Genomic DNA, 575,120 nt, shown 5'->3' with positions numbered 1-575,120 from the left:
CTCTCTCTCTCTCTCTCTCTCTCTCTCTCTCTCTCTCTCTCTCTCTCTCTCTCTCTCTCCGTCATTTACTTGCTGCCGCGATTACCCTGAAGGCATGCGAGTCTCGAGGCGCGTAGCAACGCACCACGCGTAATGGATTTGGATTTTAGCCACGATGACGCAACGCGAATGAGAAACGCGTGCAATCAAAGCGCAAGATAAGCACGACGACCTAAACCACAGGTGAACGAACGCTACCTGCGCGTCTTATTCCAGCACGATCGAAGGAAGAAGACGGTCGATTTTGGAAGAATCCGTTCTGGAGAACAAAAAGAAAAAAAATGAATCGGCCAAGATAACGATCAGAGAATTTACGCGGATCATTCCGATGGAGGAAGAAGAAACTAGAGAACGAAATAGCGAGCCTTACACGGCAGTTCGCTGTAAGTATCGCTTGGATCGCTCAATCGGCTTTTGAGTAAAAACGAGGGATAGGGAAAGGGGGTCTATGGAGAATGAGAAAGAGAGAGAGAGGGAGAGAGAGAAGGATGATACCGCGGCGAGACGTGGAAAGAAGCTGGGTGGATGCACCGTGGAGAAGAAAATAGAGAGAGAGAGAGAGAGAAAGGTAGAAAGGGAGCAAAAAGCGAGGGAAAGAAGAAATCCAGGAAGTAGCCGGTTGGTGAAACACGAGCAAAAGGTGGACGGGAAGCCGGTGACTTGCGTGCTTCCAGGTTGCACGGGCGAATTACTCGACCGCGCCGGTAATCTCGAACGACTTCCTCGACGAGAGCTTGTGGATCTTTTAACGCTTTTATGAAAGGATAGAGGACCCCGTTCGGCGAGCGTTTATCGAGTTGGAACGATTTATTCTACGGAGGGATTGATTTACGTACACCGTGTTGTAAAACGAGTTGTCGCGGGATCGTCGTCCGTCCCTTTAATTTATACCGTCGTGTTTCGCGGGTGTAAAGGGTGTTCCGATCGCGAAAGATCGTGGGATACGGATAACGAATTAATGCTCGAGCGACCGATTGACAGGGAAACTAGAACTAGTTTTGTTTAGATTTGTAACGCAATTATCTCGTAGTTCTTGTTTGTTAAATTTTCGAATAATGGTCAATCTCGTTTTGATTGACTATTTTTTAATAAGGAATTCTTTTTTAATAAATGATTATTAATGGATTAATCGATTATTGATTACTTTTTTATAAAGATCTTGTAGCAACAAATTGTTACAAGTTTTTAAAAAGTGAATTTCAATTTTATAAAATTAAGGTATTAATATTTATTAAATAGATAAATTTTTTCAGAAATTTTTTTATATGGCCAGATCAAAAGAAACTTATAATTATGTAAAAATTTTAACACATTTTATTCAAAAAATGTTTATATATTATTAGTAAATTTTTAAAAAATAATTAATAATTATTCTTTAATGAGTTAGGATTAATTGCCCAAAAGGTAAAACACGAAAATTCCAACTTTGGTAGATTCCTGTTTTACTAACAGAGGCGTGTGAAACTAGAAAGCGCGAAAATTTGATTTACTCGTCATAATCACTAACTCTTCTTAATTAATTTTTAAAAGATTCTATGACATTTTCCAACTTTTATATTTGTTTACATCTATTTATTTATTGTTTCAATTAATGCTTTATTACACAATAATAATATTTTATAATGTTTTTATCGAAAAAATAAAAATCATATCTGTTAAAAAAATCAATTTTATTCATTAGATATTACAAATTACATCTATTTTACAAATTACAATCTCTCATAAATATATTTAAAAAACTGGACTAAGGAATAAAAGAGCAAAAAACACGTAAAATCCTTCCTTTCTAACCCTTTTATCCATTGCTTTCGTTCCAGATGGGCTCGTCCGCGATAGGAACGACTTTGATCACCGGTTTCACATTGTTGGCTTTCGTCACCGCCTCTCGTGCTGCCCTGGGTAAGTACACATCTTACATCGTATCGAAAACACGATTCGAGTGCGAGACGCTGCAAGCGTCTTCGTAAACACTTCTTCCTTGTTTTCTCCTTTTTCTTTTTCCTTCTTCCTTCAAATGGAACCGCTTTCCAGCTAGGACAGCGTTCGAGAAGCTGACAGACTACGATTACCGCGGAACGACGTACTACAGCGTGAGGAACCTGTCCCTGTACGAGTGTCAGGGCTGGTGCCGCGAGGAGGCCGAGTGTCAGGCGGCTGCGTTCTCGTTCGTCGTAAATCCTTTGGCGCCGATGCAGGACACCCTGTGCCAGCTGCAGAACGAGACGGCGGCGACGAATCCCGCGGCACAACCGCAAAGAGCCGCCAACATGTACTACATGACTAAGCTTCAGATCAGATCAGGTGAGGGCAGAAACCCGACTCTTCGCTTCCACTCAGCTTTCGAAACTTTGTAGCTTTCGATCGTTGCGACGTTGCCCGCACCTGCAACGAAAGATTCGACCTTGAGAGCCTTTAAACCCTTCGACATAATCGAGCCACCAGCACGAGTCGGTTAATGAATGGTAATACCCGCCACACCCCCTTGGCTGGTCTTCCCTTTCACCCGAGCGGTAAACCATTTCGAGATGTGGCCGGCAAAGGAACAAAGGGGGATAAGAGAAGGACGAGGACGTCGAAGAAAAATCCCGCAATATAAGTATTGGCGAAGGAAGGGAAGGAGAGAGAGAGAGACGAGACGCGATAATCCGGGTTTAAAAGCTAGTGGCGAAGTCGTTTGGGGACAGGTAGATGTGCAAATAAACCTGGAAGCCGGTAGTTGTTGGCTCGAGTGGATAGTTGCTTGAACAGACTGTACTGAAACCGAATGTAACACATTGCGAAACAATGGTAAAATGTTTAGTATTATTTTTTTCTAAATTCTGTGTATATGTGTGTGTGTGTGTGTTCTCTGGTAGTACTCGATGAATAGAAAGGAAATGCAATTTGAATTTTGAATCTATTGGTTAAAAAAGATTATTTAAAATTGGATATCTTTAACCAGATCGTGTGGATTAGAATTTTTTTTTTTTTTTTTTTTGATTACAAATGAAATATATTGCTGTATATAGAATTATGTAAATTTCTGTTATGCTATATATGATAAATTTAGAAATTCATTGGAGTTAAAGTGGAATCATTTTCTCAATTGTAATCGTATCTTTTATTAATTTTGATATTAAATCAAAAAATACCAAATATTAAAAATAATTATAATTACTTTCGAAGACGCAAACAAAATTCTAATTCTTTTTTAAATTCTACGAGTTAATGTTAATGATTCCAGATACTTTGAACGACAATATATATCGATTAAATAAGTGTTAAAACGGTATACTTGTAACTCAAAACCATTTTATCTTCCAATTTATCAAGTAGTACCAGAAAAAGAAATTTTCTTAAAAATACGATTTCTAAAATTTAACAAAAGCGATATATTAAACCTTTCTTCTTCGAGCAGACTCGAATTGTAATTCATATCTCCAAAATATCTCTTAAAAATTGAAAGTGAGACTTTATTGAAAATCGGTAAAGATAAAAAGAACGGAAGAAGGGAATATTTAAAATTTTCTAAATATTTAAAATGCGCCATTCAATCGAGTTCAAGTGAGGAACTGCCGAAGGCCCTAGGCATACAATACACAAAAGGCACATCCTCGGTTGGTGCAAGCGGCAAGAACGTTTTGCCAAAGAAGGGGAACCGGATGGTGGCAAACAATGAGAGATCTACTGGTACTCTTCGGGTGGTGTGAAGGATGCTTTAAGTACGGTCTCCCTTGTAAACAGGTACCTGCAGCCCAAGGTGTCGAAAAGATCCCAAGGGGGTCTAAGAAACTCCTAATATTGGTTTAACGAGCCTGCTGGTACCTTCGATCCTTCCAACTATCTCGGCGCGGCGGTCGTAAAACACTCTGTGACGGAGTGGACACTTTTCGGGGGACGTTCGCAGACCGTGCACAGGTTATGCGCTCGAACGACAATGGAAAATTTCGAGAAAGGCTCTCCGTTTCCTCGAAAACACCGATTACTTTCCATTATCGGACGATCGATCGAGCCTTGCCACAGTATTTTAATTTACGATGTTGGATAGATAGGAGAACGGGATAATTCAAGTTTTACTCGGTTATCTTTCGTTAAAGATCTTGTATTATCAAATGGTATCGTGCTAATTGCTCCTTGATTCAATGCTTCTTTGAACGGGTGAAGGGGAAGCACTTAAGACTTTGGAACGAAAGGGAAATTTATTCTTGCTTCGACGATTTTAAAGAAAATTTTAAATAATATATAATATATAATATAATATATAAAATAATATATAAAAATAATATATAATATAATATATAATATATAAAAATATAATATAATATATTAAAAAAGACTAGTAATTTTCGAGTTGACAAATATTTTAATCCTTTGACGTTGTAAATTAATACTCTTTGAGCAAAAGACAAGATTGAAATCATTCTTAAAAAAAAAAAAAAAAAATTTTTATCTACATCCAGCTTGCGTTATTAGAATTTTCTGAACGCGCAATGACTCAAAAAACTGTGAAAAACGGATCCCTGGATCCCCTGTTCCCTCGAGATCCCCGTTTATTAGGAACGACGCGTTTTTCAGCTGGCACTTCCGTTCGAAATCCTTCCTCTCTTAAAATAACCGGGAACAGACGAAACAGAGTCGTCCCCCACAGTCATCGAGGCCTCGACACGTTAAGAATTTGCAGAGACGATGGGTAAATCGCGCGTCATCATTTGGCTCGTGCAAAATTTTACGCAACCGAGCACCGTTTAATTTGAGAAAATTAAAACAGCCCACAACGATTAATATTAACGGATTCGCGTGAGTCACGCAGATAACAGAGTTCAACGCCGGTTCATCGTGCGTTCCAAAATATTTCCAGGGGAAATCGCGAGTATTCTCCTCCTCCAACGTCGGAGGAGAGCGATTCAAGATGCACGAAAATAGTTAAGAGAAGTTGAGCGTATTTTTAAAAAGTTCCAACTGCGGTATTCGGTTGGAATTTCATTTAGTGCGTTTAATATCTTTTCACGGGGAAATTTTTTTACGTTATTTATATTGGAGGATAATGATAAAAATATAATCTAAAATTGCAGAAGATCCCATTCTTGCGTTATATAGTTGCCATGGAAACAAATCGTGATCTTTTTTTTTTCTTTATCTTTTAGTTCCTATTTTTTTATGTGTTAATATATTGATAATGTTATATCATATTGATGGTGATATCTTATATTTTTTCTTAATTTCCTAATAACAGAGTAGAGCGATTTTCAAATTAATTCCACGTTTCTCTTTACCTTTTTCTTTTTTTTTTTTTTTCAAACACTGATAAACAACTTGTTATTTTCATCAAATTAATAGTATCATGTATCTACCATATATTCATAGATAACGTATCTAAATTCTAAATGCATATAAACAGAAAATATTCAATATCGTAATTGCGAATAATTATCGAATTAACCGGTTATTCTTTTATCTAGCTAATTGTAAGCTTTTAATGTCACAATAGATTAACAGTAAGAGAGCCCATTGCATAAACATTTAAGAAATGCAAAAATCAATCTATATATATATATACACATACTTACAATTAAATTCCTATTCCTAATAAAACAGCTAAATCAATTAATCTTTATTAAATTAAAAACCAATTTCAATCGTTTCTACCCTAATATCATAAAGTAATTTTTTCCTTAGAAAAAAAAAAAAAAAAAAAAGAAAAAAAAAGGATTAAAACTTCGAAAAAAAAAATCGATTCAGGAATTCGCGCGGTCGCAGGTGAATCATGAGGAGTCATCACGCGTCGGTTCGTTGGCACGATATCGCCGGTCGACATTAGCGCCGGTTTCGAGGGCGGAACAAAAGTAATTGGAACGGTGTTTGGCGCGGTGTCCGCCTCGAAAACGTATATTACGCGTATTCTCGTTCTTCGCGTCACGAGAAGCGCGGCGGGATCACGCTTGTGCCAAGTCACATGTGATCCCGACCCGTGATTTCGGCATCATCATCATCATCGACGAAGCCTCGACCCGTGCTCGTCTCGCGGCCGTCACGCTCGCGTGATCCGAGAAATTCGCCACATTTCCTCGATATATCAAACGGATATAGCATAACTTAATTTCCTCGATCCATCCCTTCATGCGGCGCATTCTTCTGCGTTTTTTCTTTTTTTTTTTTTTTTTCACGCATTACAATTGGAAATATGTAGGGGAGTGGTAGGGGAATTGTAATTATCTTGGCAGACTGAGCGTTGTTTGGGGGTGACTTTGGGATGACCTTGACCTTTTTAAGACGATAAATTATTTCGGATCACAGAGAATTTTAGAGATCTTTTTGTTTCGCTTTTCCCTTTTTTTATATCGATGAGTTATAGTGATGAGTTGGAAATGTAGAATTTGAAACTTTTACGAATATATTTCTAAAAGTCTTAATAATAATAATTGTTATTTTTAAAAAAGGAATTAAATTTATTTTTGATAAATTCTATGCAATATGATGGAAGAAATATATAACAATTCGAAAATTTTTTCAACATGAAATGATAAATCCAATCACTGGCACTGATCTAAAAAAAAAAGCAGTGTCTATTTTGCTGGCTTGTTTAGTCAGGCAAATAAAAATAACGCATAAACATGTGAAACATACCAAAGAGGATCGAAAACATTCAGATCTAAAAGTGTTGATGAGGGATACGAAATTAGAAGTAACTAGCGTTCCGATGCTGTATTTAATTCTCTCTCTCTCTCTCTCTCAGTGGCTACAGGTGTCGGTATACGAGGCTCATGTGGCATATTTGAGCGTTACGTAAGAAAATACTCCCTGCTGTCTGCATGTGCTTCGTCAGGTGTGCAAACGTCGCGACTGCGGTCAGGCGTATACACCCACGTGTTCTTCCTCTCTATAAACAAAAACATTTCACGCATCGTAAAATCATACGAGACGCGAGACTCGTTTTCGAGACGAGTTATTTCAATCGTCATCTCACTAATCGGACGAAAAAATCATTTTTCAGAAAATGTCTGCTTGCGGCCATGGTCCTTCGAACGCGTCCCGAACAAAATGATCCGTGGACTGGACAACGCTTTGATCTACACCTCGACGAAGGAGGCCTGTCTCGCGGCTTGTTTGAACGAACACCGTTTCACCTGTCGTTCCGTCGAATATAATTACGTAACACTGCAGTGTCACTTGAGCGATTCCGATCGAAGAACGACCGGGCAATACGTGCAATTCGTGGATGCCCAGGGTGTCGATTATTTCGAAAATCTGTGTTTGAAAGGTAAAAATAGGCAGGAATATATATATATTGGAGGATAAAGATATTCTTCCTGAGAAGTCTTAGGATAATTATTATTTCTATCTCAGAATATTTCTCTAGTATTTCATTTAAATTGTAAATTTTAATTGTATTTGTAATTTTTAAAGAAATTGTTAATATATAGATTAATATCCAATTTAAGAATTTTGTTCATTTATATGACTTCAATTTATCAGATTTTTAAAAACATTGTATTAAAAACGTGGTCAGAATTGCTGGACAAGTATTCCCTTCTATTAAAAATGATTCAATTTTTTCCCTGCAGCGAATTTTCGCATATATGACGTCATATTATTTCCACTGCTCAGACAGAAGCATGTCATGTGACACGACATTTGGTTTTGGCGGAAATCAGGTCACGTGATGTATTTTTATTTAATTTGTATAATGGCGAGTGGGGATAATGTGACGTCATTTCGTCGCAGGGGGAGAAATGGTAGAATTAGAGGGGATAGTCCCGTTTCCGGTAATATTATAAACAAATATAATGTGTGAAATTATTTACAAAAAGATTGAGAAATGTCCTCGTATGTCCTAAGACTTTGAATGGAGGAATGTGTATAAATAAACATGAAAGTTTACTGAAGAAATCGAAATTTTCAGGAAAAGAGGCATGCAAATCTCAGAGGATCTTCCAGATGCCACGAATCGGAGTGGCCGACGATAAAGTTGCTCAATACGCGGGATTACATTATTACACGGACAAAGAATTGCAAGTTCAAAGCGAGTCCGCGTGTAGACTTGCTTGCGACATCGAGAACGAGTTCCTCTGTAGATCTTTCCTGTATCGTGGCGCTCCTCAAGGATCAGCGTATAATTGCCAGCTGTTCCATCTTGATCATTGGACTCTTCCCGATGGTCCTTCAACTTATCTCAATGCAGAACGACCATTGATTGATAATGGAGAGAGAGTTGGAACATATTTTGAGAATTATTGTGAAAGTGAGGACGGATCTCTTAAATTTTATTTCTCCTTTTGAAATATCTTTTGAGAAACAAATATTAGAATGAAGAAAATGTTTCTATAACAATTGTTCGATATAAGAAATATAATTTCAGAAAATGAACGCGTCATATAAAAATGACGTTCCTTTTTTTAAATAGAATTAATTTCTAATACAGCTTATTTCTTATAAAAATATAATATTAGCTATTTATGCAAAGTAAATGGAAAAACATTAATTTAGAAGATATAAAAGACTTAAGATATATAAAAGAAACGATACTTTGTTATTCATACTTTTCTTATTTTTTATATAATATTTTTCATTTTTCTTTTCTCAAAAAGGCATCTTATTTAAATAAAACAGATGTTATGTACATGTATATGCTATTTGACGTGTCGAATCGGATTTTCAGAAGGTACAGGCCCAGTTGCGGATCCACCAGTTGTCTTTGAAACTACGGAAGACCCTACCATAAATAATCTCACGAGAAACGACATAAATTGCGATAAAACTGGTACCTGCTACGACGGTACGTATGTTTATCATTAGACTTCGCCATTAACTGATCAATAAACGAATAATTTAGAAACCGTTTTCATTAGTGAAATCCTGTCAATAAAGAATCGTAAAATATAATTGCAGTATCGGTTGACTGTAAAGACACCCGAATAGCCGTTCAAGTTCGTACGAATAAGCCTTTTAACGGTCGCATTTACGCCCTTGGCCGCTCTGAAACTTGCAACATCGATGTTATCAATAGCGATCTCTTCAGGCTCGACTTGACCATGAGCGGGCAGGATTGTAACACTCAGAGTGTGGTAAGTGATTGTAATATCATACAGAGTTCACGCTCTGGCAAAATTTATCCGCTCGACTCGTTAAATCCTGTTCAAATCCTCTCTGTTCACTATGGCAGCGTGACGGTTTTCAGACTGGCATCTACTCGAACACGGTCGTCCTCCAGCATCATTCCGTTGTGATGACCAAGGCCGACAAAATTTACAAGGTGAAGTGCACGTACGACATGTCCTCGAAGAACATCACTTTTGGCATGATGCCTATCAGGGACCCGGAAATGATCAGCATCACCAGCGCGCCGGAAGCCCCTCCACCAAGGATACGCATCCTCGACAGCAGATCCAGAGAAGTTGAGACTGTCCGTATAGGAGACAAGCTGACATTCAGAATCGAAATCCCGGAAGACAGTAAGCGTTAGATTTAATATCAAGATGCACGTTTTCATAATATATTGACCATTTCAAATTAATAGCTCCCTATGGAATCTTTGCTCGAAGTTGCGTCGCCATGGCAAAGGACTCGAAGAGTACCTTCCAGATCATTGATGATGAAGGGTTGGGAATTTGTGTATCTCTTAAATATTATTCTAACAATATCGAATCGATAATTGGTTAAATGGATGAATTTTCGAATCTTCCAGATGTCCAGTGGATCCGTCGATCTTCCCAAGCTTCACGCCTGATGGAAACGCGCTTCAATCTGTCTACGAAGCATTCAGATTCACCGAGTCTTATGGTGTTATTTTCCAATGTAACGTCAAGTATTGTCTAGGACCGTGCGAACCGGTAATTGAACAAATTCCAGGTTAATCTGTATTATCATTTCGTCGATGAAAAATATGAGAATGTTGATTGATCACAGGCTGTCTGCGAATGGGGACGAGAATCGGTAGAGTCATGGGGCAAGAGGCGTCGAAGAAGTCTCGCAAACGCTACGGAGGAAAAAGCAGAGGATATGACGTTGTCTCAGGAAATCCTTGTTCTCGATTTTGGTGACGAGAAACAGTCTGACTTCTTGAAGAGTGACGCCAGCATAGACTTCAACGAAGCCGGTAATTACGCGAACTTCAATTACCCAGAACTCGTTATATCGCGAGCAACAAAAAAAAAAAAAAAATATTTCAATTTTATTTCCCAGACAAAACGGTGACCATTGTGGAGCCCTGTCCAACAAAGACCTCGGTATTAATTCTGGGCGTGACGTGTGCCCTGCTTGTCCTCATCTACATTTCCACGATCTTTTGTTACTACATGAAGAAATGGTTGTCACCCCGCAAAATGATGCCCTGAAGATTTCCTGCCGTGGCCCAAGGCTCACCGAGAATCTCTCGGCTGGTGACAAGAGTAGCGACCAGAAAAATTACGGATAAAGTGCAAACTCACCTCGCGTAACGCGTCGTTAGTACGTGTTACTAGACTTGCACGCGATGAACCCGAGAGACACGTGTTTGTGTAGACGCGTGGAAAAATTACGACTTCGCACCGTCATTCTCGATATTACTCACGTTTCGCGCGAAACACTGGTTCCAGGAAGCGGGGAGTCGAGCCGTGCAATAAGCGTCCATTTTTCCGCGCAGACTACATCGTACGTACATTTTCTCAGATATTGCGGTTTCGGATTTATCGCGATGCTTATCATCGGGGACTTATTATTTACTACACATTAGGCGAGAAAACAAGCAATTGAATTAATCGTAATACAGATATCCCTTATCCTCGAAGAATCTCCAAGTGTAATCTTAACGAAGGAAAATTGAATTGAAAGTGAGAAAATAGAGGGTATCCCTAAAAAAAATATGGAGGTGTATCGTTTAGATATCGGGATCTTGCACATGGCGGAAGTCACAAGCCGCTTGTGCAACACTCCGAAAAAAATCTTTCTGATTGACTATGATAAAAGCATACTCATTATAGAACACTTTAAATATAATTTTAAATTTAATTTCGACGATGTGAGCAAGTGACGAGGATCACGAGACTTGCCACTTGTGCAACGCTTCGTAAGGGGGATTAAATTTTACATACATATTGAGGATCGATTTCGTAGACAAGGATAAATATAGGCAAACAACATTGGTTTCAGAATATATTATGGGACTTAAGCTCTACACTTACACATTTTACATCTGACATTCCATTCATTTATACATAATATTTATCGTACATATCGGATCTTTTAGATCGCATGGGTCGAAGATCGCAGGGATCTTGCGTGCAATATTTCGTAGCGAGTCGCGGAACATTGATTTTCTCGAGGACGATGAAACTGTGGTAAAGTAAAATAAATAGAGTGCGAATACGTTTCGGTGTAAAACTCTCGATAATTGCTCTCAAGACTTATTCTATTTTTTATTATATCGAGAGGTTGAAGGTTACTTTCAATGTATTGTTCCACGAAAAAAAATATTCTCGAGAGCAATTGTCGAAAGTTTTATGTGTATCGGAATGGATATTTTCTTTTGGCATCGCCTTCCTCGTATCGAGAAAAAAAAAAAAAAAAAAAAAANAAAAAAAAAAAAAAAAAAACGAAAATGAATCTGATCGTGGCATTTCGTCGATTGGACGAAAAAAAAATTGTTCCCCGATCCGCGATTAACTACGTTCTTTTCTCTAAGAGCAACCAGGGACACCCTGACGACAAACGTTGTAATAAGTACACTTTATTTAAGGACATTTTAGACACTGCTAACTGTCTTATCTCTTAAGGGCTATTTCTGATCGGGTTGCAAGGAGAACGAGGTGGAACGAGCAACTTACTCTCTCCTTCTCTTCATACGCTTTGCATATTAACCTCTGGATGACTTTCCAGGTCGTTGCCGGCGAGATAAATGACCCCTCGATCGACTATCGTCCGGCACAGCCCTGGCCACATTTTTTACTCCGCGGAAATCGACTTGTAACCCGTATCAAGACTAGCGATATTTAAAGGTTCACGCTTCACTAACGTTTCTAACGATACAACTAGCATTTAAGGTAGAAAATAAACGGAGCATGTAAGCATAAGTAGAAAGAAGAAAAAAGAAATGAAAGAACGAACGAGAGAGAGAGAGAAAGAGAGAAAGAGAGAGAGAGAGAAAGAGAGAATTTTTTTTTTCGTCACGATTTAATAGATTCGATCTTCAGCTACGTGTGAAGAAAGATGGTGTTTCTATTGATAGCTCCAAAATCCTATCTTTCATGTTTTTATTGAATCGATTGAAAAATCATTATTGAGGAGAAAAAAACTACGGCAAATTTAATATTGCAATTGAAAGATTAATATATAAAATCATCTGATAAGAATTAAAATGCTGATTGTTTGATATGAATTGTAAGAAAAACAATTTTTCCGGAATTATTAGATTCACACATTTCAAGAAATTTTATATCAAAATAATTATATATCCAAGTCTCATCAAATTTTAATTTTTATATTTATCAGATTTATATCATCACATAAAAATGATTGATACAAATAAATGTAAATTAAAAAATCATTGTTAAAATAAATGATAATATCAATCATTCACATCTTATCTAATTGGAACAGGACAAAACATGTGACATTTGATTGGAACATATGTTTATAATTGATTGTAATCTTGTAACGTCTCGTAATGCAGAAGAAGAATAGTAGCAAGAAACACAATCATAAAATACATAATAGCGACAGTAATCATATTTTTGTATAAATTGCATTAAATATCATTTAAATATTGCTTTACATGATAAGTATCAAAAAAGAATATAAAAGGAATAATAGTTGGAACAAATACAAATAATTATTTATAAAGTTTTTCTTTATGATATCTTCAACTATTCCTGTTTACTTGCATTTATCGGAGTAATGATTAAAATGAATTTTGTAAATCAATTCTCAAAGACAAAAATGAAAAAAAAAAATAAATGTATATATTATTGGATCGATAATAAGTATTGAAATATACATACACGCATCAATATCACTTGTATTCTATTTATGTACGTGAATGTTTTAATAATTAAACGAAGATCAATTTTTTGAAAACACCTTATTTCCTTTTCTTTCCATTTGATAATTGATATTATTATCAATGTATTTCCATTGCGCAAACTCTCATCATACGATTTTATAAAATTCTGGTAAAATGCAACTCGAGATTGTTATCAGTAATTGTCGATGAGCTGAACAATCAGACGCGTAAACAAATTGAAATAATTGGTCGACATCCAACAATTCGAACTCAAATCTGTATAAGAGCGCGTGTTAAAGATGCACATGTATGCGTTTATTATTGTGACAAGTAATAATATGAATCACTTGATACGCTTACTGTCGATGAATAGTCAGTTGACTCTAGATAAAAATAATTGCGGCATTTTCGTTTAAAAATAGATTGCAATTGCATTAATCAAAAAAATTTTGAAGATGGTTGTATAGTAATGTTAATTTTTTAAATTTATTAGATAAGTATTAGGTAAATTAAGCAAAAAAAAAAACATTCATATTTATCAATGATTGGAAAAAATTGGAAAAAAATTGCAATTAACGTTGCATTCTAAATGTTCTGAAGAAGTATATATCGATGACGAGTCATGTTTTAATGAGGTTTCAAAGGCTAGCATTAATCGATAACAAATTTAACTGCTCTCGACCCTCGAAGACAGCGGTTATCTAAATGATAAATATTTTCAGTCGCTCGTTAAAAGAGCTTTTGCAATACCAATGAAACGACTGAATCATTTGAACAGCAATGAATATCATTGGTCACAATAAATTTTATGGTTTTAATCCAATTTGAGAACTAAACATATTTATGAATATTAAAATAATTTGAACAAGTTGAAAAGTTTCATTTGATAGAAGAATAAATATATTTTAATGGAAATAATATAAATGCACCAATATAACAATACAAATAATTAAATAATTAAATAATTAAATAATCTCAATAAATCACGAAAAGAAAAAAAAATTCAATGAAAAAATCTGATTAAAAGCGACGTTTGAATGTCGATAAAGCGGATAATGCGCAACTTTTTAAGCCTTTAATTTTTTACTACTCGGTCGATAAAGCAAATCGCGACGTAGTGGACAACGAGGTCAGAGCGAGACTACACCCGTAACGATCCCGTATTTGAATTCAAGGTTTTCGCGGAAACGAAGTATGAAAGATGCTAGTAATCGTTTGGAATCGTGATCATCCGTGTCGTCGTTGTCTTTCATCGTCGTACCAAAAGCAAACGTATGGCAACCTCGTCAACCTCGATACGCCTTCGCCAATGATAAGATAAAGGTTAGCATGTGTACGTTTCTCGTGAAATCGCAAACGTAGGCGTTGTTGTATTTCGCTTTATTCGTGTGCACTTCGATCCTTGCGTTCGTTTCTGATAATGCTTTTTCTTTCTATGCATTCTTTTTTTTTTCTCTTTTCTTTTTCGTCTTTTTTCTTCTTTGTCTTCACAATATCGTAAAAAAGCGAATGGATTGTGCAAACGAATGAATCGAATAATCTCGATGAAATGAGAGTTTCTTTTTGCGAGGTTAGCCTAGTCTACAGGTATGCGCAGGTATGCGCGAGTAGGCGCCATCGTGTGACCGCCCACGGAGAAGGTATATTTCTGCATCCGTACGTGGGCAAACGATGCGACTATGACGCTTAACTTTTATATATATATTGTTAATCAAGGCTGTATCATTTGATATATTTCAAATTCACATTGCATTTCATTTTTTAAAGTTTTCAGATTATAAAATTTAATATTGAAAATACAATGACGGAATTCTTATGTGCATATATGCATGTAATCTATTACAATATATCTATGTGATTAAAATACAAACACATATACATTCACATATATAAAAGATAACGTATACAATGCAAACATTAATACACAGCAATAGAACTATATGCACTGATGCACGTGTGGCGCTCTCCCAGTTAGCATGTACGTAAATAAACTTCAGTTATAAACTCGGGTCTGCAATTTTAGCAAGTGCTCTTCATTCTGGACAAAAGAGCCTAAGTACATATTTAACTGTTATTTTTTTTTGTATCATTTATGACTAATTATTATATATATTATACTATAATTTTATTATACTATAATGTATATTATTTTAATATTTCTTCCTCTAAATTTGATTGTATGATATACATAAAATGATTGTATGATATTTAAAGATAAACGAAGATATAATTGATCGAATAGAATAATAAAACAATTTAATAGAAATTCGCTTGAAACGTGTTGTAATAAATACATAACAAACTAATATTATACATTGAACAGAAGCCAATTATATGAAAACATGAACAGTTTCAACTCAGACAAGATTTAATCAATCGTTTGAACAAAATAAGTATCATAGACGACAGCCTGTCTCGCCAAGAACCCTTGAAAGATACCTCTATGTTCAAGTAACAGACAAGGATAGCGGAAAGAACCGTCTAATGCGTTTTTTGCAAAGAATTATGACCGTAACACCCTTTTCTTTCACATTCGCATTCTCACGTGGCTTTTGCCGCATAAGTAAGGTAGGTAAGGGCCATATGAGTAGTACAGTACATAGAATTCAAAGGTGAGGTGTCGCAAGTCAAGGCAGTGGTAAATAGAAGTACACTTATCTCGCTCACTCTTACTCTCAATCCGTTAATTCTATCCTTTGTCGTGTGCACATACGCATACACACAGAACAAGTACAAGTGCGTGAAAAGAGAGCAAGGAAAGCGAAGGCTACAGATCTCAAGCAAACGAACATGGAGGAGAAAGAGGGAAAGAGAATGGTCGGCGTACATCATTTGGGCGCCGAGAAGTCTGGCGCGACCAGGCCAAGCCAGGCCAGGCAAGAGGCGCGTCTCTGGTTACGCGACCATTTGGGGCGCCAAGCATGGAGCGCCGAGGAGGTGAAAGGAGCGGGAGGAAGGACTGATAGAAGGGAAAACCATAGGAGAGCAAAGAAGAACAGAGAAGAAGAGTCCAGAGGGACTAGTAGAGACGAAGGTAGGCGTTCGAGCATCGTTGTGTCGAGCTTTGAACTGTAGAACGCATAGGGCGGCATTGTGGAAGGAGAAAGAGGGGAAATCAACGAAGGGGCCCCAGCAGGCTACATTCCAGCGGGACGCGAGTTTTCAAACATGGCTACCCACGTGAATGTAGGTCCACGACCGATCGTATAACACGCACACATGTTCGACCTTACAAACTACAAGATCTCCTCTTTCTTTCTCTTTCTTATTCTTGTTTCTCTTCGTTTCGCCTGTATAATCTGTTCGGAACGATTCCCTCTCATAACGTGCTCCTTCCCCTAATGCCTGCTCCGTCACACACTTATACTGACACTAACCCACAGAATCCCCTTGCCCCTTTACACCATCGGGTTGTTCGTTTCTCCTCTCCCCTCACAGCAATCCGGACGGCCCGTCCGACCGAGCTGGCGACACCCTGTCTGGCAAGACCGGCCGACGGACAAAGGAGGGGGAGCCTGGCCGCTGCGTTGCCACGTCCTCGGACTTCGAGCTGCACCTACCTTCGGCCTCAAGGACAAATCCGATGAACGTGTCAGCCGTCGTGGCGTACTTAGGCGACTGCCGGTCTGCTACTGCTATGCCTCTTACCGATATTCATGATCGCTCGTTCTTTTTAATGAACGGACAGAGTTTGATTACGATTAAATAAAGAATTTGATTGCAAAAAGTTTGATGATTGACATTTCATAAAACGAAAGGAAATGAAACCTTCTTTCTATTCTTTTTATAACGAGCATAAAATACAAAATGATATATATGATGATATACACTTATAAAACTATGCGAAGGTCAAATTATATTCAGTCAGGTATCCTCTCGGCACAACGTTTGTAGTTGTCAGATATTATTTAGGAAAGTTTGGAATCGGTATAATCGACGGAGCGAGAATAACCAGCAAGATTCTTAGAAATGCAGTAGGGTGCTCCTTCGTGGAACGACAGAAGGATCGGACGGGTCTCAGTTTCTGCTGGTGGCGCGAATCGTGGAAATTTACGAGGCCTCGGTTCGTTTCTTTCTATGCGAATTGTCTCGCTCGCTCTTATTTCTTCAAAGTATATAGTTACTAACACGCGGCTTGCGTCATTGCTCGCAGGTCTCTCCACGTCCGTATACGTTGCGGCCTACGTGCGGCTCAGCGATATGGCAACCGCGCGTAAAGCTAAACATATTAACTGTCGGCTCACGCCACAAAAACAACATGATCTCATTCCACTACGTATGTATATGCAAGGAACGTGTGATCCGCATGCACGCTTCGAAATCTCATTCAGAGATAACTAGAAGTGGATAAGAGCATTCGAGAAATGAAAAATAAGAACAGGACGAAAAGTATGAATAACTATCCAACAGTGACTCGTAACGGTAAGTCGGTAGAATGGTCTGGTAATAACCAGCAAAGAACAATACAGATCGCATTACCCCACTGGGGCTATAATAGGAACGGCTCCTCGACCCTAGGAGATTACCAATACCAGCAAAGTTGACACGGCCATGGGTATTTTTCCTGGAAGGCAAAATCCCCTTACCTCACCGGCCTTTCCCCTTATTCGATGCCAATAAAACTTCCTAGACGACGGTCGCCGAGTTGGCGCTCGTCTACGGCAAACTTTCAAGAATCGTACCGTATGCGAAGTCTGACGTAGGTCTTCAACGATTTAACCTAGATAACACGCCTAATCTCAGCCACACGAGAAAACATCGTAACTCGAGTCGTGTTTGCTATTCTTTTAACGCTCCTTCGATGGGTTCGATTGCGATTCAATGAACAGAACGAAATTCAGCGTAGCATATGTTATCGTAATACCGAGAAAAGGCACGGTCAAGTCGCTAAGAGAAAGGCGAGCAAAAATCACGGCTCCATGCTGGCTAGCGCGGACCGAGAGTTGGTAAGCAGCGAGCGAGCGAACGGGCAGGCAAGCAGTCAGACGAGCACAGCAGACAATATGGCGCCGAGAGCGTCGTCACGCTGGCGTGACGTTTCCCGCGCGCGTCATTAACGGAAGTGAGCACACAAAATGGCGGAGTTTTACGGAGCTGAGGTGTGAAAGGGAGGATAGAAGGCGAGAGGGTGTGACGGTGAGAGGGGCGGGTGGGGCGCCTACGGGTGCAGGCAGTCAGGCAGGATGACGAGAGTCATAGAAAGAGAGAAGTTGGTGGAGGTTAGGTCGGTGGCGCAAAGAAAGAAGAATGACTAGTGGCCGGCGGCGGTGGACTAGCGCCTGTGCTACACGAGTGGGATGACGTTGAGGGGAGCTTGCTGGATAGAGAGAAAAGAACGGAAAATTGATTGGTCGTAACGTGAAGAAAGAAGGAACGAGAGTACGACTGAGTAGGAAAGTAGGGGAAGTACAGTGAGAGAGTGTGGCCGGGAGTAGGAGAGTGCGCGGCAAGGGGCGATAGAGTGAGAGAGCGAGCTGGTGGCCTGAGAGGGGAAGGGAAAGATCGTTTCAGTGGGAAGCAGCCGCAGTCCGCTAGTAGTAGTGGGGATGAAAATTAGTTACGGCATCTACCAAGACCTAAAAGGAACTCCGTGCGCGGCGCGACCAGGCCACTTCGTGCAATGTTACGCGTTAAGGTACCCCCGTACATCGCATCGTTAGCAGTGCCCGGTTTCGAAGCTCATCGTCGTCATCGTCGTCGTCGTTCTCGTTCTCGTGTTTGACGTGACGGTCATCGTCACGGTGCGGAAAAGTTCGGTGTGTGAAAATATACGTTATGGCTCATGGCGTAAACGAAGTGCTCAGTGAAGGAAGCACAGTGAAAATGGTGCATCAAAAACAGCAACAACAGCAACAGAATCCGAGGAAATCGGTCGGTGTGATGGGAAGTAGACGGATATTCGCGCCGGCCTTCAAACTCAAGGTTCTCGATTCGTATAGAAACGACATCGATTGTCGTGGAAATCAACGAGCCACCGCAAGGAAGTACGGGATTCATCGACGTCAAATACAAAAGTGGTTACAGTGCGAGGATAATTTGAGAAATAGTTGTGCCGAGACTGGTAATACCGGAGTTGTCTCGACAACGGTGATCTCTCCCGTGGGTGTTTCCAAGCCGGACGGTACCGTGACGGAAGCCACGGGGCCTGCCGTGACTCCAGCAGCGCCGGCCTTGAACCTCAGCCTCGCCAGACTGCACGGCGACGAGCTGGCTACACAGCAAGGGCCCCCACCTCTTCTTTCTCATCCTCCTCATGGTGGTTCATCCTCTTCGTCCCAATATGTTTCCCAATCTGGAACGGCGCCGGTTTTATCCGTTCGTCTTGGTTATCAAGAATATTCTGTCAATTCAGAGCAACAACATTCTCGTCGGGAAACGGACGATCGAATACAGGTGGACGTTCAGGGTTATTCGGAGACACGTGCGGATCAAGAACCAAATTATTACGTTCTAAATTCGGACGGTCAACGAGGGGAACTCGATAATTTCGATGGTCGGAACGAGGCGAAGGTGTACCAGACCCTGACATCGTATCGAGTACCTCTTCAACAAGATCGATTCGGTAACGAAAATGAAATCATCGTAGGAACATCCTCTTTGCATCGGCATCGTTCTTCGCCTATGCACCATCGATCTCAGCAAAATTACGGGGACGTGGATTCGTCAATGGACGGGAAATCGTACGGTTTGTTGCTAGCGCCGTCGATGATAAAGACGGAACGAGCAAGCCCAGACTCGGCGGCGACGCCAGGGCCGTGCGAATCCACCAGTTCCCCCGGTGCCTCGAGAGTCTCACTCTCGCCTGTTTCGCATTCAGTCAACGGCACCGGATTCAGCTCCAGCTCCAGCTCCAGCTCGGCTATGTCCGTTCACTTCGATTCTCCACGGCCCTCTGCGAGCCCGTGCATACACGTGCACGAGCATGAGCATGCACACGAATCCGTACACGCGTCACCAACACCGGATTCCGAGAATCCGATCTCGTCCCTGCACCGTTCGCACCAGAGAGAGTCGAAAGAAACGACAATAACGATTCATATCGAGGAGAAGGGAACCGAGGACGTAGCAGAGGAGACAGAAAACAGTAAAGCAGTGGTCAAAAAAGAAATCCAACTCGAGGAAGAGGTGGTGGTCGGTGAGGAGGGAAGAGAAGCTATCATTGCATCCTCGTACGTTGATTATCAACGACCACCTGCTGCTTTCCCAACACACACAGATTCGTGCCCGGTAAGCCCCGCGAACGATCGAGAAGGATATTCGTTGCCCCCGAGTCCTCGAGGACCGACCAGCTCCGGTAGATCCAGCACCAGTTGCTCTGACAGCGAGATGGATCCACTCGACTGTTCTTCCGCCAATCAAAATTCGTCGAACGATCTCACTCGTCGACGATCATTCTCGCTAAGATTCAAGCTGGATGTTCTCGACGCTTTTCACAGAGACGTCGGTGTGGCGGGCAATCAACGCGCCACGGCGAGAAAATTCGGTATCAATCGGCGTCAAGTACAAAAATGGTTGGGTCAAGAAACAGAGTTGCGGGGCGAGATCGCTCTTCGCGGAAACTCGAGGCAGAGACTCGGTCCCATCCAGGATGCCGCTTCCGGTGACTCACCGGTAGATCTGAGGACGTCGAACTACGTTTCCAGCTTATCGCAAGATCGAATCGAAGTCGAGTACGAGCAATCGCCTCCTTATTGCTGCGATGTTGGTTCTTCGCAGCATCTTCCATATTACCAACACACCGCTATGGTCGATGTATCTTGCGAGAACGAGCCTGTCGTTTCTTGTAATCTTTCATGCTGCATGGACGGCCACGCCGTGACACCGGTTGTCTCATGCTATCAGGAAACCTCCTTAAGGGGATCTTGCTACTCCGACTCGCAGACCAGATTGTACTGTTATTCCCCCCGAGAATATTCGTCGGAGATCACCTCGGTTTCCGAACACTCGGAAGAACTGTCCTCACCGTTAAAGAGGCAATATTGCACTCTTTCATGCTGTTACGAGACTCTATCGTCGCCGAAGAGACTTTGCCTAGAGATCGAAGATCAGATCAGGACGAATTCCTGCCAAGAAGTGCCTCCTCAGGAAATGCCGCTTTGTCTGGTGAAGCCAAAGAGGTTCGTCGACGCAGCTGCGTCGAGAACGGAGCCTGTGACGAGTACTGTGCCGACGCCACCGGCGTCCGTCGCGCCTCCGCCCTCAGGATCAACGATCAAGAAGGATGCCATCCTGTTCAAGCCTTATTTGGACAATCCCGTGAGCAAACCGGCCAAAGAGCAGACGGTCCAAAGGGGTTTGTCTCCCATCAGTAGCCAGAATATCATTAACAACAATAATAACAATAACAACAACAACAACAACAACTGCCAAAATATTTGCAATTTGAACGAAGGCAGGGGCCATGACTATGCTCTAGAATTAAGCCTGAGATTGCCGGTATCCTGGAGAGCTCATCCAAGTCCGTACGAGTTCCCACAGGTTAGAAGTGCGTTCGTTAGGTATCCAGCAAGTCCTCATTATACTTAATTGGAAAATTTGTTTGATCCTCGATTTCGCGAAACGGAAGTTTCGAATGTTTCGAATATTTTATTGTAAAATTAATCGACATCAAATGCACAAAAAATCAATATTTAAACTCGAAAAAAATTTTTTTTAATCGATCGTTGTTGATATTTAAATTCGAAAAAATGAAAAACGAAACCATAATTCGGATCAAGGATATGAAATCGATTGTTAGATATTCGGTCAATAAAAAAGAGAAAAAATCCTTCTAGAAAGGATTTTCTCGAGCAGGATCGATTAGTACGTGATCTACGACACGTCGTATGCCACGTAAGCTTTATCGTTTCCTCAATCGTCGGCGTCGCGTAAAACATGATAAAATTTTAATCGGCCATTAGACGGTATGTGGAAAGAGATTACACACGGTCGCGTCTTTAATTGGCATCCTTTAATTTTTTTTGATCTGATTTTTTTTTCTGCCACTCTCCGAAGTTTATTCAATCCTTTCCTCCTCTCTCTTTCTTTTTCCCTTCTCTCTCTTTCTTTTTCTCTTCTCTTTTTCTCCCCTTCTCCATGAAAATTTATCATGATGAAATATTTTTCTTGGAGAAATTTTTCTCATAGCATCTTATCATCGAGATTAACTCGTTCGACGGCTATCGGCTAGGCCGTTTAGAGGTCGAGTGTATTGGCTATAATTATAGAATTATGTCAGTCTCTGAATGATAACGATCACGATGAAAACTCGGTAGCGTGGCTCATCATCGTGATTCGTTGCGTAATCATCTTTATAAATTTCGAGGAAAATTCTTGATTCATAACTATAGTTTTTCTTTTATTCGCTTTCGTCCATTGATTTTTCAATCTCGATTCACCGGATAGATAAATCAAACCTAATCACATTTGAAATAATTATTTCAGATAATTTTTTATATATTGTTTAAAATGTTACTTCAAATAATATTATTTATTTACAATATAATTTCTGTTTAATATTATTTTAACGATTATTTTTAATGATTACTCCTTATTTCAATGTCAAATAAAATTTTATCCTTTTGACATTGGAATTTTCCACGAATCATTATTAATTCTTCCTATTTCGCGTTCAATCGAGGATCAAATCTATTAGATATCGTTTAATTGCTCAAAGAATTTCTTCCATACGCGCATCCGTGTCCCATGCACGGTACACAGCAAGTATTACGACAGGGTTTCGTCTCCGTTTTTCCTCTCTTTCGTTTCCCAGAACCTCTCTCGCCTCTCGGTCAACACGCGATTTTCCCTCAAGTCTCACATTTCCTTCCTCCTCGGTCGATTATCTGTAAATATGTAAATAGAACGACGCAGGAGGATCAAACCGATCGAACTCGAATCGTAATCGATTAATGTAATGAATTGTTTTGTGTGGCTCGGTTCGATCCTCTCGCTCGAACGACCATTCATGGATATTTTTATATCGAGTTTTCGGTCACGAGGAAGAAGGGAAGGGACGAAAGGTCGAAGAAGGAGAAGCGCGAGAAAATTCATATGACCGCTTCTGTTCGAGGCCTTCGCCATTCGTGCCTTTCTTCTCGCTGGTCTTATTGCTAGATCAAACGCGTAATCTAATTCTGAACAAATTTACAAGTAGATTTATAATTACATAGTTCGTATACAGAGATATATTTTGTACAAATTTGCGCCTTCGAAAGGCTGTTAAAGCGACGAATCAATTACATGTTAAAAAAACTTTTAATATCGATAACGCAACAATGTAGTTTTAGAAATTTTTATGATATTGATCGATAGATTTTTGACAATCTCTGTCGAAGCGTACGATATTCTTTATGTACATTGTCGATCAGAGATTTGGAATCATTATATATAATGGATGTTATAAAATACAATTATTTATAAAATGTTTAAATTAGAGTTCAATTACCTATTTTGTGCAAACAAAAATGAGCACATTTATCTTATTAGTAATGCAAATTTACTTTCGTCTTAATAAATGGAATGGAATTAAATTTTTTTGATTCATTATCAGTTAATATTTTATACGTATATATGATATAGAAAAGAAAAGAAAAGTGATTTCAAATTTCTGATCAATAGTATGTACATATATTGATGAGATTTAATGCGAGATTGATCACGAGGGGAGATTTTTAATAAAGACACCAGATCGATTTGCAAAAACCGGCGTGCCTTAAACGATATATATATATATATAAAAGACATTAGAATTTCATACAGGGACGCAATATCGTTTAATATCGAGTGTTAATACAATTTTAATTTATAATAAACTTATTCACAAAAAAAAAAACTACGAGAGAGAGAGAGAGAGAGAAATGTTCTTAATTATTCTTATAAATTATTCACGCGTTCATATTTTCAGCATTCGTTCTCTGATTGATAGAATCCGGCCAATGTATTTCGATTCTTGAGTCGATAACACGTTCATTTTTATTATAAGACAACCATTGAAGTAGCAAAGAATGTATCTGATTCTCTGGTCAAAAAAAAAAAAAAAATAAATAACTCGAAAATTCCTTGTTATGTTTTCTACTTTTGATAATCTATAGTTATCTTGTATTAGAATCGATCGGAACGAAATAGTTGACGCAACGTGTGCCACGGGTTTTTTTTTTGGATGTAACACTAATCAAGCTGTGAAAGTTTCCCTCTGGATGGAAAACTGAAAATAACCGTTCCACGAGTGTTCTACGATCCGACAATTGAGCACGTCGCGGCAAAGAAGGGCAATTTTGTAAATTACCATCGCAGACAGAGTAGTTACGTCAATGTTTCAATATTCAGGCTCAATCGAGCTCGTTCCAAGTGCGACTAATCTCACGCGTTGCGACAGCATTATCGGCCATCGAGGATGCGCTCGCAATGAATTGTGGCACGCGCTAGTCGAACATTATTTACCTGGACGTTTGTCTTATATTTGCATACGAGTGGAATAATAAATAATAAATTCCAAGCAAATTTTATCGAATTATATATCGATTTATTTTTGTGTTTCTGAATTTTTGGAAAGCAATGATTTTTTTCGACGAATTTTCATTTAAGGAACGATTAATCGACTTTTAGAATCGGAAAGACGGGAGAAGAAACCATATTAACCTTGTCCGCGTTCGCCGATAGGGTCAAGGTGGCAATGTACAATAAAATAGCGTAATCTTAAGCCATAATGAATTACATAATGCCATAACAAACGTTTTACATAATAAACGTAGCGTCGAACCGACTGATGGGAGAGCAAGAGAGAGAGAGAGAGAGAGAATGAGTGAGTGAGAGAGAGAGTGAAAGAGATGAAGAAGAAGAACGTGCTCGATAGTGCGAGAAATAAATGCGTGCATGTTTTTTTACGTGTATATTGGCGCGCACAGTTTTCGTACGTGCGTATACGAATGTGTTTCGTGTGCACAGCCCATAAGAGTCTATTAAACGAGGCATAAAACATTGTATAAGCAATATTTTTTAAGTGCATCAAACTGTGTGAACGGAAGGTGAGGAGAAAGGGCGGGGGTATGAAGGGAACGAACGGTTGGTTCGAAGTGGTGGGGAGAAAAAACTTCGTGGGCGAGCCCCCACATTTTAAACCCACGTGTAGGCAGAGAACGTACATACATTATACATACACACATTATACAAATATACAAATAATTATATATAAGCATAATGCTCGCGTATGTACAAAAAAAATTTATATATAGCGTTGATAGATGGAGAGAGAGTGAGTTTATATATATATATTTATATATATATATATATATATATATATATATAAATATGTATACATAATTATATTTTAATACGATCAAGTTGTAAGAAACGAAGCGTCTAAAAACTCGCCCGGTGCCTTTAGAGATCCGCTCGTGCCTTATATCTTTATTAATGCGAGGAAGAATCAAGGACCAAATGTCTCGCGTCCTTAGAACGAGCCACGTATATTTTTACGTCCTCTCCGCGGCGAGAAAAAAAGCGCTGCTCTTGGCAAGGATATATTCTGCGTAAGAGAACACCGGTGACTCGTCCAACCGTGTAATAATATCAGTATTGAGATTTATTCGTTTATTTATTGGTCGCCATTTCAATAATTTTCTTTCCCTTTCTCGTTTTTCTATCGAATAAATCAGATCGGATCGAGAACTATATTTTTTTTTTCTTTTTTCCCATATATTTTCTATTCATATACATTTTCGATCATTTTAATTAGATTTTAACATTTAATACGTGTTAATTCATAAATTATACGAATGATGTATGAGAAATTGTATTAGTCGAACATAAACTCGTTCTGAGGGTTGATTGAGACCAAGAACAAACAAATTCGAATTTCCTCGTCGATAGAGGCAGTTCAAAGTGTGATAATCGAAGAATCGCTGATACCTCGCCTCTAAGGTTTATCTGTGTCTTTTTTTTTTTTCTCTTTGTGCGGTCGAGATTCTTCGGCGAGTGGTGAACGGTAGCAAGAGCAACGATATTCGATATATCACGCAATCCACGTGTTTTTCAGTTCATCGATAAAATTCGCCCAATTACAAAGCATATCCGTTATATTGTGATTCATCGAGTACCAAGAGATTGAGAGGAAGAGAGACTGAATTATTCAGAGAGAAAGGGATAGAATGATCGAGAAACAATCTTAATGTACGGAGAAAATAGATATCATCAACGTTTTTTTTTTTGTACGTTCGAAAAATAAAAAAAAAACAAAAATTATTGTATTAAATATTGTATTATATACACACGCGTAGATTATGAGAATTTGAGAGAAAATATAAGAGACTATTTTAAAAGAAATCTGTTTATTATTTTTCATTCTGTCATATACACATATTAACATGGCATTTCTTTTTTTAATCTTGCCTGCACTATATTTATTTTCTTTATCGAAGATTTGCTTTTTTACTAGACATATCACAATATCTAATATATCTAAGAACGACTACATTTTTTTTTATATTCTTAGTAAAAAAAAAAGGCTGTTTTTATCAAGACATATTATTGAAATAAATCATTTAAAAAATGATCGTTTAAGTTATATATTATTATATAATTATTTGAAATAATTATATATCAATTTATTTAAATAGATTTTGATTTTATATTATTATATTATTTAGGTAATGATTTTTAAATATTTTTAAAATATTTTAATTTTATTATATTATTTGTTGTAATTTGATATATTTGCGGAAAGAATCGTTTTTATTGAAATGAGAATAATTGTGAGATTTAATACAGTGTTATGTTGTAAAAATTCCTAGATTTAAAATTTAATAATTATATAATTAAAATTCATTAAAATAAAAGATAATTTCATGATATATCAAACATCTAATTTATTTGTTATTTTGAAAAAGTTAAATTGAATAAAAAATTATTTAATTTGATTTTTTAATACTTAATTTATACTTCATATAAAATAAAGATATACAAATAATTATATAATATATAATATAATATAAAATAATTATTTTTTTTGTTATTGAAAATATATTTACATTTCATGTATTTTTTTCTGTTATTTTAGATAGCTGCAATCATACGAGATTATTCGATTGTGAAAACGTATTTGATTATATGCATTTCTCGGAGGCGCTTACATGCGTGGCAGACTGTGCGTCTCGAGATAACCGAGAGACTGATAATTTAAGAAAAGTTGACACAGTTGAACAAAGACAACCACTGATTTACAAGTTGACTTCAGAAGAACGATGCCGTCTTTGATCTCAATCTTGTTCCATCCCATTAAAATTTATTGCACGATCTAACGACAAAGAAAATATAATTACAAAATACAAATGAGGAAATAAGAGACATATCATATAATTATCATTTTTATATTTCGTCAATATATAAATTTCTTGGTATTTTTATATCACTTTTTTTTCTTATAATAATAATAGAGATAAAATTTTAATATTTCAAGAAATATTTAATAATTTATATTGTTCATGTACACTTTTATAAAGATTCATGATTGTTATAAATGAAGAAAGCTTTTAAGAAAAAAAAATGCAAAACGGTATCATTTCAGGTATTGTTTGTCTTTTTTTTTTAACAAAGATATTAATCTTATCTAATGAAATGTCTCACTCAGAGAAGAAGCTCGTGAAATAATAGAGCAATATATTTTATTTCAAGTTACGCTAAATTAAAGTTGAAATATCACGCAATTTTCAAGATATAAATGTTACTCGATTCACGTTCAAAATTTCTTGATATTCTGCAATATCTATAATGAATGTTTTTCATTTGCCCTTTAAAACGAGTTCATTTTCATGACGCTTTTAATTTAATTCTGTCACATTTGAAAGAGGATATAAGATAAGCACAAGTCAATTCATAGAAACTCGTGCACTGAAAGTACATCAGATGTATATATACAATTATATGATTTGCAATCGATGCAATGCATTGTTTCCGTTATCGTGACTGATTGGTAGTATTCATGGATTGACGATCGCACACGTACACGCTAAACTTTCTAAGCACGCAAGTCTGCTTACGCACCGTGCAATTGCAGTCCATCAACTATGCACTTGAATTGCCGATAAATGACATAAAAAATCTTTAAAGTTTCATAGCTTTTTCTTGAATGCTAAATATTCGTTCATTTCTTAAATACATTTCTTAATTACATATATGATCATAAGATAAAAATTATATTATTACTATTAATCACTGTTAAAACATGGAAAGACGTTATATAAAAAATGAAAATAAATTGCAGTTCTTGCTGAATGTTTCTTTGAACTTAAGGAGAGGTTGAAAAAACTTACGCGAGCAGCTGCACACGTGCATATGACGCAACATATTCATATGTATTTCAGTTATACACTGCAGCTAATTGAATTGGAATATACAATAATTACAGCAGAAGCATAATGAATTTTATATGGTGAATCAATAATGAATCCTATTTAAACAATGATAATCGATTAAAAATTATAATATGCTAAACAATTATGAAAAAGTTGTTAATTATTTCGTATTTATGAAAGATCTTAACATACTATATATTATAGAAATTCATATTATCGACAGTGAAAATATAGTTACACTAATTTATCGATATTTCTTTGAAAGATTATTAAATATCTTATCATTCTTGTTGTATGCATTTCCTTAATGCGCAATTAGTTTAAAATCATTCAATATAATTAAAACTATAATAAAAAGAAATAACAAAAAAATAAAATTTGCGATAACTTTGTTTATATATTATGTTCATTGTAATTGATAATTTTTGATGTATTAAAGAATAAAAAACATTTATCGAATGATCTCTATATTAAATCGCAATAATATACTATTCGTTTCTATTGAGGCCACCGCATGCGTGCAAAGCACCTTGAATCAAAGTATGACTGATGCAACGCTTCAATCAACGCCAATAAATGTCACCAACTGGTGCAATGTAATTAGGAAGGGTACAGTGGAGCATGCAAACAAAAATTTACAACAAAATTATACATTTATTTTTAACATATGATTTTGCAAATAAATCCTTTTATATTAATGTTAATTTTGCACAAATTAAATTAATTTAAGATCTAAAGCAATATATATTTTTCTAAATATTTTCTAATTTAAAAGACAACATAAATCATTGTTTACAATGATAAAATATTCATGACAGGATACCACGCGTCTGGCGTTCTCAACCGGAAATTCGAAAGGGATACCAAAAAGTTTCTGGCTCTATTCCAATAGACGAATAACGTGTCTTCTGTTTGCGAGTTAAAGATCAACGTGGCGACAAAGTCTCAAGTTTCGTTGATTATTCTTACGGTGTACTTCTTGTCCGTCCGCCGATATCATCGGACAGTGCTTATAAATTGTAAATAATCTTCGAAAACACGATCCAGGTCTTTTTTTTATCAACGATCTTTCGTTATCTAGCTGAAAAAAATATCGTGATTAATTTATCGTTATATTTATTATATCTTTTCGAAAATAATTAGAGCCAAATGGTAAAATCATCTGTAATCAATAAAAAGAAAAAAAATAATTTAAACGATTAAAAAAGAATTTAATACTAAAGACAAAACAGAAAAAAAAAGTTTTTTTTGAAGAAATAATAAAAATCTAGATTAAATAATAAAATAAAAAAATAAAAAAAAAACGAACGAACAAAATAAGAAATATTAATTCTGAAAGAGGTGAAACAGTATTTACTGCGTTGTGAAAGTCCAACCAGAGTTTATTTTTACCCTAGACAAATGTGTGCATTCTCTTCGACATTTCTCTTGCTCGTTCTTGTTTTCCCGTTCTTCTCCAAGTATATCTTTTTTGCTTTGTTTTTCATTTTATTTTTTTTTGATAGACATTGATACAGAATCTTCTTTAATTAACAGTTTTGTTGGTATGTTGAATATAGGAATCTTTATTCCGATCGATGATAATTAAATTAGAGACTACAATCAAATGGATGACATTTTAATTCATAAATTGATATGTTACAGGTATAGCATAAACGAAAGAATAATTGTAAATGACGGAGCGATATGAATCGCCGGAAGTGAAGATCGTATTGTCTAAGGAAGAGATTCATAAGAGATATCAAGATATATCCCTAATCATATATAAAGTATATATTTATTTATGATACACAAATTTATTGATAAAAAATATTATATTTAAATTGTAATTAAATACAGAAACAACAATTTTTAATAATCTTCTTTCTAAATTCAGAGATATTTTAATGTACAAATTATGTTTTAACAATATCTTGCATATAATTACGTACATTTCTCGAAGTTTTAATTAATTAATTTTTGTGATTTATTTCAAATCTTTATATTACAGGAACAAAGTAAGAGGGAAGTGAATTATTTAACTTTTGGAACGAGCCGCAGAACGATGGAATACAGTAATTACGGAAATCATCCTGTTATTGTGCGGAGACCAACTGGCTCTTTGACAACTCGCAACGATGAAAACATATCTTCCCAAATACTAAGGATATATCGAAAGCCTCGAGATAGTTGTGCAATAAATTAGTTTATGCTTCAATTATGGTTTTTAATTTTAAATTAAATCGTCGATCGTTTATTTATTTTTGGCATTTTTAATATTTTATTCTCCTTCATCTTGTCTTTTGAAGTATAATATTAATTAATTTTCGTTATCATTAAAATATTCACATTAATTTTATGATGTCGAATATAATGTTTATATATAATGTTTATACCTAAATGATTTTTAAATATTTATATAATTATATTTATACAATATATTTTCTTCCTGATACATTATTGTTAGTTGAATTACAATTCGATTGATTTATGATAAATGTGGTCCGATATCGATCCAATCTTAATAAAGTCCGACGTTGCAATTGTGATAAAATTTGCATACGTTCGTGCATTACAAGAATATAAGCAACAGTAATAGCGTTTAATCGTTATTTTTTTCAGGAAAAATTAGAATGTCATTTATGACTTTGTATAAAATAAATATGGGACAAAGCACATAAAAATTAAAAAGATCCATGATAAAAGGATCTTAATTAGAAAGCCAGTTATTTACTGACAAGAGAAAACAGTACTGAATTCACAATTTATAGAATTTTCATTGATAATTAATCAACTGGCTATTTCAATTTGGGTTATGATGTCACAACTAAATGTAAAAAATTATCAGGATAACTTAAATGTTCTGACATCCATTGAAGAGGTGTTTCCAAAGGTGGGGTAATACCATGAGTAAACACTGTAACTAAATAAAAAACATAAATAAATAACACTTAAACATATAAAATATATAAAAATAAATACAAAAAAAATATTCACTTACTATTTTCATTATCTGGAAATACTTCATTCAATAAATGCCTCAATGTTTTTCTTTGACCTTCTTCATTGACAGGTTTTACAAGTTTTTGTACATATTTATCCTCACTTGTATAACATCGAAATGGTATGTATTTAAAACCTTCTTCTATGTTACTAGCCTCCATAAGTTTTCGATTCACAGACCAAAATTGATCAAATTTATCATTCAATAAACCAGACCATAATTGATTGTGATCTTTCTTTTGCATACTAGATACAACTTGCCCTCTGTGCTTTAATACATCTGCTTCTTTAATACATGAGAGAAAATATGCTTCCACTACTTCTCTAAAATATAAATTTAATCAAATTAAATATTTTATTATAAACAAATATTAAATTAAGTTTTTATATATTTACTTATTTTGACAGTGCATCAGCACATTTTCTGGAAACCTATCAAAGTGGACAACAATATTCCAAGGTAATTCAACATCATTGGAATAAATATCCAAAAGAACACCAATTGGATAATGCCATTTTAAAGGAATACCATTAAATTCTAACCACATTTCATGTTCTTGCTTACTGTCACTTTGTATATGTCTTATAAAATGCTTTCGTATCTAATTGAAAAAACATATAAAAATGGTAATTAAAAATTATAAATGTATTTTGTTACTGATATCATTTATTTGTATTATTTACCTTATCTGTGCAGAGTGGAAAATAACTTAACCTAGGCACCATAAGATAAAATGGGTCAGGTCCTTGCAATTCACAAATTTCTTCAGAATCAAGCGTAAAACAAACAGGAATTTTACCATCCCAAATTTCTCTTAGTACCTCCCTGTCATTCGCCATTATGAATACAACGGCAAGTAGTGTTTACTCTAATTCATTCGGATTTTTAATAACAATTGAATATCTCTTAAAAGGTTATGTTTTTCGTCTGCTACAAGAATTGAATATATTCAGATAATGTCTACAATGATAACATGAAGCAATCGATATGTTAGAAATTGAATATATATTTTAGTAGTTATAGAGTTTACAATTTTTCTCTAAGATGGCGTTATATACTTAAAAATTTATAATCGGTAATTTAGAAATTTACTCACTATAAATAAATATGATTACAAATAAAAAAATAGATTTAATATTCAATGCATTTTTTATAGATCTTTGGAATACATGTTTTTTTACATAGAAGAAATCTTTGAATGGCATTCTGAAAAAGAATTCCAAATAATAGAAAAAAGACTTTTTAAAATTTCTATAATGGTATATACATCCGATATATTCTCATACGAAGCATTTTAATAAAATATTTTTAAAAATTAGAAAATATTTATTATTATTTATAATAAATTATTATTAATATTATTATAAAGATACATTAAAAAGCTGAAAATATAATAATATATGTTTTTTATATTAAAATTAAGACATATTGTAGTTTTGAAAAATGTTGAAAATGTATTCCATTGATATTTTGTATCTCATTTATGATTATATTTTAAAAACAAATATAGACAAAGAAAATATAATGAGAGAATGACAGAAATAGGATAAAAATATGGAAATCAGCGCCATCTCTAGAGTGCCGCAAATGAAACTAATATAAACAAGGAGAGCAAATAATAAGAAAAGGATAGAAATAAAGTAAGAATTAATTACTAACGCCATCTATTGGGCTTTAAAATAAGTAAAGAATTGAAAAATTTCTAGTGCATTCAAAAGATGGCGTTAATTGTCAATTCCTAATCTACTTTATCCTTTCTTTGAAGATTTCTTTAGAAATCAATAGATGGCATTACTAATCAATTCTTACTTTATCTCTATCCTTTTTCTATTATTTACTCTCTTTGTTTACATTAGTTTCATTTGCGGCACTCTAGAGATGGCGCTGATTCCCATATTTTTATCCTATCTCTATCATTCTCTCACAATGTCTCCTTGTTTAATTTACTTGCATATATTTTTACCTTATTTTCTCTCCTTATCTATAAATTTTGTTTTACAAAATTTATATGCCTCTGATAATTATATATTCTAACAGATAGATATTTTAGTAAAATTATAATAATCTTGCGACAAATATAAATGTTCTTCGAATATTTTTAATAAGTAGACTTTTAATATAACATAGCTATTATTACGTTGAAATAATACATTAATTAAATTATACAATTTACATTAATTAAATTATTCCGTATAATAAAAATAACAATCGAAAGTTGACAAGAAAAAATAAAAGTAAAAAATATCATTTCAGAATATGGGTTATAAAATTTCATAAAATATTGGATAAATCTTTTTTGTTTTTTTTTTTTCTTAAATTATCAATTGATATTTCTTAAATTAAATACTTTAGATTCTAGAGGGTGCAATTAAATTTCTGGGTTCTTGCATAGTTGATAATTGTGTACATAAAATATAAAATCTTATAATATGATAACTCTTTTCTGTATCTTCTCTAATCTATCGCAATTTTTAAATTTCAGGTATATTTTTGATCAACAATATTTTACAATTGAATAATCAACCAGACGCAAATATATGTAAAAGGAAGCATGATAATTCAAAAAATTATTGAAAAGACATATGGTTCTTTTAAATATAAATAAATGAAGCAGATTTCTTATCTGTTAAGCGAAGATGTCGGACGAGAGAACATATTTATCGGTTTGCTTGAACTTTTGAACTTTGAGAGGGCAGAAAGAAAATTCACTCTTCACTTTTCATCATAATGATAAAAGTCTCTTTTTCATTCTAACCGCTTAGATATGCACAAACCATGACGTCAATTAGACTAGTCATTAAATCGTAATGTGACTAAACAAGAGATCAATTCTAAACACCTGATATTCATTCTATTTCTGATAAAGAACATTAAACTTGAGCGCCATGTGTTAGCATCATATATATAAGAATTTATAACAAACATATATAAGACAGTTCTTTTTACCAATTACTTTTTTAATATCTACGTTATATAACATAGTTTGTAATCTTTAATAAATATCCATAAATCATATATTATTTCTAATATCTTCACCGTTCTTTTCAGAAAAATTATCTATATATATGAATATAACCTATTATTTTATCACTCAATCCAAATTAAATATATATATATATATATAATGGGATGTGTAAACGTATTATGTTAAAAAGAAGATTAATCGTAAAATTAATTCAAATCCAGAAGAATAACTTATATTTATATATATACACAATACAGAAGAAAAATTTTGCATTTTCGAAATGTTGGTTTATTTATTCAATGTGATGATAATATTAGAATCGTCGTAGATATTATATTATCGACTTTTCCGTAAGTAGAATTTTTAATCATCATGTCTGATAATAACTAGCACGTCTTACGTAGAAATTGCAAATGAACGACATGGCATCAATTTCGCGCACAGCTGCACGCAGGACCGCGTGTGCGTGTCTCGCTCGTGTCTCTTGTCGACAGCCTGACCTGACTGTCTGTTGTGATAAATGAAAGTTCCTGATAAATTTGTCTTATAAATAACGACTCGATACTGGGTGAATGATCATGAGGATGAAAATTTCATCGTGGTACAAATCGTTCAAAGAAGATGAATCAAATTAACATATTTTATCCATTGATAAAGTTAACCTCAAAAAAAAAAAGAATTTTTTTGTTTCTTTCGTTATATTTATAAGTAAAAATTTATAAAAAAAAACAAGAATTATCATTTTTAACATTATAATATTCTGGTGAAGAAAAAATCCATATAAATTATTGTTATTAATTGGGTTATCTCTTTCGATTTAGTGATCAAAGAAAAAAAAAGAAATGCCCACGCGGACAGCGAATCAATTTAACTAAGGTCATCGATGAATTTATTTTTGGCAGTGGCTCTTAATTGAAAATGAATTTCTCTTAATGATAAATGGAAGAAAAAATGATTTAGAATCTTGAATTAATAAAAAATGGGGGTGCAAATATATTGTGATAAAGTAATGTCTTCGCGAAGAATATAAATATATATATATATATATATATATATATATATCTTTTGAAATTGATGCATTTTAATGCATTTTATTCTTTCATCAAGGATAAGTGGCCCACTTAACCATTTTTGATTTGATGCTATTTTTATATATTTTTTTTTGTATTAATATTCCTAATGTTTAATGATGAAATATTTAATTATTAATCATTTTTTTATATTTATTATTTCAGGATAGATTGTTTAAAAAAATGAAAAAAATATTAAGCAATATAATAAAATCTTTTTTGTATTTCAAAAATACTATAATAATACTACAATAATTCCAATAATAAATTATTATTTTATTTATCTATTTTTTCATAATATAAAAATTTTTGACACTTTTTATGCCATTAATATACTGAAATTTTTATTTTGAGGAAAAGTTATTGCAATAATTTGTGCAAATAAATAAGAAAAGTAAATTTTATTTTAAAAAGTAAGTGTAATTTATAAAAATTATTTCATATTTTTTAATTTTTAAAAAATTAATTGATTAATTTAGAAAAAAAGTTATCCATGTGTATATCTAAATGTGTAGTGCTTTAGTATAGTAATGATAAAATTTTTGAATTTTATATTATATGAATTTTTTAAATATGTTAATAATATTAAAAACATGAAATGATTGAATTCTTTTAAAAGAATAAAAATTTAGAAATCATTAAAATTTAAATATACGAATTTCTGAAAGATTTTATATATAATGAAAGGAATCAAACGATGATCCTTCTTGTTTGTATCGATATCGAATCTGCTTCTGACTAGTTTCAACGATAAAAATATGACAATAAGGCGGCAAGTAAAGGGGAGAACCTATCGCGGGAATAAAAGACATTTCGTTTGCGCTAACACGAGCTTCAATAAAAACTCAATTTATAAGACAACCTTCGACCTCGCTAAATGGCTCGCAGCTATCTTTGCCAAGTTTCAACGTCGAATTTCAATATGATCGTCAATATAAACGGCAAAGTTTACAATGATTTTGACTAAAATGCCATGAAAATTGAGCTGAAAACTTGAAAAAAGAACGTTCTGTCTAAACAGATTATCGATCAAAAGATTAAAGTTGTTCTGATAGTAATTCTCAACTTGTGATTTATAATTTTCTACATTTTTTTTGCAGGTAACTTTATTTTCCTATGTTTTTGAAGTTATTGGCCGCGCCTGAAATCCTCAATCTGAAGTTTCATCTGATTCTATTATCATATTATTATTATTAAAAAAATAATGTATTAATATTAAATATTTTAAGGTAAGTACAAACTAATAATGTTAATTATTCTTTCTTAGCAAGTCTTATATGATTTTTTCCATCAAAATTAGAACGAGGTCACGTCATCAAGCGTCAAAGTGGACTAGATACGAACACGCGGTGTGCAAGCCAATTACTTCCGGTTTCTCGATGCCGGAACTGCACGCACCGCCGGCTCGTTGTCGCGACGACCCACTCGCGGCAGAACTCGCCCAAAGTCATTTCACGCCCGGCGGAGCGCGGAAACGGGTATTTACTCGAGATTTTCGTTCATAAATCAAGCGCCAAGCTTTCATGCAGTCCCTCTCCCTCAATGGGGGGTTGCACTACTATTCAGCCACTTAATCGACGCTGTTTATCGTGATCGTAATCGCGAAATTTGTCCATAAGCCGGAAACGGAAGGGTTGGAATCACGGCTCACTTCTGACGCACCCTAAGGAAAAATTTTTAAAGGGAAGTTACAAGTTTTGATAATTATTTAATAGGGATAACTTCTAGATTTTTGTCCTTAAAATATTTTGTCAAAATTATTATTCTAAATAATGATAACTTTTTTTATATAAATATTGTGGATTTTGTTTTTATTGTTCGATTTTAGTTTTTAAAAAATAGCAATAATATTTTCTATTCTGCATATTTGAAAATGCTTGAACGAAATTCGAATTTAGGTTTATTAAGTTTGTTATAAATTTGAATTAGATAACTTTGGGATAGATTTTTACTGTATTTAGATTAAATTTGAATTAGGTCTTGATTAAATATCAATTCGATGGGATTAAAATGTATGAGATTTAATTTGAAATTTAATTTTTGATTCAAAAGAAATTGTTTCACAAACATTATTCAAATTATTATTTATGAGAATAAGTTTATAATCATTATATGAATTATTAATACAGGAATAATTATTTTTATTGATATAATCTCGTGTAAATGTTTTTACAAGGATATATTCATTAGTCAGTCTTATACGTATATCTAACGTTTATATTGTATATTTACTTTTCGATTATATTTTCCTATATCATATCAATATTTATCCGAACATATCTATGTAGTTGATATATCATGTTACAATACAAGAAGATACATTAGCAGAATAATATGAACTTATTTAAAGATACCGAATAGTGAAAAGTTTGTGAAGCAACTTTTTGATTTAACATTCCAATAAAAATAAATTGCAAAAGCCAATATAACAAGACTTAGAATACACAAGAAAAAGATTTGAAAAAATGTTTATCAAATTTCTATCATCTACAATGTAATATAATATATCTTTCTCAATTGAATTCTTATTCTCTTCAAATCTTATTCTGGCAAATAAAAATTCATTTCTAACTTTTAATTCGAATTAAATTTCACCCATCTTTGTTTCCAGATATACCGATAACTCTTAACTTGATGGATATCCGCGCTTCAGGAATCGAAGGCATCAAGTTTTCCCATAGCTATGTTATTCATGGTTTCCTCTCAAGGAAAAGTCAATGCACTGGCTACACATCGAGAAGCGTGGAAACGCGTGATATTATTTTGATTTAAAGGAAATCAACAGGTGATCACCGACAGACGGGTAGCGAGTGTCGAAATCTAGAGGCTCGCCTCTCTACCTGTTTCGGGATCATTTTCGATGTTATCCCGCAACATATGCCCGACAAGGGGCAGATGGTAAAAAAGCGTTGAGCCAAAGCAGCAGCGTGTGACACGGGACAGTTTAAAGGGCCGTGGTGCTGCTCATCGGGCCAACCACCAATCACTGCTTCTTTTTTGATACAATGATGATGCACGAACAGGGGGACATTACTCTCTAATTATCCGTCGATTATCTTTTAATAGAAACTCGCACGTTGGCAAAATTTCGGAGAGCTTTTGTTAAATCGTTCGCCGGAAGTAAAGATCATTAATAAATAAATAATTACAGAGAACGAAAAAGCATGTCTTCGTTGCAATATCATCATTACTAATAGCAAAACAAATACATCATCAATTATAAAAAATTAAAAATTATAAAAATTATACTACAAGTTTTTTATATATAATTGTAAAAAGAAGATTACTCGATAAAGATTGGAAAACGCTGACTGAATCAAATCAGGGATATGGAAAAATCTCGCCAGAAGATATCTCGAACACTTCCATTCTTCTTAGCTCAGCTGCCACATAATTTCCCTAAGAAGAAACTTCAGACAGGAACTTCAGAATCGATAAGTGGTACTTGTTTCGACGTTTAACGAACACCACGACCACTTTTGCCTACACTTCTCCATTCTTACTGAGAGAAGTCGCTTCGACCGTAGCAATTTCCTTCGATTTTGCTTTGCCTCAATTTATTGCTTTCTTGCTTGATTTCGCCCGAAGCGCTAAGGATCAGTTTTCATTTGGTCGTAATCTTCCATATTTTACATGATACTTCCTTCTTCTTCATGGTTATCCTTGTTAACAGCACCACTGCTGAATCTTTTCACGCGACGATCGAGCGTATGCCCAACTTCTTTTAAAAAAGGAAATAAGAAATATCGATAAGGAAAACAAATGGAAGAATCACACACAATTAAATATAACAAAATCGCATTCATTTGTAGATTTGTTTGATGATACAAATGCGAAGAAAAAAATATCTTGAGCTATTCTAGTTCTAACAAATGGAAAGCGAAGAATAATTTATAATATATATAATTTATAATTGATGAAAGAAATGGGGAAAAAATTAATCTTTAACAATTTCAAATGGCAAAACTGATAAAAAGTTTCAAAATCTCATAGCTTTTTCAAAGTATCTCGAGCATTTCATTCCAAGTTCTAGCCAACGGAGAACGATCCAAAGAGCGGTCGATGCCTCGAATTCGGCCAGGAAACGAGAGAAAATTTATGATAAGGATGGGAAGATCGAGCGAGCCGCTCGAGGAGAAGGATGACGGTTTCGTCCCACCTGTACGTACACGTATGCGTATACCGTGTGCACGACACCCCGTGCATGCCAGATCCAGCTGCCATCCGTCCAAACCGCGCGCTCTAGCAAGGAGAAAGGAACGTACAGGTGCGATCGTTAAGTCAATTGAACTTTGATAAGTAAAAGTGCACGAGCGTATATTTACTGACGCGAGCGGGACAACTTTATCGTCGCGGCCATTATCGTTCCGCCTCTTCCCGATTAATTACCGTTTTTTTTCTCCATAAAAGGATGATATCGGTGGTAAATACCATCTCAAGTACCTTCTCTTTTCCATAAATTCGATTGGCGGAATACGTTTCAAATTGTATCCTGACAAATTGTAAGTAATAAAGATAATTCGATCTTATTCTTATCATTCTTTCTTTTCTCGATCGTTTTCTCTGGATTATCCAATATCTTTAAATGTTAAGGAAGGATGGAAGTTATGTTATAATAACACTTGTTTCGAGTAGAAGGAAAGGACTACGTACACAAAATATCATAATATAAACAATCTATTATAACTTAATACATTGTAAATAGAAACGATCTCAACGTCAATATTAGCAATTCGAGTTTATTCTACCCATATCTATGGAAGATAAAACTTTTACATTTCGAACGTATCGGAAACGAAGGTTCCGAATTTGCGGCGTCACGAGCATTGTGCGGGAATCCAGTGACGCGTGACACGTCCCTGGAGGGCCGGGGGCGCCGCTAAATAGAACGCCCATTAGTAACGAATACCGCGAAGAATACGCCTCGTGTGCGCCTCTCGTATACATAGTGCGACGCTGGCCAGAGCCGGTCCGATACGCGGTCGCGATAATTTTCTGTTAGCCAGCAGAGAGTGAGGATTTTCGTGAAAGAAGAGAAAGAGAGCGAGCGCGAGCGAATGAGAGAGAGAGAGAGAGAGAGAGTGTTAATTAAAAAATTTGTATCATTAATTGTAAATATTCAATAAATGTTATTTTTTAATAAATAAATGAGTTTTCTTTATTTAAAAAACATTTATTCCTAAGCCTACATTCCTTCCAATCTTTTAGATTTAAGTAAATTAAATATAAAAGTATTGAGTAATAAAAAAATAAGTATATTTTTAATGTATTATATTATAAGTATAAGCATAAATGTAACTAAATCAATTGTTAATTAAAAAATATATATCAATAAATGTAAATTATACTCAATAAACGATATTTTTCAATACTAAATGTGTTTTTTATTTAAAAAACATTTATACCTGACCCTATATTCCTACCAATCTTTAGATTTAAGTAAAATGTTAAAAAATGATTCTTAAAAACATAAAAATTTCGCAAGGTAAGTATGTAAACGGTAAGTATAAGGTAAGTATAATATTTATTTACAAAAATTCTTCGAAATTTTCGAAAATTTAAAGCCCTGGAGTTAAAATTTCGGTTTGTTTACATACATTGGTCTGTTTATTTACATTTTCAATGTTTATTTACATTCTCGGTTTGTTTATTTACATTTTCAATGTTTATTTACATTCTCGGTTTGTTTATTTACATTTCCAATGTTTATTTACATAAAATTTTCAAAAATTTTGCAAATTTAAGGCCTGGGAGTTGAAATTTCGGTTTGTTTACAAACTTTGATTTGTTTATTTACATTTTCCAATGTTTATTTACATTCTCGGTTTGTTTATTTACATTTCCAATGTTTATTTACATAAAATTTTCGAAAATTTTGCAAATTTAAGGCCTGGGAGTTGAAATTTCGGTTTGTTTACAAACTTTGGTTTGTTTATTTACATTTTCCAATGTTTATTTACATTCTGGGTTTGTTTATTTACATTTCCAATGTTTATTTACAAAAATTTTCGAAAATTTTACAAATTTAAGGCCTGGGAGTTGAAATTTCGGTTTGTTTACAAACATTGGTCTGTTTATTTACATTTTTCAATGTTTATTTACATTCTGGGTTTGTTTATTTACATTTTCAATGTTTATTTACATTCTCGGTTTGTTTATTTACATTTCCAATGTTTATATACATAAAATTTTCGAAATTTTCGAAACTTGAATACTTACCTTTACTTACCTTTTATTACTTACCTTTTTACAGCTATCTAATTAATTGTTTTTCAACAGTTTTCTTAATTCTAAAGGGTTAAGGAATATACAGGACTAAGGATTATGGATAATAGGAGCATAGGAACACAGGAATATTCAGGATGGAAAAATATGGATAAAAAGAGTATAGGAACATAGGAATATTCAGGATTAAGGAATATGTATAACTGGAGTATAGAAACACAGGACTATTCAGGATGGAAAAATATGGATAATAGGAATATAGGAACAGTATAGGAATTCAGGATTAAAAAACATGGATAATTGGAATATAGGAACTCAGGAATATTCAGGATGGAGAAATATGGATAATAGGATATAGGAAACAGGAATATTCAGGATTTAGGAATAAGGAAAATAGAAATACATGTATTATACTTATCTTTTTATTGCTATCTCCTATTTATAGCTGTCCTTTATGGCACTAAAAATTTGTGAAATTTATAAAATATTAGAAACATTTATTATTTATCATTTTTATCATTTAGATATTTATGATTATATATTATTATTTCAATATTTTTTCATTTTGTTACAATTCTTCTTTCATCTAAGTTGATAAGAATAAACTTGATAATTTTTTAAAATGAACTGAATTTCTTGGAATCTTTGAAAATTACGGAAAAGATGTCCAAATACTGAAAATTTTAAAATAATAGAACTAATGAATATAATTCCCATATTTACGTTCACATACTTACTTTTTTACCATTTTTCCTACTGTTGTTATTGATTAATACATTTTTTTCTAAAGTTTATAAAAATCTGTATATATTTCTTTCATCTATCGTCACAAATAGTGATCTTTTATGCATTCCTAGTCATTTTAATAATTATTAAATAATTCAAAAATATACACAATTTCTATATATATATACACAATTCAGAATATTTTATGCTCTAATAATATTAAAGTATAATAATTAAAATAATACAAAATAACAAAAATATCACTAAAAGATCTTTAAAATAAAAGGTAAATGATATCGAGAAGAGCAATTTATTTTTTTATATATAGAAGCATAAAAGATACATTAGAGTATAAAATGCTGTTTCTTCAAATAGAAATGTACATTTTTTAATATTCCAGCTGATGTATCTTGGCATTCTCTGTAAAAAAATATTCAGGCATACATAGCAAAAAACTTATGGTTTAGAAAATAAACAAATTTAATTAAATATTACTTAAACTAATAGTTTTTTGCTATACATGGTTTGGAGCTTTTTTATAGAGAATATCCTGATACATCGACTGATGTATTAAAAATTATACGAATTCATTTAAAGAAATAAAATTGGCGTTGATAACTTTTTTATGAGTCCATCTACAAAAAAACTAAAGTCATCAGAATATAGCTCTTTCGATACCATTCAACTTTTATTCGAAGCATTTTTTGATATTATTAAAAATAAACGAGATATTCAAGAAGAAACATTAAGACCGAAAATCCCTGAACGATAGAAAAATTTTTATCCAAAAATTCGATTTTGTATTAGGAGAACATGATACGATAGGAGGTCGATCGAAAAATTTTTCCAAGAAATGATGTTAAATTCTCGGAATCTTTAAATTTCTTGGAATTGATGTCAAATTATAGAATGAACGAACGAATGAAATTTTACTCAAATCTCCCTTTGTATCAGGAGAACATAATTTAAAAGGAGTTTTTTTACATTTATCATATATCTACCGTTCTCCTACTTACTTTTTTATCCATATAATTTATTTGATATAGATCAGTGTTTTTCGATCAATTTTTATTATATAACATATTTCCATTTATATTATATATTCATATCCATGAATTATTAAATAAATTTAAATATATGCAATTGCAATTAAATAAATTTTAAAATATATATCATTATATCTACTTATATCTTAACGTTATGATTATTAATTTATTTCAATTCTACATGTTGCAAGTAGAAATTGGTTAATTAACTTTCACTTGCGTAATGAAGTATTTTTATTTTTTTTAATTGAAGAGAGAAAAATTTTTTACTTATTTTTATTAATTTTACGTACTTTGAAAGAAGTACAAAAGAAGAAAAAGTAATAATATTGATTTAATTAATTAATCACTTGTAAAAATTTTCAATATTATTAAATTTATAATCTAATGATCTGAAATAATGTAAATTTAATATGTCAAAAATTTTTAACATGAAGATAAAAACGAATTATAATTTGATAGAAATATATATCTATATATAGATATATATATCAATTTGATCTTTAAACAAAAATAATTCTTTACTAATTTTATTAATCATTCGTTATTCGCGCGCCATCGCGTTCGCCAGAAGTTTCTTTCTCGATTGATTCAAATGGTGGTTGGTAACGGCGAACGAAACGGAATGGAAACGGAAATCCGGGAAGAGGAGTAAAGAGAAGAAAGGTATAAGGATAGGGCGCGTGTACGTTGCCACGCTTGTGTGGGACAACGTGTCATTAAATCGAAAAAGCACCTCGCGCCGCCTGCACTTGCCGTCCAGGAAGAAGCACCTGACATCAGCCACGACACAGGGTGGATTTTCAACGGTTGAAAACATAGCGGCGCATAGTGATTTCGAGGATAGCCCCCGACTGGAGGCCTCGTTCGATAGATGATCGATAATGAGACGCAGGTGCTTCTCTCCGACTGGCACCTTCTTCCACGTGTCTTCTTCCATCCCTCTTCTATTCTTCTCCACTCTTCCGGTTTTCATCGAGATTTTCTTCCCTTTATCTTCATCTTTGAATCTTCTCTTTCTCGCCTATTATATTTTTTACTCCTTTGTCTTCCTTAAAGTTTTTTTTCCTTTTTATTCGTCCAAAAAATTTCTTTTCTTCGCCCATTTTTCATTTCAATTCTTCTTCAATTTTTATGGTTTTCTTATTCATCTAAAAGAAATTTCTTTTTTAGAAAAACATATTTATTAATATAAACAAATAAATATAATACAAATATATTAAATATGAAATTTGATTAAAACTGTCTTACCTTCTATCTCCTTTTTGAAAAGCTGTATTAGATCTTCTTTCTGTACAACATTATTAGATTATTCCTTGTGATGATTGATGATTAGGACAACGACCTTAAGGCCTAAAAAATTCGGTTCGAAACATTGGGTTCTACCCAATTTCTTTCACAATCGTATTGTGCTGTCGCAAGAAGGTAACAACGAGTTGGTTGGTTGGTGCGATCGTCCGTTTGCCCATTCGACAAACGTATATACACGGCGAGTGTGGGCTACGTGGGGTGGGAGTCGAGGGGTGGTGGCGCTGAAGAAAACGACGGTTGAAAGTCGGCCGGTTTCTCGTGTGGGACCTTCAGGTGGACGTGAAACTTTTTAGCTCTCCACGGCACTCTCGATGCCGCTCGGGGTGTGCACCTGCTATACACCTGTTGGCCGTTGCTGCTCCTGCTGGCTGCCGTGAAACAAATGCGACCGCGGCTCTCTCACCGCCACGGCTCCTCTCTAGCTCGTCCGTTAGAGGGAAAATCGCTTTGACCTTCTTCACCACCACCTTCTCTCTCCACTCTGTCTCCAAGGAGGCGCCCGCACCTTTCTACGAATTAGTAATTATAAGAGAAGGAAAGCAACCTGTCTCTCAGCTCTTATTTTAATTTCAATTTTTTTCTTTGACTAGAGTCCCTTATTCAATTTAATTAGATAGAATAAAATTCATTAGTATATAGTGATGAAATGAATATATTCAAAATAGAATTGTATAGAGTGAAATATTATTATCAAAGAAAAATCAAAAAAAAAATATATATATATAACATTGTGCCAGAAATGACTTCATAAAGAATTAAATAATTTCGAAAATATTCAGGATTAAGGATTTAAATGACTCGTATAATATATTATTCTAAAAATATTCAGTTCAATGATATAATGATGATATTTTGTTATATTATACAGAAAATAAAAATAAGATACGAATCTTTTATTCTCACAAATAGTTCTATCGCAATCGTTTTCAACAAGTTTATCTCCAAAGTATCTCGTGGTGTTTATTTGTCGCAGAAATGAAAAACATCGACAAAATTACGTATCGAATCGACGTAAAGTTGGCGCGCGACATTGAGAAATGAAGAGGACGGATAATGCTCCCTCAATGCAGAGATTTCTTAGATAGGCGCAGTTAAAAAACGACGACCACCGTTGCGAAACGTAACTAAGCGTCTTCGAGAATGAAAATGGGTGAAAAGGGTGAACGAGAGAACGAGATTGCGCCAGAAGAAATTACTTTGTACATACCTGTGATCGTGAATAGCGATCGTTCAATTATGTAATTATTATGTAATTACCCTTGACTTCGTTTTGGTCGGTACATTCAATCGACAGGCTTGTCCCTTTTAAATCGATTCTGGATTAATTAAAAATCCACGGAAGTCGAGTTAACGGGTTGACGAACGGAGAAGCAATTAAGACAATTGTAATGGCCGGTAGTTTCCAGCCACGCCCATTCTTAGATCACATTTCCAGCAAAAGCGAAAAATAGAACTGAAACAATTTATCGTGAGAACAGAATTCCATATTTTGCAATGGGAAGAAATTGAAATGAAATTAAATGGAGAATCACGATAAAAGAAGAAAAATGGATAAAGAGAGGAAGAAGGAGAAGGAGAATGAGAAGAAAAAGAAATAAAGAAGAATAAGAATAAAAAGAGACTAAAATAGTGAAGAACAGAATTCCATATTTCGCAATGGGAAGAAATTGAAATGAAATTAAATGGAGAATCACGATAAAAGAAGAAAAATGGATAAAGAGAGGAAGAAGGAGAAGGAGAATGAGAAGAAAAAGAAATAAAGAAGAATAAGAATAAAAAGAGACTAAAATAGTGAAGAGATTAAAGGATGAAGCGAATAGAATAGAAAAAGAAGAAAGGAAAGAAGAGTGAAAGTGGAAAAATCGGTATCGTGAGAGTATAAGAGATAAGAGAAAAGAATCGAAGAATGAGAAGAAGAAGAGAAGAGAATCGAAGAATGAGAAGAAAAAATGAAGAGGATCAAGGAATGAGACAGAGACAGAAGAAAAGAAATGAATGAGGATGGAGCAGAGGAGGAGAAGGAAAAGAAGGAGAAGAAGAAGAAGAAGAAGAAGAAGAAGGAAAAAGAGGAGATGGAGGAGGAGAAGGTCTGATACACTTTTAATACGGGACTGAAGGAGCCCCCTGCACAGCAGGTGCACCGCAGGTGATTCTGTTCGTCCTTCTCTCGCCCGTCAGGTTTACTCTCACGACTTCTCGACTGGACTGCACCCTGCGTACGCGATCTCCCACAGTGGTGGACTTGTCTTTTTTTCCGCGAGGAGCACACACAGCGATCCTTTTTCGACAGACTTCCTTCTCTCTTCTTTTCTCTCTTTCCCTATCCTCGTTTCTCGTTCACGAATCGAAAACCGGAGGGTTCGATCGTGACGGTTACGTCGGCCGCTTAGATCTCTGGGGAACGAGCCGCTGTTTTCGAGGAGAATCGATCGTGATATCTGTTCGATTCGATAGATAGTTTATTGAGGTAAATTATTTTTTTTNATTTATTTTTTTTTTTCTATTTTCTTTTTCGTGATTTTGGATGTCAGGTTATCACCAGTCATATTGTAAATATGTATTTAGACAGATAATTTAAATGTCGGCATATTTAACAATTGTCTTGACAAATATTTCGTATTTCATTATTTAATCTTTTAGAATTTTTATTTTTTCTTTATTTTAATCTTCCAGATTATTTCTTTCCTAGTTTCTGTACATCATTTTCAGAAATATATATATATATATAGATATTTAAATTGCGAAAGTAAACTCTTTCCATTTGACACGATTCATTAAGTAGTGTATCCCACATCGAATAGATTTCTTGCTAAAAAATTTTAAAAAAATGTTAAATTCATTTCTTCCATCCGTAATTTATGTTTATATCATATTTTATTTATATTTCATATATTTATCCTAATACCTTTTTATTGAGTAAATAATTCGTTTATTAACTAATTAATTATTGTAATTAGTCTAATATCTTATTCGAAGAAGAAGAATAATATTCAAAGTTTTGTTACAAATTTCATAAAAATGTAACTCAATCTCTGAACATTGCATGCAAAAACTCCTGAGTTATCTCTTGAACTTTCCCATGCAAATTTCGCGCGTTCACGGAAGCTAATCCTTCAGAAGAAGCTCAAGAACCGATGCACTTTTGAATCGTGATACTGTCGCCAGAGGAGAAAGAAAGAGCGACAAAGTGTCTGGTCAGTGGATTCCTGATCGTTCGAGTGGATGAACCAGTGAAGCGGAATAGATCCAGAGGTGGCATTAGGGCCTTAATGAAATTCAAACACGGTCCTGCGAAGCGTATCAATTACATGTCCACCCCCAGCGTCTCTTGGCCTCGCTGCTATGTATTCTCCTCTTCAAAAACGGTTGGCGCCCCATAACTTTCCCACGAGTCGTCGACTTTCGTTGCGGCCAATTCCTTCGGGAGCTCCTTGCACTCGACCCCTCTGGTTTCTACGATAACAAGCCTCTTCCGTTTTTAGTATTTAGTATTTAGTATTTAGTATAGTCTACAGTTAAATGCTTGCAATGAGTCGAAAAAGTATTAGCATATCTTTATCACAATAAATATATAAATAAATAACATGTTTAATTTCAATGATAGTTTATAGAGATAATGTGAAAATTAAAAGTTTTAATAATAACAAAAGAATAAACGAATCTTTTTTCTAAGATATTTTATCTCTTAGATATAATGAAATTAAAATAATAATGATATTTAAATGATTTTTTGATAAAAAATTTGATATTATAAATTATAATTGTTTAAAAATTGGAATTTGTAATATATTCTGAAAATTCAACAATAGCAATTAAGTATTAAATAATGAAACTACAAGTTCAAACATTATCTATTTCAAAGTAATTATTATTTGCATTTATCTTGCTTCTAATTTCATATTTATAATTGTATCTATATAATATTATTTCAGTTTACAATGAGATTCATCATTCTAATATGATATGATACAAAAAATGACTCTGATTCAGATATACTTACCAATAGAATAGAACAATACCTTTCTCATTGATCCGTATGATTAATGAAAACATAAAGAAACATTTGGGATCGATCGATTTTCATTTGACTGTCGATTTCTGTAAGGAGAACTCAGATGGAATCGCTTTTATTCCGGTTTCGCCGCCGACGCAAATGGTCATCAACCAACAAAAAGGCGACACGGTTTCGGATATAATCGGTAGCAGTCGCGTGCGCTTGCGCACGCCAAATTGCCGAAGCTTTTCTTTCGCCACGAGTCAAATACGAATTCGTCTCACCATCGAACTCGATCATGCGCGCGCATGTGTGTGAATGCAGCGCACTTGTGAAAAATGTTGGTTGCACGCGAATCGAGCAACGCGGCTTATTGTCCGACACGAGTTCACCTGCTGCCTGCCGATGAAGAAATTCTGACAAAGAACCTCACAGGTGCCATTCGTTTTTTTCACAATGTTACACACTAAGGTGCCTAAAGGGTACACAACTTTATAACCCGTTGTCCGCCGCGTTGCGCAACCATTAACCGTTGAAAAAAAAGATCAAGCATACTTCCTTTACCTTTCTCGCCACTTATCGAGTGAAAATCATTCGTGGAACTATGCACGATTCAAATTTGTAGAGGATCAGCATTGTTGTCAACAATGACAAGGACCATCCATCGATTAATCCATTGACTTGAATCTTGAGAATTAACGCCATGTTTCGAAATATATCTGCAATTAATTATTTCATTAATCAATCAATTAAATGCGTTTAATGGTGGAATCGAGTTTGATACGCGAGTACTTATAAATATCAATTCGAGCTAAAAGATTCATTTTGTAGGATTAAAATATTATTAAATAAGATACAATCGAATCTTGAAATTCTCTAAAACTACAATTTTATTCGATCTCTTTACAATCTCTGCTGCAATCAGAATTTCTATGATTCGAAAATTTATAGCTCTTTCCTTGAAGTTCGACTTATCGAGATTCGATTGTGTAAGAATTTATTTTAACATTCTAAATGAATGATAGCATACCTTATTTTTTTTTATTCTTTTCACTTAAAAAATAGATAAATAAATAAAAATAATATTATATCATAAGATAAATATAATACACACACTAATATGCAATGTGGAAAAATTACTTTCAAGAAAATTGATTTCTAATAAGTACTGTATTCTTAAAATTTCGGACAATATTTGATTCTATATAATTGAAAATAGTTTTAGACTTATGGAGAGTTCAAAGTCTCGTTCAATTCTCAAAAGAATTGTTTCATATTTACGAAATATTCTAGCATGTCAATATTAAATTATCGTATTGTTTACGTATACTCAATCCCATCATTAATGGTAACAATTTAATCAAGAAGCACAAACGACTGCGCTTTTTGCATCGGCTAATTACAGGCAAGGTCAAGCCGAATGGCGGCAGCTTAGCTCGTGGAAAAAAAAAAGCGAAACACGCGTGTCACAAGCGCGCAAGCTGCACGGTGTTCGCGCTCGGCGTGCGTAGCCAACGGACCCCCATAAAAGAGCAGTGCAGCTGTGTTTTTTTTCGAAAAAATCCGTGCCGTGTGTGCGGGAGCATGCGGTCGATTCGACGAGACAGTCACGAAGAAGAGGAGGAGGAGAAGAAACAGAAGAAGAGGAGGACAGGTAAAGAAGAAACAGAAGCGCGGAAGGAGAATCAGAGGCAGAGAGAGAGAGAGAGGAAGGCGATCGACGTGGAGAGGCGGAGGCAATGGAAAAAGAAACGATTCGCCGCGGACAGAGGGTTGAAGAACGGGTTGAAGAAGCGGTGGAAGAAGGAGGAGAAGAAGCGGCGCAACATGCCGAGGGTACCGGTCGAAGTGAAGGAGGATAGCGAAGGGGCAAGGTGCTGCCAAGGTGGCGGTTAGGGCAGCTGATCTTCGAATAGCAGCAGGTGAATGCGAAGAAGCTCGCGCTCGTGGATGGAGCGAGACAACCGGGATGGTAGTTGCGGTAGATGCGCCGCTGGCTGTGGAGGAGGAAGAGGTGGGATCCACGCGTGCATAAAAGGTGTTTCGTTATTGTTACCAAGCGCGCGCGCGCTACCCGCCTCTTGGATTTATTAATCTTATTCGCCGTGGCAACGGGTTCCTCTTGCTACCCTGATCAATCCAAGTCAACGTCGAACGTATCCAACTTGTCCTCCTCAATCTTGGGTAAACATTGTTTTTCTTAAAAAAACATTATTTTTCTTCAAAGTTATTTCTACATTTTCTGATAGCAGAATGGAGATATATCGATTTTAAATTTAAGCATCCATTGATTCAAATTTGTTACAAGTAAAATGTTTAAAATTTGGTATGTATTTTTAGTGTAGTATTGCGTGGTTTAGGTTATGTTAGGTCAAGTTAAATTATTGGCGATTGGATATAAGGGAATGATCGTTTTCAAGATGGTGAATTTGAAAATCGATTATGTGAATATTTATAGTGTCATAAAAAAGACATAAAACTGATATCATTATTGTAAGCGATCCTAATTTTTTTTTTAAACTTTTATTGTATTTTATAATGATATTCTATAAATAGAAATTAAATATATTCAATAATTTAACTAAAGTTATGTAATTTTGAATCAATATATTCCTAGATGAAAATTATTATAGATATTATTTCCTTTCTATTCATATTAATATTAACAGAAAATACAAAAAAAAAGTTTAAAAAGAAAGCTTTAAAACAACAAAATTGAATCTCCATATTAAAATTAATCCCAAATCAATATTATATAACAAACATATTCAATTTATTCTCTTCAATTTCTTTCCATCTGATAGGAAAAATTTATCGAGCAGATGATTTTTTAATTTATCTGCAATACGTGGGTCATCTCATTCAATCTCAACGTAATTGGTGATTCATTATCAACAGAAGAAATCTATCTCGTTGAGAAATTAACAAATACGAAGTTCCCGATCGATATTTAAAAATAATCCTCCGATTCTTTCATTAAGGATACCGTTAGCACTGAGATTCGCGAAACGCACGCGTTTCAAATGAGTCTCTGATGAATTTATGACCGGTTCCACGGCGCGAAAAGGCTTTCGATGCGCGTGCACGTACTCGATCAACGACATTCTTTCCCATGCCGTGTCTTCCGTGGAGGATACGAAGGACGAAGCCACGTCGAGGGATCGTCGACGGCCGATGCTCCTCGAAGCCTTTTTCTCCTGATTGCGGTTTCCAGACCGAGGCATCGTTCCAAACTTATCCGTTGCGTAATTCCGCGCCTTGGACGATGATTTTCAAAATTATGGGATACAAGCCTCGTACTATTATTTTCCTTTTTAAGATAAGCATATGATTTTTTTTTTGACTCGATAATCAAACTCGTCGAAATTATTATTGCTCGAGGCTTCCAGGTGATTTTTCTTTTTTTTTTTTTTAATTGTTTAGAATTATACAATTAAAGAAAAATCTTTATTGGTAACCAGTGATCCATGATGTATCATCCGATTTCTGATAAAGGAATTGGAATAAAATTTCTGTTTGACGCAATTCATACCCGGAAGCTTGAAGCAATAACAATTGCATAAACAGTTCTAAGATTTTCCTTGGTTCCAATTTTTGATCGATAATTTTGTTATTATTTACGTAATATCGAAAGAGCTATGACTTAATAATTTCAGATAAATATATAAAATAGTTACATAAAAATTTGTATCTCGTTTCTGAGTTATCATATTCTAAAGTTAAAATATTACTTTTGACCCCGGTTTATTCTACCTCCTCCCCAAAGCTCTACTGTTTAGATCATCAAAACGAGGTCATAGAAATCGATATTATTAATTCTCGAATAATAAAGAGATTTTTTTCATTTTAAGATTAATCAAAAAAATAAATAAAATAGAATTCTATTATGAATCTGAATCCCATCTACATTAAATCTAATAGAATCTTCTATCTAATATATCTTCAATTAAAAACTGATTTGTGTAACTAAATTTGTATAACTAAACTGACTAGAAATGAAATAGACTTCTACCATAATCCACAATAAGAATGATTCACAAAAGTTCAAATTTTCTTTAAAATGAAGAAAGCACACGTCAGTTGCCGAGGAGGTGCGCAAGGTGGCCGAGGAATCTGTGAGACTTAACGGTCGGACACGCCACGGAAGAACAAGTGCAGGGTGCACTTGTGGGAAGAAGGTCAGGGGTGTTGGGTGTGGAGGGTGCCTTGGCCACGAAGGTGGCGGTCCTTCTTCGTGGTCGTCGAATTAATAGGCCATCTGCTTCTGCCTCCTTCGAGGAAGTGAATGTTTAGGAAGTCCATGGGAAGCGGCGACAACGGAAAGCCCCATAAACGATCGGAGACATGGGAACGAACGTTTGCAAGGAAGTCGCATGCGGCCCTGTTACGCACGATATATTCCTTCGCCTTCTGCTAATCAGGGGCAAGACAGCGTAGGTGTGAGCGGCTAGCCATAAGGAAACGATGAGTTTGGATCAAGGATACTCCCAAGTGGTTACTTTTCCGGTCTTTCTACTCTTGTACTGTGAAACGTCCAATGTTTCTCTAACGGATCTCTGATTAGCCGTATCGAATAGCTGCGAGAATTCCTTGGGTATGGATAGCAAAATGTATTAGATAGATTGAATCTTATTCACATATATTTATATTTTTGTAATTCTATTTTGAACCTACCTATTTAATTGAGATTAAATATATTTATCTCAAGATATTTAAAATTCTCGTTTTTTTTAAAGCATTGGGTGTGTAGTATCTCACATTGATTAGTTTGTAGTAATATTTATTAAAAGGTAAAAATGGAATAGAAAACGAATCATAGAATGTTTTGAAATAAGCAGAAGATTTAAAAGATATTTCCAAAGATTAAAATAAATACAAAGGTTGGTATATAATGATGTTGAAATTTAATGGATGAAACGAGATATGAAGTATGAGAAAGATAACTATGTATTTACAATGCAAAAGTTTCCAAACATCTGAAAAATTAGAAAGAATTCAGTTTCAATAAAAAAGTTAAGTCATCACGAGTTTGAAGATTGAAGTATCTTTTGACGTATTGATATTTACAAGTAATTACACGAAGAGAATTAGCTTCTATTTTCTGATTCTTCTATTCCTACATACTTTCTGTATCCATCAAACAGCTACTTATGTCATGTTAATCTAATCATTTGCGGAACTATCGAATGATCGATCCAGCCAGTAAAGATTGGAATTCCATGAATTGCATCGAAGAATTGCGTTTCTTTGCACTTTCTCAAGACACCGTAGGCGAAGAAAAATTGCGGGTGAGGACTATCAATAACTTCTGCGGAATTCGCGCTAAAGGTTAACCGAAAGAGCGACCTGTCGCGTGTGTTCACGGATCGATCGGAGAAATCGTCGATCGTAGCTGATTTGCGCAATTGAATCTACTAATATGCAATTAATTTTCGCATCTGTTTCGCCTTATTATCTTTCCTCGTGATTTCTGAAAAATCAATCGTTATCTTAATTTGTTACTATTAATTAATTAATTAATTAATTTGTTATCTATCTTTAACAAGATTTCTTATCGTAGATCTCTTCCATTTTTTTTCGTAAGATGTTAGTTGAACATAATTAGTAGCTTGTTTTTAGAAATGATATGTGTACATTGATAGTGGCATAAATTCAAAATTTTAGAGAAGAGATTTTTTTTAAAATCTTTGATAATTTTTAATTAAGGCCTTATTAATTATCGTATTAATTAATTATTGTGAAATTTTGATAAATTTTTATAAAAATGGAAATATAACGTAGACTTCAATAAAAACAAATTTGAAGTTTTTTGAGTTGTGCCACTATCAATTTCAATGCGATATATTTCAATGCTAATTACGATTGTCCTTTTTTATATATCTCTCTAAATTATTTTTTAATTACTTAAATTCGAAACGCTGACTAATTTATGTCGCAATTATCTGAACTGCATCATTTATCATTTTGCTCGATTCATTACTTGGCTTGCAAAATGATGTACATCCGACAGTGTTCCATTTCAAATCGACCTAATCTAAGTTCTAAAATGTAAAAATCTTTTAGCAAGACCAATTTTTTACAAAACGACCTTTCTATCAACACAAGATCGAAGATTAGATTCTTAACCATCTATTACGTAACCCTTAAACAAAGAATCTCAGGATGGTCATAGTTGACGTTATGCATGGTGATTTTGCGGTTGATGGAAGATCTTGAATTGATGGAACGAAGTAATGTGATCGGAAAGATTGAAAGCTGGAGGATGGAAAAGGATCACAAAATGACCTAGCATGAAAGAGGAAAAAAGATCGATAGAAGTTAGTGAAAGAAAGAGAAAGAAAACTAAAGTTAGAAGGGATCGATACGATAGGATCTACGAGGGCTTCTGTCTTCAGCGTGACTGGTAAAAGACTCGGATTTTTGAGATGGTCTTTGATAATCTCCGATTAACCACTTACAAGTGTACACAGATGTTTTTCAAACATTGCATTATATGTGTTCCAGTGCACAATTATGTTTATCCTCTTCTATTTTGTTGCCAGAGAACACTCTGTAAAAAGCAAACTTATTCTTATCAAAACATAAAAAAAATTAATTTTAAAAATATCATATTTGAAAATCGAATATCTATCCTTATACATACATATTTACAAGACAATCCAAAATTAATAATAAATCATTTACTTTTAATATTCACTTACCTCAAATAACACGATATATAAATTCTTTATAAGCAAACATATTACGCAACACACAATAACTTAAAAGCTGTCAGAAGCTTATCTGTCTTCTTGTTACGAGATCCTTAATTATTATCACATTCTCTATATCTCACATTTTTACACATATTATTTCTTCTCGCATTCTTATTGGCTGTCAAACAGAAGACATGCCCAAAAAAAGTCATAGCTGGAGGCAACCGGAAAATTTGAGTAGATGAAAGTCGAATGCGAGAGGACAGGTCAGGTGGACACGTTATCTTATATCTGGTCAATCGTCCGTGGCAGGTGGTAACAAGAAATTCAGGGATACGTTTGCCGCGTAATTATTCGCCGCGGTAGATGTCAGATAAGCTTCGCAAGCGAATTATTAATGAAACTGCCGAATCAAGAGAAATCGGTCGGAAAAAGAGGGAGCTGTTGGAAACTTGTTATATCATCGCGCTTCCTTGACCCTGGATCCGAAACTCGTCTCGATATGTACTCGCATATATCACTCCTGAACTGGTTTGCGTGTCCAGTTTACGAATCGATGAATTGAATCTATAAAAATTTCTGCAATTTGAGTAAATGGTACAGTATTTCTCAATCTAAATATTTATCAAATTATGTTCTATTATTTTGTGAAAAATTATTAAAATTAATACGAGCCTGAAATGATTTTAATATTATAAATATTTAAATATTATATATAAATATATAAATATTATAACAAAGAGTTTGAGAAAATAGACGTTTAATATATCGTTGTATAATAATGAAAAATGAATATGGTAAATGAAATGGATCTAAGTCACGTGGTTAATTTTGCATATTATATAATTCTGTCTATCAAATTTCCAAAAATTTTAAACATTTAGATCACAATTATAATATAATTAAATAATGTTAGACGTTGTGAGGAGAAATGTTGGTATAGAGTATCACGTATATATAAACGTATATTTGCTAGGACTCGGTGGAAAGAGCGTGAAAAGAAGCCTTGGCATGGAAACTGGTTGACGTGTCCACAATGGCGGGCAGGGTTACGTAGGCGCCCTTGGATCCCTATTCAGGATCAGCCTCCTCGAATAGGAGCTCGAAAAGGATACGGCATCGCGAGCACCCACGCGAGAAACAGGGAAGCTTTGTGAAAAAAAAGGGGAGAGAGTAACGGTAAAGAAAAGGTGACGTGTAACAGCACACCTTCGTTCTGTCTCTTCATCTATTAGGCTGTCCAATAACAAGAATATTTATTCTTTCCAAAAAATAAATAGAAATTCTTCCTTCTGTAAATAATACCAAGCAAAATTATTTTTATTTGAAAAAGTAGCAAATTTTAAATAAATTATTTTCAAATAATACGAAATTAATGATTAATTGCTCTTGAGACAGAAATATGCATTTTGAGAATATTTATATTTCAAAGATGAAACTCTTTCGTCGAATGTAAATTGTTTCAAATCGAATTCATCGATTATAATTGAAAAAGTGACACAATTTAAGAGACTAATTGAATTGGACATAACAGAAAGCGACATAGTGAAAATGCATCGATAATATTTCTTTGAAATGAAAAAAGAAATGGAAAAAGGAAACATCTGGCTGTGCGTAACTAAAATTCTTCTTTGTATTATCGTAATTTATTTAATTAAAAATATAACCATGTTAATTATTAATTAAACGATCGATCATTGGTCGCGATTGTTGGAGGAGCAATAATTGAGATAAAACGACCATTCTTTGTAATCGTAATATAAGTTGATCACCGCAGATGTAATGCATCGATTTTATCGTAATTTTTTTTTATTCTAGAATTGAATATTGGTCATAGCAGAAAAATTTATTTCTTGTAAGAGCTATTGAAACCACAAATTCTTTCAAAAAAGCAAAATCAAGTGTTCAATATATTTTTTGCACTCTTCTTATACTTCCATTCTAGAAGTATTGTTATTTCTTTCAGCTTCTTGCAAAAACAATGTGTTAAAGAATCCAAGGTTGTTATGTTGTTACTAACCCACGATGGAACAATGTTTCACTTTCAATCTTTCTTAAGATATTTTTTTATAATTATAATCTTTCATAATTATATAAGGATATATTTTTTTGATAAGATAAAATAAATATAATATAATTTATTTTTAATGGTGTATGAATTATGTTTCATGATATTTAAATTAAAAAAGATTATTACAGAATTTCTTAAATAATAATTATGAATAAAAATAATAATTAAATGATTCAGTACATAATTATAACTCAAATTGAGGACTCAAAATTGAAAATTCATATATGTGATTTATACACGCATATTAATTCTTACACCACACGTGAACAGAGTCGTAATCGTCTCGAATACTATTAATAAAATAATTATCTTAATTTGATCTTTAGAATTTAAATATATTTAAATATAATAAGATAGAAATTTGATATTTACAGAAAGATAGTACACATTAGAACTAATGAGGATTAAACTTCTTATTCTGTTTATGAATTATAACTAGAGGAGGAATTAATATATGTATACAAAATATTTCAGAAGAGATAACTTTGACAAGTTGACAGAAGATATTGATAAGAAAGATATAAATTGGCCTTCAATGTGTTCCTATTATTCAGTTTGTAAACGTATTCATCCACCTGTTGCTCCCTTCTCATGCTCATATACCGGTATTATATAGTAAAGTTGATGAAATATCACTTTTGATATCAAAAACGATTAAATTTATAAATATTAATTTTATAAATATATATATATATATTTAAATTCCATAATATTTTATTTTTGATCTTTGTTACTTTTGATTCTTTTCCTTTTATATATTTATTATATATATCATATAAGGATCTTTGAATTTATTACTAACAAAATACACTTTTCCAAATGTGTCACTATAATAAATATACAATCATCCAGCACTGGCAGTCTCTGTTTCCTAGAGACAGCACTAGTCTTAGATCCAAGGAGTAAATGTGAACCACAAGAAAACAACTCTCGAGATCTTGTCGATGAATCGCCTAGCCTGGAGGAACAAAGAGAGAAGAGAGTAGGAGTAAAACAGGGAATGGCAGAGAAAGGATCTCTCGAGGAGAGGAAAGAGAAGAGTGAGCCGCCCCCAGCAGAGCACGCAGCCTCCGTGGATCGCTCTGTCCCACATCCGACTATAGTTTACTCCATATAAGTTCCTTTCTCTAATTTCTAATCCTCTATAACATCATATATATATCTCTTGATTTTAATTTAATTTTCAATTTAATTTAAGACAAGGAAGAAATGATGAATTCTTAGAACAGATAAAACTATTTAGTCTTTCTTCGATAAGAATGTTTAAATTAAAATTGACGATTGATAGAAGAATAAATCAAAAATATCAGATGTATATCAAATCGAGCAGCTGTGTGGAAAAAATAAGAATGGACTCGAAACGAGCGATAACGCAAAGGAAGATGCTGTGTGTGCTTGGCCCAAAAGACAGACAAACGCATCCCCCAACTCCTTAAGTCAATCATTTTATGGGCGTTTCAAGAGACTCGGCATGTTTTCGTTGCTTTATTCGAAGCGAAGTGGTCTGACGAGAGAGAGAATCGTAAGAAGGAGAAAGAGGAAGAGGAAAAAAAAAAGGAATAAGAAAGAGAACGGAAGGGGGAAAAAGCGAAAAAGCAAGAAGCCGCCCCCAGCAGAGCACGCAGCCTCCTCCGTCCTGGCTGGTTCTGTCCCACGCACTATTATGGTTTGCTCTGCCCAAGTTCCATTATATTCTCCTTTCAAATGTGTCTGCAACAGATATAATATAATTAATTTAATAATCGCCACTCTCTTTATTTATTTCTCTCTTACAGTTTTATCAAATGCAATGAAACTTAACTATTTGGTGGTAATGCATATTTTTGCCATTTTTATTTCCAACTTGGATCATTTATATTTACAACTATTTTACTTATTGTTCTGGAATCATAAAATTTAGAAGAAGAATTTTGGCATTCTATTTCATTATATATATATATATATGTTTATGCTGTATATTTATAATATTTCATTTATTATATTATATTATATTAAGATTAATTTTATTATGATTAAAGTCACAAGATTTTACCAATTAATTACAGATGGATAGATAAAACTGTGCATATTTTTACATAGATATGGAGAAAAGGATTTATTCTCAAAAATAATAATCTCTTAGAATTTTAATCTGGATATGAACGATCGAGATCGTTAACAGAAATTAAGTTTTAAGCGGGAAATAGTTTGCAAGAGATCTCTAAAACTTTTCCAGTTAACGATGAAATCTTCAAACCTAGGAAAATCTGATGAACCGGCGATGACCATCGATTGGTTTGGTCATAGTCCCAAAGGACGGTAACGCGAGTCCTTTTTTGGCGTCCCGACTGACCTAATTGGGACCACCATGCTCGTGTCCGCTCATTCATCGATCGCGGCATGCTACCGCTCGTGTAATTAACCCGATTTACTGCGGTAGGTCTTTCGAAATTTTAGTAACGCCGATCAACGGTATCATCGAAGAGCTAATTCTTCGATATAGTGGATAGATAACGAAAATATAATAGAAAGTCTTTTATATACGTGAGTGAATTTATTAGCCTAAATTTGAGCATCTGTAGGTTGTAATGATCTGTAATTTTAAGCTTAATTATTTGCATAAAACTTTCATATTCTTGCACCGTTATATCATGAAATTTAATATTCATCACATTTTTTTGTTAATCGTTATTTAAAAAAAAATTATTCTACATTCATTTGAAAAGTGGATTACGAATATGGAAGTTCTATTATATTTTTTATTATTGAATTTGTAATTATTTTCAAGATATATTCCTCTTGATAAATTAGTCACCATGCTTTATCTAAATAATTTTGAAAATAATGGAATCGCTTTTACATTATTCTTACCATTATTATCATTAAAATACTTTCAATATTTCTTTTATTTTTAGAAATAGAAAAAGTCGGAGAAATAGGTCCCAATAAAATTATTATTTATTAGATAAAAATTCTCTTGGAAAAAAAAGCGGTTTTAAATGGTGAACAAGATACTGGTATGACTGTTACTTCGAAGGTGACCACAGTGACATTCAGCAATGAAATACGTAATAATTTCACCATGAATTTCCGAACTTTATTGCCTCGTATGAGCAATGAACAACTTCACGAGTACCCGCATACATTAACACCACTACGAACAAATATAAGTTTTTTTTTTTTTTCAAATAAAACCAAGGTGTGCGCAGAAGGCATCGTTCGATTCTTGACGCGATGCACAGTTTCGATGGGATCGAATAAAAAGTATCGTCGTAGACGTGATTCGAAGGTACTGGACAGTTGGTGGGTAATTTACAGGACATTTGGACGGACGTTGGGAAATAAATTTCGGTTTTGTCAGCGAGGATGCGGCGCGCCGTGAAACCAGCCCCGAGCTGGAATAAATCTCCGAGCCGCGATCGTCATTCCTTCGCGAATGACAAATGCGTGCCCGTATAAAAAGGGAGACGAAGCTCCACGGAGACGAGGAGGTGAATCAGAATGGCTGGATCGATCTGAACCTCGTCCGATCGGGTTAAAATATACAAATAAACTCGATAACGGTACGGTGGTCGATCGGCATCGAAATCTCGCATGGGGTCGATCAAATGGAAATCGATTGGTGTTTCTTCGAAAATAAAAAAAACAAAAATGGAATATTAATATTATGAAGATTAATTAATTTTAAACTCAAATTTTTATGAGATGTGCAGAAATTAATTTAAAAGAAAAATCATTGTATTAAGAAATCTAACGTATTTTGTTTAATTTAGTCTTAAGAAAATGAAAATAATAAATTAAAGATATAAATAAATATAAGTACTTATATTGAATATTGAATATATATTCAATTGAATAATAGGAATTAATAATTAACTATTGTTAATATACTTAATCATCATAATATTTGATGTATTACATGAATTACAACCTATTATATAATATCATATGATCGACTTTATTATTTTTTTTTTTAAGTCTTATCATCCCAGAAAAGAGTGGCAACTAAGTTTATGTGGATAAGAAAGGCGGACAAGCGCGATTTTCTGCGCAGCAAATTAAAGTCGATTTAAATTTAAACTCGGCCAGCAAATCTTTCAAGCTACCTTAAATCTCGCGCGGCGAATGCAACGCGAATGAAAGCACACACGAGTGCGTGTACAGGACCGAGTTGGATGTATACACATGTAGCAGTGTGCGTGCACAGTAGCGCTTACGCACACTTGGTCGAGCACACGCGTTACACGCACTACGAATAGTGAAATGCGTTCGAAGCAGGGGGCAGGTCTGCCTACGTCTTCCCAGGGTATATTAGGATGATTTTCTATCTACGATGCAACTCCCTACATTACGTGGCGCACGATTTGTCTGTTCAAACCTGAATAAAGTACATAGAACCTCGATATAGTGGTCTAGGAAATTGTAATGGTTTAATGCTTTTGAGCTTTTATCGATACGATGAAAAGATCTAGATTTAGAGTAAGATAATAATGCACAAATTTCTTTAAATACTCGAGTTTCTAATCCCTCTTCGTTTTTCGCTAGCCATTATAACTATTCATATTCATCATTCTCAGCAAAAATAAAATACATTAGACTAAAATTTCATATGCCCAGCAGATACAATGTTCGTGACCGATCCTGAACTTATTACAAAATATACAAAATATTATAGATTACCTTTTAATCTCTTCATATAATTTCTCGATACTGAAAATAGTTCATTTCCATCATTAAAATTTGTTCAATCCTTCAATTTCTTTTTTTCTATTTTCATTCTCGACGATCTCTTTCAGTTATTCGTTATTCGTTAAAATTCTCAATTCCATCGAATCGACGACAGATCAATTGAGGGGGAAGATTTTTCAAAAATCTCTCTCAAAAAGTTCGGTAAAGCGTCGATCATTCAATGACGGAATAAAATTCTCACCGATTCCGTTACGCATCGCGTGCGCGATCCACGCAGCGCGTCGTATTCGCTAACCGAAGGAACGAAATGCATACGCGGATGCGTTCGAACGCGAGAACCCAATGTGTCCCTTCCTTTCGATCGTGTGGGTTGCCCTGTGGGAGTCTCCTCGGAGCTTTCTTGTTCCTCCTTCCTCTCTTTCTCTCTCTTTTTCCCATCCACCGCCTCTTCTCGACAAACAGACAGCCAGAGCGGATCCCCGTGTGCGTGAGCAACACCGAAGCTCCCGTACGAATATATTACTACCGCGTTCGAAAAAGAACGTAACCGCAATAACTCTTTCGCCGCGAGTCCGCAACCGACTCCTCTCTCTCTCTCTCTCTCTCTCTCTCTTCTCCCCTCTCCTTCATTTCGTTTCCCGACAATGCTCACTTGTTTTTTCGTCCAATCGATTGGTCCGAATTAAAGGCGACGCGAGCGCCCCCTCGAGGACAGCAAGCGAACGTTTCGATGTTTAGAGAGAGCGGATCGACAGCGATCGATTCGTGATCACGCCGCGGTAGGTCCGCGACAGCGAATCTGGTATTCATGTAAATAGATTCGGCGAACTTGATCGATCCCTTCCAATGTTCCCCTGTCTGCGTCGCTGTCGGCGACTTCGTCGTATCGCGGTAGACGTGCTCGGGTGATCGGGTGAATCAATGTCTCGTTTCCGCAATCGCTGCATTTTAATCACGCGTTTCTATTAATTGCACGTAATTACCACGTTCTTGCCACGACGCATCCAGGTCACGAAAAATGTCTTGCCTGATAAATGATTCATTCGGGAGGTGAAGAGGGAAAAAGACAGAGAGGAAGAAGAACGAAGAAAAAGGGACGATCGAGGTATTCCTGTCGCAGCTGCATCGCGCATCGACAAACCGAGACACGATCGCGATCGGTACACGCGACACACGTAGAAACGCCTCGGTTCCTTCGTTGGGATCTAAAGCGGTCGAAAGAGGGAAAGAGAGGCAGCGAGAAACATAAGCGGAGGCAAGAATACGAGGGAGAAGAAGAATAGGACGAAGACGAGAAAGAGAGGGATCGAGGTAGAAGAGACACGTAGGTAGAGGGGATAAGGGTTGAGGGTGTGAGGTAGTGGGGGCTGTTTGGTCCGGGTTAAGTTAGGTTAGGGGTCTCCCCACTCTAGATACCACGGCGACCGCCTCCCAGGGGCCCTGGGGGCCCACAAACGCCGCACCATCGTCGGCCCTGACGAGAGAGACAAGGATGAAACTGGCAGGAAGAAGTGAGATCGAGATCGGGAGAGAGAGAGAAAGAGAGAGGGCTACGAGCCACAAGAACCCACGTAGAGAGAGAGATCGACATTGGAGGAAGACAGAGACGGAAGGAAAAAACGGGAAAAACGAACCGAAAACCCACACCCGAGGCAGGGACTCGTGAGGAACCTCTTGGTGCTCTCAGTTCGAACCGAGCATCCTTGGAAACTGGCGGTTCGATTCAGACTTGGACTTTTCGTGACTCACTCGTTGCGTTTCTCTTCTTCTTCTCCTTTCCTCTTCTTTTTCTCCTTTTCTTCCTTTTTTTTTTTCCCTCCTCCATCTCTTCTTTCACATTCTTCCTTCCTCTTTCCGCCAGTTGTCATTATCGTTGTCCTTTTTATCCCACCGATCGTCGCTGCGTATTTCATCGCCGCCTCGGTCGCTTCGTACGCGCACGTGTCTTCGACGAGAGCGTGAAATTGCCGTTACCAGAGAATCGTGAAAAAGTTGACGAGCACGCGAAGCAGCATAACCTCGTCTGGACGTCGCCGATTAGAACTTTAGAACGTGTATCCGAACGAGCACGTGGTGCCTCGAACGTCTACCTTGGTGTTTGCTGTCTGCTACCTCGCCGGATATACCAACGTGCCGTATAGTCGATTGTTTATTACACGACATTCTACCTAAGGATTTTTCTCGCCATTTTGGTCACTCGGAGATTTCTATGTGTCAAAGGGAATACCATCAGATCGGTACGAGTTATTATTGGTGAGTTTTTAAATTATATTATCTTGCTATTCTCAGTGATCTCTCGAGCTGATGAAACTTTGTCGATTACTTCGATTCATATATATATATATGTATTGTGTTTATATAAATATCGTATTTTTACGATTATTTGATACAAAGACGCGAAAATTTCAGGAATCAATGTATTGTGTTTGACAAACAATTAAATTAGCATTTACATTTATCGATAGATTATTCATTTCGCAAAAAGAATGTATTATTAACTGTGGAAATTTTTGCGGAATAATTTATCGATTAATAGTATAAGTAAATTCACAAGTTCACCAATTTAGGTTATATACTAACAATAGATAGGACAACCAGATCTTTTGTAAAATTGTCAAATCATCTGTAAAATTTTAATAATAATAGTATTTTCACATGTAAATAAATCTTGATATCAGATTTAATCAAGTTTATTATAATTGTCATACGATTATACTCTGCTTTAAACAATTTATTATTATTAACAAATAGTAAAATCTAATATATCACGTTTTATTTTTAGAATAGATTTAATAATTTTAAATTTAATTAGAATCAAAATTTTTAATAAATTACCTTTAATAAATTAATCAGATATCATTTAGATACATGTGAAAAAACACATTTCAACTTTGTTGAAAAGGTAACATATCGATTTTACTATCTGATAATGAAATACAAATTATAATAACGATAAAATATACGAAACGATTACCAAGTTTCTCAGCTCGAGATTGATAAAAAATTTTCGTGGCTGTCGTTTCTGATCCTCTTTTTTTTTTTTTTTTTTTTTTTTTTTTTTTCATCGTTCGACATTCTGAAAATGATTCACAGATTTATCACGATCGAATTTTCGGGATGAGCTATCGATCTCCCAAAGGTTGGACGAAATGACAGCTTCGAAGGATCTTTGAAACCAGTTTCCTAAACTCTTAGGGACCCGAAGGGGGATTCCACTGTTAAATGTTTACGGAACTCGCAAAAATCGACCGGAGACGTGCAAATTATAATACCTGCTCGCCTTCCACCGCGGAAAGACGAGCAAATTCTTGGAACTTGATTTACTGCCGACAAATAAAAACTTTGGCGAAGGTGTCGCTCTGTTGAACAACCTCTAAATTTTTCGTGGCGATTCTTGGAATTTCGTTTTGTCGGTGCAGTCCCTTCTATCTTAACGACGAGTATAGATGTTTTAGTGATCGTCGTTATCATGTTTAGCTATATGTATAGACACGAATACAATTGAATACAATCGGTGTATCCCGATAGACGATCGAGTTCTATTTCAGCAATTTGATAAAATGATTAAAAATATTAATATTTATTCGTGTATTATATTAATATTCAAATTTGTCGATAATAATAAATTTAATATAAAATTTTTTTAAAGAAAAGGTACAAAATTTTTCATTTTATATTAAATGAAAAAATACTTGAATACCTGCTTATTAACATAATTATGATCTGTCAATTCAAATCGGTTCATTTTTAAAAGTTGAACCATTGTGTCTCTGCAATCATTCGATCGTTAATATAATATTTTTAATAATTATATCATATTTTATAGATATCTTATTATATATTTATATTTTATTTTATAATTTTTTGATTAAATCGTATAACTTTCACGTTCGCATTGACACTTAAAAAATTCACATTTATTAATAGATATATTAATGATCAAATCATTTCAAATCTATTCGACAATTTATATTTCATGCAACTATTTTCAAATTGTTTAATAATAATTAAATAAATGATTAATAGTGCAACGTAAGATCGCTACATTTATACTGTTTTAAATTTCCACTAATTTATAATTACCAATATAATTTTATTCTCTGTATACGTACATACAGAATACGATTGTTCCAGTATACGAAAAAAAAAAAAAAAAAAAAAGAACGAAAACGAGGGAAAAATCATTGATCGTGACAGAGAATATCGGTTGGTCCGATCTGAGATTAGATTTCAAAGTTCCAAAAGTGGCTTCCAAAAGTGAATTTTTGGAAGTCAAACTTGTCCTTGCTTTAATTAATGAAGATTGACAAGGAGCACGCCTCTATCCTTCACCTCGCTCGTTTCTCGAGATAACGACCGAGACCAAAGATGGAAAGACCCACGCGGACCAAGACAGATCTCTGCAGCCTGTTGCGCCCACGCTTTTGATCGCAATTCAAAATCTTATCCGCGTACTAATCATCTAGAAAGCGTTTTTTTAGTTACGAGTTTTTCCAGTTGTTCGAAAAAAAAAAGTAAAAGTAAAAGTGAATTTTAGTTTCAAAGGAACATAAAATTTTTAATTTATTTTTGACGATTATAGTTTGAAAATAATAATTTTATCTTCAAGAATCTTCACTGGAGACTAAAAGTTTTTTATATAGCTATTTTAAAATTACGATACCTTCTCGTATTTTATTATGATTGATGAATGGTCACGTTTCATCATGCGATTCATCAATATCGTTAGAAAATATGATACGTGATTTCGTTAAAAAACGATTTTTACATTCCTATAATCGAGCTCACCTCGAGTTAACTAAATTTTCTTCGTGCATTAGACAGTGCACGATATAACCACTTTTAACTTTCGTTTCCAAATTCCAAACAGCCGTCCATCTTTCGTCTCCAATACCTGAACCGACTACCCCATGTATTCCCGAAATTCAATAACGACGACGATCTTCCTTCCCTCTTTCTTCGTTGTCGCGAGAAAAATAGGGGGTGACAAAGGTCACCGCGGCGAGATTCGTCGCGACAATAACGCACGAGAGAAAACGGGAGTATGAAAGGAGGAGAAATCTGTGTGATGCGCCGTGGAGAAGGATGGAACCCCTATAAAGTAAGGGTATTTTCGAGTCCGTGGGGGGGAGAGAGGGAGACCAGGTTCCCCTGGATAATAATGCCCCCATGCTCCCAGGATGGGATTATCTCCAGGTCAGGTACGAGGAGGACCCCAGGCTCTCGATTCGGTGCATCGATGCAACAATACGCCAGGGATCCTCAATGGGATTGCGTAAAATTCGGCCTGGTGGTGCGCGCGTGTGGGAGTGCTGGATCCCGCCACGAATGCCACGTATTCAGATCCTGTGGAACGAGATCGAGGAAAACTAGGCGGGGTTCAGGATGTAACGTACGTTTTCCGGAAGCCTGGCAAGAATTATCTCGGTTTCGACACCTGCACGCTCTGTGAACACGTGAGAACACGTTCGAGGAGGTTGGATCGTAGGTAGTTGCGTAGGTAGAGATATCGTCCCTCAAGATAAATCTCGAAGGGGATTCTTCGAGATGTCGTTGAAGAGAGAGAGAGAGAAAAAGCGAACTAGAAACTTTCCGTCGCTAGCTAATGGTTATTACCGATCACGTAGGCGTGCTTATTGCTTCTTGTAACTTTGTAAGATAATATGTGGAGATTAAATTTGGATTGAGCATTTCGTGGTAGATGTATGATTTTTGCTCGGATGAAATTTAGGAAATTTTATATTCTTCGATCTGGATTGTGAAGTTTCATATTGATCATTGTGTTTAGAGGAATTGTTATTAACAAATAATCTTTCCATTTAAAACTTTCCTCTTCTTTCTATCTATTGCTAACACCCAATTTTATCCTATCCCCTTTTTCCCCTTATTATTTTTAATAAATTTATTCTCTCCGTTATCCTATCCGTTACTCGCTTAAAAAGAAAAGAAGAAAAAAAGGAACGTCCATCAAAAATATCAACGTATTTTTCCAACCTCCAACTGGTCCTTGATAAATCCCCTTGACCGTTAACAAGAAGAGAGAGAGAGAGAGAGAGAAATATTTTTCACAGAAGAAAGCGATCATCCAAGAAGTTAGCCCCATATATAGACCGTTATATCCGTCCTTTCCGGAGTCAGTTTCACGTGCCTTAATCTGAGCCTAGACAAAAGGACACTTCGGTGTCCTGTTCGCAGGACGAATCGTCCCGGCACGGGATACAGGATGAACCGGTATCCTGTCGCAGGACCGTTGCCAGCGAATTTTTCTCCTCTCCTTTTTCTCCTCCCAGGGAAGGATATAACGGGGCACGTGGATGGGAATCGAAGAAAACTTGGCCCCAGGCAGAGGATGCATATGTATGTCCACGTAGAGGATAGCGCAGGCAGTGTGTCCCCCCCCTCCCCTTTTGTGCCTCACCGTGATTGTTCCATTGTTACGGGGGAATAGAGGAGACAGGTTTCATTTATGGTCACGTATGGTAATGACTGGAAAGAGAGAGAGAGAGAGAGAGAGAGAGAAGAAGAAGAAAAAGAAGGTTGGCGGTTCGTGCAAGTGAGTAAACCGGGCAGCCAGTCAAGCAGGATGAGGAATCGTGTCCCGGGATACGAATATAAATTTGCATATTTTCGGCCCGCATCCTTCGACGTCCCACGTGGGAATCCACCAACTTGTGACTAACCGGTGCTGTGCTCAGAATTCGTGAGCCGAGTGACGATGCTTTTAACGGTTTCTTTTGTCAGGAGGAGCATCGGGGATCCTGCTCGCGGTGTTCCCCCGTTTTAATAATGGGGGAAGGGGGGGGAGGATGCTGCCTACGCGTATACTTTGTTTCTCCTTTTCACGTCTTGGAAATGAATTGAAACTTTATGGAATTCTTTAGTTTCTTAGAGTTTTGGAACATTTGAAATCTCGACGAAGTAGATTTAATTTTTTGGATGTTTATATTCTTATTTATATCGAGTTTGAGAAAATTTTGATCTATTAAAATTTTATTCTTGTCGAAATAGGTAGGTATTCTTGGATGAAGAAAGAGAGAGAGAGAGAGAGAGAAAATGTAAGTATTGCTCGAAATCTTACGAATCTTTTAAATTCTAAACATCGTATTCGTGAATGGCACGGTTAATAAAAGGTGGAAATTCAAAATTGTACAGGTACACTCATCGATGTCGATGGCCTCTCTCCTGTTCCACCTGCGCAATGTACGTACATATATATATATATATATATATATATATATACACGTTACTTTGTTCTGCATTGTTCGTGCTCCAACGATATTTTCTTTTTGTCAGTTTCTCCCTCTCCTATTCCGAATCGGAAAACGTTAATAAAATTCATCAGTGTAGCTCCACTGGTCCGATTCGTAACTTTGATTGCACTCGACGCATCCTGCGTTCCAGCAACTTTTTTGCGAGTCGTCTGTGCATTGATCGCACTTAAATGTAGCCTCGTGGTGGCCTTCGTGGCCGGCGGAGGTCGTAGGCCAAACGGACAATGAATCGTTTCAATTACGACCTTTCCTTTTCCTGTATTTCAGTATCAAATCGATGAAAAGATTTCAATAGATTTCGGATCGATTCGTCGTATTGGCAAAATCTTCCAATCTTCTTTCAACATTTCAATACACATTGTCGCGATATATGATCGGGATTTCATTTAATTTTTGCTAAAAAAAAAAAATTTTTCAATCATTATTTCAATTTTCAATACAATAAAAAGATAACAATTTGCACAACTTAATAGAGCAAAAAAAAAAAAGAAAAAGTGACCACAGCATTTAAAGTTAAATTTTCCAAACCAACTAAATTATCATCACGATAAAACACGTTTATATACCTGCCAAGTTTCATAAAAGTGGAACGCTGTAAATGGAACAATGACGTGTTTTCCTTCTACATTTCGGCCTTACCCATTTTCCACATCCCGCAAAAACGAGTTCCATGCCTTGTCGTTGAAGAAAAGCTCCATTGTGGAGTGTTTACGAGTGACCTTGGTGGATGGTGTGTAGATGATAGCGAATGTCTCGTCCGCGCCTGCCAAACCTCTCTCCATAGTCTCGTCGAATAATGGACCACCAGGACGGCGTTTCAACCATGGAGACGTGCAATTAGCAACAATGCGGGAAACCCCCCATCGGGAAAGCCTCTGCTAGCCGACGACCTTTTCAACCCGCATAAATCTCTTCTGAGACTCTCAGCCTCTTCTTCTTCTTCTTCTTCTTCTTCGGTGTCCCCTTGATTCCTATACTCTTACATCCATTGCATTCGAATTCCTTACCACCTATCGACTCTGTTTTGCCAACATAGTGGTATTTAGGAATTGTTAGGTTCGAAGAAAAGCTTCTTTTCCCCCCTCGATATTTATACTTTTACACGCTGTAATATTTAGAAAAGCTTCAGACTCTTTTCTTCTTCTTTCTCCTCTCCTATTCCTATGTTGTGTTGAAAATCTCTCTATCGGCTCTGTTTTGCCAACATAGCGGTATTTAGGAATTGTTAGGTTCGAAGAAAAGCTTTCTTTTATTTGTACTTTTATATGCTGTAATATTTAGAAAAACTCCACACTCTTTTCTTCTTTCTCCTCTCGTGTATTTCTATATTATATTGAAAATCTCTACCTCACTTATCAGCCCTGTTTTGCCAGCATAGTGATATTTAGAAATTATTAAGTTCGAAGAAAAGCTTTTTTATATTTGTACTTTTACATGCTGTAATATTTAAAAAAGCTCCACTCTCTTTTCTTCTTCTTTCTGCTCTCGTGTATTATGTTGAAAATTTTTCTATCAACTCTGTTTTGCTAACATAGTGGTATTTAGGAATTGTTAAATTTGAAGAAAAGCTTTTTTATATTTGTACTTTTACATGCTGTAATATTTAGAAAAGCTCCACACTCTTTTCTTCTTCTTTCTCCTCTCGTGTATTCCTATATTACATTGAAAATCTCTCTATCACTTATCGACTCTGTTTTTTCAACATCGTGATATTTAGGAATTATTAGGTTCGAAGAAAAGCTTTCTTATATTTGTACTTTTACATGCTGTAATATTTAGAAAAGCTCCATACTCTTTTCTTCTTCTTTCTCTTCTTGTATATTCCTATATTGAAAATCTCTCCATCGGCGTTTTGCCAGCATAATGGTATTTAGGAATTGTTAGGTTCGAAGAAAAGTTTTCTTATATTTGTACTTGTACACGCTGTAATATTTAGAGATATTGTTTGATTTTCTTCGAAGGAAAGCTTCACACTCTTCCCTTCTTCTTTCTCCTCTCGTGTATTCCTATGTTATGTTGAAAATCTCTCTACCACTTATCGGCTCTGTTTTGCCAGCATAGTGGTATTTAGGAATCGCGATTCGAAGAAAAGTTTCACAAGCCAGATCTTCCTCGGCCCCACGGGCCTCGAGATGTCGAGTGTTGAGAGATGCTGTGCGTGCAAGGGGTCTGAACGTTACGCGTACCATCTGTTAAGAGAATTAGTGGATCGCTTGACCCGGCTCGAATCGGCGAAACCTTCGTCTCCTTTTCGACTCTCCCCGTTTAACCCTTCGTTCGTATTCGTCTCGTGAGCCGAGAATCACGAAATTCACGCGCGGGAAGAGCATCGAGAAGCTTGATTCGTGGAGGATTCGTTCGTAATTTATTGGAAAAATTGAGTAAAGTTATTGATTCAATTTTATTATTAATTGGAAAAGATATATTATTTTTCAAATTGAAACTATTCCCAAATTCAAAAGAACCTTGCTTACTTTTTGTCAACACAAATTAACAATTAAATAAAAAAAAAAATTATTCTCTGTTAAAAAAAAAGAAGATCTGTATTTTTATATTGCATCAAATTACCAGATATTTATGAAGAAAAAAAATATAAAATGCAAAATACGTACAAATAACGAATGAAAATATTAATTCAAATAAACATTTCCAATACACATATTGAATCTTCCATTCTTCTATTCTTGAAAATTAATTATAACTAATATCAATCAGAAAACAATGATCAATCGTAACAGTTTCCTAATTCGAAAACTGCGAAAAACAAGCCGCTCTTTCCCTGCAACAATCTTAATTAATTACACAACTTTTTTTCGAAAAAAAAAAAAAGAAAAAAAGAAGATTCTCACTTCCGGCCGCAGGCCAATGTCACAAGAGCGATTTCGTAACGAGCCCGCTCGCGAGCGTATCGCGCCTTTATACTTCTACTTCCCGGTTGCGTTTAATGGCAAAGTGGTTAAGTGACTCCTCTCGGTTTTCAGACGATCTCCTCCTCCCTTTCTCCTTCGTACCATCCTTCTCCCGTCCACGCTGCTGCTGCTGCTGGCTTTTTTCTTTTCTTCCTTTTTTTTTTCTTTTTTCTTCAAGTTTCGCGTGAAAGAAGGAAGCAGTGGGGAGGAAGGGGAGCGAGTGTGGACGAAGAGAGAAAAAGCTGTGGGGAAGGGCGATCCTTCGTGTGTGGTCCTCGTGGAGTCCTCGGTCAACTCGGAGCCGAGGTGTCGCGTTGTGTGTGGTATGCCACGGTGTCTTGCATCGCGCCGTCCCACGTGAACCGCCATAAGCATCGAGCAGTTCTATGCAACCGCTTATAACAAGGGGGATGGCTTGTAAGAGGAGCCCTCGCGCTACAACCGACCCCCTATGGTCCGTGTTCCATCCTTCTCTCTCTCTCTCTCTCTCTCCACATCTCTCTTCTTTAACTCGACTCCTCCTCGATCTCGAGAACCTTCAAAAGAGGGATCGTTGTAATTTTTCAACCCTCAACTGTCGTTTACGAGTATTAGATTTTAAGATATTAAGTTGCAATGATGGACTGAGATGGAGTTGAGGACTTAATTAAAAATGAATTTATTAATAAAATGAATAAATAAAAAATAATTAGATATATAAAATAAATTATAAATCAATTTATAGGTATTATTTGTGGAATTAAATTTCATTAGAGGTAATTTTAAATACTATATTTGATTTAAAAGATCAACTCTTAAATTTCAGACATCTAATGAAATTTTAAAAAATAATTTAAAAAAATTTATTTTAGTTTGACAAACTAATGTTATATAATAAATTAACTAATTTTTTACATTTGTTTATTAACTCAATTTAAAAAAAAATTAAATGAAGTTGATTCAATTATAATTGGTATAAATCTATGATTTATTCCACAAATTTCTGAACATTGACCAAAAAAATTTCCTGTCGTTTACGAGTATTAGATTTTAAGATATTAAGTTGCAATGATGGACTGAGAGTAATTAAATTGATATATATTTTTTAATTATTGTAACTTATGAATTTTGTAATATTGGTATATAATTATGGTTTTTATTGTTACAATTCTATCTATAGAGTTAATATTTATTGTATTTTTTTTTTAAGTATGGTAATATCATATATTTCGATTTTTTATTGTAGCATAATTGAGATTGATTGCAACTTTCTTCGTTCGAGAAATTGATATTTACATTCCTTTATTGCTTAATACTTTCGAGATTAATAATAAGTCAAAATGTCTGAACGTAATTTTTGAAAAGATTGTAGGGTCATTTTAATTTGTCTGCCATTACTGATAGAAGATAATTAAGTAAGAGATAAGAATATTATGGATAACCTATTGGAATATAAAACTCCATTACACAAACGAGATTAAATATTACATTTAGAAACGTATTTTGTTTTTCAATCCGTGAAGAAATCCAATAAATACGAGAATTCGTATTATCATTCGTAATTTTTGTAATTATTCAAATCAATTTTACTTTTAATAACGTAGAATTAGAAAATTGATTCTTTTTAATTAATTCCAGTTGGAATTTAACACTAATTAATATTAAATCACAAATTATCTTGTTGCCTAACCATTACTTGACCTCCCATTCTTTTTCGATTATTCGTATTATTTACATTACTACTCACTCGATAACGAATTATTAAAGAGTTCCAATTTGAAAATACACAATGTAATCCACCGAAACTCAATTTAATTCAAAAAAAAAATATATATATATATATATACAGCTACAACAACCACAAATTGTAGCTCATCGATCCTCCAATTTCTACTATCAAACACTCGCCACAAAAATGTCCAAGATCACAAACGCAACATACATGCACACAAAAAAAAAAAAGAAAAAATGAAAGGGAAGTAGCGAAAGTTTCGAGTCCGAGTTGGTCCTCTTGATGCTATTTTTAATCCGAAAGGACCGTGTCATCCGGGGACGCGTCCGTAACCTTGAATAGCGGAAAGAAAAGAGGAGAAAGAGGGAAGGAGGAACCACAGAAAGGGAGGACGAGGCGTGTGCACGCGCGATGTGGGAGGTCCCTCACGGTTTCTGTGGCCACGAACCGTTCGAATCATTTGTCAATGCGGCCCAGTTTAACGATTCGTCTCACCGACACCGAACTTCCACGGTTTCTCTGTTTCACGTCTCGTAACGTTCCTCCCTCTCCTCTCCCTCTCTCTCTCGTTGCGATGCGTGTTCTATTCGTTCGATGGGTCCACTCGAGGCTCTCCCCCTCCCCAAGAATCTTTCTCCCCCCCCCCACGCTCGAATCGTGGTGTGAAATTCGTGATTAATTGTCAGGTCTCGGGGGGGCGGGTTGAGCAGCGAGATTAAAGACCCTTCGGGAGATCCGCAAACTGCGTATAGTCTTCTTCGCCGATCGAAGAGAAGAAAGATTCTCAGAAACATCGAGGGGGAGGGGAGAGGGGATGCCATTAATTCATTCTCGTCGTTAGCGACCATGGAATCCCAAGTACAGTGGTATAGACACTTTGAACAACTGTAACAGAAAATATTGAATGTATCGTTAGTTAGAGAGCGTTAAACGATATATGAAACGAGTCGAAAAGAAATATAATTAGAAGTAATGTGAAAGTTATCAGTCGGATCAAACGATTGAAATAATCCAAGAGAGCTTACGAATATCTGTTAATAAATTTAAAAATTGTGAATAATAAATTCGATTATTATTTATATTCATTTTGAACTGGAAAGGAACAACACTTTTATACGATATAAAAATTTGATTTATAAGATTGATATATATATATATTTTTGAATTTCATCGATTTGATTGAATTCATTATTTTAATTGCTCTTTAAAAGTTGCCTAAATCTCGATCGCGGAAAAATTTCGGGGGAATTAAAGGTATTTCTCGCGAACAATGGAAAGTTGGGAAATATTTCCCTTCCTATCCGTGGTTGCATACCTTCCAGAAATCGAGAAACGCGCGAAGGACGTTCCGTTGCTCGGGGGACGGTGTGCCATCCACGCCACTGAGGGGAGGGGCCTTCACGAAACGTGTTTGAGGAAAGTAAAACTTCGCCTGTTTATTTTTGACCTCGTGAACCATCCAAGGGGTCCCATCAGGCTCTCTCGGACAAGGTAAAACTTTCGGCCTCCCCTGGATCGCCAACCTATACACCTCACTATATACTAAAATACTCGTACAGATAACGTAAACATGTAAACGATATTATTAACAAACTTCGGTTGTAATTACAAAAAAAAAAAGTAAATTTAAGAAAAAGTACGTAACCTATTCCAACTATTCCAAGAATACCCGTTAAATACTTTTTAATTATCCAATTTCAATATTGTGATTCCCGGTGATCGATCGTTCCGGCGTGGATCGTTCGTAATTGAATTTCCACTCGACGATCACTCGGCGCATCGGCATCGATTCGAAACGATTGGAAAGTTAAATGGCTGGAATCGCGAGGAAACGTATCGTCGGCGAGGCACCGTTAACCGATCGCATCGTTAACGACGCCAGAGAATCTTTTACTACTTCCTAGTGAAGGTGCGCCGCGGGACGGCGTCGAGCAAACAAGCGAATGAAGATGTCGTCGAGGTCAACGGGAATAAAAGGGCAACGGAAATTGAAGTGACACGGTGAGGGAAGTCACCGTGGGGGTCTTTAGCGGCCGATGAATCTGGCTGGGCCTTTAAGGCTCGGCTCGGAAAGGGAGGGAGGGAGGGAGAAGTGAAAGCCTTCTCGGCTCGGCGCCAGGGGCCTATTAAAAATGATGCTTAAAGAACGAATTATGGAAATGAGCCGTTATACCAGCTCTGGGTTCCCATATTACCGACGACTTAGTCCGCTCGCGTTGAAATTACAGGTTGCGCTCGTCCCCCTCTTCTGCTTCCCCCTCCCGTTCTAAGTCGGGAACAGGCCGAGGGGAGGAATACATTACGTTGATTTTCGGAATTGAAGATTAAAACCTCCCGCCGCGGGGGCTTCTTCTTCTTATTCTTCTTCTTATTCTTCTTCTTCTTCGTGTTCTTCCTCCTGTGGACAGTGGAGCCCTCTATCTTTCGTTCGCGCGCGAACGATCTTTCCTTGTTGCATAACGAGAGAGAAATTTAATGGCATTTTACTAAAAAAAAATTAAATTTTGTTATATTGTGTATTATTTTGTTATATTGTTATATTGTTATATTGTTATATTATTATTATATTGTTATATTATTGTTATATTTTGTTATATTGTATATTATTATTTTGTTATATTTTGTTATATTGTTATATTGTGTATTTGTTATATTGTGTTATATGTGTATTGAATATATAGGATGGGATATTTTTGGGAAAATTTTTAATTCCAGAGGCCAGATTGTGTAAATATAATAGATAAGAAGTTTTGAACGAGGATGTTGTTTATTGAGTTAAGAACGAAGTTGGAAGTTTTAGATGAAACGAGATGGAGGTGGATGTGACGGAAATAAAGATACCTCTTATCTGTATGTATCTTTTAAATGCTTTGATCAAAAATGAAATTGATAATTTTGCATAATATTCAATTTAAAGAATTAATTTTCAAAGAATCTCCTCCTCCAGAAGTTAAATCGTATATTTTTTTTCTTTGCCAGATTTCTTATCGCATAAAATATCTCTTAACTTTTGCCAATTTTTAACCAAACATAAATTAGCCTATGATACATCACTCTTCGAATTCGATACTACCTCTTGATACTTTTGCTCTCCACGTGACTTCGAGGCATCGATCTTCTTCGCCTCCTCTTAATTGAGTTTATTGATCGTGACACATTCCGATCGTGCGTCGAATCGATCTATATTCGTCACGTATAGCATCGTGATATTTTTGCAATCTTGACGACAAAGAAAGACAAAGCTCCAAGGCTTTCGATTTACAATTGATCCATAATAAAACAATTTGAGAATAATACTATTTTTCATTAATAAAAAGTCTTCTCGAAAATTTTCAAATGTACTTCCATCTACAGAAAAAAATAAAATCTTTTAATATCCAAAAAAATATTTAAGAATATTTATCTATTTTCATCCTATAATCAAAAGAAAGAACTTGACGATCATTATTCTAATCTAATCTAATTCATGAAAAATACTCGAAATTTTCAAATCTATTTTCATAATTGAGAAAAGTTGATCATTGCTCTTCGTACAGAATCCATCGACGAAAAATATTCTCGTCTTACTCTCGAAGCTTCGTTATGGTTGAGAAAAGGTGATCGACGATGTTGTTCACGCGCGATATTTAACGCAGAATCGGTACAGCATCGCGCGTGAGAACGTCTATAAGGGGTCGAGATAGTTGCTCGGCGAACGTCACCCACAATTTCTTGCGATCTCGTAATAACCTGAGATCTGGAAAGGTCAACGAGATTTCCGAGAAGTTCAAATGTGCAAAAGATAAAAAGAATTAAAAGCATAACATTTGAAGCTTTCTCGCGTCTACCTTCTTATCTGGAGAAGAAGAAATTGAAGTTAAAGTTCAACGAATCTGATCGAATTGGATCGATTCTATTTACATTATTGTGTGAAGAACGATGATTTACGGTTGAAGGACTCCGTTCCTCCGTAAAAACTTGCTCGAGCAAAGGTCAGTTCCAGTGACTAATCGGAAAGTTAGTTTGAGAAGATGCGGTTTAAAAAGAGACTCTTGAATTTGTGCATGGAAAAGTGTTTTTATTGATATAAATCCAAAGGATTTATTATAGAGACGATAAAATATATATATTCAATTTAAAATTTTGTATATGCAACTGGAAAGAATAATAATTGGGAAAATTCTATTGAAAATTTGACATGTTTAAATTGAATGAAAATTAATTGAACGATTGATCTTGATTGGATAATTTTTAGGCTTTGATTAAAAGGCCTTTAAATTCACGATGTATGTAATTTTAGTTTTTTATTTAAATATAATAAATTACTCTTTGAAATATGAAATAAAAAACAAAAATGGCTACTTCGGTTCACATCAGTTTGAATATATGATAACTTGTTGATACTAACACCGTTTACAGTGTTAAGAACTTCCGGGCTCAAGTTAAGGATAGTTTGCTGAGTTATGTACATAATTGAAACAACTTGCAATTTAACTTTATTGTGTATCAGAATGACTTGTCTATTTCTCGACAAGCTTATGATTTTTCTTCCAAATTTTATTGCCCAAATTATTTCTAATCGTTTTATTACAATTTCAATTCAATTGCAATTTTCTTTTTCGTATATGATTTTCATTTAATAATACTTTCAAGTTATTGGTCTCTAATTTTCGAAGAGAGTTTGAGAAGACAATTTGTTGAGCAATTCAAAATTATTTTTAAAAAAAAGTCAGTAGTAGTATAGAAGACAACAAGTTATCAAAAATAAAAAAAATTGATGACATGCTTTAGCAGTATTTTTTATTTTTTATTTTTTATTATTGGAATATGTCAAATATATGGTTTTTTTTATCAATCATTTTTTTTATCAGTCTCTATTTGTTTTTTTTTTTTTTTAAAGATTACGTTAATCGTGAAAAATAGCGTTTCATATAGTTCAATACCAAACCTTTGAAAGATTTGAATTTAAAATAATTATACTAAAATTTCTGCATATACTTAAATAATTTGTTTTTCTCACGATTCATGTCCACTGCATAATGATGTTTGCATCAGGTATTGAGTGGAATCCAACGGAGCTTTACTCAACTTGTTATCACGTATTCCATCATCATAAGTCAACAGAAAAAAATATCATTTTGAAAAAATAAAGTTCTCTTATCTTTCAATCGACGCAATTACATGGTGGTAATCTTTGAATTTAGAGAAAGCGATAAGATACGGTGCAATCACGTTGTTGCTTTTACGATTCCTCTTCGCTGGGTGGCAGAACTGGAAAACATGAAATTGTTAGATAAAAACATTGATAATAATTGATAATTCTTGATAATTTTTATATGGTTGAATGATCTTTCAAACAATTTACAATTGGAAAATTTCTCTTGTTATTGTTCCTTCAATAATCTTCTAAAAATGAAATTCTGAATTAAAACGTTTATAATTTTAAAATTAGTTTTAACAAACAAAATGTAATAAATAGAAATGAATAAGATATCTTTAATCATTAATCATTTATAATGCTGATTCAAATCTTTGTAACTCTGGCATTTGCTTGGATGTGAAAGGAGTAGTATACTAATTGCTCGAATCTGATCAGACTACCAATATAAACTATTAACAACATCAATTAATTCATGAGAATTTGAAAGGAAATTTTTGCCTTTGCACTTATATGTTACCAATTGTTTCGTATTTTGCAAGGCCAAAGAGATCTGTGCTTATGAAATAACATTATTTGAAATAATCATTTAATGAATTAATTATTTTTAAGTATTTTTTCTTTTGGAATAATTTTGACGAATATTTTTCTTAGTATATTTAAAATAAATAAATAACAAAGTAATTTATCCATTTGAAATTATATTATTATTATTATTTCAAATAATTATTTCTTCAATTTTTTCAATTCTTCAAAATAAAATTTGTACTGTTCCAATAAAAATAGATCAATTAAATTGATCATTTAAATTAAAAGTTAAAACGAAATTATCTTAAAAAGAATGAAGAATTAGCATGCCTTAATGGACAAGCTAATAACATCTAATAGTCGCTAAAATATCTAATAACATCGAATACAAACGTAGAAGAAAACGATACAGAAGAGCCTCGCGAAAGGGAGCGCAACGGGCAAGTGAAGCGGTGAGCGGTGCCGCGTTCCTTATAAAGTGGTCACGTGACCGCGCGGGCTCGACGAATCAGCAGACAGTAGCGCCGTCACGTCGCCACGAAGGGAGCCGAAGAAACACGAAGCGAGATGAGGAAGAAGCCGCAATGGAAAAAGATGAACAAAGGATAACCGCGGAGGAGGAAGAGGCCGGCGAGGCTGGAGAGGAAAAAGAAAAGAGAAGATAAAACGAAAGTTCGCTTCTTTCTCGGTAGCGAGGTTCAAGTCGGCGGAGAGGTAGAGGACCCCCGGCGTGCTCTCCTGCTGTGACCGGTAGCTATCCTCTGTCCCGTTCGTAATACCTATGGGTTTATATGTGTGCGCGCGCGCGCGTGCATCGTGATCCAGAGAGACGTGTGCACACGTACACGCTACGGTCGCCCGTGTGACTCGGTGTGCGCGGCCGTGGACGATCGTGATGCCTGGAAAAGGACCGGAGGCGCACGCCATACCGATATTAATATTCCATCCTGAAACGTGATAAATCACCGAAGGATACGTCGTTCATCCCCAGCGGCGTCCTCGTCGCCGCTCTCGTGTTACCCCGCAAGGTCACCACACCGCGGCCCACACCACTCACTCAACCATTGGATTTCGAGGATTCCGTGTGAGTGACGCGATCCTCGAACAACCAGATCGTTCTCGAGGGACGACAATTATTCTAATTGGTTCGACTACCTGACCGAGACGCCGGGAACGCCCTCCCCCTTGCGTTTGAGGAAAGCTCGGAGGAATAATCCGCTGTTAGAGAAAGAGGGGTCTTTCGCCATTCAGACGAAACCGTCGACGATGGGTTGTTCCAGTTTGCTTAATAAGTAGACGGATCCGGTGGTTGCACTCGAATTAGGTGGTCCAAGCTCTCTTGCCCCGTGAGACAAAGGTTGTCGACTGGTTTCGTGGACGAGGAGATTGGTCACTCCTCGTGAGAATTGTGGGAAAGAATCGTCGGCTAGGAAGCACTTAGGTGCAAAAGTTGGCGGTGGATCGATCGAACGGGGATCGAAGCGGCTTTGGAGGGTCATCGAAGGTAACCGCGGGGGTTTCACGGAATTCACGTGGGTTTTCGCAGAGAGACAAGAGGCCACGGTCTTCCTCTCTCACGGCACTCGAGGCTCGCGCGGGTATCGGTGAAAAAAAGAGCAGAACCACGGCTGACTGGTAACCCCCAACAGCGCGATCGAATAAAAATGTGCGCCGAGGACGTCTACGTTAGACGACGCGGTACCGCGAGGCGAGCCACCAGGGAATTTCAACCCCCGCTGCGAGGCCGACTGCGAAGACCCTATACTCGGTCCTCGCGAGAGACCGATACCCTGCACCCTGCTCCGTTCACAGGGTATTTCTGTAGTGGCAGCCACACGCAAAGTGCCACGCGTTCTATATATGCTGTGTTTCATTGCCTCGGTGCAAGTCGAAACGCCGCAAACGCACACGGGTGCCGTGTAAATTCTTGCTTGGAGGTCCGTGAACTTCGAAGCTCGTCTCCTTCTGCTCGTCACCTCCCATAAATTAAGAAAAAGGTTAGATGGATCTTTGATCCGTTTGGGAATTAAATTTTTAAGGGAGCGTTCTTTCTTACCAGTGATTAATTCCTTGGAATGTCGAATATCCGAATTACTTGGAAGATAAATAATTGGATAAACGATGATTCATCTGAAAGAAGCAAATTTATCAGGTCAATACGATTAGGAATTAAATAATGTTCGTAAAAAAATAAGAGAAATATAATTTATAATAAATAAATTAATAGATTATAAACATGTTCGAGGATATAAAATGATAGATATTGTTAAATATTAATTTGAATACTTAATTCATTTTAGTTTCGCATAATTAATCATTTAAATAATCGAAATTTTATCGCAATGGAAGAATATATTATTTAATAATTAATTAAAATACTATATATTCTTTTCAATACATTAAAAAAAAATTATTAGATTATTCTCTTATAATTCTCACAAATTTAATCTAATCAATTAAAAAATGAAGAAACGTAATTTTCCATTGCGTGTATATAATTAAATATTTTCATTTAACAATATATTTTATTGGAATACCACTGCTGGTTGAATTGGTTGCTTTTAAACCAATCGTTTCTTATAATAATTTCTATTTGTTAAAATAGAAAAAAACATTTTTTAAATTATATAAAACCTATTAATAGGTGAAAATTATTTCTTCGTTGTCGAGTGGGATCTCGGAAATTTCCTCTGAACCCGAAGATGCTTCGCTCGTGGAATACCAAAATCAAATCTAAATGAAAGATCGAAGATCCTCGGTGGGGCCAAAGGGTAGAGGTATCTCTTGTCGGCGTTCCATGTAAGTTGCGCGACAAGGACCAGATGAGCTTGAAAGAGAAAGAGAAATAGGTAGATAGATAGAGATAGAGATGAGAGAAAGAGAGAGAATGTGTGTGTGTGTGTGTGTGTGTGTGTGTGTGTATGGAAGGATCAAGGGGAAAGGGCTATCTCCGGCGGATCTCAATCTAAAAACTCGGAACATATTTTCTCGAGTTTAGAGTCGGGTTCGGGTCTCATTGGTCCCCATGGAATCTTCGTCTTTGACCGTCCGTCTTTCTTCTCCAACCTTTTCATCCTTTCTCCATCCTTTTCTCGGTCTCTTCTACCTGTTCGCCGCGTTCTTTGAGATCAAAGCGTGCCGACGCCGGCAGTTCGGTCCGTGGGGTGTCATGCGAGAAGGGGGATGGGGAATTCAGTGGATGGAAGGGGGAAGAGAGAGGAAGAGAGAGTAGTCCGTACCGTATTATCGTTAATATCCTCGAGTAGAGCCGCTGGGGGTGTTTCAAGGAATCACGGTTGCACAGATTAATCTAATCGTTCTTGTGAATTTTTTAGCTTGATCTTCGAAATGGAGAGAATGCAACTTTTTATAAATTTGTCTCGTATGCTTCTGTATATCCTAAAATATCAAAATAATGATATGATTTTCTTGATTTCTTATTTTATTATTTTTGTTATGATTGGATATTGAAAATTATTTGAAAAATAATTATATATTCTTCGTTTTTCTTTCTTAACATAATTTAATTTGATAATAATTTATAATTAATAATATTAATTAATAATAATAATAATAATAATAATTAATAATTTAATTTGAATATAAAACAAGTAAAAAATAAAATATAATTTTGGAGATAATTGCAAAATCAATTATATCTCCTTTTTCATTATCCTTTTCCTATGAAATTAAATTTAATTTATTATTATAAAATTTTTTGGATTTATATTTCCTTCTATTCTAATGAATATTTAAAATTTCATTCGAAGTCGAAAAATGAAAAGCGACATATCTAAAATATCGATTGAATAACCAAAGAAAGATCTTGACGATATGATTGGTTGGAAGTTGGGACCAGGTACCGATCATTTTCGAGTTAAGATCAAGAGACAATAGCAGCCTGTGTTCCCCGGGAAATCCTTAATTTTTTTTTTCTTTCTTTTTTTTCTTCAACGTCTATCTTCCGTCTGGCATCTGTTGTGTCGCCACCAGGATATCGTGCATTCTTTGTGTTCTTATTATGCCAATCCTCTAATGTTTCTTTGATCGTTCCTTAATCTTTCCTCGAGAATCATTTCCATCATGTACGCGTACAATATGGCTTCTTGCGTCATAAGAGAAGTTAAACGGGAATAATTCATGAAACGAAACGATCATGTGATTCTTGAAAAAAGGGAAACACATTGATTCTTGATTTATATTCTTCATATATTTTCATATAGGAGTACAGGTGGTTAAGTTAAAATTTGATTGATGTCATAAGATAAGAAAGTCTGTGAACTCAAAATATAAAATTTAAAATTTACAACAATTTATGCAATCAAAAAATAATAATAATAATAATAATAATTTTTAATTTTATAAATAAATGTAGAATATAAAATTCTATTTTTTTGGAAAAAATTAGATTTGAAAATTCATTGAATATGCATTTAAACATCGACTGTTTTGTTTCGATTTAGTATCGTAATCGAAATAATATCTGCTATTTCTATTTATGTTTATATTCAATGCGAGTAAAGGCTATTGAATAAAAAATATACAATTTTTTCATTACGAATAGTTGTATCGGCGATATTTATAATGATACAGAATAACATCCGAATGATATAATATATAAACATCATCAATATTTCTAATGATTAAAAAGAATCATCTCGATGTTTTATCATCCTAATATAAAAGAAATGAAGTTTGACAAGTAAACGAAAAATAGTAATATTTTACAAATAAATCTTATAAATTATAAGTATAATTATTCTATTTAATTTAAAATTGTAAAATAATGAAAAATTAATCCATAACTTTTTTCTTATAATGTTAATTCATTGATATTGTGTAAGAATCCAATGAAATCATCAATTCTCTGATATATTATATTGCACATTAAAATGAAAAAAATATAGATTACAGATTACCTAATGGAAGAAGTGGGAAAATAATTGAGAAACACTGGCTTTGATAATAACAGGTGGATCTTGAAAGTGGATCTTGTTTATTGACGTATAAAAAGAACAAATTCTGACCTACGATTAGATTGCTATGTGAAACGTCAATAATCTTGAGTTGATAATTATTGCGAAAAATCTTTTGATTTTGAAATATACATGCACCAATTTTGGAAATATAAAAAAAAAATTGAAATTAATCAAAAACTTATCTTCAAAGAAAATCATATGAACTGAAAAGTTTTTCATGGAACATAATATTCATCTTCTTTCGAAAGATCACGAATCTCATCTATTTTCTTAGTTTTGTTCGCGAAAGGTCGTGAACCTGGGGAATAAGTCCCGTTTGATTTTTCATTTCGCAAAGAATGGATCATTTATCGTAACGTTCATGGTTGGTTGGTGTGCATCTGCTATATTCAGAAGAAATACCATCTTTTTCTTGAGAGAGAAAACGGTTTCTAGCAATTCTTGTTTATTCCTTTATTAGAAGCAAAAATAATAATTAAATGATTTTCATAATTATAACTTTAACAAATTAAAGATCATTATTTTAATACTCAAATTTTCACGGAAGGAGATATATATTTACTCATATATACTTACATATGTTCAAAGACAGTCGGAATATTGCAATTAATGAACGTAATTTAAAGAAACTACATGCATCTGCCAGACTACAATTTGAGCGAAGATGGAACGCGTGATGATTATTGACAGCTCGTTGATCTCTTCAGTTGCACGCAAAAATGTTTTATAATGATGTTTTATAATATTATAGGAATACAAGGAATTCAAGGACGGCTTACAAGCAAAATGAAATTCAAACCATTCAAATCATTTTAAATGTCTGAATGTATCCAAGAGAGATTCGATTTTTGGGCAAGTGTATCGAATTGCGATTATTTGCGATTATTTTTTCGTTATCTATTTTCTGTATCGCAAATCCTCAAAGCAATCATCACAATTGATGGTCTTCATTCACTTACGTAACTCGAAATTTGCGAAATTTTTCCTTCATTAAGATAATCCGATACTTGACGTCATAAACCTAACCTAATAATGACACACCTCACTGTATTTACGAAAACGATGGAGGGGATTTTGATTATTTGTTCCTCGATAGGATCTGCTCTTGAGAAATTCCTTCTTTTTCTTCGATATCTTTGATTCTAGATTATATGATTTTTTTTTGCATATTTTTCAATGGGCATTAATACATAGTGTTCAATTGATTCTTTTATAATTAATTTACCTAATGTTAATTTCACTAATTTTTATTAAGATAAGAATCAAATAAACGATTATCGATTAATCGAATCTCAATTAATTTATTGACGATGGTTATTACAATTCCGAATATGTCACATTTTTTTGATCATAATCACTAGAACTTTGACTCAACGAAATTTCGAAGCACGAACGCGAGAGGGCGCCCACCCACGATGCGAGCGCGTGTTCCTTACTATGCTGAAATTTTACCTTGTGGAAAAGAATTAGTCAAGTCGTGTCTGTTGATTCAGCTTGCAAGCGTCCATTCGCGCCAACGCGTTAATGCAAGTGGCGATAACATGCGCCTACTTCTCAAAGATATGTAGGACTTTGTTTTCCTTGGTTAGCAGGGGAATGTCCGTCGCAGGGGGGACTTAAAAAAGGATTAACACAGGAATAGCCATGCCTCTAAATTCGAAGTGTCATGGCACCCGGCCAAAAGGGATACCTATTCGTTTCGTACCTGTCGGGATCGTGACCTCTTTATTGTTCTTTTTCTTCGGGCGGATCATGGGCAAGAGGACCCTTCTCGATTTTTGTTTCGATCGGCTACAGATGCATTCAGAAGTCGCTACTGGCAATTCGACGTGGCGCCTGGTATGGCTAGAATAATCGAGCTAATGCGCCGTATCGATGTTGAGATATCGACGGTAGGAAATTCAAGAAGATTGACGATTTCTTTCGTCAATTTTCTTATACAATAACGATTTTTGATTTTTTATTTGATAATATATAAAAATGAATTACTAAAATTCTATGACATCAAAGAATATATTATATACTTTTTTATCGATCTGATATAAAAATGGATATATATTTTTGATTTATAAAAAGAATATTTTTTTTATTTTTGTTTTAAAATGAAAATAATATAATTTTTTTCTACTATGTATTAAAAAACATTTAATGATATATGAAAAATATTTTCCATGTCCAATTTCTTACATGTTTAAAACTATTACGTTTTAAATATAGATTACAGCAGTGATTCTCAACCAATATGTTGCGAAAATTTTATTACAATTTTAACAAATATAAAACTATGTAATATTTAAAATATGTGAATAATTGATCAATGCAACAATTAAAAATCATTACATTGTCTTTATAATATTAGCTAGATTGAAATGTTGATTTTTTATTAATATTAATATTAATTATTATTATTATTAATATTAATATTAGATGTCTTATTGTTTAATGATTTTTTTTAAATAGATAAAAATTTTTTTAAAAATTATGATATATCATGAAAATTTATATAATTTTAAAATATATGAATAAGAAGATTAAATTAATAATTATTATAAATTTATGTTATATAGAAGTATTTTTGTTAAATATAAAAATTTCGTGTATGTATACAATAGAAAAATAAAAAACTACGTCGTAACGAATATATTAACTGAATTAATCTTCTGAATTTTTATATGATTGCCCTTTGAACTAATGTAATATAAACAAAATTGACCGTTTGAACTAAACGTATCAAAGAATATTTTTTACGAATATTATAATACTACTCAGTTACGTTTCAAAACGTATACTTAATAGAATTAATTTATTATTTTATAATAATTAATTATAATTAATTTTTTAATAGAAATTAATTTATACGATATCTGACAATAAAATTTGCGAATTTATTATAGTAAAATTGTTATACTTGTAATTATATTTAGGTAAATATGTAGCAATATAATATCTTCTAAAATATTCTTCTCTGGAAAACTATTGATGTGCTCTTCATTTTCCAAAATAATTTTGAAAATATTTTATATTGTCTTTAAAATCATATTATTTTTGATGTCATTAATATAATTAAAATATCTTTCTCTGAATATTTTCTTTATTTTTAAAAACAAAATTATAATAAATATTGTAATACAATTATTTTTACTAGTCCAAAGTTCTTTTGAAAAAAGAATTTTCATTTTAATGATATTAATCAAAAATAACTGTGACTTTAAAAAAAATACAAAATATTTTTAAAATTATTTTTGCAGCTTTAAAATCTACAAAAGTATTTTCAAAATTGTTTTGAAACAAAACAAAGCGCTAATATTAATGTTTAGCTTTTTAAGATTCCAAAGACTACTTTGAAAGTGATCATAATGATATTCAACATTAAGTTTAATAATTTTATAACAATTTTTTATAGAATTGTATATTTTTGCAATTAAAAAAATCAAATAAAGAAATAAAAGAAATTACTTAATTAAAAATCCTTACATTACAAGCTTTTCTATTATATTTTTTAAAATAAATATTACCTTTCACAATATATAACAAGCAATCGATTATTAATCTACCTATAATTATCAAACAAATTTAATACATATTTATCGCAATTAAATTTTTATTAAAATCATTAAAAGAATTATTGTTCCACTTTCCATTTCTATAATTCTTCATTTTTGAAAAGATCGGTAGGTCTCTTCAAGCTCATTCGAATCGTTCACTGACGTATCCATATGCAGAGACGTTTACAAGGAGCGAGAAGATTACTGTCGTCTGTTATCATCGTTGATGTATTAGTGTGAGAGGAAAGGGGGGTATGGGGCGTTATCGACGACGATAGCGCGGCTATATATAAAGCTGTCCGTTCGTCGTTGACATTAGTTCAATATTCGTCGCAGTCTTTTCTTCTTAATACACATCTTCTATCGTGTCTTTCTTTTTTTCTCTCTCTACCCTCGTCTTCTTTTTCGAGAATCATCGATATACGTCTTGACTACCGTGGTACGCGATTCATCATCCCTAAACAACTCCGATCATCGGCGCATCACGCTCCAAGATATTTGTTGAAAGATAAGAATAAGGAAAGCTAAGCTTTAGAGTTACAATTTATACACAGATCAAAACAGAGGGATAATAGAAAGAAACTAAAAAATGAAGGCGACAGTGTTCTAGCGTCGGTAGTAAACCGAACGCTCTCCACGAAACATTTGCTGTGTTTTTCCACGCGCCACGAAGCTCGATCGGAATTGCGGATCGGATTTGAAATATCGTTCTAGAAAGACGACGGCCACCGCGAAGAAAGAATACCCACGTTTGATGAATTTGTTGCGGGCCAGCCTAGTTATGTTCTCAATCGAGTACAGCAAACAATTCCTGAGCTACCGTATACTCAAGTCGAATCGGTTCAAGTACATCTGACGATACGGACTCGGACTAAGTGTGATAAAAGGGTGTGCGCTACGGCGAGAGTGTATATGTGAGCGTACTGTGCCGTGTTCGACTTGTTGGGAACGGATAGTTCGGATTGAGGGCTCGAACACAGAGAAAGGGACCGGCAAGACCTGGAAAGTCTTGTTCGCGATTTTCACCGATGCGTCGATCGTTTCCTACCCTCGATACGGTCTGAGGAAACGAGGAGACGTCCGCCGTTTTCGAAACGCTTTCGAAAACGCGATAAAATCGCGAAAGAAGAAAACGAATTTCAATCTATAAAGAGGTGATACGAATCAATCGCAATCAGATAGATATATAGCAGCCGATGAAACGCAAGATTAAATTGATTTGAAATAAACGAAAATATTGTCAACCTATTGTCAACCTTCCAAATCCATTCGTTAAATCATATTTTTCAAAGTGAGCACAATCGATACCATACATTCACAAAATTCTCTTTGATTGAAAGTCTAAAAATTTTAAAAAGGGGAAGTTTGCACGTTTCTGGTCGAATTCGATTAACGAAAATACAAAAAAAAAAAAGAGAATAAAAATGATCGTTTACGTCCCGGGTAGAATGCCAAGCCACGTTGGTGGGTACGGCTCCGTTCGTTATCCTGGCACGTTGCTAGGAACGATACCGGGTTTTTACAGCCCGATTTCCGGTTACCCGACTAGCCCAAACATCAACTACTACGGGAGCCTCAGCCTGCATCAGCAAGCACCGCTAGACCTTCCGGTTTGGCCGCGAAGCATGCCGGTCGAGGAAGAACTCGGAACTTCCCCATCGACCGCGTTGCCGGGTTTGGGAGTGTCGCCTGATGGTTTGACGAACGGTGGTCCACCGAGCCCAGTGCACAGCGATTCAGACGCCTCCAACTCCAGTTTGGAACTCGGCTCTATTCGACGTGGAGAGAATGCCCAACTAAAGTGCAGGTAAACTATATCACTGTTTTCTTTAAGCTTTAGAGATCTAAAATCTGAAAATCGAAGAAAGATCCAAATGAGATCATAAGATTTCTAATGAATTTTTATAGAATAAAACAATATAGGTGTAGTTGAAATATTTAAAATTGTAATATACTAAAACATAAATTGAATAATTTCATTTCAAATATCGCAGAACTTAAATGCATAACATTTGTTTATAAAATATAAATTGATATAAGTAATTCATATCTCACATACCAAAGAATAATTCAGAGCAGTTTTGTAATATTTTGTCAAGGACATAAAAAATTATTTAAATAAAATGTAAAAAAAGATATTCGATTTCTAACAAAAAAAAATTTTTTGTAAAATTTTATAAAAAATTATAAGATTATCCGAAAAAAATCTCGAAAACTTGGAGATGCAATTCAAATGTAGAATCGTAAAGATATTTTGCTAACACCTTCGAGCATATTTATCCGCATTGAAAAACAGAGTTTGCAAATATGTAATGACGAGACGTTATCTAAATTGAGTGCAGATTTACTTCTCTCTCCTCTCCTTTCCCCTACAAAATCTGAAACGAATGTTTATCTTTGGTTCTGCATCTTGTTATCAGTAAACAAGAAACTCAATATCAAAATACTTACTTATTTCTATATCTATCTTCTATCTCTTTCTATGATTGACTCGTTCAATTGATTGATTTTCTTTTTTTCATTTTTTCTTTATTTTTGTGTTTTTCATTTATTATTGAATTATTTGACTCAAGGATGGGTTTTCACACGAATCTCGAGTTTACGCGCACTTCTGTTAAGTGACACTAATTTATCTATGGCATGCGTATGACTACGCACAGCACGCGTCATTCTGACTTTAACCAATTTCCTATATCCAGTGGATATAGGATATAGGAATGGATATAGGAATATCAAAAATATTCATTTCTTTTTATACTACTTTTTCTTTTTCTTGCTTCTTCTTGTTTTAGAAAAATTTCCAATTAAGATATACCACGGTTGTTTTTAAGGAAATGCTCAAGAAATTTGAAATGTCTTCGTAATTTTTCTTGTTATTTATAATTCAGTTCAATTTTCCTCAAGAGAAATTTGCAGGAAGAAAAAAAGAAAAAAATAAAGATTAGAAATAGAAATATAATAATAAATATAATATTTATTCATTATAAGCACAGAATTCAAGCCATGATATATAATTGTTAAGAACATAAAATTTAAATTTTGTTTTATTCTTACCTTTAATGATAGTGAAGATTAAAAAAAAAAAAAAAGAGAATTGAGAGTTTAAATATTTGAAGAATTTATGTTGTATTATGTTATATTATTATATAATGTATATGATATATAATACTATAAAAACATTAGATCATTTTTAAAGATCTAGAATCGAGACTTTGACAAATCTAAGTGTTTACTGTTTCAAAAAAAATGTCAGATTTCGATAACCCCGAAATAAAGATTTCTGATTATTTAGCAATATTGTATTTGCGTTCACGATCTATTTCGACGAGATTTTGGTTTGAGATATAATTTATCATGGTCCAATAATTCGTTACATTCATTTTGCATGTGGTAACTTCGTGTATTCGGGAATGTCTGTTTCATTATCGTAATCATAAACGTGTTTTTGTCATCACTGAAATGATATTCGTCATATGACAAATCCTCCATTTTCTCTGAAATTCGATGAGCGACGAATTCTTTTTCTCTATAGTTATTGAGATTATCATTAAATGTGAATGTAACAACAATGAATTATGCAAATAAAGAAAGAATGATTGTATATAATTCTGGGGAATTAGATGGTGAGCATCATTACCTTGATCCACAACCTTTTACACAACATGGCCGTTCACAGAATACGATGTTTAGCGTGATAAATAGCGCATGCGTCTAAATAAAGTGATGTCAAGCGACGCCAATTGCACAACGGACGGAATTGGTATCAATTGGTTGGTTGGCGGACATTCTTGACGTAAATCATGCATCGATATTTCAACTGAATGCCATTCCACTTCGATTACATTTCTATACATCGACTCTGGTACACGTGATGGCATGCTACTTGTTTCTTCTAACCTTGAAAAAGGGAAGAATACGTATAAGTTTCGAATCGAATGAAATTTCTTAAAGATTTATACGTTTCTCTTCGAAGAATAAGAGATGCACTAGGGTTTCAATCAATCAAATGATCAAAATGCACAGAGTGATTCTTCTTGCGCGTGTTGGATATATTTAGAATTTCTCGGTATATGAGTGACTGGAAAAATAAGTAATATAAATAGATTGATTGACGGGAAGAACTCGAGATTCGAGATATTGGCCTTAAACAATAATTATCTTATAAACGGGTCGATTGCTAGAAACAACTGAGCGATCAAAGATCAATATCCTTAAACGTTTCACAACTACGTATCTCATGTATACAACGTATACTTACGCTTCCAATACTTGGAAATGATCAAGTGAGACAAATTGAAATCACACTAGTAAAATTAAAGACTAACACATTCCGTTCCAATTTACAGATGGCAGAATTGTGGTCGTTGGTTCACGTCCTTGGAACAACTGGCAGGACATGTTGCACGATTGCATGCTGCGCCGGGACCACGTGGACTCTTCTATTGTGGCTGGGAAGGATGTGCCAGAGGTGAACGTGGGTTTAATGCTAGGTAAAGAGTTTTTCATTTTCTTTTTGCATGATTTTAAATCGATTGAATTTCAATTCTTACTTCGTCGCTTTTTTCCTTCTCTAGGTATAAGATGTTGGTCCATGTCCGAACGCACACGAATGAAAAGCCGCATCATTGTTTTCAATGCGATAAAAGTTTCAGCAGAGCGGAGAATCTCAAAATTCACGCTCGTTCCCATACAGGTGAACGCCCTTATGTCTGTCCTGTCGAAGGCTGTAATAAGGCCTACTCGAATTCCTCGGACAGATTCAAGCACACCAGAACTCACGCCGTAGACAAGCCTTACTGTTGCAAAGTTCCCGGTTGTCCGAAGAGGTACACTGATCCCTCATCTTTGCGTAAACATGTAAAAACATATAGACATTACGTAAACAATAACGATAAAGTGCAAGAGAAGAGCTTCGAGGAGAATAATTCTCAGGAAAAGACAAGATTCGACACTGTTTCACCAGAAAAGCAAAGTAGTAGTACTCACTCTGAATCGTCTGATAAAAAAGATAGTAGCATCGAAAGCAGCATGTCAAGTTCGAGTCCAAAAGCTAGCAATAGTTTTGAAGAACAAAGGAATTTTGTTGAGTGGAACAACATGTATAATCTTCACGACCAACGTAAAGAACCGGAACAGATAACACCTAGAAAAACGTACGAACAGGAAGTGAAAATCTATCCGAGGATCTATGACGACAGTTATATAATACCGGAAAGAATTCAAGTGAATCCTATGTATGTTTCTAATAACACGATCATTAAAGGAAGTCCACCACAATCGATTCAATCGCCTCAGACCAGCCCGCATCACGTTCCTGATACGTTGCCTCGTATCGGAACACAATCGACACCTATTAAGATCGAAGAATCCGTTGAATGTCCCAACAAAATTAGCTCTGTTGACTACAGAAATATCGAGTCGATCATTAACAGCACACCATGTAAAAAGGAAAATATTGGGATTAGTGATCCTGTGAGACATTCTGTGATAAAACGAGCAGAAGATCTTAAGATGGAAGTCGAGCAAATACCGATCAAGGAAGAAATTTGTAAAGATACCACCGATTGTTGTTGTCGTCACAAATGTTGCGTACATAATAATGATAACATTTTGGAAAAAACGAAGATCCTTTCAGATTTGATTCTTAAAACACAGAATCCTTTATTTAGACACCTGTTGGGCACGGTAGATTTGCAGTACGGATTGCAGAATATGTGGGGTAACATCGTGGATACGAACAATACCTGCGGACAAGATCTTCGAGTTAAAAATGAGAATGTTGTCGAAATGGAGCAGGATCTTCCATTAGATTTAACGATTAATAAATAAAGAGAATTTTAAATCATATGGAAGTTAGCTTTTTTAAAAAAAAGCTATCTATAAGAAAGACTCAAAATCCTACAGATCTACGTTTCTTTTACAAATCGACATACATTTTAAGTTTTGAAAAAAATTTGCTTTAAACTACCGATTATAACTAATATTCGGCTTTCGAGGCCGTCCTAATGTTTGAATATTTTCTTAATGCTTTCTAATATTAAAAAATGTTATTTTCCATAACATTTTTCAATATTTACATAGATTCAGGACGACCTAGAATGTTAAATTTGAATTTCTATTTTAAGTTATAATCGGTAGTTTCGTTTTCCCAATTTTATGTCGTTTTTGAAAATTATGCAAGAATGCATGAAACGTTATTTTCTTTTTTTTTTTTTTGGAATTAATATATATTTTTTTTTTTTTTATAAATATATATGTATACGTAAAGTATATTCAATTCGCTGATCACTAAAGAAATTTTTTTAATAAAAATCAAGGAAGATGAGGATTGATACGTACCGGTGAAAAGATGAAAAAAAGTTGTCCGTTTTTGTTAGACTGTGAAGCCAAATATATATTGTAATACATTAATGTTTATCTTAAAGCAGAAACAAGTTTGATATCGAATAAGATTTACTCAATCTTAATTCGTTAATAATAAAAAATCTGAGATATAAGTTTACGGGTAATTCGATCAATTCAAAATAAAACAATTGTCGAAACCTGTATATACATACGTTAAACCCAAATTTAACAAACAAAATAAAAGAAAAAAGATGTAAAATATTACCATATTTTATGGAAATTTCAAAAAATATTATGGTTGAAAACGTAGCTGTATCATAATGAGTTTGAAAGAAATTACCCAATATATTATATTCAACATCTATGTATCATATGTATATAAAGATGTATTATGTATAAGGTATTCATGAAGAAAAGTATGAACGTTTCTGCAATGAAAAGAGTGTGTTTAATGACATTAAACTATTCAATAAAAAATATTATTTATATAAAAAATGTTTATTTTTTTTTCTCAGCATATAACAAATTTCACTTTTCTTTCGATATAAGAAATATTACAAACGCATTTTAATAACATTGATGGAAGAATATAATACAACCTCGCGACAACTTGTTATAAGAACTTTTCTTCGAACTGATTTTATTAACGATCATTATTAAACGCTATTATTTAATACGTAAAAAATTATAATAATTTTATTTTCAAGCAAAATAAAGTTTTTGAATAGATACCTAATTCTTAATAAAAAAAAGTTAAGAGTTGCATTTATGAAGTAGATTCAATATAAATATGTCAATTTACAAAGATAAAAAAACCTCTATTTGCAGTTGCAGCTTCCATTTAAGTTCTTGCAAATTTGTTGTCGGAATAATATTAATTGTCACTCCAATTATGTTCATAAAAATACATAAACAATTTGTAATATTAAATATAACTCTCACGATATATTATGACTCATTAGAATTTCAGACATTCCGTCTTTAATAATTTTCAAACTTTCCAAATCAGAATTTATTGTTGCTATAAGTTGTGCCATACCATGTTGTTCCATTGTTAAATACTAATAAAAAAGGAAACATAGATTATATATACTTTTATTTTCATTACTTTTTATCATTTTTATTATATATTTACATACCGTTTTTATATCGTCTTGAGCTATAGGATCCATTGCATACCTTTCTTGGTTGTGAGTGTCTATATGATTTCTCATTCTTAATTGAGAAAGCATTTCACTAATTCTACCTTTGAATTGAGTTGGAGCGCTAACTTGAGAATGCATGGCTTCGAACCTACGCGTTAGAACTTCTTCTTCAGGTTGTAAAGATAATCCAACTTTACGTGTAATTTCTTGACGTACAAGTACCTTAAAAAATTTTTGAATATATAAAAATATATAAATAAAACATAAATATATAAAAAATATATATAATAAAAAATAATCATCAGAGAAAATATATTTATATACTTGTAATACTCTATGTTGAAGTTCTAATAATGTTCTTCGATGTTCTTTTAGTCTAGCTTGTATTGCCATATGTTGTCTTTGTAATCTTTGTATTTCTTCAGCTGCCATATCTAGAAAATTTCTATGTCTTGTTGTTTCTTCTTCTTGACATTTTAGTCTGTGCTTGACTTGTTGAAAACCAATCATTGGCACAGGTATATAAAGCTCTGGATTAGGATTATCCAATTGAGCTTGTTTCCATAATCGTAAATCAATAGAACAAGGTGGATTATCTAAATATTCTTTAAGTTGTGCTGGATCTAACTTGACTAAAGGTAATATATCTTCTACACCATTTTGCATTAATTGTTGCTTTTGCATTGGTTGTGATAAATATGTAACTAATTCATTAGCAGGAATCTTCCTTGGAGCTCCTGTAATTCCCTTCTCAGTGACAAAAATGGTCACTTGACTTTTATCTTCTCCAGTTGATTTAATATTGTCTATTGTAAGCGTTAAATTGGGTTTATTTCCCAAAATATTATTCATAAAACTGATCAATTGTACTTCTCCCTCTTTGACATCTTTTTTTTTCTTGTTAAAACAAAGTACAACAAGACCATCATTATTGTCAGCTTCAGGCATTCGACTATATCCAATGGCTTTAAATCTACATAGTGGATTTTCTTGATTAAGTTCAATAGGTGGTGCATTCATGTAATAATAAGCTTTTCCAGTGCCCCACAAAGCTTGTATAAGATTCCATCTTGCAATAATATTGTCACGTTCATCATTATACAATTGACAATTAAATACAGCATTGTATAATGCTTCGGATAAAGTATTAGCAGTTTGTTGTTGTTGTTGTTGCTGTTGAAACTGGGGTTGTGTTTGCGATAAACCAGATCCAAAACCAGTAAATCCTGTGCCTGCAAAAATAGTTTGCTATATATAAAAATATAAGATAATCAAAAATATGATTTGATTAATATTCACCTGTTCCAAAACCACCAAAACCAGTAGATGTTGTAGTTGCTGGCTTTGTACCAAAAGCACCAAAAGCTGTAGATGTACCAAAAGTTGGAGCTGTATTTGTAGTACCAAATCCTTTAAAAAAGGAAGGTGCTGATGTGGTTGTTGTAGTTCCAAATGCACTGAAACCACCAAAGCTTAAAGAAGATGTTGTATTGGCACTAAATGTACCAAAGCCAGAACTGGAGGCTGGTGTGGTACCAAAAGTGGAAGTAGTTCCAAATGCAGTGCCTGATGAAGCAGGTGTACTACCAAATACTGGAGTAGTTCCAAAAGCAGTGGTAGAAGTGGCACCAAATGTAGGTGCAGAAGCAAAACCACTTGTTGATGTATTACCAAAACCAGTGGCTGCTGGCGATCCAAAAGTAGCACCACTTCCAAATCCTCCTGCTACTGGAGTCGAAGAAGAACCAAACAGACTGGGTGCTGAGGTTGATGGTGTATTAAATGCAAAAGATGAAGTTCCAAATCCTGCTAAGATATTAAGTTTCAAATGAGGAATATAAATTTAATAAACAAAACATGACAACTTTATATTGATAATAACAATTATTAAAAGATATTTATTTCATATACGAAAAAACTATTAATATTTATATATATATATATAATATATTATATTTATTTATATATATGTATATATAAATTTATTTATATATACATTTAAAAAAAAATATATATGTATATATTTAAACAATGCGTTTGCGATAAATAAGCGCATTACGAAATAATAAATGTATAGTGTGAAGTTTTATAATTTTCAAAAATTGATTTTTGTTTTCATTGATTTGAAATTGCTTCAAATAGAAAAACTAATATGTATTTGATAGAAATGCCTTGCATACGATCGCGATAATAATTTGCATTTTATTTATTTATAGAATTTAATAACGCGTATTGCAAATAATTCAAATACATAAAAAATATCCTATAATTTCCATATTTTTCCATATTATTAAAAAGTTTTTGATATTATAAATAATATAATAAAAAAACGAAATCTTAAACCATGTCATACTTAAATGGAAATCAGGTAAGGTTATTAACAGAATAAAATATGCAAAATATGCAAAAATTTCATTTCTTTAAACAAGCAGGAAGGAAAATATGGACAACTTGCTCATAAATTAATAAAACTAGCTTCGATGTCTAATAAGAAGGTTGTACTTCGTCACGATGATCAATCTTCAGATGTGTCTACTGAATTGTTACATGAATTTGGTACAACAGATGTAGCAATTGGGGTATTTTTAATTTTTTTAATTTTATAATTTATATTTAAAAATTACATATAATATATATTTTATTGTTATTTTATTTCATCGTATATATCGATATATCATCGTATATATCTTTATTATTTATTATATATATGTATATATTATAATATAAATTATAATATGTTTTATTATTATAAAAGGATGTTACAGCAGAAGTTATGTTAACAACAATGGGTAAAATTCCAAGTGAAATGTATGATTTAGAGGATACAAGTCCTCCCATTATAACTAAATTAGTGCATTTTGAAAAAACATCTCCATTTGCACGTGCAATAGCAGTAACAGAACCACATCATCCAGTTACTAAAGAACCTACAGGTCATTCATCGATTTTAATTGCTTTGTTAACTGCACTATTGATAATATTCTTATTATGTTGTATCACAGCATGTATTATAACTAAATCAAAAAAAAAGAGTACTTTCTTTGGAAAAGAAGATATGGAATGTGAACCAGGATGTACTGGAATGAATCAGCCTTTACTAGATAAGATTTCAAGCAGTACAAACAAAACAAGCTGTGGTTCTATGCGAAACTAAAAATCTGCAATAATTTTTTTTCGAATAAAATACAGCCTTAAAGAATCGTAACATATAAAATAGTAATGTAAAACAAGATATTTATATGTGTAGGCATTGTGATGAGGCAGCACATTGAAAAATGGAGTGTTTTTTAAATTGATATTTTACATATATCTACAATAATAAGTTTTACAAAAAATATAAAACATTTAATACATTTTGACCCAATAAGAATTACAGAATGGCAAATTTGTTGAAAATATATTCGAAAAAGTAACTTATATATAACAAGAGAAGAAACGAAATGTGACTTAACCTAAAAGTAGATAACTTACCTGGTTTCACTGGTGTCGCCGTAGTAGAAGCTGTAACACCAAAGCTAAATGCAGGAGCAGGTGTCGAAGTTGTTCCTCCGAATCCAGTACTAAATGACATTTCTCAAATTAAAACTAAAATTAATGTATTACAAAAACACGATTTACCGCGCGCGCCTTCTGATTTTGTATAAGCGAAAGTATAACGAATATGGCGGCTGACATGCGCCACAAATTTCCGTTTCTATGCTGACTGCTTATCACGTGACAATTCTAACTATTTAAATTCATTTAAATCTTTCTAAATCATAATAGCATCAATTTTATTCTTAAATTGTAACTAAGTTTATTTGATTTTTTAATACAATTGTATTTCATTTGTACTACATATTTTTCATAATCGCCATATGGATCTATGATGTATTAAATATACGTATTTTTTTTGAGAATTATACGTGTCATCATTTAATATTTCGAAACGATGAAATTCATTTGATTTCATGTAAACTTGTGTAAAATCACAACGATATATTCACGCGAGATAAACGTTTTCAATTATAAATTCGAACGCACAGCGTTGCGATTATGAAATTGTAACACAGCAAAGATCCGTGAACGATTGATCGATTCGAGAGCGAACGCTTTTTTCGAAGCGCAAGGTTATCAATAACATATACAATATAAGAATTTTTAACGAATATTTTATAATTTAAAAACTTAAAAATAAATATATCTCCATATTCTAACATACATATATATGATACTTTCTTTAACAGTTCAATAAGACTAGTATATTTATATCATATAATATTTTAGTCAAGCGCGATTCGCGCGACAGTCGGTCGAAGAAGTACAGTAAAAAATGCGTAGATGAGCGCGACAATAATTACACTAGAAACGATTCAACAGAAACGTTCGTAAAATTTTTCTATAAATATCATGTATACGTAGAGTGACGAAATTGAAATGCACATACGAAAAAGTTGTGCTTTGTGGCTTACTCAATCTACGATATACATACATAAGTCATCTTGTGTATAGACAAAATTTGAATTGCAGTCAAATCACATTACCATCTCATCAATAATGTAAAACATCTTCTGAACTCAACGATTTAAAACTATTTTAATATTCACGTATTCATTATTTCTTAAGTTTGAACTTTGGCATTCCATTTAAATAAAATAATTCTTAAATATCTTCTTTGTTACAATATCTTGAGTTTCGATTAAATCGTAATATAAATTAAATTGCACATCGTTTATAATTGTTCCTTTTTTAAATTTCTTTTTAAGTAATCCGTGTAATATTTGTTTAAATCACTTTTAAAAATGGAGAGAAACATGATTGCATTCCTCTCGAAAAATCACACGATTGAAATAATCTCTTTTATTAGACTTACGCTATGTGTGATAAAATAATTCATCGGCAACGATAGAATAGAATTTTTTGTTGTTACAAACACGATCCTCGGTTTCTTTGCGGTTACAAAATAAGAATATGCACTTTCATGAAGGAATTACGCATGTGTGCATTTAATACTAGAAGAGAAAAAGAAATAAATAGCTTTTTTTTGCCTTGTGAGAGCTTTTAGCTCGTTTATATGCTCGTATTGCTTTTGTCATCCTAATCGATGAGGCTCTTGCATTCAGCCAACCTGGTCCGTTTCTAAAAAGAAGAATTCAAAAACGATAATCCTTCAGATAACTGTGCGGTATAAGCGTACAGATTTTTTTTTTCTTGCCCATTCATAAATAATTGATATTCGAGTGGAGCATTATATTTATATATTTTACATTATTAAAAGTGCAATCTGAAAGATTAAACGTTGGTTGGCCATAAATAATTGTCGATCCACCTCATCAAGACTCCCAAATTATTTATGAATGGCGCAACATTTTGAAGCGTTTAAATCTCGTTAGCACGTTGTTTTTTGCGTGTAGTATCTTGTTATCCGCGTACAAACATCATTTTTTTATCGAAACACCAATTTCGCGAGCCGTGCAACGTTTCATTATACGTTATTATTCGTTAATTTGGGAGCAGACTTCATGAGGTTCACATATCGATATTGACGCTGTCTCGAAAACGACCAGGTTATTGTCTAACGAGATTTAACTGCAATTTGTTGCAAATCATGCGTGAATCATATAAAAAAAGAATTTAAGCCTAGAGCAAACGAAATATTCGTGATGCTAATTGCGATTCAAATTATACAATAAATCAAACATCTTTTTTTCACCTAGTATGCAACATGTTATAAATATGACATTCGCGAATTAATGAGAACGTTTCTTTCCTCTGTGTTTCCTTTCTCTATTTTTTTCTTTTTTTGGACCCGTATAAACCGTGCGCGAATAAATTCGAATTATAGTGCCATTTGCCACGTTGACATGTCTCGCCAACAAAATTCCACAATTCCACAATTTGCATAAAATATTCGAAAGTTAACAATTAGCAAATATATTTTACGAAGTGTTTGGTCCGTCTTACGTAATCGATTTATGCGATATTCCCGTATCGAATATCGATCAGCATCGAATATCGATCAACATCGAATATCGATTAATATCGAATATCGATCAATATCGATATTCGAGAGAACTTAGATGCAAATTTATGTGATTGAATCAAGATATTGATATTCGTTCGATAAAACTTTTTTGTACAAATATCTGTATAATAATAAAATCCCAATAGTCGGAAATATCTGCAATTGTGCAATAATGACTGTCTCGAAATAACGAAAAGATCGTTGTGAACGAGAACGAGGCGCGCGACAATTGTAGGCCAACAATTTGTATGTGATCAGCGATATTCAATTAGTATCTCGCGCGTATGGATTTACTTTTACATTGAGAATGTTTTATTAATCTCACTACGCATACGCATATCTAATAGTTTGACTTGTTATATACATTACATTCAATATTTATACGTTTAGACACCGAGTACATAAAAAGAGTGCATCGCCCCAAGAAAAGGCGAACAATATATTATACATTGAACAATGAATTAAGAAACAAAGCTCGAGCAAACGAGTCGCTTGTTTCCCACTTCGGTGCGTCATTTTCCTTTCGAAGTTTCGTTCAAAATTGAAACGAATTGAATTTATATGATGTGCGATATAAATAGCAATACGTGTAAAAAGTTTTGATGAATTTCGTTATAAACGAATAGATTGTCGTTTTACGAAAAATGATTTATTTAATCAATTATATAATCGTTATTGTTTTCGATTACTTTTCATCCATTCTAATGTATTTGTATTAGCAATTGAATTCCTTTAATAAATATAAAATATTATAATAAAATATAGTTTATTTTTTATCAAAATATGCAGACATAACGTGATTTTTCAAAGCATTCAAAAATTAAAATCTTTTTCCATTTTTAATTTTGTATAAGAATATTCAATAATTGGAAAAATTAAAAGAAGCAATTCAGGAAAAATTCAAGAAAATTGTGGCAAATCACAAAAATAAGTCATGATAATAGTAAACTACACATATTGCAATATAAAATAAATTTTAAATGCATTCTAGTAAATATTTACTTTTTATATTATTTATTTCGTTTCTTACAAAATGAAACGGAATTCTAATCTATAAAAACTTTGAAAAATCACGTATCTATATATTATGAACAAAAATCGAGTATTTGCAACAAAGGAATTCAATGATTATCACAACGATAGGCAAAATTCATCGAAAACAATGACATTAATTAACATTAAATAAATTAGTTTTTCTAAAATAATCCATTCATGTATAATGAAATTAAAACTTTTACATGCATCCAATAATAATTTATGACAGAGAGAAAGAGAGGAGAGAGAAAATACGACCCATGATTCGATTAGATTAATAAAAAGATCAAAAAACGTCGTAAGAAAGAAGCAATATGCTTTTTTATCCATTTAGGTCCCGCTTTCTTAAATTCGTTACGATTTCTACTTATAGAAAGACAGAACAGAACATAACGATCGAATCTATAAGTACGATCCTGAAAACTCAAAATCAGAAGCAGAAGCTCGAGATGATTGTGTATAAACAGAAATACCCCCACCGATTGCACTATCCGAAGTTCCTTCGCCTGTTACAAAATCGGCGACTATCAGCGAATCCTTTGGAAGATTTCCGCTCCCATCTTTCAACGCATCTCGCTCGGCCAAAGTCTGTTTCAGAAATTTGATCTTCTCTTCTTTCTAGAAAAATGAACCTTGTGATAAAAGATTGTCGATAATTGTAAATAGAGATGAAATCAAGCTCAATACGTAATGATAATGACGAAATACCATTCTTTATAATATTAATACCATTCTTTTTAAAAATACCATTCTTTTTAAAATTCTAAATTTTATTTAGAATTTTCTCCATATTCTATATATATTTATAGAAAATACAAAGCCAATACAAATTCGAATGTATTTAAAAATAATTTCTTTTTCTCAAAATGCTTATTTTATTAAATATTTGAATCTGATCTGTCAATATTTAAGTTTGCTTGCAATATACTTGATTCTATCACTAGTTGTCAAAAAAACATTAAACAATTTCCTTACCACGGCAATAAGTTTTTGAAGCTCGGCATTCTCGCTAAGAAGTTTGTGATATTTTTCCTCGTCCTCTTTCGACATACCCACATCGGTATTGTACTTAGATTCAGCCTTATCTTTCGGATGTCTGATCACTTCGATCACTTTAGGCACAAAGATCAGCGCCATGCTTAAAAAACAACAAAATATAATGGCGAGTGCAACGAAAGCGAAACTGGCGTCTTGCTGGCTAGCGATCACCATTGTTACGGGAGCTGTGATCAAACAGAGAACAACCACGTTGTATATCGACATCCCAACGTATCTGGAATCATTGATCTGTTTCACTTTGATACTTCTCGTCTCGTACGCCAAAAACAATCCGAACACCAGGATGATTCCTTTGTAACTATAAATCAAACCTGGAAAAAATACACTTAATGAAATTTATTTTTTGAAACAAAATTGCCAATTTACCAATCTATAATATACATTTTCCATAATAATTTTTTTCTTATAATTAATAAAATTAAGTACTAATTTAAAAATAATGATACGTTTATCTGAGTAAATAATAATAATAATTTTTTCAAAAGCATTTACACATTTTTAAATAAAATAAAAAATATAAAACCAATCAATTTCATTAATTAATCCTGTTAAAGAAATATAAATAAATTTATTATTCAATGTAAAACTTTACCAAGCCAAATGTTATTGTGTGTGCTCTCGCAATGTTCTAATTCCGGTCTAATCCTTGCATCGTCATCACCAAACGGAGGTTGTTCCAATGGAAATGTCTCCATCTTTCTTTGCAAAGGATCAAGCACTTGCCAACAGACTAACAGTACGATATCCACTGCCAACAATCCGCTTACCATCGTATACAGCTTCCATGGTTGAATTTTCTTCTGTATGGACGAAACTTTTTGTTTAGCCATGAACAACTAAAAAGAATCGAGAATATGTTAAAGTTGAGGGTCATACGAGCAGGATCTGCAAACCATGCAGGGACGGGCACACTGCGTGACAAACTAGAAATATTAATCAAATTGTTAATTCACTAATCGATCGGGTTTCATTTTGGACAATTTTCTAAAACATTTTCAACCGCGATTAATTTGTCCTTTTTTTTCGATCACTTACTTTTGCTTGATCAGCTTTTGTCTTTGTCGTAAGTCTGTGGACGCGCCATACTTTGCTAAACATCGCCCCGAATGCTAAAGTAAAACCTGTGGACAACATCCAAGATCTAGCTTGGCAAACCGCTGGATATTCCCAAGCTGCGACAAATCTACCGTCAATTCCTAATAGAAACACCGACACGAAACATGCTATAACTCCAATCAGCATTATAGTATTGCACACAGGATGTGACGACATTATAACCCTGTAAAGAAAAACATCAATATTTTAAAACATTTAAGAAAGATATTGGATTAAAAAAAAAGTTGTGTTGATTTTAAAAAATATTGTACTCTTGTTCAAATTTAGAAATCATTGGAATATAAATAGAGAAATTTTATGAATTCATATACATTGTACATATATAAAAGATATTTTCTATATTTTATATAAATATGTAATATATTATAATTTTATATTATATATATGTATATATATAATATACCTTCTATGTCTATTCCATATATTAAAAATGATCAATGCCACAGCTATTATGATTCCCAGTGAAGATATAGTCCCCATACAAATAAATAAAGGCAATGAGACCGTCCTAAGAACAGTCTTCACAATGGTTCTATCTTGTGGTACTTTACCACCGATCCATCTTTCCATGTTCCTCCATGTCAAATTGTCGCTTTGCGTGTCATAATATCCCAATTTAACGTACTTTCCATCGATCATTTGCTCGATTTGGGTCAATGCAATTCTGTCACCTTGCGAGCTAAAGGCAACGTATCCCTATAGTACATACGAGGATCGATTAAAGATCGCCGCCACTTGAAATAAAGGACTTCGCATATTATTTCTACTTTTAGCCGAGTCACGTACAGATACTCCTAAAAATTGAGTGGAGTTGATCGCCGAATAAATTTCATTTGCTATCTCCTTGTCAGTATAACTGAAGTTTTTTAGGCTCTTTCCTTGCTTACTCAGCTTCTCCATTGTTTTATTGAAAGCTGCGGTTCAAACAGAAAACGTATGAGAGAAAAATTCTTCCATGATTAATAACAAACGATGGAATCAAGTATATTGCAGAATATAAATTCTTTAAAGAATCTTTTTTAAATATTTTGAAAAAAAAGATATATTTTCAAATACTTTTATATGAAAAAAATAAAATTATAAAAATTCTTATTATTACTTTGTATGTATTCATTTTCAAGTTCAAAATTACAAGAATCGAATATTTTGCAATTATCAAAATAAACCATTATATCTTACTACTATTAATTTGAATCTTATAAAATCTTTTCGAATTTAAATTTATAAATAAATATTAAACTTGATGCCATCATTACTGATATTCAGGGTCGCATTTATATTGTTGAACATCTTAGACACAATGTCATTAACATTAAGATTTTAGTAAAATAAATCTATTTCAATTAATTTATATACATTTCATTTTATTATAAATGAAAATTAACATTTCCATAATAAACTAAATTGCATGCTAATTGTTCCTCTTCCTCCTAATGATAATTAATATTTAGTCAATTTGTTGTCAATTTTTTTTATGAATAAGAAAACTTTATAAATTTCTATTTTCAATGATCTTTTATATTTAATATTTAAAAATAAATATTTTGTTCTACAACTATAATTAAATTATTTTTTATATTATTATTTATAAGAAATACAATAAAATGTATTTGTATTAGCTCAATACGCTTTGAAATAAATGTGACCCTGCTGATAGTAATTTGATTTCATACCTAGCGCTACTGACCAAACTGCATCATAAGCGAGAGGTGCCTCTTGATATCCTTCAGGATAACGATTATTATCGATATCAAATCCATTTTCCTTCAACATTTTGTTCAATCTCTGCCTAAAATCCTCGGAAGTCATCCCACTGATTGTCGTGTCATTATTCTGATTCCACATCAGAGCTTCGGTCGTCAAGTGCCCTTCAGCTGCCAGTCTCATTTGATCTTTTGTGCATGTAATTCCTTCTTCCTTTAAATTTACCTCGTACCAATTGTCCTCGTACCAACCAATGAAGAACCACACATAACTTTTTCCATAAAGTTTTTGATGATACAATTCGCAAAGAACTCTTCTCGCGGCTACTACGTAAAATAAACCAACAATGATCCTAGCATCTTGTCTACGTAAATTCCTTACAGCATCAGATGGATCAGACAAGAAGCTTTGGCGTGTAACTATTTCTATTCCTGCTTCTTTGCAACGTGTTTCTAAATCTTCTACAGTCTATCAACAGAGAAAGACAAAAATAAAATAGAAAATAATTTTGAATTGTGTTTAAAAATTTAAATATTAATTCTGAAAATTAATATATAATAGGTAAACTGAGGATTTTTATACAGCTTCTGTATAAATATAAGCTAATATATATAATTTATATTATAATGTAATATATAATAATACATAATATATATATATATATATATATATATATATATATATATATTTATATTACTACAGTTGATTCATTTATAACTTTTTATTATAAAAGATCTATTTATCACACATCTGATATTTCAATATAACAATATAATAATATCTCGTTTTAAATGCAATTATATGTGAAATATAATATATATAATATTAAAAATATGCATTTGAATAAAAATCCAGTTTACTAATTTGCATAAGAGTGATCTTACAGATATGAACACTTCTTCGGCTTGCTGCAAGATTGCCACTCGAGACCAATCAAATTTTTGCAACAATTTGATTCTCGTAGGATTATGCACCGTAGCTGATGGGTGTGTCCTAAAAAGCGTCGGGAACCGATTTCGATCGGACAATGCAGGCGATGATGCACCATAACATAACTAAAAATCGTAATTAATATAATAATTTATTTTTATATCTCTTTTTTTTTTAAATAAAAAATCTTTTTTGACACTCACCACAACTAGATGCCACATCTTCGCTGCCTCTGCAACAGTTGTACAAACAGTACTACATCCAGCTAATAACATTAATTTATGCGGTTTATAATATAATAGATTATACATAACCGAGGCACCGAGTCCTGGCTCACACTGAAATAATAATACAAGAATTTAAAGAAATTTTTCTGCTATGATTTCTATAGTGTTTTTTTAAAATATTATTAAACATTTCATATACCTGACTATCATTTGAGTGAAGTTTCAATATGAATCCAGGTAACAAATTTTTTTTATGATTAACATCGTCTAGAGCCAGATTTACAGCTGGCATGCAAGCCTATTAAGTGGAATGCTCATTAATTTTTATATATTTTATATAAAAGAAAAGAAAAAATATATTGTCATTTTTACTTAAAATTTTAATTAAAATTATCTCATCTAGTATGTAGAAATATAAGTGAAAACTGAAGTTATTATCAATTTTCTTGAAACAAAAAGTCTCTCTGTAAAAAAAAAATTAAATCTAATTCAAAATGTCTAAAAATCAGATAAAGATCTAAAGATCAGATTTTCTAATTTTATTTAAAAGTTAAAGGATGCATAGAGCTTAAGACAATATTAATAATATATAAAAAATAAAAAAATGCGAGATAAAAAATTTTAAATAAGGAATATAATATTTATATAATATAATATTTATTATTCACCTGGCCACCCTGCCATCCGCCCTTGCCTCCTATCGGAAAAATGCCACCGATATGCAACACATTGTCGGCATCGTCGGGAGGTAACGAACCTCCGATCACTTTCGTCAATGTTAAAAGTATTAGAAGCTTTATCATCGCGACGTTCGTCAAATTTTGTCATTTATTCGTGTAAACAACTTTAAACTTTCTATACTTTTCCTTTTTTTACGACACACTCCAAGACCACAACGCTGAGTATCGCACTTTCTTTATGTAAATCACAGCCATCGTCGTTGATCGCTGATCGTTTACGAATGAATATCACTAATTTATAGAATGATGATTTTACCCTCGTACGAGATTTCACAAGCCGAGAACGGCGCACTTCGAGGGGATAACCTGATATTCTCGGTTTCCCTTTCGAAACGCGACGTACGCGGCATTAAAACAGTGTCCTTACGTTCTCCATCGTATTTACCCGGCTTCAACGCTCCTCCCTGCGTGATACCCCGTGAAATTTCGCGTGCGAATGAATTTACCGAAGACGGAGAGTTCGCGTGAGCTTTCTATTGATTTCATCCCGGTTTTCAAGGATCGTAGTGGGGATAGGGAGGCTTTCTGTTCTAGGTTTCTTCTAGAAAATCAATATATAAACGATTCGACCTTATGCTTCACTTGTGAGTAATAATCTCGTCAAAAATCTAATTTCGAGATTTCTCGTGTTTTTTCAAGAAAATTATCGATCACTCGTTTTCGAGATGATTGCGATTTTGAGTTGATGTATATATGTATCGACGTCCGGTCGATAAAATCGCATCAACTGATGGTAGTCATGAAACGATTTGAATAGTTTGAAAACAGACTAGATAAAAGAGTAAATCAATCAGTTTATGAATTTTCGAGAATTAAACTTGACTGCTATACCGACTTTGATACTGATTTCAGCGACCTCTATTCATGAACATCACACTGCCATATTTAAAAATCTCTATTTAGCTGGTGGCTTGAATTTTCGTAACGTATTAAATACGTTTTTATACAATAAAATTTAATTTTTAGTGTTAAATAATGGCTGCACAACGAGCATTACCACAAAGTAAAGAAGCTTTATTAAAATCTTACACTACAAGATTAAAGGAAGATGTAAAATCTATGCTTGAAAATTTTGAAGGTAGTCTTTCTAACCTCCATTTTTTGTATAATATGCAGTAATAAAGTTTATATAAATAAAAAGTAATTTTACATTAGAAAATATAATAATGTCTTTCTTAATTCATTATCTTTTTTTAAATTAAAATTATTTACATTTTTTTTTATTGAATATATTTATGATTTTTCAAACCTAACCTATAACTTAACGATAATTATTTAGATTTGTAAGAATTTTAAATTATTTTTATTATTTTACAGAAATTATAAAGTTAGCCAAAGGAGAAAGCGACTCCCAATTATCTCGTATGACACAATGCGAACAGGATACTTATGAAATGCATGTTAGAGCAGCGAATATTGTTCGTGCTGGAGAATCTTTAATGAAACTTGTATCTGATATAAAACAGTATTTGATACTCAACGATTTTCCATCGGTAAATGAAGCTATAGCGCAAAATAGTAAATTATTTAGGACAAAACAAGCTGAGTGTGATCAAAAATTAGCATCTTTAAGAGACGATATGGCTGCGGATTTATACGATTTGGAAGAAGAATATTATACATCAATATATAAATAACACAGATTTTAGATATTTAAGGATGTGCAATTGTGTTCTTGGACCATGAATTGACTGAAATATTATTTATTTGTTCAATAAACTGTATATATTTATTTAAATAAATAAGAATAGTTTTGATAGTACATTCCTATTTTTCATTTGGGAGTCTGATAAGACACGCCAAAAAGATAGGCATGACGATATAATAATTCGGGCATACTTATTTCATTTTATTACTTGAATACTTTAATAACACACAGACGATACATCACACAATACTTCTAACTTGTAAGTATACTCAATAAGGTAATTGTGTCTTCAAGCTTCGGATAATAATGACAATAATAATAATAATGAGAATAATCATAAGAATAATAATAATAAGAAGGATAATCTTAATATACTATTTCCTTTTAATCCTTTACTTGAATGACGATGCCTTTCCATACTGTACAGCGATAATTTACAGAAATAATACGGAGTTCCCTCAATCGGAGTAGCGAGATTACATCGATTCACAATCGTGCGATCAGATTGAAAGCAAAAATGCATGATTTTAGAATTTGGAATGTTTCAATCATCGTAATCTCGTTCACTCCGTTATGTAGTATTATGAAAATACAAACTGATCGGTCGACACGGTACTGGTTTCTTAAAATATTTGGAAGCAATTATACATATCATTATTATGAAAAAATAATAAAAATATCACAGTGTAAAATGTAACGCTGTGACACAGACCCATCAAGCATCGATCAAATGACAATGTAAAATTAAATGAAAAAATGATTGCGTCTCGAAATACGCAATCGGAATAACAATATTTATTAAATACTGACGGAAATTAGAACACAATTGTTATTTCAATGTATAGATGTATGTTTATCGTTAATTATTATCATCATATCGCACGTTTATTCTTGAATCAGTCCGCGATCACGCGATTAAATTCTAATTGAAAGTTAACCATACTGTCGCAATCATACTTCAAACACTTACGCGAATCAACATAATATTTTTAATTTTTCGACGTTTGTATTACCACTTCAAATATTATGGACAACGAAAAAGAAACAAAAATACACATAATAAATCAATCTCAAAGTAATTTAAATTATATAGCATAAATTAAACGAAACTTTGAGATTGATAATAATTTAGTATATACAAAATTTGATTTGCTTAAAATTAACATTCGTTATTAACAAATTAATTTTTTCTCGTAATTTTTATATCTATTACATATTGATTTTTTTTGTTTGGTCCTCGTCCAAATGTATAAGAAACAAAAAACGAAATAAACTCAACAAAATTATACCGCATACGTATCTAATATCTTATCTTGAGCATCTATAAAAGATATTGGTATGATTTAACATATATTTATATAAATAATGAATTTTTCGGAATTTACAATTGCAAGATTATTCCTGGACCAAAACGTCGACTTATTGTATATATATATATATAATATTAAATATATTAAGTAGACTTATACTCTACTTTGGCTAAATCTTTTACAAAACTTTAAATTCGAAATTTTTAATGTTTTTTTCTTGATCGATTTTTTTTTACATTCAATCAATAATTTTTTTCCTTTTTTTTTTTTTAAAATCTTGCATAAAACTCTGACTTTTGATTGACAGCTTGAACGTTAAACGGCTTAGCGTTAAAGTAATCTCAAAAAGGGTACAAAATTTTCAGTTCCATCGTCGACTTCTCTTCGTTTGTTATAAAAAAGTATACCAAAAAGATGATATGCTCGTTTTTTTCTTTCTTTCTTTTCTGTTTTCACCGATCACTGGGCTCTCCGTTTAAAGTGCTATCAAAAAAGAAAAAAAAAGCACTGATGCGTCTTGGCAGTTTCAGTTACACAGTTACTTAGGAAAAGTCTGTTCACTTCGTTAATAATCGTAATAATACAAAGTAAATGCATATACTTGGAATGATGCTGAATTGTTTTTCCAGCTTAACTATCTAAGAAAGGATTGCTTCTCTTTCGACGCGTTCACGAATGGATTCTTATATTTTCCTTTTTTGCCCCCCTTTTTTTTTTTGATTCATCCTTTATATTGAAAAAGTATTGCGCATAGTTCTTATGATACCGAACTATCCTATGTAAATATAATTTATCTCGATCGTGAACACGTCGCGTGATGCATTTCTTGAAAAGTTACAGTTTCTCTTATAATGGTAAGGTGAGCAATCGTCACGTTGACGTTCGTTCGAGAGCGCTTGAAAAAACCTCGAACATTATTTTTTTTTTCTTTTCCTATAATAATCATTCGCTTCTCTATAAAAGACTCTTCCTTTCGTCCCTACGAAAAAAAGGAAAGAAAAATTCTTTTTTTTCTTTTTTTTTTTTTGCAATTAGTCTTCTGAGTAATTAGTCGGAATTTTTAGATTCCTCGCTCTAATTCGAGAGCTTTGAGCTTTTAGCAATATATTTCTCGCTTCACGCGTATTTTCCTCGGCTTTTTTCAGTCGCGTCAATAGAGCAGATCACCGGTTGTTTCAGAACCCCATGCACCCGCGTCTTGAGCTGGTTTCAGGTAATCCACTTCGGTTTCGTTCTCTGATTGAGATGTTGTCGTGGTTACCGGGCACGATGATGTCGAAGTTGCCACCAAGTTCGAAGACATCGCTCTGGTTACACCCAATTCGAATCCTTCTGACGTCAAATCGACTTTGCTAGGAGTGTAATTGGCTAGGCCACCACTACCACCTGCAGGAAACAAATACTAGCTTTCAATATGCTACGCATCGTTATAAATTAGAGAGAAACATGTGCGACATATACAGTAAAGGATGAAAAATATATATATTTTTTTTTTCTTTCAAAATCATGGTAATGAAATATGAAATCGATGAAAGTAATGAAAAATTTATGTTTGAAAAGAAAATTCGAATATGAATGTACAATAGAAATTTTATCCTAATGTTTCGCCAACATTGAACTTGCATAAGCTGAAGATTTTTCTAATTAGCTGCAATATTAGCAAAATGTTGAGATAAAATTCTTGTTAGATCCATACTTGGAAATTCTAAACAACAATGCTTAGAAAAGCCTTACACTTTTAACTTATATCTTAGTGCTTTTAGAAACTATATATAGAACTAGTTTATTAAAAATTTTTCATAGGACTTTTTCAGATTAAACATTTAAGAGGAATTCAAATTTTCCACGGCTGTTTGTAGAATATTCAATATTCATGGTGTAACAATGGTATCATTTCTGTAAAAAAAAAAAAAAAAAAAAAAAAAAACACGAAAATAACATAACTTTAGTTATAGATTTGGATAAAATATAATTATAAATTTCGAATCTGAATAAAAAAATAAAAAGTAAAAGGAAGGGAAATAAAAATATGTAGAGGTTCGTTTTAACGGAAAAGAATGATTAAAATTACCGAGTAGGGTTGACATGCTGGTAGCCGAATTGGTCGAGGACGTTTTATTACTGATCGGAGTTGATTGCTCGACGGAACCGGAAGTTTCACCATCCACATTACTCTCACCCTCCAGCATCGATGCCTCGCTTGGATATTCGAAGGTACGGGTAGCCGTGTCATCAAATTGTATTCGATGCTGAAACAATTGGGATATCGATCAATTCAATAGCATTGAACAGATAAATTTAAATAGACTAACGGAAATGAACTATACATTAAATTAATACGTATAAAATAAGTTAATGAAATTAACAAATATTTTAATTTATTATTCTTTATTTATTTATTATCTATTTAATTCTACGAAAATTAACAAATGCTAATGTTGATTAAAGTTGATTAAGAATTTTTATATCATAAATAATAAATAAAAATATTTTATACCTCATTCAAATTCTCTAGTCGCTTATAATTATACTATTTATAATTTAGAATTTAATTGTTACTTGTTACTTGTTACATCTACATATACATACAATTTTTTTATACTGCATTATAATTAAATCTTTATTCTATTAATCTCATTATACTTTCTAGAAGGAAAATAAATTACATTGACTTGGAAAAAATTTTTGTAAATATTTTCCATAATTTATACATATCTAAATTACTACAATGATTTATATAGCTAAGTAAAAATTTAATTATTTATCCTAAAAATATATTAATTTAATTACACGTTTCATATTCCATGTTTAACTTTTAAAAGTTAGATTTTCTACAATAATTGGCCTGTTTCCTCTTAATATTTAGTGGAATAAGGAGTTCTGGCAACGGTCAAAGTACATTAGTGGCACGCGACTATTGTAAACCGGCCGGTTACACCTCGAAAAGAGATACACTGTGTTTCGTATATACAGTGTGTACAGCCAGTTACAAATAAGACACGGAAAGAACAAACAACGGCATGCAGCTTGAAATAACAGTAACTCGTCACACTCAATGCTTTTTCGACTGCGAGCGAGGACATCGCCTTTTCCTCATTTGCTTTTTTTTTGTCGACGAACGTGATCAAAAGAGAAAGCAATTCTTTTTCTAGAGAGTTGTCCGAGAGTTCCTTGCATTTGTGATATTTCGGGCCACGAGGACCGCTAATTTCTTCTTCGAATAATTTCTCGACGAAAAATTTTTATAGTTCTCGTTCAAATCAATCAAGTTATTCAAGAGAAATCATATATCATATAATTTGAAACTAATTTTTGTTAACTTATTTATTCGATACGAAATATTCTTTCAACTTTAAATTTAAAAAATTTAATAAAATTTTGCCAATGAATCGAAAATTAAAAATCTTTCAATTTTACCTGTAACGAAACGTTTTATATTTTTATTGTTTGTGAATTCATATTATACAAATTTCAAGAAATATGTGCTAAAAGTAATAATAAAGAAATAGAAAAGTAATAATAAAATGAAATAGAAATAGAGCAATGAAAAATTTCAAAATTTTTAGAGACTTATGAGAAATTTTGTATTTCGTAGAATATACTGAAATGTATATCGTTAATCAAAATATGAGAGATGAAAGTACATGATTTAATAACTTATTAAAAATTTCTCTCATTGTTATAGACATTCCAACAAACATCTTCGATTGCTATTTTAGATATCTATTGATATCGAATTAAATTATTTGAATTTAAACAAGTTTCAAAAGTTTACTTAAAACTTTTAGTAATATTTAAATTTTTTTTATACTTTCTGATTTTATATTATTTTATTTAAAAAATCTTTGATAACTCATTTTGCCCACAATATAAATTATGCTGTTAACGAAATAATATCACGATTAAACTACAAGAGCAAATAAATCTTTAGTCTGTCAGAAGGCCAAACTGGTAACAGTACCTGTGATTATTTCGAGCAGAGGTTAACTATTCACTGGTTAATTATGTGTTATAAATTTAAAGTTTCCAAAACCATGAAATTGTTTCGTATAAACGAAAAGATAATGTCATATAAAATATATAAAATAATATATAATAATTTTGTTGTTTAACTAAAGAAACCTTGAACTCATATAGATTTTGAAGTTCTATAAAAAGAAATAATTTCCATACGATTATTTCATCGTATTAATTAGATTTGATGATAGATAAATATATATTAGAGTATTAAATAGTCATCATTTTTAATAAATCGTTAAAATCTGAATAAGCAAGTTTTTTGAAGTATTACACAAATTATTACTATAAATTTTTGCAATTTTTTTCAATAATTTAGCATTTTCAACATTACCAATTTCAAAATTATCCACATTGTATTTTATTTTCAAACTATTCATTCATTCAAAATATTATTGTAAAATTAAAATAATCAATGCATCTTCTTTAAAGATTTTGAGTTGCTCTTTTATTTACCAATATTTTATTTAAAATAAAAAATTTAAAATAAAATATTTAAAATAAAAATAAATCTAATATAATCAAATTCTATTGTAATCAATCAACATCTATCTCTCAATCAACGCCTTAACAGAATAATAACAGATGTCTGCCACGTGCATTATGCAAAATGTAAATATACTTCTTTAGTCCACAAATCAAATTGTACATTTGATCGATTCATTCGTAAGCTTGACAACTAAATTTTTAATCGACTCCTTGATGAATCGTTTGAAAGAAATGCCGATCTCGAGCCGATCAAGGTCAGCGACATCCGGAACGTTCTAGTTAATTAATGGTGCCAGTTAATTACGAACCATTGCCATTGCCATCTTGGGTCATTGGCAATATTCAGAAGAATGTATTGTATAATCACCTGTTTCCAGCCAGTAAAACAATCTATCTTCTATATAAAAAATCCTTTTAATATTCGTTCGAAAGAAAATACCCTTAGAAAGTCTAAGTCTAAGGTTCCCAATTTTTTTCGCAATAATGTTTCTTCCCGTTCCTGAAATAATAGATAAAATGAAATATTTTGTTTTGAATATTTGAATATTTATTAATTATAATCTGTGCACGTACAGAATAAAAATAGACTTTTTTTGGCGCGAAAATGGCACTGTAGGAATGCTATTTTAATTTTAATAACTTAATTTTTTCATAAATGCATAAATATTTTTATAACAAAGACATTTAGTTTCTGTAATATGTTTTATTTTTAATTAATTATTTAAACAGAGAAATATGTTGATAGATCGAATATGGATATTATTAAATAGTAATAAATCTAAATAATTTAATAAAAGAGAAATAAATATTTCGTTAATTGAAAAAAAATTAGAATATTGAGATATATTTGTATAAAAGGAACATAGAGGTAAATTAATTTTTCATATTTTCAAATATAAATTAAAAATTTTTGAAGGCCATATAGGAAGAACAATTAAGAGTTGTTAAACGATTTCGCAAAAGTGTCAAGTAATAGAAATAAGTAAAAAGTATGAGGTACAAAACTTAAACTTCTAATATTTCAAACATTTGATATTCTCTTCATACAATTTTTAATAACACGATGCAATATGCAAATTATGTGGCAATATATGGATGAATGTACGTGATTTTTATTTAAAAATAATAAAAAGATTACTAAAGAATTATTTTTTATTTTTTAAAAATATAAAACACTCCTTCTTCTATTTATTTTTTCAAATTAAATCATGCACCTTTATTACTTTAGCATCCACAATCATCTGACAATTAATTTCTATAAATTCAATTGGAAAAAATATGAATCAAAAGGATCAGTCAGATTTGATTTAATTTTATCACAATTTATCTCGTTCAGCATACTTGAAAGCCCACTTCTTTGAAAGCTGACTATTTCCAAGAATTAGCATGTATAACAATGAACGCTTTTTATTACAGTACTTGAATTCAAATAACATTCCACTAAATTAACCAAGGCTTTCAATTACTTCAATTCAAACTGCTTGAGTACAAGTAACTCGACTAATCTGAATGAGGCTTATCACATTAAGTGCATTCTCATCGTGTTCTTCCAATACAAGGGAAAGTAGGAAATACACAGTAAATACAACAAATTCGGAGTGAACAACATGGAGAAAATGCTTTCTTCTTGGCGCGAAAATGGCATTCTGTCGATAAACGGAGCGTGAGTGACTATATGTTTGCCAAAAGCAAATATCAAGATGGAAAGTAACTACGTCCCTATGAGGCTTGGCTCGCGAGAACGAGCGTGTTTCGCGTGCAACGAGTGTCAAATCGAACAGAGATGCATGGAAACCATCAAGGCTCGCGCTCATTGGTCGCCTGTATATTGATTTTCAGCAAGAAAACGGTGAACTGAACTACCCTCAAAAGAGAGTAAACCTTTTGTGTCGTGCGCGTGCTTTCTCAACCATAAAATCAACCTCGCCTTCGATGCTGGCGAATATCCGTTTAAAACTTGGTACGTACTTGTTTGGAAACGTTTACGAGCAAAAATTCACGTATGAATCATTAAGATGCTCTAAAGTTACTAAATGATCGTGAAAAAATCAAATTTTCTACTATAATAATATCGGTAAAATATGCGTAATTTTAAACACTCATCAATTTGAATAGATAGTGATGGGAAAGAATATAGCAAGATTCGAACAAGACAAGATATGAATTCTTTACGAATATCATGAAAAAAAGGAGCGATACTTTTAAGTGGAATCATACTACTAAATAAACTAATAAACATTACTTTTTAATAATAAATATTTGATTCTTCGAAATAAATTTGATTTGGATTTGATTGGATTGATTTCTTTCAGATTTGATTTCGATTTATAAGCACATAATTTGATCCTATCATTAGAGATTATCCCGAGAATCAATTCGATAAATTCCATGAACATTAACCAGCTTTTTTCCCGGTCCTTTTTAAATAGGAATCTTGATAACGACGTCGTTTCGTTCTGCTTTGCATCTTTACGATCAATAAAAAATCGTTCGTCTCGTTTCGAGAAAGTCGTTTCTCTCGAACGAGGACCGAGGACTATGAACTCTTCGAAGAAATTTACAATATCAATTATAATAATTTTTTTGAGGAAAGAAAAAAAATAATCAGTCGACAATGTCGCGGACAGGTCGTTACTTTCGACTAGAATATAGTGAAACAATGCGGTTCTTATCGTAGACGAGAAAGGAAACCGTTTATCGCGGCGGACAATAGAAAGAGGAAGCCAGACTTGTATGTATTACACGTTACATTTTACGTCCCACATGCATACCGAGTCTTGTAACGCGTTTGAAATGCGGTTGCATGTACAAGATATTAATACAATGCTATACTTTGGAGAATTGAATCTTAGAAATCAAAACAAATGCAAAAGTTGATGTATAAACATGTAGATTGAGATTTATTGAGTTGCAAATGAGTGAAGTTTGCATTAAATGAAATGGAAATAGAAGTAAAAACTTTTCACTTAATTATTTATAATTTAATAAATAAGTAATTGATATTCTTGTAATAATAGATTATACATTGAATGTTGATTTGTTATAATCTTTGAAATTTATTAAATTTGATATTATAGGTTAAATTTAAAATTTTCTTACAAAAAAATTATAGAAATCAGAAGGATAATATCAAAAATATTAGATATTAAATACAATTAATTAAATATCATGAAGAAAATATGAAGAATTAAATATATTTTAACTATTAAATGCTATTAGAAATGTTATTAAATATAAATAATAACATTATCTATGTAAAATACGCAACATATATGGTGGAACAAAACACGATTTAAAATATCGCAATTCAAAATATATATTTCAGTCTTGTATAAATTAGAATATCAAAATCACTACATTTTGTTAAAAATGCAAAATTAAAATCTATTTTTTTTTCAACATTACTTGCTAAATAATTTGTTCATAATTCTATAAACAATTTTCGATTATTTTTCAAAAATATACATTGTTTTGATACATACCTGATATATAATTAAACAATCAAGGAAAAATTTTTCATTTATGATAAAATGCAATGCGATATTAATTCAAATTTCAAAATGGCTAAAAACTGTATAAATATTTCGAGAAAATAATTTGAAGATGCAATGCCACGCAATAAATTATTTTCACTGGTTTCACGAATGTATCGTTTAACTCAAGATGGTCGATCGTTCGAAGATAATTTCCGTACACGAGGGAGACATAAAATTTAACGCGAACCTTGGTACACGATGAACCGTTGAGAAGAGCCGAGGGTGAAAATGCAGACAAACTCGTAACGTTGAAGCTTTTTCTGTGCTTTGGAGAGTCAGCCAGATCGTACGATAAACGACGTAAAAGTATGGAGGAATTTATTGTTGCCTTTATGAACACCCGCGTATTTCATCACATCAAATAAAAATGCATAAACTTATTCCATACATAAAGCCTTTTTCACATGACGATATAAGTACACTCATCATATTCATATGATGAATATCAATATATATCTAACTCGATAATCAATATAAAAATTCAATAAGATAGTGTAGATGGTGATTTATGATATGTACATATACGATTGTTATCCATTGTCATAAAAATATGGAAACTTTGTTTAATTGGATTTCTAATCTAATTCCTAAAATAATTTTAAACGACATTTTCTTTTGTAAAAACTTTTATTAACAAAAATTATTAACTAGTAAGAAAAAATACTGACCAATCACAGAGCACATAGATTTGTCCAATTATGGCAGGTATTCAATGCTACTGTGGCTTAATGCCTATAAGCTCTGTGATTGGTCAAAGAATTTTTGTTAGTAACTCGTTAGCAAAGCAAAACGAAAGATTTTAAGTAAAGGAAAATATCAGTTTTATTGAGCTTGTATATACATAGATTAGTATTTATTATACGATTGTATTGTGTTGTATGATGTGTTGTATTGATTTTTGTAAAAAAAGTTAAGTATCCGTTATGTATAGATATGCTATACTAACAAAATTAAACGGCCCATAAGATATACATTGCAGATTCAAAAAGCAGTCAAGTGAGTGAATAGTTTTTTGATTTTATTTGCATTATCAATGTGATTTAAACTTATTGTTCAATAGCATTATACATAAATCAGAATGATTCGAAGATTGAAGAAGAGATTAGAAAATAACTTAAGAGAAAGTACTAACAATTGAAATATTTTTATACGGAATAGTTTTCAATCCTTTGCCCTAGCATATTATTATAAAAAATCTGTAAAAATATTTTTCAAAACAAATATTTATCATTCAACAAAATCAACATTATCATCATTTTTAATTGGATCAATTGAATTTCACAATTGTAAGTATAATTATATTTAACCTAACCTAGCTATTCTAAAGTTTAGAAAATTGAAAATTGATTTTCTTTTTTCTTTATATCTATTATATATTTATATCATTAAAATATAAATATATGTAATTTATAATCATATATCAAAAATTTATTACGATTATAATATATTTTTTAAATCAATCAATGGTATTAATTATAATTCATTCATTTTTTTCAATGTTCAATTATTTAAATATTGTTCAAATTTATTTTTAATTCAATCTTAAATATTTTGGATATATCCAAAAGAATTTTAATATTCGGTTTAGATTATTATTTAGATTATTATATATTCAGATTTTCACAGATAGGTCTATAAGAATTAAAGATGACTCTTAAGTTTTGTTCATATAGATGCAACGATCGATAAGCATTAACAATAAGGTTTCGAAGAACGAGGAAGTCGATGCATCGTTATAAGTCTCATTCTTCATGATATATCTTATCCGCGATGAGAACGATTAACGTGAATTTTTCGAAGATTACACCGGTATTCTCTGTCGATTCGACGGATTGCATTGGATACCGTTGGTGTATAAACAATCGCATACACTAATACATATATACATACATACATATATGTTTGAAGCAAATTGCTCGCGTCCACCAGTGTTTACATTATTTCTTCATTTACATACGCGCCGGGCGACCTATTCAATGACGATGCACATAGGATACATTCCTTGAAAAGAGCTTACAAAGCAATGGCGTATTTATGAGGCAACACAGGTTGAATTTATTATCGTACAGAGAGAGTGTTCAACTGGACAACGTTAGAAATATTTCCGTTGTTTCTTGTTTTATAATAAGAAATCTTTAGTAGATATTACTTATATTGTAAAGATATTTTTTTTATTTTTTGAATCAAATTAATTTTCGTTTTAAATCATCTCTAATTAATTTAAATAATTTTTCAAAGAATAGCGATTAAAAAACTTTGATATTTAAAATAATTTTTTGTTCCAGAATTAATCAAGTGCCAATTAAAAAGAATTGAAAATTTATTTCACAATTACAATGATATATTAATAAAAAACATTTATTTAAAATATGGTAAGTAAATTTATTAATTAAAATAATAATTCTTTAAAATATTTTAGAAATAATTGTTTGAAATAATATTTTATACTTGTAAACTTTTATTTAATAAAGAAAAATCAAATAATTATGTTAAATAGTACTTAAATTGCTACAAAAATAAATTATTACAATTAATCATTTAAGATAGTTGAAAAAATACTTCTACATATATAAATATATTTACTTTTTATTTCAGATCTTTATCTGGCGGCAAATGAAACGGCATATGTGAAGCTCTTTTCGATAAGGTATTAACGGTTCGTAGATGCAATTAACCACTGATTTTTCCATAACGAACTAAAATTAGAAATTCAAATTGATCTTTTTTCTTCTTGCTGCCAACCGAGGTAGAAAAAAATCTTGCATCGTTTCGACCGTTTACCGCCACGAATTACGATTGATTCTTATATTTTTTTTCATTAATAGCTGCTGCAACTGTATTACAATCAAGCCAAGCAGAATTACTGGTCAATTTTCTTCGGAATGGAATGATTTCGCAATCGTTGCGGAAGGTGATGGCAGTCTAGGGTCGACGACCACGTGAGACGATCGTTAGACGTTGCATAGGAGCATTTGTGTCGAAAAATGAATCAAATTTATCATATAATTGAAAATAATTAATTAACTCTAAATTAATCTTTTTATATTCAATGTTGCGAATATAGAATATGATACTTTATTTAGTTATTAAACGTATTTCTTTTTGGCGAAACATATTTTTTTATTCTATGTTACATCTTCTTTACGAAGACATAAATATATATTTTTATTATTAATATAATAATCAATAAAAAAGAATTTTTGGAAATTATTTAGAAAAAGAAATCCAATATTGATTTTAATGAAAATATATTGCAAAGGACATTATTTTGAATTTTTTCTTTTCAAGAAGATATAAACCTTAATATAACTACCGAATACTTTTTTTATTTTTCTTGAAAAGAATTTGATTCCAAAAAGATTAAAATATCTCATCTAGCATTTTGAAATATCTAAGAAAAGTGAAGTTTTATGATTTTCATTATGACATCTGTTTAATAGTCTATATTTTCAATCATATTTCTTAATTTAAAATAAAATATACATATACATCGTAATTTTTGAACTTTTAATTTTTCCTTTTAAAGCATATTTCTAACTTTTACAATAATCTTTAAAAAAAAAAATAATAACTAACATTTTTTTAAAGCTTTTGAAATTTAAAACGTATATATATCGTTTCACATTATTTAATTATGAAATTTAAAACTCAAACAATGTTATAATGATTCGATCTAATACAAAGGGGACCGTGTAAACAAAATTTCCAAATTGTCGACCTATTTTTGACCAAGAACGGTTTATATTACAGACAAGTATCGCTGACGAGTATCAACAAATCGGCGATAATACTGATATTGCGAATTCGAGATTCGCTGATTCAGCGAATAAAGGTGCACGGTTACGATCGTGTGGCATCGTTTTTAAACGCAACACGATTCTTTACAGAAAAACAATAGCTTGTTTGCTTTTTCCCTCCCCGCTCGATTATGCAACGTGATTCTGCTATCACGGTGACGATCCGTTATCATTGTAAAGCTTCCAAGAATTTGTCGCTATAATTGTTCTTCAAATTATCGTTTTAATACTCTCTTTCTTGTTTTGCTCTTCCATTGCATGGAACGTTTACTTGTTTCGACGACGTTTAAAATACATGCTGTTTGTATAGCGAAGATTCGGTAGTGTGTTTGATAAGCGGTTTTATCAATATAATTTTTAAATATTACGCTTGTTGTGATTTAGATAACCGTCGAGACGCGCAATATGTACGTAAATCTTCCTTCACGCGGAACTCGGGTATGCGATACTCGTTCTTTTGCATAACAATTCACGATCCACGTGTGATACGTATATCTGGATCACGAGATATTCGACGCAGTATCTAATTTAATATGATATTATCCTCGTTCAATATATTCATTGCCGATGACGTGAACGTACGTGTAAAAATTTTCTATCTTACGATCGTGTCATAAATTTTCTTCCAAGAAATGTAAAAGAGTTTTGAGAAATGTTCAGTTTTCTATTTGCATACGAATTCAGTACGAATTGTCATTAATGTATATATATTCATGGAATAGCTTTGGGAGAAAGATGGATTCTGGAGAATAAAAGAAACATAAAAGTTTACTTATATTATAAGCAATCTGAAGTTTTTGTCTCTGTCACACCATCGTGCAACTAGTGTGCATGCTATCATTTATTTCTACGTATATTTCGTCGGCCATTTTGATTCAAAGAAAATCGTCAGTAAAAGATCGATCGAAAATATGTACGAGGAAATAGCGATTTTAAATTTTAGACGAAGAAATCTTTATCTAAATGCTTTTATAATTACACGTAATTTTTGTTATCACATTCTCCATTAATTTCGAAAATATATAATTAATTTGGAAAAGCCATGACATTAAATTTTATTACATCCTGCATCATAGAATTGCGATTTACAAATCATTGTGTGAAAGAGACTTAAGTAGTTACCGCTTATATACAGTGGTGCTTGATTAAATTTTAATGAAAACTGCATTGTTTTTTAATGATCCATCTCCACTTTCGCGAGCCTCAATGCCTGTTCACAATAGATAAGGAAAAAGAATAGATGTAACTAGAGGAAATAGAATATACACAACATGTACATATACATGTCAAGAACTGCAAGAACGGCACTTTAAAGAGATGCTGCAACAGGAAAAAATAATCATGAGATAAAGAAAATTAAATTTTCTATTATTATCTTTCTTTACAGAATAGAGTATGATGAATATCAAGTTAATATTATTAATATTCAAATTAATATGAATAGTTATATTATATTATATTTTGAGAATTGCAAGAATTTCAACAATTTATTGCATTTAACATAAGGTATGAAAAAAAAATAGAGAAATTTTCTTGATATGATTATTTTTCTTTCTTGCAACATCTTTTTATAAGGCTAGATTTTTGAAATAGATAATTATATTTAAATATTTTCACTTTTTTAATTAATACAAGATATTATAAGTTAAACTTTTCTTTGAAATAATATTTATAATTCAATCTTTTGGACACATATTTTATTGCTCTCACAGAAAGTGCAACATTTAGATATAAATGAAAACTAGACAATATTCTAGAGATATTGAAAAAAACTTTTTGTAGATCCTTCAAAAGTTCATAATGTGACAAATATCTTTGGCCAATTTAAATAACTTAGATTGCCAATATCAACTCACAAACACTACAAACACTATTTCAAAATGAATATTTCATTGAAACATATATAATAAAACAATACTTCTTACCATTATCATACCACAACAATATATCAGAATCAAACTAAAATTTTCTATTTTCAAATATAAAAAGTAAAACATAATTTTTATTTTACATTTCATCCAGACAGAAAATTTTATTTGCTAATTCATAAAAATTTATTAAATTTAATCATCAAACGAACAGACAGCTGAAAATTCAAATAACATCTTAATTACAGAAAATATTTCAATTTCAAACTTTCTTCAATTCTATCAATCTACTATCGTAATAAATTTTTCAAAAAAAAAAAAAATATATATATATATCACGTCTCATCTAATTTGCCAACGATCACACCGTAAAGAGGATTTCACGTGGAAGATCGATGAGCACGGTCGATGTCGCGATGCACAAAGAGACGAAGAAAAAAAAAAAAAAAAAGACCAGTGCGACCGAGTGTACACACGATCGTGATTATTCGCATTATCAGATGGTGCACGCGTAATGGTTTTACACGGTGGAGCGGTCGGTCATTACCTTTCACGGATCGCTATTTAATAAAAGAAGCATGAGTAACGGTGATGTTGATCCGCCATTTCTCGCAGAACCAGTTGCCACACCATTAAGAATCAAGCGATGATATTCCCTTTTATCAATGTCCCGCTTTATTAAACGGTTAATTAATTAATTAATAAATGGAGGATCGGATTAATGGCGAACAAGCGTAGCGAGAGCCTTCTTCTCGAAATTTATCGGTGCATTTATTCGTTCTAAAACGTGGAATATATATATATACGATCTGTTTTGTATGAGTACAGTGGCGATGGTTTATAAAAGATGACATGTAATGAAGAAGAAATTTTTTAGTAATTTGAATGTGTAGTTCTCTGAAAAGTTGCTTTAATATTTTGATTTATACACGTTCGAAATGTTGGAACGAAGGATATTCGATGAAGTGATAGTATTTGAGATGATTATTTTTAATAAATATTCGCGGCTGTAATAGGGAAAAAATATCATCACAATGTATTACTTGTATCTTTTATTTGTAAGATATAATGTGTCACAATTTCCGTTTTCTTTTATCAAATCTAAAGTGAAGAAATAACGAAGCATTTGGTATTATTATCATTTCAAATAAATCATTATCTGCGTTTTCAAGTAATGAAAACAATAATTCAAAATTCAAAGCTATTATTAACCTATTTCTTATTTCAATTTCAAATAAAATTTGCCTAAGATGATGATAGTATCCAAGTTTTGTTTATTTCTTTTTATACAAATTATATATAATATCATGAAATATAATAAATAAATTAAAAATAGATTAAATCTAATTTTTGAAATTGGGATTAATAATCTAATCTTTAGTCGATTTTCTCCCAATTAATATAAGAAAAACGATAATTTTAAAATCCATTCAAAATTATTTTAAGATAGAGTTATATCATTTAACAAAAAAAAAAAAATCATTTCAAAAATCCTCTTATATTTTCATATATCTATCAATTAAATATTCTTATTAACGTTTTAAATACTTTCTATCCATATCAAATTTTTACAGAACTTTCAATAAGCACAGCTATAATTTTAGATTGTACTTAAAGTGTCACGCTTTATCATTGTTATCAACTCTTGTAAATCAAGCTTGTTGAATGAACGTGTACATGTACATAAATACACAAATTAAATCATAGCGGAATACTAATTTTTCTTTGATAACTCGAATATATATACACGTTTGTACATATGTTGAATTTGATGGATTCTCTCACGTGTTTACCTATTACGCAAAACAAGAAAAAACTTTATTCCCGCGGTTACGTTATTGTTTGCGCGTCTTCGATTTCAGGAGAGAAATTTCCACCATTGCTGAAATATTCGACCAGGGAACAGGGTCAGTGAATTTCACACGAACCTCTTTTCTTTGTATTCACTTATTTTTCTCTATCGAGTCGTACACGTGCAACGCCGTGTATCTGGACGGCTTTTGCCGTCATTAAAAATGCGTAAAATACTCCGCGGAGACTTTATTGTCATCAGGCGGCATTGAATAGTGTGAATACTATCACTGTTCCACATATAATAAATATAAATATCTCTATACGCGATATTTAATCATTGTCGCTCATTTGTTACGAAGTATATATATTTCTCGGATTAAGGTATAATCATGAAATAAAATGGATGATTTATCTATTAAAATTAATCTATTAATTTAAAATAAAATTTATCTATTAAAATTTTCCAATCGTTAATTTAACTTATACCTAAAATAAAATCAACACGAAAGTAAAAGAATCATTATATTATTTTGGATATAACATAATTATGCAAATCTCCAATAATAAAAAAAAAAAAATCCAGGATAATAAAAACTAGAGATAAACTGCAATATAATATAGTATATTCGTGGAATATCTTTCGATTTTCAAAGACCAATCATAAAAATTGGTATATAAAAATATAATTTCATTTTATCTCTGTCACGCCATTATCCAACGCAAATTCAAATAGTTTATAACTTAATAAATAAGCCTCGCGACCGACATTTTTATACATCAATTTTTTTTTTACATTTCGCTGTTTAAAAGCTGTCTCAAGAATATACTACCATCCCCGTACAATAAAGATAATAAACCTTTAATCAGATCGACTGTCCAAATACTTATGCAAGATAATGTGCTACCTCAGGTCGTATGATTTCGCGTACAAGGCTTCTGGTAATAAAATTGATTATTTGCGAGGTGAAACTGTATACACGATACGCAAGCCAGAAGCAAAGTGGATCGTAAAGAACAAATTATCTGCGGCAACGTGGTGCGACGACCGCCGGTGTTCAAAAGACGAGGACAATTTCGCGCTCGAAAGTTCTTTCTTTCGCGTTTCTTCTCGGTTTTTCGCGGCGCATCGAATCGGAAAATCAACCAATTTTCTTATCCGCCGTGACGCAATTCGTCTTTGAAGAAAATCTTCCGTGAAACACGTTGATTTTCGAAACACGTTTGGGGGAATTACACGAAGAAGAACGATGGTTTGTTTGACATTAATGCGCGGGAACGTGAAATTGAAGATGATAGTCCTAATACGATTGGACGAATTTATGGTTTCGAATTTTTAAGAAATTTTCCAATTAAATTTTACAAATTTTCATCGCGTAAATACTCAATTTCTAATACATTACTTTTCTTCACGCATTCTACTTTATTTACACACTTATTGGATCATCATTGTGTGGAACGAAAAATATCGAATTAATTTCTTGTTTTTTATTAATATCCACAATTTTATATAAAATATAATGAATATAAATATTTTTGCAATCTATATAATATAAAACTTGATAATCTTATGATTTTACAACATAAGATTCAAAAAACTCGAAAAATGAAAAATTCATAATTATGATCGTATTCAATTAATTTTGAAACTCGAAATTAATTCCAAAAATCTTTCAAACTTAGCTCATTCGGATTCTCGAAATTCCAACGAATTTCTTGGTATTCAGGTTTCCTGAGAATACTTTCAAGAAGAATTCTCTTCACTCGACATTTTCGAATTCTCGCACACCTTCGGTATTTAGATCAGTTTCGTATGACGAAATCACAGTATTACAGTCGAGAATTGGTATAACGCAAAAAGGTAAGCGTCAAGTGATTAAGCAACGAGCAATTTTAACTATTTTTCCGTCGGGACGAGATGCAAAGCGAGTTGGGCAACGTAAACGTGTTCCCAACTAGAATTCTTTTACGTTCAATAAAGTTGAAAATATGGCGTGAAAGAAATTGCCTTGTGCATAGAGTCCGGCCAAATCTTCCAGCTAAACGTATATGGAACAGCGAGGAAACGCTTTCGCGTCGTGGAGATAAACTTTACGCGATACTTACTTTTATGCGTAGGTACGCGGCTTTGCTTTCGGTCAACGCCGTTTTAAGATAATGCTATTTAAATCGAGTTAACTTCAACTCGAGTGAAACCTTCAACTTTCCACAACAACGATAATTTTTCCGATTTTGTGGAATTAACGAAGGAAAATGTTGAATTTATACGTGTCAATTTTGATGAAATTTCTTATATTGGAGATTTCTCGAAAAAACATTTTTAATCTAACCTAACCTAACTTATAATTCTCGATGTATGATAATTGTAATTTACAATTAACGAGGGAAAATGTTTAATTTGTATATTGTCAATTTTTATGAAATTTCTCATATTGAAGATATTTCTTAATTTCTATAAATTTTTTTTTATCTAACCTAACCTAACTTTTTTGATTTTCGATGTATGTTAATTTATACGAGTCATAATTTTGTAGAATTAATAAAGAAAAATGTTGAATTTGTACATGATTTTGATGAAACTTCTTATAATTGGAGATATTTCTCGAAAAAACATTTTAAATTTAATCTAATCTAATTTATACTCTCGATGTATGGTAATTGCGAGATATTTCCATTAAAAAAAAAGAGAGAGATTAGAAGAAGATTATATAAAACTATAATAAAAAGACTTGCACTTTCCACTAAGAATTATTATGAAATATAATAATTAAGAACATATACGTAACGTTAAAAATTATTATTATTTTCTGTTACTTTCTATTACGTTTTCCTCATAAGCAAGGAATGTGTACGAAGAGAAATGGACACTTAACATGATTTCAAAAGGGAAATAAAGAATATTTATTGAAAAATATACGTTTTGTTGATTTTTCTTTAAAAGTGGATATTACCTCGTTTTCTCTTATAACGTGTACCATTTTCAATATACATGACCTGGAAATGACACTTGCTTAATTACACTAACTCGCTTAGCTCAATGACTTGACGAGGAAAGTTATGAATTATTTATTGAATAACAATTAATATTACAAATAATAATATATACGTATAAATGATAGAAATTTTTGTTAAAAATAATTAAATATTAGATGAAAATTGATATCTATTACTATAACTTCCAGCTCCTTCTCCTCTCAATTTTTTTAAAACAATAAGATATATTATAATATAATGGAATTATTTGCTATAAATATCACAATATATAAAAAGATTGATTTTCTAATGGTTTCCAAATGCTTAATTTTGAGCTTGATTGAAAATCCAGGTGAAATTATTACAATGGAAAATCAAAGAGTTGATCAGTCTTAAACAAAGTTTTCATGAAAAATATTTTACAAAAAATTACAATATTATTTTTGCAATTATAGAAAATTTCAATGATCTACAATTTCTCATATTGTAAAATATTTTATCCCTTATATATTGCAATACTTGCATTATTTTTATAGAGAAATTCTAAAGAATATCTAGATTATATCAAATATAAATCAATAATAATATTTATATTTCTATCTACTTTCTTATATTGAATCTATTCCTATTTTTAAATCTAACCAATTTTAAAAGTTTTTATATCATATACCTATATATTTCAGCAACAGTGTAAAAGTCGAGTCGTATTTTGATTAAAATATTTAAAACCCAAAAAGATCAAGAACTAACGCTTTAAACATAACATTTAGAAGACGGAAATTAATTTCTCTCTTCAATCTAATAATTTCCAATCGATTAGCTTTCGCCAATTTCAATTTCATTGGCCTTTCACCGCCATAAAAATCGTATCTTTCGTACAATCTCTCAAATAAATACATAATAGAAAGAGCAGTGTACCAGCTGGCAGTTCTTCGACGACGCCTTTTCTTCGAACAACGGCCGCATTTTCTACACGGAGGAGAATTATTCGCCCGATATCTCGGGCCACGGATGGAATCCACGTCGCATAATAGCCTATCCCCACGGTTTCTATCGATCCGATACGCTCGATGGACGTTGGAATAAATCGGATCGAGGGAATGTACGATGCGTCCGGCCAACAATCGATATCCAATCGGGTATCGGATCGATCGTTGGACGGACAATAAGCGTGACAAAGAGGCCACTCCGCTCGTTTCGATCGCTTTTACAACGAAATATTCCTCGCCGTTTTCTCCCAGAATCAAATGGAATACCACGCATCCCCTACTTCCACACGGAGAAGGAAACTTTCGAATATGCAAATTCCACCTTTTACCGGTTTTAATTTTTCATTATCGTATTATGTAACTTAAAAGGTTATGCGTGCATCGTTAATTTTGGATATCGAGTCAAATTGCTCGACGCGATAATGGGATGGACGATCACTTTAAAGTAATGCTTCTTGTTATTATTTCTTTATTTTCTATGGTTTTATACGATTTTTTTCTAGAAAAAAAGTCACTTTTCCTTTGCCTCGGTCTAATTAAATCACACATCTTTTCATTTATGCATATATCTTGATCTAAGATAAAATTATTATTTCTTGCTACGTGAAAAAAAAAAACTTGGAATAAACCAATAAATATAAACCAACATTTGATAACAATCCATTTCTCAAAAATAAAATTCTAAAATTTTTTTCCCCAAAGATTTTCACTGGAAATAATTCTTTTCTTTATCAGCACAATTTTCTTAAAATCATTCCTTAATTATCGCACAGCTCGTTCGAGGAAAAAGAAGAACTTCGCCTTGCAGAGAATCTCTCTGCGACCATGAAAAGATGTGACAATCGTGCTCCCTTTTTCACCTCCTTATAGAGAAAGAGAGAGACACAGAGAGAGATATATATATCAATCGAGCACGGGATGGAATTTTACCGCGTTCCCATGAAACACGGTAGATTAACTCTTCCGACGAGTTGTTGGTTCGAAAATCGTTGCCGGTTCGTGCGTCCGCTAAACTTTTACTTTGCAAATCGATAGTGGTAACAGGCGGATCGTTCCATCGTCACGGGAATCCGCGTACACTCGGGCTCGTGAGAAAGTTGGCAACGCGTTTTGATCTTTTAATAAGGGAATAATCGTAGTCGAGAGCGAGATAGAAGAAGTTTCGATCATCTTGTTGATTGAAGTTCGAGAGGCTGATATCGATAGATAGAATTGAGAGACGAGATCTTGGAATGTAAATATTATTCCTTTGTACCTATAATTATGTATTTTAAGTGTATTAATTAACACACCTTATTGCGAGTAAAATATATAAAATGTAAAGAACGGTTTTTCTAAAAGAAAAAAAAAAATTACTTCGATCCACTTTTAGAAAACTGCGCAAAAAGTCGCTGGAGGATAAAATAATGTGATAACTAATTGTAGAATATCATAGAGGAATCGTGATAGCCGTGATTAATTAATTAAGGACGAATCGATCGTCGAGAAGAAGAGCAATTTCATCTTTAATGGCAGCTCGTCGTAAGAAGTTGGGCCGTGAAAATTAATGACGTGCCCGTGCAATGTTATAGCACATTAATTATTTAGAACGATTATCCATAGTTCGAAAGGAGAGTATCGGTTAATCCGCTTTCGTGCTGCGGTAAAACGAGCCTTCGAGCAATGGGGGATATAAGTACTCGTTCTATTAAAATTTTTTTATTCCTAAGTTTTCGCCATGCAAAGTGGTTTATCGAACTTTCACAATGTTAAAAAAAAAAAAAAAAGAGATAAAAATTGTTTTGAATTGATGGGAAAATCGTGGAACGAAAAGGTTTTTTGGATGCACTTTGATCCAACGTTTGATGGACGTAGTGAATGAATTAATTAACACTGTGAGAACAGCAATTTAAAACCAATATATCGAGAATCACAAATATAAATTTCGTATCTATATTATTATTGAACCATATATTTATAATTTTAAAAACTATGTTATGTTTAAATGAATTTTAAAAAAGAAAATTGTCATATTTTTTTTTTTGCATATCATTGAATAAATATTGGGAAAAAGTTACTTCTTGATTATAAGTAATTTAACAAATAATATTAATTTATTATTTTGCGAGAAAAGATTGGAAAAAGATTGAAGAAAATCGCTGCGATAAAAGGAACATGTAAATCCTAAATTGCATAGAGTCAAACATGACTCGGCACAACTACTTCGCGAATCAGCGTATACACTGATAAGCTATCTCAGTCATTAATAATTGCTAAACAAGCAATAAGCATGCAAATTGTAATAAGCTTGTCAATTATACAATACAAATAATAGAATGCGACTTTTTGCGCCTCTTATGATAATGAATCACCAGCGTTTATTTTATTAAAAAACAGTTTGGTAATGTAATTTTTACATGTATGATTATTTATCATTTATAAAGCTAAAAAGAAGAGAGTTCATAAAAAAGTTCTTTAAGAACTTCCATCTCCTTCCAAATTTTTCTCATTCAAAATTATTCTTACACAATAAGAAATATTATTTGTTAATAATAAAAAGTAATTCATCGTAAATCAATAAAAAAAAAAAAAAAAAAAAAAACTCTGAAAAGATTTGTTCGAAACGAAACTCAAATTTTAAATAGCTTGAATACTATTATAAATAAAAGGCAATTATAAATTTTTGTTCACTATATAGTATAAAAAAATATTATTACTATTAAAATTGCACAAAAAAATCTACATTTCATTCCATCTACTCATAATCTAAACATAATTCTAAAACAACCAATACAAAAAATTTAGCATTCGACTAAACACACACGTACGGTACTGCAAAATTCAACATGGATGGTCACCTTGCTTTAAATCGAAAGGATCTATCTAACCTAACTTAATTTCTAGACGGTTTTTTCTAAGAAAGGGATACAAAAAATACAGCAAAAGGGATGTGAATAAAGGAGCCGTACGAGGGGAGAGGAAAAGTTTGAATTGTTGGTACGCAGCTCGCCCTTGAATATTTTACATCACTTTCAAGAGGGGAAGCCTCATTCCCATGAGGTGAAGCAAAGGCCTTGTGGTTATAATATTACGACGCTCGTTTCTTCGACTAAATCCTGCACACGTGAAGCTGCACCTGATTAGATTAGATAATGGCTATGGATCGATCGTGGAAAAAAAAAAGAAAAAGAAAAAAAAGCGAGGGAAAGGAAAGGAAAAGTAATCGATGCGACGATAAGAGTGACATCTATTAACGTCAATGTTTGCCAGATGTTTTAAAAAGCGAAATCTTTGAACTTGGTTTAATTTATATAGATAACGATCGATTTTTACGATTTTTTTGTAACGAATACACAACTTCAAAAGGCTTTCGATCGAAGAGGTTTATCCTATAAAGCTTTTGTCATTTTTTTTTTTTTTATATATATATTTAATAGTGGCAATGTTCTTTTCTTTTATGTGTGGATTTTATGTGAACTATGGAAGAGAAAGAGAGAGATTTTTATCTTCAATAAAAATGCCACTTTTTGAACTTTAATTTTTTTACCTCATCTGAAATTTCTAGGAAAAAACGATCTTTTCTTCATATAAAATTTACAATCAGAAATTTTTAATCATTTCATAATCATTTTAACAGAAATAATAAGATAATCATAAAACATTCTATTGATCATTGATACCGCGATGAATAATCAAAGATATGATTGATTTTATTAATTGTCGACATAATAAGATAATCATAAACTCATTGATATTGTAAAAATGAATAATAAGATTAAGATTAAGATTAACTATATCTATTGCAAGATAGAATTAGTCTTATTACAAATTATGTAATACCGTTGAGTATAAACAAAAAACTTTTTTGTCTGATTGAAAACGAACATTGCCCTATTATTTCTTTCCACGTAATAATCGAATATTAAAAATAAATAATAAAGTGAGTAATAATAAGAAGATGTAAATCTATCATTTACCTTGTGATTTCTCGGTGTCCTCGAGAGATTACTGCGTCCATTGATGAGAACATTGTCGTTGCAGAACGACACGTCGCAAGGGGACGGTGGACCACCGCTGAGCTCCCATTCACCATCGTCTGTCGTCGACGCGTCCAACGTGGCGTCCAAGACTATGATACCACCGTCGCCGACCTGAAACAAAGAGAAGAAAGGAAAAGAAGAAGAAGAAGAAGAAAACCAACTCTTAAAATTTATGGAACGTGGAACGTTGCGAGTTGACTTTCGTCGACCGAGTTTTCAAGGAATCCTCTCGTCACGATTGTTATTTCACGAAATATTTTCACCTCCGCAACGAAAATATCCATTTTTCCTTAGAGAGAAAAAAAAAAATATTTGTGTTCAAATACTGAGCCGAGAAGAGGGCTATTACACGCAACACGGGCAAAGTGGATTTCTGCTTGTATGAGCATTCGCGCCCACGTGCCCTCCGCCTCCGTTGCAATTTGCACGCGCAAGGCGAACCAGACGTGTTCCAACGACACAGACCTACCCCAGGTGTTCTCCCGAAATAAAGGACTGGCGAAGGTGTTTCGAGAATATCCGCACGTAGAATCGTGTATTTGAAAAGCGAAACGAAAGGGTATAATTTTATATAATTATGTGGTTGAGATAACAAATTTAGAATTATTATAGAATTCTTCTTTTAAATATATCTTCTGTAGATTGAAATTTTAAGAATCATTCGTGTATTATATTTAATTGTATTGCTTCAATGCATAAATTATTCGTAAATTCTCATTTAGAGTTGTGTATAGTTTTATATTAGTAATTATAAATCTCGCATGATTATACTATTTATAATATTAATTATAATATAAATTATTTTGCAGGAATTTTTTCCAATATCTTATTTATACGCGTGTCATTTTTCATAAATTTCTAAAAATTTAAACGACCAATCTGAATCTGAAGAGTCTCAAGCATCCTAACTTTCTCGATGCGTCCGTTTCCTTCAACATTCAATGTCGAATAATTCGCATTGGATGACACGCGCGTTATTCATCGGCATCCGCCGCTTTTCAATCATTTCGTGAATGAACATCCTGTCGATTTGGAAGCCGCTTTCAAACTAAAAGCGATACGGACTCGTCTTTGACACGCACCGTCCTTCGATTGTCTTTCCTGTATTTATATCTGTATCAGTATATTTCTCGTGTTTATTTCTCTTCTCGAGTGATTAATGTAAAAACAATATAAGTAACGTGATTCGTCGACGATTTTTTAAACATATTGTTGATTATTTATTTAATTAATCGATTTTCAATTATTGTTATTTATAGATAATAACTTTACATAATTTTATTATATTATTATTGATATTATTATTGATTATATTGTACAGGATCGAATTTTTATTTATTAAATTTCAAGAAAAAATAAATACATAGAAATTTATTATATTCCTTGAATATTTGTCTCCTTAGAGAGTAAAATGTAGTAAAATTTCTGTATATTCTCCATAAATACATAAATATTTGCAATCTAATTATAAGTAATTTAAATTTATGGCAGATAAAACGAGATATGTCTATCTCCATTATTCCATATATTCATTTCATCCAATAGAAACTTTAGAAATTACACATAACTTAACAAATAAGCATCAATTTTTATGATACTCTTTTATAATAACTTTGTCTCTAGAATTAAAATTATCTTCAAATGTATGCGAATATATTATTAAGATCCTCGATATAACATTCACAAATAATTTTTAAATTACTCTATATACAAAGTTACTAAACCTTTGATGTTCTAAATTTCGATCAATTCCTCAAATATAATCTTCTCTCGTTTAAAAACTTTTGCATCGAATCGCTCTTTCCCACATAATCTTTTTCGTCCCTTCTCCATCCAAAACAACAAATGAAAAATCATTCTCCTCTCCCTCCTGCAAAAATTTCACCTGCAAATCCGCCGCTCGTTCGAGGCGGAATAAAATCGCGCGTGAAACGAAACGATCGGCCGATTTCCGGTCCAGTTCCTCGTTATCGCCCACCCCGAGACGTTTCGAGAAAGCGATCCATCCGCGCGACAATTCCCTCCTCTTCCGCTTCCCCACTCCCCCAACGCCTAAAGAATTCGGGTTGAACGGCGCGATCTAAGGAAGAAAAAATGCGGTCACGGATCATAACGCGAAGCCACATTACGGACGAGCAGAGATCGGGGCCGCGTAACGCAATATCTGGATTTGAATATAAACGTGCCACGGATTCACTGGAATGAGAAGATATCGATCATGAGTCGCGGTGGATCATCGATGAAAAAGATAACGAGAGACATACATACTTCTACTCTTCCATTTTTAAATTTCAATAAATTGGAAAATTGGATTTAGATTTTCAGAAGTGTTTGTATCGTAAAATAAACGATATGATTCGATGGTAATACTTTTTTACTTATTATTGTAATATTCGTCGTGTATTTAAGAATATTCTTCGAATAGTAAGAAGAATAGGTGAGAATAGATATTAATTTAAACAGTGATAAAAATTTGAAAAATATTACTTCAATTTTGGATTAATTTGGATAAATCACTAATGCGTTTCAAGAATTCAATTCAGTTCGATCAAAAGTAAAGTGGGAATTCCAATACTATACAATAAATAATGAAATTGTTATCAATGCCCGATTTAGCATTAATTTTTCCGATAAAATCAGCAACAGATTTAATAATAACACGTATTTAAATATCGGAGAACGAATAATTTTAATGCCCTTAATTACTAATGAAAATGCAATTCCCTTCTTTTTCGTTTCTTTTTTAACATCGACGATTAAAGAGCGAGCGAAATTAATCCGTGGAGTTATCGTACAAATGGTAATGAACGTTCACTGATGCGCCCGTGAGAAGAAAGTAACTCAATATTTCCGTTTTCTTTCCATAGAGCGGTTAGATATCTCTATTGTGCATTACGCAAGCGATTCCACGCGATAAGGGATCGTGAGAAAAATCGTTCGTTTACGTAGCGTAATCTCACTGAGCGACTCCAAATATAGGCGGATTAATTCTGACACCTTCGAATTAACGTTAATACATCCATTCCGTAAATATAGATCGCTAACGATTACACCGATTTCGTTAGCTAACTCTGGCAGCCACCCACGTTTTTCGAATTTACGAGGTTAATTAATTGAACAGGATGATTTATAATTCGTTAATTAAAAAATATTCGCTTCGGAAATGGAACTAATTGTTAGATACGCAGTGCACGGTTCCGCGTTGGAATAATTTTGAAAAGTAAAAGGAAACGATTTAAATTCAATGCTTGAGTCATGCTATTGATACAATTATCGACGACAAAGTTAATTAGATGATAAAAATTAGATAAATCTTTATATTACAGATGTTCTTTGAATCGAGCCAATTTAACTTTCACAGTCCAATGATTCTTGAGTACTATAATCATAACGATGAAGCTAATTTGAATAGTGAAAATTAGATAACTTTGGATAAGATTCGTCTTTGAACTATAGACCAGTTTTTGATCTAATGTGTAACGCTTTTACGGTCTAATAATTGAATTTGAAAAATCGATTTGGTAAAACCAATTAAATAACAGAAGTTGAATAAGTTTGGAACCATTATGGATTATTTTTTTTTTTTTCATCGTGATACACATCCTCCTCAGCATTGAGGGAAAAGCATAAATGAAGCAAAGGTGGAGGAAGGAAGGAGCGGCAATGAACCTAAAGACGGGGGTCCCTGACTTCATGAGAAATTCCCAGGACGTTTCTTTCCATTATTCCAGGGGTATCACTCTTACTGCGCAGACCTTGAACCCTCGAAGAGTCCACGACACTGTCCCAACGAATGCACCTGCGCTCATGGAGATGTAAAGCCCGCATAAGTTAGCTCTTTTGTCGTGTCGCTCGAGGAGTCAAAAGAGAGATGGAGGCCGGATGTGTGTATGTGGGGTGTCTTGAAAATAAGCTTGGCGAGTCAATGGCCTACTCGATTTCAAAAGTTTTCAATCAAGAACTTTGACGAGTAATTTAAGAGAGCAAGATATGATCTTGGAGAAAGAGGATATAGAAGAAGATATTATTATGATGCAGTGAGATGTATAATTTTCCAATAATGAAAAAATTTGCAATTTATGTTACACAATGTAATTTTAAATTAATAATTAGTCTCTGGTTAAGTGAATTTTTAAGTTATTACTAAGTTTATTCTTGATGTTTCATTTTTTGGAATTTCTTTTATTCCTATGTTTGTTAATAGATTATGGATCCTTTTGCAAAATCAAATTTTGAATTTAAACACGAGGCTACATCATTAATTAATAATAATATCTTTTATGAGTCTTATGTAACAAATTTATTAGTTACTTTAAAATGAGTATATAAAAGATGTGCATAACATTACATAACGGAGGATATTACCACATTTCGTTTATTGAAAATTATTCTTCTAGACAGTAGGAAACATTTTATTGTGAATTTTGTTTGAATAAATGTAATTAATGAAAAATTTAGATTTTTAAAAGAATATTTTATTTCACTCTACCACCATTTATAGCCATGATAGTTATATTTAATTTAATTGTTTTTCAGCAAGACACGGCTTCATAGATTCATGGTCTTCGAATAATGAGTTTAGCAATCTAGTTCAAACAATGTAACTATCTGCATATGAAATTATGATCTTTTTACGCGAGCGAGATTCTACGCGAATAATTAAAACCGTATTAATTCTCCGCAAATTTATTTGCATTTTGCGTTAAGCATACTCATTAAGTATAAGTCGATCGAATCAAAGGCTATCACGATTTGATATCTCTTCAAAAGAAATTTCACCGACGTTTCTGTTCCATATAACGATATGAAACAGTAAATCCAACAATTTCGATTAAAAGTTGTAAGAATAAGAATGCAAACATCCTTACTCACTTACTATTTAAATATATAAAATTTGGATATGATACTTTTTGAATTATTTTCTTTGGATCTACTCTCTACATTAAAAAGATATACAATAGTAAAGAGTGATACGTTATCATGTTGATATACAATGATATATACTGTCAGATGCATATTTACAGTTCATATTATACAATTTTTCATTCCTTATTACGTTCCAATCGAGTAATACTTAATTATCGACTATTTTGTCGATTGCCACTGAAAAGATATTTTATTAATTAACCAATAATATATTGTTTCACCAATATAATAAATTTTTTTATTCCCTGGAATAATTTCTTATTTTAAAAAAATTCTAATTCTTATCTCGAGTAATATATTATTGATATCTTATCCAAATTAAACCTTCTTGCAATAAAAGCAAGAATAAAGAAACAAAAAACGATAAGACGGTTAAGATAAAAATTATTTAAATCACTTCAACACGTCATTTACCAATCATTTATACATAAAATATATTCATGCATTAATTACAAGATCGTAGTTCGAGAGCTCTTGATCAGTCTCGTTCCAGGAAACCCAGGACTCTTCCAAGAGTCGCGCCTTCGCGACAATAAAACGATAATTCTACAGACGAGAAACCGATTTTATCTCGCCAGTTCCTCAAACCAGAAACTTTCTCCCCTTTGTTCTACCCTTTGTTCGACACTGGTCGTTTCATCGCCAACCATCAATTTAAACGGCGGCCGGTCCCCGTGGGACGCGGAATTATGCAACGGAAGGCCACGCCCCTATCTTGTTTCTCTCCGTCTATTCGCGGACTCGACAAATTTATTTGTCGACCGAAAGCGTTCAAGCGGCTACATTTTAGTCAACGCCGCTAAATCGCATGAATCAGCCACGGTTTCGCGAAAAATTTCGCGACCACCAACCAAGAGGGGGGGGGGGGCTTCCAACCGGAGGCGAAGCGACTCCGTCCGACGGATCGTCGCGACGGGTTTCTAAATTGGACCACTCGCCATGGCGGGGAGTGATTCATGCGATGTCAGGATTAATCCGTGGAGGCCGTTAACGACCTTTCCGCGATTTTACGCGTATGCTATTCTCGTGTTATGCACACCATAAATTGTATTGTGCTCGCAGAAATGCATTATAGAGATTGTAAAATTTAAAGGAAGCGCGGTTTTTTTTCTTTTTTATTTTTTTTTTTTTGGGGAGGGGGAGATTGCCTGCACTGCGACGCTCGCATGTTTCGGTTCGTATTGTACGAAGTTTCGTCACTTTTGTGTAATTTTTTTTATATCTTTGATTGATTCTGAAATATAATTTTGGAAATTGAAGCTTTGTAAATGTTTAAGATGATGTGAATGTAATAATTCAAATTTAGGGATTATTGTTATTATTTATTATAATTTCAGGCTATTTTTCAGGTAGTTGATGAATTGAAGGAATGCTTTATCTTTGACACGACGAAGTCACTCAGGCATTTCTGTACTTCGCTCATTTGTATTTCACTGGATGTGCATCGGAGCGAGTCATGGATGTTGCATTGAGCGAAATAAATGAATGGATGTTTAAAAAGAAGGACATATGTTATATTTTATAAAATTCACAGGAAAACGTAAAAAAATAATTCGTTGTTCACTATGCCAATTAAAGAAGCAGCTGGTGTAACATATGCCCTTCTTTGAAAAATATTTTTCAAATACGTTACACCAGCTGCTTCTTTAATTGCTATAGCGAGTATTGAATTGGTTTAATGTTTTCCTGCAAAATTTATGAAATGTAGCACGCTCCTCTGCTAGACATCTATTCAAATGATAGCCAAAAGAAGGATGAATATAAATGAATAACGTATTTACACATTTTGCTTCCCAAAGAACGAAAAAGATCAAAGAAAGAAGAAAGTTTTTTTAAAGTTAATATTATTTCTTTCATTTTATTTCTCTCATTTGAGACATCTTTTTTTTCTGCTTGTGGATAATTTCTAACAGAATCATCGAAAGTAACGATAGATAAGATATTTATTAAACACTTTCCACGCGTTTCTGTCAAAAAACTGGATCCATTACATAACCGGTGAAAGACGACGATGAGAAATACCGCAACGTTCGAACCTCGCATGCAAATGCAAATTCTATCTATGACCGACAGTTGTCCCCGTTCGCGTTACGAGTCAAGTTTCCCCTCTGAGAGTGTCTGGTCAAGGTCAAACGAGGTCATCAGAATTTCACTATAACTGTAGTAATTCACTCTAACGAAGATATTTTTTTACTCATCAAGAATGTCATCTGAAAAACCTATTATCAGATGATCAATTAATTTTGTAAAAAATTAATAAGAAACGCGAAGTAACTGTGTTTTTAAAATAAAATTTATATATAATTATCAGCATATATTCATAGATATAGTAACAATTTATTATTGGAAATTCATAATATATAAAGAAAAATAAAAAAATATCGTTCACATCATTCAACTTTCCTCCCTTCCAATTCGATTATTCATTATAGTATCTAATTAGAGGATTCTCAAGTCTATCTATAATTTTTTTAATCCAACAAAATTCATTGCCAACTGGATTCCAAATCGTAAAAAAAGAAATAAAATCCTTCTCCTTCTTCGCCGAAATATTTTTTATACCATATTTACAGAGAGGGCCAATTAAGAATGTCGTGGAATAAACCGCGTAACGGATCCAACCCTGCAAATTGATTTTCCCGCCATTGAATTTGTCCACCGGTGGAGACGGCCGATAAATTTCTTCGATCGTGCGGGATACCTAAAGGCGGCGAGCCATCGCGGCTCTTATTCACTGCCTCGTCACCATGATAAAAACGTAAACGGTAAATGGGGTTAAGGAATGCACCAGCTGGCCGATTCGAGCCGCCGTGAACCGGTGAACGGAGAAAAGTTCATTAACGTTGCCTCGTTAATCGCGTTTAAACACGGCGCCACGATTAATTTCGTAAATGGGCTTCTAATAAGTCATGGATCCCGTAGTTTTTACGAGAGATCATAAATCGAAAAATTCCTTCAACCATTTAACGGTTCAATAAGTGCTTCGTATATGAAATTATTACACGAAGTAACTTTATTCGAAATGTTAATTCGAAATAATAATCGGTTACTTTTCCAACGATGAATATTCTTTCTTCTTGAAAGGCTATTATGGAAATATTTTATTCCAAAGTGTAATTAAAATAACGAAGAATTCGAAGTGAAAATCTTCTTCTGAAGGAAGAAGAGTAAGTTTTTATTTTATTTGAAAATTAAGTAAATTATTGAGTTTGTTGTATATTTATAATTGTTGTTACGTATAATAATTTCGAGACGATGTGACGTAAGAGATTGTGACGAGATTATCTTTTGTTTTTTCTTTTCCATTGAATTTATTTTCATATTGAGTATAAATTATCAAAATAATTATAATTTTTGTTAAAAATAATATTAACTGTGATTTAATCACGGTGATTAAAGTAAATTGAAATTTTATCTCTCGTTCTTGTCATAATGGAGTGTAAAAATAAAAATTCACAATATTTTTCTAATGACTTATTGAACAACTTAATATTATCGATCATTGGAATTAAAAAAACGATAATAGAATCGTTTCTTTATGATCCTAAATATTGCATCGATAGCAGTCGATCGTATTGCGCGTATACACAAGGTGATTCATAAAATCCTTATTCGTGTTTCAAGGTATGGATCATTAAAATAGGAAACCTTATATGATGATATCGATCACTGCACAAATATTATATGTTTACTCTTTGAATTTTTGTACGCGACAAATACTCGAGTATTCCTTTACATCGTATAAAAAATTACATATATACTATAAATTTATTAAAAAGTAATATTTCTTTATTTTCGTTATTTTCATTGTACAAATATACATACACTCATATAATCAAATCAAATAAGTCACGATAGATTAAAAATTTTTCCTTTATCCATAAATTATAATCATCAAAAATTAACAAGAAAGATTTTCCAAAAGCATGTTAATTATAACACTCTTTTCTACATCAATAATTCTTAATACCGAAAGAAATATATTTTTCATTCTTATAAATTTCACGTCCATCAACACCTGACGAATCTATGTACCAGCCAACCAAGCTCCACTTAATCTGGAAACGTATCTCCAGTTAAAAATCACTCCGATCAAGTTTCCAACCTCGAATTGCCGAAATTGAAAACTGATCGAATTTCCAAACGACACACGATTTCAATTATGCAAGAATGCATTGTCCCTCGGAGGAAGGAAAGAGCAGGAGAAGAGAGGCTATTGTCGCGTGGCCTACATACCAAAAATCGTAGCGGTTGATTCAGTTGCGACACGATCGTTAGAGCGCAATGTTCCTTAGAAGGCCGGCTTAAGGATCGAAACGTGATAACGGGCCTTAGAGCAAGTCGGCCAGCCAGCTTCTCCCGTGGATCTATGCAAGGTCTCTCTCTCTCTCTCTCTCTCTCTCTCTCTCTCTCTCTCTCTCTCTCTCTCTCTCTCAGGACGGCCATATACGAGAATTCCCATACGGTCTTATGGAATGTCACCGGCCACGATGCTGCCATTTCTTGGCTAGGCCTGTTCATCGGCTATCTGACTTCTAACCGGCAATTTCTCCACGAGTAACCACGACCTCCCGTGACCGCGTGCCGATCGGGGAGGAACTGAGAATTCGTTCCTTTCTCTCGGTCGAAATAAACATCTCTATCGAGAATCGTCCAGATAATCGCCGAGATTATATTCGATAAATTATCACCGGATTGAAACGAGTGCGAACGATCCATCGATCCCTCTTTAATGGATGTCAAATATGTGTGTCAAACGGAAATATATTATAAGAAAGCCTGTGGCTAATTTAAGTTCGTATATTATATAAGATGAATATATTTATTACAAGTATAGCGCGTATTGTGTTGCACATTTGCAATTTAGAATTTTTAATTGTTATCTGTAGAATAACATATGGAAATTCGTTTACTCAATAATATTTAATTTTTAAATTGTTCATTCTTACAGAAAATATATAGCAAGTATATATATATATATATCTTCATCTTTCCATTCGAATCGAATTAAATTATCGATTCCATTAAAATGATTATCACCTCGGATACGATAAAATGTATTTACAAGTAACAGCTGACTAATGGCAAAATAAATAAAGAAAAAAAAAACCAAACTTGAATTAAAAATCTGATTGCAAATCACCGAGATTGAAAAATCTCAAAAAAGAAGAAGAGAAGGAGAAAAAAAACATGGATGCTATAACTCGATGCAAATAGCGGACTACGGTAATAGTTATCGAAAGAAAGAAGGTCAAGGATACCTTCTCCAGGCGTAAACTCGATTACCGTACACATGCAATACGGTAAATCTGGAGACGAAACGAGAGAACAGTGGTTCTTCGAACGATATATATCTACGCAAGTTTCCTTTCTCTTCATCGATCTCGTCGGGCTCTTTGTAAAATCGTCGAAGCCCGTCTTCTATCGAAGCCCGTATCGCTTCCCCTCAGACACTCCCGATCCCTTATCGAGGCTCACTTGGAAAAAAATCGATAGAAGAAGCGCCTGACGCATCGGCGATATCCAATATCGCTTGCGTCTTCTTAATTACCAATCCGATAAATATCCAACTGACTCATCATGAGGTGTGTTTCCTAAACTTTAGACATGGGTTAGATGAGGTACAGACAATGGCAAAAGTCTTCGTATACTTTTTTATAAAAAAGAATTTGATCAAGCTTTAAATTTTCCTTACTTTCTCACGTTTCAAATATAATTTTCACTAATATTTTGCAAGAAGATAATAGAGCATTTAAATATGTTTGAATACTTTATAGAAGTTATGTATTTGAAAAAAATAATATTGAAACTTTATATTGACATTAACAATATTGAATTATGATATTAAAGAAAATTGCTCTACATATAATCTATTATATAATGTAATATTTCGCATAAAATATTATTGTTGATATGAAAACTTTTGTGGCTGACTGTATATATATATATATATATATATATATATATTCGTGTATGAGAAACGTATTTATATAGAGATAATGATTGTCATGTGTTTATTTTTCTTCGATGATAGCTATTAAATCGATAGATGTTGAACGTACAACGAAATTATTCGAATTATGATGAAATATAAAATACTTAGATACTCGTTAGAAGATAATAATACAATATTCCTGTAAATCATAATAATCTTGAAAATATTTATTGTAAATGTTATTCGTAAACAAGTCGTAATTTATCCAAAGATTAATAGAATAAAGATTTCATAAATTATAAGAAATCATACATGCTATTGTTATATATAATTGTTGTTAATAACTTAAATAACTTCTCATAAATTTCAATATAAAAAAAGAAAAAAATTAAAAATTCCTTCGAATTATATCAACAAACATTTTTCAAGAATTATTAAACGTTCGTTCACGCTCGACAAATCTTGATCAACTCGAAAGTCGCCAGCATAATTATAGCAAGGAATGTAGACGTTTAACTGTGTATTGATAAGGTAAACTAGTTACTGGATCTAGTTAACCTGGTTTTCCTTCACGTTATTATTATTACGTTTACGATGATCGTTTTGTCACCATAAACGTACCGTATTAGCAGGCATTTCTTCGTCCAAGGCATTTTGCCTCGTATAAGGACGTAAGAACCGGAAGGGACACGGAATCGATGATTATGCGATCTTACATAAGTATTAAATATGTTTTCCTCGCTTTTCGTATTATTACTGTTGTCGCGAATACTTTCTGCGGTAAATACTCGACCGACTGATGTAACACAGGAAAAACGAACACGATGGTATCTATTTTTCTAAAAAAAAAAAAAAGAATTTTCTGAAACCTCCTTTAAATTAATCGAACGTTTGTGCATGAAAGGAATATTGAATATATATTGTTATATTGTTAACAATATAAATTTTGATAATATGGATTGATAAAATTGATTTAAATTGATTTTTTCTCTCAATAAATTTTTTACTGTGGTATTTATATATTATAAATTATATTTTATACGTAGATTTATATATATACGTGAATAAATTTACATATATTCATTATTTTCAAATTATTATTACGTATTTTCTCTATCTCCTTTTCTTTCTTAATGCTTTTTCGATCAATATTAAATTATTGTTCAATTGAGATTTTAAACAGGTTCTCGAATTTGAAGGAATTTGGCATCCATTCTTATTTTCATTCGTCTAAGAGCCAACTCATTTATATATAATGATAATTTATTTTATTTATCTATTTGTAATTCGTAATAATATAGAAATTTAATATTTTCAATACTTCTTATATCGTAATGCAATGAAACTTTTATTTCGTCAGCCTCTGATTAAACACTGTTATATCATTCACTATTTCGTGATATTTTCAGCAAATATTTTCCACATTTTGAAAACAGGTAATGAACATTACGTTTTTATTCCAAAAATATAATAATTTAATTACTATATATTCGAATCTCTTCTTCAATTTTTTAAAAAATTAATAAAGTTCTGCAACTGGGGAGGAGGGCCTAACAATTAAGCCCACCATCGAAACACGGCACGCAGAATTCTTTATTTCCATAGCCACTTGTGGCACAATTAAGACACAAAAATACCACTCAATTCTTTGCTTTCACCGGAGATAAACTTTCAGAAGATTGTGAAAGATTTTACCGTTACTGGAAAGATTCAAAATACACGGGGGAATCCATATCGCAAGTGGAAATATTCACAGATATACATTTATATGTAATATTTGGACAAGCTTTCTTCTTCTTCTCCTTCTTCTTCTCTGTTATTTGTGGTATCGATAACTTGAAAGAATTTAATAATAGATTTTTATCGTTATTGGAAAATTTATCGAAGCTTATCGTCACCTTTTACCTAAAATAGAGTTTGTGTTGCGTATAAAACGTATATAATCGCGCGCGTATCACTTCACACAGACGTAATATGAAGTTAGTAATTAATTTCTTTCCTGCATTACGAAACGCGCGCATCGTTTCAGTTGGCTACCTTCAGAAATTCCACGAGGGGTATCATTCAGGAATTTTATTTCCTATTTTTTTTTTTTCCTTTTCCAATTCACATTCATCTCCTACTCTTTTTTTAATAATAAAATCTAATGCTGTTGTTGAAAATACTTACGCTATGACTATTATTGATAGTGTTATCGACAGTTATCAGAAATTATCGAATATAGAAAATAATAATAATATAAATATATATATATTTATATTCAATACACATGCTTTGGCCAGTAATGTCAGTAAATTGAACAGATTTTTAGAAATAGAATGGATAAAATATCGTACAAGAAATCGAAAAATAAAATTAAAAGATATAAACAATTGTTTTCGAAAAAACAATTGCTTTTTCTTTTTTCTTGTTGTCTATTAAGATATTAAGCTTTGTTAGAATAATTTTTTTCTTTTAACATATCTATGTTATCTCAAACTATTTTCCTATTATATTTTTAAAATTATAATATTATTTTGAAATTACCTATATTCCAATTCTATACTTTACAAAGTTACTTATTTAAAACACAAAATTGTAATCGAATCTTTGTATTTTCACGAATTAATTCCAAAAGTCTGTTCAAATAAATAAGTTTTACAAAATTGAGCTTATACACTGAATTATCAAAAACTTTAACACGTATATATTTTGAATTATCGATAGTAATTTTAAACAATTAAATTAATAACAATTAATTAAATTAGATCAAATTAATTCTCAAAACAGAAACTTAATAGTAAACCATAAAATACATCACTTTCACGATAAACCATCCATTATGATCAATAATAGTCACTAATATTCGTTGGCTAGTTTTCTCCAAGTTTTTCACGTTCAAGAAAAAAAGAAGAAAGAAAGGAAGGGGGAAAAAAAAAAGAGAAGAGAAGAAAAGAGAAGAGAAGATGTTCTCAACGGAGAATCGTTCCACGACCTAATTCCTCTAGCGCATCACACGGTGAAGGGATCCTTTTACCTCGTTACAAACGTCTCCCCTCCTGTCCACGCGGTTAATATTTTTCTCGATTAATTAGATCAATTATCAAAGCTCGTGATAATCAACCGGATCGTAACGCGTGTACACGAGGTGCAACGCTCACGATTGCGTAATTATTACGAGGTCGTCGAAGGTTAATTAACACGACCAAGTGTTCGAGATACCGATCGCGTGTCTCGACCGATTCAGACTCCTCTACACGAAGAAACGTTCCTCCATTTTATCCCCAACTTTTTGTTCCAGCTCGAAGCGAAAAACTCGAGGAGAACTTTCGATCGATTAGGGTCGTTTAGAGGTATCCATTTAATTTCACAACTCGATACTCGATAGGCTACTTAATTTCTGTTTAACTATTGGCGAGAGAGGGTAATGTAAACCTCAAATGATATATGTTGCAGGAAGTTTGGTTATAAAATGTAAATTAATGGACAACTATTTATTGTGTATGGAACAATAGTTTAGAAAGGAAGTGAACGGTCACTTCAAAGGATATGCTATGGTGTAATTAGTCTTTTGTGAGGTGGTGAGGTAAAGGTCATACGAAGGTCATGTATTTTCAATCGACATTCCCTTACAAAAAAGTTATACACATTGAAATGTCATTGATTTGTTTTAAAATTTGTATGAGATTTTTTGTATGAGAGATGTATTAAGAGTATGAACGTATTTTACAGTAAATGATAAGTCTTGCAAATCTTTTAAACTAGTAATTTTTCAATACGGATATGTACTTAAATCTATATGATTTCATTTGAAAAAAAAAGAAATATCACATGATCTTTAGATTTAGATTGTGTCTCTTTTGAAATCATTTATTTTTTTCTGAATCATTTTTTTGAAAGTATATCTTGTCTACAACCAAAACACTCTGTATAACAATTCTCGAGTAATATCAGAATTATTGTCATGCAACACGGATTTAGCATTATGAGACAAGCAATCCGATCTTGGCGACATGTTTATCAATCGAATTACGCATATCACGCGAAATTTTATCTTTCCCTGACCCTTGATTTCTTAAACATGCATATAATGGTAATCTTACACCATAAGAATGAAGATTGGCAATATTGGATAACAGTGAAAGAGTGAAGTATTATTTTTTAATTAAGACGTAGAAGATATTAATTTTGATCATGATAATCAATCATTTTTTTTCGTTTCTAATTACAACTAATTGATTTAGAAATAAATTATTCATGTAAATAAATGGAATGAATTAAACGTAAAGAGAAGTAAAAATTTAAATGCTAATAGAGATCTATATAATAACAATAGCTTCAACGTTTTAATTTTTAATATCATCTATATATGATGTTGGTTAATTACAGATAATGATACTATGCAGATCCGGGATCCTTGATTATTCTAGTATGTTATTCATTTTCATTATTCTATCACATTGTTGCAAATATAAAAACTTTTTTTTCTAATTGTATAAGTTATATATTTCGAAGTATCTTGAATATTTGAGAATAAAATTGTCACAAGTTATTCTTGAGACTATTTTTCGCGAATGAAAGTAAATGAGGATAGTAAAAATTTCAAAAATTCCCAAGAGTAACTTCATAAGAAACTTTCAAGTGGACGCATATATCTTAAAATCACAATCATGTTTTCACCGATGTGAAATTATGCAAAATTCTCTCCTTTCTTTCGTTTGTTTCGATAAACATATTCAGTTCTATCAATAAACTCGTTTTTATAAAACGTTATAAAATCAAGATTCTCGAGTTTACGATATTCATATCGGAAGAAAAATGAGGAATTGCAGAGGTGTAACAACGGCTCTACGCCGACACGGATACACGAAGAGAATCGCGTAGGTGTTAACGGGCTGATTTCATCGTCCTTACACTAATCTAATTGCTTTACGACATGCATTATTAAACACCTATTTGCTGATTTAAAATATCATATATTTTTGCAAACTGCTATTAATTGCAATTTTAATCCGTAGAGGCTGGTCTTCGAAAATAGAGAAAAAAAAAAACACGGACCATATTGGAAGTGAGGCATGTATACGCGTGATACGCGAAGGAACGCTGCCTTCACGATTCTAGAAGGCCTTTCAATCGATTCAAGGACGATTGGAGAGCTTGATTCGATCGAATGGAAGATATCACAAAGTGTCACGAAGGAGACTGTTCAATGCATTGAGGTAAATATATATTTAAAAAAAAAAAAATGCTTAATCGTTATTCTTGTTTCGTGCGATTCAAAGACTTGTGGTCTCGATGCACGCTCCAATTTCTGGTTCGTTAAACGGTCCTCCTTTATATCGGGACAAGAGCGGTTCTTCCTTCATTTCCACGAAATTTCCGTTATGATCATTAGACAAAGATTGAATAAAATTTAGTTTATAATCGAGTTTTTTGGAAGTTAAGCTGATTAATTTTAACTTTGAAAATTTGATGGAGTTAATATGGACTTTTTATGTGGTTTATTATAATTTGTAACAATTGAGAATCTTTATAAAAAGAAAAGTTTTATTTTTGATATTAGTTATTGCATTTAGTTTATTTGAAATGAAAGTTATGCTCAAAATTTGAAAACTGAGTCGAAGCAATAATTTTATAAAAAATTATCAAATCAATTATACAAATCAATACTATCCAATTTTGATTCTTAGAAATAATTATTAATATTTGTTTATTAGTAAAATTCTTGATTGTTTTATAACTTGACGTATTACAAAAATTAAGATTATTGTTCTATCTAAAAATCTACATAATTTTAATTTAATACATTCTTCAGTAAATTCAGTCAATTAAGAGATCAATTAAAAGAAAGATCATTCAATCATCGAGAAATTGATAATTGAAAGAAAAAAATTGTGTTGGAAAATTATTTATAAGAGAATTATTGACACGAAGAAATTGTAGGACAAATCGTATTCGATCGAACAAGTTTCCGGGTTATCTAATACGAGAAAGTCAGCCTCAGTACCACCTTCAATTTCTCGATTGCGATATCTTAATTTTCTGCATTTTCAGCAAAATATACTCGATTTCATTACTAATGATTGATCTTTAACACCAAATTAATCCGTGATAATCCATTGGATTATTTTTTATTTTATTCATTTATGCAACGAGGATCCTAATTGATCGATGACGAATCTTTGCAGGATGATAATAAAAAATATCATATCTTTGATAATGCATGTTAAAATGTATTAATTATAGTTACGCGATAATTTTTAGATATAAACGATTAAAGTATTTTTAGATGTATATGGAATGTAATTAAAGTTAAAGATTGTTTATTTGAAACCTATTTTTTTTAAATGAAATACTTATTTCGAAGTAATATTTATAATTGATATTAAAATATTTTATATCAATTAAAGAATTCTTTCTAATTATCTAATTAAAAATTTATCTCCTTCAATCCTATATAATAATAGATTCATTATCCAACTAAATTAACCCGCGTAGTCACTTTTGGTTCTATCGATCGATAATAATGTTAATTAGACAATAGAAATTAATCTTTCGAAATTCTATATGCCTGCACATAGATTTTATTTCAATAGATTCAATGTCTAATCTGTTCGAACAACAATTTTATTTTATTAATTTAATTTTATTAATGAATCTTAAATTTATTCATTTATTATATTATATTTATTATCAACATCTTCAAACCGGTTATTATCTTTGTGTTGTAGCATTCGTATTTTATTTCATATCTATTCATATTAATATTCTATCATATCTATTTATACTAAATAATTGTAGGCTATAAAAAACTTTATATTAAATAAAAAAAAAGTCTATTTATCGATATAAATCACTTCTAACTCAGCTAATCGTATATTCCACGTGTACGTGTTAACGGTTCACCGAATAAAGGTTCAAAGAACTAACTCTAAGAACTCTACGATAAAGAAGTCTGAAACCAGGTGTAGGATTACGATCGAACAGGAGCCGCGTATTTGTTAGAGGGTCGCGTTACCGTTTCGCTCGACATCAGCTGTTGGGACAAGTTTACGACGAGCGCGCGACATCCTTCTTACCCGACACTGGAATGGAAAACAAATAAATGTCGCGTACGAGGTGGTTAAATGTGACCGCGTGCCGCGCATGCTCAGACATCACTTGAAATTCTACGTACGCCGTCGGCGTGAGAACACGTACGCCTCGATGCCACCGGTATGCTTTTGTTAACTCGAAGTCATATTAAAAGAAAGTGAAATGCTTTGAATTATACGTACACGTACGAAAAGAAAGTCGTCCGTGACGGGTCGCCATTGAACCGTGTCGATAGCGAATTTTTTTCGCAATCCAGTCACGAACTGTTTAATTTCTAACTGCAATACTTTAAATCATATCTCGTGACGAAACTTTTTGCGACTAGAAAGTATTTGCATGATCTAAATCTCTTGAACGGTATTTTTAACGAACTATCTATTTTCAATGACGTATTGAATAATTAAATTCGTAATTATATATCGCAAAGTTAATATATAGATTAATTTCGTATATCGGCGTAATTTAGAAAATAAAGATGTAATAAATGTAAAAATAAGAAGTTATTGATGACTCACCTTCGGCTTCTCCCGTTTCTTCTTAATGATGAGTCCATCGTTCTCGATATAATCGGGTACCTCCTTCCGGTTACTGAAATTGAACACCATGGTATTGTTTTGCTGGTTCCAAGGTTTCGTCTCCCATAATCCGGCGCCACCTGAATTCGACTTTTTAGCAGGTTGAATTTCGTCCGCGCTCTTCAAGCTAACCACTACTTTGGTTGGTTGTTCTATGCTCTTCACTCGATTGATCAGATTCTTCTCCAACTCTCGATTGCTCAGATTTTGCTGAGGATGTTGCGTCTTGGTGGATACGAGAGGTCTGATTATCCCTATCTGTTTCTGGGGAGGGGACTCGGTCTTTTGGCATCTTATCGTCTTCGACTCGTTTCCCTGCGGATACGAACTGTTGGTCGAGGACTTGATCAAACCCAGACTGCAGATAGCACCGATTGGTTTCGTTTCAACGTTCGCTTTGGTCTCCGTCTCCTCCTTAACATCCTCGTTCTTCCTGTCGTTCTTGTTGTCCAACTCTAATCTCTCTTGCAGCCTGGAGACTGTCTCTTGATCCGTTACAACGTTCGCGGAACCTCCGGACAAAAACGACTTGCCCCGGGATTCTAGCGACGACAACTTCGTTTCTGTTCGTGTGTCCGGTTGATTTTGCTCGTCCATTGGTTTCTGCCCATTCTGTTTGAATCCAGGCAAGTAACTCTTATTGGATATCGGTTTATCGCTAAAGCAAAATTGCATGGTGACGCCGGTTCTCGCGATATTCTCCAACGCCGTTTTCGAGATCGTCTTCGGGCCATCCATTTCCTCTCGCTCGTGCTCATCGTCGCTGTGATTCGCGTTGTCGATCGGCGACTTATCCTCAATCTTCTCTCGTTCAGTCGGACTCTGTATCCTCTCCGTAGGCTGTTGCTGCCTAGGATGTTCCACGATGCTCACTATGTTCCCATTCTCCTCGATTTGTTGCTGCCGCGACAGCTTTCCATTGTCGGGCATGGACGTTTGTCTGAACAACTCCCTGCTAGGACTCGGAGGCGGTTTGTGGACGGGACTGGAATTCTGTCTGGTCAGATCCTTCATCGGGGATGGCGGGCTGTGCACGCGCGGCGAGCTCTGCCTAAGCGCGTCCTTCATCGGGGACGAAGGGCTCTGCAACCTGGGCGAGGATATTCTGGGGGAAAGAACGGGCGTTACGGGCGGTGATTTGATGCTGATCTCCAGAGAGGATTTTAATTTACTTAATTGAGGCTCGGGACTGGGCGCGGGCGAGAATTTCAATTTGAAGGATGGCTCGGGCGACGGGGACGGGGAATGCGACTTCTCGATCTGCTGGAATTTGCTGACCACCGAGGACACAGACTGCACTATGGGATCCGTGATTACGCCATCGATGTGATACTCTTCCTGCCCGTCCTGAGTCTCGATCAACTCCGCCGTAGGTTTCTGCGGCAACACGATCTTCTTCGGGGAAGTTGGAATCGGCCTGGAATTCCCGTTTACAAATGGTTTAGGTTGAATAGGTGGTTTCGGCCCTACCTTCTTCTGTGCCTGCGCCTTAAACGTGTCGTTGATCGTTTTAAACGTGGCCACTTTCGCGGCAACTTCGCCTTTTGGTTTCAACTTCCTCGCGGATCCCTCGAAGATCCTCATCGTCGTCTTGACTAGATCCGGGGGCGGCCTTTCCGTTTCCGCCAACAACGGTTTGATCCTCTTCGGTTTGTTCACGGGTTTCGGCCTGTCCAGCTCGCTCAATCGACTTTCTATTTTCACCGGGTTACGATCGATCAGGATAATATGATCGTTGACCGGTTCCTGTTTCAAACCATTCGTCGTGGTAGCACGACCGTGGGATATACCGTGGGTACTACCAACTTCATCTGCCCCATTGTACCTCAGTAACGTTTCGACGCTTCGTGCTCGTTTCATCGATTCATTGCCGCGGGAAGCATTTCTATACCTGTCAGTTTTCGCGGCAGCACCATTAGTCGTTCGTTTCGTGTATTTTCTCACGTTTTTCTCCCCATGTTCCTCATCACAATCCAAAAGATCCTCGAGACTCGCTGCGCGTCTAAAACGTTGCACCGAGACGCGATTCTTGTTCATCTCTTTGAGAGTGAGGTTAAGATATTTGCTCTTTAATTTATTCACTATTCCCGGTCCGTATTGCAGCTCTTCCGAACTGTCGCTTTCACCGTCGTCACTCGCCTCTCGATTCCTCGCCATTTCTGTTTCGATTTTACCAGTTTTCATTTTCGCCAAATCCGCAAGAAGATCTCTCTCCACTTTGTTGCTTCTACAGCCACGATGCTCGTCGCAATTTGACAACAAATCACTGCCTTTCCCGTCCTGCTTGGATTCTTCGATTTCCAAACCGTCACCTTGTTCCGATTTTCGTTCCATGTCCGTCGACGACTTACTCATCATATCGTTCGCAACATCCTCCGAGTCGGAGCAGAACGAAAGATCCACTTCGAGACGCATGTTGCACGCGACTGTCGAGGCAACGTCCGTAGTGGCGGTTGTTCCGCTGCTGACGATGGCGCCACACGCCGGTCCTCTTGAGAAAAACGGCGAAGATGATACGACACCAGCTATGGCGCTTCCACCACTACTACCGTTAACACTCGATATATTCACCATGTTCACACTATCTTCTCCGCTGCTCGTCGTCCGCGTTCTCGATGACACATTGCCGGCTATACACTGTTCTTGGACACCGGTCGAATCAATGAATTCTGTTGTTCCACTCGTTGTTGTCGTCGACGAGCCAATTACTGCGGAACATAGCTTCACACTGGCCCCGTTACTCGCGAGAACTTTGTTTTGTTGCCTACGACGCTGTATCAAGTCTCTTTTCCACTGTGGCACGTTACTGCCGTTCGTTTCACCGGCGCTTGTCGTCGTGTTGCTGGTGGTAGCCATGTTGGACGCGCGATGGGCGCGTTCGCAAACGCGCGCCCGAGTTTACGCGACACCACAATCCCTTTCGATTCGTTCCGATTCTCTACTTGTCAAAATAAATATTTTTTTCTTCACACGCAATATTTGGTATTCATACTGTTGACACAAATTCTTCTAACAACAAAGAACATGAGCAGCTGCGAACGTTCGATGTAAAATCGATGTCTTTGACACATATGTACGTTCGCACGCGCACGTTGACAGAAGACACGTTTCGTTCAGCCGGGAATAATTTATATCATTTTTCCTTTTACTTTGAACAAACAATATTCTCGATAGATATTTGTTATCAAGGAGCCATAATGCAAATAATAGAAATAGCCATTGATTCTATACGACTGTATGTACATATATGAAATCTAAAACAAGTTTAATAAAGAAAAATCCAAAAAAAGGCACCTGTCGTGAGAAAAGCACACGCATACACACATGCACACTGCGCACAAAATCGAAAGGAACGAACAGCACGATTCGACGTATCGTACACGTACTATTTCACTCTATGATAACTATCATGTCCGTTTCCTAGTGTAACGTTGTACCCGGCAAAGGTTCGCCAATCGTTGGAAATCGAAAGTACCTGCCTGTGAGGACGCACTCACGCACGCACTCACGCACTCATACGAAACGCCGACGAAAGGCGAGCACGGCCGTCCTTACTCGTTCGCACGCACTCCACTCCTGTCCCTGTCGAGATATCGCCTCTCTCTCCCGTCTCCTATGCACCAGTCCCCTCTCGTAGCACGAAACAGCCCATCAAAATCTCTCTTCTCTTTCACCCCTCTTCTTAGTCCCGTTTTCCTTTACTATCGTTCTCTCCACCACCCTGACGTTTACTCTTTCGACCGATCAAATATCGCTGTTATCGAATATCGGACCAATAATCGAAATCGCGTTTAGGGTTACGAGGGTGTATCGCGAGCGAAACTTCGATTCCAGAGGGCGGGAAATATAAAGCGAAAAAGAAAAGGGGTTCGTATAAGTGTTTAAAATTTTGAATTATTATTTTAATACGCAATATAATATTTTAACAATAATATTAAATTTGCTATTTATCTTTGGACCTTTATCATTAAACGAAGTTAGTAAAAAAATGTTACATGTGTCGAACACATTTAGAACAAGGGGGAAACGCATCCGGTGAACAATAATAATGAGTGTATGAGAAAAACAGGACGGATCTGAGAATCGGAACGAACGATGACCTAAAACAAGGAATCCCGAGCATTCGGCTCGTTTCCTCGCGTTCCGTGACGAGGCGAGTCCCGCTCGGAATGTTTGTTCATTGCACGCTTTACGCGAAACTCTTGTGTGGGTGTTATTATCTCGTTATATTGTAGAGTGGTGTTTTATACGCACGGGATTATATTAGCCCTGGCTGGTTCACGAAATAGTTCACTTCCGGTGTCGGCATTGCTATCAGAGCGTGCGAAGATTCATGGTAATATTCTAGACGTTGTCTAGAAAAAAAGAAAAAACAAAATATTTTTAAAAATACTTACCTGGAATCGATCATCTTGCAAAAATTAGATTCATTATGCAAAAAATTTGCAATAAATAGTTTATCGATTGTCGTTTGTTCGATTAAAATATAACTTTAAAAATTTCTAATGTTTTTAAATGAAAAGTAAATCACTATTATAAAGATTATGTGAAATATATATATTTATAAACATGTATGTATTTATGCACATATGTTTTGTATAAGAGATTCAAAGTAATTATGAATTATAAGATGTATTGTGGAAAGTGAAGAAAGAAACTCAATGTTCTATGCATTTTAACAATGTGAAAAATTCATAATATAATGTAAGTTTCATTGAATCATAGAAATGCTTATAAATCTTTATATGAAATCTATACAATTTATGCAATTATTTAATATGATCTAACATGAATGATGTAATAAAGTTATCAGAAAATCTGGAATGTGGTTTGAATAATTTATTTTCATATGAATATAATAATAGTAAAGTGTTTTTTACATCATTTTTACATTTTAATTAGCTCGACGGCAATTTTTTATTCTCAGATATTCATACATATTATGCTTCAATATCGAATTATTATTTTTAATTATTTTGAAAAAAAAATATTATCAAGTAACCGTGGAACTATAGAAATATTTTTTATTTTTCATTTTTTTTGTTATAATTATATTATTATGAATACAAGCTTTTAAAATTGGAAGTTTGTAACGTTTAATTTCATAAATTAATTTATATTTGAATATGTTCAAAACTCGTACGATGTACAATTTCATTGGTTGGAAAAGCTAACGTATCTTTAGTATTTGTAAAGTACAAGATAATATGGCCGCCAGTTCTTGACGCGTACGGAACCAGTTTCCAATATGAAACCGGTTTGGAACTAGTTTTCATTGGTTTTTCGGCCCTCTGCAAGACCGTACCACGACCGAGATTGGCACTTGTGTTGTACTTCTCTCAGAGATTGGAACGGAGGTTACGTTACGACTGTGTGCTAATATGGCCGATATTACAGAACAGAAAGGTAAGAAACTAGTTTTTAAACAAGGTTAGGTCCTATTATTGCCCTGTATTCATTGTTGATTCTATGCTGTTTCGAATACCTGGCGCTCATATCGTATATTTCGAAAGTCAGCCGTAGACACGTTTTAGATGCCTATAATAAACAATCCTGCTTTACGCGGGAAACTTGAATGCCTCTGCTGCTTTTTTAAAATTAATTTTTTTAAAATTTTAATTTTTATTGTTAAAAATTATTTTATATCGTTAATAAATATATCAATGGACTCACTTGTTTTTTCCTTTTCAATTATTGTTTTCTGCTTATTTAAAACATGCTTAAATCACTTTGACGTGTAAATATATTCTTATAAAAGGAGAAACTCTCGACGCACAAATGGAAATCAAAGTGGAACCACCAGTACAAGGATATATTGAAGAAGAACACGAAAACAGTTTTCCCGGTTTTGAAAGTAACAACGCAATTCCTTCTAGTGCTGATGTTGGTGCTTTAAATTTGTGGACCAGTAAGGCTACTGCATGTCTTATTAATCAATATAAAAAATATCATTCGATGGTAGGGCAATCGACTCAAATTCGAAGTTTACGTGAGATGTTTGAAATGATCTCTCTTGAGATGCAAAAACATGGATTTTACTTCAGTCCTCAGAAATGCGAGAACAAATGGCGTGTTCTAGAACGAAAATACAAAAATCTTGTGTTTCGAGAACGATTAAAAAAGCCTGGTAGGATGAGACATTATGGACAATGGGAACATAAAAGAGCGTTGGATGAAATATTTAAAGAAAAAAAAAAGCATATGTACTTGGATAAAAATGATTTTCCATCACCACCTGGTTCTGCAAGATATATGTTCATCTTACCAAAACAAGTGAACGAAGAATCCAGCAACATTGTTGTCAATCAACAACAAGAAGATCCTCTTGCGGCATCGCCAACTAATTCTTCTACAAGTAACAAAAATGAAGCAGTGGATCAGAAAGAAACTCTGACGGCACTTTTTGACAAATTTCTTGACGAATTGGCAAAACATTTTGCTCTTGCGGAGAAAAATAAAGAAAAAAGACATAAAGAAAAAATGGCAATACGACAAAGTGAATTGGAAGTTCAAAAAAAACTTTTAAAATTAAAAGAACAAAAAGTTGAATTACAACGACTTCAAATTATTGCTGCTGCACAGCATATACATTTGAACATGTAGCAAAAACAAACTAATATAACTCAAACAAAAAAAATTAGAACAATGATTTTACGTTTAAATTTTTTGCAATTTGTTTGCAATTCTTATTAATTGTTTTTATATAAAATATTTTGTACGAATATACTTTTAAATTATAAATAATTTTATTTGTGATAATTATTGCAATATAAATATAAATATATATTTTTCAATACCTTTTTATACGTATTAAATCGTTTTCGGCAGATTGGACTTAATAGTTGTATAAAGAAGCCTACAGGTGGTAGCACTTTCCATACCGTTAATTCTATAGTTGTATCACAGACAAAGAAAGTAAACTGTAAGAAAAAGATAGAAAAAGAATATATAAAGTGAATACTAGTGCCATCTGTTGTGTATTGAAAGAATTATATTTCTAGAAAAAGATTATAAAGTGAATAGTGGCGCCATCTATCGAGTATTGAAAAATTATATTCGTAAAAGAGTATAACGCGAATGCTGGTGCCATCTGTTGTGTATTAAAAGAATTATATTTCTAGAAAAAGCGTATAAACTGAATGGTGACGCCATCTGTTGTATATGGAAAGAATTATATTTCTAGAAAAAGCGTATAAACTGAATGGTGGCGCCATCTGTTGTATATGGAAAGAATTATATTTCTAGAAAAAGTGTATAAACTGAATGATGGCGCCATCTGTTAACTGTTGCAGTAATTATATTTGTAAATGAAATCGAGAGATGGCGCCACTGTTCAGTATTGATAGAATTATATTTATAAAATAAATCAAGAGATGGCGCCACCATTAAGTATTCAGTCTATTTTCTATTTTTGTTTTATTATTTGCTTTCCTTGTCTATATTTACTTTATCCTGAGTAAAGAGATGGCGCCACCGTTAAGTATTGATAGAATTATATTTGTAAAATAAATCGAGAGATGGCGCCACCATTAAGTATTCAGTTTATTTTCTATTTTTGTTTTATTATTTGCTTTCCTTGTCTATATTTACTTTATCCTGAGTAAAGAGATGGCGCCATCGTTCAGTATTTAGCCTATTTATTTTTTTATCCAGTATTTTATCCTTGTTTTATTGCTTCTTTTTCTTATCTATATTATCTATTTGTTTTATTTGAGGTATTCAAGAGATGGCGCTAGTTTCCTAATTTTTACTATATATCTATCTTCTTTTATTATTTATTCTTCTTGTCTATATTTATTCTTGGCGCCTAACCACAAATGAGGTATTGGATGTCAATTGAATATATTTTCATTATTTCTCTTTCAAAACTATAATATATTTTAGTTATAAAAAAGAATTGTAAGAAATATAGATATATATTCTCAATTTTACAATGTATTTTTAGGATGACAGTTTCATACAAAATATTATAACCTTATACATAGTGCCTATTTTTTTTTCAACAAGATTATTTCGACAATTGAATTTAAAGGATGGAATTTAAAAAACGTAAACTCGACAACAAAAGAAATAAGAAGAAATTTCAAACCATTTTATTGAAAGATGTTATCAAAGATTTGTTTGTCAAATTTATTTTTTTTGTAATCTTGTAACACATTTCTAAAACATGAAGTTAATTGTTTAAATACTAATTATTATTAAATATAAGGTAACATTTAATATTGTACTATTTTATAATATAAGATTCTAAACAAAATATTAGCTCACAAATTATTTTTATAGTTTTAATTTTATAGTTCAAAATACATTTGATCCTGATATTATGTATATTTCATTATATTTTACTTCTTATTCTACTTAATTCTTTAATTTATACACTTCATATATAAATAATATTTAAATATTATATATATTGTAAATATTATTTTATAAAACGTTAAATTTAAAGAAAAATTTAAAGAAATATAATTTTATCTTTAAAAATATAGTCTACAATATGTTAATTTTTAATAGACTTATCAATGAATTAATATCAGATTGTAATCAACTAGAGGTATTGATTCTAAAATAAATTATATATAAAAATTTGATAGAATGAAAAATAATTCTTTTTTGTTAAAATAATTATAAAATTATTACAAAAAGTTGATTTTTAATCCTCACTTAATAAAAATGTACATAATATGGAATTACCATTTTAATTAATAATCTTATTTTTCACAATAGTTTAAATATATTCATGTATAAAATATAATGCTTCATACAATATTCTGTTTTATAACAAAATGTTTATATTTCTTATTTGTGATTTTGTATTAAAACTTAATTGTAATTTTAACTAAATTTTAATACAAAATCACAAATATTAATGTTGCAATCTTATTTTGAATAACATTGAGAATGATGTTAAAGTGGTAAAGGAATCCGTAGTGCACCCAAGGCATGGAACAAAAAAATATATTAAATTACATCTCTTCTGTATCTCATCTGTAACTATATTCATTAAGCAACTGATATACCTGTTTTTTTTCGAGTAAAAAACTAGTTATTTACTTTTCACATAAACATTCCTTCTCTTTCATCTTACAAATAAAATCAGTAATCAATAATCAAATGAATATAAATTGTTAATAAAGAGTAATGAATATAAAAGACTAACATGCTGAGCTTACAAGTTGTAATCTTTTACAAAATGTTAAAAAATATTATCTTTTTACACAATCCCTATAGAATCAAGTTTATAGAAGAAACGTATCTCTTATGCTATGCATATACCTCGTACATCATGTTACATGGCGCAAAGATATGTTGAGGGTTTGGTTTTATTGTTAAAAGTTACAGCGTGGTTATTCCTGTTCAACATTAAGGATTACTTTCGCTATGTATGCTGTCTCGTGCTCCTAATGACTCAATTTATTAAGCGGCGATTCAAAAGATTGCCTCCCTAGGCTTCGTCGCATTGATATTGCACCTTCAAAGGATCATGCAACGCGTAGGGCTCGACAGAAATTTATAGCGTTTAAATGCAATTTCATTATTCTATCTTATCGGATTAACACAAATCAAGTGTTTTTTTTTTTTTTTTTTTTTTTCCTCTTTTGCACCTTCATTTTATTTATGAATGTTGTATGTAAATGTGGATCATAAATTACTCGAGCTCTCAACGGAAACATAATAGTAATATAACAGAGATGAAATTGTTTTGCAACTTTACCATCGTTAATTATCGTTCGAAATAAATGAAACGTGTGTCTATGTTATTCCATTCTGGAAAAAAAATTTATCACATATACGAAATGTAGAATGGCGCTCATTGAACTATAAATAAAAACAACGGAACAGTAGGGAAAGTTAGATTATTGATTCAATCAACTCGGTGAATCGTATAATTCTATATAATTAACATTCTCGGTACGAAGTCATTCAATTCGTGATGTGATTAATTGAAATGCCGCGAGAAAAAAATCTTGTGGAAAGTGAAATGACAATGTCTGATGACTGTGGAATAAGTCTTGCGGATAATATTTTTTACAATCTTTTTTATTTTTTTTCACAGATTGTTAGAAAGTTAAATTTCATTAGACATAAAATTCACATTGACAGAATAGAAGGTTTGATGGAGCTTGATTACGAGGATGTTAGACGCGTATTTATTCCATCAAGGTAGCGGACTACCTTGGTGTCACCTTACATTATCCAGTGCATGACGATTATATGTTTGGAATTTCGAAAAATGCATTCCTGTTACGCAAAACAGATTAAACAACAAATAACTTTTCTCCACATAATTATCTGCCATTCAATCAATAATTAAAAAACTAAAAGAAAAAAAAATAAAAAATATCATCAAAATATTATTTCCTTAAATTTTATCTTACAATCTCATTTATACTTTATCGATAATTATTAATCTTAGATATTTGAACGTTTAAAAACGATCCCATTTAATCGAAATTGCTTGAGAAATGCGTTAAAATATGGTCTCCACGAGTTTACGAGAATACCAAGAAACGACAAAGGGCAAACAATTTTACAAACGGTCGCGAATGCTTTTCGGGAAAAAATCGGTGAAACCGGTTACACCTGGCTATACGAGTATTCGTATGCACTAACGACACGTACGCGTTGCATATGATACACACACACGAGTGCAAGAGTTATACGCGAGCACGTGCAGGTACGTGGCAATAGGTGCACCTTGGATAGTGGTAGCACGGAAGGGCTCCACTTCGCTTGATACGGGTGTGAGTACGGCGGGGTAATAGCGTGGAGTCGACCAGTCGTCCAGTCGAGCCGCGACTACCGAGCGGTGAACGTATATTTTGTAATTTCTTTTCGATTTTGACGGGAAATTAAAAAAACGCGGGGGGAAAGGAGGGATTTGAAAGCATCGTTGCATCGTGTACGACATGAATTTTAATTGGAACGTGCAGGATTCTGGTGTTAAAAATAGCTACGCGAGGCACGTCTTGCCGAAATTTCGCGTGTAAACAGAAGGTGAAGGAAGACACGCGATTCGTTGCTGCATGTCCACGCACGCGTACATGTTCTTCACGATATATCGTATTGAAATGTGTATCGTAGCAATTGTGGCTTCGCGTGACCTGTGAATATTCTATTCGTAAAACGCAATACGGTTTCCATGGAAGATCGTTCGAATTTTCATCTGCGCATTTGTCGATTAGATTCTGAAATCATTCAATCGCTAGTTTCAAAACAAAGCCTTGAGGTAAATTTATAGCTGTGGAAATATAAACAAATACCGGTTGTGTCCATAATTCTACGTACTAAACAAAAACGTTAGAATAACATACCGTGTCTCCAACGTATCTTTAGACGTATATTATTGTCGAGAAAGATAAGAGTGAATCGATTTCCAACTGTATATCGATCGATATTTTTCGAGAGTTACTCTATCTCGACGTTAACTTCGCACAAAAGAGATAGCTCGCGAGAAAAAGAGAATCAGAAAAATCGAATCTCGATTCTAGCGGATTTTTCAATGGCAAATGGCTCGATAAAATTGTATGTACCGTGTCCTGATCTTTACCTCGCGTTTTGCAGCGTGTTGCGAGCCCTGAAGGTTCTGTCTAAGTAACAGTACTTCCTCGCGCTCGGTGGAGTAAGCCTCTCTCCGAAGAACGGGACCCACACTCCACGAGTCCGCTCTCTACACGCTCCTCGCCTCCCGCCTCCTCCCGCCTTTCCGTCGAACACACTCTTTCTGTGTATTTCCCTCTCCCTCTGTCGTGTCCGAAGTAGTCTGGCCGGTCGAGCACGGGGAGTCTCGTGAAACCAGTCCTCGTACGGTGGACCTCTCGGTTGGGACCTGGGCAAAGAGAGGAGGTCGCTTGCTTCTCCTCTACACCGGCACCTTCTTGCACCTGCCGTGTGATTCCAAGTTTTTTGGCTTTCCAAACTGATATCTTCTGTGTCAACCTGTTCGAAATAGCTGCAAGATTTCCCGTGCTCGCGTTTTGATATAGTGAGCTTCTAATTGTTTTCCCGCGAAACTGAGACGCCCTCCATGTTTATTGTATAAACTAGTTCTAGGAGAAGGCATCGGTCATTTGTTAAGTGGCACGCTTTTATTTGCGAATGTATTCGAAAATTTTAAATACAATTTTTTGGTGTAACGTTTACTTAGATTTGTCTATGTTCCGAATACGACTCGTGATTCATTCAAGGAGAAGAGTTTAAAAGATCTTAGTGTATAAAGTTAAAACGTTTGTAATAAGATACATTTTTCATCCTTTTTATGTAAACGTGATGTTTACGTTAAAATATATGGCCTTTATATCGTTTGATATCAATTTTTGGAGAATACCAAAGATAATTTTACGAGAGAAAAAAATCGGCTGTCAATAATTATTAAAATCGTGCGACACGTGCGAGCGAATAGACTCGCGTGAAACGACAATCATCATGCCAATCGTTGTTGGAACGTATGAGAGATCAAAATGTACTTTGGAAAAGTACAATGATCGAAAGAATTGATTATTTCAAAGGTTTCAAAGAATTTGTCGTGGATATCAAGATCATCAAAGTTGCAGGATTATAAGGTTAGTGAAAGAAAGGTTATGTGCTTCTCTCTGGATTCGTCCTAACCTTCAAGTATCTCAGTTACGAGACCCACTAATCTAATTTATATCTTTTACTGCCGCGCACTCTATGGAAACAATCGTACTATTTGACTTCTTTTTAGTTATCGATAATCGATTGTACGATCTCGATAATTTGGAATCGAAAGCCAGTATCGCATTTTCGATTAGTGGAAGACATTGAATCGCCATTGTTGAATTCTAAAAGATTCGTTTAAGTGGGCAAATTTGTGTTCTTATTACGTTTTCTACTCGTTACAGTCATAATTACGTTACTGATCGGTGACCAGTGAATTTAATCGCGATTATTTCGTATATAACTTGATTCACGTGAAAAATAACACGATGGAGTGGTTAATCGGGTCGAGATCATAAAAGTTGAAAGCAAACACAAAGCAAGCAGTTCAAACCAGTGTTCTTTTTTTTTTCCACGTGTGCGTGTCTGAGTTTGTGTATTTTGTTTCGTTTTTATTTCACTTATAGTCGTTATTCGTGTGCTTGAACTTCGAAACGAATCGATGGATCAACGCTAAAGGTCTCTTAAAGAATTTGCAAAGAAACAGCCAGAAATGAAGACTACACAACGCACGTTAAGGTAAGAAAATTTTAAGAAAAAACTATATCTTATTATATATTGCGTCTTTAAGATTCTTAACGATATGATATGTATTACTTTTTTCTATAAAAGATCGATCGTTTCTATTCACAATGAAACGATATATATATATACCTTTGAACGATCTCTTACGATACATTTTCTTTGACATCTTTATCTATATTAAATTTTGTGCAAAGAAAATGCATTTTTCACACAATATATATATTCCTTGAGTTCAAGAATAGGAAAAATCTCATCTCATAATGCGTGTCGTCATCAAAGGAGTCATGTTATAATACCTAACCTATTCGTTAGACGAGTATCATTTTAAATCGTTATTCTCTTTATTAGATGCAATGTCTCTTGCGTTTTATACATAAATAAGACAGATCATTGACTAAGAACATCGTGTACGTAGGTTAGATAATAGTTTGCATTGATATTTGCATCATCCTTTAACATCTCGACACGCGTTTTCTACACTTTTTTTGTTGCCAGGTCATAAATAATATTACAATAATGCAATCCCAAATTTTCTAGCTACTTCAATGCGGGCATAACGATAATAACGTGCCGTATTTCGAGCGGATTTGTATTCATTGTTTTCGATCTCGTAAAAGAAACGGGTTCTGACAAATGATTAATGCGATTGTTTCGAAATTCGCTCGACCCAAAAATCAAGCACGATGCAAAATCTCGTTAAATCATGAGATTAAGTCTGTCATTTGCTTTTGAACTATGTATATATTGTGATATCGATAAATTAACAGATAGCCATGTTATAATACTTATAATATTATGTTATAATAGTTATAATATAAGCTAATTAGATTGAGGTTAGGTTCGATCATTATCTACCATACGTAAATATTTGAAAACTGTTAGGAAAAAACCCAGTTACAACTAATTAATATTACTAATTAATAATTTTTAAAAATTAAACAAAAAACAAAAAGTAATTAAATTATTGCGTTTTTTAAAAGAAATTTTTAAAACGAAACAAATATATAATATAAAAAGAAATTGAAAAATATCTTCGAGTTGACACAATATTCTGTACACAAATGAATCATTTACTTTATCCACGTTTGTATATCGTTCACTTTTACAAAGATATATGGTTCAATCGATCCTGTAACTTCGTCTTGGTGATCGATTCACACTTTCGACCCGGAAAATAACGTTCATTTATCGGTTTAGAGAGGCTAAGATAAGACGTGACGGTATGGATGACTATGTAAATGTTACTCGGTGTATTCCACGGAGGCTTTGCATCGAAAATGTCAGGTGTTCACCGGCTGACGACTCGACTCGACTCGTTGATCGTAGTTGTGTCGTTGTCGCGACTGCTGTCTGTGAAACACCTGCGCGGACAAATTGAAATGCTAATTTGGAAGCAGCCACCTCGTGGCTGTCAGAGCTTCCCGCTGTTTCGGTCCAGCTCGATTTTCGTTGCATCTCCTTTGAATTTTTCCATTTTTTTCCTTTATGGTCAGTCATGGGCGACTACCAGTTTCTTCAAACATAAAAAAATACCGGCTACAATATAGTAGCCATATTTTTTTCTCACTATTTCATAAGATACATTTAGGATCTTAATAATGGCTCCATGTATTCCGATTATTAATTTGACTTTTAAATATTGTTTTGCTTAAAATAAATAGTAGAAGAAATGTTATGAATTACAATTACTTTTTGTTTCTTGTTGATTTTATAATAACGTAATATACAATAAAATTCTTATCAACAAATTAAAACAAATTAATTTCATTTATGAATAATTAGAATAGGCAAAATAGAAAGTAACTATGATGAAATATAGTGAAATTAAAATAGATTAGATCTGATTAATAATCTACTGTTGGCGTGAATCGAATTTTTTTTTCGTTGTTTATATAATTTTTGTACTTTTTCAAAATTTATCGTTTTATTCTTTTATTCTCTAAATTCACGTATAAAATAAAAGCTATCAGCTTCTTTTAAATTTTAAGTTTGTTTAAATTTTCTATATTCATCGATCTTTCGCTCTTTCTTCCTCGAAAAGATTGAATTCCTCCTGTATTCTGTGGCCGAACGTTCATTTAGGAACAATAACAGTATCACGGCAGGGTCTTTGCATACGAAACAGGCCGATTATCACGACCGATCTGAAAGTGGGGCTCTCCCGAAAAAGGGAATAGAAAGCGGGAAAAATATCGGATGAGAATACAGAGCGGCTTGTTCGTTGGATCGGTGAACGTCGACCCACTGAGAGATTTCGTAGGCAATGATGGGAAGGAGAAGCTTTGATATTTGAAATATAAATATTCTTCGCTGGTGTTTTTTCAATTTTCCATTTCTACTTTCATTAAAAAAAATTACATGTTTTAATAATTATTGTGGAAAAAATAAGTCTTTTTTTTTTTATATTATTCTTGTTTATGATATAATATATCAATGTTTATTTTTTTTTAAATAATATACATTTAATTAAACCATACATTTAGGTTATTAGAATCACAATGGATTTCTTCGTAGAGAAATCATAATATATATATTTTTTTTAAACAAATATTTTCTTCTCGTATTTTAATTTTTTTTTAAATAAAATAATATAATTATAAATAATAGAAGTTTTCATTAATAAAAATATAAATTTTTCAAGAGAGCAATCAAAAAAAATTTATCATTTTATTATAATTTATTTTAATTTTACATTTATTCTGTTTTTATTAGCTTATGTAAGTATATATATTCTCATTAAAAATATATATATTACGTAAATTCGTCTTAATTAAATTGTACTTGTTAATATAACAAAATTGAACTTAATAATTGTAATGAACATGAAACAAGCATTTCGAAAGTTGTGTAGAGCGATCCATCTCTACAGATTTGCATTTGTACATTACCAACTTGATTTCACCTACACAATTTATACTCACTGAATGAGAATAAAACATTTTCCTTTACTCTTCCAATTTCATTATAAAATTACACTACATTGCGCGAATCTTTTGAGAATCCATTTTTCTTATTCCTGTTTCTGTTAAAATAAAGAATCGATAGTGTTAACGACAACAAACTTTTTCGATTCTCTCCAATTTCCCAATTTTTCTTTCTCCAGCTTTTGACCTCCCAGCTCTTTTTTTCATTCCCTCCTGGAACCTTCTAATTAAAGCATTTCAATTAAAGATATCAACCCGGCCATTGTGCCTCTCCAACGGCTCGATTCGACTCGATTCGATGAATTTTCCCTCGACATCTCTTCAAGCCTGGGAAAGTCGTCCTTGATGCGATTAATTGCAGAAAGCGGATTTCTCTCTCTTCCTTCTCCCTCCCTTTCTTCTCTCTCTTTCTTTCTCTTTCTCCTCCTCGACCATGCCAGGAGAGAAACACAGCCGAGTTTCTTATTTCTCCGTTAATTCTTAATTGATCGAGTCTCATTGCTCATTTTTCCATCGAACTCGCCAACTCCGTCTAATTTCATTTCAAACGTTTTCTTCTCTTCGTAAACGTTTCGAAAACTCCTCGATTGGAGATGACAAGTCCAGATGGAACAGGCGATGATACCATTCCCAAAGAAAAGTTTCCTCCTTTTTTTGATAAAAGAGGGACATTGGTTCCCTTGTCTTGAATAACTTGACAGATGTTCTCTTTTCTTTTTTCCTGATTTCTGATAGAGAAAATTCGATGGAAAATAACGAATCAATTAAAAATAAATCTAATTTCACAATCTTAATCTAAAAGATCCCTTAAACTCTTTGCAAGAATTAAATGTAACTTAACTCTAGTTTCATAAATATTCCTTCAATATTTCGGCATATGTGTTTATCACCCGGCTTCTCAAATAGCAGAACGATTAAAATCATTCTCTCTCTCTCTCTTTCTCTCTCCGTCTCCAGAAGAAGAATATCTTCATCGTGGAATCCGAGAAATCGCCAACACACTGTTGTTTAGCCCGTTAATAATCTCGCGTGTTGGAAGCGGTTCCAACGAAATCTCATTAATCCAACTATTTCCATGCCGCGATGGGATAGAGTTAAGGGCCATAACCGAGTAAGTTATTGCGCGTTACCCTGAACACTGCGCCGTGCATCATACACTGCGTGTACCCGTTACCGACTCCGCGTCCTACACTCGGCAAAGGGAATCCGCAGAACGGTTCGCGCGAAAATTACGCGAAGGACACGTGGAACACGATTCAGTGGAGCCTTCGATATTCGAAGACCCACCGTTCCCGATACTCTAATCGTTTATTATTCGAACAGTAACTTGTACGAAATACATATGTATCGTAAGTATATACTCGAGGATGTAGGCCTATATCTATTAAACAAGTTTGGTATCGAAATAATAGATTCAAATTTTCTTGTAATTTTTGGATAAGGTGAATGATAACGATAGATTGGTATATGTAGGATGTTGGTTTAAAAGAAACAGAAAGGTTGATGTAGAATGTCGGTTGTGACTTATCTATTAAATTATACGTGTAATTAAAATAATATAATATATAACACGAAAAGTTTTTTAATTTGAAATAATTCGAAATTCGAAGTTTGATATTCCTTTTTGGATTTTATTTAGTTTGAAGTTAGAAATTCGAAATGAGAGATTTTTCAAAAATGGGGGGTATTTTATTTTTTTTTTTTTTTGGATTAATTTGGGAACAACAAAGGTTCCCTTGAACCGACAAAACCGACCATCATCGGTGATCGATCCGTTTTTAAAGCGTTACGGAATAGTTTCTAAGAAACGATTGCGCATTGAGCAAACTCGCCGCCTTTTCAACAACCGGTCTCGTCGAATGGCGAAAGTTTGTTCTTCTGGCGAACGCGTAACGATCACCGGTCGTCGCCTATTCTATTCGGCTTAAAAGCGCTTTAAACTCGCCGTGACAGCAACAACGTTTCATTTCGCCTTATCCTTGCTCGTAATTACGCACGCCATTGTCCCCAAGTTAAACTTATGGGAAGGAGGCGTTCGAGATCTCTTCGAATCAACCGTGAAACACTTTTCCACCCGTTACTCTTATTTTGTAACCACCCTTTGTCAGTCTTGTAGGAGGAGGGGTTGCTGAGCTTGGACACGCTAATGCATCTTTTTAAGGGTATGCAGCACGAGATACGCGTGATTAATGTTGTTCCTGTTTGTTCGATATAACGTGATTCCATTTTTTTCTCCTTTTTGTTTGCATTATCGTAATGTGATGCTCTTTATTCGTGAAGAGATCATTTTCAAGTCTTGTGTAATACGATATTCCGACGGCAAAATTAAAAATTGTCAGTTTCTTTTGTAACGTAGTTTTTGTTGACATTAAAATTTTCTTTTTTAAATATCTATGATTTTATGATTAATATAATAATTTGTCAAATTGACGAGATTTGAAACAGTTCAAATAGCTTCGAATTTATATATACGTGTGATTGAAAATTCGAATCATTTCAAAGCTTTGAAAGAAGTGTTGAAAATTTCGTTCGCCATTTCTTTCGTACAGTGTTGATAAAGAAGACACACTTACATACAATTTCCATCAATTTGATCCTTGTCACTTGGATGCTCTTCTTCGAAAAATAATAAAAAATTTCCAAGTCTTGCGGAAATTTATCTCGCTTTTGATCATTTCAAAGATTCCATCGCCAATAACTCCTTAGATATTTAAACTTGAACTACGGGAGCAGCTCATAAGAGTAAGAATGTTATCTTAGACTTTGTTTCACGCATCGATATCGGCCGCATTTGAAGAAAGGATGCGTGATAACATTGTTCCCCGAGTTGTCGTTCGTAGGCACGATCCTCGTTCCAAGGGGGATTCGGTTCGCGGATGAATTCGTGCGTGAGTCACGAGTGATTCACCTCGGAACCTGTTGGCAGAGAAATCACGTACCGCGAGATTGTTCGTGCAAAGTGGGCCCCGAAACAATCGTATCTTCGATGCATTTGAAATCACCTTTGGGTGTTGCCCATTCGTCCGAAAGACCGAGTCCGCCGAGTGGCAGACTTCGAGTCAGAAAATTTGCATATTTATAATCGTACAGGGGAAAGGAATTCGATTGGATCAAGGGATCACCTTTCTCATCGATTTGTTAATAGGATAGCATCACTTGGCATAATTTCCTTTTCTTGTTATTAATCTGAATAATTAATTAACATTGCTTTTTTTAAAGAAGATCGTAATATTAATAATCATTCCAGAAACGTTTCTTAAGAAGGAATTAATTATGCAGAATAAAATATGTCATTTTATTTTATGAAATTACGAAATTGCACTTGATTGAATGAATATTTGTGCGAATGTTATTAACAGAAGTAATAGTGTGACGTCAAGCACAAAAGACGATTCTCATAATTGCATAAAACTACGTATTTAATAGGTAACATTTTAGAAACGAATTAAAAAGATTGATCCGATAATTTCCAATTTGTTTCGTAATATATATATAAACCTATACAAAATCCATGCTCCCAAAGTGTCAGCGATCGAAGCAAAAGAAAAAATCCGAAAAACGTGTACGAGTCACGTAGATCAAACAATGGATCAAGAATCGTTTCTCTTTGATTAACGCCGATGTACAAGTAACAATGCGGAGGTTGGATGCTCCATCGAGCGGAAAACCGTGTGGAAAATGGAGGCGAATAAAAAGGGCGACAGCGGTGTCGATTGGAGGGTAGTTAGCTTCGTTTTTTCGAGTTAGAGTCGAAAAGATCTTTCACGAGGAAAGCCTTTAATTTAAAAAACTAGAGGGGGGCCACTTTTTGATATAATTTTATCCTGTAGAACGGTAATACTGCAACGATTTCGACGATTTACCCTCTGTCCTTTCGATCGAAGAATCTGCCTATTCTTCCTTCCAGCCTCCTTCCGATCGATCTTCATACTTCGTGTACTTGTACGTGTTACCTTCGTACACGTGTTCGCCCATCCGGTTTAACAGAGTTGGCGATAATTACACCGTAGATAAGGACCTCGTCTGTTTGTCTTAATTAAGGGGTTGGTATTAATATCGAGGAGAAAGAAACGCGATCGTCGCTTGTGATTATGATTGAACCGGCCGGTGTACAGCATTGTTCCTTGGGGATAATGGAGCCAGGATAGTTCCATAATTTGATAGATGAACCCGATACCGGTGCTAATGGGATACGTCTGATTAGGAAACGGTTCGTTAAAGGGTTGTGCTGCATTCGTTATCGGTGGCTACGATTATCGAATAATTAAAATCGACGTGGACGGTTTCGCTGCTTGGCAAGGCAAGGTTCGTTCCCGCTTCCGTTTTGAGTATTGTTGTTGTATGGGATATTGGAAGAATAGAAGATTTAAAATTTCGTAAGTTTTAAGTTACAAGTTTTCGTTCCATCTATCACTTTTTATCTATTTATTTCAAAAAGGCTCGAGTTTTTATATATTTATATTTATACAATCTTATAACATAATTTTCTATCGCGAAATAAACAATTGCAATTATCATCGATAAATTATCATTCACGAGGATGATAAAAATAAGAATATAAAAGGAAGTAAGAACGTAAAAGGAAGAAAAGAGGGGGAGGGGGGAGGGAAGGTAAATGAGGTGCACACGTGTCTATACAAAAGTCTGAAAACCCATTTTCGTCGGTTTTCAGAAAGTCGGCCAATAAGATTACGTTGTTTACCGGTTTAGGAAGGCATCCAAGAGAGAAAACGCCACAAACGCGAAATTACATCGTCGTGAAATAACCGTTCCGACGCGAAAACGCCGCCAAGACTTCCTGTTTCTCCTTTTTCGTCCCTCCGCTCATCCGTGACGATCCAACGATATATCCTCGCAGAAATTCTCGTATCCTCGATCACTATATATATATATATATATATATATATATCTATCCGACAGCGAAAATACGTTGGATTCGAGAAACGTCACGCGTAAATATACGTGCGTCCACGTATTACCTGTGCGATCACGTTTCGACTGTGAGTGCAGCCTTGACACACTCGGCCCTCGATGTACGTATATGCATAATAAGAGTTACGTGCTTTATGGAATGTTACGATCGATTACGTTTCTCTCTCTATCTCTCTGCATTTGGAAATATTATAATTTGCTAGGGGAGGGAAATTTCGCGAGAAATGTGTAGGGGGTTGAGATATTATTATATATATATATATACGTTTAAGTTTGATATCATTATCATTGAATTATTATTCGTCGAGGTATTATTTTCAATGAGAATGATCAATAAAATACGGTGTTTATCCATTTGAAAAATCTATTTCCTTCTTATTTATTTATATTTATATAGCTTTGATCCTTAAGTTACTCATGTTCTTCATACACGATGCGTTTCATGTTACAAAGAAATCGATAAGATAGATAACTCCTTCCTGTCTTCGTTTTTCCTCCGAGTTTTCTGAGAAGATAATTTTCGAATCACGTATTTTCTGTTAATATAATTTCGATCGATGCACAAGATAAACGCAGTGTTTATATGTCGATTTCATTTTACACGTATCTCTAAGTATTTTTATCTTCGATATCCGATTTTTATCGTAGTTATTTTTTTTTCTTTTCTTTTCTTTTTTTTTTTTTTTCCATTCTGGATGAAACGCTGGACAGCGTAGAAATTTTCAAATAGGAATCGTATCAAAGAAATTTCTTTCGAAGCAATTTGCGCGATATTCAGCCGGTGTTATCGCAATTGTGTAGGTAGAATCGCAAATGGAAACCGTGAAATTTCGCGATGACGTCAATCAGTGTCAATTGATTTTTTGAACCGAGTTTACTGTTTATTATCTATTTCTAATCCTGTCTTGTTGTTTTTCAATTAAATCTCGAATTAACTTCGTATTCGTACATATTGAAAAAGAAAAAAAAAAAATATGAAAAAGAGTTTCTCGTTGATTAGTTTAATCAGTTTCCCCTTCTCTGATTCTTTATATAATTCATACGTATAATATATATATATATAACAGAAAGTGTACGTCTTCTTTTACTTTTAATTCTTTTATTTTTTTCTTTCTATATGTAGTTTACACTTTTCATATTTATTCGAAATATAGAATTTATCGAATAAATCGCACGCTTAAAGGAAAAATTTAAATCGAAAGGCCGTATTTGTTCTCGATAAATCTCAATCTAAATGGAATCAATTTCGGCTGGATTTCGTTGCATCGGCTCAGCGATCCAACAAATTGTCGCGATAAAATTTGGGGGGAGGGAATCGAAAAAAAAAAAAAAAANAAAAAAAAAAAAAAAAAAAGAATTAACTTTCGTTAAACGTTTTGCTCTCCGTCCAATAAGTAATGGAATGCATTTCGATCCATTAAAGAAAAGCTTCCAGTTACACGACTCCATTAACGATCCTCCATCGTGTATCGAGATAAAGTTCCCTCTGATCAAGGTTCCCCCGATGCTCCTCATGAATTTACATATAACGTATAACGTTCTTTGTATACCTGTGTGTATCGACGTCTCGAATTTGAAATTCTCAAAGAGTTCGGGAGATCATAAAAATTCAAGCGGTTTAGAGGAGCGCCCATTCGTCGAGGATACTCGTCGGATGAATTCGGTTGCAAATCTTCAAACGCGCCAATAATTACCAATCGCGGGAAGAAAAGGGAGAGATTTATTATTGTTCGCCCCTCTTGTATCATCCTCTCTCTCTTGTATCATCGATTTGCATACGATTGATACCGATCTCTTGAAATACACGGAGACACGAATAATCCTTGATCAGAATCGTTGTAGCAAAGCGATCTTCTTTTAAATTTTTCTTCGCGCAACAGGATCGAAGAAAAGTGTTCCGACGTTCTCGATTATCAAAAAAAATTCTTCCGTTCGTCGCGCAAAAGTGTTTAATCTTTATCTTATCACTTGTCACTTTTATTGCTCTTTTTAAACAAAAAAGTGTGTACCGTCTGTCGTAATGGGGGCGATGGACTGGATTTCGCGGACATCTTTGCGTTTCTTTCTTTTTCTTTTTTTTTTTTTTTTTTTTTTTTTCTCTCTATTGGCCGTTTTCACAGCGTTAGGGCCTCGTTTAACGAACATCAACCACCGTATGGTATGCTGGTATTTAACGATCGGCAACGGAACGGTGCTCTGGCGTATCCGTTTAACGATCCACGAAATTACAAAACGTCGCTCGTTAAAGGCCTCGAGAACCGATGGTTCGATCGCGTATCGAATACGCGTATAGTTTACGATCGGCGACGTTCCGTTTTATTCGAATTTGACGTTTATGCGCGCGCGCGTGTGCTGTAAAAAATGTGGGTTCCGCCTTTGCGGCCAATTATACTTTCGCGAAGAATTCGTACGAAATTATGGCCCCCTCTTCCCTCCTCTTCCCTCGTTTCATCTTGGGGAAAATTGGGCAAGCGATTCTTACACGTGAGCCGAGGCTTTCGAAATGGCGGCAATTCCGAAAAATTTTATATAAATTATCGGTTCGGCAGTGACAGTACGTGGAAAGATATATTAATTGAAAATATCAGGATGACAGTAACATTGTGTATAGTCGTGTTATAATTTAATTATAACTCTTTTTTACAAATTATTAAGATCCTTTTAAAGGAATGAAATTTTGTTCCGTATCGTAACGCAGCTACCATATCCATAAGATATCCACATAAATAGAATTTAATCCTTTTAAAGCCTTAAATATTTGAATATTGAGAATATATTTTCTACGCGAAAATACGGATCTAAAATCTAAAAAAAAATCTAATCTAAAAATCAATTATATATAGTATAATTAATTTTATCAAACTTTGTGTATCAAAACCGTATAATAACACTGATCAATCGTGCGTAGCGAGAAAAAGAGTCAAACCGAAGGGAACGTTCGAAAGACTACTTTGCACCGCATAAAATTTCCAACGCGTCTTATACCGTTACCTACGTCACGAATCGTGGAGGAAATCATAGGATAGGATCGAAAACGAGGAGGAAAAACAAATCGTTGAGTAAAGACAGGCAGCGATGCGATCGCGAGTATTCGTGTATTTTATACGCGCGTCTTAAGTGCAGCATAAATGCGCGCGTGTGGCTGATTGGTTTACCACCTGCGGCTGCCCGACTCTCTGGAATCGGCTTCGACAAAAATTCCCTCCCCGCTCGATCTTCGCGTCTTTCGCGTCTTTCCTCGATCGACAGCGATACCTCGATATCGATTGTTAATTTCAAGGTCGAGCGATCTCAATTCATTGATCCTCCCTCGTTGGAGCCCGATCTTTCGCCCCTCGAAGGATCGAGTCTACATACGTGGGAACCTGACCGATTCTAAGTAGCTGATTTTTCTTCTTCTTCTTCTTCTTTTTCTTCTCTCATCGCCGGCAAAACGATCGAGCAGGAATCATCATCGACGATCGATTTGAGAAAGGGAGGAGTAAGGAGTTTTGTCGGGTTTACGACGACGTTTCAGAGTTGTGGAAATTTTATATGGAACATGGGAAACGGGAAGGTCGAGGCGGAACGAACAGAAGCCGTGTTAATGCGGGAAACGATCGAACGGTATTTCCTGCGTGCATCGATGCGTGTGAAATAACGCGTATACGTTGCCGGTTGTAAAAAGTGTTCGCTCGCGATTTTATTACGGGATTTTTGTATTCGTTAATTGGTATAGTTCGTAGTTTTCTAATAACGTTTAATTAATATTTATCGTTTTGTTTATGGAAATTCGATGAATTAAGGCTTCATTCAGGAGGAAATTAAGAGTAGATAAACGTGGCTCGATAAGTAAACTGGATATATTTATTGATTGTAACTTGTGTTTTTTTCTTTTTTTTCAATTTTGCAATCGTGAAGGTTTTATAGGCTTTCTTCGCGTCGGTCTTTTCAATCTAAATAAATTGTTTCTGAATCTCCTTTAAGTTTATTTAGAAGGTAATAAAAATGCGTGGAACTCTGAATGTCGCGATGTATCTTGGAAAATGAAGAAATGATAAATATGAAGAATGGATATATGTCTTCGTGTAAAAATATCTCTTCTCTGTATTTGAAAAAAGTATTCAAATTCTTTTCTCTAAATCTTACATAACGAATAAAACAATTCCCTGTGATTCGTGGATGAAAATTTTCTTTATAAATTATTTGCACGTTTAAAATGATAGAGGACACAAGCCACCCCTAATTTACAAATTACTCACCTCACGTGACTCATCCTTTGTACCAACACGTAACTTACGTTCGCGACGTTTCAGCCCCTTTTTCGATTATTCAGCAGCAGGCAGAGGCCACCCTTCCATCAATTTTCATAGAAATCCAAGGTTATTCTCGCGAGTTTCTTTCTCTCTTCTAACTGACGCATCGAGGCCAATCGATGACTCGAAACGTTCCTCCCTCCCTTCCTTTATTCAATTCAATCCGTAATTCAATCCCTGTCCTTCGTGCCAGCTGAACTTGGAGATCCCGTTTTTTTAATCGGATATATCGGTATACACCGATTTCCCCTTCGAAGGAGAAAATTCATTCCTCTGAAAATCGCCTATTGCACCTTCGTTTAAATCGAGTTTACTCCCAATTATTCGCCTCACGTCCGTCCTTATTTCCTTTGAATCGCAGCGAAGACTGCAAACACGCAGGGAGGGAAAAAAGAGAGAGAGAGAGAGAGGGAGATTGTGCGGGGGTAGAGAAAGGAGAGTCGGTTAGGTGAAATGTCGACTTATCGATCGATCCTACTCGAAAGCGAAGCTGGCTGACGCAGTTTTCAGGTTTCACTTGGCTAAGAGCAGGCTAAGAGTTTATTCTATAAACGCATCGCAAATAGGCGAACGGTCGCTGAAGCATAAGAATAAAACTCTTTCTCAAAATTAAGAAAAGAGATAAAGGTCGTGCAAGGAAAATCTGATTGTAACAACTCGTGGTCTTTTAAAGTCAATAATCATCGATGCACTCTGATGTTATTCTTAGTAAAGAGAAAATAATGGATAATATAGAAAATCTCGTGCAATAGCACGACGAAGTTAATCGAAAGCTAGCTGTGAATATTTTCGAAACGTATATTTAATATTTCAAAAGTATCAAAAAAATCGTGTAATATGTATAATTGATTCTTTTCACTGAACCTGTTTTACAATTTTTAAGAACTTTACGTTCCAAATACATCGCAGGCAGAGTATCCAGAAATCCAAAAATAGAAAATCTTCTTCCAGTTTCATTGACCACTTTCGAGGTCATGAACGGAGCTTATGCGATCGACTGTACTCGTCGATAGATTGCTTTGCAATAAACACGGAAAAGTATTTGAAAAAGATGGAAGGTGGGAAGGAAGGAGGTATCCTTTTTATCCCAGACGCGTTTCCCAACCTTTCGAATCTTTTCCGTCCCATTGGAAGTTTGACGCTGTTATCGGGAAAATGTGACTACCAGATTTGTTTTCCAATATCGACTTACATTCTTCCCTGCTCGCTGTCCATTCTGACTCGCGACAATGGCGCGACGATGCCGCGGAAATGACGTTTGCCTCCATGAAAATTCGCTTTCCAACAAACGTTGGAAAAGTCGCCATAAATTGCGAGACACGCGCGCCTCTTCCTCTTCCCCTCCCTCCTCTACATTGTATGCGTCGGATCTATCCCGCTTATCTTTGGGAAACGGGTGGTCAGAGGCGATCGAGCTTACATAAATTTTTCATACCTGCCTGCCCCTCTGGTTTCGTTTGCAAGTAATTTCGATCAGTTCGCGTGTTCTAAATTAATTTTGAACGACTTTGCATGTATTTTTATATTCGTTCAAAATTTTGCCCGAGGAATAGAGTTGATATTGAAATTAAAACTTGTTTTTTAAAAAATTCTCGCGATATTTTCTCTCTTATTCCTCTCGTGCCGTATTTATTCAATTTCTCGCCGTGTGGATCTCGCTTTTTGGGAAGGAGAAATGAAAAAAAAAAAGGAGAGAACCAATTATTATATATTCAAGCATCGATCTCGCGGTTCCTCGGACGAATGATTTCGATAACAAGTTTCCATAACAATAACACACTTGTGTTAAATCGCCGAACAGTCGTCCCACGATAAAAACGATACGCACGCTGCGCGACTTTTAATCAATAAACCCTCAAGACTAAACAAAAGAAGAAGAGGAAGAAAAAAAAGAAAAACAGCAAATAAATGGAAAATACGGACTTCTCTCCGTATTTTTTTTTATTACATTACCTCCTACCACAGAAGCCAATCTCTTTTTCACCCGAGCAAAAAATAGGAGGAGGGAGAGCACACAGGTAGGAACGAAGCAATCGACCCGTGATTTCCAATTCTACGTGCGAGTATTTATCTTCCACGAGTGGAATGCAGTCGCAGAACACACAGAGAGATGTTATCGAGCCGCGACGTTCCAACCTTCTCCCGCGTTTTCATCTTCCCTCGCGATAAGAACTTCTTTCATGACTCTTCCAGAGACTCTCTGGAAGAGTCCAGAGACTCTCTCTCTCTCTCTCTCTCTCCTCCAGCTGCCTCCTCATCGTTTTCATCGTTTCCCTGGCGTGATCGACGTACCCCTCTACGCCGGCCAACAAGTTGGAGGAAGACCCCGAAGGCGCGATCCTCGAGTTTTGCAAAAATCCAACTATCATCTACAATTCAAATGCGAGCGTAGATTCGTTGCGAGAAAGTGATAGCTTGATCCTCAACAGTGGATATGGATAGAATTTTGAAGGGATTGAATCCTCGAAACTATAAACAGATCTAATTTGTTTTTAAAATTAAGCATTAAATATTACATTTTGAAAATAATTTCGAAACAATTTTTTATAATAAACTTAGATCCTTGTATAGTATATAAATATTTCCATCAAATTATTTTTGTCGACATTTCTCGTTATATTCGTAATTTCACGTTCGAATTAATCGTGTTATGTAGGAAGATATAGAAAGAAATACGTTGCATTACAATCTCTTGGAAAGTATTTGTTAAAAGGATATATCGTTTTGCGGTGGAGTGTACCACGTGCGTGCAGATTCTCCCACACGTGGGGCGGGGGCCCCTCTTTCGTACTCTCTTCGTACTTCTCATTTGGCCGGCTCGAGGAGCCGTCTCTCGCGAGAAGGAGATTCGTGTGGCCGATTTATGTTTATTCGTCACACGGTTACAGCTCCGTGAAATCGCGATCCAACCACCCGATTTATGGACGTATTCAAATGAGGGTGAGTTTTATAAACGCGCGCCAGCCTGTTGGAACGCAACCGAGTTCTTCCCCCCTCGGCTCGACTTACCCATTAAAATTCGCGTTATAGACGTTTTAATACGCTTCGAAGACCAAACGTTCGAATATCATTATAGGAAAATTATGAAAATTCACGATTCACTGATGCGCAAGAGGGTGTGAAATTCAAAAGTCGGTGCGTGGAAAATGATCGAGGCTTATTTGTCGAATTATAATCACGTAATTAGATCTCTCTTCATCTTTTTTATTATCGAAAATTATTTACTTCGTTATCGAATAATTTATCGTGTTATCTGAATTTTTCACTCGTATATCACCTGCGTTATTCAACAATATTGAATTATTAATTTAAACTTGCGTTTCGTACAAAAATAATTACAAAGGATAATTAGATATTTCATCGATATTTTTCTAGATCCTCCAATAAATATGTATATTCTTCTTCGACCAATATATTTCCATATCCAAGAAGATAGATCAGCTTTTCAATTTTCATCTCTCCAGTCTCCTGATTCTCATTTGCTCGCGAAATAACGGCGCGTATATACGTACACGCGATAGTACTTAGGAAACGAAACGTTTCTCGCCGTATATTTTATCCTCCTCCCCCTCTCGAGCTCCTCTCGATCTTCCCTGCTCGAGCATACCCTTTGAAAACAAGAGGAACAACAGGGGATACCGTTGTTGCTCGCGGGTGGAGTCGAAGGTCGATTTTAATGGGGATCCGCGGCAGTAGTGCGCGTAAGAGTGATATACTGCCAAGAAGAATTGCTTTTAATTGTTGTTGGGTGTCCGTGACCGTAGACAGCACTCTTTTTCGCCTCTTCTTAATTCTTGTTATTCTTATTATTATTTGTACTCGTGTTTTCTTCAACTTGAAAGAAGAATATCGTTCCCTGGAATTATAAATGGTTCTAGTTATTATTGTTGGATAATTTGGATGATTGGGTAATTTTGTTATTAAAATTTGAATAATATTTATTTTATAGAGGTTTTTCGATTTCTTGTGATGGTATAGAGTTTGGATAAATAATTCGTGTTTGCACGCGAATTGAAATAAGATATAGAAATTCGATGGATCATTGTAAATAATCATTTCTTTTGAATTGTGAGAAAATTTTATCCCACGCGATAATTTATACACTTTCGTTATAGAAAGTTTTGTGAAACAGCGGTTTCACAAAATCAGAGGCTAGTAGAATTTTCGATCGAGAAATTTCATCGCGGTGTAAAAATCATAAATCAGTTAATTTGATAATTCTACATTACGAAAAATTAGGAATACGCAAGTGAAATAAAAGTTTGTAGTTCGTAATTCATGTGTGGATAAATTCAATTTGATATTTCCCCCTCAAAAAAAGTATCATCACTATTAGATCCTTATAAATACTCTTTGCATTATTATTCTCGTATTTTTATTCCATATATCAAGAATTCGATCGAGAATTCCAAGCAAAAATATCATTTCCGAGTATCATGATGGAAAATTGAGTTAAGACAATCACAATCGAAGTTTCAATCGATCTGTCGCACCACTTCGAAATGGTTCGAAAAATTTGAAAATGCGAAAAGGCGAAGAATAAAATTTTTCCCTGCCTCTATATAATAATTTCACGAGGTTGTTTCGATGCCTTTTGATCGTCGAACGAAAGAAAGCAATATCGGCCGCTCTTATTGCAACGTGGTGGCCCCTTTCACAACGCCCATTGTGACTATCCAGGCCTCCTTTTATGAAATCCACGGCAACTACGGCTGCCCCCCCCTCCCCCTTCCCCATCCGTTTATATGGAAATCGAATGCGCATATCGTTCCAGCGTCCACTTACCTTCCACCTCCGTCCCACCCTCCCGGATACGGTTTGACCAGTCATCAAAGTCAAAGAGGGAATAATCTGATTCACGCGGCGCTACCGGCATCGACCGGTACACGTTCTTTAATACCCTCCCTCTCCTCCTCCCCTCGATTGTAAATTCGCGTAAACTGCGTATTATCGAAGATTGTAAACCGTCGAGATTAACAGTTTCGCCATTCCACTTCGAAGTGCCCGTGTCGCGTAATGTTACCCCTTGTTGGAATCAATTCTTCCGACCTTATTGTTTCTTGCACCCTTTGCACTCGTATATATATTCGATAAGGATACCAATCAACTCGGAATTTTTTCGAAAGGCTACTACCCATCAACTCGAAATTTTTTTTCATAATCAATCAAAAGGAAAATATTTTTATGCGAACATAACATAGATTAAAATTTCCGGTTTAGTAGAAAAAATTAGCACATAAACATATTTAATCTGCATCTCACACTCTTTCGAAATATGAAAATCTATATAATATGTTAGGGACATTATATTTCTTGAAAACATGATTTTAATTAATTGTAAATAAATTTAATTAAATGAGTATTATGTAATATTATCTGGCTATAATTTGATCCCAAATAATGTAAGATGTCGCCTATATGGCGACAGACGAGTGCAACGGTGAAATATATAATGTCGCCTATATGGCGACATACGAGTGCAACGGTGAAATATATAATGTCGCCTATATGGCGACATACGAGTGCAACGGTAAAATATATAATGTCGCCTATATGGCGACATACGAGTGCAAAGGGTTAAATCTCGTTCGATTAAAAGCGATATTCGGTAGGGTAATAATATAAAACGTGCTGTTGTTACGATATGTCATTTCCATTCGAGCTGTAACGCGTGGTATTTGGGATTTTTGTTTTGGGAAGAGGAGGAGGGAATGTTTAGATTACAATTCTTAGAAACCTAATGGTAAATAAATTATTAGTTTTTGTAATTTGAATTTGTGCTGTTTTTAAGTTGTATCTTTTTATAGCATAACACTCGAAATTGTAAACATTCAGAGTTTGTGAAAGTCTTTTTAGTGTCTGGAACGAATTATTCTCGAAAGAGTGCCCATCTGCGAAAAATATTCTGAAGAGCAACTCTCGAGAATTTTTGGTCCTCGTTTATTCACGCGTGACGGGATCCAGAAATATTGGAAAGTATCTCTCGTTAACTTGTACGTAAATAATCCAAAACTCGAGTCGAAATGATAATAAACTTGTGCAATAATCCCTCGATTTAATATCCGAATAATTTTTTTATTTCGTTTGATCGAGAGTGCGATTAAATTTTTTATAAAAAAAAAAGAAGAAGAACACTTCGATGCCTCTATCTATCCACTCTTGCATTCCACCTTCCCCCTTTAAACCCCCTTTAAATGTTCCAATCTCGCGAAACACGTGCTCGAGAAAAGAATATCATCAGATAGAAACGAAAGTACATTGACGCACGATCGAACGATCGAGCCGGCAGTACACGCAACAAGGGAACCGATGGATCATCCTAGATGACTTTGCAAATCCGTCGATCGGCTGGAAGTCGTGTAACACGAGAGAATCGACCGAGGCGAGCGTTTGTAATGTCGGTACACGGATACAGTCAGTCGCAGAAGTTGTTGTGTATATTACGCGCAAAATTTATAACGATAATATCAACGATAATTCTTTTGCGTGAAGAGGATAATATAAATTGTGCCATTTCTTTTTTTTTTTTTTTCTTTATTAGTGGAATGTAGAAGGGGATGAAATTTTATTGGAATTTTAATATCGTCCTTCATCTTTTTCGAATATAACTCGATGATACGAAAGCCTAATTTTAAAATAATGTAAAATATTCGCCCTTCTATTCTATCGCTGTAAAAAGTCTTAGAAACTCGAAGGAATGATAAAAATTCGAGGTGGCACATTTTTCTTCGAAAAATAGGTTACTCTGCGTGTAACCTATTTATAAAATTTTCGTTAAAGGGAGACCTTTTCTGATAAATAAGTTCTATTATCTTAGAAACTCGAAGGAATGATAAAAATTCGAGATGGCACTTTTTTCTCTAAAAAATAGATTAGTTTGCGTGTAACCTATTTATAAAATTTTCGTTAAAGGAAGACGTTTTGTGATAAATAAATTTTATTATCTTAGAAACTCGAATGATAAAAATTCGAGGTGGCACATTTTTCTTCGAAAATATAAAATTTTCGTTAAAGGTAAAATTTTCATAAAGACGTTTTGTGGTAAGTAAGTTCTATTGTCGCTGTAAAAATCTTAGAAACTTGAAGGAATGATAAATATAAAAATATAAATATAAAATTTTCGTTAAAGGTAAAATTTTCGTAAAGACGTTTTGTGGTAAGTAAGTTCTATTGTCGCTGTAAAAATCTTAGAAACTTGAAGGAATGATAAGAATTCGAGATGGCACATTTTTCTTCGAAAAATAGATTACTCTGCGTATAACTTATAAAATTTTCGTTAAAGGAAAACGTTTTGTGAGATAAGATAGAATATATGAAGACTTTTGCGATCGACTGTAGCAAGTATATACCTATTCGCGACGAATGAGGGAGGTCGTGACCTTCTTCGATCATTCTTGAAGGGTATTTTTGCTGGAGGAAAAGTGGAAAAAACTCCCTTCCTCCCCCTCCTCTACACAACAAGCTGAAACGCGAATTTTACACGTAATCCAAGAATATATTCATTGAAAGGGAAGATTCGAGTAAAATGTTATTTATTACGGTTTTTTTCAACAACCGCGATGATTGTTCGATTGTTCGTCCAAGCAGATTTTCCTGAACACGATGAATCGACGGATTGATTCGACGTGGTGAACGGTATTGTGGAAGCAATTTTATTTTATGAAGGATTTTTTTTTTTTTTTTTTTGCGAAACATTTCCAGTTTGCAAACCATCGATCGAAATTCGATCTGTATTCCTTTTCTGTTAAGATGTTTAACATGTTTTGCGCAGCAATTTTGGAATTTTATCCTTTTTTAAAAATAAGTTTCATATTGTTATCAAATAAATTCGGTACTTTTTTTTTAAATAAAAGTATTTACATATATTTTCTCGAGAAGATAAATGCAATTCAATTACAAATATTTGTGTACAGACACCATATTTTATTATCTCTTGTACAGTCACGTTAAAAAATGGACTGTTGTGTCACTGACAAGCGAATAAAGAGCAGAACATTGAATTTTATTGGCGTCGACACATTTATTTTATTTCATAATCTTTTTCGGATTCTCACGCATTTTATTTAAAATCAAAAAAATCTTTCGAAATACTCACAAATACTTTACGCTAATTTAAACAATGAAATCAATAATTCTTCCCTGTCACAACAATCAGATATTTGGATGAATATCGAATCCAAAATTCATCGTAAAATGATAATTTATAAGAAACGTGTATAGAAAGAAGAATCGATCGAGCTTAGAGGATCTATCGAGAGGAAACTCGACTAACCTTGCTAACCGAGTTTTGGTATCGATCTGCGATGCACTTGACTCGTTTCCGAGGCGAAAGTGAAAGCTAGCAAGAAATGAGAGAAAAGCTCGAGCGGAAAAACTTGCAGGAACGAAGGGCGGTGTGCACAAGCGCCATTATATCCTTTTTAATTATGGATAACGAGCCTTTGTCGAGTAAATGCTCACAAATCCGAGAGAATTTTGTATTCTCAAGTAAATTCTTCTTTCTTTATAAATGATGATAAGCTAGGATAGAAATTTTATATCTCACTCTCAATTTGTCTCTCTTAAGTTGTTCCAAGATTAGTGATATTTCTTTTTCAATTATATATATACATAAAATTGCGTTTTCAAATGAGAAATAATTCTTCGAACAACGTCGTTCCTAGAAAAAGATTCCAGATCGAGAGATAAAGGAAAATAATGTCGATGTTATGAAAAGTCAGCACATTTCATTTGTCTTGGAACGAGGAACAACATATTTATCATCGAAATATCGCATTTCCTTTTCCTCCGCGAAGCATATTGTTGCATTTTGCTGCAATAAGAAACGTGTCATCATCTTTTAAATACGTTGCAATATTTTTCAATTATAAAATTACATCTCGCTATTATTAACAAAAAAAGAATACTTTTTTCAATACAAAAATCAAATCTAGCTAAAAAAAAAAAAATAACATATTTCGATGCATGAACACTCAGATTTCGAAATTATAGGAAAATGAAAAAGAAAAAGAATGTTCGATAATTGGGATAATTGGAATCGATGTGTTTCTGGAATCCATATGTTAATTTGCAATATTTTGTTACTTATTCTTCAATATTAATTATCTCAATCATTGATCTTCGATTTACAAGCCCAAATAAAATTCCATCCAAATATTCACTTAACATCCTCCACCATGTCGACTCCAGAAACACATTCTGGCGATGCACATCCCAATTATCCAACATTCTTTCTCTTCACTTTCCTATAATCTCGAAATCTGAATGTTCTGCGAGCCAGATGACCTCCAATAAACCACACTTGCGCCGCACGTGTGTTCGAGGAAAAGTTTCTCGAGGGGGGTGGTCCGTTCTTTGAAACAAATCCATCGAGCATTTCCTGTCTCCCTCTCCTTCGCTATAAACGGGAAGAGGGAGCTTTGAAAGGGGAAGGAAAGGAGAAAGGATGAAAGGGCTGGCGAGAGGAGGAGGGGAGGGTTCAAGTTACGATAATGGCGGGCATCGGTAAGTTATGCCAGGATGAGGGAAAAGGGAAGGAATGGAGGAACCGGCTTCTGCAAATAGATCGTCGAAGAGGCAGACGTCGCGAAGAGGATGACTCCGAGATTGGCAGGCTTTCGAGAAGGAGAAAAATACTTTTTGGAAAACATTCGATCGATTTTTTTTTTTTAAAAATTCGATCCCTCAAGCATTGAGGAAAAATTTGGGAATCGATCTCGAAGAAATGGAATGAATAATAAGACTCCATCCTGATCCTATGGAACGGAGTAAGATAGAGTGATAGAATCGTCGTGGGTGAAAGGAGGAGAGTGATAATGGGATGCGTGGTTGAGCATCGTAAAAAGATGGAAGGTGAAGAGAGGAATGTCGAAACGAGGTCGTGAAAAAGTACGGCCAGTTTACTACCCTTCTTCGAGATGAAATGTTTTGGTCGCCCCATAATATCGAACAAGCGTGTAATCTCGTTTTTTCGCGAGTGTTATCGATCCTTGGTGGAAGTTTAAAGCGAGGGTGAGATTGCCAATCGGTTCTTCTTGTGCAAATTTTTTCCTCTCTGATCGGTTATTTGCCGCGATAAAAATGAGAAAAACATTCGGTGGCTTTCTTTCTTACTTTCGTTTGCAAAATGTAATTTTCTGGTTTCCTTCATCTCCTGCCTTGTTCTCGATTGTTTGTACTTGTACAAATGAATCGATTGCATCGAAATATTGGGTAAAAAAGAAACGTAAATATTTTCATTTATTTCATTTATAATCTATAAATAATATTAACCATATTTTTCGTTTATTCGATTGCAAAATTCTGATCGAAGAGGATTTTATTTTTCAATATTTTCGATAAACCTGCATTTTTAAATAAACTATTTCTCTTAGATTTTTACATATTAACGAATATATTAACACCGATACGTATTCTAGAATTGGATCATCCAAGTCTTCGAAAGACAATAGAATTTGATGAAGTGTGACGAGATGAGAGACGAAGAAGTAGAAAGTAAAAGTAGATGCTGGTTGGATCGACGAGATCGATACCGAATGAGTGAAAGAGCGACTAATTGTTTCACTTTCTCGTCGTGCGCTAGAAAAGATTTCACAATTTCGCCGGCGAAAATCCCCTGATGATTCGACTTATACCGCCTCGAATATTTGATAAACCGCGAATCGGTGCTTCGTCAATCCAATCCATCGCGAAAATTTATATTTCGTCGTTATCCGTATTGGCGTTATATCATATCCCCGTAATTTACGACACGGAGTTTCTCCTGCCGGTGAAAAGGCGGGAGACATTGATGAGACAATTTATCCGTGGTTTACGCACGAGCAATTTATTTCAAGGACCTAGAATCAAGCGGGCACGATTTTCAAAATGATAAATTTATTTATCGCGTGGATAATTTTCGATCCTCGATTGCAATTATTTTAAATGAATAACCACTCCAAGTCGTATGGAATATACGACAATAAACGAGTTAGAAGGTTTAGCGCGCAACAATGATGGGTATATTTTAAGTAGGATGTATGTGGGAGATTATTATTGAAATAGAATTTCGTCGAGGCGAAATAATATTTGTAAATTTATTTCATGCGCGTGGTCATAAATATATCTGTGAAAAAAAAAAAAAAAAAAAGAAGAAAAAGAAAAATAGGGAAACGTTTGTTTAAATATTCACGAGGTAATAAATTCTAAGATGTATTAGAAACGATTATTGGAAATAATATTTATTAATTATAAAATTTCCATAATTATTTCGAATATATTTTCTTTTTTCTAGTCAGGTTGTTATTTATATTGAAGAGAGAATATGCATGTTCGAAAAATAAATTTTCCTCTCTGTTTTTTAAATTAATTTGAATTTTAATCTCTCAATCATTGAAATCTGTTCGAACGGAATTTCGAATGAAAATTAATTATTCAAATATTGCGCGTATAACGAGAATAACATTTACTTCGATTAATTATTTCCAGAGAAAACGTATAATTCCAACTTGTGCAAAATCTACAAAATCAATTGTTTCGATACATTTTACAATCTATATAATAAAGTTAGTAAAAAATTTCCACGTAGCCTCAACATATTCTCAAATTCTCAACTCTAAATTAAATCGACAATCGAATATGTAAAAGCTAATCCAAAAAGGTTTGAGAACCGTTTGTTCCAGAAAACAATTTATGCAACGTTTTTATTTTTACCTTATTTCAAATACTATTCTACCGCCTTGGATTGCGAGTGCAAGCCCAACTCGACCTTTATCGTCCTTCGCCTTACGAAATAATCGCGGTGTGTGGAAGGATTAATCGTCCTCACCTTCGATCGGGCCCCTTCTCGAGCGGGCCCCACTCGAAGGCCTCCGATTGGAGGAGGATCGGCCCCCCCCCCTCCCCCCTCGCCGATTTCATACGTTCACCTTTTCCTCCTCGGCAAATGCCAAGTCCTCCAAAGATTGAGAGAACGTGTTCTAATGCCGATATGTACATGCTGATAAAAAGGGGCGAAGATTAGGAACGATGGAAGATAATATTGTTAAGGGTGATTCTAAATTTGAAATTTAATCTTTTCGAAAATATGAATCGTGAATATCGCGAAGTGAAATATATCGATATTTAATCCTGGTTCATCTGAACGAAACGCGAAAGGGGAAAAAAAGAAAAGCGTGATCGGCCAATTTTTAAAATATTTGGAAATTCTGTATAATATTACGAAAAATTTCATTCGAAATATATAATTTTTGACACGATATGTTTCAATCAGTGAATTCCTGCTTGAGTTATCTCTATTTCTATCTATTTTCGAGATGGAAGAAAGGAAATTGCACACTTTGTAGTGATGTAACGAGCGTCTGTCGTAATTGCAGACCATTGCTCATCGATAATAGCGGAAAAGGAATTGAAAGCTTTCATGAGACGATTTGATTGACGTATCGGAGTAGTAATTACAGCAGCGTTATCTTCTTCGATTTCGCCTTTCAATTTTCCTTTCTAGGAAATTGGAATTAACTAACAAGACTAACGTTGAACATTTTTTACAAGGTCTCTTTCTATACTTTTCCTTCTATCTACATGTTTCGTTTTATTATAAAATTGCAACGAGTGTTTCAGGGAGGAAACAGCTCCTTCTAACTTTGAAACGTTTCTTTCAATTCTTTCTCTCGTTTATTAACTCATTAACTTATTATTAAATCAGAAGCAAAATCACATTAAAAAAGATTTTTTAATGTGAATCTTTTATATATATATGATAGATTAAATTTATAATCTATAATTATTATTCAACACTTTTATAAGTTTATACAAAATGATTTTTAAGAAAAAAACGTTTCAATGAGAAGGATATTTTATATTATAATCTTCTGTACGTAAAAACAGACAGCTAGAATATTCTTCAATCTCCAAACGTATTCGTTTTTATCCAGCGCGAGTGAAATATCGTCTTTCGTCATTGCTACGTATATTAGTTCCCATGGAAATATACGATAGCATACTTCATTTCGTATGAAATCGTAGAAAATGTGCTTTTCTTCGCGGAGGGAAGGAAAACGTGATATCTCGAATCGTGTCGAAAGACAAATGTATCCTTTTCGCAAGAAAAACGAGACCTCGTTCTTCGTTCGTAAAATTGTAAAAATTCTATCAATTCTTGATTTCCATAATTGAGATAGAATAGCTTCGAAAGAATAGCGCATCACTGTTTACTGACAAATTCGTTTTGTTACGGTGATATTTTATATTTTCCTCCCCTGTAAATTTAAACATCAATGTAAATAAATTTGAGCAAGCAATTTGAACGTAAAATCGTTCCATCTGTTCAGTAAATCGTACAAATTTAGGAAAGAAGATTGTAAATTATTCCTATTAAAAAAAATACTTGCTATATTTTTCTTTAAATAAATTTCGAGATACACGCGTATAAATTTCGTGGATGGATATTGCGAGTTAAATTTTGATCTGATTATTGATAAACTATTATAATAAAATTTTCTAACATCACTATGACTATGGATATTTATGCAAAATATAGGAAAGGAGTTATACCAACTTCCTGAAAAGGTAACGAATAACAGAGAGAAATATAATTATTATTACAGAACTTCATGGTGTTAATAAATAGGAAACATTAGATAATCGAGATCCAATTAAGTTGAAACCAATGGAATTTTCTGTGTCCAATCTAATACTATCGATCCACCAGTTAACCTATACATACATACACATACACATACACACACATCTTTATCTTTTCTCGCAATACACGATCGTACAAGCTCATCTTACAAGCTCAACTTGCAAAATGGGTCGTTGAGGGGGAAATTTGTTGGTAATCCGTTCGAGATTAATCCTCGAGATCGTTGCTTTAATCCGAAGACGTAAGAGAGATGACTGTCAAGGATCAAGGAAGAGGAGTTTCTCGCTCGATCTTCTCCAGAGAGATCCTTTTTTTTTTTTCAAGACGATGTAATATAAAGTAAAAATTCTTTAAGCTTTGCAACGGAATCGAACGATAATTCCGCGATTTATCGTACCGCTTTAACGAGTGCAGTACATGGTTCAAGGATTTGCAACCGATATTGTCAACTATGTGCGAACGAATCTCTTCGTGTAACGCTATCTCATATCAGATTTCGCGAATGGATGAAGATCCGTGGATCTACGGGGAAAGTAAGGTATGCAGGATTGGTATGCAAATTCTGTTCCACTCGTGGAAACGTGGCAAGCACCGATAATTGTCTTTTTTGTTCTTTCCACCGATCCGGCCAAGGCGAGATGAAAGTAAAACAGGGGATAGGATTGATTGTTTTTCTCTCGAGTTTATTTGTATAATATAATTTTTCAGTTTTGTGATAATCTCTGAGAGTTTGAAAAACTCTTTTCACAAGTGGATATTATAGTTAGATTAAAGGTGGATGATTGGAATATGATTTTTGAGAATAAATGAAATGGATTAATTTATTTATGGTAAATTGTAAATATCGCTTTTTTTGCTTTTTCAGGTATGGATCAGTTCATTGAAAGATTTTAAAAAAGACTGGATGACAGGTATTTCATATAAATACTGTAAAAATTATTATTGTTTATATATATACATATAGAAAGAAATTTCTCGCTATGTGCAATGAAATGGTATAAATACCATAAATACATCTTACAAATTTATACAATATATTGAAAATGTTAAAAAGCACATTCATTTATGAAGCGATGAAATATTTTTCTTACACTTTTCTGCATTTATATTTCCAAAAATTACGGTACTTTTGAAACGTAATTACAACGAATCTCGCATTGTGGTTGACCGAGCGAGAACGTAACACCTTAGCTTAGAATATAACGGCTGTGATTTTCTCCATCCGTTGCGAAATGTTCGGTTAAAATCTATTAGCCGGGGAAAATATACCGTGTAGCGCTCGTTGCTTCCTTCCACGTCAGGATACGCGACGCGTACGCTTAATGAGCAAGTACCTTTCCGCAGCAAGCGGTAAAACCGCGCGTTAAGGCCATAGTAAATCCTGTCGGGGCTGATCGCATAGATAGAATATTCCATTTGCCGTGGCTGGGCAGCCACGCAGCGCATTTCGGAAATCCCTCTGATGCTTTACGATTCCCCATTCCCCTTTCTCCAATTACACGGCTTTCGATCCTTCGCACGTTCGAACCTTCCCGCCAAAGATACGACGCTATATTACATACCCGACGAGGCGCATGCGCGCGAGACACCAATCCGCTCCACTTTGAGTCACGTGATACGGATCCATTTACCGGGCCTAGGTTTTCGCTCGAGCAGGGGGAATCTGAATTTTAGAATTTAATCCTTTGGTAAATTTAATCCTTTCGTGACTGTGCACGTCTCAGCTCCATGATTGGATATCGATAGACTAGACTGATACGGACGTTGAAAAAGAGAATCTGAATTTTCTCTTTACGATTTACATTTGACAATATTGAATTTAATCTTTTCGAGAGGTTATGTACGGACGGATATATCTTCCAATCTTCTTTTTATTACAAATCATTCTATTTATACTATAATATACTCAAATTACTTTGTTATTATTAGTTAGAAATTTGACAAGAAAAAAATTAATTTCCTATAACATATCGATCTTTCCGCATCAACTAACTAAACCAATAAATTTTATTCCAATAAAAATTACACGAGATATTACAGTCCATCGTAGACACATGAATATTACCTCATCCTTAACATCGCGTCTGCATCATAGTCGAGATATCTCTTCCACGGATTGCGAAACGATATATTAATTCTCCTCCTCTCTCGAACCTTCTCGCGAGAACTTCTTCGAATCTCCTCCGTTCTCCGTGTCAAGGGACAAAGGACAAAGAGCCACGTGTATCGATCGTCGTTCAAACGAACGATCTATGCGCCCGTCTGGATCGTCGAAGGCCTCGATCGCATTCTCTCTCTCCTCTCTCGTTCGCCACGGAGTGAACGTCGTCCTTGCATTGAAAAAGCAGCAAGGTCGTTCAGGACTTATATAGCACTCGCTCGCCACGAGGTTCGAAGTCCTCTCTCGAGTGTCCTGTCTCGCGAGTGTCCTTTTCGATTCCCCGTCTCGCTTCGTTCTCGTTCCCTCTTCTTCTTCCCTCTCGAGGCTTCGTGCGTCTCCGACGTCGAGCAAACTGTGTGCATTACTTATCTTCGCGCGGCTAGACGCTCTCACACGAAGCCTGACTCTGATATACGAGAGTAGAGGCGAAATCGTGGTCGCGGGGTAACCGGAGAGAGAGATAAAACGTGGAGTAGCCGAGGGAGAAACGGCGCGATTCGTTTGTACAGTCGCGTACATTGCTTTTCGTCGCGATTTTCTATACCTTTTTCCCACGAGACGTTTAAATTCTCTCGAATGTACTATTGTTTATTATTGAAGTGGATATTTACGTGTGTACATCGTGGAGAAATTTCAATGATTATTTTAAACGAGGATATTTAGAAATTATTGTATCTGTAGGAGATCTAAGAAGGATATTGGAAGCGTTATTTTTTTTAACAATTGGAGTTATCATTTTCTTCCTCTGCTATATTCAACCGAGGGAAATTTTTTTTTTTTTTTTTTTTTTTTCGACGCAAACCAGAGGGATTTATGCGAGTCGTCTTCATTTCCCGTCCGTGCTCGTTCCAGCGACAGTTTGATCGTATCTGTCGTTCCTTGCGTTACCTGGTTTGAATTACGACCACGGTTATGACGATCTTTTCCCATCCAGCAATGGACGAAGGTCCCCTTCCCCAACCTCGATGGATCGTAACAACGATCGATGGATTTTATGTACGCCGCGTAGCTGTGAAAGATTCCGGGCCAATCTCGAGCTTCTTCTGGCAACGAAACGGCTCACCTGATTTCAGATGGAAATACACGAGTGACCCATTTTACGTAACTGGGGATATGGATGCGTTTGGAATCGATACGAATTAGTTTTTTTTTTTTTTTTTTCGTCGATAAGTATGAAGGTTAAAGAGGAAATCGTCGTTGAGGAAATCAACAACAGGGTTTTGAATGGATGGTAAATTTTATCCGAACGATTACACGAATTTTTTTATCGTTTCGGATTTATTTCTGCTCACATTGGCGTAGAGGTTTGATTTACTTGTAACGAATCATTGGGTATTTAATTTTTTTTTCGAGATGATTGATTTTGAAAGGCAAAAGTTAGTATTATAGTATTTCAAACTTTGAACGATGTTATTCGTTACATGTTAAACTTTGAAACGAAATAATAAGTTTATAAAGATTTTCTTTTGTAAATGTTCGAGTATTTATTATAGTTTTTCTAGATTTAAAATGAGGATCGTTTCAAATGTACAAGTGTTTCGATATAAATAAACTCAAAAGCTTTTAGAGTTTTCGAATATATATACGAAATTGGGATCAAATTCTCTTTGAAAAATGAAAAAAGGAAAAAAAGTATCAGAGGTCACTGTTCATTCCACACACGTATCGAATGGCTGGGTAATTGTTTCTTCGATAATTGCTCGCAACTAAACTGTTGAAACGACCTAACCATTGTTTAGTATCGTCATCCAGGTCATCGATTATATATCTACCTACTGTGTTTTGAATATATTACACGCACACCGTTCACATATTTGTTCCATCAACGAATGATATATGGCAAGAATACATAATGGATTTTTATGCAGCTAAAATATGTTCAAATACATGTTATAACATTTAAAAAAGGAAAAATCAAAAGTTTTTAAATTCAGAACTTTCAATGTGTTATTAGTAGCATCGTTACAAGCAATATTCTTCTAACAATAAACATATTTATCGCGTAATTTACCTTAAAAATCTCGATTAAGCTTCATTAAAATAAAGAAAACTTTAAACCGCTATAACTTCGAAGATAGCGACCTCCGGGGAACGAATGAAAGATCATTAAAAGCGCGGAACTTTACCCTTTAAAACGCTTTTTCATTTATTCCAATACGACTTCCGGTTCCCGAGATATCATCGTGAAAAGAAAAAGTAATTTTTATTCATCTACCATAAACTCTCGATTGAACTTTATTAAAATTTGGAAAAGTTTAAACCGCTATAACTCCGAAGATAGTGACTTCCGGGGGACGAATGAAAGCTCGTTAGAAGCGCGGAACTTTACCCTTTAAAACGCTTTTTTATTTATTCCAATACGACTTCCGGTTCCCGAGATATCGTCGTGCAAAGAGAAAGTAATTTTTAAATCGTTTACTATCTCGATCCTTGTCGCTTATTCGGACCTCTCGCTCGCACCTTGCTTCACTGACCTATCCCAACCATAAAAACATAGAAATAGCATTTCCAGGAAAAATATTTAGGTCAGTAGGCCAGTAGGGCCTATTCACAATATCTATGCGTGTGTAATGTATTAACTATGAATACTTTGAATCGTTATATCTCGGAAACGGATCGAGATATCGGGATAAATCAAAAAGCGATTCAATTGGCATGGTTTCCCCTATCCTCTGAATAGATTTTGACGACAAAATTTTCAATCCTTCCTCGCGTTTTTTTACACGAAAATTCGTGATTTTGAACAGATGATCCATCGTTGTGATATAAATTATGCTAGTTGAATATTTGAACGCGTTTCAGCTACATAAAAATCCGCGATCTACTTATTATCCTACATGTGCCGGTAGTCGCATTTCATTCGTACAAACCACCGGAGAGGATTTTCTTCTCATTCCTACAATCGCAATCCCTTCTGGTCACGTTTCTTCTTCTTGTTTTCCACGATTTATCCTCTTACGACTCCTCTTACCACCCGCTTCCGCCCGACCGCGGTCCGGTTTGCTCTTTTTTGGATTGTCCTCGTGTCTGTAAACGGGGAGTCAAGGGCGACAGACCAGAAGGCGTCTGGGGTTGACTCGACACACACAATCGATATAGCCACTGAAGTTCATGGCGCAGCAACCACCAACCACCAACCACCAACCACCACCACTACCTGCTACCATTATCTTTCTGCGGTTCAAACTGGCTTGCTTTCATTCTCTGCCACGGATTCTCCCCCGTTTTCTTTTATTCTTCCCCCTCGCCTTGCGTGACCTTACCACACATTTGCCCGATTACTTTCACCGATAGGGGAAGAAACTTCAAATATATAATTTTTTAATGATCGTCTGCGCGTGTAGTGGTGGATATCGAACGATTGAAGTCTTGCATTAAATAAACCCCTTAGTTTTTTAAAACATTCAGAAATCTAGATTCTGTAAGATACGCAGTTCCTTCTAATTTCGCCTGGAAGATAAAAATATATTTTCCTCGTTTCATTAAGCGTAATAAAATAGTTTATGAAGCGATTAAACGTAATTAACATAATTAACATTATTCATCTTTGAATATTCTATAACGGGATATTATACTGATCTTCCTCGTACAAATAATATTAAATGTACGATAAACGATCGTATATAATTTCGTGTGATACACAATGGATCGAGGAAACGTGGCGTTAAGAACTGAAGGTTAAACTTATTCATGCAAGAGTTCTAATTATACATTCGTGGCTCAGTTTCGGATCGATTAAATTAAGTTTACATCCACTACGTGCTCTTTACTATCACATTCCACTGATATTTTATTTCGATCTTACGAACGACGAGCCTCTTCCTCTGTCTCTGCGTATTCAATGAAAATATGAACGATATATTTCGCTTCTCTAATAATTAAAATCTCAATCAATTATTTTTGAGGACATAGAGATTTCTCCCCCAAAGAGATCTTCTTATCTCGAATGTCAATAACCTCTCCCCTGTAATAACACGTTCTTTTTTTTCTTTTATCCTCGCGTACGTAGAGAGGATAAATCCGCCTCGAACTCCGTATATAAATCTCCACGACTCGAGTTTTATCGTACAGGGTTGCGATGTAATTGTATAAACGAAATGGGCTTGGAATTTTTCAGAGCCTGGGGCAACAATCGATGCCGCTAAGATAATTATGCTTTGCTAGTTTTGTTGCAAGTGCTACAAGTTTCGCGTAACATCGGTGTAAAATTATTTAACGCGTTTGTTTTAATGCGTTTGTTGTTGTAGCACGCGGGCCAACAGCCTTCAGGCCGTTTGATCCGAGCTTGCTTTCCTTTCCATTCCCTGCAATTTTTTTTTTATATTAATTTTACGACTTAATTTCCATCCATTTCAACTCGTCAATTTTGAATTCGAGTTCGTAAGATATTTAAGTGATTTTTTTTCTATTCGAATGGAATTTTATTTCGTAGAATAAAATATAAATTAATTATGGTGAGAATTAATCGAGTGAAAAATTTATTTAGAATAATCTGAAAAGTGTAAATGTTACGCGAAAGAGTGTCTAATTATCCGATTATCTAATAATAATAAAATTTATAGTCTCTAAGAGTTAAGAGTTAGGCAAGCAATATTTTTGTTCTTTCCTATTGTTCCAAAACTTATCGATCCTTTTTATATTGCGTATAATTTATTATAACCAAAAATAAAAATTCCTCCTGAAAAAATTTGTGGATAATCCTGCGAGACGAAATTCTTCTCACCTCAACAATGGCAATTTCCTCCTTTCCTTCTCCTCCTCGGCCAGAGGAGATCGTTTAAACAAAGGAAACGTCATACGTTGTCACTCTATGTTGGCCACGCATCGTTTTGATTGGAAATTAAAAATTGACGGCACAAGGGGTTTAGTATTTTTCAGAAAGAGCGAAACCTCCATGGAAGTAAATGGTCGAGCTCGATTTAAAATTCCTCCTCCTCTCCGCTCCGTACGCGAGAAACGTTTCAAACTTTAAATTAGGTTATTACGAGGATGCGCAGCTTTCTCGTAAGAAAACGGGGGAGATGAATCTCCGCTCCTCCTTTCTTCACGATTTCATAAAATTATCTCTGCCTTCTTCGATACGTTTTAATTTAAAAAACTCGCCAAGTCTTCCAAGTCTGCAAAACATTCGGATATATAACGGAATATTTGAATATTTACAACTCCTCCTGAAAACTTGCCGATGAAAGGAGTGCAAGCATCGTGTGCAATTTAAATTCCTCCCGTATTGTTTTAAGATTCATTGGATTCATTGGAGAGTGTATTCGAAACGATTTATCCCTCTTCCAATTATTTCATTTCTTACCCAAACCTCTCCTTTTTTTCTTTTCCTCTCGAGGCGATCTATGAAAGAGGAAGGGAGTATATCATCGAATATCGTGAAAAGTTTGGAGGAAGAGAAGAAGAGAGAGAGAGAGAGAGAGGAAGAAGGAGTTATTATTTCTTCCCCTCGATCGGTCTTTCCAGCCCTCGAGCGCGATTAGGCGACACCTCTTAGGTGCACTTCCGGTGACGAGAGCGAAGAAAGAATGGAAAATGAATATATCCTCGTATGCTAAATAAGAAGAATATATTATAATAATAATAATAATAGTAATAATAAAAAGAGAGGATAATAAGAGAAAGAGGAGGAGGAAGGGAGTTTAGATCACGTATGAGGCAGATTGCCGGGTACCGGCCAACAATCATGGAATCAGGTACACGCGCAACCAGTACCAGAGCCAGGCTGTACCTTGGAATACGTCTTATTATAGAACCCATGGGGTTCCAGCGGCCGTTCCGCGAAGATAGAGATAGAGACGAGGAGGAGGAAGAAAAGCGAGGAGGAAGGACAGAGAGGGGAAACACGAGAGGAGGGTATATTGCGAGGGTGTGTCCGCCGACCTACGAGGTCAACATTGTTACCATCATTATTGGTACAGCTCTCTGAACGTTGCTCCTTTCCCTCTCTCTCTCTCTCTCTCTCTCTCTCTTCCTCTCTTCCTTCTTCCTCTTTCGCGATGGGTCACGATATTATTCCACGACGATACACCCCCTCACTCCCTCTTTCATAGATCGAGAGGAAGGAAGGGAGGGAGGGTAAGAGAAAGAGAAACGGAGGGAGCTATAAATTTTCACGGCCCTTCCACTCTAGGTCCCTATATTTTCTTTATCCATAGGCGAAACCGATACACGATCGCCGGTATTATATACACGAGCGTATACTCGTATATATACAATGTGATACAACGGCGGAAGAAAAAGCGTGGGATGATATATCCCTCGCTGCCGTGCGATTAATTATTCCCTCTCTCTCTCTCTCTCTCTCTCTCTCGATTAACTTTTATCTAAGCTAAGTTAATATCTAATTGGTGAACCCTTCTCAAGATATTTTACTAATTGGTAATCGAATCTCGGATGCCTTGCATGAGAATCGAGGCGAGTGACGAGTGTCTCGAGATTTTAAGTTGGAAAGTTGCACGTATCGATTAATGGTATTTTGTTATTTCTTTTTTTTCGAATCGAATCTTGCAGGAATCTTGGAGGAATATCTCGACGATAGATACGATACGATACGTTCGTTCTTGCCTGCTGCGAGGAGATCGTTTACTCTTCCGCTCGAGGAGGGAGAAGCGGAGGAGAGAGGAGAGTTTTCACGCGACGAGAAAAGATTCGTGGCCGCGAACAACTACGCCTCGCGTTTTGCCAATTTATCGTCCCCGCGGCAAATGCATAATCTATCACGATAAGCCCGGATTAGCCTCCCTCCAAGACTTATCCAACCTTCGTATCTCGCGAACCTTCTTCTTCCCCCTTCCTTTCCTTTTCAACCCCCTCGACGATTTACGCGCCCCCTCCCCTCTTCTTCTCTTCGTGTATAATCGAAACAAATTGTGCGCGAGCCTGGTCGAAAGTTTACGACGAAAATTATCTTATCTTCCGTGTATGTAGAAAAGGAAATTTATAAAGAAAAAAGGAAATTTTTAAACTGAACTCTCCGATGTTCGCGTAATTAATGGAAATATTCAAATAGGAATTCTAATTATTGTTACAACGAGGTTACGGATTCTAAATCTTGGAGGGGGATAAGTTGATCGAAGAAGAAAATTAGATTCTATTCTGAATTTATCTCGCTATATTCAAAAATTATATTACGTTTTCTGAATTGGAAGAATTATTTTTCGAAGAAGGGAATGGATTTATGAAATATTCTTTTCCCTGAAAAGATAGGATAGGTAACTGTCGAGCAATTCAATGGCTCTTTTTCGCAAGGAACGTGAGAACGTAATTAATTAGTTAATTAATTAGCGCGAGAGATGAACGAGGAAATGAAACAGTCTCGAGTGAGAGAGAGAGAGAGGGAGGGGGGCTGCATCGAAATAATGATGTAAAACGAACGGAAAACGAGCACGCACATTTACGTATCTACGCGTGTGGATCGCGTATGGTAAAAAACCGGGAGAAGGATAGAACGCGTTGGAAACGGAAGGTGGATAAAATGAAAATGAGAAAGCGAAGAAAACAAGTTCGTCTTCTCTACGGTAAATATCGCTAATGGTCTTCCAGGTTTTTCGTATTTTCTCCGGGCGAGTGGTTCTTGAAAATGGGAGAGGAATCGTAACAGATGACAATATACTTTTCTTCGCTATTCAAATATTTTAAAAGTATAGAGAAAGAAATTTCTCGAAATTCGTTTGTCATCGTCATGCTGTTTTCTCTGTTTAATTTTTATTGTTTAATATCTAAGAGAAAGTATTTTTTTTTTTTTTTTTTTTTTTTTTTTGGAACCGTTCATTGTTCGAGAGCGAGATGGGTAATTTTATTACAGGAGGGAAGGAAATATTATTTAAGGAATATCCGGATGATTTGGTCGATTAAACATTTTGTTTGTAAATGATATTGCATGATTGTTCATTTTGAAAATAGTGCAAGTTCATCGCCATCATTATCTGAAATAATATTGGTAATAAGTTAGGCCGGTTATGCTAAGATAGGACAGGTTTCTATTATTTTATTTAACATTTCTAATACTCTTGCTCAATATTCCGACTGAATTTATCTGCGCATAATTTATCTCTAAATATAAAATATTATAATTACTTTATCCTCTTAAAAATATATTTTTAAATTATGGAAAGGAGAGAGCAACGCGGAGTTTCGCTGTCATAAAAATGTATAATATCTCAAAAAGAAGTGAAAAAGCACGGGGATGCTAAATAATAGATTTCTAAAATAAATTTTCCTTTGAAATAATAATAATTCAGATAATAATGCTATAATAAACACTTTTTAATCTTATAATAAAAAATAAAGGGAAAAAAAAAAATTCAGTCTTTTTTAAGCGTCTAAGAAATACTACAACAAGAAATGAGAAAAGTATTTATGTTACGTTTACTTTTTACTATTAATACTTGTTTCACAATTACGACGTGAATGGTATTTTCGTCGAACTCGTCTAGTGGGGAGGGGGATGGTTTTTGTTGCCTTTCGATCTAGCCCCTTTCCCAACCGACTTTTTTCACGTAATTATAGGAGAAACATATCCATGACTAGCCGATAAAGTAGCAGGGACAACTCTTTATTATTTGCGATTTAATCGCGCGGAAGATACGCGGACTCGATCGATATTAATCGTCGTTAATAGGGACGAATAATCGAGCGGGCAGGATACATTGGCTGACGAACGATCTTTTATAGTCGTCGTGACGTTTCGTCGTCCAATTAGCGAGCCGATAACCATCCAACGAGTAATAAACCTTGAAACACTCGTTTTTTGTTCCGCCTCGAAGATGAACCATCGATCACCGCAGGTATATCGTCGATGATAGTTGGCCTTTTTTCTTTATTTCTTTCTTTCTTTCTTTCTTTATGGAATAAGTCGGAAAGGGGCAGAGAGACTTGGTCGCAGCGCATCCACTCGAATCTAATCTTATGAAAGTGTATTGCAAAAGTGATAATTGTTTACGACTTTTTTTTCTTCGATATATTGCATGGTCGGTGTAATAATTTACTCGATGACTAGTTTGAATTAAACGTATATTAGTTTTAGATATCCTGTTCCTTTTTTGACACGTTTCATATATTCTTGTTTTGAAAATTGTTATTTATATTATATATGTTAATCTTATTTTTTTTTTTTTTTTGTTTTTTTGATATAATGTGTAAAATAGAAACACCTGCTCTTTCTGAATATCCTATATCGATAAAGTAAAATATGTAATTGGAGAAATATGACATTTATTACAGATATAAATTTACTTACTTTGCTTCTTATTAAAACACACATTGATTCACATGAATATGTATTTATAGCACTTTCACTTTTAAATTATAAAAGTTTCCTATGTATTTATGGATTAACATTATATAACCGACTATTTATCATTTATTTCTGGAATATCTCTCTCTCTTTCTCTCTGACTGTTCAAGCAAAGAGATCGTGATAGGAAGATAATTTTTGATTCTTAAATTAAGAATTACATCGTTATATCTTTCCTTCAAATATATAATTCATAATTATCATTCACCATGTTCATGCGTGTAAGCATTAAACCTAAACGTCTTTTGGACTTTAAACGAAGAACCGACACAAACTACGTTACACGTATTTAACGTTAACGCTCCAAACGTATCGACGCTCAACGACATAGGCGAGTGATCATTACGATCGCAACGTTCGATTTATCCATATCCCGAGACGCATCGTTTTAAACGTCCAACTGACTTATGGACAAGGGAGCGCAAATTATCCACTTTCGATTTCCACTACGATTTTCATTCTCCCCAATCCCAACGGCAGATCCGCCGAGGTCTCAATCCGCGAGGTAGATCCGCCGCTGCCGAACCCGGTCGTAAATAATCGGCGGGACTCGGGTTCGATCGGTGTTACTCGGGCACACACCGCGTTAAATCTCTTTCCCTCTATATTATCTTGTCCGTTTAGCGGCGGCGCGTGCGCTAGGCTCCTGCCACGGGAGATAAACTGGATAAGCTTGATAGCGTTTAACAACACGCGTTGCGATTCTATCTTCCATCTTCAGCCGTTCAGTTCGTCCTCCCCCGAAGTTTCTCCTAAAAAAAAAAAAGTTTTAGACGTTTTCACTCCGCCTATGCGAGAAAGTTTATAATCTTTGTTTTTCCGATATTAATATTAGAATTATTATATTAATTTTTAGTCACGCTTGCCAATATAAGAAGGAAATAGTGATTAAATAGTGAATTTTAGAATTGAAAAAGGGAAAAAAAGATTGAACAAATGCAATAATAATTATTCGATCGTTGAAAAGTAAGGAAGTAAGTAAATATCACTTTAACAAACGAAATTGTAATTATCTTAATAGAACTTGCTTTCCACGATCACAACTCCGTTAATGATCCCTCTCCATCCTCTTCACAGGATATAACAAACCGCGATAAGGATCATATCGCGACAGGCCAGCTGGAAAAAAAGAGCGGATCGGTTGTAATTAAATCTCGACGATTCTCGATCTTCGCCAATATTACTTTCACGCGTTTTCCTTCGTGGAGGACGGGCTGGCGTTAATTGCGTGAAACGGTACGCGGATATCGAGGGAAATCGACGAGAACGCAGGTCTAATTGAGATCCATGTACGCTAAGGATCGATCGTAGGGGAACGAAACGTATATATGGTAACGCATTCGTTCCCTCATCTTTTGTTCACCGTGGCTTTGTTTCCTTCGAATCGAACGAATCGGCCAACTTTCACCGCTCGTTTCACAGACTATTTTTCGTAGTTGCACCGACCTCATCCTTGCCTCAACTTTTCCTTCTACACGTATATAGGCCTATTACCTAGAAAATTGGCGCCATTTATGAATCGATCCTTCCAACGTGAAATTAATATTAATCTCTGCAATTTTAAATGAACGTATGCTTCCAACTCGATAAACTATTTACCCAATTCGATGTAATTCGATCAAGTCAGATAAAACTTTACAAGTATATCTATGGATATAGTGAATAGAAGATTCGAAGGAGTTCGTCACTTTATCCTCTCTTTCATTTATTTTTTAAAATATGTGGAACTTGACGTTCATTTATCTCCGCAAATCGTCTGCTTCCAAATTTATTGGACAGCTTTTTTTGGAAAAATATCGTAGCCACATTTTCAATTTAATTATTTCTAATACAAAGGGAGGCTTTAGGGACGATCGATTCGGCCGCCAATCCGTGGAGAACATTGGCTCAACTCGAGATCCGGGAGAGTCAACGTCCAGCTGACTCAACTTCCGGAAGGCGGACCATAATCGGACCGTGTGAATCTCTTTTGTTACGTGCACGTGCGTGTCTGGATTGCAGAAAAGCCGCCGTGGGGCAGGGCGAGATTCGTGTTCCCAACCTCTCATTAGTCGAAAATGGTTGAAAATGATTTGCGCGCAAATTAACCCTTCGTGAATATTTTTATATTTTTCTTTTTCCTTTTTTACGAGGCTCGAGAACGAGATTCGAATGAATAGGCGCCTCGGATAGAATTCTTATTTATTCAAATGTTTGGAATATTTACGACGAGAAGAAAAAAGCATTCGAATTTTCTTCGAAGCTTTTCTTTTTTATATTTTAATTCTCAGATCGAACGGTTAGGATAAATTTTTATCAAATTGGAATATTTATTTACGACGAGAAGAAAAAAGCATTCGAATTTTCTTCGAAACTTTTCTTTTTTATATTTTAATTCTCAGATCGAACGGTTAAGATAAATTTTTATCAAGAACAACGGAATTAATGTAATTCTTATACGTGTGATTATTCGAACGAATTGTATCTGCTGTAGAAACGATTCAAATTTTCTCTCAACTTTGTAAAATCCTAGCTGGAAGAAAGAAAAAACAAGGATGAAAAGAATGTTAAATAAAACCTCGAACCCTCCCCTTCACGATTATTAAAATATAAAATATTTAAAATAAATAATATATAGAATATTTATTAAAATAAAATACATTAAAAAAAAATAAGCTACGACGATCGTGACGTACAATCTGGTAACCAATACCAGATAATATAACGTTTCGATTCGATTTCGTTTTAACAGAAATTTCGAGGGATATGTAGCAAATAATGGGGACGAAAAGAAGGAGAAAATAGATATACGAAAGATGTGGACGGTCAGATATTGCGGCCACGATTCCAGCGACTTATAGATCCCAGTTCGTTCTCTCCCACAGCGTTGGAGAGTGGGTGTTCGAGGAGCGAGGAAAAGTGAAAGCCGTGGCGCGTAACGATCTAAACTGTATCTCGTTTTAGCGATACGAACAGCCGTACGAAAGAGAGAGACGCGGAGAAACCTATGAGAAGAGAGAGAGAGAGAGAGAGGGAAGGAGGAGGAGGAGGAGAGGGAACAATCTGCACTCTTGAACTATCGGGACGAATGTAGACCGTGGTGTTGTGTCGCAATCGTCTGTCTCGTTCACCGCCTCCTCCTACACCTCTTTTCTTACCTTTCGTCGAGGCGTCCCTCTGAGAAAAGGCGAATAATCGAAACGGGGCTCGTTTCGTAACGCGCCATAATTCGAAACCTTCTAAGACACTTTTCCCGTTGTTTTGGTATAATTTGAAACTGAAGATATTGCTTGATGAATATATTCTCTCTGATTGATACTTAATTTTATTTATCTGGAATAAAATTATATTTGATTTCCTTTAAAAGAAAAATGGTGATATAATAATTGATATAATAATTTTTATTACTAACTTATCTACGTAAGAAGCTAACTTTGATAAAATACTACTATGAATCGATAAGAGTATATTCAGTAGTATTAAATTTTTAAAAAAAAAGGTTCAAAAATCAAATGCAATAATAATCAAGCTTCTATTATACGATATTTTCTAAAGAGACAAAAAGAAGAAGAAGAAGAGGAAGAAAAGGTTCTCCAAGGTTCCTCTAACGAGATGGTTTCTAATTCCAAGCCAGAACAGTATCCGCCAGACTTAAAAAGAGTGTCCAGGCATTGTAACCGCGTTGGCCTCGACCCCTCGACTTGCAGAAGTACCATTCGAGAGTAAATAATATCGAGTGGAGTGTGCCGGGTACGCGAATAAACGGTGTTCGCCGTCCTTGACCCACTGATCCCGTCCCGAGGCGGATGCAAAATTTAAGACGCGGCCTGAACAGGATCTAACCGCATCTCGTGTGTCTTTTGTTAAGAACGAAGAGCGATATTTTTACGCGTGGGCCCCATGCAAATTGAACAGATACCATCCATCTTCTATTAACGAGGACCAATTAATTTAAAAAAAACATAATAATAATAATCATTTGAGATTATTAACATGCTTAAATTTTTCTTTTTTAATGAAACTTTATATATATATATATATATATATATATGATTTTGAGGAGATGAAATCGACAGTTTAAGTTTCTTGTAAATTTCCTTCTGGATAATTCAATAATGAATTAATGAAAATTGTAACACCATCATTTCATATATTTTATCATAAATTATTTTATTTGTAATCATTGCAAATGAAAACGAGAATGTATCCCGCGAATACATTACCAAATTCACGAACCAAATTATAAATTTCTAATCCATCTCGAATAAAACTTAAATGCCCGAATCTTCACTTTGCTCACTTTTCTTTCTCTTCAAAAGTCGAATCGATCGAAAAGTTTGTCACGATTTCTCTCGATTCGAAAATACACATTTTATTTATCGAAATATTCTGTCGTCTCCGCGGCGAGCCAGTCGAACGCACTTCTGCGCCCCGTAAGTACTCGCTTTGATAAATCATCCAAGAACGGCCGGACGCGGCATTAACTCTATTATTATTTACGACCGGCCTACGAGGGTTAGACCCCCGCGTTATTTCTCGGTATTACGCGTTACCCGGGGATTGTAATTCATTGTCGAGGCTTTGCGCGCCTTCGATCAAGCGATATCGCTGGTGCAACGGTTCTCCTTCCTTTTCGCCTCTTTGGAAACGCGGTGTAACGCGAACGAATCGTTCGATGGCTGCGATTAGGGTAAGATGAGATTTTTTTTTTTTTTTTTTTTTTCTTTTTTTATACGCGTGTCGAGAGAAATTCGACGATTAACAACGCTTTTTTTTGTAAATCATCACATATTCAACTGGATGTGTGTTTCGAATATTGTTAATTCGATGATCGATATTGCGTAAATCTAAGAAAGTGTTCGTGTTTTAATTAATTTAATAGGAAAAATATAGAGGAAAATGGATCGATGATTTAATTCTCGTTTCTAATAAATAAATCGTTTATTCGATTAAACATTTGTATCGTTGATATCGTGTAAATTTTGTTCATTTAATTTAAATTGAAAGGTTTTATGAGAACAGATATAAACAGATATAAAAGGTGAAGCTCTTTAAGAACCCCGCATTATTATTAATAAAGACGGTCGATTATTCATCTTGCATGCGAAGACGCCTACGCCTACGTTAAATTGGACACCCGTTATGTAGAATCATTTTTATCCTTTATTCTAGAGAAAGGAATTAAACAATCTTCTCGTAAAATTAATTTATCATTAAAAAAATTAAACCAGTATTTCTATTTGCGCAAGTGAATAATATTTTAATACTTTAAATCTCAATTTTTTTTTTTTTTCAAACGCGGTGATCTAATAATGATCAAAGAAAATAGATTCCTCTTCAAGATTATCCAATTATCCAATTTATCGCGTATTCGAGGACGATTGACAGTACTCTAAGCACGGTCCACTCAAGGGTACCAGAAAATCTGAATCAGATATCCACTTGGCAAGTAGTACAAAAGGACTTATATTCGAAACCGGGTCAAGAGTAAAACAAATCTCCTTCATCCAAATTTCATCTTTCTCACTCGCGCTCCCATGCCAACCTTATTCCGTTCCTCCCCAAATTGATCCTGAAACACACGCCGTCCTATAACGATATGCAGACGCGTGTTGTCCATCTCGAGAAAACCTGTTTCCGGAATCCGTTTCCGTTTCCTTCGACTCGTTAAAGCAGAAGAGTGCATAAGCCTCCTTCCTCCTCTTATCTGTAGCTCGATTCTTATCCCGCCACTCCGTTTTATCGCTGCGAAATAATGCAGTTCCATTATCGAGCTCTTCTAACGCATCTCCACTTGAAAATCTACTTTTTCTCACGAGACTCTGAGAAAAATACTCCTTAAATCTATATCTGAATTCGTTTTAAAATTCCTCTCTGAATAAGGATATTATATTATATTATATTATATTATCCTCGCTGTTGAATCAGGCAGAGACACTGTCAAGCGATTAGCATCGTGACGTCACGTTATCCCCGCTGCAGCATTGGGCAGAGAATGTCACGTGACACGACGTGCTTGGTCACGTGACGTCACACGTGTTCTTCCCTTGCGGGAATTCGCCGCGGGGGAATCGAATTATTTTTAGTGTGCAATTGTGGACGGGAATAATGCTCGTTCGTCAGTGACGTGATTAGGTTAGGTTAAGTTAAATAAAGACCAATCTTGTCATGCGACTCTGTTAATCGTGATGATTGGCCAATTATTTTGTCGATAAGAAACGAAGGAAATTTTTGAAAAATTTCCAATTTAACTTGATAAAATCGCGTTAAAAATCACCAGTCTGACTTTACACTTTCGCGAATCATTCTATAAGTCTCAAGAATCATTCTAGTCTTCCCTCTTCGATCGATCGATAAAAACGAAAGTGTAATTTTGATGGTTCTCGAAATGGACACGTTGTGTTCCGGTTCTCCTGTCCCTGTTTCCAGACAGTAGCCAAAGGACAGAGGAGAAGAAGAAGAAGAAGGAGAAGAAAAAAAGGAATCTAGAAAGTCGAGCGCGATACGATTAAGCGCCATTCGATCTTCGATGGAGAAATTTTACGCTCCGTTAAATCGAACAACAACCAATGGCAAATAATCGATTTTGAATTGTAAATGAAACGAATACGGCCGACCGAATTAATCCCTTTGCCGACCAACGATTAAATTCGAGATAATAAAAAAATATAACGCGTCGATTTCCACCGCCCTTTTTTTTTTTTTTTTTTTTTTATCGTTTAAAACATACTCATCGAGACATCGAGACGTTTCGATGTTTTAAAAACTCTTTTACGCGCGATACGAATCATCGATCGTCGGATAAGTTGGATCAATTCGGCAAAGCGACCGATGAACCGTGTTCGAGATCAACTTTCGAAATTCCCCTCCCTCGAACGACGAAGATTAAAAAAAGGAAAGATTAACGGATAACGGAAGCGTGAAAGGGGTTTAATCTGGTGGCCGTTTTTAATAGTCGTGTCGACCGGGGTGGAGGGGGAGGCGGCGACACGAGCATCGATTGCATCGCGGAACCAATCGGATGGAAATTATTCCTGCGATCAATTGCTTCAATTTGCCGTGGAAATTTAAACGGTGAAAGAAGAGGGGCGTGGAGGGGGCTCTCTTTCTCGAGGAATCTCGAGCCGAGGTGTAAAAGTAATTCAGGTGTAAAAGTATCTAACGGAGAGGAAACGTATAAAGCCATTTGCCCCTTTTAAACGACGAAAGAGGGAACCTGCTTTTCATCGGGAAATCTTTCCCTTCTTACTTCTTACGTTTTGAAGGGAGTTCGATTAAAAGAAATTTTATAGACTCGAAAGGGGAGAAATAGAGATGGATAGAAGATGTTGTATCACGTTGGATTATTACGTACGTTTGGATTTATTACATTCAGCTTAAATTATTAAAGACCTTCTGCGTATTTAATGTTAATAATATTCAATATGATATTTACTCGATATTGTGCAAATTTCAAATACGTTTTCAAATAAGCAATTTCAAATACGTTTTTCACTATTAATTCTACACGCTCGTAATATTTATACTTTTTTTAAATCAATTTCACGTAGAATGCAATTTGTTAAATTTAAATTAAATTCATTATTACGTATTCCTTACGTTTCAAATTGTATTTTCAGCTTCCACTTTATGAACGCGTAAACGCGTTCACTTTGTGCATATACGCATACAAATCTACAAAAAAAAAAAAATAACTTAAATAATTAGTCTTTTTACACGTAAAATTTTTCGAAAAAAAACGAGAAATAAATCTCGATTCTCGAAATCCTTGGAAGAAATAAAACATCCGCGCAATTCGTGCACTATAAAATTTTCAATGGAAACTCTTATATCGTGTATCATCATCGATGGATTTTTATTGGCCGTAAGTTTCGACGAGGCGCTACTTTGCACGGCCAAGTACTAAGCCAAGTAATTCGCTTTCTTCTCGATGCATATCCCGCCTCGTGGCTATTCCAACCGCAATAACCAACTCTCTCGTTTTTTTTTCATCCTCAACCACCTTGTATCCATATCACTTCCCTTCCTGAAAAACCTTATTTCCTCTTCCTCGTAATCCGTTCTTTCTCTGACATCCTCTCTTCCCTCGTGATTTCCTGTCGCGGCGACCGGAACCACGCGAATCCATGATCCTCCTCGCTTCGAGGAGGAAGCTTTAGAAATGTAAACGCGCGAGGAATGTCGAGGGTCCTTGCATTTCGATTTTCTCTTTTCTCGATATATATATATATATATATAGAAATTTAACTATAGTGATCTTTTCTTACGACCAATCTCTCTCGTTTTAACAATATAAAATCGATTTGCCAGTTATTTTTTTTTAACATTTTAATCTTTTAATAATTCGATTATCCGTAAAGGAATGCGTTTAAAGATTGCATCTGTTTTTTCCCTGACAACGGTTCAATTAGAGTCAATTTCGTGCCGTGGCAGAGAAGAGAAGATTCCTCAATTCCGAATAATATTGTGTCATCGCGTGACTTTTTATTACATATTACACAAAATCTTATTTCACACCTCGTTCGCCATATTCTCGACGGGTATCTCGACATTTACGTCACACGCGAGAAACACGAAGCTATAAAACTGTATATATATATTCTCGAAAAATCTAAACATGCGACTATTAACGCAACAATCGAACCGTTTCGAGTATATACATATATATTTTCATCTCGTTCCAACAAACTCCTCTAACTCCACCACAACTTCATATCCATATAATTTCCATATAATATATAATTCCATATAATAATTATATATCCATATAATTTTATAAGACTGTTATACTTTGTTGGATATCACGTGTCGTTGCAGAAAAGTGGGTCGAGTGCGATGGAGTAAATCGGTAATTAAACTGTAATGAGACGGTCAATTAAACGAGAGAGAGAGGAGCGGAACTTTCAAATATTCCATTGTGCAAACGAACGAACGAAATTTCCATTCGGACTTTCTTCCAATTTATCCGTTTTTTCCCCGGCCGATATCATCGTCTCGCGTCCACCGTTTCTCGCGTTCCGGTTTCCTTCCTGCGTTTTAAGATCGAGAAGATGGTGTCGCCGCGTTGACCCGTCCCCCGAGAAGAGTGGCGGGATTTTATTCGGCCTCTTTTCGAGTGTATTTCTCCATGCTCATTGTTGCGCCCGACCTCGTTGCGCGCACGTGGAAAACACCCAAGCCGTATCAAAAGTGTGCAATCGCGTAAAAGTGTAATCTGAAATTGAATAATGAATTACAAATAATAAAATATAATAATTTAATAAATTTAATATAAGAATTTTAATATGTAGTTTAAATATAAATATAATATTAAATTAAATAAAATATAATTAATAAAATATTAATTAATAAAAAATATTAAATTAAATGAAATAAATTAAATATAATAATTTTTCTGAATAAAAGATTACTAATTTACGCTTCGTGTAATTTGAAATAAAAAAGAAAAAGAATATAAGAGAATAAGAATAGAATCTGTCAAAATCGATGTACAATTCCTTCATCCACGCGTGTCATCACAAAGATGCATAAATGCGTTTCTCAGAGACGCGTGAGGTGTCCCCCCTAGCCGAGAATAAAGGAGGAGGAGGGGGGGACAAAGAGGTTCCTATTAAAATTCGAGCAAACAAACCGCCTTTACCGTGGAAACAGAGATGCGGCAGTGGATAAAAACAAACGGAAGAACCAGTCCATCGAGTTTCTTGCACCGCCTCTCTTTCTCTCTCTCTCTCTCTCTCCCTCTCTCGTTTTCTGTGCACCGAAAAGCCGCATTCTCACGACTTTTCGTGCCTGCCGACGATCGTGGACGATTTCGAGAGGCCGTTCACGGCGAACCATATCGGTGGATGCGATAATTTTGTTTCGAAGCAAAATGAACGGCGGAAGACAATGGGAGGAGAGAACAGTCTTTGGTCCTTTCGATTTTTTCTTCTTCTTCTTCTTCTTCTTTCGATTCATGGTTCGTTTTAAATTCTGAGCATGTTCTGAGATGTTTTTGGAGGAGGTAAAAACTTGGCGGAAGAGATGTTCGAGAGTCGTGCTTTTTTTTTTTTTTTTTTGGATTTTTGTTCCCTTTTTGGGATTGGGTCCTGGTTATTAAATCTAAAAAAATTGTGGGCTTCTTTTTTCGAGTATTTGCGAGTTTGAAGAGGAAGGTTGAATCGATTATTCTTATTCTTCGATCAAATTCTTCAATTATTTTTCGACTTGTCCATTAGATTCTTCTCTCAAATATCGTAATCTAATTTTTGATCCAAATTCCACTTTTAAAAATAAATAAATAAGAAACAAGTTCAGTGCAACCATTTCTTCTTTTCTTTTTAAATTTTCTAAAATTAGAGGCGAGATTAGGGGGAATCGCATATTTTCTCGACTCTCCTGTTCGGAAGGGATTCGAATTTTTCCCCGAATTGAAGAGAGGAAAGGAGAAGGGGGCAATTTCGCGGTGGGCAGAGTTATTGTCGGCTCGTCCGATTTAGCTCGGCAACCCGAATTTTTATCCCGGCCTCCCGAAAACGGTCGCAAGGGAGAAAGCGTCAGTGGGTTAAGGTCGACGTGGCTTCTCCGCGTGGGCGTAGATAGACGATTTTTCATAAATATTTATGGAACCTTATTGCGCGTCCTTTCGCGGCTTCCATCGAATTTTTTCCATCGAATAGATTATCGAAATTACATTTCAATTCGAGGATCTCGAAATGGATCTCTGTATAATTTTTCGAAGGCAAGAATGTTTATTTACTTGGAATAATAAATTATATTAGATATATAAAATTATTAAGTTTCTTTTTTTAAATAATATTCATCATTTTTCGTGACTTCCATCGAATAGATTATCGAAATTACGTTTCAATTCGAGGATCTCGAGATGGATCTCTGTATATTTTTTCGTAGAAGGCAAGAATGTTTATTTGCTTGAAAATAAATTATATTATATATATAAAATTATTAAGTTTCTTTTTTTTAATAATATTCATCATCTTTCGCGGCTTCCATCGATTTTTTTCGATCGAATAGATTATCGAAATTATGTTTCAATTCGAGGATCTCGAGATGGATCTCTGTATATTTTTTATTTGCTTGAAAATAAATTATATTATATATATAAAATTATTAAGTTTCTTTTTTTAAATAATATTCGCGGCTTCCATCGAATTTTTTCGATCGAATATCGAAATTACGTTTCAATTCGAGGATCTCGAAATGGATCTCTGTATAATTTTTCGAAGGCAAGAATGTTTATTTACTTGAAAATAAATTATATTTTATATATATAAAATTATTAAGTTTCTTTTTTTAAATAATATTCGCGGCTTCCATCGATTTTTTTCGATCGAATAGATTTTACGTTTCAATTCGAGGATCTCGAGATGGATCTCTGTATAATTTTTTGAAGGCAAGAATGTTTATTTGCTTGGAAATAAACATATAAATAAAATTACTAAGTTTCTTTTTTTTAATAATATTCATCATTTTTCGCGGCTTCCATCAAATTTTTTCGATCGAATAGATTATCGAAATTACGTTTCAACTTGAGGATCTCGAGATCTCTGTATTTTTTCGTAGAAGGCAAGAATGTTTATTTACTTGGAATAATAAATTATATTATATATATAAAATTATTAATATTCATCATCTTTCGTGAGAATTATCGTGGATGCAAATTTACCACGACGATCGATTGAATGGATAAAAAGCGTGACGGCCGATTTCAGAGCGGAAGCGAGGAATCCTGGAAACCGGGACAACAGTGTCTCAGTTCGCAACTTTCCTGCCTTATTGTTTTTGGCCACTGTGAAACTGTAAACGGAACAGCGTAATTTCAATTATGCCGTCCCGTTTAATTACCGACGTCAGATTATTCCGTGCACAATTACACGCTGACAAATTGCTTTAAAACGGGGATAATACGGTTAAACAATTGTAATACAATTTTCGTCTTTTAGAAATTGTACATTCGAAACAGATTTATCAGTAATATATCTTTATTCTCTTGATTTTATATTTAATATTATCTTGTCAAACTTTTCTCTTATTTATTTTTTCAATCAATTTTACACGCTCTTCGACGAACCACGTAACCACGTAAATTTTAACTGGGATTTCGTTAAAATTTTACGCGATACGAAGAATTTTTTTCACTTATAAAAATCCATTTAATCCAATTTTGGAAAATAAAATATCGAATGTATGTACGTGTAAAGTAAATAAATATTCGAATAACGGTTAGATGTCGGCGAGAGAAGATTCGTTCCGCTCCTCAATAACAAGAGGAGCGTAGTACAAAACGTGATCACGATCACGATTTCTGTGCCAGTTTCGCGTTCGTTTTGATTGTGCGTTTCGTGCAATTAAAATTGCGACCACTTGCCGCAACGCTCCAGTTACCTCATCCTCGTAGTAGAACAAGAAGAAAGCTTCCTCTCTGGAGATACACTTTTCTCCTCTCATTTCTCTCCAGAATCAACGCCCAGCCACGATTTTTATTTTATTTTATTCTTAATCATCCCTCCCGTTTTTTGAAATTCCTTAAAAAATTACTTTCGATTTATCCATGATATTCCACGAAATGAATCGAGAATCATTTATTTCTCAGTTATACAGTTACATTAATTCATTAATTCCGCTAATATAAAAGTACAATCGATCGATCCTCTTTTCGAACGATCATCTTTAAACACTCGTGCAACAAAAATCGTTCACCGTGAAAAAAACGTGTATAATCGCGCGCGTTACGTAAAATTTCACATAAACCGCACACATTCTTCGCGTGTTAAACTATAAATAATAATAATACAACATCGATAAAGAAAAAAAGAAAGAGAGAGAAGAGAAGAGAAGAAGAAAGATCCCTCCTCCTCCTCCTCCTCCTCCTCCTCCTCCTCCTCCTCCTCCTCGTTGTTCGAACGAGAATGCGGCTTTGCAACAGCCCTCCCCCCTCCCCTCAAGATTTCCCCGTCGTCGATATAAATGGCTCGAGATTTATCGAGCGCAAAATTATCCAAGTTGCAGCTCGCGAGTAATTAAAACGTTACCTGGCAGCATTGCGTGGCAAAGCCGAGTTCCTTTACCCTTCTATAAATGGAAACCCGTTCCGGAGGTATAATTTTCACCCGGGGCCCACTTTGTTTCCGGTTTTAAAGTTGAGCTGAATAATCGCCCCCTCCCTCCCTTGTTCGATGTCGCGCCCAGCTGTACACACCTCCCTCCGATCATCGGGTTGGGATATTCTATCGGGATATTCTGCGTTACAAGCTCCACTTCCGCCCGATTAACGAAACGTTCAACGCCTTCCTGCGCGCGCGCGTACACACGCACGTCCGGCGCGTACGAAGTTTCGACCGAAATTAACGAGCTACTGGGACGATCGTGTTTGATGTGTGAACTTGGGAGAGACGAATAATTGTATATAATAATGTAAATATATATTGTAATATGTGTGTATACGTTTCGAGGAACTTTGGATCGTTGGATCGAAATTGTGAATCGTTGAGAAAAGGAAAGGAGGAAAGGGGTGAGGTTATTTTACTTGGGGACATTGGGGATAGAAAAAAAAAAAAAAAATTCGATTAGAGGAATTATACGAATTTTAATGTTATAAACTTCTTTCGTTGCTTTTGCTTTTTCGTCGAAGAAGAAATATATAACATACGAAGTTTGGATCGAAATTAACGAATTAAGACGATCGTGTTTGAAGTGTGAACTTGGGAGAGACGAATATATATATAAACTTCGAGGAGTTTGGATCGATACAATTTTGAAACGATGTGGATTCGTGAAATCGTTAAGAAAAGGAAAGGAGAAAAGGGGTGAGATTATTTTACTTGGGGATAGAAAAAAAAAAAAAAAACTCGATTAGAGGAATTATAATAATTTAATATTATAAACGAATTTTAATATTATAAACTTCTTTCGTTGCTTTTACTTCGTCGAAAAAGAAATATATAACATACGAAGTTTGGATCGAAATTAACGAACTGGGACGATCGTGTTTGAAGTGTGAACTTAGAAAAGACGAATATATATATTTCGAGGATTTTGGATTGGATCGTTACAATTTTGAAATAATGTAGATTTATGAAATTATTGAGAAAGAAGGAAAGGGGTGAGATTATTTGTACTTGGGATAAAAAAAAAAAAACTTGATTAAAGGAATTTCAATCGTATAAACTTCTTTCACTTTTGCTTCATCGATTCTTTATTCAAAAAAAAATATATATATATATATATATTTACATACGAAGTTTGGATCGAAATTAACGAACTGGGACGATCGTATTTGAAGTGTGAACTTGGGAGAGACGAATATATATATATATATATTTCGAAGACTTTGGGTTGGATCGATACGATTTTGAAATAATGTGAATTTATGAAATTATTGAGAAAGAAAGAAAGGGGTAGGATTATTTTTATTTTAAGCGAAACTTGGGGACATTGGGGATGAAAAAAAAATTGGAGGAATTTCAATCGTATAAATTTCTTCCATTTTTGCTTCATCGATTCTTTATTAAAAAAAAAAAATATATATATATAACATATGAAGTTTGGATCGAAATTAACGAACTGGGACGATCGTATTTGAAGTGTGAACTTGGAAGAGACGAATATATATATATATATATATTTCGAGCACTTTGGGTTGAATCGATACAATTTTGAAACGATATAGATTGGAAATCGTTGAGAAAAGAAAAGGAGGAAAGGGGAGAGATTATTTGTACTTGGGGATGAAAAAAAAAAAGAACTCGATTAGAGGAATTTCAATCGTATAAACTTCTTCCACTGCTTTTGCTTCGTCGATTCCTCGTTCAAAAAAAAAATATATATATATATATAAAATATATATATACAATTTGTGAAAACAGTTGAACGGTTTGAGCGGCGGAATAACGGGTTGGAGAATTGGAAATGGAGAGAAATTATATACACGTAGGCGAGGTTCACGATGAGAAAGGAGCCGCGGAAACTTTGATAATTAGATTCGTTTCGATCCCCTTTTGCTCGCTCGACAGTTTAACAATGTTAAACGCGGCCTCCGCGCAGCGATTGTAAATTTCACCGTCTTGCCGCTTATTTATTGCGAACGAAGGATCGAATTACGACGCGAATTACATCACGATAAAGCGGTCGTGTTTGGAAAGAAATTTCGTCCATCGGCTTCGTCAATTTTTGTTAATCATTTCCCTTTTTTTTTTTTTTTTTATATTTTACGTAACAGGGATTAACTCATAACCTAACCTAACTCATAACTCGTAACCTAACTCATAACCTAACCTAACTCATAACTCGTAACCTAACTCATCCACGAGCTACGATATTTAAACGAAATTCGTATGAAAGGATTTTGTAACGATTTGATTAATTAATTCATTAATTAATCAAATCGTTTTTTCATTTCGATTGAAGTTCAGGCGGCAAAGTCGTAGAAATTTGGAGTTTTTATGTTCTCGTTTGGAGGGAAAATAATTAATAAAATTAAATTAAAGGAGGGAATTGAACACGAGGGATTGCCTGTGTGCTACACGTTTCCACGTACAGTGAGTTGCGAGTTTCACGGCGTATATTACGAAACTAAATGTCACGACTCTTGTGCGATCGTTGCATTATCATATTCTCCACTCTTCTCAGAAATTCAAGAATTCTGAAGAATGCACGCGAAATAAAAATAAAAAGGAAACTGTTCCACCATCCTCCTCATCTCGCGACAAATTATTCGAACGTTATTTTTTTTATTTCACACGCAGAGAAAAGAGAGAAGAAGATATTTTACCCCCCTTTTAAATCTTACTTAAAAAAATGGAGTCCCCTCTGAAGCAACAACTCTCGAACAACACTGTTGCCTCCACGAGGGAGGATGCTGGCAATAATTTCGTCGAAATTTACGTCGAAATTCGCGTCTTCGAAGGAAGACGTGAGGGAAAAAAGATATTTTGCTCGTTAAGCCTCGATCCGTGGCGCGATTAATCTTGTTAATAGGGGAGATAATGGACAACGGACAGTCGATTAGTCTCGGTGATTAATACACGGCTGATAACGGCTGATCGATTGCCCCTTGATTAAACCCGCCACTATCGATGCTCGACCGTTTTGAATAGGCTTTAAACTCGCTCTCTTTGCCCCGATAACGCGGCGATAAGGGAACGCGGCCGCTTTTAACGGAACAACGATCTGTGCACAAGGAATATCGATTATCTGTAACTGATCGAGGGACAAATCGATTTGGATGGGTCGAGTGTTTAGCCTGCTTTCTTCCTTCTTCTTTTCATTTTGATTTCTCGCCAGTTTTCATGTAATTCAAGGATTTAGAATCGATTATTTCGACGGTTTGTCATCGTGAAAAATATTGAGTTTCTCGATGATCGATAATTACGAGTAGAGTAGGGAAAAATAATAAGTGAAATTGTAGGATAGTTTAATGTAAACTACGTTAATTACGATTATTTTTTTTAAATTCGAAGGAAAATTACCAAAGAAAATTTCTGCGATTAATACGATTTAACAATTCGCCTTGAAATTTTCGAGTAACATGATCAAAATAGAAAAACGATTCCATTTACTTCGATAAACTTTATCGCTAATTTTAACAAGCTTGCAAATTTTCCACGAACATTTTTACGAATATCAATTTGGTGCTGTGATGGCCAACGCGAAATATTCCACGCTTCGGTAAAATCCAAGAGCCAAGATTAATATTCGCTGTGTTAACACACGAATGGCGTTGTTGCACAAGTGGAGCGGATCATTTTTCAATCGATCCGAAATCAAAAGGAGAAAAAAAAAAAAAAACACCGACGACTCGTGACCACGCCGACTTTCGAATTCGATCTCGTTCTGAATTATTCACGCCGTTTTACAGGCGAATGAACGGGACGATAACGCTTCTCGATTTTCTGGATCGTTCTTGTTACGGTAAATCCTTGACGAATGCTGTTGAACGGCGGCAACACGCGTTATATATATATATATAAAGAGGGCAGAGGCGGTGGAATAAAACGTGAGACGAACGAGAAGCAACGAACTCGTAAACGTAACAGACACTGATAATGCGACCGCATAAAACCTCGCCTTTCTCGCCTCTTCCTAGTTAGATATCTCGAATTCCCTTCGACCTAAACCGCGTCCCTTTCTAAAATTCTTTTACCAGAAAATTTAATTCCCAAGATTTTTATTCGCGATTTGAGCAGAGAATCGATCGTCTTATTGTTGTACATCGAATTCTTCTTTACGATAGGATCTGTCAGGCTTCTGCAGATTCATGGAATTAGTGGATATCAATGAATGAAATTTGAAATAATTTCAAATATTACTCCTACTATTGGTAAAACGTAATGAAAATGACCAAGAATATAATATCATGAAGGATAATATCATATAATCCAGCAATAATAAATAATAAAATGAAACCTAATGATCAGAAATATTTAATTTTAATTTTACTCCATGATATGTTGCTAATCTAAAGACTTTAATTCCTGTTGGAACAGCAATAATTATTTCTGAAGTAAAATAAGTATATCAACATCTAATTCAACGGTAAATATATGATGAGCTCAAAAATAAATCCTAAAAATCCAATTCCTGATATTGCATAAATTATTTCTAAATTTCCTCTTTTATTTATTACAATATGTAAAATTAATCCAATACCTGGATTCTGGATGTTCAAAAAATCAAAATAAGTGTTTTATTTATAATTATTAATTGCCCCAAGATTGGAAAAATATGCAGATTTCCTTATATTATTATAGACACGAATTATTATAAATTGTTTCAATTTTTATTCGATAAAAATAGACCTTCGAAAAATAATCTATCTACTTGATACCTGGAATACCCCATATATACGTGAAAAGGATGAAGAACTCGAATTTGTATCGATCCCCTCCTCCTCGAATCCACATAATCGCATAAGTAGTAACGGATTCGAAAGAAGAAAAAGAAAAAAAATTGGAATCGCAGAGCGACCACCGCGGTGATCGTTTCACGGCGATAACTCTTCCACGCCAGAGTCTCCACGGCACCGTTAATAACGAAGAAATTGCTCGATGGGTGAATCGAGGCCTCTATACGACCGATATAATGACGGTATTTAACAGGCATCGGCGAGAGGAGGCGGTCGCAATTTCGAGCTTCGAGGTAATAAACGCGAAATCCCCGCCCTCGCGTTAAAGCCGTTTGACCGTATTAAATTAAAATGGCTTCCGCCATATTAGGACCTCCGAGATCCTCCCCACCCCTCGTCTCTGCCGCGTGGGTGTCGCGGCAACCTCGCTCTCCTGTCCATCCTCCCTGAACGAAACGACGAACAAACGAGAATTTCCACAAGAATTAACATTGTTATCCAATTTCCTTATTTTTTTTTTTTTTTCAGAAATTTAGAAACAATTTTTAACGAATGAAAAGGAGATCGACGAAAGTCAACAACAATCTAATCTTTTTTGTTTGAACGCAAGAAAATGCGTAAGATACGGGAAAAGAGACGAGAAATTTGGAATGGCGTGAGAAGACTCGGTTGCATAACGAAGTAGGGATCTGTCAATGGGAGGAAAAAATGGGCGATGAATACACGGAGGTGGGTATCGACTCGGGGAAGAGTCGATAGGGTCACGAAGCAATTTCGTGGGTGTTCTATTACTAATTCGTAATGCGCGTTCCCGGGAAATGTATGACGTCGATGGGATCACGAACGGAAGCTCGTGTTACAAGCAGCGTGAAAAGTAAAAGAACTCGGAGCAGAGGGAATGCAGAACTACGTCTAATGCAGAATTCAGAGCGGCATAGAACACCTCCTCCTTTATTCATTTATTTTTCGAAAAACAATGGCCGTTGTCATTTCTTTAATTCGAAAAACGAATTAAAAGAAGAATTGAAAAAGAAATTTTCACGTATATAATACGTAATTTGGGATAACTTTTTGATATATTTTTAATATATATATATATATATGTGTGTGTCATTTGGAGCGATTTCGATCGTGAAAACGCGGCCAAAGGATCGATCCTTGACTCGAAATTTCTCTCTTTTTCCCTTCGCACGAAGTGTAAACGATTTTTTTTTTCTTTTTTATCCTCCCACTCTTATTCTCTCTGCATCTAAAGCGAGCAAAGATTATATAATAATAATAATTTCCAATTTGAGAAACATTTAACACATTTACAATTTCTATCTTCATTGATTTGAGCACGCGATCTCTAGGAAATTTCTGCTTCATTCTGCGAATAGTTGAAGAAGGATTGCAAGAAGAGAAGAAAAGCTTCCAGGAGGGAACATCGGAGAGGTTTTCTCGTCGCGCTTGTTCGTTTCTCTGTGTGCGTGCGTTAAAACGTGGTACGAGTAGGAGGAGAGAGAGAGAGAGAGGGAGAAAGAGAATCAGCTCTTTGTAGCCATGTTAGTCGGTTCTGGTTGGATTTTATCGGGAACTAGGTGGTAAACCCGGCTCCGGAGCGTAAAATTGAAGAATATCCTCCCGTTTCTTAGCTATCTCGCCGGTAAACTGCGACGAATCGCACAATGGGCGCCGGGTGGACGATATACTTTAGAGGGGGAGGGGGGGGGGGGTGATGCGTCGAATCGCGATTCGATAAGCGAAAATTGATGGTGTCGAAATTGAAAACGAAGTGATTTCTGAAAACAGAACGCGGATTTTTCTATTAAAAAAGGATAAGAGTCAAATACGAATTATGCATTTTTTTATTACCATATCGATCGATCGGTGAATAAATTCTGCAGATCCCTTTCTTTTTATCGTGCGGGTTATTTAATTTTCGCGAATTGTTTCGATTGTTTTATTAGTAATTATTGGAAACTTGCTTTTTGATTTGAGTACGAAGGAAGTAAGAAGTGTTTGGATAAATGGAAAATGGAGATTAGACGTCGAGAGTTGACGAGAGGAGGCATCTCGGGGGAAGGGAGGGAGGGGGACACGCGAGGTCCAGCGAGGTGCACGCGCGCCCCACCGCGTGTAGGAGTAGAAAGTTGCTATTGTGCCTGGGATCTGGTTTTATATAAATAGCTGCACTCTCGAGATCCGATACGTTCGAGTTTCCGTCGAATAATGAAATAATACGTTTCTACTTTTCAACCTTTTAACACCAAACGAGCCACACGTTTAATAAATATTTTCGATCGTAATCGTTGGTGCGTGCTTTTGTAACTTTGTAAATCGTTAATGATTGTTATTTAACACGTTGTTCCCTAACAATAATGAAATAAAAGTTTAGGGAAAGGTGGGATTAAAAATAGGTTTTTTCCAATTTTCGAATTTCGCGAGGAATTTATTTTTTCAAACTTTATTCCGCATCTAATTTTTTTTTTTTTTTTTTTTTTGCTTGCTTGTTTTCGCATGCAGCATAATTACTTATCGACTGTCCATTCGATATCTAATCAGAGAGACAGCCAATTTCAATATTGTAATTAGCTGTAAAAGTTTTTTTCTACAACTCGTTTTCATTCGAAATCGAAGAAAAACCTTATATCCTTCCTTATATCTGGACAGAATCCATATTATTAATAATTTAAATCGAATTATTAATATCCAAATTACTAATTAAACTGAATTACAATAAATTACAATATTATCAATATTACTATAACGAAAATTATAATACGATACTCTTCTTACTTTCAACTTCTCTCGAATTAAATTAAATTACATAAATAACGTCGTTGTTGTTATTATTATTATCGTATTATTATACGACGAAAATCGTATAAATTCTTGCTTCTCCATATTTTAAAAATAACACCTCGAATATATGGCGGGATGAATAGTCATCGCTAGGGAATTTTCGCGTGGATCTCGAGATCCTTCCGTTCCAACAACGGATTGGTTCGGATTCGATCGATCGAGGAGCACAAGTCTTTATCGCGCTCGTTTCTTCGCGATTTTCTTCGGCTGAGTAACGGCTCGTCAACCGGTGACCCGTGGATGGAGCCCATTTCTCGAAACGTGGCAAGCATTTCCGCGGAACGGCGCGCAATATATCGAGTCGAGTGGTTTTCAAACAAGAGCGAGGACCGTGAAAGTTTCCCCGCTGCATCCATGTACGTGTGTGCTCCCCCTTTTTCGGGAGAATTGATTTTCCAAGGTCAGAGTTTTTCAAAAAACTGTTCTCGAAAAATTGGTGAATGATTTTTAAATGTTTCTTTTCTTCTTTAACCGGAGCAGGAATTTTCAATATTTTAGGGAATGGGTTGATTTCATGATTGGAATTTATTGGAATTTATAGAGAGATAAATGTAACGGGGGTTATGTAATAGAATTTTCGAAGGTAATTCCTCGGATCCAAGTTATTGAATTTCTGTCGAGAAATTCGAAAAATAGAATTAATACCTTGAAATCGAAATAATTTTAAATATTTGGAGAGATCGTTTAGTTGAATTTTCATTGAAAAGGATTTTATTTATATATTTAATATTGGATAATGGATATTTCTCTATTATGTTTGTTATCAAAGGAAAAATAAGTAAGATACTTTGCAATTTACTTTGTTACTTAAAAGATGGATTAGCTCATACTTTGAGATAAAAAGAAATGGGTACCGGTTTCAAAGGAGAAGTAAAGAATTATTGAAAGATATATTTAATTTCTTAAAGAAATACTCAAGTTATATTTTCTCAGAACTGGAGAGAATACAGAGAAATTTTCGAGTTCAAGTTGTGGACGAATTTGAAAACCTTGAATCGTTAATTTTACGTGAAACACGCGTGTAAACTCCTTTCCATCCAATTCAAATGTTCTTTCGTGCACGAACAGGGGTCAGTTGGCTAATAGCATTTCGCAACAATCGCATTTCGTGGAAGCCTCGTGGTCCCGTCCAATTCACCGAATCGCCTAATTGGACTAGCATATGGCGTATTTTCTAGTGTTTCTTCATCCAGAGTCATCGTTTTTTTCAGTTTCGATCAGAACCTTGAACCGAAATCACGAGAGAAACCACGAGAAATTTCGATCGAAATATATATACAATATATATATACAATCGTATATAATTAAAATTCATTTATCGAAAAATTAAACACTTTTCACAAACTCTTTTCGCGATAAATTTGTAAAAAAAAAAAATAATTTCTCCCTTCCTTTCCTCGAATAATAATAATAATAAACAATTCTTTTCTTCTGACAACTTTTCGCGAACCCTTCTTGGGGATTTATAGGTTAGGAATTGACGCGCATGCGCGCGAGGCGCGTTGCCTGTTCGCGCCAGTTTTTTCCCCCGAACGGGAGAGATCTGCTGCCTCAATTTGTTGCCATAAATAAGAAGCAGAAAAATTCAAGCACGGGGAGAGAGGGGGAAAGGTCTCTGGCCACTCTCTGTATCTGGCCGCACGGCGGTTTCCAACCTCACGACGGGGGCAAAACCGCCGCTGCCCGATCGTCCAAGTAATCTGTTGTTGGAAGCGTGTCGTACGCTCGATTTCCCTTTCAGATCGGCGATCGTATATCTCGCCGAGCCGGCCGCGTGATTAGAATCGTAAAATCGACGGTGTATCGCGGTGGACAGTCGAGTCCACGGCTTTATGGACGCTCGTTTTACACGCTCGCCCCGCCTAAGGCTTACCGGTTCTCTCGATTTCTGCCATCCAATACGACCCGTTATTTCGTCATGGATTTAGATACGCGAGAAACGAGAGGTTTCTTAACGCTGCACGCTCAAGGACGTTTGTTTTCACCGCGAATCCCGCGGGGACGGGCATCGATAAGGTGTGATAGAAGTGATAGGCGATCCATAAGGGAGGATTTTGGAGAATTTTTTGAAGAAAGGGAGTCGTAATCGCCTTCCCTGCAGTCTTTTTTTCAATGCGTGTTTTGAGAATTTTTTTTTTTTTTTTTTTTTTGAATAATGAAAAGTTGAAGAGCTTTTTGTTTTGAAAAAGAAGCAATAAAGATTTCGCTTAAAATGATACGTGTTTAAAGAAGATTGCTGCATATGTAATTCGTTATGCTCTACATATTCATATATGTTTTTATTAATTAAATAAAAGCAAAGGAATTGAAAAAAATCAAAAGAGATAAGATAAATTTGTAGGAAAATAAAATTATTTATTTCGCTATCATTTGCAACAATACGAAATTAAAATTCAACCACCATTAATTAAAAACTTTTTGAATCAAGCTTTTCTAGCTACGTTTAAATTTTCCATTAATTAATTAATTAATTAATTAATGTTAATCCCATCTCTTAATCGATCTTCCTGTCCAACAGAATTCTAAATTCTTTATCTTCGTCTAAATTATTCTACGAATATAAATTATTAATTTTTTCTTATACTTCTATCTCTCCCCTTGAAATCATCAATATCCAAACACAACCTCGAACGAGGAGAGATTACGTATCGATTCCTCACCGAGAAAACTTTTCGCTCGACAATCTTTCCCGTTCGCTCGAAATTTTCCACAGAAAATGGTGAAACGGTTCTTCAGACCAGAGATTCCACGGAGGAGAAATAGAGCGGGGACAAGGCGAGCAGTTTCTCGACACGATTCGCCTTCTTGTATCGCCGCCATCGTGTTTTTTCTTCTTTTTTCCCTTCTCGACCCGCCATCTAGGATTCGATTTCGCGGCTAGCCGACGTTCCACCGCTTCGATTTCTCCCTTTTATCGTCCTTTTATCGAAACTTTTGTAGAAAGCAGAGAACATCCTTTGAACATCCATCTGCTTCGAACAAACGCGAATATCTCGTACGATAATTAACAATGATGGAGAGAAATTAGACGAAGGAAACTTTTATAAGGATTCTTGTCTTTCAATTTCTATTCTATCTTGCTTAACGTGATGATAATAGTATTATTACAAAATTGCAATTAATTGTTTTCGAATCGTCGTAACAACCGACATAATCGGAAGAAAGAAGAGGACGATCAATCACCGATTCAATTTCGGATAATTCCGCGGAACTCGTGTCCGCAAAAAGAAAGGAAAAATAAAAAGAAGGAAGGGAAAAAGGGGACGGACAGAGGAAAATTAATTTCCTTAACGAGGTTTCGAGTCGCGTGATTAAACGCGACGTCGACCGCGATAATCCAACAAGAATAAATTACATACGCGAAGGGTTCTTCTCGCTGGAAGAGGAGTAGAGCAGGGAGTAGGCAAAAAACGTGGAAAAAAGGAGGAGATGGAGGAAACGGCCGATAAAAATGGCCAAGTTCTTCGCGTCTAAGGAATCCCGCTTGGCAAGGTCGGGAAACGGCCTAGCCGCCGGCTATGGCACTCTTTTGCCTTCGTATTGGTACGCGAACGTGCATCTATTTCCGCGTGTGCTCGAGAAAGACGGCCATCTTCCCCTCTCTCTCTCTCTCTCTTCGCTCGATTCTTCGTTCGATCGCAACGATTGATAAGGGAACGCCACGATTGCTGGCAATTTTTGAAAGAGTTTCAAACGCGTTTTCAATGAAATGTCACGCGATTGTTTCGATGTGTATGTGTGTTTAAAAAAGTATAGGGAAAATGTGTAAGTGGATCGATTTTTTTACTCCGCAAATTACAATTGGATTCAATGAAGATTATGTATTTTTGTGTAATGGTACGTGTATTAGAGTATATGATAGTTAATAGTCACGTGGCGCTAGTGTGAACGCGAATCTTAGAAACTTCGATGAGGATGTTTAAAATTGTTCTTAAAAATTCCAATGCATGACAGTTTAAGAAATTATTATTATTCGATGGTAGAAAAGAGAAAATTGAAATTGTATTGCTTGATAGATAGAATTATATCCGGTTATAGTAATCTGTTTTCTTTTAATTTCATAAAGTATGAAAGGAAATAAGGTTTTAACTCGGTAGGTACACAATGATCCATGGCAGCGTCGAGATTAATGTCGCTGCATTTCCAGATCAGCTTCGTTATCCGGTTACACGTGCATTCCAGTAATCTTACATAATGCCGGGGAAGTAGCAGAGTCGCATTCTGCGACCGGCTGGCAGCAACGATTGGACGTTGGAAATATCGAAACGTGTGTGCGTATAACGCGAGATCTCGTGGCGAAATATCGATTCTAACAAAGGTTCCCTTTCCAAACCAGAACTTGGACAAATATCATTTGAGATTGAAGTAAAAAAGAAATATTAAACTTATTTCAAAATATACTGTTCCATTAATCTATTTTATAAGTTTTCTTGCTTCGAACTTGATAAAAGAAACAAAATTGTAAAATTTATATTACAATTTCTATTTTGTACAAATAATACAAGAATACATGAAATTGTTTCTTGGATAGAGATATTTATGATAATAAAACGTAATATGTGCATATTTTAAAATATCTTAAATGATTAATATTCGAATACGAAGCGAGGTTTAGTTCTAAATAAATAATTATTGCACGAAGCGTATCTCTCTACTTCCAACCCCTGTAAGAACTTATCAAGAAATCATCACGTTGAAATTTTAAATTGACCTCGATACTTAAATATATAATTCTAAAAAAAAATACTAAAAAGATGGAATTACTTCTACATCAATTAACAAATTGCAATTCTTGCCATTAAGGATTACTTTTAAATTATTAAATTGTTTCAAACATGTTATACATTCCCTATTTCTAACCTATTTTCCACCGATGGAAAATCGGACGTCCTACGTTAACCAAGATGGCGAATTTTAATTACACCCTCGTCGTGGATCGTAGATTGAACTGTCGCTTTCGAGGCTGAGACAGGACCACCTGGCATTGTTCTACGAGAATTGCTGTCGTTACTGTTGAATAGACACGTCAATCCGCAATGGGGTTGCAACGATAGCGTCTTTGTTAATTATACGATCAAACAATCGGCCGTACGCTATTAATCCTCAAACCTGTGTTCTTTCTTTTCTTTCCTTTTTTCGTTTCTATCAAACGAACGTGGAAGAACTCGATACTGAAATATTGTTCCAACGCTGCTATGCATGTATTTTTTTTAATATATATATGTATTAAATAATTAATTATTTAGAGAAAAAAATTAAAAAAAAAAAATCTCCTATTTTTTTTCTAATTTCAATTTTAATTGTATAAATGTTGTTTCAAATGATAACTGTTATTTTATTAGGTTTGTAAATTTTATATCTTCTGCTTGGAATTATTTTGATGATTATTTACATTCTCTTTAATAATAAAAAAAAAGAAAAGAATTTATTTCTCAAATATCGTTTACAAAATTCATCTTTACTTCAAATTAATCTATTTCTAATTACTCCAAATAAAAATTGATCCCAATTCAATTCATTTCTGCTTTTATCTCAAATAATCTCCTCGAGCACCCTGGAATGGAAATTAAATGGATAATTCGCAAAACAGCCCTCCAATCCTAGTGATACAAATATACTCCCTGCCATTGGTATATATTCGCTCCAATTGGAATTCACAATGGACCTTTATACAAACAGAACCTCGATCATCGAAGCTGATAGAGAGATAACCGTGTTAACAAGTTCATATTTCCCTATATTTCGTACATTTTTAGAATATCTTCAGTCACCTAGAATAACTTTTATAATAAGATAACTTCTTTCTATTTATATAGATGATTGATCATTGATTTTATTAATATTCTTTTTTTTCTTCGACACTTGTCAATTCTCGAATTCAAAATTTCAAATACTGTATAAAATAATATCGTGAAAATGGCGTACACGATGTACAAATAATAAGATATTCTAATAATGGAGAGTTCATTCCGATAATCGAGATTCCACGTAAGAGAAAGCACCACTGGTATTCAGATATTCAGTTTCGAATCGCGAATCGCGTTTAAAGCCTCGTTTAAATATCAAATGAGTCGCGCGGGGATAGCAAGTAAGCTCGCCGGTGAAATTCGCGGCGAGACGTTCGTGGAAACCCGATAAAATCGGGGATCGTTTGCGAAAGGGATAATTAGCGAGAGAAGTCGCAGTCGCAGCTGCGAAACGAAGGAAATTGAGCTAAGATCGAAACCCAAATTCTACGATATCGATCCCCCCCCCCCCCCCTCCCCATTCCGGGGATGGAAATATCGATATTTCGTTTTAGGGGAGGGGGGAGACAGAATAAATTCGATCCGAATGCTTTCGTAGCTTTCGTCAGGTTGTACGGATTCAGGCTAATTCCTGGCATGGAGATGGAGCTCGTGGGTAAGATGGACCCGTGTGCATAACTTTCGAGTTGTCCGCTAGATGTCACGAGCGTGTTGCTTCGGTTCTTTATCAGTGTTGCAGACTTTCGGTGCAACGCCGCGGTTCAATGCCGCGAATTCGCTGCACGAGGAATTTTTTTGTATTATAAAGAAATTAATAAAAAGTTTGGAATAATTATTGTCGTTTTTTAAAAAAAAAATAAATAATACGTATCGATTGTCGTCGATTTAAAAAAGAAAACACGTGTGTTATAGAAATTCGTCTTTCGTACGATTAATTGTGTCGTACTTTCGTATTTGTTATTACGGTATTGTTATTACGAGCGTATTATCGAAATTCGTGGAATTATAGCGAACATAAGAAATAATAACATCGACATTGTTATTGATATTCGAAATATATACATCGGAGTCGTTTCCCGGACACGGAGCAGTACGGACGCGTTTCTCCCCGCTCTCTCGTAATAAATATCGTAATATTCGATTAATTAATTAGTTTTGTTGAAATTATTATTAAATTAAATTAATTATTTATCGCGAGGATTGTGATAAACACGTTATTAGGAAGAACGAGCCTGAGAAATAGCATTTTCTTTTTTTACTTGTTCCAAATGAGCGTACGACGTCGCATAGTGAAAATAGCAGAGCCTCTGGCAAGGGTCTGAGGAAGTGTTCGAGCTCTAATTGCCTCGAAACTCGATGGCTTGAGAACGGGATACGCGAGATTTGTTCATAAATCTTCATTCGCGAGGTGTCGTTACTCTCGGTAAAATAAAACTGAATACGCGCGCCCACGAATGATTAATGCGTCGGTTGTTACGCATTCCGGAGAAAATGGTTGCGTAATTAAAGATAATATAGAGTGATTTTTTTTCTTCTTCTTCTTCTTTTTTTCTTTCTTTTACGAGCAATATGAAAGCATTAGTTATTAAAAAGTATTAGTTATTGGTTGGACGAGGCAATTTTTGAGGTTAGATTACAATATGGCGGATTGCTGTTACGCATTTCGGAGAAAATGGTTGCGTAATTAAAGAATACAGAGTGATTTTTTTTCTTCTTCTTCTTTTTTTGTTTCTTTTAGCAATATGAAAGCATTAGTTATTAAAAAGTATTAGTTATTGGTTGGACGAGGCAATTTTTGAGGTTAGATTACAATATGGCGGATTAAGGCTATTGTTTTTTGAATTTCTTTTAATCATGAAATAAAAAATATGCAAAATATTTTTAATACAAGATTGATATTTGCAATAGATGTACGTTAAGTTTAAGCTAGTAAGCTTAGTAAATAGATTTAAATTAGATTAAATTGTGTTTAGATTCAGTTCAAAATAGATCTACATAGATTATCCAAGTTAGATTAGATATCTCTAATCTCCTCGCTTAAATATTCATAAATAATGTATGAAATAAGAGGTACTCTTTTGATATTGAAAATTAGAAATCCATTTATATCCGTCTTGTATTCTTCTTCTTCTATTCTAAATAATAAACTAATTATAATATATTATTGTTCGTTAGTTTTTATCAATTAATTTAAATTTACGGTTTAAGGCGGGTTGCCAACAATACACAATGTTCTTACTCTTGGCACTTGTCCAAGAAACATTAACCGTGATCAATGTAGAGTAGCTTTAGCGATCTTAGGAGGATCGATGGATCCTATGTCGCCAAGACTTGTATTGGCTTTATAATTCTTTTGAATCATTTCGCATCCTTCCGCTCTGTTTCCCTTTTGTCGCGAGATTTAGCTGCTGTCACGGAGGAAGATTAACGTCGCGCGGCGACGTTCATCATCCCCTCGTAACTTTCCAGCTGGGACAATGACGAACGGGCGCGAATCAACTTCTTAACTTTTTAATCGATCATCCCTGGGATTCGTCGTGGCGGCGAGAATAATTTTAGAAATGTTGCAAACTTTCCTCCGATCCGGGGAAAATTTCACTTTTATAGTTTTTCCTCGATTAAATTACTTGTTCGAGATTCTCGATTGATTTCAGGGGCGAAGTTATTAAATTGGATATTTTCTGTAACTTTTCTCGATCGGTAAATTAATCTACCTTACCCTTTGATTTATCTCGAAACGGAAGTGCCGATTCGAACTGTTCAATTTAACCGCGAGTATTTATAAAATATATGTAAAATGTATACGTTGTGTTATTTCGATATGTTATATATTCGATATATTATTTCGATTTCGATTGGTAGATTTAAAATAAACAATGAAATTAACAGCAACGATGAAATTAAAAATTAAAAAGTAGAAATATTGTCGTTGCGATGAAATTGTTATAAAATTAGAAACGAAAATTAATGGAATATTTCCATTTTTTTTTCTTTCTTTATAAATATTTGCTTTAGAAAACAACGATTTTTAGATTTATCGAAAATTTAAACGTCCAAAAATCTACGAAATACGTCATATGCAAAAAAGAACTAAACGGATTTTTATTATATCGTATATCGTATTATATCGAAATCGAATAACGTAAAAAATTTCGACATTCACGTAAAAATTAATTAGCCATCGGTTCCACAATGAACAATCGTTTTTGAAAAGATTTTTTTTTCCGTAGAAAATGGCGTTGCAAAACGATATCAACGGCTATCTGGAAAATGTAGCGCAGTGCGTAATTAAGAAAGAAGGGGGAGCTATGTTTACGATGTGATATGCAAACGACTATGGATGGTGCAGCCATCACCACTTAGATGAGATCTGGAAGCGTGTCAGGGTCGTTCTACGGCCTTCTCCTCCTCCTCCTAGCCTAGAAACTCGCCGGGGACAATTTTTATTCAGTCTTTTTCTTTTTTTTTTTTTTTCATATTTATTCCCGAATATTTAAAACGATCATCTAAAATCACCTAAATTTTTGATACAACGCAAATAATATAGGATTAATGGATAATTTTCGATTTCAATTTGAAGAAGAGAATATTAATTTCTAAAATCTTGGTAATCTTTCGATCGTTGCGATTATTATTAAAAAGATTTTCAGAGATAAATTATTATTTACACGTATTAATTCTACGCTTTCGCGGTCATTTCGAGAATGCAAGATGATAGTATGAAATGTTAGATTTTAATGGTCGAAGTTATGAAAGTTATGAAAAAAAAAAAAAAAAAAAAAACAAAATAGAAAGTTTTCTCGTTAAATAAATTATATATATATATATATTTAAAAAATACACGTTTATGATTTATTTGCAATTTAATCGGGAATTGTTAATAACCACGTTGTTAATTCGTTAATACCAAAGATAAATGTAATTTGGAATATTCTCAAACCTATTACGGGAAGAATGCAGTCTCTATTACAATATAAATTACAATAGACAGAGAAGGAGAGTATGGTATTTCATGTATGAATGTAATTACATTGTGAATATGCTTATAATTCCGGAAATTACACCTGTAACTTTATACCGCGAGTTTTAAGACCTAATATCTTCTCGAGATGCGATCTTCTTCCTCTTCTTCTTCTTCTTCTTCTTGTATCGTGATTTTTGTGCCAAATTATTTTTTTCTTTTCTTTTTTTTTTTTTAAAGATTATTCATTAACAAAACCAAAATTTCGAATACTTTTTGTCTTTCATTTTAAACATATTGGTATTCTAAATATACTCTTTCTTTCTTTCTTTCTACAAAAATGTGCATAAAGTAATAACAATTGATGCATTTCGAGTGGATTCGTTTATTATTTTCAAATTTGTATTTCTATTTGTTGTTACTTGCTCTTCAACGAAGACTTATATTTTATATTTTTTGTTACAGGTAAGTCAGGAGCATGATGGAATTTCTCGATCATCAGGTATAACGAAGAAGCATTTTCTTTTTCGATTATTCGCGATTGGTAATTCTAGTTATTCTGAAGGTTCTGTTCTTTTCTTATCTGGTGTAAAATTTTGTTTATCTGAACTCTTTGGTGAAAAAACAATCGACATAAACTCGTTGATTTTCTCTTTAAGAAATAATTTTAACTTTTATTATTATTCATGGAATAGTGAATAATATTTCCAAATTCTCTTTATTATTGGCACAAAATATAGGATATAGATCATCGAAGAGGAAAATTTCCTTAAAATCATTTACAAAAAAAAAAAAAAAAATAGTAAAAAATTGGAAGATATTTGCAAGAAAGGAAAATTGGCACAAAATATAGGATATAGATCATCGAAGAGGAAAATTTCCTTAAAATCATTTACAAAAAAAAAAAAAAAAAAATAGTAAAAAATTGGAAGATATTTGCAAGAAAGGAAAATATAAATTGAGGAAAATTTATAACGAGCTTTGTCTGAAATAAATCAAATTGATTGTTGTGCTCATTTCGAAAAAAGAACGTAGTTCGAGTTTTAAACGAAGTTTCAAGGGTACTTGCTCGCAGCTAAAAAGGGGATCCGAGAAGTTAGTATCCCGGGATTATAAAGCAAGCTCTTTGCTCTTTCTCTAAGGCTTGCTGGACGATATTTTCAATTTCACGGACAACGGATATGCTTTGATCTTTTTAAGATACGACGCTTCGTTCTCAATAGCCCTTTCTCGTCATGGAAATCCGCAAATATTTCACATCAAAGACCAATTACCAGTTCCAATTTCTCTTTATATCGCGTATTGAACGCCTTTTCCTATTTTATTTTCCCGTTTTCAACATGCAATCCCTTAACTCGTATCGCAAAGCATTTTCAATAATATAAATATGATCGTGCTTGTCATACATTTTTATACAATATTCGAATTCTTTTCATTTTCTAAACTTGATTGAATTTCGCATTTTTATCTTCAAACGTGTTTCGATGTGGACATAGTATATAATTTCTTTTTCCAGCTCGATAAACGCGAATCTGATAATTCCAATTCAACTTGAATAAAATTCAAAATTTCTCAAAATTTTTAGCGAACGCAATTGCATCTTTCGAATATAATATAATTAATAATATAATATAATTTACATATATATATATTTATATATATAATATAATTATATTATAAATTAAAAATAATTATTATAAATAATTATATTATAATTATACAATAAATAATATTATATATATATAATATATATAATATAATTTTACGGAAAAAAAAAAAAATTCCAACTGAACAATTTTATAAAATTCTTCAGAAAAGAGATGTTCCATAATATCAAGGGGAGGGAAAATTTCGGTTAATTGTATTATTTAATTAACTCGTTCCATGGTTAATTACATCGTGGGCTAAATTTAGAGAGAAAAAAAAAACACGTTAGAATCGCACGGAATTATAATGTTGGCGGATTGGCCGGCACTGCAGCACTCGTACTCGCTTTTTCCGCTCTACAACTTGGCTCGCATAACGGACAGGAAACTGCGAGGAGCGTGCACGTCCGGAAGCATTGATGCGCTCAATGCCCCTCTTCCGGCGGCACTGTGTGTCGTCGACATCGCGGCCGTGGAGACGGATCGGCACCGGCAACGACGTCTGGCGTCGCTGCTACCACCTGTTTTTCTTTCCCGCCGAGTAGATGGCGGCAGTTGTCGGTCGACCGTAACTTCCTCTCGTCTCGTTTACATTTATTTTAACGCCGGTTGAAAACCGTTGGAAACGACGGATTTATCGGAATATATATATCGTTCGATTTTTACGATTTCGTTGAAAATGCTTTGCACGGAATTAATTTATCGCCGTATTATCGGGAAGTGGAAACGTTATCCATTTCGCGATACGTTATTTTAATTGTGATCATTTATAAAGATGGATATTGGAGATCCAGTGCGGTATCGTGTCTTTCGGGAGAGATTTTTTCGTTCATTGAAATTTATCTTTAAACGGAGATTGAGGAATTTTCGTGAAGGGTAATTTAGTAGCTCGGTTTTTGGATTAGACGAGGTTTATTTTGAAATGGAGAGAGTTTTTCTTCGGGTTAGAAAAAAAATTAAAAATCGAAATTTGAATATTTATTTTTCACATTTATCAAATAATGAATTTATCGAATTATTTGCTGTTTTAATATTTTCCAAAGCCCAATTCATTTTTCGATATTTAATTTCAAAATATATGAAGAAAAACATTTGAACACATATTTGAATGGAAACTCTTTTTTCCCCAAAATTTACTAACTTAATCTTCGGAATTAAACGAAAAACTCGTCCCTCGAATAAAGATAATTTGGCTTCCTTACAAGATATTAGGATCAATTAATCACTTTAAACACTTCGAAAAAAAAAAAGAAACTTTTTCAGCGGACAGAGAGAACTGATTCACAGAGTTGCAACCTAAAGAAAGAAAGAAAGAGAGAAAGAAAGGAAAAAATACAAACCATCGGTTTATTTCATTTATCGCCGCGGGTCGTTCGACCGCGACATAAAGCGGTCGCTTTTACCCGAATGAGCGTGCCACGACCTCTAATAAAAAATGGCAAAGTGGATTAAAAGTAAAAAAATTGTAAAAAAAAAAGGGAGGAGGGGACAGAGAAACAAAAGCAAAAAAAAAAAGAAGGGGAAAAGGAAACGAGAGGAGAGAAAAATCGTTTACGATACTTAAAAATCTCGAGTGGCCGGAAAGTTAGGGGTTCATCGACGTAATGCACTCTCTTTCTCTCTCTCTCTCTCTCTCTCTCCCCTTCCCTCCCATCAAACCCTCGACTTGATAAATTTCATTTCGCTCACAGAGTTTGGGCATATCCAAACCGTATATATATATATATATATATATATATATATATATAAATCCTGGACAGAGTATTTCATTTCGGCCGATTACTTTAATTTAATGTCTCCTCCTCCACACAACGAATGAAAATTTGCGCGAACTGTAAATTTGTACGCGTCTCGCGTAACGTATAATTATATTAATCGTTTCACGTTTCGACCATTCAAACTTTTCGACCCTTGTTGTTCCTGTGGAATTCGGGGGAGTTTTAGAATTTTATCGAAATTCGAAAATTCGTGCGGAATTGAAATAAATATCGGCGTTATGACGTTAATTTCGAATCGATAGAGGAAATTGATATAGGAAGATTCGATTACAATTGGAAAAGTTTCGATCGGTGTATGCTCGATATTTTCTATATATGTATCTATTTTATTTTATGTGCATTTGAAAGCTTCACAATGATTTAGTAGAACATTTAGATTTAAACTACTTTCTTCTTTCCCCACCCCTATTTGAATCATAGAAATAATTACTACAAAAATATCCAAAATAAAAATTGTATACCGTTAATATCGTAATTAAAAAATACGCATAATCTCTCCACAGAATTTGTCATAGGTTAAAATCATAGGAAATTGTGATGGATCTTTACGATTTAAAAAGAACGATACGTGATGGAAGAAGAAGAAGAAGAAGAAGAACACATACATCCCTATTTCAAACAAAAACGAAACTTTACATCCGCGTAAATATATAAGCAAACAAAACTGGAGACCGGATATCCCGGTTGATTCGCTGTTACCTCTCATACGCAGGAAAATAGCCGGCCAATGCACACACGGACAAACGTTAATTACGCGACATACTCCATTAATTAATATGACTGTGTCCGTTTCCTGTCCGCTTCCCCCCCCCCCCTCCTCCCTTTTTTTGTCCTTCATCGCAAACAAAGACCGAACAATTCACAGAGTCTCGTTCTCTTTTCCCTCTTTCTTTCCATCTCTTTTTTTTTTTTTTCCATCGATTCGATTTCTCTTTCGAGAGAAAAATACATTCGAGAAAAAATTATATTCGAGAAAATATATATATATATCTTTTTTTTTTTTTCCATCGATTCGATTTCTCTTTCGAGAGAAAAATACATTCGAGAAAAAATTATATTCGAGAAAATATATATATATATCTCTTTTTTTTTTTCCATCGATTCGATTTCTCTTTCGAGAGAAAAATACATTCGAGAAAAAATTATATTCGAGAAAAAGAAAAATATATATATATACATATATATATATATCTTCTTTTTTTTCCATCGATTCGATTTCTCTTTCGAGAGAAAAATACATTCGAGAAAAAATTATATTCGAGAAAATATATATATATATCTTTTTTTTTTTTTCCATCGATTCGATTTCTCTTTCGAGAGAAAAATACATTCGAGAAAAAATTATATTCGAGAAAATATATATATATATCTCTTTTTTTTTTTCCATCGATTCGATTTCTCTTTCGAGAGAAAAATACATTCGAGAAAAAATTATATTCGAGAAAAAGAAAAATATATATATATACATATATATATATATCTTCTTTTTTTTCCATCGATTCGATTTCTTTTTCGAGAGAAAAATACATTCGAGAAAAAATTATATTCGAGAAAAATATATATATATATATAGTATAAATAATATATATATATATATAAGCGTTTTAATTAACGATAAAAAGCAAAACAACCCTTGCGCCATTTATTTTCCTCTCCTCCCTCATCATTCTCCTTGCGCCCACGGGTTTAATGGGATGGGTATGAAATCGTCTGTTCGTAATTCGATGCAACGTTAATTCCATTGCTTCGCATTTGTCAACGATATATTATCGATAATTGTCGATGTTGTTATCGTATTTCATCTACGTGGAACATGAATTAGGGATGGGATCAGTGTTCAATATGTTAATTTACGAATACGTGTTTCGGCCCCGTATTACTGAGAAACAATAATATTACGATAATTATTACTTAACGTTATGTATGCCAATTCTGTACAAATTGTTATTGAATGTAAGTATATTCGATATTTATGAAAAGTTGATTTTATTTTTTTTTATTTATTTATTTATTTATTTATTTATTTGTGGGGCAAGATTAAGGATTTCGGTCTCAATTTCATTTCTTCTTCTTCTCGAGATTGTAAAAATTATTATTATTACAAAGATAGAATTGTAGAAATTGAATATTTAAATTCGTTTCGAAATATTTAAAAAATTAAAATCATGATTTGTTGGCGACACGTCGATTTCCTTTGTTTTCGTGCTCGAACGAAATGCACACGGTGTATGTAGACGGCATACGATTAGATTAATTCCAGTCACGAACACGAGTATCTATGCAGTGGCGAATTTGTAACATACCAGACGAATCTTCCTCGCCGTGTCCCATTTCCGGTTCCGTGCAAATATTTTAACAAAAGATTTAGTTTCCGGATAAGTACGCCTCCTACCCCGGTCGCCCTTTGCTTTTATTTCAGCTACGCTGCTTGCATTCAATTTGTCGTTCGCCAATCTCTTGTATTTCTCACGCTTCTACGATAATTTTATATAGAGGCGATAAATGAAAAGGTTGCGGCAATTTCACTGCTACCAGTTTCTCAGCAGTGTGTTTGTAAAGGTATACGTGTTGTTCCATCTCCATTTGCAAATGAAATTTCCTCGAGACTATACTGTGGCACACGGTATTTAATCCTTTGTATTCAGAGACTTTTTTCGAGTATATTTGCTACAGGGATGATAAAACTCTATTTATTGAACCTAATAAAAACAGATTGCGGATTTTTGTGTAATTAAAACACGTTCGAATATTATAATTGATGTACAGAAAATATGTTATAATAAAAGTACATCTCCATTGTGTTCGCATTCGCGATAATTATAAATAAAATTTCGATTTTTTATATCAAAAATCATCATAGAGAAGAAATTAACAATTTTTGTTACACATACGTTAAATTATCTCTATGATATTTTATATCAGAATAACGAATCATTGCGTTCACGTAAAATCATGAAATGAAATTTGTCCTTTTTTTCTTTATATATAAAAAGAGCGAGAAAAGATTCAAAATTTTGTCATTAAAATCCACTCAGGAAACAGAGGAATCTATGCCATTGAAATTGCTTTTTGTTTTATCCCGATATCTCGATCCGTTTCCGAGATATAACGATTCAAAGTATCCATAGTTAATACATTACACACACATAGATATTGCGGATAGGCCCTACTGGCCTACTGACCTAAATATTTTTCCTGGAAATGCTATTTCTATGTTTTATGGCTTGTTTGGGATAGGTCAGTGAAGCAAGGTGCGAGCGAGAGGTCCGAATACGCGACAAGGATCGAGATAGTAAACGATTAAAAATTACCCTCTTCTTTACGCGACGATATCTCGGAAACCGGAAGTCGTATCGAGATGAACCAAAAACCATTTTAAAGGGGAAGGTTCCGCGCTTCTAACGAGCTTTCATTCGTCCCCCGGAAGTCACTATCTTCGGAGTTATAGCGGTTTAAACTTTTCCAAATTTTAATAAAGCTCAATCAGGTTTGAAGTAAATGAATAAAAATTACTTTTTCTTTACACGATGATATCTCGAGAACCGGAAGTCGTATCGAGATGAACCAAAAACCATTTTAAAGGGGAAGGTTCCGCGCTTCTAACGAGCTTTCATTCGTTGCCCGGAAGTTATTATTTTCAGATTTACAGCGATTCAAAGTTTTTCTAGTTTTAATACATTTACATTCGATACGTTTAGCAGTTTTGCGTTACATTTACGAAGAATATCCGAATATCCTTCTCCGAAATATTATAGCAAATGTATTGTATAATGTATATTTTTTTTATTGCTTCGTGCATGTTTATTCTAAAAAGTAAAAAACACAGAAATGAAAATCGCATCGGTATCACCATATACATATATTCTCGGAAGATAACTGTAAAACTGCAAAAAAATCCGGCTCACGATGTAATCTTCCCGATCGCTGCCGAATACAATTATTTTTTTTCTCTTCAACGCGAAACTGTTCCGAGCAACAATTCGCGGAGAAAAAAGTACTGTCTGATTTACGAGCACGAAACTTGCCTCGGATCAGGTCATAAATTATTTCGGGATACAAACCGAAAACGATTTCGAACGCCATTTTCGTGCGCCCGATGACTCGACGAAGACTCTAATTAGCTTTCGGATGGATCGTCGGCAATCTTCAATCAATTCCAGTGACACAGGTAATCGATAACACCGATAAGTCCAGCGAACGGGACGAATTAATCGTTTAGCCGCGCAAAGCTCGCGCATCGACGCGACACGAGGAAGGAAGATGATGAAACATCCACGTCCTCATCTGTCACTCACTTCTATTCGTCGTTTCGCTCGATAATCCGCGCGTTTTTGCCCAATTGTGATACTCTTTCTCGTAGCAGGGAGAAGTTAAATCGATAATTTTATTTAATTTTCGAAAGGAATAATGGTGAATAAATACAACATTCTCGAGGAATATTTTTTCGATCATCCGCGCAGTCTAATATTCGATTAATTGATAATTAGATTGTGATTATTTTTGTGCATTTATAATTAATGTAATATTTTTTTGTTTCTTAATCGAGTTTTAATTTTTATTTCGTTTATAAATTTCAAAATAAATTGATGAACCAGCGTGAGAGTAATCGATATATCGCATAAAGTTACGCGATTGGACATTTGGTCAATCGTTCAATTGTCAAGATCTGCTAGCTGACAAGACAAATTATCGGAAGCGATCGTTTTCGTTTGACGAAAAATCGGTGGGAAGAAATTCCGGGCTATGTTTTGTAAGGTAAGATGGATGTTTCGATGTACCCTTAAATATGGCGCCACTTTTTTCCCATTTGAAAAATTCCGAATCCAGAATTCGAGCAATCTTTCAAGGAGATCGCAAAGTAATTTTTATATACGATACGAATTTTTCTTATCTATTTCATATATGATATAATACATCGACATCGAGATTAAATATTAAAAATTTTATATAAAATATGTACAACATATGAAACTTATTCTTGTTCGAAAAAAAGAGATATTTACAAGAAAAATGTGCATACATATTCAATACAAAATTGATGAAACGAACATTTAATTTTATTTTAGTCAATAATTTATTTTTACGACACGAGTAATTGACGTTACAATTTTATTTCTCCATATATTCGTAGAATTTAATTTGTTGACGTTTGCCGATTAATATTAATCTGTATGCACAGAAAAGAAACGCTACGAATGCGTGTTTATATTCGTATCGATATTTTAAATCACGATTTCACGCGATATCTCGTGTATATCTAAATTCTTTCTCTTTTCTATTGATCACTTTAAACATTTTAAACACCTTTATCTATCCCTTAGAATCATCACAGACGCATCTAAAAATCGTTTTTTCCTGTTACAAAGACAGAAAGAGAGTTTTCATCTCGATACATTCTTCCATAGAAGAACACGTTCTTCCATCTGTACACGTGTACAGATTTCCCTAGACATCGTAATGATGGTCGTTGATGATGGCGCTAATATTAGTAATGCAACTTGGATGCGTTAAACAACGTGCTTTTCGCGTTTAATTTATAGTCAAATATCGTTGTTCCCGATGACGACGGTTTATTTCCCCCCAGAAATAACTTGGTTTTAATTGATTATTCCCCATTTATTGTTCGGGGAGCGATGCGGTCGTCCCAGCTTCGTAACTCGAAGCTTCCTCGTAATTAAGCATTTCGCGAGCGAATCCATTGAATGGGTCGTCTTCCGCTTCGGTTTACAGTTCACAGCGGGGAGGGGGATGCTTATCATCATCCATTCGTCAATCGCTCCGAGTGATTAACATTTGAATAGGAGCGCCCGTGCATTATCGAGTATTTCGTTTTCGCTTGCTCATTTTTCTACTACTATAATACGAATTCGTTAGATTTCTTTTTTTTTTTTATTCGCATACATCGCGGATATATTTATTATACGAACGAAAGTTCATTTTTATTCCCGATAATGTATTTACAATTGATTAACCAAGGAGATATAAAAAGAAAAAGGGGAATTGTCTGTTTGGGAGAAATTTTTATTTTTAATAATCGATCATTCGAGGAAAGAAGAATTCGAATCGATTTTGAAAGTTTAAAATTTCTTGAAAACAAATCCGAGTTGGTACAATAATTTACAAAAATCTCGCGACATTTAATCTCGTTTACTTTCGAAAAGGGGATACTTCTTCCGCTCGAAAGTATGATAAAATTGTAATATACAGCACTTCGCGAAAAGTATTTCTTTTCGGTGTTCAATGTAATGGGTTCTCGTTGGCTCGTAAATATATTTTACGTTCCTCCACCTCTGTTTCCCGGGCGTATCTTTACAAAGTAAGATGATATCGGCGATAGATTGCGGTTTGCAAGGAGGGACGGCAATTTCGAACAAGGAATTTGCGAACAAGCCAAAATTTTTCTATCCAAATGGTTTTGAAAGCGTACAGTTGCTGCACAACAAAGCTGTTTTGAAAATAAATATCGAAGATGGGTCGAAATCTTTGCAGAGATCCCTCTTCAAGATCAGAACTCGTGTCTTAATTTCTTTTCTCTCTCTCTCTCTCTCTCTCTCTCTCTTTAAGATCATGGAATTTCCAAATTTAAATTCAATTGTTTGTTTCGAAGAGGTTAATAATTATTGATCGCTTCGAACAAATATCACGAGATCAAAATCTGTTTTTTTTTTTAAATTTCTGTGAAACTCGAAAATTTTCTTTCCTTCTTTCAATCTCTGAAATTTTTCTTTTTCAATAAGGATATTTAATTTTTATCCAGCCACGGTAAAGCCTTATCTAAAAGGCGAGTAAAAAAATACGGCGTCGTTGGGATAGATCATAGATTTCGAATCCTGTGCGAATTTATGATCCCCAAGAGGGGCGTATTTTCCGGAGGATCCCCGCTCTTGTTTTCGTTGGACGATTTTTACCACTTTTACTTTTATCACGCCGCCATGATCCAACGGATGATCCTTTCGAAGTTGGAATTAATTTTTAAAACGACGTTAAAAAAATTGGAACAAGGATGAAACGAGATTGCTTTCCAATTTTCCAAAAATAAGTTTTCGATGAACGATGAATTCGATCGTTTTAGAAAAATAGAAATTAAATTATACCACCAGTTCGATAATTCTCGATATCCTTTCCAAATGTGTCAAATCAATTTCTAAGATTTGTAAGATGCCATTACCATTACAAGAAACGGGATAAGACAAATCAAAGTTTGTTATCGGTAACAAAGTTTCATGGGTAGTATCGATTAGCTCTCGATTGCGCTCGAGAGCGATAAAGCATATGAATGAAGTGTACTTGCAAAGTAATCATTTTATACGAGTCGAAGACGATGATGCGAGAGAAATTACCGTAAAGGTTTCGAATCTACTCAGCCGGAGTTGGAGTGCACTCGAGGACTCTACAGAGCCGCCTTCGATGTGTTGGATACGCCATTGGTCTACCATTGCGCCAGGTGTCCTGAGAAATTGGCGCCTTCGTTCTTCGGTGTGAACGAGAAACAACGGGCTTAGAGACTTGAGAGACGGACGGAGAGGGGACGATGTTCGACTGTTCGCTGACGTCGACGTTCGTGAATCGTGAGATGACGTCTGCATCTACAAAATACGTCCATTATCAAGATACTATCGTATCGTTTTCCATTCGAGAAATATTCGAAATTATCCGCTTCCGATATATTTACGTGTATATTTTATTCCAAATAGTATTAAAATGTATATCAGTGGCTATTGAAAAATCAAACGTTTAGATTAGCAGTTCGATTATTTCTTCATTTTTTTGAGAACACCGCGTATAGAAACTACTGATAAGAGACGAAATCGAATTTCAAGATATGGAAGAGAATCGATCTTTTTTCTTTATCCTTGTTAATTCATCTCTATACACGTTCTTATGATTTTTATGCCACGATCAATAATTCTCCCAGTTTCGTTTCATCGAATATAAAAATTATTCTCTTGCTTCGAATCGTCAAACGAATCGATTCTCGACGATAATCCAATCCAACCCTTATTTTCTTCCACGAAAATAATTCCTTCCATCACGCATTTTAACTTAATTTAAATTATCCAAACTCGAGAGAAAGAGAGAGAGAGAAAACGTTCCAACTCGAATAAAAATCTATCAAACTTCTTCCTCCGTTTCAGAATTCGCGGTTTCAATTATTCCACGCTTTTCTCTAATCGATGCTCCCCACCCCCTCCCCAACCTCATTTATCTCCCCAAATTAACTGGCCATCAACGGGGGGAGGAGGCAAGTTTTAATCCCTTTCTCGAGGAAAGTAATCTTGCTCGTCTTATATCACGAGACCCATCTTCCCACGGGAAATTCCATCGACTTTGTTTCGCGATAAACTGACACGCATCGAGCAACGCGTCGCTGTTATCGCCCCTGGCTCTCGTGGTCGCGCGGGTCGCCCGTTGCGCCGCCATTTCTGGCATCTTTCTCGCAAGATTCTAGGCGCGGATCCGCGGTATCCCGGATCACAATTCGGGGAATGTCGATCGTCAAACGTGACGCGATGATCGGTACGCGTGCTTGAGAGGCAAAACCGATCGATAAACGTTCCGAATTGTTCCACGTTGTTGCAAATATCCCCTTTCTTTCTCAAAGAATGTCCAATGTAATGCGCCTCGAAAGTTTGTATTCTACGAATTAAGGACACGTTCGTTTGAAGGTGAATTTTTATTTATTATCGTTTCGATTTTAATTAATCTCGAATAATTCCTTTTCATCTTCGTGAAATCTCCTTTTGAAAAGTCTTATTATGGTTGGTGAAAATAACTGGTATTTTTTTTTTTTTTTTTCGTATATCTTAGAAAATATTAATATTAATCAAAGAAGATTTAAACCAAATTTCAATGAGGATCGTTTTCGAAACCTTTCACCTCGTGGTTGTAGTACTTCAGACGAGAGGGTGACCAAAGGGTGTTTGTACAAGGCGAGCACATTTGTCGGGCTTAATCCCTCCTTTAATCCCGACTTTAATTAGGAAATTGGTAATCCACTTGATAATTTGTCGTCGTATCGAAAATGAATTTCCTTCTTTTTTAAATTACGAATCATTTTTAGAAATGTTCGACTCTCGAGGAGAAATACATACATTAAATCTCGAAAGGTTTGACGGTATTTTTTTTTACCTTTCAGGTAAAAGTCGTAGTAATCCTGACTTTAATTAGGAAATTGGTAATCCACTTGATAATTTGTCGTCGTATCGAAAATGAATTTCCTTCTTTTTTAAATTACGAATCATTTTTAGAAATGTTCGACTCTCGAGGAGAAATATATACATTAAATCTCGAAAAGTTTGACGGTATGTTTTTTTTACCTTTCAGGTAAAAGTCGTCGTGTCAGTACATTCGTTCATTTGCATAGAATGCGCCTCGTTTTCGGCTCGAATACTCGAAGGAATGCTTGAAATCTCGAAAAGTTTTGGCTGCTGTATTTCACCTTTTCCGTGGAGTCGCGCATTCGCTCATTTGCATAGAATGCGCTTCTTTGACAGCGGAAAATGAAAAATCCCATCTCCGCGCATCTCGACAATTCCTTCGTTCCACCGACCACGCATCGTGTTGCGTGAATCGAATGACTTATGCAGGTATCCGTGCAATATATCGTGTATAAGTAGATATATTTGTGTACGCGAAACCCATATTTAAACGCGAATACGGGGCTTGCTTTCACGTTATCCTACATCTCTTTACATTCTGCATCCCCCAAACTATTAAATAGATATATATATATATGTATACGTATGTATTGAAACGAGATTAATGTAGCTTTTCAAGATATTGAATGGATGGCAGAAATTTTTGATAATTTATTATACAATGACATAGTGTGTCGAAAAGTTGGAGACTCCTTTTATAAAATTTTATGATTTATTTATTATTTGTATTTATATAATTATTGATTTGTTCACAGCAAACATTGAATAATCAAGTAATGACAGGGAATAATGTATTGTACACAATTATATTCATCGAATAAAAGGGGAAAAGTTTTTTTTGTACATCTTGGTATTGGATTTTTTTCTAAAAAAAAAAAAAAGAAATTTGTGATTATGAAAATTATTATTATTATTATTATTATTATTAATTGCAAAGTGATCGGAAAAAATGGATCGAAGAAGAAGAAATTGACAAGAGTGTTTTTAGCTGTGCAAATAAAGGATCTTCCTTTCCCCGGCTCGACGATCCAATTAGTCGGGAACTGTTTCTCTTTTCTATTATCCTCTCAACACTTAAAACCAAACCTTCCTCCATTTTCCTCCTCCGCGATTGTCTTGTTATTACCCAACTCGGGAAGAATTGTAACGTAATGTAAAATAGAACGAGTGTTATCAATTATCCGGAAAAGTGGTGAACCAACACGAAGCCAATAACGACGTGTCTATCGTAAATTTCGTTACTGTATCACGAGAACGGTATATTTTGTTGACCGTTTTTATTCCTTTGCAATCGGGATTAGGTAGAATAATTTTAGATACAACTTTTCAAAGTGACGATTTAATTTAATTAAAAAAAAAAAAAAAAAGGAAAAAAGAGTTGTTCAATTTACGAAATTATTATCGAATTTAAATTATTATTTATAACTTGAGTTTTTAATGCAAAGATTCATTTAAGCGTAAAATTTTTATTAAAATTGTAGATAAGATAATTTTTTTAGCAAAGAAAAGGAAAGAAAGTTCATTAATTTAAGTAAAATTTTTATTAAAAATGTAGATAAGATAATTTTTTTAACAAAAAAAAGGAAAGAAAGTTGTTCAATTTACGAAATTATTATCGAATTTTATTATTATTTATAACTTGAGTTTTTAATGCAAAGATTCATTTAAGCATAAAATTAAAATTGTAGATAAGATAATTTTTTTAACAAAAAAAGGAAAGAAAGTTGTTCAATTTACGAATTATTATCGAATTTAAATTATTATTTATAACTTGAGTTTTTAATGCAGAGATTCATTTAAGCGTAAAATTTTTATTAAAATTGTAGATAAGATAATTTTTTTAACAAAAAAAAAAGGAAAGAAAGTTGTTCAATTTATTATCGAATTTTATTATTATTTATAACTTGAGTTTTTAATGCAAAGATTCGTTAATTTAAGTAAAATTTTTATTAAAAATGTAGATAAGATAATTTTTTCAACAATTGAGGAAATTCGGATATATTCCAAATCTAAGCATTATTTCGTTGTTCTGGGGAATAAACAATTTTATTTTCGGATGTCGGTAGATCATCGATGAGAATAGCCAATTCACGGTATCGGTAATTTCATCGACGAAAATAACTAGTTCGATTTCGAGTAAATGAATAAAAATCGGTTTCGAATTTAAAGAAGATTTAATTTTCTTTTTCATTGGTATAGGATGATGTGTCGCCGTTTGATTTACAATTTAAACAAAACTATGAAAATATATAATAAATGATCTCGACAATTCAAACCCTAATTTTCAGGTAATTACAAAGATAATTATAATCAGGACATGAATATTCCGCTATCGATTAGTGTATGCTAAACTTCATATCGATTGGTATTGGTACACGTTACTCACGGCCAAATCTCATTATGGTGAAGGATTATATATACATATTAGAAATATTCAAATGAATATAATTATTTTTCTCGTAAACACGTGATAATTAATTTAACGTTCCTCTCCGTAATTTTTAAAAGAGACAAGAAAGAAATGTAATAATACACGAAAAATTATATACGAGATAGATCGTATATAAAAGAATTTTCCTTGGAAATGGAGAAGGATAATCCTAGCTTGGACACAGCATAATATTTTCATCTTTTTCATCTCCAAGATTATCAAAAAAAAGAAAAAAAAGAAGGAATTCTCTCGAAACGTTTATCAAAATCCTCTTCTTGATCAATACATCGAAATTTGCATTGAAAAAAATTCGAGAGTAAAATTTTTCCCCGAGCGAAAAACTCGCGCGATAAGTCACGAAGGAACGATTCCTCGACCTTAAGATCTCGCGATCTCAAACGAAAGGATGACCGAGGCCGAGGAAATATATCGTCGATTATCCCTAAACAACAACTATTACCATAAACCTTCCCTCTCCTCCTCTTCTGGATTCACCAGAAAACTCATCCTTAACACCCGGTAAAAAGTCGCGTCAACGACCCTCCCCTCCCTCCTTCCTCCTCGGTAGTTGCAACAAGAATGCATTACCACACCGTTATTGTTATCGCGAGAATCGAATAGTTTCGCGAAAGGAGGGGAGAAGTTGGTGGCGATTGGGCGGGGGTGATGACGGAGGAGGATGGCGGGCAGCTGCACCCGATACCCGCCTGTTCGTGCTTGCAAATACGGGGAGAAACGTGCACATGTAGTATCGGCGAATATTGGGCCGCGCGTCAGTCGTACGGCGGACGTCCTCGGGAACGGTCGTGCCGCGCTCCGTCTCCGAATTTTCGCGTGTGTGTATTGTGCTTCGTCGATCGAAATCGAGGGGTTTGGCCTCACTCGAAGGAGAGGTGCTCGATTGGTTTTGAAATTATAATTACGGGATTGATCGAGTTTAATTATATTAATGGTAAACGGATCTTTTTTTTTTTTTTTTTTTTTTTTTTTTGTTGGAATTAAACGATAGGATAACGTTAATTTAATCAATTTAATCAATTTCGTGGAATATTCGTGTATATAGGAAGTATAGGAAGAGATGTAACGTGATATCATTATGATAATTTGATGTTACATTTGAACGAGAGATATTTCTTGTAGGGGGGATTGAAAAAAATGTTTTTACAAAAGATATAGAAGGAAATATTAATAATTGTGCGATATTAATAGTTTTTCTTTGTAGATGTAGATATATTTTTTTTTTTTTTTGAATGGAATTGTGTACTTGTTATTGCGGTAATGTAAACAATTCGTTATTTTCAATCAAAAAGAATGAGTATTTTAAAGTAATCGCTTCGTATGTTGATAAAAAATTGTAGTTTTCTTGTAAGAAATAATTATCTATTAAATACATTCTATTTAAAGAAAATATAGAAAGATTACTATTAATATCGCATCGATCGAATAATTTTTTAGAATTCCCCGTGAAATATTTCATTGTTTACAATGTAACGTATACAAATGTTACGTTATTCATTTAATACAATCGAAAAGAAGGAATAAAATTTCTTTATCTGAGATTTTGTTTTCATTAAATTTGACAATTTTTCGATTATTTGTTTCGGTTATTGATTCGTAATTGGAAAAAAACATCAAAAGTCGGCAAAAATATAATCGACAAATTTTTAAATTCGATTTTCTCGAAAATTAATTTTCAAATGAAAAAAAAAAAATTTATTCTTCAATTTTTTTTTTTTTTGTTTATTTTCATATACACTCCTATCGATAGCTTATTCATATTCAATCGGAATCAATAACCAATTTCACTTGCACTTGATAAATTTTCAAACATGACTCACTCGAAAACAAAACCTCAAACGAAAATATATATATATATATTCAATTTTTTACTTTTTCATCAGAAATCACCCTCCATCATCATCCATTGCGCCACGAATAACCAGTACCTACTTTGCACATGAGTCTTAAATATTAATTTGCATATTTTGCAAAAATTTTATTTCAGTTTCGTTTATAGAGATTAAATAAATAATTTTGAATTATTCGTGGATCGTTATCTCGCGAGAATCGACGAAAAGAAATGGTTAGTTCTACGAATTACGATTCGTGGAATTAAATTCACCGACAAGTCAAAGAAAGGGTTCGAGACCTGCAACCTGTGGTGTGTGCGTGCCGCGGGAAACGGCTTCGAGCGAGAAGCATCGATTTTTGAAACGAAAGTTTTTTTTTTTTTTTTCTTTTTCCCCCCCTCTCTCGATTTTATACTAATGACGCGTTCGATCAAGCACAAAGTGTCGTTCGATTTTCGAGTTTTGTGGATGATAAATTATTGTTTAAAATTTATCAAGAAAATGTGTCGTGTTTTTGGAGGATTGTTTATCGATTTTCGTGTTTAAACGAGTTTTTATTCGATATAATCAGATTGTTGCATTCTGTAGGAATGTTAGGGGGAGGGGAGGGATTCTCTCGGTATTTAACCTGTAGGTTTAATCCAAGGATTAATCGGGGCTAATCTACTTAAACTCTGTAGGTAATCTGAGGAATTGAGAGAAGAATCTATTATTAACTCTTTGAAGAGTAACTGCTGTTTGTACAGAAATTAAAGGAACGAAGATCCATTTGGCAAAATTATAAGATGTATCGCGATAAATATATTTCTCGAGTAGAGTTTATATTTATATTTTGAATTTTAGCAACTAGTTTATTTGCTTTTTTTTTTTTTTTTTATAAAATTTATTATAGATATATCGAGCAAAAATAGTAAAATTTTCATTTCTATTTTTACATTTTCGAATCTCGCAAAAAGATATTTCGAAAAATTCTTTCCATCGAACATAATATAAACATTTCAAAGATTGTACAATAAAATTAAAGATTTTTCTGTAAATTTCTTCGATAATTTTCCCAATAATTCAAAGCTAGGAAGAAAAATTATTTAGAAAGAAAATCGAATAATAAATAAAGGATCCATTTAACTCGAACATCTCCTTTTCTTTTTTTTTTTTTTTTTTCTTTTTTCTAATTTTTCTCATCTTACACGGAGCTTTTCCCCCCCTCAAAGTTATTTGAATATCATAGAAAGGAGGTCGATTGGAACTCGAGAAAGATTGGGGGGAAAAAACTGATTTGAAAAATATTTTCAGAGAATACACGGTTACTCTACACGTTTGAAAACTCATCGCGTTTCATAGATTGTATAACGAACCGTTTTCTCTCGTTTCTCTCGTATCGACGAAATATACGAGTCATTGACGTTGAACATGATCGGTGAAATAGAAATCGGTGGAGGAATAGAATATATGTGGAGAGTAGATATACCGTGGTAAATCGGAAAAACACTCGCCCCTGACGATTCTGATGGAAGCAATTAGAGATACTTCGAACGGCCTCGCTCTATATCGAGGAACTCGATTTTTTTCAATAACGGAAAGAAATAAAAACCGAAAGAAAAAAAAAAAAAAGAAATTAATCGAAGACTCTTGTAATTATCATTTCAAAAAATTCTACATAAAACTAAATATTAGATAGAGATTCACTATCTAGTAGATTTTCCAATCCTATAATTAACCCTTTAGATCAATTAATTTAATAAAAAATTATGAATTTAATTTTTTAATTCAAATAATATTTTTTTTAAAAATTGGAATTTTTCCATTTCATTATTGAATAATCTTTTCATATGAAATAATAAACTGAAGACAAATTTTTTTAATATCTACTTTAATTAAATTTATCCCAATTTATATACTTATTATTATATCTTATATTAATTATTGATCAATTATTTATTTACTAATAAGAAATTTAATTATTTCAATATATACAAATAAATTTTATTCATTAAAAAAAATATTAGGATGTTCAACAATTTTTAATTCAATATATTTTATTTTACTATTAAGAATAAATAAATTATTATTTTTAATTTTTATTATTATTTATACAATTAATTATTATTTATTAATTAATTTTTTAAAAAAAAATTTTTTAAATAATAATAATTTTATATTCATTAATAAATTTCAATATTATTCATTTTTAATTTTAATATTTAATTATTCAATATATCCAATTTTTTTAACATTTTGTAAGTAAAATATCTCTATGTTTGTAAAAAAAATTGATTAAAATTAATAATTGTTTAAATGATAATTATATCTTATTACGAATGGACGAACATTTCGAAGATATAAAACGAAATAAAAACAAGTAGAATACTTCTAAAAGTCTCTTAATCATCCACCTTAACCGTCACAGAAGCTCCATAAAACAATGAACGTATATACGTTCTATCCATACTTTTTCCCGCGCTTTTCTTCTCGTCATTTTGAAAAAGAAAGTACAGCTAATTGTATACAAAAGAAGCTATATTTCTCGCGACGATGTTACAAACAATTTTTCAATTTCCCTCAAGCCGTCCCAAATGGATCTTGCTCCTCCCTCGCTGCAAGATTCAAGTTTCATTCACAAGTACCTTTTATTTCCTCCAACGTTCGTCACGTGCACACAAGCGACGATGCGCTATATCGGATATAGTAGTCCTTGGTAATCTTATCGCGGCGACTTTGCACCGGGGAAAGCTGGCCCATTCAATTTCCTTCTCCTCTTGGTTCACATCTCTTCACCGAGTCTGATACCGAAGCGAGCAAGAGAAAGAAAGAGCGTATATGTGCGCGCGCGCGCGCGAGAGAGAGAGAGAGAGAGAGGACATTCGACGTGTCCCGATTGAAATTAACGTCACGTCCACGGTACACGTTCTTTTGCACCCTTGTCGCAAGAGCGGACGACGTTGCCTGTACGAGTTTACTGTTTTATCAAAAATTCAAAGACCACGCTGTGATCGTCGTCTCTTCTCGTAGAACCGCACAGAGGCACAGGTAAAGTAAAACCGGAATTCCCCGCTCATCAACGTTTTCTTTCATCTTCTTTTTTATTCCTTTCTCGCCGGTAATGCACAATAATGAGCGCCGGTTCGTCTTGCGGTGGATGATTGTAGCGCGAGAGGTTTAGGTTGCGAATGCGTCTTGATTTCTTTTTTTAATGATCGAAATTCTTGATAAATGTTTACTCACGGATATTTTATCACGAAGTATTGCGAAAAAATTAATTAAAATCGAAGGAATAAGAATTGTCTAATATATATATATATATATATATATATATTGAAATAATGCAATAATTGTTTGATAAAAATAATAATTAATAAGAAAGGAGAAAAGTTATTTAAGGAGGAAAAAAATCAATTTCTTTTCTCATGCAACACGTCATCAAAGGTATCAAGAATTTCGAGTATTTTATTTTCGTTTCGAAACGAAACGATAGGCCCTTCTCTCTAATTATCCCGTGGAAAGTATCAAGTTGAAAGTTTTCCAACAGTTTGTAACGCGTTAAGGATGAAATGATTCAACGCGTTATCGATCGTTCATTAAGCTCTACGTGACTACGTCGAGTACACTCGGTCACCGAGAGAGATATTCTCATCTCGCCTCGCCGCCCTTTTCACCATCGATGACGGCGATGATCGCGGCATCCTGTGTGCCTTCGGCTCGGCTTCCTCGAACCGACGAGTTGCGACGTTTCACGGGAAATTTTTCGAGTTTTTTTTACCCGCAAAAGGGATCGAAGAAACCTGTCCAACCGACAATTTGTTCCGCAATTTTCTCGTTTATCAAACCGAGTATCTTCGAATTAACGGGGCTTCGACATCCAATCCGTTTGTTTCCGTCTGCACGATCATGAGCGATAACTTTCAATCGGCGTTAATCGATTTTCCATCCGTTCGTTTTCCACGGAATCTTGTCGAGTATGAGTAAGATAAATTCAATTCGACTTGGTGCGGTGGATGCACTCGTTAATCTTTTGATCGAATGCGGTTGTTCTTTCTTTAACCCTTCGCTCTCGTATTTTTTCCAATACGTCCCTTTCCAGAATTGATTTTCAACAGATACGTGTAATTCTTGTAAAAAAAGAAACTATTCTCTAATTTATTATTTAAAACCTAATTTATTCTCCTGCAATAATTTAAATATCCTTTGTAATTTTAACTTTATCAAAGTTCCTTTTTAAAATTTTTAAAAATCGAAATGGAATCTTTTATTCGAGGCAAACGAAAAAAAAAAAAGGAAAACGAATTTCGAATATTTTTCGAATCCAAGTAAGTAAAGTTCAAATTTATCCTACGAGCTACTCGATCCCATCGCTACCAGTGTAGTATCGCAGGACAGACATACGACCGCAAAGGATTAACACGGTCCACTCGAACAAATTGGAAAATTTCCAGACTCCTCCCCCTTAATGAAAAAAAACACGGGTGATCGCACGATTGAACTCCGTTACTCCCGGGTGTTTCTTTTCCATCCGTGCGAATCCATTAAGTCGTTTCGAGATGAACAAAGTGGAAGTAAAACAAAAAGGAGGCGAATGGAATATCGCGTTTCCCCGCTCGGTCCAAATATACCGGGGTTTATGCGCTGTGAAACGCGCGCCGACCGAGAAGTTTTTGTCGCGTAACGACTAGACGTCTTTTGCCTCTTTCCCCTCCCCTCCCCCCTCGACGTCCTCGACGTACGAGAGTTAAACGTGTTTTGGCTCGAGCTAAGGCGTTCTCGACCCTGTTGCACGAAATCAACCTATGATTCCCCCGTGAAACGCTCTTTTGTAGCGAGAAACTGTTCCAGAAGAACGTTTTCAAACTTTGCAAAGTTGTGCCTTTGAAACCGGGCAACTTGTCTATGGTAACGAGCCATCGTTCCACTCGCTTGCGCCGACGCATCGACTCGCGACACGATGTCTTCCCATTGTTCCTCCAGGTGTCTCTCTCTCTCTCTCTCTCTCAAACTTTCTTCCTCTCTTCGACTTTATATCGAGTCGTATATTCTCTCTCTCTCTAGCCTTCGAATCTGTTTTCTATCTCTTTCTCTCTCGAGCTCCCGATATTATTTTCCCTCCCGCGGGAAAATTACGAGCAACTGGACGAGATACATAGGAGCATCGTGCTCGAGGCGTCAGCCACCATTAAGGGAATCGACTGTTCTCCGCTGCGTTCCACAACGCGTGGAATGAAAGTTGGTGAATCACAACAGGAGTCTTGACAAACGGCGAGAGGCGGTCTGGAATCCGCTACAAATCCGCCGGAGGCGCGATTTATTTACGCTCTCCAAGTCTTCCACTCTCCGGCGCGCGTGATGCACGTAGAGGAAAGATAGGGCAGAGTTGTTGACGCACGTACAACTATTTTATCTCCGCTTTTGTCCCCGGTGCTAATTTCAACGATGGCCCCGCCGACCTCGCCCAACCCCTTAATTAGAATATCCAACGCCCCGAGCAAGGGATTTAATATCGTTAATCGAGAAAACGAATTCCATTGTAGGAGAAGGAGGACGTGGACGAGTGAGCGAGAATCGGCAACGTGTGCTTGTTAAATCGCTCCACGTTTTTTAATTACGAGCACGAATGACCACGAAGTTGGCCGCATTTGTCCGTTTGCGATACTGGTAACGCGTTAGAGACGCGGAAGAAAAATTGTTCGATTTGCATTTTTAATTATCGTTTCGTTTCGAACGATAGTTTCTTCTTTCTAAAAAAAAGAATCGAGGTCGAGGTTTTCGTCGAAATTAATTTATAACTCGGATAAGAGTATCCTCTTACGCGTGTTTAAATAATAAATTGCGTTATTAAAAGTAATAAAAAAAAGTTTTCAGTTTTGTAGAGATTTTGCAAGAATACGATCGTAATCAAAATATGGAAAAGAGTTCATTTTCGAGATTGATTTTCTATAAAGAAAAAATCAAGAGGAGGTCTTCTTGTTCGAAGGATAATATTGGATTTATTTGTAAAATCGTTGAATTGAATGCTCAATAATTCTATTCCTTAATTGTACGTACGTAATCATTCAGAATTTCCATTCACGTGTAACAAGGCATCATAGACACCAATTACAGTGGTTAATGATGTTCGGATTGTACCCGTTATATTCGCATGATACCATGTCCGAAACGTTAGACCAGTGGTTGATAACTTATGTATTCGAAACATTAACATTATTCTCTAAAATTATGAAAGTATAATTTTTTCTTTTCTTAGTATTACGTAAAACGTATAATTTTTAATCAAACAGATCCAGAATAACAATAATTTTTTCAAAAATTAGAAAAGGAATATAAAATAATAAAATTATTACTATATTTTTCTGTATTTTTATTAATATCTTCAAATTATTCCAAATCATAATTTAAATAAATGAATCATTTACTTTATATTCATTTATTTTCATTCAATCTTATGATTTTAGTTAATACCGTATATATATATTTTTTTTTATAATTAAAAAACAATCTCGTGATTTCGCAAAGGTTAAGAACCACTGGTCTAGAAATTCGCATGGTTGCATAAATTTACTCACTGCAAGCAACCGATTTTCAGTCGCAAGTGTTTGCAAGAGCCTTGGCGCATTGAAGAAGTTTGTTTAACTCAAACACAAGGATAATTTGTTGGTTATAAAATGGTTTGGCGGTCGGTGAAATATCGTAGTCACGAAACTCGTATAAAATTTTATTCAATTCCCGAAGTCAACAAAACTTGTTCAATTTTCTTTATTGAATATAAAATAACCAAAAAATAAAGGTTAGCTATTAAGCAATGTCGGATTTTTTTTTGTAAGAAACTGTTTCCGTTAAAAAAAACTTTCTAACCTATAAAACATACGTTTAAACGTACGATATTTTAATATTAAAAAAAATATTTGGTTATTATTTGATTCAATTTTTTTTCATCATTTATTTTAAGTTGAAAATGAATAAAGAGAAGATGTGCAATTATGCTTTAAAAATAGTAAAATTATGCTAAATGTGTAGAATAAAGAGGAGATGAGAGATATAAATTATAATTATTATTCTTTTACTTGTATGTAATGAACGTTTATTGTAATTAAAATAATTGCTGAGATACACGTACTCGTTATTAACACTCTTTATATATTTCGTACTTTTTACCGTGAACTACAAAGAATAAAATAAACTGACAGGAACAAAGAAAATAAAGGTTTCTGCTTATCACTGCCATCTGGTTGTGTCCTATGGCAATTGAAAAACTGCGATGTAGTTTATAGGAAACAAAATTTGTGATATGTTCAATGATGACAGTGTGAATGACAGAATCGTACAAAAATATTTTAAAAAAGAATGGAAATTTTAATTTTATTCATGATATGTATCATAGCATATCTATCGAGATCGTCGACGATCATATTTCTAACCTAACAATTTCTATTCTAAACGTTCTGCATTATACCACACGAGAAATTATCGAAATATCGATATTTGAGAATAAATAATTCAGTTTCTTACGAAAAATTTCGACATTACTTTTATATAATAATAAAACTAACCTTTTTCGATGATTTCTTTTAAATGGTTATTCATTTTTCTAACTTTTCACGGCAATCGATGCATTGAAAGGGCACTGGATATTGCGATGCTTGAATATAGGTAAAAATATCAGTCCAAAGTTTCACCATTCACAGGAAGAATTCCCATCGTGATAAATTGGCAAAGTTTAAGAATCAGTCCCCTAATTATTGGAATTTACTCAAGTACACCACAACTTCAAACTTTATTGTTTTCCGAATAAAAGTTATACCGAAAACGTCGAACGTCTGCACTTTTCAAACAAATAGTTAAAAAACAATTTGAGCTTTAAATTCGATAAAAAAAGAGAAGAATTTCTGCGTTTTTCACCACGTTTCACGTCACAAAGTTTCGCAAAGAATATCACGAGACGAGACGAGTCGAGTCACGTTAATGGCGGAATCACGTTCCGTCGTTTCGACTGTCTGAATCGATTTGTCTGAATCGATAATCGATCGCGGAATTGCAATAATATTCCACTAGAAATTCACGAATTTAGAAATATCGCTATCGATAAAATTATCGATAAATATTAATAATATGAGAATAATATCGATATTCAATATATTTCGAATATTCGATACATTTCTCTTGAATTTAGAGGTGTGACTGTCGGTAAAGTCGATAACGATGAATATTAATAATAATAGAATAGAATATCGATATTCGATATATCGATAATATTTTATAATATTAAAATGTCGTTAAAACGCATAAAAACAAAAGTAATAATATATTAATTATAATAAAATTATTCAAATTAATAAATGAATTCTTATTTAAATTATATATATATATATATATAAATTAGTATATTTTTTATCTTAAAAAAATTTCGATATTGAAAATTATATATGTATATATAATAAAATATGTATATATTAGAAATAGAACAAATGAAAAATTATTTTCACAAATACTTTCAGATTCTTTCAAGAAAATAAAATTGGAAAAATATACAAATAATATTAATAAAAATTTTGAATAATTTTATTACAATTAATGCAATATATATACAAATACATTTCTACCTAACCTTATTCGCTTTAACAATATTTCAATATTGATATTATTATCAATATATCATTATTAATCGATGATTGAAAATTTCAGATTTCAGATTTCGTTTTTTTCCATAAAAAGAAAACACATTTATACGATTTAACATAAAATGAAACATATTCATATCATTCTTTGCCATGGAAATTGATATATCGTACTGATTTCCAACCAAAAGTAATATATTTCACTTATAGAGATAAAAATGAATACATTTGGAATGTTGCCTACGAAGAGAAGTATATTTCGACCATTTACTGAAATTTTACTTTGAGTGACCTATCATGTACAGTACCGTATTTCGTTTATAACGATGAAAAAGAATCACATTTGTATATTTGTCTATGAAATATGATATAATCAGAATTTAGTTCTGATCTGGTCGTAATACATACATTGCCGAAAATGTCCAAATGTAATCTTGTTTCCTGGCAAAACGGTGAAATACATTATTTCCCATGACAAAGCATGTTATTCGTTACAAGAAACAAAATTGATGGCTTGCCGCATAAATATATTGTGCGTTCACATTTTGTGAAATTTAATTTTTTATACAATAATGAAAAAAAAATTACATTCATACCCAAAAATAATATTTATATTATACATTTCTAAATCATATTATTATTATTATTATTATTATTATTATTGCATATTCAACGAATCGTACGATCCGATTCAACGAATTATTTATTATTAATAATTCTTTCGTTTATTTTTCATGATTATTTTCACTTTCAACCTTTGAACTCCTTAAATCATTTCATACGCGAATAAATTATACCAAAAAAGAAACCCGTGCATAAGAGAAAAACACTCCCATACTCCATACTAGAAAAATGAAATCTCTCTCCCCTCTTCTTCGAGATACTTTCCTTTCGAGACAAATCCCTCGCCACGAAGGAATCAACAACAACAACAACAAACGACGATCTATCGATACACAAGCCGCTCCCCCGATCTCGATTGGTGGAAGCAACGGCGCGTATCGCCACGACACGTGGCCGATTCCAAGAAATCCGCCGCGCATCCACTATGCAACGAGTTTAGCGAATTTCCGGCGCATAACCAGTCAACGTCCGCGCGCCCTCCGTTTCCTCCCACCTTTCGGTTAATCTACCGCCGCCGACATCGCCGCCTCCACCACCACCACCACCACCACCACCATCATCATCTCCGTCCCTGCGATATTGCGGACGTTGTTCGCCAAGCGTCTGCGCGGATCGCCAGCTGCTCACCACGCGAATTTAAAAGCGGGCAGTGCGCGGTGAACGCTGCGAGTTTCACCACAGTCGACCTCCTCCGGTCATCCGCGGACGTCGCTCCACCGGTTGCAGTGCGAGTTCTCGAACCCGTTGCGTTGTTGCCCTTAATATCGTACAAGTGTTGTGTGAGAATCCGCCTCGTGTGTGAATTCACCTCGAGAATTACACCATAGGACGTGATGGGGAAGAAGGAGGAGGAGGAGGAGGAGGAAGAGGAAGAGGAGGAGAAGGAGGAGAAGGCCACCAGCATAATTAGAGGCTACCAGCATCCAACAGATGAGTATCCATTTGACAGATCGAGGAGGATCTTGTTGTTGCATGATAATCGGGCGGAGTGTGTTTTTTTTTTTTTTTTTTTTTAAGAAAAGAAAAGAAACGCACGGCGTTTAGAGGGATGCAGCTGGTCAGAGGCCGTATCAGAGTTTACACATGGAACGGAACCGAGGCCGCTGAAATCCGGGGAAAATCTGCCGCTACTCGCATCGATAAGTAGAGAGATTCGAACTGAAGGGATGAGAGAAAGAGAGAGAGAGAGAGAGAGAAAATCCGGCCGTAATACAGAGACTTTTAGCACGAAGCCGAGAGAATCTCCGTCCGTCTTTAGAATAAATGATCCTCGACGTCGAACAGCACCGCACACGCTTCGTTTCCCGTTTTCATCTTTCCTCGAGGAAGAAGCATCGATCAAGGCTCGTAAAAATGGACGACTTTTGGCACGGAAGCCCCTCGATGCATCCTTTCCCTTCCACCTCCCCCCTCCCCCTTTTTCGTTTGCGTTTTTTGCGTTCGTCCGTTTCTCTTCTCTCTTCTTCTTTAACACGCTTCATCTTCTTGACCCCTCTCTCTCCGTTCTTCGTTTCTCTCCGTTTCTTCGTACGCTCTTCTTCTTCTTCTTCTTCTTCTTCTGTTGTGTTCTTTGTTCCTTTCTTTCTTTTTTCTTATTCTTTTTTTTTTGTCTGTCCGTTGAAGGAAGATTGGATTTTCTAGATTTTTAAGGATTCCAAGTTTACGTATTTTGATATTGCTTACGTGAGTGATTAAGAATTTTATTGTAATGTTTCTCCGAGAATTTAAGGTTTCCACGATACGGTATTTCCTACGTGTATTTCGTGCATTGCTTTTGGATTTTCGGATCGGCAAGAGGTATGGCTCGTGGTGTTTCGTGAAGTAATGCAATGTTGCGGATGGCTTCTTAAAGGAGGATAAGTGGATATTAGATAATGAGCGTTCTCGTTTTTTTTTTTTTTTTTCTTTGAATAAACGTTTAAGTGTAATTTTAAAGTATATCTTATTAAAGGAAGGATTAGTCGAGATTATTCAAGATTCGAAAAAGGAGAAGGAAATAGGAAGAGTTTTTATCATATTATATTTTTATTATTATCAGAATAATTTTGTTTGCCAATTGTAATTTTGTTTATTTGTAAAATTTCGTGTCAAGAGTCGAGAATCGTTTGACCAATTATATTGCGATACGATCAAAATAATTCAAAAATATATTAATTTTATTGGAATTCTCTTTGATCTTTAAGAATTCTTTCGTATATTTGGTATGAATATATACTTGGATTATAGCAATGATCTTGCAAAAAGAGCGTAAGGCATTTGGTTTACTGATTTATTGGTTGAAAAAATGGAATAACGATAATTTTGTTATCTTTTATTCTTTTTGTGAAAATATATCATTACAGAATGAAATATCTTTCGAGAGTTTTACGTTTGGCTCGAAACATGATTGACACGAAGCACTTTACATTAATGGTAATGAACTCAACTCTACTACACCATTGATCATTACTTCTTACGAACTGTAAGTGGCAAGTAAGTTCCTTTCACTTGTTTCGAAATGGATTAAACGTGTATCGAAACTGCTACTAAATTAATAATTTGATTAATTATAAGTAAAACTTTAACGCGTTTCATTAACTGTTTGTTGAATTCAAATAACAATTTGATTAATCAAACGTGAATAATTAACTGTGGATACATGCAACCAACGTATTTCACAAAGTTGTTTACATTCCGCTGAACACGTATGCTGAAAATGATTAATTCATTAATTTTGCAATGCCTTTCTATTACCATATATTCGTATTTAAAGATCGTATTTAATTTTTGCCTGTTTCATAATAAAAAAAATTCACAGATTATTCGACGATATATTCTTCGTACAATTGATCGCACGCCTTTCATTTTCCCCAAATTTAACGCGAATAATTCGCTCATCGATGAATTGCGGAAAGAGAATCCTTAGGGAAGACGTACACGACGAGAATAATATATTGGAAAAATTCGCGGTGAACACGACTTACATTCGAAGAATCTTAAGCAATAGAAAATGCACGATCACTTCCTTTCTTACATTTCCGTTTTTTTCCTTTTCTTTCTTGTTTTTTCTTTCTTTGTTATTCCCTTTATCTAGATCCATTCGTCTTTTCCTCGAACGAAAAGGAAAAAGAAAAAAAAAGAAACTACTATTAAGGAGCACCATTCTTCGCGTTCCACGCATCTCCACCGACTATATAGCTCTATCGGCTTTTCATCGCGCAAAAATGAAACAAAAAGACGAAATTTACTCTCGACCAGAGCAAGAAGACGACGCGTCATTCTCCTTTTTCGTTCGCGCAGGATGCATCGGTTCTGCTCCGGAACTCACCGCCATAACGCCGACGAGACTTTGGCCAAAGGTAATCTTTCTTCTTTATCGATCGGTCAGGATCTGTCCATATATTTATCGACCGAGTTATTAACTATAAATAGTATTTAAGATTCTTTTTCTTTCTTTGTAATAACAGCGAATGATTGGACGAGAGTATAGCTAGAAAAAGTTATTGTATCGTGACCAAAGGAAAAAGAAAGGAGATAAGTTATAAAGTTGAAAAACAACTCTAGAGCGGGATATTTGTAATAACATTTTACAACGTAAGTATTTGTCAAATGCATCGTGTTGCTTCTCGAATATATGATTTTCTACAGAAAAAAAATCGAACCATATATGATTATTATTACATCGTTTCGAGTCAAAGTGATATTTCATCCTATTTTTCCATTGTTTCTCACCACCTTGATAAATATAATATCCGTAATCTTTTTCTTCTCGTTTTTCCCTTTAACTCTTTACATTTACCGAATATATGGTTCGATATCGATTCGAATAATTCCGATACTTTCGGTATTACATAGGTGAGACCGACACAGCCCGATATTATGACACATACTGATAGCATATATCGATTCCAGGCCTCTTACTCTTCAATACATCACGAACCTTGAAATAACAACCCCCTGGGCGAAAAAGTACTCGATCATTCTCCAAAATGTAAAATAATAATTTTTTTCCAAAATATCGAGGAATCAGGTCATCGGATGAAAACGAACGAGCCGATCGAAATCGCCGAGAAAATGTTAAAAAAAAAAAAAACCACGATCATCATCCTCCTCTTCCATTCAAAATACAAAATTTTCGTTCCAACGAAAATTTCTCTTCAAAACGAGGATTCTCACGTTGGATGCGTTACTCCCTCCCTTTTCAGGGGGGAAGAGAAGAGGGGATTATAATTCTTCGCGCATTTTCGACGGACCCGCCACCAGGATAATTGCGAAATCCTGTAACGAGGAGGTTGAAAACGCCCCCGCCCGCCCGTTTTGCATCCACCATTTTGCTCCTAGCCTTCATTAATCTCGCTGACCTTTCCCCAGCGCGACCTGTCCTCCCACTTAAACACTTCTCGGGGAAAATATTTAGCAAACTTCCATCCCGCCACAGGTTGCAGAGATTCGAATGTGAAAACAGCGAGGAGAGAACACCGTTTCGAATCGAAGCTTAGTCAGCTTAGCAGAGATTAAACGCCTCTCCCCTCTCATTCGCACCCCAATTCTCCGATCTGATGAATTAGTTTTCGGCTTTGTCTTGATTCGCCGTCGAGGCAGAGGGCACTCGTTGAGATTACACGGTCACTGGCCGTGCAAAGGAAAAAGAAATTAGGGACATTTTCAACGTTTTACACGTAGCTTGTTACACGTAGGCGTTTCTCCCTCTTTCTTCCTCTCTTAGATTAGACAAACACGGCGTGCATAATCTGTATATAATAAATCGGCATTCGGTGTGAATTTGCATTCTTCCAAGTTCAAGATAAGTTTAAGATACGTTCTTATCCGGCCATAGATATGCAATGCCAAAACGTTTACTTTTTACTACGTGTAATATTTCATTTACTTTACATTCGACCGATTTTACGACCTCGCTATATCTCCTGTGTGTGTGTGTGTGTACATAAAGTGTAACTCGCGCGACTTTTAAACTTTTACTCCTTCGGTCTTGAGTGATATTTATCAGTTTTTTTTTTTTTTTTTTTTTTTTTTTTTTATCTCGTAAGAGATTTGATTTGTAAGAAAGAAATAATGTCTTAATCACCCTGTACGGTATGTTTTATATTTATTCTTTGATTTATTATATATATATGTATCGTGGTTATTTAAAAAAAAAGAAACAAAAAGTGCAAGCAACGATCGATCATAATTTTTATTACGGCGATGAAAATTTTTAACGTCGTATCGTTGAAGCGGTTATCAGATGTTATATTCGCAGCGGCGATGGACGGTTTGCAGTACGTGTTACAAATTCTGAGAAAAGACCCGATCGAACGAGGCTTGTTCCGTTAAGGCCACTGACACTCTCGAATACCGTGGCTTCGCGACATTTGAATATTTTCAAAGAATATTTCCCCTCCCACTGACAAGAGAATATCGGTGATCGATGACGACACCTTCTTAACGAAATTCGGGCAAATATAGAACTCTTGCACCGCAACTCGAACGTAAATGCAATTATTTTAAAGCGTTTGTATTTCGATAAAAGTGTCTGGAAAATATATATATATAAGAATGAAGATGTTGATATTTAAGAAAAAAAGAAAGAGGAGATTTATCAGATATTTTGTAAATTATAATTTACATAAAAGAATGTTGGAAGGAAAAAAAGAGAAAAAGAGAGATGAAAAGGAATTCTTGAGCCGGCCCTGATGGACAACACGGCGAAAATTTCACGAAGCGCGTATAAGTCACCAATATTCCCTGGTGGGTTTATCTTTTTAAATCTGACTTTATCCAAACGTGTCTCTTGAATTATTCGCGAAACGTGGAGAATTTTTCGACCTCCTTCCTGTTACAAGATTCAGTCAACGATCAAAGAGGAATGCGCACACGGCGGCGTACACGTTTCCCTCCTCTCCCCCCTTTTTCTTCTCCTTCTCCTTCTTCTTCTTCCTCTTCTTCTTTTTCCTCGCAGAGGAAATGGTGGCTCGTAGAGGTCGAAGAAAAGCGTCTGACGTGTTTGCATTTCGCGGAACGGGAGGAGGGGGGTTGCTAAAAGATGCGCGATTAACGGGAGAAGTCAGTTGCCTGATAAGATTAGAGGAGGGAAGGCGAGACGAGGGGAGGATGGGGGGCGTTTAAGTGGAGAAATTTTCGAGAATGGGCGGTGATGAGCGAGAGAGAGAGAGAGTCGACAATGGAGAGAAAAAGTTGAATAAGCAAGGCAAATATTTTCCAATGTTAGTAGGGGGAGGGTGGCGAAAAAGTAACGCCTTTAAACCGGAGTCGAAGGCAGAGTTTAAATATCCACGCATTCCGCAAAGAATTTCGACTTTTGGCCAAAGTGTAAAGTGCATTTCGAAGAGTTGTTGGCAAAGTTTTGCCATAAGTTGTTTATTTCATAACAGAATTTACGATGGATTTCCTCGAAACACAGACTTATAGTGATGGTAACAAATGGAAATATCCATCTTTTCAAAATTGTGTGTGAATACAATCGAAGCTCTTTCAACTATTTTTCCCCTCGTTTCTTCAATTCCATTTTCTCATTAACAAGTGAAAAATATAATCCTTGGGATTAAATTTCTGTTTGATTAAATCTACCAGTTAAAATATTTCGAAAAACTTAAACTTTGAAGCTTTGGAAGGATAAAAATGAAGAAGGAAAACTTCACGCACGTAAGTTATCGAATTATTTGAATTCTTGCTGAAGAATTATCGATATTTAAACTATTATAACTTCGTGAAAAAAAAAAAATTCGAAGCCTCGTTTTCTTTCAGAATCTCTTCTTAAGATCCTTTTAATCCTTTAATTATTTTCACGATAAAAATCCAATGTTCAATACAATAACAAGAAAATAATTGAAAATAAAATGAAAGAAACTCGAAGGAAATGTTTACATTTAACGAACTTCTCGACTCGAAGAGAAAGAGAAAAGTACAGATTCATCTCGAAAAATTAATAATCCATCCTTTTCTTTCTTTTTTCTTTTTTTTCTAATTTTAAACACTAGAGAACAGGTAGAGTTACTCTCATCCACATATCCCGATAACACGATGAAATTTCATTACAGGCACAAGTAATGCGAAGGATTTTCCTCCGATTGTTTCTACGATTTGTTTTAATAAAATGTATCCCCGCCCGTTCATTCGTCCATCGTCCATATATCAAGGGCTATTAATTTAATGGGGGGTTGGAAATTGAATGTGAAATGAAAATTCAACGAGCCAGGTTTTCTCATACCTATTACGCGTACGATGATCGAACGTTATCGATTCCTCGTGTTCCCAAGCACGATACCAGTAATTGATAGATCGTGCTCGAAACCGCTTCCTCCGACGAATGGAATCATTGCCATGTAAATTAGGGAGTTGGGAATTATACGGGGTTGTTTCTCCACTGCTGGTGGTCGTATATATATATATATATATATATTATCGTCCATCGAAAAATGATAAAAAAAAAGTCCTCGATGGATTCGTTCCATTTCGAAGAATCCGTTGGAAAATTATAATAAATTATAAATTTATAATAAATACACTCATTGTGAAATGTATTTTTTTTTTTTTTACAACGATATTAAAACCTCTCTGTCTGTTTAAAAGGAGCTTATAAGAAATAATCGCTTGTACTTACGAGCAATCGATATTAAACGGTATACACGGTGTTCGTAATAAACATCATTAGAAGTGTTCATTAGAGGTGTTTTCATTAGAAGAATTTTGCGGCTGCACGCGCGGAGATCCTACGGATAATTCGATTGTAATTAACGTGACGTGGATCGGAGAGAATAATTGCGAAATTTTCACGGTGATGACCGAGGATACTTTTGTATCCTCCTGGTGTGGAAAACCGGGCATAACTCGCATTCGTTTCCGGGAATTATGGGGTGGCAGGAAAAATGCAGTGAATATCTCTCCCACTAATAACGTTATACGCGCCGTTTAATTTGATTATAGCATTGATAATCCGCGCAACTTGTACTATTTTAACGATTCATTCCACAAATTTGTAACAGGATATCGTGATGTCGTTTGATTGTATACAAAAACAAAATGAAAAATATTAATTCTATAATACTAATCCTAAATAATTTTTAATTTCAGGCTTACACAAAATTATTTGGATCAAGAAATTTGAATCGAATCATTTTGAAAAATTGATAGAAAGATACTGAAAAATTGTAGAAAATATTCTATTTTCCACGCGTTTTAACTTGAATTTTTAAAAACGTTGGTAGAAAGAAAGAAAATAGAAGAATGGAAAGAAGAAATTTTAAAAGTAGCCCGTTCGCAGTAATTTCATCACATTCGTCACAAAGGGATAATCCGTGAGACGGGAGATAGGAAGTCGAAGGTGGGAAAATTTCTCGAGTGTTGGCATCGATCAGATGCGGAGGGCGGGCGACATCTCGCGATAAACGCGTTTCCTCTGTCGGCGCGTCTCGATGGAATTTTATTAGCTTTTCTTCGCGGGGCGCATCGTTTGACGGAACACCGCCCTTGAACAGAAAAGAACAGAAAAGGAACGGACACCTTTGGAGAATAAAAATTAAAACGGTGAAAAATAGCGGATTCGAAAAACGATGGTTAACAAATTCGCTGATAACGATCGAAATTACCCGTTAAACGATCCATTTATCACTCGAGTTACCGGCGCAGTCACGTCCCGACTATTCCCGAATATCGCTTTTCCCATAAAGCGAGTCAAATATCGTGTGTCCAAAATGAATTCTCTGAACGAAACTGGTGCAAACTCGTAATTATTTATTATGCATGGATCTTCGCGGGCTTCAAATAATTTTTACGTTGCGTGTGTTCAACGTATAAAATGATATAAATGTGTGGAATAATTTTTTTTTTTTGATTATTTTGGAACACGTTGTCGTTTTGAACAATTTTCTCCTTCCTTTTTTTTCTTTTTCTTCTTTGGTTTTAACGTAATATTGTCTCGAATATCTGTGTATGGATTAGGTATTATCTTTATTTTCTGATCTATCTGATATGTATTACACCGTCTCGATTGGCCAACTGGATCGAATAAATGCAAAAGAAGAATACTAAGCAAAACGATTATCACGATATTCTATTGAAAGACTGTGGCTTCGAGCCAATTTGAAAATAAAGGAAAGGAACGGGGAGGAGAAGACAGTTTGGAGCCAAGTGAATTGGAAAATTGTTGAGTAATTGAAGATCGTCACCGTTTGAAACAAAAAAAAAAAAAAAAAAAAGAAAAAAAAAGGAAAGGGAAGGTAAAAGGGAGAAAATTCATTCAAACACGAAAATATTTCTTCTTTAAAATCATATCTCGTCCATATTAAAGTTTTTAACATTTAATTCTATTGTATATATTATAGCAATTATAACGATCAAATATTAGAATAACAAATTAAAATTGAGATCAAATTTATTTTAATTGATGTCCAACTCGACACTCTTGTTAATGTTCGGTGTTCATTTTTAAATCAACATATTTATATCAATATTTTATATCAACATATGCAAAGAGAAAAAGTTGGTATATATTAAAAAAGAAAAGGAAACATCGTATCCAGATCTCCCTTAGTAGAACTGATCCATCATTTGTCCAACTAATGTACTTTGGATCCGGCTGTTCGGTTATTTCTATCGTAAAAACAGATTTATTGATGCCTTCTTCGTGTATTGTCGAAACCAGAGTTGGAGAAAATTTGAAAATAAGTTAAATTCAATGTAAATAAAAGAAAAATATTCCCTAGTCCTAGTTAAAATCTAATATTCCCTATACCGAGATGCATAGCGATAATATCGGATAAAAAATTATAAATCATGGAACCATATCGTAACAATCCTTAACAATGTGACGCAAGAATGCGTAACAATGCGTAGTAAAACCTTAACAGGAGACGAACGTTTTCTACGTGCTGTTCAAAATTATGCAAAATCGAGGGAAAACGGGTTCTGGTTTCTTCCATGTAATTCGTCGAAGAGATCGCATACCAGCCACGTAGTTCTCGCGATCGGTAATATCGTAACTTTTCTAAATTACCGATTGTAGAAAAAAACGTTCCCGAACATTACCCTTTCCCTTGCGCATCGTCGTTCTCGGAATCTCGATCGTTTACCCGACTAATCGATATTTCGGATACGTCTGTTCCTCGCAATTTCTGCGAACGAGCAAAGTTTTAATCTTGACACGATACTAGACACAAGGCTGTCGTTTTTGTACGTATTATCGATTCCTCGAGGTTTCTCTAGTATCCCCGATTTCGAGCAGCCAGCAGCTGCAATCTTGTCGCAGCGATACGATTCGATAAAATATACAGACGTGCAGTTTTTGCAGTTTTACACCTGGAGAAAAGGTGTATCTAACGTGTTTCCAACCATTTTATTATTTTATTTTATTGGGTGACCGATGCAAGATATTTTTCTAGGAAAGACCACTTTTATAAAAATAATTTTATGTTTACGTACGTAGGAAAAGTGTCGCATGTTACTTTTTGTTAATTCGTTTAATAATATATTCGCCCCTGTTTCTATAAATAATTACTTATATAAGAAAATCGATTTGTTTGAATCAATAGGGAAATAAGATTTACTTGGATAAGAAAATTTATAGGCATTTTTTCATTTCTACGAAAAGTAGAGAGCGTTAATATATATGTAATATATATACATATATATATCTGTGTTTCATACAGTTTCCAAGTTTGTTTTTGGCATATGTGGGTTACCTCTCTAAACTTCTCTCTAAACAGAGGTTAAGTGGTTGATAATATTGGATAAACTGTGCACAGATTCCATTCTATTCCAAAGCAGACAGGTAATAAAAAACGGATTATTTTCGATCAAATCTAAATTTTTTTTTTATTTTTTCATTCAATAGATAATATCCGATATCCATTATTGTTGTGTACACGGAATAGCTAAAAAAAAAAAAAAAAAACAAAAAAAAAGCCTGATCATTGCAAAAAGAAATAATAATGGTGACATTTAGAGATAAAGGCAGGGAATGGGCGTTCCATTATATTTTTTTCCATCGTATGAATAACATCCTTGCCTTGTCCTGACAATGCGACGCAAATAAAACACCCATTATTTTCTCCACTTGCATTTTTAATTTCCAAGTTTCACCACCATTATTCTTAACCACTATCTATCTACCATTGTTACTCATCACTATTATTACACGTTATATCTTATTATTATTATTATTATTATCATTACTATTACTACTACTATTATTATTATTATTACCGATGTTTTCAATGGTTAAACTTTTTTTTTTTTTTTTTTTTTTTTTTTTACATAGAACCTTGGCTATTGCTCGTGCTCGTGGTAGTTGAATAATCTCGGTGATATAATTTATCGAAGCAGCAGGGATATTATTTAAGCCACAGTGACGCAGTCATTCGTCTCCCGGAAAGAGATTACGTTCCCTACCCCCTCCCCCTCCTTTTTCTTCACCCTTCTTAAGCTATGCAAGCGACGATGCGCTATATCACGATTTTTGAACGGACGAACAGACGAAAATAATAATTTCCTCCGATCCGAGGATCATCTTGGAGGACTTTACGATTCAACGGATATTCCGTTTAGAATGTGCTTTTTTTTTTTTTTTTTTAATCAAATAAACATGTTTTTTCTTCTCTCTCGTTGCATCGATCGGCTTCTCGTTTCGATTAAAATCGGTGAAATTAATTTAACACGAATCCGTGTACAATGAACGTAGAGCCAGGTTACAATAGAATCGTTGATTAATCGGTTTAATAGGGAAACACAGTTCGAATGAATCGAGGGAAATGATTAAAATCGTACGTGAAATAACCTCTCTGTATTAATGATGCACCGTGTATTAATAATCTATCTATCGATATAATGTATCGATACTTTTTTTTTTTTGCTTCTTGCTTTTTTAACGTTTCGTTTAATCTTTCGATTGTCATCGAAAATTTGTGGCTTTCGCAGGCGGTTTCTTGTTAACGATTGATAGAAACTTCCGATTTATGCCGGAACCGTTCCACAGCCGGAAGTTCTGAGCGATAACGCAGGTGTATGCTTTAGTTCACGTTTTCAAGACTATGGATATTTTCGTGTTCGTATTTATGGAAAATTTAAATATAGAAAATAACGGAACGGAAAATAACATGGGAGAAATATCGTGAATTATGTTGCTTTCTCTCTTTATAAAAGAATAAAAAGTATAGTTGCCAAATATCGGAGCAAATATCTTTCTGGGAGGATTATCGCTGTTTCGATGTATTTTCCACTCGACCACGGGGGAGCATCGTCGATCGGTTTTATCGACAGATAACCTTTATCAACGAATCGCGTTGACTCATGAACCCTTTGAAAATCGAAGAACTCGTATTGAATTTTGCCATCCATTCTTCCATGTATCTCGTTTCCAAAACGCTTCGATCGATTGCCATTCCTTTCGATCGTTCGAATCCTCTTTGTTGTAAACTCTTTTTTCACCGTTCAAGGGATCGATCATCGGTCAAAGCGATTCTTTATTTATCGCTCAAAATTGGTATTTTAAACGACTTTTTTTTTTTATTTATCGAATATTGGTAAAAATTTGTAAATACTTGACAGATATTTCATTGTTCTCCTCCATTTTGTAGAATAAGATAATAGAAGCCTATATTTTTCTATCTGCAAGTTTCATTAATCCTTTCGTTGCAATTGAATCGATAACCCTTTCCTCTCAAATTATCAAACTATCAATCTAAAAAAAACTTCCTCCCTAAAAAAAAAACAAACGTAAACACCATCCCAATTATATATTTATAAATTCGAATCAATAATTTTACCAAAAATTACATTACACAAGATTTTTTTCCAAAACTCAAACTATTTATAAAAATTATATCAAAGAATAAAGGAAAGGAAGCGAGTAATAACAGTTTCCACTGCCAGTAAAGAGAGAATAAAAAGAGAGAAACCAGGTGTCCCATCAGCTGCCCGTTATCAAGATCGAAAACAGACAGTGACTTAGCGCACTCCCCTCAGCCATCGCCGTTCCACGCCATCTGGCGTTTCGCGACTCGCAACAAGCCAATTCGTTGTTGCTGAACTGCGATAATAATCGTGCAGGTGGAAGCGTGCTGCGTGCGAAGCTTAAAAAAAGAAACATGGCGGCCGTGAGAGAAGAAGATAGGAGAGAGAGTGGGGGGTGGTGGTGGATCGCAGCAAGAAACGGGACGCGCGTATTGTCGGCGATAATTGAGAGACCGATTTCTAGGGGGGAGGTCATAAACGAAAGTCTGGCCGGCTCGTAAACCGGCGAGGGAAATTCATGCGAAACATGCGAGGACAGTTACGATGGATAGCCGTGCGGCTGGCTGAGAAACGGTTTTGTTTGTCCCCGCCGTTGGTCGCGCGGTTGTTCGTGGTTAATGGCCGATGGTGAGCAGCCCGGCCCGGCCATTGGCTTTCGCGAGTTGTGCTCTTGTTTGTGGGGGGAGGGAAGGAAAAAAAAAAAAAAAAAAAAAGAATTGACTCGTTTGAGGTTTAAACCGTGGATGGAAACGGTGCGGTGAAGGTTTTTGGTGATTGAAAATTGGAATTTATGGAGTTGAAAGGTGCGGGAGGATAGGGGTGAATAAAATTAGAATCGTGTTTTTCGATAGTTTTTGAGGGGGGAGGAAAATTTGATTCGAATTTTTTCCGGTTTAATTTTGTGGATTTTGGAATTTTGAAATGTTTTTCCTTTTTTCTTTTTAATTTTTCTTTGGTGGACAAGGAAATATTTTTTTTTATTATATTTTATTAAATATTTTTAAAATATACTCGTAATTGAAAAAAGAAAGCAAGACAACAACGATGTGAAATTCTTCCTCCTTTTAGATTTACATTTCGATGTAAATGTAAATTGTTGTTAATTTAAAGATATTTTAAATAATTATTGTAATAATAATAATAATAATTTACGAATATCACTGAATCGTTGTCATGTTTTCAAAATGCAGAATAATAATTTTCCTCTCTACTTCAAAATCTAATTCGTGAAATATACCTTAGGTGTTAAATAAATTAGCGTAGAAATTAAGAGATTACTAACGATGCATCAATGATTAATGAGAATCGGAAACTTCATTAGGACCTTACACTTTGCTGGACTAGCATTCTGCAGATTCGTTTGTGACTATCTAAGTAGCTTAATTACTTCCTACCAACCTAATAGACCGTGTGAACGCGCGATTAAGCAATCATTAATCATAGAATATAGTTTTCTCAGGATTGGGGAAAATATATATATATATATTTCAAATAAAATTTAAAATTTGAAATATTATTTTTAAAAATTTTAATTTTTTGCAAAATCAATTATGGAATGGATGCACTCTTTCCTTCCATACATGAATCAATTTGTAGAAGAAGAAAATAATGGAAAATTCGTGGAAATGACGAAAGATAATTTAACAATACGAAATAAATATATTTTTATTATTTCGCAAAACCTAAACAAGCTAATGTTTATCGTGCAAAATATGGTCGAGAAGATCGATCGTCACGAACAAAAACGAAACATCAATCGTGTCGAGTGACTCAGAATCGGTGACTCATGCATAATTTATTTCAATTTAATTAGAGATTGGATCTCGCGTGGTAAGAAAAAGCAATATTTTCCATAAATTCATGCGAGGCGGCTGTTGTGTGCTTATGCAAATTAAACCTAAAATTGTAAATGTTGTTGCGTGTTATATCCCGCCTATAGAACGTAATATCCTACTTTATTTATGAATTTCGATATTGATTATATTTTCGGTTTAAAATCACATGCACACTTTACACTTTTAAGGATAAATCTCGAATAAAGAGTAGAACATTTTGGATGTCGTTCGAATGGAATTCTCATATATACGTTTTAAATTTAAATGTATGAGAAAGTAACAAAATATTACAAAAATATCGTGTTCTCTCGTTGAATTTCTATTGACGGATCATCGATTGTGTATAGAGAGTGAAATTAATAAATTCAAGCGATTTTACAACTATCGAGTGAAAAAACGAATTGTTTTTGTGAAAATAATTTTTGATTCGTGACGAAACCTCGAACGTTTCATTTCACGCGTGCAAAATGTTTTGCACGAAATCATTGCGTGATTTTCGCGGGAAATTTACTGGAACAAGTGAAAGATATTAATAACACATATTGACAGGCTGAGAAATCAATATATAAGTCACATTTCAAGTTCATTTCTTAATTATGCAATCACTTTGTTGTAGAAATAAATCGTATTTAAAATTGGTCAAACTTTAGGGGTTGATTTGTGTAATCTATGTGTAATCTATTATGTTCTATATACTCATTAAAATCAGAATTTCTCCAGTAAAATAGTTTAAATTAATTCTCATTTAAACTATTTTACAATTTTCTTCTCTGACCTTATCATTATATTTACAATTTACAAATAATTTCATTTTCTATCCATTCTTCGTCTCAGCCTCAACACACACAAGTTTCAAATCCATTCCCTATATAGGATAGATTCAAAAGAAAAAACAAATTTAACGTGAGATCCTTCCTCTTTAATCGTCCACAATCGAAAAGGGAACGCGAGCAATAAAAATCATGGTTCCAAGCGTTCTCAATACTGTCTCCATCTCGATCTCACCCGGTATAATATAAATTATTACCGTCACGCTCATTCACTTGGAGCTTATCCATCCACTTTTACGCGTTTTTTAGGACAAATAATGCCTCTCCCCCACATTCGTTTTGACGAGAATTAATATTCCCTGCGAATAAGGATTTACCCGTAAATCATGATGGATGCGAATTTACGAGGCGAGGTAGATGGCGCGGCGAAACGCGAGGGAGATCCTCGCAACTTTTGCCCCTCCCCTCCCCTCCTCTCCCTCCAAACGAATCGTTTCCTAGACATTCAATACGCTCGGTTTACCGGGACGAAAGCGTACAGAGCCGCGATGAATCATTGCGGTTCTTATTAAATTTCACTGCCGAGAGCTGGTGGACGACGACGACGACGACGACGACGACGACGAGCCGGTGAATTCGCTTTCGAACGACAGTTCCTCGTTTGTTTTCGAGTCGGTTTTCAAAGGAATCCGATCCACGATACACGAGAAACTCTCTATCTTTCTCTCTCTCTCTCTCTTTCTCTTTCTCTATCTCTCTTTCTCTATCGTTATATATATATATATATCTATATATATATAGCGTGTTGTCTCGGTCGAATCGGGGAAACACACTTTGCCCAACCGTTTAAATATTTGCCTCGGATCCCCGCGGCTTTGCCGTGGGGGAGTTCTGCCAGCGATTTGTAATCGATTATCGGGACCATCGATTAGAAATCTTCTCGCATCGAGTTTCATTCGCCGTCGATTGAAGATGGCGCTGATTGTTGTACCCTTCCCTCCACGTGTTATACGTGTGTAATATCTTATGCAACGTTTTATTTATCGTTTTAAGGTTTCTGGCTAGGATATCTGTCGTGGTTATTTCGATAAATAAAATTGTTGTCACGTGTAATATTTATATCCAATATTTCGTTTGGTACGAAAGATTAAAAAAAAAGAGAAAAAAAATAGATTGTTGGTTAGGATAGTCAAGTTTTTGGCTAGGATTCACGATATCTGTCTGATTATTTCGATAAATAAAATTGTTGTCACGTGTAATATTTATATCCAATATTTCGTTTGGTAAAAAGATTACAAAAAAAAATAGATTGTTGGTTAGTCAAGTAAGGGTATTTATTCTATTCTTGGCAATGGATTCATTGGTTGCATTTCTGTGCAATACATTTCCTTGGTAAATGGATCACGCGATGGGTGAAACGAGGATCCCTTGGAATGACGTTTCGTTTATTTATTATCGATCAAGTTGACAATTAACAGAATCGAATTGGAATTTTCAAAGAATAATTATATAGTTAAACTCTGTTTCATTCCAAGTTTAATAAAAGAGAAATATCAATTCGATTACGATTACGATTATTACCTTCCGAAGGTAACTTTAAAAAAGTTGGTAAATTTGAAAATTTACTGATCCCCCTTGGGAGTCGATAATAAAGATATCGATTCGATCTCTGATTGCAGTTTTGACGAGACGTCGATGGATAGCTGTCCCTTGGCGGCGATCACCGAGACGAGGGGGAACGATTTGTCAAAGGATGGGAACGAAGTGGAGGTGACATCGTTAGAGGAAGCGAAATCGGTGATAGCGGCACTTCGGGCGAGGCAAAGGGCACAGGCGCATCAAATGCTCGCCTGGCGAAGGACATTAAAGTTGCAGGTAAGAAACTGGTATAAAATACGAATGGGATAAAATAACAGGTCAAAGTGAACTTCGTCCCGCGCACCAAGATTCTACACGGGAAGATAGAATTTACTTATACAAAAGTTCGCAAGATTTCTTAAAATGCGTTTGTAACAATTGCCAAGATTGAATTCTTTATTTCTCTCCAATTTTTTCGTATTATTACTTCAACAAATACGACACAATTGACTCGTACAAATGATTATATTTACAGAAACGTTATTTTCCAACATTTCAGATTTCCAATTGATTAATTCATTTATTTCGAGGATAAAAAATACACTTATTTTTTATTGCAAAAATAAAAACATTCGTGCAGGTAGACGAAGAACCAATTACGAATTCGTGTAATACGAGCTAACCTAACCTAACCTAACCTAACCAATGAGCCAACAATTCAGGGTAACCAGACTCGACTAAAATTTCGCATAAAATGGAGTTACGCGATATGAGGGGGAGGAGGAAAGAGGATGTATCGGCTATTTACGTTTCAATGCCTCGTTGATTAAGGCTATTATCCGGTAAAACTTTGAAAAAGGAATCTATCCCCGTTTCCGGGATAGGCCGGACGTTCACGTGACGTTCGACTATTTCGCCCCGAACGTTGCGTGACCACGGACAATCTACCTGTCCGGAGGATTCGAGGGAAAGGAATAAGAAAAGAAAAAAAGAAAATTCTACTTTGAAATTCAGCAGAGCGGCAAAATAATCGCGAGCAATCTTTTCGATTCTCCTGCTAGATGGCGCGGCAAAAATCGTGGACTTTCTGGTCGGAGAAAATCCGATTTCTGGTCCGAAAAAATCTGGAAACGGTGAAAATAAAAGTAAAAAAATAGGAAAGGAAGAGATTCGGAAAAAAATTGGAATGAAGAATCATTGCATGTATATATTAATAAAATTGGAGTCGAAGAGACACTTTAACTCTTGAGTTTAATAATAACAGTTTAAATAGAATTCATAATTTTCTGATATAATTTCAGGTATGCACACAGTTATAATTTTACAACTCGATGTTCTCTACAAGAGATCGAGGAAAAAAAAAAACAGGTATTTATCTTATCTGCTGAAATATTAATCGATCAGCGTTTATTCTGATTGTTTGATTTGAAAAATCGAGTGGCGATAAATTATCGAAAATAATGAACGGGCTGTAAAGAAAAAAAAAAAAAAAAAAAAAAAATGGGGAAATATTCGATCGAAAGAAACTGCTTCGTGGAATTCACCTTTCATACTCACCGATCTCGTTTATTTCCCCCCCTGTATCGCTTCATTCCCTCCCCATACTTGTCGGATACTTTCTTTACATCACAGTTTATTCACAGGTTTAATTATGAACGCATCGACGGGCTAATTGCTTCCCATTCGTACGCTTTCAGAAATTCCGCTTGAACGCGGGTGATTAAACGGGCCGCGGTGAATAATAAATTCTCGCGGCCAATTAATTACCATGGAGACAATACGCGGTATAATCAGACTGACCAAATCCCATTCGATCGGGATCAACAGGCGGATTAAAACAAAGATGAAAATGGAGATAGCAAACAATCGTAGCTCGCGTAATCTCGGCGAGATCCCTGTTGTTGATCAACCCTTGTTTTCCTGTTTCCGCAAAATTAATTCGTCTGACCATAGAACAGATACGAAAAATTATGCCTAATAATTATGATCTTTATTTATTTAGGATCGTTTGCACGAGCTTGGGTTAACAGAGTAATTAAAATAGATTCGTATTTTTGATTTTCGGATGTTTGGATTGGAAGAGGTATTTGAACAGGTATTTGAAATCTGAAGAATGATAATACGAACGTAGAAATAATATGTAAGAATATTTTAATATGGGATGGAGGTTGGATAGGTTGGATAGTTTATTGAAAAATTTGTTTGGAAAGAAAATAATCGATCGATCTTTGTGATATTTGAATGAATTGTGTCTTTATTTTTCATTCTATTTTTATTTGCGACGATAAATTTATACAGTTATCGTATAGTAATATGTTGATAATATATCTAACGTATCGACAATTATTTATAAGATATTGAATAATTGAACGTATATTAAAATATTAATACTTCGATCCATAATTACACAATATGAATAAATATGAACGAATACGAAATAAGTATTCGTAAATGGAATCGTTGCTCCATCATATTTCAATAATTAATTTGTAAATACGTATATCAGTAAAGAAAAAAACAAAAAAAAAAAAAAAAATTAAAAATTGCTGTTCTATTCTCACAGCACTTGGTTATTCGTCGAAATTAATTTAATATTTATTTTTTAATATTGATCGATATATGTAATATAATATATGCATGTTTCATTATATTTGCAATGCACTAGGCATGGAAACAGTTACTCAGCCATTCGTTTATCAGGCCAGGGATCCGGTCCCACGGGTGCCCGTCAAGAGAGAGTTTACTGTAATTAAATTCAAACAGGAAATTACTAGGGTGAAACTCGTAAAGCTGGATATACCCATTTAATAGCGGTACGAGTTGTCGATAATTTGTAAAACAACGGACATGTGGCACGCGACTGTCACGTTCGTTGGTCTTGACAGTCTAATAAACGGTAGAAGAAGCGTTTAATTACGATGCAATAATCCGTTATTAGACGCAACGACCCTCTCGCGTGCGGTGGATACGCGAACTCGACGAGGTTTGAACGAAACCCGACTAAGGTTGCACTCCGTACACCTGCACAACGTTATTCGTGGTCTTTACATCGCCTTCGGTTTGGCTCGTGTTTCTTCACGCTTCTGTGAATTTTTCAATCACGACCATGTGATTAATGGATGGATTGAGCGAGAAAATGAATTTTACGTCGTTATACTGCTTTATTTTTGCGTGGATATTTGCAAATTTCGCGTTTCGTTTCATTAAAACTTTGATTTTTTTATGTAAAAAAAGCGAGAAAAGATTCAGAAATTTTGTCATTAAAATCCACTCAGGAAACAGAGGAAGATGTACCATTGAAATTGCTTTTTGTTTTATCCCGATATCTCGATCCGTTTCCGAGATATAACGATTCAAAGTATCCATAGTTAATACATTACACACACACATAGATATTGTGGATAGGCCCTACTGACTTACTGACCTAAATATTTTTCCTGGAAATGCTATTTCTATGTTTTTATGGTTGGGATAGGTCAGTGAAGCAAGGTGCGAGCGAGAGGTCCGAATACGCGACAAGGATCGAGATAGTAAACGATTAAAAATTACGCTCTTCTTTACGCGACGATATCTCGGAAACCGGAAGTCGTATCGAGATGAACCAAAAATCATTTTAAAGGGGAAGGTTGCGCGCTTCTAACGAACTTTCATTCGTTGTCCGGAAGTCATTATCTTCGGAGTTATAACGGTTTAAAGTTTTCCAAATTTTAATAAAGCTTAGTCAGGTTTAAGGTAAATGAATAAAAATTACTTTTTCTTTACACGATGATATCTCGGGAACCGGAAGTCGTATTGGAATAAATGAAAAAGCATTTTAAAGGGTAAAGTTCCACGCTTCTAATGATCGTTCATTCGTTGACCGGAAGTCACTATCTTCGGAGTTATAGCGGTTCAAAGTTTTGCAAATTTTAATACGAAATCTTTTAAAATCTATATAATTTTATTCTTTGTATCCACGTTTTACGTATAAAATTCTCCCACGAAATGGACAAATGTAATTTTAAGAGGGGAAACTCTAATTTAGGATATAAAGGATTGTAGATTATCATCGTTAAAACTTGCATTTTATTTCAAAAATAAAATTTTCTGGAAAGTAGAAACTCTTGTTTAAGATCTTGAATGGTAAAAAATATCATCAACTATTTTCTCTCTCCTCTCTCTCTCTCTCTCTCTCTCTCGAACATACATCAAACTACACAATCCGAGTAAAACAGAACTCCTTCTCGTAGGTAGGCAAACGAAGCGGAAAGCGTTCCTTTGTCCACGAGTGAGTTCAAATGATTATCGCGCATGTCATATCCACGAAGGAAAACGAGAAACTCCGCGGTGTGATTGAAACCTTGAAAGGAAGGAGGGGTGTTCCTTTTCGCGCTAGCAAGAAGCGTGGAACGGAGGAGTTCGTAAGGTAGCGGCTTGAAAGAATGGACAATGCTCGCTCGCCCCCTTAACCATTTTTCCATAGAATAGCCATTTACGCGAGACAATGCGCGTGGTGTAATGGACTTGTCCTTCCCCTCTGTAAAGAAAGGGAAGAAGGGAAGGGGCAAGAAAACGGCTGGATCTATGCAAAGTGCGCCGGATACATTTTGCATCCGAAGAAAGCGATGCTTCCTCGAAGGGAACAAATCCCGCAGATTGCATCTGGCTTTCGTCAAAGCTTTATTTCGTTCCCGTGTCATCCTTTAAACACAATCGACGTAGAGGATTTTTAGAGGCAACCGACTACGAAATGTCTCGCACGTGCATGCCGTATCTTTATTTTATTTTACGTGAACTGTGTTTGCCCGTTAAAATTGCTTCTTTCGAGAGAATTTACGACACGTTTTCCGGGAAGGGGAGAGGAGGGGGGGGGGGATTTTAATCTCGGGAACGCGTGTGTGCGTATTCGGATGGATAATTTATTCAAATTGAAAAGTTTAGAGTGATTAGTAAAAGTGTTTGTACATCGTATTATAATAAATGCGTATCATTTAAATTGATCGCGTGTCTCGAACTTCGTATTATTTATTTATTTGTTTATTTATATGAGTATTTTTTATATGATATCAAAAAGAATTGGATGTGTATGAAAATAAAATGTGGAATTTGTTTACGCTTCGTTGGAAAATAAGGTATATGATGTACGAATATTTTTTTTTTTTTTTTTTATATATATCTGCTGTTTTCAATCTCGATAAGATAAACAATTTCAAATGGTTCCTGCACCACTGGTTATGATAAATTCATTTTAGGGGATGCTCTATCGGATAAATGAAAAATGGGATGATGGAAAAATATGTGATAGAATAAATAACGATTTATGAAATCTGTGCCACTAAAAAACAAATATTAATGATTGTTGAAATTTATAATCATGCGTGGTGAATTGATTATATTTATTGCTTCTACACGTTTCTTTTTCGAACAAATTCTCGTGTAACGAAGGAAATATTAATCAAAGTATGTAAAAAAAAATCTTTGTTATATGTTCAATTTAAACATTATGAATTGTTAATAATAAATTATTATTTTACATATTTTTACTAATTTTTGAAATAATTTAGAAAGACTTAAATTTTGAATTAATGTAATTAATACAATTATTTAATTTTTTAAAAATCTAGTAACTCTTAATCTCTTAATCTTTTCATCAAAATCAAAAATAAAAAAGAGTTTACTTCTCAAAACTATATCAAAAATCGATATTCCACATTTCTTGTATCTTACGTTTGCATCAACACTTTTACTTAATAATTAATTGATCAGAACGAAGATGGAACACGTTGAAAGCTAGTTGAAAACGATCGATGATCCAAAGACAGTTTCGAACGATAATGGGATTCTGAACACGATGACAACGTCAGACTGTTCTCAAGTTGCTCGAAAATTGACAAGGGTATTGGACGTTTATAATTCAAGATGGTGCTCCCGATCTCGACAAAGACAAAATGTAAAAGTTGGCGGTCGAGGAGAACTTTCTTTCTAAAATTTCTTCTTATGGAGTTTCGCGATGAAATATAAATTATAATGAAAAAGTTCAATCCCCCTTTAAAATGTCAAGATCATTATCCAAAAAGGGGAAAAAAAAAGAAAGGGAAAGATTTTTTTCACTGAAACACTCGTCCTTTAAAAACTGTATAAAGTATCAGTGATTAAAAACTTTTTACCTATCATTAAATTGTCACGGGTGTGCTCTGTTTCAACATTAATGTTACAACATCACGTGATTCGTGAAAACTTTTAGCACGGATTATTATCACCGAGTTGTGAACTTTCGTGCAGATATATAATTTTCGTATTCACGTTATACGATATAAATAAATTTGCCTTGCATAATTTTCCTGTTAATTCCATTTGCATGATACAAACAATGTTATGTTATAAACAAATATTTATAAATCGTGTTCGTGGGTAAAATTTTTAAGTTGTTATATTGGAAACTGAAGAAATTCAAGAAATGATTCATCCATAAAGAAAAAAGGGAAAGGTCCTTATACGATACTGGAGTAATATATTCCATCATGTGAACATCTTTCAAGATGTAGAAAGATCTTTTTTCAGCCGGTGACGATTTATCAGAAAAAAATTATTTTCACGTGATATCGTAATGCAAATTTTATGTTATAAGAAAATTTACCATAAATTGGGGTAACATTCGATATAGGTTTTTGGTTAAGTGGTTAAATAGATATAAAAATAAATTCAAATTCTGATTAATACAATTAATAACAAGGAATTTGAAGATTTGTTTCACTTTTTATTATAAGGAATATCACATTTTGGATATTTTGTATTTTTTCTTTATTTTGTATTATATTTCTCTAATTATATTAATTAGAAAGAGAAATTTTGCTCAATTTTTCTTTATTCATTTGGATAATCAATTTATTTTTAAACTAATCAATTTACAAAATAATTAATTATTATGATATAAGCTTTCGTGCAGTTAATTATATCTTAATTAAAAATAACATCGTAATTATGTTTCAATTAAAATCAATTCGTAACTGTCAACGTAATCTGTGCCAATGTTACGACGCATAAAACGCAATAAAATTATTGACATTTCGCGAATATAAATTCTACGTAACTCGATATTATATTTTAAATAACATGACATAATTCTACACATTGGTTATTGAATATTCAAACTTGTTTCATCCGTATAAAAATTTTTAATCTAATTATCACATGTCGATCGATACACGATTGTACATCAAACAAATTCCAACTATGGAAACGTTCAACGATATTAAATTAAACATATATTGGATTCGATATATACGCGTTTGAATTGAAGAGAAGGAGGCGCAATAAAGCGATACATTCGGAGAATATAGACCGTAATGTGGTTTGGACAAACCCTTGAGGTTACCTAATTAATTTCAAATTACGGTATCAAATCGAAGATGCGTCACAGTTAGGCCGTAAGATATATACAAGGTGTCCTCGAAATCATGATAACTACGGTTTACTATAATAACATTACGTGCAAAGATAAATCGAAAAAAAAGCTTAGATTTCAAGTGAGTAAATCATATTTGAAAATTCGATTACGAATTCAAATACAAGTGAAATTTATTATAAATTTCTTTAAATATGAACTCGATCGATAAATATTGTTATTCTATATATATATATGAAAATAAACAAAAAATATAGGGATTTGAGAGAATTAAAATTGAATAAAATTAACATAATTAAGAAATTATATAATCGCTGAATTTTTAAATTCAATTTTCTCCAAAAAATTAATTTTTAAAATGAAATTTATTCTTATATATATATTTTTTTTTTATTTCAGCATATAGAATTACCTTCTGTCGATAATTCATTCGTGTCTAATCAATTAATTAATCAATTATTTTCAAAATGTGAAATTTTTTTTTAAATTTGATTCACTTGAAAACGAGGCCTTAAATTAAAAAGTATTATTTCTTTTTTCTACTCATTTTTGCACATAGAATTATCATCGAATCGCTTGTATAATAATTTCGTGGATGGCCTGTATAATTATAGTAGCTGTACCATTTCCTATCCATAGATAAGATCTCTGAATTAATTACCACGACGGCGATCTTGGTGAAAATAAATTTTACCATTATCATCTTTCAACGATCTTCTTGAGAATCTTTTTGCATCGTGAAATTTCTTCCATTCTTTTAATATATTATCGTAAAAGTCGGAAAAACAGTGTCGTTAATCAAATATTTTCTATTCGCTAATTATCGATAATCAGTTAACATCGTAACATGATTAATTGTTACCCAATGAGCTACTCTCTTTCTCTTTCCCTCTCTCTCTCTCTCTCTCTCTCTATCTCAACTAATGCAAATCGCTGATTAATTCAACGTCGATAAAGCCACGCAGAAATGCTGCATTTAACTCGACCTCGAAACTGCGCAGATTGATATGTATACGGGATATAGCATAATAACGCGAGAACCGTTTCAAGTTGATTATACAATTAATAATACAATTTTCATATAAATACATGCTCTCGTTTATGAAATATAACGAATTATGAAAATTTTTCTATAAATTAAATCATTTGTTCAAGTGATTAAAAAATAATAATAATAATAATTCTCAATAAATTACTTTCAAAAAAAAAAGTATTTCTTCCAAGAAATACTTTTCATAGAAACAAATGATATTATAATATTTAGATTGAACATAGATTCCCTTGTAAGTTCAAATATTAGTACAAATATATTTTCACACTATTATTAAAACTCCTCTTCGTTCGGGAAGAAACTTTATTCGAAAAAATAAAATGAAAATAAAAAGTAAAATGAAGGGGAAATTATTCGAGTAAAAGCTTTTTTTTAAAAGCTCTCTTCGTTCAAAATTCTCAGATATAAAAAAGAAAACGATTGATCAAGCACATCGAGTTTCTTTACCGCCATTTTCCTACCATTCGTATAATATCACGTTGCATAATTCGTTCTAACGGATCATATAATTATTTCAGGAGGATCTCGTGGCTCGATTGACAAGGGAGAAGGCGGAACAGCTACGGACATTGTCCTCGCAGTTACTGCTCTTCGAGTCGAGGCTTTGTCGGAAGCAGAAGGAGATCGAGGCTAGTCTGGCGCAAAGGGAGTCCATTATTCTCAGACAACAGAGGGTGATTCGTCAACTGCAGAGCAGATTGGCGGAAAGAAGCACCGGTACAAGGGATTCGCCACCTTGCGACGCCCTCGATAGATTGGATAGCCTTGGAGATAGTGACAGTGCTGTCGTTCTCGAGGAGGCGGCGGATGACCTAGCACCGCCAAGGTGCGTACGATCTAATTGATTGGGCCAATTTTTAATAATAGACCAATTATTTAATGAAACATAATAATGCCACTTCTATGATTACAACAAAAAGCTTAGAATACAAAAATCAATGTTTCCGAATCTAGATATTTTAGAGTCAAAATTAAACTATCTATTTCTATTTGATTGATTTTTTCCTGCAAGAAGTAGATATTTTAAAAATTTGGATTTTGAAGTTTTTAGTATATAGAAACGGAGTGGATGGGTAATGAAAAATTATCCTAAATTAAATCTCTAAAATAGAAATTGAATTGTTATTGATCGAATAAAAATCGCCTAGAATTTCCTAAGCCTCAAGAGAACTAAAAAATATTCCGTGGAATTTTAACATTTCCAACCCTTCGAACCGCGAAATATCTGAGAACATATCTGTGAATCAATGGTGAAGATTGAAAAGTTAGGAGAAGTTAAAAAACTTTCTGAATCCTCGAACCTGAAATTCAAGGTTTTGCTCCATCCGAAAATACTTGAAAACCACGTTTCCCCCCTCCCTCCCTCCCTCCCTCCCCCTAAGATTGAAAAGTTGGGTCGAAAATTATCGGAAGTTACTCGCAGGTTCCGCTCGAACATCACCGACGTTACGGTGATTCGATCGGTCTCAGACGCTGTCGAGCCATCGAGCAAATACTCGTCGATGCGACGATGCAACGGGTTCCTTAGGAGACCGGAAATTTTAGAGACCGTTTACTCGGTTGAAGAAGATGGCGACAGCGAGAACAATCAGGACCCGTCCGAGTCAACCGAAAATTCCGAGTGCGAGGAGAGACGGGCAAAAAATTTGGGAAACGGGAAGGGCAGACTTCAGGATTTGTATGGCAGTTTTGAGAGACTTGCTCAAGAGGCGGATTCTCCGCCGAGCGAAAGGCCGAGGGACGAAAGTCAGCAGGCGCAGGTAAGGAGGCTCTTTTTAGCCCGAGATGAACAGGCTACAATCTTTTCTACCTAACCATCCTTCTTTAAACCTTCCCCTCGTGTTGGTTTATTTGCGTACGAGTAATAAGCGTCACAGTTCTCAACTTCATTTCTTCAGAATCTCACTTGAGTTGAGACTCCGTAAACGTAAATCTCGGAGATTAATGTCGGCACGATATTATTTTGCGTGGAATTTTTTATTTTATTGGATGTTTAGAGTTTTCTTGTACGTATGCAAAATGCGTCTATGTATTGTAGATGTGTATATATATATATATATATATATATATGATATAGGATATATAGATTATATTATGTATGTAATTTTGAATGGAAGAAGATTTGAAAATAGATGGAAAGAAAATTATATTGTATTGTATTTTATATTGTAAGTATTGTTTTTATATATTCATTTTAATAATTTTATAATGTAAAAGTTTGAGGGAAAATATCACAATTGATGATAATAAAAATAATAATTAAAATTATTTAATTAGAAAAGATATTACAACTTACACTGCTTCAATAAAAGTAATTTTATATAAACATCCTTTTTAATAAAAGAAATACAACTTTGAATTTTTTTCATTCTATCCTGCAACAATGCAAATTATTAATTTATTGGAAAATATATATATAACGTATCAAATACATATTTATCAAATATACCTCCAATCATTTTATTATTTCTATTAACTGCTCATTTTTGATTAATGATCTACTTTATACGTGACAAAACTGATCAATTCTGCTAATAAAGAAAGAATTCTCTCGAGAATTGAAATTGATCAGTTTGTGTTTCAAATGGTTCACGCGTGAAACAGCAGACAAAACACCAGAGGATAGTTTTCAACCCTTGAATCTCGTTTTTCTTTCAGGTCACGTACAACAGGGTAATGAGCAATCACAGATCAGTCACAAAGCCAAAAGACGTAAAGTACAAGAGGATAAACAAGGCGAAATCGAAAAGCTTGGAAGAATTGAGGGGACGGTTGAGAAATTGGGTGGAAAAAGGGAACAAAATCGCTATATCGCTGGATCAATCTTACGCCTGAATCTTTTAACTCCCTTTGAAAGTATATTTTAAAAAAATTTTTTAAAAACGGCGATCCAATTGGTCGATTACGTTCTTCACTGTCATTCGTGCGCAAATGAAACAACCAATCAATCGCCGTTCTATATTTACATTGAAATTCTCATCGCTCCATGTGATATTTACTGTAGTGTTTCGAAAATTAAATTAGAAATCTTAACGCTGTTGCGCGTCGACAATTTTAACACTTGTGATATATATATAAATGATTTTATGATAATGAAACACAAAGTTATCTAGTTGATAATTATCATCGCGATTATGAAATGATAAGAAGATTCGCAGAATGGAGAAGGAAATGGGACAAGATAATCGAGAATATTTGCTATTTCGTACGTAAATTTGAGAAAAATCTTGCCGAGATTGCTCTCTCTTTCTTTCTCTTTTCTCTCTCTTTCTCTTTCTCTCTCTCTCTTCTTCGTGTCTTCCCTTTCGCATAAATTTTAAATTATATTTTCACGAACTCGCGTTGCCAAATTGTATGGCGTACAATATCCAATCTTTATACGGTTGAATCTCGGTAATTCGAATTTCAACATGGAGGTAAAATCTTTCAATTGTAAAGATTTTATTTTATCCAAGTTTTCGAGTAAAAAAACATTCGACAAATAAAGATTGGACAAAAAACAAAACAGTATCGAATGATCGATTATTGAAAAGTTGTGACAACGCAATCACGAGTTGTAGAGAGAAATTTAATAATAAAAGTTTCGCTTTTACAAATAAATTTCTACTTGCAGGGGCTGCACTTTTCTGAATTCGAGTTATACAGAGATAAAATAATCATAACCTTCAATTCATATGAAATTTATATTTCTACTTACAAAAGACTTTCACAGACTAGTTTCACAGAGGAGAGAATGAAATTATAGTCTCATGGATATCTTTGAGCCGTAGAGATTCGAATTATCAAGGTTCGATTGTACGATAAAATACAAGATTTTTTTCCACAACACCGTAATTTACGAATTATTCTTCCGACAAGAAACGTCGATAAATGTGCATCTGTATAACCGAGTGAACTTTCTCATTGTACTATTTTTTCTTCCCGATAAGAGGTCGCGACACGCATTCGCCAATCCACGTCGATGACACAGATTTCTATCTTTAAATAGATCCCTTTCGTCAATTACGACCATTGTGCTATCGATTATCGACCGATGTAATGTTTAATCGAAATCGAGAAAATGTCGGACGTTCTTTCAAAGGGAAGACCTTGTGTGCGTGCATATTTTATCGAATTGGCCTCAGCTCAATTTTTTACACGTTCTATAAAAATTGATTAAGTATCATTCTTCGTACTATCGCTCTTTTATAATACAATATTGCTTGTCTTGTCATTATTCCCTATTTATATATATACACACATCGCTTATACGCAGAAACGATAAACAGAAAACATCACACAATGCTTTCGATGCATCAAATGCAAAACGATATTCTCGAACATCTTACGACAGACGATATTTGTTATGATGTTCAACGAACATTCTATCACTTTATTCAGTATCGATGAATGTGCCACTCTAACCTATTTTTTCTATTAAGATTTTGTTGCGCGAATTCGCTCGCTGATTCTATCACCAGGTTAATTAGAATAATCGATATTTTATATCATAATGAAGATAACAGAGACGATATCATAACAGAGATGTTGTAATTCGAGTTAGAAAATTGTTACTGAAAAGTGCTGAACGCGTGAAAGAATCATGGTACTCAAAGATATATCGATCAATATTTTTAACTCGATGACTATGTTATTCTATTACTGCAATTGTTTTGATTAGCCTGGTGCATGGATTTCTTTAGATAATCTTAAAGATTATCTAATCTAATCGACAGAAGATAATCAATATCTATATAAATATGTATACGTGATGCATTTGCAAAGGTCTAATGCAGCACGGGTTATTTTTCGAGATTTACGAATAATCTTTTCAGCTATTAGAAATATATTCGTGAAACGAGTTATTCCGTAGCATAATATTTTTCGATCGTTCTTTATACTGTGAACCAGCGACAAACTCGACACTTTATTTATTTATCGATCATGTATGCGGCGGTCGTCTAACCTTTCTATACCTTATTCTATCGAAGTAAGAGAAACTATTCTTGCGGGTACCTGTGTAATATTAAAAAAAAAAAAAAAAAAAAAAAAAAAAAAAAAAAAAAAAAAAAAAAAAAAAAATACATAAAAAACGTTTTCTATTTTCGCGTTCTGTTCGAGATCAATTTATATATATTATATCTGACGTTCTCGAATGGAAGGAATAAAGAATATAAGAAAACTATCGACAATCCCTAATTTTGAGAAAAAAAAAGAAAATATATTCTATTAGAAAAGAATATACAGAGACAGTTCTTTTGTAAATAAAATGAGATAAAATATATATATTATATTATCATATGTAATATCTTAACGTTAAGTTAAGGCTCTTCGAAATTCTGCAAGATTTATTATGTAGATAGCCATGTTAACAAGAATAATAAATTTTAACGATAGAGAATCAAGTTTTATGTTCCTGCAAGCTGCATAACAGCTACCGCGAGATCTCGTGCATAATATATTTGCGCGCTTATAAATATATATACCATATAAATATATAAATATATAAAAATATACTTAAGTCTATTACTAATAAAGAAATCAGAATGAGAAATCAGAATGATGTTAACAGATTGGCGTTAAATTTATTGGTCATATTGGTTAACAAATGTTCCAATATACATGTAAACAATTATGGACACAAAATGATTAGAAATGGTATATAAAGAAAATTGACTGTCATCTTAATTTATGTAAACGATGTAACGTATATACCATCGCTTTTTTAGAAAATTAGTGAATTGCTACCAATATTAATAATTATCGTATTATTTTAATTAATTATTAAATCTTAAATAAATTATAATGTCAATTTAATGTGTAAATCATTTTCCTTTTTGTATTTTAAACAAGATTATATATTCTATTATTCTATATTATATAAATTTTATAGGAAATTTAAGAATTAAAAGAAATTTAAAAATTTATTTAATTATTAATATTAAAAATTATCAATTATTTATAGAATTAATAAATTTATAAATTAATAATATTAAAAAATATAATAGAATAATTAAAACTAAAACATTGATTTGAAATTTATTTATAGTTATTTTTTATCATACGAGTTATCAATATATAACATTTTTATCTACCGCGATATTTATATAATGAAAAGCTTCATTTTTATGCCGTTAGAGTCGCATCGACCGGATGTCGAAATGCACATTCGACATTTTCAATACACGTGAATGTCAAGAATAAACAAATAAAAAACAATAAAGTATTTTTTTCAAATTTATTCAACTAATTTCATTTTTTAATGATGAAATTTAAAAAAAAAAAAAAAAAACAATGAAAATTGGGGAAATTAAGAAATTACAATTATTTTGAAAAAAAATTTCTTTTATCAAAATAAAAAATAAATAGAAGACAAGTAACTTTAAAAATTTTTTTAATTTAATAAGACTTTTTTCATAACTGATTTTATCACTTTAAAAAAATAAACTGAATATAATTTTTATAATGATACTAAATTCTACGAGTACAGAATGCTTTGATTTTTTTTTATGATTAATTTATGATTTTATATTTTTTTCATATTTTTTCTTTTTTTAATTCCATGATGAATTGAAAGTAAAGTTTAATTTATTCTGAATATTTTTTATTTCAGTATTGGCGCCTTTTAAATAATTCTAACCAATCAAATATCTATTTTTAGGATAGATAAACCGCCTTCAAAACAAAACAATATGGCTGACAGTACGCACAACGGAAAGTGAACTGGGATGCATTAATAAAATTTGATAGTGATAAAATTGCCATTGATTTTCGTTATTGACATGATCATTGTACTATTTCACGTTCTTTATTTTTTTAGCAAGTTTGTATATCAAAATTACGGAAATAAAAAGCAAAAAACCATAAACGATGATACGATTAACACGGATATACAATTCAAGATTTCTGAAAGAGATTATAAAATGATAGATCCATCTGCACCTCAGGAATTTGAAGAAAAATCTATTAAATTTTTTCCACCAGCATATTTACAAAGATACATTGCTGTAGCTGATGTAATTGATAAATATCATGGGAAATTACGCAAGGTATAATGCTTTTTTATTTTATATTATAAATGCATAGATTTTTTTTATAAAATATATATTCGGTTTATATTAGTTAATGATTATTAAATAAATTTACTCTTTTTATTAATAAATTTTATTATTAAATTATTTTTTATCAAATTAATTTTGTCTTCTAATGATAAAATAATTGTATTCTTTCTTTTTGTTTATAGATTGTTGATTTTGGATGTGCAGAACTTGATTTTTTGGTTTACCTAAAAAATAGAGCTGGTATAGAAGAAATATTATGTGTGGATGTTGATAGATCACTTTTAGAAGCTTCTAAAAGTAAAGGTGCTCCCTTAGTATCTGAATATTTGCATACAAGGACTACACCTCTTGTAGTTGAAATATGTGAGGGTAGTGTTATTCACAATGACAAGAAATTAGAAAATACTGATGCTGTGATCTGCATAGAATTGTGGGTTATTATTAAACATAGTTAATTATTTTTAAGTATAATGTTTTTAATAGAGAAGTCTCATTATTTTCATGATGATAATAAATATTTTGATACTTCAGGATTGAACATTTACATTCAGATATCTTGTTGGACGTACCTTATAATATTTTTGGATATATTAAACCAAAATTGGCAGTAATAACAACGCCAAATGCAGATTTTAATGTACTATTTCCAAATTTTTCTGGGTTCAGACATCCTGATCATAAATTCGAATGGACTAGAGAACAATTTCAAAATTGGTAAAAATATATAATTTTCTTTTTAATTGAAATTAATTGTAATCTAGTTTTATTATATAATATATAATATACAATATGATATATTAATATATATTTACATTAATAGGGCTGATAATATTGTTTTAAGATATCCTGACTATTCTGTAACTTTTGATGGAATTTGTAAAGGTCCAGAAGGTTCAGAACATCTAGGATGTTGTACTCAAATGGCTGTTTTTCATCGTATTAGTGAAAAAGAATTTTGTAATATTGGTATTGAAAATTTATTTAAAACTATAGTTAAATATGAATATCCATTTCGAATAGATAATCGTTCAGATGAGGAAAAAATTCTTGATGAAGCTGCATATTATATTAGATATCTATCTTATCAAAATGAAGATATGGAGGAAGAAGTTCCATTAAATGTATTAATAAATATGTTAAAGTCATTTCATATTTCTACAAATACATTGCAAACAATTTTAGAAGATGGTGGTTGGACAATTGAAAATCATGAATCTGGACCAGTTGTACTAGTACCACCAATTTCAACATTTTCTGATGATAGTGCAGTATTAAGCGAAATAGCGCAATTTAATGACCATTCTGATCTTTATTCAGATGAAGACTGGCCTAGAGAAGCTGGACCACCTATAAATTGTAATAGATTTTTGAGACAAGAATCTTCAGATATATGGAGCAATGAAAATTGGAATGAGGAAAGTATTGTTATTCCACAAAATAATTCTATTCCTAATAACAATACCTATCTCTTTGATGAAGAAAATGTTTTATTAAATAACGAATCTGAAACGACAAGAAATACCGAAATTTTTGAAAGAGAAAATGAAATTAGCGATGAAGAAAATTTAAATGCAATATCTAACATAGATAATTTTAACAACTCGTTTTATAATGCCAATCCACGTTTAAATGAATTACGTTTAAATGAATCAACAGAATTACCTAATTCTTTAACAAGTTCTTTAACAAAATTTGAAGATGTGAAAGAAGACTCATTTTTTTATATAGTATCAGATGCACAGAATGATCCCACGTCAAGTACAGCACAAAAACTCAATCGTACATTAGATATTCCGGTATATATGTCCGTTTCGCGAGCATCTACTTCACCCGAACCATATCTTTTACACGCTATCAAAATGGATTTAAAAAACGATAGTATGTATAATCAAAGTATGAGTAATCATTGGATGTTAAATAATTCTTTTGAACAGGTAAATATGTCAATAGATGCACAAGACACAAATAATATCAAACACAACAAATCATTAGAATATAATTGTGATGATCATTTGCATAATAAATATTTAAATACATCATATAAAGAAAATGAAGATTCTGATATTGAATACAATATAGATAATAACACAAATACAAGTACAAATTATTTTAACCAAAGTGAAGTGCAAAATGATAGATACAATAGTAAGATCTCAAAAAGTAATTCTAAACTAGAAGATGAATCAAACAATGTAGTTGTTACTAGTAATGCTTTAATAGAAAATCGACCACAATTTACAAGTTCACCAAAAATTGAGATTAAAATGAATAACATGAAAAAAAAGCAAAGATCTCTTGATTATGATGAACAAAAAAATGATTCTAGTTCAAATATTACACAGAAATCTCAATTAACTAATGATAGTAGTAATAATTTATCAGAGAATAATAAAATACTTTCACAAAGTAATAAAAATATAAATATATTTACTATGTCAGATAGTTATTCAAATGCATTAAAAGAAAACTATAATAAAGATACATCTCTTATGCATCAAATTGATGAAAAAATAAAAAATAAAAACCAGTTAACAAATAATTCTAATCAAAATATATTTATTGATAGTGATGCATTGACAATAGCTTCTACATTAAATAACGATATACAAATAACAGAAGAATTACTTGAAACAAATTTTATGAGTAATAACAATAGTAAAAAAAGGACATCTTTATCATTAAATTCTATAGCACTTGATCAAAATAAGTGGCCAGATTCTTGTATTACAGAAAATATAGTAAAAGAACAAAAAGAGCTTCCTATACTAAATACAAATAACATACAATCAATAAATTGTGATACAAAGTTTTCATTAAAAAATCAATTAATGATTAAATCTGAGTCGCAAATAGATATTTATAACAATGATGGAAGGACTGAATTACATAATGATCATGACTTAAAAAATATTAAAAATGTAAATAATACTGAAGTATCTTCTAATCATGCCAAAGATATTACTAGTTTAGAAAATATTCCTTTAGTATCTACTCTTCATATTGAAGATGAAAGAAGCATTCAATTTATATCAGTATTAAAAAGTGAAGAACAATCTGAATGTAATGTAAAAAATCTCGAATCAAAATATAAGAATATAAATATCGTGGAAGTAATAGAAAACATTGAATTAAAATCTTCTTCTCCAGAAATTGTAGAAACACCTCCAAAAAGTTGGTCTCCTGAAATAATAGATTCCGGATATCCAAATTCCGCTTCTGCTCAAGATATGACACCAGAATATGATTTACCAAGTATTGCGCAAGATCATATATCCGAATCCGAATCGGCAAGTATAGCAGAAGCACCAGAAGTCGGAATGCTTGAAGTGATTGAAGTTGAAAATGGTGATCTTGCAAATAATAATAGAGATGATGAAGGCAATAATATGATAGCTGCAGAATTAAATGATTTGGAAGATTTGCAACCCTTAATTGAAGTACTTGAAAATGATATTGAAAACGAGAATGATATTTATGCTGTAGAGAATGATTTTCCTATATGGTTATTAAGAATACTTAATATGGCTAATCCAATTGATGTTGAAATACACATGAGAGATAGAGAATTAAGATTTGCAAACAGAATAGCAGGTAATTATTTGTTTGTATTCATATTTTTGTATTATATTTCCAATATAAATAAAAATGAATTGATATGTAATGACTTTTATGTAAATAGATGATGATGCAAGATACATAAATATAGAACGCGATGAAGGTTTTGACAGTACTTCAGAAGAAAATAGTGATTTAGAAAATAATGAAATGAGAGATAATATAAATGAAAATGCGCTAAATATTGAAAATGATAATGAAAATGCTTCTAACAGCGATAGTGGAAGTGAACAATGGATTACAGGTGACACGTGATACCATTGAAATAAATGTAAATGATTTGACATATCACAATATGCTTAAAAGTCTGAAGATATTTATAATTTTGAAGGTAATTATTTTTGAATATTCTTATCTTATTATAAGTTTTTTTTTTTTAATAATTAATAAGCTAGTTTTGGGATATGTTTATAAATGTAAACTAATATGTGGATATTCTGAAGTATTATAAAATCATAAAAAATTTTCAATGAGTTTTTCAAAAAAAAAAAAAAAAAATACCTTTTTTTTTGTAAATAAAAAATGAATTTTTTTTTAATTTAGTTTTTCTTATTCTACTATTTTTTTTATAAGATGATCGTGTTTTCATCCCATATTAAAGAGTTAATATTCTTTAAATATAATATAGTAATTCTTTAAATATAAATATAATATAGTATTTCAGTATTAATATATCTATATGTAATTATATTAATAAGATTTGCTTATTACTATTTGAAACAATAAGAATATCGAATTTAAAAAAGATATATATTTTCTTACAATTTTCAAGACTTTCTCGTCATATCGTTTAAGTAAATAGAATTTGTGATGCGCTATTTTACCTATGTATGGTTTAGAAAAATTTATGACTATGTTATGTTTTTTTTCTATATGCATCTATATAATAAAATGCTTTGTTAATTTATAATGTTTTCTATTATATATTGAAATCTACCTAAGATTGAAATGGCATATCATTTCATTTCCATTTTGAATAAATAAAATATATTTTCTAAACAAATAGTTTTTATCAATATATTAATTATTTAATAATAACCATTATTTGGTATAAATTATTAATATCACAAAACACTTATGAAATAGACAGATGATATCTTTCTTTATTTCAGTAATAGTGGAATGACATTACAAGGTGTACTGTGATACATATGTAGTAACTTAAATTTTTACATGACTTGTTAGTAGGTTATCTATATTTATATATTTTTATATATATATATATAGTTTTTGTGTGATATTTACAAAAAGTATATTTTTTATTTCATATAAGATGCAGGATTATTAGCTATTGTATGAATTTCTAATGATTATAAATTTTGCTTTGTATGTTTATTTTAATAACTTTACTTTAATAAAAATTAAATTAAATTAAATTATCATCAATTTAAAAAAAAAAACAAGAAAAAATCGTTACCAATCTCTTCCGTAAATCTTACGATGCAAGATAATGGCACGATATTAATTACTGATAAAAATTCAGTAAAAGATACAAAATAAATTATAATCAATTCATCAAATAAATGGCACTAATTACAAAGCTAGATTTACAATTTAAATTATTTTTTCACAAACATTTTTAAATATTTATTATTCCATCTTATTGTAACATAAATTTTTATTAAACATCTGATTAAATCCTAACTTCAAATAGTGCCTTAACATAATTTATGGCCTTAGGTCTAACATGTATAGACTTTGTAAAAAAAAAAAAAAGCGCAAATAGTAAATAAATATATCTTTAAACGTCAACTTATATAATCAAACTATTTAAAAGAAAAGAAAGAAAATAACATAAATGAAAAATATTTTATATTGCAAAAATAAAATATCATATCTACTTTAACTGTTATGTTATGTTGTCCAACTATTAATATCATAAAAAATTTTGCAATATTATTTTGCATTTATCAATTGAAATGAATTATATATAAAAATTATATTATGTTAAATATTTCTTTTCATCTATTTTACTCGTTGCGTTTTAAAGTTAATTGTGAAAGCGCATATGTTAATAGATGTCATAGATATTTTTTAATCAAGAACTCTTGATGTTTCGGTTAAAATAAAATTTTAATAAAAAAACGCACATGTATGATTTTGGAATGTCACGATAATAAATACGTACAAAAAGTAAATGAAATTGCAGATATATTATCTGCTTCACATGATTCAACTTACTAAATGTAGAATTTCTGATTTCTACAGTCCGTTATATTTGTTAGTAGCCTGAGAGTGCTATTTATATACAGTAAATTCTATAGTATTTCTATTTTCCATATCTTAGACTAGTTTCATAGAAAACGTAGTGAACTTATCGCTAACATCTATTGTAAATTTTTTTTGCATCTCCAGGCATGCTTTATCACTTAATATAAGATTTTAATTTCATGTAAAATTCCTTATTAAGATATAGAAATTAAATTTCAAATAATGAAAATTTATAAACTAAGTTGAAAAATGAGTATACTAAAATAATTAACAAATATAACAAGAAATATCTCAAGATTAATATCAAAGATGTAGGATAAAGCTGCTCACGCTAAAAGCACGCGATTAATAGTACGTGAAGAATCTGATGTAAAATATACTGAGTATGATAAACAGATCAAGTAGAATACTACATGTAATTATGGACGTACATTATGTATTCGAATTTGTATTTGAAATAGATCTTCTCCATGTAATATGAACTCTTCTTCCAAAACTTCGCCTACTTAAAAAAATTTTATTTTAATAAATGTCTAAAGTTATATTATAATTAATTTTCTCTCTCTTTTTTTCTATCGTTACTTTATTATACCTCAATTCTAATACTTACTGAATCACACAATTTCTTTGAGATTATCTCGAGTCTCACGATTACGGGAATGTATCAAGTGATGCATTTCACCTCCAGGTGCACTGTCTCGTCTCAAATCTTTCATTAATGAAGGAGTTATTACTTCTCTTTTATTTGCCGCTTCTTTTATGCTTGATAATGTCTTACTAAGCCATGGCCAGCTATTTCTTGCTGCTTGAAGTTCGGAAGCGGTTGCATGTAACTGATGGGTTAAATCCTATAATACATATTAATTTCGTAGTTTCGTGAATTTAATTCTAAGAAATAACTAAAATTATAAATAATATGCTTATGTACTTGATTTCTACATTCCGCTTCGACATGAGCCAGTTTTGTTTGAGCCAATTCCAATTCTAATTCTCGTACTCTTTCTTGTACTCTATGTAACATAGGATCTATTCGATTCTCTAAAGGATGTGCAATATCTGCCAATATATTGGATGAATCCATTATGCAATTTTTACACTTTTCACATTTTGAAACTTTGGACTATAAATAAATTTCATTATAAAATGTTATTATAATATAATAAATGTCATAAAAATTTAATAAAAATAATATTTTTTATTTACTCGTAATTCACTAAGTGTCGTCTTTGCAGCATTATAATCATCTTCTAAACGTTGACAAATCTGAAATAAATATTGTATCCAAATAAACATTAATAAAATTAATTAAATTATATAATAAACATAATATATATATTTACCTGCTTATATTCGGCAATAATAATATTACTTCGTCGACTCTCCGCATCTGCTCTTGCTACTTCTCGTTGCAACATTTCTTTAACTTGAACCAATTCAGCTTCTAATCTCTGTTTTTCTTCTTCATTCCGCGCTACTGTACCTCGTAATTGTTCCACTTCATTACTATATTCATCGGCATTTTCTTGTGCTTCTGTATAATATAAATATAAAAGTATTATATATTAAAATATACATGTTTCAAATTTTTTATAATAATTAAAATATAATAAAAGATAAAATACATTTTTTATATTTTATCATTAAAATATTTACATGATTTTATTAATTTTCTAAAATGGAGAAAAATATTTTTAATTATTATTATATAAGAAACTTATAAATATGATCTTACTCTCTATCAATGCAATTATATTATGACTCATGATTCCAACAGTGAAATACTGAAACTAAATGATTTCAATGTAATTGGTCAACATATAATATTTTACAAAAGCACAGATATCATATCTTACAGATATCAATGTTCTACTATATTTTTTGTCCATATCACAACTAATTTTGAATTATTAACATAACTGTAAATGTTTCTTACTTGTATATAGTTTATATTTAAATGTATAAATATAATATTTAAAACTTTAATATATATAAAATAAATTAACAAAAATAGCAGATGGAAAGATATAAAAATATTTTTAATACATCAAAAATAATTTAATTTTTTAGGATCTTAATATTATTTTATATAATATTATTTTATTAATCAAAGAATATAATTTATATCTGCTGTAATAATAATTAATTTCAATAATACATTTCTATATTTATTAATTCTTATAAGCCTTAACAACTTTGTATACAAACTCTTGCTAATGTTTTTTGAATATTATATTATAATATTGTAAAAAAATTGGATAAAAATTTTTTTAGAATATATAATCTCTTTTCAATTTTCTAGAAATTTTATTGAATTGTATTAAATACAAAAAATTAAAAAGTTATAAATTTATATTTTCACAATTATAATATATTTCATGCAATTTCGATTGAATCGACAAATGAAACTAAAAGTGTAAGGAACAGGGTGTACATAGGTGAATTGACAAAATTAAAAACGCTATTCTAAATGGACGATTTATTTCTGGTATGAAAAAATAAATAATCTTTTATAAAAATTCATACACAAGACAGTATACAAAGCAGTATGGCTGAATAAGCACGAAGAAATATTATTATAAACAACACGAAATTATAAAAGCTTTCAGATATTATAACATAAATAATTCAATGAAAAAATAAATACAATTTTTAGACAATATTATAGACAATATTTTTGTCTATAACAATTAATGCTAATAATTTGTGCTTCATTAAACATAATATAACAAAAAATATTTATCTTGCACTATAATATAATAGTTATAATATTTCAGCCAGTTCAATGAATTTGAAAAAATTAATTATAAAAGATAATGTTTTTATTAATATTGTTTATTTGAAAAATATAACATCAAATAATAAAGAAAGACAAAACATATTTATACATGTATATATATATATATATATTTCATGATTCATCAACTGGTTGAAATTTCATTGTGCATAATTATCTTTTAATTCATGTTTTATCAGCACATGTACACAGCTTGCGACTCATTAAATTTGATAAATAATATGTTCAATGAATTATACAAAATTCAGTAAATTAATATGCAAAAATAAAAAAATCTATTTAAAAATACGACATATATTATAAATACTTGTTTATAAAAAAAAATCTTAAAATTCTCCATTGATCATTTCATTTTTTTTTTTTTAATATTGCTATATAATTCTTTTATATAGTATTTTGCTATATAATTCTTATCGTTCCGCACAATATTAAGAATTTTATAGCATTCATGATTTGTTCATTTTATATTTTTTCAAAAATTTGAGTTACATTGTATATATCAAATATTTTTATAAACATTTTATTTATTATTTATTGAGTTTTGTTAAAAAACTAAATGTACTATAAGTGGACATAGTTTATGCTTTGGTATAATAAGCATGAAATTATGTCATGCAAACATAAATATTATTTTATATAAAAAAAGAAATTAGTGTGATATATAATGTGACATATATTTTTGTTCATTTAACAGCCAATAGAATGCTGCCATTTTTCTTAAAAGTTATGACTAGTAAAAACATATATTATTTTGATTTTTACTTATTTTATACTTCATTATAGTCAATGTAGTGCGTATTTAAATATCATAATAATTAATTTTTACACCTGAATTCTAAAATATGGCAACGAAGCCGAACATATAAAGCTTCGATATAACAAAAAGTTTTATGCAGACTGTACATGCGCACAAAACAATATTATATTTTACATCATTTTTAGATGTATCAATACGATTCAGTATTTACGTAATTTAAACATAAAATATGAAATTACCTTTTAATGTCATAAATTCCGCTTCATATTTCTTCAATTTCTTCAAAGTAACAGAACAAGCTAACTTCATAACGTAACGCGATATTTCTTCGTTTCGACAACGTTTAGGCAAATGCACTCTAAAGTATTTTAATATACTTTCAAAATCTAATTGGAGTAATTCCTTTTTGCACAACTATATAAATATAAATGAAAACATTAGTCATATGTTTTACAAATTTTATAGTATATTTTATTCTATAATATTTTATAAATTAAAGATATTTACCATTAATAATGCAAGAGCAACTTGGAATAATGTATCAAGTCCTTGTAAAAGGAATACATCCAAAATATGGAAAACAAGATATAATGGAAATCTAGCTGTGAACAGAGTTAAAAACCATTGTGCAGCGAACATATGTGTTTCTACACCGCGATCGCAAAAATGTTTATATAATTCTGGCAGCTGATCCTAAAAAATTAGTAATAATTGCAAGTAAGAAATATTATATAATCCCATTTAATTTAGTATCATGTATTACAAACCTCTATTAATCTATTAAGCTGATAAAATCTCATATGAAGATTATCAAATCTATCCTTATATAAATCTCTTAGACCATAATCATACATTAACTTAACCAGAACACAAAAAGCTTGTTCTTCCGGCATCTACAAAAAATACCTAATGTTTTTTTTTGTCATTACATACCATAATAAATTACCATCATACAAATAAATATATTTCTTATAAATATTAATCATTTTATGTCAACTACTTACGTGAAGCAATAAACTAGCAACTAAAAAACTGAGTCCTTGACAATATCCTACTTCTTCATCATACACTGCATATGCTTTACTTATTCTGTACAAAGAATCTTGTCCTAAACCACCTGTTTCTTTGAAAAAGTCATGGGCAGGAAATGTTCTATTAATATCTCTTAAAATAACACTCTCACAACTGCTTTCCTATAGATTGTATTAAATGCAATATAATACAATACAAATAATGCAATTTCCTATGGATACAATATGAAATACAATTTTTCACAATATTACTTTTACATACCTTAGTAATTAAAGTCCTATATCTATCCATCATTTCTTGTGAATTATCGCAATTACTTAAACGTTGCCAAACTTCACCGCGTAAAGCTTCAGGAATACCTTGTTTTGTAAGTTTTATAAGAAGTTTTGGACGCTGTTCATTTATTTGCCAACTGTCAAGTACTTCTGCCCAATTAGCTAATTCATCAGCAGAACAATCTTTTGATACTTCACCTGTACCACTTAACATTGGTTCATCACCATCTATTAATATAAAGGCATAATCAATATATTTCTTATTTTTTTCTTTTAAATAAAATACAAATTTTTTTTAAACCTGAATCTATTTCTTCTTTGGGTGTAAGTGTGTCAATACTAGTTAAAGAAGGAGATCTTATCAGTGATGCTAAATTAAGAGCAAGATTTAATCTGTTTCTGTCTAATTCTCCTGAAGTTTCTATACTTTGTACTTCATAGTGAACTTCTGTTCCATCTCCAGATATTATCTAAAAATAATAGTATATGTTTATAAAGTTTATACTGAGATGATTAAAAAATTAATTAAAAAAATCAATATTTTAAATAATATCGTACTTCTTTCGAATTAAGATAAAATTGTTGTACAAGATTTCGTTTATTAAAATACCAAAATCTTTCATTTTGTGGAAATACTTTAACTAATGTTTCTATTATAAATCTAACAGGTTCTCGAATACCACGTATTACTAAATCAACAGCAACTGTCATATAAATTTTTTCTTCTCTTGGAGTTTCAATATTAAGAGTTTCTAAGGCTGGATCTGCAGGATCCCAATGTCCAAATATGTTATAACATTGTTTGTCTTGAATTAATGGACCAGCATTGACTTGCTAAACAATAATTTAATTTTATTACTGGAAGAGTAAACATATAATTAAATTTTGAATATTTAATTTTTATATATTTAATTTTACCATTTCCAGTAAGCGCATATCACTATGTTTAACATTGCGACCAGGACTAACAAGAACTCCAAAACATCTTTCAACTTCAAGAGTAATTCCTCCTTCTTTGCTAGAAACTTGCTGAATACTTAAACACACTTGTTTAGCTACATTACTTCGAAGTTTAAAGCAATTTCTGTCCTTAGGAACTATACTGAAACCTCCTTTGCCATCTTCTTCTTTTATTTCCATTGTTACTTCGAAAATAAATACCCGAGAATTAGTCTTTTCAGTTCCAATATTAAAACCATTGAAATCACTTCCTGTTAAAGAACTAGTCATTGATCGTGGTATTCTATGAAAAGCTTTGGAAAAGCAAGCAGAAACTTGTCCTACCTGTAATGAATAATAAGATTAATATATTTTGACTTATTATTATGATTATATAATGTTATTTTATAAAGATTAAACGTACTGCTTCTGGTATGTCACATCGAAAAACATGGCACTGATAAATTGCAGATTCCAATGTATCTCCATGTGACCATGTAAAAGCAAAACACGCTGCACATGGACCAATACTTTCACCACGTGCATAAAACAAAATTCGTTGTACTTCATAATGTGCCATTGGTTGTTGAGTAGCAGCATCATATAATCTATCAGATGAATATAACATATGATATTTATATATATATATATATAATATAAAATGAAATAATATAAAATGAAAAATTCAGTATAATTTTTTTTAATTATACTTATACTTACACAACAGAGCCTTGAGAACTACTAGGCACAGAAACAGATACTTTAATTCCCAAATTAAGAGATTGTTCTGCATTTAATATATTCATATTACGTTGTATTTCACATTCTGATTTTGGTGCATTTATTGTTGCTGATCCCAAATAAGTTACACCATTAAAAATAGTGCATTCTTGTTGAACATGAGCCAAGGAATTTATTTCTAAAATACAATAAATTATATAATAGAAGATATATAAAATATTTTTTATACTTAACATATAGAAATAATAATTTGTACCTTCATCAATATAATCTTCTGGTTTCATGATATCTTGCTTTTCAGATGCAACCATACAAGAACTTACATCATAAAACTTACTTTGGCCTACTTTTTTAGATTTTGGTTGAGTTTGTGCACTGCTTACAATTTTATATTCATTACTTTCCATCTTTGAATCTTCTGTTAATACCTAGTTTTTATTAAACAGATAATAATTAATATACAGTAGAAAAAAAACATAGATTAATATTTGTTATTCATAAATAATATAAATATATACAAACCTCACGAAGATTATTTTGTAGATCTTCGAAATTGCCGTTATTGGCAATTTTTAGCATTGGTTGTTCAATCAATGCTTGTTGATGTTTTCCATTACCTCTGTCATTTACAAATTCATATTCATCACTTGTTGCCACTGATTCCATTGATTTAACACTCATACTATCCTCCATAACTATGTCTATAATATAATACATAATATTATTATTTTGTCATGATGAAGAATAATATAAGGAATTAGGATAATTTTTACTCAGTGTATTCTTATATTCTTGTATTTTTATATAAAAATTTGATATATATATATATATATATATATGTATATATAAAATATATACATATATATATAATTGATATACATGTATGTATGTATGATATATGCATGTATATATTTTAAAATTTAATAGTTATATGAAGATTAAAAACAAAACACAAAAATATATGAATTTAATTGTGATCACAACTACATAATAAATTTAGAGATAAAACTAATTGCACATTTACTGTATATAGAAGATATACAATATGCATTCTATTTATAGAATGAAATGAAACAAGCAAAAGAATATATTTCTCACATATGATTGCACTTTATTCACTATCTTTCTCAAATGCATTTAATTCAATTTTTATTTTTTCTATAACCAGGGAATATCATTTCAACGATAAATTCAATGCAAACAATCGAAGTGGGTAAAAAGAATTTATACTTGTAACAGAATTCTCTAATAATCAAGCGTCTATTTCAATTTATTAACACAATTCAATTGAATACAAACAAAATAATTCACTAAATCAAGATAGAAAAGCAAAACAAGCTTCGCGCATATAAAGTTCGATACGACATCATTAAAAGCACACTAACTCGAATTCATAATGTCGATTTGGCTGTCAAGTATTTCGGATCATCTGAATTGCATTCTTAAGCGGACTTATTCCTTGATTTTCGCTGGTGAACACTTTTAGTTGTTTGCTTTTATTCGTACCCCTAGCAAAGAATAGGGATTACCCTCTCGATGGATCCAAAATTTGAAGAGACACCGGTGCCTCTTCTTGCGTTATTGTTGATTAAAACTATGGACACACCCCAATTCCACAATCCACGCATCGATGTATTACGTTTAAATAATTTTTCAATAGTATTGATGAACATTTACATGATTTCACTCGCGTCAGAAATAATTTCATTTGACAGAAAAGACAACCTTGGCGTCAGCCATTCGAGTACTAAGGCCCCGGAAGTCTGCTTTGTTACAATGAATTACGAGCAAATCATCTTAAAGCGCGCAACAACTTCGAACCAACTTTAGTTGCTTTCTGCTTGTGTAGATTAAGATTACATCTTTTTTAATTACATCTATTTTTTTATGTTATGTAATCATAAACAGAACGTTTATATTTTTTATTGCATCAATAAATTTTTATGTATTTTGAAAAATTTTATACAAATATAAATCCAATAAATATAAATATAAAATTTTTTATTATAATTATTTTATTTACGAGCATATTAAAATATAATAATAATAAAAATAATTTAATAATAAAAAGAAGTATGCTCATAAAAATTACTAAACGTTATAAATCGCATAATTTATATAGTTTCTTTTTTTATATATAATTAAAATATTTTTAATTAAATATATAATTTCATCTTATTTAAATAAATAAGTTAAATAAATATATAATATATAAAATTTAATATAATTGTATTCAAATATTTGTTGTTATACGATTTATCGTTATTATATATATATATAATATTTTATTATTTAAATAATATAAAAGTTATAAATTTAAAGAATTTTTTCATATAAAAATAATGTTTTTAATATTAATTTCTAACATAATTAATATTATTAATTTATAACATTGTATAATACTTAAATTTAGAAATCAAATAGTTTTCTTTCTAAATGTTTATTCTAATTGGAGAGAATATTATTCGTTATTATCGAAAAAACGGAAGTTATTCGTTGTTAGTGACAGAATAATGCAAAAGTGTACCGGAAATTCTTTTGGATATTTAGATATAACCAATCAGGAAAAATATCTTGCTTATAGTGAATTAATCTTAGGACCAATAGAATATTCGCATGAATATAGTTTATATAGTTAACGATAGGTGGTGCTATAACACTGGTGAACAAACTGGAGTCAAGACGCGTCAGTTCACAGACGACCTCCGTTCCGTCGGATGTGAGGAAAATTTTTTGTCTGTAAAATTATCGGGTTCTCGTATTGAGACTCGTAATTTCGTGGTTTTTCGAGGAGTGAATTTGTAATCATGAAAAGTGTAAGAATGTGCGAAGTCGGCTAAAATCAATAAAAACAGGAATAAGTCGAAGACAAGTGAGTACAATTCAGAGCTAATGACTTTTTTTTTTTTGCTTCTTTTCTGGAACGGGCGTCGCATATCATTGTAATTTCGCGGTTTATCTTTCATTAATATCAGAATCTTTTTTGTTTCTGTATATTGTAGAATTGAATAGATCCATAAGAAAAATCTGTAAATTTATTAGGTCGTCATCGGCGAGATGAAAAGAGAGGTTATAAAGACAGAAACTGTTCTGCACCTGCCATCATGAGACGATTTCTGTGAAGTATCGAATTGTCTCTCGTTTCTTCTTTCAATAAAGTGTACATTAAGAGTATTTCAAAATTTGTGAATATATTGAAGAAATGTGACAATATTCAGTAGATCACTTTAGTATAGTTGTTTGTATTGAAAAAATACGAACTATATACATTACAACGTTATGTTCTATCTTAGATATTATTTGACAGATGATGGAATACTTCTGAGTCTTATTACAAATTATGTATTGCCAAATTTAAAAATAGTAGTTAACTCTTAACTTGGTTTATTATAGTAATAGGCGAAAATAATATATCGTTTATTTATTTTCGTTTAATTTTATCTTTAGAAAAGGCAATGTTAATTCGAAAATATCATTTCGATTATTTATAGTGTTTCTAACCGTTTTTCATTTTAGACCTGAAAGTAGCCGAAATCATTTCCGTACGATGTACACGATTATCGTTTGTTTCGCGCTTTTTTTCGCATACTCATTGCAAGGTTATTCGGGACAGAACACATTTGTCGAGTATTCTTAATCATGTGTGTACTTCTTATTATAAACGGAATTTATTAGTGAGTCTCACGTGACAGACAATTTGTTTAAATAAATTAGTGGAAATACTAGTAACCGTGTTTTTAATGCTTTTAATTTTTAATGCATATGGAAAATCAGACAGGTAGGTCAAATAACGTGTGAATTAGATTTCGAGAAGATTCATGAATTCTTTTTCGCTTTCGATAATTATATATTCATAATAGTAATAGCAATTGCATATGATTATGAAATTAAACGATTCAGTAATTCATAATATCTAGAATCATATTGCATTATCATAATTAGAAAGTATTCTACAGAATTTTATTCGGTAAAATATTTGCAGATAGACAATCAAATATTGAATTCATGCTAGATTCTTCAAGTATGAGATCTATTTTTTATAGTTTGTATTTATTACTACAGTATTTATAACAGAAAATCTAATTCTTTTTTTTTATATTTTATATTATCGGATAAATTTCATTTTTTTCAATTTAATGATATAATGAATTAGAAGCGAATATTTTTATTATATTTTTTTATTTAGTAGAATTAGATTTAAATCACAATGAAAATTATTACGATAAACAAACAAGAATATAGATTTTTGTGATTATTAGAGAATAATTTATAATCTAAGAAACATTAATTGTTCTTTTTTTTATCGATGACGCATCGATAAGTTAAAAATTATTTTTTATCTTTCATTAAACAACAATCAAGGTATTTCGCCACAGTTACGTGGAAGCCTATTTATTATAATGATAACAAGAAGGCACAAACAATCAAAGAAAGGAGATTCTAGAAGTTTGAGATTTCAAAACTACACGCAGTTTTTATCTTATCATTCTAAATTAAAATCGCACCTTTTTTTTAAGTATATAAATAACTTATTTTAATATGTTTGCTACATATAAATCCTATATTTTCATTTTCAATCTGTTCAAGGTTACTTGTTTCACGGAAATTTGATTTCGATAAATCGTGTTAAACTTGCTTTTCACTCTTCATTAACGAACTATGAGTCTGCGTATAAAGTTTTATTCACTCATAGTTGTTATTGTTTCTCTCGAATCAATTATTACTTAGACAGTTCAATGAGTTTCCATGTTCGTAAGTTTTTACAGCATATAACATTTCTTGAAAGCACTATTTTCAAAGTAATCACTTATCTTTGAATTATCTATACATATTTATCATAATAAATTATAGTTCAATTAATTATCTTTGAGAAGCGCGTATCTAAGAAATTTATTGCTTTGATTTATAGATTGACAAATAATTAAAAGCTTTAAAGCTTAAAAATAATAAAAGTGACTGTAATTTTAATTTGAGAAGATTAGATTTTTACATTTTAAATTTATACTAACGTATCAAACGAGTTTTTATAAAAAATAAAATTAAAATATAATTTGAATATAAAATAGAAATAAAATAAACAAAAATGTTCATTTTAAACAATAATTCATTTTTTTAAGGATACAAATAGATTTAAAAATAAAATTCTCAAGAATTGCTTTCGATTTTTTTGTTAATTCGATTGCTTTGTTAAATAAGCATCGATGATGAAAATTACTTTTGGATTGCTTTGAATCACTCTCGAAAGAATGTCCATTTGCAAAAATATATCCGAGAATAATTAAAAAATTCAAAATATAAACAATACAATTTCAATTATCACAATTTTATGAGTTTATTATTAAATATAATCAAGAGTAATTATTCTTTATATAATTTCTTTAATTTTGTATAGTTTTATCTTCAAATGTACGATAATGTCATAACGTTTTTACTTTTTTTATAATATAGTAGTGCATACGTGTGCAGTGTGTGCAGTGTGAATGGTCGGAACGATTGACGAAAGAGTCATCGAGGGCTGTTAATTATTCGTAGCAATGCAGGAGCTCGGTCTCTCGCCTCGAGCAACTGGAGGGCTGCGGTCACCTACTTCGCAGCTTGTAACTCGACTCCAGGAAGAACGAGTTCATTTTCGCTTGCTCGCGTTCCCAGCCGCAATTAGCGTTTTCAAAACAATTGCCGTTGTGCAGAGCAATGTCTAACGTCCAACGTCGACGACTGGCCGTCCGTCGAATCTACTATAGGTTTCGAAGTCGCGTGAACGTGCCTATTGAAAATGTCGATAAAGGTTCAGTGACATTCGTTCGCGAACGTTCACCCGCGAACGCTACTATGTATTTGTTCGATGTTGCTTTTCGCTCCTGTTAGTTCGCTCTTTTACCGATAGGTCGTTTGTCGCCGATGTCGTTGGTAAATATGTCGCTTAGGTTATGATTAGATTGCGGATTTTTGTGCAAATATGTATTTTTCGTATTACGTGTGTTTTGCATATTTTGCACGCGAATGATTTATTGTATATCGAGCGAAATAGATATCGATATGTATAATAAATAGATCTTTCGTAATAAGAAGATACAGTTGATTCAATATTTAAATATCGTGATAGAAAAGAACAGAAAAATAAAAAAAAAATGGTGTAATAATTAATAATACTTTAGAAAATAGTGTGGTGTGACATTGAAGCAAATTTAATCATGTAATTTAAATACCAATTTATGACTTTGGAAAAATTGTTTTTATGTATATCATAGAACAAATTATGATAAGTAAATATACGTAATAAAATTATTTTACAAGTGTAATTTAATAATTTAATATACTTTGTGAATATATATATATGTTAGATAACTTGGAATATATTTTATATTTGCATAAAAATTCGCATTCTAATTATAACTTTTGTATACAACTTTTCTCCGATTAATATGCATGAATATTTAACATCATTTCAATATTAAATTTTCTTAAAAAAATTGTCATAATTACAGCAAGGATTTCGTTATATAATTTTCATCAACATTCGAGGCGTTAAACGTTAAATAACCTGAACTATACATAACGACTTTGAAAATCAGAATCGACATTAACCAAGCACGTGTCTATTCTCAAAGAATTCCAGAAGCAAACAACAGACCAGACTGTCCTTTTTTATAGTTCCGTCATAAAAGTTTCCAGATCCATGGCTCTCGAATTATCCCCGTCAATATCGTTAAACGAACACGTGTTACGTATACGGGTGTAATAGTCGTGGGTGAAACGTCCGGCTACGATTCCTCCTAGTTTTTGTTATCAATAAGATACTCAATAATAAATAACAATAAGATACTAATTTTGTTTAATTTGCAGTCTCGACGACGAGGATGGCGTGCACGAATAATTGCCGTTTCTGAGCGTCGGCATCGAATAAGGATCGTAGAAGGTCACGTCCGTGTGAGAAAGCGAGACAGAGTGAGCAGCAGGGATGTCGCTGAAGCTTCGAACAAGATCCGCCCAGCCGGCTTCAAGTGTTCAGCTTCGTCGCTCGAAATTGACCAAGCTTTAAAACGAATCTACGAATAAAAATATATATATATATATATTATATTATATATAAAAGAAAAACGAATCGTTTGACGACACTACGATTTAATAAGAAAGAGAAGGGGAGAAACGGGAGAAAAAGAGGAGGAACGTGGAACTGCCTTTTTTTGTAGCAGAATAGAAAACGTTAAGAGATATTTTGGTAAAGAGTAAACGTAATTAGTGAAAATAGTAGCCGGCTAGTTGCTGTCTGCGAAAGAGCCACGTTAAATGATCGCATTTAGTGCACAATTTCCGCTTTGCTCGCGTGCCCCGTGTACCGTGTACCACGTTCTCCGCTCGAAGAAATCATCGAGGATTTTCAAGTAAGAAGCTGGAGAATCGCGGACGTTCTCCGGTCCCATTTTATCCACGAGTAAGCGAGTCGCGGTCAAAGTGAAGTGTCTTGGTCTTAGTGAGATGGCCTTCATGATGAAGAAGAAGAAGTACAAATTCTCAGTGGAGGTGGACCTCGAGGAGCTCACCGCGGTGCCATTTGTGAACGCAGTGCTGTTCGCCAAGCTCAGACTCCTCGACGGTGGATCCTTCGTCGATCATTCGACCAGGTATGTCGATTTTTCCCTTTATCTTAAATATATATAAATAATTATGTTTTAAGATTAATATTCGAGAATATTTTTCGCCCGAATATTCCGTGTAACTTTTTATTTCCAAGTTGCAAAAAATATTCTCGAATATTTTCTTTTAGAAACTTTTAGAAAAATTTTATTCTCAAGTATATTTGCATCTTTATTTTTTTTTATTCGCATAAAATTATATTCTTTACGATCGTTCTTTGAAAAGGAAAGAAACTTTCGGAATTCTGTTAACTCGTGTCAACTCAACTATCGTGTTAAAAAGAAAAAGTTTAGCGATAACAATCGTGATACGTTGATTTATTTATCATTTACATACTGTTCATAGACCCGCGAATACTATATTCGTGGGACATAATGTCATAACTGAGGAGAAGAACGATGTCTATATTTAGCGTGGCTCACACATTGAATTTTTTAATTCACCATATAATAACGATCGCGTGTCTATACAGGTTTACGGCTCGTTAAAATTACTTTTTCAACCAGACCCGTGGTGTAATTACTCTCCGGTTTATAAGAGACGCTTGTTTTACGCGAGAACGAAAGTTCTTCCAAAGTGTTTCGTGTGCGTTCTCGCTTTATTTTTTTTTTTTTTTTTTTTGTAAACTTCGTTTTCATGCTCAACGATGACGCCGTACAATTCATTTCTAAAAAAAGAAAAAAAAAAAAGAAAAAACTCTTCATTTTTCTTTTATTCTTTCTCTCTTTCTCTCTCTCTCTCTCTCCATATGATAACTTCGTTATACTCAAGAACGTAAATGGTTAAAATTTAATGAGCAGATAAATAATTATCACGAAACAAATGTGTTGAACCGGTTGAACGCGCGTTGACTTCTCGCTCTGGTGAACGACGCGTTTTACGACACGATGAATTAGACGTTTACATTCGCCACGAAGAAACTCGTGTACATCCGCTAAATTATTTAGTTCCTCGTGAAAAGAGGAAATCACCGGATGTGCGTCTGAAACTCGTTCAAACTTGGATTTTACGCTCGTCGCTCGTGAATGAAACATATCTCATAGACGTGGATTAATAGTCTTCTAAAATGAATCGTATCATTCAATAAGATTTCGCTAAGTTTTGATTCTTTTGTTATCGTTCTGTTATCGTTGATACTTTGGAATAAATATAAAATTCGAAGAATGCCACGAATGCATTCTTCAAAAAAGTAATCACGAGATTGGTGTTGCATAAAAATCTTGATATTTCCTCTTCTAAAAAGTTTATTATTTTCTTCGAAATAGCTTTCTTTGGCGGAGGCGTTGTTCTCGGTATTTTTTCTACTTGAAATTACTTTCAATTAGTCGGTTACAATCCTCTGGATATTGCCTCTTGTTCTAAAATGTTCTAAAATTCTTGGGATAACTTTTAAATTTTTGAAAGAGAGAAAATAATCATATGGGTTTAAATCAAGGAAATTGTGCTAGAATAGCGGAAATTTAAATTAAATTCAATGTAATTTCGAAGTTTCTAGTCCTGTAATATAGACGTCACGAGATATCGATATATTCTTGGCATTTCTCCGTTTCATTAATCGAGGAATAACGTGGACGAGTTCTACCAAGGAATGCATAATACTTGTTTCGTTAATAATAGAAGCCTCGAATAATAAACGAATGATATTTTGGATCTGCTTCTATTTATTACTTCCTAGTAAGGCAAGAATACAATGTTATTTATGTAGTCTGTTCAAAGAGTTAAAACGTGCCGACAACTTGCCTACGCCCACAAAACTCTAAATTTGTTCTGCAGATTCTATAGAATGATTCATAAACGCATGACTATAGTTTACAATCTACTAATCACACTAAAATAAATTAAAAAAAAAAAAAAAAACATATATCTTAGTTTTTCAAGTTATAGATAGTTTAGAAGAAAATAAAAAAAAATAAAAATTTCCTACATGCATAAACATATGATTGGTTTTACATATCATTGGTTTTCGAGTTATAAATGAGTTAAAGGAAACGTGTAATATTATTTTATCTCTATTTTAAAGATTCTTATTATATACATGTGTACAATTTTAAGTGCACATGTAGATAAAAAATGCTTGCACGTTGTTTCGTGTATTACATAAAATGGTAAAAATAAATTGAAGAAATAAAGAAAGAAAAAAGAAGGTATAAAGTTTGCAAGAAAAGAAAGCAATTCTATTATTGTATTATTATATCTTATCAAGTCACATTTTTTTCAATTTTTTTTTTTTTTGTCTCATAATTTTTCAATAGAATATTGTATATTTATTCAAATATACGTTTGATATTGACTAACAATTGAAGTTCATAAATATTTAAATAATAAAATAAATGCATTAATGATTGATAATCCTGTATAATGTTCCCAGGATTCGTTTGAATAAAAAGAGATCAAATTTAATTTCTCATCAACGCGATACGTTTCGAGGAAAATTCGAACGATAACATCTTCGATCGAGCTTTTCCACGCGCTTATTTTTTTCTTCTTCCCTTTCTCGTTCCATTCGTTGGAACGTGCCTCGACTATCCGAAGAACCCACGCGTTCCACTTTTGCACCGCGAATCGAGAATTTCACAGGAATTTTCCTATTTCGTCCACGCGATTCCACGAAGCCTTCCATGTTATTTCGAGGTTCCCGTTCGAAATACACTATTCATGAGCATCTGAAAACTTTCTTCTACTTGTATCTATTATTTGAATTTTATCAAAGCTTGCAAATTAACATATTGTGCTGCTGGATCGATTTTATGGATCTTTTATACGTATTTAAATTATTGAAATATAATCAAATTTCCTTACAATATATATTGTAAATATGATTTGCAAAAATCATAAGAAGATGCGTTATGGGAAAAAAGGAAAATTTTTATTCTAATAAATCATCATCGTAACTTATAGTTTAATGGAAAAAATTTCAAATGAGAATTCAGTGTGGAACATATGCCACGAGATGTTAACAATGAATGAGAGAAAGATTTATTATTTATTATTCGTTATTTCACGAAATTAATAAATCGGAATTAAAATTTAATTATAATTTTATTATAAATTCATTATCTGCTGTAATGTACCAATGATACTTAGGTAAAATTAAATACATGATTCACATGTTATAATTTTATTATATTAACTTATATAATTTGATTATATATTGCAATATATTGGTGATACGTAGTTACGTTAGAATTAAAATGATTCATCAGTTTTATATATGATAAATTATTCATCGATGATTTGTTAATGATAAATTTAATTTTGGCAGAGAAATATAATTAGAATTTATATATTGTTATGTACAGTAGCAATAATATAAAAACATAAATACACACATATATATATATATATATTAAATTTTGTAATTATAATTTATATACTGCCACTGTATGTGCAGATAGTTAATAAATTTTCTCATTATAAGATAATATCATAAATTAATTTTAACGCGATGACGTGATATTTTTATTAAAAAAATTAAATTAATTGCAGATCCAATTTGATGCGTTCGTAATTAAAAAACATACATATCAAAATATATAGTATACGCGTGTCTCGTATAAGCTATAGTGTACGTATTTGCGTGACGAGCAACATAGTATACATATGTGTAATTTTCGAATCAGCTGTAGAACGTTTTGGATCGCGATCGATTCGATTTCGAGAAAAAAGTGTCGATAAATTTTCGTAGAAAACCACCGGGTAACCGTGCGCGTTACATTGGCATCTGATCAGGTATTAAAAGCAACAGTTGGCCGATATCATTGCGTGGCCACCGTTTTCTCCACGTGTGTCTAACAATAGATCGATTCGTGGATCGTTAATTCGTTCGATTAACTCGATTATTAAACGGGACGAGAAGAAAGGCAAAGAGAGAAAATAAGAACGAATCGCGTTTTAACCCGATGATTCTATTTATACGTGTGATCTATTGAACAAGGTTCCTCGAACAGAGTCGACTAATCTTGTTGTTTCTCTCACAACATAGGAAAAGCCAAGCGTCAGGCAATAATATCGATAATTAAAAGAAATATTTAAAACGTGAAATTAAACGTTTGATTCTCGTGTTATATATATCATCGATGTGCAAACAAGGATCAAAAAATTTTCTCGTAAGGAAATTTACTTAATCTAAAAAATTTTATTTATTTTAATGAAAGTATGTGTTGTAATAACATAATGGATTATACAAGATGTTTGTAATATATTTGTAGAATATTTTAGAAGATCGATTCTACACGAAATAAATACAAAAGTTGATATTTAAAAAAATGTTTGGTCGAGGCTTATTTATCGAGTTATAAGCGATTTAAGTTCGCGTTAGATGAAGCGAGATAGAAGCAGAACGTCACGTCACTAGTATAACGAAGACAGAGCGGTCTCATTCTCTGTCTTCGTCTATGGCAAACTTCAATTGCTTATAACTTAATAAATAAGCTTTAACCGACGTTTTTGTATATCAACTTTATTTATATTTGTTTTGGTATTTAGAATCGATCATATAAACGTATCTCACAAATATATTAACAGATAAACCTTTTATAGCCCTTTTGTATTATGTACACAAAAATTCTCATCAGTTTTCGAATCAAACGAATTTTCTATAAGACGGTATCCTTCGCCATATCAGACACACTATTCGATTGTGTTTTATCTTCCATTGTCGATCGTATGTATTCAACTGTGTATTTCACTGGATCTGGATTTCTTAGTATTTACATTTAGTCCGTGTTATGCACGACATCCTATGCTTGCTTCGAACGTATAATATAACGTTCCAACGTGTGTAAGTACAAGATGCACGCGATATAAATTCCAGCTACCGGTTTCAACTGACATATTTCGTTGATAGTCGTAGTCAACACCGGATGTGTGTCTTAATGCGAACACTTGATATTTAAATTTGATAGACTTTTCGTTTTATTTTTTTTAATTCTTCTCTGTTTCTTTTTCTTTTTACATTTTATTTAGACTGTTAAATTATATACTGTGATTATTTGAAATATTAGAGAGAAGTAGAACTGTATTAAATCATTTGTCATAATTGGGTCAAATGTTTGTAACATCCCATTTGATGAGATATGAATGAAATAGCGTTTTGCAATTCGTTTTATTTCCTAAAATAAATCGATATCAATATCAGATCATTTGTAAAAGTAATGAATTTAGAGGAAAAGACAATTTATGATGATCATCGTTGAAAATTATGCGTTTTCTTTTTAAACGAATGGTAATTTTATCTTTAGCTAGACAGCTAAAAGATAAATTTTTATTTTTATTCCATGTTCGCAAATTAGAAATGAAGAATGAACAGGTTATGCATATAAATATGCATATGGAAAGAAGTTCATTTTTTTTTTCCTGATATTGATAATATTATAATTTTTTTTTTTTTTTTTTATTAGTTACTGATAATATTTTCTATTATTAGTTTAAATTTCGCGATTATATGGCTTACAATTCGTGTGCAGCGATGATTTTAACGACTAAGTTAAGCGTAAAACAGAATATTTCGCAATTTTTTAAAAAAATAATGAAATTTCAAGATCATTGAAATACTAGAGAATTGTATTTTTTAACGATCTCCAAAATACTTTTTAATTAACATTATTTATAAATTCATTATTCTTTTAAAAGATAGTAAAACATTTTTTCTCATTTGTAACGATTGTTGGAAACAAATTTATTAAAAACTGTTACCATATGTGAACGAATCGATGATTATAAAATTTAAATTAATAGCAAAGAATAATTATACAATATTATGCAATTCAAAAATTATCAATGAATATATTTTTATTATTTTAAGATATTATTCTGAAATACGTCTTGCTACATTCATTTAACAAAAAATTTTCAATTTTGATCACATTCCTCTATAAATTTTTGAGACTTTTTTTTAAAAAACGTGGTCCATTTTTGCAGACATTATATCCTGTCTTTTCTAAACTTGCGATATGATATATATATATATACCTATAACACGTAGACGTAGTAGTAAATTTGTTAGTAGAGCATTTTGAACGAGCATCTGGAGACTAAAAGGAAGGGAATTCCTTATTACCCTCGACGATGTGTTTACTGCACCATAGGCGCCTGCTTCAAGAGACACATGGCAACTTTGTTCGAAACTTTAAATGAGAAAAGTAAATCTGAGATGAGAATTCTACTCTTTGAAGCATTAATTCCAGAAGACATTGTGTCTACGAAAGTTCATATAATATAAAAGTTGATATATATTTTTTGAATTATTAAATCCAACGAACGATTCTTCGAAATATACCTTGAACAAATTTATCTTCCGAAAACTTATATCTGCAAATACATTTTTTTAAATATTTTTAAAATTTACAAAATTATCGATATTCAAACAAAAAGTAATTCTTCAAATTATTTATTCACCAAAACCGATTGTGTCACAATTCGATATTTCACAATATATAAATTACTTATTCACCGTCGTCCATCTAAGAATATCGTAAACGAGACGTCCTTACAATTTTCCAACTTTTCTCGATAAATTTCTTTTTTTAATAACCAACACTGAAACAGGTATTAATCAATAATTTGTATCAGCCTCAATATATATATACATATACATTCTCTCTTATTTCTTCCACGTACAAAAAGGGGGAAAAAAGGAAAAAAAACGAATCGAAAGAGACTGTATAAACGAGAAATTAGCACAGTCCACGATACTATTATTAAAAACGGAAAGAAGGGAAAAGTTGAAGCCGCATTATCATCCTGAAACTTCGCCACGTTCCGGTTTATCCATAATCCCTTTGGCACGGGATTTTAAATCGATGCGAATGGTGATTTCCTGGAAACGAAATCAGCGAGGAAAATGAGTCACGTATAGGAAGGGGAGGGGGGGGAAGAGAGTATATTGTTCTCGATTGGAAGTTTTCGGACCTTCTTCCCTTTTGTCCCTCGCTCGTGTGACGCCTTGGAGAATACCGGAAGCCGGCTGGACCGTTGCCAGAATGGCATCCCACCCATTTTTATTATTTCCCGATTGGTATTTCCATTCACTTGGATTCGCTTTTTTTCCTTCCACGGCCGTAAAGTCGCCGGAGAAGCTTTGGAAATTTATCGCGAGTACTGATTTTTTACCCGTGAACTTTGCCCTTTTCCGCCGCGGAGACTGGTCGACGCCAACCGATAACCGGAGCTGGAGGCTCGTTTAATTAAACGACCACGCAGTTTTTTTTCTTTTTTTTTTTTTNTTTTTTTTTTTTTTTTTTTTTTTTTTTTTTTTTTTTTTTTTTTTTTTTTTTCTCTTTTCGGTTGATAAGTTTAATCGCGGCAATCGCTGGCTGACCTCGTAATTAGTCACTTCTTCGGCATTGGTCTTTGAAGCATTGGTATTCGAAACTTAACATTGAGACTTGTTTCGATGGGATATCTTTTTATTATTGTACAGGACGAAAGAATATTGGATAAATTTGAAAAGAATGAATTTGTAATAATGAGAAACGCAAGTAATATTTATAATATATATATATTGATTTATTTGTAATGATTTTTGTTTATTTCAGTTTGTTGCTCTTTTTTTTAATTATATGCTAGATAAATTGGTTAATAAGTTAATGAAATAAAAAAAGTCTGATTTTAAATTTAACCATATATCTTTAATATCTCAGTTTAAAATCGATTCGCACGACCTTCCATTAAATTTCTCTCGTCAGATCAAAGAGAGAGAGAGAGAGAGAGAGAGATCTTCCCGTGAACGTGGTGCGCGACCTTCCAGTGAAAGGACCTTCGAGAAACAACTGTATTGCGAAAAACTGAGTTTCTGGCTATACGTGATTTTGATTGATCGATCACCTTTAAGTTCTTTCTAATGACTTCCTATAGTGAGGATTGTAAAACGAATTAATGAGATATATGCATGTTTCTTTTTTTTTTTTTTTTTTTCATTTATTCTTCTCGTTTTCCTTGATAAGAATTTCTCGTGGAAATTACGGCACAGAATTTTCTGAATTTCTCAAGCATCGATCTCAAGAAAATCCACGAGTTATGAATAATCCAATTGATAATTTAATTTAAGGAATGTTTGACGAGTAAAATTTGCATGATAATAATCGTGATTTAAAAATTAATTACATATTAAATGAATTCATTTTATAATATGTAATAATCTGACATTAAATATTGAAAGTACAATTATATCTTAATGCTCTTTTGTGTTACGTATATAAGATAAGGAAATAAATATGTTAGAAGAAAAAACTATAAATTTAAAATAATTATATTATATGCATAATTCTTTATTTCAGAAAAAAAAAACAATACTTAAATTCTCTTACTTCTATATTAAATATGAATATATAATAGATAAAAAAAAACTTGGAGAAATTGTATCTTGAAAATTTTATTTTGAAATTACAACAAAAATGTACAATGATCAGATATAATGGATGGCTTTTCGTAGAGATTGTAATTTAATATCAAATTTTCGATGATTGTTCGATCTTTGTAGGGAAAATGATACGTGTACTCTTTGACGTCTATAGACACATAGTATATAGGTATATCCGTGAAAAAGTTATTATAGGAGAAACACGATTCCTTCGGATCTATGTCAGTGAGAACGATTTAAGTTTCTACGAGATTTCTCTTTCACGTAGTCCTTTTGACTTTGCTCGAAGATGTATCTCTCGGTTCATCTACAGATAACTCGTAACAAATTATTAGCACAAATGCTGCGTTTGAAGCAATATATTGCTTAATCTAGAAGCAAATTATTACTTCAAGTTAAATATAGCAATACAATAATTTTTCTAGCAATCTGAAATCTAAACTCCAATGTCTTTTTCAAACAAAAATTTTGCAATTTTCATTCCTTACCTCTATTGAACTGTTAATTTCTTTTTTTAACAAAATTTCCATAATTTTTCATTAGGTTTCGTAAACTTTCTACATTACTCCCCTATTTCTATATTATTTTTTTAACAGTGTCATAATTAGTAGCAAAGATTTCGCAACTCGTCTATCATTCTTAAACAATTTTATTAAACATCATTTGTATAAATTTTCATAATTATTAACTAAGATTTCGTAACTTTTACTTCTCTCAGTACCACTAATAGCCCCATTTTTTTTAAAACTTTCAAAAATTACCAGCGAAAATTTCGTAACTTTCATTTCCCCAATTTCAATGTTATTTTTCCAAATAAATTTTCATAATTATCAACAAAGTGTGATTCGTAACACTTTTCGTTCTAACAATAAATTTCCACCGTTACTTTTCCAATGCAAATTCTCACAAATTATTGACAAAGCTTATATTAGTATATTAGTAACCTTCTAAATATTATTTTTCTGACAAAACTTTTACAATTATCGATTGAAATTAATCTCCAAGCTGTAGAGCTCGACACGCCCGCGAGATAATATATATAGTATGTTCAGTTGGAGGGAAGTGCAACAAACGAATCGCAAGTGGGCCGTGCGATTCACCCTCGCAGGGTGAGGGAGCGCGTGTAATCAGATCGAGATAAGCGTTTCGATTTAACGTGAAAGGCTGGTTTCCCGGCAGCTGGTCTACCTTGAACCATGACCTTCCGTGGAATCGGCCGCTGGAATAAAGGGCTGGAAATAGAGCGTCCACGAGGATCGGGAGACAAGATTGGGCGGGGGTGGGTGTAAAATGGATTGCGCGCGTGGGAGACAACGCGAAGTTCGCATGAATCTCGTGAGAAAGGGTTGAAACATGAGTTCTCGCGTGGCAAGGATATGGGTTTTGTTATTAATGCATTTGCCACGATGCTAATAAATTTGGCATTTTTTCCTTCTTCTTCCGAGGCCGATACGTTTAAAAAATACAAGTGCAAATTGTATATTCAAGTAGTAAGTAAGTAAATATTTTTAGTCTGTACGACTTAGGTTATAATATGCCAAGATGAAAATTGTAAACAATATATTTTTGATCTAAAGAAACAAAGTTTATAAATTACGAATTTTTTTCTCATGATAAAATATATTTTATTGAAACAGAAAAATAATTATATATATATATATTATTATTAGAGATAGATTAGTAATCTTGTCATTGTACAACAATAGAAATCAAAAAATTTCTATTCTATCAGTTTAGAAAATTTTTTCCACAAAATCTTGAAGTTCAAGTTCGATAAAATTAATATTTACATTAATTATAGAATATCGTCCAGGATTCCAATATCAATACATTAGAAATCGAGCGCAAAGAAATTGATATTTTCACGTCTGCTCATCTTGATCGATTTCGATCGATCAATCGAACGGCACGGATTCGAAAGCCTCCCCCTCCTCCGAAAGAAAAGCGACAGTAAGAAACTTCAAAGGAGAAACGCGCGATTCTCTCCACGCTCAGAACATCGTTAGAAAGTTAATTCCCGTCCCGGATTCACGAGGCGCGAAAATCGAAAGAGAAAAGTTGGAGGAGGAAAAGAAATCCTGGGGGAGGGGGGCGTGCGTGCGAAATCCCTCCCCTCCTCCCCCACGGTCGATCGCCGGCTGAGAGAAAGGGAGGAAAAGGAGGAGGAGACAAGTTGGGGAGGAGGAGAGAAGGAGAAAAGCAGACGAGGGCACGGCGATAATGGACAATGTCCTGTCGTCCGGTGTGCCCCGGTCATGGAAGCGAGTGACCATCGTCGAGGACCTGACACCGCTTCAATGTGTCGTGATGAGGAAACACCCGATTACAACGCTTGGCGTGGAGAGAGAGAGAGAGAGAGAGAGAGAGGGAGAGGGGGAGGTATGGAATATATTTCTGCGTGTATCCACGGGAACGATTATGTCGATACTCCGCCGCGCCATTGGCTCGTATAACCGTGCGCATATCTGCCTTAGGTAGGGGGTAGAGCTGTGGGGAGATACGTTACGGAGGGATCCTGCGTGTCATCGAGATGCTCACCCTGATTTTTATCGACTCGAGGGGTCACGTTACAGAAGTGTCTTCGGACGTGTTCCGCCGCTTTAATCGTTCTCACGTACCGTGCAGACCGCTTCCTGACCAAGATCGACGTTTATATTTAGCATCGGATACGATCGGTCGATGGTATCCGCGAGGGTTGAAGTTTCGAGCATTCTTCTTTCGATCGCCATAGTTTTCGATTAACCCGTCTTGGCTTAATTGCGAATATGATTTACGATTTGATTATATTGATAATTATGGTGAAAGTATAATTTATATTAAAGAAATTAGAAGATCTTCCGTATTATCTTTATTTGAATATTCGTTCGGTAATTTGTGGATTGTCAAGTTTTTTTTACGGTTTATGTTTATGGGCTTGGAATTATTTATGTTAACATAATTACAGATCTCTTAGGATGGTCTTCTAATTTTATTTAATTCAGAGACAATTAACTAATTACTTCTGTGGCGATAGAACATTTTTTAATTTCCCTTAATTATCTTATATGAGAGGGAATATTATGTGAATATTAGAGGTTGGAAGATGGAAAAATATTTTAATATCTTCCATTTTTTTTTTCTTTTTTTTTTTTTTAATAAATTTAAGTCGAAGCAATTTAATTATTTAAAATAAATATTTCGATTGGATAATTACATGTTTCAGATCTTCTCAAAACCGACGAGAATATTTTATTGAAATTTATCATTGGAGATCAACTCGATCAAATCCAATTTTATATCGTTTCGATAACGAGTGTCGACGAATATCCACCAAAATTCCACGCGACGTAACACCAGTCAAACCAGTTTGTAAGTCGAGCAAAAATTACACGGTCGAAACCCCCCGGATCCGGGATGGTCCAGCCCTTGGAATGTTCTTTCTCGCGACATAAATTCCGGATACGAGTCGCGTGCAACTGACAGTGGTGGCATTAAGCGAAAAAACCAAACTGGTCTGCATATATTTTGTATATATTTATATACATTTTGCGAATTGTCAAGAACACTCTATGCAGTTTTTTTATATGCTAATTATTCGAGAGATAAAACCAAAAACCGCTTATAGAATTATATAAGCGCGTTCACATGACGGAGTACTGTATAGAATCGATATATAATGCGGCTACTTTGTGTCCAGAATGAGATGAAGAAGAATCGGTGAACCGTGTCTGAAAGAAGAATACATCTGAACGTATTAATATGCTCGGTAGAATAATTAGACGAAAATATTTATTTTAACGAATATTCATTTATTTCTACAAAAAAAATTTTTTTTCTAGCACACAGTATTAACGGGCAAATTTCATGTGGTTCCACCTTTAAATGGTTACTTTCTGAAACAACTCTGGTCACACTGGTTTCATCCTCGAATTATCTAATGCTTGACGACACGATCGTGTGGCCGGGAACATTAATCATAACGATCGTAACAATCAACAGCGGTAACTATCGGTGACACTGTCCTCAGGAAATCACGTGCCCCTTGCACGGGCTAAGTGTCATAGTCAGAAGAGAATCCGTTTCGCGTGGGTGGTCCGTTCGATCGTTTGAAATTCCGCGATGCTCGCGCATGCGCGAACGTCCCAGCCAATCCAATCCTTTCCTCTCTTTCCATCTTTCTCGCTTCTTCCTCTTCATTCAGCTTTTCTACGGAGACACTGTTTCGACGAATGGAAAGAAAGAGACAGAAAGAGAGAGAGGAAAAAAAAGAAAGAAGCGTGGGTGGGACACGTTAGCCTACATTTCTCGCCATTTCGCAGAATCACGCGAGAACTGAAACACCGTGGTCCGGGAACTTTGTGTTCGGTGGCCGAGTTGGCAGGAGATTTCATCGAGGTGGACCTCGATCGATCCGCTCGCCCCGAAGAACGACTCCGAGCCAAAGAAGAACCGTTGTCCGAAACCGGCTCGGCTTTTCTTTTGCATCATTTTTTACCGATGATCTCGTTTAGATGGCCATCTACATTTGTTACGTATTGTTGTATCATCGTATCGAAGTTATCGAGTATTAACGCGGAGAGGAAAGAGTTGCTTCGTTTTCTATCGAAATATGATTTGAAGATGAGAATCGATTTGCTGTTTCCTTTTTTTATCCTCGTATCGAATTGACGCTGTTATCGAATAATGAAGGATGACGAATCTCGTCGTCAGATTTTGTAATAAAAAAATAATATATGATGCAAATAACCATTTATAAAGCTGCTTTATAACGTTGTTTTATCGGACAGTTGCAAACGATGGTTGAGACCGTTAACCATTTGTTACACGATGAAAGCTTTTGAAAGGTTAAATATAGAAACGAATCAGTTTGAAGTTTTATAAAACTTTTTTTCTACAAAATATAGAAAAAGTATTGCAATTCTATTAACTAAGGAATAAATCTTAGAATATGAGAAATTGTGTAATTGTTGAAAATTTTCAGCAAATTTGGAAGATACATTGATAAGTTTTGTCGATATTATTAAAAAGTAATTATGATATTTTTCGTTTCTCCAACAGATATACAGTGATGATATGAGATAAAATTATAAATCGTTGCACCATATAGTAACACTGGATGATATTCAATGACGATATAATACGAGTTTAAACCCACCTTAATGCGTAATGTAATATCGCGTTCTTGAATTTTTCATTCTCAATGATAAATGGTCGGAGAAATAGACATGAAACAACTCTGAAGAGAACTCTGATAGTTTTAAGAAGTAGAAGGATAGTTCGAGTCGTTTCACTTATACGAACATACACATCAGATTATTGCATATGAAACAATCGATTTTACAAATGTGTAAAATAAAATATAACGTTAAATAATAATTCATTAAAATTTATAATAAATGTTTTATCAATCAGTATAAAAAAACAAATTGGATATTTATGATAAACTGCAACTTCAATATATGAATTAACAAAGCTCTCTAGGAGAAAGGATTATATTAAAAAAAAGACAAATAATCTATTGTCAAGTAAAAGTATAATATTCCATGTTGGAACAAGCGACCTTGCTTTCAATAAAATCTTTACTAAACTTTAGAAATCTTATTAAACATTCTTTCATTCTTTCGTCTGAAACGATCTGATACTCACCTTGCTCACGTTAATATAAAACTTGATTTTCCTCAAGAAGGAAGTCGCCAGTCAACGCGTGTCCTTCATTTCCACTCGGCCTGTTCTGTATTTATCGCTCATTAAATCCTTCACCGCATTTAAAATATGCGTTTCCTGCACGAGTATATATGGATTTTCCAACCAGAGTATTCCATCCATCTTTTCATCATTAAACGTACACATCGGACACCCCAATCGGACTTTTTCTTCTTCTCTTTTGTCCTCCGCGTCTCTGTCGGAAGAGCGAGAAGCTTCGGGGCAAAACTTGTTACCCCACTTTTTCTTCGACTTTCCTTCTTTTCTTTTTTTTCCCCTTTTTCATCATCACCTGTGTACATCTTTCTCCTCCTATTTTTCTTTTCCATGGTTCACGATTTTAGTCTCGTTCGGGTTTCATTCGTTTCGTGTAATTCGCACGAATTTGGAAATTCGCCTTGTTGTCGGAGGAAGTTGGTAATACCTCCATTTCTCGAAACTCGTCACATCCGGTTTGAAACAACGATTGGAGATTTAGAAAACGTTTCTCACTCGTTCTTTAAAAGTTGGCTTTATGGAAATTGACCAGATATGTTAATAATTTCGTATCAATTTCTCGTAAGTGGTTTGACCAGTGATACAATTAGTTTTGATTTGATATGTTTTAATTAATGGTATTTCATATTTTTCGATTTGATGGAACGATTTGATCTCGTTTCGTTTTTCAAATTTTCGTCGAAATTTCTTTTTCCATGTTTCGAATTAAAATTTGTTTCCAATGGTTTTTTATCAGTGATGATATTATCATTTTGTTCGGCGAAAATAAAAAGTGTGGAAGGGAAAATGATAACAACGTGCGAATTTTAAGATAATTTTAGAAAGGTATAATTTATTTGGAAATTATTTCATAAGTGGTCATTTATTTTCCAAGAATAGAGATATAAATTTTAAAAAATGAAGAATTATTGTACTTGCTATCTAATCAATTTGATAATCTCTTTTCACTTTGATAAAAAATCAAAATTGAATCATGACAAATGTGTCACGATATACTTTGTTAAAATGTTATTACATTTTTATAAATAATGTTTAATATTTATGATTATTTGTTTCTTTTTTAAATAAATACTAAACACCAATAACAAACATCAAATTATCTTACACGTTATAAAAATATTACTAAAAAATTGTTATCTTAAGAATTATTTTAAATTTAACTAAATTTAAAATATCGCCAAATTCAAAAAGATAAGAAAACACTGGTAATCAAAGAAACTCTTATTTAACCAAAAATATAAGCCACATAATTACAAACATCCTGTTTTGATAAAATAACTGGATTATTTTTATCCGGATTGATTAAACGAGTCCCAATTATCTCCTTTCTCTTCCTTCATTATATAGTTCAACCACTTTTCCTATAACTTTTTTTCAAGAAACAGAATTAATACCTTGTTGAAATCAAGTTACTTGCTCGTAAAAGTGTTTCATCCATCGATAGTTTTCTCGTTAAAAGAACTCGGTTATGCAATCTTCCTCCGCGATGCCGCAAGGTTGAAAAATCGGAATGCAAAAACAAAATGTGTGAATGCAAAGATCCGAGCCACTATCCGTCATTGAAACTCGGTTTCCGGAAAAATATTCCTCCTGTTTTGAATATTCATCGGATGCATCGTTTGATTCAAGGAAGCAAAGTTCAATTTTAACTTATAATCGAATTTAATTTGTTACAACGATTGCATCATTACTCTCGCATTATTATTCTCGCTTTATTTTTATATATCTTAATTCTTTTAATTATACTCGACAGTATATTTGAGTGAATTAGCATCATTGTAACAATAAATAAAATGTACGTTATAATAATATTAAGAAAAACGTACGAAAGTATCATTCATGAAATAACGAATTTAAACTCGAATTCGAGGTCGCCATTAAATCAAATGTAAAGTCAGCGAATAAATTCAATCGGATCACATTCGATTAAATAAAAACGAATTGATTTCGTTGCAATAAATTATTTATACGAATCATCCTTTACGTGGATTCTTTTCTGAATAAAATAGCAAAATTTCGGGATTCGAAACTTTTCGAGATTTCGAGCATTTCATCCCTACTTCAATCTAATTAATAATCGAAAGTATAATTTTTATTCTATTCTATACAAGAAGAAATAAATCTCGATTATTACGCTATTACTTTAACCAATTTCATCCATATGGACCATCGATTTCCATATCAAATGCATAACCACGACGATCTATTCGAAATAACCGCATCGTTATAGGTTGGCCCGTGTTTGTTCAAGTTTGAATGAACTCGTTTCGCGAACTGCTTCGCTTTCCTTTATCTCAGAGCTCACCCTTCATTTTGCTCTTGTGCGTGCTTCAGCCCCGAGCTCCTCGAGCCGCTCGAGCAAAACTCACGAATTCGACACCGACAAAACGAAACTCACCCCTCTCGCAAATATTTCTTCTTCCTCCTTTGCATATTTTCATTTGATGCCACTTTTTCTCTCTCCTTCTCCAAATCCTTCTGCAAACTCCTCCTCCTAACTTTTATCTTTATCTTTTTCAGTTTCTCCCTCCAGTTTTCTTTCACTCGGAATTTCCCTCGTGTTTCCACATTTCCGCCGCTCCACGAGCGTCTCGCGTTCCCCATTTCCAAAATTCCTCCTTTCCACGAAACGCTTCCTCCTTGCATGGATTTCTCGACTGGTCAGATATTAGGAGGGCAAGAACGAATTATGGTTATGTCAGGAACGAGAAGTCAGGGTCGTCGAAGTGCAAGGTTATGTTTCGTTTTTGGGACACTATTATTGTCTAAATATTTTTTGATATTTTTTTGGTAATAATCAAATATGGGTGAGATGTAATAGTTCTTGGGAATTTGGTTATAAATTACTTAACCTAATCTAATTGATAATTGATCTCGCCGTTTATTATCAAAAAAATATAATAAATGTTTGGAATATAAATTTGGATTGTGTGTGTAATCAATATCTAGATTCGTGATAAAAAGGGATAATCTAATCTTGTTTTAACAGTCTAATTTAGCTTATTTTTATCTAGTCTAATTTAATTTACGTCACACGTAATCTTATTGATATCGATTTCGTCTCTATTTGTATTATAAAAAAATATAATAAAGTTTTAAGAGAGATGTTAGATTACAATAGATTCGATCTTCAAATTCCTCATCTCGTAAAAAACGATCTCTCTCTCTCCTTCTCTTCCTTAAAAGAACAACCTAACCTCTTTTAACGAAGAATAATAAATTTTAAATCAACCTTGATTTTCTCAGTTTTTTTTTCGTAGGATCTCTGGCATTTCCGCATATTTATCCTTTGCTCGTATTTCTAAAATTCTTGCAACCTACACAATATCCGTCTCCTCCTTATACGTTTCTCGTTTAATCAAGTAGCCAGGAGCCAGGAACGAAAATTAACCACATCAAGAACGATGGTCAGGGCCGTGAGTTCAGCCAAAGTGCAATGCCAAATAATTACAGGGTCAGAAGGATTTTCATTGTCCGGCCTTGGCCGAGTCTCTGTTCACCTATGCTCCCGGATACGGATGTTCGTTGTCCACGTGTTGGCTCGTCCTTGACAGAAAGACAGAAATTCTCGTGGAAATTAATTCCCTCCTCCTGTCGCGCTTCCTTTTACGAACTAAGGAGCTTATTCTCGAAGAAAGAACCACTACGAATAAACCGCGACGGAATCGAAAAGGGGATATTCGCAAGGAGAAGGAAGAGAGGGAGAAAGAAACACGACGACATTTGAGAATTGTTCTCAACGCCGAAACACGAGGTTGAATCGCTTTGAAGCCGACGCGACGCTCGAACTTCCTCGTGGACATCTGCAAAAAGGGTTATTTGTTTCACGGGCGTCTCCACTCGCAGGGGCGTAGTCAACCGCGCCAAGGCCCGATGCCAATACAGCGCTTGGACCGCGTGAATTTCCAGCATCGATTGCTTAACCTTGACCGATACTAACCTATGTCCGTCCGACATTCGTGCGACATTCGAAACGAATTTGCTCGTGTGCACCGGATTGTCTTTCGTGGTTTTTGGATTCGTGATGGAGATAAAAGATTTGGATTTGATTTCTTCGAAGATTTGATATCGAAAATGGAATGTAAGGTAAGGAGTACAAATTTTGTTTTCTCTGAGATTGATTTGAAAACTAATCTATATTGTAGTTTTGATTGACTTTTATTATATTTTACGTTTGATAAGTGATGATTCGATAGAATTATTTTAAATATTGAAAAATATAATATACTTTTGTATATAATAACAAAATATCGAATCTTGCTTGATAATTTCATTTATTTTATCAATTTATATATAGTTTATATAATCGCCATTAGATTGCAGCACTTAACACTATCTTCGGAATTAGGCACGAAAGCGAAATATGACCTAACCTTATTCTATTACTGGACACAAGTGAAGTTGTTTGAAACTCGAAGATTTCCTATCGAATATCGATACATCGATAGTTCCAATCGTTTTCTCTAAATGACATTCTCTCGAACTTCATATTGTCCAATTTCGACGAATAGATTTGAACAAAAGGTTACCAATAATAACGATCGCGTGTTCAGCGTTGATCGACGCGGTCAGTGCTCGATTGCAGTTTCAATTTCTCGGCCAGCACGTAACATAAAGCTTCCATAGTATACATACACACGATCGAACCTACGACGTTCATCTTGACGAACACAGCCGCGAGAAATCTTTCTTTGAGAATCATCAGAATCGTCAACTGTGCTAGATATTTAGTTAACACTCGAGAAACTTATCGATTAGTCGGTGGCACACGCATATGACGTGCACACGGTGTGATTTCAAGTGTTGGTGGGTGGCCCCGCACTCCCTTCCTTCCGTTTGACTCCTTTGCATCCCTTTCGTTGGATCGTATACGTACCAAACGCAAACCCATCCAGACGGCAGATAACGAGTTTTCTTCCACGAGAGTTTTCAATAACGATTTCAGTTAGAAAGTTAACGGACCATCTATTTTGCTGCTTCTACAATCGAAACTGGAACATTTTTCGGCCTATTGCTATCGAACTCTTCGTATAATGTATCGGAAATAAACGCCTTCTACCTTTTTTCTCGATCGATCCAGATTAATTTGAAGATAAGTACATAATACGAAAATAATAATAATATTCGAGTAAAGTATATACATATTTGAAGTAGGGAAAAGATTTAAGGTTGAAGCTTATTTTAAAATTGTGGATAATTTAATTTTGCACTAGATGAAGCAAGAAAGAGAGAAAGAAAAACAGAATATGGCGGAGATGAAACTCTATTACTAACCTAAAAATATATGTTGTACATAGAAAAGTAAAGTTAAGATACTATTATAAAGATAATTTGATATAATTATAATGTATAATTATGTTTCTATCTGAATAGAAATTAATATTAATTTTATTAAAAGAGTTTGCACATTTTTAATCATTGTAAAAATAAAAAATCTTACTCGATTTGATTTGTTGATAATTCTAATTAATGAATATTTTTAAATTCCAAATTTTATATTTATTTTAGTCTCGAAAATTATGTTTTAAATTCTCCCCATTTTTCTTACTTCTTTCATTTTGTATACAGATAAAAATTTATTAAGAATATTTATACAATATGTTATGAAATAATTATCTTATTTAAAAATTATATTTTAATTAAAATTTAATTACCAATCTACAATTGAAAATATAAGCTCAATCTATGTTTATATCCAATTGGCAATGATTCTTTAGTTTACGATATTTTAATTCTGATCGCCTTGCGTCTTTTTTAGGTTATGTAAAAATCAAAGAGTTGACAAGTCGTGGGAAGAAGCCACGTTACTCGTTGAAGATAAAAAAAAAAAAAAGAAAAAGAAAAGAAAAGAAGAATAACGCATATGGTATGCAGCTTGTTAGATGTTTTTTCGACTTCTCTCAACAAAGAATTAAAAACGAAATGATAAATAGAGTTAAGAAATTCGATCGATGAGAAGCATCGATATCGAACGAAAATAAGTCATTGTCAATAAAATTTTCGAAAACTAGGATAGATTTCGCGCTTTTAAATTTCAAATTTTCTCATTTCTGGATGAAATGGACGTTTGAAATTCACTTGGTCTAGTACTTTCATGGAAATGGATTATGTATTAAGGTCGATATCATAAATCGAGGTAACTTTCCGGGACATGTTGACTTTGCGAATTTGCTAATATTACCAATTAGGAATTAACCTAGATGATTCTTGGATGGAAAAATTGGGGAAAATGATCATCGAATTATTTTGGTTTAAAGCAGTGGTTTTCAAATAAACTGTGATTAAAAAAAATGAAGGATATTACTAGTATTTTTAGTTACTAGTAATTTCTTAATAACTTAATGAATTTTAGTTACTTATTTTAATTCATTCAATTATTTTAATTTTAATTAAATTTAATTCAAACTTTTCATTTTTATCAGGATTACTCACAATCTAACATTTCTTTTTTTTTTTTGACAATCTTTCTTTTTTATCTTCTCAAAATCGAAGCACAGTTTAATTGATATTGTTTTTAATATACATTCGCGAATTTTTCTTCATCTTTTACTTTAACGATGATGGATAAAAATACGACCACGCGATATCCTTTCACACGATTCAATGCAATTAAAGTCAATCGAATTGAGTCTTAGCTTATAGTATATATTCGTTGACATATAGTATAAGTATACATATTTGAGAAACTTTATTTTTGTTTTATTTGTTTGAAATAAACGAAGATGAAAAATGACCATGCACTTCAGGGAATTGAGAGCTCATCTGGTACCGGTTCGTTTTATGGAATTGAAACGCTTCCTCGTGCTGTCTTTTCGCCACATAGCTCGACATATATTTAAAAATATATATATATATATATTTTTTCTTGGTAAAAAATGTTTATTCAATCCTTTGGGGTATATGTTTCCACAACACTGATTCTCATATTGGATATGTCACACTTATAGGCATATAAAGAAAATTTACTTTGTATATATCATTTTCTGATAAAAATTATATTTTTTTAACATATGAAATAAGTGATTAATTTTAATATTTATTTTTATATTGATTAAAATGATATAATGCTGCCTTAAAGAATATTACTTATAAGTAGTTTTAAAAAGTTTTAGATTTATAAATAGATTACATATGTTTATCCAAATTTCAATATTTATGAATGTATCATACAGATTTCATAATATAAATTTTATTTTAGATAATTTGTGAGGAAATTGCTAAATTGAAAATTGAATAAAATCTACATAGTTGCTTTTTTTATCTATAATAATTAAAATCAATGAAAAAATGAAAAAAACAATCAATATCATTATTATAATAATTGAATATATAAAATAATAATCTCTAATAAACAATATTATCCAAATATTAATATAAATTACTATAAATAAATCTGAATATTATTTATTGTCCACGAAGCATTGTAAAGATGAATTTTATTTAGAAGACATGTGATTCTCGTTTCACCTGCTATTATACAAGTTCAAGAACATGAACCTGCAGAAGAAAAAGCAACATGATTAATGAAAACGATAATTCCATTACGTAAACGTCACTGTCTTGTCTTCCATCATCGACGAACATTCGAGGAACGTCAATAACGTCGTATTATTGAAACCGCGACGCGGTTTCGATTATCTGTCGTCTCGCGTGTACCATAATGTTTCACATTCTCGTGAATTCTCGTCGAGAAAACACGGCTAGCCGGTGTTTAAATGAAAATGAGAAAGCTATTTTCGGTGCGTTTTGCTTGCGCGCCATGTCCATCCTCGCCGGTTTCGTGTTTTGTTCTTTCCATTTCCTGTGCACGATTTAACCGAATTGTACATTGCATACTGTTATTCTCCATTTTGAGCGACTATTCTCCGCGAACAAGAGATATCCAGTGTCTATGATACGTTGTATATGGACTACATTATAGCGTTTAGGATACTTCACGCGAATTCTGGAATCTATAAGTAGAGTGCATATAGGGTGTCCCGGATAAAAAAATTGCCTGCAGATTTGAATTTTGAACAAAAAAAAATGTTTTATCCATCATAATTATTTATTTAAAATTGTATTTTATATTTATTTACAATCATGACAATTTATTTAAAGAATTTAAATAATAAGATTTTTCATAATATTCTAAATATGTTAGTGAAATTTATCGGTTTTTATCTGGAACACACTATATATGTACATATATGCAGAGAGCTATACTGAAGTATTCTGCAAAAATATGCATGTATCTCTTGGTCACAGAGTTTATTAAAAAATAGTAGTCGTTAAGCTAATATTCTCGTGTGTTCTCATACTTTTGTAACATCTATGGGGACAGTATTTTTAGATTTACAGCTGGTACGACTGGTAGCCTTCTTCATCAATTAGAAATAACAAATATTTTTCATCTAATTGTATGAATTTTTTTTTTAAATAGAAACGTTCATTATAAAAATAATTTAAGGCCATTTTTAAGGAAAAGGTTAAGAAAATGAATAATTAAACTCTATTTCAAATATTATATAAGGACTAAAACAGTTATAAAAAATAAAATTTTGAATCATGTTTTAATTTCAATTCTACAGAATCGATATTACGTTGATTCCATAGTTATTTATCGATACAATATTTGATTTACAAATTCTATATCGAAATAAGTTTTAAAGATAGAATTTTATATAATAAAAAATGAGCTTCCATTATCGATTATTAATTTCTTTGTTTTAAAGTTACATTAACGATATCAAGATTTCGTATTATCAATTCTAACCTAGTTCTGTTACCAAAACTCTATAGATACTGTCTAGAATTTTCCAAGAAGTTTCGTCTCAGCCTTGTTGAAAAGCTAGAAACTCCGATTCTTATACTTGTTGCGTTTCATAAGCTGTCTCATTTGTCTTCTCGATTATGTGTGAATTATTCCTCAACGAAGATTTTAATTTTCATTTATTATTCGAAGATAAACTTCATGATAAATGATTAAATTGAATTCAAGTTGAAATAAATTTCTTTTAAAAGCATATGTTCAGCGAAAAATCTTATCGACGTTTCAACATTTTAATTACGGAAAACTGTTAACGTGCTAATCGTGATTGATAAGTCGATTCTTGGAAATAAAATAATAAACAGCTCTTCGCGAAGAATAAAAACGAATAATAATCAAGAATTGAAGATAAATCTACGACAAATCATTAATTAAGTTTTTAATAATTGATGATATAAGGAAAAAATATAAGAAAAGTCAAAAATGAATAAAAATTCATTTGAAAAATTTTCAAATTCGATTTCTTCGAAAAACAAAACTTCGGATAAATAATTATTTTTCCATATTTTGATATAGAATTATCATTTCTTTATCACAATTAACTAAACACCCAGTATATCGCAAATCCTTCATCAAAAATGAGAAACGAACGAATGTCCTCATTGACCACTTTCTTGAGCTATCTTACTTTGATCGTTCTTAACGATGCATAATTAAAAGGAGCGAAATCGTTCCTCGAATTGCGCTTGAAACGTGATGAAACGGGTTAAACTTTGCCGAGTTTCGAAGAAAGCGTTTAATTAATCACGATGACCGTATGTACCGTGGCCGTTCGAGTTTCGTTTTATCGGTCTTGCATAACGCATTACGTGCTGTAACGAACACGTAACGAAACGTATTCGAGCAGGTTCTCTTCCCCTCAACACCTTTGAGTCTTCGAGATTCTTGTTTGAATTCACGAGAAAACAAATCGAACAGATTTGTAGATGTAATTGTAAATTTAATACGAAATATTATGAGGATCTTCTGTTGTGTTTTTATTATTATTTATTAATATAATAATATTTAACAAAATTTTGATATTATCTATTACAATGAACGCAATGTATACATTATTTGAAGAAATTTCAAGCAAGTATATATTTGCACATGCAATATCTGTATAATAAACTATTGAAACGTATCGAAATTATCCCTATTACTTTCCATTATTATTTTAAATTCAATAAATAACAAAAAAATAACAAAAGTAAAAGAACAACGAAAGTAAATTCATTGGCCTGAACAGTTCCTTCATGTTTTTTTTATCTTTTCACTATTTTCACTTAAAATAGATCACACTGACAATATGTTATATTTTCTTATATTTGTATAGAGAGAATTAAATTAAAACAGAGAATAATAAAATTTATATTTTCTATCTTTGTGTAACTTTATAATAAATCGTGATTCAGAATTATTTCAGGTTTCTAGTTTTAATTCTATAGTATATAGAAACAACTATAAAACGTTTTAAACCAGAACAGAACGGACGTAGAATTGCTACAGAATTGATATAATAACAGTCTAAGGAACCGTAACTTGAACCGATATAGGCTTTCATCCATAACAGTTTTTTTGCATCATTTAAATTTCTTATAACTGTTTCAATCAAAAGTTTTATATAATATTTATTAATTCTTAATCATAACAAAAATTTTCTTTCCAACAACAATTAACAATAATTAAAAAGAAAGACAATAATGGTTTGCACTTTGATAAGATTTTTGATTTGCCAGTTAACGAATTTGTAATAAATGATTCTTTATATCTGAAATTAGACTTTTAAACAGATAATACTTATGAGATGATTTATACATTTCAAATTATCGAAATTAAAATTTTATATTTCGGATTTTTCTTCTATTAAAATTTTATTTTGATCGATCATCAATAAAATAACAATGAATTGATATCAAAACTGTCAATGTTTCATAATTGGACAAAGATCTAAAAATTTGGAAATTTCATAAAAGAGAATGCAATATATAATTTTAAATGCAATATCTAAATAACTTGATATCATTAAAATCTCATTTTTTAATAACTTAACCTATGATCTTGTTAGTCCATATTGATTTTGATTTTTTAAGTGTTACATATTTATCTTTCAACAAATAAAAAACTTTATAATAAAAAGAAAAATTTTAGAGATTGTTGTTTGGATAGATCGAGATAAAATATACAATAATTTTTTGTCATTCAATCAATTGCTACTTTGAAATCGTTCTATTATCGAAATATAGCTTGAATATCATCGAAAAATGGAAAATAAAAAAGCTGCTTAGATTCGATGCAGATGAGTGACTTTTCTTATTGCAATAACGGTTATATGATTTGACAAATGTACTATATTTCTAAGGTTAACTGCACACAAATGACAATATCATCATAGATTCTTACAACGACAATTCGGCACTATTCGGTATTTTTCGTATTACATCGTACGATTCCATTACGGAAATTGCCGAAAGATGCCGAAATATTGCGATCTTACAATAGTGCTGCGTCATTCGTGTTCGCCTAGCTTTAGTAATTTTATAATATTGAAAGTGACAAAGTGATTTCAACGTGAATTTAAATTAATATCTATATTACAACTTATTTCAACATTTGTAAGTCGTTTTATGTTTTTAATAACATAATACATATAATTCGATCGTAATTTGCTACGAAAATCGTTACGAAAGATGTCAAATTGTCGTTACGAGTTCACAATGATACTGCGTCATTCGTATTCATCTAGTTTTAATAATTTTGAAAAAGAGTATATATATATATATAGTAATGTTTCAACGTTATACGAATTTAAAATTATATTTATATTGTAACATATTTCAACATTTGTAAGTCAGTTTACATTTCTAATAATATAATATATATAATTCGATTGTGTGATTTTTTACGAAAGATGCCGAATTGTTGCGAGCTCAATAGTATTGCGTCATTCGTTTTTACCTTTAGTAATTTTATAATATTGAAAGTGATATATAAAATGATGGTTTCAACGGTATATGGCTTTAAATTAATATCTACATCGCAATATATTTCAACATTTGTAAGTCTCTTTACATTTCTAATAACATAATATATATAATTCGATCATACAATTCGCTACGAAATCCGTTATGAAAAATTGTCATTGCAAATTTTATAATAGTACTGTTATTTATATATATCTAGTTTTAGAATTTTTTAATATTCGAAATAGTATATACAATGATTTAATTTTAACGTTATGTGAATTATTGATTTAAATCCATTGTTTGATTCGATATCTATATCGTAATTTCTAATTTTTAATAATATAATACGATTGTATGATCGCGTTACGAAAAGATGCCGAATTATCCTTGCGAATTCAATTATATTGCGTCGTTTATGTGTATCTAATCTCGATCGAGAAACAGCGTGATCATGGTATCAGAAGGAAGCACGGAAATAGAGACTAAAAGACGAGCATCAAGACAAGCCGTTTCGGGCAGCCATTTTTGCTCAGTCGCGTTTATTTCTTTTCGTTTCACGATCAACGATTTCTTTTCCCCTCCACCTGTCTTTTTGTTCCTTCTTTCCTAGTCGTTTTTCGAGACTATGCCGCGACCCAATTCTTCATTGACGCTCATTTCTGATCGCGATTTTCCCTCCATATATTTTCCGTTCTCGGCCAGGAAAATACGAATCCTTCCGACATCGATTCACAAGCAACCATCTCTTCGATTTGTTCGTTTCTTTCTTTTTCCTGATTTTTTTTTCTTTTTGCTTTTGGGACAAAGATCATGCCAGATTAATATATATTTTAAAGTATATATATATATATATATATATGTATGTATGTATGTATGTATGTATGTATGTATATATATATTAAATAATTATTATAATATATTTCAAAATTCAATTTTCATTTGCATTAATTATTATTGCATAAATTATTAATTAGATCTTTCAAAAGTAATTCCCACATCTTTGACTCGTTGATTGACGATTATTATTTTAAAACAACCGCCAATATTTTCCAATCAATTTGAACGATTCATTGATATTCTATTATGAGTTATATTTTCCCATTAAGAGAAAATTTTGAAATGGAACAGAGAGAAAAACGATAAATGGTTTTAATTAATCGGTGGGAAAGTGGGTCGGTCGAATGTTGATGAGCTTCTTCATAGATGGTTTAACCACCATTCTCGTTTCGATGAAACCATACGATTCGGCATACGAACAAATGGAACGATGTCTTGGCTCGTGTGGTAACAAGATAATCAAGCTCGATCGTTAAGGGACATTTTACTTAGATGAATAGGTTTCACTCGATTGCTTTGCTTAACTTGACTCATTAATTATGCGTATCGTAGTACTTGAAACTGCGTTGAAATTGGGCTGTTCTGCAAGGGGTTCTTTTTTTAAAACGTTCGCGCCACAAATACTTGAATATACTTAAGATAATCTATACTGTCGTTAGAATGTATTCTTCTGTCCATTCTTCTCGTCAAACATTTCCAACAAGAAATTATTTATTAAATCTGCTTAACTATCATTAATGTCGTGTGACAAGAAATTTTTCTTTGAATTCACTAAGAGTGAACGATATTTTAGATAAAGATAATATGAAAAAGATATAAATGTATAATGTATTATTTGTTTTTCATAATTCTTTAGATTAGATTTATATAGTATCTTCTATTCAATGAAAATTGATAAAAATTGTTTTATATATAAATTTTTTATTGGATCATATAAAGTTTTTTTATCTTTTAAACGGAATTAAAAAATTTTTTCATATTATTAAAGATTAATAATATAATTTAATTCATTTATTTTAATGAAGAATGGAGAAAATAAAGAAAATAAGCAACGAAAAATAATATAGGTAATTTATAATGTAATTGTAAATAAAAACTGGTAACAAAGAAAAAACTTGATAAGCTAGTTTTTTAATATTTATAACAAGTTGGCCTTGTTGAAGTTATCTTGAAACTTGTCAAGTTTTTTATTTTTTCAATTTTTATGCTACCAGATGACATAAAAAAAACAACATAAAAAAATCTATCAAATTTTTTTCTTATAATTTGCAATTATTAGAACACATTAGATTCAATATATAAAATATTTATACATAGACAGTTCTGAGAATTGCAAAAAAACTCATTTCTGATGTCATTAAAAAAAAAATAGAAAAATAAAAGAAAAATCAATTTTAACTTCTGATTCGCACTAGTTTGAAAAACGTCAGCATAATTTTTTTTTTTGTTAAAAAAAAGGCACGTTTTGTTAAAAAATCTGAAATTTTTTTTTTCGTTGTTCTCGACTGTATGAAGTTTCCGCGATGCAAACGTTAATTATAAACCCGTAATCATCTAACGATATATTGAAAAATAAATGTTGATACGTTACTTATTTTTCAATCGATCAATTGACTCTGCCATTTATAAACGAAATGCTTTAAAAAAAGAAAAAAGAGAAAAAAGGAATGACTAATTCGATTTAAATATTAATTGATGATTTTATGACGACAACATCGATCTCAAAATACCAAGGATGTACACGAGGCTTCTTTAGATGATATAAATTATATTGCAATTGTTGCTGCGACATTTATCACACTGATAATTACGTGAAATTGCAGAATAGACGCGTGTAGTTTTGCATTACGAAACATTGTAGAATTTTACTTCGAGATCGATGATAGAATTATCTTTATTATTGGACGAATCGAATATACATTGGAAAATTAAGGCGAAATGCAATTTTATAATGCCATTTTTAATTTTTAGCGAAATTAATAGCGAATGAAAATTATTTTTTATAATATTATTTTTATTTTATTTTTTTTTATTGTATTTTTTACAATATTATTCAATTATTATTTTTTATCCAGTTTTTATGAAGTTTTTTTCAGTAATTTGTTTTTTATTTTTGATAGAGAAGTCATAAGCATGTGTTTATACATTTTTCATTTTTTTATTTTTTAAATTTTCATTTGAATTAATTCGAATTGAAATAGCATTGAAATAATTCATCTTTATCAATTTTTCTTTTAAATAATATTTTTTATTATATAAATATAATTTTAGAAAGAAGAAATTTAAAATTAGATTAAAGAAAATTATTATTTTGCAAAAATTATTAATTTATTTATTTACAATTTATTTGAATTGCAAACGAAGTAACGAAATACGTAATAAATTCTGATCACTTTTGATCCATATTAAATATATTAAGACATATTAAGAAAGATGAATTTTTGCGATAAAATTAGCTGAATTATTCATTTTATCAATTTTTTCCAAAAAACGACTTACATTAAAATCATAATAATTAATCAAAATATATTTATAAATATTCATTAAAAGTGATCTAATCTTCTGTTAAGTAAGTGTATAAATATTTACATATATTAATATATTTCCATTTTTTATTAATGTGAAATCGAAAATCTCGTTTTAGATTCAAACATTAGCATACAGTAATAAAAAAAAAACGTTACATAACGATTAAATTATAGATGGCGCGAGGATCATCTAGTTTTCGTATAGCAATTACTGTTTGAACCGGTAGATGTCTATCCTTTTCTCTTTTTCGTTATTCCCGATCGCTAATAATCTTCACCTTCGTAAGGTTGTGGTATATATATTATCAGCCTGATTAATAAATTTCTATTTCTCGACGGCACACGACATATGTCGTATTCTCGAATAAATATATCGAATATATCATTTCCAGTCGTTAAATTCTTACATTTCTTTGTTTCCTTTTTTCCCTCTTTCCTGTTTTCGGCCAACGAATTATTTCCATACGATTCGCAAATGATACAGAGATATTTCGTGGTTTTACGCATGGAAACAAAGGCTTTCTAGTTCGATAGAGACGATTACCTCCCACGTGCTCCGACTATTATAACCGTATTTTAAAGTTAGATTGATATCTTTTAGAGATTGATAGGCTATATCCGTTCTTATCTTTCTATTAAAATCACTTGATGCTATACAGGGTGTTCTTATTTTGTTCCTGCAAATAGTTGTATCTATATTTTACATGCAATAAAATAAATATCATATAAATATAGAATCTAATTTATTATTATTTTTTTAAAATTGATTATATTTGGTCTTATCTTATTTCATTAAAATCATCTACTATGCAGTGTCCCTTTTTCGTAAAAAGTTGCAAATATGCAAAAATAAAATATAAGGATCAAAATGTTTCTTTAAAAAATTATACTTGTGCAATCAATTCTCGCTCTCATACAATTTAAGAAATAAAATAATTGCAAAAAGTAAGGACAGCCTATATATTTCGCGCTTAAACGTTCCTTCGTGGCCCATAGCGTTCTTTGTATTTTCGATATTTTTGTATTCTCTATTGAAAACGAGAAAAAAGTAAAGAAGAAAGTAGATCACTCGCTATCTTATACTCGATACTAGGATATTTAATGATGAGAACACATATCCGAAAGTTCTTTCACATCGTTTGTATAGATGAGGTGTTATTACGATATATCGAGTTTCTACTTCTTCTTTACGCGAACGATACACCAGAATAACTTTCAGAGTACGTACAGTGGTACGTACACCAATAACAATTGAATCGCGATAGAATAACGGGTTGTAATTTCGATGAGGGTCCATTAGGAGAAAGTTATTGATTGTTCATGCCACGGTCACGTGGTTTCACCGTTATCAAGAACAAATTCGCGTGGCAACCTTCCCTCGCAGACACCGCTGCTTCGATATCGCATTCCAGAAGCCGACGATAATTCAATCGCTCGCAACTGTTTCTGTCATCGTTATTGCCACTGGGCTGTCGTTGTTATATACAATCGCGCGACATAGCAATAGCACACCATACTCCTGTAATTTACATCAGAAACGGCTAAGAAAACGAAATAGTGCAAAAAATAAATTTTATCTTAATAACTCAACGAAACATTTTCTATGAATTTTAGAATTTTTCCAACATTATCTTTCGATCGAATAGATCGAAGAATCTCAGAATTTCTCCGGCTGAAATTTCTCCCCTTTAATACTTAAATATTAATTTCGCCAAGAATATTCTGGATCTTTTAATAATTAAAAATACAGAAAATCAAAACAAATCTGTGGATTTCCAATAATTTCTAATTATTTCTCAAGAAGTTACGATCGATTATGGCATCGATTATGAATACAATTCCCGATAATCGCGAACAAGCCGTGAATTATTCGAACGGTAACGTTTACGATTCATCGAAAACGGGCAAACAGTTTCGGTAAATTATCGATCGTTCCAGTTAACCAAGGTGGTCGTGAAAATTGAATATTCCAAACGCTTAAAGGTGAACCTGTTTATATCTGTTATATATTCACCGTGCAAAGTCTATTCAAGTACTTATTTCTAACCGGTGTATATGTATTCACAGTATGCGTATTCCTCTTCCAAAGACGCTCGATGAAATTTCCATTTTAATAGCGTGCACGGCCATAGAAACAACACGTAAGGAAACGCGAGTGCTTTTTTTTTTTCTCCCAAATAAAATCCCCGAATTCGAAGTTCGATGAGATTGTAATAATGTCGAAAAGAACTATAAGGAATAAAGGAGAAATCAGATTATTTTTCCAAGCTTTATTTCTATATTTATACGATGAACTTATTTCGCGAAGATAAGATGAGGGAATTGAAAATATGCGGAAGAGAAAGATACAAGAAGATTGCGAATACGGGAAAAATAATTTATCCATATTCGAGGAATATATATAAGATTTGGAATTCTTGGAAAAAACGACGTAGTAATCTTTGATTTGTTGTTATATAAGTAAAGATGGATGGATATACTTTGTATTATTTATAAGATTATATTTATTACGTATCCTTGTGTTAGAATAGATTGTACTGTTTGAGTAGATATTATTATTTACATCGTGACAGATAAGTAATAGATAAATACGCTTATCGTGTAATTATTTATTACTTATCTTTGTCATTAATGTCTTTGCAAGAAAATGATAATATCTTCTATTAAAGCATCTAATTTCATACTCTGATTGTTAGTTAATTATTAAAAATTCCAATCCAATCCAAATGATGAATTGAAAATCTTGTTTCGTAACTATTTAAATTATATGTTTATTCAATTTCAACTAAATCGACGTACGTATATATTTTACTCAAATTTATGAAAATTTCAACACCCTGATACATCAATGTATTAATTTTTCATCAGATAAATTTCGAACATCGAGCTCTGTAAATCATCATCAAACGCGCGATGTAATAAATCGCATATCGGAATATGATATATAAAAATGAAAAACAGTTGGAAGAAGTCGAATCCACGCAGCTGTTAATACCTTGACAAAGCACATGGAACGTTCCTGCGTCACGTGTTTCTTGTTACCTTGAGATTTTCTACGCGAAAGAATATCCATAATGCGAGGATTGAATCCAAAGCGGATCGAGAAATTTGACGGAGCCATGAGACCGAGGCGCGAATAAATCGATCTTTTTACCCTTGATTAGAATGTCACCGACCGCTTTGGCACTCGTCCCAAAGTCACCGGTTGATTTCTATTGCTTTCGCATTGCGACTGAGCCGGTTCACGGTAATTTAGACACACATACACTTTGTCAATTTTAGTATCCGCCCGACTGCCAAATTCCTTCGAAGAATGAAACCTTTGGCAACGGATACGGATTTTTCAACGTTTAACTCATTGCATTTTTCAGAAACGAATTAATAGCAGTTTCGTGCGAAGACCCTCGAGCGAGGGTCGAAAAACGGTGTTGATCGATATATATATATAGTGATAAATGCGTTATCACTTCGGATCTTAGACAAAGCTTTTGCTTTGAACTCTATAACTTCTAAGAATTGTAACGCTATTGTTAATCGTGTATCGCGGTATATTTCCTTTTTTGTAGGAATCGCACTAATTGATAATCTCTCTAGTGAATCGTGAAAATATTTTCTCTATTTATCTAAATAAAATTATTAAAGTTTTGAAAATATTAAATTGTAATTAATATAAAGTATCGAGATTATATATATTTTTTTAGAGTATCGTTTTGTAATATTTAAAATATTACAAAAATTATAAATATTAAGGTAAAGTTTAAAGCTAGAGAAAAAAAGTGATTAACGTATAAAGAAGTACTTATATAGTTCTATTAAAAAAAAGAAAAACTAATAAATTTTTGAAATTTTTCGTATTATAATGCAATATAATTAAAGTTATTGTACAAATTGCTCGATTTATATATAAACGAGTTAAATATAAGATTTCTATTTTTATATTGGAATTTCTGCCATTTATTTTCGATCCATTATTTTCGAATCTGAGTACAAATAGAAAATAGCATTTATAATCATGATTTAAGCGTGACATTATTTTCAAATAATATTTGACATAAAACATAAAATTAAAATAGTATTCCTAACCTCTTTGCTATCTATAACGGGTATGTTCGTCATCTTTTCATTTTTACGATACAATTTAGATAGAACACTTTTAAAATAGGCCATAGTTAATAGATGAAATACAATTCGTTCGTAATATTTCACTTTTCAGAAATATTTCGTCTCAAATATTTCTGCTTCGAATTTCCTCCATCTTTAAAAAAAGGGTACGATATTATACGTCTCTTTCATTCCCCTCTCCTCCCCAATTTTAAGATTTTCAAATTTCATTCCCATCCTCTATCGCATTAAACATCTAATCTTATTTGCATAAAACATTTCTCAAAACCGGATTCTCTCCAAAGAGTCGAGGAGAATCGCGAGGTTTCATAGGATAAAACGTCATTTCCGGGAAGAAATTTCTTATCACAAAGACGAGCGCAACAAAGTGCAAAGGAAACTCGCTATCCTCCTGATTAACATCGATCGAGGAATTCGCGAGTTTTCCTTCTGTCTCGATTCGCAATTCCTCCCCCACCGCGCCCTCACTTTGCATTGTTACGTATTCATAAGCAACGTTACGTAAGCGGTTCGAAGGGGAACTAGAATTTCGCCCGGAAGCCATCGGCCGTGGCGAAACGATGCGCTTGGAATCGCGCGTGCGTTGCAATTCCACCGAACCGGAAGGGTTATACCTTCGACTTTCTGCTTTTCAGGAGTATAGTTTAATTAACTACTCTGTAGGGAAATTTCGCTTTAATGGGGTTGAACGAAACGATAAGGAATCCTCTCGATTTGGCGTGAAAGTGGGCGCGAAAAAGGATAGGGTATGTGCTATTTTTAGGGTTTGCCGGGGGTATAGGTTGTGAGGTTGAGCTTGTGGATAAAAGTTGATTACAAATCGATGAAGCAAGAGGTAACCGCAACCTGGTACTGGAAATAATCGAATCGTGAACCTTGGAATCTTTGCTAATAAGGCTCGTTATTGTACTATGAAAATATCGTGAAAGTTTGTATCGTGAAAATGGATATCTTGATGAGAGACGTATTTTAAAATGAAATGAGTCTTTCTATGGAATTCAAGGATCACCTTGATGTAAAACATGTCATTATATTTATTTGCAACAATTTTCTTTTTACAATTTGATATATCTAATTAAAAAAATAACGTCTTAGATTAAATTTGGATATATCTATTGTACTTATCTTATTTCATTTCAAAAATAGTAGATAATTTAAGCTGAAAATAAAAAATTCAAATATTATTTATTATCTTTTAAACAATTTTTAATCCTTAAAAAAAAAATATCTTTTCGAATCAAAAACCATTATTAAATTTTTTGTATCTAGTTATTACACGCTCCATATATTTCTAAATTTCACAATTCTCTGAAATGATAAACGAATGGCCGAACGAACGAATAAAAAGAAGGTAGAACGGTCAAAAGACTCGTCTATTCCATTTGTCGCGAATCGTAAGTGTCGTGAGAAAGCGTAATGATTCGTATTGATCGTGCGAACCCCGTGAACAACAATGTCTCACACAATCAATTGTTGCGTTACATTAATAACGCATAGACGTAGTACGGCAACGGGTGTACCTTAAGCGATGGTAATTATTGTTCGTTCTTCGGCGAGCGCATCGGTCTGTTGTGCGCCGAACAATAAGGCACGTGACCGTCGTTACCGATAATTAACATGGTGGTTGCTCGTCGATAACTACCGATAACGTGGCAAGAAAACACGTTCCAAGTATCTGAGCTCGCGATTTCGCCTGTAATTGCGCCCGTTGTAAATTATCGTAAATTAAATTTAATATATTAGCAGCCGATTTGTTTCGATTCGACGATTCGACGAAATATTCATGAGTTATATAAATGCATATGAATGTCGGTAACGATGAGACCTATGCGCGCAATGATATAGTGTCAACGTATAGGAATGCTTTTAATTTGCACCGTTTAACCTTTTCAAGCTTGCCATTTGGAATACGTAGTTGACTTTAACACTTGCGTCTTTTAATACGGAGGATTGCTTTGAAATATTATTTGTATTCAGTATTGGACCTCGAATTGGATCTTGAAAAATCATTTTTTTTTTTTTTTTTTTTTTATTCTGTTTTGTGCTTAATATGGAAATTTTCGAATCAGTGGTATCGTTTAAAAATTTATTTTTAACGTTATTTTTTGTGTTGTTTTTTTTTATTAAATTATACACAAAATACACAATTTTTAATCAAACAACATATAAAGTAAGAAATAATAAAAATAACAATCGTAATAAGTAACATATATATAATAATAGTATTGTTATGAACGTTGACATAAGAAATCATAACATTTGATTCGACCCAAAATATCGATTAACGGAGTCGTTTCCCGGACGCCGAGCGGAACGGTCGTGTTTCTCTCTGCTCTCCGTAGAAATATTATATCGTTTAGAAAATAAATTAATATTTTATAAATAATTATTAATAAACTAATTAATTGACTATCGCAAAAAAAAAATATTGTAGAAAATCGAGCGTTCGTCCGATGCAACGGTAATTAATAATTTTAATTTTTTTTAACGCTTAATAAATTTCTTTAGAACGATTTTTATGCGAAGAAAGGATTAGATTTTAAACTCCTATATATATATATATTTTTTTTAAATTTTATCCGTATATATTTACATTACAAATATCTTTTTTTTTTGCGAAACAATTTTTACAAAAATTGAACATTATTTTCTTCGAATCGAATACTTCGGCGCAAATATCGTCGTATATCGAACATTCTTCCCAAAAAAAAAAAAAAAAAAAATCTTTGCACAAGAACCGATGCAATATCGATATTTCAACTTGTTCAACCGAGTTCCGCATTAATTTCAATAAATTTTCCATCGTCGAGTCGAAAAGCTCGAGATACTTTTGCCATAATATCGAGAGCGGAAGGTCTCGGTTAATTATCAGCTTATAATTGGCACGTCTTATTATTAGCGCGTACACGTGTCCCATGGCGGCGGAAGCGGTGCTCCAAAGCCGCGTTTCTTTTTTCCTACGTTGCCTTCCCTCCGGTGTAACGTGTAACGGTGTTCCACGACGGCAATTCAGACGCGTGCATTTCGATTGAAGTCAACTCGATAATCGTCCTCCTTGACGAGCCGACTCTCGACCCTCGACGGGCATTCCTTTATAAGCCAGCTGCTCGCGGATCTTCTCGACCCGTGGAGGAGAAGGAGGAGGATCCATTTCGCTTCCCCCCTCCCCCGATCTTCCGTTCTGGCTTCTCCTGCTCGCATCAGATGCCACTTGCGTTCCCCGTATTCGATGCGGTCGATCATTGCGGCTATTACATCTCGATTGCTTTCAACAGCTTCTCTTGTTTTTCGCGTAGAATAATTGCGTCAAAGAAAAAAAGGATGATGAGTTGTTGTTGGAAGAGAGAGTTGTTTCTCAATGGCGGTTTAACGTAAACGAGTGGTTCGATTCAATTCTTGGATTCTTTCTTTTAATATTGTACAGATATGATATTATACAGTGCAAATACTGTACTATAGTATAAACTAAGTATTATACGATATGATGGTATATAACGAGGTAGATTTGACACGACAAGATATTAATTATAAATCTTCAACTCTTTCTTCTCAATACCAGATAATATATTTAGTTTTGATTTTATTTTCTTTCCAATTGTGAATGTTTGCATGTTTTTTTGATTTAATCATTCCATTTCTTTTACATGTTTACAAAAGTAGTTCTCGGTCAATAATAATAATTATTCGACTAATTCATTTTCGATCAACGATAAAACCGAGAAAACGCGTTTAGAAAAAAGAAAAAGGAAACGTTTATGACGAAATCGGTACACCATATCCGAGAAAGGAATATACATCCTAAGTGTGAAACTCGTCGGATTCCCAAGATACCACGCAAGATCGGGTTTCTTGCAGCCTAGGAAAACTGGTCTGCCCGGAATCACGCGCCACTTACCGTCCACTGCCGTTTGCTTTTCCAAACATTTGAAATTTCTCGACGTGACACGCGTGCGTCAGGAATTTGACTCGGTTCCACGCTTTTCGCCCCTTCTCTTTCGAAACGCACGGGAAATGACGTGACATAATAATAATCGCAATGGATGGACTTTGGACGTTGAGTTCACGGTCAAACCCAAGAGCCAGCCGGATCGATTAATCCCGTATTTATCCGCCCGATTGTCAAAATGCCAGACACCTCGACACCAGAGGAATCCAGGATGGAATTGTCATCGGGCCGGTCATCGGTTTTCGGATATCGGCCCCCGGGTGAAGGAACCTGTCAATCGATCGGACAGCCTTCAATTTATCGCGATTATCGTTCTCTGAATCGGAGATATTCGGAAGATGGAATCTCGTGGGCGTGTTTGTTGTGCCCGATGGATATTTTTAAACTCGAGGAATCGATGGGTAAAAACGATTTATCGTTATTTCCTTCTCGCGTTGAAAGGTGCAATAGGTACAAATTTAAAGTTTCTGTAATATTTTTTTCTTCTTGTATATATTCTATAAATATATGGGATATTGGCTCGAAATTGTTGGTATAGTTTAAAGATTAAAAAAATGAGTCTAATAATTAAATATTGAAATTTTTTTGTATTAAATATATTATATTTAAAAATTTAAAAATATTTGTTGAATTAATCGAATTATTTAAATTAATGAAATAGTACGTAAAATCTTAACATTTTTAATACTAAAATAACAATATAAAATATTATTTCAATTATATTCAAATTGAAACTGCAATTATAGATAAAATATACAAAAGTTATCCCATATGTTAATATATGCGAGACTTTACAGTTTGTATGTAATGTTTTTAACGTTCTTGATTTTGCAAGTTTTTCTTCTTCTCGAGTACATCTGTGCAAACAGTTTGCTAACTAAAACGAATGTTTTCCGATGAAGACGTCACGGGACGTGACGCAAATGCGTGTGGAGCTATGTAACCAATTTCTTCCAAAGATTATTATTTAAATCTGTTTAATACAATTTCTTGGTAAAATTTATCGATAATCGTGGCTATAAATAAAAAATCACATCCTCGGGATGTTTCCATTTTATTGTAAAGAAGGAAAGGATTATGATGAAGTCAACTATTCTTTCCTCTTCAATTAAAATGTCCTATTTTTTCCATTTTCTAAAAGTACACACATCGAAATTGATTAAGATATGATTTTTAAGAATTTTCACGGATATTAGAGAGAACTTTATATTATTGCCCATTTTTGTGATAATAACAACCAACGAATAAAGAATAAAGAATTTAATTAATAATATGATAAAACAATAAAACGATAATAATAGCAAATATTATTCGTTAATATATAAAATATTTGATAAGATAAAATGAAGTAAAATAGATAACACATATATTTGTCACATTTTTAACTTTTCTAAAAATCCATAAATAATTAAAATTTCAAAAATACGCATATTTTAACTTGAATGAAAGAAAATGAAAAAGAATAATAATTTCGAAGTGATTAGAAGATTAATTTATTCATCCTATCAAAGGAAAATGAAAATGAAATTTTAGATAGGACATTTTAATTTAAGGAATGATCCTCGTATTTTCGCGAATATTCGTAAGGATTTATTAATTTCCAGCCCGGTAATGGGACGCCTTTTCGAGATTGCGAAACTGTCAAAACCAAAATTCCAATATCTGACGGCGGATCGTTTACAGTTACCTGCATTCTCCTGTTAGAAAACGGTCCTTGTCCCCTCGCGTTCGAAATCGAGTTGCGGCGAGCTATCGTCGTTGCGGTACTTGCAGTTTACACCAACATTTCCCTGATAAAGTGGACTTGGCTTGTTAAAATTTTAATTCCTGTTCGAAGAAAAATATTAGAGAATATTAGTTGAACTTTTTCGATTCTAAAATAATAAGAAAAATGTCGAGGCTTATTTATGAGCAATTTAAGTTGTCGAGACGTCATTTTTTTATTTCTTCTCTCTTTGTTCCATTTAAATTAATAATTTAATTCCATATCAATTTTCGTATTTATTTTCTTCTTTCTCTATTTTTCATTTCTCATTAAATACTTGAAGTACACGAAAAAGTCGATTCTTTTACGAAACGATTCAATCGGGACGATAATTTATAATTCAAAAAATTCTATCCATAATTTCTCAACCGAATTTAAATCGGACAATAAAGCTGGAAAAAGGAAAAAAAAAAAAAGAAGGAAATCAGGAGAGAAGAAAAGATCCCTGGGCGAGCCGTAGTAATTATCATACATTAGCGAGTTATCGGCAAGCAGCGCCAATTAAACTTCCCTTCCACGGGATTAAACCTCGTTCCTCGGGAAGATTTTGCCGGCGGTCGAATGGCCAAATGCCCTTTAGCTCGATTTTCCTCGGGATACTTGATAATAGCGCGGTAAATGGCCAAGATAAGCTTGGCAACGAGTGGATTCGTGAGGCATCGTGACAAACCGTTCGTGTCGTCGGTTAACGGACTATGGCAAACGTGTGCACGCATACTTGACAGAATTTACTGCTTCCAGGTTACGTAATCCGTGCGTGTTAACCATATTGGATCGATAGATCGAACGATATATGGATCCTCGTAAGGGTTCGATACGTTCCCCTTGTTAACCTTGTTGACCGTGGTGTAAACGATTGGATTACGACGGTGGAACGACTTGAAAATTATTGGACATCTGATGTGAGAGAAATTTAAATTAATAATGGTTTTATGGTAGGAAACAGTGATTCCCGATCGATACCAATGCATCGCGAGAGATATCTTAAAATTTATCGTATTTATGGAAATATTTAATAATAATTAATAATAATATAATAATAATAATAATAATAATTAATAATAATAAAATTTGAAAGATGTTGGATAAAGAGGAATATATGTTATATTACGTAAAACGTATGTATAATATATATATAGAAGCAACAATAGATTGTTGCATTGGCTCAAATTTAAAAATGAAACTTTTCGCGTAAAAATACGCGAATATAAAGTATAAATTTTCACGTCAAAACTCGCTCGAGAAATAGATAAAACCGTGTCATTGAACTCACTTTTTCTTTTATTTCGATATCTCAATCGGTTGTCGAGATATAAGGACGCAAAGTGTACTTGACACAATACAGAAATTATGAATGGGCTCGCGACCTAGTGACCTAGATTTTTTCCTAGAAATGCGTACTAATGTTTTTCTAGGAATCGTATCATTTGTTTAGAGTTTGGAATAGGTCAGTGAGGCTAGGTGCGAACGAGGGGCTTAAGTATACACGATAAATACCGAGATAGCAAACGATTAAAAATTACTTTTTTCTTTACACGACGATATCTCGGATATCGGAAATGGTATCGAGATAAATAAAAAAGCGTTTTAAAAGATGAAGTCCCACGATTCTAACGATCGTTCATTCGTTATTAGAAACTCATTATTTTCGAAGTTGTAACGGTTTAAAGTTTTTGTAATTTTAATAGGATTTAATTGGGTTTGAGGTAAATGGTTAAAAATAACTTTTTCTTTATACGGTGATATCTTGGGAACCGGAAGTCGTATCGAGGTAAATAAAAGAACGTTTTAAAGGGCAAGGTTTTGCGCTTCTAATGATTTTTCATTCATTGACGGGAAATCATTTTCTACGGAATATTAACGGTTTAAAGTTTAATCGAGTTTTAAGATAAATTACACGATAAATATATTTCTAGTAAATTAGTTAATCAAGCCGATTTCATAGCTATAATTTTTTCGACATTTCGAATATCTTATTTACACTTATATAAAATATGTGATATATGCAGAATATATAAATATGTAAAAATATGCATATCATTCTACTCATCAGAAATTGCTAATAATTAACTAGTAGTAATTAGTACAAATGATAACAAAAATTAGTTAAATACTTGATTAAGCTAAATTATACACATGTTCTTTTAAAGAAACACGCTTATTATTCAATCTACTGTATTTCAATATTCAAAATAATCAAAACAACATTTTAAACAAAATTTATCATAAAGAAAAATTTCCAAAATATAAAAGATCGTTTCAAAGAAATTCATATTTCAATATGAAATTCGTTTTTGCATAACAAAAAGCCATGAAAGTCAAAATTAACCCGTCACAGAAGAACGATTCATTTTTAAATTCGATGTAGCTCGAAGCATTCGTTTCGAGGGATTGAGATTTATCGTTCGTTAGACGTTAATTTATTAGAACAGATTGGAGTGATAAGAATATTTAAGAAGGCGCGGTTCGAGGAGGAATAATAAAGTTCGCCTGTGAAATATCGTGTCACGGTGAAGGTTCACGGTGCAAGGTGAGTCAAAAATAGTCGCGTAAGATTTCACCGTGCCTGTCCATCGATTTCTTTTGCCGATTACGATAGTTAAACGTACGCTACCAAACCGAAAATAACCGGTGATCTGCGTCAGATCTGAATAAACATGATCGTGAATTGACTTGCATCCATCGAAACTCCACCTAATCCACCTCATAGGTTACTCATAGGTTATTTTTTTCGAATTGCTCTCATTTATGAAGTCATCTTCGTGCCTATTGCATATGAAAGATTGCACAGCGGGTGACCAGTAGACTATATTCAATCGTGCTATTTAAAGAGCATGGTTTATTATTTGAAATTAATCGAATAAAAAAGAAGATTTTTTAATAAATTATCGAAAGCCAAGAAATATTTAGATTCAAACTATTTTGTTGACCAAAAGTCTGAAATGAACTTTGAACTGTCAGAAAATAAGAATTTTTTGTTGAAGAAAAAAAACTGATGGAAATAAAATGGAAATATGATGGAGATATCTCGTTATATCCCATAAGTAAAATAAAATAGGATTTTTATTTAAAGTGGTGCAAATAAAATTTGCGGAAAAATATGCAAATATCTAAATAAAAAACCATTAATAAAAATCATAAAAGAAGTAATTAATTCCATAACAAATATATTAAACAACGATTTATTCGAAAATCTGTCTGCAAAAAGATAACAAAAAATTCCAACCATTATTATAACCATTATTATAAATGAATCTTTGGATATCTAGACATTTGATCATTAAGAAGAATACATTTATACATCGTTTAATATTAAAATTCATAAATGAATGAATAAATAATTAAATAAAGAGGAAGGAAAAGGACACGTGTACGAAACTATCTGAAGCACGAGTCAAATTACGAGAATAAAATCGATTTAAAAAAAAAATAATTAATCCCCAGCACATTTAATCGGTTACGTTACATGCCTGGTAACGTTATCACTGATTACGAGACACGAGGGAGAAGTTGAGCGTGAAAGTGCAACAGGAATCGAGGAACGATCATATTCGATTGCGAAAAGCAAAATACACGAGATCTGTGGCAAGCGTTTTCATCTGAACTCGATTGCGAAACTGCGAATGACACACAATCCGCACAACCTTGGAGAACAGCCTTGCCCACGGCTAATGCAATGCCCGCTCGTGAATTATACCGGGTGACGTCGGTGAAAGTTGCACCATTCCATTCGGTTGGCGATGGCGGTCTGTACATAGCTCGTCAGGAGAAATTTCGTTTTCCAACTCGTATATCTAGGATTTAACGTGTGTATATCTAGCCGGGAGAGAATCTCGTTTTGTTTTCGCCGATCCCGATGATATTTTTATCCGCCGGATCTGGACAACTCGTTTGAAATTGTTGTTTCGAACAACAACGCGTTATTTTATTTTGTGATTTCTTTTTTTTTTTTTTTTTNTTTTTTTTTTTTTTTTTAGAAAATTCTTTTTCTTCTTGTTAAACGTATTATATCGAATTTTGAATCAGTATATATAAAAATTAAATTTGACTCGATATAGTATATTATTACGATACGCGTAATTTTGCTAATAAAGCTGTATTCAAGCTGTAAAGCTCAAGCTTCAAATTGATAGTATTATTCAACGGTATATATTTTAATTAAATTGATCATTGTTACGCGAAACAATTATTTAAAATATTATCATATAACATCGCGTTACGAACTATATAAAATATTATATCAGAGTCTGATTTATATATTATTTCTGTCGAAAATTATTTAAATAATTTATACGAAATTTATTTTGTTATAAAATCGATCATCGACGTTCTCGAATAAAATTAATTCTCTTTATTTCGATCTCAAATAAAATCTGTATAATTCCAAATAAATTTTAAACGATCTTTCGCGCCATAAACGCGTCAAAAGAAGTTTAAGATCCATAACATAATTATTTATTTATCATAATTATTTAATATATGTATAATACATATATAATTGCAACGATTTTAAAAAATTAATATAAGAAATCGTGTTTCGTAATCTCTTGATTCCTTCGTTAATTTTAAGAAACATGGAGGGAGAGAGAGGAGGGGGAGGAGATTCCATCGGCTCGCTCGATGTTCACGAATCCAACCGCGCAAAAGGTTGCTGCACAAAGCGGTGGCCATAATCAGCTTAATAGGCCTCTACGGATAGCGGTTAATCGCGACAAGGACGTGGCACGCATTGTCTGTAAATTGATTTCACCGAAATCAATTAAAAGCCTGTGTAAAAGCGTAAAAGTTAAACGAAAACGTGAGCGCGTAATTTAAAGTTTGTTCAGACGATACGAGCGATTTTTTCTTCTTTTTTTTTTTTTTTTTTTTTTACGATTTTTTGCCGGAAAGGAAAGATTTGATACGTGCAACGATACGTAATTCGTATTTAACACGTTTCCCTTTTCCATCGCTGTTTTAAAGATATCGTAATAACGAGGAAATGTGGTTAATCCTTTTTTTACGATGTGCACGTTCATCTTTGTTGAATACGAAAAAATTTACATATATATATATATATATATATATATACACGTGTTTCGAATATATGAAAATCTGTAAGAGAATATAGAAAAAGACGAGAAATATATCGCGAAGTATAATATCATATATTCGAAAAATAAAGTTTCCATTTAAATCCTCTTTCTTTGTATTCATAAAATATTTGATCTTGCGTAAAAATTCATAATTTAATTATTTACGTATATATATATTTATTTATATTTTTTATTATTACGTATATTTTACGTATATATATATATATATGTACTGGTGTTGCATTTAATCCCACACGGATATTCCAAGTTTAAGTCGATCGCTCCACTCGAGATTTCGTATATATACCGAGACGTAAGAGGAAAGTCTGCATTGCTTGTTTTTCTTTCGAAACAACTAGTGCACTGGTTGGACAAGCGGCGTCACTTTTTTTTTCCTTTTTTTTCGCCGTCACCACAAATGTCGACTGGTGACGTATTTGGAGCAACAACTCGGTCGAATATTCGGCGCAGCCACCGCAATTCGTTATCTCTCACTCCGTTGATTCGCTTTCCCCCCTCTTCTTCTTCTTCTCCTTCTCCTCCTCCTCCTTCTTTTTTCCCTTCTTTCTGCTATCGATCCGCGCCGCGAGATTAAAACAATTATTAGGAAAATGGTCTCGTCCGTTGCGGCTAAAGAGGAGGAAAAAATCTTATCTTGGTAATCGAAGAGACGATTTAGTTGGAATTAATCGCGAGAATTGTTTTTTCTTTTGAAAAGATTAGAATTTTTTTTTTTTTAGAAGTAATTCATTGGATTTATGAGATTGAACAATGATATTGTTAAGTATAATAATGGGGCAAGAAATTTTAAATCGATTCTTGTGATTTACTCGAGTAATTAAAAATGAACGGTATGCAATTTTAATTGAATGTTTTCTGGATACATGATTCTTGATTCTTTTATAACAACTTTGCTTTGACTTTTTAATAACCCATTATATTTTGCGCGTTTGTTTTCAATCTTAATCACGCAACGATGACGATGGTTGTTTCTTGTGCACGGAATATCTTCGTATTCGTAACGAAAGAAATACCGTCTGAATATCGAACTTAAATGTGACGATAAATTATTCCATTAGAATTCTTTTAACGAAAGAAGAATACATCTTCTTATTTATATATATATTAACATAATCTAAAAAAATAATATCTGCTATAGAAAAATCATGATCAATTATTGAAATTATCAAGCTATTGTTATTATAATGAATATCTATTTATATATTCGTGTCAATTAATAATATAATAACATATTTTATTTTAATCTCAAGATACAAGTGAGTTGAGCGTTAAAGGCTCCATATCTACCATTCTGATTGAAATTTCTCTAATTTACAGGGTTCAAAGAACATCTCCGGATTTTCTTTTTTCACCCTCGAAATCTCTACAATTGACTTCAAGGCTTGACTTAACATCATCGAAACGTCTGTCTCCCTGTAATTTGCACTCTGTGTAGGAGACGAAACCGCAAAACCGGGCAGATTCATGAAATATTCAAGACGATATCTTATCCTTTATCCGTATCGAGAATCGTGTATAGAAGAACAAAAGCTGGTAAAAAAATGGCGAGAAGGAGGATGGACGCTTGATTTCTCGTTGACAGACCTGTTGACATCCCATAGTAATTGTAATTGTGTCGTAGGTAGGGATCGAATTACAAAGAACGCGAACGATTGAATTTAATTCCTCGCCTTCGATCTGCTCCTCGCCAATTAAAACTTCTAAGACGATTGATTTGACGAACTTTGATTTTTCCAAAAGAGGTGTTAAACGATCTTTTTCCATTATCTCTGATGAGAGATTGAATTTTGACAGGGGAGTAGAACTTCGTTTTGGATAAATCGTTCGACTTTTAAAATTCTTGGCAGAAAGTTTTGGGGCGATTGCTTGAATTTTTTCGATAGATGACAAATAATAATTTTAAAGATATCTTAAGATTATTCTTAAATTCTGAGAGCTATGCTGCGCTATGTATCAATCTCAAAATAAATTCGTAGAAAATTGTTTCGAATTATAAAAGTAGCTATCTACTGCTGTCGTATTTTATTTAAGAGTAACGTATAGAAAATTCTGAGAGAGTTTTTTTTTTTAATTTATCAATCACCAAGATATTTCCATATTCCATTGAAATGTCAGTTTCAAATTTTCTTTCTCGATTCGCTCGTCCTGGATAAAAATAGAAATAGCAAAGATTCGAAGAAAATTACACATCGAAAACAATTTCGAATTTTTCCACGATCTATGAAAATAACAATAAATAAATATCGAATAATTCATCCAATTCGTCAAAAAATTCACAAAAAATATTATATATATATATATAATCGCATTAATGAAAGTGAATTCAAAGTGAAAACATCAGATTCGAGTTTTCCATGCGGCAAGTTGTTTCAACCCCTTGGGGGAAAGCTTTCAAGGCTTCTTCCTCCCTAAGCTGCAATATCATTTCACAAGCCTCGACGTACGTTGGATAGACTATCGTCGGACACGCGAGCAAACATGTTAAATCGTGCTTCCGGGTTGCTTCGATTCCCTGGATACACGTGTCTTTTATTATCGAGGAATCGATAACTTTTGTAACCATGTGCTCCCTGTTTTGGCGAACCCGTTGCTACGAAACGCACCTTTAATTAAATAAAACCGCAAAAAAACCGCGTGTAAGCTAGCTGTTTTCAAGCGAGAAATCTTCAAATTCTTCAAAATGGAGATTCTGAAAAATCATCGATTATTTCGAGATTGGAAAGAAGAAGATCTTCCTTGTGTCGTGTTCTGATTAAAGTTTTTCGATAATTGATATTAATGGGAAGTTGACGAATTTACAAATCGATTAAATTGATAAATTGGAAATCGTGATTCTTCGTAATTTTCAAGTAAGTGAAAGTCAATTTTTTGGAAAAGTAGAATGTTCCAGAAGAAGCATACGAAATCATCGAATGTATATTCCTCGACAATGAACAAGAATGTTCAAGGAATTAAACAATTTTCACAATTTGCAAATTGATAATTAGTCAGTTTCTGTATCCTTAGAAAGATGAACGTTGGTTGGCCAACATTGCGAAACGTGTTGTAATTTCGTCAATTTTGAAGGGAAAAAACCTTTCTTGCGTCCAATTTACATCGTACAATTTCACAAGAACGAACGTATAAAATTGCAGTTTTAAATTTTCCAATTTGAAAGAGTTCGGGATACAACTCTTAACAGTTCGTGAGATCGTATAATCCAAATGGATGGATTCGATCGAGGTTCGAGAATTCGTTGTCGAAATTTTTGGACAAATCGAGAGATTGGGTTTGATCCAGTTTCCACGGTAATTGGCTCGTCCTATCCAGCTCGAATGGACAACAATTTGGCTGTGGAAACGGGCGAATCCCGTAACTCGACGATCGCTCCGTTGGGAAAGTGTTGGCCGTGGTTTCGTTAAACGCCTCTGCTTTCACGAGGCCGCCACAATGTCCTCGTGTTACGTTTGGATAATAAAATTCGTTGGCTAGGATAATGGCCCGATGGCTGAGACGGTATATCATCTACGAAGCTCGGTTATCTGTCCAATAAAGGAGCGAATGCTCGATAAATTAATCGAAAACGAGGATTTAAATTTGCATTGGCTACGTCTAAAAGAAGAATTTTTTTCGAGCAAAAAAAAGAAATTCAAAGTGTGTAAGATAGAAAATTTTTATTCGTTAATTATTATTCTTACTTTGCTTTGAATTTTGAAAGATTGGAAAATTCAGAATATTCTTTGTTTTTAATTCTGAAGATGATTCGATAAGAGTGAAAATGTTTCGTAATTGCTTAATTGTAATTAATGAATAAACAATATATATATGCGCAGAAAATGCAAATAAAATAATAATAAGTGTGTTTCATCACAGATATCTAATTTTAAGTCTTATACAATTTATTATCTATTTATTTTTTCATTTTATCGTGATCGAAGTCAATAATTGTTCTCTTTCTTTCAACTCTTGGAAATATTTATTTGAATATTTGAAAAAAAAAAAAAACGATGCTCGAAATTTCTTTTCCTCGAACTCCTCGCACAACATCGGAAAACTATATCTCTGTGCATCGAATTTTCATTGGTTAAACTCCCCCTTCCTCGAAAACTTTCGAAATAAAACGAAGCTTCCATAACTTTCCAGTTAGAAGACTTTAGTTCCTCTCTCGAGAGGAGTTACCAAGGTTCCATTGCTATACGTGCTATTTTGCATATACGTCTTTTAATCTCGAGCCACTCGAAAGGAAGGAAAAAGGACTGGAAAGTTAGATCTTAAGATCGAGTTGCGACGTTATTTCTTTGATCCTCGGTACAAAGGCTACCTGTTATTCGAGTATTCGTTGAATTACAGGATACAAACGGAGCAAATAAATATTAACGTCAGTCTTTACACTTAAAATTACGTTTTCAACGCGATTCTCAGACTAATTGATTTACAATCGAATGATAGAATAAATTCTATCATTGATAATAATTGAAATCTGAACAAAGCAATGGTAGATCTAAATTAAAACGTGTAATGCTTACGTATTTATTCGGTTGGTAAAGTATCGCAAAGCATTGCAAATCTTTTAAAAATGGATATGATTCAGGGTTCGTAGTTTCGAACGTGTAATAAAAAGACACGTGTACACGTGTGCTCCGTAATTTTTAGAACACGTGCACCTGTGTATCGTTTCACGTGTACTTAATTACACGCTTATTATCGTAATTTTATTCGTGTATTTTTAGAAATACGAATACTGATTTGTGGGACGAGATTATTATTAATTTCCAGACTCCATTGATAACATTTCTTTTTTAAATAATTCTATTCACCATGATTTTCTGATAATTTTTCACTTTTCTGTTAACTTCGTTAACGCGCAGATGCGAACGTGTAGCAATATTTTCAATTACAAAATCTATATAGATTTTTGATTTTCCTTTATTATTCTATTGGAAAAATTTCAAGGTAAAATTTTACTACTGTAAGATATTAATATATTTGTCAAAGTTTCATCAATAATTTTTGAATTTTTTAAATGAATTTCCATGTATAATAGTATTCAAATATTTTTCGAAATCACTCTTACGTATACCTTATATATCTTTATAAAATTTTAGATACGAATATAAAAATTACTAAATTGTTTAAAATATAATAAATAAGTCTCGATCCATTGTTATCGTATATCAATTTTTGTTTTCTATTTTGCAATCTATCTTCCAACGATATAATATATTTAACACGAGCTTCTCTCCCATTGACATCATCAAGAGGTTGGTCTCGTTATATTGATATTCAGAGGCTCGTGAATATCTTCTCTGACCGTAATTCATCGACTGGATGCTTCGTCACGTTACGATTTCCTTTTTCTTTTTTTTTTTTTTTTATTGGCCGAGATACGTTCCGGAAATAGGGATTCCCTTTCATCGAAGGGAAAGATCAAAGACATTTCGTACGGATGAGGAAAAAATTTCGCGTTAATTTGATCGAATCGCGATCTCAGATCTTCTTCTCCTTCGATGAAAAATATTTAAAAAAAAAAAAATCTCTTCACGATTTATTGACCCAGTTTCTCTACCGATTATCCACAAACTTTGCAATTCCTATGATCGTTAATTAACCTTGAACTTCGTAGCTAATGTAACGTACACGTTAATAGGAGGAATGTTGGAGTTTACATTTTTAAATTTTGCTTATTGATAATTATCACTTTTTGCCTGAATATAAGGTATACGTAAGTTGTTTTTAAAATGTTAATAAATTATATCGTTAAATCTCTTAGAATTCATACGATATGCATTTAAAACAATCGATTATTTACTACTGTAAGTTTATTATATACGTGATATTTCATAGAAGAATATTCGAATCTTGAATACGCAAATTTGAAGCATTGCGTGATTCAATTCAATCTTGTTCAAGAACGATAAGGAAAAGAATCACGCATAGTCACGCATTTGATTCGTTATCGAGCCACGTGATTCGTCCCTATGACCCACTATCCGACCTTTAATCGCGCCGACAGGATACACGTTCGATTAAAACTTTCTAGAATTATGCCTCTGTTTGGCTGCAATCTTCTGTTCCGGAAGTCCGCTTTACCTCTTCGAATCGCTCTTCTGTCGCCTCTGTTCTTTTCTCTTTTTTTTTTTCACAATTTTTATTCTACATATCTCGACAAATTCATTATATTCAAGTTTCATATTATAAAACATTTTTAAGCATAAACAATTTATTTTTATTTGATCGTGAAACAACGTTAAAGAATATAAAATATTCGATATTATTTTTATTTTGTGATTAACTTATTTGTACAGAAAATATATAAAATTTATTTAGATTTTTATTGAAGAATATTTTTTATTAAATGGTTGGATGAATTATTTTAAAAGGAGTAAGAGCTGAGAAGGGAAAGAACAAGACTTCTAACGTGAACAAACGTTACGTAAATTGATGATTGTCACGAACATGTCACTTAAGAGATTAATACAATATTATACATAATATTATATTTATAATTATTTACGAAAATCGATAATCTGATATATCGATTATATTAGCACGTTCGATTGTGGTCAAAGGATAATCCTATTCTAGACATTAATAACCGCGTGACTTTTCGGCCGATGCATGCATCCAGATAATACTGGACTAAAGCAAACCTGTTAAGCCGTGCAATCTCGTTAACGAAACGAATCCGTGTAACAAACTTACGGTCGTCCAATGCATTTACACAAAAGAATGATGATGGCGCTCCAATTTTTAAACTAACTTGATTCTACGAATATTTCGTTTATGATAATTTTCAAGATATGAAATATATTTAAAAATAATAATTTCGTGAATATTTTTTGCAAATAAAATACTTGTTTTATTGAAGATAATTGTCTATAACTTTCACTCTCATTTGCAATATCCATTAAAATTATTCTTGAGAGCAACTTTTATGAATTTTAGAATGTATTTGAGGTTAGAATTGTAAATCGGTTGCTGTCAAAAATTATTTTTATTTAACGAATATTAAAACTTGAAAGTTAAAATATGATTAATCATTTATACTTACACTCTCAACACAATGCAAATTTATGAAAAATATTTTTAATATATAATTATATATAAATATAATTATATATAATAATAATAATTATATATAATATATAAATATTAAATAATTCTCTACGAGAATACATTTTACTCTCACACTCTTTCAGATATATTCTTATCATTAACGATAATGATGTAGCTTTAAAAAAAAAAAAAAAAAACGCGATTCCATACACTAACCCGAGAATAATTCCCTTTGAAGTTCATAAGTATTTTCTCGCCTAGCGTTTTTGTTCTTAGAAAGTTTTTCTCCCCATGTAAAGTCGATACAATGTGCGACTCTCCATGACGAGGAGGGTGCATGTGTTGTCGATGACATTTACGAACCGGAGGGTGCTCGAGAAGGCGAAGTAAATTGCAAAACTCTACGAAAATTCTATTTGTTAAACAAGCGTAATGTTAGAATCTAACGATTCGTGTTTCGCTTTGATCTAGGGAATTTTTTTTTTCGCTTTCAATAGGCAATGAAACTAATTTGTGCGTGCACGTGATGTTTCTTTATCTATTTAATTCAATCTTATAGATTGAAAAGAGGGTCATTCTTTGTTCTCGAATGAAAATAGAATAGGAATTTTATAAAAATATTAAGGTAAACGATCTTAATTTATCGAACATTTAACGTGAAAATTTTCGAATATTTTGAAAATATCTTTCAATTCTTTTTTGGAAAAATATATTTGAATATATGGAGAAAATATTAATTAAAATTTTTTATTTTATTAGAAACAGAAATTGTAAACGATAATATTATGCATACAAAATTAACAAAATGTAATTTCGAGGATTATAGATTATAAATCACTGTTTTGTCATTTCCAGCAGCTATGCCAATTAAATAAACACAATTTTATGAACATCATTAACTCTTATAATTGATTACACTCTTATATATATAGCTGTTAATTCTGAATGAATAAATCAGGATAATCTTGTTTGGAATATTATTTTCAAAATATAAATATTTCCCATACAATAATTTATACATATATATGAAAACTTAAATTTCATTTTCAAAAGTAATAATACTTTAATTGCTTTATGTTTATAATTTAAAAAAAAGAATCAATTGATGTCGTAATCGAATTACTTGCCAAATATGTACACGCGGGTTTCTAGCTTCGATTCTACTCATCTTGAATTCATCATAGAGAATATAGACAATGATAATATATAATTCAGCCCTTTGTATGATTCGATACGTGGCGACATGAACGCGTGCTCGATGAGCGGAAGCTCCCTTACCGGAAGCAGAGTACTCTGAATATTCATTTATACGGTTCGTTATGGATCCCAGTGAGAACATGCCGAATCAACGGTCCTTCGAGACTGTGAATCATAGTTAACCTTGAATTTAGTTTAATCCCTTCGTTCCACGAATCATTTCTAAATAACCAGTTCCAGATCTATTTGCATTTCGTTATTTGCCGGTTGAAATTCTTTAAAAACTAAACAGTTTTGAATCCTCGAAATCGAAATAAAAAATAATTTGTTACTTATTTGATAATAATCTAATTGAGTTTAGATTCATTATAATTTATTTGTTACAATTAATAATGATCTATTGCAATCATTTATATGGAAAAAAAATGGCCATTATTATTAACAGAACTATGAATCTGAATTAAAGAATTTCAAAAATCAAAATTTATTAAGATTTTTTGACAGAGATACTCCTTGAAAAGAAAAAAAGAAGAAAATATTTCGTGAATTCGAATTTACAAATTTCGATGCATCTCTCTAATATACGTGTACAATTTTGTTTCAGGGAGGAAGTACAAGAGCATACAGTTAGATGGAACGCTAAATTTGAATTTCTATGCAAGATGAGTGCCAATGCGTCCACTGGTGTTCTTGATCCTTGCATTTTAAGGATATCCGTGAGAAAGGTGAATCATTCGATCAATTATGCTTAAACCCTTCTAATCGTTGATTATTTTTGCAGGAATTGAAAGGAGGCCGGTCCTTCCAAAAGCTTGGCTTCACCGACCTGAACCTCGCCGAATTCGCAGGAGCTGGACTCTGCAGAACGAGGTATCTTCTAGAAGGATACGACGCGAGACATCGGCAGGATAATTCCATGTTACGCGTTGCCATTAAAATGAATATGCTCTCAGGAGATATTCTATTTAAAGTGTAAGTTGTATCAACATATGATGCATACTGATATTTTTAAAATATCTAAGAAAATCTAAAGTTTTATCATTTTTTTATTTTATTTTTCTGTGAAGTTGAGTATAAATCTTCTAATTTTATTTAAAAAAAAAATGAAAAAATAAATAAAATATTTTAATTAAGGAGACAGTAAGTGTAATAGATTTTTTTTGTTTCTAAATTTTTGTAAAATAAATATATAACAATTATTATTTGAATAATATAATTATTTAGTTTCTGAAAATTTAAATATTGATCAATCATTTAAATGATTCATTTGCTCTTCACAATAAAAATTAAGTATACATCATGATTTATCTATTAAAATAAAAAATATCATATTAAAAGTTTATTATATTCAAGTTCTTTTGTGTTGCGATACTTAAGTTTAATTTATTGTATCATAAATGTTGGATTAATTAGAATGATAAGATTTGAATTAAATTTTATAGACCGTCTCCATCGTTGAAGCAAACACAACTCGCAGTACCCGGTGTGCCAGGTGTTTCTGGTGTGACGACGGACGAAACTGTGTCTGAGAGGTGTACCAATCGAGAAGACTTTGTATCCAGTGGTTCCTTAGCTGGAAGCATAGCTAGTGCCAGCAGTGGTTTCGGCAGTCTTCCTAAAAAAAGGCCTCCCCTCTTTTCCTCGGGTAATGATTGAATTTTAATTCTAATTCTTCCATGTTCTTTCATGAAAGGAGAGAAGAAAATATAAATAAAATAAATAAAAAATACAATTAGAGATTAACTGTAGAAGTATCATATATTGAAAAAAAGAGAAAAAGCTTAAATTGATAAACTTATTGATAATATGTTGATTTATAATATGATATATATAATGATAAGAAGATAAGATTCATTTTTTGATGACTTGAATAAATAAAAAGAAAAATCATATCCTTTTTCAAATATTTTATAAATATTTTTTAAATTTATAATGTATAAAATGAAATTATTTTTAAATTCATCTTCTATTGTATTGTTTGTTATATGCCAAATTTTTATTTATTATAAAATTATATATTTTTTAATATTTTTATTCTTATTGTATCACATCATATCATATTTCTCTTTACAGAAGATAAGATATTTAAATAAACATTTGTACAAAGCAATTTTTTATTTTTGTTATATATACAATTGAAATTTAATGAAAGAACATAACAATAAGAATAATAAATTATTAAAATTGTTATTATTAGCAAATAGTTGATCTATCTTTCCTTTTTCAGAACTTCTTAGTGGAACAGAATCATATGATCCAATGACCTTGAGCGAGATTGTACCATCGGCTCTTCCAGTGGAAACTTTAGCTGAAGCGCACACAGAGTCGGGACATTCTCGTAACAGTAGCAACACCAGTCAGTTAAGCAAAGGTTCTGGCTATGGATCTTTAAATTCTCACAGTCAACACAGTAGGCAGAGCAGTAGTGGTGACAGTGGTCACATTAGGTAAGGCCACGCGGCCAACCAGGGAATCAAATGGAAAAAAAAAAAAGTGAAACAATAGAAAACTCTATTTCCGGAAAAACGAAGAGATTGATCGTAGTTAGATCGGAAATTTTAAATCGAAGTAGAAATTAAGTCTTAATTATAGTCCAGAGTTCTCTTCTCCATACTTTTTGTAACAAGAACTTCTCTCATTTTGGCTCATTAACGGCTTATTACTTATCTTACTATCTTTAAAGTGTTTCACTCTTTGATCTCTTTCTAGGAATTTTTTTGTAGTTACATATTTAAAAAAAATCTTTTCTTTTCTTTTTTTTTATGACAATTTTACATTATTATGTACATATCTATGGTTTTACTTGGATGATGAAGCGAGCATGGTATTTCATAAGGGATTAAATGAGAGGAATTTCGTAATAGGAATACAGTTGCTTGTATAAATCAACGTCGTGGGATGTTATACCGATAAAAGACGCAGCAAAGAATATCATCGTAACAACAGCACTAACAATTTTTTGAAATGCGTGCCAATAAATACCATGCAATTTCGCTTGCGATTTTGCTTTGAAACTCTACGCTTAAGTCTTATATTTTGCCGAATCTTTTTACAAAAATTTCTTTTTTAAATTGCATTATGGATTAGTTTTAATAATTTTCGGTGCCTGATGCTTAACAAAAAAAAAAAAAAAAACATAAATGCGTATATATACTAACTTTTCTTTGAACTGCCAAACTTACCACTCGAACACTTATTATTATCTAGCACGTGTTCGTGGCTGTTAACAAGAAGGCATCGATAACGATGTACGAGAAATTTTCCCCTCCTTTTTTATGTTTCTTTCTTTTATTATTATTATTATTATTATTATTGTTATTATTATTCAATTTCTTGAGACTCTGGATTCTCTCTATTTCTTTATATATATATATATATTTATATATATAATTTTATCTATTTCTCCCATATTTTCCCAATTCCATCTTTTTACGTACTGTATATGAGTTTATTATTATTTTTGCATGCTTGAATATTTGTGTTGTGATCTTTATAGGTCACCCTCCTGGCCGGTATGGGCTCCACGTATTCCTAATACCTCCCAAAATTCTTCGACCCAACAACAGCCCGTAAAACCTGAGACTTCTCTCAATATCGAGTCCCCGACTTCGTCTTCCATCCTGCGAAATCCACGAAATCGGTTCTGGTCTACTTCCAGCCCTGTTTCGTCATGTGAAGAAAAATCAGTGAGAAGTTCTTTGAGGTCTAGTATAGCGGTTGTTCCACTATCTAACGATCAGAATGAAACAAATGAAAACGGAATCGTTTCAAACGACACGTGTCGCGTTAACGAGGACGTTGAAAACGAGATCGACGTGTTCAAGATACCTGCACCGCAAGACGTAACGCGAACGCGACAATTGCGAAAGAATTATGATAGACATAGTTTTGATTCGTCGAATGAGCGTAACGTAGCGAATTCGTCGATGAAAAATCGGAATGGACAACAGAACAGCATAGTCGCGCCGATCGCGAAACCGAGAATCGGTCACCCAAGTTGGAGAAATATTTCGAAAACCTGTGATTGCATCGAGAAAGGAAATATGAGCCCGGTTTTGCGATTGGCCGACCAGGCCAGAGCCGTGTCCTCTCCCGATCCTCTTCATAGGCCCGATAACCCCAGAGCCTCGCTACGTTCCGCGACGACCGCTCAGACCCTCAGGTAGGTTTCATTCATTCAGCGACTTTCTCTTTTTTATGATTGATTTTTTTTTATTTTATTTATTTATTTATTTATTAATTTTTTGATTGATTAATTAATTAATTAATTAATTTTCCTTGGTTCTTCCTTTCGATTTTTTGTGCGTTCTATCTGTTGCCTCCTTTTCATTCTCTGTTAACTGCCATTGCATAGTCGGTAAAAGCAGTCTGTTTCCTGAGCCCTCTTGCGTATTAATTTAGTAACTAATAATGTTAGTGAATCGAGAAGTTGTAGGTTATGTTTTATCTTATAATTTTTGAAATTTATATAAATAAAATAGAATAATTAAATTAAAAGTGTTTCTCAACTTTTTTATAGTTATATTGGTATATAAATTTATATATTATTTAATATTATAGATTATATATTAATATATGTATTTGTAATAAATACATATATTAAAATAATAGTATTGCTATCGAATTCTAAATTTACAGTCGCAAAAAAATTTAATTCCTGATACAATTTTAATTTCTTTACATTTTTAGCAAATATACAAGAAACAACAAAAATGTACTATTGTTTTATATGATAAATATAAATATAATTGTTTGAGTTGTTATCTATATAATATAATGTAATATATAATTTACATTTTTGTTGTGATTTTGTTCTTGAATATTTATTATAAATATAGAGTTTAGAACTCAAAATTTTATCAGTATTTGAATCTTTATATAATCGACTTCATAAAAATTTTAAAAACTAATAGTTTAAACTTAGTCATTGTATATTAGATAAATAATAAATAAAATTATGTATAATTGAATATATACTCGAATTTGTTTAAGTCGCGACTTAAAAATTTAACATAATTCGACATTACATTTCAATTCAAAAGTTGAGAAATACTGAAATAGATAACTTACAAAATAAAAGAAAATCGTTTTCTATTGTTAACTTATAACTTTCGCTAATAATATTAGTTTTAATATTTATACAAAAAGGCTCTAGAATGTTCGTTTAAATATTATCCATTTAAAAGAATTACAGAAAATGTGTATCGAGTTGTAGTATAAGCAGTTTTTCTCTTTATGTCATTTTCCATTTTAATTTATTATTTTTTTTTAAATTAAAAATATACGATTTATTTTGATAATTATTGCGTATTATTTTTTATTTATAAAAATTCTATTCAATATAGCAATAAATCATATATTTCTAATGTAGTCTATTTTTTCCATGCATGTATTTTTTTTTCCTTTTTATTATATTGTTTCTTTCTCTCTCTCTCTCTCTCTCTCTCTCTCTCTATCTCTTTTATGTTTTACATTGACATTTAATATCATATATAAAAATATAGACATGCAAATATGTTATAATGTTTAATAAGCTTATATACAAAGATACATATTTGCTGCGAGATTTGCTTCCGCTTTGCTTTATTAACTGCGCAAATTTTTTATCATAGAAACTATCGATAACACATCATATTAATTATTTATAAATTTTATTCCAATATCATATGCTGCGCCTATTCATTAACTTGAATCACGTTATTATTCTATTCCAAAAATATTAACGTCCAATAATCGTATAAAAATTATATTATATTATATTAAAATTATATTATTGCAATAGAGGGCAACTGTATTTAAAATGTATATTAAGATAAAGAAGAAAATATTAATGAATCACATTTATGAAAGAAAACAGTGCCAAAGGATGTATATACAAATGTAGCTAATAGAGTTACATTTTATAGTTGGCATAAATTGACCAAATTACATTTATGATTATGATTTAAAAAAGATTTCTCTTTCAATCAATTTTATTTCTCAATGAATTTGAACGATCAATCAATTTTGGTAGATCATGTATTAAAGATGTATATCGCTGAACACTTTCACAGTCCGCGTTACATAATTTTGAACTAAAATTGCTTCTATAATATAATAATATAATCTCTCTAACAAAAACAATATAACCTTCCTCTGGCTTTCAACACTTAGGTTGACCAATAAGTTTTTTTTTTTCTTAAAATAAAATACAAATTATTTGATTATATTTATGTTTCAATCAAACAATCATTTTTTGCTAACAATGATTATAATAAACAAGTGTCACTTAAGAAATAAGAAACTCGCATTTCATGTTTTTGAATCTTTGTCATTAATTTTAAATATAGAATAGCTTATGAAAAATTCATTTTATTATTCAACTTTTCAAGTCAATATTTAGATATACGTTTATTTAACATGTAACATGTAAAATTTGTTATTTTTTTTGTCATATAAAATTTTCAAATTCAGCTAGAATTTCTCATTATTTGATATATTCATTTATTCAATTTATTCAATTTATTCAATACTAGAAAATTACTAAAATTAGAAAGTCGATGATACAAACATGATCAATTAAAGAATCTTTAGAATATTTCCAAAATAAAACCAATATTCAATTTTTTTGATTCATTAATTCTTGCTCTGATAAAGTACGAACTTATTGGAAAGCCTAAATCATCATTCGATTAACAATATTAAAAAGAAAGGGCCCGAACTGTCAAAAGCAAAAGCGATTTACATCGAAAACAGGCGGCGAAAATAAAAATAAAGGGGACTAGGTGCGGAAGAGAGATGGTGTAGCTTTCTTTCCACTTTGGATGGCTTTGTGAATCCTTGCAGGGGTATGGTTGGAGGTCACCGGAAGTTGCTGGACGGGGCGGGGGGCAAGCTGGCCACAGTCGCCACCAGCCCAGCGGACTCCGAGGAGTCCTCCTTAGGGGTACCGGAAGTCGCTCCACCGAGTTCCCAGCACCGAAACAGCATAACCCCACCGTCAGTCCATGCTTTCGTCTTAATTCTATTCTCTTTGTACTCTTCGATCTTTCGACTCTGTTTTCTTTTTCTCTCTGTGTCTCTCTTTCTCTCTTTTTCTCTCTCTCTCTCTGTCTCTCTCTCTCTGTCTCTTTACTCTTCGCTTTATTCTTTGGATGCAAATGTTGGGTAAATCCATAAGTAATTTCGTTTTAAAAATCGAATTGCAATTACGAAGAATCATTTATCGAGTAAATTTTTTAAACGAAGTCAAATTCTTCTTAAAATAATTTCGTACAGTGAAATAAATCGTATCACTGTTAAAATATCGCAGAAATTTCTCTTCCATTTTGATAATAATTATTAAATAATATTAATAATTAAAAATTATATAACTAGTGATTGATAAATTTATTTTTCTAATCTAGCATTATAAAGTTATCTATTTTTTATATACATAGTATAATGAAATTTTTTTAAGTAATTGAAACTTTTTTAAAAATTAAGGAATTAACAATAAACAAATTGCTCAATTAAAAAGATAAGAAATTTATTTATTTTAATTTATTGAAATTAAAAATATATAAGTATACGTGTTATTACTTTTTTTTTTTTTTTTATAAGAATTATACTTGTAAAATGATATTACTTATGGGATGACTTAATACATTTAAGAGTAAGTTTCTTGAGAATTGATACTCGAGGGTACTTCACGTAAGTGGATACTGCATTGAGAATATATGTTCGAGGTTAATATCGGATAATACAAATTATTATTAGACGTTATTATTTCCAACGTAGTATCGAGAAGTACTTTCGATGCGTTTAATCTTAAATGTATTTATACATTTTCGATGTTTCGCGGACACGTGGATTTATTTGATATTAATATCTTATCTCAAAATTGGATATCCACTTTATTGGATTATTATTGGATAAGTGGATAAATTTTGAAACATATTCAGAAAAATCAGAAAACTTTGACACTTGCTCGATAACAATGAAAGATTAAATACTTAATAAATGATGTAAGTCAATAAAAGTATTTACAATTTACATATTTCTTGCATATCATCATGATTCAGCGAGATTTATACAAAGCGAACAAAAAATTTTTATTAAACTATAAAAAATACATAAAGAAACTGATTGCTTAGCTCACAATATGAAGATTGTTATGAGTAAGGTATTGTAAGGTGTTGAAATTGTAAATTGTTTACCATAAGTTTTAATTAGCTGCATAAAAAAAGTGTAAAATAAGTATCATTGATATTAGTTTCCACGTATCCGCATAGGTTAGTTTGTTCATGCCGTCACTCTGCCTGTGTAATTATTAGCTGCCTGTGAAAAATATTTTTTAACAATTCGTGACCGTGAATTCATGTAATTCAAAAATAAAACCTTGCATTTAATATAATTATATAATCTGATTAATCTAATCTTTTTAATAATTGATAAAAATATCACAATCTTAATCTAATCTGATTTTAAACGTGATAAAAATTAAAATATTTTTAGAAGGAGCAATTTGCATCGCTTAAAACAATTTTTTTTACTTATCTTGAATAATAATCATATATATATAAATAATTTTAATTAAATTCAATTAAGCCATCTATTAATTTGATTAAATTATAATAATTTTTTTGTTGGAAAAAAGCATATTTTTTTTCCTTTTTTTTTGTTGCAAAGGATATCAAATGTGAAGAAATCGAATACAATTCCTATTCTTTGATATATTTTTATATTTTCTAATTAAAAATTTTATAATTTTATAAATTTTATGAATTTATCTGCAATGGCAGAAAAACAATATTAATCATCCATTTTAGACAAAGTTTGGTTTAATTATATTAATATTGCCGGATAACCGGATATCTTTTTAGTTATAATAATTTCTCAACGAAAAATCTTTGAAATGAAATGAAAATCTTTTCATTTCTAAATTTCTTTTAAATTTTAATTCGATATATTTTCCATCGATTTACATTTACAAATTAGAATTTTATTAAAAAGACACAAAATTAAATTACATTAATTATATGAAATTTTGAATTTTAATTGTATGAAATATTGACGTAAGGGTTGATTTTTTAAATATTAACGTAAGGATTCATGCTGTATGATACACCGCAGCTAGCTTGCATGCAATCTAAATGTCCTAATTATACATACAAAAAACAATTGGAAATTTCGCCATTCGTTGCATATCTTATTTCCATTTGCTTTTGTCTATCGATTTCGCTAAAACACATGTTGAACAATTTCGAAACATCGGCCCCTCGCTTCTGATCTTTGCATTTGTTTCATTAGCATCATAGCAACACTTTGATATTCCTTGATCGAGCATAATCATGTTTTTGCATGTGGTGTTTAATTTTGTTCGTGAACAATAATTAATTTTTTGATGACTCTGTGTTGAGGACGAATACTGGTCCAGAATTTTGCGAAGAATATCGTCATGGGACGAGATTCAAAAATTGTTATTTTTCACGTTCACAAATAGTGATATATAAATATCTTCCATGTTATATAAAATGTTTCAAAAAAAAAAAAAAAAAAATTATTTAAAATTCAATATGACACATAAAGCGCTACCATATGGAATAATAAGTATAGGTCGAAAATACAATTTTTTCTGAGAAATCATTTTTTGTTTTATATTAGCATCATCATTGTATTATTAGCTTATACGTGTCATAAAGAACGTTTTTCTTATTAAATAAGAAAGAAATTTTTTTATATTTTCTTTCTGTTCTTTGAATGTTCTCGTTCAATTTTCATATTATATTTTCTAATAGAAGTGTGCCAATTCTTTAATAAATGATTTGAAGAAATCGATTTTAGCATATATAATCTATGGAAATGGAAAGAGAACATCTCTAAATATAAGAAAGAAGTCGATCATAATATTGATGCAAGCAAAAATAATTATATCTCGAAAAATGGTTAATCTATGTGCCATATGAATCTTGGAGAAGATATGAATAGTTTTTTTTTTTTTTTTTCAAACATTCTGTACATCAGATACATTAGATTTTTTCTAACGATTTTGACAGTCAACATTTGAATTGATTTTCATTGAAAATGTAATGTGCTTTCTGTACTGGTGCTTTTGAAAATAAGAAAAAAAATGAACTCAAAGATGAAATAACAATTTTTTATCTTCGGCATGTCTATTTTCGTAGAAATCCCTCCAGTGGTTCGGGTCTCAGCGAAACAGGATCTCTGGATCGTGCAAAAGCCGCGCTGGAGCGCAGGAAAAAGGCCGAGGATGGAACCGGAAATTCGATTTTGTGCAGAGTTGAAGTGACTAGGCCAAATCCGGATTCCCTGATCGATGAGCTGATCAAAGCAACGAATTTGGAGCAAACTGATCTCGAGAGTTCTGAGAGTATGTTATTCTTATTCAATTATATTTCTTTAATTTATATTTTGTTATATAATAATTTTTCTTTTTTTCCAATTTAGTTTTTAAATCTTTTATTTCATCCAAGGTTTCTTTTTTCTTTTTCTTTTTTTTTTTTTTTACTTTTTCATTCTCATTAATAAAAATAGATATATAAAAGGAAAAAAATCTCACGAGAAAATAATTTTTCGATAAGATCATCAAGATTGTTTTTTAATATTTTCTTATGATGAAAAATATAAAAAGAAATTGATGATCGAACATCAATAATCTTAAATAAAAATTAAAAATTATATTTTGTTGCTATAACTGATCAATTTTTTTCTTTTTTTCTTTTTAATTAAACTTAGTATTTATTTGATGTAAACGAATATAATAATTATATAAAATTATATAAAAAATATTATATATTATATTATATTATATATAATAATTATATAAATTATAAAAAGAATATAACGTGAACTGATTATTTTTCATTTTTTTTTTAAATGTAATTATAAAACATAATATCTATTTAAATTGTAAAATACGCAGTAATGAAGACGTAATAAAAATATAGTTAGAACGAGTTATCTATCATCTTTCTTCTTTTCTCCCTCCTTTTTTTTTTTTTTTTTTTTTTAATTAACCTAATGTTTATTTAATGCGAAATATGAAGACATAGTAATAGATAGAAAAACTAAGAATATAATAAAAAGTAATTATCTTTCGTCTTTTCTTTTTCTTCTTCTTTTTTATTTATTAAATATATTCATTTGTGAAATATAAAGACTAATAAGACTATAAATAAAAATATAATAAGAATTATATTTATCATTTTTCTTATCTTTTTTTTTTTTTCTTTTTCGTCTTCTCTTTTTTTATAACGTTTAACGTAATATGTAATTTAAAATTTTCGATTATTATTTATATTTACAGCAACTGGACTTCAGCTGTTCATTGCGAAAGATGGGACGACTGCACTCGGCAGTCACGAGATCAAAAGTCAGATGCCCGCGGGTGTGTTCAAGCAGGTGGTAATGGAAGAGAATAATAGGTAACACGAAGCTATCGGGACAAGAAGACAGTACGCAAGACAAGTCAGCGCCACGTTCTCGTTGGCCCTGGTGCCAGAGCTCGTCTACGAGGCCTACGAGCCCCGGTAGTTACGAGATCAACGATGCTGGACGAGGGAATCGTCGAGAAGACGGTGAACACGGCGACGAAACACGAACGCCATCTTTCATCTCTCAAAAAAGAAAAAAAAAAAAAAAAAAAAAATCCTCCCTAATCTAAAATTATCCCTTTCGGTTGCCTAGCTGTCCTTCCGGCGTTCGGTGCTTCACGCTTCTCGTACAATGGATCGTCATTTACGCTCAAAATGCTGCTAAATGTTTCTTTTATATATCTTATATATATATATATAAATATATATATATATATGTATATCATATATATATCATATATATATATATATATATATATATATATATCAAATTATGAAAAGCAGTCTTCGTTGAATCGTGACACACGTGCGCATATTTTAAAGAGGGGGAACCGTCGATTTCCAGGATGATTCTGTGGCAACGAGATGCAACATACGCACCGAAACGCTTCGTTAAGAAAAAAAAAAAAAAAAAAAAAAAAGGAATTTGTACAGAGCGCTTCGAAAGAGGTGCACATGACTCAACACGATAATAATATGTATTTTGTTCCGCGAAGTCGAGGCACAATGCAAAATTATTTCTTTTTTTCTTTTGTTGTATTTTCGTCATTGAGATTAAATCAAAGAGTATATTGTTTAAAATAAATAGCTTTGGAAAGAAAAAATATGTAAAACGCGTATCGATATAAAGAAAAAGAAGAAAAACAAGAACAAGAAAAGAAAGAGATTAGAGGCGTTCAATGGGTAACCTGTAATCGTTTCGTGTTAAATAATGTTGAACAATAGTACACCAACGCTTCTTTTTTCTACCTGTGTTCACGGTTCCTTTTTTATCTACCGTAAAACCGTGCAGTTACTATAAAGTGGACTGAATCGTTCGTTCCAATCGTCGATCGAACGATGTTTAATTAAATGTATGAAAGGAAGCGCGAGTCTCGAATAGACCCGTTACACATGTTAACGTACAAAAGAAAATTTTTAAAGAAATAAGTTTCGATTATACATTGCCTTTTTGCTATCGTTTAAGATACAAGCGTTTAATATATTAATATATATGTGTGTGTGTGTGTGCGTGTATGTATATATACACTCACATACATATGCATATTACATAATCATTATATCGTTCATTTAGTCGTTCAGTTGGTTCTATTTGAACCGAGCGGAATTGTCGAATATCTCCGTCAGTGTTTCGATAATATATTTATTTTTATTCTGGAATTTAACTCCACTTTATAGTATTTCCGTTGTAATATCGGAATTCTCGCGATTCTCCTATATTTTTAGCCTTTATGCTGGCATCTTATTTTTTTTTTTTTTTTGTTCTTGTAAAATTATGATTGTACTGGGAAGTACATGATCGATGTCTGTGCATGTGTGTATGCGTGAATGGACGCGCGTATGTGTGTGTGTACATATATATATATATGAAAGAGAGAGAAAGAGGAGCGTCGTTTTATTGGATACAGAATTCGAATCGCCGTTTCCTCCCACAAAAGATATTCCATTTTATTAAATATTTTGAATCGGTGGAACGAGATTCACCAAGTGCCACATTATTTAATTTTTTCGAGGCTGAATATTTTTTCGTAATATTCCTATAATTATTATGATATTCTCGTCCCTTGTACCTTTTTCCGATAATAATAATCTCGTCGATCCAGAGATACGAATAAATAAAAAAGGAAGAAAAGAATAAGAAGAAAAAGGAAAAAAAAAAAAGAAATGAAAACTCGCCTTTGATTTTTCAGTTTTTCTGGTACAATTCGGCGACAGCATTAGTGATTCGTTGTATATAGAGCGATAGTAATTGTTACGTAGGTAAATGGCTGGTGTTGTATACATTCGTTCTTTTCCCTAATTATTCGAATTATCTTGTAACCGCTAATATACTTCGAGCGTTGAGCGGACGGCGCTCAATAAAAAATTTGTCGTACGCTGTATGCGAATGAAAATGGCAAAAACGAGATGACGATAACGTTCTGTAAATATATAGGAGTGCCTGAAATTACGTTGAGAGTGAATGAGATACAGAGAGAGAAAAAAGGGAGAGAAAGAGAAATGGAGAGTGGCAAATACTTTTTCCAGCGGTGCAAAAACGAATGAACGAAGCCGTTGAAAAAGCAATCACAGAGTGTAAGAGGAAAAAAAAGGAGAAAAAAAGGAAAACAGAAACATTATTCTTTACTCCTTGGCGCGTTGCGACCAACCTGATCGATTTTGCAAATTAGATCAACGAAATAAAAAGAGAAAAAAAAGAAAAATAATTAACGATGTGTGAAGCTAATAATCGTATGCACAAAATCAGCTTTTGCTTTAAGGAAATCTAATTTTTTTATTTATTTATGAATTACTATGACAGCTTTTTAGGAGTTGTTTTAACAATTTGACGATTATCGATGATTATTGGACCGTCTCAAATGTATGCGACAAATTATCATTTGGATCATGCGAATGCAAATCCTGTATCCTTGAAACAATATTTCTGCTTTTTATTCTCGACTAATATAGATATCGTAGCAATCATCATTCTTGTGGGATTGCTTACTTTATCGTCGTTATATAGCGAGAATTACGGGCTCACGTGTAACAAGTAAATTGTTCAAGCAGCCATTTTGAAAATTGATGTTTGCCAACACAGTCATTCGTCGTATAGAAAATTAATTCTTGTCTAGCGTTAACCGTGTGGATCGATTAAATGTTTGAATAGCAATATTTTACGAGTATTACAAAATCAAACGCACTAATGTTTTCTTCTACCTAATAATATCTAACAGTAAATCCTCGTCAATAATTCAAAACGTCAAAGCGTTATCAGCTTCCAAACGATGTTATTTAACAAATAAAAGGATTTAACGTTACGAACAGTATTAAGTACAAGAAATTAAATATGAAGAAATGTTTAAGAATCGTTGCCATCTAATCAATAACAAATGAATGGGGGGAGCCCGTAATTTATCGTTTCTTTCATCATCCACCCTTCTCTTCGATTATTCATTTTCTATTAATTTTTTCATTACGTCATTTTAGTATTTTTTCAACTACATAGCGCTTAGTTCCTAAGTCATCGCGCCAAGGTAGTCATTTCTCGTTTTCATGAGAGAATGGAGCACAGACGAGACGCCGATCGATGCGCATTTTGCACTATTTTTTCAATCTGTAAAAGATATTTATTTGAAAATAATGCGCGGAAAAAACGTTCGGCGGCTCGCGATCTTCTTATGTCTGCGTATTGCGATCGTATCCTTTTTTTATTATCTATTAACAGATTTTTCTGTTCATCTTAATTTATTCTTCTGCTTAGGTTCAGTCATGCGAAGCGAAATGACCGAAAAAAAATAACATTCACCTCGAAACAGGATTCCAGTTGTCAAGCTGCTCGTTTTGTTTCACGTATATTTATCCGAATGAAGAAATATAGGTCGAAAAGTAACCTTGAGATGGACTGACATATCGTGTCATTGCAATCGCCGAGTTTCGTTGCTGTGCATTAACCGATCCATGGAAATTGTTGACACTCATCTCAGACTGTTAATTGATTGCAAAATTAGCATAGGTAATGAATTTTTTTTTATTATTATTTAATAAATAATACTTTATAGAGATTGGCCATTCGGAATTTTCAATTTTTTTGTAATTCCAAAAATCTCGAAGTCTAGGTAAAAGATGACTTGTAAAAAAATTTGAAGATGTTGCAATTTAAACTTTAGACTCATTTTAATTCATGCGATTTCGTCATTTCTTAACAATAGTTTAGGAAAGAAAAAATGAAATATAAAAATGAAATTCTTCGTGAAAAAGAATGATTATGAACTTCATTTTATTAAAATTTCCAGAATATTGAAATTAAATAAATTTATTCAATATAAATAAATATAAAATTTCTTGACAAGATAAATAGATAATTCTTGAAAAAGAAAAAAGAAAGAAAGAAAAAATAAACAGATTCTGAATCTCTGAAGAGTTTCGAGAATTTTATGACTTTAGTTTCAAAGTTTACTATTCAGCCTTCATAGTTAAAATATTTTATCTAATATTTTTTTTTTTTTTTTAGAGATCCCTTGCAGTATTTGAAGTTTCATATATATCTTTTCAAGACAAATACAAAAAAAAGCCCATGCAAATTTTATAAAAGAGAAAATTCATTATCTATCAATAGTTATCTAATACTTATTATTTAATAATAGCTATTTATAATAAGATCGAATGTAATTGCATCCACTTGAAAACTTTATATTGATGAAATGTATGCCAACGAAAAATATTTCGTCATATCGGTAAATGCATAAAACAGGTGAAACTTGTTGATGAAGAAAGTATTGTCAGTGATCTCAAGGCAACCCGGTCAAAGAATATTGCTTTCGTTTGGTCAAGATATATCAAGATTTGAAATGCATGTCGCAAAGATACATATATGACTTCATCGGTAACTTGCATCATTATTTCCCTATAAGAAAAAAAAAGGATTCGAATTCGAAGGACTAATTTCCATGAAACACGTGTCTCTGGTCATTAAACCTATTTAAGTTTTGTAACGTAGTCAAGCCGGTCTTCATGCTTCCAAATATATCAAAACCATTTCGAACGTTGTTATACAAGTATGTTTTTTTCTGACAAGTTAAAATTTCGAGAGTTCAAGGTAAAGCGTTTCTCCCGTATTAATTTTTTTTTAATAATTACAATAATCGATACTCACATTTAGAAATTACATTCCTTTCTCTATTTCTTTTCTTTCTTCCTTAGTTTCTTTAATCCTCGATATTTTCAAGATAATGTCTTATTTATATGGATGTTTTGAGGCTTCTTATACACGTCTTTGATTCCATTATCCGGCAGATATTAACGTTGTGATATTTTATAATATTGTAATGGAACTCATTATCACTTCTGTATTATGAATTATATTACATGAACGATATTATTTTATAATTATTTCGGAACTGGCTTCTGGAACACTGCGGGAAAATGCGGCTCTCCGGCGACCTGAATGGTCTCTTTTTTTTTTTTTTTTTTTTTTTTTTTTTTTGTTTCTTATTTATAATTGTTGACGTTTTGTCTGATCCTTATTTTGTGAGATGGATGCGAAACTATCATGTGCTGATAATACTTTGAAAGTCAAAAAAAAAAAAAAAAAAAAAAAAAAAAAAAAAAAAAAAAAAAAAAAAAAAAAAAAAAAAATGCCTTGATGTTCTTTTTTCCAATCATTTTTCATTTGTCTTTTTTTTTTTCTTATTTTTCAATAATTAGATTTTATTCGAATTATGAAATAAACAATGTAACATAGTAAATCAAATTCTAATCTAACATCATTTAAATAAAAAACATGTTTCTAAATTCCATTAAAGCCGTCGCAACAAAGATTGGTACATATTGGTACAATATTGGTACATATGAAATGTTATTTTCTTAATCTTTTTTTCGAAATCTTATATATTTAAAAAAATAATTTTATTTAATTAACATAATATTCAAATTTTGTTATATGTATATATTTCTTAATGAGTTTCATTTTTTTTTTATTTATATAAATTGTTCGATATAATTTTTCTTATAGTTTTTTATTTATATATTTTTTCACTTATGTTATTTCAAAACAATTTATTGAATAAGAAATCTTTTCCAAATATTTTTATATATATTTTCAATAATTTTTTCTATATTTAAATTCATAAGAAAATTTATATATTGAATATTGAAAGATTTTATTACTATTCAATTATGTAATTTAGATCAAATATTTTCCTTTTCAATAGTAACAATAAATATAATTATCAATTTTTTATTGTGAAAAAAACGGCATTTTATATGCATCAATTTAATATAGATATACATGTGTGTATATATGTAAAAGATATATTTATAAATATACAACTAAAAATATTTTATAAAATTTTTCAAAAATCAAGATTATCCTTGATATATTTTAATTAATATCTCAACATTTTATCAAAAATTATGTATTTTATTACACTCAGATGTTTTATTACACATATATTGTACATTTTAACATGTAAAATATGTTAAATAACAATCATAAGAAACATGATAAAAAATGATTATTTTCAAAAATTCAATATCAACACTAACATTAACATCATTTTTATTAGAAATCATATTTTTATTTGAATTTGTTATATGAAATAAAAAAAAGATATGTAGAGTAAAATTGTTTTATCTCTGTCACATTGTCATTTTATATTATTTCTATCTATTTTCATCTAACATAAATTATTTGATAAATTATTAACTCCTAATCAATATTTTTGCGTATCAACTTTCGTATTTACTTTGACTTATAAAATAAATATTTTAGAAATTTTCCATGAATATATTATATTCTTATTCGGCTTTATCAATGAACGTACAAAAGAAAAAAAAGATATATACGAACCAGGAAAAGGAAACTAGTTACTTTCTCTACTAGACAGATCCATGGCTCTGATTTAACATCCGTTTATATATACGCATTTTATTTTGAGTGTTATGCGAGCGCTTTCACGATGTAATTTGCCACTGTTACGTCTAAAAGAAAACAAACATAAATTCGAACGTAATAGGATGCGACATCGCGTAAGAAAACTGGTTATTTGTAAGAGACACGTGCATTCGTTCCCTTTTCATATTTTTGATCGATTTTACATTACCACTTTTGGATAAAATATATTGTGCAATATTTTTGAGAATTTTTTAAATTGCTAAAAACGAAAATGATAATTAATTTTAATAAAAATGAAATTAACATAATCTAACCTATATTTTTCTTAAACGAAAGCTGATCACCTTTTAACTCATTAATTCTCTTGCTAGTTTTATATAATGATAATTGGCTTTCATTGACAATTTAACCTAAGTCATACTTCTTTTTAATAAAAATTAATTATTTTCTCGTTTCATTTGTTTTTGGACTTTACATATTTATCTTTCAAATATGCATCATATTTATACATATCGATATTTAAATGGCTATAGTAGAGAAAATCTAATATATAGGTTTGTATCTATGTGACCCATTTAAATGGGTTATTTCTATGAAAAATGATTTATTTTGCAATTTGAATATTTCAATGAATATTTCATTTTACTTTTTTTTTATTTTTACTAAAAATTCATTTATATTTATTTTCTATATATTATTCATTTGTTCATGCATTAATATACAATAATTTTTTTATAACTATCGTATATTGATCATATTATTAATTTACATGATAGTATTCTCTTAGTGATATCGTGATTTGAATTGTTAATTTATAATTATCCTTAAACATATTTAAGTTTATGTTAATATTCTGAATTATTTGCTCGTTTAATATCTACGTCCGTGTAGATATTAAATATTCGTGTATCTATTAAAGATTCGTGTCAAAATTGTAATGTGATTTTTGAATAGATAAAAAATTTTTTTTATTTAATAGACTTATTTTTTTGTGTTATAAAATTTCTCTAATGATGTACTGGTTATTATTTTATATATTAGATTGTTATGTTGTATAATTTTTATATACTATTCATATTTATTTTCAATTAATTTTTTTCTTTTAGGTTAATAATTTTATTATAAGAAAATATATCGTTGATTAAAAAAAATTTAATTATTTCGAAATAATATTTAATAAATATCATATCTATCATTAATTCTGTTATTATTTGATATGAAAAAAATGAGAATAAAACAAAAAATTTTGACGCTTATAATTTTATGATTAAATTAAAAAATTTTTCTACAATAAAATTATTTTTATATGTTTCACTTTTTTTGCTAAATAACAATGCTCGATAATGAATATAATATTTAAAATAAAATAGTGTACAATAAATATTTTGTTAAAGAAAATTTATATATTTATGTGATGATATGGATTCAAAATTATTATTAAAAATCAATCAATGACATTTCGAAATTTATTTTAAAAATAAGTTGGAGTAATATAAAAGAAAAAATTCAGAAAAAATTATCAATAGCAACAAAAATCATATTACAGTTCATATTACAGTTCAGTTGCAAAAGCAGTTGATATTATATTAAAATTGAATAAGAAGTTGCATTTTCGCATTTTTATTTTTATTTTTTTTTTTTGATCGAAAAAATTATATACTTTCCATAAAAGTATAGATTAATCAAGTTTTGTTATTCAATCAAAAGTCAAAGATTTTTTTATTTGTGTTGTTATTTATTAAACTATGAGCAAGAGAAAGTCGCAAATTTCGTAATATAAAATTTGTTTTATATATCGTTATGTGACTGAGCATTGGTTAGAATTTAAAAATACTTAAAAATTATTTATTGCTTATCATTTTTTTGTAAAAAAATATATTTGTAGAATATGATACACAAAAATACTAATCTAATCATCATTATTAATAGTTTAGCATCTATAACTACTTATGTATATATGCCATTTAAAGAAATATGCATCGTAGGGTCGTAAAATTAATCAAAGATTACGAACATTTGCAAAACGAAAAAAAATGTATTCTTAAATGAGATTAAAAAATTAAGACTATGTAAAAATTAAAACTATGTAAAATTTTCATTTGCGAAACATAGTATTTATTATTACTATGCAAATTATTATTGTGATATTATGAAAATTATTATAACAATAATAGATAGTTCATATCATATATTTCATTATTTCAATTAATTTTTACATAATAAAAATAATTAATTTTTTATATATTTTTTTTAATTTTTAATTTTTACTCTTTTTTTTCCATGCCATTCACTTTTTATGTTTTTTCGTACATTTTGAGATATTTGTTTAATCTTATAGCCAGACTAGATTTTAGTGATACTTTAATTTATGTTTTTGTAATCTTACAATGTATATTTTCAAATTATATACAGTGACATTCTCATAAATGACAATACATAACTATGTATTCCATTCTTAATATTTGCTTAACGAAATAATTGCTTTGGAATCAAATCAACCATGTAATTCGATTCGTTCAATTCATGCTCATTATATTCGTCTGAATTTGCTGATAAAAATAAAACTAAGCACATATATATATACATATAAAATGATTTTAAATTGTTAATGATAATATAATATTTAAATCATTGAACTTGAAAAATTGTTTTAATTCATAATTAATAATCTCATAGATATAATGAGATTCAATATCTGTGATTTTATTTATTATATTGTATTTTCATTGAAATATGTCAAGAATTATCAGTAATAAATATAATCCTATAATTTAATACTAATAAAACTAATAATAAAATCGATTAAAATTTTATGCCCTATTTCATGTAATAAATAAAATGTTACATAATTACGAATTTTCTAGATTAGATGCATTTAACACCTAATCATAAATATCATAAGATATATTATTCCAAATTTTTATTGCTTATATAGAATATGTAAAAAAATATTATATATCCATTACGAATCCTTTTTTTAATATTCTTTTTTCATAATTACAATTTTTTTCATTCTGTATTTTTTCGTATTAATAACGTAACATCTTAAAAATATCAATCATACAATAAACGCTAAAAAATATTTATTTTCAATTTATTTGACATTGCTTCATTTTCTTATTTTTAAAAATAAAAAAAAATCGTTCATTTACGTTTACAAATAATTGCACAATATATAAAGTAGCGTGTAAGAATTCGTAAACACATAAACGTAAAAAAAAGATTCATATTATATGAATAATCTCACATTTAATTAATAAATTTAAAATAATTTCAATTCATCAATTTCCTTTTTACTTGTTGAAAATAATATTTTTTATTTCGCTTAACAACACAAATATAATTCAAAGAGATAATAATTTATTTTAATTCACATAAGAAATAATCGCAAATAAAATAATATTAATAAAGATTCAATATGAAAATTGATATATATTTTTATGGTCAATGTTTTCCAGTTTTCAAATACAGATAATTAACTCATTATATAATTTAAAAAACTCATTTAAATCTTATAAGAAATATAATTATACGTTACTATATTATTATTATAAATATGTAAATATTCAAATAATAAATGTAAATAATATGTAATTGTAAAATTATTTTTACAATTATTAATTGTATGTAAAAATATGTCAATATTATATCTTATAAAAAAATTTATTATATAAAAAAATATATGATATGTATATATAAATATATATGAAAAATAAAATATTGAAAATAAATAAACGAATTTGATATTTCATTAAAAATTTATGAGCAATTATATAATAATTATATGTTTGAAAAAATAGGCAATAATAATCATTTAAACTATAATTAATATTATCGAATATTATCGGAAATATTATTGGAATTTTGGAACTATAAGATTAGATATTTATTATTAGACTGCCCGTATTTCTTAAAAAATATGTGACATTTATATTTTATATGAAAAATTTGCAAAAATACATAAAGAATATGTAAATGTATCCATGTTTTACATCTATCAATTCTTAATATTCGTCGTTTAAAATTTTTTTTATTAACTCGTTAAATCTTATATATATGTCTATAAAAATATTTTTTTTTCATTTTTTTCCCTGTTATATACGTATTTTATGAATTAATAATACAATTCATATATAAGATGTTCATGATAGCCATCATTTTCATCATAAATGGAAGTTATTAGAAAAAAATGGAAAAGAAAAAATCTTATAATCTCTTAGAATCAATATTTTTTATATTTGTAATATTGTAATTTGCAATATTTCAAAAATTGAAGGTAATCTTTAATTTTTTCATTAGTACACTGTATTTTTTTTTTTTATAAAATGATATGATAAGTTAAATATATTACAGAATGATTTTCAAGATTTTACAAGATCTAAATCATATTTATAAAATTAAAAAATATTTTGAATATTTTTATATTAAGGTATTTACAGATATTTCTATTCATGTTTATACATTTATTTTTTTTTATCAAACTTATCTAGTTTTTATTATTTGAATATAGATATTCTATTCGAATATGCATTTCTTCTTGGTACGTAAATGTCAATTTTTTATTTTCATTAATAAAAATATTAATAAAAATATTTGTTTCTTTCATTGAATCACGATTTCTAGGATACCATTAATTAAAATTATCGATTTATGAAAAAATATTAATATTATAAAAAATATAATATTAATAATAAATATTATAAAAAATATTAATATTAATAATATTATTATATTATTTTATAAGAATAGAAAAAAGATAATTACTTTGATAACAAGTAAATTGTAATGAATAATCTAAATATCAAAAAATATTATAAATACTTATAAACACATTACGAAATATTGACAAATATTTCTTTTATTTTTGACCTTGTACAACCTTGACTAACACATAGTATATTTATTTTAATGCAGTCATTATATATATATTATGTTGCGATGTATTGTTAAGAATAAATATGCAAGACATATATATTATATAAAAGATACAAAATAAAAAATATATTTTTAGAATCTTTTATTTTTAAAATTTATTTTCGTCAAGATTCCACTATTTTAATAAAAAATATTCAACTGATTTCTATAAAAAAAATATACATCTCTATAAATATTTGCAGTCTATTTATCTGATTATTTATTAAAATTACACTATACATAAATTAATAAATTGATATGATAAAATAAATAATTAATTATATTATTATTATTAATTATATTTTAAATCATATTAATTAATAATGATTATATTTCCTCCAGATAAAATTAATATTTAAATAGAGGTTTTTTTTAAATCGTTATTATATATTATGATATTTCCAAATACTTCTCAGATATACTAGTTATTATTTAAATTATAATCATTATAGACAGTTTGCTGTATTAAAATAAACTTTCACATTACTTTATTTTAATGAAATGAAAAAGTTATCTTTTTATATTTTTTTCAGATTTATTTAATTTGATTTTCTAATTTAATCAATTCTTGTTTTCTAACTATAAAAACACGAAATAGTTAATAAATAACAATTCAGATATCATATATTTATATATTTAATTAACATCGATTCCAATCCAAAATGATATTGATATACACGATTTGTGCCAAGATGAATATATAAATTTTAGCTAATAATTAAATATGATAATGATCTCAGGAAATAATGTTTACACGTACGTATATATATATCTTTATATTTTTTATATTAATTCACGAAAAAATTTATTAATTTAATACGAATTAGTTAAAAAATATATAATAGAAAGTGGTACATTTCGTAGTACACACATAATTTCGTAACCAAAAACTTTTTTTTTTCTAAGAGATTTTTATCACTTGTTCAATTTCACAATTTTTAATATTATCTAAGATAAAATTAAAAAAAGAAAAAAGAAAAAATAAGAATGAAAGAAAAAAAGATATCGACTCGATAAGAATTCGAAGAAGCTCGGAGGATGTTTGTCAGGAAGACGACTTCGGACATTCTTAAAAGCATACTATACCTCGACTACAATATGGCCTGTTAAACAAACAAAAGACATTTATGACTAATTCTTTATGCTTGTTTCAACATTCATCTTAACGAATGCAAATCGCTGAAACTGTCATTTGTTAGGGATAGAGAGTCTATTTCCATATACTATGCATAGTAGTATCTTCTTATAGATTATAGATTCCCAAACAACCCCTAAGAGATAGGTTTTTGTTTGTAATTATTTGTATTGAAAATTTTATAATGAAAATCATCAATATTTATTTAATTCTGATATAGTGTAAATTTCTATTAGTGAGAATAATAAATTCCATTAATTATTTATAATTATTTATAAAATTTATAATATATATTATAATTTATAAATATTAAATTCTCGTTATTTGAATATTTTGAAATGTGATTTCAATTTGATTAAAATAGACAATGAAAATTTATGAAGTATATTTATTATTTATATATTTATAAATTATAATAAAATATTATATACAGAGTCCAATAATGGCAATCATAATTCTTTTACAATTATGAGAAACTTTGAAAATTTCAAAATTATTAATATTTTTTAAAAATATTTATAAAATCAATATTTTAATTTTTTATATAGAGTAATAAATTAACAATAAATATATCAATCTATTTACTTAGATATTCAAACTATGAATTTATGAATGAAAAAAATTTTATAAATTTTATGAATTTTATAAATGAAAAAAAAATAAATATATTAAGTATCTATCTCATTGTAATTTATTATTAATTATTATTAAAATATGTGCATGTTTTTAATAATTATAAAATAAAAAAAAATAATACTAGTTATTTTTTTAAAAAACAAATTTGATAATTTTACGAATGCCACGATATATCTTTAATCAATAACTTATATTTAAAAAAGTTATTATGATTTAAAAATAAAAAATGATCTAAAAATAAAATATTTAATTTACTTGCATTTTTATAGACTCCATTTAAATATCTTTATTGTTTTTAATGTTATAAAACATATTTTTAGCATAATTTAAATGGCTTTTTTTCAAAAAAAATGTCATGAAAAATTTTCTTTTGCTCGTTTTTTTTAATTTTTTTTTCAATATTATTTTTTATACAAGAATTTTATATAAGAAACGTTTATTTTTTTTTTTTTGCATTTTGTAATAAGCTAAAAAATATATATATATTTGTATATATATCTGTATATATCTATTATACCTATATATACCTGTATATATCTCTCTACCTGTATACCTCTTTATACCTGAATACCTCTAAATAAGCTTGAACATTAGAAGATGAAATTGTAAGATAATGAAATGAGAATTTACGGTTTAAATTTTCTATTGTTACCGGATTAGTAACAGTATCCGGATTCTACCGTTCATTATCATCTGAAACTATAAATCATTGTTGATATATTTCTTTCTATGGAAAACTTTTGAAAGTTAATTTTTGGCATATTTTATTCTTAAATATATTCTCTCATGGAATTTAATAACTTAATACGATTATATTTCAACGACAAATTGTATTCTAAATTCTATTTCTTTATTTTTGGGCCACGTGTAGATTCATCGTAGCTAATAGCTTTTCAAGAATCTTATAATTATATTTATATATGTATACAAAATAAATAATTCATATTTAAAAATTGAATTTTTTTTCTTTAAAATATCACATTTAAAAAATTATTATAATTTTATTATAATGTTCACATATCACATATAAAATTCTCGTTTCTTAAATCTTTTTTCAATAAATCAAAATCTTTAATTAGAAGATTTTATCTCTTTTCTTGAGTAATAGAGATTACCAAAAATTTATAATTATGAAAAAAAAAAGAGAATTATAAATTCTTCGGACACTATAAAAAAGGATCATATTTCAAAAAGATGTTCGCTCAAACTAAGAGGGTAAACGCGCTTTTTTATCGACTTCGAAAAAGATTTTTGCGCGAGTATTACGTTACGGCGAAATTTGATGAAGTAACTCAGAGACTTTGCCTAATAGCGTCAATAAAATAAGAATGCTAATTGCTCGCAAGGAGCGAATGTAAAATCGAGTGGAAGGAGCATTAAACGTGCGCGCAATCGAGTGAAAGTTTTTGAAAGAAAACAAGACAATCGAGGGATGTTGAAAAGGAAAAGGAGCAAGTTCGTCAATAAGGGAGATTTTATCTCGATTACGTGTATCGATCATCCGTATCACATCATATTGCTTTTCCATTAATCGAATGATATCATTGAAACGAGAATTGAAAACAAGATCGATTTCATCGTAACTGTTGATATAATATTTGAACGACTTGTAGCATTAGAAAACCAGTCGTGCTACATACTTGTCATAGTTTTCGATATTTTTTGTCGCACGCACGTGAGACGAGTCTGGTAAACCATGAATAGTCCTAATTAAGAAACATAATTAGAGGCGACTGTTTGTGGAAATGATTGTAAACGTTGTGACAAAATTGCAATAAAATTGGATTTTCAGAATTTGGAAGGGAAAAAATTGAGTAAAATATATATATATAAAAAAAAAAAGGAAAAAGAGTTTCTTAATTTTTAGTATTCGAATATCTGAAAGTAAAAAAATTGAAAGTAGAAAATTACATTATCGAACAAAGAATTTGACCTGGAAGAAAGTAACTGAAACGAACAATTTTTCCTAATGCAAATGTTTCAAAGATAAAATCAATATTATTTAACGAACGATAAAAAAAAAGAAGAATATTGTTACGTATTAAAAATAATTTACATTAAATAAGGAAAAATATTTAAAATGATAACGATGATGTAAATTCAATTAGTGAGAAATAATGGTCAAGTTAAAAATTCATGGTGGGGGTGTCTTGGTATAACTTCAAAGACAACAACGATGCAAACTCAGACCAGGAGGGAAGGCTTGCTTTCCATTCGGATTCTGTGATTACTCCTCCTGCACCGCAGTCCTTTCTCGGTCGTCTCTTTAGTCGGTGGTCTCATGCAAATAAATAGTCCGTTCTTTGGTCGGTACCTGTTGTCTTGTTGCGGTCGTGTCAGGGATCGTGTCGTTTGTCGTGTTCACCCTCGATCTCCACTCAACAACGTTCTTTCTCGCGATATAGAATATAGAATTCATTCGGTTACCATCAATTTTTCGTCAATGAATTTGAAAAATTAAGTGAAAATATCCAATCTATTTAAAACATGGAACATACAAAGATTTCTTTCTTGTGGTTATCCTTGTTATTATTTACGATGCTTTGCGCATCGATCGAAGCAAATTCAAGAAATGTGGTGACGATGAAGGAAACATTACCAGTGTACGCGATCACGGAATACATCGATATTCTGAATGCGAGCAGATGTCGGAATGAAATGGAGCAATTTCGCAAAGCGATAGATCACGACGTGCTGTGGGGTTTAAGAAGTTAGTAGTTTAAATAAATATAAAATTTCGATCGAGGGAATTATTCGTGCATCAAAGACAAAAAGAAGGGAACGAAAATGTGGTCTCTCCGACCGGTTGTGAGTCGAAACGTGCCGAAACCAACTGTACACACCTTATGTGGGACCAACATAACGATCGTGCATTTGCGGTGCTATGTTTCGTAATCCAATCGTTAATACAAACGTGCATTCACATCCGCGGAAAATTCGATATAATAATTTAAAACACAAGAAAACACTCTTGTGCAATCGCGAATTCTCCTTGAAACGAATATACATTACGATTACGTATCACGATTGTGTCACGATGTTTGATTTTTCGCTACGGCAACCCTCAAATCCGAGACTTTCTTCGCGTGTTGCACAAGAAACTAGTTTCCTTCGCTCTTCCTCGATCAGCTACTGGTTTCGAATACGATCAAACCTTGATCTTTTTATTTCTTACCATCGTTTGCCATTCGATCTTTTAAAAACCATATCTGCTATTTTTTAAAGTGTTGGACGCCAGCGGAGTGCCACCCTGGGGATTCATAAACGGGAACAATTTCTGGCTGGGAGGCAAAAATGATTGCAATTATATATCCAAAAATTACACGCTGTCCCTGTCGGAGAAAATTCAGAAGAACAATTCATTGTATCGAAATTCTAATGAAGAATATCCACCGTATGAACTTCATTTCTTTGCCGCCCGTATGAGACACAACAGTACTGTACAGTACCATATAGAATTATCGAAGGAAGTAAGCACGAGGAATTTACATTAGAATTTATATCTATTGAAATTTAAAATGTAAAATGAGAAAGAAAGAAAAATCAAGAAAGAAAATTGATTTAAATAAAAAAAAAAAGAAATGAAAATAATTGATAATTGAAAAAAATACAACTAATACAACTAACGTGTTTAAATGATAATGAGAAAAGAAATTTAAGAGATCATGCATTTTTTAGGACATAGTGACACTTGGACTTTGCTTACCGGCATCCTGCACTAAAACTGAGATAGCCACGATGATGGATAAAGTGTTACATAATGAAACTCTCTTGATTGGACAACTCTTTTCCATAGGTTTAACACTGGTCGAAATCACTGACCTCAGAAGCGGTCATGAATGGCTTCTCGAATGGAATATAATATTCATCATGTATGTAAATTAGCGTAATAAATTTTTTCAAAATTAATAAAAATCAAGATGTAGATAAATTTAATTTATTATATTATAAGCGATGAATATATTAGATCAGGCGAAAAAAATGAGTACATGAGTAGAAATAAATATTTTCATTCCATTTTTATCTCTTGAATGGTATAAAAATTTTGCAAATCAATTTTTCTTCGATATAATATAATTCGACATAGTAATTTTCGATGCCTATTACGTTTCAATTAAATGGAAAATAAATATTCACATCGAATTAGAATGTACATAATAAATAATATTTGTCAATAATTTAGACATCAAACGAAATATTTTATATGTTAAATATTTACTAATTAAATGAGATAGTATTTTCAAATAATATTTATTTATTTGGAAAGTTTTGAAAAGATTATGTAATATTTATTTATAATTTCAGTCTTCTAATATTTGTTTTAATTTATTTTTCAAATTTTCCCCAGCTCTGTTAATTATTGATTAAAATCACTGATCTATTTGATATATATTTGATTGCAGAATCATATTGGCCCTGCTATGTTGTGTAACAATAATTTGCACAGCATATGATGGTTTCGTCTACCAAAAACGTTTAAAAAACAAAAAAGAGTTAATTCCCTTTGAGAATAACAACGTATCCGGTAAGTTAACAATCTCACATTATATTGATATTTTTATCCAATATTTAACACATTTAATACACTTTACGAAAATGTAACACATCTCATTTATCTTACGAAATATTAATATATTTCAATTAATCAAAAATATAATCTATTTTATTATTTCTCCATTAAAACATTATATCGTTATATGCATGCGTTTTACACAAATTCTCAATCATCAAAATAATTAATTATCTTAGAATTAGATAATCCTATTAAATTTCATTATTAACTATTCAAATGTAATTATTATTCAATTCTTTTCATTATTATAAGAAAACATGCTATATTACACATGAAAATGATAAATTACTTAATTATGTAAATTTTCATAATTTTCTTTTTTTTCATAAACTATCTTTCAAACATATCTTTCTTTTTATTTTTATTAGAGAAACATTCTACTTTTCATTTAAAATCATTAAAGCCTATTAGTATTAGGAAAAAATGATAATATACTTCATTTCAAAATTGTATAGATATATTCTTCTTCGTAAGATAAATGAAATATGCCATTTTTTGTAACACGCGCATAGATAAATGACTTTTTATTTTATATGATTAATATGTTAATATATTCCTGAAATCTTTGAAGAATCGATTCTAAAAGCCAAAAGTCGATACCGCCAAAAATATCAATTTCAAATTTATTAATTTTATTTATAAGTAATTGCATCAGATGAAAAGAGATAAAAATAGAGAGATAGCTATATTTAATGCATTTATAATAATTTTTAATAAATAAGCCTCAAACGTTTATTTTAATCTTTAGATTCGATTTTTATTTCATGAATATATTAATATCTAATCCTTTGAATATTTTTTAATAATCAATATAATCTATAATAAATTATTTAATTATATATAATAAAATGTTTGAATAGAACTGAAAAACGATGTGGAAGAAAAAGGCGAAAATCATTGTCATGAATTGGTAACGACCGAGTTGAAACCGCAAAATAAAATAATACGATTTATTCTCTGTTTCTCGTGGTTTACGACTCTTAAGCAAATATTTCAAATGGAAGTCGGTTATGATGATATGCGTTTATTTCACGGTATGAAATTTTTTGGAATGATATGGATCATATTGGTGCATGCACTTTATTACGCGCATCATGCTATAGGTGAGACATCATTAATTACAGATAAATTTTAATCTTTTCGTTATTTCATTTATATAGAAAAAATTTTTAAAATAAAACTATACTTATATATATATAGCTAACAAGGTAATCGCATATCGGATGACTGACGAATTTTTCACGCAAATACTAAGCAATGCGACACTTTCGGTGGATACCTTTTTCTTTACCGGTGGCTTTCTATTGACGTATACATATTTAAGATCACAAGGAAACAAAAAGAAAACGTTCAGTGAATCAGTGACGCAAATTATACAAGGGATCATTAAACGATTCATTAGGTATTGTATAATATTTATAAGCATTTAAAATTTCGTTGCAATTAGATTTTAATGAGAAAATTTTAAAATTCCGATTTCATTTCAAGACTTACACCCGGATATCTTGTCGTAGTCATGATTTTGATATTAAATTTTACTTGGATGGAAAAAGTTTCGATGATTCCATCCAGCGAGGAAATACACGTTTTATGTACAAAATATTGGTGGAGGAATGTACTTTATATCAACAACTTCTTTTCATGGAATGAACAGGTACGAATTTTGTTAAATATTTTATTCTTATTTTATCACGTATTTGAACAATATTTAAAAAAGACTCGTTTAACGGATAAATAATAAATTTCAGTGTCTCAGCTGGAGTTGGTATTTACCCAATGATATGCATTTCTTCATTTTTGGTTCAATTATTCTAACATTAATGAACACGTAAGTTTATAATTCAGATTTTTAATTATTTATCATTTGATTTTATTTAATTATCAATTGTAAATTTCAGACATTACAATATCGCATTGAGCTTAAGTGTTATTACAATAATTTTATCAATATTTACATCCGGTTATTTGGCTTACAGTTATAATTATATACCTGCGTAAGCATATAAAATATTTTTATATTATCATAATAATATATATTTAATATTTTAAAAAGTATATATATATATATATATATATATATACATATATTATTTTTTTAGATTGAATGAACAATATGAAATGTTAACATACTTTTATTTACGTCCGTGGACAAGAATTCCACCATATTTGATAGGAATGGGTACATGTCTGCTTCTTACAAAATGGAATTATAAATTACATTTATCAAAGGTAATATATATATAATTTTTATTAATTATACATTTTATTTCTTATCTATATTTTTATGTATTTTTAATCTTTGCAAGGTCGAGATGTATACAAGATGATTTTATAAATGTCTTTTAATAGACATTTAATAAACATATATACAAGAATGTCTTTAATAGATATATAAAATGACTTTATAAATGTTTTTTAATAGATACATAAAGAAATTTTTCATTGAAAAATAGCTTTTATATGATATTTATATGAGTCTATGCTCATCATTTACAATTAGATAGAAATCTTGTATAAAAACAGTAATTGAATTAAATCGAATCATTTTTATAATAATGATAATTTATCGAATTGATTGTCAAAAAAACAAATGAAATTTAAATTTTATAGATTGATTATAGATTAGTTTATTAAGTCGAAATTTTATTATATTTAACAAATGTTGCAATTTTTTATATTTATAAAAAGTTTTAAAGTATAGATTTTATATTATTGTATATTACAATTAATAATTCAATATTTTTTGAAAGCTTAAATAAAATGCATATAATCATAATATGTTTCAGAAAACATTATTCGTTTGTTGGACTTTAGCAATTTTGTGCAATTGTTCAATTTTATTCGGTCTTGTAAACAAAAATTTAACTCTGGGTGTATCTATTCTTTATACGGCCTTAAGCAGAACAGCCTGGGCCTTTGGTGTAGCTTGGTTTGTAGTTGCATGTTGCACGAATAATTGCAGTAAGTAACTTTTTTCTTAAAAAAATATTCATATTATATTGTATATAATTATTATAATTTTTTATATTCAATTTAATTGATTAATTTAAGTATTTTTTTTTTATGTTTACAGATTTGATAAATAAATTTTTATCGAATAAAATATTCTTTCCTATGAGCAGATTAACTTATGCTTGTTATCTGCTAAATCCTGCAATTATACTTTCATTATATTCGATTTCTTCTTATCCCTTTTTCATTGATTACGTCACAATTGTAAGAATAATAAAATTTAAAGTTTTATTAAATAATATCAAAGTAATGTTAATGAAAATAATTTTAATTTTTTTAATTTTTTTTTCAGGGTGGGATATTCCTAGTAGCAGTATTATTTAGTTACACTGCTGCTATAATATTAAGTGCATCAACAGAAGCACCATTTATAATGCTTCTGCGATTGATCATCCAATCGAAAAATAAAGAAACAAAATGAATATATAGACATAGATATTTCTATAAAACTTTTAATTGATAAATCTGAAAAAAATCATTCGTGTATTAAAACATTTGGAAATGTTTAATGTTTAATATTTTTTTATATTTGGGAAGGAGGATCAATCTGAAGAATCATTTGCACAAAAATTATAAACGTTTTCTTTTTATCAACGAGTATTTTGTACATAGCGAGCAAAAAAAAGTCATATACAAATAATTATAGATCGCTGAAAGATAAGAAACAATTTTTTTCATGTTATGAATGAACCGGCGAATGTATCCTAGGTGGTGCCGGTGATGTCATTGATCGATTTGCTCGACTAGCCTGTTCACGCCGACCTTCTTCCAGTTGTTTTTCAAGTTGTTCTTTTAAAACTAATAATTCTCTCGTTCGTTGATAAACAGGATCCTTTAAAAACACAATATGGAAGAAATATGAAATAATTATTTAATTTAATTAATAATTTTATGTATGCAGAAATTAAAGTGATAGAATATTTTATATACCTGCTGTCGCATACTCGGATTCCATCTACAATATAAACTTTTCCACGGTTTAATGTATCTCATACTAGCGATTGGCATTAGAACAAGCTGATAATAAGGAGCAGCCCAATATAAAGGATTTTGATATAAGGATAACTGACTGTTCGTATACGACCATAACGAAACAGTTTTTTGTTTTACTTGTTCCTGAACTCTTTCTCGTTCACTGTAAGCGTATTACAAGCTATATTTATAATAGTCTTACAACGATCGATGCAAAATATTTAACATACCTGCTAAATAAAAATGTGCCAAATCTACAAGAATATAGGTGATCAAGAATAGTGATTAGAAAATGTTCATTAAACTCAAATGCATTAGGAAACTGACGACTTATTTGCCACACGCAATCCATAAATTGTAAAAATACTGGAGATCTGTCTGCATCGCTATGATGTTCGTCACCATGACCGATTCTCTAAAATATATTATTAGAATTATAGCATTTTCAAATCAACATTGCACAGAAAATATTTAATTAGGTCAGGTATTGTAGACCTGTTGAAATTTGTGACCAAAACTGAGCCATTCTTTTTCTATTAGCACTTCAAAACCTTTGATAGTTCTATAATATGGATCTAACATTAACATGGCAAGAGCTGTTAGCTATAAAAAATTATAAATATTAAAATTATATTATATTTAAAAAATATTTTATATTATTTATTTAATTACCTGTGCTGTCCTATCCCATCCATCTGAACAATGCACTAACACTGAAGTTTTATGATTTTCAACTTTATCTACTATTCTTAATGCTCCTGCAAGTACATATTTTATATGTTTCAACCAAACTGTAGATTCTATTCCTGATAACCATCTTGTTTCATCAATTGTCGGGAAACATAACTCTAAAAGATAATTAATAATAATTTATTTATTAATTAATAGTAATAAATAATAATTTTTTTTATTGCAATTTAACGAAAATATTAGTGATCATAAACTGACCTTTTAATTTTCTAAGACTCTCTCTCATTACATGTATATTATGAATATCAAGAAATACAAGTTCTGCATTTTGATAAGCGTCTTCACTTTCATAACCGCCACCTTTAGCTTTATTTGCAACAGCATTAGGCATTGGTCGAGCATCCATAATAAAAAGTTTATGACTTTGTGCATTAGCATCCATTATTAACTGAATGTATCGCTCGTCTTCGCGACTACGTTTGCCACCAACACCTACTAATGGTTGAGCACAACGAGTTATCGTTGCTTGACTTTCTGGATGGATCCATGAGAGTACTGGAAGTCTTCCTCTACTTCGAAAAGCTGCAGATGCTTGCAAATCCTCATCAGTTGCTGCTGCAGGTACTGCCCATACAGCGGGATAACTATCACAAATTGAATATGTGTCGTTGATTTTCGATATCTTCCACATATCATTGTTTACTCCCTAAAAATAATTGTAACACTAATATATTTTATTTTACATTAAACGTGAGAATATAACATTTTTTACCATTCGTTTTAATTCTGCTATAGGTTCGTAAACATTCCATCCATTTTCAGAAAATGTCTCAAAATATTCAAACGCGAAAAGAGGTAATTTATGAGATAAAGGAAAAGAATACTGTTGAAGTTTTTCAAAAACATCTCTTCTGGAATGATTTTCTTGTTTATGAGCAAATCTAAGATTTCGCATATCTTTACAAAATACTTCAATGCCATAAGAATTTTCTCCTTTGCTAGATGCACCACCAACTTTTTCGATTCTACTAACAACACCTAACGGTACTTCAACAACATAAGGCGTTTCACGATCTACACTCCGAAAATGAAGTTTATAATTTGTAATACTGAGAATTCCTCTGACTGGTCCCGAATAAGGACACACATAAGTTACTTCATGAGCAATGCCTTGCACACGTTCTCCATTTAAAAGTGGTGGACCTGTTTCTCCACTAGACAAATTCTATAAAAAAATGACTTAGGTAAATAATTATGTTGATAAAAAACAACAATTAAATAATAAAACAAGTATCTGCTATTTTAACTATACATTGAAACAATAAATTATGTACTAAAAAAGTAAAAGTAAAAGTGAAAAAAGATTTCCTAAAAAATATGAAATATTTATTATATTAAATGAATGAAATCAAAATCATATTGTATAAAGAAAAGCAAATTTTGGTAATAAATTAATTCTTAACAAATGTAAAAACTACATCAATTTTCCTAATCATTTATATAAAACTCACTTTTACTTGATTGTCTTTTCTAGTTTCTAAAGCAGACACAATATTATTATCTGTTGAAGTAGAGCTTGAAGAAAAACTTTTGGAATGTGATGCTTTATCCCAGCTTTCCTAAAGAAGTTTTAATGCTTATATATAATTAAATATAATTATGTCTAAATCAAAAACTTAAATATATGAATTAAATTATATTACCGATTCTTGACCCATCTTAGAATTAAGGGAACTGCTCTTGCTATCTGAATTAAGAGAATCAGAACTGGCATTTTTGGAGTTATTTTGTTCAACATTCAAAAGTTCAGCACTACCCCTTTTTTCCATATTTCTAACTTAACTTGCTCTTTTTTCACATTTAATATATTTTCATCCTTATATATAATTCTAAACACCACATCTTTAAAATAATATCACCTTCAAAAATAAAATATTAAACTGATTATTTAGTTATTATAATCTATTAAATTTTTATTTACATAAACATATGAATTGATAACAAATATGTGATAAAAATAATTGCAATAGTAATCAAAAAATATTGTATAAACTGTATAAGATTCATATATTTTGTGAAATTTTTATAAATTACTTAACCTTAAAATCCTGAAACTTTATAATATATTATAATTCAAATTATTATAAGTATAAATTTAAAATATATAAGTAATAATAATATTAAAAATAATATTTAAAAGTATAAAATACAAATTTTAAATACGAAATAAATTCTAATAATGATATAAACAAAGTTTTACATAATATTTACGCCACGCCCAGAAGGAATATATTATTTTTATATATTATAATATACATGAATCTTAAATTGTTTAAATATAAAAAGAATTCCAATACACTGACCTTATTCAAAAAAATATTACATAAAAATATTCTAATGAATTCAATCCTTTCAATGCATGTATTTGACAGGCATAGTTCATAGACATTTGACTTTATAAAGTCAAATAGAAATATTTAAGTGATAATATCATTTATTATATGGCAATTTATCATATAAGTTCATAATAACAATTCTTTATATCTGAAAAAATAATATCAAAAACAAAAAATATATGTCATTTAAAAAGCATATTTCTATTTTCTGTTACAATAAATATAAAAAATATCAATTCTAAAATTTCATTCATGAAAATGTACTCTAAATTATAAATTAAATCCTATTAAAACATATATTTTTTATGTCAATTCTTATTATGCGAATATTTAAATTAATATACTGTAGATTATATTTTCAAAAATAAAATTATATTTTATCAAAAAAAATTTTAAATTTAATATTTTCCAAAAATATTGTTTAACACATATCATTTTTTCAAATATTTAAAAATTATTCATATATGAAATGATTAGGAATTATAAAATTAAATGATGAAATATAATGGAATATATATATCAAAAACTAAATATGTTTTATATGCATTCTATAAATCTGAAACTGTAAAAATAATTAAGAATTAATTCTGAATATTTTGTATAATTTTTTATTAAAACTATATTAATATTTATATTTTTCTATATTTGTAAATGTAAAATTTCTATATTTCAATTTTATATATTTTAAATATTTATATTTTTTACGTTAAAAATGAAATTATATTAAAATTGCAAAAAAAATTTAAATAATGAAAATGAAAATGACATCTCATCGTCACACATCAAAACAAATAAAAGTAAAGAGAACATATAGGCAAATAAAGTAAAAATTAGCGCCATCTAGAATATCATAAATGAAACTAAAACATAGATAAGGAAAGTAAATAATAGAAAAAGATAGAGATAGGGTAAAAATGTGGAAATCAGCGCCATCTCTAGAGTGCCGCAAATGAAACACAAAAAGAAAGGATAGCAAATAACGAGAGAAGGATAGAGATAGTAAGAATTGGCCGTTAGCGCCATCTCTTGAATATCAAAGGAAGTATTTTCTTTAAAAATTAAAAGTATCTTCGTAAAAATGTTAAGAGATGGCGCCGAAGGTTAATTCTTACTTCTATCTATCCTTTTCTCATTATTTGCTATCCTTTTTTGGCACTCTAGAAGTTAAGAATTAACTTTCGGCGCCATCTCTTGAATATCAAAGGAAGTATTTTCTTTAAAAATTAAAAGTATCTTCGTAAAAATGCTAAGAGATGGCGCTAAAGATTAATTCTTACTTGTATCTATCCTTTTCTCATTATTTGCTATCCTTTTTTGGCACTCTAGAAGTTAAGAATTAACCTTCGGCGCCATCTCTTAGCATTTTTACGAAGATACTTTTAATTTTTAAAGAAAATACTTCCTTTGATATTCAAGAGATGGCGCTAATAGCCAGTTCTTACTATCTCTATCCTTCTCTTATTATTTGCTATCCTTTCTTTTTGTGTTTCATTTGCGACACTCTAGAGATGGCGTTGATTTCCACATTTTTACCCTATCTCTGTCTTTGTCTCACTATTTTCTCTCTTTATCTATTTGTTTTACGAAATTATACATCTAAAAGCTTCGATATTTAAAATATTTTATAATTTTTTTTATCTGAATCTATTGAAAATCTTAATAAATTTCATTTTATGCAATTTTATATCTTGTAAATATATTATACATTATATATATATATATTTGTTTTTATATATGATATATTATTGCAATATATATAGCTATTTTTGTAATATTGTATATATTTATTTTAATTTTTAATTATCTAAAAAAATTTTCAGCTAATTTTGCAATTTTATATCAAGAAAATGTAATTCGAAAAAAAATGACATATGAAATTTTTTCTGATATTTTTAAAAACAAATATTTTTTAAATTTTAATATAATTGTTTATTATTTAATTACAAATTTTAATATATTTAATTGTATTTATCATTTATATAGTTATCTTTATAATTATCATTCTATATGGTAAACGTTTTAAATTGTTTTTTACAATTCTCTTAAGTCTATAGATACTTACCATTTGTATACTTGATACTTACCTTTTATGTATTCTATATTAAATTATAATATTATTAAATATTTCTTTGTTTTTGGTATAATATTAAAAAATGTTTGAAATAAAAATTAAATAGTATCAAGGTAAATACATTTTGATTATTAATTCATAAATACATATTTGCATTTAAATGCATTATTATATATTTTTTAATGTATTAATTAGTTGTAGTTTTGCATTTATTATAAAAAATTATTAATTATATAAGTTATTTTATTAGCTTATAAGAGATAATATATATTTTTTAAACTAATGATTTTTTATATAAATAAAATTTAATAGTTTTTTCTGAAATCTGGATTTTTTAGATCAATCATTATTATAATTCTCATATGAAAGATAATTGGTATAATAATTAATATTGTCATATTTAGTTAATTATTCAGTATCTTGATAATGTTATTCCATTTTGAATAACATATGACATGAGAATGAGAGCTATATAACCTTTGAACATCAAATCTATTCTCTATTTAATTTATGATAATATAATTAAGAAAATCTGTAGCTGTTAAATAAGCTTCTTATTTTGTATTTTTTAATATTAAATTTATCTATATATTCTGCATTGTCAATTAACCACTATTTATGAAGGTACATAAAATATATATTATTTCCATATGAAATTGTTCCCAAATTAGATTGGCATTGTAACTCAATATCTATATATTTATTCTTAAAAACATTTAAACGATATTTAAATATTTAAACATCTTAAGCCAACTAAGAAATAATATTACAAATTATATAAAAATTTTAACATTTCAACATAATTTTTTATTAGTTCAAATGTTTTTTTGAACAATATTTTTCTTATCTAGAACAAATTTGGAAAGAAAATTATGTTAAATAAAAATTACTTTTCATAAAAATCTCAATTAAAGAAAAAACATCAAAATCAAATTAAAAATTCTAATATTAGAATAAAAATCAAAAAAATAAATTCTACATTAAAAATAGTGTACTTGTACAAAAAAAAAGTAAAATTTATATTTTATTGATCAAAATTTTAATAATAATAATAAGTTAAAATTTATATGCTCAAATAATTTAGAAATTAAATTATTGCATACTAAAAGTATCATTAAGAATGAGATAATTTGATCGTTCTATCTAGAAAAGACTATTTCTAATTTAAATAAATCCTTATTTAAATTAGAAATAAGTTTTCAATGATATATATATTTATATTGTAAATATAAGAAGATTAGATTCGTATTGTATCATCGGGGTTTCCAGAGAATGAAATCTTGTTAATCGAATATCAAATCAGATTACACATAAAGTGCATACCAATCGTTTTGACGAATCAAAAATTATATTTTACATATAAAAATCTATATATTCAATGTATATTGTTTTAGTTTTCTTTATTCTGATCTTGTCAATAGATTTTTAAGCTCTTATTAAAAAATATTTTAAATCCTATATTATTTGATTAATAATCATGATTTGTTGAAATATACTTATTAAAATATATTTTGGATTTTTTAATAAGTATAAAAAACACTAAATATTATTATTCTGATATCTTTTGAGTAGGTTTCATTGTGTCACGATCTATAATACATTAGTTGGGGAGAAATTATGAATTTATTTATAAAAAAAAAATTGCTCAACGAAACAAAATATAGTAATCAGATTTCGACGGTGATGCAGCGATTTCGATTAAGTGTATTCCACAATATAGAGCATATTCATAACATGAAATATAAAACTCTCATTATCAACTATATATATCGTTAACTTTGAACATGGTCAACATATAAATATACAGTCATCACGTTAAGTTAAATGTATCCATACAATACATACAATGAATCTATACACGGTATAAGTAAAATCCCTACATCTTTTCTTGTTTTTTTTTTCTTCTTGACAGTTTAGATACATACATAAATGCATACACACGTATATGCGAAGTATATATATCTCGGAATATGTCGCTAATACACAATTATACAAAACACTATAGCGAAATTCGCGTTTGCGTGTGTTCCTTTATATTTTTTTTCATTTTGTTTCTTTTTCCCTTAGAAATATACATTTATCAATAGTACGTAGAGACGCTACTGATTAAAATAGAAAACGAAAATACAAGTATAAATGAAAAAATATATATATATATATATATATATATATATAATATATGCATTTATATTATACATACATATATATATATATGTGTATATATAATATATGCATTTATATTATACATATGTATATATATATAATATATATATATATATATATATATATATATATATATATATATATATATAATATATAATATAAACATATATATAAATATACAAATACACATCGAAAAATTTTCATTTACATGAATTACAAAGAACGGAGTATTAGTTCAACGGATAATCTCTCTTTTTTCTCTCTTTCGCTCTCACAATATTTTCCGTAGCACTTAAATTGCTTATTATATTTTGGCACTTATAGCGAAGAATTTTCTTAAACTGTAATTTACATTAGAGATTTTGCTATTTTTTGTTTCGTTTTTATTATTTTATTATTTTGAATGGATCACATTTATCTTTTAGGCCAACAAAGTATTTTGCGCTTTTATTTATTATTACTCAAGTAGTTATCGCTTGATATCTGCCAATTGCAAAGAAAATGTACGGAATCTTTTTTAGAAACATGTAGAGAAATATCCGTAGTATCTTCTCCGTTTGTTGGTCAGTCTCCAGCCTCGATGGGCTCTCTCTCCTTCTTTACTGTTCATGCGAATAAATTTGTCTCGACGAAGAACTCGAGAAATCCCCGTCGAGTTCTGCTCGCTATCCTCTCTCTCGCTCTCTTGCTCTTTCGCTCTCTCCCATTCACTCTCCCTCTCTTTCTCTCAATTCGCAGAATATATCTGTGTGAGTGTGTATGGTATATGTCAGTCTTATCTGGTGGTGCACGGCCAGCCCGGTCACGTCATTTGTGCGGCATTGAAGCCTCGTTTCCTCGGAGTGGTGAATTGTGGGCTGGTGATTTGATACTGTTGCACGTATGGATTGTTCCTAAGGACATTACCACCAGGTGAACCGGTCGAATATTGCGAAGGTACCGTGATTATCCCAGTTTGTTGCAAATACTGTTCACGATAAAGTGCCTGTTGCGTCACATATTCCCCGTTCACAGGATTCTGAGCACTGTAATGAACCTTTACGGTCTTGGCCGATGGCTGATTAGCGTTGCACTCCTTATAACTGTCTTGATAACGCAAACTGGTTGGAGAGGAGCCAGGCGGTGTGACATTTTTCAGACTTTGGGTTGGACTTTGGGTGATCGATTCTAATACGTGTCTCGGCATACTTGGCGATGGGCAGTGAGTCTCTTGGAGACCATCCACGCGATTCGCATTTCTCATGTAAATAGGTGCACTCTCCGGTCTACCACCAACTATATTCCTTATTCCTTCCCTGTCTTTTGCGCTCAGACTCTGTCGAGATGCATTCAATCCTGAACCGCGATTTTTCATCGCGGATGGGGATGCGTTGTTCAAGTCGGAGACACTCGACCAGCTCACACTGGCTAATTCCCATTGACGTAGAAGATTAGACACTCGTTCAGCTCTTGCAGTCGTGTCGAGACTTTCATCGTAATCCGGACCCTGAAAATATTTTAAAAATATTATTTTGTTATTATTAAATATTATTAAATAGTAATAATTAAATATCTAATAAAAATATCAAAAGAATATTATAATATTTCAAGTATGTGATTTTATATGAACATTGTATAAAAAATATAAAAAAAATTTCCCCATATAAAAAAATCAATGTTATATTGAAACGGTCAAGAACAACCGGTACGAGAAAAGAGGGAAAAAGTGAAAAAGAATGAGCGTCTTCTGAAGGAACGTAAGAGCATTAAATATGGAGATGATGAAATATGGAGCAAATTCATATTTCATAGTCGATAAAAGTAACATAATTGACCGATCGACTTACATGCATACGAATTAATATTATTGTTACGACGAGGCGACCACAAGGTCGATGAAGCCTTAAGGAAACATCTATTTTACATGCCCTGATTCCAATGCATTTTGCCAACGCGATAGAGAAAATAATTGCGTAATTCGAGGTTGATCTTGATCGTTTTATAAGCCGAAAGCTTTGTCACATAGTGAATCTTGTATGAAAATAACAAGGCGTTACGTAAAAAGATAATGCAATTAATTTGTAAATGATAAAATGATAAATTGAAAAAAATGATTGTACAGATAAAACATGATTGTGAGAAAAACAAGATGGAATTAAGATTTTAACTTACATTTTCAATTTTTTCATCGAGCATTCTGAAGAAGTCGAGTTGACTGGTGGATATCTCTCTGCAAAAAATATTAAAGTAAAAATTATGATATTCATTTTATTATATGTTTTGCTTCATTACAAATAACAAATTTGAATAAGCATATCGTGCAATAAATCGAATGCAATAAATCAAATATAATAAGGGAGTAGATAAAGCATAAATAAAATGAATATGGAGATATAATGAAACGTACGCTTGTTGCAACAGAGGACCACTTCCAGGTGTGTTCGACTTCTTCTTGGCTTGGCCCTTGATCTCGCCAGATCCATTTTGCTCTTCGTTTCGGTTCACCTCGACCCCATTGTTATTAGTTTTGTTATTTTTCGCGTTACCATTTCCATTTTTTTGTTCTACTGATGCAGAACCTGAAACACGAAGGTTACAAAAATATTAAAACTTGAAGGTATCTTAAATTTATATTAACATAAACATAACATTAATTAAATAGATTTTTTAGAAATTTGAATATGAAAAATTGATAAAGTCTCAAAATTCTCGAAAAAAAAAATATTTTGAAAAATTTAGCTTCCGGAATTTTTTGAATTCAATTTATAATCAATAATAAAAATCTTTGTGACTTACAAAATTTGGTTAAATAAAAATTAATAACTTATTTATACGAATTATTATTTTCAAGAGTTTCAACAAAAATAAGTTCCGAGTTCTCGAAATTTCTTAAGTTTCAAAGTCTTTTGAAGTTTCGAATATCTTTATATCCTTACTTATTATTGTAATTTATGTTTATTATTCACATAAATGTTATCTCTTTCAACGTAAGCAAAATCCGCAGAAAAGCAACAGATTATCAACTTCAATTCTTTCCATGTAGGATCACGAAAAGACAAGTGTATAAAGAAACTTCTATGCCTATTCCGTATGTAAGAAATTAAGTAGAAGATATTTCTTGAACGTTGCATCTAATATTTGTTCACTCAAATAGGTGATGTCATCGATGCGTTCAGAATATCGTGAGAGAAGAAGACGAGAAAAATATTGAATGCGACACAATCGACAGCAAAATTAACTTCCCTCGTGAGAGCGGAACAATTGCACTCCATGCAATTGTTCAAGGAGCCATTTTCTTCCATTATTTAGCAAAAGAGGCGCAAAAACGAGGAGAAGCTTGGAAAAAGCATATTATCATGTACAATGGAAGAAAACAACGGATGGAAAAAATAAAATGTAATTTACGTGAAATTATCTTTCGAAGTGATGCAAAAAATACGCATATGAAATACACAGATAGAGTGCAAAGGTCAAGATTAACGCTCGTAAACATTTAATCTTATCGCAAGAAGGCTTGACACTTTTAAGGGCTGATACATTCGGGCCTGAATCCAAACGGAATATTCGATTAAAATTAAAAAAGACGGTCAGTTATAAATGAAAGATTGAAAAGTGGCGCACATTAACCTGGTGCATCGTGACTTTCACACGAATATAGATAGATATGTACATGTATGGATATTATATGTGAAGAAGACACTTGCAAAGTTGCAACCATGCTTGAACGATAAAATAGTAACAGGTTTTCTTTGTCTGGCATTAGAAAGTTTAGATATAAATAGAGAACATTTTACATGCTTAGGCTATCTATTTTTCATTGAAACAATTTTTTAACAGAGTGAGAATCTCCTCCTTTCAATCTATTTCCAACTATATTATTATCTAGGCTTACTACTAATAGAAATAAATTTCATATTATATTAAATTTTTATTAAACATTTCTATTTAACATTTAAAACATCTATAAGCTGAAAGTGACGATTAAAAAGAATTTTTTAATTATTCAAACTGACTCCGATTTTTTTTTTTTACAAGAATAGCTGGGAATAGCTGATTCGCGAACGCGTTCATACATTGGCACTTTTCTCCCAAAAATCGTGAGTGAAGGGTTAAATTTGCTACTCGTTCGCACGCATTGGCGGGTCGTTAAAATTGACGCGTGGGCGTGGAACGTTAATTGCAACAAGCGCATGGTTCGAGAGGCGACGAGTGCAGTCAGCCGAGGACCCACCTACTGACCTACACACGTGCAAAAAGACCGCCACCGCTCGTTCGTGGCTCCCTGCGTGTCTCGCGTTTATTTGCGTTTCATTGTAATCCGAGTTCATTCTCCTTTTGCTCTCTTTCGCGCCCCTGTCTCCGGTCGCCTCGCGTGCCAATGAATGGACCACAAGTGCATGCGTGTGCGCGCCGATCGGACCCGCGAGACTATTCATTTCCGCCTGGAATAATGCGATCGAAACGAATACAATTGATTGTCGGTTGTTCTATTATCAGAAATTGTGAATACGATACGAATTTGGAAAGATGCGTACAGGTACGGTTTTAAATTTAAAATATGATTCATTAAAATTGAAGTGAACATCGAGAATACACGAGTTATGCTTTCGATTTTGTTTTTTTTAGGTATTAATCCCTTGAACAGAAATGGAAAATTCTGAGATATTTATTATAATATAACAAAGATAGAAACTTGATAATAATGCAACGAAAAATTCGTTTCGTTGTGAAGTGCATTTTCGATGATGAACCATAGGCTTAAGGTAGATTAGAAATTAATAAAAATCAAGAGAAATATCCGTCAAATTGGTAATATTACGCTTAGATATATTTTTTTTCATTTTTAACTTTTTTATTGAAAAATTATGCGGTTAATTTTTGAACATCTATAACCGAATATTTTGTACATTAAGTTATCTCATAAATATAGGAAAATTAGAAGAACGATGTTTAATAAACGAATTACAAAAGTTAGACGAAAATTAGTTGCAAAATTAAAACGAAACTGTTATTGTAATAAAACCTAATGCAATTTCATGTCATGATAAACTATTATGCACTCATTGCCCGTATATTCTAGAGTTATGATAAACAATTTTCTCTGGATAAATAATGTAATTTTAGAAGCTATGAACTTTTAAAACAAAATCAAATCATATGCAATTTTGTTTTATTTTGAAACGTCTAAAACAGCATTGCTCTAATAATCTAATATAACAATTATAAATTAATTTATTCGACACGATTCTTAGGTTTCTCTCAGCTGTTACGAATTTCTCAATCGTTTTAAACACTATTTATTTATCTTCCTACAATGTGTACATATTATACATATCGAAGTCTCGAAATAAATGATATTGCCTAAGAGGGACACACTCAGTTGAACCTTGACGGTTCAATGAATCTCGTCTCGGATCCAAATATAGAAATATACCACTGTTAATTTCGAGTAACAAGTGTTCAGATGAAACAAGATTGGGCATCGATACAAATTCGTATCGATACGAACAACGGAGTATTTTATTGGATAATAGAGGGAAAATAGACGAGGTTGGGAGCATTTTTACGCGATTAAATGAAATCACAGTAGTGGCCTATCGGAAAATAGGAGAAAACGGCAAGTGGAAAACTGTCGGTCGGATATTTGCCATCGCAAATTACACGATCGTTTGTGAATTTTATTTTATCCCTCTCGCATGGCGTGAAGACAAAAGGATGTCGATTGATATTCCTCCTGTGCACTATATATCGACGTTAATCAAATAAAACGAAACCAACAGCATCGTGGAACGAACACGAACACGTTATTAACACTCTGTCTATATTAAATTGTCCATCCAACGATAAGTCTTCGTTATTTGATCGTCCTACCGCACGATCCTATTAAAGCTTTAACACCATTACCCAACCGTCTGTTTACTTGTTACTCTCCATGTTTCTGAGAAACCTGTAGAGAAAGAATCCTAAATCTAAAAAGCGCATTTTTCAATTTACAAACATTGTTGTTCACGATACCGTATTTCGAAATCACGAGTCGCATTCCGAGCCAGAAGTCGGAAGCCTTGTCGAACAAAATCAAGAGGTTTTCCTGGGAATTAGTGATCGAGTATTAGGCGCCGACGTGGAGATATCGGTCAAAACCTTGACCAGGTGATTTTTTTTTTGAAATTATCGATACTGAATTGAAACTTGGAATGGAAAAATTTGAGTATCGTTGTACTACATAACTTAATCTCTATTTTTTTTTATATAAATCTATGAATGACTTGACAAACAAGTTAATTATTAATTTGATCAGAAGTTTATGATTCCAATGTTTTTATCAGAATCTTTAAATTTTTCCTTATTTTTCGAACTTGATCTCCTCTCCATTTTACGAAATTTGTCAGTCAGCCAATAAGCTTTTCGATGATTTAACTCGATTGCATCATCTTTGCGTAAATTTAAAATTAGAATGATATTAAAGAAGAGATATTACAAGTTATTAGATTATAGGTTTCTTTTTTGACAAATTTTTATAATTTATAATTTGTGGTTTATTTATATATTATTTACTAGTAATATTATTCTATAATTATACAATAGAATATATCAATGAGGTCATTTATTATTCAAAAGTTGGTTGTAATACTACCATCTTTATCAAATTACTTTTATCTATTTTATACACGTGTAGCATCTATTCTGTACACGTGCACTATCTATTCTATATCTTCCTTTCAAAGTTCGAATTCTCTCTAATTAAATAGAAAAAGAAACAAAAAAAGAAATTACTCAATCTTAATTAAAAGCAAAACAGACTTTTTCACGCGAAAAAGATTTATCTCCCTTCCATTTCCCACGTTCGCCCATTTAATTTCGTACGTCGAAATATATCAAAGTGAAACATGCACGAATATATGCAAAAATATGTAAAAGTTAAAAATAAAATTATAAAGTATCTCGAACAGGCTTCAAATAATCCCACGACGAAATCGTATTTGCATCCATGGAGTGGAAAGACCGAGAAACCGGTCGAATGGGTTGCTAGGATTCACCCGATATCCATCATGGATACAAGAATATTTTCAACCTCGAAGATGGATAAGAAAAAATCAAATCCGGGATCCCATTCATCTGCCACGAATTCTCCCAGATTTCGAGCTGGCATCGCGCCGAAGGTCGACGTACGTCGGAGAAACAAAATTCTGAAATTCTATAAAACGGCGGAGAGATGCGTGAAAAAGTGAAAATAAATCCGTGACGCGCGAACGAGCGTCTCTTTGGTGCCTTCCTACGTTTAAAAATTCGACGAGCACTCGCTCATTCGACGCGTATTATCATCCTTAATCTTCTGCGGGGGGAGAGGATTGATTGCATCATGTTGCCAATTCCTTTCATCTCTTTTGCGGAATATTTCGCGTAATTGGGAAATCTTATATCGTGTAATCGAGTTTGGGATTTGACTGCGAAAAGTTTAACCAATAAGATCATTTTGAGAGATTTACAACTCGAGAGGATTGTAAAGTGATTATTGGAGATTCGTCAAGATTATTTTTATTCGTAATTATTTATTTATATAGAAAATTCGATGATGAATATTTCCGATCCGTTTATTTTAACATGGATGTCTATACGGGAATGTAATAAGAGATAGAAGTAATTTATGACAAGTGTAAGTTTATGTATTTGTGGAAAATTTAAATGATAAAAATATTGATATAATGATGTACGATACGACGTAAGACACAAAATATCTAAAGTAACTGGATAAAACGAATTTTTATTTCGGTCTCTTTATTTCTCTCTGGTTGTATAGTTTATTTATAATCTGATATGAAAAAAAATAACGAAGATTTATGATTATTATCAGAAATTTTTTAATTCTTCTTTAAAAGTTAAATATCAAATTAAAATAAAACCATATCCAAAAATAGTGTTGAGAAATATTGAACTAGATCAATTATATTCGTAGAGAGATAAGGGAATAGGTAATCTTATACTCGTCCGATTCAATATTTGATAGGAAGCTCACAATGGATAGCCGGGAAACGATAGATATCGTAGAAACGAGTGAAAATTTCTCATTCATCTTCTTGTCAGATTTATCGCATCGAGAATGTATATAGCGTGCATATTGAACACACGCAACTCGGAGGACAATGACACATTAGATTCTAGAATTCATCACGATAAATACATCTCGCGTGATAATTACGAAATTTATGAAAACTCTGAAAAATTTAACCCGTCTCTCGAGTCTCTTTGATCTTTCGCTCGTAATTCACATCCACTTTCTTATTATGCATGTCGAGCGATAATTAAACTTCTTTGATATCGATCAAATTTGAAAAAATTTTCCACGTTTTGATTTTCTCGTGCACATGCTACTGATACATCACGTTTAAAAATAAATCGACACATTACATGTATTCAAGAATTCATTTATCTCTTATATAAAAAATATATTATCTACGTATTGCAAAATAAAAATAAATAAATTGAAGAAACAACAATAAGCAATTTAATAATAATACTGACGAAATCAAATCATCTCGGTGCTCTCTTTCGTTTATAACACGATATTTATATCTTTTTACATCATACATATATAATTTTTATTGTTAACAGATTTCACCGAATTTTCATCATCTACATCGACTTGATTGATCACCAGATTTTTCATTTCCGCGATACGAATCCATGAAATCAAGAGTTACGTTATACATTTGAATCAAATTTTTGTAAAATCACAGGAATGAATGTCTACTTTTACTTGCTTTTTATTTCAAAAATATTATGGACATGGACGAATGTTAAGGACGTTGTTTCATTATCCTTGAGAAGTGCTCGAGCGAAGGCGACCAAGAGAGGCCGGAAGTGGAAGATCAAAGACCTCGGGAACAAGCAAACTTTATAATAGGTTTCATAACTCACCGATTACCTTGTCGATGCAAGAAACGAGACTTCGTGCATTCCAGCGATCACCGTCATGTTTTTCCTTCGTAACGCGAACGATTTCTGTAGTACGATAAATATGTCGAGGACACGAACACGACGAGCCGCGCAAAGTCGACCGGTCATGGAATCTGGTCGAGAACAAGAGCAAGAGGATCATAATACGGTTTGATACCAGACTTCAAATAAATCTATACGTGCCTTGAATATCTGTTTTATTTTATTCAACTTCCATTGCTATTTCTGTCCGATTATAATAATTTAAATTGTTTTTTTTATAAACGAGCCTCCAAAGTTGGTAAATATACATATTATTATATATATAGAGAGAAATAACTATATAATTTTATGATTAATCGAAATTTGATTTTTTTAGATTCGCCAAATGTCGAAACTCTTGAAACTTTTGAAATCCAGAATTGCTTTCTGAGCATATATATATTTTAAAGATTAAATAATTTGATTTTGATTTCTAGAATTCTTTGAATTCGAATTTATTAAACTTTTTTAAATTTCAAACTAGATTGGAGGCCATCTCTGAAGAGTTATTGAAACAATTATATGTATCTCAATCGAGCAAAATTTAAATTTCATGATATTCCGCAACGTATTTTATGCATCAGGAATGTACACGATTCAGCTTGCAAAGTGAACAGAGAATATTTCAGATTTAATCAACAAACAACGGAATAGCATACATCGTGAAGTGTGCTATATACAAATGAACTCATATCCAGTTCATAAAAATAGAGACGTCAGAAGATTCGTCTGGCGTTTACGTGCGTGATGCGTAACTACTTAAGACTTTTATAGAAAATTCTTGTATATCGTGAGAACGATAAAAGAAAAGAAAAAATGAAAAAAAAAAAAAAAGCTACGCAAACACTTTTATTAGCGTTGCTTAAGAGCTGATTAAATCAGTTCTACGGGCAAGCGGAACGGCTTAAGACTTTAAGACTATCAATGACGTAAATTTTAAAAATTTAACGCAAGAACGATGTGATTGGATAAGCAGGCGATAATAGAAATCTAAGTTGCACGATTTCTTTTTCCGTGCCACCCATTTGTGCAATCTCGTGCAATGAAATATTAACCAAATCTACCAATTGTGTCGGATCAATTGTAATTTACGAATTCGTATAATAAACGTATCAAAAATTTCAAATGGCCTGCCGTTCTATTGATCTACAATTATTTGCTTTTTAAAGATGAATTTATAGATTTTTCAGACAATTGCAATAATCTAGACTCAGTCGAGAGTTGCAATATTTAAAATTGCCAAAAAAAAAAAAAAAAAGCGAACTTGTACTTTCCCAATGGTACAATGTACTTTTGATCTCGTAGAATTTATATAATACTTCAAAGCAACAGTGGATGAAATGAAATAACTAGATGGTCAAGTTTTATTTATACAAATTCTTGACTCTCTGTAACAGAATAATCGTCTTTGTAGCAAACTCTCGAGTCGAATCGAAGAAACGAATCAAAGGGGAGCGTAGCTCGTTAAAAGATGTACGGTAGCATGAGTTTAATGGTTTCTCTTCTGTAATTATTTGATAAAAGAAGTAATACGGCAAACGGAACCACGTTCGGCTCACGAGGAACTGTGTCATCGTGTACTCGGCGTATATTACAAGACGTGTACACGGTCACGTAGTTCGAAGTGAACGCGTAATATCATGTGTTACGAACATACATATACATTGAATAACGAAGCTTCATCGTGAAAAACTCATGTCTCGTTTACGTGGAATATAAAAAAACAAGAAAAACGAGGTACCTTGTCCTCTAACATCGTATTTAACGAGATAAAATTGGCAGATGTTCTTCTAATTTAATTTTTCATTAAAATAATGATCAAAATTTTATGGATAAGTTGCAACGTTATATTATATATTATATTTGAATTACGTGAGCGATATAATGATCAGCAAAGTATATTAATCTTTGATGAATGGAGAGTGGATCAAAGTGGATCAAAAATGACCCCCATACGCATAAAGCGCATGATTTCATTATGAGGTCTCACTCTCAATGATACTTGAATAAAAATTTTAATTTCAATAAATATTTATTGACTATTTTATTCGAATTTGAAAATAAAATACAAACGAACAATAATTTTGTATTTAAAAATAGCAATACAGTTTTCCAATTTTTCCAATAATATTGCTCCATACTTTAAAAAATAAAAAAAAGGTATCGTCAAAATGATTTAAGAAAAAATCATTAAACATTTGCCAAAAACAGAAACGCGAAATACTCGGGCGATCGAACATTTTTGCAACCAAATCTAACTGATCGAAATGGAGGGAGGGAATGTATAAATGAATATAGCGGAGAACGTCGATTTTAGCAATTCGAGAAAACAGATGTTCATCACGATGCTGGCGTGCACTGGAATCACCTATATTTAGTAATGGTTAGAGTGTTGACGCATGTAACTTTACGTCACGCTTTGTCGTATATTCCAATACATGATTGTTTAAATATATCTACATGTAAGGTCGTGAGAGCGTTCCTAATGATATACTAGTGTACGTGGTCATTGGCTAGTCTCGAGAGCGTGGCCCACTTTGCGGCTATCTTGCTTCTCGATAAATTTAGGAACGATGCGCAGCCTAGACGTGGATGCGTAATATGTATTCTTGCGTCAATTCCATCGCCTTTACCCGCCATTATTCTCCTTTTCATCGATCATTTTCTCGATAACTAATTACAAGTGTAACGAGATGATAAAACCTGGATAAGGTGTTCCATTTAATGGTAAGAGATCTTCGATATCTAATTATAAGTGTGTTAAATTCGAGCCGGAAATATGAAGATTGGTGAGGAAGAAATATTATTTACTGTAGAACGGATAAGCTGAAACTTTGGATCGAATCGAGAAACTCGTATTTGAACGAGGTGATGAGTCTTTGGAACTTATAATTGATCCAAGAACTCTCTGGAAACTTCCTCTGTTATTAACCGAAATTGAAAAGAATTTTTAGGCTATTGGAGAAGAAATAAAGAAAGAATAATAAGGTTATATTCTTGTTATTCTGATATTGTTAATTTTAGAACTTCGATTTTCAATAATTCTTCATATTTTTATGAAATGATATGTCGGAATGAGATAATAATTCTTCGTGTTAAAATTAACACGATCAAAATTCTACAAAATCTTTCCTATGATTGTAACCAATTTGATTAAAAAATTGTTTAAAATTCCCGCGTTGAAAGTCATCGGATTCGATTACTCGATTTAATAAATGGAGGAAAGTTGAAAATTGATTTTCGAACAAGTTAAAGAGCCTTAATTTTTTTCCCGGAATATCCTCTGACTCGTTTTACATTTTGTAACGAGTCAATTCTCTTTCATTTCCTTTCGAAGAGATCCACGAGAAAAAACGCGAACTCGGCAATCGATTGGTAATTATTCTTCGCGTCCTGTTCAATTACGGTTTTATCTTGGACGATGTTCTGTCGATTAGATTATTAAGTGAAAACGATATATTATATTTTTAATAAAAAGAGAAAGAGAAAAATTATTATGCCAAAAAAATTATTATTCTAAATTAAGAATCAAATCAATTTTAATCAATTTTCAAATATAATGGTTTTGGAAAATTGATTATTTGAATTATTGATAAATTTGCTCGTTTCGTTGCTATTTTAAACCATTTCTCATTACAATAGAACTTTATTCGAATTAATGCAATCACAATACATACTGTTTACTAAATATGTTTCTGAATTTGTATTATTTAACTTAATTTATGATTTGCAGATTAATCTTTCTTCGTACTAATTATTCTAATATCAATGATAAAATTAAAAATCTTATTGTTATAAAATCTTCAAATATATTAGATTAATAATTAAATTAAAAAAGAGAACAATTCTTTATTACATAAAAAGTAATGTGAATAATTAATTCTGCAATATATTTGCTTTTATTTTACGAACGAATATGGAATTAATAGATTCTTATTATTTGACTGATCCAAAGAATCTTATCTCATATCAGATAAACAGTGTATTACTGTACTTTGAAACGAAGTTTCATCTCAAGATGACACATAAGATATTTTTTAACAAAATCGATAATTTTGTTAAGATAAAACACTTATATATGAAATATGAAAATATATTCATATATACATGAATCAGAAATAAAATATTTATTATTAATTAAAATCACATTGTAGTTTTTAAACATTTTTTTACAATGTAATTTTACAAGTAATAAATAAAATTTTTAATTTGTAAAATTTATAGATCTTTAGAAATTATCAAATCCTCAAGGATCCATAAAGATCACAATAAGAACCATTGCCATAAACGACTTCAACTACTCCATCCGTATAATTCTCTCTTTCTTTCACCGATAATTTTTTAATAATCGATCGATAAACGAACTTGAAGAGAAAACGTCCGATTGTTTCGCGGAGAAACGAGCTCGTGGAGGATCATTTTCGCATCATTCTCCACGATTCACCGGCCTTCCTTTTGCCGCCAACAGGCGGAGAATTTTCCATTGTCCGGTTTTAAAGTAAAAAGCGGAACATTGAAACGCGCATGGCCCTTATCAATGGTGAAAAGAGAAACAAAGAAGTTGGTTGGGGGAGATGGATCAGAGACGAAAGGAAAGGAATAAAAGGGAAATAAAAGGGACGAAACATTCCTTCCCGTCCCATGTACGGGAAACGATTAACAAGATTATAATATAACCGTCGATGAAAGGCTTTGAGTCGGTCCCAGGTTGGACCGAGCTCGTTGGTGCACGATAAACTTGCACGTAATCAACCAGAGGCGTAATTAACTGCGACGCAATTAGTTCACCTTCGACGCGATGTGCACCCGCTATTCCATCTATCGATCCACATCTCTTTTCCTTATCCCTTTGTTCCGAGTGGATCGATCAGGTGCCGAAATCCATCGAAGGGAAACATCAAAGAACCGATAACAGTTTCCCTGATTAATAAAATGGAGCGCCTTCGTGTGCACGATAAATAAGCCTCGTGCTCTTTCTTCGCCTTCCTTTGAACAGTCTAAAACAGTGGTTCTCAAATAATGGATCGCGAACTGTTTTTTAAGAACTGCTATTTTTAATTGATTAATTAATTTTTCGTGCCATTTAATTCAAAAGTAATAATGATAATATTATGTTAATTTTAAAAAATTTTGTATTTATAGATAAAAAATAACATTAAAAATCAGTTGAATTTTAAATATGTATAAAATATATATAAAAAAAGCACTACTAAACGGTTGAAGCATAATTCTTTGATCAGATGGTAAACCTGATGTATAAAATTTTTATAATTTTATGGTATAGAGACTTTAAAATTTGTTCAGCTGTCAAAATTCAGAATGTTTTTATAAAATATAATCTATTTTCCTTGTTTTTTTTTTTTAAATTTTGTGAAAAACAGATATTATTCTTTGCAAACTAATCTAAATCTCATTTAAATGTTACAGTTCATTATAATATAAAACTTGTCTTTTTATATAATAAAATAATAAACGAAGATATTGTTCAAATTGTATTTCAGAAACTTCATAACTTTAAATTAACATACAACTAAATATTATTTATAGTTAATCACATTTGTGAAGCCTGCCATTTTAATGACCTTTAATGTCCACAATAAAATATTCTTATCGTAACTTGATTAATGGTTTAGAACCGTCCAACCTTGCTCAATCTTCTTTAAGTTAGCAACACATTTTAAAACTAATTAGATTTTCACAGCACATCATAATTATTCTTTTTTTTTTCCATTTTATTATTCATTTAAACAAGAAAAAAAAATATTTAAAAACTTCCATTTAATATAAATACAATTTACAATATTAACATAAACATTTCAAATATAATTTATATTATTAATTTATTTCTCTATAAATTATATTTCTTAATATTTTTCATAAATATTAAATAATGTTTGACAATTTCAATAAAATCCTTACAGCACATGAAATACTACTTCATATTTAAACATTTGAAAGATATATTGATTCAGAAAGATGTTGATCCTTCATAAGCATAAAGAAAGAATAACGAATTCAAGAGATGGAAAAAATTCTAAGGTCGATACGAATCGCGGTGACCTTGCAAATATCCGACGAATGGAAGTAAGATCCGTGAAGAATTTTGAAAGGACTTTAAATTTCAAGATCACCACGGTAGATAATCCTTTGTTATAAAGATTTTATGTAGAATCACGTATAAGAATAAGAAACAAAAAGGTATAAAAGGTAATCGAATTGTGCTCGCGACATTTGAATCGCGAGAATGTCATAAGATGGAGCCTTGTTTCCTGACCCAAATTCCATCAGAGTCAACATCAGTTCAACAGTTCGACATGAAAAGAAAAAATAATGGAGTCGGTCGAGAAATGACGGAACTAAGCTAATGTTGGATTATTGCCGGAAGACGGTTGTTGCTCACGAATGATTAACGTAATACAGAAACACGATGGAAGAGGCAAGCGAGCGTAAACCTGAGAGCGACGCATTTACCTTGGATTCACGAATGAGGGATATGAAATCACGAAGGCCAATGGTAAAAATAAGAGAGGAAAGAGAACAAATCTCGTATTCTCAATGATCTTCAGTATAATTTAAATATTTATTTTAAATCTTAGCTATTTTATTTATAATAGCTATTGTTTAAGTTTTATGTCAAGAGATGAATCGACATCTAATTTTCAGATTCGAATCTTGATATTTGTGGTCTCGAGAAACTTCTTTCCTTTTCTTTCTATTTTGTTAAAAAGTAACATAGATGAAATTTTTCAAATTTTGATTTAAAATTAAGATGATGAAAATTCATCTTTTTACGAAGTTCCATTTTTGTATAATATATTGATGAAATCGTATTAAAATGAAACTAAAATCTGATTATAGATTCAATTAGATTATTATTATTAGTAAAAGTAACATAATATCATTACATTCTCTTAACTTATTTATACAAATTATTTCTGAGTTTCAAATTACGAAAATAAATTTTATGCAAACAAATATATTTAACTCAAGAATAATGCTAATTTAATGATATTATCGCGAAATAACGCCGACATAGCATTGAGATTACGTGCAAAATTACTGCATGTTTTTATATTTTTGCTATTCGATAATTAATTATATAACGAAACATGGATTAATTTATCGATTATTGCAAACTGAAAACTACGCAAAATAACTTAATAATTATGAATTTGCGATTATAATTTCATAAAAGAAATCCAAAGTCTAAAAAGAAAAAAAAGAAAATATTATTAGATATAAATTTACTGGATGCAAATCAACAACGATCGATCAATGTTTCGGAGAATGAGAATCTCTTTACGTTCTTCGTCGAGAAATCAAGATACTCCCACATTTCCGCTTGATTCGAATCGAAAAATAATTGAATGGATGAAAAGAGGAAGAGGAACAAAAAAAAAAATAAATAAAGGAAGAGATGCAAAGCGAAAGGATTTAATTTAATTTTTCCGTTATGCAAATTCTTTACGAGATGGCAGGTCACTTGGTATATATCACGAATATATTTCCGTGAAGGTTGAAGCTTCCGGCCGAGAACATCGCGCTATTGGTACATGCATTATTCATAAATATGTGGGTGTCGCGTGCTATAATTCGATGGGTTTGACCCACACTTAATAGATTCATATTGTGCGTGTACCTAAGTGCATGCACGCGATACCGCATGTAAATTGAATTTTATTCCCAACCCCGCATGATGTCCTATTATCATTCAACTGTTCTTCCTCTCGTAATAAGAAATTTATATTGCCCAACCTTTTTCGGTATTCCTCTTCATGAATTGTTCCTGAATTATCATATTATTATATTATTTGGGCATCTATCTCTATATTTGTTATAATCTATATGATGGATTATTCAAATATAATGTTGATTATTATATATTTATTATATACGAGTAATTTCCGAGTATCAATTTATACTTTATCATAACTTTTCTTTTAAATCCATTATACCAATTTCATTTATCATTGAATCATAATCAATCAATCCTTATTATAATAATCTTAAAAAACAGAAATTAGTATTCCGTATTTTATAAAATTAGATTCACGTGAAACGATCCTCGCGTTTTTTTATTATTTTTACCATATAATTTCAAAGTAATTTCATTACGGAAAGTAAAATGAAATACTTATCTAAACTATTCCATTAATATCAGCGGATGCTTCTCAACGATCTATGTTTAGCGGCATTGCATCGTTATCACAGCAGGTATCGCGACTCATTCAACCCACGTGGTTTTCAGTGTCCAGTCGAGTTCTGGAGCACGCGACGATCGCAGTCGACCCTGGCGCGACGTAGTAGGCCGATTTAACGATCATTCGCCGGTGTCGAGTCATCGTTGGTGGAGCGGAGCCGCAGAGTCGATTCATCGCTCGATGCACAATAGACCATTTAATTCGGTCGATCGACATCCGTAACGCGGAATTCCAATAATAACGTGTCGACCGGGAATGCGATTATTCAACGCTTCAATTCGCACTGTAATACGTCGATACTGCGACGAATACTAATTTTTTTATACGCTTATTTCTGTTTTTTGTTGGCTCGACGTGTATATTGTTAATATCTCGTAATTTCTATTCAAAGAATTTTATGATTCGTTTTTAACGTACGATTATACGTTATATTTTCTCTTTAAATAATTAGGCTGTCAATCATTGTAAATATTCATAAATGAATCGTGCGCGTTTTCAGATTCGAATTGTAATCGTTAACTGACGTTTAAATAAGTATGGCATTTATAGGTTATGTATTTCGGTCATTTGACTCGATGTGTATATTGGTTTCAAAAATAGCTAGTCTATTAAAGATTTCTTTTTTTTTTTTTTTAATATTATATTTTATTTAAACAATTAGGATATCGTTGTAAATATTCATAAATAAATCGAGCAATTAACTCTCCGTGATTGATCCTTCGGAATTAGTATATACGTTAAAATATAATAATGTATATTTATTAAAAAAATTAATAAGTATAAGCAATAATTATATTTTAAATGTTTTAAATACAATTGTAAACGAATTTATGTTTATTTGCTCGTTTAGAAACGGCAATTCTTTAGAACGGAAATTACGCACGAGTATTGGTTGAAAGATAGTTGTTACAACAATTCTCGGTGATAACCGATAGATACGCTAGAACTAGTAAGGAAGGTCAACGACTTCGAGTTTCTGCTCCGAAGTGATCAATAATTGCATCGATTGTCTTTCTGATTGCTCCAGGAAACTTAATTTCTTCGTTTCCTCATTGAAGAAGATCATGAAGCTTCGTTATTTCCGATATTTAATCCGATTGCTTTCCCTTTGTTCCCTTTAACATTGCCGCTTTTGCGTATTATAATCGACTGAATCGCATTATGAAGCTTATATACTTCACATGTTTAATAATGAAATAATAATAACAGCACGATCGAAGTTGAATAATGAACGATCCATTATATTAAATCGACGTAATAGGTATTTAATGATCGACTCTTCAAAAGAGTTCTAAGTGAAATGTTAAAAAAAAACGTTACGAATGAAGAGTGAAAAGTTGTAGATATCGTGATACGTGTATCGATGAATTTTAATATTTGAAAAAATCGGTAGAAAGATCGATCGGTATAATTAAATGGGTCATCGATAAAGTAAACAAGGACGAGTATGCAAATAAGATCGATACGAAGCCGCATCTTTTGATAATCTAATTCAATAAAACCCAGCACGATTGATTTATTCATATGCACGAGGAATGTAGACGCGTGATCTACAATTTATTCCTTTTTGATTAAAAAGAGAGAAAGATACGAACCACGTTAATTTTAGAAAAAAGAACAAGGATCTATATTTTCCTTGACTCATTCCTTGGCCCATCAATTTTCCGCGGGGGCCGATGAATAATTACCATAAAGTAACCGTGGATTCTCTATGTATAAACTACGCATGGGTGATCTTAATGAATTTAAATAGACCTAATATATACAGGATGTAACACGTAAATATCCTCACGATTTTGCAAGTATTTCTTTCAGAAAAAAATATTTTCACGATGAGTTCACGATCGAACTTTCAATCGACTATAAATTGTAATATTAAAAATTTCCAAGTTATCTTTTTGATTATTAATGAATAAAATCATTTATTTTTTTATTTTATAATTGATCTTAAAATAAGCTCAATAATTTATTATTCTATGATTTTGAGATGATCTTGAATGCAAAAATTTATTTTGATTTTTTTATTCATTTATTTCGTAATCTTATTTATTGTGATTTATAGCAATACAACGCAATATATTTTCATAATGTCAATAAACTCAAGATAATAATGAATTTTTTTTATAAAGGAACAAATTTTTAATTTTATAATCAATCGAATATTGGTTAAATTTTCTACGAAAAATTGTTTTCTCAAATTAATCATAGCATTTTATTATCTTATAAATCGAAGAATATTTCATACGCGAAGAGCATAATACAGAAGCTGATTTCATCGTGAAACATTAAAATGCATCAACAATGCCCGCGAGCGTTGTTTATTCGTTGGCCGAGGAATTTCGCTCGCTCCTGTTAAAAATATCAATGAAATTCAATTCTTGATGGACGCGCGTGACCGACTCGATAGAAAATCGAACGGTTGTCCACCACTAGTTGATTCATCCCGTATACATCTGCCGTTAATGCGTCTTGGCAGCAGACGGAGCCAAATATAGGACGGTACTTTCTACCCATTGTGAGTTGCCGTCCTCGAATAAACGCGTGAACTCGCGCCCAGACTCGCATCACGATCCGAATCACTGAATCATATAGTATATCGTGTCTTATATGGTTTCTAGAATCGTATTAAAAATCTTTTGTTTCCTGTATTACATGCTTGAAAAAGAATAGAAAATAAATTGTAAATTAAATTTGGAAATTAAAGAAGAATTATTTACGTATACATTATTTGATTTTATCAGAATAAAATGGATTAATTTTCGATTAAACAATGATTCCATTGAATTATTATATTTCAATTCTTAATTGAAATTTTTTTTATCCTATATCATTTAAATATTTTGAAATATGAATTTAAAATTCAAAAATTGAATTTTTATCTTGTGGAGAAATTTAGAAAGATTTATAAAATCAAATGGGAAAAAGCAGAGAAAGAAAAATGAGCTTTTTGAAGTAATGTTACACCATGTGCTATGCGAAAACACATGAATCAAAACAGAGGAAAGCGCACGTTTACATACAATTCGCTCTCGATTCGATCCTTCTGGATTCAATTTGGTCTAGTATGCAGCTGCTTTAAGGCGAACGACTGGTAACTAAGCCATGAATTTATTGCTTTACAACGGTACGTTGAAGATGTTCTATTTGGAGGCAAAGAAGCGAGAAATGCCTAATTCCTCGATAGATAGATAAGAAACAATGTTCTCTCCATGGAGTTTTTTTAGTTTTATCTAGAGGAGATCAAAATTGACCTCGATATTGCTATCTATACTTTTTTATCTCACCGCTGGGAAGTAATTTACTTTTTTTTTTCCAGGGCGAATTGATAAGAATTTATCGATGAATTTCTTGTCATATACATAACACCGTTATTACTACGAAGTCTCGTGAGCATCGATTGAAAACTAAGGAAGACCTAAGTACATACACACACGTTCACACGTGGGATCATAAATAATTCATAATCCACGTTAAAGATCGATCTGTTAACGTGAACAAAGAACGTACGATTACTGTATGTGAATACAGGAAGCGAACTGTATATCAATATTCGATACTTTGGTTTTCTCTTTTTAAAATTCTCGATATATTCTTTCGCTGGATGATATGTTTTTGAAAAATTATTCAACCATAAAATTTCAAAACGTGCATTCAATAACGTTGCCCCATTCATATTTAAATTATTTTAAAATATATTGGTTTTTTTTCTTCGACAAGCAAGTTAACAATATATCGTACGATCATCATACGAAAACCTCGTGACGCCTTCCATTACAATGTAACTACACTGTTGCTCGCATTTGAAAGATATATTATCTAGTGATATTATCAGTATTTCACCTCTGGCGTAATCTTCTATTTGATTGGTAAATATTAAATTTCATTGACTCGTAGCTTCTTTGTAAATAATAGAGAATTATAAAGTTTCGTTAACATGATATATACTTTGCGTCTTTTTAAAAACAATTGAAACAGAAGAAGGATAGAGCAATAACGATTATTAATCGGACAATTATAAATCATCGAAGAATAAAATGAAATGATACGCGATTGAAACATTTACAATGACTAAGAAAAAAAGAGGCGCGTCCGACGAATGGTACCATACGGATATGAGTCGCGAGTTCGAATTACCGCGATGTAACTGGTTTCCGTGAAAATCAATACTTGGACAACGATTGATAGTGATTCCAGTACCTAGACCAGTCTCTCTTTCTATATAAGTAAAATAAAAGAGAGAAACGATATTGGTCTCCGCAACTTCTATTAAGGCGTCAGGCAATTTCTTCGGAGAAACGTAATAGTCTAGACGACGAGAAAAGACGGTCATTAGAAGAGAGAGATTTCCTTTCCTTTTTTCTCTCTCCACGTGATCCACGAGATCTTTTCGAGAAAACCTGAATATGTACTTTGATCTGCAATAATATAATAATCTTATCCTTAATTGAAATTAAGAATAATTTATCATATAAATTTTTATCCGAATAGTGATTACGAAAAATAAAAAAGATTTTGGATTTTAAGAGATCTAGCATTTGTTATATGCAGACTTTATTTAAAATGTGTTCAAATATTCAAATAATGTATAAAAAATATCTCATTATAATTATATGTACATTTATTATTTATATAATTTTTTTGAATTGTATTGTGAATTAATCCATTTATCTGAAAAAATTATTTGTAAATTGAAAAAAATCGTTCTATATCACGAGATATATTACTATAAATCATAATATTCGCGTGTTGAATTATTGTGTTTTATTAACAGAAAATTTATTTATTACGCACGTGATACAGTATTTCATTCAATGTGTAATAAATTGATTTATAGGTATCACTTATATAAATATGTATCTATACTTGCACACTGTGAAAATAATACAAATAAATATACCAACCATTTCACCAACATCCGCGATAAAAGGAGGATTCTCCGTATTGTTAATAAATGTTCACGAAAACAAATATAAGCTATACTTATCGCGAAAGCCCTGATCGGATCTGGAGAAATTTTTCCATGACTTTTACGCACATCAATTATTTTACTCTAAATTATTTTTATAAATATAAAATAGATAAATATAGCAAGACGTTAAAAATAATATAATTGTTAAAAAAGAAACAAAAAAACGAATCTATTTGATATCTATGAAAAATATCTATGAAAACAGGAAAAGAACTTTTTTCGAAGCAACAACTCATATTCCAATACGGTGAAACGCTCACTGTTTTATGATATCGCGTTCACGAGACCACGAAAAGCGATACCATGGAGACAGTACGAGATATTTTTTTTAAGAACTACAGGTGATCTCAAGGATTTCGCGTTCTTTTTGAATGATAAAATGTTCCATGAATGTTTCTCTATAGTCTGTGCCTGCATGCAAATTTCTTTCAATAAGGAAAGCAACGCATAATCAAAAAATATATATTACGAATATATATTTATTATATGTTGTAAAAAAAGGAAGAGAAAAAAATAAAGATATTTTTCAAGTATCAATAATAAATCAAGTATCAATAAAAAATATTTTGATGTTTTGAAATGTTTTGAATTATATTAATTGTCCAGTGATTTTTAAATCATAAAAATTTGATATATTTCGTACCATTTTTATTTAATTTTATTTAATTATTTTGTTCGTAAAAACTATGAACATAAAATTTAAGAAGGTAAGGCTAATAATGTTTTTGCATAAGGCGTTAATAAAGTAGTTAAATACTTTCAAGAGTTAACCTTTGGACTTATTATAACGTACAAACTAACAACGAAAACAAATACCCGCTTCAGATATTATTATAACGCATACATCTACGTTGTATTTTGAACCTCGCAATTAACGAGATAAATAAATAATTATTAGATGCATAAAAATTATAAATGGCGTTGAATCGATGAATTTTGAAAAATTTCCAAGAATACTGCGCATTATTCCACTGATTACATTTTCAATATCGGCGAATGAAAAAATAAACATTTACTAACTTAAAATCGATCATCGGATAAAAAAATCATATTAAATAAAAAAAATTGCTATAATTTCAGACATACGGAATCTTAATTACTGATTAATCATTTTTAATTATACCGTGTGAGCAATGCACAAAGCTATTCAAACTAGTGGATATATGCAGATAAAGTAGATTTAACTATATAATAAAGATTTTTATTAGTCGATAAGAACGAGATATCGTTAAATATCTCGCTACTATCTTCGTTGCGCGTTTTTTAAACTGCGCGTTTATTATTCCAAAAATTACGTAGAAACGCAGTCTTTTTCTCTGTCTCTTCTCTCCTCTTTCTTTATTTCTATCACTTCTTTGAAATAATGAATTTTCAACAATGTTAATATATATATGTTTTTCTGAAAAAACATTATAGATATTCTACGTCATAACTAATTCGCAAACATTTGCAACGTTTCTTTAACGAGTCATCGTTAATTATTAAAATCACTAGAAATATTCTTTTTGAAATTTTATTTTTGCATGACAATATGTAAATATAGAAAGAGTGGATTGATAGCAGCATTTCAATAGAGGAAGAATATCTTTGATAGAATGGCGATCCTCGAAATAAATTGTCTATTTACATCTTATTAATCCAATGAATAACCTAAAAACTATGTATCAATCTTTTTCGAGAATCTACGCCAGTGCGTGCAATATCGCATAGTCTATGCATCGTCATGGGACTGTCACACCAACGTATTTTTTTCTCGTTTCCCTATGCAATATATGTGTATGAAACATATTCTAGAGGGGAAAGTGACGTCTGTACAAGATTGACAGAATAAATCGAATGCAACTTGATCGAAGATATTTTCTGCATAGCATAGTGCTACGTATTGTTTCAATAGCTATCAAATTTTTAATGAAACATCGAACAGTTTGAACTTTCTTCAGATTTAGAAATAGAAATTTAAATAACGATAAGATAATTCAAGTCGTCAATCTTGCACTAAAATTTGAAATCCAACTTTTGTGCCAAAGAAAAAGTTACTTTGTAATATATAATAAATTATATACTTTATGCATATAAGATATCTATTAATAAATTGCAACGCATTATATGAATGCATGACATACATGATATACAGGTGGAAGTTTTTATTCTGAAATTAACAATACATTGATAATAAATTGAAAATAATTATTGAAATAAACATCTATTTCATATCTTGTTTTCAAGATTGAATTAATCAGAAAAAAATGATTTGATTATAGTTTTTATATATATATTTTTATATATATAATTTTTATATATTAGTTTTAACATTTAAGACAATAATTGTTAAAATTTAAAAAAATTGATTGCACATAAATATATATAATATAATAAGTGTGTACTTTCTTATTAAAGATATCAAAAATTATTTATTGATAAAAAGATATAATTGCAGAATATTCGATTTCTAAGTTTTTAATACTCGATTATTTATAATTCAATGCAAAACTTAACTATCACAATAATTGCATTAAAGTTATATAACATGCAATAAATTTCATTTTAAATATGGAACATATTTATATAATTTTTTAAGGTTAACAAACTTAGAATAATGTAAAAGCCGGATATGTATTGCTGAAGCAGCTGTGAGTCATGCAGCTGCAACAGCATCGTCACCGCACATTCCACAATTCACTTCTCCGAAAGACCGCGAAATGCGAGACGGGCTTAAATTAGAATGCAGCCTAATTCGAGGATAGAATTACCTACACTGAGGTTATACATGAATATTTTATTTTATTTATTCTACTATAATTGTATTCATTACTGGTTACAAAGTATTTAAAAATAAAAAAAACTTTATATTTTCTGCATTATCGTTTAATTTCTAATATCTATAACTAGATATTTTTTCCATAGCAATAACTAACAACTCATTTCCCCTCTCAGTTCTAATTTGAATGAACAAACATTACCTTTCGTTCTACGGGCAAAATGTGATATATTTTGCCTAAGTACTTTTAGCCACATCTTCGCCTTCTTCTGTTTATTCTCAAAATCCGACGTCCTGATAGGACAAAGGTTTTCCACTCAGATAAAATGTCAATTCCGATGAGCAGCGTACAATAAAAACCGTTCACTGTCACCGATTGATAAGTGTTCTCTTTTACGTACCGATTACTTAACCTCACTTTTATAACGTTGCGTATATCGATAAATTCGTGATAATAATCAATAAACGTTAGATATAAATAAGAGGAAGTACCGAAACAATTCAATAATTTTTCAATAATAGAAACGAATGATGCTTACACACGAAATTGCTACGAAAGACAGACACTGATGCTAGAGAGACGCGACCCTTTTATAGGCGGAACAACGATCACGTAGGCAAGTCGTTAACTGCTCTACTACCAAGTACGATAATATCAGCTTTAGGCCTTGGAACTTGTCTTGTTTACCAAGTAAAGATGTGTCGGTTTTAGCGTATTTTGACGAAACACCGGTCAAACACTATAGAAATCAAACTCGAACACGCGACTCGATCCAAGATATGAATACATACCGAATGTCTGCATGCACACAACAAGCACTTTAACCGTTTGGCGGCATATACTCCCGCTTAAATAATGGCAACGTTGTAAACAGTGTGAACTGGCAACTAAGTGCGCGCGCAACATTTCACAGTTAGTAGAAAATTGAAAACTGTAATATTTCAGATATGATATTTAAAATTTGATATTCAAACAATTTGCGTTAATTAAATATATATTTTCAAATATTTAAAATCATATTGATATATTAGTATAATGTATATGTACTTATTTTGAAAAATAATAAATAATATACAATGAATTTTTATAGTAATTCTTAATATATATATATATATATATATACATATTTTTGAATTTACGTATATATTTATAATAATACATAATACATAATACATAATAATAGAAGTATTTATGAATTTTTTTGGCAGAATGTTTGCAATAATAATATATAAAATATAAAGTATTAATAATTACTTGTACTTGTAAAGTATTAATAACTAAATACTTTGTACTTTCTAAATATATTATATTAGAAATAGTCAATAAAAAATATACTTTTAGCTTCAATTTTGATATCATAAAAAATTTCTACAAAATATGCAATATATTTTATTTTTAATGTAATGTTTTTATGATATAACAAATAGATTTCAGTACAATTTTATGATCTTCGATCGTTTTCAAGGTTAAGCAATAGATATAGAATCAAGGATCTCATTACGTAATTGTTATTTAAGCCATTATTTAAATACATATAATTAAAAATATATAATTTTGATACATATATAAAAAATTATTAAACAGTAGAGTTTCAAAGTACTGTAGCAAAGCCTTCATAATGATATAAATATCAGAATTATCGCATGATATATTTAGCTCGCAGCCGTCGAAGCCGGTAAACAACAAACCACGATCCGACATGCGATTTCAAGTCGTGTGATATACCAATTTGTTTTTTCTTTTATTATCATTATATTATTATATGTATTTTACTATTATGAATATACAAATCATTGAATGGAAAATAGTCATTAATATTAAAATATATTTGTTTAAGAATTTTATAGAATATATAAGAATATAATAAGAATATATTTGTTTAAGAAAATCGATAAAAACAAAAAAAAAACAGAATCAACGAATCTAGGTCGCGTTATTTTACCATTTAGAAAATCTATCTTTATTTAATCGTTGATAATTTATTGCTAGTGAAATTGGGGCGATAAACATAGCTCGAAATAGACATCGTATTGTTTGAACATTTGATTATCAGAATATATAGAAATACAGAATCCATTCTACAAATGAAACGATAACAAAACAAATTGAATGAATGAAAGGAAATTTTTGTCAATCAATAAAGAATATTTCGTGAGAATGTCATCAAATATATTTAATACTTATCAAAAAGATCATTTTTAACAGATGAAACAGGCGTGTGAACAATAGTAGAATAGGATTGTTGAATGTTAATTTACTATTCAAAAGATATTATGTTATATTTCCCTTTAGCATGACCTAACCCAGAACCTAATCTACCTCAAGTGATATATGTTAAGAACAAAATCGATCGGTCCTACACGCGTGCGTACGTGTGCGTGGCCACGTACGCGGCATATACTTGTTGCCGTTCTATTGACAAGATTTTATTATATATAATTCTAATATAAAATTTTACGATAACAAATTCATGAAACATCTTATCTATTAATTATTTTCGACATTCATTTACTTGTACTTGTTCATCTTTCATCGAAATCAATAAAAAGAATAAGATATTAATGATAATATGATTCATGCAGCAGTTACGAAATTTCCGAAAATTTTATTGTAAAATTTATCAATATAAAAAGAATAAAAAATATATTTATTTCTATTATATATCTATTCTAGGAATAAAATATATTTATTTTTAAATTAGAAGAAGAATTATTATAAGAAGAAATATAATACGTTTAATTATTATCATCTTTTAATTTGAAAAAATATTCATTAAACTTTATCTATTTTATCTGATAGATTTTACAAGTAAAATAAAAAATTGAAAATGGATACTTGGATGATAAATCCATATATATATTACTATTTTAATTTCATAAGAAGCTAAATACGTTTTTTTGATTTAAAATATGAGTCAACGATACTAAATGTAATGACGTAAAAATAATAGTAAGATAAACTTATAAGAGATTCAATGATAAAAGAATTGATTTATTTTAATGAAAATAATTACTAAAAACAAGATATTCTATGCGAATGAACATTCAATATGTATGTATAGAAGATATGATTCTCATGAAAAAACTCGTTACACTACGTTAAAAACAAATAAAAACGAGAAATTAGTAGCGTAGTACTTATACAACAAGAATTACAATTTAGCCTCGAGACAGATCCGTGAAATCTAAATATGGATGTCTATTCTGCAATGATCCATGGTTAAGTTCCACCTGTTCTGGAATGTAATTTTAAACTAGAGATTTGACAATTTATCTTTAATTGTCATTTTCAGTGAAAAATTTTTTTTCCGTCCTCGGATATGATGAATAAAACAAATTAATAATATTTTTCCAAAAACTTGTTGATTATTTCAAAATAATTATTATATATTATATAATGTATAAATATTATACATTATATGGACAAGCTTCAAAGCTAAAATTCACAATGAAAAATTAAAAGTTAATTAACAGATAATAACCGCTAAGAATATGATAGTTTCTTAATCTCTTAATAGTTTTTTTTTTTTTAAATTAAATATACAATTTTGACCTTGATCTTGTTCACAAGATTATGATGTTCTTATAGCGTATTTATCATCTTAAATAAGATTACGACACAAGTTAATCAAATATGTAATTTTAAATACCATTACTATTTTAAAATGTAAAAGATGCAATTTAAAAGTAGAATTCGATTCAATCGATTCATTTTCGCGTGTAGAAAAACATTATTTCGCTACAAAGAAATGCAGAATAATCAAAGTGACCGTTTAATCACTTGCGATGGGTGTCGATGCCCTAGATTGAGACACATCTGTTTAATTACCGTCATCGGGTCAACAATTACGCGACAGAGCTAGATTAACGAGAAACGACATTAATTACACGAAGAATGCCAATCTCCTCCGCGTTTATCAACCATGAAGAAAACTAGTCAAATCATTACATATTTACATTATATTTATGCATCTAAACTTATAATTAACTATTTTGTATCAATTTATAATTATATTGAATGATCATTATCTTTTAGAGAATATCTATGAGATGAAAGAAGGGAGAAAGATGTGGATAAAGTAAATTAAATTTAAATTTCAAATTCAATTCTTTGAAACATCTGTAACTGAAGTGGACTTTGTTTTACATTGAAAATAAAAATAATTATCGGTCAATTACTCACCGATAGAATCTCCATTTTTCTTGCCAGTGTTGTTTTTGTTCTTCTTGTTTTTTGGATAGATATTGCCGATTTTGCTCTGTCCACAACCCATCCTGATCTGTTGCGAGCCCGTGCAACGATCACACTTCAATTACACTTCTCACTACTCTGAGTACTTTTCTTTATTAGTTTTTCGTTGCACGCGTTATTCTCAATACGTGTTTCGTTAGAAAAACAAAAAAAGAAGAAACATACCTTCCTTGAAATTAAATATCTTCTGGCATAAAGAAATTATTCTTTTCATAGAAAAAAGGACAGATATATCAATACAGAAGTTGGTCTTTTACCGTATCATATGCGCCACTTTATCCACGAATATTTCTATTAGGCAGCGAAAGAGATTTTTTACATGTACATAGATACATATATATATATTTTGTATTTTATATATATATATATATTATTTCTATACGCATGTACATGTACGCAATATATTTGCAATATGTATAATAATCGAAAATGCGTGTTACGACACGCGTATAATGTTTTGTGTATATGTTCGTCAGAAATTTCTCAAAAGCTCATATAGCTGATATGACAAGCTGTGTATGTGTACATGCACGTGTGTATGTATGACAATTACATGAGATCCCGAAAGATATGTACGTGTGACGCAACAAATGAAAGCCAGTATATATTCTACAGAACGCAATATGCGAACATTTTTCGACAAATGAATCAACGTATGTTCTTCAGTCTTTTTGTGAGTCAGACGCGAGCGTTCTGTTGGATCAGAGATCACGTGTAAATTCGTATCAAGTTTCTTCTCCTTCTTGGAATAAATCCGGGAACTGTTGCATCGATTAATCGGTTCAATCTTTCCTCCGATACGTTTCACCGACAATGATAAAGCTTGCGGATTAATTCCTTGGTTGATTTATTGATTATCACGTTCAGTCTTTTTTTTTTTCATAACACCGATCGGTAAACGACAAAAAATAAAAAACAGTCTTTCAGAAAAATATCAATAACGCCCATCCATGCGATATCTTTTTTTTCTTGAACAGAAGATAGACAGAGAAAAGAAAAAGCTTTGCTAGAAGCTCGGGGCTCGTTTGCCCTGGTGCCCGCGACTTTGTCGTCTCTGGCTACCTGAGCCGAGGCACCCAATCCATTTTGCACTTCTTGTTCGCTCTACCACCCCATTATTTACGATCTATCATCTATCCCATGTCCAAAGCTGCCAACCGTTCATTCTCCCACTCTATTGCTTTGCACATTCGTTCACTCGTCGAACTCGTTATTATCCTCAAGAGCGAACTTTAATCAGGAAATAATATTCAAATCAATTTTATCGAATTCGATTCGTTAATCGACCAAGTTTTTTTTTCCATAGTATGATCGATTTATAGAGAAAATTTCTATTCTTTTCCACCCTTCTGCAGCTACTTTCTACTGTACAAGGTACAGATATAATATTTGGACAATATGTGGGTTAAGAACGTGACTGACACATGTTTCGATTACAAGAACGAGTTGGCAAAGTCTTGTAATCACTATTTATGGACAACGGTTGTTCCAGTTTCTTCAGCGACGAATATCGTTGGATTAGCGAGCAATTATATCAAAACAAAATAATATAATTCTTGAAGATAGAAGAAAAATAATGGAAAAAATCAGATTCGATGCAGTCTTTGGCAGAGACAATACTGACAGGAACAAGAGAGAGATAAGACGAAATTTATTTGATCCTCTAGCCTTCTTCCTCTGTCTCCTTCCGAGATGAACTCTTTTATTCTGCTACTAGAATTCGATACAGATTTCTAAAAAGAAATAAAATAACGAGCTGATTAAAACACTAATATTCTGATGAGAGAATATATAAATAATGAAAACGCGAGTAATTATACGTGTTCTTTTAATATATGCACACTGATAAGCTTAACAGATACAAGAAACATGAAAAGCAAATACAGTGTATGGCATTAACTGGAAGAAAAGACGTAGGCAAACAACGTTTCTTTTTTATGTTAAAAAAAAAATGCATTTTTAGATATTAGATATTAAGATATTAGATTTTTAGATTTAGATGTCTGTTAAATAATAAAGAATAATTAATAATAAAAATTTTTGAAATATATAATAATTTTACATAATAGAAAAGGGCCTGATAAATTATAAAAGTCAAACGATCGATATTAACTTTGGCACGATATCTGTTATGTTCCAGCTTTTAACGAACATATACGTGTCTAAGAATGGAACGACATTTAAAAAAACCACAAATGCGAAATTTATAAATCTTGGCATAATATTATAACGATTATCTAAATGTGAAATCAAATTACGCGATATGATCATAAATCTTTGGAAGAAATGAAAAGTTTTTCAAACGTTCTTTTATCATTTCAAATAATATCGAAATATTGATACGATATAGCATAACATTTGTTATATCGTAGCATAACATTATTAAATATATCAAAAACAGATTCATAATCAACTAAATAAACATTCTAAGTTATAAACATCAAAATATTAAAATTCTAACATTGGAGAAAAAATAAGAATGTAATATTCACAGCAATTATAAAAATGTTTAATGCTACATCAATGTTTGAATCAACATTCAATTCCGCGGCATAAAATTTATACGCTACGATTGCTCTCTTATTTGTCGGTCAATGTCATTTTCTTCAATACTCTTTTTGAATACGATTAAATTATATTATATCAATATCACTTTATCTCTTTGACAAATAGCATTCTAAATAGCTATCGACATATAATAGAATCGACATATAATAACTTCACAATTAATCCGTACTTTTATAATTATATCATTATACAATTGATCTTCATCAATTTCCTTATCATAACATTTTTTTCTATTCAATAACTTACTTTTATGATATGGCAAAAGACAAAGAATACTTCGATGTTAAATAATTCACTGTTTATTGAAAGTACAATAAATTGGAACAACGTTTACTCGAACAATCTGTCAATATTTAAATGTTTCATACCGATATCCGGTATCCATTCAATACAGAAATGCTTCACGTTGTTTAAACTTAATATCATGAAAATGATGTAAAAAAGATATTAGAAAGATAAAACAGTTAGTAAATTCATAAAAAACTCAAATAAACTCTGATCAGTTGAACACGCGATACTATTTTTGACTGATTGGTTATGATGAAATATCGTTTAAAAAAATTGAGAGATGAACATAATCCGTAATCATATTCGTTTTAATTTGAATATTGTAAAAAAAAACAGAGATTATTTCTTCAAGGCAAATATTCTCATGATGTTCTACTTTGAAATGACCACCCGAAATTCGATTCGAAGTTAACTAACCTCGTTTCACGCAATAATACAAGCGACCTCGATATCCACCTGTTCACAACGATTGTACATAAATGAAACTCTTCACTTATTCTATGACTCAAATATATGTATACATACGCGAATATAAGTGCGTACCAATTAACGATGACAAAATGTTAAAGATGAACACAGATACTCGCACTACGAAGTTCCAGCATCGACTATTCTGCCGGTCAAGGCGCCAGCTGGATTTGCGCATGCGCGCTCCCTCTACACATCTCATATACACTCTCATGTTACAAGTACATATACAAGACTTATATATTTGTGTTGTTGATTCTAATCTCTATATATATACGTTCTTGTTTATATGTGTACCAACTAATACTAGAATTTTTTGCTATATATATAATATACATATATTCGAATTTTATATGCGATCATATCCTTATGTTCACTCATCTAACTTTGATATAAGATCATTTTTATAAAAAGCGAATATTATAAATTTAATGCAATTTAATATATAAAGATTAAATTAAATTATTAAAAATTAGATTTTCCGCAGAATAAAAAGAATAGAACAAAGAACTTTATAAAATCTCGTTACTGGAGTTTTGCGATGTCATGATCTTCCGATAAGGATTCTTGATTTTCATGATTGCATTTAGAAGCTACCATCAATACTATGATATTCATTAGATTAAATCATATTTACACTTTAAGAGCAATATTTGAAGCGCAAAATGATTATATAATCATAAATAATAAGTTATTCATACAATCCAATATTTGTTATATGAAGTTATATATAATGTATACTTACATTAAATTTAACTTAAAAATAATAAAATGGAAAAAAAACAATTTGTTCATACTTACTTAATTTTATTTGAAATAATTATGAGAAAAAATCGATTTGCAATAAATTCTAATTAATTCACAACTCTTTGAACAAAACACCACAGCAGATGGCAAATGCTAATAAATTTCACAGTTATATAAACTTAACACAATGTTTGATTTAAATGCAATTATACAGTACTTACGTATTGCTTTTAAAAGATTATCGTGTACAAATATTATTTTACATAGAACAACATATGTAGGGCAGTGGTATTCATTGTTTTCTCCAAGTTATTTTTGAAATAAAATATAAATATAATAAAATTGTATTTTGATTTGATTAATATTTAAGTGCAATTTTAAAGAAGATTTTTAATTGAATTTTTATTATTAATCTCGTTTATATTTTCAAATTATATAGATCTGTGAATATATCTACTTAATAATTCAAAAAGCTATACGATTTTAAACAAAACAAATAATATGTTTGATTAACTTCTAATACAAATAACAACTTCTAATAAAATGAATACATTAATTAAAATTTTCCATTATACAAAATTATCACTTATACTATATTCATATACTTTAATAATACTGATATTATGAAGTGTCATTATTCGAGTATTATTATTGCTTCTGCAAGAAACAATAAAAATTACGAATGAATTTTTGTATCCAAAAGCACACTTGTAAGTTTTATCAATAGCATATTTCTTTTAACAATAATATTTTAGATTAATCGATGAAATATGTTAAATTTCGTTAAAGGAATAACGAGACTTATTACATGAAGAGTCAACTTTTTATTTTTTACTTCTTTTTTTTTTCATTTTTTTTTTTAATTTTTTTCTTTTTTTGTGTTGAATACAATGATCAATCGATCGTCACGATTGACTGTGTTAAGTATTTCCAATCTCAGCCACGCTATCTTGTTACAAGACATGCATTTCACTCAACAGCAACTTCAGCGTAATTTGACCAAAACGGAGCCGAAATTCTATTACAATACGTCAATACGTGCGATACGACGTCTGTCAATCAAACGAAATATCTTTCATCCGATCGTTTTTTCGTGTCAAACCTAGTTGAAGTTCGAGGCAGGATTCGAGGAAAGTAAAGTAAATTCGATATTTAATGATTCATTTATTTCATTTTGTCCAAAAATGATTTTATCAATTTCTTTGATGTATCAAAATCATAAATTTCATCGAATTTCATATTTAAAAAAAATTCTGAAGATTTATAGATCAAAAATTATTCCATTTTTTAAAAATATCAAATAAACTAGATTTTATTCTTTTTTAAATGGATCAGTTTCATTTGTTTTCATTACTTTCGATTTGATTCTATGCCTCGAAGAACTAACTTTCTTTAATTCTAAACAACATAATAAAGTTTCTCAGTTTTCAGGTCGACACAAAAACACGTTCCATTTTTTGTAATCACATACAAGTCCTTCTATATGTACGATATATATTAAAGCAATGTACAGAGGAATGTTTTCCGAGAAAATAATATTCTAAAATTTGATAGTGATATATAGGAAGATTGATTAAGGAGGACGTAGAGCGCGAGGGTTACAAATTTTATAATTTGCTTTCTTTTTAGTTTATATTCGTCATTTCTTCATGTATGTTATATATATATTTAAATAAACATTCGTACTATGTTAATATTCTCTACAATAAATTAAAGCATCAAAATCAAAATCTATATAAAAACAAAAAAATTATTTCACATAATTAACTAAGGATTAACAAAGAATTCTATCAAACAATAGATAACATGCTCTACAAAATCTGAATTGTATCACAAAAATAAAATAGTTTAAAATATAAACATAAGTAAAAAATGCAGAAATAGGTTTTTAATTTCTATATTATACAACGTAACCATTGTACATCGCAGAGTATCCATTCGTATCCTTTCAAAGATTTTACCATATCTAGAAAATTGCACTATAAAAAACCTCGGAAAGCTATTAGAAAGCTAGTCATCCCCCGCACCTTACATAACATCCTCCTTTTTTTTCATTTTTTTTTTCCATTTAATATTTTTATAACATTGTTAATTATGTTTCACAGTTCACTATTTCCCTTACGAGAAAGCGTCATTAACAATGACAAGTGCATTCCTTTATTCCGGCGAACGTGTTCATTGGTATTTTTTCGTTTCACTCATACTCTCTCTTTCTCTCTCTTTCTCTCTTTCGCATATACATACATACACACACACATTCGAACACGTTTTCTCTTCTCCTACAATTCACATTTTCACAGTTCTTCGCAATCACACACTCTCAAGATTTTATAATCCGGCACTTATTTATTTAATTTTTTCCTCTTTTTCATTTTTTTTTTTACTTTTTAATTGCAGTTCATCACACTTAGATTATATATAAATAAATAAATAATAAATCGGGTTGTCACGTGCTTTAAACAAAACAAGATCACTCGTTCTAACTAATGAAATTTTAAAGATTTGCTCTTAGGCCTTTTCATATGCTTCAGAAAATATGTCACGATTTGACGAGTGCCGCATCGATGTTAAATTTTAGGATACGCCCGCGAATCAATGATGCAAAATGTTACGTAGTCAGTATAGTTTATCATTGATCGCGTAAGCGTGATTCAGATGCCCATCGAATAAAGTTTCACTAATTTTTTTTACTACTGCACGTCCCCTAAATTATACGACACACAAGCCAAAAAGTTTCCTCTATTTCCTCTATTATTTATCTTTTTCGCTGAATACTCTTTATACTGCATACATTCTCCTTATACATATTTATTGTTCATCGGGCCCTTATCTGAAACACGTTTAATCCTAACAAAAGTTTTAATCATCTCATAGAACTCAAGTCTTTGATGCTATGTAATAAATACTTTATGAATTTATCACTTCGAAGTGAAATTCGCGCCTCTTCCTACATTATAAGCCTCAAATAAAATGAAAAAGAACTTAAAAAAAAAATAATAATAATAATAAAAATTAATAAATATTAAAATGCAAGGAACAATAGCCGACTATAAAGTAAGGAAAAAAAATGGAAGTTAGTCAATACCTTTTTTAATCTAAGTTGCAATACGATGTTACTCCTTTTTACCATCAATGAGAATTTAAATGATCTTTAGGCCTTGATTCGTTAATAATGTTTCAAATCAAGCCAAAATAAATTCGCATACGACTTATCATTATAATTTATAATATCGATGAAGTCTTAAAATAAAGGCCAAGTATATATATCACTTTTTATTTGACTTTCAATTTCATTCGTCATTTTTTAATACAGTACAATCTTTTGGTTTCATTAAACCAAAAGAATTTACTTCGTAGAAAAAAATATATAAAAAAAAATATCAGTCAAATATGATTATATATCGAAAACAATTACTACAAAAAAAGAGGTAATTATTATAAAACGTCTATTACTATAGAATATCTAATTTGAGTTCAAAGAGTCTACATTTCGTTTTTAAAAATAATATACGCGTATTTTAGATAATTTTAATGAAACTTATATATATTCTAATATTAAACTATAAATTATAAATGATATGAAAAGGAACAATTCTTATGTGAGCATGTTGAAGACAAACATGAAGGAAGTAGGTACAAAAATCACTTCGGCGTTTGCAAAAATACTTCACAGACAAATGACGGCCCACGCGAATTTAAATGCCGTTACTTCTATTACTTACTTTATTTTTACATCCTTCATAAGGATTCCACAAAAGTAACAGACCTCTACGCGACACGCATACACGTGTATTTGTTCATGAGTGTATACACATGTTTACGAATATGTGTTGATACACGCAAACGATAACTTGTTAAATAAAAGTTCTTCTCATAGATAGTAAGTATGTAAAGGTAAAAGCTATATATGCATTCTTGCCATGAAATACATCGGATACGTCAATTAATAAGATGAATTTCTGTCCTTATCTTTTTTGTCTTAATTGCATTAAGTATTGTATAATCACATTCTACATCGAGCGAACAATTGCAACACAGTCAAAGTGTAGTTGGAAAGAATCGCATAGATTGTTCATAGCTAAATTTATTACGATTTCGTTTAAAATTTTTTAAATATTTAATTTTATGCAAATTGCATCAGACTCATTACTTCGGGTGATATTTTTATATGTTCCCACCGGAAGGATAAAAGGAAAATGCTCCGAACTGGAAATTCACTGGAGTTTTTGGCGAAGCACAAGTGTATACAAAATCATCTGATTGTAGCTGCGTCCTGTTTAAGTTTGGTTCAGAAGTCGATTTGGTTATTTTAGGTAATCCTCGTAAAAGACTTTCTAAATTAGCTAAAATTTGACGAAATATTGGTCTATCTTCTCTGGAAAATTTAATGCAATCCTCTGTCAGTCTCTTCAGTGCTTTAGGAGTATCTGATCGCAATTTATTTAAATCTGGACGTAAATTTCCACGTCCAACCATAAATAATATTTGATCCTTGTTATTAATATGCGAATATGGTAGTTGGCCAGATAATAATTCAAATAAAACCACACCGAATGCGTAAACATCAGATTGAAAACTATATGGATTTTCTTCTTGCATTCTTATAACTTCTGGTGCCATCCAAAGAATGGATCCAGTTGGTTGATGAAATTGTTGAGAACCAGACCACCTAGTCTTTGCTGTAGCTAAACCAAAATCTCCAATTTTTACAGTGAGATCATCATGCAAAAATATATTATTACTCTTTAAATCTCGATGAATGATATTTTTTGCATGTAAATAATCCATTCCTTGTGCAGTTTGTCTTCCAATTTCTATTAATGTGAATAAATCAAACTTTGTTTCAAATACATGTAAATGTTTATATAATGAAGAACCTTCACACCATTGAGTAACAATTGCTAGTTGTGGTTTGCTAACACATCCCATAAACAAAAGAATATTTACATGCCGTGTTTTACGTAAAACTGCAACTTCATTTTTAAATGCTTGTAACTGAGCAGCAGTGGGTATTTTAACATTGAGTGTTTTTACAGCTACAGGGCCATGCCAATGAGCTTTGTATACTGTTCCAAAAGAACCTGATCCAATACGAGCTCCAATCAAGATTTCATCTGCTGGAATTTCCCAATCCTCTATGGATTCTCTAGGTGCTAAAAGATTTTTAGATGATTCATCAGCTGATCTTGCTCTTGGTCTTTTTGGTCTTAAGGTACTAGTAGGACTAGCCTGTGTTGACTGACTGTGTTTTGTTGGACTGCTACCAGGTGATACTGCACTTTGTGTGGTACCAATAGGACGACCTAAACTCTGAGATCTAGTGTATTCGTCTATATTAGCAGCTTCTCCACTTGGTTTTACCATATTAAAACAAACATTAGGCGCAGAACTGGAACGATCTTGTTGTCCCAAAGAACGTGGATGCCTTTGATTTCTTGATGGAGCAAGAGATGGAGACATGCTTCTACTTAATCCATATCCAGAAGGAAGTTGTAATATTCCAGCAGTACTTTCAAGATTATGTGCTAGCAATGCTTGATAATAAGCATCTTGCATACGTACTTGGTGGCATAAAGCAGGTACACCACCAGCACATCTTTGATGAAACCGATAATTGCAAGTTCTACAATAAAATCCCTGAAAAAGGAGTTTTCTACAACATTCACAAAATGCTAGTGAGAAAAAAGTCTTGCGCACAAAGTTATGAGAAATGGAAGTAGTTATTGGAAACTTATCCAAAATTTCCACAGATATTTCATCGCAGTCAAGTAATGAGATGTCGGTATCCCAAGAAGTAAGATATCTGGAGTTGTCTGCACCCAAAATATATACCACACACATTTCTGTAGTTAAATTCCGTAATTTCATTGCTTTGGCAAGTGCATCTCTTAATGAAAGTCCTTCACGAACTTGTACACTTGTACGTTGTTGATTAGGTAAATATGCCCTGAGCAGAGATTTCATTGGCGTTCTTTGACCTCTAACAGATGCATTAGCATCACGAGATTCACTCTCTGATGTGGAAGCACTACCAGATACTCGACCAGCATTCAACAATTCATTGAGCTTCTGTTCCTTAGATTCTAAATCATGCAACTTGCTAGTTAATTCTTGATACTCATTCAAATATATCGAAGGTGGATGTTGAAATCCAGCAAAACGATTATTCAGAGCGTCAATGTTTTGTCGAGTAACGTGTATCACATTTTGTATATTTCTCAGCTCATACCTTAATGGATCTGTATCCAAATAACCGTCCTCGGAATCACTGAGTTCTCCCGATTCCGGGCCGCTACCTCGTGAAGAGGACATAGCTAACTATATAAAGTATAGCTTTTTCCTCTATCGACGAGGACGGGAAGACAACGTCGAGGACAAGAAAGACGGCGACGTAGTTGTCGCTGCCTCGAACTTACGACACGAAAATTCCGTGTACGCGTTCACACGGACCGCCGTGGCGCCACGCAGAGGCGCGGGGCTATGTTTCTTGAAGCGTCGGTGCTGCCAGTCTCTGCGTACAATCTTCCGTCCCCCTCCAACTGATTTTCTTCCTCTTCCTCTATTTAAATTCTACCTGTTTACTTATACAATTTCTTTGCAATTTTTTCAAGTTAATATTATTTTCTTTTTTGCCTTTTTATTTTTAAACTCTTATTTCATATTGTTTTATATTTAAAGTAGTTTATAAAATTTTTTGATCATAACTGTTCATTAAAAACTCAATAATTAGCACAAAATACAAATTTATGATGAAATGATTTAATTTTTAAAATTATTTTAAAATTAACGCATTATATATTATTGCATTATCATTATAAATATTTTCATATTTTTATAAATCTAATTTTTATTGCACTATTTTTGTTAGTATAATAAAACTATTCTATTTAATAGTTATGAAAATAAATCTATACTAATATTAATATTACAAAATATTAAAATCTTTCTTTACCATCTTTTTAAAAAACAATATTTGGAATAAGTCTATAATTCAAGTTCAATTTTTCTATAAACATAACTACTCGCATTGCGTTCCTGACGTCACTGCAGACTAGTGCAGACGTGTTTTGACGTCAGCAGCATATGGTACGGTTACCTAGGCAACAGAAGTTCTAATTGGTTCAATGTTTGTATAATTATTGTTATTATTACATATAAATATTCAAAAATTTATCACTATAGCTTTTGAATCAACAAAGATAATAAAAAATAATAATTTTGTATTTATTCTTTTATAAATTAAACTTTACTTTACTGAATTTTTTTTTTAAATTCTTTTTACATCTTTCAATAGTATTTGATATATAAATTACGAAAATTAAATTTTAATATTAGGAATTCATAAGATTAAAGATTATAAATAAATAAAATTATATATAGTTAGATAGTTTATGAATAATTTTCATTGCTATTATGATTCTATTGACAATCCGTCCAATCAGGAGAGCCTTTTGGTCATTGGTGACGTTATGTACGCTTTATTAGCTTGTCACAAATGAAATATAACTATATATTCAATATTCTGAAATACCGATCGCGCAAAAAATCAGGCTATTTAAAATGCTTTAAAACGGTAAGTACAGAAATTATATTTAAATAAATCATAATAAAGATAGATTTTAAAAATAATTTCTTTGGTTGTTCTTTTCATGAATTGTATATATTAAATTCATAGATCTTATGATTAAAAATTTGGTAAAAAATAAAAAAATTTTATTATTAAAATTATATGAAAATCAAGCAAGTATTTCTTATTTTTATTTTTCTTTTTGAATGATTTTCGATTACTATCTTTATTATTCGAAATAAGAAGTGATTAACATTAGAAAACTAATTTCATATTTGTAAAATAGACAAATTTCTATTAGAATATTTACCTATTAAAAAATATGTAAAACCCCATTAAAATATAAAAAATATAAAAATATAAAAAATATTTTATTTATATATATATATAAATTAGATCACATTATATTCTATTAAAATTTTCCATTTATTTAAATTTTTAATTAATAAATTAATAAAAGAAGATAAAAGTAAATCAAATATCGGAACCGTTTTTTAAGTGTATAAATTTTGCAGAGCAAATATAGATAAGGAAATAATAGAAGAAAGAGAAAAGATGAAAATTGAACAATTAACGCCATCTCTAGAGTATAAATGAAATATAAAAAGAACATAATAAATAGTGAATAAAGATAAGATAGAAAATTAACTTTCAGTCATTTTTTGAATATCAAAGACACTTCTTCAATACTTTTTCAGGTAAATGAAAATTGACAATTAACGCCATCTCTTAGTATTTTTAAAAATATATTTTTAATATTTAAAGAAATAGTTATTTATAATATTCAAGAGATGGCGTTGACAGAGATAGACAATTCTTATCTATCTCTATCCTTCTCTTATCATTTGCTATTCTTTCTTTTTATATTTCAATTACAGAGAAGTTAAGAATTAACTTTCAGCGCCATCTCTTGAATATTAAAGATAAATATTTCTTTAAATGTTAAAAATATTTTTCTAAAAATGCTAAGAGATGGCGTTAATTTTCAATTCTTACGTGTTTTATTTTTAAGAAAGTATCTTAGATATTCAAGAGATGGCGCCAAATGTTAATTCTTATCTATCTCTATCCTTCTTTTATTATTTGCTATCCTTTCTTTTTGTGTTTCATTTGCGGCACTCTATAGATGGCGCTGATTTCTGAATTTTTATACTATCTCTGTCCTTCTCTCTCTATACTCTATTTCTACAAAATTATCTAGTTCTGTAAAATTATGCAATAGAAAATGGTTTTGATGTCTGAAATACTTTATTTTCTTTATTTAACTTAATAATTAAAAATCTTGATAGATTCTATTTTCAATTTTTATATATATATATTACATTATAAATATATATATGTTTATTTTTATTTAAATATATTATATATTATATATTATATATTATACATATATATATTTAAAAAAAAAATTCAAAGATGACGTTAATAGTTAATTCTTATCTTATCTCTGTCCGTCTTCTACTAGTTGTTTTTCACGTTTTATTTAAGCCGTTTTAGAGATGATTTTTTAATTTTTATTCTATATTTGTTGTTCTTTTACTATTTGTTTTTATATTACGTATTATCAGAAAACAAAAAAAAATATTAAAAAAAAAATAATTTGATAAAGTGAAATTTAATTTCTTTACGTTGTATAAATAAGATCAAATTATTAGTGTTTTATAATTTATTTATTATATTGTATTAATATATTGTACTAATCGTTTTCAAAAATAAAAAAAATGGTAGCTGGAAAAATAGCTTTTGTAACAGGTATTTGTAGAAAAAAAAATTAAAGATTAAACGAAAATTTATACTTATGATAAATATTTTTTACTAGATCTATTATAATTATAGGTGCTGGAAGCGGTATAGGTAGAAAAGTATGCCATATTTTGGCAAAACAAGGAGCTAGTGTTATTGCTACCGATCTAAACTTAAAAAATGCTGAAGAAACTATTAGATCTTTAAATGGTTTGATACAAAATATTTTTTTATTATGTACTAATATAAATAATAATAATATAATAAAATTTATATAATAATTTTTAGATACCAAACATTTAGCATTAAATGTAGAAGTCTTAAATGAACAAAGTATTAAAGAAGCATTTAAAAATGCAATAAATAAATATTCAACTCCACCTACTATTATAGTTAATTCTGCTGGTATTACAAGTGATCAATTCATTTTGAAACTTACTAATGAGGATTTTGATAAAGTACTTAATGTGAATTTAAAAGGAACTTTTTTTATAATTCAAACAGCAGTAAAAGAAATGATTAATGCTAATGTAAATAAAGGTGGTTCAATTATTAATATAAGTTCTATTATTGGAAAAATAGGAAACATGGGACAAGCCAATTATGCTGCATCAAAAGCTGGAGTAATAGCTCTTACAAAAACTGCTTCTCTCGAATTTGGACAGTAAGAACAAAATAATATTTATATAATATTATATAAATATTATATAATTATAAATTTATAATATTATCAATCATATTGTAGATTTGGAATTCGTGTTAATACTGTGCTACCAGGTTTTATAGAAACTCCTATGACAAAAACTATACCTGATAATATAAAGGAATTATTTATAAAAAGAATTCCCCTTCATAGAATGGGAAAACCAGAAGAAGTGGCAGAAGTTATTACATTTTTAGCATCTTCCAAGAGTTCTTATATTAATGGTGCATCCATAGATGTTACAGGAGGATTATATTAACCTTGTTTATAACTATGTTAAAACTACATATATATTTTTATATTTTTATAATTATTAAAAACACATAAATTTAAAACACATTTAATGAAATAATGTAATTACAAATATATTTAAAATGTTGATTTGAAATATGTATGCTAATTACATATATTATTTTTTTTTTCCCTTAAGTTTCTTTGCATGTTTATGAGCTTTATAATGCAATCTTCTTTTCTCATCAATGATCTCCTTATATTTACGTTTATTATATTTAGAGAATTGAGCATCAGTCATAAGTTCATCCACAATTGTTTTCTTACGTTCTTTCTTAGTAAGACGTCCAGAATAATAATCCAAATGTGAATCAATAACTTTACCAATTTGAAAGTATCGTGGTAATGTTTTAAGATCATTCTTTTTGTAAAATCGTTTAGGATCTAATACTGATCTCATTCTTATGACTTGAAGATCATGTTTAACTTCTGGTGTTAATTCAGGAGCACCCATATTAAACCAATCTTTGCCCTTAGTTTTACTACGCTCCTTACGTCTTTTAGCTTTTAGCAATTTTGTACTAATCTCATAAGGAGGTACAGCTTCTAACTTTTCAAAACCAGATTGAATAATACTTTTTTCAAGTATTTTATCTACTGCTGTCAATTCTTGTGTCAAATGAGTTACATCCTGATTAAATATTGGATTATTTTTCTTTCTTATATTTGACCAACCCATATCTTTCTCAAATTCGTCGAGGTCGATATCTTTAGTTACATTACGAACTACTATCTTTTTTGTTGTAGTTTCATTTTTAATTAAATCTTCCTCTATATCAAAAAATTTGAGTGCCTGTGTACCTGTTAAATTAATATATATAAAAAATTAATATATATATATCATACATTTTTAATTTCTATAACCTCTATAAGTATTATAGTGAAACAAACTTAATTACCATGATTTTCAAAATCTAAATCATCATCATTTTCTATTAAACAATCTTTCTTCATCAAATCTTCATCACCTTTCGTATCAATTATTATATCCATTATTAGTTAATTTTAATAATTAAGGAAAAGAAAGTTTCTCAATATTTCTCACGTGTTTGATATGATAATATTTTAAAACTTTATTTTAACTTAAAAAATTATTTTTTTTTATATATAAAAAAAAAAAGAAAAAGAAAAAAAGAATATGGAAATATCAAGGAAAATCTAATACATTATAAAATATTTACAAATTCTTATGCAAGTTTACATCAAATAATATATATATAAGGAATATATTACTTTAAATAAGTATTATTTAAAGTATAATTGTTTAATTATAAATCATAAATATAGCAATAAGAATAATATAATAACTTTTGAATATTTATAATTATAATTATATTTTTATAAAATATTACTACATATATATTTCATCTATAATTCAAATTGTGACCAAATAACTAGATTACCGATCGGATATAGTTATTTCGTTTCTAAATAATACCGTTAGATTTCGACTCCTTGAACTGTTATATCACTTTCCCTTCTATTTTCATTTTATTTTTCCCCACTTCTTTTCACTTTTCATTTCTTTCTTCCCCTTTCACTTGTTTCTATCAGAGAAAGTGTTTCTCACTTTGTAAGGATAAAACTTAGTGACATGGCACTAACTATTATTATTTATATATAGAAAACATTAGTAATGTTTTACAAAGATTTCAAAATATTTTTCAAGTGATATTATTCTTTGAATTAATCAACTATTTCATTGTTTATTACTTTATTTTTCAAAGTTTCTTATTAGAATTTTATTTATTCGTGAAAAACGAGATTATTTATTAATAAATAAATCATTTTTTTTTAATATAACTAATAATAAAGATATTATTTATTACTTCAGCTTTTTAATAATATTATATTATTGATTATTAATATGATTATGAAATAATAATAATTATATATGTATAACGTAGTACTATCCATTGTATACAAAAAACTTGGAAAAAATTAGACTTAAACTTGTATGGAATATGCTTATCTTAAAACGCAGAAAAATGACCGTGAGTATTTCCTGTATAGATATTTCTGTATAGACGCATTTCTGTAATTGAAACTTTATTTTTACTTATTCAAATAATATTTCTATCAATAATTTATATATATATATATAATCTTTTAAAAAAAGATCAATAATTAGAAGACCTTCAATCAAATTTTAAATTTTCAATCAAAAACCATAAATTTAAATTTCATAAAATTCAAGTATTTTCGATATAATTCGAGAAATTTTATTCTGAAAAAAAAATAAATTTGATTTGTTTAAATCAAAAATTATTATTAAAATTATATTAAAATTTCATTTTCAGATAATACTTATATAATGCAGTAAATATAAATGTTTATATTATTATCATTATATTTTAATTATAATTAAAATATAAATGTTTTCATTATTACGTGTTAAAAAAAAATAAGTTTTCAAAATTATGCATATATCTACGAAGATAATCAGGACTGAATTGCGAATTTTTATGAAACTAAAATTTATTTAAAAATTATAAATTTATTTAAAATATATAGAAAATATATTACATTATATAATTAAAATAATAAAATTTCAAATTATATACATATAAAACAGAGTGTTCCAAAAAAAAATCGAATAATTTTGATAATATATTATAAATTTTGTCTATTTTTAATTTATTTTAAAAAATAGATATTTTGTATATATGATATTTTGTATATAACTAAAATATTTTTTCTAAATTTCTTTTATCAAGATTAGTTTTTTCAATTATTTTTCATGCATTTTTTATTTTTTTTTTTTATTTCTGTTGGTTAAAGAAAATGTTAAAAATGAAGATTCTCCTTCTATTCTATACATAGAATCAACATTTCCTTTTATAAATATAAATCTATTTACAATTTCAATAATCATTATCCATTCTAATAATTTCATTTATAGATTTCATCATAGATTGTTTTTGCATTATATATTATTTATATTAATTTAATCATTTAATTTATTTAAAATTAATAAAAAATAAAAACAATACGCCATACAAATAATATCAGTAAAAATGAAATTAATAGAATAGACGATGATTAAAAATCCGAATAGATTTATGGAAGGAATTTTGAATATCTTATTTTGATGAATACAAAATACAAAAAATTATATCGATTCCAATTATTTTAAATTTTAAAAATCTATTTTTTAAAATAAATTTTGATTTTTCATAGATCTCACTGTTATGCAAACTTCAATATAAGTAATTATCATGGTCAAAGTTTCAATTAATATTCTATAAAGAAATAAGAAAGAACAATGAACACGTGCAAAATATTGCAACAATAAAAATGTGAGTATACTTAAAAAATAAGTTACTGCAATTCTTAACTGTTTATATCTGTTTTCCACGTGACTCGCGTTTTAATGACACGTGCCACGAATATAATTTACTGTTGTTCATGTTAATGACTTTCTCAACGAAAATATAATTTTTGTCTAAGCAAGTTCATAAACGATTGCATCGATTGATTACAGTTATAAGAAGATTTATTGATAGTTTCCTAGTCATTATGGTTTTTGGGAGGAGCTGAATAGGATTAACAACGCAAATTATAGGAAGGATGACAGTAAAACTTTTAGTAATGACAAAAAAAAGAAGAAAACGAATTTCAGCACGGTTGAGCAGCCAATGATGGCATTTGACGAAAGTTCTGCATCGGAGAAAGAGAAATAATCCTCTAATAATATGAAATTTCTTAGTGAAACTTCTGAAATAAACTTTGTCGTTGATTTCAGGCGAAGTCATGCAAAACTTTATTGAAAAATTCTCATTGTGACCATTTCGGACCACAAAGTTTCTTATGTGTTTCTTCTATCTTTATAAAATCCATTATCTGTCTCTATATATATATATTATAATTAATTAAGTATTCTTAAAAAAGAGAAGAAAATCTATTTTTTAAAAAAACATTTATGCAAGATGTTGCTCAAACATGTTCATCCATTCAATCTTCATCAATTCAAAATGCTTTTATATAAGATTTACAATTTTAATGAATAAGATTTGATTTTCTTCCTTTTTTTTTGTAATAAAACCTTCAAATTAAAATTTTATACTAAAATCAAGAAGAAAAATCGACATTAATAATTTATTATTAATTATTATATTCAATCATCTTCTTAACTTCTTAACTTCTTAACTTCAAATTTTTAATGTTATCATACTTTATAATCATATCGAAATGACCAAATATTTATTATTCAGAAAACATATTTTCATGAATGCACTCCTTCTATGTATAATAAAAAAAAAGAATGAAAGATAAATGTTCAGTAATTCCTAATTTTGTCTTTAAAAAGAAAGATTTTTCTCTTTTTCTTTTATTTTTTTAATGGGTACGAAATTATGTTAATTATGAGTATATACATATTCAAATATATATATGTTCAAACACGGTGTATATCGAGTAGATCGCCACTGGCACTCACTTTTCAACAGGGGGAAGTTTCTCCCCACTATTTTGCTCACACTTTCATTACTACCAAGATATTCAACCGGTGAAGCCATTTTTCTACCATTGCCAGTCTGGTTGGTCTCGGTGAACTTTGATCATCGAATAAAGAAGAACCACGCAGGAGTGAAGAAAGTCGGAGTTCAGAGAAAGAAAAAGCCTGTTTAAAATTATTGAAATCATATCGTGAAAATCATAAGGAAGGATCATCCTTTTTCTTTTCATTTATTCTCGTTTCTTTACTTTCTCGTAAGTATGATAACGAGGATAGAACGCCTTCGAGAAGAAATACTCTGGAAGAATCCAAAGATGCGAACACAAAGATTTACATGACTTTGAAAGAAACTGAAGAGATTGAGATATCTTTTTCTTTATCAATGTTGATGAAGAATCAGTAAAGATATTTATTTGAAGAATAGGGGGGCATTCGGTGTGATTTGATGTCTATTTTTTCTGTGATATTAAACAATATCATATCATTTTAATATCGTTTATGAGAGCGAGGAATAAAAGTTAATGAGTGTACAAAAGATTTAATATTTATTGAAACTGTTTATAGTTTTAATATGTTCGACGAATAATTCGCAAACTATTAGAACTATAATTATTTCTGAATCATTTTTATTGTGTTCAGTGCAAATTTAATTTGAATAATAATGAATCAAACCTCGTATCTCGTCGTTCTTTTTGCATGCTTCGCGATTTGCAGAGTGATTTCTTCGAATGTTTCGGAAAACCCATCACAAAATCCTTTGGTGAATCAACGATTAAGAACTTCAACCGATGAATATAAAATTCAAAATGGAAATTGGACTACATTGTCGGAAACGCTAGATATTTTCAATGTGCGTTATCTTGCCAATAATTGGACGGAAGGGAAATATCAAGAAGGGAATATTCAAGAGCAATGTGCCAAAGATATTACAAGATATATCGAAGGATTAAGAAAACAAGAAGTATGGGCTTCAAAAGGTATGTTGAATCAATCAAATTTATGTTAAAAAATCATATCTTCGGTAATTAAATCCTTGTACAAATATTTAATAATTAATTATTCATTTGAAACTAATCGTATGCAAACATTTTTCTCTTCTCTCATATATAGGGAGAAGAATATTTATGCGCGCAAAAATTGATTATGCGTATTTTATTATGCGAATAGAAAGTGTCCGAGTTATGGCGAGATGAAATTGCTAGATCTAGGTAATACGTGATTTCGTTGATTTTAAATAGAACAACGTTTCGAGATCAAATGTAGGAGAGAAACAAATATAAAAGAAGAGAAAAAAAACGAATTAAAAAAATTTAATATATTAATGAATTAATATCATTGAACGATTCGTTCTCTAGATTTTTCTAAAAAAAAAAAATCTAAATGATTAAAATTATCTTGATCAAAGTCCAAATAACTTAATTCACTTTCATTAGGAAGGAAATCGAAAGGTGATAGGTCGTCGCTAGTTGGCAAAAGCTTGTCAGGAACGTCCTTGCTAAAACATATCTTTTGCCTTCCTCTTGGCAGTTCCTCTTGCTTTGCCTACTTTCATCACGAAATTTCACTTTTCACGACACAAAGAACAATCTCGTGACGACTTCTACAACCAATACAGGCTGGGCCCGACAACGAATCGCTTTCAATGTTTTACTATCCTCGGTCAATGCCACTTTTCGCAAGATCGTTTACAAACTTCTTTGTTCATTCTTTCGGCCTTTATTTCTATCATTTATGATCGAGTCGAACCTACTTACGTACCACTTCTTATTAGCAAAATGACATATCGTGTTCAGTTGAATTTTCGAAGTTTAAATTTTTCTGGAACAAAATACATTGTGAGATACTGTTTCATCGATTACAAAATATAGAATATCATTCGATATATTACGCAATATTTAAAAATAGAATGTTTTTTTTATATCGCCCACTTTTTGAATCGCCCTTTTTTGAATGTTTTTTCATGGATGGTGGACTTAAAAAATAGATAAAAGGATTAAATGTGTTACACATTACAATGTAAAATAATATTTTCCATTATAAAAGAATAAAAATTTATAATATTGCGTATTTTTGTTTAATTATTTAAAATTTATCGATAAAATATTAATATAAAATATTGATTAGTATAATATATTAATAAAAGAACAAAGAAATAGGATTCGTTCGTTTTATAAAATTCAAAAATAATTTGCTTTAATAATGTATCTAATTAAATTTTTACGTGAGAAATATACACTTTAATTCTAATTTTTAATCTTTTATTTATTTCAGCTTTATTCTTTTTCTTTTCGAATGTATTGACAATACAGATCAATAATTAAATAATGAAATTTATACAATTTATCTAAAAAATAATAAATTTACTTTTATTCGATATTTTCGATATAGAATCAATCTTGTAATTATATTTTTCAAAAATATTATACAAGATTAAAAATTATCAAAAACAAGAAATAAAAATAGATTTCAAAAAGTAATAAAATTACTATTTTAATTTAAAATAGTAATTTATAAAATTACTATTTTAATTAATTATTTTAATAATTATAATGGATTATACATTATTTACTACATTATATACTAAGTATATTATATTTACATTTTATAAAAAGAAATAATAATAATTGTTTTTTTATGTTTCCTAATCTAGATAGAGAAAAATTGTATTACAGAAATGCTATATTATAGTGGGGATTTCCACAATTCTCTAACTGCATAGAGTGAAATTGTATTGCAAAAGCATTGTGTTATACAAGAATTGTTAATTATATATATTTTTTATTGCGAACAAAAAGTATGCAAGAAATAAATAGAATAAAACAACAACTTTTCAATTCAAAAAAACAACTCAATATTTAAAAAAAAACTTATATAAAACATATATTTCTATAAAAGTTTCGTTATTAAAAGAAAATAAATAATGAAATGAACAAAATTAAAATGAATTTCTTAAAATTATCTTATAAATTCAGGAAAGAGGTAAAAAGTTATTATTTTATTCCAAGTTAATTTAATTGAATGAAAATAAAATTTTATCAATATTCTATTATTCTTTAATTTGTTATTTCCGGTATTCAAGATTTCTGCTTGTTAAATTTTGCCTAATTTAAGCAAAGAAAAGTCCATGGAACAAATTTCATGACTTTCTCCTCTCATGGAGCCATATTCTCCATTATCATTCTCGGAAGTTCAAATTTATACAATTGTACAGAGAAAGGTGAAAGGAATCATGAGACTGTCACGAGAAAACAATATTAAAAACCGTTATGACATATTCATAATGACACTCATTATCAAGCAATTTATCCTTTCGGATGTGCTTATCTTGATATTTTCGGAAACTCTAATTTTAATGCATTTATTTTTTAGATCTGCTTTACAATCTGATGATTGAGTCAATCATTTTTTATAATCTATATATAGCAGTAATATTTTTAAGACAAAATTAAATAATTTATTGGATTATTGAATATTTAATCTAGTCACGTAATCCGTATTTGAATTAAAATTAATTTAAAATTTAGTAAGAAAAATCTAATATGAAATGTAAATGAATGATCGTGACGAAACTTTGTAAGGAACGTTTTTCTTTGATGATAATGTGTCACACTGTTTAGTTTCACGACAAGCTTATGGAAGACTTCCGTGAACATCCTTTACGCACAAAAGTAACGTTAGAAAGTTTTAAGGAAGATTCATGCACATAGAAATACGATCGAAGTAGAAACCGCGGCAATTATCGAAATTACGTCATTGGATACAAAAACCGCCCAGAGAAAGGATTACGTGGAAACCAGGCTTGTAAACGTAACTTTCACATAACGTTGCACTTTTCTTCGTTTATTCGTTCTCAATCCTTTATCATTTTGTTTCATGTTCTGCATAAAATAGTAATGATATAACGATTCGCGAATAGTCATTAATAATAAAGTCCCAACTCTTTCAATCGTTTCCTAGTTTATGGAACACGCCATTCATGATCTTTACATAGTCTGCTTATATATACACGTTTTTAATGATTACTAAAATTGTCTGTATATATACAACATCAGATTAACACGACATGCTAATAATTAATCTATATTACTTATAAACAACGTGTATATTGGATCTTTTCTCTGGATAAATGTTTTAATCCTAGAAATTATGTAAGCAGATATTTCCTTATGTACTTTCTACATATATATGTTTTATCTCCAAACTGGTTTTCTTCTACATAAGTAAAACACGTTTTATACATGTGACTATTTTATAGGAAGAAGAATTTCCTCTACCGTCAATAAAAATTCCACCCTTCGAACAAAAAATTGAATTTTGTTAGTTATATATTGCACAAGTCCTTAGTAAGTGTACGAAAAATAGAAAGCATATGCTTGCGTTCGAAAGTTGTGTAATCACCTATATATTAGGTATTTGTATTCTTAGATATTTGTATCGTATATGTCATAATCTTTTAATTAACAACCTTCGTTAAATCAAGAGAATGGTATATCAATATATGAATATTGATATATCGTTTGGCATATAATTCAGCATATAAAGTTACGTACTTATTTAGTCAATTAAATATAAATTCTAATGTTTACGACGTATAAAATCACTAAGTAAAGTTCACGGAGGAAGAATGTGATCGAAGAACGTTTTTCAATTACAAATTGTAAAACTATGCCTATTTCATTTTTTGTTCATTAAAAAAATAAATTTATAACACAACGTGTTATAATTTTATCCTGGATTTCTATATTCAATTAATGCAATCAATAAATAAACGCATTAGGCATATTAACTTTCTTTGAATCATTTTTTTATGTATTATAATTATTATATTAATACATCATAATGATAATAATAATAATAATTATTATTATTATTATAAAAGTTTTGTGAAATGATGTTTATATGCAATATCAAAAGAGAAACACGACTAGAATGCTTCTAATGTGGTTCACATTTAAAAATAAACTAATATACAGTTAAACGACTATTAATATTGCAACATAGTTAACTACATAGGGGAAAATTTCTCTTTCCAAATTACTTTCCTTAGCTGACTAATCGGAACGTGCTAGTTAGCATGTTCGATCCATCGGAAGTAAAATGACTCTATAATCGATATGAATATTTTAAATTCAAGAGAAACTAATAATTTAAAATTAATTAGGTAAATCTCATATCAATTTATTTTGTGATTTTCTTTGTGCATCAATTCCTCATAAATTTTTAATCTTATTTCCCTGCAATCTAATATGAATTTTAATGATTCATTCGTTAATCGACAAAAATACAACATGAATCCAAGTTTTTTAACTCTCATTGTAATAGCCCTTGAACTTTGTTAAGGACGCCGACCATGAGCGCGTTCAAGTGGAAGATCTTGAAAACCGGTCATGCTTTTTATGTTAAATCTATTGAATTTATTTTTTTTTTTCTTCAAATTCTTTTTACGAAAATCAATCTTTTCAATTTATTCTTTTCAATTTACTTATTTGTATCATTGTTTCATTTGTTTCATTTGATATTATTTATAAAGAAGATAATTTGTATCAATGAAATGTATATTTTTATTTCTTTCTGCATTTTTTTAAATATGGCAGTCATAATAATAAGGATAGTTTTGTTCTTTTGCAAATCAGAATAAAAATAATACGGATCACGTATAAAGATTGAACTTGACTTCGTTCAATGGTGAATTATGTCAGAGATCATTGCACGTATACAAAATCCATTGTTATTCTAATTTTTTCACGATTACATGTACACGATTCTACACGTTTGTGCGAACAGAATTAATAATAAGATTCCTTCAGTTGTCAGAATCACGGATTACGATAATGTTAGTAAAAGTCTCATTGGATTAAACTAAATAAAATATATGTAAGATATCAGACATTACTTTCAAATCTGAATCTAAGATCAATTAAAATAAAGAAAATATAATTAAAAAATATATATATAAAATAGACAAGAAAAAAATAAAAGAATTTTCAACACTAATTTTCATCTCACTCAATAAGATGATACATTACTGGATATGTATTACAAAATATTTCGAAGGAAAATATTAATTCGTTTCTGCGTGATACGATGATATAGTAATTTATTCTGTAACAGTAATTTACGTAACAAATTATGATTAGTAATTAAACTGCACATGCAATCCATACTATATCGATCCAATAGAAACAATATAAATAAGTTAGCATGACGATGATTAATTAGATAATTAGATAATATTACTTTCTTCTCGAATAGAAAGTTTTGTTAAATTATTAGGTTCTCAGCCTTTTCTCCCATACGTGTTGTAATCTTTGGTAATGAAAATTATGTAGCAACACAAATGTTTGCAGGCATATATCTAAAAATGTAAACGAAACTCTATAATTATTTAGCTTACAACATTGATCGAATGATATTATGTTACTTAATATTAAATAAAAATAAAATTATTTACTGTAGAGATGAAAAATTATTTCAACAATTATATGAAACATTTAAAATATTTGATTAATTTAAAGCATATTAGCTTTCAATTCACATCAATTTCATCCAAAGTAAGTAATCCGGAAATGATCGCTCGTCGACTAAAGAGAAAGTGTCTTAACTGATGAAATAGGTCATTGGTTACAGCGTTAGCAAGTCATCTTGTATACGAAAAGAACTCTTGTGCTGTTGTTATAAAATATGTAAAAGAATTTGATTTATTAATCAAAAAATTATATTAAATCTTTTTCTTTTTATAGCGGATGACGCTTCAGGTAGATACACTAATAGTTTTCTCTGGGGAAATTCTTATTATGTCGGATCAGCAACTCAATGTGCCTATATCGGCGAAGATTATAAGAGAGAGATGACAAAGATTCATCGAAATGGATCGATAGAAGACTTCAATATTGAATTACGAAAAAAGAATTCTGGTCTCAGTGGAAAAGATTTCTGGATCGGAACGAAATTAGATAAACCACCTTACAAATTAGGATTTTATATAATGACCATTTCAGTGAACAATACTTTATTTCCTACAGTAAATAATTTAAATTTTTTAAACATATTATTTAATAATATGTGATTTGTATAATAATTATAATTTTAATCGTAGGTTAGAACGATTTATCTTGGAGTATGTTTACCTTTCTCATGTAATGCTTCCGATGTTTTTATAATAGTAAAACTCGCTGGAAGCGAACAAGCGGTAAAATATTCATCGATTGAAAAAATTCGAGATCAGCATGATATGTACGACATGTATGAAGATCCAATCTTTTGGATTCTATCGTATGTTGAACAATGTTAAAACAAAATGATAAAATAATAAAATCGAAATTAAAAATATTGAAAATGTTTCAGTGGTGTAAGCGCTGCGGTTTTTCTCTTAATGTTCATTGGTACTGGATATGATATTTACATAACGAGAAAATATACTCGCGGAAAAAACATGATTTACGATTTGGAAAGACACGCAAAACTTGAACAATTAGCCGTCAGAAATCAAAAGCCTCTAAGTGGTAAGATGATTGATATCTTGGGTTATTTTTTCCTTTTCAAATGTCCTTCTCTTGTAAAATTTCTCCCTTTGACGCGATTCGAAGGCAATATTTTATCTTTATGTTCATTTTCTTGTATCGAGAACAAATGACTGACTAATACAGACAAATACAGGATAAGGACAGTATCAAATAGAGTGACATACTTTTATTATTATATTCCGTAGCTTTTCAAGGTAAGGTCTACCTTCCTGTTCCAGTGGCAGAAGCTATCATCAATGGACCTCAATCATTAGCAGTTAATAACAACAATAATCATGAAAGTAGTCTAGGTTCAACTAGTTTAAAAGGATATAAATTCAGTAAGTGTGAGATCTATCTTTTTAAAAAAAAAAATAAAAAAAAAATATAAAAAAAATCTTCATTATTTTCATTTTTAGGTGTCTTCGAAGAATTGTTACTTTCTTTCTCGGTCCGAGCTAATGTAAAAATCATCTGCGATAATAAAGTTGGAGGTGACACAATCAGCACTATTCATGGTCTTAAAGCGATATCGATGGCTTGGGTTATCTTGGGTCATACCTGTATTACTGCTTTTAAATACTCCGATAATATGGAATATCGAAAAGTCGTGGAAAAAAAATTCCTCTTTCAAACAATTACAAATGGGGCTTTCAGTGTTGATACATTCTTTTTTATGGGAGGTTTACTTGTAAGCTTCCTATATTTTAGGACGAATGCGAAAGGAGATTTGAACAAACTTACACAGGGTACACGGGGTATTGTGGCAGGTAGTCTGAAATTTATCGGTCTTCTTATGTACCGATTTTGTAGACTTACAGCTCCCTATATGTTCGTACTTGGAGTAGTTCAAGTTGCATCTAAATGGTTTCTTTCAAATTCTGTATTTGATCCACCAACCGCGGATCATATCAACTGTCCTAAATATTGGTGGAGGAATTTACTCTATATAAATACTTTGTTTCCAGTGGATCAAATGGTAATGAAATGATTTAATTAATTTTTTTAAAAATTTACTTAAATAAAATCAAATAAATCAATAAAATGATTTGCTTTATTTTTCGATTAAAATAATCAAAATTAAATAATATATGCTTTTTTTTTACAGTGTATGATTTGGAGTTGGTACGTCGCCGACGATACTCAATTTTATATTGTCGGCGCCGTGATATTGGTATTAGCAACAAATCATTTTAAAATCGCTACTTTCATGATGACTAGTTTATTATTGAGTTCCTGGTTAACAACAGGTTATATTGCTTTGATAAATAATCATATGCCAAGCTCAGATGATCCATTAGCGCTTTTTGATAAAATTTATGATAAACCATGGACCAGATTGGGTCCTTATTTTATAGGCATGTCAATAGGATATTTCCTTTTTAAGACTGATTGTAAAATAAAAATGTCTAAGGTATATCAAAATTAATATTTTATAAAAAATAAAAAAAATGATTTTATCCGAATTATAATTTTATTCTTTTCAGACAACCGTTTGTGTAGGATGGCTTTTTTCTTCAGCATGTCTTTTAAGTTTATTATATGGTCTGTATGAAACAGAACTTAATCCTATAATGGCAGCTGCTTATTCTTCATTAAGTCATAGCGTATGGGCACTTGGTTTATCATGGATCGTTGTTGCATGCAGTACAGGTTACGGAGGTATATTTTTATTAGCAATAATAATTGTTAAATTACAAATAAATATAAAAATATCATATTAAAAACTTTAAATATGAATATTCATAGGATACGTAAATAATATTCTTTCGGCACCGATTTTATATCCAATTAGTAGAACAACATATTGCGCTTACTTAGTACATCCACTTGTAATTCGATTAACAGCCATGAATTTGGATTCACCATTTCATTTAGGAAAATATACTATGGTATGTAAAAGTATAAAATCTATTTTCTATCGGCATTTATCAATAAATTTAATAGAATGATACACCTTTTAGATGATCACTTTCTTTGGACAACTGGTTTTATCTTATGTATTATCATTTATTATATCTGTTTCTTTTGAAGCTCCTATAGTAAGCATGTTAAAGATACTTTCACCAAAAAAACGAAAACGTATACAATAAGGCAATCAAAAGTTGCTTTATCTAACTTTTTTCATAAATTATGTATGTCTTTATTATATAAAATTAATTTGAAAAAACTTATTAAATCGAAGAAATATCAATGTATTATAAGGCGTAAATGTGTAAAACTTATATGTAATTTTGCATTATTATATGTAGACTTCATTATGTATTATTTGTGTTAGCTATAAAATAAATTATTTCTCTTTGTATATTTGTATTCCTGACATGAAAAATTAGATTTTTATTTGTATATCATTGCATTTTATTTATACATATAACATATAGAAAATAAATAATAGCATGTTTTGTTAAAATTTCACTTGAAAAAGTTATTTGACCATCTTATACAATGTTTTTGATAGATGTTGATAATTTCTAATATTTTTAACATAAAATAACAAAAGTAAAAATGATATAATATAATTTATGGACCTCCTTCAATTGCAATTTCTGTATTGATATCAACATAATGTGGCCCTTGATTTACAAACTCCCTAAATCTTTGCATTGTATTTGCATCAAATATATCTTGTTCAGCTTCAACTAATTGCTTTACAACTTCGTATTTAGCTTCTTTACATTCTTTGAAAGATTCAATGTTTCTGTCTAATAAAAATTCTACAAGACCTGGATAAGAAGATATATATTCTTGACCCCATACTTGAGATGCCAAAACTGCCATCACTTCTAAACCTGCTTGCCTAATATCTGCAAATGGTTGCCTACACAATGCCACAATCATACCCAATGGATCATCACACAGAGAATCAAACCATGATTTTGTCAGTGATAAAATTCTATTATCTTGTTCTATTTTTTGTATAGTAAGTATAAGAGCTAAATTATTAAGCCCACGAATTCTTAATGCTGTAGGCATTCTTTGTATTATCTCAGCAATTTTTTTTAATGCACATGGCATTGCATCTCCCAGAGCTTGTAAAGCATATTTACCTTCAACACACATAGAAACATGTCCCAATGTATCTAATGCAACACCAAGAATAGTTTGATCTCCACTTTCTATTACTTCAAACAATGCAGAAACTACAATTGGATATTTTGAAAATATTTCATTAGGCCAATAACATGCAACATTACCAAAAAATTTCATTAATCCAGGAATTAATAAATTTGATAATGGATTTTCATTGGCTTGAGCTATTTTTTGAACCAATTTTCTTATAACATCTTGTTGTTCTAAATAACTTAATCCTTCTTCTGTTAATGCTAATTGTGTCAAGATTTCTAATGCATTTACTTGTAACAATATATCTTCACTTTCAAGGATATCAAATAAACTATTTAAAAATCCTGATTGAGCAGATGCTTCTAGGCCTTCTTTTGAGGATTTTGCAACATCCACAATAACTTCATATATACGAAAACTAATAGTATCATTCTTCACTAATAATCTAGCAAAACTTCTTAATAATTCACCAGTATATAAAATCTGTAATCCATTTGAATTTTTACCAATTTCTTTCATTATACACATTGCACATTTAGCTACCATTAAATTTTCATCTGCAATCCTATTTATAATAGCAACTAACAAACTGATATCTTTGATAATTAAAGATATCTTTTGAGAATTAGAAACAATACATAAAATTTCATGCAACACAAGTGACCTAACTTCAGCAATTGGATGAATTATTAATTGAGATATTTCTGCTGAATATCTTTGATATACTTCTCCAAGTTCTAAAATTCCAAATAATGTCTTCAAAATTTCACATACTTGATCTATATATTCTCTGTAAGAGGAAGAATTTGACTTTTTTATATTTTTTTATTATTACATTACATTAATTGATATTAATAAATTAACTAGGAAAAATGCAATTCTTTTTTATAATACATAAATATTTTTTTCATTATTTCTTCAACAAAATATATATAAAGTAAAAAGAAAATAAATTTTAACAATTACATTAACAATTATTAAAAATAATTTAATAAAATTAGAATTGTTATGATACCTGTTATTTGAGGTTAACTGAGTAAACAATTGACTAAAATCCACGTTACGAGAGATTTGTTCAGTTTCTCTATTATTTAAACTTTCTAATTTTATTTTTATCTCAGATAATATATCTTTTTTTTCTTCTACGTTATTTAGTTCGCCAAGGCGAACAAATTTTTGTTCCAACCAGTCTGCCATGATCGGCGTACTGACATTACTTTTTCGAAAATATTACTAGTTAGCTTCTAAAATACAAATCAATTGCCAACTTAAAATGATTAATTTTAATTCATAAAAAAAAACTTTTTTGAATAATAAATCTAATTAAATAAACTATATGTTTATAAATAATTTTTAAAAAAATAGGGATTTCTTATTTTATAATTCTATAAAATGTTACGTTTTTTTGCATATTATTCAAGTATAATAAAATACTATAACTATTCTAATAAATAAATTTTTAATAATTTTAATATTTATTAATAAAATTGTTAATAAATAATCAATAATTTATGGCATTTATGGCACTATAAAAAATTTGTTATTTAAACAAAAAAAAAAAATGTTATTATTCTGATCATTAAATTATTATATTATTATTTTATAATACTATTATTGTACTATTACATTAAAATATCAAAAAAATTAAAAATGAAAATAAATTTAAACATTTTTAATTTTTAAAAATTAAAAATCAAAAATAAAAATATGAAAAATTTATAAATGAAAATTGAAAGTACTTTTTTTTTCAAAATATTGGAATCTGTAATTTAAAAATTGAACTGTATATATATTAAATACATATGTATATGCATCGAATATTCATTATTATTTCGTATAAATATGTAAATTATAATGAAAATCATTTAAAAAATATTTTTAAATCTACTAAATTTTTATAAAAAAAAAAAACATACATAATATATATTTAAAGAAAAACTTTCATTTTTTTATTACATTAAAAATTTTATTTTAAAATATTTAATTTTTTACAAGTCAATGAATTTTTATGTTTTATATTTGACTCAAAATCTATATCGCATAACTTTCCGACAGTACATTTTTGTACGTCATAAAACATTGTTCTGTATGATTGTGTTTCGAGTTATTGCTTTTTCGATTAACACAAGGTAATAAGAATTGAATGTACATAATGACATTTTAAAATTTTTAAAATTTTATGTATTTGTATAAGTATTGTATTTATATAACTAATAAGTCAAGTATGCATTATTTTAAATGTCACATCGCATTTTCGTGTTACCTTATCAGGTCATTTAATAAAACCTGTTACTATGATCTGTTATACATATATGAAATTTAATTTTTTTTTATGAATATAAATAAACAAATAAAAATTTAGAAAAAATCATATATATGAGATTATTTACAAATGTATATAATTAAATGAAATTACATATATGTTATTCCAAGTTATATTCCAAATATTATTAAAAAATAATTGTGATATTAAATTTTATGAAATATATCATTTTTTAAACAAAAAATTATTAAGAATTATATATTTTATAATATTTTGTTAAAAGATAATTTCATTGTCTTATGTTTTATAATTGCATGAATAAATATGTAACATAAAGTTTACATAATAAATTTTTAATATATTAATTATCAATAAAAAAATTTATTATATTTGTTTAAACAAAATAAAAAAATACTCATCTTTTATTTTTTATCTAAATTATATTATATTTTATAGTATTGTGTATTAAGAAATGGCAGTAGATTTGGATCCAAATGATCCTGAAGTACGATTATCACAATTTCTTTATGTTGGAAAAGAATATCCTGATTATCAACCTGGGAATTGGTTTGTTCATAACTACTTTTTGGCTAAAAATGTTCCATCCATTGAAGAATTAGCTGAAAATACAGAAAAACAATTATTACCAATTCAAATTATTATAAAAGTAAAATCCTATTATAAGTATTAAAATAAAATATATATAAATAATTTATGTTAACAATTTAAAAGTTTACTGTTTTTTAGGCATTTGAAAATAATCTTGTTCCAAATCCAGAAACATTGGTATTTGCTCTTGCTGTTTGCTGTAGACAAATGAAAAGTGAAAGTTTACGTCATGCAGCATATGCAATTTTGAATAAAATTTGTGTATTGCCACAACATTTTATTTTATTTATAAAATTTGCTTCTCAAATAAGTAAACAAAAAGAACTTGATACAACTAGCAATTCGAAACATGGATGGGGTCAAGGCTTAAGAAAAGCTGTAAATAATTGGTATTTATCAAAAACACCAATGGAATTAGCAAAATGTGTTACAAGATACAAAGGCAGATATGGTTGGAAACATAAAGATATCATAAAATTGTCTCATCCTGTACCCAATAATCTTGGTATTTATTTTATTAAAATATTATCATTATATAAATAATTAAATTATTAATTAAATAATATATTATTAAATAGGAGAAGAAATGATTCTTAAATATATAATACGTGGTTTAGAAGAAATGAAAAAATCATATGGAGAAGATCCTACACTTACAGAAATTCTAGAATATATTGAACATGTTGAAGATTTTAAACATTGTACAGATGAAGTTAGAGCAGCAGGTCTTTTGGAAATGTATAAATTAACATTAGATCATGTACCTGGACATTTATTAAAATCCAAAGAAGTATTAGCAAAATAATATTAAAATTCTTAAAAATTATTAATACATATGATTTCTTATAATAAAATAATTCATTTATAGGTTTGGAATGCATTAATACCATCAATGAACTTAATTCTGCTTTTGACCAATTTACAAAGAATACATAATCTTAAATTATTAAAACCATCCTCACCAACAATCTCTAAAATAATAGATCAAATCACTAATGAAGAAAATATTGCTAGAGACAAAGTTCATCCAGCTTTAATATTGGTTACGATAAGAGATTATGAAAATTCTGGAAAGTGAGTGATAATATTAAGTTATTTTAATATTATTTTCCTTATATTTTATTAATATTATATAATATATAATTTTCAAAGACCACTAACATATGAAAAAAGAAAAATTAAAGAACAATTTGAGAAACCATTACCAACTCCATCTAAGCCAAATTCTAAAATCATTGATGCTCTTTATAAAATGTTGAATCTTTCATTTCTCGTAAGTATAAATTTATTTAAATTTTTATATTTATTTATTATAATTTTAAAAAAAATATTTTTAATTTAGCACATACAACCAACTGGTTTACGTTATATGATAACAATTAATATGAACAAAGTAATGATAGAAACACATACTTGGCGTAGTGGTAATATAAATGGTGCAGAAGCAGGATGCATAATTGCACTTGCACTTCTTCGTAGTGAGAAGAATGTCACTATTGCCACATTTAAAAATATTGGAATTCACGTTATGAATATTGATAAAACAGCTTCTTTTGGTCAAACTATGAAAAGACTGCAACAGATGCCTGTTGGAAATGTAAATTTGGGTAAACCAATGTCATGGGCAGCTCATCAGAACAATAAATACGATGTATTTATTAACGTTGTAGATCAAATATTAGAAAAATCTGATGCATCTGAAGAGGCTCTTCAGGCATATAAAACAAAACTTAAACTTACAAATACAAAGTAAGTGTTTGTCAAAATTATTTTTTTTATAAAAATAAATAAGCTAAATATTGTATTTACTTATTTTCAGATTAATAAATTGTGCTGTATGCTCTTCATCGACTTATCGCAAACAAAAAATTGACAAAAGTATTTTAACAATTAATGGTTTTGATGCTAGTGTTCCTATAGTTATACAAGCTTTTGCAAAATCTTTGTTTTAGTTACTATATACATAGCAATTTCTTTTTTGGCAAGCAGTACTAGCTAAACAATTATTACGCTTTTAAAATGACATTAATTTGATTCTTAAAGAAATAAGTCTAAAATAATTTTTGTGAGATCATTAATTAAGAAATACTTCGAAATATTTAGATTACAATCAAATTCATAAAATAGTTTTAAATAATTTATAAATGTTGCTAGTCTGATACTTGTATAACAATCAGAGCATGCACTTGTTGAACCAAGTATATAAAATTTTTAAATTAGAACTAAAATGACTATCAAAGCATGGCTTTTTTATTTGTAAGTATCATAAAAATTGGTAAGTAATTCAAAATTTTTATTTATAAAAAATTTGTTATGAAAATGAAGAAAATTATTTTAATCATAATATTTGACTATTCAAAAAAAAAATACATATTTAAATAATACATTAAACAAAAAAGATTTTTTTCCATATTGTCTTTATTGTTAATATTGTCAATTGACATTAATTAACTTAATATACAAAAATACTATACTCACGATAAATTAATTTTTTTTTCTATTTATTCAAATTTAATATGATGAAACAAAGGATAATTCGATTATTCTTTATTATTAACTAGTATTTTCTCATATTAATACTAACACATCGATATTAATAAATATTTATTGCATGTTTTTAGTATTTAGGATGAGCTGTGTAATCTTCATTTTATTTGCCTTTTATTTGTCAAAGAGTGGTCCAATAAATTTTGTAAATATTTACTTAAAAGAATGACATATTGATAAATGAATCAATATTTTACAAGAAAATAAATGTGATACATCTGTGATTATCAATTTGATTATATAGAGAAAAATTTTTGAAATGCTATGGACCACTTTTTATTATTTAGAAAATAATTAAATATTTACTAATTTATTGCTTAATATTTGATATAATTAGTTGCGCAGCTAAAATTAGAATAAGACTGCATATTAGATACAAAACAAGTATCTTAAATAACGTAAAATGCATTTTTGACTAATGATGAAAAATACTTTTATTTTAATATATTAATGTATTGCCTGCTTATTTCCACTGGTTGATGGTAAAGCTTTCTGTAACATCTTTAATAAGAAATATAAATATAATGTGATTTTTAAGATACTTTTTGAAGACTGGTGTGCTTCTGGAAATTCCAATAATTAAAAAAAAAAAAAGAGAATAGGATGCTGAAAAATTTCCCACTGTGATATGCATTTAGCCCCAAAGAATATAGATTTACATTAGTATAATTTTACTATTATATTTGCCATATCCAAAGTAAATGTGACAAATACTAAATACATTACTAATATAATACTGTGATACAGATTGTTATTGTTCAAACTAGATGAAAAAGTAAGTAAACCAGAGGCACACCATGTATTTGCTTCATTTGTTAATTAGTATCTATTAGCACATCAATTTTTCTTAAAAAAATATGATACTATCTATAGATACCTCTGCTTATTGCGATCCTTGAATTACCTTTATGAAATCCTTTGATTTTCAAAGTGAAAAAGTTTTTCTTAAAAAATGTTGCAAAAAAGCACGACGTGGATAGATACTCAGGTTTGACAAATATTTAAATTAAGTGCTTAAATATTCACGTGTTCTTTGCAGCCTTCGGTAATTCATAGATCGATATTAGCTATATATTATAAATTTTAAAATATAATAAAGTTTTAATTTCTTATATAAAAAAAAATAAGATTTGAACAAAATCATGTTTGTAGTATAGAGAATATTATATTAGAGAATATTATATTAAATTTTTCCAAAATATATTCTGAATGTAATTTTCAATCTTAGTTGCGCGACATCTTATAAAAACCTTTACAAATTATCAATTCTTAAAAATAATATTTTTAGATAAATTTTCATAATAGATATTCATGACATTTTATATTGCACTTGAAAAGATTATTTATATATATTAAGCGATTAGATTGTATCATCTTATAAAGGGAATTTCATAATAGATATTCATGATGTTTTATATTGAAATATTGCATTTGAAAAGATTATTTATATTAAGCGGTTAGATTGTGTCATTTTGTAAAAGAAAAAAAAATAATTTTTTTTTACAAAAATATTCTAAAAATAGAAGATAAAAACATTTAATATAGTCGCGCATCTACTTATTATTTACTCTTTATAAATAATAGAACATATCAACTACATTTATATTTGTAGTTGATCATATTCATTAATATCATACAAAATAATAAATATTAAATATCAAGTTTTTATCTAACGATCGAAAAGAAACATTAAAAACATTAAATTTTTAAAATAATCTTAAATTATATTTTATCACTGTCATTTTATAACTGCCATTTTTTATTACGTATTAAATTTCACAATTTTTAATTAACTTGATAACGGTACTAAAACTTATAGTTATTAATATTGGAATTAATCACCAAAGAATATTAATATTTTTTTAATGTCTTTACTATGATTATAAAGAAAATTTCTTTTCGATCGTATTGAGCGTAAATTAGACATGTCATTGTCTATTGTAAGAATACGTCCAAAATATTAAAAAGAAAAAAAATTCACAACAGCGAACAGCGAAGACTATCTAACAAAAACAAATGTGTGAACTTATATTTCTCTTCTAAAACTCAGGTTGTGCTGTTCTATTTCATGAAAAACAATATTAAATGTGTTCATGCTAGTTAATAAAAAAAAAAAAATATTTACCATAAGAAAAAAGAAGGAAATAAAAAATTCGACATTTCATAATAAATAATATAATGCATGTCAAGATAAAAAAAGATATATAGTATAGATATATAGATATAATATCACATTATCTTGATTGCATTACATATTTCTTATTCAAGCAAAATTAGCTTCCTTATAAAAAAATGATCTGATATTTCGATCTGAAACATTTAATTTTCATTAGGAAGCATAAATTACTAATATTTTATGAATATGTATTCATATAAATATTTTTTAATTATCAAAATTTGAAAATATATATAATTGTAATATTTTTTAAAATTAAGTTCAAAAAAAAAAGTTCAAAGAAACCTGTAATTGCATTTTTAGTGCTGCACTTTGATGATTCGCAAAAAGAATGTTTAATGTTTCTTATAAATCTTTTGAAAAAATATTAAAAAAACATTAAATTTTATAATTGTATAAATGAACAAAATATCTCATCTATATATCGAATACATCAACAATAGAACTGCACTAATTATGCACAAAAATTAAATTATTTAATTTGTGAATCATATAGAATGATTATTTTTTGGTCTTCTTTATTATATTTCTTTATTAAAAAAAAGTACATTAAACTTGTATTCATTTGATTATTTTTATTATATAGATATCAGCTATTTATTATTCATTTTGATATCTATTAAATTCATAAATGATTCAAAGAAAATATAAAATCGATAATGTGCGATAATTTGTTCTTGTGCTAATTAATTATTTGCGATATAACGTTTTTTATTGTGTGCTTGCGTACGTTGATCGAGAATAGTATTATTACTTTTTAATTCTATATCTATCATAGTTATTTATCTAAATTATAAAACCAAATTATAAGCTATAAAGAAAAATCAAAAATTAACTACAAAAGATTCTATTACAAGAAATGGTTGTTATGGAATTTCAATATTGTTTTTATACCTAAATAGTCTGTAAATGTGAAAAAAGTATTTAGTGACTGGATCGCTTCAACAAACAAAAAATTAGAAAGACAAACAAAAAAATATGTTATATTATTATTACATTTGTTAATATTATATTTCGATAAAATACACAATAGATGTTTAAAACTAAGAATTAATTCTTTCAATAAATTTTAAACTGTTTTTGTTATAATATTAACATAATATCTTTGAATAAAATTTTTTCTAAATCTATTTCTAGAATATTTTTTTCAAGATACCTGGCATATTATAAAAAAAACATATTTATTATGATTTACTGAAAAAATGTTTATTTCCATGATACTGATACATATGACATCATTCATTCATACAGAATTCCTATATTGTACATAGTACGATATAGTTTTTCTACAGGCAGTAATAGACGCAAGTCATACCCGCTTGCACATTCATTCTTGTTCATACATACATTGCAAAATCTGTAACGCGAATTACACAACTGCTTATTTGATTACATATAATAAAACATACAAAACAATTAATTCAAATAAATTAACGCGCAGAATCTTATGCGAAAACTAATTAAGCTATTCTCAGCAATAAAATTTCTTTAATTAGATGTACGTTTTTTTCATCAAGAAGATCAAGATGACTATTATTGATAAATTCATTACAGAACACAGAATGATTTCCATAACTATGTACTGTTTACTTCTGATAACTTAATGAATAACAAACGTTCGTCGATCAGTCTTTTTATACTCGACATATCAACGACGTATTAATCTCTGCAATATTGCATGAGACTGTGTTAATTCAGTCTAAATTAGGACGAATACATATATTGATCATTTCTTAGTTAAAGCTCATCTTTCAGATCTTCATCATCTCCACCAGTTGGTGGAACTCCACCACCTGCACCTTGATATAATTTAGCAATAATAGGCTGAACAATATCTGTTAACTCTTTTTTTTGTTTTTTATATTCTTCTGGATCAGTGTCTGCATTTTCTTCTAACCATTTAATTTTTTCATCAATAGCTTCTTCCATTTTTGCCTTGTCGGAATCGCTAACTTTTGAGCCAAGTTTTTCTTTATCGGCCAATTGATTTTTCAAGGAATATGCATACGATTCGAGTTCATTACGTGCTTCTACTCGTTCTTTTAATTTTTTATCGTCATCTGCAAATTTCTCTGCATCCTTTATCATTCTTTCTATATCATCAGGTGTAAGGCGGTTTTGATCGTTGGTAATAACAATTTTTTCACGGTTTCCAGTTCCTTTATCCTCAGCAGATACTTGAAGAATTCCATTAGCATCGATTTCGAAAGTAACTTCAATTTGTGGTATTCCTCGTGGTGCTGGTGGAATACCAGTAAGATCAAATTTACCAAGAGGATGATTATCTTTTGTCATTGGACGTTCACCTTCATATACTTGAATGGTTACTGTATGTTGATTGTCTGATGCAGTAGAAAAGATTTGCGATTTTTTCGTCGGAATTACAGTATTTCTATAAACAAATACAATTATTTATTTATATAAAAATTAATAACATGTATAATATATAATAATAATAACATGTATAATATGTAAATGAAAAATATAAAAAATATTTGTTTACCTTGGAATAAGTTTAGTCATTACACCTCCAACAGTTTCAATACCCATAGTAAGTGGATTGACATCCAGAAGTACAATAGCATCTGTATCTTGTTCTCCAGAAAGTACACCTGCTTGCACAGCAGCACCATATGCAACAGCCTCGTCAGGGTTAATACCTCGTGATGGTTCTTTACCACCAAAGAATTCTTTAACTAATTGTTGAACTTTAGGAATTCTAGTAGAACCTCCAACGAGTACAATTTCATCTACATCTTTTTTATTCATATCAGAATCTTCCAAAACTTTCTGTACAGGTTTCAAAGTACTACGGAAAAGATCCATATTCAACTCTTCAAATTTGGCACGTGTTAAAGTCTCAGAAAAGTCTTCACCTTCGAAAAAAGATTCAATTTCGATCCTCACCTACAGAATAATTATACAAATTATAAAAATATTATACATAGTTAATGTTATCATCTTCATAAAATGAAACATACTTGGTGGCTAACACTGAGTGCCCTTTTAGCTTTCTCAACTTCACGACGTAATTTTTGTAATGTTCTACTATCTTTACGAATATCTTTGCCTTTTTTCTTTTTATATAATTTCGTAAAATGATCCATCACGCGTAAATCGAAATCTTCACCACCTAAATGAGTATCACCATTCGTTGCCACAACTTCAAATACTCCATTATCAATTGTAAGTAAACTGACATCAAAAGTACCACCACCTAAATCAAAAACTAATACATTTTTTTCTCCATCTTTTTTATCTAAACCATAAGCAATTGCAGCAGCTGTAGGTTCATTAATGATTCTCATAACAACAAGTCCAGAAATAGTTCCTGCATCTTTAGTAGCCTAAATAAAAAATAATTACTTATTTAGTAAATATTTTCAAAATTAAATCTAAATCTTTTTTTTAAAATATATATTTTATATTTACTTGTCTTTGTGCATCATTAAAATAAGCTGGTACAGTGACTACAGCATGAGTAACTTTTTTGCCTAAATATGCTTCTGCTGTTTCTTTCATTTTACCAAGTACCATAGCAGAAATTTCTTCAGGTGCAAATACCTTTTCTTCACCATTAATTACCATTCTTATATGCGGTTTGCTATTCTTTTCAATTACTTTAAATGGAAAGGATTTAATATCACGTTGTACAGTAGGATCTGACCATTCTCTGCCAATTAATCGTTTGGCATCAAAAACTGTATTTTCAGGATTTGTAGTCAATTGATTCTTTGCAGCATCTCCAATTAATCGTTCACCATCAGCAGTAAATGCCACATATGATGGTGTAATTCTATTTCCTTGATCATTAGCTATAATTTCTGCTCTTCCATTTTTATAAACTCCAACACTAAAACAATAAATTATTCTAAGATTATAAATATTTTTCTTTATTAAATATATATATTTATATAATTTAAATTTATTTACCAAGAATATGTTGTGCCTAAATCAATTCCAATAACAGTTCCAATATCTTCTTTCTGTTTTTCTTCTTTTGCAAAAGCAAAAGTTATTAAGCCTAATAAAAATAGCGCTTTAACTCCTTTCATTTTTTTCATATAAATGATCTTTTGTAAAATAAATATAGAATTCCTGAAATTTATATTTTAAATATCTATAATATATCTATAGTAACATTCTATTTTAACATTTGTTTTATAAATTTATACTTAATAAAAAAATATAACAAACAATATCTTAAACCATATTTTATACATAGAAAATTTTAATACTGACATGCAAAGTAAGTAAAAATTATCATATACAATTAATATATAATAATTAAAAAATTAAATATGTATTTTCATGTAAACAATGAAAGAAAATATCTTTTTATAATGTAGTTAATAAAAAAAATTAAAATAAATCATTGTGGAATATTTAATTTTGATGAACATATTTCGATATGTGCAAAGAATATTTTTTTAAATTATGATAAAAATTAATTAAAATTAAAATATTCTGTGTAATAATTACATTTAACATATTTTACAAACATTTAAAAGAAATTCTTTCACTTTGGATAAAAAATGAACTCCAATTTCATACCAAGACGTGGCAAATAACGAAATATTCTTTGCGTTATATGAAATTCTAAACATAATACTTTTTTTCAGTTTATTAATAATTATTTATATATAATAATAAAATTTAAATAATTTTATTTATATTATATTTGTTACTTACCAAATTAAAATATATAAGTATCCTTTTTTTTTTTTTTTTTTTTTTTTTTTTTTTTTTTTATAAGTAAAAAACTTTGTTACTCTCAGCACGACTTCACGAATAACACGAACAACTAGGAATGACTGACTACAGAGATCTTAGTACCGGGATATTAACAAGGTGAATTCGTCGTGGCTTATGTTGATTGGTTCCAAAATGTCCGTACTAAAGGAAACATACGTTTTCATTGGTTGAACTACATATAGTTGGCTACTATTGATAGGCCCACGTCACAACGGTACCATACTTCTGGAAATTTCTAATATTCTTACTATTGGAGGAATTAATGCAGAGAAAGGTTCATGATACGTGAAGATAAATTTATCCATTTATTATCATTATTGCATCTTGAGAAAATATTCGTATATTTTTTAATTATATTTTTAATTATTTATTAAAAATATATATTATTTTTAATTAAATTTTTTATATAAAATGTCCATAAAATTATCAATTTTTTCTCTTTCGAAAAATATTAATTTTTATATCAAAAGCATCAGAAATTGAAAATAATAATTATTAAATTTGATAATTTTATTATTTAGACTAAAAAATATAAAAATGATAAAATTATTTTTCTTTTAATACAATTGTTTCGATTTTTTGTTAAATCATCTGATGCAATATGATAAAATATAATAGGATTTACTTTAATTAATTATATAATTTAATAATATCATTATTTTCCGATATTTTTATTTTAATCATGAAATTTTTTTATATCAATTTCAAGAAATAATAAATAATAAAATTTATAAATATATTTTATTTCCTACACCAAATATTAATCACATCAATGATGCTAATATTTGCTTTTTGGTTGCAACATATCTAATATTAATGGTGTAAAATATGTTATAATACAATCAGCACCTGCTCTTCTCATTGATAAAAGAACTTCTTTTAAAACATTTTCTAAATTTATTGCACCATTTTGAGCACCATGATAAAGCATAGCATATTCTCCTGAAACTTGATACACAAACATCGGATATTCTGGATGTGCATCTTTTGTATGTCTAACAACATCCAAATAAGGTAATCCTGGTTTTACTATAAGCATATCAGCTCCTTCAGCAACATCTCTAGCCTAAGGAAAAAACGTATTTTAAATATTAAAAAAGATAATAGAAAATAAACAATTTTAAAAAATCAATAATACTAACAGCTGCTCTAGCAGCTAATCCATTACTTCCTGGAGGTAATTGGTAACATTTTCTATCTCCAAATTTAGGTGCAGATTGTGAAGCATCTCTAAAAGGTCCATAAAATCCTGATGCAAATTTCACTGCATAAGATAAAACTGCAACTTTATTCATTAATCCTGCTGTTGCTAATTTTTTTTTTATTGCACCTATTCTTCCATCCATCATATCTGATGGTGCAACAATTTGAGCTCCTTTATTAAATATATTATTAAATATAGATTATATATTTTTAAATATATAATATTTAATATCATAAATATATATTACTATAACTATATATAAAAGAAATATAATCTTACCAGCTTTTGCATATGCAAGAGCAATTTCAGAAATTCGTTCAATACTAGCTTTATTATTTATACTTTCATCTTCATTTAAAATTCCACAATGACCATGAATAGTATAAGGACATAAACATACATCACATGCTATTAATAAATTTGGAAACCATTCCCTTATTAATGGTACAGCTTTAATAATAGGATTCTTTATACTATCTGCATTACTTCCAATATGATCCTATTAAAAAAAATACTTTTTATTATTAAATTTTTTAAAATTTTCTTATAAAAGTTACTTTTTTTAGATGTTTTGATACTCCAAATAATAATATTGATTGTAATCCTTTTAAAACCAATGGTTGTAACATTTTTCGTAAATGATTAATGCCATATCGATAAACACCTGGCATACTAGGAATTGGTTCCTTAGCATCTTGTTCATCACTATAAAAAAATTTCTTTTATATAAAAAAATTTAAGATACAAATTAAACTTATAATTTTTAATTTTAAAAAATATGATTTATACAATTTTCATAATTATTACTATATTTTGTTTATATATTCATATAAAAAATATATAAAAAGTTACATTTAAGAAATTTTAAGAAATTATTTTACTAATTAATTAGTTTAAAATAAAAAGATAAATTATTTTATATAAAATCTAAAAATAGATATATTAAATATTTTTAAATATAAGTAATATACATATATAATGACAAAATGTCATTATATATATGTAAGTTTTTACTATTATTTTTTTATAATTATTTTATTCAATAAATAATTATTAAAGAAAAGAATTTGTAAATATTTATTATATAATATATTTTTTTTGTTTACGGTCTTAGAATTATTTTTATTATAAAATAGTTTTATAATAAAAAAATAAACACTAATTATTAAAAAATAATAGTCTTTCAAATAGATCAATCTGAAAAATTTTCATATATTTAATGTTTTTATTTTTTATTTTTTATTTTATTGTAAAGAGAATTCTATTATAATCTAAAACTACAAATAATACAAATATTACAATATTTAATATTGTAATAATATATATAATTACAATATTAATATATATAATTACAATATTACAATATTACAAATATACAAATATACAACAATAATACAAATATTATAATATTTTAATTATTATTTTATTAATATTTTAAATATTTAATAATACATAAATATTTTAAATTTCATTTTTAATAGTTATTTATTGATTAAAATGATTATAAACATATAAGTTTACTATACATATACATATACCTAAATGATAATTTTACTTACGAGATGAAGATAGGATACATGAGAGTATTAACTGTAATTTCTATATTTGGCGATTGCCATTGTCGTAAAACAGGATGAAAAATACCACTGTGAAGAGTATGTTTTGCTTCTACTTCTGCCATTTTATTCTTGAAATATGATTCTTCATTCATTTTAAATTGTATTTTATACACGTATAACCTAACCTATATCTTTTTCATAATCTAAAGGAGCCTTCGTCTATATATATCGTTTTGTTATTCTATATCTCTATTATTTTAAATATTATATAATTAACGTTTTATTATTTTTTATGTATAAATAAATATAAAATATAATTTTATTCACAAACTTGATATAAACAAATGAAAATTAATATTATATATAAACAAAAATTTTTTACATTTTAATTGTTTACATTTAATAATTAAAAATAGTTAAACAATTTACATAGAGATTTTTATTACAAACTGTATATTTTCTAAAGACGGAACTATATTTTAAATTGCAAATTAGAAACTGTTTGTCAGCATGATAAGCTAAAAAAATAACGACAAATAAAAAATGAAAAATTTGATAGGATTTTTTAAATAAATATATTGTTATCCTTATTCAAAAATTATTTAAATAATTATATATATATAATTATAAATAATTATATTTTAATAATATATATTAAAACTATTTATATATATATTGAAATTATAAAAAACTAACTCTTTTATAAAAATCTTTTATAAAAAAAAAGCTCTTTTATAAAAATTATAATCATGATATGCTGCTTCATAAAAACCGTTTCATTATATACAAAGTTATTAATTATAAACAAAATGAATTTATTGTTAACACATTATATTTTTATTTTTTTTTACCGAAATTTTTAACAATTTCTGATAAAAAAGGAATGAATATTTATCTGTAAAAATTATATATAAAATTATATTTGAAAAGACTTGCCAAATTGAAAAATAATAAAATATATTATAACATAAAAAAATAAATAATAAAATACAAAATCATATTAAATAAGAAAAATGTCTGAAAAATGATTATCTTGCTATAAATAAAAAATAAATAGCATTTATAATTATATTCAAAATATAAAAATATTTCATTTCATAGTTGATTCAATGAATTCTATTGTTTTGTTGCTACAAGACTTCACAATATAATAAATCTATTATTTGATCATTGCTCATATTGGCAATATTATATAATTTTATTACTATAATTTAATTATATTAATATCAATTAATATTTATTTCATTAAATTAATTATATAATTAATTATATTTTAATTATAATTATATATAATTATGTAAAATAATATATATGTATATATTATTATTATTATTATATTATAATATATATTATTATTATGATTTTATATATTATAATTATGACTTTATTGATATTATTATTTAATTATATATAATTTTATTACTAATTTTCATACACAAATATTCATTTTTTTTCTTTCAAAAAAATTATTAATTATTAAAAATTGAAGATTTTGATTAAAAATAAAAAATAAAAATATAATTTTATTTTATTTATTATGTATATAAATAATATAATAATTATTATAATAATATAATAATATTTATATAATAAATTCACTTTATTTATACATAATGAAATGATTTATAAAAATATAATTTTTATCATAAAATAGATATATTTTTATGTATTTATTTTCATGTCTTTTTTCACTATTTTCATTATCACATATTGTACTATGTTATTAGATGAACATGATTGTTAACCACTCTATCATTAAAAATGATTCAATTCCTCTGTAGCGAATTTCTATCGGAAGGGGATATTATCTCGATGACATATTATCTTCATTGTCATTGCGTCATTAAACAAAAACACGTAGTCCGCCAAAACCAAACATCGCATCACATATCGTATCACGTGATGTATTTTTTAATGTGACAATGAAGATAATGTGACGTCACATATTCTCCCGGTATATTATTTGCTATAGGGGAATAGAATCACTTTTAATAGTAGAAGGGATAGCGTACCATATCCATCCGGCAACTAATTTTGTGAGTAACTATGTTTGTAATCTTATCTATATGATTATCTATGTGATTTATAATAATGCTTCATGAAATGTGAAGTTAGTTTTCACAATTTAATTCATAAGATAGAAGATGAATAATATTTACATAATTAAATAATTCAAAAATTTTGAGAATGTCACAATTTATAATTAATAATCGGAAGCGGCAAGAAGACGAAATTTTAGTACTTTCAAATATTTATAACTATAATGAATTTTCATACAGTAAAGAAGATATAATTGAATGTTATAATATATTTCCTAGTATTGATGAGGGTGAAGTTTTATTAAAATTTAAAAATATTTATGAGAATGATTTTCATTCATTTTCTAATTATTTTATCAAACATTTGCCACCCATTAGAATGTATTTATAACTGACTGTTGATTATCCAAGTAAAAAATCACTAAATTTTTATATTATTACTTCATGGCTTTCTCCTTGGCAAATATTTTTTATTTGTCAAAAATTAGATGAAATATGGCTAGATAATAAAGGTCAAGAAATATTGTTTTTATAGTTTGAATTTTTAAAAAATGATATTCTTTATTTTCTTAAAATTGAAGATACATTAGATATTTCATTTATGTACATGGTATATCATGATATGACAGATTATTTTAAGTTAATTTTCTCATTTGGAAGCGATATTAGAACTAAATTTAGTACATTGTATTTTGCTCCATTAAAATTTTTAATAGATTATGATAAATATAAAGAAGAAACTGAATTTGAGAATAATTATTTTAAGTGTATTATATGTTTTAAAGAATATGTGGTAAACATTGCATAAAACTTAAAAATTGTAATCATATATATTGCAAAGATTGCATACATACGTATATATCTATAAAAATTAATGAAAATAATATAAATAATATTCTACATCCTGATTTAAATTGTAATTTTAATATTACATTTAATGAAATTAAGAAATTTTGTCCAAAATCATTTTCACAATATGAAAATATGTTATTAAATGTGATATTAAGAAATATAAAAGATATTATCTTTTGTCCTAGAATTTTATGTCAATGTCCACTTGTAAAAAATAATAATGATACATTAGCAAAATATAGTAAATGTGATCATATTTTTTGTATTTATTGCTATAAGGTATAATAATTTATAATTAAAAAAAAATAAATTGATTGCATCTTAATACTTAAATATATATTAGGTATATCATGGAGCAAACCTTGTTTTATGAATTCAATTAATATATTAAATTTTATTGAAGTATATATATCGAAATAGTAATAAATATCAACAAAAATTATTACAAAAAAAATATGGCATAAAACAAATTCAATTAGTTGCAGAAAAATTTTTAGTAGAAGAATATTTAAAGGTATATATTAAATTTTATCAATAAATAAATATTTAATTTATTTATATTTATTTATATATATTATTAATAATAATTTATATTCAGTTACTTAAAAAAATATTCAGACACTAACATATGCTTAATTTTGATAATTTAAATTATCTTTGTTAATTATAAAAATCTTTTGATTTTTTATTTTTAGCATATATTAAATTAATAAATTGTTTATTTTTGCATATTATATATATTTTATTGTAAAATCACATGTAATATCTTAAATTTACAATGAAATGTTAAACTAAAATAATGAATTACAATTGAATTAAATTAAATATACAAGAATGCATATAAAAATAATTTAATAAAAATAATTTTTAATACTTTAAGAAACCAAAATAAAACTAAGATTTAAAATATATTATAGAACAAAGAAAATATTAAAATTAATAATTACTTTTATAAAATTTTCATAAAAAATTGTTATTTTGTTTTAATAAATTTTTCTTAGTGTCCTAATATTTTTATGAGTAATTAAATTTATTTTTATTTTTTATATTAATAGTTGTACAATGTAATATTATTTACAGAAATATACTAAATCATGTCCAAATTGTTCAACTATGATTGAAAAAATAGATGGGTATAATAAAATGAAATGTATCATCAAATCATTGCAATGCTTATTTTTGTTGGCTTTGTGAATCACATATAGCAACGAAAAATGCATATGACCATTCTTTAGCTACTGATAATAATTGTTACAGACATTTATTTGATGAAGAAAATAATCAACTATAATGTAGTAAAGAAGAGTATATACTTTTTGGACCAAAAACTTATATGTAAAAAATGAATTTCAAGTATTTTTGGTTAAAAAAAATATAAATATATTAATATTTTTTTTAATATATTAATTTACTATAAATAATATATAACAAATAATTAATTTAAGTATAAAATATACAAAATATTATAAAATATTATTATATAAAATATTTAAACAAAATAATACTTTACTTATTAACAAATAATAGTAACTATTTTTAGTAGTATAAATGTTTGATTTAAGCATCTCTTGGCATATGAACTTCAACAGTAGCTTCTGTTATTAATTGGTCTGCGACAACAGAAACTGTTGATTCATGTCTCTGACTATGTATTATGTTATCTAAAAATTATACAATAGTACTAAAATATTATTTCTAACAAATATTTGAAATTTTACCTGCACATTCTTTATCACAGTCTAATAATATTTGTCTCTTATAAAATCGTTTCATGTTAAGTTCTATAAGTTGTGGACCAAATATCCAATATCCAAGACATGCTCCCAGCACAATAGTAATAGTGATATATACATTATATGTCATAACAGCTAACATTAAAAGATAACCAAGAAATGTATGTATAAACCAATGAAATATTTGGAAACTCCATATACACCATTGTATACTACAAAATAATACATAACATTAATTTATAATAACATCAATTTGTTTCTATAATTTAAAAATTTGTAAAAATATATATATAAGTTATTAATATAAATGATACCAATGTAAAGAAATTTTTGTTTTAATGTTGTTTGAGGATATTTTAGACAACAAACAAGAATTTTCTGATAATCTTGGGGTTTGTTTCTGTAAAAGGCTTGTTGTATTTTGTTGTAACTTGATTTGTAAAACTTTCATACCCTCATATAATATTGCAATTGCAAATAAACCTAAACAAGTACAAAAAAAACTGAAAATTGTAGCGACATTATATCCTGGTAAAAAAAAATTGTCTAAATTGTTTCCAAACCAAAACCACATATGCATCTATAAACAAACAGATTAATACTTCATAATATTAATAAAAAAAATATATAATTATAGGATTGTACGTACCATAATCAATTTTATTCTATTTTTCCATATAATGAATTTTAAGATAATTAATCGAAATGATAAGAATTGTAGATAAAATTGTCTTTTACATTCTAAATAGCACCTAGCTTTACCTAATTATTCACTAATGACTTAACTGTACATTATTTACATTATTTAATTTTATAAACAATTGTAGGATTCTTAATTTATATATAATTATAATTTTTTATTTTGATTATAAATTTATAATACATAATAAAAATATCAATTTTATGATATTTAGTTCACAATATCATATTTTCGAGAAATATAATTAATATATAAAATATCGTATAAAACTTGAATATAGTAGTACAAATTCATATATAATAAATGACCATTTTGTAATTAAATATAAAACACAATTGCAACATAAAATTGTATCTAGTAAGTTTGTTAACTTTATGTTGTTTAAAGTTGCTAGGATACAGGTCATGTGATACTATATAATATGCATATCACTTTTAAATCTTTTTGATTGTCAAACAAGTTTTCAACAAATCCAAAGAAAAAATAGAAAAATGGTGTGATCATCTATATTGTTTTTAAATAAATATTATTAAAATAAAACATAGGAAATTTGTGGCTAAAGTAGTGTATTGGAAATACATTGATCGTTCATTGGTCAACGAAGTAGAGAAAAAATTGTTTATGAAAATACATATAAAAATTTAATTAAAATCATTATTATAAATATTAATATTCAATAAACAGGTACTAAAATTTTGTTAGCACTATATAAAAAATTTTTTAATTAAAAATATTTAAATAAAAGAAAAATTTATAAAAAGAAGCCGGAAGGTGGCGGATAGAATAAGGGTACGACAGCGCTATCTACATCATTGGGACGAGCAAGCGTGGCTAATCAAAGCACCAAAAGGTAAGCCGTAAAGGCTGTTTATTTTTGGGTTTTCATTCGTCCTACAAGGTTTTTTCTCGAGTAATGTGCTTCCTGGCTGTGTCGGACTGTACATCGTGTTTGAAAATCAGTTGACGAAGCAGCAATGACCACGGAAACGTAGGTGAACTGCCGGATAGGCTGTAACGTCGAGCATCTCGCCTAGTAAAGTGAAAACTCCATTTGCTCCCCTCACTCTCAGCTCCCCATACCTAGCCTTTCGTTGGCGCCTTTCTAACCAATTGCCAGGCGTACACTAAGCACTGACGTCGTATATATGTGTGCATAATATACGGAGATTCGAGAACTTTTTTGCGCACGTACCTTTACGTATTATATACGAATCCTGCGCTCTTTTATCGCGGTGATCACTTTTACTCTATATATCGATAAAAAAATATTTCTTCTATTTTTTTATTCATAGGAAAATGAGCAGTTCTGAGGAGGTATCCTGGATTTCGTGGTTTTGCAATCTCAGGGGAAATGAATTTTTTTGTGAAGTAAGTATTCTCTTGTTACCATAATATTTGATTTTAATTGCATATATTTTAACATGTCTTATTTTTCTATAATTAAAAATTTTGAAATTGTTGATTTAAATGAATTTCATTTCATTACAATTTTCCATAACGTTTTGTTTTTAAATAATATTGAATGATAGTATTTAATTTATAAAATTTGATAATTTTGTACAAACATATAATTTCATGTATTATAAATATTAGTAATTTATTATAATTAATTACAATATTTCTATAGGTTGATGAAGATTATATTCAGGATAAGTTTAATTTAACCGGACTAAATGAACAAGTACCACATTATAGGCAAGCATTAGATATGATTCTTGATCTTGAACCTGGTAAATATATTATTTATACCTTGCCAGAAAATATCAAAGTACTTTTAAGCTTGTTTTTATTCTGTAGATGATGAATTGGATGGCCATCCAAACCAATCTGAATTAATTGAACAAGCAGCAGAATTACTTTATGGATTAATTCATGCACGTTACATTCTTACTAATCGTGGCATTGCTCAAATGATTGAGAAATATCAATCCGGAGATTTTGGTTATTGTCCACGTGTATATTGTGAATCCCAACCTATGTTGCCTTTGGGTCTTAGTGATGTTCCTGGAGAAGCAATGGTTAAAAGTTATTGTCCCAAATGTATGGATGTTTATACACCAAAAAGCTCTAGACATCATCACACAGATGGAGCATATTTTGGAACAGGATTTCCCCATATGCTTTTTATGGTTCATCCAGAATATAGACCCAAACGTCCAACAAATCAGTTTGTACCTAGGTAAGTTATAAGAAATAAAAAATAATTTTCATTTTAAAAAGTTTTTGTAAAAATCATATAAAAATTTGTTTGAATTTTAAAATAATAATAAATTTATATTTCTAATAAAATTATATAAAACAAAAAATGATCTTTTTACAGGTTATATGGCTTTAAAATTCATCCTCTAGCATATCAGTTTCAACAACAATCTGCATCAACATTTAAAGCACCATTGCGAGCTGTTAATTATAATAATGGAAAACGTTAAGAATATTGCAACATAGTCTAGAACATTTTTTCATTACTTAAAATACAATTCCTAATTTCGTCCCTAAGGATTAAATAAAATATTATTTTTTATATTGATCTTTACACATTTTAGCAAGGCGCTGAAATACCAATCGTTTTGTTTGATCATTTTATAACTAAAAGTTTGAATATGGCATTCGATACTTTTCGGATTTTTCCACGGTATTTATATGCCGAAAAGATTAAAGAGTGGTATATCAAACTGCCAATGTTTACCAAGCGCCATGTTCATTTTTATTTCAGCTTTAGTAACAATTTTCTTTTTGTTAAAAATCATATTTGTATGGTTATATCAATTCTGGTCGAGTGAAATAACAAAAATGAAATGCATACAAAACATAATTACTAGGGACTAAAGATGCAAAATAATGATGAAGTATATCTGTTTAAATGTTTTGCATCTTCGTGATTGCTTCCTAGTAATTCCTAGAATACAAATGAAGATCGATCTCGAAATAGAGAAGCAAGTAGCAACGAATATCGGTCGTTTTTTTAATAAAAAAAAAAACGATACATAAATTAATTAATTTGTTAAATATAATTTAATTTAAATCTTAAGTAAGCTACAAAAAAGCAATTTATTTATACATAATTTACCTTAATAAAAACTAAGCTCAGATAAACAGAGTATAAAGAAAATTTAAAAGTAAAGACTGCATATTATTCTATAAAATCTTGTTTTTTACTACAATTCTTTGAAAATGTATTATATGCAATTTTTAGTGACCAGAAACAAAATTCCAGAAATTCTTTAAGTATGATATATATACAAATAATAATATAATAATGCATATTTTAATATAGTACAATAAAATTGTTTTTCTTTATTATGATTATTACAAGTGTTCAAAATTTGTATTAAACCAAATAAGTTATGTATTTTTAAACTTAATAATTTTTTTAAACAATATATTTAAACTAAATTAAAATTATTTAAAAATAAGATGCATAAATGGAAAAAAGGACAATATTTTTCATTTTATTATATATATTCTGAATATTTTAGATATGTATATTCTCACATTTTTTTCAATATCGATTTTCAACATTGTATATTTATCTACTTTAATAATTGCATACAAATTTTAAATTCATTGTAAAATATGAAATTTCAAAATAGTTAATTTTTAAAATTTTAGCAAAGTAAAACTTATTCATAAAATTTAAGCATTTATAATATTTAAAAAATATGTATTAGTAAAAAAATTGTATTTTATGTTAAAATCAATGATTGTTTTTCAGTCATCTATTATATATCATACACTTTCAATTTATTGTCAAATATAAATATAAGTCATTGTAATATAACATAACACACTGTAACATGTCATTATGTAAAATATTAAAAAACATTATTTTTATGTTAATTTCATTATATTAATTTAATAAAAAAAACCTTTTAATGTTAACTATGAATTATATATTTACAATCAATTTACGTAAAAGCGCTAATTCAGTTCTGAAAAATATCCCTAAATTTACAAAATTATGTATTGCAACACTGTTAACGTTAACCAATCAACGTTCATGTTTGAAGTTTGAATTTTATGACGTAAACGAAAAACCAGTATAATATGAAACAAACAGTTTGAAACTATAAAAATTAATTATGAATTTTAATGAATATATTTTTCAAAATTAAGTGTTTTTGATAGTATTTAATGAAATGTGTTTTATATTCTTATTAATACATTCAAGAATTATTTATTGAATGTTATGAGTCAAGTGATTTTTACAATCATAAATACGATAATGCTTGCTAATCAACAAAGTGAAAATAATTACAATTGTTTTGTTTTATTTGATCCTCAAGAAATATTAATAATTTTTAAATATATCAGACATCACTTTGAACATCCAATTATTTTAATAGATTTGGATATTTTGAAGTGATATATTTTACATGCATATATCTTTGTTATTCTTTTTACTAGTATAAATTAATTAAAATTAATTAAAAGAAGAATAAATTTATATATTTTTTAAAATGTCAGATTTATCAACAAATGACAGGCTTATGTTAAATAACATGGATTTCCAAAATCATACCAATTCACGTCCAAAATTTCAACCAATACGAGTGAAAGAATTATTACATTTTTGTGAAAGCGATGATGATGAAAGTGAGGACAGACCACAAGATTCTGATATTGAATCAGATTTTGATGATCCTCAACCTTTACCACAAGATGATCATGTTGAACATGATTCAATTCAATCATTATCTTTGCTTAATGTAACATCTAATAAATTAAAAGAAATTTGTAAAGAATCCATATCATTTAATAATATTGTAAAATGTGAGCCTGAAATTAAATCAACATTTCATGAATATGAACATAATATGACAAATGAAAATGTGAAATGTGAACATTCAAATCAAATGCAATTAAATATTCAAACTAATGCACAAGAAAAACTTTCACAAACTGAACACAAAAATAAATACATTACTAATATAGAAATTAAAGAAGAAATTAAAGAACAATTGACTCAAGATCAATTTTTAGACCAACAAACTTCTTGTAAAATGAACAATAATACTGAATCTATTGCTTCTACATTTCAATATTTTGAAAAGGTACCACAATTTGGAATGCATAATTTGCAGAATATAAATTGCAAAAAAGAAGCATTAGAAACAGTAGAAGAAAAATTAGCATCCATAGCAAGTGAAGAGAAAATTCATTATGAAAATGTATCTTCCAAGGGTAAATCATTAATATCAGATACAGGAACATTTGTTAATTCTATTGATCAATGGTTACAAACTCCTTTAAAACATGCATCTAATTCTATACATTCAGATCCATGTTTCTCTCGTAGAAATATTATTCAAACTCCACAAAACAAATTATCAGATCCAACCTCTAAAGATCATAGTTTAGCTTTAACAGTTTCATCTCATTGGTCTCAAAATAATATAAAACAAACTCCATTACAGAACAAGAATATTAATTTCAAAGATTCTATGCAAACTCCAAAAAATTCTTTTTATCTTACATCAACATCAAACATAGGAAAGAATGAAACTCCAAGGTATATATATTAATATAATGTGATTTTTTTAGATAGTGTTAATATTAATTTATCTTTCTTATAAACATACATAATTTTAGATATTTCGATACAGGAGGAAAATTAAGAAAGCCTTTAGCAGACACAGGAAGTTTTACACAAAATGATGCTTATAATAAACATTTATTACAAGGATCTCAATTTCCTAAGGTAAATGAAGAAACACCTAAAATTCAAAATAAATTATCACATGAAAATTTAAATAAAACAGATTTGTCAAAACAAATATTTGATACATCAGAAAATGTTGAACATCTGGAATTAAAAGAAAAAAAATATAATCAAAGTAAAAAGGATAAGTTATTAGATAAAGAAACAATAAATAAAATATCAAATAAACATGTTCCACATTGTATCAAAAACAATAAAGAAACTGTAAAACCAGTATATCAGAATCAACATTCAGAAGTTAGTAATCAAAATCAACACCAAGAATTTAAAAAAGTTATAGATAATCCATTAAATTTACAATTTTCAATGCCATCTAATATTCCAAAATCTAGACAAAATAGAACTCTTTTTGTTAAAGGAAAAGAGTATTTAATTTTGGGTACACTTGGTCAAGGTATGAGTGGAGAAGTTTTAAGAGCACAAGATTTATCTTCTCTCGAGTTATGTGCTATTAAATGTGTTAATCTTAATCGTATGGATAAGGACTCAGCACAAGGTTGCTTAGAAGAAATTTCAATGTTACATAAATTACAAGCACCATGTGTTGTTAAAATGTTTGATTAGTAAGAAATTATTTTACAAAAATATATATTATATATATATATATATATATATATATGTATTGACATTAAATTCAAGTTTTTTATTTTAGTGAAATTAAATATCCAATGGTATATGTAGTAATGGAAATGGGAGATACTGATCTCAGTCGTCTTTTAAAAACAACATCTCAAGAAAAACAAATTCCTCTTACAATGATTTTATATTATTGGACAGAAATGTTAACAGCTGTTAAGCATATACATGATAATGGTAAATATCTTAATGTAAAAAAATCATTTATTAAATAGTTTATATATAAATAATTCTATTTCATATAAATTTTTAGGAGTAATTCATTCTGATTTAAAACCAGCAAATTTTTTATTAGTACGGGGACGATTGAAACTTATAGATTTTGGAATTGCTTCTAGTATGAATGCTGATATGACATCTGTTGTAAAAAATTGTCCAATAGGAACTTTAAATTATATTAGTCCAGAAGCATTAATGGATATTGGTGGAAATTCAGATTCTCCTACACAGAATGTTAAATATAAAGTATAAAAATAAATTTTTTATATATAAAAATAGAGATTAAAGAGAAAAATTATATGCAAATATTTATTTTACAGATAAGTTTTAAATCAGATGTATGGTCTTTAGGATGTATTTTGTATAGTTTAGTATATGGTCATACACCATTTCATCATATTCGATCACAATGGGCTAAAGTAAATGCTATAACCAATCCAAACTTGAATATTCCTTTTCCTAAATCTCTGTCAGAAGATGGTAATAAAGTTACATTTTCACCACAAATTTTAATTGATGTAATGCGAAAATGTCTTCAACATAATCCAAAAGCACGACCAACAGTAGCTGAACTTTTGGAAGTAGAATATATTATGACTACAGGAGAACATACTTCAACACCTCCTGAAATTCCAGCAAATATTCTAGTGAAAATAAAGCATACATTAAATGAGGACGAATGGCGGCAGTTAACATGGGTTTGTAATAATTTTTATAATACTATTTGTAATATTGATATAAAAAAAATTATTTTGTATATAAATTTTACTTATATTACAGATTTTGGAGAATAGAAGATAGATATAAATGAAATACTTCTAATTATCTCAGATTAAATATTTCTAATTATGTACATAGGTTTTTTTATACATAATAATTGGCAATAATAGAAGGCTTATTTAAATATATATATATATAGTAAAGTATGGAATTATTTCACAATAGTTGTTAAAAATATGAGATTGTACCATGATACGATTTTAATTTGAAGTCTACTTATGTTTATTTATATGATATACATTAAGTAGACACATTATTGTAAATGAAACACGGGTGACTATTAAATTAAAATATCTTTCATTTTATTATCACACATTCATGCATACAAATGACTTTTTTAACAGAATTCATAGCATTCACGAGTAACTATTGTGCTAGACAGCTGCATGATTGGAAATCTAAAAATACATATCTACATGTTGTTCGTGAAATAATGTATGCCGAATCAATTCCATTGCAATTATTTTTAGACTTTAAATAATACAAAAGTATGCAATATTTTCATACTACCTTTTAAACGTATAAAAAAACGCAAAAAGTTTAGCATCATTTTCTTTGCGTTTTCATTGAAAAACAGTTCCCTTTTTGATAACGATGCATATTGCACAATATGCATATATAATGCATAATTTTAATATCGCCAGTCAGTGCATTGTTGTTAATTGCCAATATTGCAATAGCCTTTCACCTTTTGGTAATGCCATAGAATTGGGTCTTTCAAATGTTAACATAATATCTTTAACCTTATTTTTTAATTCACTATCAAATAAATGTCCTCCGGTACGTTCTAATGCTGATGCCATGTCATATTCTACAGAAGGGAGAGGTTCGCGAATGAAACGTGCAGCACTAGCAATACTTGGTACTATATGCCACTGTAAAGCTTTGATTTCCCAAAGACTACTAAGAAGTGCATTGCTTAATAAAGGATCTCGTTCTTCCATTAAAAATGGATCTCCTGCATAATTATTTTCTTCTGATGAAATTTCTCCTCCTTGTGGATGATCAATAAGACGTTTTAATCCAGGGTGCCTAAGTAAAAGATTTCCAACAAAAAGTAAAATAATAAGAATATCTTCAGGTGGTGCTACAAGAGTCAAACGTGCGAGTCTCTTTGCAAAGGCAGCGACTAATGCTTCTGGTAAGTGTCTAAAAAAAAGAATATATATATTTTTATAATTAACTATTATATAATTTATAAAAACAAAATATTTTTAACTATTTTAAGCACTTACGTTGAACTGAGAAAAAGATCAGATAAATAAAATAAACGTGCTTTATATTTTGTATGAAAAATTTCTGGTTCAAACATAGAATAAAGTTTGGTAAAAATATTTGGATATTCCAAATTATGTTTGGTAACTAGTAAAAATACACCTTGCAATGCAAGTAAACCAATAGGTCCATCTGCATCCAAGGAATCCATAAGAAAATCTGTTAATAAAACAGGTTTTTCTAAATGTGGCATAACTCTTTCTAAAAGAACTATTAATAATTGTTTATGTAATTGTGGTGTCAATTCCCAATGCATGACACAAGCCCAGACTTTATTCAATGCACGTCTTGCTCCAGCTTGATCCCATATAAAATTCTTAGTAGCTAAAAAAAAAATATATATATTTAAATTAAAAATAAAATAAAAATTAACTAAATATAAAAAAAAAGCATAACACCTATATCCTTATTACCTTGATGTGGTTTACACAATAAATTCTTATTTTCAGATATCTCATTTTCTGTAATACAATTATTAGAAATTAATTCTAAATATAATAAAATATAATCTATTTAATTTAATTTATTTTATACCTTCAATTTCCTTTGGCAGTGATAGTTTATGTATAAGTTCAAGCAAATTTTTAATATAAATTTCATGTGGTTGTCTTTTTGGAGTAAGAGATGGAAGACATTTCCACGTATAATAAAGAGCATCAGGATATTCTATAATTTCTTGAAATCTAGATATTAAACCAGCATTGTCCTTCTCCGGCGAAAGCAATTTCATTAAAATAGGCTTTAACCGATGCAATGGAAAATAATATCCCAAATTGCCAATTGGTTCCAATGGATTTTTACCTTCCTCAGCCATAAGTTTTATAGCAGTAGTAAGAGCTTGTAATTGAATGGCAGGTCGACATTTTTCCATTGATGTAAGTATCTTTTCCCATATTTCTTCGTAACAGTTCCTCAACCAGTTGATGTATCTTGCTTCAGGACTTGGCTCTGTTTCATAAATCTTATGGAAAAGCTATTCCATGTTTTTAAACATGTACAAAATCAAAATATATATATATCTTTACATTTAACTTTGTGTCCAAAATATTTTTTCACAAAGTATTATACATGTAAAAATTTATAATTCTTACCATGAAATTTAAAAATGAATGAAAATATCAAATACTGTTCACACACACAACAATTAATTGGAAAATATTAAATTTTATATATAAATTTTAACATACCCGAAATAGTAAGTGATATTGTACGCTCCAAATACATGTCACCTCTTTTCAAAACTTCGACAAATATTGTTTCTATCGTAAGTAGACAAGACAAAGTGGATTCCTGATAGAGTGATCAGGAATTTTAATAAATGACATAACCTTAAAAAGTTGATACATTCATGAATTTTGAAATGGTTTTAGAATTTGTACTTACATCCCATTGAGAAATTATATCTACTAAATTATTTGCATGTTTTCTTGAAGTTAAAAATTCCTGTGCTTTTTGCCTTAAAAGTTTTGACGACATTTTTTGAGTGGAAGCGCCGGGAAGTTCTGCTGCATCCGCCATCGTTGAACATGAATTCAATAATGGCAGAAGATATCAAGAATATGCGAATATATTTTTTTATACCTGTATTCTTTTTTTTGAAATTACTTTATCCTGTAAATCTAAAATATTTTATTGTAAAAAACAAATTAAATGTGATGAATATTGATAATATATATTATCAATATATATATGAATAATATTATCTGTATTAATTAATTCTCATTCAATTTAATATTCTACTACCAACTTCTTTATTTAAATGATTAATTTAGTATTCCCTTACCAACTTCTTTATTTAAATAATTAACATCTTTTATATTAATTTGATTTGAATAAATTAAATATACTTCGTGAACATCTTTTATGAACCAAATTATAATATTGATTTTTATTAAATTATCTATTTATAAAAAAAATGACGTTTCTTAATAACTAATAATAAAGTAATTTCAATCATAAATAACTATAATTATTAACTAGATAACAAAAAATAATAAAATAAGTTACTATGTTTTACTTTACTTCTACGAAGTTATTAAAAAACAAATTTAACTTTACGAGTTTCTTTTTTTTTTATAGTTTTTTTTTTATATTTTCAATATCCAATTCAACATTATTATCCGGAACATTTTCAAAGAATGTTAATTTTAATTTATTTATGGTAATTTCTATTGTTTTTCCTTAATAATAATTTATATATCTTTCAATTATTTAAACAAATATATATACATACATATATAAAATAAAATAATATGAATACATATATAAATATATATAATTATCTAAATTTGTATGAACAAAAATTTTTTATTTCGAATGATGTAAGAATCGATTCAGTTTTCTTAGTTCTTCAAAAATTTGAGAACATCTAATAGGTTCTTCTGCAATAAAATATTCACCGGATATTTTTGAAATAGTTCTAAAAATTATTTCTGTTGCTGATGCTATGAAATTTTCTTTAAAGTTAGATATAAAAAAATTGTAAGAAGAATATTCATCGAATTTTTAGTGATGTAATATATAACAGCACATTTAAATGAACATAAAAAATATGTACAGAAATATGTACAGAATATTAATATATTTGTCGGACATCTTTGAAGGATCGATTCTAGAGACCAAAGTAAATATTAAAAATTAGCATATAAAAATATTGGAGTTTATTTATTAAGATATAATTAAAGTTAAATAAAATAAGAGTTTTATGAAAAATGAGATAATTCTTTTATGCTATTCTTTCATTCTATCTTTACTTCATTTAATTAATGTAAATTTAAATTGTTTATAATTTAATAACTTAAACTTTTATTAACATTTTAACTCAATTTTTGTATTTATTTCCATTAATAATTATTTTCATTTAAAGATGCTTTATAAAGATGCTAATATCAAAATACTGTATATTATAAATAAAATTATTTTTTCTAAATATTAAATAACATATATATATTTTTGTGTTCTTAATAAACTTGTAAAAAACTTGTGTGAAAAAGAATGTTTTTTTATAAATATCATAAGATAATTTCAATTATAACTAGGGTAATTGGATAAATAAGATAAAATTATGAATTTTAATATTACGTGTAAACATAGCTTTAATATTAACATTGTGAGTTTCCTAACACTGATTGGTATCAATATACTTAAATGTATACATAAAATAATTTAGAAGTTCGATTATGAGCAACTTAAATTGAAGTATTTCTTTTTAAAATACGCACAAATAAAATTTATTTTTTAGTAACGTTAATATAATAAATAGTAAGTAAATATCATATATATATTAGAAAAATTTATGTTTGAACAAGAAATATTATATATACTATAAACCGTTACAAGATATACAAGTAAATGAGGAAAAATTGAAAACGTTTTGTTCATTCTAATAATATTTTATAATTTACAAAATTATTAATATTTATAATATAACAATTTTTATGATGGATATTTCTATAATTCAAGATTTCTTTTTTAAATAATCATTTAATTTAAAGAAATAAATTATATATTTAAAATTATATATAGGTTATTTTATACTATTAATAAATATATAGTTTTAAATATCTAACTTTTACTAATATAAGTATATATTCATTAACATTAATAAGAAATATATAATTAATAGAAAATCTAGTTTTTATTAATTATATATTTATTGATTATTGTTTTTAGTAATATTTAAAAATAATTTTGAATTCTACTTACATTTTGATTAATTTTAACAAATATTTTGAATAATTATTTATTTTGACAAGCAATCAAAAATAAAAAAAATGTTAGAAATAACATGCAATGATCGTCTTGGAAAAAAAGTTAGAGTTAAATGCAATCCAGATGACACAATAGGAGATTTAAAAAAATTAATAGCAGCTCAAACTGGAACTCATTGGGAAAAAATTGTTTTAAAAAAATGGTATACTATATATAAGGATCATATAAAATTACAAGATTGTATCCTTTCAAATAAAATATATTTTCAATAAAATAACTGTTAACATTATATTTTCTTTAATTTAGCAAATCAGATGAAATTCATGATGGCATGAATTTAGAACTTTATTATCAATAATTAATATTTAACATTGTATAAATTAATGTGAGATATATATATATAATAACAATAATAAATTTTATATATTTAAGCATCTTTTGATTTTGCATTTTATACAATTTACATATATAATGTATGTAATTATTATACAATTAATGAACATAAATTATATTAAAACAAATATATATATAATAACTATACAACAGCAAAAACAAATAATTAATTTAAATTATATTAATTGATACTAATGAGTGTTTACAATCCAGAAATTTACTATTTAATATTGCTATTTAATATCTAAATATTGCTAAATTATTTTTATAAATTGAAATATATCTAGAAATATTTTTTGTTGAACTATAAAATGTAGTATTTTAATAACTTTTAAATTTCTATATATAAATAATACTAAAATTGAATAAAAAATATAACTTATAATATATATTTTTTTAAATTTAATTATCATTTCAACTATATTAACTTAATATAGAATTATGATGTTGAAAACATGATTACTGAAAAAAAAACAAAAAATACAATAACTCATTTAATTTTTTTAAGATTTTTAAAATTTTAGAAATTAATGTGGCCTCTTAGATAATTTTTCTGTCCTGTTTACTGAACTTTCAGGTTGGATTGTAACTCTACCTCTGTTGCTTAAGAAGTCTCTTATATGTTGCACTATCAAATCTATTGCCACTGTAACAAAATATAAAGTTCATATAAATGAGTGAAAGTAATTTTGTAATAATGGAGAACGTAACTTCTTTATTATTACTTCACTTATACAGTTTAAATAAACAATGTATCAAATTACATAATTCAGATTATAATTAATTTGTATAATGAAGATTTAATTGAGATTAAAATGATTTGAGCATATGAAAAATATAAATATTGAATAAACGGAATAGCACCATATTGAATAATGCAATTAAATGTTTTTGAATATGGCAGTATATGAATAATATGTTAATTTAAACTAAAAATATCACATTATTCAAAGAATTATACTAGGAAATATCTTATATTCGCTTAAATTATAAAATTTCAATTTATATACTGTTGCATAAAATAATTATTAATTGAGAAATAACATTATGTAAAAAAAGCTAAATTTTTGAAAACATACATAATTTTATATACATTGTATATTCATAATGATTCTTATAAGTAAATAATACTAAATTGTTTTTAACATAGAGCAATCTTATGAGTAAACTTGAATAATTATGCAATATTGGAATATTTAATATTTAAACGAGGTATTTTGTATAATTATACACTATATCCTAGTTTTAGGAATAGTGAAATCTTACCTAAGTAAGATAATGATTTAATAAGTACATACATACTAGAAGCAATATTGTTTGCGACTTAGTATAAATGTAATATAAATACGATTGTATAAGTATATAAGAGATATATTTTGTATTTAAAAAAGAAAAAGATTTAAGATTACTGCAAACTTTATCCTACATCAATATATAGTATATCAAAGTGTAATGTTTATAAGTGCGCATATCATGCTAAAATCATCTGCTGAGCGTTTCGGATGAGTTAGTCGAAGTACGCCTATGTTGATAGATGTATGGATGCTGCCTGGATGAGTTTTCAGCCTTTTTCAAACGCAAAATGTCCCAGATGTGGTGCACTATAAGGTCTATTGCCACTGTAAACATACAATAACCAAACCATGTACGTTCTTATATGACCTTCACTTTGCACTAACTTAAAAGATAACTTGTTTTAGCAGCCTTTACATACCAGGCAGCATCCATAAATGAATATGAATATATATATATATATATATATGCATATATATATATATATATATATATATACACACACATATATACATATATGAAGAAAAAATTTTAAGCTGCCTTATTAATCCAAATCTGCACCTGAAGTGTATTAGAGAATACACATTTTAAAATTATCATATAATAAGTAGATTATTATACATATTACAATACAAAAGATTATAATATTAGATTATATCATAATTATAAAAGTACAATTGATTTTTATAATCGATTAGGTGCAGATTTGATGAAGATGAATTTTGGTTATGATATAATGTAAATTATTTATATGATAGTTAATAACAGCCATTGCATATTTAATATTAAACAAATGTAATATAATATAAATAATTTATGTATTACTAAATTAAATTGTTTCATGCAATGCTTATATTATAATAATATAATTGAATTGATTTACCTGTATTGTCTGCACCTCTTGGTATAATAACATCAGCAAATTTTTTAGTAGGAAGACAGAATTCTTCAAATGCAGGTTTTACAAAATTCATGTATTGATTCAATACATAATCTAAGTCTCTTCCTCTTTCTTTTATGTCTCTTGGTACTGTAATAATTACAAACTAATAATATTCAATTTTTACAACAATATTTAAAAAAATACTTAAACATTTTTACCTCTTCTAGCTAATCTAGTATCTGAGTCAGTATCCACAAATAATTTCATATGAAATAAATCTCGTATTTTAGGAAAATAAAACACTAAAATACCTTCAAATAAAACAACATCAGCAGGATAAATTGTTGTAATTTGATCTTTCATTCTAAAATATCCGCCAAAAAATAATTAATGTAACATTATAATGAATATATATAATGAATATAATTGATTTAAATGATACATACAAACTGTTACTTCTATAATCATAGGCTGGTATTTCACATTTTACACCAGCTAATATATCTTGTAATGTTTGAAGTATCAAGTCATTATCAAATGCATCTGGATGATCAAAATTATATTGACCCTTTTCAGCTTTAAGTTTTTCAGCTGGTGATAAATCTCGATAAAAACTATCTTGTGAAATACAAACTACTTGTCGTTGCATATGATCCATATCTACTTGTCCTAGTTTTTCCATTATACGTTTACATACAGTTGACTAAAAAAAATATATACATAGTTGATTATATATAAAATGTTAGTTTTGCGATTGATACAATTTATGAATTTTAAATGCAGAGGTTAACACAAAAAATATATTTTGTTTAAAATTAAATAAAATTAAGATATTTTAAAAAAAATATGAAATAAATGTATTGCTTACTTTCCCACTGGCAGTACCACCTGAAACTCCAATTAAAAAAGGTGTTTTACTTTCTAAACCGTTTAACTTTCCATTAATACCAAAAGACATTTTTCGCGGAGTAACAATATTCATTGACATATCTGCCATTGTAAAAATTTTTTTTAGATTTTTTGAATTTGAATAAACAATTTATTTTAAAAATGACACTATAAGAATAGTTTTGCGCATAACACGAATGATTATAGTGTAAGAATCAGTAGAAATATAACATATATATAATCTGAACCACATAAATCATTACATTAAATACGCGCGCGCAGCAATGAGCGATATTTGAACAGAATACATTTATTAAGAACATTATAAATTATAAAATTGAATTTTATACAAATTAGGTTATTTATATGTATTTATTATATTTAATTTATACATTTTCATAAATTAATATTTGATTTTCATTGTTTAAATTAAATTAAAATATGTCATTTGCCTGTATACAACTTTTATCGAACTCTTTCATCACATCTCATCGATTTAAATATTATGTTTGATTTAAAAAGAAGAAATATCTATAACTTTGATTATTATTTGATGAATTATTAATATCGGAAATAATCAGGATCGATAGATCTAAAGTTCATATGATCGATATCATTGCACATTTGTGCATCTGGTCATCAATTTAGTTACTACATTGATTGCTTATTTTCATGAAAATGAATTTTGTTTATAAATTTTATCTCGGAAGCTATTTATTGAATTTTGAATTTATTTCTTTATTGTAGAGAATATTTAAAAAATTTGACTTATTTTAATATAATATTTTTTTATATAAATATATTAATTTAATTTTTTTTATATAAAATTTATAATATTTCTGCATTGTGCATTCAACTATGATTTTTGTAAATTTTAATTACATTTGGTAACTCGTTTCGTTGAACGGATTGTGATATTTATAAATTTAATATTTATTGAATTTTTATATTATAAAATTTATGAATTTATGAGCATTTTATTATTTTTATTATTTTGATTGATTTAGATTAGTAATGTATTAGTATTAGTAGTAAATTACTCCACTAGTATTATTTAAAATTAAAAATAATAATAAATGTAATTGCGAAATTGTAAAAATTATTACGTAATAATTTCATAATTATTTCATAATTAAATCATCATTGAATTTTTATAATCATAATTAATATAATTATAATAAAATATAAGGTTATATTTTTATTGATTATGTTTATATATTTTATATATGTTATATGTTATCGATTATATGTTAATTATGATAAATTACAAGGAATAAAGGTCAAATAATCTAATTTGAGCTAAATGTGTTGAACTGTTTTGATATTTATTTTATATTATTGTTTTGATATTATTCTGTAAATGATTACATAATATTGATTTTATCTTTATTTTGTCCAATAAAATAATGCGAAATACATTTATCAAACGTTATGTTTGCAGTATATCAAGTTATGAGGTAATTTAGTATATTTAATATAATTATTTAAAGTTACAATGAATTTATTTTTATAATATACATAAATATGGAACAAAAATTTAACAATTTTAATAATAATCCTTATGATGATAATTCATATGAGGTATAATATAAATTATTATTTTATTGATTTACATTAAATTAATTAAATGATAAAATAAAATATGCATTGGAATTATTTATTTAATTTATTTCTTTTTTTTTAAATAATTTATTTGTTTATAGGCAGCTATAAAAAAATTATGTGGTTTACAAAGTAATAGTACATATTTAAAATTAGCAACAAAAAATAATTCACAAACAAGTGATACTTATAAATTACTTGATACAATAAAATATTTAGTTCGGTAATAATTTTTTTTACATTAAATAGATAATATATTTTAAAAATATTTTAAACATTAAAACAATTTAGTAATTTTACAGGTCTGGTATTACACTTGAAAAGTTAGACACTTTATCAGTAATACATGTAGCAGGTACAAAAGGGAAAGGTTCTACTTGTGCATATACAGAAGCTATTTTACGTGAACATGGTTTCAAAACAGGATTCTTTAGTTCTCCACATTTAATTAGTGTAAGAGAACGCATAAGATTAAATGGACAACCAATAAGTGAAATGCATTTTACTCAAAACTTTTGGAAAATATATAAAAAATTAGAAGATACAAGAGAATATGAATCTGATATGCCTGCATATTTTAATTTTTTAACAGTTCTTATGTTCAATATATTTTTAGATGAACATGTTGATGTTGCTATAATTGAAGTAGGTATTGGAGGTTTATATGATTGTACAAATATTGTAAGAAATCCTGTCTGTGTAGGTATAACTAGTTTAGGATTAGATCATACTTCTCTTTTAGGTAATTCTCTTGAAGACATAGCTTATCAAAAATCTGGAATTTTTAAATCAGGAACTATTGCATTTTCTGTTCCACAATTACCTCAAGCAATGTATATATTAGAAAAAAGAGCAATTGAAAAAAACTGTAAGTTACATATTGTACCAACCTTTGATGAATATAAATGGGAAAATATTTCACCTACTTTGCAAATAATAAATAAAGTTCAACAACAAAATGCATCTCTAGCTATTCAGATGGCTATTGAATGGATACAATCTAAAACTGATAAAATTTCAAATGTTTTACATAATTCTATAAATAATAATATTTGTTGTAAATATAAAGAAAGTTCTCAAATAATTGTATCTATGGATAAGATAGCAATAGCTTTATCTTTTTGCAAATGGCCAGGTCGTATGCAAATTTTAAAAAGTAGTATTGGTGACTTTTTTTTAGATGGTGCTCATACAATCGAAAGTATTAAATGTTGTATTTCTTGGTTCAATGATATAAGTAATAAAAATAGAGGAAAAAGATTTCTTATTTTTAACACATCTGGTAATCGAGATCCAATTAGATTATTAATATTATTAAAATCTTTATATTTTCATAAAGTATATTTTGTACCAAATTTTGCTGGAATTAAAAGTTTAGATGATGAAGTAAATTGTTCTTTAATAGATGAACAAAAAAAAAAATGTGAAATGAATTCTAAAATATGGGGAAGAAATTCAGTGATTGTAAATAGTGTTTTTGAAGTTTTACAAGATATAAAAAATAATTCAGAACAAAATCAGATATTTGAAAAAAACCAGATATTAGTGACAGGATCCTTACATTTAATAGGTACAGTTCTTACTATTTTAGATCCAAATTTGACAATGAATACACAATTTTAATATTTTTAAAATTGAAATTATATATATATATATATGTAATTGTAAAATATATAAAAAGAACATTTTTTTATAAACGATAGAATTATATATTTAACAATTATATTAACAATTGTATCAATTCATGACAATACATTGATGATTAATATATAATAATACAGTAAGATATTGCATTGTTATAATGATCATAATCGGAAAGTACTTATTGATATTTTTTCGTAACAATTCCCTTTTGTACTTTAATATAAATATATTGTTCATAAAACTAAGTAATTGTAAAGTTTTAATAATTTGTACATATGACAAGTATGTATATGTTTATGAATTGTACGATACAGGAAAAATAGATGATATTAAAATAAAAATTAGAAAAAATGCTTAGAATATTTTGGTATGATAATCTAATTCTGATTCTGCTTCTGTGTCAGATAAACTTAAAGAAACGCCAGTTCTTCGTCGTAAACGATTTTCGTCAGGACTCTGAAATGTATAAAAATAATTTTAAAATGGAATGAAGTTTTGTATTTAAAGAATATCTATTCAATTTATATTAATACTTAATTTTTGATATTTATTATTATTGTCAAAAAGAATAGAAATTAATACCTGATCTAGAATACCGGCAGTGGGTTCAGAGGCATAACCTACTTCTTGTGCATCTTCTTCCAAATCTGCCTCGTATTCTTCTAATTCATCTGTGTCAGAATCAATTTCCAAATCTACATATATACTTCCTCTAGAGACTTTACACACCATTTGAGCTAAATCTGTAAAAGTATACGAAGATATTGATTGCTGATTTGCTGCTTGATGTTTTGCTCGTAATGCGCGGGCATTTTCTCTATCAGCATTAAAACGTGGTAAAACTCCAGCTTTTAATTGTCCTTCGAAATAAGTTTTTCCTATAAAAATATTAGATTATATATAATATAATGAAATTTAATATTAATTTTCTTCTTGAATAAATCATATATTCTAATATCTATTAATCAAATTAAAAATAAAAAAAAATATTTTATATAATTTCTTTATATATATTATATATAACATTATATATAATTATATATAATATTTATAAACTTTTGTCTGTTAAATATAAATATAATATTTACCATGTTGATATCCAACATCTTTAATTTCATCAAAGTTAGCGAATTGGAGAGTTTTATATTTATCTATTGGTGGCCTAATGTATTCACAGTAATCTGAACTTTTAACTTCTTCTAATTGCCGTACACAACTAACATATGCCAATCGTGATTGTATGTCAGGCAAATTTGGAACTTTGACAGGCGTTGCAAATGGATTCCATCGTTTCCATAATAACCACCAACCAGATAAAGAATCTCCATAATTTGTTAAATCCGTGTCATCTTGTGACCCAACATCAATAGCCAAAATATGATGCGCTCCTTGCCTCAACATTTCGTCAGCTTAAACAAAGAAATTATAAAACCATATATTGAAAATTGATTATGATAGACAAATTATTATTTCTATGACATAATAAACAATACAGGTTTAAGATACCTGGCACGTTATTAACATAACACCCATCGACCAAAAGATGCCCGTCAAGAGGGTCGCAAATAGGAGGAAAGACCCCCGCAATGGTCATACTGGCTCGAATGTATCTCCATAGCAAACCTGAGTTGACTTAGCTATTCAGGATTTGACAAATGCATCTTTTATCAACGGGAGTGAGCTTATATAATTTTCAAGTTTATATTATAATCTTAAGTTAAATTTATAAATCGTTTTGAACTTATATCAATGAAAGCAACTAATATAATTTCATTTTTTCATTGATATAAAGTTGTTTTTAATGTCCAGGTAATTTTATAAAACTAAAGAAAAAAATTATAAATATTTTCATCAAGAATATGTGTTTTCAACTCAAAGTATTTTTCAATAAGTATGTTAATAATAAATTTTATAGAAATAGAAGGCGCAAGATTTTGTTTTATATGATAACAAAGTTAGATGCATTTTTTAATGTGACGCTCAAATTACCTGGAAGGTTATTGACGTACCCGCCGTCGAGCAGGAGATGGCCGTCAACTGGGTCACACATGGGTGGCATATAACCAGACAAAGACATCGAAGCTCGAATGTACCGCCACAGCGATCCTAAACACGACGAATTAATTTCTTAAGTATTTATATATTTCTTTTTACTCTATATATTTTTCTACAAAATACATACTCTTAGAGCAAGAACCAATAACTTCAAAATTTTTTATTCATTATTATAAAAATATCTAAAAAAATTATTCTTTAATTTTTAAACGAAAAATAAAATTCGATATTTATCAATAAGCGATATAAAACGGAGAGTACGTCATTACGATTGAAAGCTCCAGAAAGCTCACTCCCGCTGTTCAAGCTTATTTCTATGCAGTGATATATAGTTATTTAAATTCAAAAAAATTTGAATTAGAATATATTTATAAATTCTATAAATTTCATTAAACAGCGAGAGAGTTTCCAGTTAATTAAAACTAGATCATTTAAATTTATATTTTAAATTTACATTATCAAAGAAAACTGGAAACTATCAGTGCTTTAAAAAATGTTATATTTTTTTCGTTTATGTACAGACCGTGTGTATGCGTACGCATACAAGAATCAGTGATGTCTGTAGTTAGTGTAAAGTATGGTAACCATAAATCTTCTATATATGTGTCCCCAAATGTTGCTTGAATTGTATTATTAAAGTCTTTTCCAGAAAACATAGATGTTACTGGATATGTTAAATCCATTATTTGTCTCCACCATTGTGTCATTTTCTGTTTGAAAAAACAAAAACATTATAAAAAAATAATAAATTTTTTGACTTGAATGTTATAAATTTTATAATATTTACTTTGGACCATTCACGAGCTTTTTGCGTTGTTGTTGTTATGTTTTTTTCCATACACCATAAAGCACCCATAAATGCTCCAATACTAACTCCTCCAACCATGTCTATAGGTATTCCAGCTTCGATAACAGCTTTAAGCATTCCTACATGAGCTGCACCTCTAGCACCTCCACCTCCAAGTACAAGTCCAACTGAAGTTCCAGTTAACCAACGAGCAAGTCTACTGAAATCACTATGTATGTTTGGTTCAGACATCAAAACTTTAGAATACAATTCATTCTGGAAAAAATAATTATATTATTAATACTTAATATAATATAAATAAAAATTTTTAATTTTTTTATATCTTACAATTCTATATTGAGATCTTCTTGTAAACATTCGTTTAGGACATTGAATGTGATGATGACTAGAAACCCAAGATCTCATATTCAACCACTGTACTGTATTTGTTGGGCGCTGTCCGCTTTGTTCTTTATGTAAGAGTACTAATTCTTTTTGTGTTCTCATTACTAAACGTTCAACTTCACGTTCAGTTCTACCTATAGATGGAGGTTTATCTCCTAAACCCACAATAAGAATACAGTCAGCTTGTCTAACACATCGTTGAGTCCACAATGTATATGTTGGATCACATTGATATAGTGAAATTCGATGTTGATCTTCTTGTTGTGCAAGCCATGATGTTAGACGATATTCATTTGCAGGTTCCATTATAGTGCTACCTAATGTCTATTTATTGAACAAAAAAATATATATATACTTATACTATATATTTCATTACTTATATTATTAAATTAAACAAATTTATGAAATATTTTATTAATATTAATTATTTACTTTTCGAACAACATCAGAAGTAAGGCGTAGACATGGCCCAATAGCACATAATGAATGATAAAGTTCATACGTAAATGCAGTTAGAGGGACATCATCGGATACCGGAACTATTGCAACAGTTGAAAAATTTACTTGAGCTGGTCTTGCGTCAACTGTCGCCGCGGCCCGTCTATAAATATTTTTATAAACGATGAATTCAAATTATATTACAAGAGAAGAATTGTATATAATATAATATCTGACAAAATATTATATTATATTATTATAAATAGATATATACTGTGTATCGTTACTGCCATTTTTTGTATGCGCTTGTTGCCAAGTGCCAAGTATACGATGTCCAAGTAAATTTATAAGTCTTGTAACTACTATTGGATAACGAAGTTTTATAACATTAAATAATCCTTCAGGAAGTTTTGCTAATTCAGAATCTCGTACTGCCATTACTGTTGTTGATCGTGGTGTTTGTGTAACCATTTCTACAATACCTACAAGATCACCTTTCCCGTATTCCGCAACAAGTTCTTTTTTTCCATTTTTATATGTAATTACCGACCGAAGTCGACCACTTAATACAATAAATGTCGAATCTGATTCATCTCCTTGGCGATATACTGCTCTTCCACTTTCAAGAAATAGCCAATCAAGTGCAAAATCAACCTTTTAATAAAGATAAATAATTACCATTAATTATTAATAAATTAAATAAATGATATATTTTTACCTGTCTTACAAAGGGGCTAAGTCTTCGAACAACTGAATGGGCAACATGTAATACAACAGTTGGTTGTTCTCGCATAATAGCGAAAAATGTTGATTTACTAAGAAGTGCTATGCGACTAGAATGTTTTGCTCTAATGGTATAAAAAGAAGGTTCTCCAGTTAATACAGCTAAACCACCGACAATTTCGCCTTGATGAGCACTAAACATATGAACTTCTTGACCTATATCTCTACCTTCTGAAACGCGTTGACTAACTATTAATATACCAGATATAACATAGACAAGTGCAACATCCTGAAAAAATGAAATATAAAATTGGGTAAAAACAAACATTTTTATGAATAATGTATAGGAATATTAAAATTTACCTTGTGAGATTCTTCCTTCATCAAATACGTACCACTTGGTACTTCTCTAATTTGAACTTTACCATCTTTGAGTATTGAATCATCTTCTAATCCAAGTTCCCTAATGAATGCTTCTGTAGCTATTTGCACAAGATGTGCTTCATCTAATTGTTGTTGAATTGGTTCAGTAGTAATTGATCTTTTCTTGTTAGAATGTGAATTTCCAGTATGTATTACATCTGGTTGTGATCCTTGTTGTGATGTTATAGGAGAAGAATTTGGCCAATGAGAATCACATTCTGGTACCATATCTGCTGTATTTTGACCTGATTGTAAACTTAAATTTTGATTTTTCCAATCAAGATTAGTTTTTTGCCTATTATGTATAAATAATAATAATGAATAAATATTAATAAAAATATGTTTTCATTTCATATTATATTTTTGTTAAACCTACCGTCGACTTATAACAATTGGTACACTTTGATGACTACTTAATGTAGATATATGAACTATTTCATTTTTATCATGTTCTGATGAAATAGTTGTAAATGTATTGGATTGATTTTCTATATTCTGGGTAGAACAATTTTCTTTAGTTCTTGATCTAACTGGAGATCCAGAAAATGGACTTTGTTTCTTTTTATGTGATCCTTGATTAACTAATTCTGCAGATAATCCAAGATATTGATGGAGAGCAGTAAAAGTGACTCTTTGAAGACGGACCATAATGACCTGGATAACTCGAACAAATGCATCAGGATGATCTTGAAAAACCTATAAAGATGTAAAAATTGATTGTAAAAATCATAATTTGTTTCATTTTATGTTATAATTTTATAAGGATTGTATACCTCTTGAAATGCATTCATTGGTAATTTTACTACAATAGAATCTTCTACGGCTCTAGCTGATACTGTTTTATAGGTACTTGTATGCCCAGTAAGTACATCTGTAAAGCTAAGAAGACTAGTTACTGATTCTCCAGTTTTTACTAATTTTAATGATATTTGAGAACCATCAGGTCCTGTAATATAAACATTAACTAAGCCTTGTTGTACAATAAATAAATTTTCATCTGGATCTCCAATTTTAAATAAGGTGCTTCCAGCTGGTAAATTCATAATTTCTGTATGTTTGCATAATTTAAGAAATACTGGTTTTTCAAAATGACCAAATACTCTGATACTTTGCAACATATATAAAGCATCAGGAGGTACTTTTTCTCCAGGACCTAGATCTTCTTCTAAATATTCAGCCGGTGGTTCTAAAACCTATTAAAATATTAAAATATAATAATAAATATACAAGATAAAATAAAAATTAAAATAATTATACTTAAAAATTTAAATACTTTTAATTGTTGTGGTACTGTTTCTTTTTTAAGTTGTAAAAGTCTTCGTGCAAATCTCATTACAGCTTTTCTTTTTTTTCCTTGTCCAGTTGCATGTACTTGTCCACTGATAGACTTTACTTTGCGTAACATTTTTCTTCCATAAAAAAGTACTTTGTCTCTTTTTCTGAATCTGGGCTTGCCTGTACCTACTCCAACAAATTCTTTTACTTCTGGAAGAAATTCTTTGTTTTTCCATTTTCGCAGAATGATTATAGATATAATTAATAAAATCACAAGACTTGATATTATAATACTAAATAGAGTCTTTGATGTTTGGTATTCTGTAATTAATTTGCCAATCCATCTTGAAAAAATATAAGAACCCAAACTTTCATTACATTTATTGAATAATTCTACTACCTATAAAAAATAACAGAAAAGTTATCATAAATTCAGTAATAAATTAACTTTGATTAATAAAATAATATTTATCAATATTTAAATTTACAATTATAAAAATCTATCTATGTAAATTTGATTTTATGCTTCAACAAATAGATCAAATATTTAAAAATTAAATGTGAAATATGACAAATACAACCTCCATAGTAGGTATTCATTTCTTCCATCAGAATGTAGTAAAATGTTAAACAAAAAGTGTGTCACAAATTCATAAGTAAAAAATGACGAAAATCCGAGATAGATGAATTGAAACAATGTAGTTGTTTTGATATAAAGAATTACTTATCTACAATGAATTAATGACCTTTGATACTTCGCTCGAGTCATCCAGCGCCATTTTAGTCAATTTACAAGCTTGCAACTTACAAGCTTGCAGTTTTACTTTTATATATTTTATAAAATTATTATTAAATATTTAAAAAATGAATAGATTTATGAATATTTTCATAACCTGGTTGTCATTTTATTTATGTTTCATATAATTGTCATTTTTATCGAACTGAAAATCGAAGTTACAATTTGATAAATTTGCTTTGATAATTTTTTATATAATATAAATTACAATTATTAAAAAAAAATGAAATAATTATGAAATAATTAAATATAAAGAAATAATAAAAAATACTATTTTTAAAATAATAAATGAATTATTTCTTAAAATAAAAAAATAAAAATTATAAAAATTTATATATAAACTTATATTTGAATTTTATTTATTAGAATGATAGGCAAATATATTATATGATATTATTTTATAATTAGTTTTTTTATTTTAAAAATTATTTTTTTATTTTATAAAAAACTAATACAATAAAAACGGAAAAGTAACGATTTTATTTCTTAATTATTATTTTAATTTTTAATAAATATCATTTAATATTATTTATTATTATCATCTTGCAATCATATTGCAATTAAGATTTAAAATTATCCGCCAATATTAATTTCACCAATGATTAAACGTTTCCCCACTTAGTATCTACTTATATCTGAAAACTTCGATAGAGTGCGCTACAGAGGAATTCTGGGCGGTTTTTGATGGACAGTTGGGTCCAGCCAGTCAGTGGTTACGGGCCGACATGTTGAAGATATTTCTGTGATTGTACGCGGTAGGCCTAACGCGTGATTTTTCATGCGTCTTTTGTGCGTGTTCAATATATAAGAAGTGTTTTTGGATTGCGACGCTACATGTGAAGTGTCGAGTGAAACAAGCTTGCTTGTGCCTGGTTTACCCGGCCCAGCAAACATGAGCTGGGGTACAGAGCTCTGGGTAAGTCTACTTTACTGTTTCTTTCTTTACTTATCTATCTCCATCTTTGTGCTTTTATATAATATACGTGTATACAATGAGATCTTGTAATATACACGTTAATATATTATCGGATGCTGACTGTTGTTTTCGCCAACGCATAACAAGGATACCCCCCAAACCAGTTCACGGTGGCAAACCACTCACGGGAGTTTTGCTTTTGCGGTTGCTAGCCGCGGGCGACGTTCTTCTCTCCTATATCCCCTCTTTTCCCACTATACCCAACCCGGGTATACTCATCACTGTGCTTCTTCGCTTCCTTTCTCATGAAATCTTCGATGAATATCGGTGTGACGATATGACAGTAACTTGTCATCTTATTATATTATGAATTTCATTAGTTTAAAGTATTAGCTTTGTAGAATGTTTTTATATTTTTGTATGTTAATCTATATATTGTCATCATTTTTTTTAACAATATTATTTTGTTTTTATAATTGTCTAACAATGTGATACGTTTATATATATATAGATATAGATATATATATATATATATATATATATATATATTGTTTGTTGAATTTCATGTTAGATATTTCGATTTGAACTCGTAAATAAACATGTTATAGTTATTTATGAATTTAATGATTTTTAATAAATCTGAAGTATTAGTTGAAATTTTTTTATGTTTATAATTTAATTTAATTTTTTAAATAGTATATAGTGATATAATGATTACTGATTTTTTAAATATTTTGTTGTTGCTTAAAATGATTATTTGTATAATCTTACATGCTTATTATTTTTTTCCTATATTTTATAAAAGAATTTATGCATATTTATGCTTATATGCATAGTATTGAAAATCATGCCACTCAGGTTCGTCATCTTCCTTACTTTCTGTTCTTTATAAATAATTCATTCACGCATTCCAAGTCGTCGTTTTTGTTCCTTGCTATCTCTCTTACTCGTATAAGTTCAGAGATCGATGAATTTCTTGCAGCTTAGTCTTTGCTCAACGGTCAGTGAAAAGAATTAACATATTTGATATATAATTTGATTTGATAATATGATATATAATTTATTTTAATTTTATTGTATGATTTAATAAAATTTCAGAATTTGTGCTATTATTATGTTATTATTCATGGTATTGTGAATTTTAATTACATTTATCATTGTGAATATATATATTTTTTTTAATTATAAATCCAAATTTTACAAAATCACAGAAATATCGGTGAAAAATAATTTTAATATACAATTTTATATCATTTAGGAATATAATATATGATACTGTAAGTACTTTTTTTCGAGGATTAATAATCTGTAAAATAATTGTAACTTTCAATGTATAATTTATGTATAATTTATAAAGATTAGGTCAATCCATGAACATTTCGATACAAAAGCGTATTCGATTCTATCTGTCACTGTATATTACGATTCATTGACGTTCTACTCGTATTCCCTCGTGAATCATGATACGGGACGCGTTCGTGTTTAACCGCTAACGGCTGCTCGTGAGCATATGTACACGTACGATACGGGCGTGCCTCGCCATGCTCTTGACAGAGAAAGGGAGAATACAGAGAGAGTTTTGCTTTGAAAATTTCTAACTGGAATATAGTTTGTTTCTTCTATAAATGTCTGTTTCTTTTTTTTATATAATAAGATTGTGCAATTAATGTAGAATTATAATATAGTTATAATTATAATATTTATGTTTATTTTTATATTTTTATTGATTTAACTTATATAGAAAAGTACAAGAAAATAATTTAAATTTATTTTCTTTGAAGTTGCTGTAATGGATGAAAACAATTCATTAATCAATAAAGAATTCTTGGCCTGTAGATTTTTCAAATACGGTTTGTATTGATGGCATTTACAAGGATACTTTCTTTCTACGTTATTGATTTAATGATAAAACTTTATTGTTTGTCAAACTTATCGATCAATGACGTTTTCCACGCTTGTACCTGCATTATCAAATATTTGCTCCAATTAAAAGCGAGTTCTTGCTTTTAAGTCCGATTGCAGATGACTAATTAAGGCAATCATTTTCTAAACTGCGTATATACATGTGTCTGTACATTGATCATAATATTGTTTCTTTGATTGTGTTCATGCAGGTTCTTATCAGCTCGTATGAGAAAACAATTAACAGTGTAATGTCGATTTATTGCAAGGGACACGATATCGTTCGTGTATCATGTTAGTACCGATGCATGAAATTTTCTAGACAATAAATTTTCAAGAAATATATTTTTAGAAATATCGTGTAAGATTTCGAATTAACTTTAATTCCTTGATTTAGTTATTAATTAAATTTAGTTAATTTATAGTTATATATGTAATCAATTACGTAATCTTGCATTAAATAACCTAAACAAAATTTATCATTTCTAGGTTACTTTAAAAATCACATACTATGATATAGTGCGTTAGAATGCCCTTATTCATTGCTTGTATCTATTTGTCAATAAGTCTTGCAATAGTATAAATATTTTTTTTTTGCAAATCATAAATAATATTATTCAATCGACATTTCTAATTTGTGTCGATGAACTCACTTATTATGCTAATATTGTCGAGTATATTCATATCGCGCAAACAAATTATCATCAAAGTTCGTATTTTTGTATATTTTTTACGTATATTCATACAAATGATTTTTAAAATAAAATAAAATCATTAGAATTACAAATAACATGCAATTTTATAACAATATATGAATAGAATTAACAAAATGCTTTTCCTAACTATGAAAAGCAAAAGCAATAATAAAGAATTGTAAATAATTTCATCGATAATTAATAGATCACATATATTCTTCTGATCCAATATTAACATATTACTGCGTATTTCGTTTTCAGAATTTTTTAATTGACAAAATCTTTGAAATGAAGACCATAAATTAATAAAATTTAAAAAATTTAAAATTATATTAATTGAAAAAATATGTTCTTTGAAAAGAATTAAAAATCTGATTCAAAAATGAGAAATTAAAAGCAAACATTAAAAGTAAGCACTATTATTTTTTTTTATTAAATATTTTTTAAATATTATTTATAAAATAATTTAATAATTAGTTAGGTTAGGTTAAATTAGGTTAAAGAATATATAATAGGTTAAAAATAAAAAAATATCATTGTTCTATTTTTTTTTATTAAAATTAGATTTTTAACCATTATTTATGAAATAATCTATTAATTATTAATAGTAATTTTTAAAATATATAGACTTTATTCGGTTTAAGAAAATTGTTAATCAAATAATTTTGATTAGAGATTGTATAAAAAATATTGAAGGATTTTCAATAGTTTTTAAGCTTAAATATTTGCAATAAACCAATTGAATTCATAAACCAAGAAGATACAAGATTTGTCTCATATTCTTCCTGTTCACCTACGCGATTCTTCAATATTACAATGACGGAAAATGGAAATAATATTACGTGGGCGGGAAAAATATGAAGGTTATGAGCATTTACTTACTTTCTTTATCATGACGAAATCATTTTTCTATATATATATATTTACACAAGCCATTTTTCATATTTGAATTACGATCTTATATGATAGAATGACGCAAAAAAAAAAAATAGATAAATTATTGATAATTGTATCTTAATTTTTGATTTATTCGAATTTCATGAAGATGAAAAATTCTTTTTTAATATTAATTCATTTTATAATTAGATTTGTTTGAATTTCTAATAATGTTAATTCATGTGCAAGATAAACAGTTATTTTATTAAATTTTTCTCGAGGTTTATCGCGTATTTGTTTCGTGTCGCGTAGTAGTTTCCTCGATTGTCATCACAATGACGTCGGTTTTGCAAGGTGTGCTGCTTGATGAGCTGTTTCCTCTGAGTAATAGGTAAATAAAAGAAACTTTTTCGTTTTCCAAGAAGAAAAAAAAAAAGAAATAATGTTGATAGTGAATATCAGAAAACATTATCTAAATTAATCAAAGAGCTTATCAAATATTACGATCAATTATGAATAATTTTAATAGAGTATTCAACTTGCCAAGTTTTCCATTTGAAAGTATACATACATTTTTTTATAACCTCAAATTTTAAATCATTTCAAACAAATTTCAAATACCAACGATTTTTATTTCTCTCCTTTCCTATCATTGGAAATCGTACAGGGAATTAGAAACGTAAATACGAGCTCGATTTCGTATGCTAAGCAACGGTTTCATAGCTCGACATTCTTCGTTCATGTCTCAAACGAGACGTAAGGTCAGGTGCGTCTCTTCCATTCGGAGCTCGAGTACCTAAAAAGGTATCAATCGCCTCGAAAACGATAGTCAAACGTTCGGGGGGTTACATGTATCGAGAATTGATTTCGATGAGCGAGAAAAAAATGCGATTGTTTTTTGATATTTTTCAAAGAGGAAAAATCTATAGATAACGGAGGCAAAATTTTCGAGCGTACAAATTGTGCAAAAACTTCACAGACAGTTTCTCGGCCAGCCGGTAAATTGACCGTAAACCGTTTAACAACGTGGAACGTAAAACTTTGACCGATTAAATTTTACATACATGTATTCTTCTACAGGGCTGTTTTCAACGCAATTTTTTATTGGACGATAACTTCGAATTGGAAGAATTTTTTTATTGAAATTTTATCGAATTTTAAATTGAAGAAAATTAAATGATATTCGAGAAATTTTTCGGAAGAGATAAACGAATATTTGCATAATTTTTTTATTGAAAATAACAAACTTACTCGAAAAATTGTTTTTACTCGATTGTTGAAAATTATTGAACACATCGATATCGTGCATATTATCGATCAATCGATAAAGAAATATTTAACTTCACGAAGAAAAGAGATATTCACAAGGATTTGGTTTTCAACCTAGGATATATATGTTAATACTTTATTTAATTCTTTAATGATTGGATTGTTTTTAATTCAATCGATTTAGCGATCGATCGCACATTTGTTAACATTTAAGAGAGAGGAAATTTAGATAAATTTCTAGAAATCTATCAGTATGACTTTTTACGCATCTATTAGAATTCGATAACTCTTTTCTCCAGATTTTTTTTGTAATACATTACCTCGCCGGATATCTCTCTTATCTGGATTGTTCTTATCACTTACCTGTTGTGCTGTTCTTTCTTACACACCATGCTCCGTTATCTTCTCCCAACAGATAATCGTTTTCGAGATTTTTCTTACTTATATTTTTCCACTAGCACACGTTCCAATGAACATTCAGCTTACTTCGACCAAGGAATATAGACGATTACAAATCGGTGTACACGGTTAAACGTTCTTGGGAATAGAAACAGGGGCAATGATTTACAAGCTTTATGATTGTTCTTCTTCGCGGTACTTATCGATGTGTATCTAGACGGAGCATCAAAAGTGATGCATCGTTTGTGTGTTGCAATGATGTTATCGTAATATGCGACTGCGAATAATGTATCTAAGTTGAATGTCGTTAAAAGATCTGGAACGATAATGCTAATGATAATATATTTTTGGGAATTTAATATTCGACGCGATCTTAAAAAAAATATTTCTGGGAATACGATGTAAAAAATAAAGTAAAATTTTTCTATTCAGTTGTATTTTCTGGATAAACTTTATACGAGGACACAATAGATTATTAGATAATTGAGAATGCTCTGTTTCTTCTTTTTTTTTTTTTTTTTAAAATACTTTTATTCATTGAAATAACTATTTTTACTTTGCTCAGAGAAAAATTACTGATTTTATAAACGATTTTGAGAAATAAAATATACATTGCTTAATTTTATGTACCATATTCAATTTTAAATTTTATTTGTAGCTAATTTAAAGAATAATGCTTTTACAGATTTCTTCTTTATTTTATTATATATTTTTCTATCACAAAAAGACAGAATTTTTTAGTTATTTAATATTAATAGATTATCATTTTCAGAATCACTGAAAGAAAATTAATTCATCAAATATTTTTTTTCTTCAAACGATTAAAATCTTAATAATAATAATTCGGAATGTATTTGAAAATTACGAGTGCGAAAAGATAAGAGAAGGATTCGTTCGTTAATGTGCAAGTCACTTGAACGAGATTTCACGGTTGCCTTGTAATATAAAATGAAATCCATTCGAATTTGAAATTTGAAATGGTGTCTGGGACTCGTAGTTCCCACGTACCATGGACACAACCGGTAACTAGCCCCAAGCGGGGAGACGAAGGAAGATGTTTGCATGATTACATGCTTTGTGTCCAAGAATTCTCATAATATTCTGATTTCCAGAAACCCTTTCCTCCATACATTTTCTGGACCGTCATTAAGTACTGTTTGTTTTAATAGTATTCTATTAGATACAAACAAATCTTATTAACCTAACCTAACCTAATTGCACACTTAAGTTAATAAGATTGTGCATTTTAGATAAAAATTTGAAATATTCATTGGAAAAAAAATATAAAAATGTTTATAACATTAGAACTATTCATCAAAATGATGAGTTTTAGACTTTTTAATTTTCCAATTATTAAAAGTATACAAAGTATAGATTTGTATAATTAATATTAATTTTTATATTAAGAGATTATGTATATCTATTTATTTTCATCTTATAATTTTAATCTTAATTAATAGTTATTTATAATATATTTAGCAACACAGGAAATAAATATTAAGAATGTACACGATTGAAAATGTCCTTAAGGTTCTCATCTTTCCATTATTCACTTCTCTCGTGATTCTCGCTTTTTTTACTCAGGGAATCTCATCATTCAACACGAAGTTTGTATTCTTTAACCATTTTACTACTTTTTTATTACGTTCTCACGTTGCTCCTTTTGATTCTCTCCACAATCATTTGCTTCTCCGTCTTTCTCCGTATATATACCTCTTTGCTTCGCTTTCATATATCCTATGTATTCGAAGAATTCTTGAAATGTTAGCTGGAGACGTTTCCTTTTTCACCACTGATAACAGAATTGTACCATGTTACTTTTTTCTAAAGTTCTTCTCATCTTTTCAACGGTATTAAAAAGTAGATAGAAAAGAGAGATAGATTGTGCATGTCTTATAAGAAAATTATCAAAAAAATCTTATTTCAGTGAAAGTTGAATAAATATGAATATAAAGCATAATGGATAATTTATTTTTAATGAAATATTGGAAAAACAAAATTTCAACATTTTTTTCTTTTTCACATTATGAATACAATTTTGGATATTTTTCAAAGTGATAGAACAGTTAAATCTGAATATAATATCTTATAATTTAAAGTTTTTACATACAAAACAATTTTTAATAAACTATCACTTTGAATATTTTTTACATTCTGTAAAAATTACTCTGCCATTATACTCTATCTATTCATCATTCAAAAAACAGAATTTTTTCTTTTTCTGATAACACTTATTGCAACTTATCAATATGCCAAATTTCATCGAAATTTTATCGGGTAATTCTGTTGAAACAGCCCTTGTTAGACCGTTCCTCACAAGAACAGTGAGGTTTTTCGTTCCAGTGTGCGGCGTTCCATGTGATCGCGCATCGCTCGTTATCCAAGGCACCGGCTCTCGTCCATAGAATTTCGAATTAATATCGGTAGGAAGAGGAGGTCTTCAGAAGAGTCTTGCTCGAACGGGTCCGTCCCTAAGGTGGGGAACAAGGTTCGCGGTGGCAAAGAAAAATCTCCGGGTTTCTGGCGGGACTGCTCGCTCTTTCGAGTCGCTCCTTCTTTCCTTAAACAGCGTGTGTCCCTTTTGCAGCCGGTTTTCGCCGTGACGTTGCTATATGCCGAGAGTGCATTTCTTTAAGGCAGAACACGCGTGTCGAGGTCGCTCAGCGAGATGCCAACCGGCGGGGAACTTGCACTTGAATTTTTTTCATTCTCTCATCCCGAAACTTTTCATCCTTCTTAAGGAGGCTCGTATTTTTCCTTGGATTAAAAGGAAATCAATTTTTTCTTTTCTAACGTTGATCCATTTTTAAACGTGTGTAATATTTCGAATGATGAATGTTTTTCGTTTGGAAAATTTTCGAAAATTGAAAATTCAAGTTGCATGTTATTGGTGTTTGTTAATTATTATTATCGGTATTATGGTAATTATGCCAAAAGTGCAATTACATTGTGCACTTTAGAACGTAGTTACAGTGGATGAGTTTTCAGACGAACGAATAAATTTGAAATGTATAATGGGTCGAATTCATAAAATATCTGAAGAACGGGAATGTATGTATACAATATAATTATTTGTATAAAAATCTACTTACTTGATTGTTTTGATGAACTCATTAGAACGTTAACTCATTTGAAAATGCATCCACTGTAACCAAAACCTCATACGCGGTAATGAATTTATCGTATTCGTTAATATGTAAATCTAGCAATTAATGTATAATTTATTATTTATTATTATAAAAAATTAAATCAATCCATCAATTCGAATAGTTATTTTTAAATAAATTCTTAATTTAGAGAAGTTCTTAATTTCAAAAGTATATCTTCTTTCAATTCTAATTTCATTTTTTTTTTTAAACAAAAATACCATTGCAAGAAATGCTAGATTCTGTGTATCGTATAAACTTTAGGATAAGGTATATATTCATAAAAAATACATATTCCTTTAAATTATAAAATTTAATCCTTACATCAACATTTATATACAACATTATATTCAACTTTTTCTTGAAATATAAATAGGAAATATACAATTATAATATCAAGGTTAATTTAAAAATCTCTTAATTGAACGATAATTATTAAGTTTGATCTCAAGACGAGGATTAATCGGTTTAACAAGTTAATCTTTTTCTCGATTATATTTCTTTTTTTTTCGAACGAATAAGTTCCCTTCTTTTCTGTGAACAAACGAACCTCTACCACCCGTGACAATAATTAATCAATCGCATCAATGCAATCGAATCGAAGCGAAAAATTTCATTCGCCATACCATCAGTCGGTCAAAAAGACAGAAAAAGGATAAAAGAGTATCCTCCTCAAGACGCCGTTCGGTCTCTAACCAAATTATATCGCATCTGAGATGAGAGGGAATAATAAAAAGAAAAAAAAAAATGTTTCCCGCATGTTCACTCGATTTCTCGCCGAATATCTCTCCGCGGAGGCGCGTAGTATTTTTATGACTGTCGACCGACTGTTTCTCTCTCGGGGAACGCTGTGCGTGTGCGTAGATCGAGAGGAGAAAGACGGAAGGACGGACAGAAAGAGAGAGAGAAAGAGAGAAAGAGAATACTCGCGAACTTGCCCCACCCACGCATTGCGCCAAATCTCTATAAATACCGTAGAGGCGAGAGAGTACATTTAAGCGCCTACAAGCAGCCGAGTACGGAATAGGAGAGAGAGAAGGTTGGTTCCGTTTGGTGGGTGTGGGCATCTAAAAAAATGATACTTCTTAGTATTTCGACCGTTTTGCACTGTTGTTTCTCTTACTTTGTTCCACGCTGACCAATTGAACGTTTCACATTCGATTGGAATGTGTGTGTTACCTTGAGTGATTGGCGCCGCAAAGGCGCGAATAGGTTTCTTCATCTATCTTTTTATCGATATTCGGGGAAATATTTCAACAGAGGGAACTTTTCGAGACGATTAGCACGAATCATTGGTATTTCTTAAAGGGGGGGGGTCGTAAGCTGTCGTAAAGCTTTGCCTCGTTAATATGCGTTTAACGCGCAAACGAGCGTCTAATTGACCAGCTAATCTATTTCCTGGCGGAAAGTTCAAAGACTTAAAAAGGTTTTTATACGAGGAGGAATTCGTCAGGGGAGTGACGAGATTGGTTCGAGCAATTGAGGTCATCGCGATAAGATTTCTAGATTTTTCGAATCTTTCCTTCTAATATTCTATAAGATGTTTTTTCTGTTTTGATAATATATTTGGAATACGTTTAATCGAGGATTGATTCTGGAGGTTGAAACAAACGTAAAAATTGGTATGGAAATATGTTGATCGAGACATATAATTATAAATACCTGGAACTCGGTATAACATAGTTTTATTTAACTATCGTCGATTCGGATCGTTACCAATATCATTTCAATATCAAATATTGAAAAAGACAATACAAAAATAGCGATGACATTATATATAAAAGACTGCAAGAGACAAAAGATATATTATTTGTTTCTTAAATTAGATAATTCTTCCGCATGCAGCTTATTACTTTGGCTTCCTTTGACTATTATCTTCAGACCATTCCAAAATCATTTGGCACAATGCACACATTCTAGAGGCGCAAGAAAGCAATAATGAATATTTCAAAAATTAAAATAAAGAGTCTCCAATTCAATAAATCTTAATTATAATGTAAAAAAAAAAATTTCTTTCAATTAATATATATTTTTTTTAAATCAAAAGAATAATTTTATGGACAATTCTTTTTTAATTTCTCTAAACGTTCTATAAATATATCTGCTTTCTCTTGCAAGTTTCTCAATTCTATTTTAGCATGTTTATATCTACATATAAAGATATAAGACAAACTTTCATTTATTTTTAGTTAGAAGTTACGTTCATTTTTAAAAAAATACATACAAAATATATGCAGCCTGCTTCGTTACGGGTCCACTCCACTTTGGAAATCAATAAACCTGGCTTTAATGAAATTATGCGACAAAGGAGGGCCAAGTTTTTCTCATTAAACCTTCAACCAGTGGACCAAGAATATCATTCCCTAGTTTATACTTGAGACACAAAGTATACAGGGTGTTAAATATATTCTTGGTATACCTTTGAAAAATCGAGACCATTCTAGAGACCAAAATAAAAATTGATGTATAGAAAATATCAGTTTAAAACTTACCGAGTTATAAACGATTGAAATTAGATGAAGGAGAGGCAGGTGCAATCGTGATGCAACTCTTAAATCTCTCGTAATTTAATAAACAAGGCTCAATCGAGATTTTCGTAGATCAATTTTCTACGTTTATTCTGAATTCGTGGAATCGATTTTCGAAAAGTAATCCACGAATATATCAACACCCTGTATACGACGTCGATTAAAGCTGACGTCGTGCTTATGCTCCGTCGTACGGTCTCTTCCGTGGCTCGATCGATAAACGCAAAACCGAGCTGCGCCTCTTTCGTGCCGCTAAGAAACACACAGACGGATTATTGTACCTCGAAGATGCATATTACATTTAATGGCTCGATTCGTTTCGTGGCGTAATGGAATTGCGTCGATGAAATTCAAAGGATTTCCATGGAACGTTCGTGAAAAATAGTCACAAGATGTTGGGGATCCGTGTTTGTCGTATTTGGAAACTCCTAATTGACGTATCGATTTCTAATTGCAGCCACGACGCGATTCTTTTCGCGCAGTGCGGTACTCCGATTGTATCAAATGCTTCGTTCCCTCGAGGCGAGTGTTTCTTCTTGAAACAGTGTCGCAATGTGTAGGATACTTAGCATTTTCAAATGTATAAGAATGCATTATTGGTCGCCGCATAATAAAGGCTAATAGGGATACTTATGTCGATAGTTAAGTTTATCGATTACAAATTTTGTTTATTTGTTTAATAAAGAATTGATGGTATTGAGGTAATGATTTGCTCGAATAAAATAATTATTAGTATCGTATGTACAATCTAAGAGATCTTTGAAATAGTTTTTAAATGATTATATTTTAAATTCATATTTTATATTAATTTTATTTTCGTTGATAGTTAATTATACGATATAAAAAAGTAGATAGATCGACAATTGTAAAATGTTAAAACAGAAACATTGCTAAAATTATCGAAATCAAATAAATTAAAATAGAAAGTTTATTTTCAAACTGCTTGCTTTCCAGACGTGTTTATCTATTTTGGAAAACTAGAACAAAATATGTATAAAATTTTACAAATAATAAAATATCATATGAAATATATAAGTGTAATTCACTTTGATTATTTTGAAATCATATGAAATCATAAAAGTTCTAAGAAGATAGCTGAAATCTGTATAATAAAAAAAAAAGAATTTTTGGAACATTTATATATTACAATCAAAAGTATATTTCTTAATTAAAAGATCCTATCTATCTTTCAAAGAAATTTGAAGTTTTATCATTCTCTTTGTTAGGATAAATATTAATTATATATTCTATAAGCAATATCATTTTAAAAATTCACTTGCAAAGAATCACTTATTGTAAGATTTTGAAAAAAAAATTAAATTCTCAACTATCTCAAATACCAATTAACCAATCGATTAAAAGTACCTATAAATATGCATTATTATTTTTCTTTAAAAATTATCCTTTTAAAATTATCTTACTTGTACGAAAATCTAACCTCTTTCCAGATAGATTTTCTAGATTTTCAAAAATATTTTAACATACTTAATCAAAGAGAAATATATAGAAACTCGAAATGAGATCTAATTTCTCGATAGAAACATTGATTAAACCAATAATAAATAGAACTTCCAGAAAGATTAAACTTCCAGAAGGATAATCCCAGCTAGAATCACGAAACGCCTTATCTTCGAACAGTTTCTCCTTCAAATTGCTTTACTCGCGGAGACAGGTGGACGAGCTTAACCTTCGCACGAGTTTCGATCAATTTCGCGAAGACACGCGAAGCGATCTTCCTTCGATTCCTCGCGAACTTTGGCATTAAACGTTTTCAAGAACGTTTCAACAAAAATCAGGTAGATTTAGGATCGTCTCCAGATCCGATATCGCTTTGCATACGGGGATCGTTCACAGGTTTGGGCCCCGTTACACGGCCAAAATTCGACTGTTCCATTCCTTTCCCGTATATAACACGCGGCACGTCTCGTTATGTATGCACGTAACGCTCCTATTGCGTAAGCGAATGTCCGATTTTCGCTGTTTGTGACGACATAATGAAATATAAATGTATTGCACCAGCCATGGATCTCGTTCGAATCTAAATGACTTGATATATTTTTAAGATTATAGAATACTCACTTCACAATAAAGCTATTTGAAATTTAAAGGAGAGATAGGGGAGAAAGGGGATGGATCTTAGATTTGAAATTTTCGTTTCGAATATTTATTAGTCCCTGAGATATTAATCCATAGACATTGTACGACAATCTTCAGTATCTACAGGGTGTCCCATTTACAATTCTATTTCGTATCATTCGCTTTCGTTTGATTTATCGAATAATACGATGCTTCTGTACGAATTAAAGAATTTGTAATTGGTATTATTTTAACGATTTCTACTAGAAGATAAATAATAAATATTGCAATTTACCTATTATAATTTATAATAAATATCCAAAGTTAAAATTTTATAACTTACTTTCTTCTTTTCTAAATTTCGTATTATTGTAGAGTTGTAGAGTTTATTTAAATTATATTCGAAATTTTTCGTCGTACATACGACGAGATTTCGAGACAATTTCAAGTGTTTTAAATCACTAGGTTGCACACTCGATCCCGTCCTCAATCCGCGATATTACCACTTGGAACCTTCCTAATATAGCACGAGTGGCGCCCGTTAGATTCGCGACATTAGTTTCTAACTTTAGTGCATAATTATAGCTTGTTATATACCATCTTGTGTAGCACGTTGCCTGTTGGCTGGGATGATAGAACGAGTTAAGTTATGATGGTAGGAAACTCGATTAGTTATTGAGTTCTTGCTTAATCTCGTACGTGCTGTGAATTCGTCGCTTTTTTTTTTCTTTTTTTGTTTTCACTCGTGATAGAATTGACCGTTGTTTGAAAGTGAGGCAAGCTGTGAGATAAAATTGAAATATTAGTAAATCTTTGTGGAAACGAGATAAATTGATATTTGTAATTGATGATTATAAATGTGATGTAAGTCGGTAGTTTTAAAAAATTGTAATTTCCATTTGTTTCACGTTATGTGAAGTATAATTACAGTTGATATCATTGACATTTTATTATTAAAAATTTTGTCTTAATTATATTAAATCTAAATTATATTAAATAACTATTATTTTAAAATTATTAAAATATCAGAATCTGAAAATTTAGTTGTTGAAGCAGAATAAAAATTAATCAAGTAAAATTGAAATTATAAGTAAATACAATTATTTTCAATTTTTGTTAATAAAAAATTCATTTTTTTTGTCATAAATCATCAATTAGGATATACAAGTATAAGTTATTCATAAAACTTTAATAATTAATAAATAAGAGCGCGTATTTTGTAAAATATGTTTTATTTTGGAAAAATATTTTCCAATACTTCCAAACGAATGTCTAAATATCTCAAAATAAGAAATATTGTGCACGACTTATATTACATTTTATAATCATTGGTATTTGACATTTATGCTCTTACGAGAAAAAAGTGAATAAGAATTACGAGAATAATAATTCGAAACATTATTATTATTATTATTATATCGTACTATATTTCCCAACTATCAAGGAAAACAGAAACTACAAAAAAATATAAAACGAGTTCTCTATTTTTAAATAATTATTATTTAAATACATTTACATTTTATCTTAGTTTTGAATCACAGTGAAGTGACATGTAATATTTTTCCACAAAATTAAAAAAAAAAACATCGCTTTTACGTAAAAACGTAACAAATAAAAATAAGAAGAACAGCAGTAACTATGGTAATACATATAAACTATACATAGTTTCTGTTACTGACTGAAGCCATAAAAGTTTACGTCGATTTACCACGAATGGATTCTTCGGATACCGGCTCTCCTCCATGAGAGTAGACAGTACGCTCGTATTTTTGTGGCAACTTTAGGGAAAAAGAGGGCAGCGATAAAACGTGCCCACGTACTCCTCTTATCACGGTCGCATCCTCCGTTAATATCAAAGAGCAGATTACTGGCTGTGGTCCTTCTGCCGCTGTGGCAACGATTGTTTTTGCCTCCCGGTGTATGACAAATCTCGTCGTGATTCACGCGGCTTTCAATTAAAAAGGAGAAGGAAACGAGAGAAAGAGAGAAAAAAGAACAGGATGAATCAGTGTCGGATTGCATTGACTCGAGATAACGAGACCACGACCCCGTTGCAAACGACGAAGCTGTTCTAGGGGAGAGAAGAAGCCTTTGAGGGTCCTCCTCGGGGAGAACAGGGATTTCGTTTTCTCGAAAGGGAAAAATACTTAACGAATATCATAACGTTCACTCGATAAAAGCAAAACTTGTAAATTGTTTAATATCGTTTAAATATTCGAACAAGGAGATCGGTGAAATCTCGAGGTATTGAAGTTGACAGTGATCATGTATTTTCGAATACTCGAATTTGCATTTAAATTTCGATCGAGTTTAATTAATTTCTTCCACTGTGATTATCGTAATTATCTTCTTTTTATCTTCTTTATTTTCGACGGAAACTTGAAATGTCTTAAAAATTGTTGACATTGCTCGAAAATGGGATGCATGGAAGTACATTTTTAAAAAAAAAATTTTGATCGAACAAAATGTTTATCTCTCATCAAATTATAAAGAAAATACTGATTGATGGAATAAAAATCTCGATTCTATTATATCTCGTCCTTGACCTGAACTTCTTCCAATTAGAGTAGTATCTAGATATTTATATAGTCACGAGCTATTTCTACCACTTCTTGATATATACTGTTGGCTCGATTCAAGAATGGTCAACATTATTTATGATTTGCATGCATCGATTTAATCGTATTTACAATTTTTTTTATATTTTTTTATTTTTTGTTTTACTCGTATTATTGAGATTTTTATGATCAAGATGATACGAAATATTTAAATGAATTTTAAATTAAATTATCCTTTACTGTTACTTTAATTATTTTATACCAGAGAATTTTTCACAGATGGTAAATATGATGGTAAAAATCATTTTCAATTAGCTATTTATAAAAAATATTTTCGAGAGCAATTCTCTCTCAAGATATTACTCTCAAATATATCTTGCATCTTAATCGTAATACGTTTGATTCAAATAACCATAAACTATGGATTTTTATTATACATTTATTTACCATAATTTGTGTCACAGCAATAATTTTTAATTGTAAATCAATATAATTTGTGCGAAGAAAACAAATTTGAAAAAGACACGTCACAATGTACGTGTTATGCATATATACATCTAATATACATTATTTAAATTTGTTTAGATAAATATATCGCTGTTTTTTGAATTATTACACTATACATAAATGCATTCATATGCAGAATAAGCTGTGACTTAATAATTATGGAAAATCCACTTCTTCAATACTTCTTCCAAAACAGTTAGAAAAATTAATTCAATTTCTATTATAATAATTGGATTAATTTTCTAAATTCTTAAGTATCCGTCTTTTGAATCAATACTATATATAACAAAATGATTATGATCATTGAATTAGACATGCTACCGCATACAGGAAATAATAAATAAATCAGTGTTAGATCGATTCACGAAAAATATTCAAGATTCGTGCACATCGAAAGATTACACAACACGATATATGAACATCCATACGCTCGTGTTTCCGTTAAAATGACTATCTGTGATACTCCAGAGCGCGTTCACTCCACTCGGTCGCATAGCTGAATAAACGAGAGAGGGAGAGACACGCGGAGAGAGAAGGACGAAAAAAGAGGGGAAAAAAAAAGACAATGAATCCTGAACGAGACAGAGAGAGTGCCGATTGCTCGCGTTATTTCGAGAGGGAGAGAAAAAAAAACTGTGCGAAGGTCTGCCGAGTCATTGATCGCGTAGAATGATAATAACGAAAAATTCCGGTGATTCCGCGCTAATTAATCCGTACGCGTTGCATAGTTACAATTGTACTCTTCAAATTGCCAACACTCTGTCTAGCGTGGAGAAAGGTAGACGTGGCGTCGTTGGGAGGGAAGAGAACTCTTAACCCGGCCCAGGGTTGCTTCTGGCCGCCCTCTGTCGACACGGCCGGTCTTTTTTTTTTTTCCAAAGAACAATTGGGCACGCTTCTCTTCCACCTCTTCAGATCCCTTTCCGTTTCAAGCGTCTTCCACTGTGAAGTCACGGTGGAACGTCTACGGCCGGCCATTGTCTTCGGGGGAAATGTTGTGAAACGTAGAATTATTATTCTACTCTCCGTATGGCACGTGAAAACTAGGCGACCAATGCTAGGGACCTAGATGGCGCGTCGAAAGAGCGTGATACCGCTAGAGTTGGATGAATGAATGAATGAAACTGATGGGATCGTTCTGGTATATCGTCAAGCGTTGTTTCGAAGTGTTATAATTAAGTATATTTTGATCTCGTGCCATGAATTTTGGCCCGTATCTGTATCTTTATCATCCTCAAAAAGTGTGTGTGAAAAAAGGATGATGATATTTGGCTAATTATAAAAAGAAGAAACGTGTTTTATATGTCCTTTTTTTATCGTCTTTAAAACGAGAATATACAAGTCCGGAGAGAGTTGATTTCGAAGTAGTTCAAGAATAGTGTACGTTACGAAGCAAGAGAGTAGTGTGACAAGGATTTCAACCGACATTTTTTCATACCATATTTATTTTGGCTCCTGGAATCGACCCTTCAAAAAAAATGTGTTCCATGAATATATTAACGCTCAATGCATCAATTTAACCTTCCTCGAATCGTTCCTCTTTCTTTTTAGTGCATTGACAATCAAGACAGCGAATCAGAATAGTACTAGACGTAACGATCAATAAGCCCTGACGTTCCACAGTCACTTCTCTGTGAAACGTTTACATCGTTCATAGTGGCTGTCTGCCTCGAATGACTATAAATAAACTACTCGGCATACCGGTCATTATGCGTATTGCCGATAATTCTGACTTCATGACCGGCGGAGTAATCGGAGAAATTGTAACGTGTCGTATCGGAATAATTTCTGATAAAAGGAAGAAGTTGTCCTGTTGGCACTGTTTTATCGGTCGACCCACTTTACTCACCGGATTTCAGCGATGCAAATATTTCGTAGTTGGCAATTAGACGTTGGCTCACCTTAATACAGTAGGAGTGGATGAATGGGCTCGGTCGTGGGACGCAAGGTCTTCGACCTTAACCAGGAGGAAAAATATTAGCAAACTATAATACATCGGTTAATTACGTGTGTTCTTTGATCGTCGGTATATAACCGCTCGAATAGCTAGCGCGACAATGATCTTTGACGGGTTAAATTATACTATAACACGCATACGAAACGCATTGCGACGCACGCGAACAACCTTTGCAAGGAGAGTTGTCGTCTGGTTCGAGGTACAGGTTTTCTATTATTCAATCTATGTTTATGCATTTCTGCGTACAGTTAGCGGTTCGTACTGGTTACGAGTGAGTACGGATCTGTTGATTTACCGAGCTATAAAAAGACGAATGAATTCGTGGAAGTGTGAGTGGTTATTTGTCGATTAAAAATAATCTTTTTCTACGTTATGTGTGCATACGTGGTGATTAAAAAAAAAAAAAAAAGTACGTCAAATGGTGTAAAAGTTCTAAAATGATAGTGGATCGAAAAATTAATATTTTCAAAATTATAAATAATTTTTTGTTTCGATTTGATTCCATATATTGTTTATAACTTTGAAAATATAGGTATTAACGAATTATGAACCTTTTCTTTTTCATATTTCTCTATTATTTCGTTCAGAATTGAAAGAAAAAGAGATGTATGATTGGAAAGAGAAAGTTCAGTTCGATGCATAGATAAAATCACCAAATTAAAATCATATTTAAGAAGATTTAACAGCATAGATATTTACATAGAAATTTACAGATATCCTAAAATAGATTTTATGCTGAAATAAATCGATGTAGGAGCTTTTACAAAATTTTTAAAATTGAAACAAAATCGAAAAATAAAAAAGGAAAAGCATATTCTCATATGATTTCGTGGCTCCTTCGTTGTCATTCTTGGTGTGATCGAATGATAAAAGGTGTCCAGATCACGCGACTTTCTCGTTGTCGGACGATGAATCGCGATTGGAGCTTTTTGTTCTGTAATCCGTCTCTGTCTCATCGCTCTTCTCCAAAGGACAAGTTTACCCATCATACCGTTAGTTTACGAGAATTACAATAGTACATCCCGATCTGGGATTTTTTGAAAATTTGGATTTCTTATCTCGTATGCTAATCATATTATATATCAGATCTATCTGCACATTAACTGATTTTAAAATTCAGATAAAGTATAATCTGATTATTTTATCGTAATAATATTTATTTGATAATAAAAATATTGATAGTTTGATGCAATGTTTTTCTACTCTTATAAGATGTAATTTCCTTTTGTAATATTTTAATTCATTTACCAAATATCGATTGCAAAAGAATCTTTTTCAACAGTAAAAGATTTTCTCGTTGGACCAAAGGAAATTTCGTTAACGAAGGTAACTTGAAAAAGTTGATACACGAATGTTTTCTTATCACGTAACATTGGATATAAAATAGCGGTTCTCAAATATTTATAGGCTGAGATTCATTTTCGATCTATGGTTATTTTATAAATAAAGAGTCGCGATCTATAAATATTTGGCGGCCATATTAATCGGTAATCAAACCTTTGAAATTATCTCGTCGGCGTATCCTTTGAGAAAATATTCATGTTAAGAGAATCATCGTGCATAAATTGCGAGTAAAATCTAATTTTTATTATCAAATAAGTGTATTTGATAAATAAGCAATAATCCTGTTTGCAATATTCAAATGTGCAAGTTGAGATAAAATTCCTTTGTCCAAACAGATCGAATGTTGAAAGCACTAAAGTAAAATTTACGTAGAGACACAAAAGGATTGAACGGAATCATAATGATTTAATTGAAAATGTGATTATTTTATTTTAATGGCATAAGTGTTAAAAAGAATAACGATTTAATTAAAATGATTGAGAACCACTGAACGAACGGACGCTGGTTTCGGAGAAAAGAACTGGAACATAATATCGTAATTTTCCTTTACCATTTCCTTCTTTATTGCTCGTTTCTCGGAAATTCGAAGAGAAACAAGTCGACGCCTGAGGTTTTTGTAACTAATAGATTGGGCATAGGCGATAACATAGGCGAGGTGTACAATGAAGGCTGTACGAAAGTAGATAAGGCTGGAATAAGCGCGGCATTATGAGACCCGTCCAATTTGCGCGGCGTTTAATTAGAAAATTGATCGTGCACGATTTATCTTCGGCGACCGGTCCACGATTCGTCTTCGATCGAAGCGAGCACTTGTATTAATGCGGACGATTTATGACGTCTATTTAAAAGCTCAAGTGCAAGGATCTGCAAATGCTCAAAAACGTGTGAAAAGTCGAGGCGTCGAGGGAAATCTTGGAGGTATGGGTATACGCGAATTTACGCGCACGTCATCCGTCTCGAGTGGAACATGTCGTAGGTATTTACTACTTTCATAAATATCCTGGCATATATTAGTTATAATTTGTAATATAATAATTTGTAAGAAATTAAAGATGAATTAATGTATCATTTTTTTTTTTGCAGAGTCAATAGTAGTCAGTTGTAAATTGAAATTTATCTTATACATAAAATTACAATAATGCTTAGATGCATTTAAATTAAATATTAATTTTTTATTTATTATTTTCATATATATTATAATTTAATAGACATAAATAATTTATAAATTGAACTATCTGAATGAAATGACATGAGAATATCAATAGAAACAATTTAATGTAATAAGAATTTTTATATTTCAAATATATAAATATATATATATATTTTTTAATCCTATATTATATAAAAATGAATTTTTTTCATATCGTATTAATTAACAGGATTAATTGAAGTAGAAAAAAGAATTTTCTTAAATTAATTTCACGGTACAAATGTACCGTGTTCCCAAGAACGAATCATTGTAATTTCTTTTGTCTTTTCAAAGCAATTTCAAAATTAAAATAACTTTCTGTTAGAAATGAACATATGTCCGGATACTCTCGAACGATAGCATAGTATACATATGCGTACACTGGCGTGGAGGAACGACGTCCTCGGAAGGTCATCGAAGAGAAAGGCTGGGGGAAGAAAGTTGTTTGAATTTCGGCGTTTGAGTGACGAGTGCACTCGCTTTCGTTCCCCGTATGCTGTTTCAAAGAAGAGATTCAAGGGTACCTAATTCTGGATGTATTTTTTCGCGTCGCCGACTCCGACCCTGTCCCGTTTCGCGAAAACGAACAATCCTCCGATAGGGAGGAGGGTCGTGGAGTGTGTTTCGAACCCTTAAGAATAATTTAAGGAGCGAAATCTGAATTTGAGGTTTTATAGTTTGGTTGCAACGCGTATACGGCGACAGCCATTCCTCTGTTCGGCGAGTTTAAGCATGCTATTTTCGCGAGACATCCGCAAGCACCGTGCGTATCTTTCTGCGGATTATTCACGTTGGGTTGCATTAATTCTTTGTGCTCGATAATTTTTTTTTCCTTCTCCTTTGTCGAGGAGAATTTTGGACAATTGGATATTTTTGGATATATTTGTGTTTGTTGTCGAAAAATTTTAAAAAGATTATGATATAAAAATATATTTTATTTATAATTTTGATTTTATTTTTTTTTTATTTTTCGTGAAACGTGTTACCTACGTATGGTAACTCGCGGGAAAGAAATATTTTTGAAACGTGGGAGGAATTTCGTCATAGCTTCGTTTGGAATTGAATTTAAAAATTACATTATTGTTCGATTTCAGACATATGGAAATAAAAGATATAATGGAAGAGAATGAAAAAAAATAAATAGCAGAAATAAAAGAATCTTTACGAGGACTTATAATTCTGAAATATTAATTTTATAAGAAACATATAAGAGAACCTTCCCAAAGAATTTTAATTTCATCTCTCAATAAATAATAAAACAAATAACAGAAGAAAATGAACATAAGGATTGTAATTCGCCTTTGAATAGATAATAAAGAAGAACAACAAAGAAAATGAAAAAAAGAATGAATAAAAGGAACGATATTTCGATTCTGCAATTTTCAAATTTATAGAAAATATTTAAAAGAGCCATTGCCAAGGATCTTAAATGATAAATAGCACATTTATTGCAACATATATCCGTCGATTTAATCTCTGAATTTCCATTCGAATTGGCGAATGATAGTCGCGCTTCGAATGCAAAAGGGTTAAAGACAACGGCGCATTCTCAGCGTTTCTATCATGCAGCAGCTTTGTAACATCTATACGTCGACGAGTATCGCGACTGTGCTGGCAATTAGTCTTTTCTTTCCTTTTTTTTTTCCTTTTTTCTTCTTCTTCTTCTTCGTCAATGCGATTGCGCGTGCACGCACAGGGTGCATTTAACTAAGTATGCACCACCTCGAACACGTTGCATGCACCCGTATGCACCGCACGAGTCAACGACGTTAAAGGCGTTCGTACGCTTGGTTCAACGTCTGCTTATTAAATGCAGCCACCTCGTGTTCTCGTGTTTCACTGGTTAGTACACAGGGACGGGTTATGAACAGAGATAAAGGTGTAGAATATCGTCGTGTCTTGATGCGTATACGCCAATGGACCGTTCTTGCATTGTTTTCCTTTGGCCCACTTTTCTTTCATCTATCCACTGTTTATTTTTATCTACATATTTTATTTAATTCGAACGATTTGAATTCAAGGATAATTTGAAAAAATAATTGCTGCAAGAGAGGATTTATCAAAAAATTGATAAATAAAGATTCATCAATTCACCGTGAATAATAAACGTTTTTATTTTTAATGTGTTTAGGTTAAAGCAAAAATAATTTTATACGGCTTCTTTTTCAGTTTTTTTTTTTTGAAATTGTGGCAGTACTGTAAAATTCTATTTTTAAAAGAATTAACATCTTTTTTTTCAATCGTTAAAAATATATCTCGTCTTCGAGCCACACCTCCACTTACAATCCTCTTCATCAATATTTGACCGACATCCTGCTGTTTGCACATCTTCAATATTTATCCAAACTGTGAATCAATGATTCGCAAAAGAAACAGTGATAACATACGAGACGGCAATAAACTAGAAACTGTGTAAAATATATAAACTATACATCAATTTATAAGTGCAAAGATATAAAATTTCAAAATAGTTGGAATTCATCGCTTTAAAATCGCTTTAAACCATCGTTAACTCGATCCCAACGACACACAGGTATTATCGACAATCCTTCCTGTTCGTTCCCTCGAACGAATATCTTTTCAAGTAGCATTTATATATCCATTTGTGTTCTCGCACGACAAATTTCTCCCGCCTGTGTTTCCTCTGTCTGTCTGTCTGTCTGTCTGTCTGTCTGTCTGTCCCCCGTTTTCCATCGCCCTCGTTTCCCTGATTCTCTTTATCGCTCCTTTGGAATCGCATGAGTGTGTATACAGAAATGCAGGATCAATAGGTGGTGGTGGAGGGTACGAAAGCACCCCAACGCGATTTCATGACTCATAATACACACTTGTTCGAGGCCCCCTTTCCTTCCCCCCCTACCTTTATCGCACGCGTTCCCTTGTATCTAAATTATTTTTACAAGGTTTCATTTCCTTTTCCTTTTCTTTTTTTTTTTTTTTTTTTAAACGTTAGAGTTTTTTTTCTTTTCTTTTCGCTTATATATATAGAAGCCCAGGCTATTGATTTTTCACGGTGCCCGTCTTTCTCGCTTTTTCCCACCGGCGAACAACGCTTTTCCCGCTCGCTCTTCTCGAATTAATTAACGCCGACCTGCTCTTGGAAACGTTTCCAACCTCGTCGGGCATTCGACGGGCATTTTTCGGTACCATCGACAGGATCGTACTTCCGTTGCACGCAAACGAAAAGGAATTTCAGTTAATCAAAGGTTACCTCCCGGTTACGCGCTTCTTAGACCTGTTTTAACAGATCCCTTTCTGGTTTTATCTTTGAACTTCTCTCTGCAAAGTTTCAGGAATTATCTTTTTTAATTTTTTTCATCCTTCGTTTTTTTTTTTTTTTTTTTTTTTTTTTTGTTCGATTAAAGTGTTTGAAGCGGTACGTTAAACCGGTTATACCGAGAAGGAATATTCGTGAAAATGTAGCACAAGAGAATTACAGTAATACTTTAAAATGTGTGCGATAGCTATACAGAAAAAATATCTGCACATCGTTTTATTTATTGTAGTATTTTATGGTATTAATTAATTTGATAAGCGATTAATTAATTATTATATGGTTATAGAAGAATTTTATATTGCAAAAGTGTAATCTAAGAAGACGATTCATTGGAAAAAGAAGGATATTACAAATATTTTTTTTTTGTAATTATAATTGGTTTGAAAAAAAACCTTCTTAACGATTTTTCAATTAGAAAAGATGATTAAGAAGAGAAAAAAGACACGAAGAGATTGAGATATTGGTCGTAACGTAAAGATATATAAATATATTTTTTTATACTCATTTATAATTGCCTTCGAAAAATCTTTTTAACGACTTTAAATATTGGTCGCGATATTTGCTCGAAGATGTCGTGGACCAGTTTGAAAGCCCGAAACTCGAGGCCTGGTAAAAGTAAGAAGAAAGTAGCAGCGGCGGCAGGTAGTCCCACAAAGGTACCTGTCACATATACAGGGTGACCCAGGATAAGTGATACATGCGACCAAGAGATGATTCTGCATGCAAAAATATCTTGCAAAAGATTGAACGTATATTTCATCTTCATTCATTATTATAAAATATCGCGATCAATTGATGTAAAATCGTGTCAATTCTAAAAAAATCAATTGATATCTAGAAATCAATTGATATTACGAATGTTCTGTTCATGCATGTAAAAAAAAGTAAAACGTAATTTATTTACACAAATTATAATTTCGAATCATAAGAAAAAAAAACACACACACAATCCAAAAAAAAATTTCAAAATTCGAGAACTCGAAACTTTTTGAAAAAAAAAAAAAAAATGTAGTTTCCTACTTTTTCGACTCATTTCTTTTTAACCAAATACCTGCCTACTCATACCTGATTCATCCTGTACACATATAATGGAAAGTCTGTATTTATCTCCAGGGGATGACCTAACCCGACCTGAATAGTCCGCGCTTGGCAAGGTTAGGCCGGTGTGTGCAAGTGCACCTCTTTGAAAAAGATCGAGCCCAAGGGGTGAGTCATAGGGCGGCGGTCGTGGCGTTTTTCATCTATCGACCTGCGGTACAGAAAACGCAGGATTGGTCGTGGGGAAACTCGGCTCGATTCGTCCATGTACAACCGTGTGTACATGGTGACCGTGGGGGGCTTTGCTCGCCGAGAAATCGATTCTGGATAATGGGCTATAATTTCATTCGCGTACTACCGGTTGATAATCGAACAGCTTCGATCGTCGAAACGGAATACGCTACTTGAAATTCTATTTACACACTTCACGCGGCTCTTTGGGGTTGTTTGCCTTTGCGCGTTGTTTTAATCGCTATTTATCAGAGATTAATTCCTACGTGGAAAGTTAAATTATCTCGTGAACAGTTTTTTTTTTTAACCGCTAGTTAAAAAGTTTGTGTTAAATAATTTGGAAAATATCGAGTTGTTAAAGTTAGATAAAAATGTTGGTTTATAATATTTAATAAAATAAAACGTTCAATTGTATATTTGGTTTTTAAATAGTTCGAATTATTCTGAAAGATTTTATTCTTATTAAAGATCTATGCTTTATGGAAATCTATGAGCATATGTGTATATGCTATCTTTTAGTGAAATAGATGTATAATAATGCAAATCTTTGTACATAAGAATTGATGTCATCTTCAATTGCCTATTTTTCACGCATATTTTAACACTTACAATTGTCTCTAATTATCGTAATTACTTACTTAACACCATTTAAAATTAATTTATCAAAAACTTTCCAATTCAATATTTCGCCTCTTAATCCTTGAATACTATTTAATCCAAAGTAATCGTTTTATTCAGATTAACTTTTCACGGGTACAATATTACACGCTTTTCTATCGATATTCGTTTTTCGTATCTTTCAATTGGCGCAATATCCTGTTCCGAATGTAACGTGTTTCCCTTCAAACCGATTTACGTAATATTCGTGTTTTCTCCGATAAAAACGACCTAAGACCTAATGCCAGTCCAATAATTAAACCGTCGATATCCAAGGCGGTGTGAAAATAAAATCGGAGATAGAACGGAGAGCGGTTCGACGGGAAAAGGATAAAAAAAAAAAAAAAAATGATAGGTTTTCCTGTTACGTTCGAAAGTCCAAGTCAAATTATCACCTGCTCTACTAGTTCTCCGTTACTTAGCTGCAAATCGTCGATCCCGTACAGTTATCACAATGAGAAAGTCGCGAGGAGAAAAATTACGTTTTACACGATGGATCGCCGCCGACGGATAGATTTGCGATCGGCTCCGCGACATACATACGTTCGATTTACTGGATATCTGATTTAAACGTGTATCGGTGCCAATAGTATCGTATCACTCACTTCTGTGTATCGCTACGCGTGCGAGTATCATATTATACTTGGTACGATTAGCTTGATCGCCCGGATATTCCTGTTTGCGACGACAAAACGAGGTTGTCTCGAATCAATACGAGCTAAGTCTTCCTCCGCAACTTCGTAACATTAGATTGTGTACTTTGGTCAACTCAGATGTTACAACACTTTTGTACAGTGGTTACATTTATAACGTAATCTTCTTACGGAATAGTAAGAATTAATAATTAAGGTTAAATAATAAAATTTGGCGGTAAATATCTACATTAGAATTAAATATATAGATTTATCGATATATTTATCGATATAATTATATTGCTGTTAGATTTAATATAGATAGAATGTAGATGAATGCAAGAATTGTTTTGGAGGGAAGAGATAATGCAAGAGGTTGAATGCAATATAAAAATTGGAGTACAAAAATATGGGTCGAGGCTTATTTATTAAGTTATAACCAATTTAAGTGTGCAGTTAGACGAAGCAAGACGGGGATAGAATGGTAAGTGTGACAGAGATAGAGACGTCTGATTCTATTTCCATCTCACTTCGTCTAACGTAAAACTATTTATGATTCAATAAATAACCCTCCATCGATATTTTTGTATACTAACTTCTGTGTGTATTTTGGCATCTAGAATCGACTCTCCAAAGCTTTACGAATATATCAACATCCTGTATAACTTAAAGAATACAGCTTCTCAAATAATGAAAGAGTCTTTTCATTATTAATACTATATATTTTTACAAATTACTTTTATAGCATTATGATATTCTGACTAAGAATAAAATTATGTATATGTATACTTTAATTAAAGTATATTTTATCAAAAATAAAGAAGTATTTAGATATTTTTGAATATTAATAAAATGATGTAAAATAGGATTTTAGAACATAGTAATAAAGCAATCCCGCTTAATTAAATTTAGTCCACACAGATGATTGAAATGCAACGTGACTTCATAATGATACTATATCATAGCATGTTTAAAGTACATAACACAGAGAGTGGTCATCAACGGCTGATTAATTAATTGTGAAACCGTATGATTTGATGACTTGCGTTTTCTATCTTTGTTTTCCATATTTTATAACCACCGTGAGACGCTTCTATTAACTAATTACCTTAATACGTCCTGAGAGACCAGATATATCCTGGACATGTGACATCGATCTCGTTTCGTTTTTTTTTCTCCCGGTTTCCTTTTTGCACGGTTGGATCCTCGAGATGGGGATCTCGGGAAAGGAAAGAGCCATCGATCAACCATATCTCTCTCCTGTACACACATGGACGCGTGTGACTACCAACGTCTCACAATCAGTGCGTGGCCCTTGAATGGCTACTTGTTAGAAATGAAAGTAACGCGTTTCGAATGCCAAGAGAGTATAGGCGACTCGATCAGCCTTCCCCTCCCCCCGTCATTCTTTCCACTCTCTTTCCCTGAACACGATCCAAGTTAAACGTTGTCGATGCTCGATACCTTAGATTTGTCCTTAAGCCGCGACTAAGCGTAAATGTTGAAAGGCCAGGATCGTCCTTGAACGATTAAGCTTCCGTAACACCAGCCACGTCGTTTTCTTTCTTTCGCGTTCCCAGAACCTTGAGCAACTTCTTCGTGTCGCAGCCGTTTTATGTTAGTTAATCGTTTTCGGTTCATCACGCGAGGCGAATCGTTTTTCAGCCGAGAATACGATATTCCACGATCCAGAGAACAAGTACAGAGTTTCCTCTCCATTTACGTGAATGAATCAGACATTCGATTGATGACGGTTGGCACGCGTGGCGTTGCTGAAAGAAAAGGCGTCGTAAAATCAAAAGTTACTTACGTGTTTCAAACGTCTGGCAGAAATGTTATTTACGACAGCGCAAGTTTACCTTAACTTAGATCCTCTTGTTGAAATGGATAAAATACGATGTTCCGATCTGTATATCATTTATAGATGGCACTGTATACAGTGCTTCGATTTACGATCATGTTATATGTAACACGTGTTTTATCGATTGTAGGTAAATCGTGCAAAGATGTCTCCACGTGACGTGTATTTTACATGTTTCATTCAGGAGGCTCGGTCAGAATATGAATGAAAATTCGTCAGAGGAAGAAGTAACAGGTCGAGATTGTATGGTAGAAGCGATTCATGTGCCTGATAATATGGGTAGAACCGATGGATCCTTGGTCTGATGGTGTTCGACCAGTCGCGAGTGCACGTTGCGGCAACAGAGTCCAGTTTCACTTTTCGTGCCGAGCTGCTAAACGGCCAGAAATCTTTCTACCGGCAGCCTTGCGAAATCTCTCATTGTCCCGAGGTGTGTGACGCGTATGTGTGTACGAGAGTGTGTTCGTGTCAAGAGGTTTTCTCACTCGTCGATTGCACTAAATACTTGGCTGAAGCGAAAAAATTGAACGATTATTTTTTGATGAAAAAACTTGCATATAATTTTCTAGATTAAGAGGATTAGTATCTGTCGAATGAAATTTTGAAGCACTATAAAAGTTTCTAATTTTAATTTATTTTTTTTTAAAGTTATATTATTAATTATAATATCTTTCTTCTTAATTTTATATTATAATTTATCAATATTTCACTATGAATATAATGCATGAACAAATTAAATAATTACCTTATGGAACAATATTCTTTTAGTTTATTCCAGTACAAAACATTATAATTAAACTTATTTTTAAAAAAATATTTATAAAATCAATAATTTAGATTCTTTATAGCTGAAATACCATTACAAAAAGCATTAGAAATTAATAATATAATAAAACTTTGCTTTTATATATTGTTTTTATTTTAATACATACACTGTTCGGCTGTCTCGGCAAGAAAAAATTTTCTTTTTTTCCCTTTTCGATCTCCTGAAGATGCTAAAGCATGTCCATTCATTTTATTTTCGTCTTTTTGTTACAGGACCAGTACGAGAATCTATCCCTGCATACGCAAAAAGGGATAGAGTTCCTCGAAAGGTACGGCCATTTCATTCGCGATCGATGCGCCATCGAGGTGGAATATGCGGCTAAACTCAGGTAAGAAATACTTAGGGGAATTAGAAGTTTCTTCTCGATATTGCGTGCATAGATTTCTCGTGAGATTTATGTTCGTTGGCTGCTTTGTTCGACATCGATGCCTCTCTTTTTTATTATATAAATTAACAAAGGGCGTAGTATCCGAGGTTAACGATTTCAATAGGACATCCTGTATAATGAGCGTGTCTCACGCACCCCACGAGTTCACGGACACAAGATGTAGCCAGTAATATTGTATTAAAGGGCCCCCTTGTTTGTTCCGTGAATGCCATCTACTGTTGCACACTTTTGTTCTATCGGGTGTCTCAAAGTGAGCTTATTTTCGTCTTTTTATCGCCTCATATTTGATAACAAATATTTAATAAAGAGACAAAACGATTATTGGAGAAAAGAAAGCTGATAACGTAGAATTGTTTTGTTATTTAGATCAAATGTCTTTAGTGTTTTTTGAGACAAAACGTTTTATGTTGATGCATCCTTCTTTGTGTTAATAGGAATATCATATTTTATTTCTAAGAACAAATTATATTAGATTCAATAAAAATATAATAAAAGCAAAATATTAAAACATTATTGTAGATAATATGAAATTTAATAACATAATATTAAAGATTTTGCTTATAAACGTAAGCAAACCTAAGAATATTGCTTATAAACATAAAGTAATAACAGTGTCTAACCAAATTAAATTAAACAAAACAGATTGTATAAATTTATATGTACGTACCTAATGAATCTTTAAACTTAATTTCCTTTCTTTCCTCTTCTTTTTCTAATTCCTCTTCTAATTCATTTTGATTTTATTTCTTGATTTCAGAAACACCCTGTACATGATTTCTATGAATGTTAAAAATTGTCATCAAAAAATGTATAAATATAATCTTACATAAATATTTGCAAATAAAAATAACTATAATGACTATTATTTCACATCTTCTTAGGAGATCGTTATCTATAGTGATTGAAAAACATTTAGATGATTTAGATAATCAATATTGCATTATATTTTCTAAGAAAAATCATTTAAGTTGGACCATTGATTCTACATTCGAAAATAGTAATATCCTTGACTCGAGATCACGATGTTTTAATGTTTTGTCGCGTGATGTATTTTGGTCCGTGATCGAGAAAATGAGGCGCACAGGAAGCTTTACAAAGACGTGATTTCTTTTGAATCTGGCAGAGTTTAATTGCCGCGGCCGATTATCGTTGTCCCTTAATCAATTGGCGCATGTGAAGCCTAGAGGAATGATTCCGCGTGCTCGTCACACATCTATCCCAGACACGTTCGTTCCACTGCATATAAATTATCACGGGCACGTTCCTTGCCTTAATGCGTCGTAATTTTAACGATACATGCTCGTGTTACTCGTACAAATGGAGTACCGTTTTACCGTGTGGCAGTTTCCCTCGATGCACCGTTGATTTTCATTAAAAGCATTCCGAACAGCGTAAAATACGGTTATATATTCTTTAAATCTAGCGCACTTAATTTCTTCGAGTTTCTCGGTTAGTTAGAGAAGTTCGGTGCAATGCTCGATGAATTATCCTTTACTAACCTAGATTCTAGAAAGAAGAACTGTGAATCACGCGGAAATTCTTTGTCCAGATTTTTCAATTTCGTCAATCTCTATCTCTTTTTCTTTTTTTTTCTTTTTTAGTTAACGTTTTAAACGAAGATCTTTTACAACAATTATATTTTTGAAAATTAATTATTCTCACATGATTAAAACGAACCATCACTTTCCGATTAGAGTTGTGACTATTGATTATCGATATTTTATCGACATTGATAGTTTTCGATATATCGATAATATCGTTTAAATATCGATAGAAGTAAATGAAGTTTCTATTTTTTCTTATTGAAAATTATTATTAAAACCTAAAAATAATATTATATATAATAAATTGCAATAAAAATAATCTTTAATAATAAATTTGAATAAAAAATATTTTAATTACTTTCATTTATTATCGATATTTTGACGATACTGTCGATATATCGAATTATCGATAATATAGCAATATTATCGACATTTATCGATAATATAGCAATATTATCGACATTTATCGATAGTCACAACTCTATTTCGATTCCTACAGTTTCGTAGATTACAGTTTAAATATATTTAATCTAAACATGGCGACAATATATCGAATCGGTTTGAAAATAACTTTCCCAATTTTTAGACAGTAACCCAGACCTAGGAAAGAGGAATTTAAGCGGACTCGAAAATAGCTTTTCCAATCTGACACACGCGCCACGTACGTTGGACTTGCCTTGTGGTTAAAGGCTCGCGTTTCTCGGTATTTTAGAAATCGGTTAACGTTTTCACAAACTATTTTCCGGTTTCGAGGCACGTCGATGCCCGGTAAAAATATATGGTTGATCTGGTATCAAGGACACGTCAACTTCCGGATGATAATGCATTTAGTAGCCGGCATACATTTTATCGTTCGTTCGTGGCCCCGAGTGTTCAAATTAGAATGACTCGGACGTAGTTATTTCTTACTGCACGAATGACTAAACGCAATCTGTGTGTATAGAATTCTGGTGAACGTTCCGCTTTGCTTTAAAACTTAAGCACGATTATCATTGTCGCGTAATTTCATAACGTTCTACGAGATTTCTTTCTTTCGTTTACCGCTATGGAAGTTCCAATTTTCATATTGCTAACAACAGGAACGTGCAACTCGCTAAAGTGAGAACGGTCTGAAAATAACTTTAGACCGCAGACAGCTAAAAAAGGACAGGCACAAAATCTTGTTGAAACAAAAGATTATTTTTTTCTCTCCGATATTTATATTAGTCATGAACAAATCATTTATTTCCCTTAATAAGGAATAGGTAGGTTGCATAGGTTATCTCCAGATTGATTATTACCTGCAGTTCCGGTAATCTTGTTTCGTTTTTGATTGCAGACGTCTTGTGAAGAGCTATCAACCTAAGAAGAAAGAGGAGGAGGATTATCAGTGAGTATGAGCCAACTTAGAAGCGTAATACCGGATCCACGCTTCGTAGTAATGTTTCTTGACATGAATAATACTTCAAAATAATTTTCATTTTAAAATACATTCTATATTTTAATAGAACATTTTTAGTCAGAGACAAATCTGTTAACTATTATCTCAACTAGGGTAACTTGAATCTCTCGCAATTAAATATTTCGCTCTAACATTCAGTTTAAATTGTTTTAATACTAGAAAATATTTGCAATATTAATCTTGATATATGATATATGAAAATGATATACATAATTTTAAATATTTTAAATATATTTAGAATGCTATAATTTTAGAAAAATTCTGTTGATTCCTAATAATTTTAAGTTCTTACTGTAGAATTCTAGAGTTTTATTGATTGAAGAATATATATACATATATTTTTATTTTTCACGTCTTTAATTATTCCATCGAATCCTCGAATATATCATAATGCATCATTAGAATAATATTATATAGTATCTTATAGAGATTGGTTCAACAATTGTCTATGTAGGTTTCGCAATTTCTTTAAATGTTTCCCAGCCTTTCGATTAGAATGCAAACGTGGCGCTTGAAAGAAAAGAAAAATTCTTAAGCGCCTTTAATATTCCATACGTGGCGTGACAGAAAACAGTAGCTAATCTCTTATCTGAAGGCGTGGGTAGGTTGCATTATAAGTTCAACTAGTAACTTGCTTAGATTGCACTTATGGACTCACTTCTTTTTTAAGTCAGGTTATGCACTATGCTCGTTTGTACAGATCAAAAGTTTGCATAAAAATATTATATTATATTCTAAGCAATCTTTGAACTTTGATTTCAGATACAGTCCATGTCGAGCATTCAAAATGGAATTGAATGAGGTAAACGATCAGGCAGGACAGAGGGAGGTGATCGCGGAGAATTTGCAAGCAAACGTACTAAGGGAATTGAATATTCTCGTAAAGGATTTTAAGGAGGATCGTAAAAAACATCTCCAAGAAGGGGCCAGATTAATGGCAAATCTGACCGGTCAGATTGGAAATTTGGAGCGTGCTAGGAAAGCGTACGAAAAAGCTTTTCGTGAGGCGGAAAGAGCAGTTGAGAATTATCAGAGAGCAGATGCTGATTTGAACCTTTCAAGAGCGGAAGTAGGTGGATGTTTTTGATCCATTTTCACCTTTGCACCCTGAAAACTTATAGTTAATTCTCTATAAGTGAAATTTATTCTGCTTATGAAGAAAGAAGTTTTAATTTTTAAGTTTTTTAATCTGAAACTTGAAAATTAATAATTATTATGAATAAATGTAATATCAATACAAGAAATATCAATACAATAAAATAATAAACAAATAGAAAAAAATTTTAAAAATACAAATATTATATAATATAAATATATAAATATATAACTTTATATAATATATATAACTTTATAAATCACGTTATAGAGGATTAACTTGAATAATGTTAATTCTGGATGAACATTGATTCTCTAAATAACTTATTGAGAAATAAAAGTTGCATGGTTAGTTAGCCAAACTTTACATGATTTATCTTATTCTTAGGTCGAGAAGCAGAGGATGAATATGACTTTAAAAACTCAGCAGAGTGAGGAAGCCAAGACAGAATATGCGAATCAATTGCAGAAAACGAATGACATGCAAACATTGCATTATCACACGGCTATGCCAGAAGTGTTTCAACATCTTCAGGTATAACATATATATTTGTTCCATTATTATTGAGTAAAATTTATCTTTTGAAAAACTTTTTATATAATTTTAACACTCTATATATCTTGTTATAGGAGCTTGATGAAAAGAGAATAAAAAATATGCGAAACTACATGCTAAAGTCTGTGGAAATAGAACGAGCTGTGGCGCCAATAATCGCTCAATGTTTAGACGGTATTGAAAAAGCAGCAAACGAGATCAATGAGAAAAAAGACACATTATTGGTAATCGAACGTTACAAAAGCGGTTTTCAACCTCCAGGAGATTTTCCATTCGAAGATCTTTCTGTGGCTAAAACATATGATAGCAATAGTCAGTTATCACAGCCTGTAATGCAACCAATACACAATCATCATCTGACAGTGAAGGGTACTGTTTCTGGTAGTAAAATTAAGAAGAGGGTTGGGCTGTTCGGCATATTTAGTAGCAATAAGGTAAATGTTGTTCATAACATTTTACCAATTAGTAGTTCTAATTTGTGTTACAAATATGTTTGTGAAAGGAGCATTTGTTCAATCGTTTTTTTTTTTTTTCTCTTTTTCTGTCTAAAAGTGTAAGAACGTTAAAAGTAAGAACAAAAAATAGTTATAATATGTGCACGAAATGTCCCTTTGTCTTACTTTTGTTTCTTTTTTTTTTTTTTTTTTAATTGTTATTCGAATCGCATATTTGCACTATTGTCGAAAAATAAGTTTGTTATATGCATAGATTTTCAATAGCATGAGTGATTAGTACAATTTAAAATTTTTTTTTAAGCGATTGTGTTATTGTTAAATTCTTTTTCCTTTTATCTTGTGCATTAAGGCGAAAAGAACACAACACATATACCGATTCGATTTAGTTCGACCAATAGTTTACTTAGCATCGCGCCAATTTTCGCGAGGCCAGCATAACTTATCTTTCTTCTGTACTTTTTATTAATTTGGTGGATGGTTCGATCTGCCTGTGTGGTCTCTTGTTTCCAATCATCCGTGGACTATGAATTTGGATACTGTTGTACTTAGTAAGTACACTACAAATCGCTTCTTCGCCTGCCACTGTGTAACATCAGCATTTTGTTCTGCATCGAGATATGTATCAGTAATTATGTGCATTTGTTAGATTTGTCTTTGTTGGTCGAGTACAAACTCAGAAATTTGCATTGAAACAGTAAACATTTCCACGTATTGCAATAATTGTTTGTCATATTTCCTTTGCTGAGTTTTTACTCAACGCTATCGCCTGAGATCCCATTTTTTTCTGATTCATTCGCCGAATGATACGCTTTTGGAATTTGTTTCATGCGAACAACAGAAGTTGATCGAGGTGGGCATAGCTTTGAAGGTCTGTCTATTTCTTTATGGTCGTCATTGTTTTTTCACATGACAGTCCTTATTGACAGAATCCCACTGTTTTTTCTTTATGAAATACTTGTCTTCTACTTTGTCTTTATGTATATATTTTTTTATTTTATTGATAGTTTGTTGGGCTCTAAGAATGCTCCTGATAATGACGCATAATGCCGCGTCCACATTGGCCAAAACTGTACGCATCCATGCGATTCATCGAGTTTGAAAAACTGCGAACGAGTTAATTATAAAAATATTTCAACTCACACAGGTTCTGAATTCGCGACCTACTTGCGAACTGTTCGTGAACAGTGTGGACGTGGCAAAATATAATTGGTAAAAGTTGTTGAATTTTGTGTTTGTTAACTTTGAATTGGTAAAGTAGAATTAACTGTACTATCTATGATGATTACGTGCTTTCTTCTCTTTTGTTTTCCATCATAATTCATTAGATTTTTCGTCATTCATTTTTGAAACTTGGATACTTAAATTCAAACATTCCAGAATAATGTGCCCGGATATGGTGATGGTGCGAAGGAGGACTGCAGCGATCTACCACCGAATCAACGCAAGAAAAGACTTCAACAAAGGTTGGACGAAATTCAAGCAAAAATTCAACAAGAGACTGCGGCAAGGGATGGTTTGATGAAGATGAAAGGGGTATACGAGCAAAATCCTGCATTAGGCGATCCAATGAGCATAGAAGGACAGTTAAATCAATCTAGCAACAAACTGGATAAACTCGGTGCAGAATTGGCAAAATTCCAAGGTTATCTCGAAGAAGCAATGCGCGCCGGAGTTAGTTTATCCAGGTAATTTTTTAGAAATTTTATAGATTCTTTTCATGATCTACTTATCGTTAGTTTATGATTTGATCTTGTATAATTTAAAATTTCTAGTCCCAGTCAAGCACCACGAAAACCAACTAGTAATGGTTCTGCAACAAGACCGCTGAGTTCAAGAAGATCCAGTCATTCGGGAGGAGAAGAAAGTCTTTCAAGATCAGCATCTGATTCCAGTGTAAGCAATGCGAATGCTAATCAACCGATACATAAGAAAAGTGCTCCGGGTACGCCGCAACCGACACATGGGTAAGTTTTAACTAATCATTGGATTAATTATATTTTGGATTCTACTGATTTATAATCGAATTGTTTACGGATTTCATTTAGGATTTTATGTGATAGTTTTTTTTTTTTTTTTTTTTTCATTAAATAAAGAAAACGATGATAATGATGAGTTTTGAATAAATCAGTTCTAAATACAGATTAGAATTTTTAACTAGACCAATTAGACACGCTTTTCGCTTTACGGTACTGATGCACAGTTCCACGAATAGCCCGGAATCTGGTCTTGGAGAATCGAGGACATCCCTTCCTGGTAGTGGTGGCGAAGAATATTATGTTGATGAAATTGATGCTCAACCACCATTAGGAACATGTAGGGCTCTTTATCCTTTCGATGGTAAATATATATCGTCAACAATTTTATAATAATAATAATAATGTTTATTTTTAATAATAATCTGGAAAATATAAATATAATATGAATATAAATTAAAAATTGTTATATGTTTTTAGCAACTAGTGAAGGTTCTATACCAATGTATGATGGAGAAGAATTATATATGATTGAATTAGATCAAGGAGATGGATGGACGCGTGTACGGCGTATTTCACAACCAATCGAAGGCTTTGTACCTACATCTTACATAGAGTGTCATCTCTATAATACTTAGCCATTTCTTTTAGGACGTTAAACAATTGAGAAGTGGGGAAATTTCAAGATTATTTATGCTATTAGTTCAATATGATGGTATACTGAACGATTAAAAATAGCAATTCACAAAAATTGGAGGTTCTATGTTGAGGATTTGGTGTTGATTGAATGGCACTAGTTTTCAGAATGTATTCTGGTCAAATCATGGGTCTAATCCCATAAAAATGTCATTGATATAAGTGAAAATTAATATGTGCCAATACTTTGATTTTTGGGAGAAAATCTCATGACTCATCAAAGATTCAGTCAATTGTTCACCCAACATACCTCTTTTTAGCTTCTATCAAGTTTATTGAACAAGAAAGAACAAAGAGAAAATAAGTTTCATTTTTAATATCTAATTTCTTTTATACAAAAGTGATCAACACGTTCAACTCACTTAAATATTAAATATAGTAAGAATAGTAAGATCCTACAACTATTTAGAATGCTGTTATGTCCAATCGTTTTAAAGAGATTTTGTCATACAGTACATTTTTCTAAGAAAAATGCTAAAAGCACCCTGATCATTTGAATAACTCTAAAAATATGTTTCTGTAATTTAGATATGCACAAGTGAACAATTTGCAACTTCATTATTGAAAGTATAATAAAAATAACAAATATCTGTCATATAATACACATACACATATATGTATAACATATGCTCCGCCTACATGTCACGGATAAAATTACGATTGTTGTAATGACATGAAGATTTATGTATTTTTTTTTTTTTTTTATTAATTTTGTTGTAAAGCAGGCAACTCACGAATAGATTCACACTATCTCCGCTGAAGTTCAAGAAACTGTTCAATTTCAGTGTTTTTAGAATAAATTTTTATCTAAATGATTTATATATATATTACAAAAAATGTTTATTTGTTTTAATATATCAATATTTGTTTCTTGCTTTTGCCGATGATAGGAAGGTGATGTCGCTTCTTTACAATTATTTTTGAGTCGTTTTTTGACTTTTATTGTTATATAAGTATATTAATTGATGTTAGNTTTTTTTTTTTTTTTTTTTTTTTTTTTTTTTTTTTTTTTTTTTTTTTTTAATGCAACTAGAAGGTGATTAGGTGGTGCTCTGTACAGCAAGTAGATTCCGAGTATTGATCGGCTAAGTTTTGTTTATGATATTGCCTGGATGTGAATTTAGTTAAGATATATTGTGTACATATTGCAAGGGATATGGGAGGAGAAACAAAATGTATGGTACGTGTGTGAGTGCCAGGTTCGATACGTATCGTGCGAAGTGATGAATTATTTCCATTGCATATAAATACGAAATAGTGATGTTGAATTATTATTTTTTTTCCCCCTTTTTTTTATAAATATAAAAAAAACGTCTCTATTTCGGCATTTTTGGAAAAAATTCTTAGCTTCTCAGTTACAAAGCTAGATTCGTCCTAGATTCGATTGCGATGTATCAAAATCGTGTAGTCGTATATATCGCGTATTAAAAATATGTATATGTATATATATAAAATCTATAATCACTCATTAAAGTATAGTCTCGGTATATAAGGTACGAAAGTACATAAATTAAATAATATCATAGCCTTTTTCTCAGCCGCGATTGTTGCCTATTTGGTGTAATTTCTTTGACTCTTTAACATACGATTTTACTGTAAGTTTTGCTGCATTTTGCAATCGATCGTAAACATGCGCCTCGTGTTTTCACGATTTTTTATAATTTATCCTTAATCGTCAAAGAATAAGCATCGAGAATTTTTAGATTTTGCGAGAGTCGACAGTATTTTCGCATGCGGTCTTTGATGTTGATAGAAAATTAATCGCAATACTTTTTGCTCGTTGATAGGCTGTATCACTTTATAAAAGTGAAAAGAGAAAATCATTAGATAACGATGAAAAGAAAAAAGAACGATATCCTTACGTCTACCTTAATTCTTAACATTCAACTGCGTCCATTCTATGTATATTTTGTGATTTTATATCCATGAACAAGTATTGTAGATAATTAACTCCGTGACTCATTATACGTTTAATTATTATTATTATTATTATTATTATTATTATTATTATTATTATTATTATTAATTATTATTATTATTATTATTAATATTGAAAAAATATAACTACTAAACTAATATAACGTAATAAACATTTTTTTTATAATATTAATATGCAAATCCAACATATCCGTTTATTATTCTTTTTTATATTTTTTTCAATCATTAAAAGGAAAGTGAATTAGAGGGAAAAGCAAAGAAGAAATGTATTTCTTAAAGTATATTATAACTTTCGCGGACAATTGACTAGATCAGAAATACAGAGCAATACATTCTGATACTTGTTGTGCATATACATAGAACTACATTACAATTAGTATATAATACAATTTAATACATTTTACATATTGTTTATATAAATTAAATACAATCTTGTTCTTGTAAAATTCTTGCACGTATCTAAGCAAAAAAAGAAAAAAAAAATCATGAATTTTTGTATATTATAAACAGTATACTGAATTTATATGTTTTATTTTCTTCTCTTTCTCTTTAATGCTTTTATAAAATTAAAATTTATGGCGAAGATGTTAGCATTAGATCGCCTATAAATTGGCAGTCGTACGATTTATTATACAATATGTACGTCGCAATATGTCAAGTCCACGCATAAAAAATAATAAAACATATCTTAAATATACAGGATACTTATTTGGAGTTAGTAAAAATATAGTAGTAGATCGAATCGACAGCTCGCAATGTTATATGTACTTACATGGATCACAGCATTGCGTGGGCCAAATGAGCGAGCAGCAGAATAACATCTAAAAAAATCCACACGGTACAAAACGAGAGTAAAAGAAATGACAATCGATCGCTATCCACGAGATCAATAAAAAAAGTTCCAGGTACGCGGCAAATCTATCTTTAAGTACAGATTATGAAAATCATCAATTAAAGAATATTTTCTGATCATTTTTGCCGCTTATCGTCACACCTGTTATCGCTCAGTCGTATGATATTTTATTACTGTACAAAATACTTGCTTTTGTTCTTAATTCGCTTAACAATATGTTAGCGAACTTTCGAACAATTTCAGTCAATAATAATGGAAGCAAACTACGTCCAAATTGGACGATTATTCGACGATTATTAACTGCTTTGGCAGATTTTATTGTTTTCTTTGAGCTATAGATTCATTTCAAATAGTAAGATCTTCCCATTCTTCGACTTGTCGAGGCGTTAATTCAATTTTAATTCGGGTCAAAGTACTGAGTAAATCGTGCATCCTTGCTGTTAACGGGTTGGCTTGAAGATCAATAAATTCTAACGCAGGAGCATGCCTGAGTCTTTCGATATCTATGTCTAAAAAAATAGAAAGTATCGAAATTATAATATTTATGCATTATTTGAACATTTCTTATATAATATAAAAAATTAAGATTTACCAATGATAGAATTGTTGTTGGCAAGGAGCCGCTTAAGTTGCGGTATCCGACATGTAACGGGTGGCAAAGCAATAAAAGTATTATGCGAAATGTCCAACCTTTCTAATGCTTGTAATTCAGCAAGTTCCTCTGGTAGTTTGCTCATTTGATTATGACTCAGGTTCAAGTCTAGAAACGATTACGTGTTTGAATTTGTATTACAGTGATACCTTTCAGCTAATAAATAAAAAAAAAAAAATAAAATTTTTTCAAATAATTGAAAATAAGATTATAATAAAAATGATAAAACTTATTAACAAAATAATTCAATAATAATTTGGTATTATTATTAATTAACTTACCAGTGATCAATGAAAATTTGATTGCAAATTTTGGTGGAATTTTTGTTATTACATTTCCAGATAGATTACATCTTTTTAATTCTGTATGTCTCATTAAATGATAAACTGCATCAGGTACTTGCATCAACTGGCATTCTGATAGATCTGAAAAAATAAAATATTATAACATTAATAAGTATTATATAATAATTTTGTTTAAGACATGAAAAAAAATTTAATCAAAATTTATTTGTAGTAAATTAATTGACATGTTATATATACATTTTAAAAACATATAATTTTTATAAATAATATATTATTAGATACATATATTTTAATCACATAGAACATAATGATATGTTCAATTTTCACAATTGGAGCACGGACACATTGTATTCATCCGTATTGTGATCTTGACAGATCAGCTGTCGAACTGGGTCAGTGTATCAATATTTCATGATGATAACGATAGAATTTTGTTCACTTTTCAAATATTACCATTGCTCGGTAATCTTAAAATTGTATATCAACTTCAATTCAATTCATTAAGTAAAAACTGCACTCAAAAAACGGGAAATTTTAATAAAAGCACACAATTTTTTATAAAACCCGCGATGCACCTGTAGCAGCAAAAACTAGGTCATGAACTAGATTAAAATATCTACAATAATAATTTAATTTAAACAAACTAGACAAATTTTTACAAGAATCATAATTTGGTTAGTTTAGTAAAGTATTTTCTTAAATATATATATTTTTTGAAAAATGATTTACCAAGATTGTTAGTTTCTTGTGCATCTTCGCAGCGCAAGACTACTCTCGTGACGGCGTTCGCCATCTTGCTGAGGCAAACTGACTTAAGTTGGACGTTTCGCCACCTTAATATGAAACATTTATTTTCGACGAATTTCAGAAATAAATAGTACTTGCTAGATGATTTTGGCATTCATTCTACTTTCAGAAATTTGTACTGCGACATAATGACGTAGAAATCGAAGACAATAATATTCGTAAAATATATTTAATATATTTTGATATTCTAAATAACCATAAATTTTTAATGATCAATTAAATTTATCAATATTTAATTTGAATTTTAATAAGTATCGAAAAAATTTTAAATATATTTCAGTAATGTGAAAATAGATGCGGGATACTCGCTTGTTTGATATTGCGCTAAAATTTTTGTCGCCATTTTTCAGGCGCCTGCGCATTTAGTTTTAACTTTGTCAAGTTTTTCAGTGATTCAAGTTCAATATATTTTTCTATTTTATATTATTCAAAACATTTACTTACGATTTAAGTTGATTAATTTTATTGTTGAAACAATTGTAAATAAAATATAATCATTGATATAATATAAAATAAAATATTATACATATTTCTATTGTAATTTGATGGGTAGGTACAGGTAACTGCCAAACATTTGAAAACTTCGTTATCCTATCTTTTCAATTAACAAACTTTTTTATATTTCTCTATAAATTTTAATAATATATTCTTTATAATTCATATTCTTTTAAACCAAAAGATTTTTAATATCATTAAGTGAAATATTCGATTATGTTTTATTGTTTTTAGTGACAGTAACGATAACTTTTTACTATAAAGTAGTAAATGGCTTTGGTAGCAAGCTACCATTTAAGGTTACGTTTCCATACATGGTGGCGCCTTACGTACCTGTATTCATGTAGCATACAATGTATATACACTCGTATTTTATCGTATGGCTATGAAAATATACGATATTGTTCATATTTTGCACACAGAAAATAATTTTCAATATTAAAAATTTAAATATAAATAAGTAATACAATGTTTTATAAAACATAAATTTCATTTTATACTTTAGATAAATAATAGTAAAAGAAATTAAATATTTACATATTGTGTATCAATTTTTTATGTTCATGCATCTATATAACAAAAAATTTAAACAATGATATTTTATTTTTATTCAAAAAAAAATAATGGATAAAAATATAAAAATATATATAAAATAATTATAGTATTTTATTACAAAAAAATCGAATTTGATTATATTCAAAACTAATTAAATAATTATTAAGTAACTGTTTAGTAGTTCATTAACACTTTGTCGTGGATGCATGTAAAAAAGATCAGGAAGAAGAAACGATTCTTAAACGGTATGCAAAGCACGAGCATTTACTTTGCTAGGACTTCGTGACGATTCACTATTCCGAGATTGACCTTTTGTGCACACGACTGCCTCCAAAACGCGCAAGAGATCTTTCCTATTGATGAACTGTTGAGTCACAGATTGATATATCGCACAATAATATCAATAGTCAATATAAAAATGTGAACAATCTTAAAATATTTTCAAAAATGTATATATATTATATATATTTTTCTTTTTTTTACTTTTTTTTTACTATTTATACATTTTATTATATTTTTACATATAATAAACATATTAAATTACATGCAAATATATATATAAATATAGCATAATAATTATGCATAAATTTAAGATAAAATTTTATTGATAAAATTTTACGTTTATCTGTATTATTGTAAGAAAATTAAAAGAAATCATTAAATTTATATAGTTTTCTATCACTTATATTAGTTACTATTATGAAATAGTAAAATAAAATTTTTCTTCTAGTACTCAAATAATTTGGACGATATAATTTCGATTGTATCCTTTAAGCTGTGTTCACAAAAACAAAATATGCTCACGCACGAACAATTTGCAACATGTTCGGATCGATGAATAGCTTAAGGAACAAAGACCGGATATGAAAGTTACGCAACACAATGTTTATCCAACCAATTATCTATGCTAGAACCTGGAGTGAACATTTCACTTTTATTCGAATTGATGCACGAATCACACTACCGTGATGAGGAACACTACCACCTGTTACGTATGCTTGTCTAACATGCTGTATTAACATTATATATTTTTATATATTTAATAAGTTGATGTTATAATTCTTATACACTATCGAAAAGCAATATCATGTCAATAAAAATAAAAAAAAATTTAGAAATTATATATAAATTCAAAATACTTTTAAAAAATTTATTCATGTTAAATTTAAAAGAATATAATTAAAATTAAAATTAATTGATAATTCCTGATATACAATATAGATTGTAATCAATCATGGAAAAAAATATTATTATTAGCCTAACAAAAAATATTTCTTCTCAAAGATAGTTAACAAGTGTTATTACAGAGACATACATTCGGACGTAGAGTGACTCCTTGAATGTGGCTGCCAAGTGCCTCTCGCTCTCGTTTTCTCCGCTTCGAGACTTTCGCCAGTTACCGATTAGAAATCTTATGTTTATTTTTGACGGGTTAATAATAGTATTTTTTAATCGTGTTGCAGTGAAAAGGAAAAAATTACTAATAAACCAACACAAGAAAGTTCGAACAAAATAATTAACAAACAAAAGAAGAATAAAAAGTCAAAGATTGATCATTCAGATAAGGAAAGATCAAGTTAAGACAAAGCTGGATGAAGCGACATTAAGGAAGGTCTCAAATCTATCCGGATGGACGGATAAGGCAAGGACTGAGACCCGTTCTCTCTTCCAGATTGAATCAGGAAGCGAATCGCGTGATCCACTATAATGCTTTGAAAGCAAACATTGATGTAGAAGATATCGATTGATTCCTTGTTTTAAAATTCCTTCGCAACAATATCTACTGAAGTTAATTTGTCACGGTAGTCTGAAAATCTAACTCGTCAGTCGAAACAACGAATCAAGGCCAGCCAGACACACATATCAAGTTGCCAACTGTATTAGTCCTCTAATCGAACACATTCTAAGATCGTTTAATGGCACATATGTATTAATTTAATTCATACTGTACGTAATTTATCTTCTCCCCTGGAGACATAACAATTAATTATCTCCACATGAAATAAGCTCTTTATGGTTTGTATAAACAATATAATTTATATTGTAAACGAATATCAAAATGCTTTTATTATTTTATATTTTTATTAATGAAGTTATTTTTATTTCCTGAACATAATAGGGAATTAAGAATTATGTTACCGGCGAATTGAGAGTGAATTATATCAGAAGAATAAATGTATTATAATGTATTATAAGAAACCAGGCAAAGTTTAATTGGGCTACGTAAGATTTGCGGTTCATTTGCATGTTTACTTATTTGAAGAAAAATTTAATGAAACCGATTAAGAAATAATTGTCGATCAAATACAAATCTAGTTTAGAAGTGATAAGGAATCAAAGGAGATGACGAAAAACGATTAATCTGAGTTAAGTTTTCACAAAAAGCATATTTTGTATTGTTCGATATCTTATCTAAATTTTTATCATCTGTGACTAAAACTACGCAGTCCATTATACGGATTGTTTTATTTCATGAACATTCATTTCGTTATTTTCTTTTTTCGATCGCATAGCAGATGCAAATCCACAACAGAACATAAATTTTAGGGTTATATATAATTGAAACATAAACATTATTCAACAAATGTTTCGACATGTTTCTTTTCCCGAATGAAATCTTCAGCTGAGCGAAAGTGTAATACCTCAAACGCGGAAAGATATCGTACCGTAGAAAGTACTAAACGCGAAGGAAACAATTACGTTTCGCTAACCGATTTTATCCAGTTTATCGATACAATTGCGCTAATAGAAAAGATGCATCACTTATACTTTTTTTTATTATTTCTTTTCTCACTTTTTTTTTTATTTTTAAAAGTATATGTTATTTTTTTTAAGAAAAAACTATATTACTTTCTACAAACGATCTTCCAGCAATTTTTGTTTAATTTGATCAACGAACAAATCAAAATTTTATTGGTGTTAAAACATTGATACAATGATAGATTTGACCTACCTAGATTACAATTGTCCTGTGCCTCTTCGCACCGGGAAACTACCCTAATTATCGCCCGGCCCGCCAATTGAACACAAACAGCCATAGCCACGTTTCTCTCTCCTTGTTCCTGAGAAATTTGTTCCATATCGTCTCCATTGTACGCGGGTGGTCTCATCTCTTCTGCTCTACTATTTACGTCAAACGTGAAAAATCTTTGTGAAGTTTAAACGAAGGAATTTTGAATTCTGTCTATTCGAACGATCACTGAATCTCTTCCAATTACAATCAAGTTTTCCAATTACCGTCAAACTTTTTTCACAGTGATGAAGAAGCACACGCTCTTACAGTTTCTTCTTCAAAGTTATCAATAGCACCCTCGATTCTCTTCACTTCTTCTTCAGACATCAAGAAACTATCATGTTTCGAGACGCAAGCTTTGATCATACACAAGAGAAGATTTGAAACGCACAAGGTAACTCTCTAAGCATATATAATTTATCGTTTCTAGATCTGAATCTTTAGCGTCGTCGTCGCAAATTGTTCTCGTTATGTTTTATCGAGGAAACAATGATAAAAAGTTGGCTTCAAGAACATCGACGAATCGATCACGTCGTCAGACGAAATCGTTATTTTCCTCGATCTTTCACAAAACCACGAGATTTCCGCGATTTTCTGTTTTTCCGCGTTCGAGAGACTCTCAAAAGATAGCGGAAAAAAGTATCGCAATGAGAGTATTTGAGGTGACGCTGGCTGGCACTAAAGTGCTGAACTCCACGCGGTGCTATTTAAGCCTTCGTCGCGGGGTCTCCCACCAAAGATGCATCTCGGATCAGCTGACTACTTTGTTTCAACTCCCTCTCTTTGTTTGAAAACAACTGTAGAAACCACGTACGCATATTCACCGCCAGGTGCACTCGGCCTGCAACCTGTCGAAATTGGTGTTAGAGTTTTCACGAACGTGCGACTCAAGGTTCCCCGTTAACAGAGCGCGTGGTTTTGTTTCAGTGCCTCCTCCGTTGTCATTGTCGACGAAGAAGGAACAAGACAAGGAAAAAAAAAGATAGACGTGCTTTAAACAGCGAGATCTTTTCGTGGATCGACTTCGGTGGACCCCGACTTTTCCGCGTTACGCTTCTTAAGAGTCGAATTACGTTGAACGCGGCATTGAAGTTCCTTCAGTACAGAAATAGGCAGATAAATGCAACTACTCGAAGGTCTGCTACACGCCGCACAGACGGAGTAAATCTGCGAGCAAGATTGACGGAAACAGGAAGGGACCGTCGCAGGGAGAAGCGTAATATTCGGCGCAGAAGTTCTCGCGGAACGGGATGACTCATCTAATTGCACGTATTCTATCGGGATTGAGATTCTTTTGATCGTGGCTGCACTCGAAAGGGACCTAGATTTCGTGCGTGTAAGTTTGGAAAGCGTCGGCATGATTTATTTCCTGCCGACGAGCTCGATTACGAGCTTCCAAATTCTATTTCTCTTTCGACTCTTTCGCCTTTTTTAATTAATTCCAAGTTTCTTTCATCTATAATTCATGACACGTTAGAATGTTTAGATATCGTAGGAACAGTGGCGATACAATTTTTCATTTTACACTTACCATACTTATCCATACGTCCGAATCCTCTTATGCAATGATATCGGGTCGGTGGGAAAGTAATGTCGATTTCGTGAGTATAGAAATAAATTAATTTATCGTTGTATATATTCTTATACACATTTTTCAAATTATTTGAATTTTTGTGTTTTATAGTTTCTTAATAAATGTCTTTTTTTTTTTTTGTGTGTTTCCTAAGATATTTGCTAAGAATTCATTCATAGTTTTATCATTCAGTTTTATAATATTATTTTGTATGTAACTTGAAATTCAATTAAATTTGATATATTTATTTCAAAAATATGATATATCTTTTTCAGAAAGAATTTTATTTATATATCTTTATCAAATTCATATAATGAATTTTTATGAGCAATATAAAAATACAAGTTGTTTTGTCTTATACACTATATTGGCTGTAAAAAAGTGTTTGTATATTAGTAGTAGTAGTTTTAAACATATATTGCAGCATATTAATTACTTAAAATACAAATTTATTGAATTTCATATAATTTAATAATATTTTTATTCGATAAAAAAATTTGATATTATAAAATAAGAGTATGTACAAATATTTTTTTTTTTTTTTAACCATTGTATAACTGCTAAATCTACATCGAATTTTAATTTCAGACGAGAATAGAATAATATTTCATAAAATAAATTTGAAGTTGTTTATCTTACCAAAATCAAAATCAATATAAATTTTCCACCAACTCAATATAAAAGCGAGTATAATTTTCTACACGCATAAAAAGGAAATGGAGGAAAAAAAATTCTACAGTGGAATAAGAAATTATTATACAACTGCCTCTATGGACGATTCTTCGATTCGGTCTTCTGGATATTTTATTCGTTTTATTTTTCCTATGTATATATAGTTATACATAGATATATATATATATATTTGATCATGTCGTTACATAAATGTGCAATTAGTGGCGCAGCTCGTGCGAACGAGGAAGCGAACGAAACTAGCAAAAAATAATCGTTTTAAATATATTTCTATCCCGCTTTTAGTTCGGTCAAATCTTTGTTCGAGTAGTTCCGTTCACCTTTTCATTCGTGTTCGCGAAATATTCACGTCGTCCAAAACCAAGGTCAAAAATACGACGAACCATTCGTTCGGCACGATGCCTACTGCGCCATTGCAAATGCTCATTATTAGCTATCATCGATCTTTTCCAGCGGTGATCCGGTTTCAGATATTTTCTTTTTTTCTTTTTGTATATTTTTGGAAACAGCACGATACAAAAATGTTCCACTTAACAATTGGATTGGCACACGTGTTAATTCAGCAAATCATTAAAAATAGTCTTCCCTTCTCAAATAATTTTTTTAAAATGGGCTATAAAAAGTAAGTTGATTAAATTAAATTATATTCTTGTTATTTCGTATTATATTTAATAATAGAAATTTGTAATTTTCTGATAAAAAAACAATATTGAACATTTCCTTGGTAAAAATATGAATCAAAGTGTACAATACAATTGATCATTTCTTAAGTGACAAGATTTAAAAGAAGAGGCTGATACATATAGATACATGCATCGTCGCTATAATAAACAGCGTTGAGCATCTGGAAGAACTGGCAAATATTTTACTTTTTCAGACGAAAGAGAACATTGAATACGCGTGTTGGCCGACGTCGCGAGATCGAGAAACGTATTCATTTCGCTGCATTAAAACAATATATTTCTACTCCTTTCTCTCGAAAGAATCTCATATTCATCCAATCACACGGTATTCTGAAAAAAACGAAATCTTTCTGACTCATCGTTACCGATCGTATCGAATGTTCTCATTTAACAGCAAAAAGAAAAAAAAAAAAAAANAAAAAAAAAAAAAAAAAGAAGAGAAGAAAGTACATCGAATCTGCAATCTACCTCTATCTCGAAAGCAATCGCGAATAAATGTGCGAAAGGATCTGTTTTTTCTTGATAGGAGATTTTTTTGCTCTCCATTCATCGTAGAGCCTAGTATCCCAACAGGGATAAAATGTTTATACGATTCTTCGGTATGTTTGGCACGTGGCCAGAGGATACTGCGCGTGCATTTCATGGACGAGAATAGATTTGCGGGCCAAAATCCCCCATGACTTCTTAGTCGTCGTATTCGTATTGACTCTTGCATGAACATACGCGAGATAAAAGCTACGCTACATCGTGAAAGATCGATGCACGCGATCCGTGCACGTGTATGCCCTCTCTTTCTCTATTCGCCTTCACGCGATTTCATTTTTTTCTCTATACATCTATTCATTCTCTATACACATGCACATTACATATGTACATATATCAGTAAAGAAGATTTTCATAGCCTCTTAACGTCTGAATCCAATTTAATCATTCTTAATCTTTCATCTTTTTAATTTCATAATCAATTTCAATAATAGATCCGGAACATCAATATATTATATTGTTCTTTTTAAATTTAATGACTTAGTATTTCCAAAACGACGCGCAATTTTATATCCAGTTAAGATTCTGAGTTTACGCCAACTGTGATTTGCCAACACATGACAGAAAGAAACATCGTGTTCCACGAATAATCCGCGCAACAAACTTTTATGAACGCTGGGAAAAGCCGTGTGCGAAAGGAATCACATGGATATGCGTTGGTGGTTTGGAATTGTTCGTTGATTCGCAATAAAATAAAAAAAAGAAAGAAAACGAATAAAATCCAAATCGTTGGAAGTTTTATATTACAGGCTATCTTCTTTCTCGTACTTTTACGGTGCATTTCGCGATTATAATGAGCGGAAAATCTTTGTCAAACGTCTCCGTTTGACCGCGAACGTTGGCCCTATAAAATCTTTGGCTCTGACGTAGATTTCTTTGTGCACTCGCAGATTATTGCGTCTCCGTTTTTCGAGTATTTTCATATTTACCGAGAATTCGGATGTTTTACGTAGCTTGAACGAACGGAAACGTCGTCAGTAACTATAGAGCATCAATTCAATTTCGCTTTTATTCGTATATATATATTTTTCGTTGGACGAATGAAATATTTTCAATATTTATAGCATTGTTTAGAATAATAATATAATTTCAAGAGAAAATAATTGCATAGGAAACAATTCTCGCTAATTATTATCCTGAAATAATATAAGTAAAAATTATTACTGAACAATCTATATTAATCTTTTTATATTCATTTTATATACTAACAATGAATTGCAATATCTCATAAAACTACGCTACATCGATATTTTGATGTAGTGTTATCTATGGATGGAATTCTATCTTTATCATATATTTCATTCATATTCTTGTGTAGATAATATTCGTATTAATACTTGATAAATTACTTGCAATTCATGCATTTCATTGAAGCTAATTTACAATCAAATAAAACAATAAAAAAAGAAAATCTATTCTTGAATGTTTGAGTTTAATAATCGATCTTAAATCACTATATTATTATTGAAGAGAATAATATCTATTCTGTAAAGCTATATACTATAATTAAATACCTAATTGCCCATTACCTTATGCTTAAACTCAAGACACTATTTTCCCGTATTTATTATTTTAATCGTTCTATAATTATTTACCTAAACCGCTGAAAATATTCTAAGCGTAAACACAGTTGGTATATATTGTACTCTGTTCTCTACAAATATACGTAAAATCTGTAAATACAAGTCTTAATTTTTGGTGTTCTCTGGTAAACTATGAAAGTATCACGGTAAAATTTACGAGTATTATCTCGAGATATTAACATGAATATCGCTGCACCATTTAAAGAGAAATTTCGAAACACGCATATAATACATACAATTATAAATATATATTATAGATCCCTAAACGGAATTATAATTGTTCAAATTCGATCAATGATTCGATCAATATTTAGTTTAATTTAAATTGAAGTAAAATGAAGTAAATTTGAATGTAAGAAGTGAAAGAATATATATAATATATCTTGGCTTCTTCTCTAATAATAAAACTTAAATCTATTAAGATTCCTTATTTCTTTGAGATCGATCTAATACTTCTTGCGCGTGTTGTAATCCGGCACAATAATGCAATAATAAGACACTCAGTGCTTGCACACGTAAATCACTTTGTGCAATCAATTTAATACTGTCCATTTCTCCACTTTGTGATAATTCTAATCTTGAGGTAGTTTCGGCATCGAGCGCAGTTTTAAGCTTTCCCATCTATATTGAAAAAAACGATTAAATATAATATTTGTATTTCATTTATATCTTTAAAATTCATTTTTATCTTTACCATAGTATTAATCTTTTCAACACGTTCTTGAGGCTCCAAATGTTTGTACAGAAACTTGCCGGTATCTTTAGCCCTAGACATAAGACCATCATCCAAATCCCCTGCTACTAGAGGAGCTGCCACACTTGGCTCAGCACCCTCCAAGAGATCAGGACTTATGCCCAAGCCTCCGACCAATGAATTCTAAATGTTTCAATAATTTGATCAGATACATTGGAGCATAATATTCGATTTTTAGATCTTGTCCCTATGAAATAAATGCACCTACCTTTGATTGATATGATAATAAACGTGTAAAGAAAGCATCGTTTATTGCACTATTAGAAATTGTAATAATTATACAGCATCAATACAACGATATTTTATATAATAAGCATGATGATTCAATGTGCATCTGCATATCTGTTACTTCAACATAACAATTAGTGCCATAAGAAATAAAAAACATAGTCGTTTGCAATAGAAAGTAAAAGCTCATATAAGAGTTTTCAAAACGTTGCACGAAAGATTGAACGCGAAGCGAATCAAATAATATAAGCTTTAAAATCACAATCAATATAATCATAAGCGTGTTTTCTGCCCCCTACAATTGCTGGTATATATAAAAGAATAGGACAAAGAATAGAAATAGAGCAGAGAAGGCCTGAAATTACATTTTGATTTAATCACAATTGATGAATTATTAATAGCTAATATAATTATTATTAGTAAAACGATCAATATGATCCTTCTCTGTTCCAACTGAACAAATTTGTGTTATTAAATTCTACCTTGCGGGATGCACAGGGACTTGGGGGAAGACTTCTAGATGCCAAACCAGTACCGGAAGCCGGCGGGGCCAAGCAACTGGTACTTCCAGCCTTCTTCAGGCCCAATAGAGTATTAGCTATACTAGCCTTCATGGCCATCATAGTTGCACCCTGATTAATTGATTAATGGATTTCAAATTTATTAATAATTTTATTTATCTAATTATAAAAACCAATAAAAGAAAGAAAAACAAAATATACAAACAACCGTGCCCTCAATCTCGCTCTTGATTATTTAATGTGTAAAAGGTTAAATTAGTTTATTAGACAATAATAAAGCAAATAATCTATTCACTTACAAAACTCATAAATACATTAGAAGCAAGGTTAAGGTGCAAACCTACAAAAAACCTTCACCTCCCTATTATGCAGATGATCAATTTTATTGCCAACAATAAAGTGAATCACACTTAACAGTTGTTTCCCTATGTACAAAATACCAAGAATACTCTAGATATTTCAAGTATACATTAATTGCCCAAAATTTGCAATTCCTTGATTACAGCATTGCATACTGTACAATTAAATATCACTAATAAAGCGTAGATATGTATAGTAATTGTAATTTTATAATATTTCTTTTTTTAAAATTTCATTCTAACCACAATTGAATAACAAAATTTTATCTTTCAAAATTAATATACAATTTTTTTTAATAAAAATATAAATTATGTATGTATATATCACATATGTCAATAAACTTTAATCCAGAAATTTAACTTTAAATTCTAAGTTATCTTAATTATAATTATTATTTTTAAAAAGTGACATTATATAAATCACAATGAAAAAAACGAATAAGAATATTCGTTTTATGGAATTGTCAACAAGATATAACATTTATTGCGATTTTAAAGTTTAGTATATTTGAAAGTTTCATTAAGTTGACAATACCATTCTCATGTAATAAAAATTTTTATTACGTCTTGAGTACCTGTACAGTATCTTCACAACTGGTTAGTGAAATTTCTGGACCCGATTCTCCGATAAGAGTAGGCTCTATTTCATCCGCTTCTAATGCTATTGTTGTTATACTTTCGGCTCCACATATTCCCGATGCTTGACACCGGACTTCGCATTTTTTATGACATACCATACCACAATCTCTGCACTGTACCGCATCTTTTAGCCAAATCTATATAAACATATAAATTTTGTTATTCAATATAAAACATTTAAAAAAAAAATAATTGTAAAAACATCGACCTTTTTTGTACAAAAATCGCAATGTGTTGCTCTATGAAAGTGAGTTCTAATAAAGTCATGCATTTTTTTTTCAACAATTTCTTCACTCAAAGATGGTTGTGTTTTAATAGCTTCTGTATTTTCCTTTTTTCCCATATCAAGTATATGGCGATTTGAATAATTGGATTCCCATATATAAGATAATAAAATATCACCATAACAAAGTGTGGGATCAAATCCTGAATAATCTTGTAGTTTTGGATGAACTGTCGTCAAGGAAGCTTATAAAATATAGCATAAAATTAATATAAAATAGATAACAATAATATTAAAAATTATATTTAATAAGATTAATACATACCACTATCTGGTGGTAATAAAGCATGACATTTAAGATAATGACCAGTTGAGGATGTATAGCATTGTGCTAAAATTAATTTCATGGGAACATTAATATATCCTAATAATTTTGCATGAATTTCTCCTCCTCTTACACGACCCCACACTCCAATATTTAAATACTGAAGTTCTGAATCAATTTGGAAAGTTCTAGTTTCCTCAAAAGTAATTAAAGAAGCATATTCCTTTTCTTTAGTGGTATAATACAAATCTGATATATTTGTTACATAACTATCATTAAAACAAAATTGAGAATTACTCGATATTGATTGATTTGAAGTAGTCGAAATTTTTCTGGAAGGTGTAGTATCTGGTGTTTGAGCAGTATCATCAATATGTGCACTGCTTTTTCTTCTTCTAAAAAATTTATTACCCATTTCCAATTTATCAACAATTTCATTTTCATAATCTTTTAAATCTGAAAATTTAATTTGAGTTTCAAATTTGATTTTGCTATCTTCTGTACTGGGTGTATCTCCCTTATTTGATATGGGATCAATTTTTAATGTTTTTTTATCTCCTCCTCTTTCTGCAGATATTTTTTCACTATCCAATTTCATACTAGTTTGCTTGTCTAAATCTATTTTAGAATACTTTCTTTCAACCCTTATGATAAAACGTCTTTGTACAGCACTTTTTACAAATTTAGCTACTTGATTCATATTAGATACTTTTTTACCATCTACTGCTATTAAAATATCCCCTTTTTTCATTTCAGCAATTGCAGCAGGACTTCCAACTATTATAGTTTCAACTAATACACATGTATGACCTATTTCTGGCACAAATTCTTGTTTAAATACTACACCAAGTTGCTGTGACCCAACTTTACTGATAATTAAATCCAACACCATATAAGGAACGCCAGTATATTGAGTTAAATACACCCAAGGTGTTGAATCTATGCTTATTGTACAATATATTTCAACTTGTGATCTATCCTCTGCATTAAGTATATTAGGTCCAAGATTTAATCTAGTTACTTCAACCAATGATACTTCCAAGTAACCTGGTATTAATTGCATATTAGCGACCTGAAAATTTTTAAACATTTGTTAGATATATTATTTTTCAATTTTTATAATGATGGGAATCAAGAAATATTTTACTTCAGATAAATCTACGGCTTCATCGTTTAGTCTGCGGAAAAATGGTTTGTAACGCATTTTATAGCGAGGTAATGTGTGCTTTCTCCGTACTGCTCTCCGAATTTGTCCTGTGATTAAAGAAATAATTTGTGGTTGTAATTGACGACCTTGAAATTGGGATTGCACTTCCAATTCAAGTATAGGATCTGAATAGAAACTTAAAGACCAATGAGTATATGGAACACGTGTAAATTGTAATCTAGCTCTACCACTGATACGTTTCACTGAAAGAAAATATTATAAATTACATAAACATTGAATCATAAAATCAAGAAATATATTTACAATAATTTGTTCAAATTATTAATGTACCTTGTAAAGCCATATAAGCAGTCTTTCCCAATAACATTTTAACATCTATTGATAATTGAAAATTTCCAGAATAATGTAAATCTAAAGATAAATCCAATGTTTCCAATAATCCTGTATCAGCATCTATTTTTGAATCTGCAACTTCTAAACCTTTTATTGTAGGAAATTGTGAACCTAAATTTAAATCTCTTAACTGAAAAAAAAAATATATATATATATATTATTTATTTATATTTAACATATGAATATCAAATAATAATTTAAACAATAATTTACCTGTACACTGTCCAATAATTTTCCAGTAGTAGATTGAGTTAATAATTCTTTGAATTCATTATTTAATTTTCTATACAACCAAAGACGTACTCTCTCAGCATTTCTAAGTTCATTGAATAGAAATTGTAATGTTAAATTTATTGCCAAGTTTTCATTGCCTTGACACATACTCTGACGTGATATATTTATGGAATTTATTTTTTCATCTTGAATTTTTTCAAATAATTCTTTAGGTAATTGAGCCTTGTCATGGTGAAGTGATTTTTTTGGTGAATTTGCTAAAGGTGCTTGTTCCAAAAATTTTTTGAAGAAATAAAATTCCAATACAATTGTACATATTATACCACACATAAATGTAATCACAGATACACAAATAAATTCAAAAATATCCATATTAATATATCATCTATTGGAAACTTAATTGTTTCCCTGATTAACACCAATTTTTTCACTACTAAGATTGAAAAATATTCAAATAAATTGTATAAAAAGTCTTCTTGTGAATTAAATATGAAATAACAATCATGTAAACATATTAAATATATTTTAATATTATTAAATAATATTTTTAAGATAAATACATTACGACGTTCATACAAAATAGGAACTCTTATAATATGTATGATTTCGAATCGATCATTAAAAAGATATTGTTTTTTTAATGCTGAATTACATTGTTATGATCACTTTCGTTTCACGGGTCAACAGTTATTCAGAACACTTTCACCTATCATTATAAATTAAAATTAAGACATTTTCATAAAAATATAAATAAAATTTTATAAGAATTTAAAAAATATTCATTTTCACAAGAAAATATTCGTACAATACATTTTAGAAAATCTAATAATGCCAATGAACATGGATAAAACGTATTATGACAGTTTTCTATTGATCCTGGCAGCCATGTTAGTGCCAAACAAACTTGTCAATTTGACAGATCTGTCAATTGTCTATCTAATACTATCCATTTAAAAAATAATGATAAAAAATATAAATGTTTATTTCTTTAAATTTTTACATTATAATAAATATCAATAATACAATATTTTATTTATATAATATATATATAATCATATAATTAATATACAAGAAGATATATATAAAAAAAATTTAAAAAAACATTATATTATATTATCTTAAAAAATAAAATATTTAATAGAAATAATATACTTTAAATAATTATATAATTTTATTTTACAATAAAATAAAATAAAAATTATATTGGAAAATATAATTTTATTATTTTTTGTATATATTTTTTATATATTTTTTATATTAATAATATATATCTTATATTAATAACATTAATTTTTTTTATAAAAATTGATATGAAATAAATTATTTAATTATATATATTTCGATATTAAAAATATAGACGAAACTATAACCTAATTAGCTGATAGTGTAACCTCATAATTTTGTTTTTAGAAACATTTTTTATTATTCATTATATATAAAATTTATGATGTAAATATATGCATATATTTCTGATATTAAATAAGCTTTAAAAAAGAAGTTATTAATATTTTTATTTTTTATAATATAAAATAATACAAAATATAAATGTAATCTCTATAGATGTATATATATTAAATATTATTATAATAATATAGCCATAATTATATATTTTTTATAAATAAATGTAGAATATTAAAAATGGCAGCATTAATGAAGAAAAGAGTTTTAGCAGAATTTAATCAGAGTCAGGTAATTTAAATTTCTTTTTCAAAAAAAATTCAATAGAAAAATTTTATTTAAATATATATTTTATAGGTTGTAAATGAACCACCATTAAAAAGATTAAGAACATTGCGGCTTATATCAAATTCAGGCAGTAAAAATGGAACAGAAGGAAGTTCAGCATTAGCTTATATTGAATGTCTTGAAAAATGTAAATGTGGCAATGATGCTTTACAACTTCTTGTTCGTATATCTGATACAATTGCATATATCTCTTCAGAGGATGTTCCTTCTGTAGTAAAAAAATTATCAGAAAGATTTACTATAGAAACAGAAGCTGCAGTTCGTGCTAAAATACTATGGATATTTGCAGAATTAGGAGAAGTAACAAATGATTCATTAGAAAAAACAAGAATTGTTAATGAAACAGCTGAACTTTTAAAAAATGAAGAATCCCATAGAGTAAAAAGTCAAGGCTTAGCAACATTATTAAAACTAGGAGATTATCATAGGTATATATTTTTATATATTATAATATAATAAAAAATTATATATTATAAAGAAATTATTGTTATTTTATATTATTAAAATTCATAGAATATAAGATAATTGATTTATTCAATTGTAGAAGCCTTGTATTGAAGATTGCTCGTGATCATTTACCTGATACTTGGCATGGTGTACAGACACGTTGTCTTTCTATCATTGGAAGATATTTAACAGCAAATACTACTGATGATACTTTAGCACTTGTCAGCAATTATGCACACTCTCAAGATCCAAGAGTACGTGCACAAGCATTTGAGACAATGGCTGAACTTCATTCTTATAGAAGTTGTAGATTACCAGCAACCTTTTTTGGAGAAGCTTGTACTGCACTTAGAGATGATTATGAAATAGTTCGTAGAACTGTTCTTAAACTAATATGGCTTTTAGGCAGAGAATATCCTGAAAAGTAAGCAATAATTGATAACTTTTTAGTTATTATTTTTGTTGTTAATTATCATATTCATATTCTCAATATCTCATTATTTTATAGTATCATTGTAGGATCAGATGGAGAAGATATACGTATGGTAGATTGTGCATTTTCCCAAATTTGTAGTCTTATGGGTGACTTATCACCAAGAGTTCGAGCTTCAGCAATGTCTCTTCTAGGGACAATGAAAGGTGTATCAAAACGATATATAGAACAAGCATTGGATAAAAAACAAAAAGTTGTAGAAGCAGATAGACCAGAAGTAGAAGAAAAAAGTGGATCATGTGGAGCATTTATTCATGGTTTGGAAGATGAATTTTTAGAGGTATTATTATTATTTATTTTTTTATTATATAATTTGTATTTTAAGTAATTGAATAAATTTAAATAAATTTATTCAGGTAAGAACAGCTGCAGTTGAAGCACTTTGCACTTTATCCTTAGAACAACCAAATATAGCTAGAATTTCATTAGATTTTATGGTTGATATGTTTAATGATGAAATTCAAGATGTTCGATTAAGAGCTATTGAATCATTAAGGAAAATATCTGCAAGCGTAACGCTTCGTGAAGATCAGTTAGAAACAATCTTAGGAGCACTGGAAGATTTTTCAGGTGAAGTACGAGAAGGTTTACATGCTACTCTGGCGGCTAGTCGACTTGCTACAAGAAATTGCCTTCATATGTGTGTAAATCGTTTACTTGATAATTTAAGTCGCTATCCACAAGATAAAGAAAGTATTAGAAATTGTTTAGCAGCATTGGGAGCATCACATCCATATTTAACATTGCCTTTAGTACCTCAACTTCTTGGACGACATCCATTCTTTGATACACCAGAGCCAGATGTTGATGAACCTTCTTGTATCCTTTTAATAGTTTTCTTTATAAAATATAATTTGCATTATTTTTAACTACATTCTTAATTATAATTTAATTCTTAACTACATATATAGATGCAAGTGTACTAGTTTTAATTTTTAATGCTGCATTACATTGTCCAAGCATGCATGCTCTTTTTACAGAGCATGCATCTAAACATTATCATTATTTGCGCGATACTATGCCACATTTAGTTCCTCGATTACGACCAACTATAACGAGTGGACCAGACTTTGGAAAAGAGGATAAAACTGATGAAGAAACTGAACGTGGAAAAGAATTTCTAGAAAAAGTAGTTACTGGTGTAGAAAATGCAAGACCTGGTGGTAGAGTTCATACGCAACTCTTAGAGGCTGCAGCTATTGATTTAGATCGTTTAGCGGAAATGGATCATCGTATGGAGGGAGCCGCACGTTTTACTGTTTTATATATAAAATGTTTGCTACTTTTGAAATCAGTATTAAAAGAATTTTCAATATCATCAACAAACTCGGTATCGGCAAGTCCATTGCCAAATACAACTACTAATGTTTCAGTTCTTCTTCAAAATACTCAAAAGTATGTTTAAATATATTTATATTTATTATACCTATAAATAAAAACTTATTTATCAATAATTTATATCATCAATAATTATATAAATGTTATAGATTACAACGATTATTCAGTGGATTAGGTGAAAACGAAATCATATTAGCCAATGATGTATGGTTAAAAGCATTAGCAGTAGAATTAATTCGAGTAACAAGAAGTGTGACAGGAAGAAGTGCTCTTCCACTCGCACGTCACTTTTTATCTGAAACTGATACTCTACCTCAAGATACTGCAAAATTGCCATCCTTTTCTAGAGCTCTTGTACATCAAATTCCAACTTTAGCTGATGTAAAACCGGGTTCTCTAACACGAATGCTTTTACCATTACTTTTAACACCAGCGGCACAAGGAGAAGAACGTCTTCCTAGACCATCAGTATCCACTCGATTTTGTAGAGCAATTATAGAAGAACCCAGAGGTGATGCAGATGCTGCATTGAAATTTACAGGAGGTCTTCTATTAGGAATTCCATTGACAGCAAAAATATTAAATTTACGAGATCCTAATATATTACGCATTAAATTGAGGCATCCTGATCAACAAGTACAATTATTATTACCGCGTCAATCCGATTTACGATTACAAAATTTAGAACAAAATGACTTCAGATTGAAAACTACAGTTCTATTGTCTCATCAAGTTTGGATGGAAGCTTGTAACGTAGAAATATCTCTTGCACTTCTTGTACCATCTTCAGCTGTATGTACACATTCTCCCCTTGATGATCCATGTGTTATAGATCTTTGTAAACCGACTAAAGTTTCAATCGCACCAAAACCTATAAAACGAGGTATCTAAATATATTTTATAAATCTCAATAATATTTGTCACTTTGAAATATTTTGTGAGTTTCCGAACTTCAAAATAATATAAAAACACGAGAACGTAATTTTACTTATGTTAAATAAATCAATGATTTATAGATTTGACCAGATTTTTATTTTTATAAGTGTTCTATGCACAATGATGCAATTTAATAATATAAGATGCTTTTTTTTAAGATGAGACTTTAATTCTTTTTGCTCTTTACTTTCATATTATTATTATTCTCTTCATTTTAAAAATCTTGCAATGAAATATATAATTTCTGTTAATTGAAAGATATTAGAAAAAATAAGAACTTCAAAAATTATGATAATTTATTAATAAAAAAAAGAATTTACAGAAGGAAAAAAGAAAATATAAAAATTTTAATCTGATTTTAATTAAAGATTCTTATGAAAATTAATTTTTTAGCTTTCATAAATAATATTATTATAATATTATTAATTGTAAATATATTTTTATTGTAAATAAGTTTGAAATATTCTAAATTACTTTTTACAAATTTTAACAATATTTTAAAATTAATAATGTTCAATCTATTTATAAAAAATAATCATAAATACATAATTTAAAAAGATAGAGAGGAGGACACAAAAACTTTATTTCTTTTTTATAAAAATAACGTGTCTTAAAATATAATATATCTTGAATGTTTATTAACTACCGCCAAGTGGAAAAAGAGCTTCCACTGTAACAAAAAATATATTAAACATTTTTAATTATATTATTTTAAAAATTTGAAAATAAAAAATTCAATTTAAACTTACCTAGTAAATACTGGAGATTTTGGTGTATCTGCACTTTTTTGTGCTAAACTACTGAAACTCAATCCACCAGATTGATTTGCCAAAGATTCAAATGTACTACTACCATTTACATTTCCAAAAACTTTTGGCATATTATTATCAATTGGAGCAGGGCTTCCTCCCAAGGTAGGTGGACTTCCAAATGCTATTTAATAATATTTTTTTATAATTTTATTTTTATATTTTTATAATTAAATTTTGTTATATATATTTGCTACATATATAAAAAAATATAAATATAAAAAATATAATAATATATATAATATATTACTTACTTGGAGAAGTAACTCCAAATGTTGTTGATCCAAAACCGCCACCGAAAATTGGTTTTGGAGCTCCAAATGTTGGTGGTGATCCAAATATTGGTTTAGTATTAAATGAAGGTGCTTGCCCAAAGGCAGGTTGTGCACCTAATACAGGTTGTTCTACTCCCATTGGCGATGTATTAACTGCAGTACCGCCAAATACAGATGTAGATCCAGATGATGGTAATGCTGGAGTAACATTATTTGCTGTACTTCCAAAGAAAGATGTAGAACCCGTATTTGATGTCGAACCAAATATTGAATCAGATTTTTGGGCATTATTATCAAATATAGACATTTGAGGCGATCCAAATGTACTTATCGTGGATGCATTTCCTCCGAAAATAGAAGTTGGGGAAGATGATGCTTGAGTATTTCCACCAAAAATCGAATTAGTATTATTTCCGCTAAAGATTGAAGCGGCTGTCATAGCTACTTTACGAAACATAAATGCATCCGCAGAAGTTTCAAAAGGTTTAAAAACAGGTTTTTCAGAAGTAGTAGGTGTTGAAGAAACTACTGGTGTACTTGGAAATTGAGAATTCATTGTGAGAGAAGGTTGAAAAACTGAAGCAACTGAAGTTGTTGTTATATTTCCAAATGTAAGTGTAGAAGAAGTAGTAGTAGCAGTATTGGTGAGATTTGTTGTAGGTAAGTTAATGGTAGTTTTCTCAAAAGATTTTGATAAAGAAGTTTGAAAAGGAGACATTGTATCAGAAGTTGTCATTGTACTTGCTGTAGTACTTGATGCTGGAATGAAATCACCAAATAATGGCATAGATGAAGTAGTTATTGTTTGTGTAGTTGGAGTAGTTGTTGTTATAGTACATGTAGTTATAGTTGCATTAGAATTCGAAATTCCTCCAAATATAGAAACATTTGATGTATTTGTTTGATTACTAAATAAAGGAGTAGCAGAAGATGTAGATAAACCTTGAATAGAATTTGTTGAAGTTTTTGATTCAGAAGAAGGTATTTCTTCAATTGTAACAGAAGGCGTAGTTGTAACCGTTTCTTTAAGAGAAGCTCCAGTTACGAGTTTTACAGAAATCTGATTTTCGCTTGATGTTTGTCCTAATAATATCTGAAAGCCAGGAGTTCCAAATGTAGGTTTATAATTATATTTTCCATCGACATTAGAACTATTAGAAACATTAGATATTTGATTAGTCGTTTGTAAAGCAGCAAATGATCCTGCTAAACTTAACGAATCTTGCGTTTGAGATGTCGTCGTTGATGGCATCATTTTTAAATTAAATGAAGTAGTAATATTTGAAGGTTTTGAAGCAAAAGAAAATGTTTGTGCATTTGTTGTTTGAGATGCAGCAAATGTATTTTGTGTAGTACTTTTTATTGATGTAGAGGTAATTGGAGTAGCAAAACTAAATGTAGATATTGATTTAGTTTTTGTTATTGTTGTTAATTGTGTTGTCATTCCAATATTTGGAGTAGTTGTTTGTATCTTCTCTGATGAAATTTCTGATGGTAATGAATCTTTTAATGAATTATTATTCAGTAAATTATTTTCTACTTTGAACCATACTGAATTTTGTGCAGCAATTTCTTCTGATTTCTGTGTTGATATATCAGATGTAATAGTATCAACCTTAGGTAAAGATTTTATTATATTAGGTGAAATATGAGCAGAAGTATTGCTTTGATTGAATATAATAGTATCTTGTTTTGGTTTAGTATTTTGAGATATTGTAGTAATTGGTAAAGTATTAGATATTTTTTCTGTTTTATTTCCAATTATAGATGGAAAAGTAATACCAAAGTTAGGTTTGCTTTGCATTTTATTTTGTGTTGATGCATTAGTTTCACTTGTGCCAATCCTTGCTACAATACTATTTAAGGATGCTAAAGGACTTTGTTGATTTGTATTTTCAATACTTTGTTTCTTGATAATTGAATTTTGTTTGGAAGTAGATTGTTCCATTTTGTTTTGAATATTAACACTTGTAATATTGAGAGAATTTAAAGAGGATAAAGTTGCTTCTAAACGAAGTAATATTTTCTCTTGACTAGGAGAAGGATTAACAGGTTTTATTATCCTTGGAGTAGAAATAGACAAAT

General features: G+C 31.1%; 37 protein-coding genes, 5 long non-coding RNA genes and 1 pseudogene across 87 annotated transcripts in view; 21 read left to right on the top strand and 22 right to left on the bottom strand.

Moving 5' to 3' along the window:
- LOC122716360 overlaps positions 1 to 11,511 on the top strand; it is an 18,628-nt gene extending 7,117 nt beyond the window's left edge. Inside the window, exons 1-12 of one of the 3 annotated variants that reach the window (XM_043939366.1) lie at positions 351 to 422; positions 1,857 to 1,938; positions 2,071 to 2,340; positions 7,010 to 7,276; positions 7,919 to 8,257; positions 8,675 to 8,791; positions 8,905 to 9,080; positions 9,179 to 9,467; positions 9,533 to 9,614; positions 9,701 to 9,845; positions 9,922 to 10,111; positions 10,198 to 11,511. In XM_043939366.1, the coding sequence (XP_043795301.1) occupies positions 1,857 to 1,938; positions 2,071 to 2,340; positions 7,010 to 7,276; positions 7,919 to 8,257; positions 8,675 to 8,791; positions 8,905 to 9,080; positions 9,179 to 9,467; positions 9,533 to 9,614; positions 9,701 to 9,845; positions 9,922 to 10,111; positions 10,198 to 10,349 (2,109 nt within the window). In that variant the 5' untranslated portion in view covers positions 351 to 422 and the 3' untranslated portion in view covers positions 10,350 to 11,511. Of the gene's footprint in view, positions 1 to 350; positions 423 to 1,856; positions 1,939 to 2,070; positions 2,341 to 7,009; positions 7,277 to 7,918; positions 8,258 to 8,674; positions 8,792 to 8,904; positions 9,081 to 9,178; positions 9,468 to 9,532; positions 9,615 to 9,700; positions 9,846 to 9,921; positions 10,112 to 10,197 lie in introns of those variants that run through there. The other 2 variants (XM_043939367.1, XM_043939365.1) reach the window with 2 other exon arrangements.
- A 6,690-nt stretch (positions 11,512 to 18,201) lies between these two features.
- LOC122716463 lies at positions 18,202 to 26,293 on the top strand. Its single transcript, XM_043939567.1, has one exon. It carries the CDS (start codon positions 18,767 to 18,769, stop codon positions 21,515 to 21,517), a length of 2,751 nt encoding a protein of 916 aa, XP_043795502.1. The 5' UTR covers positions 18,202 to 18,766; the 3' UTR covers positions 21,518 to 26,293.
- A 4,331-nt stretch (positions 26,294 to 30,624) lies between these two features.
- LOC122716464 (autophagy protein 5) lies at positions 30,625 to 32,222 on the bottom strand. The gene is made up of 4 exons (XM_043939568.1): positions 31,987 to 32,222; positions 31,699 to 31,904; positions 31,301 to 31,626; positions 30,625 to 31,222 (listed from the first exon to the last, which is right to left on the bottom strand). The coding sequence occupies exons 1-4, from the start codon at positions 32,140 to 32,142 to the stop codon at positions 31,113 to 31,115; spliced, it is 798 nt and encodes a 265-aa protein (XP_043795503.1). The 5' UTR covers positions 32,143 to 32,222; the 3' UTR covers positions 30,625 to 31,112.
- Positions 32,223 to 88,224: 56,002 nt separating this feature from the next.
- LOC122716414 (zinc finger protein GLI1-like) lies at positions 88,225 to 94,994 on the top strand. Its single transcript, XM_043939455.1, has 3 exons — positions 88,225 to 89,961; positions 92,501 to 92,644; positions 92,729 to 94,994. Exons 1-3 carry the CDS (start codon positions 89,579 to 89,581, stop codon positions 93,981 to 93,983), a joined length of 1,782 nt encoding a protein of 593 aa, XP_043795390.1. The 5' UTR covers positions 88,225 to 89,578; the 3' UTR covers positions 93,984 to 94,994.
- LOC122716435 lies at positions 89,868 to 91,149 on the bottom strand. The gene is made up of 3 exons (XR_006347022.1): positions 90,606 to 91,149; positions 90,417 to 90,532; positions 89,868 to 90,005 (listed from the first exon to the last, which is right to left on the bottom strand). It is a non-coding gene; the product is annotated as an uncharacterized LOC122716435 (long non-coding RNA).
- Positions 94,316 to 99,277, bottom strand: LOC122716413 (nuclear pore complex protein Nup54). 2 transcript variants are annotated; one of them, XM_043939453.1, is made up of 5 exons: positions 99,116 to 99,277; positions 96,944 to 97,453; positions 95,969 to 96,876; positions 95,639 to 95,866; positions 94,316 to 95,560 (listed from the first exon to the last, which is right to left on the bottom strand). In XM_043939453.1, the coding sequence occupies exons 1-5, from the start codon at positions 99,213 to 99,215 to the stop codon at positions 95,438 to 95,440; spliced, it is 1,869 nt and encodes a 622-aa protein (XP_043795388.1). In that variant the 5' UTR covers positions 99,216 to 99,277; the 3' UTR covers positions 94,316 to 95,437. The 2 variants fall into 2 exon arrangements, with proteins under 2 accessions (XP_043795388.1, XP_043795389.1); XM_043939454.1 differs by having other exon boundaries at positions 96,944 to 97,450.
- A 231-nt stretch (positions 99,278 to 99,508) lies between these two features.
- On the bottom strand, positions 99,509 to 108,900 carry LOC122716403 (gamma-aminobutyric acid type B receptor subunit 1). Of its 3 annotated transcripts, XM_043939433.1 has the most exons (12): positions 108,388 to 108,900; positions 107,919 to 108,017; positions 107,696 to 107,830; positions 107,447 to 107,617; positions 106,532 to 107,030; positions 105,645 to 105,772; positions 105,262 to 105,554; positions 104,778 to 105,021; positions 104,335 to 104,578; positions 103,659 to 104,053; positions 103,163 to 103,301; positions 99,509 to 100,762 (listed from the first exon to the last, which is right to left on the bottom strand). In XM_043939433.1, exons 1-12 carry the CDS (start codon positions 108,520 to 108,522, stop codon positions 100,743 to 100,745), a joined length of 2,502 nt encoding a protein of 833 aa, XP_043795368.1. In that variant the 5' UTR covers positions 108,523 to 108,900; the 3' UTR covers positions 99,509 to 100,742. The 3 variants fall into 3 exon arrangements, with proteins under 3 accessions (XP_043795368.1, XP_043795366.1, XP_043795367.1); XM_043939431.1 differs by lacking the exon at positions 99,509 to 100,762 and having other exon boundaries at positions 102,944 to 103,301; XM_043939432.1 differs by lacking the exon at positions 99,509 to 100,762 and having other exon boundaries at positions 102,944 to 103,301; positions 104,335 to 104,542.
- A 478-nt stretch (positions 108,901 to 109,378) lies between these two features.
- LOC122716432 (mediator of RNA polymerase II transcription subunit 22-like) lies at positions 109,379 to 110,221 on the top strand. Its single transcript, XM_043939497.1, has 2 exons — positions 109,379 to 109,537; positions 109,777 to 110,221. The coding sequence occupies exons 1-2, from the start codon at positions 109,435 to 109,437 to the stop codon at positions 110,094 to 110,096; spliced, it is 423 nt and encodes a 140-aa protein (XP_043795432.1). The 5' UTR covers positions 109,379 to 109,434; the 3' UTR covers positions 110,097 to 110,221.
- Positions 110,222 to 110,371: 150 nt separating this feature from the next.
- On the bottom strand, positions 110,372 to 156,277 carry LOC122716398. Its single transcript, XM_043939423.1, has 4 exons — positions 153,347 to 156,277; positions 134,834 to 135,007; positions 113,489 to 113,666; positions 110,372 to 112,803 (listed from the first exon to the last, which is right to left on the bottom strand). Exons 1-4 carry the CDS (start codon positions 156,260 to 156,262, stop codon positions 112,568 to 112,570), a joined length of 3,504 nt encoding a protein of 1,167 aa, XP_043795358.1. The 5' UTR covers positions 156,263 to 156,277; the 3' UTR covers positions 110,372 to 112,567.
- Positions 121,785 to 122,527, top strand: LOC122716438. The gene is made up of 3 exons (XR_006347024.1): positions 121,785 to 121,831; positions 122,055 to 122,205; positions 122,285 to 122,527. It is a non-coding gene; the product is annotated as an uncharacterized LOC122716438 (long non-coding RNA).
- Positions 156,278 to 158,526: 2,249 nt separating the features above from the next.
- Positions 158,527 to 160,009, top strand: LOC122716424. The gene is made up of 2 exons (XM_043939483.1): positions 158,527 to 158,812; positions 159,165 to 160,009. The coding sequence occupies exons 1-2, from the start codon at positions 158,788 to 158,790 to the stop codon at positions 160,007 to 160,009; spliced, it is 870 nt and encodes a 289-aa protein (XP_043795418.1). The 5' UTR covers positions 158,527 to 158,787.
- Positions 160,010 to 164,224: 4,215 nt separating this feature from the next.
- LOC122716420 lies at positions 164,225 to 291,435 on the top strand. Of its 9 annotated transcripts, none has more exons than XM_043939471.1 (7): positions 164,226 to 164,404; positions 165,916 to 165,969; positions 166,270 to 166,603; positions 277,311 to 277,506; positions 286,163 to 286,470; positions 287,068 to 287,404; positions 288,303 to 291,435. In XM_043939471.1, the coding sequence occupies exons 3-7, from the start codon at positions 166,578 to 166,580 to the stop codon at positions 288,477 to 288,479; spliced, it is 1,044 nt and encodes a 347-aa protein (XP_043795406.1). In that variant the 5' UTR covers positions 164,226 to 164,404; positions 165,916 to 165,969; positions 166,270 to 166,577; the 3' UTR covers positions 288,480 to 291,435. The 9 variants fall into 9 exon arrangements, with proteins under 9 accessions (XP_043795405.1, XP_043795406.1, XP_043795404.1 ...); XM_043939469.1 differs by having other exon boundaries at positions 164,226 to 164,636; XM_043939468.1 differs by having other exon boundaries at positions 164,226 to 164,636; positions 166,113 to 166,603.
- Positions 291,436 to 292,341: 906 nt separating this feature from the next.
- On the top strand, positions 292,342 to 296,737 carry LOC122716397 (putative uncharacterized protein DDB_G0282133). The gene is made up of 5 exons (XM_043939422.1): positions 292,342 to 292,672; positions 292,867 to 293,114; positions 293,216 to 293,398; positions 293,505 to 296,275; positions 296,364 to 296,737. Exons 1-5 carry the CDS (start codon positions 292,406 to 292,408, stop codon positions 296,552 to 296,554), a joined length of 3,660 nt encoding a protein of 1,219 aa, XP_043795357.1. The 5' UTR covers positions 292,342 to 292,405; the 3' UTR covers positions 296,555 to 296,737.
- A 640-nt stretch (positions 296,738 to 297,377) lies between these two features.
- LOC122716399 (rab GTPase-activating protein 1-like) lies at positions 297,378 to 306,845 on the bottom strand. Its single transcript, XM_043939424.1, has 18 exons — positions 306,434 to 306,845; positions 305,571 to 305,749; positions 305,305 to 305,476; positions 305,028 to 305,226; positions 304,732 to 304,915; positions 304,287 to 304,652; positions 303,927 to 304,202; positions 303,670 to 303,838; positions 303,355 to 303,596; positions 303,066 to 303,254; positions 302,829 to 302,954; positions 302,569 to 302,754; positions 302,301 to 302,475; positions 299,851 to 300,041; positions 299,714 to 299,773; positions 299,439 to 299,630; positions 299,121 to 299,358; positions 297,378 to 299,015 (listed from the first exon to the last, which is right to left on the bottom strand). Exons 1-17 carry the CDS (start codon positions 306,441 to 306,443, stop codon positions 299,125 to 299,127), a joined length of 3,150 nt encoding a protein of 1,049 aa, XP_043795359.1. The 5' UTR covers positions 306,444 to 306,845; the 3' UTR covers positions 297,378 to 299,015; positions 299,121 to 299,124.
- An 896-nt stretch (positions 306,846 to 307,741) lies between these two features.
- Positions 307,742 to 379,229, top strand: LOC122716411 (protein FAM102B). Of its 4 annotated transcripts, none has more exons than XM_043939451.1 (9): positions 307,742 to 307,920; positions 311,892 to 312,670; positions 365,606 to 365,726; positions 365,783 to 365,973; positions 366,444 to 366,646; positions 367,229 to 367,448; positions 371,827 to 371,979; positions 375,147 to 375,352; positions 376,289 to 379,229. In XM_043939451.1, the coding sequence occupies exons 2-9, from the start codon at positions 312,525 to 312,527 to the stop codon at positions 376,408 to 376,410; spliced, it is 1,362 nt and encodes a 453-aa protein (XP_043795386.1). In that variant the 5' UTR covers positions 307,742 to 307,920; positions 311,892 to 312,524; the 3' UTR covers positions 376,411 to 379,229. The 4 variants fall into 4 exon arrangements, with proteins under 4 accessions (XP_043795386.1, XP_043795384.1, XP_043795387.1 ...); XM_043939449.1 differs by lacking the exon at positions 371,827 to 371,979 and adding an exon at positions 368,498 to 369,163; XM_043939452.1 differs by lacking the exon at positions 371,827 to 371,979.
- Positions 379,230 to 391,855: 12,626 nt separating this feature from the next.
- Positions 391,856 to 397,654, top strand: LOC122716405 (nose resistant to fluoxetine protein 6-like). The gene is made up of 13 exons (XM_043939436.1): positions 391,856 to 392,345; positions 392,861 to 393,105; positions 393,314 to 393,507; positions 394,039 to 394,160; positions 395,069 to 395,311; positions 395,409 to 395,610; positions 395,697 to 395,862; positions 395,957 to 396,036; positions 396,107 to 396,202; positions 396,308 to 396,437; positions 396,995 to 397,169; positions 397,282 to 397,424; positions 397,513 to 397,654. The coding sequence occupies exons 1-13, from the start codon at positions 392,123 to 392,125 to the stop codon at positions 397,639 to 397,641; spliced, it is 2,148 nt and encodes a 715-aa protein (XP_043795371.1). The 5' UTR covers positions 391,856 to 392,122; the 3' UTR covers positions 397,642 to 397,654.
- Positions 397,655 to 397,790: 136 nt separating this feature from the next.
- On the bottom strand, positions 397,791 to 401,350 carry LOC122716409 (myotubularin-related protein 2). Of its 3 annotated transcripts, none has more exons than XM_043939440.1 (10): positions 401,246 to 401,350; positions 400,586 to 400,801; positions 400,394 to 400,501; positions 399,655 to 400,107; positions 399,141 to 399,588; positions 398,865 to 399,040; positions 398,688 to 398,795; positions 398,423 to 398,607; positions 398,151 to 398,355; positions 397,791 to 398,052 (listed from the first exon to the last, which is right to left on the bottom strand). In XM_043939440.1, the coding sequence occupies exons 2-10, from the start codon at positions 400,709 to 400,711 to the stop codon at positions 397,900 to 397,902; spliced, it is 1,962 nt and encodes a 653-aa protein (XP_043795375.1). In that variant the 5' UTR covers positions 400,712 to 400,801; positions 401,246 to 401,350; the 3' UTR covers positions 397,791 to 397,899. The 3 variants fall into 3 exon arrangements, with proteins under 3 accessions (XP_043795375.1, XP_043795376.1, XP_043795377.1); XM_043939441.1 differs by lacking the exon at positions 401,246 to 401,350 and adding an exon at positions 400,982 to 401,000; XM_043939442.1 differs by lacking the exons at positions 400,394 to 400,501; positions 401,246 to 401,350 and having other exon boundaries at positions 400,586 to 400,825.
- A 4,303-nt stretch (positions 401,351 to 405,653) lies between these two features.
- LOC122716423 lies at positions 405,654 to 438,113 on the bottom strand. 5 transcript variants are annotated; one of them, XM_043939477.1, is made up of 5 exons: positions 438,047 to 438,113; positions 434,579 to 436,380; positions 407,899 to 408,070; positions 407,664 to 407,721; positions 405,654 to 406,998 (listed from the first exon to the last, which is right to left on the bottom strand). In XM_043939477.1, exons 2-5 carry the CDS (start codon positions 434,667 to 434,669, stop codon positions 406,315 to 406,317), a joined length of 1,005 nt encoding a protein of 334 aa, XP_043795412.1. In that variant the 5' UTR covers positions 434,670 to 436,380; positions 438,047 to 438,113; the 3' UTR covers positions 405,654 to 406,314. The 5 variants fall into 5 exon arrangements, with proteins under 5 accessions (XP_043795412.1, XP_043795414.1, XP_043795413.1 ...); XM_043939479.1 differs by having other exon boundaries at positions 438,029 to 438,082; XM_043939478.1 differs by lacking the exon at positions 438,047 to 438,113 and adding an exon at positions 437,921 to 438,041.
- A 1,409-nt stretch (positions 438,114 to 439,522) lies between these two features.
- Positions 439,523 to 445,246, bottom strand: LOC122716406 (raf homolog serine/threonine-protein kinase Raf). Its single transcript, XM_043939437.1, has one exon. It carries the CDS (start codon positions 445,028 to 445,030, stop codon positions 442,883 to 442,885), a length of 2,148 nt encoding a protein of 715 aa, XP_043795372.1. The 5' UTR covers positions 445,031 to 445,246; the 3' UTR covers positions 439,523 to 442,882.
- A 2,525-nt stretch (positions 445,247 to 447,771) lies between these two features.
- Positions 447,772 to 449,108, top strand: LOC122716427 (estradiol 17-beta-dehydrogenase 8). Its single transcript, XM_043939487.1, has 4 exons — positions 447,772 to 448,037; positions 448,122 to 448,238; positions 448,317 to 448,692; positions 448,774 to 449,108. The coding sequence occupies exons 1-4, from the start codon at positions 448,007 to 448,009 to the stop codon at positions 448,988 to 448,990; spliced, it is 741 nt and encodes a 246-aa protein (XP_043795422.1). The 5' UTR covers positions 447,772 to 448,006; the 3' UTR covers positions 448,991 to 449,108.
- On the bottom strand, positions 449,038 to 450,177 carry LOC122716426 (deoxynucleotidyltransferase terminal-interacting protein 2). Its single transcript, XM_043939486.1, has 2 exons — positions 449,922 to 450,177; positions 449,038 to 449,823 (listed from the first exon to the last, which is right to left on the bottom strand). Exons 1-2 carry the CDS (start codon positions 450,013 to 450,015, stop codon positions 449,141 to 449,143), a joined length of 777 nt encoding a protein of 258 aa, XP_043795421.1. The 5' UTR covers positions 450,016 to 450,177; the 3' UTR covers positions 449,038 to 449,140.
- A 3,408-nt stretch (positions 450,178 to 453,585) lies between these two features.
- On the top strand, positions 453,586 to 463,090 carry LOC122716404 (nose resistant to fluoxetine protein 6). 2 transcript variants are annotated; one of them, XM_043939435.1, is made up of 10 exons: positions 453,586 to 454,455; positions 460,219 to 460,499; positions 460,575 to 460,750; positions 460,823 to 460,980; positions 461,220 to 461,321; positions 461,400 to 461,959; positions 462,089 to 462,394; positions 462,468 to 462,642; positions 462,730 to 462,872; positions 462,945 to 463,090. In XM_043939435.1, exons 1-10 carry the CDS (start codon positions 454,140 to 454,142, stop codon positions 463,071 to 463,073), a joined length of 2,346 nt encoding a protein of 781 aa, XP_043795370.1. In that variant the 5' UTR covers positions 453,586 to 454,139; the 3' UTR covers positions 463,074 to 463,090. The 2 variants fall into 2 exon arrangements, with proteins under 2 accessions (XP_043795370.1, XP_043795369.1); XM_043939434.1 differs by having other exon boundaries at positions 461,187 to 461,321.
- Positions 463,091 to 463,289: 199 nt separating this feature from the next.
- On the bottom strand, positions 463,290 to 465,242 carry LOC122716417 (26S proteasome non-ATPase regulatory subunit 5). The gene is made up of 2 exons (XM_043939461.1): positions 465,059 to 465,242; positions 463,290 to 464,833 (listed from the first exon to the last, which is right to left on the bottom strand). The coding sequence occupies exons 1-2, from the start codon at positions 465,238 to 465,240 to the stop codon at positions 463,501 to 463,503; spliced, it is 1,515 nt and encodes a 504-aa protein (XP_043795396.1). The 5' UTR covers positions 465,241 to 465,242; the 3' UTR covers positions 463,290 to 463,500.
- An 875-nt stretch (positions 465,243 to 466,117) lies between these two features.
- On the top strand, positions 466,118 to 469,275 carry LOC122716415 (60 kDa SS-A/Ro ribonucleoprotein-like). Of its 2 annotated transcripts, XM_043939456.1 has the most exons (8): positions 466,118 to 466,172; positions 466,763 to 466,973; positions 467,054 to 467,420; positions 467,494 to 467,705; positions 467,784 to 467,989; positions 468,068 to 468,188; positions 468,258 to 468,664; positions 468,735 to 469,275. In XM_043939456.1, exons 2-8 carry the CDS (start codon positions 466,779 to 466,781, stop codon positions 468,865 to 468,867), a joined length of 1,641 nt encoding a protein of 546 aa, XP_043795391.1. In that variant the 5' UTR covers positions 466,118 to 466,172; positions 466,763 to 466,778; the 3' UTR covers positions 468,868 to 469,275. The 2 variants fall into 2 exon arrangements, with proteins under 2 accessions (XP_043795391.1, XP_043795393.1); XM_043939458.1 differs by lacking the exon at positions 466,118 to 466,172 and having other exon boundaries at positions 466,846 to 466,973; positions 467,039 to 467,420.
- Positions 469,276 to 472,822: 3,547 nt separating this feature from the next.
- On the bottom strand, positions 472,823 to 476,464 carry LOC122716407 (endoplasmic reticulum chaperone BiP). 2 transcript variants are annotated; one of them, XM_043939439.1, is made up of 6 exons: positions 476,331 to 476,464; positions 475,572 to 475,736; positions 475,071 to 475,491; positions 474,620 to 474,985; positions 474,142 to 474,545; positions 472,823 to 474,030 (listed from the first exon to the last, which is right to left on the bottom strand). In XM_043939439.1, the coding sequence occupies exons 2-6, from the start codon at positions 475,700 to 475,702 to the stop codon at positions 473,376 to 473,378; spliced, it is 1,977 nt and encodes a 658-aa protein (XP_043795374.1). In that variant the 5' UTR covers positions 475,703 to 475,736; positions 476,331 to 476,464; the 3' UTR covers positions 472,823 to 473,375. The 2 variants fall into 2 exon arrangements, with proteins under 2 accessions (XP_043795374.1, XP_043795373.1); XM_043939438.1 differs by lacking the exon at positions 476,331 to 476,464 and adding an exon at positions 476,121 to 476,137.
- A 651-nt stretch (positions 476,465 to 477,115) lies between these two features.
- On the bottom strand, positions 477,116 to 479,967 carry LOC122716421 (delta-aminolevulinic acid dehydratase). 2 transcript variants are annotated; one of them, XM_043939476.1, is made up of 6 exons: positions 479,853 to 479,967; positions 479,157 to 479,284; positions 478,155 to 478,302; positions 477,877 to 478,096; positions 477,536 to 477,768; positions 477,116 to 477,459 (listed from the first exon to the last, which is right to left on the bottom strand). In XM_043939476.1, the coding sequence occupies exons 2-6, from the start codon at positions 479,276 to 479,278 to the stop codon at positions 477,172 to 477,174; spliced, it is 1,011 nt and encodes a 336-aa protein (XP_043795411.1). In that variant the 5' UTR covers positions 479,279 to 479,284; positions 479,853 to 479,967; the 3' UTR covers positions 477,116 to 477,171. The 2 variants fall into 2 exon arrangements, with proteins under 2 accessions (XP_043795411.1, XP_043795410.1); XM_043939475.1 differs by lacking the exon at positions 479,853 to 479,967 and having other exon boundaries at positions 479,157 to 479,402.
- Positions 479,968 to 481,133: 1,166 nt separating this feature from the next.
- LOC122716419 lies at positions 481,134 to 483,338 on the top strand (annotated as a pseudogene).
- Positions 483,339 to 483,470: 132 nt separating this feature from the next.
- On the bottom strand, positions 483,471 to 484,650 carry LOC122716431 (probable low affinity copper uptake protein 2). 2 transcript variants are annotated; one of them, XM_043939495.1, is made up of 4 exons: positions 484,430 to 484,650; positions 484,095 to 484,360; positions 483,766 to 483,992; positions 483,471 to 483,708 (listed from the first exon to the last, which is right to left on the bottom strand). In XM_043939495.1, the coding sequence occupies exons 1-4, from the start codon at positions 484,430 to 484,432 to the stop codon at positions 483,605 to 483,607; spliced, it is 600 nt and encodes a 199-aa protein (XP_043795430.1). In that variant the 5' UTR covers positions 484,433 to 484,650; the 3' UTR covers positions 483,471 to 483,604. The 2 variants fall into 2 exon arrangements, with proteins under 2 accessions (XP_043795430.1, XP_043795431.1); XM_043939496.1 differs by having other exon boundaries at positions 484,095 to 484,263; positions 484,430 to 484,649.
- A 619-nt stretch (positions 484,651 to 485,269) lies between these two features.
- Positions 485,270 to 487,469, top strand: LOC122716428 (casein kinase II subunit beta). 4 transcript variants are annotated; one of them, XM_043939490.1, is made up of 5 exons: positions 485,270 to 485,330; positions 485,773 to 485,848; positions 486,108 to 486,210; positions 486,260 to 486,659; positions 486,801 to 487,469. In XM_043939490.1, exons 2-5 carry the CDS (start codon positions 485,777 to 485,779, stop codon positions 486,907 to 486,909), a joined length of 684 nt encoding a protein of 227 aa, XP_043795425.1. In that variant the 5' UTR covers positions 485,270 to 485,330; positions 485,773 to 485,776; the 3' UTR covers positions 486,910 to 487,469. The 4 variants fall into 4 exon arrangements, with proteins under 4 accessions (XP_043795425.1, XP_043795426.1, XP_043795424.1 ...); XM_043939491.1 differs by having other exon boundaries at positions 485,281 to 485,330; positions 486,278 to 486,659; XM_043939489.1 differs by lacking the exon at positions 485,270 to 485,330 and adding an exon at positions 485,331 to 485,468 and having other exon boundaries at positions 486,278 to 486,659.
- Positions 487,470 to 488,933: 1,464 nt separating this feature from the next.
- LOC122716402 (dual specificity protein kinase TTK) lies at positions 488,934 to 491,971 on the top strand. Of its 2 annotated transcripts, XM_043939429.1 has the most exons (6): positions 488,934 to 489,989; positions 490,070 to 490,762; positions 490,852 to 491,012; positions 491,089 to 491,300; positions 491,375 to 491,752; positions 491,835 to 491,971. In XM_043939429.1, the coding sequence occupies exons 1-6, from the start codon at positions 488,938 to 488,940 to the stop codon at positions 491,853 to 491,855; spliced, it is 2,517 nt and encodes an 838-aa protein (XP_043795364.1). In that variant the 5' UTR covers positions 488,934 to 488,937; the 3' UTR covers positions 491,856 to 491,971. The 2 variants fall into 2 exon arrangements, with proteins under 2 accessions (XP_043795364.1, XP_043795363.1); XM_043939428.1 differs by having other exon boundaries at positions 491,375 to 491,971.
- A 143-nt stretch (positions 491,972 to 492,114) lies between these two features.
- On the bottom strand, positions 492,115 to 495,001 carry LOC122716416 (nucleolar complex protein 4 homolog B). Of its 2 annotated transcripts, XM_043939459.1 has the most exons (7): positions 494,893 to 495,001; positions 494,493 to 494,728; positions 494,297 to 494,399; positions 493,644 to 494,057; positions 493,523 to 493,570; positions 493,070 to 493,433; positions 492,115 to 492,983 (listed from the first exon to the last, which is right to left on the bottom strand). In XM_043939459.1, exons 2-7 carry the CDS (start codon positions 494,625 to 494,627, stop codon positions 492,479 to 492,481), a joined length of 1,569 nt encoding a protein of 522 aa, XP_043795394.1. In that variant the 5' UTR covers positions 494,628 to 494,728; positions 494,893 to 495,001; the 3' UTR covers positions 492,115 to 492,478. The 2 variants fall into 2 exon arrangements, with proteins under 2 accessions (XP_043795394.1, XP_043795395.1); XM_043939460.1 differs by lacking the exon at positions 494,893 to 495,001 and having other exon boundaries at positions 494,297 to 494,437; positions 494,493 to 494,630.
- A 593-nt stretch (positions 495,002 to 495,594) lies between these two features.
- Positions 495,595 to 497,254, top strand: LOC122716433 (ubiquitin-like protein 5). Of its 2 annotated transcripts, none has more exons than XM_043939498.1 (3): positions 495,595 to 495,732; positions 496,865 to 497,060; positions 497,135 to 497,254. In XM_043939498.1, the coding sequence occupies exons 1-3, from the start codon at positions 495,646 to 495,648 to the stop codon at positions 497,176 to 497,178; spliced, it is 327 nt and encodes a 108-aa protein (XP_043795433.1). In that variant the 5' UTR covers positions 495,595 to 495,645; the 3' UTR covers positions 497,179 to 497,254. The 2 variants fall into 2 exon arrangements, with proteins under 2 accessions (XP_043795433.1, XP_043795434.1); XM_043939499.1 differs by having other exon boundaries at positions 497,127 to 497,254.
- Positions 497,255 to 497,650: 396 nt separating this feature from the next.
- On the bottom strand, positions 497,651 to 500,839 carry LOC122716425 (uridine-cytidine kinase). 2 transcript variants are annotated; one of them, XM_043939485.1, is made up of 5 exons: positions 500,258 to 500,839; positions 499,836 to 500,092; positions 499,608 to 499,753; positions 499,390 to 499,536; positions 497,651 to 497,859 (listed from the first exon to the last, which is right to left on the bottom strand). In XM_043939485.1, exons 1-5 carry the CDS (start codon positions 500,384 to 500,386, stop codon positions 497,741 to 497,743), a joined length of 798 nt encoding a protein of 265 aa, XP_043795420.1. In that variant the 5' UTR covers positions 500,387 to 500,839; the 3' UTR covers positions 497,651 to 497,740. The 2 variants fall into 2 exon arrangements, with proteins under 2 accessions (XP_043795420.1, XP_043795419.1); XM_043939484.1 differs by lacking the exon at positions 497,651 to 497,859 and adding an exon at positions 498,270 to 498,832 and having other exon boundaries at positions 500,258 to 500,837.
- Positions 500,840 to 501,565: 726 nt separating this feature from the next.
- Positions 501,566 to 511,887, top strand: LOC122716418 (folylpolyglutamate synthase, mitochondrial). Of its 2 annotated transcripts, XM_043939462.1 has the most exons (4): positions 501,694 to 501,858; positions 501,981 to 502,102; positions 502,182 to 503,537; positions 511,859 to 511,887. In XM_043939462.1, the coding sequence occupies exons 1-3, from the start codon at positions 501,802 to 501,804 to the stop codon at positions 503,500 to 503,502; spliced, it is 1,500 nt and encodes a 499-aa protein (XP_043795397.1). In that variant the 5' UTR covers positions 501,694 to 501,801; the 3' UTR covers positions 503,503 to 503,537; positions 511,859 to 511,887. The 2 variants fall into 2 exon arrangements, with proteins under 2 accessions (XP_043795398.1, XP_043795397.1); XM_043939463.1 differs by lacking the exon at positions 511,859 to 511,887 and having other exon boundaries at positions 501,566 to 501,734; positions 502,182 to 503,502.
- Positions 503,840 to 510,381, bottom strand: LOC122716396 (neuropathy target esterase sws). 4 transcript variants are annotated; one of them, XM_043939419.1, is made up of 15 exons: positions 510,211 to 510,381; positions 509,628 to 510,029; positions 509,128 to 509,547; positions 508,731 to 509,050; positions 508,295 to 508,649; positions 507,927 to 508,220; positions 507,483 to 507,862; positions 507,203 to 507,371; positions 506,714 to 507,094; positions 506,366 to 506,641; positions 506,102 to 506,288; positions 505,513 to 505,629; positions 504,612 to 504,932; positions 504,106 to 504,401; positions 503,840 to 503,979 (listed from the first exon to the last, which is right to left on the bottom strand). In XM_043939419.1, the coding sequence occupies exons 1-15, from the start codon at positions 510,214 to 510,216 to the stop codon at positions 503,878 to 503,880; spliced, it is 4,026 nt and encodes a 1,341-aa protein (XP_043795354.1). In that variant the 5' UTR covers positions 510,217 to 510,381; the 3' UTR covers positions 503,840 to 503,877. The 4 variants fall into 4 exon arrangements, 3 of the variants coding, with proteins under 3 accessions (XP_043795354.1, XP_043795355.1, XP_043795356.1); XM_043939420.1 differs by lacking the exon at positions 505,513 to 505,629 and adding an exon at positions 505,030 to 505,146; XM_043939421.1 differs by having other exon boundaries at positions 507,936 to 508,220.
- LOC122716410 (formin-binding protein 1-like) lies at positions 511,146 to 550,517 on the top strand. 5 transcript variants are annotated; one of them, XM_043939448.1, is made up of 10 exons: positions 511,146 to 511,341; positions 540,522 to 540,637; positions 543,560 to 543,610; positions 544,445 to 544,751; positions 545,166 to 545,312; positions 545,408 to 545,767; positions 547,199 to 547,473; positions 547,561 to 547,752; positions 547,989 to 548,125; positions 548,242 to 550,517. In XM_043939448.1, exons 1-10 carry the CDS (start codon positions 511,318 to 511,320, stop codon positions 548,397 to 548,399), a joined length of 1,767 nt encoding a protein of 588 aa, XP_043795383.1. In that variant the 5' UTR covers positions 511,146 to 511,317; the 3' UTR covers positions 548,400 to 550,517. The 5 variants fall into 5 exon arrangements, with proteins under 5 accessions (XP_043795383.1, XP_043795382.1, XP_043795381.1 ...); XM_043939447.1 differs by having other exon boundaries at positions 547,166 to 547,473; XM_043939446.1 differs by lacking the exon at positions 511,146 to 511,341 and adding an exon at positions 539,654 to 539,913.
- LOC122716436 lies at positions 535,630 to 539,607 on the bottom strand. The gene is made up of 4 exons (XR_006347023.1): positions 539,482 to 539,607; positions 538,731 to 539,394; positions 536,130 to 536,313; positions 535,630 to 535,724 (listed from the first exon to the last, which is right to left on the bottom strand). It is a non-coding gene; the product is annotated as an uncharacterized LOC122716436 (long non-coding RNA).
- On the bottom strand, positions 539,864 to 540,526 carry LOC122716439. Its single transcript, XR_006347025.1, has 3 exons — positions 540,416 to 540,526; positions 540,229 to 540,331; positions 539,864 to 539,992 (listed from the first exon to the last, which is right to left on the bottom strand). It is a non-coding gene; the product is annotated as an uncharacterized LOC122716439 (long non-coding RNA).
- Positions 550,518 to 550,660: 143 nt separating the features above from the next.
- LOC122716430 (leucine-rich repeat-containing protein 20) lies at positions 550,661 to 557,738 on the bottom strand. 2 transcript variants are annotated; one of them, XM_043939494.1, is made up of 5 exons: positions 557,016 to 557,152; positions 552,935 to 553,038; positions 552,182 to 552,325; positions 551,841 to 552,008; positions 550,661 to 551,757 (listed from the first exon to the last, which is right to left on the bottom strand). In XM_043939494.1, exons 2-5 carry the CDS (start codon positions 552,996 to 552,998, stop codon positions 551,594 to 551,596), a joined length of 540 nt encoding a protein of 179 aa, XP_043795429.1. In that variant the 5' UTR covers positions 552,999 to 553,038; positions 557,016 to 557,152; the 3' UTR covers positions 550,661 to 551,593. The 2 variants fall into 2 exon arrangements, with proteins under 2 accessions (XP_043795429.1, XP_043795427.1); XM_043939492.1 differs by lacking the exon at positions 552,935 to 553,038 and having other exon boundaries at positions 557,016 to 557,738.
- Positions 557,739 to 557,920: 182 nt separating this feature from the next.
- LOC122716434 lies at positions 557,921 to 563,743 on the top strand. Its single transcript, XR_006347021.1, has 3 exons — positions 557,921 to 558,676; positions 559,237 to 559,960; positions 563,628 to 563,743. It is a non-coding gene; the product is annotated as an uncharacterized LOC122716434 (long non-coding RNA).
- LOC122716400 (PDZ domain-containing protein 8) lies at positions 562,565 to 567,854 on the bottom strand. Of its 3 annotated transcripts, XM_043939425.1 has the most exons (9): positions 566,971 to 567,854; positions 566,695 to 566,887; positions 566,344 to 566,606; positions 565,197 to 566,268; positions 564,857 to 565,116; positions 564,585 to 564,785; positions 563,612 to 563,761; positions 562,842 to 563,024; positions 562,565 to 562,768 (listed from the first exon to the last, which is right to left on the bottom strand). In XM_043939425.1, the coding sequence occupies exons 1-9, from the start codon at positions 567,361 to 567,363 to the stop codon at positions 562,565 to 562,567; spliced, it is 2,919 nt and encodes a 972-aa protein (XP_043795360.1). In that variant the 5' UTR covers positions 567,364 to 567,854. The 3 variants fall into 3 exon arrangements, 2 of the variants coding, with proteins under 2 accessions (XP_043795360.1, XP_043795361.1); XM_043939426.1 differs by lacking the exon at positions 563,612 to 563,761; XR_006347020.1 differs by lacking the exon at positions 562,565 to 562,768 and having other exon boundaries at positions 562,907 to 563,024; positions 563,110 to 563,761.
- A 661-nt stretch (positions 567,855 to 568,515) lies between these two features.
- Positions 568,516 to 572,016, top strand: LOC122716401 (integrator complex subunit 4). Its single transcript, XM_043939427.1, has 7 exons — positions 568,516 to 568,680; positions 568,747 to 569,165; positions 569,282 to 569,608; positions 569,693 to 569,957; positions 570,034 to 570,496; positions 570,589 to 571,072; positions 571,165 to 572,016. Exons 1-7 carry the CDS (start codon positions 568,630 to 568,632, stop codon positions 571,904 to 571,906), a joined length of 2,751 nt encoding a protein of 916 aa, XP_043795362.1. The 5' UTR covers positions 568,516 to 568,629; the 3' UTR covers positions 571,907 to 572,016.
- A 478-nt stretch (positions 572,017 to 572,494) lies between these two features.
- Positions 572,495 to 575,120, bottom strand: part of LOC122716395 (nuclear pore complex protein Nup214) — a 5,236-nt gene continuing 2,610 nt past the window's right edge. Inside the window, exons 3-5 of the mRNA XM_043939417.1 lie at positions 573,015 to 575,120; positions 572,701 to 572,884; positions 572,495 to 572,621 (exon numbers count right to left, since the gene is read on the bottom strand). The exon at positions 573,015 to 575,120 is cut by the window's right edge and continues 1,909 nt beyond it. Of these exons, the coding sequence (XP_043795352.1) occupies positions 572,594 to 572,621; positions 572,701 to 572,884; positions 573,015 to 575,120 (2,318 nt within the window). The 3' untranslated portion in view covers positions 572,495 to 572,593. The remainder of the gene's footprint in view (positions 572,622 to 572,700; positions 572,885 to 573,014) is intronic.

The sequence above is a fragment of the Apis laboriosa genome, unplaced genomic scaffold (genome assembly GCF_014066325.1).
Source record: "Apis laboriosa isolate Shangri-la unplaced genomic scaffold, ASM1406632v1 scaffold45_cov149, whole genome shotgun sequence".
NCBI classification, from domain to species: domain Eukaryota; kingdom Metazoa; phylum Arthropoda; class Insecta; order Hymenoptera; family Apidae; genus Apis; species Apis laboriosa.
The sequence above is the reverse complement of the archived record's forward strand: the minus strand, read 5'-3'. Positions and strand labels throughout refer to the sequence as shown.

Bases quoted from the DNA above. Each gene is read 5' to 3' on its own strand.
- LOC122716432 (XM_043939497.1), top strand. From the start codon at position 109,435: ATGGCTGCACAACGAGCATTACCACAAAGTAAAGAAGCTTTATTAAAA. The intron at 109,538-109,776 runs GTAGTCTTTCTA...ATTATTTTACAG, and splicing joins TATGCTTGAAAATTTTGAAG to AAATTATAAAGTTAGCCAAA.
- LOC122716416 (XM_043939459.1), bottom strand. From the start codon at position 494,627: ATGGCGGATGCAGCAGAACTTCCCGGCGCTTCCACTCAAAAAATGTCG. The intron at 493,434-493,522 runs GTAATAAGGATA...TTTTTTTTTTAG, and splicing joins ATTGTGTAAACCACATCAAG to CTACTAAGAATTTTATATGG. The intron at 492,984-493,069 runs GTAAGTGCTTAA...TCTTTTTTTTAG, and splicing joins GATCTTTTTCTCAGTTCAAC to ACACTTACCAGAAGCATTAG.
- LOC122716403 (XM_043939431.1), bottom strand. From the start codon at position 108,522: ATGATAAAGCTTCTAATACTTTTAACATTGACGAAAGTGATCGGAGGT. The intron at 107,831-107,918 runs GTATATGAAATG...TTATTATTTCAG, and splicing joins TTCACTCAAATGATAGTCAG to TGTGAGCCAGGACTCGGTGC. The intron at 103,302-103,658 runs GTAAGGAAATTG...TCATTTTTCTAG, and splicing joins TTCAAAAACTTATTGCCGTG to AAAGAAGAGAAGATCAAATT.
- LOC122716426 (XM_043939486.1), bottom strand. From the start codon at position 450,015: ATGGATATAATAATTGATACGAAAGGTGATGAAGATTTGATGAAGAAA. The intron at 449,824-449,921 runs GTAATTAAGTTT...TTAATTTAACAG, and splicing joins TTTAGATTTTGAAAATCATG to GTACACAGGCACTCAAATTT.
- LOC122716418 (XM_043939462.1), top strand. From the start codon at position 501,802: ATGGAACAAAAATTTAACAATTTTAATAATAATCCTTATGATGATAAT. The intron at 501,859-501,980 runs GTATAATATAAA...ATTTGTTTATAG, and splicing joins ATGATGATAATTCATATGAG to GCAGCTATAAAAAAATTATG. The intron at 502,103-502,181 runs GTAATAATTTTT...GTAATTTTACAG, and splicing joins ACAATAAAATATTTAGTTCG to GTCTGGTATTACACTTGAAA.
- LOC122716410 (XM_043939444.1), top strand. From the start codon at position 539,788: ATGGTGTTCGACCAGTCGCGAGTGCACGTTGCGGCAACAGAGTCCAGT. The intron at 540,638-543,559 runs GTAAGAAATACT...TTTTGATTGCAG, and splicing joins GAATATGCGGCTAAACTCAG to ACGTCTTGTGAAGAGCTATC. The intron at 547,753-547,988 runs GTAAGTTTTAAC...ACTGATGCACAG, and splicing joins ACGCCGCAACCGACACATGG to TTCCACGAATAGCCCGGAAT.
- LOC122716411 (XM_043939449.1), top strand. From the start codon at position 312,525: ATGGCCTTCATGATGAAGAAGAAGAAGTACAAATTCTCAGTGGAGGTG. The intron at 312,671-365,605 runs GTATGTCGATTT...ATTTTGTTTCAG, and splicing joins TTCGTCGATCATTCGACCAG to GGAGGAAGTACAAGAGCATA. The intron at 366,647-367,228 runs GTAATGATTGAA...TTCCTTTTTCAG, and splicing joins GCCTCCCCTCTTTTCCTCGG to AACTTCTTAGTGGAACAGAA.
- LOC122716421 (XM_043939475.1), bottom strand. From the start codon at position 479,308: ATGAATGAAGAATCATATTTCAAGAATAAAATGGCAGAAGTAGAAGCA. The intron at 478,097-478,154 runs GTAACTTTTATA...TTTTTTTAATAG, and splicing joins TATCAAAACATCTAAAAAAA to GATCATATTGGAAGTAATGC. The intron at 477,769-477,876 runs GTAAGATTATAT...TATTTAATAAAG, and splicing joins TCTTGCATATGCAAAAGCTG to GAGCTCAAATTGTTGCACCA.
- LOC122716414 (XM_043939455.1), top strand. From the start codon at position 89,579: ATGATCGTTTACGTCCCGGGTAGAATGCCAAGCCACGTTGGTGGGTAC. The intron at 89,962-92,500 runs GTAAACTATATC...TCCAATTTACAG, and splicing joins AATGCCCAACTAAAGTGCAG to ATGGCAGAATTGTGGTCGTT. The intron at 92,645-92,728 runs GTAAAGAGTTTT...TTCCTTCTCTAG, and splicing joins GAACGTGGGTTTAATGCTAG to GTATAAGATGTTGGTCCATG.
- LOC122716427 (XM_043939487.1), top strand. From the start codon at position 448,007: ATGGTAGCTGGAAAAATAGCTTTTGTAACAG. The intron at 448,038-448,121 runs GTATTTGTAGAA...TTATAATTATAG, and splicing joins AAAAATAGCTTTTGTAACAG to GTGCTGGAAGCGGTATAGGT. The intron at 448,693-448,773 runs GTAAGAACAAAA...ATCATATTGTAG, and splicing joins GCTTCTCTCGAATTTGGACA to ATTTGGAATTCGTGTTAATA.
- LOC122716423 (XM_043939477.1), bottom strand. From the start codon at position 434,669: ATGGGTTGTGGACAGAGCAAAATCGGCAATATCTATCCAAAAAACAAG. The intron at 408,071-434,578 runs GTGAGTAATTGA...TTCGTGTTTCAG, and splicing joins GAAAAATGGAGATTCTATCG to GTTCTGCATCAGTAGAACAA. The intron at 406,999-407,663 runs GTAAGTTAAAAT...AAATATTTTCAG, and splicing joins TCGATGAAAAAATTGAAAAT to GGTCCGGATTACGATGAAAG.
- LOC122716433 (XM_043939498.1), top strand. From the start codon at position 495,646: ATGAACATAAAAAATATGTACAGAAATATGTACAGAATATTAATATAT. The intron at 495,733-496,864 runs GTAAATATTAAA...TATTTTGACAAG, and splicing joins GATCGATTCTAGAGACCAAA to CAATCAAAAATAAAAAAAAT. The intron at 497,061-497,134 runs GTATCCTTTCAA...TTAGCAAATCAG, and splicing joins TCATATAAAATTACAAGATT to ATGAAATTCATGATGGCATG.
- LOC122716463 (XM_043939567.1), top strand. From the start codon at position 18,767: ATGGCTCATGGCGTAAACGAAGTGCTCAGTGAAGGAAGCACAGTGAAA.
- LOC122716400 (XM_043939425.1), bottom strand. From the start codon at position 567,363: ATGGATATTTTTGAATTTATTTGTGTATCTGTGATTACATTTATGTGT. The intron at 566,269-566,343 runs GTAAAATATTTC...AAAAATTTTCAG, and splicing joins AAGCCGTAGATTTATCTGAA to GTCGCTAATATGCAATTAAT. The intron at 564,786-564,856 runs GTCGATGTTTTT...ATGTTTATATAG, and splicing joins GCGATTTTTGTACAAAAAAG to ATTTGGCTAAAAGATGCGGT.
- LOC122716397 (XM_043939422.1), top strand. From the start codon at position 292,406: ATGATCATTGTACTATTTCACGTTCTTTATTTTTTTAGCAAGTTTGTA. The intron at 293,115-293,215 runs GTGGGTTATTAT...TTGATACTTCAG, and splicing joins GCTGTGATCTGCATAGAATT to GATTGAACATTTACATTCAG. The intron at 293,399-293,504 runs GTAAAAATATAT...TTACATTAATAG, and splicing joins AGAGAACAATTTCAAAATTG to GGCTGATAATATTGTTTTAA.
- LOC122716424 (XM_043939483.1), top strand. From the start codon at position 158,788: ATGGCCGATATTACAGAACAGAAAG. The intron at 158,813-159,164 runs GTAAGAAACTAG...TTCTTATAAAAG, and splicing joins CGATATTACAGAACAGAAAG to GAGAAACTCTCGACGCACAA.
- LOC122716398 (XM_043939423.1), bottom strand. From the start codon at position 156,262: ATGGCTACCACCAGCAACACGACGACAAGCGCCGGTGAAACGAACGGC. The intron at 135,008-153,346 runs GTGAGTCATCAA...TCTTTGTTTCAG, and splicing joins AGAAACGGGAGAAGCCGAAG to GTCGGCGACGGTGGTATCAT. The intron at 112,804-113,488 runs GTAATTTTAATC...TGTTTCCTGCAG, and splicing joins CAGCATGTCAACCCTACTCG to GTGGTAGTGGTGGCCTAGCC.
- LOC122716409 (XM_043939440.1), bottom strand. From the start codon at position 400,711: ATGGAAAAAAGGGGTAGTGCTGAACTTTTGAATGTTGAACAAAATAAC. The intron at 399,589-399,654 runs GTAAAAAATGTT...AATTATTTTTAG, and splicing joins TAGCAGAATTAAAACGAATG to GGAGTAAACAATGATATGTG. The intron at 399,041-399,140 runs GTCAGTTTATGA...ATTATCTTTTAG, and splicing joins GAGTCTTAGAAAATTAAAAG to AGTTATGTTTCCCGACAATT.
- LOC122716396 (XM_043939419.1), bottom strand. The intron at 507,372-507,482 runs GTATATATCTAT...AAATATTTATAG, and splicing joins AATGGCAGTAACGATACACA to ACGGGCCGCGGCGACAGTTG. The intron at 506,642-506,713 runs GTAAGATATAAA...TATTTTTTCCAG, and splicing joins GAAGATCTCAATATAGAATT to AATGAATTGTATTCTAAAGT.
- LOC122716402 (XM_043939428.1), top strand. From the start codon at position 488,938: ATGTCAGATTTATCAACAAATGACAGGCTTATGTTAAATAACATGGAT. The intron at 490,763-490,851 runs GTAAGAAATTAT...TTTTTATTTTAG, and splicing joins GTTGTTAAAATGTTTGATTA to TGAAATTAAATATCCAATGG. The intron at 491,013-491,088 runs GTAAATATCTTA...ATAAATTTTTAG, and splicing joins TAAGCATATACATGATAATG to GAGTAATTCATTCTGATTTA.
- LOC122716464 (XM_043939568.1), bottom strand. From the start codon at position 32,142: ATGGCGAATGACAGGGAGGTACTAAGAGAAATTTGGGATGGTAAAATT. The intron at 31,905-31,986 runs GTAAATAATACA...TTTTTCAATTAG, and splicing joins TTCCACTCTGCACAGATAAG to ATACGAAAGCATTTTATAAG. The intron at 31,627-31,698 runs GTAAATATATAA...TTTATATTTTAG, and splicing joins CTGATGCACTGTCAAAATAA to AGAAGTAGTGGAAGCATATT.
- LOC122716406 (XM_043939437.1), bottom strand. From the start codon at position 445,030: ATGTCCTCTTCACGAGGTAGCGGCCCGGAATCGGGAGAACTCAGTGAT.
- LOC122716428 (XM_043939488.1), top strand. The intron at 485,849-486,107 runs GTAAGTATTCTC...ATATTTCTATAG, and splicing joins GAAATGAATTTTTTTGTGAA to GTTGATGAAGATTATATTCA. The intron at 486,211-486,259 runs GTAAATATATTA...AGTACTTTTAAG, and splicing joins GATTCTTGATCTTGAACCTG to CTTGTTTTTATTCTGTAGAT.
- LOC122716401 (XM_043939427.1), top strand. From the start codon at position 568,630: ATGGCAGCATTAATGAAGAAAAGAGTTTTAGCAGAATTTAATCAGAGT. The intron at 569,166-569,281 runs GTATATATTTTT...ATTCAATTGTAG, and splicing joins AAACTAGGAGATTATCATAG to AAGCCTTGTATTGAAGATTG. The intron at 569,958-570,033 runs GTATTATTATTA...AAATTTATTCAG, and splicing joins TGGAAGATGAATTTTTAGAG to GTAAGAACAGCTGCAGTTGA.
- LOC122716404 (XM_043939434.1), top strand. From the start codon at position 454,140: ATGAATCAAACCTCGTATCTCGTCGTTCTTTTTGCATGCTTCGCGATT. The intron at 461,322-461,399 runs GTAAGTGTGAGA...TTTCATTTTTAG, and splicing joins TTTAAAAGGATATAAATTCA to GTGTCTTCGAAGAATTGTTA. The intron at 461,960-462,088 runs GTAATGAAATGA...TTTTTTTTACAG, and splicing joins TGTTTCCAGTGGATCAAATG to TGTATGATTTGGAGTTGGTA.
- LOC122716425 (XM_043939484.1), bottom strand. From the start codon at position 500,386: ATGGCAGATATGTCAATGAATATTGTTACTCCGCGAAAAATGTCTTTT. The intron at 500,093-500,257 runs GTAAGCAATACA...TATTTTTTTTAG, and splicing joins GTGGTACTGCCAGTGGGAAA to TCAACTGTATGTAAACGTAT. The intron at 498,833-499,389 runs GTAAATCAATTC...GTATGTTTACAG, and splicing joins AAGAGGTGCAGACAATACAG to TGGCAATAGACCTTATAGTG.
- LOC122716431 (XM_043939495.1), bottom strand. The intron at 483,993-484,094 runs GTATCATTTATA...ATTATTTTGTAG, and splicing joins ACAAAAATTTCTTTACATTG to TATACAATGGTGTATATGGA. The intron at 483,709-483,765 runs GTAAAATTTCAA...TATAATTTTTAG, and splicing joins CTGTGATAAAGAATGTGCAG to ATAACATAATACATAGTCAG.
- LOC122716420 (XM_043939470.1), top strand. From the start codon at position 166,578: ATGAAGACTACACAACGCACGTTAAG. The intron at 166,604-277,310 runs GTAAGAAAATTT...CTCTGATTGCAG, and splicing joins ACTACACAACGCACGTTAAG to TTTTGACGAGACGTCGATGG. The intron at 286,471-287,067 runs GTGCGTACGATC...AGTTACTCGCAG, and splicing joins GATGACCTAGCACCGCCAAG to GTTCCGCTCGAACATCACCG.
- LOC122716430 (XM_043939492.1), bottom strand. From the start codon at position 557,172: ATGAGACCACCCGCGTACAATGGAGACGATATGGAACAAATTTCTCAG. The intron at 552,009-552,181 runs GTAAGTTAATTA...AATCGTTTCTAG, and splicing joins CAAATTTTCATTGATCACTG to ACTTGAACCTGAGTCATAAT. The intron at 551,758-551,840 runs GTAAATCTTAAT...CTATTTTTTTAG, and splicing joins CAACAACAATTCTATCATTG to ACATAGATATCGAAAGACTC.
- LOC122716417 (XM_043939461.1), bottom strand. From the start codon at position 465,240: ATGGCAGACTGGTTGGAACAAAAATTTGTTCGCCTTGGCGAACTAAAT. The intron at 464,834-465,058 runs GTATCATAACAA...TTCCTCTTACAG, and splicing joins CAGTTAACCTCAAATAACAG to AGAATATATAGATCAAGTAT.
- LOC122716413 (XM_043939453.1), bottom strand. From the start codon at position 99,215: ATGTCATTTAGTACTGGATTCGGAGGAACAACTTCGACACCTGCTCCT. The intron at 97,454-99,115 runs GTAAGTTATCTA...TTAATATCTTAG, and splicing joins GGCGACACCAGTGAAACCAG to CAGGATTTGGAACTTCATCT. The intron at 96,877-96,943 runs GTGAATATTAAT...CTATTTTTGCAG, and splicing joins TTTTGGTGGTTTTGGAACAG to GCACAGGATTTACTGGTTTT.
- LOC122716415 (XM_043939456.1), top strand. From the start codon at position 466,779: ATGGCAGTAGATTTGGATCCAAATGATCCTGAAGTACGATTATCACAA. The intron at 466,974-467,053 runs GTAAAATCCTAT...ACTGTTTTTTAG, and splicing joins CAATTCAAATTATTATAAAA to GCATTTGAAAATAATCTTGT. The intron at 468,189-468,257 runs GTAAGTATAAAT...TTTTTAATTTAG, and splicing joins TGTTGAATCTTTCATTTCTC to CACATACAACCAACTGGTTT.
- LOC122716407 (XM_043939438.1), bottom strand. The intron at 474,546-474,619 runs GTATGTTTCATT...ATTATTCTGTAG, and splicing joins CACTCAGTGTTAGCCACCAA to GTGAGGATCGAAATTGAATC. The intron at 474,031-474,141 runs GTAAACAAATAT...ATTTGTTTATAG, and splicing joins ATGACTAAACTTATTCCAAG to AAATACTGTAATTCCGACGA.
- LOC122716405 (XM_043939436.1), top strand. From the start codon at position 392,123: ATGGAACATACAAAGATTTCTTTCTTGTGGTTATCCTTGTTATTATTT. The intron at 394,161-395,068 runs GTAAGTTAACAA...ATGTTTGAATAG, and splicing joins TGAGAATAACAACGTATCCG to AACTGAAAAACGATGTGGAA. The intron at 395,863-395,956 runs GTACGAATTTTG...AATAAATTTCAG, and splicing joins TCTTTTCATGGAATGAACAG to TGTCTCAGCTGGAGTTGGTA.
- LOC122716399 (XM_043939424.1), bottom strand. The intron at 303,597-303,669 runs GTTTAAAAAAAA...TTATATTAATAG, and splicing joins CAAAGAAGAAATAGATTCAG to ATGGTGATGAACCAATGTTA. The intron at 302,755-302,828 runs GTTTGTAATACA...CTAATTTTTTAG, and splicing joins AGCTTAATAGATTAATAGAG to GATCAGCTGCCAGAATTATA.